General features: G+C 44.2%; 13 protein-coding genes, 3 long non-coding RNA genes, 5 other non-coding genes and 6 pseudogenes across 56 annotated transcripts, besides 36 other annotated features; 10 read left to right on the top strand and 17 right to left on the bottom strand.

Moving 5' to 3' along the window:
• Positions 1-8,189: 8,189 nt before the first annotated feature.
• On the top strand, positions 8,190-91,560 carry C12orf54 (chromosome 12 open reading frame 54). 4 transcript variants are annotated; one of them, XM_017018796.2, is made up of 13 exons: positions 8,190-8,618; positions 50,617-50,810; positions 54,221-54,361; positions 54,492-54,585; positions 69,014-69,097; positions 69,274-69,365; positions 81,214-81,244; positions 81,724-81,762; positions 83,960-83,992; positions 85,848-85,872; positions 87,983-88,031; positions 89,834-90,015; positions 91,217-91,560. In XM_017018796.2, the coding sequence occupies exons 6-12, from the start codon at positions 69,283-69,285 to the stop codon at positions 89,973-89,975; spliced, it is 402 nt and encodes a 133-aa protein (XP_016874285.1). In that variant the 5' UTR covers positions 8,190-8,618; positions 50,617-50,810; positions 54,221-54,361; positions 54,492-54,585; positions 69,014-69,097; positions 69,274-69,282; the 3' UTR covers positions 89,976-90,015; positions 91,217-91,560. The 4 variants fall into 4 exon arrangements, with proteins under 4 accessions (XP_016874285.1, XP_011536198.1, NP_689532.1 ...); XM_011537896.3 differs by lacking the exons at positions 69,014-69,097; positions 69,274-69,365 and having other exon boundaries at positions 8,204-8,618; NM_152319.4 differs by lacking the exons at positions 8,190-8,618; positions 50,617-50,810; positions 54,221-54,361; ... (1 more) ...; positions 69,014-69,097; positions 69,274-69,365 and adding exons at positions 77,534-77,612; positions 78,276-78,397.
• Positions 12,186-12,373, bottom strand: OR8S21P (olfactory receptor family 8 subfamily S member 21 pseudogene; annotated as a pseudogene).
• OR8T1P (olfactory receptor family 8 subfamily T member 1 pseudogene) lies at positions 37,068-37,982 on the bottom strand (annotated as a pseudogene).
• Positions 42,238-42,442: a silencer, noted in NCBI's record as "fragment chr12:48840985-48841189 (GRCh37/hg19 assembly coordinates)". NCBI's record gives its function as "represses an EF-1alpha promoter that drives an FKBP-Casp9 reporter gene in an ReSE screen in phorbol 12-myristate 13-acetate-treated (for megakaryocytic differentiation) K562 erythroleukemia cells {active_cell/tissue: K562(+PMA)}" and the evidence as "EXISTENCE:reporter gene assay evidence [ECO:0000049][PMID:32094911]".
• On the top strand, positions 67,595-68,658 carry ANP32D (acidic nuclear phosphoprotein 32 family member D). The gene has a single exon (NM_012404.3). The coding sequence runs from the start codon at positions 67,701-67,703 to the stop codon at positions 68,094-68,096; it is 396 nt and encodes a 131-aa protein (NP_036536.2). The 5' UTR covers positions 67,595-67,700; the 3' UTR covers positions 68,097-68,658.
• On the top strand, positions 82,949-83,523 carry RPS10P20 (ribosomal protein S10 pseudogene 20; annotated as a pseudogene).
• Positions 84,160-84,219: an enhancer, noted in NCBI's record as "active region_6284". NCBI's record gives its function as "activates an Ori minimal core promoter by ATAC-STARR-seq in GM12878 lymphoblastoid cells {active_cell/tissue: GM12878}" and the evidence as "EXISTENCE:reporter gene assay evidence [ECO:0000049][PMID:35858748]".
• Positions 94,733-95,387: an enhancer, noted in NCBI's record as "NANOG-H3K27ac hESC enhancer chr12:48893480-48894134 (GRCh37/hg19 assembly coordinates)". NCBI's record gives its function as "activates a minimal SCP1, AML or CMV promoter by ChIP-STARR-seq in primed H9 embryonic stem cells {active_cell/tissue: H9 hESC(primed)}" and the evidence as "EXISTENCE:reporter gene assay evidence [ECO:0000049][PMID:30033119]".
• On the top strand, positions 120,668-121,606 carry OR8S1 (olfactory receptor family 8 subfamily S member 1). The gene has a single exon (NM_001390849.1). It carries the CDS (start codon positions 120,668-120,670, stop codon positions 121,604-121,606), a length of 939 nt encoding a protein of 312 aa, NP_001377778.1.
• Positions 121,173-121,373: a silencer, noted in NCBI's record as "peak1721 fragment used in MPRA reporter construct". NCBI's record gives its function as "represses an SCP1 promoter by STARR-seq MPRAs in K562 erythroleukemia cells {active_cell/tissue: K562}" and the evidence as "EXISTENCE:reporter gene assay evidence [ECO:0000049][PMID:32103011]".
• Positions 137,461-137,570: a silencer, noted in NCBI's record as "silent region_4408". NCBI's record gives its function as "represses an Ori minimal core promoter by ATAC-STARR-seq in GM12878 lymphoblastoid cells {active_cell/tissue: GM12878}" and the evidence as "EXISTENCE:reporter gene assay evidence [ECO:0000049][PMID:35858748]".
• Positions 154,918-157,992, top strand: OR5BS1 (olfactory receptor family 5 subfamily BS member 1). The gene is made up of 2 exons (NM_001396061.1): positions 154,918-155,690; positions 157,830-157,992. Exons 1-2 carry the CDS (start codon positions 154,918-154,920, stop codon positions 157,990-157,992), a joined length of 936 nt encoding a protein of 311 aa, NP_001382990.1.
• A 4,727-nt stretch (positions 157,993-162,719) lies between these two features.
• Positions 162,720-166,881, bottom strand: LALBA (lactalbumin alpha). 2 transcript variants are annotated; one of them, NM_001384350.1, is made up of 5 exons: positions 166,774-166,881; positions 164,924-165,075; positions 164,118-164,276; positions 163,553-163,628; positions 162,720-163,053 (listed from the first exon to the last, which is right to left on the bottom strand). In NM_001384350.1, the coding sequence occupies exons 2-5, from the start codon at positions 165,054-165,056 to the stop codon at positions 162,993-162,995; spliced, it is 429 nt and encodes a 142-aa protein (NP_001371279.1). In that variant the 5' UTR covers positions 165,057-165,075; positions 166,774-166,881; the 3' UTR covers positions 162,720-162,992. The 2 variants fall into 2 exon arrangements, with proteins under 2 accessions (NP_001371279.1, NP_002280.1); NM_002289.3 differs by lacking the exon at positions 166,774-166,881 and having other exon boundaries at positions 164,924-165,082.
• Positions 196,739-197,938: an enhancer, noted in NCBI's record as "MED14-independent group 3 enhancer chr12:48995486-48996685 (GRCh37/hg19 assembly coordinates)". NCBI's record gives its function as "activates an origin of replication core promoter dependent on BRD2, BRD4, P300/CBP and CDK7 cofactors, and independent of MED14, by STARR-seq in HCT116 cells {active_cell/tissue: HCT116}" and the evidence as "EXISTENCE:reporter gene assay evidence [ECO:0000049][PMID:35650434]".
• OR11M1P (olfactory receptor family 11 subfamily M member 1 pseudogene) lies at positions 222,877-223,849 on the top strand (annotated as a pseudogene).
• On the bottom strand, positions 233,346-238,687 carry LOC124902928 (uncharacterized). The gene has a single exon (XM_047429953.1). It carries the CDS (start codon positions 237,984-237,986, stop codon positions 236,943-236,945), a length of 1,044 nt encoding a protein of 347 aa, XP_047285909.1. The 5' UTR covers positions 237,987-238,687; the 3' UTR covers positions 233,346-236,942.
• Positions 238,688-248,246: 9,559 nt separating this feature from the next.
• KANSL2 (KAT8 regulatory NSL complex subunit 2) lies at positions 248,247-277,274 on the bottom strand. The gene is made up of 10 exons (NM_017822.4): positions 277,223-277,274; positions 276,418-276,677; positions 274,691-274,869; positions 274,072-274,186; positions 266,835-266,998; positions 264,142-264,308; positions 262,729-262,825; positions 255,402-255,655; positions 249,977-250,096; positions 248,247-249,211 (listed from the first exon to the last, which is right to left on the bottom strand). The coding sequence occupies exons 2-10, from the start codon at positions 276,666-276,668 to the stop codon at positions 249,080-249,082; spliced, it is 1,479 nt and encodes a 492-aa protein (NP_060292.3). The 5' UTR covers positions 276,669-276,677; positions 277,223-277,274; the 3' UTR covers positions 248,247-249,079.
• Positions 249,418-249,554, bottom strand: SNORA2C (small nucleolar RNA, H/ACA box 2C). Its single transcript, NR_002968.1, has one exon. It is a non-coding gene; the product is annotated as a small nucleolar RNA, H/ACA box 2C (small nucleolar RNA).
• Positions 249,480-249,566, bottom strand: MIR1291 (microRNA 1291). The gene has a single exon (NR_031623.1). It is a non-coding gene; the product is annotated as a microRNA 1291 (primary transcript).
• Positions 251,684-251,818, bottom strand: SNORA2A (small nucleolar RNA, H/ACA box 2A). Its single transcript, NR_002950.1, has one exon. It is a non-coding gene; the product is annotated as a small nucleolar RNA, H/ACA box 2A (small nucleolar RNA).
• SNORA2B (small nucleolar RNA, H/ACA box 2B) lies at positions 262,493-262,629 on the bottom strand. Its single transcript, NR_002951.1, has one exon. It is a non-coding gene; the product is annotated as a small nucleolar RNA, H/ACA box 2B (small nucleolar RNA).
• Positions 276,972-277,241: an enhancer, noted in NCBI's record as "active region_6285". NCBI's record gives its function as "activates an Ori minimal core promoter by ATAC-STARR-seq in GM12878 lymphoblastoid cells {active_cell/tissue: GM12878}" and the evidence as "EXISTENCE:reporter gene assay evidence [ECO:0000049][PMID:35858748]".
• Positions 277,322-277,531: a silencer, noted in NCBI's record as "silent region_4409". NCBI's record gives its function as "represses an Ori minimal core promoter by ATAC-STARR-seq in GM12878 lymphoblastoid cells {active_cell/tissue: GM12878}" and the evidence as "EXISTENCE:reporter gene assay evidence [ECO:0000049][PMID:35858748]".
• Positions 277,572-277,621: a silencer, noted in NCBI's record as "silent region_4410". NCBI's record gives its function as "represses an Ori minimal core promoter by ATAC-STARR-seq in GM12878 lymphoblastoid cells {active_cell/tissue: GM12878}" and the evidence as "EXISTENCE:reporter gene assay evidence [ECO:0000049][PMID:35858748]".
• Positions 283,494-311,743, bottom strand: CCNT1 (cyclin T1). Of its 8 annotated transcripts, none has more exons than NR_182118.1 (9): positions 311,551-311,743; positions 309,479-309,560; positions 300,804-300,932; positions 296,049-296,109; positions 294,814-294,876; positions 293,174-293,219; positions 291,035-291,198; positions 287,627-289,472; positions 283,494-287,336 (listed from the first exon to the last, which is right to left on the bottom strand). NR_182118.1 is itself a non-coding variant. In NM_001240.4 (9 exons), the coding sequence occupies exons 1-9, from the start codon at positions 311,709-311,711 to the stop codon at positions 288,069-288,071; spliced, it is 2,181 nt and encodes a 726-aa protein (NP_001231.2). In that variant the 5' UTR covers positions 311,712-311,743; the 3' UTR covers positions 283,494-288,068. The 8 variants fall into 8 exon arrangements, 6 of the variants coding, with proteins under 6 accessions (NP_001231.2, NP_001400127.1, NP_001264771.1 ...); NM_001240.4 differs by adding an exon at positions 290,795-290,865 and having other exon boundaries at positions 283,494-289,472; NM_001413198.1 differs by adding an exon at positions 290,795-290,865 and having other exon boundaries at positions 283,494-289,472; positions 311,321-311,743.
• Positions 294,628-294,828: a silencer, noted in NCBI's record as "peak1722 fragment used in MPRA reporter construct". NCBI's record gives its function as "represses an SCP1 promoter by STARR-seq MPRAs in K562 erythroleukemia cells {active_cell/tissue: K562}" and the evidence as "EXISTENCE:reporter gene assay evidence [ECO:0000049][PMID:32103011]".
• Positions 295,788-295,988: a silencer, noted in NCBI's record as "peak1723 fragment used in MPRA reporter construct". NCBI's record gives its function as "represses an SCP1 promoter by STARR-seq MPRAs in K562 erythroleukemia cells {active_cell/tissue: K562}" and the evidence as "EXISTENCE:reporter gene assay evidence [ECO:0000049][PMID:32103011]".
• Positions 311,508-311,787: an enhancer, noted in NCBI's record as "active region_6286". NCBI's record gives its function as "activates an Ori minimal core promoter by ATAC-STARR-seq in GM12878 lymphoblastoid cells {active_cell/tissue: GM12878}" and the evidence as "EXISTENCE:reporter gene assay evidence [ECO:0000049][PMID:35858748]".
• Positions 311,858-312,858: an enhancer, noted in NCBI's record as "H3K27ac hESC enhancer chr12:49110605-49111605 (GRCh37/hg19 assembly coordinates)". NCBI's record gives its function as "activates a minimal SCP1, AML or CMV promoter by ChIP-STARR-seq in primed H9 embryonic stem cells {active_cell/tissue: H9 hESC(primed)}" and the evidence as "EXISTENCE:reporter gene assay evidence [ECO:0000049][PMID:30033119]".
• Positions 312,258-312,497: an enhancer, noted in NCBI's record as "active region_6287". NCBI's record gives its function as "activates an Ori minimal core promoter by ATAC-STARR-seq in GM12878 lymphoblastoid cells {active_cell/tissue: GM12878}" and the evidence as "EXISTENCE:reporter gene assay evidence [ECO:0000049][PMID:35858748]".
• Positions 318,657-319,331: an enhancer, noted in NCBI's record as "H3K27ac hESC enhancer chr12:49117404-49118078 (GRCh37/hg19 assembly coordinates)". NCBI's record gives its function as "activates a minimal SCP1, AML or CMV promoter by ChIP-STARR-seq in naive H9 embryonic stem cells {active_cell/tissue: H9 hESC(naive)}" and the evidence as "EXISTENCE:reporter gene assay evidence [ECO:0000049][PMID:30033119]".
• SPMIP11 (sperm microtubule inner protein 11) lies at positions 322,471-366,495 on the top strand. Of its 5 annotated transcripts, XR_002957306.2 has the most exons (6): positions 322,471-322,595; positions 354,245-354,367; positions 359,887-360,031; positions 360,643-360,806; positions 365,124-365,268; positions 365,663-366,495. XR_002957306.2 is itself a non-coding variant. In NM_001351125.2 (5 exons), exons 2-5 carry the CDS (start codon positions 331,166-331,168, stop codon positions 360,689-360,691), a joined length of 360 nt encoding a protein of 119 aa, NP_001338054.1. In that variant the 5' UTR covers positions 322,471-322,595; positions 331,124-331,165; the 3' UTR covers positions 360,692-360,826. The 5 variants fall into 5 exon arrangements, 4 of the variants coding, with proteins under 4 accessions (NP_001338054.1, XP_024304694.1, XP_024304695.1 ...); NM_001351125.2 differs by lacking the exons at positions 365,124-365,268; positions 365,663-366,495 and adding an exon at positions 331,124-331,208 and having other exon boundaries at positions 360,643-360,826; XM_024448926.2 differs by lacking the exons at positions 365,124-365,268; positions 365,663-366,495 and adding an exon at positions 331,145-331,208 and having other exon boundaries at positions 360,643-360,826.
• Positions 361,082-361,181: an enhancer, noted in NCBI's record as "active region_6288". NCBI's record gives its function as "activates an Ori minimal core promoter by ATAC-STARR-seq in GM12878 lymphoblastoid cells {active_cell/tissue: GM12878}" and the evidence as "EXISTENCE:reporter gene assay evidence [ECO:0000049][PMID:35858748]".
• Positions 361,230-385,010, bottom strand: ADCY6 (adenylate cyclase 6). Of its 11 annotated transcripts, none has more exons than NM_001412819.1 (22): positions 384,898-385,010; positions 377,607-378,474; positions 373,144-373,293; positions 372,651-372,772; positions 372,446-372,557; positions 372,140-372,267; positions 371,464-371,622; positions 371,245-371,386; positions 370,999-371,127; positions 370,709-370,734; positions 370,339-370,486; positions 369,993-370,090; positions 369,727-369,814; positions 369,438-369,554; positions 368,976-369,134; positions 368,505-368,683; positions 367,544-367,579; positions 367,331-367,460; positions 366,746-367,009; positions 365,802-366,006; positions 363,973-364,097; positions 361,230-363,752 (listed from the first exon to the last, which is right to left on the bottom strand). In NM_001412819.1, the coding sequence occupies exons 2-22, from the start codon at positions 378,468-378,470 to the stop codon at positions 363,627-363,629; spliced, it is 3,507 nt and encodes a 1,168-aa protein (NP_001399748.1). In that variant the 5' UTR covers positions 378,471-378,474; positions 384,898-385,010; the 3' UTR covers positions 361,230-363,626. The 11 variants fall into 11 exon arrangements, 10 of the variants coding, with proteins under 10 accessions (NP_001399748.1, NP_001399749.1, NP_001399750.1 ...); NM_001412820.1 differs by lacking the exon at positions 384,898-385,010 and adding an exon at positions 384,634-384,687; NM_001412821.1 differs by lacking the exon at positions 384,898-385,010 and adding an exon at positions 384,527-384,588.
• Positions 362,562-363,141: an enhancer, noted in NCBI's record as "H3K27ac-H3K4me1 hESC enhancer chr12:49161309-49161888 (GRCh37/hg19 assembly coordinates)". NCBI's record gives its function as "activates a minimal SCP1, AML or CMV promoter by ChIP-STARR-seq in primed H9 embryonic stem cells {active_cell/tissue: H9 hESC(primed)}" and the evidence as "EXISTENCE:reporter gene assay evidence [ECO:0000049][PMID:30033119]".
• Positions 363,142-363,722: an enhancer, noted in NCBI's record as "NANOG-H3K27ac-H3K4me1 hESC enhancer chr12:49161889-49162469 (GRCh37/hg19 assembly coordinates)". NCBI's record gives its function as "activates a minimal SCP1, AML or CMV promoter by ChIP-STARR-seq in primed H9 embryonic stem cells {active_cell/tissue: H9 hESC(primed)}" and the evidence as "EXISTENCE:reporter gene assay evidence [ECO:0000049][PMID:30033119]".
• On the bottom strand, positions 367,011-367,073 carry MIR4701 (microRNA 4701). The gene has a single exon (NR_039850.2). It is a non-coding gene; the product is annotated as a microRNA 4701 (primary transcript).
• Positions 377,646-378,463: an enhancer, noted in NCBI's record as "H3K27ac-H3K4me1 hESC enhancer chr12:49176393-49177210 (GRCh37/hg19 assembly coordinates)". NCBI's record gives its function as "activates a minimal SCP1, AML or CMV promoter by ChIP-STARR-seq in naive H9 embryonic stem cells {active_cell/tissue: H9 hESC(naive)}" and the evidence as "EXISTENCE:reporter gene assay evidence [ECO:0000049][PMID:30033119]".
• Positions 382,528-383,072: an enhancer, noted in NCBI's record as "H3K4me1 hESC enhancer chr12:49181275-49181819 (GRCh37/hg19 assembly coordinates)". NCBI's record gives its function as "activates a minimal SCP1, AML or CMV promoter by ChIP-STARR-seq in naive H9 embryonic stem cells {active_cell/tissue: H9 hESC(naive)}" and the evidence as "EXISTENCE:reporter gene assay evidence [ECO:0000049][PMID:30033119]".
• On the top strand, positions 384,183-385,571 carry ADCY6-DT (ADCY6 divergent transcript). Of its 2 annotated transcripts, none has more exons than NR_110019.1 (3): positions 384,183-384,263; positions 385,021-385,155; positions 385,349-385,571. It is a non-coding gene; the product is annotated as an ADCY6 divergent transcript (long non-coding RNA). The 2 variants fall into 2 exon arrangements; NR_110020.2 differs by lacking the exon at positions 384,183-384,263 and adding an exon at positions 384,612-384,726.
• Positions 390,902-391,196: a silencer, noted in NCBI's record as "tiled region #15276; HepG2 Repressive DNase unmatched - State 4:PromP". NCBI's record gives its function as "represses a minimal TATA promoter and a strong SV40 promoter by Sharpr-MPRA in HepG2 cells {active_cell/tissue: HepG2}" and the evidence as "EXISTENCE:reporter gene assay evidence [ECO:0000049][PMID:27701403]".
• Positions 395,411-396,294, bottom strand: ADISSPP1 (ADISSP pseudogene 1; annotated as a pseudogene).
• Positions 396,211-396,809: an enhancer, noted in NCBI's record as "H3K4me1 hESC enhancer chr12:49194958-49195556 (GRCh37/hg19 assembly coordinates)". NCBI's record gives its function as "activates a minimal SCP1, AML or CMV promoter by ChIP-STARR-seq in primed H9 embryonic stem cells {active_cell/tissue: H9 hESC(primed)}" and the evidence as "EXISTENCE:reporter gene assay evidence [ECO:0000049][PMID:30033119]".
• Positions 408,798-411,968, bottom strand: LOC101927241 (uncharacterized). Its single transcript, XR_245978.4, has 3 exons — positions 411,796-411,968; positions 409,493-409,709; positions 408,798-409,328 (listed from the first exon to the last, which is right to left on the bottom strand). It is a non-coding gene; the product is annotated as an uncharacterized LOC101927241 (long non-coding RNA).
• CACNB3 (calcium voltage-gated channel auxiliary subunit beta 3) lies at positions 409,516-423,977 on the top strand. Of its 10 annotated transcripts, XM_047429525.1 has the most exons (15): positions 409,516-409,589; positions 411,909-412,550; positions 413,421-414,010; positions 418,380-418,502; positions 418,717-418,839; positions 419,294-419,409; positions 419,705-419,769; positions 419,985-420,004; positions 420,199-420,279; positions 420,470-420,528; positions 420,696-420,805; positions 421,403-421,554; positions 421,795-421,890; positions 422,010-422,159; positions 422,621-423,977. In XM_047429525.1, exons 3-15 carry the CDS (start codon positions 413,966-413,968, stop codon positions 422,933-422,935), a joined length of 1,455 nt encoding a protein of 484 aa, XP_047285481.1. In that variant the 5' UTR covers positions 409,516-409,589; positions 411,909-412,550; positions 413,421-413,965; the 3' UTR covers positions 422,936-423,977. The 10 variants fall into 10 exon arrangements, with proteins under 10 accessions (XP_047285481.1, NP_001193846.1, NP_001193845.1 ...); NM_001206917.2 differs by lacking the exons at positions 411,909-412,550; positions 413,421-414,010; NM_001206916.2 differs by lacking the exons at positions 409,516-409,589; positions 411,909-412,550; positions 413,421-414,010 and adding an exon at positions 410,610-410,764.
• Positions 409,592-410,093: an enhancer, noted in NCBI's record as "H3K27ac hESC enhancer chr12:49208339-49208840 (GRCh37/hg19 assembly coordinates)". NCBI's record gives its function as "activates a minimal SCP1, AML or CMV promoter by ChIP-STARR-seq in naive H9 embryonic stem cells {active_cell/tissue: H9 hESC(naive)}" and the evidence as "EXISTENCE:reporter gene assay evidence [ECO:0000049][PMID:30033119]".
• Positions 409,684-409,943: a silencer, noted in NCBI's record as "silent region_4411". NCBI's record gives its function as "represses an Ori minimal core promoter by ATAC-STARR-seq in GM12878 lymphoblastoid cells {active_cell/tissue: GM12878}" and the evidence as "EXISTENCE:reporter gene assay evidence [ECO:0000049][PMID:35858748]".
• Positions 410,094-410,593: an enhancer, noted in NCBI's record as "H3K27ac hESC enhancer chr12:49208841-49209340 (GRCh37/hg19 assembly coordinates)". NCBI's record gives its function as "activates a minimal SCP1, AML or CMV promoter by ChIP-STARR-seq in naive H9 embryonic stem cells {active_cell/tissue: H9 hESC(naive)}" and the evidence as "EXISTENCE:reporter gene assay evidence [ECO:0000049][PMID:30033119]".
• Positions 410,094-410,623: a biological region, named in NCBI's record as "H3K27ac hESC enhancer GRCh37_chr12:49208841-49209340".
• Positions 410,544-410,623: a silencer, noted in NCBI's record as "silent region_4412". NCBI's record gives its function as "represses an Ori minimal core promoter by ATAC-STARR-seq in GM12878 lymphoblastoid cells {active_cell/tissue: GM12878}" and the evidence as "EXISTENCE:reporter gene assay evidence [ECO:0000049][PMID:35858748]".
• Positions 413,330-413,799: a silencer, noted in NCBI's record as "silent region_4413". NCBI's record gives its function as "represses an Ori minimal core promoter by ATAC-STARR-seq in GM12878 lymphoblastoid cells {active_cell/tissue: GM12878}" and the evidence as "EXISTENCE:reporter gene assay evidence [ECO:0000049][PMID:35858748]".
• Positions 424,792-447,199, bottom strand: DDX23 (DEAD-box helicase 23). Its single transcript, NM_004818.3, has 17 exons — positions 447,120-447,199; positions 440,610-440,818; positions 438,976-439,086; positions 435,049-435,142; positions 434,880-434,945; positions 432,978-433,116; positions 432,560-432,693; positions 432,317-432,429; positions 431,930-432,073; positions 431,605-431,830; positions 431,157-431,302; positions 429,356-429,533; positions 428,313-428,555; positions 427,458-427,609; positions 427,114-427,222; positions 426,178-426,352; positions 424,792-425,728 (listed from the first exon to the last, which is right to left on the bottom strand). The coding sequence occupies exons 2-17, from the start codon at positions 440,816-440,818 to the stop codon at positions 425,505-425,507; spliced, it is 2,463 nt and encodes an 820-aa protein (NP_004809.2). The 5' UTR covers positions 447,120-447,199; the 3' UTR covers positions 424,792-425,504.
• Positions 446,757-447,585, top strand: LOC105369755 (uncharacterized). The gene is made up of 2 exons (XR_944925.3): positions 446,757-446,850; positions 447,086-447,585. It is a non-coding gene; the product is annotated as an uncharacterized LOC105369755 (long non-coding RNA).
• Positions 447,055-447,244: an enhancer, noted in NCBI's record as "active region_6289". NCBI's record gives its function as "activates an Ori minimal core promoter by ATAC-STARR-seq in GM12878 lymphoblastoid cells {active_cell/tissue: GM12878}" and the evidence as "EXISTENCE:reporter gene assay evidence [ECO:0000049][PMID:35858748]".
• Positions 448,124-448,333: an enhancer, noted in NCBI's record as "active region_6290". NCBI's record gives its function as "activates an Ori minimal core promoter by ATAC-STARR-seq in GM12878 lymphoblastoid cells {active_cell/tissue: GM12878}" and the evidence as "EXISTENCE:reporter gene assay evidence [ECO:0000049][PMID:35858748]".
• RND1 (Rho family GTPase 1) lies at positions 452,181-460,906 on the bottom strand. Its single transcript, NM_014470.4, has 5 exons — positions 460,684-460,906; positions 459,819-459,906; positions 457,045-457,154; positions 456,033-456,167; positions 452,181-453,277 (listed from the first exon to the last, which is right to left on the bottom strand). The coding sequence occupies exons 1-5, from the start codon at positions 460,801-460,803 to the stop codon at positions 453,032-453,034; spliced, it is 699 nt and encodes a 232-aa protein (NP_055285.1). The 5' UTR covers positions 460,804-460,906; the 3' UTR covers positions 452,181-453,031.
• Positions 452,565-452,634: an enhancer, noted in NCBI's record as "active region_6291". NCBI's record gives its function as "activates an Ori minimal core promoter by ATAC-STARR-seq in GM12878 lymphoblastoid cells {active_cell/tissue: GM12878}" and the evidence as "EXISTENCE:reporter gene assay evidence [ECO:0000049][PMID:35858748]".
• Positions 454,642-454,936: an enhancer, noted in NCBI's record as "tiled region #11040; HepG2 Activating DNase matched - State 8:EnhW". NCBI's record gives its function as "activates a minimal TATA promoter and a strong SV40 promoter by Sharpr-MPRA in HepG2 cells {active_cell/tissue: HepG2}" and the evidence as "EXISTENCE:reporter gene assay evidence [ECO:0000049][PMID:27701403]".
• Positions 454,642-454,936: a silencer, noted in NCBI's record as "tiled region #11040; K562 Repressive non-DNase unmatched - State 22:ReprW". NCBI's record gives its function as "represses a minimal TATA promoter and a strong SV40 promoter by Sharpr-MPRA in K562 cells {active_cell/tissue: K562}" and the evidence as "EXISTENCE:reporter gene assay evidence [ECO:0000049][PMID:27701403]".
• Positions 460,720-460,839: an enhancer, noted in NCBI's record as "active region_6292". NCBI's record gives its function as "activates an Ori minimal core promoter by ATAC-STARR-seq in GM12878 lymphoblastoid cells {active_cell/tissue: GM12878}" and the evidence as "EXISTENCE:reporter gene assay evidence [ECO:0000049][PMID:35858748]".
• Positions 461,100-461,229: an enhancer, noted in NCBI's record as "active region_6293". NCBI's record gives its function as "activates an Ori minimal core promoter by ATAC-STARR-seq in GM12878 lymphoblastoid cells {active_cell/tissue: GM12878}" and the evidence as "EXISTENCE:reporter gene assay evidence [ECO:0000049][PMID:35858748]".
• Positions 482,292-482,401: an enhancer, noted in NCBI's record as "active region_6294". NCBI's record gives its function as "activates an Ori minimal core promoter by ATAC-STARR-seq in GM12878 lymphoblastoid cells {active_cell/tissue: GM12878}" and the evidence as "EXISTENCE:reporter gene assay evidence [ECO:0000049][PMID:35858748]".
• RNU6-600P (RNA, U6 small nuclear 600, pseudogene) lies at positions 487,166-487,264 on the bottom strand (annotated as a pseudogene).

Consider the following 493,120-nt stretch of genomic DNA (forward strand, 5'->3'; position numbering starts at 1 on the left):
CTGTTTGTCTGTTATTGGTGTATAAGAATGCTTGTGATTTTTGTACATTTATTTTGTATCCTGAGACTTTGCTGAAGTTGCTGATCAGCTTAAGGAGATTTTGGGCTGAGACAATGGGGTTTTCTAGATATACAATCGTGTCATCTGCAAACAGAGACAATTTGACTTCCTCTTTTCCTAATTGAATGACGTTCATTTCCTTCTCCTGCCTAATTGCCCTGGCCAGAACTTCCAGCGCTATGTTGAATAGGAGTGGTGGGAGAGGGCATCCCTGTCTTGTGCCAGTTTTCAAAGGGAATGCTTCCAGTCTTTGCCCATTCAGTATGATATTGGCTGTGGGTTTGTCATAGATAGCTCTTATTATTTTGAGATATGTCCCATCAATACCTAATTTATTGAGAGTTTTTAGCATGAAGGGTTGTTGAATTTTGTCAAAGGCTTTTTCTGCATCTATTGAGATAATCATGTGGTTTTTGTCTTTGGTTCTGTTTATATGCTGGATTACATTTATTGATTTGCATATATTGAACCAGCCTTGCATCCCAGGGATGAAGCCCACTTGATCATGGTGGATAAGCTTTTTGATGTGCTGCTGGATTCTGTTTGCCAGTATTTTATTGAGGATTTTTGCATTAATGTTCATCAAGGATATTGGTCTAAAATTGTCTTTTTTGGTTGTGTCTCTGCCCGGCTTTGGTATCAGGATGATGCTGGCCTCATAAAATGAGTTAGGGAGGATTCCCTCTTCTTCTATTGATTGGAATAGTTTCAGAAGGAATGGTACCAGTTCCTCCTTGTACCTCTGCTAGAATTTGGCTGTGAATCCATCTGGTCCTGGACTGTTTTTGGTTGGTAAGCTATTGATTATTGCCACAATTTCAGCTCCTGTTATTGGTCTATTCAGAGATTCAACTTCTTCCTGGTTTAGTCTTGGGAGGGTGGATGTGTCAAGGAATTCATCCATTTCTTCTAGAATTCTAGTTTATTTGCGTAGAGGTGTTTGTAGTATTCTCTGATGGTAGTTTGTGTTTCTGTGGGATCGGTGGTGATATCCCCTTTATCATTTTTTATTGCATCTATTTGATTCTTCTCTCTTTTCTTCTTTATTAGTCTTGCTAGTGGTCTATCAATTTTGTTGATCCTTTCAAAAAACCAGCTCCTGGATTCGTTGATTTTTTGAAGGGTTTTTTGTGTCTCTATTTCATTCAGTTCTCCTCTGATCTTAGTTATTTCTTGCCTTCTGCTAGCTTTTGAATGTGTTTGCTCTTGCTTTTCTAGTTCTTTTAATTGTGATGTTAGGGTGTCAATTTTAGATCTTTCCTGCTTTCTCTTGTGGGCATTTAGTGCTATAAATTTCTCTCTACACACTGCTTTGAATGTGTCCCAGAGATTCTGCTATGTTGTGTCTTTGTTCTCGTTGGTTTCAAAGAACATCTTTATGTCTGCCTTCATTGCGTTATGTACCCAGTAGTCATGCAGGAGCAGGTTGTTCAGTTTCCATGTAGTGGAGCGGTTTTGAGTGAGTTTCTTAATCCTGAGTTCTAGTTTGATTGCACTGTGGTCTGAGAGATAGTTTGTTATAATGTCTGAGCTTTTACACTTGCTGAGGAGTGCTTTAATTCCAACAATGTGGTCAATTTTGGAATAGGTGTGGTGTGGTGCTGAAAAAAATGTATATTGTGTTGATTTGGGGTGGAGAGTTCTGTAGATGTCTATTAGGTCCGCTTGGTGCAGAGCTGAGTTCAATTCCTGGGTATCCTTGTTGACTTTCTGTGTCGTTGATCTGTCTAATGTTGACAGTGGGGTGTTAAAGTGTCCCATTATTAATGTGTGGGAGTCTAAGTCTCTTTGTAGGTCACTCAGGACTTGCTTTATGAATCTGGGTGCTCCTGTATTGGGTGCATATATATTTAGTATAGTTAGCTCTTCTCGTTGAATTGATCCCTTTACCATTATGTAATGGCCTTCTTTGTCTCTTTTGATTTTTGTTGGTTTAAAGTCTGTTTTATCAGAGACTAGGATTGCAACCCCTGCCTTTTTTTGTTTTCCATTTGCTTGGTAGATCTTCCTCCATCCTTTTATTTTGAGCCTATGTGTGTCTCTGCACGTGAGATGGGTTTCCTGAATACAGCACACTGATGGGTCTTGACTCTTTAACCAATTTGCCAGTCTGTGTCTTTTAATTGGAGCATTTACTCCATTTACATTTAAAGTTAATATTGTTATGTGTGAATTTGATCCTGTCATTATGATGTTAGCTGGTTATTTTGCTCGTTAGTTGATGCAGTTTCTTCCTAGCCTCGATGGTCTTTACAGTTTGGCATGATTTTGCATTGGCTGGTATGGGTTGTTCCTTTCCATGTTTAGTGCTTCCTTCAGGAGCTCTTTTAGGGCAGGCCTGGTGGTGACACAATCTCTGAGCATTTGCTTGTCTGTAAAGGATTTTATTTCTCCTTCACTTATGAAGCTTAGTTCGGCTGGATATGAAGTTCTGGGTTGAAAATTTTTTTCTTTAAGAATGTTGAATATTGGCCCCCACTCTCTTCTGGCTTGTAGAGTTTCTGCCGAGAGATCAGATGTTAGTCTGATGGGCTTCCCTTTGAGGGTAACCCGACCTTTCTCTCTGGCTGCCCTTAACATTTTTTCCTTCATTTCAACTTTGGTGAATCTGACAATTATGTGTCTTGGAGTTGCGCTTCTCGAGGAGTATCTTTGTGGCGTTCTCTGTATTTCCTGAATCTGAATGTTGGCCTGCTTGCTAGATTGGGGAAATTCTCCTGGATAATATCCTGCAGAGTGTTTTCCAACTTGGTTCCATTCTCCCCGTCACTTTCAGGTACACCAATCAGACGTAGATTTGGTCTTTTCACACAGTCCCATATTTCTTGGAGGCTTTGTTCGTTTCTTTTTATTCTTTTTTCTCTAAACTTCCCTTCTCACTTCATTTCATTCATTTCATCTTCCATCACTGATACCCTTTCTTCCAGTTGATCGCATCAGCTCCTGAGGCTTCTGCATTCTTCCTGTAGTTCTCGAGCCTTGGCTTTCAGCTCCATCATCTCCTTTAAGCACTTCTCTGTATTGGTTATTCTAGTTACACATTCATCTAAATTTTTTTCAAAGTTTTTAACTTCTTTGCCTTTGGTTTGAATTTCCTCCTGTAGCTCAGAGTAGTTTCATCATCTGAAGCCTTCTTCTCTCAGTTTGTCAAAGTCATTCTCTGTCCAGTTTTGTTCCATTGCTGGTGAGGAGCTGTGTTCCTTTGGAGGAGGAGAGGTGCTCTGCTTTTTAGAGTTTCCAGTTTTTCCACTCTGTTTTTTCCCCATCTTTGTGGTTTTATCTACTTTTGGTCTTTGATGATAGTGATGTATGGATGGGTTTTTGGTGTGGATGTCCTTTCTGTTTGTTAGTTTTCCTTCTAACAGACAGGACCCTCAGCTGCAGGTCTGTTGGAGTTTGCTAGAGGTCCACTCCAGACCCTGTTTGCCTGGGTACCAGCAGTGCTGGCTGCAGAACAGTGGATTTTCGTGAACCGTGAATGCTGCTGTCTGATCGTTCCTCTGGAAGTTTTGTCTCAGAGGAGTACCCGGCCGTGTGAGGTGTCAGTCTGCCCCTACTGGGGGGTGCCTCCCTGTTAGGCTGCTCGGGGGTCAGGGATCAGGGACCCACTTGAGGAGGCAGTCTGCCCGTTCTCAGATCTCCAGCTGCGTGCTGGGAGAACCACTGCTCTCTTCAAAGCTGTCAGACAGGGACATTTAAGTCTGCAGAGGTTACTGCTGTCTTTTTGTTTGTCTGTGCCCTGCCCCCAGAGGTGGAGCCATAGAGGCAGGCAGGCCTCCTTGAGCTGTGGTGGGCTCCACCAGTTCGAGCTTCCTGGCTGCTTTGTTTACCTAAGCAAGCCTGGGCAATGGCAGGCACCCCTCCCCCAGTGTTGCTGCTGCCTTGCAGTTTGATCTCAGACTGCTGTGCTAGCAGTCAGCGAGACTCCATGGGTATAGGACCCTCCAAGCCCAGTGCGGGATATAATCTCCTGGTGTGCCGTTTTTTAAGCCCATCGGAAAAGCGCAGTATTAGGGTGGGAGTGACCCGATTTTCCAGGTGCTGTCTGTCACCCCTTTCTTTGACTAGGAAAGGGAACTCCCTGACCCCTTGTGCTTCCCAAGTGAGGCAATGCCTTGCCCTGCTTCAGCTCATGCATGATGCGCTGCACCCACTGTCCTGCACCCACTGTCTGGCACTCCCCAGTGAGATGAACCCAGTACCTCAGATGGAAATGCAGAAATCACCCGTCTTCTGCGTCGCTCACGCTGGGAGTGTAGACCAGAGCTGTTCCTATTTGGCCATCTTGGCTCCCTGTCCTTTTCAAGGTTTTTAGCTTCCTTGCGATAGGTTAGAACATGCTCGCTCCTTTAGCTCAGAGAAGTTTTTTATTACCGGCCTTCTGAAGCCTACTTCTGTCAATTCGTCAAAGTCATTCTCTGTCTTGCTTTGTTCCATTGCTGGTGAGAAGCTGTCATCCTTTGGAGGAGAAGAGGCATTCTGGTTTTTGGAATTTCCTGCTTTTCTGCTCTGGTTTCTCCCCATCTTTGTGGTTTTATCTCCCTTTGGTCTTACATGTTGCTGACCTACAGATGCGGTTTTGGCGTGGATGATCTTTTTGTTGACGTTGATGCTATTCCTGTTTGTTGGTTTTCCTTCTAACAGTCAGGCCCCTCAGCTGCAGGTCTGTTGGAGTTTGCTGGAAGTCCACTCCAGACTCTACTTGCCTGGGTATCACCAACGGAGGCTGCAGAACACCAAATATTGCTGCCTGATCCTTCCTTCCTCTAGAAGCTTCATCACAGAGGGGCACCCACCTGTTTGAGGTGTCTGTCGGCCCCTACTGGGAGGTGTCTCCCAGTCAGGCTACACAGGGGTCAAGGACCCGCTTGAGGAGGCAGTCTGTCCATTTTCGGATCTTGAACGCCATGCTGAGAAAACCACTGCTCTCTTCAGAGCTGTCAGATAGGGACGTTTAAGTCTGCAGAAGCTGTCTGCTGCCTTTTGTTCAGATATGCCCTGCCCCCAGAGGTGGAATCTAGATAGGCAGTAGGCCTTGCTGAGCTGTGGTGGGCTCCACCCAGTTAGCACTTCCTGGCCTCTTTGTTTACACTGTGAGCTACTCAAGCCTCAGCAATGGTGGATGCTCCTCCCCCCATCAAGCTGCAGTGTCGCAGGTTGATCTCAATCTGTTGCGCTAAGAGTGAGCAAGGCTCTGTGGCATGGGACCCACCCAGCCAAGCACAGGAGGGAATCTCCTGGTCTGCCAGTTGCAAAGACTATGGGGAAAGCACAGTATTTGGTCAGGAGTGTACTGTTTCTTCAGGTACAGTCTGTCACGGCTTCCCTTGGCTAGGAAAGGGAAATCCCTCAACACCTTGTGCTTCCAAGGTGAGGCGATGTCCTGCCCTGCTTCAGCTCACCCTCCATGGGCTGCACCCACTGTCCAACCAGTCCCAATGAGATGAACCAGGTATCTCAGTTGGAAATGCAGAAATCACCCATCTTCTGCATTGATCTCACTGGGAGCTGCAGACCAGAGCTGTTCCTATTTGGCCATCTTCTTTTTTTATTTTTAAAAAATTTTTGTGGGTATCTAGGTGTATATATTTATGGGGCACATGAGATGTTTTGATAGAGGCATGCAGTATGAAATAAACACATCATGGAAAGTGAAGTGTCCAGACTTCATCTGTTTTGATCATTGCTATATCCCTAGCATTTATTAGAAGAGTGCCTAGAATGTAGAAAGGGCTCAGTAAATATTTGTTGAATGGCTAAATGACCAAATGAATTTGTTTCATGTCCCTCCATGTTTTGAGTAAGTTCCATGAGGGCAGGGACTCTGTCAGTATTTTTTATCATTTTATCTTCAGAAGTAAGCATGGCACCTGGCATTTAGTAGGTACTTAGTAAAGGTTTATAGAGTAAATGAATAAAAACATCGCAAAGCTACATTTTGCACAAGTCTATTCTATTTTAATGCATTTTAGGAGATCATAAAAATTTGTATATATTTTTGAGATGGAGTCTTGCTCTGTTGCCCAGGCTGGAGTGCACTGGCATGATCTCGGCTCACTCAATCTCTGCCTCCTCAGTTCAAGCAATTCTCCTGCCTCAGCCTCCTGAGTAGCTGGGATTACAGGTGCCCACCACCATGCCCCACTAATTATTGTATTTTTATTAGAGACAGGGTTTCACCATGTTGGCCAGGCTGGTCTGGAGCTCCTGACCTCAGGTGATCCGCCCACCTTGTCCTCCCAAAGTGCTGGGATTACAGGTGTGAGCCACCACTCCAGGCTTACAAACATATTTTGATTATTGAATAAATAAAAGAACAAATATATAAATGAATGCATGATTCATAGGCAACCCCATTTGTGAGACTGCAAGCTGTCCTGGGAGTAAGATGTCATATATGCTGTAATACCTATGGCCCTGTTCCAAGGAAGGGGCCAGTTTGAAGCTGCTGTGGCTCTCTTGGATGGATGGTGATGGGGCTGTATAGAGTCAGAGGACCTTGACATGAGTCTCAGCTCTGCTACTGGTCAGGCATCTGACTTTGGGCAAAGAGGCAAATTTAAATCTTCATTTTCTCATCTGAGATATCTTTCGAGGTTTACATGACATTCTATATAAAAATGAATTATTTTAAACTATAAAGTCTGGTCTGTGGTCCTAGTTCCAACACTAATTGGATTAGCTTGGAAACTTTGGACTACTTAGTTCACCACAGAGAGGGTCTGTTACATTATTGAAAAAAAAATAGGGATAATAACATGTCTTTAGTAGAGTATAATTGATTGCAAAACAAATGCAACTTATTAGTGTATGAACTCCCTATTTCTGATAGGAACTAGCTTAACTAGTTCTTAGTTGATTCTTCTTGGCTTAATCTAAGCACACTGCTAGGCACAAGGTAGTCTTCCCATTTCTGCCTAACAAATGTTATTACTCTTTTATTTGTCTCCTCAGTATTTTTAACTTTTCCTCTTTCAATATTATTCTACCATATTTGCCTTATGAGATTTCTCATCTAGCACTGAATGACTTCAGAAGTCTTATTCGTGGCCCCTTTGTCTGCAGGTTCTCTCCTTCTGCAATGATTTCTAACTTCTGCAATTTCTGGGACAAAACTAAAATGGTAACATAAATAGTCTGAAATTCTATGCATATACTATCAATATAATGAAAAATTTCCACTCTACTTATAATCAAAGACTTGTAAATTGAAACCAGATGGTGACACCAGGTCTACATCTATTTATATGAAAACTATTTTAAATCATAATACCCAGTGCTAGCAAGATTTGGTGAGACCGATATGTCCTTCCATGTTGTTGGAAGCATTATATGTTGATACAATACTTTTGGCAAGATGAAATCTCAAATTTCTTTTGAAAATATATCCTAAGCAAATGATTGAAAAGAAGAGAAAAGTAATCTGTGTGTGAAAAATTTATATTTCAGTATTTTTTTCAAGACAGTTACACTAGGATCAACCCAAAGGTCTAATAACTGAGGAATGGCTACTACATTTTAGTAGAAACACATAATGGAATATTTTCTAATTATTAAAATAATAATTACAGAGGAGAGACAGAAACGGAAAATATTCTTGATATGCTATCTAGTAAAAAGATCAGAAAACACAGTTAGTTTAAATTCATTTGATTATATAAAAATGTGCACACTGCAGGGGCTTATATGGAACTTAAAATAAACAGCTGAGTTGTTAGGGTGGTAACAGAGTGGACAATTCTTTTGGTTTTACTCTTTTTTTTTTTTTTTTTGAGACAGAGTTTTGCTCTTGTCGCCCAGGCTGGAGTGCAATGGCGCAATCTTGGCTCTGCAACCTCCACCTCCTGGGTTCAAGCAATTCTCCTGTCTCAGCCTCCCGAGTAGCTGGGATTACAGGTGCATGCCACCATGCCTGGTTAATTTTGGTATTTTTAATAGAAACGAGGTCTCACCGTGTTGGCCAGGCTAGTCTTGAACTCCTGACCTCAGGTGATCTGCCTGCCTTGGCCTCCCAAAGTGCTGGGATTGCAGGCATGAGCCACCATGCCCAGCCTGATTTTACTTTTTTAAAAAATACGTTTTTTATACTTTTAATGAAAAATATCTTTTTGGGTGGAGTAATATAAATTCACATTCTACTTTTTTGCTTCAAATTCAGCATTTAACTAAGCCTAATTCCAATAAGGAATATGCACCTCTTTCTTTTACCATTCTATATTTGCCCTACATGCCCTCTAATAAAATTGAATTTGGCTGAGAAGCCATTTCTTTAAGAAGGAGACTTGGTTGCTCAGTTGAAGAATAAAAATGGCTCAACAGTTTGATTTTTCTATTAGTTTTTCTGCCTTTTGCCTGCCCTCTGTCTAGCACTCTTCAACCCCAAATCTGTGTTCTAGGAAACTTGTCTGAAGAAGAGGGCGGTCCTGAGGCCACTGAGGAGGTTGGAGGCTGGGGCTTCTCTGCATTGAAATGTCCCTGGTAGAGAAGGCAAAAGAAAAGCTTTTGAAGAGTGTCTTGAAGTGAAGCATGCTGCGCTCCCGTGGAGTGGGAAGAAACTGGTATCAAAGATGTTCTTTTCCTCCTTCTTCCCACACCCTAGTTGCAGACTTTGTGGTCTCCCTGAGTAAATCTTTGTAGACACATGTTGTTTTGACTTTTAAGGAATGAAAACTTTTTTACACTTTTTATGACAAGAATATGAATGGGGATTATAGAGTTTGCTTTATCCTGAAAAATTATATGGAACTGCACAATTAGTCTCTGCTTTCTACCTACTTTGTATTGCTTGAGGATGAGACCTTGAACTAAATGACATCTCAAATTAATTTCAGCCAAAGATCTTGGCATTTAGCTAGGAAATCCCCCACCAGAGAAAATGAGAATACTCCAAACTCACTGTTACCCATAATTCAGGATTGCTCCTCCTTGGCTTCCATCCAGCTCCCCATCTAGCAACTATGGCACTTCACCCCCACTAATTTATTCCAAAGGAATCTTAGCCTTTTGTCCAAAATCTGATAAATGAAGGAAAAGGACAAACAATTACAGATTGATAAAGCGACAAACTGTTCAACTTCCTAAAATATCTTATTCCAGCTCTGTTCATGACCTACTTTTGTGAATTTGGCAGGCGCTTTCTGCTTCCTTTTTCTGAGCCAGTTCTCTGTGCTGTGCAATGAAAAGTCTGGAACAGTTGCTTATTAAGATTCCTCACATGTGGCAGTATGGGAAGGACTGACAAGGACTGTTGACTCCAGTTCTTCCTGGAGATAAGCTCCTGACTACTGCCTCACTTGGAGAAACAAATGATGTGGGGTGCTCAAAGAACTCACGCAGTTCTCCGGAAAATCTGGTTTTCTTTTCCAACCAGTTGACAACTGTATGGTAGTGCATTTAAACAATATTCAACATGTGTTTAGTTTTGGATAAAGGCTAGTGTGTTGGTATGCATGGGCTCTGGTTTCAGTCAGTACCTGCTAAGAGGCTTGGGCTATCCTCTTTTTCTTCCTCCTCATTACTCCTTTACCATTACTGGTTCAGAGGATGGCTCCTAGCCAGTTTGTGTGACTTTCTTCATTTTTTCTAGTCTTTTTCTACTTGGTATCCATGTGCCAGGCTGGCCCTTGGAGAAGGAAAGAGAGTAATCTGGGCCCTAAGTTGCTGGGGATTAATCTATACTCATGGGGAAGGTAGTATTATCCAGTGACCTGGGCCCCTGGGATGGGCATCCACTCCTGCCACTTTTGTGGTCTAGGGAAAGACCATGGAGTGAGGCACTGAAGGCTTGCTAACCCTTCTGCTAGCCAGGGACCAGCGTGGGGCCTCCTCAGGTTTGGCAGGACCTGATCTTCACTATACACCTGCATGCACACATACTCACACCCACGTTCTCTCACACAAATGCAAACAGCTAAGCCTTCCTTCTAGAATCATAGGAGTCTAAGGAGCATAAAAGATCACATGGATCACTTTATTTCTATCTCCAACTAATACATGAGCCCCATTCAGCATCTCCAGTAAGTGTCTATCCAGCCTCCGTTTGAATGTCATCAAGAACTCATTCCCATCAGTGGCTGTAGAAGAGATTCAAAGTTTGTTTGCCTCCATCCTAGCTAAAATCCTGATATTATATTGCCTATGTGACCATATCCATGAACACTCAAACTTCAGTATTTTTTCACGTACTAAAAACAAACAAAACCCAAAACAAAACCAAAAACAAATAGCTCCCTTGACTTCACATCCTCTAAACATACTGCTTTATTTTCTCAATCTCCTTCACAGGAACACTTCTCAATAAAGTTAACTGCGGTTGATCGCTCTACTTTTTCACCTACCATTCTCTTTTCAACTTATCCTAGCTAGCTGAAACTTCTCTCATCAATATTGCCAACTACTTTTAAATCCAATGTTACAAAATCCAGTGGTAGCTTTTCTGTTCTTTTCTTATTTGAATTTTCAATGGCACTCAACACAGCTAACCTCTCTATTCTTGAAGCACTCTCTTCTCTTGGCTTTTGTGATACAAAAATTTTATGATTTTCCTCCTTGTTCAATGGCTGCTGTGCCTCAGTTTCTCTTGGTGGATCATCCTCAGCTTGAACTAGAAATGCTGGCATGCTGCAGGTCTTCTTTCCAGGATTTGTTTTCCTTAGATGTTCTGGAAAACGTTTTCCTTAGATGTTCTATGCCAGTCTTACAGCTCTGAATACTCCATACACCCCATATATTAGCCCTGACCATTTGACCATTTTCTAGAGCTTCAAAATAATATATACAACTGGATACTTGACATTCCACTCTGATATCTAATACAGATTTGGGCATTTTAGTCAAAATGCAACCAACCAGCCAAACTAACAGAAAACAAATCCTCAAGTTTCGCCTTCCTAATGTGCATGTCCCCGATTATCCTGACTTCAGTAAATGATGTACCATCATCTACTCAGTTGCCCAAGAGAAAATCTAGACTTACCTTGAGCCCTCTCTCTCTTTTCTGGTCTATATCTAATGTAGCAGCAAGCCCTATAACTGTACTTCCAAAACATATTCCAAATTTCTCTTCTCTTTTTATCTGATCAATTTTAGTAAAAAAATACCGTCAGATGTCACATGGAGTCTTGCAATAGCTCCTAATCATCATTCCTGATTCTACTCTTGTCCTTCTATAATTAGTGCTCCATAGAGAAGCCAGAGTAATCTTTCAAAACTCTCCTATATCACTGAGAATCAAACACAAATTCCTGACATCATGGTCTAAAAGTTACTATGGGATCTGACTGCGGACAGCCTTTTTTACCCATCGCTTGCTGAGCTTCAGTCATACAGCCTTCTTTCTGTCCCCAATTAACTCAAGTTTCTTCTGTGCCAAAGCCTCTGCATTAGCTCTTTCTTCTGACTGGAATGTCCTTCCTTCTGAGGATGGTGGGCTTCTTTGGTCAGTCAATATTGGCTCAAACAACACCTACCCCTCCAAAAGTCATGTTGAAATTTAATTGCCATTGTATCACCATTAAGAGGTGGAGCCTTTAAGAGGCAATTAGTCCTTAAGATGTGGCTGGGCACAGTGGCTCATGCCTGTAATCCTAGCACTTTGGGAGGCCGAGACAGGTGGGTCACCTGAGGTCAAGAGTTTGAGACCAGCCTGGCCAACATGGTGAAACCCCATTTCTCCTAAAAATACAAAAATTAGCTGGGCATGGTGGCGGGCATCTGTAATCCCAGCTACTCGGGAGGCTGAGGCAGGATAATCACTTGAACCCAGGAGGTGGGGGTTGCAGTGGGCCTAGATTGTGCCACTGCACTCCAGCCTAGGCAACAGAGGGAGACTCCATCTCCAAAAAAAAAAGAGAGAGATGATTAGGCTCTACCCTCATGAATAGATTAATGCTGTTGCCATGAGATGGGTGTCTGATTAAAAGGATGAGTTTGGTATGATCTCCCCTCAGTCTCATGTGCATGCTTGCCCTTCCACCATGTTATATGACACAGCAAGAAGGTCCTCACCAGATGCAACTCCTCAATCTTGGATTCCCAGCCTCCACAATCATGAGTCAAATAAATTTTTTTCTTCATAAATTACCCAATCTATGGTATTATGTGACAGCAGAAAAATGAACAAATACATCCCAGAAAGAAGTGCATGGGTATGCAGAGGTGGAATCAGTTCTGATCACCAGTGGCATTACCAAATTCTCTATCAGGGCCAGGAAGTAAACTCCCAGGAACAGCACAAATAGCAGAGCCTGAATATGGCTGTTAGTAGACACCCCAAGAAGGATGAACTCGGAGATAATGCTGTGGTTCCTCAGAATCAAACAGAAAACTTTCCCTTGGAATAAAATAAATGTTTTAAAACTTCATTTTCTGCTTCCCTATTTCCTCTGAGTCTTAAATCTTTCTGCACAGTATTTCTTGACCTTGGAATCAAGGTTAAAATTCTGAACCATCTTCACTAATTCTTTAGACACAATTAACATCTTTGATTTTGTTATATTCTATACCCTCAACCTTAGTCCAGTCTGATGCCATTAGGTCTTTCAAAAAATTTTTTTTATAATTTCAGCTTTCGTTTTAGATTCAGAGGTAAATGTGCAGGTTTCTTACAAGGGTATATTGTGTGATGTTAAGGTTTGGGGTACAATTGATCCCATCACCAAGGTAGTGAGTGTAACACCCAACAGTTAGTTTTTCAACCCTTGTCCCCCTCCCTCCCTCTCCCTCTAGTAGTCCCCAGTGTCTATTATTGTCATCTTTATATCCATGAGTACCCAGTGTTTAGCTGCCTCTTATAAGTGAGAACATAAGTTCTTTAGTTTTCTGTTCCTGCACTAATTTGCTTAGAATAATGGCCTCCAGTTGCATCCGTGTTACTACAAACAACATGATCTCATTATTTTTTATGGCTGCACAGTATTCCATGGTGTATATGTGCCACGTTTTCTGTATCCAATCCAGCGTTGATGGGCACCTAGGTTGATTCCATGTCTTTGCTAGAAAAAAAAATTTAGATAGAAAACAGACCATAGCATTTGCCAATGCAGGGAGAAATTGCTAATGCAGCAGCAGAGGGGCTGATTGAAGCCATGAATTTATTGCAAATGGGAATTCCATAATGATCCAGAGAATAGTGGAGATCACGTTGGGAATAGGGATTCCTTATCCACTGCAAAATGAAGGAAAGCAAAGCATGTATAAAATGGTACAGGGAAGGCAGGAATTGTAGTGTCTGGAAGGGAAAGACATTCTCTATTTACTGCCTCTGTGCTGTCAATAAACGGCAAGGTAAGTCATCAATAAGCGTGTGCTAGGGAGGCTAATGTTGGCTTGATGGTAGTGTGGAAGGTCTATTCAATATTTTTATTATTAATTTGAGTCCAGTGGTCATTGTTGTGTGATTTTTCTCCAGTTTGCTATGTGTGAAGAGTAAGTTGCCTTTATGTCAGACATGTGAGGGGATAAAGGAAGAGATGACTTAACAAGTGAATTTAGTCTGTGTAAAAAGAGAAGTGATGATATGAGTGGCATGAGAATGAAAATGTGGCAGACACAAGGATCAGCATTCTCAATGCATGTGAGGAATGGTTGGCTTGGGAACACCAAATCATATTAATTAGAAAAGATGTGGCTGTGTTAGAATAAAGTGGTTGAAATTGAGGTTTTTGAAGGTGGTGTATGTAAAGGAAACAGGGACACAAGGAATTCAGTTGGTGTTATTTTAATTAAGATGAAGATTTTTCTGTTGTTTAGTTCTTCCTCTTTTAGAAAATAAGCCACATGATGTTAAAAAAAATTTTAATATGTTACAGTTTTAAATTTTATAAAGTAGAGCCCAAGTAACATAGCCCAGAGATAGCCTAGATGTTTGGTTGTAAGAAGGCACCTGCCCTCATTTTCTCCAGAAAAAAAAAAAAAAGCCTGAATCTTGCATCATTTGCATTTCCTGTAACTCACTGTCCTGATAGGTGGACAGAACTAGAGATCATTATAACAGCAGAAATATCAATGTTCTGGCATCCATAGAAGTGGGATGTTGGTTGAGATGATGTATTGAGCCACAGGGAACTCAAATTACCTTCTTAATGTCCTCTCTTCTATCTCTTCTAGACTGGCAAGTGCCAGAATCCTAATTTCAGCTTCCCTGAAGTTTCATTACCCTAAAGAAATGCAGGCTTTTTGCTCCAAAGACCAGAGAAGGCAGCAGGATATACGAAAATAAACATGGCCTTGAAGACATAGTTGGGATTAGGTCATAAAGCCCTAGTTCTGTTTCTTACTAGCTCTATGATCTTTGGAAGGGTTTTAAGCCTTTCTTATCTCAATTTTTCCAGTCATAAAATGGCATGTAACATCTCTCTTGCGTGGTTTTAAGACTTTTATTTAGATAACTTATGTGCAGTGATCCGCACAATTAACCAATTGGTTATGATTAGACTTTGATGTTACCCATTGCCTTAATTTTAATCTTTCAATGTTCCCAAGCAAAAGAAGAGTCAATTCTGAGAGCAGATCGGAATATGTTAGTGAATAGAGAAATAAAAACAAGATCAAGGAGGGATAGATGATGGGGGGTAGGAGAGAATGACCCCACTATGAGAGCAGAGCTGCAGGAGAGCTCAATGACAAAGAAAGCACACAGCAAGGGAGACATGGAGGAGAGGAAGGGATGAAAAGAAGTGATAAGTGCCCAAGGAGCTGGCCAGAGATATCAAGGCTGACATAACTCTTGTTATCCCCAGTGGAGAGAGCCTCGAGGTACTCTGACCCATTAACAAATGCCCCAGTAAACCTTCACACAGGAGGAAAAGAACAACAACTATCTTTCTCTAGGAAAAGACTTCTTTTGTCTATATAGGTGTCAGTATTAGAAAAAAAGAAATATATTAGCTCGCATGCCAGGAGCCTTCCAGGTAAAGAGCTCAAAACCCTTTTCTAGATTGTTCTAATCTTGTGCTGAATCCAAAAAGAAAAAAGAGAAATATAATTTTGAGAAGTTCTGATTCTTGACAAATAGATATTTGAGCACTTAGACTATTTCAAACACGATTCCACAGTTGGTTTTTTTTTTCACTACTTTCTCTTATCGTTCTAAATATTACCCCAAGAATGTGATGCAAATAAAGACTTCTAAAATCCAGCCATTCAGAAAAGCAGCTAGATGATAATACCCAGTGGGTGGGCAGCTGAGCCTGCAAGCCCAGGAGGCAGCTGAGTTGATGCCTTGCATTCCTTGGGGTTCAGCCAGAAGCAAATTTTTTACCTCATTATCTTAGAAATTTCCTTATATGTATGGATGTATTGACCAAGACAGCCTCAACATTCACCTCAGCTTGACTAAACTTTAGACAGGTTTCTTCCTGAATATAAGACTTAGCCACCCTTTTTTTAGAGCATTTACTTTAGAAAACTTGAAGTTGCAAATTCTTTCTCTGCCTCTTTGAAATGTGTGTAAATATTCTCCAATCCTCTTGCCAGTTTTACAACCCAGGGAATAATCTTTCTTAAGGACCTGGGAACCATCTCTTTGAAATGAAAACTCTGAAGGAGAAAGCATCTCTATCTCCCAGTCTCTGTGGGAGGATAGGAGCCCAACTTAGATGCCAATTTGTAAACACAGATGGCCTAATCACAGAGAAAAATGTAGCAAACTCAGGAATAAGTTAATGTGGTGGACGTACTCCATTAACCAACCTCTCTGCTAATGTCATCTAGTACTTTTCTAAATGATTACCCTGTGTTGAAAAACTCCCCTGCCTTTGGTTTCAGAAGAGTTGAGTTTAATCTCTCTCTGCTATTGCTATAGTCTTGAATAAAGTCTACCTTGCCTGTTTGATATGTCTGGTGCCACATTTGCTTGTATGGTACATATTGATGGATGGATTTAATTTTAACTCATGCACAGAAGGTCAAGTTAAACAAAATTTCTTAGTTCATAGCACCTCATCATCATTGTTCATTTAAAGGCTCTATTCTTCACTGGTTTCCTTTTAACCTCATATTCTACTCCTATTCCTCTCCTCTCCACAGGCACCTCTTCTAAGATATTTAATTCTTATCCTTTTGTCTGTATGTCATATTAGTCCATTCTTGCATTGCTATAAAGAAATACCTGAGCTTGGGTAATTTATATTTTTAAAAAGATGTTTAATTGGCTCACAGTTCTGCAGGGTTTACAGGAAGCATGAGGTTGCCCATCTATTTGGCTTCTGGGAAGACCTCAGGAAACTTACAAACATGGCAGAAGGCAACGTGGGAGCAAGTGTCTTACATGGAAGGAGCAGTAGAACAGAGAGCGCAGGGAGGTGCCACACATTTTTCAACAATAAAGTAGCAATGACAACTCCAAAGAGGGTGGTGTTAAACCATGAGAAACTGCCCCCAGGATCCAGTTACCTCCCACTAGGCCCTGCCTCCAACATTGGGAATTACAGTTGAACATGAGATGAGATTTCGGTAGGGACACAGATCCAAACCATCCATATCATGTGCTTTTTTTTTTTTTTTTTTTTTTTTTTTTTAGATGGAGGATGGAGTCTCACCCTGTCAGCCAGGCTGGAGTGCAGTGGCACGATCTCAGCTCACTGCAACCTCCACCTCCCCAGTTCAAGCGATTATCCTGCCTCAGACTCCCAAGTAGCTGGGGCTATAGGCGCACGCCACCACACCTGGCTAATTTTTGTATTTTTAGTAGAGACGGGGTTTCACCATGTTGGCCAGGTTGGTCTTGAACTCCTGACCTCAGGTGATCCACCCGCCTCAGCCTCCCAAAGTGCTGGGATTACAGGCGTGAGCCACTGTGCCCAGCCAGCATTTTGAATTATTGTTGTGAGTGGTTGCTTTTTTAAAGAATGCAAAAATGAAACCACTGTATGAACACTAGAAAATAAGTAAATTGTATATATTTGGTGTTGATATGCTAATTTGCCAAGAACAATCCAAGAGACTCTAAAACAAAACTAAGAGAACTAATAAGAATTAAAAAGAGAATTTTGTAATGCGGATGGTGTATCTATTAATGTTCAATTAGCAGAAAATAGAATCCACTCTAAGAAAAAAAAGATTTAAAACAGTAAATGTTGTATTAAATAATAATTGTAAGAAGGGTTAAAAGAAGAGGCTCTATTCTCAGATTCTCTAATGAATATCCTTGCACTGAGAATAGCTTTGCTTCTGTTGAAAAAAAAATACTGATAACAGCATTGCAGGAAGTTGATGAATCAGGGAGCTGCTATTGCTACTGCTGACTGCAGGACTTCTAGACATCTGTCTCCATTGTAAAAACACCTGCTGGATGGAGATGCCAAATGCTGAATTAGGATATAGTTGCTACAGTTTCTGCTTAAGAACCATTTCTTTCCATCAGGATTTATATGAGCAAAATGCATCTGACTAATTGGAACTGAATTATGTCGGGAGGCCATGCTTTTTAGCTTTCTACACTTTGAACTCTAGAAGAGTTTTGGAATAAACTGGAATGACCCAATCTAGTATCTTCTACACTGAGTAAAAAATGAGTACACAAAACTTGACCTTTTTTTCTGTACTAGAAATTGTTTGTCATATCATGGAAACAGGAAAACATACTCATTCACAATGGCAAAAATCTCAGAAGTTCTTAGAGGCAACTTGTATAAGAAAAATTAATATTTCTTTGAATGATGTAAAACAATATATGAAGAGATTGAGAAACAATGTTTATGGTTGGAAAGACAGTGAAAATATCAATTTTCTTCAAATAAGTATGTGCAGCTGATGAGAATTTAATTAGAATCCTATTTTTTCATGATTTGATAAGAAGATTTTGATACTCACATGGAAGAATAAATTCTTGAGAATAGACAAGAAAGGGATGAAAAGGATCACTAGTTAAAGCATTCTGGGAAGACTTATTTTATCAGGTATTAGAACAGCTAATACATTTGGTAAAGAAAAGCATGAATTAATATAAAATAATAAAGCCAGACAGCATTGCCAAACTATGTCACGAAGATTTTATTTTTCTTCTGTGAAGAAGGAACAACTTTCATTTCAAATGCATCTGTCAGAGGTGGCTGTGTATTCATAACATAAAACAGTTTACACCCATCTTGTACAGTTTACAATAATTTCTGAGTTGTTTTTGTTTTATATGAGAAGATATTAGAAGAGAACATGTAGACAACGTACACTTGTAGGGTGAGGAAGAACTTCTCAGCCAAGATAAGAAATTTACACAGGAAATGCTATAATAAAAAGTGTAGTTGACTATATAAAATTAAAATTTTGAATGACACAAATTCCACAAGCTAAGTTGATAGAGAAATAATAGAGCTGGAAAAATATTTTCAACAAATACTACAGGAAAGAGATAAGATATTTGACATTCCAAGAATACTTACATGTAGATAAGCAAAATACAAATGCTCCAAAGAAGATTAAGTATAGGCAAACTACAGGAGTGTAAACCAGATGGTTCGCAAAAAGTGAAAGTATGCAAAAATTCAGTAGTGGTCATAGAAATAAAAATTATCATAAAATCAAGCATTTAATTTGTACCCATCTGAACGCCCCCAAATTAAAGAAGAATAAAGTGATTCAGTTTAAGCTACATAGCACTCTGGCTTCCTCTATCAAAACTGAATGTAGCAATGTACTTTGTTTTCTTGCTAGTATATAGAAATACAATTGATTTTTAATATCTTGTACTTTGTACCTTGTGACTCTGCTAAACTGACTAGTTCTACTAACATTTGTAAATTTCTTAAATTTTCTCCATTAATCTATTAATAAAGAGAGTGCTACTCTTTTCATTTCAATCTATCTTTTTTTTCTCTTGCCTTACTATACTGGCCAGAACTACACTACAGTCTTGAATAGAAGTGGTGAAAGCAGGCATCCTTGCCTTGTTCTCCATCTAAGAGGGAAAGCACTCAGTGTTTTTTCCTTTAAATATAATGGTAGATGTTAATTTTTAAAATATATATGTCCCTTTACAAGTTAAGGGTGTTCTCATCTATTCTTAGTTTGATGAGTTCTTTTCTTTTTAATTATAAGTGGAAGATAAACATTATCAAAGACTTTTTCTGCATCTGTTTAGATGATCATATGCTTTTCTTTTCTGGTCTAATAATATGGTGAATTACATTGTGTGATTTTAGAATGCTAAGAGCAACCTTGCATTCTTGGAGTAAATCCCATCTTGTCGTGAAATGTTACTGATTTAAATATTGCTGGATTTCACTTGATGATGTTGAGATAATAAGTTTTGCATGTATATTCATGAGGATATTTGTTCGGAGTTTTCTATTCTTGTATGTTTTTGTCTGGTTTGGGTATCAGAGTCCCAAGAAGTGAATTAGGAAATATTTATCTGCTTCTATGTTTTGGAAAATTTGGTTTATAATTAGTATTATTTCTTTCTATAAATGTTTGTTAAAATTCACCACAAGGCCATCCGGACCTGGAGTTGTCTTCATGAGAAATTTTTAAGTAAAAATTCAATTTTTTTATGCTCACTAGAATGGTTCAAATGAAAAATATCTTCAATAGCAAATATTAGCAAGGATTTGGAGAGCAATTGAAATCCTCATATGTTGCCAATGGGAATACAGAATAGTACAGACACTTTGGAAAGTACTTAAGCAGTTTCCAATAGAGTTAAACACATACTTACCATGTGGCCCAGCAATTTCACTCATAGGCATTTACCAAGATAGATGATCACATATGTCTTCACAAAGACTTCTACTTATATATGTGTATGGTGGAATGGATAAATATATCAACATCACTACGCTAAGGCAAAGAACCCAGACACAAATGACTACCTTATTTTGATTCTATTTATGTGAAATTGTAGCAAAATCAAAACTATAGTCATAGGAAGTTGATCTGTGGTTGCCAAGGGCCAAGGGGTGGGAGGAGGAAACAATCTGTTGCAATGGAAATGTTCTGTATTATCATTGTCATTGTGATTAATACATATATACATTTTTCAAAAATGATCAAATTGTAAATGAAAATTGGTGAATTATATGTAGGCTATATCTCAGTGAAGCTTATTTAAACAAAAGCAATTTTTTAAACTTTTATTTTAGGTTCAGGGGTACATGTGCAGGTTTGTTATATAGGTAAACTGGTGTCACAGGGATTTGTTGTACAGATTATTTCATCACCCAGATAATAAGCCTAGTACCCAATAGTTATTTTTTCTGATCCTCTCCCTCCACCCATCCTCCACCCTCAAGTAGGCCCCACTGTGTGCTGTTCCCCTCTTTATGCCCATGTGTTCTCATCATTTCACTCCCATTTATAAGTGAAAACATGCAGTATTTGGTTTTCTGTGTTAGTTTGCTAAGGATAATGGTCTCCAGCTCCATCCACGTTCCCACAAAGGATATAATCTCGTTCCTTTTTATGATTGCATGGCATTCTGTGGTGAAAATGTACCACGTTTTCTTTATCCAATCTGTCATTGATGCACATTTATGTTGATTCCATGTCTTTGCTGTTGTGAATAGTGCTGCAATGAACATATGTGTGCATGTGTCTTTATGGTAGAATAATTTCTATTCCTCTGGGTATATACCCAGTAGTGGATTTCTGTTTCAAATTGTAGTCCTGTTTTTAGCTATTTGAGGAATCACCACACTGCTTACCACAACAGTTGAACTAACTTACACTCCTACCAGCAGTGTATATTAGCATTCCCTTTTCTCTGCAACCTCGCCAGCATCTATTATTTTTTTACTTTTTAATAGTAGCCATTCTGACTAGTGTGAGATGGTATCTCATTGTGGTTTTCATTTGCATTTCTCTAATGATCAGTAATACTGAGCTTTTTTATATATACTTGCTGGCCACATATATATCTTCTATTGAAAAGTATCGGTTCATATCTTTTGCTCATTTTTTAATGGGGTTGTTTGGCTTTTTTTTTTTTTGTAAATTTGTTTAAGTTCCTTATAGATGCTGAATATTAGAACTTTGTCAGATGTATAGCTTGCAAATATTTTATCCCATTCTGTAGGTTGTCTGTTTACTCTGTTGATATTTTATTTCGCCGTGCAGAAGTTCTCAAGTGTAATTAGATCCCATTTGTCCCCTTTTGCTTTTGTTGCAAATGCTTTTGGCATCTTTATCATGAAATCTTTGCCACTTCCTATGTCCAGAATGGTATTGCCTAGGTTGTCTTCCAAGGTTTTTATAGTTTTGTGTTTTACATTTAACTCTTTAATATGACTTGCATTGTTTTTTGTTTGTAGTATAAGAAAGGGGTCCAGTTTCAATCATTTGCATATAGCTAGCCAATTACCCCAGCACCATTTATTGAATTGGGGACCCTTTCTCCATTGCTTCTTTTGTCATCTTGTCAAAGATCAGACAGTTGTAGGTTTGAGACCTTCTTTCTGGGTTCTCTATTCTGTTCCATTGGTCTTGTGTCTGTTTTTTAATAACAGTACCATGTTGTATTGGTTACTGTAGCCCTGTAGTATAGTTTGAGGTCAGCTAGCATGATGCCTCCAGCTTTGTTCTTTTTGCTTAGGATTGCCTTGGCTGTTTGGGCTCATTTTGGTTCCGTATGAATTTTAAAATTGTTGTTTCTAGTTCTATAAAAAATGTCATTGGTAGTTTGATAAGAATAGCATTGAATCTGTAAATTCCTTTGAGCAGTATAGTCATTGTAATGATATTGATTCTCCCTATCCACGAGCATGAATGCTTTTCCATTTGTTTCTGTCATCTCTGATTTCTTTGAGCAGTGTTTTGTAATTCTCATTGTAGAGATCTTTCACCTCCCTGGTTAGTTATATTCCTAGGTATTTTGTTTTTGTGGTAATTGTGAATGGGATTGTATGGCTGATATGGCTCTCAGCTTAGCTGTTGTTGGTGTATAGGAATGTTAAGAATTTTTGTACACTGATTTTGTGTCCTAAAGCTTCACTAAAATGGTTTATCCACTGAAGGAGCTTTTGAGCCATGCCCATGGGGTTTTCTAGATACAGAATCATGTCACCTACAAACAGCGATAGTTTGACTGCTTCTCTTCCTATTTGGATGCCCTTTATTTCTTTCTCTTGCCTGATTGGTGGACAGGTCTTCCAATACTATGTTGAATAGGAGTGGTGAGAGAGGGCATCCTTGTCTTGTGCCAGCTTTCAAGAGGAATGTTTCAAGCTGTTGCCCATTCAGTATGATGTTGGCTGTGGGTTTGTCACAGATAGCTCTTATTATTTTGAGGAATGTTCATTTGATACCTAGTTTATTGAGGGTTTTTAACATGAAGAAATTCTGATATTTATCAAAAGCCTTTGCTGTATCTATTGAGATAATCATGTGGTTTTTGTCTTTAGTTCTGTTTATGTGATGAATCACATTTATTGATTTGCATATATTGAACCCACTTTGCATCCAAGAATAAAGCCTACTCGATTGTGGTGGATTCGCTTTTTAATGTGCTGCTGGATTCAGTTTGCTAGTATTTTGTCAAGGGTTTTTGCATCAATGTTCATCAAGGATATTGACCTGAAGCTTTCTTTGTTTGTTGTGTCTCTGCCAAGTTAAAAAAGACAAAGAGGAATATTATATAACGGTAAGTGGCCTTGTCCAACAGGAAAATATCACAATCCTAAACATATATGCACCTAACACGGGAGCTCCCAAATTTATAAAATAATTACTACTAGAACTAAGAAATGAGATAGTAACACAATAATAGTGGGGGACTTCAATACTCCATTGACAGCACTAGACAGGTCATCAAGACAGAAAGTCAATGAAGAAACAATGGATTTAAACTATACCTTGGAACAAATGAACTTAACAGGTGTATATAGAACATTCCATCCAAGAACCACAGAATACACATTCTATTCAACAGTGCATAGAACTTTCTCCAAGATGGACCATATGATAGGCCACAAAACAAGCCTCAGTAAGTTTAAGAAAGTTGAAATTATATCAAACTCTCTCTCAGACCACAGTGGAATAAAACCAGAAATCAACTCCAAAAGGAACCTTCAAAACCATGAAAATACATGGAAATTAAATCACCTGCTCCTGAGTGATCATTGGGTCAAAAATGAAATCAAGATGGAAATTTAAAAATTCTTCGAACTGAATGACACTAGCGACACAACCTATCAAAACCTCTGGGATATAGCAAAGGCAGTCCTAAGAGGAAAGTTCATAGCCCTAAACACCTACATCAAAAAGACTGAAAGAGCACAAACTGACAATCTAAGGTCACACCTCAAGGAACTAGAAAAACAACAAACCAAACCCAAACCCAGCAGAAGAAAGGAAATAACCAAGATCAGAGAAGAACTAAATGAAATTGAAACAAAAAAAAAATACAAAAGATAAATGAAACAAAAAACTGCTTCTTTGAAAAGATAAATAAAAGTGATAGACCATTAGCAAGATTAACCAACAAAAGAAGACAGAAAATCCAAATAACCTCAATGAGAAATGAAAAGGAAGATATTACAACTGACACCATAGAAATACAAAAGATAATTTAAGGCTACTATGAACAACTTTATCCACACAAACTAGAAAACCTAGAAGAGATGGATAAATTCCTGGAAAGATATAACCCTCCTACCTTAAATCAGAAACAATTAGATACCCTAAACAGACCAATAACAAGCAGTGAGATTAAAATGGCAATTTAAAAATTACCAACGAAAAATAGTCCAGGACCAGGCAGAATCACAGTGGAATTCTACAAGACATAAAGAAGAATTGGTACCAATCCTATTGACACCATTCCACAAGACAGAGAAAGAGGGAATCCTCCCTAATTCATTCTATGAAGCCAGCATCACGCTAATACCAAAACCAGGGAAGGATATAACCAAAAAAGAAAACTACATACCAATATCCCTCATGAACGTAGATGCTAAATCCTTAACAAAGTGCAAGCTAACTGAATCCAAAAACATATCAGAAAGATAATCCACTATGATCAAGAGGGTTTCATACCAGGGATGCAGAGACGGTTTAACATACGCAAGTCAATAAATGTGATACACCACATAAACAGAATTAAAAACAAAAATCACATGATCATCTCAATAGATGCAGGAAAAGCATTCGACAAAAATCCAGCACCCCTTTATGATTAAAACTCTCAGCAAAATCGGCATACAAGGAACATACCTCAATGTAATAAAAGCCATCTATGAAAAACCCACAGCCAACATAATACTGAATGGGGAAAAGTTGAAAGCATTCCCTCTGAGAATGGGAACAAGACAAGGATGCCCACTCTCACCACTCCTCTTCAGCATAGTTCTGGAAGTCCTAGTCATAGCAATCAGACAAGAGAAAGAAATAAAGGGCATCCAAATCAGTAAAGAGGGAGCCAAACTGTCACAGTTTGCTGACGATATGACTGTTTACCTCAAAAACCCTAAAGACTCCTCCAGAAGGCTCCTCAAACTGATAAAATAATTCAGCAAAGTTTCCAGATACAAGATAAATGCACACAAATCAGTAGCTCTCCCATACACCAACAGCAACCAAGCAGAGAATCAAATCAAGAACACAACCCCTTTTACAATAGCTGCAAAAAAAAAAATACTTAGAATATACCTAACCAAGAAGGTGAAAGGCCTCTACAAGGAAAACTACAAAACATTGCTGAAAAAAATCAGAGATGACACAAACAAATGGAAACACATCCCATGCTCATGGATGGGTAGAATCAATATTGTGAAAATGGCCATACTGCCAAAAGCAATCTACAAATTCAGCACAATCCCCATCAAAATGCCATCATCATTCTTCACAGATTAGAAAAAACAGTACTAAAATTCATATGGAACCACAAAAGAGCCTACATAGCCAAAGCAAGTCTAAGCAAAAAGAACAAATCTGGAGGCATCATACTACCTGATTTCAAACTATACTATAGGACCGTAGTCACCAAAACAGCATGGTACTGGTACAAAAATAGGCACATAGACAAATGGAACAGAATAAAGAACCCAGAAATAAACCCAAATACCTACAGCCAACTCATCTTCAACAAAGCAAACAAAAACATAAAGTGGGAAAGGACATCCTTTTCAACAAATGGTAATAAGATAATTGGCTAGCCACATGAAACTGGATCCTCATCTCTTGCATTATACAAAAATTAACTCAAGATGGATTAAAGAATTAAACCTAAGGCATGAAACTATGAAAATTCTAGAAGATAACATTGGAAAAATCCTTCTAGACATTGGCTTAGGCAAGGATTTCATGACCAAGGACCCAAAAGCAAAAGCAATAAAAACAAAGATAAATAGCTGGGACTTAATTAAACTAAAGAGCTTTTGCGCAGCAAAAGGAACAGTGAGCAGAGTAAACAGACAACCCACAGAGTAGGATAAAATCTTCATAATCTATACATCTGACAAAGGGCTAATATCCAGAATCTACAAAGAACTCAAATCAGCAAGAAAAAAACAAACAATCCCATCAGAAAGTGGGCTAAGGACATGAATAGACAATTCTCAAAAGAAGATATACAAATGGCCAAAAAACATATGAAAATAATGCTCAACTAATGATCAGAGAAATGCAAATCAAAACCACAATGTGATGCCACCTTACTCCTGCAAGAATGGCCATAATTAAAAAAATAAAAAAGCAGTAGATGTTGGCGTGAACGTGGTGATCAGGGAACACTTCTACACTGCTGGCGGGAATGTAAACTAGTACAGCCAAGACGGAAACAGTGTGGAGATTCCTTAAAGAGCTAAAAGTGGAACTACCATTTGATTCAGCAATCTCACTACTGAGTATCTACCCAGAGGAAAATCAATCATTACACAAAAAAGATACTTGCACATGCATGCTTATAGCAGCACAATTTGCAATTGCAAAATCGTGGAACCAACACAAATGCCCATCAATCAACGAGTGGGTAAAGAAACTGTGGTATATATATACGATGGAATACTACTCAGCCATAAAAATGAATCAATTAATGGCATTCACAGCAACCTGGGTGAGACTGGAGACTATTATTCTAAGTGAAATATCTCAGCAATGGAAAACCAAACATTGTATGTTCTCACCCATATGTGGGACCTAAGCTATGAGGATGCAAAGGCATAAGAATGATACAATGGACTTTGGGAACTTGTGGGGAAGGGTGGTGGGGGAGGGATAAAAGACTACAAATAGGGTGCAATGTGTACTGCTCAGGTGATGGGTACACCAAAATCTCACAAATCACCACTAAAAAACTTACTCATGTAACCAAACACCACCTGTACCCTCAATAACCTATGGAAAAATAAAAAGTAAAAAAGAATGTATATTAAAATGTTAATTATAAAATTTAGATGTGATTATCTGGGTATTCACTATAAAATTCTGTTAACTTTGCTGTATGTTGGAAACTTTTCATTTTCAAATGAAATGAATGCTGAATACATGAGTCAATATTTAAAAATTATAAGAGAATATTATGAGAAACAAAATACTAATTAAATTAGATGAAAAATAGTGATGAAAATTACAAATCACCAAAATTGATTCACTAACAAAATATAAAACACAAGTGTACAATAATCATCAAAGGAATTAAATTAGAAATAAAAAATTTTCTCAACAAGACAAGAAATCCTTAAAATGTCAAAGATGAGTTTTATAAAAACCTTCGAGAAAGTGATCATCTCTTCTTTAAGCAAATATTTTAAGAAAATACAAAGATGAATGAAAGCATATTATTGATATCAGTATTGGATGTCTAGAATAGGCAAATCTATATACATAAAAAGTAGTTTAGTGGAATTCTAGGGCCAAGAATGGGGATGGGATTGGAGAGTGACTACCCATAGGTGTGAGATTTCTTTGGGGATGACAAAATGTCCTGAGATTGGTGGTAGTGATGGGTGCAAAACTCTGTAAATATGCTAGAAACCATTGACTTGTGCACTTTGAATGGCTGAATATTGTGATGTATAAATTATAATCTCAATAAAGTTCTTAAAAAGAAAAGATGGAGTGAATGCAATAAAAAAATTATAGTATCTCACTTATAAATACAAATAGGAAATTCCTAAGTTAAATACTGGTAAAAGTTAATTAAGTTTTTAATACTCTACCTAAGTAGGCTGATTCCAGGAATGCAACAATTCTTCAAAAACAGAACATGCACTGATACAATTTGTTATTAACAAATTAAATGACAAAAACCATATAACCATTTCAATGAATTTATTTTTTTCCAAAATGTTTTTATTGCATGCCTATTGTGTGACAGACACTATACAGTACTGAACAAAAGAGAAACAACCGTAGTCCTCAATAGAAGCAGAAAAAGCTTGTGATAAAATCTCACACCAATTCTTAGCAAAATATGTTTAGAAAAGAACTCTCCTTTCAATATAATCCATAGGTTCAGAAAACACAAACAAAAAAGAACTCTCTTAATAACTTAAAGATATTCATCAAAAATAGAACATCATCCTTAATGCTGAAACATGAGAAGCTTTCTCATTGATCCTAACAGAAAGATATCTATACTGGAGGTCCTGGCTGCTGCATGAACTTTAAAAATGAGATATATAAAAATTGCATACAGCCAGGCACACTGGCTCATGCCTGTAATCCCAGCACTTTGGAAGGCCAAGGTGGGCTGATCACCTGAGATCAGGAGTTCAAGTCCAGCCTGGCCAACATGGAGAAATCCCATCTCTACTAAAAGTACAAAATTAGCCAGGCGTGGTGGTACATGCCTGTAACCCCAGCTACTGGGGAGCCTGAGGCAGGAAAATCGCTTGAACTCAGGAGGTGGAGGTTGCAGTGAGCCCAGATCACACCATTGCACTGCAGCCTGGGCAACAAGAGTGAAACTTTTTCTACAAAAAAAAAAAAAGCATATAAAAAATCTTACCCTAATTTAAGATAAAATAATTAAAATGTAATGTTAAAATCCAATAGTATGTATAAACAAGACAGTAGTACTAGAAAGATAGTTCAACAAACTTGACAGATACAAGATCAATGTACAAAATACCACAACGTTCCTATACATCAGAAATAACCAAGTAGTAAATATATCTGAATTTTTAATTCACAATAGGAACAAAAAATAGATGGTATCTGGTAATATATCTGGCAAAATTTATGTGTGACCTTTATCAAAATACCTGTCACCAATGGCAACAGCAGATCAGCCTTGGTGAATGAAAGAAAATGTTGCCGTTTGCATAACCACCACCTTGCTCAGCCACGGCTACAGTGCTTGTGCGTTCATGGACCAGAACTAGGCTCACCAGGAAGGAAAGACTGACCTTTGCATGATAGGCGATTCTATTCAAAAAACTATTTTGAACTGCCTTAGCAGTGGGATCCCTCTGGTGAGAACTTATCCTAAATGGATTCTCCATTTCTTGACTCACAACTTACACATTCAAAGTACAGTTACTGTGCAACAAGCTTTTTTTTGGGGGGGGGGGGGGCAGGATCTTGCTCTGTTGCCCAGGCTGGAGTGCAGTGGCTCAATCTCGGCTCACTGCAAGCTCCGCCACCCAGGTTCACACCATTCTCCTGCCTCAGCCTCCTGAGTAGCTGGGACTACAGGCACCCACCACCACCCCTGGCTAATTTTTTGTATTTTTAGTAGAGACGGGGTTTCACCATGTTAGCCAGGATGGTCTTGATCTCTTGACCTTGTGATCTGCCCACCTTGGCCTCCCAAAGTACTGGAATTACAGGTGTGAGCCACCGCACCCGGCCAGCCAGAAGCTTTTAAAAATATTCTTTGCCAGCGGTGGAGCCAAGATGGCCAAATAGGAACAGCTCCAGCCTACAGCTCCCAGCGTGAGCAATGCAGAAGACAGGTGATTTCTGCATTTCCATCTGAGGTACTGGGTTCATCTCACTGAGGCTTGTTGGACAGTGGGTGCAGGACAGTGGGTGCAGTGCACCATGCATGAGCCAAAGCAGGGCGAGCCATCACCTCACCCCGGAAGCATAAGGGGTCAGGGAATTCCCTTTCCTACTCAAAGAAAGGGGTGACAGATGGCACCTGGAAAATCGGGTCACTCCCACCCTAATACTGTGCTTTTCCAATGGGCTTAACAAACGGCACACCAGGAGATTATATCCCACACATGACTCGGAGGGTCCTACACCCATGGAGCCTCGCTCATTGCGAGCACAGCAGTCTGAGATCAAGCAGCAAAGCGGCAGCGAGGCTGGGGGAGGGGCGCCCGCCATTGCCCAGGGTTGAGTAGGTAAACAAAGTGGCTGGGAAGCTCGAACTGGGTGCAGCCCACCACAGATCAAGGAGGACTGCCTGCCTCTGTAGGCTCCACCTCTGGGGGCAGGGCACAGACAAACAAAAGACAGCAATAACCTCTGCAGACTTAAATGTCCCTGTCTGACAGCTTTGAAGAGAGTAGTGGTTCTCCCAGCTTGCATCTTGAGATCTGAGAATGGGCAGACTGCCTCCTCAAGTGGGTCCCTGACCCCCAAGTAGCCTAACTAGGAGGCATCCCCCAGTAGGAGGGGACTGACACCTCACACGGCCGGGTACTCCTCTGAAACAAAACTTCCAGAGGAATGATCAGGCAGCAGCATTTGCGGTTCACCAATATCCACTGTTCTGCAGCCACCGCTGCTGATACCCAGGCAAACAGGGTCTGGAGTGAACCTCCAGGAAACTCCAACAGACCTGCAGCTGAGGGTCCTGACTGTTAGAAGGAAAACTAACAAACAGAAAGGACATCCACACCAAAAACCCATCTGTTCGTCACCATCATCAAAGACCAAAGGTAGATAAAACCACAAAGATGGGGAAAAAACAGAACAGAAAAAACAGAAATTCTAAAAACCGAGCACCTCTCCCCCTCCAAAGGAACGCAGCTCCTCACCAGCAATGGAACAAAGCTGGACAGAGAATGACTTTGACGAGTTGAGAGAAGAAAGCTTCAGAAGATCAAACTACTCTGAGCTAAAAGAGGAAGTTTGAACCAATGGCAAAGAAGTTAAAAACTTTGAAAAAAAATTAGACGAGTGGATAACTAGAATAACCAATGCAGAGAAATCCTTAAAGGACCTGATGGAGCTGAAAACTATGGCACGAGAACTACCTGACAAATGCACAAGCCTCAGTAACTGATGCAATCAACTGGAAGAAAGGGTATCAGCGATAGAAGATGAAATGAATGAAATGAAGTGTGAAGAGAAGTTTAGAGAAAAAAGAATAAAAAGAAACAAACAAAGCCTCCAAGAAATATGGGACTATGTGAAAAGACCAAATCTACGTCTGACTGGTGTACCTGAAACTGATGGGGAGAATGGAACCAAGTTGGAAAACACTCTGCAGGATATTAGCCAGGAGAACTTCCCCAATCTAGCAAGGCAGGCCAACATTCAAATTCAGGAAATACAGAGAATGCCACAAAGATACTCCTTAAGAAGAGCAACTCCAAGACATATAATTGTCAGATTCATCAAAGTGGAAATGAAGGAAAAAATGTTAAGAGCAGCCAGAGAGAAAGGTCGGGTTACCCACAAAGGGAAGCCCATCAGACTAACAGCTGATCTCTCGGCAGAAACTCTACAAGCCAGAAGAGAGTGGGGGCCAATATTCAACATTCTTAAAGGAAAGAATTTTCAACCCAGAATTTCATATCCAGCCAAAGTAAGCTTCATAAGTGAAGGAGAAATAAAATCCTTTACAGACAAGCAAATGCTGAGAGATTTTGTCACCAAGCCTGCCCTAAAAGAGCTCCTGAAGGAAGCACTAAACATGGAAAGGAACAACCAGTACCAGTGACTGCAAAAACATGCCAAATTGTAAACACCATCAAGGCTAGGAAGAAACTGCATCAACTAACGAGCAAAATAACCAGCTAACATCATAATGACAGGATCAAATTCACAAATAATAATAATAATGTTAAATGTAAATGGGCTAAATGCTCCAATTAAAGGGCACAGACTGGCAAATTGGATAAAGAGTCAAGACCCATCAGTGTGCTGTATTCAGGAAACCCATCTCACATGCAGAGACACACATAGGCTCAAAATGAAGGGATGGAGGAAGATCTACCAAGCAAATGGAAAACAAAAAAAGGCAAGGGTTGCAATCCTAGTCTTGGATGAAACAGACTTTAAACCAACAAAGATCAAAAGAGAAAAACAAGCCCATTACATAATGGTAAAGGGATCAATTCAACAAGAAGAACTAACTATCCTAAATATATATGCACCCAATACAGGAGCAACCAGATTCATAAAGCAAGTCCTGAGTGACCTACAAACAGACTTAGACTCCCACACAATAATAATGGGACACTTTAACACCCCACTGTCAACATTAGACAGATCAACGAGACAGAAAGTTAACAAGGATATCCAGGTATTGAACTCTGCTCTGCACCAAGCGGACCTAATAGACATCTACAGAACTCTCCACCCCAAATCAACACAATATACATTTTTTTCAGCACCACACCACACCTATTCCAAATTTGACCACATAGTTGGAAGTAAAGCACTCCTCAGCAAATGTAAAAGAACAGAAATTATAACTGTCTCTCAGACCACAGTGCAATCAAACTAGAACTCAGGATTAAGAAACTCACTCAAAACCGCTCAACTACATGGAAACTGAACAACCTGCTCCTGAATGACTATGGGGTACATAACGAAATCAAGGCAGAAATAAAGATGTTCTTTGAAACCAACTAGAAAAAAGACACAATATACCAGAATCTCTGGGACACATTCAAAACAGTGTGTAGAGGGAAATTTATAGCACTAAATGCCCACAAGAGAAAGCAGGAAAGATCTAAAATTGACATGCTAATATCACAATTAAAAGAACTAGAGAAGCAAGAGCAAACACATTCAAAAGCTAGCAGAAGGCAATAAATAACTAAGATCAGAGCAGAACTGAAGGAAATAGAGACACAACAAACCCTTCAAAAAATCAATGCATCCAGGAGCTTGTTTTTTGAAAAGATCAACAAAATTGATAGACTGCTAGCAAGACTAATAAAGAAGAGAGAAGAATCAAATAGATGCAATAAAAAATGACAAAGGGGATATCACCACCGATCCCACAGAAATACAAACTACCATAAGAGAGTGCTATAAACATCTCTACTCAAATAAACTAGAAAATCTAGAAGAAATGGATAAATTCCTGGACACATACATCCTCCCAAGACTAAACCAGGAAAAAGTTGAATCTCTGAATAGACCAATAACAGGCTCTGAAATTGAAGCAATAATTAATAGCTTACCAACTAAAAAAAGTCCGGGACCAGATGGATTCACAGCTGAATTCTACCAGAAGTACAAGAAGGAGCTGGTACCCTTCCTTCTGAAACTATTCCAATCAGTAGAAAAAGAGGGAATCCTCCCTAACTCATTTTGTGAGGCCAGCATCATCCTCATACCAAAGCCGGGCAGAGACACAACAAAAAAAGAAAATTTTAGACCAATATCCTTGATGAACATTGATGCAAAAATCCTCAGTAAAATACTGGCAAACAGAATCCAGCAGCACATCAAAAAGTTTATCCACCATGATCAAGTGGGCTTCATGCCTCGGATGCAAGGCTGGTTCAACATAACGAAAATCAGTAAACGTAATCCAGCATATAAACAGAACCAAAGACAAAAACCACTTGATTATCTCAATCGATGCAGAAAAGGCCTTTGACAAAATTCAACAATGCTTCATGCTAAAAACTCTCAATAAATTAGGTATTGATGGGACGTATCTCAAAATAATAAGAGCTATCTATGACAAACCCACAGCCAATATCATACTGAATGGACAAAAACTGGAAGCATTCCCTTTGAAAACTGGCACAAGACAGGGATGCCCTCTCTCACCACTCCTATTCAACATAGTGTTGGAAGTTCTGGCCAGGGCAATCAGGCAGGAGAAGGAAATAAAGGGCATTCAGTTAGGAAAAGAGGAAGTCAAATTGTCCCTGTTTGCAGATGATATGATTGTATACCTAGAAAACCCCATTGTAACAGCCCAAAATCTCCTTAAGCTGATAAGCAACTTCAGCAAAGTCTCAGGATACAAAATCAATGTACAAAAATCACAAGCATTCTTATACACCAATAACAGACAAACAGAGAGCCAAATCATGAGTGAACTCCCATTCACAGTTGCTTCAAAGAGAATAAAATACCTAGGAATCTAACTTACAAGGGACGTGAAGGACCTCTTCAAGGAGAACTACAAACCACTGCTCAATGAAATAAAAGAGGATACAAACAAATGGAAGAACATTCCATGCTCATTGGTAGGAAGAATCAATATCGTGAAAATGGCCATACGGCCCAAGATAATTTATAGATTCAATGCCATCCCCATCAAGCTACCAATGACTTTCTTCACAGAATTGGAAAAAACTACTTTAAAGTTCATATGGAACCAAAAAAAGAGCCCACATCATCAAGTCAATTCTAAGCCAAAATAACAAAGCTGGAGGCATCACGCTACCTGACTTCAAACTATACTACAAGGCTACAGTAACCAAAACAGCATGGTACTGGTATCAAAACAGAGATATAGACCAATGTAACAGAACAGAGCCCTCAGAAATAATGATGCATATCTACAACTATCTGATCTTTGACAAACCTGAGAAAAACAAGCAATGGGGAAAGGATTCCCTATTTAATAAATGGTGCTGGGAAAACTGGCTAGCCATATGTAGAAAGCTGAAACTGGATCCCTTCCTTACATCTTATACAAAAATTAATTCCAGATGGATTAAAGACTTACATGTTAGACCTAAAACCATAAAAACCCTAGAAGAAAACCTAGACAATACCATTCAGGACATAGGCATGGGCAAGGACTTCATGTCTAAAACACCAAAAGCAATGGCAACAAAAGCCCAAAATGACAAATGGGATCTAATTAAACTAAAGAGCTTCTGCACAGCAAAAGAAACTACCATCAGAGTGAACAGGCAACCTACAGAATGGGAGAAAATTTTTGCAACCTACTCATCTGACAAAGGGCTGATATCCAGAATCTACAATGAACTCAAACAAATTTACAAGAAAAAAAACAAACAACCCCATCAAAACGTGGGCAAACAGACACTTCTCAAAAGAAGACATTTATGCAGCCAAAAAACACATGAAAAAATGCTCATCATCACTGGCCATCAGAGAAATGCAAATCGAAACCACAATGAGATACCATCTCACACCAGTTAGAATGGCAATCATTAAAAAGTCAGGAAACAACAGGTGCTGGAGAGGATGTGGAGAAACAGGAACACTTTTACACTGTTGGTGGGACTGTAAAATAGTTCAACCCTTGTGGAAGTCAGTGTGGCGATTCCTCAGGGATCTAGAACTAGAAATACCATTTGACCCAGTCATCTCATTACTGGGTATATACCCAAAGGATTATAAATCATGCTGCTATGAAAACACATGCACACGTATGTTTATTGCAGCACTATTCACAATAGCAAAGACTTGGAACTAACCCAAATGTCCAACAATGATAGACTGGATTAAGAAAATGTGGCACATATACACCATGGAATACTGTGCAGCCATAAAAAGGATGAGTTCATGTCCTTTGTAGGGACATGGATGAAGCTGGAAACCATCATTCTCAGCAAACTATTGCAAGGACAAAAAACCAAACACCGCATGTTCTCACTCATAGGTGGGAATTGAACAATGAGAACACATGGACACAGGAAGGGGAACATCACACACCGGGGCCTGTTGTGGGGTGGTGGGAGTGGGGAGGGATAGCATTAGGAGATATACCTAATGCTAAATGATGAGGTAATGGGTGCAGCACACCAACATGGCATATGTATACATACGTAATGAACCTGCACGATGTGCACATGTACCCTAAAACTTAAAGTATGATAATAATAAAATAAAAAAATAAAAAATAAGAAATAAAAATATTCTTGGCCAGTCACGGTGGCTCATGCCTGTAATCCCAGCACCTTGGGAGGCTGATGTGCGTGGATGGCCTGAGGTCAGGAGTTCGAGACCAGCCTGGCCAACATGGCGAAACCCTGTCTCTACTAAAAATACAAAAATTCGCCAACTATGGTGACAGGCGCCTGTAATCCCAGCTACTCGGAAGGCTGAGGCAGGAGAATTGTTTGAACCTGGGAGGCGGAGGTTGCAGTGAACCGAGATCGTGCCACTGCACTCCAGCCTGGGTGACAGAGTGAGACTCCATCTCAAAAAAAAAAAAGAAAGTATTCTTGAGAAGGTAGTAAAGATGGCAGAAAAATGTCCTTGTTCTCTTTGAGTTTATGCTGAGGAGTTCAAGGTGAAGGGAAGGATGACACTTGCCAGCTTGTAAATAAATAAAAAGTAAAAGGTAATTAGAAAGAATAACTAATTTTGGACCATGATAATTTTAGTCCACATGCCTCCCTCAAATATAGTTCTCATTAATCCTCCAATTGTGTTTCATCATCTAAAGGGTCTTTGTTAAATGTTTCTGGTTTCTTTTTGAAGTTTGCCACAGGCTCTGCCCAGTCCTTCCTCTGCCATTAGCTCTCTCATGGTCTACCATTTCTACAGCATTATTAGGGCCAAGCGGCAGAGCTACTTGTCTAGCAATGTGTATGAGCTGGTGAATCATCTCTGGTTATACATAGGTCCCCTCATAGCTACAGATGGTTGGCCATTGGATGAATAGTTTGAAGCAGGATAAACCAACATGTTATTTACAGTCTCTATGGGACATGCCTAGGTCCAAAACACAATTTCACAGATCCCAATTGTCCTCAGATGTCTATACTTGCAATTCTATTGTGGTACCAATATTTATCTTTTAGGGCCTTTCCTTGCAAATGACAGAATCTAATTCTGACTGACTTAAGCAAAATAAAATAAGATAACAATAATAAATCATTAAAAGGAGAATTCATGTATGGAGTCTGGGGTAGCTCACAGCTTCAGTGGGATAGTCAGTGTATCAAGGTGGTAAAGAAAACAGGCATTTGTGCAAGTCCCATTGGTTCCAAATTCTAACACCACGATTTATCTCCCTGAGCCAGTTTCCTCTTCTCTGAAATAGGAATAACTTAAGCATTTATCTAACGTATGTGTTGTGGTATTTAAATGGAATAAAGAATATAAATTGCTTAACACAGTGCCTGATAGGATGCAAATATCTAAGAATGAACTCTTATTATGATTCATGTTTATAAATCTGGCCTTGAAAGGGCAGAATCTAGGATAACTCTAGTGATCTTATCAGCAAGGGCATTTGCGTAGGCTGTCAGAGTGCTGCATGCAAAAAGGCTGACCTTTGACTCTCTCCTTTAGACTAAAATTCCTAAGACAGTAATCCCAGCTACTTGGGAGGCTGAGGCAGGGGAATCGTTTGAAGCTGGGAGGCGGAGGTTGCAGTGAATAGAGACCGTGCCACTGCACTCCAGCCTGGGCGACCAAAAGAGGCCGTCTTAAAAGAAAAAAAAATCCTAAGAGAGTAAATGATCTGACATTGACCATGTGCCCATTTCTGGACCAGTCACTGTGCCAGGAAGAATGAGTGAATAATGACAGGGGTTGGGGGTGGGGAGGTGAGGGTGGAGAGGATTTGGGGATTCCATGATTAACAGTGTCTCTTGGAAGCATATTGAACCATAGAGTTCAGTTATTAGAGGAATGGTAGAGATAAGCTGAGCAGACAATAACAATGTTTACCATACTGTGTATAATAAATACATATCCTTGTAATAAAAAATTGCTAAGCAAGAGGCTTATCCATCTTCTTCTGACTAGGACTGAACTGGTATCATCCCAAGAAAATAATTTTCCACCTTTTCTTCAGTATTTTTCAGAAAAGGTAAATTTTCCACCTTTTCTTCAGTATTTTTCAGAAAAGGTAAATTTTCCACCTTTTCTTAAATATTTTTCAGAAAAGGACCTCACAGATCCTGACATCAAGGAATTATCCTAGTGTCCATGCACTGCTTGTTGCAGTTCTATCCAGTTCCCTCATCATTCTGATTTCATAAGTCTATTGAAACACTAGAAATATTTTCTCAATGTTCTTCTCACAGCTGCCTTCACCTCCCTGTTCTTCAGGCTGTAAATGAGGAGATTCAGCATGGGAGTGATCACGCTGTACTGCAAGGAGAAGATCAGCTCTTGAATGGATCCTGAATTTGGCATGAGATAGCGGAGTAATCCGGAGCCATAAAAGAAAATCACTGCAGTGAGGTGGGAGGAGCAGGTGGAGAAGGCTTTGCTTCTGCCTGTAGTGGAGCTGATCCTCAGGATGGTGGACAAAATGCAAATATAAGACAAGAATATCATGAGAAAATTTCCAAAGAAATGCAGGAAGCTGGAGCAGAGCAGGGTGGTAAAACTTGCTGACACATCAGAGCAAGACAAAGGATAGAGAGAGGGCAGCTCACAGCTGAAGTGGTGGATATTTTGAGCCTCACAGAAGTCTAAATTGAGAGCTACAAGGATATTGATGAGGGCATCCAGAAAAGCCAAGCCCCATGAGCCCCCCACCAGCCCTGAACACAGCTGTCTGTTCATCACTTGGCCATAGAGCAAAGGAGAGCTGATGGCAACATAGCGGTCATAGGCCATCACAGCAAGCAGGGAGGATTCAGTGCCCCCAGTGGCAAACACAAAGAAGACCTAAGCCATGCAGCCCTCTACTGAGATGGTTTTCTTCTCAGACAGGAGGTTCTCCAACAGCTTAGGTGCAGTGACAGAGGAATGGCAGAGATCCAAGAAGGACAATTGTCCCAGGAAGAAGTACATGGGTGTGTGGAGGCAAGAATCAGCATTAATCACCACCAGCAGCAGCAGGTTTCCCATCACAGTCAGGAGGCAAATCACCACGAACAGCACAAAGAGCAGAGTCTGGGTCTGGGGGCCAGCTGACAGCCCGAGGAGGACAAACTCAGGGACAACACTGCGGTTTCTCATTGCCTTCAGTATTTTATTTGGAATAAGATAAATAAATTGAGTGAAGCCTCTTCTTATGCCTAACAAATATTTAAGTGTTTTAACCCTCTTCTCTATTCACAAATTTTCTTGCTTACCTAAACATTCATATGCAGAAATGATAAACTACTCTGTCCCTATATTTCCTAAACCTGTGATCATCTTTTCTGCAAGACCCCAACCTTAGATTCTCTCTCTCTCTACTTTTATGTTCTTTCTTTAATGTTTCAGTGTTTGTTGTTGCTGTTGTTTTATTATTAAGGCTACTAGAGAGTGTTTGTAAACTATTGCTAATGATCTAATAGGGAGAGATTGAAGGAAAAATAAGATTAAAATGGCAGAAATGGTGTCTCTGAGGGTGTTAGAGCTGAAGTAGAGCATGGCTTTAGGTGGGAGCATGTTTGCTTCATCCTTCTGACAGCATGAGGCGAGCAGATTTGGTGTTGGGGAGGAAGCAATTTCCATCCACTGACTTTTACTTTTTCAATAAATACTTAAGTGAGGTCAGTCATGGAAAGTGAAAAGGGATTGTGATTGGAGAGTTGCAGAGTACAGAGAAAGGGAAATAATCAGAGAGAAGGCAGCACAGAGAGACCTCCAATGCTATGTAAGTGATCATGAGAAACTGTTGGTCAATATAGGAACATACTCCAGTCATAATCTCCATGCCCCGTTTAATCTATATGTGATCTATTCAGATTCAGGTTCAGCTCTTGTCTGTACCCTCGTGCATTTGTAAACATAGATTACCTACTAACCCTAAAGTGTGGTCTTCTTTTTTGCCTACTCTGCAGTGACAGCCCAGATTAAAATCACAGACTCAGGAGAACCCTTCAGCTCTACTGACTACACCATTTTGGCCCTTCCTATTCTGCTCTATCTTTTGTGTTCATACTGCAAAACAGGCACATTCATTCTCAAAGGACTTATGGTTTCTCTCCCACTGTTTATCCAAACACCGCCCAGCATTAATGCTATTCTTTGGAATCGAGTCCATACTACCTGCATTTCTTACCCAGTTTAACAATAAACAGCACAGAATTAAAGAAAAACTTTTTCAAATCCAGAGGTCCAGACTAATAAGTTTGAATATCAATGTGAGAATTATGAAGTTGGGAGTTTGAAAATTCCTGTTGGATATAGATCTCTTCCTTGATTCCTAAAAGAGGAAAATAAAAGGTTAAATAGTGTGTATTATTTCTGAAAACCTAAATACTTCTGTCATGTGGGGAATGCATTTTCCATATTATTTTAATTGTTTTTCTTTTACTCACCAGTGTAGCTCTAGCTAGAGCAACCTGGATTCTTTTTGAGAACATCACATCATTGGCAGAAGATGCTGGAAAGTCAGGGAATCAAATCAAGAAATGCAGACACAGAACCGCATCACTCATTATAATTTGGAGGGCAGCAAAAAGAAAGGTCTCCTCTTTTCCACTTGTCTCCAGATGGAGCCCCATTCACCAGCACTAGAAACTTAAATCGTGGGGGGAATTTCTCCTTTAGAAATGAAGGTCAAAGAGTGAAAATCTTACAAAGGACATTTTCACAAAGGACAAAGTTGGAAATTCTAGCCTGTCAGGGCCTAGACTTCCTCACAGAAAGAAAAATACTGCGTTAGCATTATTCAAGGGGTCACAGGAATAAATAAAGTCATGTCTTATTTTTTTTAACCCGCTGCTGCAATTTCACTATTCTCACTGCTTCATCTATTCAAACTCTGAATCCAAATTTAGAATGGAAACAGCTCTGAGAATGCTACCACTATGGTTATTGATACAATCAGTTGGAGTCAGCTGACTAGATCTTTCCCAAAAAGGCCTGCCTGAGAGGAACTTTTTTAAGAATGAGACATACAAAAGTATCTAGTACTGTGGCAGTCACAAAGGTTGCTCCAAATATATTATTTAAAAATACAAATGAATGGCCGGGCGCAGTGGCTCACGCCTGTAATCCCAGCACTTTGGGAGGCCGAGGTGGGCGGATCACGAGGTCAGGAGATGGAGACCATCCTGGCTAACACAGTGAAACCCTGGCTCTACTAAAAATACAAAAATTAGCCAGGCGTGGTGGCTTGGGCCTGTAGTCCCAGCTACTCGGGAGGCTGAGGCAGGAGAATGGCGGGTGAACCCGGGAGGCAGAGCTTGCAGTGAGCCAAGATCGTGCCACTGCACTCCAGCCTGGGCGACAGAGCGAGACTCCGTCTCTTAAAAAAAAAAATTAATACATTGATGAACGGATGAGTATGTGAATGAATATGGCTCAGGAAGAGAATAGTCTAGGGCTTTGCTGCTCACCGAGAACAGACCTAATTGGGAGCCAGTCGAGGATTTTAGACTCCCTGGGCTTGCATTAAGCCAGATATAGTAAAGGTAATAGAGAAGAATTTCACCAACTGGACAGGTTTGCCCCAAAGCAGTGTGTTTTGCTCTGTTCTGCACTTTCGCATACCTCAGAGTATATAATTATAGGGGATATCCATAATTAAAGATATGGTTAGTTTCTGAATCTCATGTTTGGAGTTCTGGGAGAGGGTTCTTTTTGAGTCACAAAGTGCCCAGAGTCTATCGCTGAAGTCCTCATCTCCTCCCACCCCTTATAGAGAGCTCTCAAGTATTAGCCTCCCCAAACTTCCAGGTTTCTGGCATAATGCGGGCTTTCAGCACCAGAAACAAGGAATATAGCAAGATATAGGAAAGAGATCTTGTCTCAGTTGTGCCATTTGTACAACGGAATCAAGCAATAACTACCCTGCAAAGTGGTGAGGTCTTAATTGCTAACTTGAGTATAGTGCTGAAGACAATTGAGGGGCTGAAGAATCATCAAATTCTCTTTTCTTCACTCCCAATCCAAGTGTTTCATTTTCCCAAAAGGAGGAAGCGAAGTGATGTTGAGGAGCAGACCAAAACATCTTAGGTAACACAAATGGACACCATATTGAGAGAGTGGGGAGGGTACCCTTAAATACCTCTTAAATACCATGAGAACAAAGATCAGATGAGAGGACTGACAGGGAAAGGAAGTGCCTGATGGAAGAATGGCAGGAAGTAGTAGAAACAGAGGGGAACAAAGTAGCAGGGAAAATCCTGAAAGGACAGACGGAAAACATAACCATACTTCTGTCTTTTCCTGGTGCACAATGTATCCTGTTTTTCTGAGTTGGTGGGTGTGCCTCTGAACTTGGGAGAAATTCACAGGCGAGAAAATGTACCACAACTGTCTGATCTTGTGAGCTGACATTGTTTTTTAAGACCTTTTTTGCATAAAGAGAAATACATAAGCTCATTCCTCAAAAGCTCCAGGAAGTAAAGACTTTAAAAAGCTTTTCTGAAGTTTGACAGCATTTTTGCTCTTATGCTGTAACAACTCCAAAACTACAAAGAAAGGGAAACTAGAAACCTTCAAATTCTTAACAGCAACTTCTTTCATACTTCCCCTGGCATAATTACACAATCATTTCTCTATGCCTGTTAATATAGTACTAAGAGCATCATGCTAACAAAGGAGGCGCAGGTCTAGCCATTCAGAAGGGCTGCTGGGTTAAGTTGGCCAAAGGGATGGCAAAGTATGATCTGAAAACCCTGGGGGCAGCTGGGCCCATCCTGATTAGAAAGCTCAGCATGAAGCAAACACTAAGCTCATTAGCTAAAAATGGTTACTAGCTGATTCCACCGGGAATTCCCATTGAAGCTAAGTGACTCACGGCTTATTTTTAGATCATCTTGCCAATATTGCCATGTATTTAATTACTAGATATATTAAAAATAGTGATTATTATACATATGCTGTTATTATTATTAGGCAATCAATAATAATTCAAATCTACCCACATATTTAACTTTTGGTTTTTTGCTCAACTTTTCTGCGTCTAGAACTGAAAATCTTAATAGCTGAAACTGAGATTTCAGTGGATACATTTGACACAAAATAGACAAAGCAGAAGAAATTTTAGTGACTCAAAAGATAGGTAAGAAGAAAATAAGAACTTCCATCTATGAGCATTTTCTTTCTCCTTGAAGTCCTCCTTTTAAATTTTCTCTTAGTGCAAGTCTTTTAGTGATATATATAATTCACCTTAATTCTTAAAGGATTTACTACTGGCACAGAATTCTAACAGGGAGTTATTTTTTATTCAGTAATTTGAAGATATCACTACACTGTCTTCTGTCTTCTTGCTACAAGTCTAATGTGATGGGATTAGTGCCCTTGTAAGAGATATGAGAGCTCTCTCTCTCTCTCTCTTACTCTGTGTGTGTGTGTGTGTGTGTGTGTGTGTGTGTGTGTGTCCCCACCCCATGATGACACCGTGAGGAGGTGGCCATCTACAAGCCAGGAAGTGGCTATACCTTGATCTTGGACTTCCCATCCTCCAGAACAGTGAGCATATAGATTTATGTTGCTTAAGGCACTAGACTATGGTGTTTTGCTATAGCAGTCCAATTGACTAATACAATAGAGAAGACATCTCTTCTCAATTCAAAATAAATGCCTCTACCTGTGCTTTAGATAGATTATTCTGCTTCCTCAGAAGCCTTGCTCCTCCAGACTTGCCCTTCCTTTGCTTAGGATTCCAATTTTCAAAAGTAGGAAATTATAGAACTGAAGTCTTTTTTATACCATTCTCTAATCTATTCCTCCCTATCCATACATAACCACTATCCTAAAGTTAGAATATGGTTTCTCGTGTAGCTTCTTCTGCTACCCGTGGTAGCAGAATTGTCTTCTAAAGATGTCCATGCCCTAATCTCTGAAGTCTATGACTGCTACCTTACATGGCAAAAGAGATTTTGCAGATGTCATTAAAGTTATAGACCTTAAAATAGGGAGATTATCTTGGATTATCCAGGTGGATCTAATCTAATCACATGAGTTTTTAAAAGCAGAAAACTTTCTCCCACTGGTGTGAGAGAGATGTGATAGAAATGGAAGTCAAAGAGATTTAAAGCATAAGAGGAAGTGACCTATTGTTTGTTGCTCAATGAGGGACACACAGAATGCATGAGAAGTAATGTGGGCAGCCTCTAGGAGCAAAGACCAGCCCCCAGCTGGCAGCTAGCAAAAAAAACAGAGACCTCAGTCCCGCAACTGAAAAAAATCAGCTATCAGTCTAAGCTTGGAAGTAGATTCATTCCCAGAACCTCCAGAAAGGAATGCAGCCCTGATGACACCTTTGTTTAGGCTTGGTGAGACTCTGACAGAGAAACCATGTAAGCCACTCGGTACCTGGACTCCTGAATTATAGAGCCATGAGCTAATCAATATGTATTGTTTTAGTTTGCTATATTTATTGTAATTTCATTTGTTACACAGCAGTAGAAAATGAATATATTTCCCCATGTATGCTTTTATATTTTTATTACACATGTCTGTTTTTAAAAACTTTACATAAATGTCTCTTGTTATATGTGACATTCTGAAATTACCTTGTTTTCATTCAACTTGCTTTAGAAATTTATCCAGGTTGATATATGTAAAAATAATTCATTCATTTAATTGTTATAAAGTGTCGCATTATATGATTATACTACATTTCTGCATTTTTCAGAAGATTAAAGAACAAGTAAGAATTTGAACATGTTTTGGTTTATCTGCATATTTTATAGGATTTTCTATGTAGACAAGCACATCATCTTCAAATAATAACAAGCCCTTTTTCTCTCTCTTTCCCGTTGTTACATTTTAAATTATTTTATTTCCTTGTCATATTGCATTAATTGGGACTTTCAATACAATGTTTAGTTGTAGAGGTGAGTGGCCATGCTTGCCTTATTTTAATTGAATACAATACTTCTGTTGATGAAGAGTCTAACTCTGTAAAATATTTGAAGAGATTTATTCTGAACCAAATATAAGTGACCATGGCCCATGACACAGCCCTCAGGGGATCCTGAGAACATGTGCCCAAGGTGGTCAGGTGCAGCTTGGTTTTATACATTTTAGGGGGGCATGAGACATCAATCAAATACAAATTTAGAAATAAATTGGTTTGGTCCAGAAAGGTAGAACAACTTGAAGAGGGGGCAGCTATGGGCTGTAGCTTCCAGGCTATAGGCAAATTTAAACATTTTCTGGTTGACAATTGGTTGAGTTTGTCTAAAGACCTGGGATCAATAGAAAGGAAACATTCAGGTTGAGATAGAAGATTATGGAAATCAAGGTCCTTTTGAAGTCTCATAGTGGCTGCCCTTAGAGACAATAGATGACAACTGTTTCCTATTCAGACCTTTAAAATATGCTAGACTCTCAGTTCATCTCTTCAGGAGTGGGAAGGCCTGAAAGAAAAAGATCTAGCTATTATCTATCAAAAGATGTTAATAGAGATTCTTTACAGATGCAAATTTTCCCCCACAAAGGATGGCTTCATGGGGCCATTTCAAAATAATGCAAAGAAACATGTTTTGAGGTAAAATACTTTCGTTTTCTTTTTTGTCACATAATATTACTCCAGAGTCAAGTTGGAAAGTAAGTCACTATATTGGGTTAAATAAAACCCATCTCATGAGAATTTATGGTTTGTAGGCCATGACTCCCCAGACTGCTTAGATAGGAATTTGGGCAAGATAAGAACAAATCAGAATTTAGTCCTCATTTCTAAAATGTATATTTAAGTAAAAGTTTTCACTAGGCTTTGTACTCTACCATGTTAAGAAAGTTCCTTACTATTTCCAGTTTGCTAAGACCTTTATAATAAATAAGAGTTGAATTTAACTGAATGCTTTTCTGATCTGTTGAGATAACCTGATATTTTTTCACATAAAATTTTAATTAATGGATATTAATAAAACATCTTCTGAAGATTCAATTATAAAATTGTTCCATGATATGATTTGGCTGTGTCCCCACCCAAATCTCAACTATGTCCCCACCCAAATCTCAACTTGAATTGTATCTCCTGGAATTCCCACGTGTTGTGGGAGGGACCCAGGGGGAGGTAATTGAGTCATGGGGGCCAGTCTCATGAGATGTGATGGGTTTATCAAGGGCTTCTGCCTTTGCTTCTTCCTCATTTTTCTCTTGCCGCTGTCATGTAAGAAGCACCCTCTGCCATGATCCTGAGGCCTCCCCATCTATGTGGAACTGTAAGTCCAATTAAACCTCTTTTTCTTCCCCGTTTTGGGTATGTCTTTATCAGCAGCATGAAAACTAACTAATACATTGCATTAATGCTGTAAATCTAACCATTTTAAAACTAGAGGAATGGAGAAGAAACAATCCTTTCTAACAGTCAAAATATATATGTATATGAACAACCTGCCCCTGAATGAATTTTGACTAAATAATGAAATTAAGGCAGAAATCAAGAAGTCTTTTGAAATTAGTGAGCACAAAAGATACAACATACCAGAATCTCTGGGATGCAGCTAAAGCAGTGTTAAGAGGGAAATGTATAACACTGAAAGCCCACATCAAAAAGCTAAAAAGATCTCAAGTTAATAAACTAACATCACAACTAAAAGAACTAGAGAGCCAAGAGCAAACCAACCCCAAAGCTAGCAGAACACAAGAAATAGCCAAGATCAAGGCTGAACTGAAGGAGACAGAGACATGAGAAAACCCTTCAAAAGATCAATGAATCCAGGAGCTAGTTTTTTGGAAAAAATAATAAAATAGACTGCTAGCTAGACAAAGAAGAAAAGAAAGAAGATTCAAATAAACACAATCAGAAATGATAAGGGGATATTACCACTGACCCTAGAGAAATACAAACAACTATCAGAGAATATTATCAACACCTCTATGCACATAAACTAGAACATCTAGAAGAAATGGACAAGTTCCTGGACACATACACCCTCCCAGCACTGAACCAGGAAGAAATTGAATCCTGGAACAGACCAATAACAAGTTCTGAAATTGAGGCAGTAATAAATAGCCTACCAACCATAAAAAGGCCAAGACCAGACGAATTCACAGCTAAATTCTACCAGAGGTACAAAGAAGGGCTGGCACCATTCCCACTAAAACTATTACAAAAAATGGAAAGGGAGGGACTCCTTCCTAGCTCATTCTATGAGGCCAGCATCATCCTGATACCAAAGCCTGGCAAAGATATTTAAAAAAAAGAGAGAGAAAACTTCAGGCCAATATCCTTGATGAACATCAAAGAAAAAATCCTCAATAAAATACTACCAAACCAAATCCAGCAGCACATCAAAAAGTTTATCTGCCATAATCACGTTGGCTTCATCCCTGACATGCAAGTTTGGTTCAACATACACAAATCAGTAAATGTGATTCATCACATAAAGAGAATTAAGACAAAAACCACATGATTATCTCAATAGATCCATAAAAAGGCTTTGATAAAATTCAACATCCCTTCATATTAAAAAAAAAAACTTCTCAATAAACTAGGTTTTGAAGGAACATACCTCAAAATAATAAGGGCCACATATGACAAACCCACAGCCAATATCATACTGAATGGGCAAAAGCTGGAAGCATTCTCCCCTTGAAAACCAGCACAAGACAAAATTGCCCTCCCTCACCACTCCTATTCAATATAGTATTAGAAGTTCTGGCCAGGGCAATCAGGCGAGAGAAAGAAATAAGGGATATTCAAATAGGAAAGAGGAAGTCAAACTATCTTTGTTTGCAGATGGCATAATCCTATTTCTAGAAAACCCAATCATCTCAGCCCAAAAGCTTCTTAAGCTGATAAGCAACTTCAGCAAAGTCTCAGGATACAAAGTTAATGTGCAAAAATCACTAGCATTCCTATACACCAACAACAGGCAAGCCAACAGCCAAATCACAATGAACTCCCATTCACAATTGCCATAATGAATAAAATACCTAGGAATACAGCTAAGAAGGGAAGCAAAGGACTTCTTCAAAGAGAACTGCAAACCACTGCTCAAAGAAATCAGAAATGGCACAAATAGAAAAACATTCCATGTTTATGAATAGGAAGAATCAATATTGTGAAAATGGCCATACTGTCCAAAATAATTTATAGATTCAATGCTATTCCCATTAAACTACCATTGATATTCTTCACAGAATTAGAAAAACCTATTTTAAAATTCATGTGGAACCAAAAAAGAACTCAAGTGGCCAAGACAATCCTAAGCAAAAAGAACAAAGCTGGAAGTATCACTCTACCCAAATTCAAACTATACTGCAGGGATACAGTAACCAAAACAGCCTAGTACTGGTACAAGAACAGACACATAAATCAATGGAACAGAATAGAGAACCCAGAAATAAGACCACACACCTACAAGCATCTGATCTTCAACAAATCTTACAAAAACAAGCAATGGGGAAAGGATTTCTTATTTAATAAATGGTGCTGGGAGAACTGCCTAGCCATACGCAGATAGTTGAAACTGGACCCCTTCCTCACCCCATATGCAAAAATCAACTCAAGATAGATTACAGATTTAAATGTGAAACCCAAAACTGTAAAAACTCTACAAGAAAACTTAGGCAATACCATTCAGGACATAGGCACAGGCAAAGATTTCATGACAAAGATGCTAAAAGCAATTGCAACAAAAGCAAAAATTGACAAATGGGATCTAATTAAACTAAAGAGCTTCTGCACAGAAAAAAACACAACAACGACAACAAAAACTATCAACAGAGTAAATAGACAGCCTACAGAATGGAAGAAAATTTTTGCAATCTATGCATCTGACAAAGGTCTAGTATCCAGCATTTATAAGGAACTTAAACAAATTTACAAGAAAAAACAAACAACTCCATTAAAAAGTGGGCAAAAGACATGAACAAATACATCTCAAAAGAAGACATACATGTGATGAACAAACATATGAAAAAAACTTCAACATCACTGATCATTAGAGAAATGCAAATCAAAACCACAATGAAATACCATCTCACACCAGAATGTCTATTATTAAAAATAACAGAACTAGCAAGATTGTGGCAAAAAAGAAACATTTTTACACCGTTGGTGGGAGTGTAAATTAGTTCAACCATTGTAGAAGACAGTGTGATGATTCCTCAAAGACCTAGAGACAGAAATATCATTCAACCCAGCAATCCCATTACTGAGTATATACCCAAAGGGATATAAATCATTCTGTTATAAAGACACATGCACATGTCTGTTCACTGAAGCACTATTCACAATAGCAAAGACATGGAATCAAGCTAAATGCCCATCAATGATAGACTGGATAAGGAAAATGTGGTACATACATGATGGAATACTATGCAGCCATAAAAAGGAACGAGATCATGTTCTTTGCAGGAACATGGATGGAGCTGGAGACCATTATCCTTAGCAAACTAATGCAGGAACAGACAACCAAACACCACATGTTCTCACTTATAAGTGGGAGCTGAATGATGAGAACACGTGGATACACAGTGGGCAACAGCACACACTGGGGCCTGTTGGAGGGTGGGGGATGGGAAGAGGGAGAGGATCAGGAAGAATGGCTAGTGGATGCTGAGCTTAATACCTGGGTGATGAGATGATCTGTGCAGCAAACCACCATGGCAAGTGTTTACCTATGCAACAAACCTGCACATCCTGCACATGTATCCCTGAACTTAAAGTAAAAGTTGGAAATAAATAAATGTGTATATATATACACATACATATATATACACATATATATACATATATATACACATATACACATATATATGTGTATATTCATGTTCTGATATTCAAAGAAACTAATTTGCCCAGTGCCTCACAGCTAGAAATTTAAAGATAATGAAGAGCCAGGATTTATCCTCAAGTTTATTTAAACCTAAGGTATCTTTTAAAGAATAAAACAAAATATTTTGCACATTGCCTGTATCAAACACACACACACAATATATATGAAACATATAAGCATAATATCATATATCTATATTCATCTATCTACCTACCTATCCATATCCATATACATGTAATCGTTCACAGCTCATTTATTCTGACCTTGAGAAAACAAAGAAGGTGATATTTTACTTCTCAACCAAACTGAAAAAAGAAGTGCCTTCTTTTGATTTAGATTCATTGTACTTGAAGCCTTCTGTAACTTTGGAGCATCAGGATACCATGAGGTCAGGGAACTCCTGTTATTGTTGAAAAATAAATCAGGGGCTCTAAATTATAGGAAGGAAAATCAAGACAGTTCTCTCTCTCTCTCTCTTTTTTTGTTTGTTTTTTTTTTTTTTTTTTTTGAGACGGAGTCTCACTCTGTTGCCAGGCTGGCGAGAAGTCGTGCGATCTCAGCTCACTGCAACCTCTGCCTCCTGGGTTCAAGTGATTCTCCTGCCTCAGCCTCCTAAGTAGCTGGGACTACAGGCATACACCACCACATCCAGTTAATTTTTTTTGTATTTTTACTAGAGACAGGGTTTCACCATGTTGGCCAGGATAGTCTCCATCTCCTGACGTCGTGATCTGCCCACCTCGGCCTCCCAAAGTGCTGGGATTACAGACTTGAGCCACCGCACCCGGCCAAGACTGTTCTTTAATTCGATTAATCAGATTGGACAGGCTGCATAGTCATTTTTACCTGACATAGAAAAAAGATGAAGACTATCACAAACTGCAGGCAGATTAGAAAGGCCTAGGAGATGTGGGGTTTGCCTGAGCAGGTCTGATTGCTAAGAATAAAGCCTGTGGCCTGCTTTCTGTCCTCCTGCCCCTTCTTCTCTATCTCTTTCCTTCTTTATTTAATGCAGCCTCAGAGGAAAGTTATGCAGCATAAAATAAGTGTTAAAAGAAAAATGCAAAATTATACTTTGACTCTCTTTTTAAGATTGAAATTATTTCTTTGTAACATAAATTCCAAGTATCATATTTTACAAATACTGTTGGGTAACTATAGTAACTTAGTAAATGAAATATGCAAAGCTTAAGGTTGTAAGTCTAGGGAAGGCATTAGAATAAATATGCCAGCATCTTCAGACCTTACAGCTAGGACACTACTGCTTCCTTGTGGCTCAACTTTAGAATGACAAGTTTTGACTACTGCAAGTTTCTTCAAATCATAGGGGCTTCCTTTTGGGTTTGTTTTTCCTTCCAACTTTTAGGTTCAGAGGGTACCTGTGCAGGTTTGTTATGTGGGTAAATTGCGTGTCACTGGAGTTTGGTGTACAAATGATTTCATCATCCAGGTAGTGAGCATAGTACCAGACAGGCAGTTTTTCAATCCCATCCTCCAACCTCAAGTAGGCCCCAGTGTCTATTGTTCTCCTCTTTGTGTCCCTGTGTACTCAATGTTTACCTCCCACTTATAAATAAGAACATGCACGATTTGGTTTTCTGTTCCTGTATTAGTTCATTTAGGATAATGGCCACCAGCTGCATCCATGTTGCTCCAAAAGCCATGATTTTATTCTTTTTGATGGCAGCATAGTATTCTATGGTGTATATATACCACATTTTCTTTTTCCAGTCCACTGTTAATGGGCATCTAGGTTGATTCCATGTCTTTGCTATTGTGAAAAGCGCTGTGATGAACATATGCATACATATGTCTTTATGGTCAAATCAGAGTTTTGACTGCCAATTTTAAGCAGCTCACCAAACCCATGGCTTGGGATGCAGACAGAGTTGTTACAGATCTCAGAGAAACGTCAGCAGAACAGCAGTCTTTGTCAGAGACACAACCATATTCAGCCAAGTTTTTCTTTCAGATCTTCCAGGTTTTGGAGCAGAGAGGCTGAAGAAAAGATTTAAATAACAAGAAAACCTGGAGTTGAGCAGCACCTAAAGATCAGTGAGCAGCTCCAACATGATTGTACAGAAGAGCTAACAGGCACTGGAAGTCTAGAGAACAGGCAGAGATACCCCCTGCACTGTGTAAAATTATGAAAAATGTATCCATGAGGTAAGATTTGATACATACACATAAATGATCAAAATCTGTCCTTCATTGTCTGTTTGACAGTGAATAAGTTTCTTCGCCTTCTATTACTCAGTTGCCTTATTTATAGAACACTAACAATCATAGTAACTACTCAGTGAATTTTCACAATGGTTAAATAGTGATAATAATTAAAAAATAACGTGATTGAATCCTTACCATGTGCCATACGCTATTTTAAGTGTTTTACACTGATTATCTCATTTCTTCTCACAAAAAGTATAAGAGCATATAAAGCTCTTAGCTAATATTATGTCAGTAGTTTGTACTCAATAAATTATCATTTAAAAGTCTGTAAAGCTTTCTCTATATCTCAACGAAGTAGGGAAAACACATTTTTTAAGCAGCTCAGCCAACAACAATTGTTTTCCAGGCACTGTATTGGGCCCTGGGTATATAAAGACGAGTAGGAGAGAGTCTCTGCCTTTAAGACACTCACACTGTAATGAGGAATAAAGTTATACTGACAGCTGTAATGCAGTATAGTAAGTTATACTCTACCAGTGTGACAAGATTGCTATGGGAGTTCAGAGGAGGAAAAATTCAAGCTGTATCAAGTGGTCAGGGAAATAGTTACAGGAAAGATACCATTTGACCCTGCCTTATCTAGAGAAGCAAGTCTTAGAACGAGGAGTGGCAGAAGTCTTCCCGGCAGAGGAACCAGTTTAGTAAAGGAAGAGAGATGTGAACAGGTAGCATTTGAGATTAAGATCATGGACTCTGGAGCCAAAGAGGGTTAAATTTGAATCCCAACTCTGCTCCTCGCCTGCCGTGACCTTGGGAAAGCTATTTCTCTTTGTTTCTTTGCCTGGAAAATGGCTTTGACAATTGTTCTCCATGTTAGGTTGGTTGTGAGGATGAAATGAGATGTTCACATAACATTTAGCATATTGTCTAGCCCATTAGTGCTGTGTTATTATTAATATATTTCCCTCTGTCTAGGTTCTCATCAGTTGAAAAAACTGAACTATCTGTTAATTATCAGCTTTTTTCTTCTTTGGCAAGCAGAATAAACCACATTAAATGCACACATCAATTGTAAGAAGCAGCTGAATCTCAGAAACACCAAAGTACGAAAAGTGTGCATCTTCAAATCAAGGAAAGCATATTATCACCATTATGAGGACCAGTCTGCCAAGAATCTTTCATAGGATGCTGAATATTTAGATGTGATCCTACTGTTAAAATCTTTCCTTTCTTGGTGGTTTCTAGATACTTTGTAGCTCCTAAATCATGCATTAAGTTTAGTGTGTAGTTACTTGTGTCTGTCTCCCCTATTAATATGTGGTCTCTGTGTAATATGTCCCCAGCACATCGTGGGTAATCCATAGACTATGAAATTAAATGGAATCAGACCAAGCTGGGGGTGGTATAGAGTGAGAGGTGACCGTAGGGCCCCAGGCCCGAACTCAGAAGAATGGGCCGTAAGCTTGGTGCCAAATGAATGCAACAAGCAGTTTTTTGTTGTTGTTGTTGGTGGTGGTGGTGGTGGTGGTGGTGGTTTTTTATTTTTGTTTAGTTTTTTTGTTTGTTTGTTTTTTGAGATGGAGTTTCACTCTGTGGCCCAGGCTGGAGTGTGATGTCTTGATCTCAGCTCACTGCAACCTCTGCCTTATGGGTTCAAGTGATGCTCCTGCCTCAACCTCCTGAGTAGCTGGGATTACAGGTGTCTGCCACCACACCCGGCTAATTTTTGTATTTTTAGTAGAGACGGGTTTTCACCATGTTGGTCAGGCTGGTCTCGAACTCCTGACCTTGTGATCTGCCTGCCTCGGCCTCCCAAAGTTGGATTTGCTCTAGTCCCGGGCTTCTCTGCCAGGGAAAATTGTTCTGATGGTGTTTGGCCCCTCCAAGCCTGTCTCTAATGGGATGGGGAAGTCAGCTTCGGCTTCGGTGCCCAGAAGCTGTGAGCCTCTCCAGTCTGCTGCCTCCTTGGCTTTGGGTCCTCTTTCTGTGTGGCATTCTCTACCTCCACAATGACACTGAAATTGTGTCCTGCGGGAGAAGCAGCTATGAGGCCATTGAGCATCATTACCCAGAGGACGGGATGACTGGGGAGTGATGTTCTGCCTGGCGTTCCAGGGTCTCCTTATTGCAAGTTGGCACTTGTCCCTTCAGGCCCCAGCAGCTTCTCCCTCCTCTGACAGATCACAGAAAGCTTAGTTGACAGGAGTTTGAGGAAGCAGCTCCCCAGTGTCTGAGCCCAGGAACAATTGCTGAAGGCAAGGGTGGCCTGTGCTTTACTTCCCTCACCTACAGACTTTTGAAGAAACTGGCCAGAGGCCCACCTTGTTTTCGGCTTCCTCTCAGCAGAAATATCAGAAATGCAGAAAAGGAGGCAGACACCCTTGAGGCTTTCCTAGTGAACTCCAGCCTGACCTGCTGGAGTCAATTAAATGCACAAACTGCCCTTGGCCTCATTCACTGCAACTGCTCAGCAGCTAGTGAGGAGAATATTCTGGATTTAGAGAATATTTGTTGATTGGTACAGGAGAGGGATCTAAACAGTCAAAACTCTGAGCTATATGCATTGAAAACACATAACTCAGTATTTGAGTTAAACATACATGGAATTTTATTATCGGGGTGTTTGGACAGAATAGGCTTCTCTTTCCCATAATTGTTCATATCACCTTTCTACTGCTGTATTTTAACAACCACCTCTCTGTTGACCTCCATACCTGATTCATATGCTTATTTACTGCATGGCTCACCCAAACGTTACTGTTAACTACAAAGTAGCTTCTCAAGGACAGGGACCAGTCTCCTCCAGTTATTTTATTCCCAATTTGTATCTTAGTGCTCAAGACATGGGTGTTTAATAAATGTTTACAAAATATTAGTGTTACCATCAACATCATGATCTCTAGTCATTATTGTTTTATGCCTGACACCTGCTCCACAGAGGATACCTTGATTGTTCTTTTTTTTTTTTTAAACCAAACCTCATACCTCATCCTGATGGTACCTCACTTCCTATTTTGGAAAGACTGAAACGATTAAGCATGCATGAGCAGTCATGGACCTCTAGTCTTCATTGAAACATTACTATCTTACTTAGATTTTCAGAGATTTTAAGCATTTTAATAGAACTTATCAAATATTTTCTCTCATCTTTGCTGCCCAACTTTTCAAGCAGATGTCCAAGCATGCTGACATCCTTTCCTACCCATCAGCTCCTTTTTTGAACCTCCTGTAAGCTGGCTTCCATCTATCCTCCTCTTCAGGAATCATACACTTTTTCTGCACCAAAATCTTCTTGATAAATTGTAACTACCCCTTTCTCCTTTTATTTCTTTACTTGCTTAAATATTATGAAATTGCACTTTCCTAGCTCTCCCTCATTCTTATAATCATTTTTCTCTGCTTGATAGGTCCTGCTATCGCAGTGGTAGAAGACTCAAGCCAGGACTTTTAGAGCTTGTAGGTGCTGAGGTAATCAGGAATGCTTTCACCAATATTCCAGTCCTCTGTCTGAGCACACGGTGAGACGGAACTTCTCAGCTGCCTCAAAGGTAAGTGTAGCTAAATATCTAGTTTGGGCCAACGGAAAGTGAGTGGCGGTGATGTGTCAGTTCAAGGCAGAAGTTTTTAAAACAGTGTGATTCATCATGTTTCTTTTTCCATATCTCAACAATGCTGAAGGATGAAGGAGGAGGCTCCCTCAGCCTGGTTATCTGGGTGGAGATGATACAGAGCAAAGCCCTTCCTCCAAGCCCATCTAGAGAGGACATGTCATGTGAGTAAAAAAATAGAACTTTCCGATTTTCGGTCACTGAAATTTAAAGGTTGTGTCAGGGATTCCCAAGACCATTCTTAGGCTCAGTTATTCTCTAGAAAGACTCACATGACTCAGAAACCATCGTAATTACAGTTGCAGTTTATTACAAGGAAAGGGTACAAATCAAAACGAACAAAGGGAAAGGGCACATCTTGCCAAATCCAGGAGAAACCAGGTGCAAGTTTCCAGGTGTCCTTGTCCAGCAGAATCGCACAGGAATACTCTTAATTCTCCAGGCAGTGATGTGTGGCAACATGTGAAATACTGCCAAACAGGGAGGCTCACCTAAGCCTTGAGGTCTAGACTTTTAACTGGAGGTCAGTCCCATAGGCATGTACATATGAATGACCTCAGTTACTCAGACTCAAGTCCCCTCCAGATTAAAAAGAGGCATTCACCATAAAGATAATCTTGTCTGGTCAAACTGGTACAGGATGGCCTAAAGCCTCAGATGTACAAAAACACTCTTATCAGGCAGAATGTTCCAAGGGTTTAGGAGTTATCTTCCAGGAGCAATCCAAGAACCAATGCTGAAGACAAGCCTTTCTTTGGAATATGCAGAGTATGAAAAACCTAGGCTTACAGAGTTTATTCTTTCCTGCCCAGGGAGTTGATTTTGGGGGTCATACAGCCTCTTCTGATTGTTATAGAAACCCAAGTCATTTCCAGTTTTGAAACACTCATTATACTAAAAAATGAAGAAATGTCCAAACAAAACTATAAAGAAAGGTGAAATAATGTAAATATTTACATTTAGTAAAATGAAACTTTGGAAATAAGGCTTTTGGAGACATATAAACACTGAAGGAATTCATTACCTGGAGATCAACACTGTAAGAAATCTTAGGGAGAGTCCTCCAGGGAGAAGGAAAATGACACCAGATGGAAATCTGGATCTACACAAAGAAGTGAAGAGCCCCACACATGATACTTACAAAGGTAATTACAAAAGACTTGGTATTCTTTTTAAAAATCTTTTTATTTTAATGATAATTGACTATTTAAAGAGAAAATAGTAATATATTTTGGGGTTTATGCCATATGACAACAATAATAGCACAAAGGCTGTTGGGATAAATGGAAGCATATTGTTGTAATATTTTTACATTATAAATAAAGTCTACTTGAAGGTAGACTCTAATAAGTTAAAGATATAAGCTATAAACCATAAAGCAGCCTCTAAAGTAACACAGATGTAGTTATACCTAATAACCCAACAAAGGAGATCAAATGGTATCACAAAAATACTCATACAAAGATGCAGGAAAAACAGGAACAAGGGAACAAAGAATAGCTAAGACAAATAGAAAACAAAGAGTGAAATGAGAGTGAAAAACCTAAATGTCAACTAAATATCTCAATTAGAGGACAGAGATAACCAGATTTGATTTTTTAAAAAGAAGGAAACCTAACTGTATGCTGCCTCATAAGAAACCCACTTTAAATATAATACCACAAGGATATCAAAAGAAAAGTGATGGAAAAAGATATTCCGTGCTGACACTAATCAAAATAAAGTTGAAGTGACTTTATTAATATCAGAGGGAGTAGATTCAGGAGCAAAGAAAATTACCAAGGCTAAAGAAGGTCATCTCATAATGATAAAAGGGTCAATTCATAAAAAAAGCATCTGTGCATCTGACAAAATATATGTCACAAAGACAGAGAACTAAGGAGAAATAGACAAAATCATAATTTTAGTTGCAGATTTAAATACCCCTTCAATAATTGATACAAGTAGACCAAAAATCAGTAAGTGAATAGAAGATTTGAAAAACACTATGAATCAACTTGACATAATTGAAATTTATGTAATTCTCCACCCAACAACAGTATAATACACATTCTTTTCAAGTATACATGGAATATTTTCTGAGAGAGACCACATTCTGGGCTATAAACCATGTCTCAATAAAATTTTTAAAATTCAAGTCATAAAAATATTTTATCTGATTATTAAGCAATTAAATTATAAATCAATGGCAAAAAGATATCTGGAAAAATCTTCAAAATTTGGAAACTAACGTATATCTCAATAATTTAAAGATCAAAGAAGAAATCAAAAAGGAAAATTAGAAGGCATTTTGAACTAGATACAAATGGAAACAATATTTTGAAACTTGTGAGATGCAGCTAAGTCCCACAAATTTCCCATCAATTTAGAGGGAAATGTATAGGATTAAATGTCTGCATAAGAAATTAAAGGTCTAAAGTCAGTGCTTCTACTGTAAGAAGCTAGCAAATTAAGATCCAATAAAACCAAAGTAAGCAGAAGAAATAATAAATATAAAAATTATAATGGATATCATTGGAATAGAAAAAGAGAAATTAGTGAAATCAAAAGCTGATCCTTTGAGATGAATAAAACTGATAAATCTCTAATTAGACTGATCAGAAAAAAGAGATGGAGGGAGAGAGATGGATAGAGAAAGGAGACATGACATTTCCAGTGTCAAGATGAGAAAGGTGACTTTACTACAAATTGTATAGATATGAAAAAACTAATAAGGGAATTTTGAGAAAAGATTTATTTTAATAAATTTGAAAATGGATAAGAAATCAACATATTTCTTGAAAGATACAAACTACTAAAGCTCACTCAAGAAGAAATAGATAACTTGAATAGCCCTATTAAATATTTAAATTAAAGAAATAATTTCTAGTTAAAACCTTTCTATAAAGAAAAATTTAGGCCCATATGGCTTTACTAATGACTTCCACATTTAAATAATAAATAATAAAAAATAAACAACAACTTCTGGAATATTAGGAGGAAGGAATACTTCTCAATTAATTTTGTGATGCCAACATTATTATGATGCCAAAAATCGGACTATGACATCATAAGAAAAAACCAGAGAGCAATATCATTCATAAACATAGATGCAAAAATTTTAATAAAATTTTATCAAGCAAATTTCATGATATATAAAGAAGATAACACATTATAACTAAGTGGGGTTTACTCTAAGAATGCAACATTGGTTTAACATTCAAAAATTAATATTATATACCATATTAACAGAATAAAGAAGAAAAAATCTTAATATGTACAGAAAAAGCATTTGACAAAATCTAAAATCTATAATATTCCCAATGAGCAAATTTTGGCAAAGTGGGAATATAGGGAAACTTGTTCAACTTGACAAAGGAGATCTATAAAAAAATCTATATCTATAGAAGTATATCTATAACATAATACTTCATAGTAAAAGACTGAAAGCAGTCTCTTTAGGATTTGGAACAAGGAAAGAAATCTGCTCTCACCACTTCTATTAAACATTGTACTATAGATTCTAACCAGTACAATTAGGACAATAAAAGAGACAAAAGCCTTCCAGACTGGAAAGGAAAAATTAAAACTGTGCTTATTCATAGACAACATGATCATCTATGTAGAATATTCATAAAACAACTTCCACTAGAACTAATATATGAGTTTAGCAAGGTTGCAGAATAGAAAATTCAACATACAAACTAGATGTAGATATTCAAATACTAGGAACAACCGAAACTTAAAATTAAAAGGGAAAAATACAATTTACAATAGCATCAAGAAATATTAAATGCTTAGGTATAAATCTAACGAAAGATGTGCAAGATTGTACATTGAAAACTATGAAATATAGCTTAAAGAAGCTAAGGGGGATATTACTGCTGACCCCATAGAAATATAAATAACCATCAGAGATTATTATGAACACCTTTATGCACATAAACTAGAAAATCTAGAAGAAATGGATGAATTCCTGGACACATACACCCTCCCAAGACTGAACCAGGAAGAAATTGAATCCCTGAACAGACCAATAATGATCTCCAAAATCGAGTCAGTAATAAATAGCCTACCAACTTTAAAAAGCCCAGGACCAGGTAGAATCACAGCTGAATTCTACCAGAGATACAAAGAAGAGCTGGTACCAAGAAAACTATTCCAAAAAATTGAGGAGGAGGGACTCCTCTCCAATCATTCTATAAAGCCAGCATCATCCTGATAGCAAAACCTGGAGGACACAGTATAAAAAAAAAAAGAAAGAAAGAAAACTTCAGGCCAATATCCTTGATGAACATCAGTGCAAAAACTCTCAACAAAATAACTGGTAAACATAATCCAGCAGCATATCAAAAAGCTTAACCACCATGATCAAGTAGGCTTCATCCCTGAGATACAAGGTTGGTTCAACATATACAATTCAACAAATGTGACTCATCACGTAAACAGAACTAAAGACAAAAAGCACGTGATTATCTCAATAGATGCAGAAAAGGCTTTCTTTATAAAATTCAACCCCCTTTCATGTTAAAAACTCTCAACAAACTAGGTATTGAAGGAACATACCTCAAAATAATAAGAGCCATCTATAACAAACCCACAGCTAACATCATACTGAATAGCCAAAAGCTAGAAGCATTCCCCTTGAAAACAGGCACAAGGATACCCTCTCTCACCACTCTATTCAACGTAGTATTGGAAGTCCTGATAAGAGCAATCAGGAAAGAGAAAGAAATAAAGGGCATCCAAATAGGTAGAGAGGAAGTCAAACGATCTTTGTTTGCAGATGACATAATCCTATATTTAGAAAACCCTATAGTCTTGGCCCAAAAGCTCCTTCAGCTGATAATTTCAGCAATGTTTCAGAATACAAAATCAATGTGCAAAAATCAGTAGCATTTCTATACACCAATAACAGCCAACCTGAGAGCCAAATGAGGAACACAATCCCATTCACAATTGCCACAAAAAGAATGAAATACCTAGGAATACAGCTAACCAGGGAGGTGAAAGATCTCTACAATGTGAATTACAAAATACTGCTCAAAGAAATCAGAGATGACACCAACAAATGGAAAAACATTCCATGGTCATGGATAGGAAGAATCAATATTATTATGGCCATACTGCCTAAAGTAATTTACAGATTCATTGCTATTCCTATTAAACTTCCAATGACATTCTTCACAGAATAGAAAAAATGGTTTTAAAATATATGTGGAACCAAAAAAGTGCCCATATAGCCAGGGCAATCCTAAGCAAAAAGAATAAAGCTGGAGGCATCACATTACCCAATTTTGAACTATACTACAGGACTATAGTAACCAAAGCAGCTTGGTACTGGTACAAAAACAGACACATAAACCAATAGAACAGAATAGAGAACTCAAAAATAAGGCCACACACCTACAACTATCTGATCTTCAACAAAGCTGACAAAAACAAGCAATGAGGAAAAAACTGTCTATTCAATAATGGTGCTGGGACAACTGGCTAGTCATATGCAGAAGATTGAAATTGAACCCCTCCCTTACATATACAAAAATTACCTCAAGATTTATTAAAGACTTAAATGTAAAACCCAAAACTATAAAAGCCTTGTATTACAACCTACACAATACCATTCTGGACATAGGAACCGGGCAATGATTTCATGACAAAAATGCCAAAAGCAATTGCAATCAAAGCAAAAATTGACAAATGGGATCTAATTAAACTAAAGAGCTTCTGTACCACAAAAGAAACTATCAACAGAGTAAACAGACAACTGACAGAATGGGAGAAAATATTTGCAAACTATGCATCTGACAAACGTCTAATGCAGTATCTGTAAGGAACTTAAACAAATTTACAAGAAAACAAACAATCCCATTAAAAAGTGGGCAAGGGACATGAACAGACATGTCTCAAAAGAAGACATACATGCAGCCAAGAATTATATGAAAAAAAGCTGAACATCACTGATCATTAGAGAAATGTGAATAAAAAGCACAATGAGACACCATCTTACACCAGACAGAATGACTATTATTAAAAAGTCAAAACATAACTGATGCTGGCAAGGTTGTGGAGAAAAAGGAATGCTTATTCACTATTGGTGGGAGTGTAAATTCATTCAACCACTCTGGAAGAAAGTGTGGCAATTACTCAAAGACCTAAAAACAGAAATACCATTCAACCTAGCAATCTCATTACTGGGTATATAACCAAAGGAATATAAATTGTTCTAGTGTAAAGACATATGCATGCATATGTTCATTGCATCACTATTCAAAATAACAAAGACATGAAATCAACCTAAACACCCATCGATGATAGACTGGATAAAGAAAATGTGGTACATACACACCATGATACTATGCAGCCATAAAAAAAGAACTAGATCATGTCCTTTGCAGTAACATAAATGGAACTAGAAGCCATTATCCTTAGCAAACTAACACAGGAACAGAAAACCAAATTCCACATGTTCTCACTTACAAGTGGGAGCCAATGTGCAGGACTAATTGAATATCAACAAGGGAGAACTTCTATCTATGATATGTTTCACACCACTTCAAAAATTAATTCAAAATGAATAATAGAACTAAAAGTAAAGCCTAAAAATTCTGAAATTATGAAACTTCTAAAAGAAAACCTTAGAAAAACACTTGGCGACCTTGGGATAGGCAAAGATTTCTAAAAGGAAAAATTGATATATTGAACTTTATCGAAATTAAAGATTTTCATCTTCCTAAAAAACAGAGAGAAACAATTGCAATTCACATATATGATTAAGGAATTGAATCCAGAATAAACAAACACCCAAAACTTAATCTATTATTATAATACAAGAAACCCAATTATAAAATGGATAAAATATTTGTTCAGACATTTCATCAAAGATATATGGCTTGGGACTGGACGTGGTGGCTCATGCCTGTAATCCCAACACTTTGGGAGGCCTACGCAAATGGATCACCTGAGGTCTGGAGTTCGGGACGATCCTGGCCCACATAGTGAAACCCAGCTCTAATAAAAATACAAAAATTAGCCCTGGGCATGGTGACGTGCACCTGTAATCCCAGCTACTCAGGAGGCTGAGGCAGGAGAATTGCTTGAACTGGGGAGGTGAATGTTGCAGTGAGCCAAGATCGAGCCATTGCACTCAACCTAGGCAACAAGCGTGAAACTTTGCCTTAAAAAAAAAAAAAGATACATGACTTGCAAATGAAAAGATGCTTAACACGATTCGTTATTGCGGAAATGCAAATTAAAACCATGAGACAACACTACACACCTATTAGGATATTTAAAATTAGAAATAATGTCCATACCAAATTCTGGTAAAAATATAGAGCAACTTGAAATCTCATACACTGGTAGTAGGAATGTAAAATGGTACTGCAACTTTAGAAAACAGTTTGACAGTATATTAATTTTTTAAATATACAACCCCTACCATATGTCCCAGCCATTCCACTCCTATTTACCCAAAAGAAACAAAGCATATATCCATACAAAAATTTGTGAATGGATGTTCATAGCCACTTTATTTGTAATAGCCCCAAACTGAAAATAACCAAAATGTCCATCAACAGGTAAATGGAAAAACAAATGGTAGTATATGTATATGTAGTGATGTGAACGGTACCCCTCCCCAACAGATGTTCACTCAGAACCTGTAAATGTGACTTTATTTGGGAAAATGGTCTTTGCAAATATAACTAAGTTAAGGATATCAAGATAAGATCATCCTAGATTAGGATGAGACCTAAGTCTAATGACAAGAGTCTTTAGAAGAGAAGGGAAAAGACACATCAGAAGAGAAGGTGATGGGAAGACAGAGGTAGAGACTGAAATAAGGCATTACAAACAAACGAACTACACAGATTGTCTGCAGCCAGTAAAAGCTAAAAGAGAAGCTTGGAACCCATTCTCCCTGAAAGCCTTTAGAAGAAACGAACCCTGTCGACACCTTGATTTCAGACTTCTGGCCAACAGAACTGTGAGGGAATACATTTTTGTTGTTAAAGCCACCAATTTTGTGGCAATTTGTTATGGCAGCCCTATGAAATGAATACACCACATGATGGAATACTACTCAGCAATGAAAATGAATGAAATGAATGCTGTACATAATAACAGGAATCTCAAAATAATTATTCTGAATGAAAGAACCTGTACCATAAAAAGTACACAATGTATAATTTTATTTAAATAAAATTCTAGAAAATACATAACATTCTATTAATAGAATAAGGGAAAGAAAATCCATGGTTGCTTCAGGATGGGAGGGTCAGAATGGCAGAGAGGGCTAAGATGACAGATTACCAAGGGGCCCAAGGAAACTTTTGAATTCATGGATATTTTCATTATCTTGTTTCTGTTGATAATTTCATGGGTGTATACGCATGCCCAAAATTAACAAGTATGTGTCTTTTATTGCATGTCAATTATACCTCAATAAAGTTCTTGAAAATATAGTCTAAATTTAGTCTTTTGTTGGGGGGCCATGTAACAACTTAGCTATTTTAGATGATATCATGGCAGCAGAGGGGTGCCTCTCCTCTGTAGGATGCCCTTGTATCCTCATCACTGGCCTGGATAATAATGCGATGGCTTCCCACCCACGGGAAATGTCACTATGTAGTATTTATTGGCTCATTTATTCTACATACATTTGAGTTCCTTCTATTTTTCAAATATAGTTCTTGGTAGTGTAAATACAATCGATAATGATTAAGACAAAAGCCCTCATGAAGCTTACATTCCATGAGATGAATCAGACAAACAAAACTATTAGGTATTTATAATGTCCAGTGGGGATTTAAAAAATACAAATCAGAGTAAAGGGCAAGTGGTGGCAGCTGCTGCTTTAGAGAGGGGTTATAAGAAGATCTCTCTGAGGATATGTCATTTGAGTGAGGGAGCCAAAACCTTGAGACAGAAGTGCACATCTGGCACACCGGAGGGAAAGGAAGCTAGTGTGACTAAAGCAGAATGGACAGGTGGAGTGGGCAGGAATGATGTCCAAGGGGTAGGCCTGGACATGGAAGGACTGTGTGCTTTGTCCTAAGCATGATGCAGAGGGAACACAGGGTTTTGAGGAAGGCTGTGATGTGATCTATATGTGTTTTATGTATTTGTTTATTTATTTATTTTACAAGAGACACATTTTATGTATAAAGATACAGATGGATCGAAAGTACAAGGACCAAAAAAGATACCATGCAAACACTAACTACAACAACAATAAAGCTGTTATGGTTATATTAATATCAGACAAAGCAGTCACTTTTTTTTCAACTTTTATTTTAGATACAGGGGATACATGTGCAGGTTGGTTACATGGGTATATTTCATTCAGGTAGTGAGCTTAGTACCCAATAGGTAGTTTTCCAGCCCACATGCACCTCTGTCTTATAGGGGGAACCAGCCCCCAATATTTCAATGTAACAGTTCTTTTTTATTTTCCCTAAGTGTCGGCCTGTCTGAGAAATAAAGAGAAAGAGTACAAAAGAAAGAAATTTTACATCTGGGTCTCCGGGGGTGACATCACATGTCGGCAGGTTCCATGATGCCTGAGCCACAAAACCAGCAAGTTTTTATTAGCGATTTTCAAAGGTGTGGGAGTGTATGAATAGGCTGTGGGTCACAGAGATCACATGCTTCAAAGGCAATAAAATATCACAAGGCAAATGGGGGCAGAGCAAGATCACAAGGTCAGGGCAAAATTAGAATTACTAATGAGGTTTCATGTCCTGCTGAGCTCACATTGTCATTGATAAACATCTTAACAGGAAACAGGGTTCAAGAGCAGACAACCAGTCTGACTAGAATTCGCCAGGCTGGAATTTCCTAATCCTAGCAAGCCTGGGGGCGCTGCAGGAGACCAGGGAGTATTTCATCCTTTATCTACAACTGCATAAGATGGACACTCCCAGAGCGGCCATTTTAGGGACTCCCCCTGGGAATGCCTTCGTTTTCCCAGAGTTATTCCTTGCTGAGAAAAGAATTCCGCGATATTTCCTATTCACTTTCTGAAAGAAGAGAAATATGACTCGGTTCTTCCCGGCCCCGCAGACAGTCAGACTTTATGGTTATCTCCCTTGTTCCCTGAAAATTGCTGTTATCCTGTTCTTTTAGGATGCCCAGATTTCATATTATTCAAGCACACATGTTTTACAAACAATTTGCCCAGATAACAAAATCATCACAGGGTCCTGAGGCAACATACATCCTCATCTTATGAAGATGATGGGATTAAGAGATTAAAGTAAAGACAGGCATAGGAAATTATAAGAGTATTGATTGGGGAAGTGATAAGTGTCCATGAAATCTTCACAATTTATGTTCAGAGATTGCAGTAAAGACAGGTGTAAGAAATTACAAAAGTATTAATTTGGGGAACTAACAAATGTCCATGAAATCTTCACAATTTATGTTCTGCTGTGGTTTCAGCCAGTCCCTCTGTTTGGGGTCCCTGACTTCCCACAACACTGTCTCTTCCCACTCTAGTTGTCCCCAACATCTGTCATTCCCATGTTTATGTTCCTGAATGCCCAAAGTTTCACTCCCACAGGTGAGAACATGAAGTATTTGATTTTCTGTTCCTGCATTAATTTCCTTAGGATTATGGCCTCCATCTCCAACCACGTTGCTGCAAAGGACATGACTTTATTCATTTTTATGGCTACATGCTATTCCATGGTGTCTATGTACCACATTTTCTTTATCCAGTCTAACCATTGATGAGCACCTAGGTTGATTCCATGTCTTTACTACTCTGAATAGTGCAGCGATGAACATATGCATGCATGTTTCTTTTTGGTAGAATGATTTATTTTCCTTTGGGTAGATACCCAGTAATGGAACTGGTGGATCAAATGTATTTCTGTTTTAAGTTCTTTGAGAAATCTCCAAACTGCTTTCCACAGTGGCTGAACTAATTTACATTCCCACCAACAATGTAGAAGTGTTGTCTTTTCTCCGCAGCCTCACCAACATCTGTTATTTTTTTACTTTTTGGTAATAGCCATTCCAACTGGTGGAAGATGGTATCTCATTGTGATTTTGATCTGCATTTCTCTGATGAGCATTTTCTCATATGTTTACTTGTGTGTGTTCTTTCGAGAAGTGTCTGTTCATGTCCTTTGCCCATTTTTCATGGGGTAGCTTTTTGCTTGTTGATTTAAGTTCCTTATAGAGTCTTGATATTAGATCTTTGTCAGATGCATAGTTTGCAAATATTTTCTCCCATTCTGTAGGTAGTCTGTTTACTGATGGCTTCTTTGGCTGTGCAGAATCTCTTTAGTTTAATTAGGTCCCACTGGTCCATTTTTTTTTGTTTTTGTTGCAATTGCTTTTGGGGACTTAGCCAAAAATTCTTTGCCAAGGTTGATGTCAACAAGGGCATTTCCTAGGTTTTCTTCTAGAATTTGTTTTCAATTTTTATGTTTATTTATTCTTTTTTAATTTTTTAAAATTTTGTGGGTGCATATTAGATATATATACTTATGGCGTACATGGGATGTTTTGATACAGGCATGCAATGTGAAATAAGCACATCATGGATAATGGAGTATCCATCCCCAGAAGCATTTATCTTTCAAGTTACAAATAATGCAATTACACTCTTTAAATTATTTTTAAATGTACAATTAAGTTATTTTTATTATAGTCACCCTGTTGTGCTATCAAATAGTAGGTCTTATTCATTCTTTTTATTTTTTTGTACCCATTAACCATCCTCATCTCCCCCCAACAGCCCCCACTACACTTCCCAGCCCCTCCTCCATGAGTTCTATTGTTTTGATTTTTAGATCCCACAAATAAGTGAGAACATGCAATGTTTGTCTTTCTGTGCCTGGCTTATTTCACTTAACATAATAAACTCCAGTTCCATTCATGTTGTTGCAAGTGACTGGATCTCATTATTTTTATGGCTGACGAGTACTCCATTGTGTATATGCACCACATTTTCTTTATCCATCCATCTGCTGATGGACATTTAGGTTGCTTCCAAATCTTAGTAAACAGTGCTGGAACCAACATAGGAGTGCAGATATCTCTTCTATATACTAATTTCCTTTCTTTGGGGCATATTTTCTAGGATTTTTATAGGTTGAAGTCTTGCATTTAAAACTTTAATCCATCTTCAGTTAGTTTTTATGTATGGTGAAAGGTAAGGGTCTGGTTTCATTCTTCTGCATATGGCTAGCCAGTTATCCCAGCACCATTTATTGAAAAGAAAGTCCTTTCCCCATTGCTTGTTTTTCTTGGTCTTGTCAAAGATCAGATATTTTTAAGTGTAAGGCTTTATTTCAGAAGTTTCTATTCTGTTCCATTTGTCTATGTGTCTGTTTTTGTGTCGATACCATGCTGTTTTGGTTACTATAGCTTTATAGGATAGTTTGAAGTCAGGTAGTGTGATGTCTCTGGCTTTGTTCTTTTTACTTGGGGCTACTTTTGCTATTCAGGCTATTTTTTGGTTCCACGTGAATTCAGAGTAGTTTTTTTCTAATTCTGTGATGGATGACATTGGTAATTTGATAGAAATAGTGTTGAATCTGTAAGCCACTTTGGGGAATATGACCGTTTTAATAATATTGATCTTACAATTCATGAACATGGGATGTTTTTCCACTTATTTGTGCCATCTCTGGTTTCTTTGAGCAGTGATTTGTAGTTCTCCTTGTAGAAATTTTTCACCTCTCCTTGGTTAGCTGTATTCCTAGGTATTTCATTTTCTTTGTGGCTATTGTAAATGGGGTTGTGTTCTTGATTTATTCTCAGCTTGAATACTATTGGTGTATAGAAATGCTACTAGTTTTGTATATTGATTTTGTATCCTGAAATCTTACTAAAACTGTTTATCAGCTCTATTAACCTTTTGGCAGAGTCTTTAGGGTTTTCTGCATTTTAAAATGAGCATTCTGGCTGCTGCAGGAAGATAAGAATGATCTAGTTAGGAGGCTTTGACAACAGTCCGTGAGATATATACTATGGCGTGGCCTAGAGATGATGAGAAGTGATCAGATTTAGGATACACTGTAAAGGTACAGCCAATACATCTATCTGATGTAAAATAGAAAAATAGAGGAAGTAGTCATTATTCTAAGGTTTTGGAGCAACTGGGTGAATGATAGCACAATTTAATGTGATGGGAGATAATAGATTTTGGGTGTGTTTGGAATTAAGAATTTACTTTCGGAGAACCCAGCAGAGCTGGTTGAGCTTTCAAATGTGCGGTTGTGGGTTCGGGGTTTATTGGTTGAATTCCGCTGGCTCAGGAGCCTCTGCAGAGAAAGCGTGAGAGATGGAGATGGGCAAATGGATTCATTTAGAGCTGCGGAACAGGACGCCCTCCGATGTGAAAGAACTTTTCCTGGACAACAGTCAGTCAAATGAAGGCAAATTGGAAGGCCTCACAGATGAATTTGAAGAACTGGAATTATTAAATACAATCAACATAGGCCTCACCTCAATTGCAAACTTGCCAAAGTTAAACAAACTTAAGAAGCTTGAACTAAGCAGTAACAGAGCCTCAGTGGGCCTAGAAGTATTGGCAGAAAAGTGTCCAAACCTCATACATCTAAATTTAAGTGGCAACAAAATTAAAGACCTCAGCACAATAGAGCCCCTGAAAAAGTTAGAAAACCTCGAGAGCTTAGACCTTTTCACTTGCGAGGTAACCAACCTGAACAACTACTGAGAAAAGATGTTCAAGCTCCTCCTGCAACTCACATATCTCAACGGCTGTGACCCGGATGACAAGGAGGCCCCTAACTCGGATGGTGAGGGCTTTGTGGAGTGCCTGGATGACAAGGAGGAGGATGAGGATGAGGAGGAGTATGATGAAGATGCTCAGGTAATGGAAGATGAGGAGGACGAGGATGAGGAGGAGGAACGTGAAGAGGAGGACGTGAGTGGAGACGAGGAGGAGAAGGATGAAGGTTATAACAATGGAGAGGTAGATGATGAGGAAGATGAAGAAGAGCTTGGTGAAGAAGAAAGGGGTCAGAAGCGAAAATAAGAAACTGAAGATGAGGGAGAAGACGATGCCTAAGTGGAATAATCTATTTTGAAAAATTCCTTTTGTGATTTTACTGTTTTTAGCCGTATCCCCTCCCCCACTCCAATCCTGCCCCCTGAAACTTATTTTTTTCTGATTGTAACGTTGCTGTGGGAGCAAGAGAGGAAAAGTGTACTGGGGGTTGTGAGGGAAGGGAGGGGAGGAGGGGGTGGAATAAAATACTATTTTTACTGCCACTCTTTATTTTTTCCCCCTACTTTTTCCTTGTGTCCAGTTTTTGTCCCTGTAAATGCAATAGTTAAGTACACACTAAGCATTTGTTCCTGGCTCTCAAAGAAGATGGTTTGGAGTTCTCTTATGTTTCCTGGTATTTTCCAAGTCTCAGGTTGGGTGGAAGTCCGCGGCTGGTCTCAGTTTGGTTACTCAACACCCAGAAGGGTCTGAGCACCAGCCATAGCTTTTGCTTTGATTCACATGCTTTTCGCGGAACTGCTAGAGGCATCCAACACCCTGGTTTGTAAATAGCAACCTAAAGGTGTATTTTGGCACTGGTTTGGGGACATTCCCCATCTCTCATCCCTTTTCCCCCTTCACAGATCGTGGTGGGCTTCCTTCTACAAAGAGGACTCAGATGTTACTCTTGAGAGCTTAAGAGCCAGAGAGCTGAAAATGGCAGTCTTGTGAGTTACAAGGAAAATGGATTTGGTAATAATAATTAAAAGTGAAGAAACAAACCCTCAAACTTCAACTTCTTTACAAGAAAAAAAAACTGTCCTATCTTGTTCTGTAAAATATTAGAATGCTTTGTTTTACAAAAATGATGAGAGAATTCTTCTACATGTATTTCTGTGCTTAGAACAATTTTATGGAGCCAGGTGGAGGAGCCAAGATGGCCGAATGGGAACAGCTCTGGTCTACAGCTCCCAGCATGAGCGATACAGAAGACAGGTGATTTCTGCATTTCCAACTGAGGTACTGGGTTCATCTCACTGGGGAGTGCCAGACAGTAGGTGCAGGACAGTGGGTGCAGCACACAGTGCATGACCCGAAGCAGGGCGAGGCATCATCTCACCCAGGAAGTGCAAGGGGTCAGGGAATTCCCTTTCCTAGTCCAAGAAAGGGGTGACAGATGGCACCTGGAAAATCGGGTCACTCCCACCCTAGTACTGCGCTTTTCCAATGGGCTTAAAAAAAGCACACCAGGAGATTATATCCCACACATGGCTCGGAGGGTCCTACGCCCACAGAGTCTCGCTCATTGCTAGCACAGCAGTCCGAGATCAAACTGCAAGGTGGCAGCAAGGCTGCGGGAGGGGCGCCCGCCATTGCCAAGTTAGTTGTTTGATTAGGTAAACAAAGCAGCCGGGAAGCACGAACTGGGTGGAGCCCACCACAGCTCAAGGAGGCCTGCCTGCCTCTGTAGGCTCCACCTCTAGGGGCAGGGCACAGACAAACAAAAAGACAGCAGTAACCTCTGCAGACTTAAATTTCCCTGTCTGACAGCTTTGAAAAGAGTAGTGGTTCTCCCGGCACGCAGCTTGAAATCTGAGAACAGGCAGACTGCCTCCTCAAGTGGGCCCCTGACCCCTGAGTAGCCTAACTGGGAGGCACCCCCCAGTAGGGGCAGACTGACACCTCACACAGCCGGGTACTCCTCTGAGACAAAACTTCCAGAGGAACAATCAGGCATCAGCATTTGCGGTTCACCAATATCCGCTGTTCTGCAGTCACTGCTGCTGAAACCCAGGCAAACAGGGTCTGGAGTGCACCTCTAGCAAACTCCAACAGACCTGCAGCTGAGGGTCCTGTCTGTTAGAAGGAAAACTAACAAAGAGAAAGGACATCCATACCAAAAACCCATCTGTATGTCACCATCATCAAAGAACAAAGGTAGATAAAACCACAAAGATGGGAAAAAAAGAGAAGAAAAACCAGAAACTCTAAAAATCAGAGCACCTCTCCTCCTCCAAAGGAATGCAGCTCCTCACCAGCAACAGAACAAAGCTGGATGGAGAATGACTTTGACGAGTTGAGAGAAGAAGGCTTCAGAAGATCAAACTACTCTGAGCTACAGGAGGAAACTTGAACCAATGGCAAAGAAGTTAAAAGCTTTGAAAAAAAAATTAGATGAATGGATAACTAGAATAACCAATGCAGAGAAGTCATTAAAGGACCTGATGGAGCTGAAAACCATGGCACGAGAGCTACATGATGAATGCAGAAGCCTCACTAGCTGATGCGATCAACTGGAAGAAAGGGTATCAGTGATGGAAGATGAAATGAATGAAATGAAGCAAGAAGAGAAGTTTAGAGAAACAAGAATAAAAAGAAATGAACAAAGCCTCCAAGAAATATGGGACTATGTGAAAAGACGAAATCTACATCTGATTGGTGTACCTGAAAGTGACAGGGAGAATGGAACCAAGTTGGAAAACACTCTGCAGGATATTATCCAGGAGAACTTCCCCAATCTAACAAGGCAGGCCAACATTCAGATTCAGGAAATACAGAGAACGCCACAAAGATACTCCTCGAGAAGAGCAACTCCAAGACACATAATTGTCAGATTCACCAAAGTTGAAATGAAGGAAAAAATGTTAAGGGCAGCCAGAGAGAAAGGTTGGGTTACCCACAAAGGGAAGCCCATCAGACTAACAGCTGATCTCTCGGCAGAAACTCTACAAGCCAGAAGAGAGTGGGGGCCAATATTCAACATTCTTAAAGAAAAGAATTTTCAACCCAGAATTTCATATCAGCCAAACTAAGCTTCATAAGTGAAGGAGAAATAAAATCCTTTACAGACAAGCAAATGCTGAGAGATTTTGTCACCACCAGGCCTGCCCTAAAAGAGCTCCTGAAGGAAGCACTAAACATAGAAAGGAACAACCAGTACCAGTCACTGCAAAAACATGCCAAATTGTAAAGACCATCCAGGCTAGGAAGAAACTGCATCAACTAACGAGCAAAATAACCAGCTAACATCATAATGACAGGATCAAATTCACACATAACAATATTAACTTTAAATGTAAATGGGCTAAATGCTCCAATTAAAAGACACAGACTGGCAAATTGGATAAAGAGTCAAGACCCATCAGTGTGCTGTATTCAGGAAACCTATCTCACGTGCAGAGACACACATAGGCTCAAAATAAAGGGATGGAGGAAGATCTACCAAACAAATGGAAAACAAAAAAAGGCAGGGGTTGCAATCCTAGTCTCTGATAAAACAGACTTTAAACCAACAAAAATCAAAAGAGACAAAGAAGGCCATTACATAATGCTAAAGGGATCAATTCAACAAGAAGAGCTAACTATCCTAAATATATATGCACCCAATACAGGAGCACCCAGATTCATAAAGCAAGTCCTTAGAGACCTACAAACAGACTTAGACTCCCACACAATAATAATGGGAGATGGTAACACCCCACTGTCAACATTAGACAGATCAATGAGACAGAAAGTTAACAAGGATATCGAGGAATTGAACTCAGCTCTGCACCAAGCGGACCTAATAGACATCTACAGAACTCTCCATCCCAAATCAACAGAATATACATTCTTTTCAGCACCACACCACACCTATTCCAAAATTGACCACATAGTTGGAAGTAAAGCACTCCTCAGCAAATGTAAAAGAACAGAAATAATAACAAACTATCTCTTAGACCACAGTGCAATCAAACTAGAACTCAGGATTAAGAAACTCACTCAAAACCACTCAACTACATGGAAACTGAACAACATGCTCCTGAGTGACTACTGGGTAAATAATGAAATGAAGGCAGAAATAAAGATGTTCTTTGAAACCAATGAGAACGAAGACACAACATAGCAGAATCTCTGGGACACATTCAAAGCAGTGTGTAGAGGGAAATTTATAGCACTAAATGCCCACAAGAGAAAGCAGGAAAGATCTAAAATTGACACCCTAACATCACAATTAAAAGAACTAGAAAAGCAAGAGCAAACACATTCAAAAGCTAGCAGAAGGCAAGAAATAACAAAGATCAGAGCAGAACTGAAGGAAATAGAGACACAAAAAACCCTTCAAAAAATTAATGAATCCAGGAGCTGGTTTTTTGAAGACATCAACAAAATTGATAGACCTCTAGCAAGACTAATAAAGAAGAAAATAGAGAAGAATCAAATAGATGCAATAAAAAATGACAAAGGGGATATTACCACCAATCTCACAGAAGTACAAACTACCATCAGAGAATACTATAAACACCTCTACGCAAATAAACTAGAAAATCTAGAAGGAATGCATAAATTCCTCGACACATACATCCTCCCAAGACTAAACCAGGAAGAAGTTGAATCTCTGACTAGACCAATAACAGGAGCTGAAATTGAGGCAATAATCAATAGCTTAACAACCAAAAAAAGTTGAGGACCAGATGGATTCACAGCCGAATTCTACCAGAGGTACAAAGGGGAGATGATCCCAATCCTTCTGAAACTATTCCAATCAATAGAAAAAAAGGGAATCCTCCCTAACTCATTTTATGAGGCCAGCATCATCCTGATACCAAAGCCTGGCAGAGACACAACCGAAAAAGAGAAATTTAGACCAATATCCTTGATGAACATTGATGCAAAAATCCTCAATAAAATACTGGCAAACCGAATCCAGCAGCACATCATAAAGCTTATCCACCATGATCAAGTGGGCTTCATCCCTGGGATGCAAGGCTGGTTCAACATACACAAATCAATAAATGTAATCCAGCATATGAACAGAAACAAAGACAAAAACCACATGATTATCTCAATAGATGCAGAAAAGGCCTTTGACAAAATTCAACAATGCTTCATGCTAAAAACTCTCAATAAATTAGGTATTGATGGAACTTATCTCAAAATAATAAGAGCTATCTATGACAAACCCACAGCCAATATCATACTGAACGGGCAAAAACTCAAAGCATTCCCTTTGAAAACAGGCACAAGATAGGGATGCCCTCTCTCACCACTCCTATTCAACATAGTGTTGGAAGTTCTGGCCAGGGCAATCAGGCAGGAGAAGGAAATAAAGGGTATCCAATTAGGAAAAGACGAAGTCAAATTGTCCCTGTTTGCAGATGACATGTTTGTATATCTAGAAAACCCCATCATCTCAGCCCAAAATCTCCTCAAGCTGATAAGCAACTTCAGCAAAGTCTCAGGATACAAAATCAATGTACAAAAATCACAAGCATTCTTATACACCAATAACAGACAAACAGAGAGCCAAATCATGAGTGAACTCCCCTTCACAATTGCTTCAAAGAGAATAAAATACCTAGGAATCCAACTTACAAGGGACGTGAAGGACATCTTCAAGGAGACACTTCTCAAAAGAAGACATTTATGCAGCCAAAAAACACATGAAAAAATGCTCACCATCACTGTGCATCAGAGAAATGCAAATCAAAACCACAATGAGATACCATCTCACACCAGTTAGAATGGCAATCATTAAAAAGTCAGGAAACAACAGGTGCTGGAGAGGATGTGGAGAAACAGGAACACTTTTACACTGTTGGTGGGACTGTGAACTAGTTCAACCCTTGTGGAAGTCAGTGTGGTGATTCCTCAGGGATCTAGAACTAGAAATACCATTTGACCCAGCCATCCCATTACTGTATACCCAAAGGATTAAAAATCATGCTGCTATAAAGATACATGCACACGTATGTTTATTGCGGCACTATTCACAATAGCAAAGACTTGGAACCAACCCAAATGTCCAACAATGATAGACTGGATTAAGAAAATGTGGCACATATGCACCATGGAATACTATGCAACCATAAAAAATGATGAGTTCATGTCCTTTGTAGGGACATGGATGAAACAGGAAACCATCATTCTCAGCAAACTATCACAAGGACAAAAAACCAAACACCGCATATTCTCACTCATAGGTGGGAATTGAACAATGAGAACACATGGACACAGGAAGGGGAACATCACACGTTGGGGACTGCTGTGTGGTGGCGGGAGTGGGGAGGGATAGCATTAGGAGATATACCTAATGCTAAATGACTAGTTAATGGGTGCAGCACACCAACATGGCACATGTATACATATGTAACAAACCTGCACGTTGTGCACATGTACCCTAAAACTTAAAGTATAATAATAATAAAATAAAATATATATTTAAAAAAGAACATTTTTAGGGACCTAAGTGCTGGAGGCGTTGCTACATGTCAGCTGGGTTTTGTTTTGTTTTTTTTTTTCATACACCCGAGCACGGAAAAACTAATGCAAAATTTTATTTTCTTACCTAGTGGAAATCTGAAATGATTGCAATTCCTAGTGAATGTACAGTTGCTTTTGTGTCCCTCTCTGGTTGCTTCATAAGTGACATGTAATTTCTGAACCCATGTTTCATCTGTATAAAAGAACATCTGCACCCATTTTTCTCCTGCCCCTCAGACGAGCCAAACTTTGAGTTTCATGTCTGTTTGTCATTGATAAGTTTCAATAGATCTTTTCATACAATTTTTTGGGGGATGGCTTCTTTAAGTCCAACAGGCCATTGATCTTTTCAAGATGGATTCCAGATGAACTGCTAGGTGAGGGAGAAGCTTCATTTTTGTTACCTGATAGAATAGCTTTTCTTATTTTATATATATATATAATGTAACACTAGGTTTGGATACTTTCGGTCTTAAAGCAAGACCCTGGTATATCTTCATTAAAAGCTTCATTTAAAAAAGTTATAAAGTTACCAAAAACACAAATATCCAAACAATCAAGTTGGGCCAACCTTGGAACCTTGTTTTGAATATCTTTCAGTGTTTTGTTTGTTGTATTGTAAAAAGAATGTATGGTTGAAACTCAGGAATGTATAAAACAAATTGTTTCACAAAAAAATTACTTTTAAGAAGTGTCTGTTCATGTCCTTTGTCCAATTTTTAATTGAGTTGTTTGGTTTTTTCTTGTTTATTTGTTTAAGTTCCTTATAGATTCTGGATATTAGTCCTTTGTCAGATGCATAGTTTGCAAATATTTTCTCCCATTCTATAGCTTATCTGTTTACTCTGTTGAGAATTTTTGCTGTGCAAAACTGTTTAACTAAGCCAACAAATATATGAAAAAATGTGCAACATCACTAATTATCAGAGAAATACAAATCAAAATCACAATGAGACATCTCATCTCACACCAGTCAGAATGGCCATTATTAAGTCAAAAGATAACAGATGCTGGCTTATACACTGCTGGTGGGGATGCAAATTAGTTCGGCCCCTATAGAAACCAGTTTGAACATTTCTCAAAGAACTAAAAATGGAACTTCCATTTGACCCATCAATCTCATTACTTTGGATATACCCAAAGGAAAATTAATCATTCTAACAAAAAGACACATGTACTTGTATGTTTATCGCAGCACTATTCACAATAGCAAAGACATGGAATCAACCCAGGTGCCCATCAATCATGGATGGGATAAAGTGTGGTACATTTCTCTTCATGGAATACACCATGAAATACAATGCAGCCATAAAAAATAATGAAATTATATTCTTTCCAACAACATGGATGTAGATGGAGGTCATTATCCCAGGCAAGCTAACACAGAAACAGAAAACCAAATACCACATGTTCTCACCTGTAAGTGGAAGCTACACTCACACAGACATAAAGATGGGAACAATAGACTCCAAAAGAAGGGAGGGAGGGGGCAAAGATGAAAAGCTTCCTATTGGGTACTATGCTCACTGTCTGGGTGACAGGATCAATAGAAGCCCAAACCTCAGCAATATATCCTTGTAACAAACCTACATGTGTATCCTCTGAATCCAAAATAAAAATAGAGTTTTTTTTTTAAAAAAAATGACTTTTGGATAGCAAAAGACTTGGGGTGGTTTGAGAGAGGTAGGAATTGAGTTGGATTATGAGATACATCTGGCCATGAAAGGGTAAAAGTCCCTGTGATGTGAGATGATAAAGGGAGGAGCTTAGACTCCTTATGGAAACTGAGGTAAATAAAAAGGTAGATTATGATGGAAATGGCCCTGCTGGTCTCTTAGAGGGTGGGAGAGAGTAACCTCTAATCAGAGTCTAATTTGAAGCACTTCATGATAGTAAGAAGGTGGTGTGCAGAGAGGGTCCATGGTGGTCTCACTAGTAGCACCTGGAGCTCTAAAATCAAAACAAGGGATGGGACAGTATGCCTTTCCTTTAAAGTCTGCTAAAGACAGGTGGAGCGCCGAGCCAATGTTGACACCTCCATCTGTTGTACATACCCTGGCATTTTGTCGCAGGTTGCATGATTTGTGAGTCCTCTTTAGATTTTAGCCCTCTCCTTCTCCACTCTGCATTTCTGCATGAGGAGTTTTCCCACCATCACCTGGGCAGGCTATGGGACCTGAAAGGTACTATCTCAGGTCCTGTCTGCCTAAACACGCTATACCACAATTCCCACTTCACCACGACCTCCCCATGTAGGCACAGTGCTCTCTCTGAGGCTGCTCCTCCAGGGGTCTAGTTTCAAGGGAGAAGCTGGCCCTTGGTTCCTTCTGTTCTTAGATTTCTAGACATATTGGGATATTTTATATGCACCATCACCAAAAGGAAGCAGGTCCCAGAGTTGCACACCTACACCTAATGCCTCTTCCCTAATTTTCACTTCCTGCCTCCGTATTAAAACCCTATACTTTCTTCAGAAAAACTGTTTTCATCCCTTCTAAATCTAAATGGTTTTAAATCCATGATCATTCACAAATCTTTGGTGATTTTCTAGGTCAAAGACTTTGGGAATTCACAACAAAACCATTTCTCTCTGAAGGACCTAGCTCTTGAAATTGAAAGCCAGATTTCTCAGACCTGATTTTGAAATTCAAAGTAAAAACTGGATTCTTCTGGCCTCATTCCTTTCATCTCTAAGAATCAATGGATTTCCAATGCAATGGGTAGAAGGCAATGAAGAAGCAAAAATTCCCAGAAATTAAAATTAAAATCCCACAACATTATCCCTCCATTTTACCATTATCGTTTGGATTGAATGGAGCCTAGTGTGTGGCTGGGAGGGAAAGCAAGTTGTCCGTCTATGAGGTCACAGCTGAAGTCACAAAGTATTGAAAATGGCAAGGTTGATATGGGAACAGGAGGCTGTTGTGAGATGGGGCTCAAATAGGAAAAAGTCTAGGGGTGAAGGAGTGGGGCAAAGTGTAATTTGGGGAACCAAGCAGGGTAAGTTTCTAGGCATAATTGACCTCGTTCTTGACTGGGGCTTGGAGGCCAAGAAGGGTGGGAGTGGGAAAAGTGGGAGGGAAACTTCTCAAAGGAGGATTTGTCTCCTGTCTGGGCCACTGCCTATGAGCCCTTCTTCTCTACAAAGCACTTTAAGGCTGGAGCTGATGGCCCTCCATCCTGAAACTCCTCTATCCTTAGTTAACCATGAAAATTCTGACTGAGGTGGGAGGGGGTGGGGTATTTGACAATCTTGCATTCACTCTACACTATTTCCTGTCCTTGCCTGAACTCAAAGACCCTTTGGCCAATCCCCCATCCCCAATCTCAGCCAACTTATTTTTCACTTAGATTCTCTCTTTTTTTTTTTCGTCTACTTCCTCACTGCAATTTCTGTTGTTACTGACAAAGACTATAGGAAGATTTTACCCAGGGCAAATACTTCCTTCCTCTTACCCTCCTCTTACCTTCATCTTTCCTTATGCATATGTACATGCATATGCACACATACATGCACATATATGCAAGCACACACATGCACATGCACACTCACCCATTCAAAATACAAATGCTCCATTAACTGCTGGTAGTTCTCCACTGAATAAGCGCTTTTCTTCTCACCATGTACCTGCCTTCTCCGCATATTCATTTATGCCTCTCCAGGGCCTGGAGCTATCTCCATCTTCAGCTCCAGAGTCCTTGGTTTCTGTCTGAGAACAAATGGCACAGCATCCCTGCCAGGATCAGGAACAAAAGGTAGAAATGACCTCCAAGCAGCAGAGAAGGTAATGGGGCTAATGATGACCCTCAAACATCCTTAGATTGCTATACTCTATGGGAGAAGAACCAGGGCCTCCTGTCTTCTATGGCTCTTCATTTGGCTTCACTTGCTTCCTGGCTGAATAAGATGGGGACTTTCATGTGTCCTCCCTCTTCTCCATCTCCTTAATGAAAGAGATAATAGCAAATCTTTGTCATTTTAATTTAGAAATCAGGCATCAATTGCAATTCCTCTAGGGGTTGGCGGGGTATACAAACTAGGGACATTAATTTATTCCAGGATTGACTTTGCCTAAGTCCTTTATATCCTCTATAGTGTAAATCAAGGTCAACCATCTAAAATCAAGCTTCTCTTGGCCTACAGTGGAAAAGAGGGCTAGAATCTGCTGCTTGAGGCTAAATATGAGACCCAGGTGATGGTATCCATGAAGTCAGAAAAGAAGGAGGGTTTACTGTGAACTTATGGGTCAGGAAAGCTTCATAAGGAATCAGAACTTGGCTTGAGCCTTTGAACTTGCAGCAGATGTTTTGAGATAAGAGTTTGTAGAAATTTGGGGCTGGGTGCAGTGCCTCATGCCTGTAATCCCAGCACTTTGGGAGGCCAAGGCGGGCGGATCACCTGAGGTTGGGAGTTCGAGATCAGCCTGACCAATATGGAGAAACCCCATCTCTACTAAAATTACAAAAAATTAGCTGGGTGTGGTGGTGCATGCCTGTAATCCCATCTATTTGGGAGGCTGAGGCAGGAGAATCGCTTGAACCTGGGAGGCGGAGGTTGCGGTGAGCCGGGATCATGCCATTGCACTCCAGCCTGGGCAATAAGAGCGAAACAAAGAGTTTGTAGAAATTTGGGAAGAGAAAGTGAAAAATGACTTCTAAATTTCTAAGCTGCCTGAAAGTGCTCAGAATGGTTAACTGGACCTCAAGCCTGAGACCCAGTGAGGAATTGAGAAGACTGAATCTGGAGGAAGTTGGGAATCTGCTCTATCTAAGAGTATGAATTCTCTTCCAGACAGCTGCAGGACCTTGAGGAAAAAATAATGAGTAGATATTGGAGTCTCCTAGACTTCTATATGAGAAAGCACATAAACCACACCAGAGCCCTGGCCTTTCTGCCAATGAAGATATGCTTTTTTTGGTGGTAAAAGTGGACAGGACACTGTAAAAATAACACACAACAATAAGAACATTTGAAAAAACTTAACAGTTACAAATGCTTTCATATAATCATCCCCCAAATCCTTGAGAGAAAGATTACTCCTCTTGTTTTATAGGTGAGGAAACAAGCTTAGGGTTGAGGTTCAATAGCATAGTAGCGTGACTATAATTAACAATAATTTATTATGTATTTCAAAATAGTTAGCTGAGAAGAGCTGAAATGTTCCCAGCACAAAGAACTGATCAATGTTTGAGGTGATGGATATCCTAAATACTCTTGATTTGATCATTACATATTGTATGCATTATCAAACTATCACATGTACCTCATAAATATGTGATTATTATGTATCAATAAATAAAAGGATGTTTTCAGAATTAGGGGCATGGTTTGGATTTGCAATGAGTAGTAGCTCTGCCAGGTTCTATGGAGAAATAGCACTCCAGCTGGCAGAATTGTGTGCCTGAGCCATTTGATATGATGTCAATGCTATTAATGTTCATCAGGAGTCTCCTCTTAACTGGAAATCTGTAGGCTCAATGTCTTTTTATTTTTATTTTATTTTATTTATTTATTTTTAGCGACAGGGCTTGCTCTGTTGCCGAGGCTAGAGTGCAGTATCACAATCATAGCTCACTGCAGCCTCGAACTCCTGGGCTCAAGCAATCCTCCTGTCTCAGCCTCCTGAGTAAGCTAGGACTACAAGTGCCTGCCACCATGCCTGACTGGGTTTTTGATGTTGTTTCTGCTGTTTTGTTTGTTGTTGGTTTTGTTTTGTTTTGTTTTGTTTTGTTTGTAGAGACAAGGTCTCACTATGTTGCCCAAGCTGGTCTTGAACTACAGTGTCATCTAGAGCCCAGTTTTCTCTCTATTCTGGGTCCCCAGACTCCCTGTGACTACTGGCCTCCCTAGCCCTGTTTAGAAAAACTTACTGCTTTTTGTAATGGCAGGAACTGTACTAGCAGGAACCCCTGGGCAAGGAGATGAAGCTGAGTTTGCTCAGGATCAGCGAGCATGGTAGAGCAGACTGGTTGCCCCGATTTCACTCACTTTCACCCTTCTTCTTTCTTCCAGTTACCTGTTTATCTGTATACACTGCCTCCTAGGTGACTTTGGCACTGATTTAGGAATGAGATGGTATTTAGGAATAAGAGCTTCAGTTGTGCTGCCAAGAATAAGCAAATCTTTCCACTTCTTCAGCCTTCCATCCCCATTCCCACCCCATCAGAAGTCACGAAGGAAAAGAACACTTTTTCGGGGGATAAAAAAGGAAGCAGTTTGCTAATTGAGTGTACTTTCCAAAGAGGACCTGGGAAGTTTGACAGGTTAGGCGGGGTGAAGGGTAGAGAGTGGACATAAATTAGGCAGGCAGGAGAATGACAAGGTTTAATGACAGTGTCCATCACCTTCACTTCCATTGTTCTATGCTTTAGAGTTCTCAAAGGGCTTCCACAATAGTCAAGATACTTGGAAGATGAGGCAAGTATCTCTCCCCACACCTCCCATAAAGGGATATGAGAGGCAGGACCGTGGCTACCCTTCCTGGATTTTTAGTATAGAAACTTCAAGAATTCCTGCTAGGAGTGATAGAATAGAGTTAGGAGAAGGCTTTAGCCCACATTCTGTGCTCCTCATCAGGTTTATATCATTCTTTCTTTGCAGCACATCCATAGAAGAGACAATGAGACCACAGGTGGGTAAGGTATCCAAATTCTCTGGATCCTCTGGGGCTTCTAATTCCTAGGGAGAGGGGAGGAGAAGAGGTTGTAGACAGGAGGCCAAAAAAAAAAGCTACCTGACAAGGGACAGGGTGCCCTTGACTGGCTGGTGGAGTGGGTCATTGTCTACCAAACCAGGTAACGTCTCCAATGCCACCACTTCACCAGATGACTAAAGGGGCAGGCAGGCTTACAGGCATTGAAAAGATGGTAAACAAATGAGTCTGTTTGTACCTGTCATGCACCAGCTAGATCCAGAGCGAAGCAGGATATATGGGATGAAATGATTCACCAGGGCTGCAGGAGACTTTTGGCTGCCTGAGAAATGGGGTGATTTTGGGTGTCCAGCTCAATTCCAAGAAACATCTTGTCTTCCACCAGTTTCATAATGTGTCACTTCAGATTCTGGGAGAGTTGGGATATTGTTTCCAACATTTGTTCCTTATTTCTACAGGAAAAACAGGTAACCATCACTGAAACCCTGTGGGACCAGGTGAGTACAGAGGAATCATTTTTGACAGCATGGCATGAGGTGGGAGGTGGGGGAAGTCTTCAGGAAGGAGCACATTTCTTTCTCTTTCCTTGAGCGGTTTGTTGATTGACGGTGAAGGATCAACACGCTCCCTCCCACCTTGTTCTGTTGCTCGTGCAGTCTCATATCCTCAGAGCTCCTCGTGTCTGTGCATGTTAGTGCCCCTTCCTGGCACCCACTTGTTTGAAGCTGTCACAGGTCCTGTTTGTTTTAAGGGTGTTTAATCCCCAATTCTCAGTGATTGCTACAGACTTGAAAGCACAGGTTTGGCCTTTCACAAACATGAAAATGTTGGTTTCAATTCACAAACATAAAAATGCCAGGTTTCACTTTATAGTTGAAGGGTATATATGTGCAGAAGCTAGTAATGCCCATAAGATACCCACAGCAAATTGAACTTTCATAGAACACAGACATTTACTTGGAGTTTCTAAGAGGTCTTCACATAAATACCAGCTACTTCAACATCCCAATCTTACCATATTAGTTGCTTGTAAAACCTTAGATAGAGATGAGAATTAAAAGATAATTGATCACTTTTGAACTTATAGGAAACTGAGCAGGAAAAGACTGTTAATTAAGTCAATGGCTATGGCTTTCTGATTAAAATGAGTAAAATTCTCCAGAGCCTCTTGTGCCAGCCCCCACTGTACAATATTATTTAAAATGAATAATGTGTCCAACATGCTTTATTTTCTGTGACATTCAATGACTCTTTACATAAGGAAATAATCTTAATTACAATGCTGAACAGTAGCATAACTATTTCATGTTCTTACAATTATTATATTAGCTAAAGAGTAAGTTGCTTGTGTAAGAGTCAAAAGACCATCCTGTTGAGAACAAGTAAATAATCAGGCACTTATAACAAAGAGTAAACAAAGGGCAATGAATTGATCATTGAGAGGCAACGAATTAATCATTGGCACACTCTACCCCTTTGACCATTTATCTTCCATATGTACTCTTATATACAAATTGAAACTCCTAAATATCTACATACACTATATTTCCACCAAACAAGATACAACCATCTTAAAGTTCTCACACTTTCTCCCAAGGGAGACAACCCACAGTTCCAACAGTCACTGGATCCATTCATGGCTGGGTAACACAGTAGGTGGATATTTGGTTTTATAAGAAACTGCCAGCCCTGGCCCTGGATCCTATAGCCGCTGAGATGTTGATACCTAAGAAGAACTGGGTTGCCATTTATGAACTCCTTTTTAAGGAGAGTCATGGTGGCCAAGAAGGATGTCGACATGCCTAAGCACCCGGAGCTGGCAGACAAGAATGTGCCCATCCTTCACATCATGAAGGCCATGCAGTCTCTCAAGTCCCAAGGCTGCATGAAGGAACAGTTTGCCTGGAGACATTTCTACTGGAACCTTATGAATGAGGGTATCCAGTATCTCCATGATTACCTTCATTGGCCCCTGGAGTCTGTGCCTGTCACTCTATGCCGCAGCCATCCAGAGACTGGCAGGCCTCGGCCTAAAGGTCTGGAGGATTAGCGATCTGGAAGACTTACAAGAGGGGAAGCCAACAGAGATACCTACAGACAGAATGCTGTGCCCCCTGGTGCCGACAAGAAAGCCAAGGCTGGGGCTGGGTCAGCAACTGAATTCCAGTTTAGAGGTGGATTTGTTCATGGATGTGGTCATCTACCTCAGTAAAATTGGAGAGGATTATTTTGCATTGAATAAACTTACAGCCAAAAAAAAAAAAAAGAAAGAAAGAAAAGAAAGTGCCGGAACTTTTTCCAAAGTGAGCATATGATTTTACACACCCTCCAACAAGCAAATAAATACCTGTTGATTTGAATACCTATGCTAAGCTTCAGAATAAGAACCAATTAGACCGAAAATAAATATAATAGTAGGTTTCATTATACATTCAATGCACAGCCCAGTCTTCTTTAAATACTTTACTGTATTTTGCTCATTTACCATACAGAGAAATTGCAGCCCAGAGGTTTCTGTAGAGTGGAAGTCAATGAGGATTTATTGCTAGCGCTACAAAGCCACAGTCTCTTGGCATTCACATTCTACAGCCTAGTGGCTAGGAGACTAGGTAACTTAATTTTATATGTGAAATCCCTCTGTAATAAAGTGATCATCTACAATATTATTTTTTCTATATTTTTGTCTTCTGTCAGGTGCTGACAGTTTTTAAGGATATACAAAAGGAGGTGAGATTAGATTTTGATTCTCTGAATTCCCCAGCCCCATCATGTGCCTTGATCCCATTTTTTTTCTTACCCTACTGAGATGTTGCCTCTGACCAAGGTTTTAGCTTCATTTATTTTTCTAGTGATTTCTCCCTTAAAGAGTACCACTGACTTGTCAGTCCAGGCGGCTAAGGCAAGAAGATGCCTAACAGTTCCCTTGAGGAAATGTGATAATACAAACAGAAAATTGTATCTGCTAGAACTTGTCTCAGCAAGAATACTCTATGTGGTTGTATGAAATGCTGATAATGACTAAGCTGGGGAGAATCCCCTAGTGATGTAGTAAACTGCCTTATTAGGTGAGTATGTCTGTTAACTGCAGGGAAGTATGAATTAGAGACCAGAGCTAACCATCTTGGGTAAATAGAAATAAAACCTCTTCCTCTGCTCTCCTCGGCTCTTCTTCTATAGATTTCAGTGTCTCTCTCAATCTCTCTCTCTCTCTCTTTGAGACAGGGTCTCACTCTGTGCCCAGGCTGGAGTGCAGTGATGTGATCTTGGCTCACTGCAACCTCTGGCTCCCGGGTTCAAGTGAATCTCCTCCCTTAGCCTCTCAAGTAGCTGGGACTACCACACCCAGCTAACTTTTTTTGTATTTTTTTGTAGAGACAGGGTTTCGCCATGTTGCCCACGTTGGTCTCAAATTCCTGGACTCAAGCCATCTGCCAGCCTTGGCCTCCCAAAGTGCTGGGATTACAGGCATGAGGCATTGCGCCCAGCCTAAGAAGGATTTTTTTTTTTTTTTTGAGACAGTCTTGTTCTGTCACCCAGGCTAGAGTGTAGTAGCACGATCTTGGCTCACCACAACCTCCGCCTCCCGAGTTCCAGTGATTCTCCTGCCTCAGTCTCCTGGGTAACTGGGATTACAGGTATGTGCCACCACGCCCGGCTAATTTCTGCATTTTTAGTAGAAATGGGGTTTCACCATGTTGATCAGGCTGGTCTTGAACTCCTGACCTCAGGTGATCCACCCACCTCAGCCTCCCAAAGTGCTGGGATTACAGACATGAGCCACCCCGCTCAGCCAAGAAGGGATTTTTTAAAGATCCTTTACACGTACTTAAAGCTTCTCTGCAGAGAACCACTGGAGACTCAATGAGGAGTGTAAAAGGGCCCAGAAAAGACATAGCAGAGGGCCAGAGGGCCACAAAGAATAAAAGATGTGAGGCCTTGGTATGAATAGTTATGACTGTAAGTGATGAATTGTGTGTCTCCCACCCCTAAAGAGGCACAGCTTGCTCCTATTTATTCATTCACTATTCAAAAGACATTTATTGAGCATATGCTGTATGCAGGGCATTATCTTAAGTGGTTTGGTGTGAGAGATACAAAAACAATACAAACTGTGCTTTTGGAAATCTTGGGATTTTGGCCAGGCAGGGTGGCCAAAGTGGCTGGGTGGTAATCCCAGCACTTTGGGAGGCTGAGGTTGCCAGGTCACCTGAGGTCAGGAGTTCAACCATCCTGACCAACATGGTGAATCCCCATCTCTACTAAAAATGCAAAAATTAGTCAGACATGGTGGTACACACCTGTGATCCCAGTTCCTGGGGAGGCTGAGGCAGGAGAATTGCTTGAACTTGGGAGGTGGAAGTTGCAGTGAGCCAATATCACACCACTGCTCTCTAGCCTGAATGTCAGAGCAAGACTCCATCTCAAAAAAAGAAAGAAAGAAATCTTGGGAGTTCCATGTCCAAGAAGCCCATATTTTCCCAAACAGACATCCCTGCATTTGACCAAGTCTATAGCTAATACAGTGCAGGTCTGCAGGAGACCAGCCCCCATCATCTCTGACTGTATTCTCATTATTTTTCAGCTGCAGGAAGATGCTCGGATTCGAGGTAAAACAGCACCATTCCAAGGTTTGGAAAAGGAAACAAGGGAGGGGATTTGGAATTCAAGTCTCATTGTATCCATTTGCCATACAAAAGAAAATGGAGATAAGAAGTGAGATATGGAGTTCATCCCAAAGTCTCACCCTAGGATCTTCCATTTAGCTTACAGCCGGAGTCCATGTTCTCTTTTCTTCCCCTGCTTCAACCAAGCTGGGAATTGGCTTTCCTTAAAGCATTCATAAGCACTGCAAGTCTCTCCTCTGTCCAGCTCAATTGCCTCGTGTCTGAGTCTGTTCAGGCTGCTAGAACGGAATACCATACTGGGTAATTTATAATCAACAGAAATTTATTTCCCACAGTTCTGGAGGCTGGGATATCCTAGATCAAGGTGCCAACAGATTTGGTGTCTGGTGAGGCCCTGCTTCCCAGTTCATAGACAACCAACTTTTTCACTGTGTCCTCACATGGAGGAAGGAGTAAAGGAATTCTCTAGGTTCTCTTTCATACAGACACTAATCTGATTCATGAGAGCTCTGCCCTCATAAGCGAATTACCTCCCAAAGGCCCCACAACTTAATATCATTGCTTTGGGGATTAGGTTTCAATATATCAATTTGGAGGTGACATAGGCATTCAGTCTACAGCACGTGGACAGGGATGGAAGACTCTTTTTCTCCCTTGGAATGGTTGTTGAGGGCCTGAGAACACTCTCATGCCTCGGCTAGATATGATTCTTGTCTGTAAAGACAGCAAGTACAGAAAAGGGGAACAGCTTCCCAAGGCTGGCACAGGGATAGAATGGCAGGGAGGCTAGAATGGAATGATTATTCTGGGTGGTCAAGTTACAGTTTTCAAATGCCCAGATGCTAATTCTAGCATTTCGAGAAAATACTCAAAATACCCAGGAGCCTAGAATTATAGCAGAAAAGCCATATCTGGAACTTTTTTCTTCACTCATCCAAGAAAGAACTTACAAATTGGGGCTTTTCAAACTTTTGCTTATATACAAATCACCTGGGTCCCTTGTTAAAAAACAGATTCTTATTCAGTAAGTCTAGGGTAGGCTTGAATTCTGAGATCTGAGGTTCTATACCTCTAAGAGACTCTCGTATGGTGCCAAAGCTCTTGGCTCTTGAATCCCACTGATTATCAAGGATATATATGACTGAGCCCAAAGAGAGAGCTTCCAAAGTCAGAATTAAATAAGATTGAATTCAAGGATTTTTATACCCCATGGAAGGGGTGAGGAGCCTTCAGCTGTGGATACAAGAGACAGGGAGAGGAGGAAATCTGGAGATTCTGACTACTCTTGGGGTCTTTCTGGAACCACTCTATGCTTTTTCAGCCCCGCAGCAAAACGGAGTTCGTTAAGGGTACAAATCTTCTTGGGGATCTTTAAATACAGACATTCCCAGAGAAGACTCCCTCTGATCTTTCTCCAAACCTGGCCCATCACCTCCACTCCAGAACTAGGAACTATGGCCTCCACTGTGAGATCCAGAGGCTTGTGAGATACTTTCCTTGGATGCTGATCCCTAAGGTTCAAAAAGTCAAAAAGGGCCAAGCTTACCTCTGCTTAGAGAATGCTCTCCTTCATCCTCAGAAGCCTGATTTCCAAATAGGTCCCTGCAGGGCCCTGGGAACACCCACCTGATTACCTGGGCTGTAAAAAGGTGGATTTAGGATCTAACAGCTGCTGCTGCTTTTCCACTTCCTAAAAGATGGAGGGAGGGAGGGTGAAATCCAGGGTGAGATGAGGAGAATTCAAGTCTTATTGTACCCATTTCCCACACAAAATAATGGAGATAAGAAGTGAACTACCAGGGACTTGTTCCAGTGGCAGCGCCCTGGGATGGAAACATTTCTCTAACTCAGTTCCCAGCCCTGGATGAACAGACCTTCAGTGGCCATGATCCGCTCTGCTTCACAGGGGGCCAGATTTCTGGTGCCACATTCTGCAACTGCCTCTCTGATGGGCCTGTTAGGTGGTCAGTGTCCCTTCAAGTCTGGACCCTCCCACTTTGACTATACTTCAAATCAAGGATGTGAGCTGGGCAGCTGGGGAGACATGTCCAGGCCCCTGTAACAGAATGACTCTTCTCTGTGTCCACTTTAGGGATGAGCAACTGCTCCATGACACCCATGACATCAGCACCCAGGACTGGGTAAGTGTCCCTATTCTGACAATGTTCAAGGGAGATGGCACCCACCTGGATATGGGTGTGCTGGCCATGAATATAGCTAGCTCTGAGCCTTGAGCCTTCAGAAGCCTGTGCTTCCAAAGGGGCAAGAAGTGCCTCCCCACCCAACTGTGTCTACTAATGGTGAACTACAGAGCCTGGGCTTCCTCCTCCATCCTCAGCCCCATTAGAAATCCCTGAAATCTCAGAATCAGCCCTGAACCTCACCATAAGAGATTGTAAGAAAGTTTCTTAATTCAATTGAGGGAATAAGGGAACATAGAAAGAATGACAGCTAGGAAAGGAAGGCCACAAAGAAGGAATAAAGAATCAAGGACGTAGGCTGGGTGTGGGGTGGTTCACGCGTATAATCCCAGTACTTCTGGAGGCCAAGGTGGTTGGATCGCTTGAGCCCAGGAGTTCGACACAGTGAGACCTGTCTCCACAAAATATACAAAAATTAGCCAGGTGTGGTGGTGCATGCCTGTAGTCCCAGCTACTCGGGAGGCTGAGGTGAAAGGACAACCTGAGCCTGGGGAGGTGGAGACTGCAGTGAGCCATGATCATGCCACTTCCCTCCATCCTGGGCTGGAGACAGAGCAAAACACTGTCTCATTAAAAAAAAAAAAAAAAAAAGGGATCCGGGACTTAGAAGAAAGTTATAAAGAAAATTAATGAAAGTTAATTTTCAAAAAGAAAATTAACAAAAGTTAAAATGCCCTAATATTGAGAAATGTCACTTTCTCTTCCATAACAAGATGAGGAGAAAAAAGATCAGGCTACTGCAACACAGATTTAAATTAGACATAGGGAGGAAAGACTTTTCAATAGTGCAACTGAGAAATAGGACTAGGTAGTCAAGAAAGACAGCAGCGCCATGTACTTCAGAGGGCTTTAAAGATAAATAATGTTTAAAAAAAAAATTAGGCCAGGTGCGGTGGCTCATGCCTGTAATCCCAGTACTTTGGGAGGCCGAGGCAGGTGGATCACCTGAGGTCAGGAGTTCAAGACCAGCCTGACCAACACAGTGAAACCCCGTCTCTACTAAAAATACAAAAATTAGCTGGGCGTGGTGGCAGGTGCCTGTAACCCCAGCTACTCGGGAGGCTGAGGCAGGAGAATCACTTGAACCCAGGAGGCAGAGGTTGCAGTGAGCTGAGATTGTGCCATTGCACTCCAGTCTAGGCAACAAGAGTGAAACTCTGTCTCAAAAAAAAAATTAATTTGACATGCTATGGTTTTTCCCGAACCAGGAAATGGAAAAGGTGAACTCCCTAGATCCCTGTTTGAACAGAATTTGTCCCTATCTCAGAAAATTGACTCTTATAAAATAAAGCCATTTGTTTTAAAGAGATGGATTCTTATGCTTTAACTTGCTCAGTGCTGAAACCATGGAAGGAATAAATGAAAAGTGATTTCATATTAACAAAATTCTAAATGTAAACCTTTGCATATGAGGAGCACTTTTGATTAGTCAAAATCCTTTCAGATGTATGATATTATTTAATTTTAATTTTATTATTCCTCTGAGTCAAGCAAGAGGAATTTTCCTGATGAAAACATAGGCTGTAATAGGTTATGATGCTTCATCTCCTAAAGCCCACCCAACAAGAGCTTTTTCCTGTGAGCCATGCATCCATCAGGAAATTGCAACTCCCAGAGCCTGAGATGCCCATTCTTGGGGGAGTGTAATAATAGAATCTCTAAGGGCAGTGGAGGCCAGGAAGGGAACTGAAAGGGTAAGATCTCTTTCCCTCATGTCTACAACTTTCTCTATTTTGGCACAGAAGCATAAGGCCTCCAGATTCCTTGATGACCCCAAAGTTGAGAAGATTGCAGTTCAGCTCTGGAGAGCAGCCATCAGGAGGCCGTATCCACAACCTGAAGACACAGCTCTTCAGTCAATCAGCTTACTACCCTGGACCCTAACTCTACAATCAAGGAAGAAGGACATCTCTGCTTCCGCCAGGTGCTTTACCCAAGCAGCCTTTCCCCTGAGCTCCACCCTGCCCATCTGTGGTAGTCAGGAACCCAGGCCTCTTAGGCCCTCATCCCAACATGGCAGGGCAGCACCCCATGAAGCAGGTGCAGTCATACAAGGGGCAATAGGGTGAGAGGGTGGACAAGTGAAGGCAGGGCTAGGCCAGGTTCTTTTGGTCTCTGTGGTCAAGACAAAGGGCCAGAGTGCATCAAGTATGGACAGTTTTATACAAGGATCAAAACAAAGATCCAAACAGAGTGCATCAGGTGTGGATAGTGTTCAGGAATCAGGGACAGACAATTGTTGGATAAAGAGATGGAAAGGTGGAAAGTTTTAAAATACATTAATAAATGTGAGTCCTATAATTCCCTCTGGAAAGTGCTCTAGAAACTTGCACTACTTTGGGGGCTTAATTCAGTGTCAAGAGTCAGACACAGTCTATCCTTTATAGACTCCCTTGTCTGGGTTTTCTTTCCTAAAGTACTTGAGTATGCTTCCCCAAAGGCACTGTTTAAGTGACAGGCCATTTCCTCAACCCTTTTCACTCTCCTGCTCCATAGGCTCATCTGACACCTAACCCACCTGGAGAAGAAGACTGTCTCAGGTGCTCACCCTGTGGCAGAGACTATGCTAGCCACACCCTCTATATGGCCTTCTCTAGGGCTCATTAGGAATTCCTTTTAAGAAACAATCTGAGTTATAGGTGATGGAGAAAATTGGTTTCATCCACCTGTGTCTAAGTACAGTGACTCTATGTATTTTCTTGAATAGTCCCCTTTCAAATATTTTATCCTGTTTCCCCCACAAATCATCAAAATACACAAAGTATTTCCATATTTTATCATTAAGATTATATTTTGCTGAATGTAATACATACACTCACAAAACCTCTATTAAAACCCAGTTTGGGTTCAGATTGTAAGGCAGGAAGCTTCCTTCCTCTAGTACGACATAGACAGCAAGTGTAGGACAGCAAAATTCCTGATGTGGAAACTACACAGAGAATATTGTCTACAACTAATGGATCTCCTCCTTAGTTCCTGTTGGATATCTTGGGATGGGGTCATGAGGGTAGAAGCGTCACCACGAGGACTGCTTTTACTCTCAGGGTCACCTGCCTAGTAAATTGTCCAGCAGGGAGGAGAATAAATTTCTTTTATTCCCATCCATATGACTATGTCATCTACAGCACAGCTTCAGTTGGGGAAGATATTAGCAGACATCATCACTGAACCCAGAAGAGAGGGTGGTGCCCATGAGTGGAGATGCCAGGGTCTATGGCTGAAACTGGGAACTTGGAAATCAAGTGAGACCCAAGCAAGGAAACCAACTGCCAAAGCAAGGAAACCAGCTTGGTTTGGCAAACAGCTGATGAAATAAATGTGACGTAGAAGACTTGCCTTCCTGGTTCTTCCTGGGCTGTGGAATGGGTAGTGATAGAATTTCCAAGTATGATAGTGCATTTGGTTCAAAGAACAGCACTGTAGCATGGGAGAACCTGCACTATAATGTCATAAACTCAATCTGACTTTGTCTGAGTTTTTCTTCTTTGTGGGCCTCAGTTTCCTCTCCCATAAAGTAAGTAGCTGTTACTAGAAAATGCTGAAGGTGCCTTTCATTTCCAGTATCCTGTGATCTGGATGGTCTCACAGTCTACCACTTAAAGATAGTTACTCCCAGCCTGTGAAAAGACCACCTAGTACAAAAGTATTTCCTACAAGAAAGGACTATTTAGGGTATTTGTCAAAGATGGTAATCTTTGCATATATAAATGTGCATATTACATAACTGGTAAAGTAGAATTTTTATTTCTTTCCTTTTAAACAAAATCTGAACAAATGAACATAATATATTAAATATTCTATCATGTAAGATTTAACCCCTGAAGTAAGAATTTTTCACAACACCAGCAAAATAATAATCAGAACACATTATGGCAATAAGGTAACTTCATAAAAATCTTCTCCTCATAGATGTTGACTTGGCATTTGTTAACATAAAATTTTATTTTTTTAATTAACACTTTAAAAATTAAATTACCTGATCAGGAGACACTGTAATTATTGGATTATATTGAAAACAAAACCAGACAAGGGTGCCCTCTATTTTCATGCTAGCTCAACAGTATTAAAAATGTTGTCAGTGTTTTCCATTTCTTTATTTTATTTTATATATTTATTTATTTATTTTTGAGACGGAGTTTTGCTCTTGTCGTCCAGGCTGGAGTGCAATGACACAATCTCAGCTCACTGCAACATCCGCCTCCTGGGTTCAAGTGATTCTCCTGCCTCAGCCTCCCGAGTAGCTGGGGTTACAGGCACCTGCCACCACGCCCAGCTAATTTTTGTATTTTTAGTAGAGACGGGGTTTCACTGTGTTGGCCAGGCTGGTCTCGAACTCCTGACCTCAGGCGATCCACCCATCTTGGCCTCCCAAAGTGCTGGGATTACAGGCGTGAGCCATTGCACCCAGCCCAGTGTTTTCCATTTCTAAAAACACTTAAATATAAAATCCCAGCAAGATATTTTATACCAATAGGTAGCAAAATTCATCCAGAAGCATAAGACAAAATGTCCAAAAACAGGCTGGGCTCACACCTGTAATCCCAGCACTTTGGGAGGCTGAGGCAGGCGGATCACCTGAGGTCGGGAGTTTGAGACCAGCCTGACCAACATGGAGAAACCCCATCTCTACTAAAAATATAAAATTAGCCAGGCATGGTGGCACATGCCTGTAATCTCAGCTACTCGGGAAGGCTGAGGCAGGAGAATCGCTTGAACCTGGGAGGCAGATGTTGCGGTGAGCCGAAATCACGCCATTGTACTCCAGCCTGGGCAAGAAGAGCGAAACTCCATCTCAAAAAAAAAGAAAAAGAAAGAAAGAAATGTCCAAAAACAAATCAAGGTATTAATGGAGTTACCTTCAAATTTTTACTTCTCAAAGTTACAGCCACTGAAGTTATATTGTATCATATTAAAAGGCAGAAATAATTAGTGGAATAGAAATGCAATTTGTGATCCAGAAAAGTTTCAGCCTGTGATAGTCAAAAATTCCTAATCAAGAAGGATTAGAAGGGCTCATTAATAAATGATATTGAGGCCAGGTGCAGTGGATCCCAGCACTTTGGGAGGCCAAGGCAGGCGGATCACCTGAGGTCAGGAGTTCGAGACCAGCCTGGCCAACATACTGAAACCCCATCTCTGCTAAAAATACAAAAATTAGTCAGGTGTGGTGGCGGGTGCCTATAGTCCCAGCTACTCTGGAAGCTGAGGCAGGAGAATCACTTGAACCCAGGAGGTAGATGTTGCAGTGAGCTGAGATGGTGCCATTGCACTCCAGCCTGGGCAACAGAGCAAGACTCTGTCTCAAATAAATAAATAAATAATATTGAGGAAAGAACTTCATTCATTTACACAGAAAATATTGTCTATCGTGAGTCAGATACTGAGCTTAAAGAACATGGAGTAAAGAAATTGCTACTGGTAAAATATCTCCTGTATGAATGGCGTTAAGTGAGGAAGCACTAATGTCACTGAGGATAATCAAGGATGATCCAGGACTTGAACTGGAGCAACTGGATGAAAGGAAGCAACACATTACTAGAAATTGAGACGACTGAGAGGAAGAGACTTTGGAGGTGAAAACAAAAATTTACTTTTGGAAATATGTTTGAGAGTCTATGAGACATCAAAGCAGAGACTTCAAACACATTGTTAGACAGATGAATCTGCACTGCAAAGGAAAGATTTAGGAGCTTTTTCAACCACCTAGTCATTACACTCATTTGCTTTTGTTACCATGCCTTCATTCCTGGGCTAAGAGGTGGGGAGGATATTCACAAGTTTCCTAAATTTTAAGGGAAAAGAATGTAGCCCCTAGAGAGTATTAAGGACTTTTGGGGAGGAGACCCATGGGGAAAGTAGGGCTTTGAAGGAGCCAGGACAATGGAGGAGAGCAGGTTTTACAAATCAATAATGATCAGACCGAATTGGCATGGGGGGTTTCCTGCATTACAGTGTGTATGCGAGTGTGCCCTTGGCGCACATCCTCATTGCCTAGCACACCAGTCTGTGATCCCAAATTGATTAGCCTAGAATAAGCCTGAAAAAAAAGTAGCTTTCTACCTATTTGCTTAAGTATCAATGACACAGGGACAAGGGAATCAGTACATCAGAAGTAACACATTAAAAATGTCATTAAATTAAGAGAAAAGACTGATTTCTAACATTGTTGCCATATTTCAACAAGTTCTGAATGTTCTAGACAACAAAATATCCAAAAAAGGAAAAGAAAAAATAAGTGGAGGTCTAAACATTGGATAGGGCGAGATGATATGTAGGAAAGCATGAAGGTGGTCCACTTGTCTACTTGGATGCCCTCTCCACGTGCCTATCTATAGGGACGTCCTCTACTTGTGCACTAGGTCCATAATGCATCAAGCCTTCTCAAAAGCATTGCTCCCACAATTCTCCCCTTTTTTCCTGAATCATTTTTTCTTTCTTGTTGCTGTTGCAATTATTTCAATATCATCTATATATGCTATAATTTCTCCCATTTCTCACCACTTCCACTCTTTTCTCTATTAACAGAACTCCTCTAGCTTATGCTTAGAGCTTTGTGTGATGTCTTTTTCTATCCTTTTACTTTTAATCTATGTGTTTTATATTTATATTTAAATCATATTTATATTTCAAACTTATATTTGAGTCTTGCTTTTTTATTCATTCTAAAATTTCTACCTTTTTTTTTTTTTAATTGATCATTCTTGGGTGTTTCTCACAGAGGGGGATTTGGCAGGGTCAGGACAATAGTGGAGGGAAGGTCAGCAGATAAACAAGTGAACAAAGGTCTCTGGTTTTCCTAGGCAGAGGACCCTGTGGCCTTCTGCAGTGTTTGTGTCCCTGGGTACTTGAGATTAGGGAGTGGTGATGACTCTTAACGAGCATGCTGCCTTCAAGCATCTGTTTAACAAAGCACATCTTGCACCGCCCTTAATCCATTTAACCCTGAGTGGACACAGCACATGTTTCAGTGAGCACAGGGTTGGGAGTAAGGTCACAGATCAACAGGATCCCAAGGCAGAAGAATTTTTCTTAGTACAGAACAAAATGAAAAGTCTCCCATGTCTACTTCTTTCTACACAGACACGGCAACCATCCGATTTCTCAATCTTTTCCCCACCTTTCCCCCCTTTCTATTCCACAAAGCCGCCATTGTCATCCTGGCCCGTTCTCAATGAGCTGTTGGGCACACCTCCCAGACGGGGTGGTGGCCGGGCAGAGGGACTCCTCACTTCCCAGTAGGAGCGGCCGGGCAGAGGCGCCCCTCACCTCCCGGACGGGGCGGCTGGCCGGGCGGGTGGCCGACCCCCCCACCTCCCTCCTGGACGGGGCAGCTGGCCCGGCGGAGGGGCTCCTCACTTCCCAGTAGGGGCGGCCGGGCAGAGGCGCCCCTCACCTCCCGGACGGGACTGCTGGCCGGGCGGGGGGCTGACCCCCCCACCTCCCTCCCGGACGGGGTGGCTGGCCGGGCAGAGGGGCTCCTCACTTCCCAGTAGGGGCGGCCAGGCAGAGGCGCCCCTCACCTCCCGGACGGGGCGGCTGACCTGGCGGGGGGCTGACCCCCCCACCTCCCTCCCGGACGGGGTGGCTGCCGGGCGGAGACACTCCTCACTTCCCAGATGGGGTGGCTGCCAGGCGGAGAGGCTCCTCACTTATCAGACGGGGCGGCTGTCGGGCGGAGGGGCTCCTCACTTCTCAGACGGGGCGGTTGCCAGGCAGAGGGTCTCCTCACTTCTCAGACAGGGCGGCCGGGCAGAGACGCTCCTCACCTCCGAGACAGGGTCGCGGCCGGGCAGAGGCGCTCCTCACATCCCAGACAGGGTGGCGGGGCAGAGGCGCGCCCCACATCTCAGACAATGGGCGGCCGGGCAGAGACGCTCCTCACTTCCTAGATGTGATGGCAGCCGGGAAGAGGCGCTCCTCACTTCCTAGATGGGATGGCGGCAGGGCGGAGACGCTCCTCACTTTCCAGACTGGGCAGCCAGGGAGAGGGGCTCCTCACATCCCAGACGATGGGTGGCCAGGCAGAGACGCTCCTCACTTCCCAGACGGGGTGGCGGCCGGGCAGAGGCTGCAATCTCCGCACTTTGGGAGGCCAAGGCAGGAGGCTGGAAGGTGGAGATTGTAGCGAGCCAAGATCACGCCACTGCACTCCAGCCTGGGCACCATTGAGCACTGAGTGAGCGAGACTCCGTCTGCAATCCCGGCACCTCGGGAGGCCGAGGCTGGCGGATCACTCGTGGTTAGGAGCTGGAGACTGGCCGGCCAACACAGCGAAACCCCGTCTCCACCAAAAAAATACAAAAACCAGTCAGGCTTGGTAGCGCGTGCCTGCAATCGCAGGCACTCGGCAGGCTGAGGCAGGAGAATCAGGCAGGGAGGTTGCAGTGAGCCGAGATGGCAGCAGTACAGTCCAGCTTCGGCTCAGCATGAGAGGGAGACCGTGGAAGGAGAGGGAGACCGTGGGGAGAAGGAGAGGGAGAGGGAGAGGGAGAGGGAGAGCAAATTTCTACCTTTCAATTTGAGTTTTTAGACCACTTATGTATAATGTACATGTAAGTAGTTGGATATAAAATGACCATGATACTATTTTCTGTTTTTTCATTCCGTAATTTATTCCTTTTTGCCTGTTTTCCTACCTTCTTTTGGGCTGAATATATTTTAGCCTTTCACTTTATTTCCACTACTGGATTATTAGCTAAAAATTCTAGTTTTTTTAGTGTTTTCTCAGTTTGTAATACGAAGTTTTAATTTATCTACTTAAACTTTAACATATCTACTTTTTGAATTCTACTTTCAAATGATATGATACCATCTCATAAGGTAAAATGTGAAAACCTTGAAACAATATCTTCTATTTTTCCATTCCTATTGTTTTTTCTATTCATGACATACAGTTTACATCTGTGTAAGTTAAAGTTTATTATCTCTTTAGCATCTTTAATAATTTACATTAAATAAAATCAACCCATTTTAAGTATACAGTTTGATGAGCTTTGGCAAATCTAGGCAGCCATGTAATCACCACCAAAACAAGATACAGAATTGTTTCCATTAAAATAAGTTCCCTCATGTGCCTTTGCCATCGGTCTCTGCACCCAGCCTGCCAGGCCTCCCATCCTCCTTGACAATCATGGTTCTGATTTAGATCACTGTAGTTTTGCCTTTTCTAGAAGTTCATATAAGTTAAATCATACTTTATATAGTATTTTTATCTTTTTTCCTTCACTTAACATAATGCTTTGGAGATTCATCCTTATTCATCCATGTCTGGGTAGTTTATTTCTTTTTAATGCTGAATGTGTTACCTTATATACATATACCACCAGATTTTTATTCAAGAGTTAATAGATATTTGGTGTTTTCCCCACAGGTTTTGACTATTATAAATAAGGCCCACATGAACTTTATGCATGGGTGTGCAGTGGATAATATGATAAGGGTAACTTTATTAGAAACTGACAGGCCAGGCACAGTGGCTCATGCCTACAATCCCAGCACTTTGGGAGGCTGAGGTGGGTGGATCACCTGAGGTCAGGAGTTCAAGACCAGCCTGGCCAACATGGTAAAACCCCATCTCTACTAAAAATACAAAATTAGCCAGATGTGGTGGCACATGCCTATAATCCCAGCTACTTAGGAGGCTGAGGCAGGAGAATCACTTGAACTTGGGAGGCGGAGGTTGCAGTGAGCAGAGATCATGCCATTGCACTCCAGCCTAGGCAAAAAGATCGAGACTCTGTCCTCTGTCTCAAAAAAAAAAGGAAAAAAAAAAAGAAGGGAAAAGAAACTGTCCAATTATTTTCCAAATTGGATATACCACTTTTACATTCCTACCAATATATGAGAGATCCAGTTACTACACATCTTCATCAATACTTGGTATTGTCAGTCTTTTTAATTTTCAGCCACTCTGGAGTATGTAGTATATTTTTCTAATGACTAATGATGTTAAGCATTATTTCAAATGCTTACTTACATTGGTATATCTTCTTTAGTGAAGTGCCTGTTCAAATATCTTGCCTATTTTACTTTGGGTTGTCTTATTTTACTGAGTTATTAGACTTCTTTATATATTCAAGCTACATATCCTTTAATACGTAGCAATATAATATTAAAAGCCTGGGAGGTTTTTCATAGAAATTTGCAAGCTGATTCTAAAATGCATAGGGCAAAGCAAAGACCCTATAACAGCCAAAACTATGAGAACAAAGTTGAAGGACATATTACTTCATTTCAGGACCTACTCTAAGCCATGTAATCGATGTATACAGGATCGACATACAGAAAACTACAAAATCATGATTTTAAAAACCAAAGAAGATATAAATAAATTGGAGAAGACACAAATAAATAGAAAGATTCTGTGTTCATGGATTGAAGACTCAATATTGTTAGGATGTCCATTTTTCCCAATTTGATCTATAGATTGAATGCAGTATCAATCAAAATCCCAGAAGCTATTTTATAGCTATTAATGAACTAGCCCTAAATTTTATTTGGAAAGGCAAAAGCCATAGAGTAGCCAATACAATATTGAAGAATAACAAAGTAGGGGGACTCACACCATCTGATGTCAAGACCTACAGATGGCGAATAAGCAGATGAAAAGATGCTCAACATTATAAGTTATTAGGGAATTGCTAATAAAAACAACAAAGAGATACCACTACACACCTATTAGAATGGCTGCAATCCAAAAAACTGACACTATCAAATTCTTGGGAGGGATGTGGAGCAGCAGGAACTCTCATTCATTGCTGGTCAGAATGCAAAAAATGCAAAATGGTACAGGCACTTTGATAGTTTGACAGTCTCTTACAAAATTAAACATAATCTTACCATACCATCCAGCATTTATGCTTCTAGGTATTTATCCAACTGAGTTGAAAAATGTATGTTCACATAAAATCTCCACATGAATATTTATGGCAGCTTTACAGTCAATCCTCCTTACCTGCAGGTTTTATATTTGTGATTCACCTATTTTCTAAAATTAACTTGTAACCCCAAAATCAATGCTCATGATACTTTTGTGGTCATTCAAAGATGTGCAGAGAGTAGTGAAAAATTTGAGTCACCTGAAGTGGACGTTCCCAACTGAGCTTGAGCAACTGAGCTTCCCAACTCTGCCTTCTTGTTTCAATTCTCATATTGTAGACAAGTAACTCTTTTGCAGTCGATTTAGTGCCACATTTTTTATGCATTTATGTTTTTTGTTGGTGATTTCACTGTTTAAAATGGTCCCCAAGCATAGTGCTGAAGTGCTGTCTAGTATTTCTAAGTACAAGAAGCCTGTGATGAGCTTTACAAAGACAATACCTATGCTAGATAGGTCTGAATCAGGCAAAAGTTACAGTGTGGTTGGCCATGAATTCAATGTTAGTGAATAAGCATATGTACATCCAGACAAAGGAATAGGAAATTCACTGATCTGTATGTGAGGTCCTATGGAAAGTGCTAAAATAACAGGACAAAGCTATGGGAAAGATAGAAAAGCAACTAAATTTGTAAATTTATGAAATGATTAGCAATATTTAAAATGCATAGTGCCCTCTCACCCCTCCTTTTCAACATCATTCTGGAAGTCCTAATGCAGTAAGACAAAAGTAAAATTAAAGTATTTATGTGTGTGTGTGTGTGTGTGTGTATAATACATATGTGTGTGTATATATATATATAAGGAAGAAGTAAAACTATCTTTGTTCACAGATAATATGATCATCTGTGTAAAAAAATCCAAAAGATTGATGTAAAGACTGCTGGAACTAACAAGCAATTATTGCAAGGTTGCAGGATGCAAGATTAATATACAAAAGTCAATCACTTTCCTATATTTCATCAATGTAAAAATTGAATTTGAAGTTAAAAACACAATATCATTTACATTAGCACCCCCAAAAAAGAAAACTACAAAACTGGTGAAATAAATCAAACCATAACTAAATAGAGAGATATACCATGTTTGTGAATAAAAAGACTCAATATTGTCAATAAGTCAATCTTTTCAAGTTGATCTATAGATTCAACCTATGTCAATCTATTGACTGATTTATAGATTGAATCTATAGATTCAATGCAATCCCAACCAAATCCCAGAAAGTTATTTTGTGACTATCAACAAACTGACTGTCTAGTTTATATGGAGAGGCAAAATGCCCAAGATAACCAGGATAACCAACAATATTGAGGGAGAAAAATAAATGAGAGGACTGACACTACCTAACTTCAAGACTTACTATAAAGCTATAAATATCCAGATAGTGTGGTATTGGACAAAGGGACAAATAGACAAATAGATTACTGGAATAGAATATATATATACAGCCCAGACATAGATCCACATAAATATGGTCAACCGATCTTTGACAAAGGAGCAAAGGCAATGCAATGGAGAAAACATAATCTTTTCAACAAATGATTTTGGAACAACTGGACATCTACATGCAATAAAATGAATCTAGACACAGGCTTTATGCCCTTCACAAAAATTAACCTAAAAATGAATCAAATGCCTAAATGTTAAAGACAAAACTCTAAAACTCCTAGAATATAACACAGGAGAAAGTCTAAATGATTTGGGGTATGGAGATAACTTTTTAGATGCAACATCAAAGGCATGATCCATGGACATAATCATTGATCAGCTAGACTTCATTAAAATTCAGAATTTCTCCTTTCAGAAAGATGTTGTCAAGGGAATGAGAAGACAAACCACAGACTGGGAGAAAATATTTGCAAAAGACATATTCCATAAGGGACTATTATCCAAAATATACAAAGAACAATAAGAAAATGAACAATGCAATTTAAAAATGGGCAAAAGGACAGACACCTCACTAAAAAATAAATACAGATGGAAAATAATCATCTAAAAAGATGCTCCATATAAATGTCATTAGGTAATTGCAAATTAAAACAACAATGAGATACCACTACACACCTGTTAGAATAGCCAAAGTCCAAAATACTGACAACACCAAATTCTTGTGAGGATGTGAAGCAACGGAAATTCTCATTCACTGCTGGTGGGGATGCAAAATGGTATGGTCACTTTGGAAGATAGTTTGTCAGTTTCTTAAAAAACTAAACATACTCTTACCATATAATCATTTGGGTATTTACTCAAATTAGTCAAAAGTGTATATCCACACAAAACCTTGCACATGGACGTTTATAGCCACTTTATTCATAGTTGCCAAAAATTGGAATCAAACAAGATGACCTTCAGTTGAGAAGTAGATAAACTGTCATACATCTAAACAACAGAATATTATTCAACCCTAACACTAAAAAGAAATGAGCAATCAAGACATAAAAACACATGAAGGAAACTTAAACGCATATTACCAGGCAAAAGAAGCTACTCTGGAAAGGGTTCATAGAGGATGGTTCCAACTATATGACACTCTAGAAAAGACAAAACTATGGAGACAGTGAAAAGATCAATGGTTGCCAGGGGTTGTGGGGAGGGAGGGATGAGTAGGCAGAGCACAGAGGATTTTTAGGGCAGTGACAACATTTTGTATGATGTTATAATGGCAGATACATGTCAGTATACATTTGTCAAAATCATAGAATGTACACCAAGAATGAATCTTAATGTAAACTATAGATTTTGGGTGATAATAATGTATCAATGTATGTTAATTAATTATAATGAAAGGACCACTCTAGTGTGGGATATTGATAGTTGGGGAGGCTGTGCATGTTTAGGGACAGAGGTATATGAGAACTTTATACAATTTCAGCTCAATTTTGCTATGTGTTGGGAGAAAAGCTGAGGCAAGACTTGCTAGTCTGACATAATATAAAAAGAGTCTTGGAACATGTCCTGGGTCCAGAGTTTAAAACCTCTTGTGCCCTATGGAACACCAAGCTCTGTGCTTAAGGGTGGAAGGCTGCCCTGCTGCATTACAACCTAAGCCCAGGGCATAAAACCCCTCATGGCTTGAATGGAATCCAGGGCTCAGGGCATAAAACCCCCCATGGCCTCTGGAATGTGTCTAGACTTGCTGGCTCCTTGCTTCTAGCAGTTCCAGTCACATAGATTGATTGCATCTTAAACTAGAAGAACATGTTTCCCGTTATCTCCATATGCTTCAGAGAAAATGCTAAACCATCACAGCTGTAGATCACGCACTTGATGAATCACTACCTTTCAACCCCCACATCCTCACCACCTGTTTCTTTGTTTGATCACCAATAAATAGCGTGGGGTCCCAGAGCTCGGGGCCTTCACAGCCTCCATACTAGCATTGGCTCCTGGACCAACACTATGTACTCTTTAACTTGTCTTGTGTCATTCCTTTGACTCCACCGGACTTCATAGCCCCCATGGCCTGGTGTTGGGTCTGATCACCCCAACATCCCTGGTGCCCAATGTGGGGCGACGAAGATTCTGGCAATGGAATGCTAGAGCGTGTGGAAGTGGAGGACGCATCATCAGAGGACACCCGAGGACGACTGAAGGAAGCTCAGCAGGTAAGCTGGGTGCTCAGAAGAACCAGAGTAACTATGGGGCAAAGTGCAAGCAAACATACTGCTTATTTAAATTTCTTGAGGCATTTATTACAGAGAGGGGGAGTGAAGGTTAGTACTCAGAATTTGTTAACACTTTTCAGTACAGTAGAGCAGTTTTGTTCATGGTTCCCAGAACAAGGGACTATGGATTGGATGAATGGGACAGAATTGGAAGAGAGTTTAAAAAGGCGTATAAAGATGGAGCAAAAATTCCAGTTTCTGTCTGGTCAGTGTGGGCATTAATAAAGGCAGCTCTTGAGCTATTTCAAACAGATGATGAGGCAGATTCAGAAAAGGAAGAGAAAGATGAGTGTAAAAAACTAACTTCAGATTCTGAATGCGAGGAGCAAAAACCAGAGGAAATTAAAGAAAAGAAAGGGAAACTGAAAAGGGTATGTTTTACTAGCCCATTGGCTCTGCCTGCTGAATTGAATGGCCACCTCCTCCCCATCCCTCTAATGGGCAAGAAGATGAATTAGCTGCAAAAGTTACCACTCCTGTAGTGGCAACATTAAAATTTGGAGCAATTGGTGGTGCTACACAAAATTCTATTCAAAAGGCTAGAGCTACGGGAGACCTTGAAGCATGGCATTTTCCAGTTACTATAACCCGGCAAGGAGGACAGAATATAACTAATTGGGCCACCTTTTCCCTTACATTGTTAAAGGAATTCGAGGAGGCCATTAGTCAATATGGGCCAAACTCTCCTTTTGTGCAAACTTTGCTAAAAAATATGGCTCTTGATAGTAGGTTAATACCACATGATTGGGATACTTTAACAAAATCTGTTCTGATTCCATCTCAATACTTACAGTTTAAAACCTGGTGGGCGGGTGAGGCTCAAACTCAGGCAAGGGAAAACATACAAGCACAGCCACCTGTGCCTGTTTCCTTTGAACAGTTAATGGGGGTCGGCCCTAATTGGGGTCGATTAGAAAATCAAGCAGTAATGGAGGATGTTCTTCTGCACTTTGTGTGCTTACGGGCATGGGAAAGGATAAATGTTACTGGAGAAAAATATCCTTCTTTCAGTTCTGTCCAACAGGGACCTAAAGAAGCATATATTGATTTTATTGCTTGGTTCCAAGAGGCTGTGTATAAAGCCATAACTGATAAAACAGCTCAAAATGTTGTAATACAACTTCTTGCATATGATAATGCTAATGCAGAGTGTCAAAATGCTATTAGACCTATGAGAGGGAAGGCTCATTTGGCTGAATATATTAAAGCTTGTGATGGCATTGGAGGTAACTTACATTAAGTCTACTCTTTTATCTCAGGCTATGGCTGGATTAAAAGTCAGAAAAAATATGCCCCATTTTTCAGTTTCTTGTTTTAATTGTGGGCAATTTGGACATACAAAATAGGAATGTAAAAAAGGGAAGCAAAAGGCAAGAACTACTATCATCAAACAACAGAAAAGCCCTGGTGTATGCCTCCATTGTAAAAAAGGCAATCACTGGGCAAATCAGTGTCACTCTAAATTTAGAAAAGATGGACAACTTCTTTTGGGAAATGGGAAAAGGGGCCCGCCTTGGGCTGCTCAACAAACTGAGGCATATCCAGCACAGCCAATGCCGTTACAAACTTGCAATAATTGTTCCCACCACAGCAGGCAGTGCTGCCATAGACCTCTGCAGCACAATTCCCATCTCCCTACTTCCTGGAGAGCCACCAAAAAAGGTCCCCACAGGGGTTAGGGGCCCTTTACCCTCAGGAACAGTTGGTTTATTGCTTGGAAGATTTAGTTTAAATTTAAGAGGTGTCACTGTGCATACTGGAATAATTGATTCTGATTATACTGGAGAGATTCAACTAGTTATTAGTTCCTCAACTCCATGGTCTGCTTCCCCACGAGAAAGAATTGCTCAGTTGCTGCTACTGCCTTACACAAAACTAGGGAGCAGCACAGTGAAAAGAACAGGAGTCTTTGGTAGTACTAATCCAGCAGGCAAGGCTGTATATTGGGTTAATCAAGTGTCTGACAAAACACCTATTTGTACAGTAACAATTCAGGGAAAGGACTTTGAAGGGCTAGTAGATACTGGAGCTAATGTTTCTATTATTGTTTTAAATCAATGGCCCCAACACTGGCCCAAACAAAAGGCAAAGGCATTCATTGGTATTGCTGGAGTAGGAGTTGCTTCAGAAGTTTTTCAAAGTTCCTTGATTTTGCCATGTCTAGGGCCAGATGGCCAGGAAGGGACAATCCAACCTATTATTATACCTATTCCTGTCAGTGTATGGGGTAGAGACTTATTGCAACAATGGGGTGCTGAAATATCTATTCCTATGGACCAATATAGTAATAATAGTAAACTAATGATGAAAAATATGGGATATCTCCCAGGAAAAGAATTAGGAAAAAATGAAAGTGGCCAATTAGAATCTTTAGAATTAAAAGGGCAAACAGATTGAACCAAATTGGGGTATCATTTTTAGGAACAGCCATTGTTGAGCCTCCTGCTCCCAATCCTCTTGTTTGGCTAACTGCCAAACTGATTTGGGTGGAGCAATGGCCACTGAAACAGGAAAAACTGGAGGCTTTAAAAGAATTGGTGCAGGAACAATTGCAAAAGGGACACATAGAGCCTACTTTCTCTCCTTGGAATTCTCCTGTGTTTGTCAGTAAGAAAAAATCAGGGAAATGGAGAATGTTAACAGATTTACAAGCTGTTAATGCTGTAATTCAACCCATGGGTGCACTGCAACCAAGGCTGCCCGCCCCCAGCCATGATTCCAAAAATACTAGCCTCTTATAGTAATAGATCTAAAGTATTGCTTTTTTGCCATTCCTTTAGCTACCCAAGATTATGAAAAATTTGCTTTTACTGTTCCTGCCATAAATAACAAAGAACCAGCAGACAGATACCATTGGAAGGTACTACCACAGGGCATGTTAAATAGCCCAACTATTTGTCAAACCTATGTTGGGAAAGTTATTAAGCCAGTTAGAGAACAGTTTTAAAAATGTTATAGTATTCATTACATGGATGATATTCTATGTGCAGCTGAAACTAGGGAAGAATTAATGTTATGCTACAAACAGTTAGAAAAGACTATAACTGCAGCAGGGTTAATTATAGCCCCTGATAAAATTCAAACTTCTACTCCCTTTCAATATTTAGGGATGAAAGTAGAACAAAGTACTATTAAGCCTCAAAAGGTTCAAATTCAAAGAGATAATTTAAAAACACTGAATGATTTTCAAAAATTACTGGGAGACATTAATTGGGTTCACCCCACTTTAGGTATTCCTACCTATGCTATGTCTCACCTCTTTTCTACTTTAAGAGGTGATTCTAACCTTAACAGTAAACGTTCCCCATCCAAAGAAGAATTGGAGGAACTTCAGTTAAATGAAGAAAAAATTCAACAAGCTCAAGTGGAATGAATTGATCCAGTGCAGCCATTACAGTTTTTAGTTTTTCCTACTAAGCATTCCCCTACAGGAGTTATTGTTCAACAAAATGATCTAGTTGAGTGGCTTTTTCTACCTCGCAATACAACTAAAACACTCACTATATCTAGATCAAATTGCTGTGCTAATAATCAAGCAAGGCTGCACACAACAAAATTAATGGGATATGACCCAAATCTAATTATAGTTCCATTAACTAAACAACAAATTCAACAAGCTTATATTAATTCCCAGGAATAGCAAGTTAATTTGGCCAGTTTTATTGGCATTCTTGATAATCATTATCCTAAGTCTAAAATCTTCCAGTGTCTAAAATTGACATCATGGATATTGCCTTCCATTACTCAAAAAGCCCTTATTGAAGGGGCCATTACTGTTTTTACTGATGGGTCTAGTAATGGAAAAGCCTCATTTGTAGGACCTCAACAACAAGTTTTCAAACTGACTTTGCTCCTGCTCAAAGGGCTGAACTTATGGCTGTGGTAACAGTGTTGAAAACTTTTAAACAGCCGGTAAACATTGTTTCTGATTCAGCTTATGTGGTGCAAGTCACGCAAAATATTGAATGTGCCTTAATTTGGAAGGTAACTGATGACCAACTTAATCTTTTATTTCATTCTTTGCAGCAAGCAGTACAACAAGGACATTCCCCTTTCTATATTACTCATATAAGAGCACATACTAACCTCCCTGGTCCCACTTTATGCCTTAACCTGCCTTTTCTCATTCCTTTGACTCCACCAGACTCCATCGCCCCCATGGCCTGGTGTTCGATCTGATCACCCCAACAGCTATAAGCCTAAAACTTTTCTAAAATATAAAATTTATTTTAAAAAATAGATAGTGGACCACATTGCTGTGAGGCTGAAAGCCAAATAAATTTATAGTCACATTATTCAGGGTGAGGAAAATGCTAAATCTTTTTGGTTAGTGCTGGCTAAGTCACATGTTTTGAAAGGCAATACAGTATGAAAAGTGTTAAGCCAGGTGCAGTGGCTCATGCCTGTAATCCCAGCACTTGAGAGGCCGAGGTGAGCAGATCACCTGTAGTCAGGAGTTCGAGACCAGCCTGGCCAACATGGTGAAACCCCGTCTCTACTAAAAATACAAAAAAAATTAGCTGGGCTTGGTGGCACATGCCTGTAATACCAGCTACTCAGGAGGCTGAAGCACTAGAATTGCTTGAACTTGGAGGCAGAGGTTGCAGTGAGCCAAGATCGCATCACTGCACTCCAGCTTTGGCTACTGAGCAAGACTCTGTCTTCTGTCTCAAAAAAAAGAGAGAGAAAAAAGTATTACATGTGCAGGTGATACAGGTTCAGAGGGTAAGGAAGCTACGGATAAATTTTTAGAATACATGCTAAGCGTTATATGTGAAAAGAGTTGCGTATAACAGTAAGTGTTCAACACTGATGAGACTGGTTTCTTTCACAAGGACATTGGCAAATGAACCTATATAATGCAAATGACCTTCAAAGCCCTGTTTTTAAATCATGCAAAGACTGTGCAAATAATTCTTTGTAAGAAATATGTATTAAATAAAGTGTCTTTAAACAGAAGCACACATAAAACAAGGTTATCTATTAATCATTTGATGAAACTGTGACCAGAGATTTGCAGGAACCTAACCTTGTATTTCCGCAAGGAGCGATGGTTCTATATTCACTAATTTAATGTTCACAACACCTTTATAGAACATAACTACCATAAATAATTATAACTAACTGTATTTATAATTGTTCAAAACTGGAAGTAAGCAAGATGTTCTTCAATAAGTTAATGGATGACAAACTGTGGTACATCCATACAATGGAATGCCATTCAGCAATAAAAAGAAATGAGCTATCGGGCCATGAAAAGAGACATGGATGAATCTTAAATGCATATTGGTAAGTGAAAGAAACCAGTGTGAAAAGGCTACAACCTGTATGATTATATGACCTTTTGGAAAAGGCAAAACTATACAGAAAGTAAAAATATTACTGGTTGCTAAGAGTTCATGGGGAAGTGGAAGAAAATTGAATAGGTGAATCACTGGGATTTTTTAGGGCAGTGAAACTGTTCTGTATGATACTATCATTGTGGTTACATGACACTATGCACCTGCCAAGGCCCATTAAACTATGTAGCAAAAAAGAATGAACCTACATGTATGCAAATTTAAAATATATCTTTTAGGAGACTGGGGGAATCCCAGGTTTGAATGCTGAATTCACGTCACTGAAGTGGTTAGGGGGAAAAGGTATAGACGTAAATACCTTTGGAAATAAGTAGAGTCTGTAAGACTAAAGGCAAAAGCACCTGTACATGGGAACTGTATTCTAGTTAATAAACTTGTTTTCCAGAGGGGGAATAGGTTAACAATTCTGATACTGCCATTCATGTATATGTGAACAATTAAGTAAATAGATGGCAGATGGTGAAAGATAGATTTCTCTCACTGTTGAAATGGGAGAAGGCTGGAAGTATCTATGTAATAATAGATTAGAGTTGGAAATGTCAGAATGAACTCATGTTTAACTTAACACAACTAGAGATGATTACATAAAGGAATATTTATAGATATGCGTATATACACAAGTACATATGCACACATGTATTTCCTGCTCTCAATTGAGAGGGCCTGGAGCAATGACATCCCAGTAACAATCACATCTAGCACCCAAATCTTGGGTTTTTTTCACTTTTCCTTTTTGTAATTTGTAATTTGTCATTTTTATTAGTACATAGTAGGTGTACATATTTATGTATTACATGAGATATTTTGATACATGCTTGCAGTGTGTAATAATCACATCAGGGTAAATGGGGTATCTGTCACCTTAAGCATTTATTCTTTATGTTACAAACAATCCAATTATACTCTTAGTTATTTTTAAATGTACAATTAAATAATTTTTTACAGGCCAGGTGCAGTGGTTCACACCTATAATCCCAGCACTTTGGGAAGCCAAAGTGAGTGGATCGCTTGAGCCCAGGAGTTCAAGACCAGCCTGGGCAACATCGTAAAACTTTATGTCCACAAAAAAAAAAAAATTAGCTGGGTGTGGTAGTATGCACTTGTAGTCCCAGCTACTCAGGAGGCTGAGGCAGGAGGATCCATTGGGCCTGGGAGATTGAGGCTGCAGTGAGCCATGGTCATGACAGAACAACCACCCCGTCTCAAAAAGAATTTTATTTTTTTACCATAGCCACCTGTTGTGCTAGCAAATACTAGATGTTATTTCTTACTATTTTTTGTACCCATTAACCATCCCCAATTCCACCCCACCCCCCAACTACCTTTTACAGCCTCTAATAACCATCCTTCTACTCTCTATCTCCATGAGTTCAATTGTTTTAATTTCTAGTTCTGACAAATAAGTGCAAACATGAGAAGTTTGTCTTTCTATGCCTCATTTATTTCACTTAATATAATGACCTTCAATTCTATCCATGTTGTTGCAAATGACGGGATCTTATTCTTTTTTGTGGCTGAATAATACTCCATTGTGTATATGTATCACATTTTCTTTATCCATTCATCTGTTGATGGACACTTAGGTTGCTTCCAAATCTTGGCTGTTGTGAATAGTGCTGCAATAATCATGGGAGTGCAGGTATGTCTTTGATATACTAATTTTCTTTCTTTTCAGTATATACCCAGCAGTGGGATTGCTGGATCATATGGTAGCTCTATTTTTAGTTTTTTGAGAAACTTCCAAACTATTCTCCATAGTGGTTGTGCTAACTTACATTCCCATCAACAATGTACAAAGGTTCCCTTTTCTCCACATCCTCACCAGCATTTGTTATTACCCGTCTTTTGGATAAAAGCCATTTTAATTGGAGTAAGATAATATCACATTGTAGTTTTTGCATTTCTCTGATGATCAATAATGTTGAGCACCTTATACCTGTTTGCCATTTATGTCTTCTTTTGAGAAATGTCTATTCAGCCCTTTTGCCCATTTTTTAGTCAGAGTATTGGATTTTTTCCTATGGAATTGTTTGAGCTCCTTATACATTCTTGTTATTAATTCCCTGTCAGATGGGTAGCTTGCAAATATTTTCTCCCATTCTGTGGGTTATCTCTTCTCTTTTTTATTTTTCCTTTGCTGTCCAGGAGTTTTTTAAATTGATGTGATCCCATTTGTCCTTTTTTGCTCTGGTTGCCTGTGCTGGTTGTGTATCACTCAGGAAATCTTTGCCCACTCAAATGTCCTGGAGAATTTCCTCAATGTTGTCTTTTAGTAGTTTCATAGTTTGAGGTCGTAGATTTAAGTCTTTGATCTACTTTTTATTTTTTGTATATGGTGAGAGATGGAGATCTAGTTTCATTCTTCTGCATAAAGATATCCAGTTTTCCCAGCACCATTTATTGAAGAAAATGTATGTTTCCCTAATGTATGTTCTTGGCACCTTCATGAAACATGAGTTCACTGTAGATGTATAGATTTATTTCTGAGTTTTCTAAAACAAAAATTCATTCTAAGAGAGTGGATAAACTGGCAACAACCAACACAGACTAGTTTTAATATATCTATGTTGTCAATCAAATGGATAAGATAATCATTGACTACAATATATTAGGGATGGTAAAAGAAAGGAAGAAAATATCTCCAAAAGAATAAATATAATTAGTAAATAAACATAGTAAATGTATTATCAGTAATAACAAAAGAAATATTAATTCACAATAATTAATATCATTTCGTACTTTTCAAACTAGTACCATATTTTTTAAGCCAGTGGTATTTAATGCAGGGGAGAAACAGTTGTTTACCTCAGTTCTGGTATCAGAGTAAACTGGCCAACCCTTTTGGAAGGCAATCTGTCAGTGTATGACAGGAGTCTTACCAATATTTTTACCCATTAACCCACCAGTTCCATTTCAGGAGTGATTTTAAATACCAAAGAAATGACCAGTACAAAGGAGTTTAATATAATGTTGTTTATAAGCATGAAAGTCCAACTTTACTGTTCTAAACAATGTAAGGAAATAAATTATAAAAATGTAACAATGAAAAATGCCTAATGACATGCTTAGGAAATTGCTCAGCAAACTTTGGAGAAAATGCTTAATAGAACATTAAAATAACCAAAACTGTCTTTCACTATGTATGTAAATTATTATGGAAAAATTATTATAAAATTAAGCAGACAAAGCTAGATACAATTGTGCAGAGTGGATGACTGTTACAGTCAAAAAGCAGAATATTATAAAAGACATTGATTTGGACTTATCTTTTGTGCTCGATTTTATAATAGGGCTCACAGAGAAATAGATGCAAAAAGTTCTATATTTTAAAAGATGTTGCCAACAATTTTGGCCAGACATGTTTTCCCTGGACTTATTAATAGATGTTAGAACAGATATGTTATCATTAGCCACCACACCACACCTGCATCCCAATGTGTACAGGAAATCTAAGAAGACAGGGAGTCTACGATGTTCTCATTCTGTGGAAAAGTGCAACATTCAACTCGGTCACAAAATTGTTCCCCATATGTTCCTCTCCATGCCTGAATTATAGAAATGTCTGAAACTCTGGTAGAATAAAATATCATTCTTCTATTTGTGGACATTTGATAATTTAAACATATTATTTAAATTGGAAAATGAAGAACCTTGCTAGTGTTATAGAATCTCAGTGATTATTACATTTTAAATAGAGAAAAATAAATAAAATGGACCTGCAGTTGACCCTAGAACAACGCAGGTTTGAACTGCATGGATCTACTCCTGCCACTCCTGAGAAAGCAAAACCAACCCCTCCTCTTCCTATTCCTCCTCAGCCTACTCAGCCTGAAGACTATGAGGATGAAGACCTTTAGAATGGTCCACTTCCACTTAGTGAATAGTAAATATATTTTATCTCCTTATGATTTTCTTAATACATTTTCTTTTCTCTAGCTTACTTCACTGTAAGAATACAGTATATAATACATATAACATACAAAATATATGTTAATCAACTGTTTAGTTATTGATAATGCTTCTGGTCAACTGTAGGCTACTCGTAGTTAAGTTTTGGCAGGGCCAAAAGTTATTCACGGTGGCTGGGTGCGGTGGCTCATGCCTGTAATCCCAGCACTTTGGGAGGCCAAGGCGGACGGATAACCTGAGGTCAGGAGTTCAACCTGAGGTCAGGTCAGCCTGGCCAATATAGTGAAACCCTGTCTCCACTAAAAATACAAAATTAGCTGGGCGTGGTGGTGGGCACCTGTAATCCCAGCTACTCAGGAGGCTGAGGCAAGAGAATCGCTTGAACCCGGCAGGCAGAGGTTGCAGTGAGCCGAGGTGGCACCATTGCACTCCAGCCTGGGGGACAAGAGCAAGACCCTGTCTCAAAAAAAAAAAAAAAGTTTTTCATAGATTTTCAACCATGTGGGGGGCTGGCACCCCTAACCCCTTTGTTGTTCAATGGTCAATTGTACAAAATTTTGATATACACATACTAAGTCCACTGGCAACAGAGTAATACCTCATTACACAGAAACAAATGTATGGTAGATACTAAAACTGATAAGGCCCTATAATATAAAATATAGCCAAATATGAAAAAAAACAGCTTAAAAGGAATAAATTATTCAAAAAATCATGCTTAATATATCAATGTCTACTTGTTGATAAGCACTTTTTAGAATATGATGTCCAGGAGAAAATGCCTGGTGGATAATTTCAGTGGTTAATAATCCCTGAAATTATCAAATTACACAAAGGAGAACTATATACCAAGGTATTACAAGGAACAGTATGTTTCTATGCAGAATTTGTGTTATGACTGCATGAACGTATCATAAGAGAAATTTTCTATCAGCGAAAAGGAAATTTATTTATTTTAGAGTCAGGGTCTTGCTATGTTGCCCAGGCTGGAGTGCAGTGGTACAACTGTGGCTCACTGCAGCCTCAAATTCCTGGGCTCAAGTGATCCTCCCACCTCAGCCTCCAGAGTAGCTAGGACCACCGGCATATGCCACCACACTCAGCTATTTTTTCTTATTTTTTGTAGAGACAGGGTGTTGCTATGTTGCCCAGGCTGGTCTTGAACTCCTGGCTTCAAGAGATCCTCCTGCCTCAGCCTCCCAAAGTGCTGAGATTACAGGCATGAGCCACTGTGCCTAGCCCCCAGGATGTATTTAATGCTAACTCAAACCTTTCTCAGGCCTTTTTTTACAAGCTCACCTCATTCCAATTGACCATAATCACAACTTTTCTTACTCTTCTTGTCATTGATGTTCCCCATGTAATCCCTCTTCTCAACTGCTACTAAAAATCAAACCGCCAAACAAAACATTCAGTGAGCATTATAACTGTAAACAACAGAAGGTGCCTTCCATGAATAATAGAATGTTTCTGTCTTGCATTCCTGGACTTAAGGTGAGGCACAGGCTACAACTCCAGGGGCAGGGCTTCCTTAAAATCAAAGTCTGGGCACAGGGGTGGCCTGTTGTAATCATTCTACTTGGGTGCTGGTTATAGTCAGTGTACTGGTATCACATGGATGACCATGATTGAGAGAAAGATACCAGAAGGCACAGGTAAAGTCCCTATAATGGAAAAAGAAAAGGGTAAGGCAGCATAACTGCACAAAGGCAGCCCTATGCCTCCAAGGTTCAGCAGAGCTCCTCACATCACAGGGCTATTCCCTGCAACTTCAATGTTCTCACTCAGTTAACCATATTTTCTGACCACGTTGAGGATTCCATCTGGTCTTCAGAAGGCTAGAGAATCTGGTTACTTATAAGCTGACCCATTAAGGATTAATCGCTGTTAATAATCCCAGTACCAAACTGCCATCACACCATTTCAAAAAATTTTTGTAGGAAATTCTGCAAGAGAGATGACCAAAGAGGCAACATAAATGATTGAGAGAGATCTTCAAAGCTAACAGTTGATCTATTTTTAATTTAACCTACTTTTCTATGTATTTTTATTATTGCAGGAACAACAATGTATTTTTTTTTCTTTTTTTATTTTATTTTATTTTATTTATTTAATTTTATTATTATACTTTAAGTTCTAGGGTAGTTGTGCACAACGTGCAGGTTTATTACATACGTATACATGTGCCATGTTGGTTTGCTGTACCCATTAACTCATTAGGTTCATTTACATTAGGTATTTCTCCTAATGCTATCCCTCCCCCTGCCCCCCACCCCATGACAGGCCCCTATATGTGATGTTCCCTGCCCTGTGTCCAAGTGTTCTCATTGTTCAATTCCCACCTATGAGTGAGAACATGTGGTGTTTGGTTTTCTGTCCTTGTGATAGTTTGCTCAGAATGATGGTTTCCAGCTTCATCCATGTCCCTGCAAAGGATGTGAACTCATCCTTTTTTATGCCTGCATAGTATTCCATAGTGTATATGTGCCACATTTTCTTAATCCAGTCTATAATTGATGGACATTTGGGTTGGTTCCAAGTTTTTGCTATTATGAATAGTGCCGCAATAAGCATATGTGTGCATGTGTCTTTATAGTAGCATGATTTATAATCCTTTCAGTAGATACCCGGTAATGTGATCACTGGGTCAAATGGTATTTCTAGTTCTAGATCCCTGAGGAATCGCCACACTGTCTTCCACAATGGTTGAACTAGTTTACACTCCCACCAACAATGTAAAAGTGTTCCTATTTCTCCACATCCCCTCCAGCATCTGTTGTTTCCTGACTTTTTAATGACCGCCATTCTAACTGGTATGAGATGGTATCTCATTGTGGTTTTGATTTGCATTTTTCTGATGACCAGTGATGATGAGCATTTTTTCATGTGTCTGTTGGCTACATAAATGTCTTCTTTTGAGAAGTGTCTGTTCATATCCTTTGCCCACTTTTTTTTTTTTTAATTGATCATTCTTGGGTGTTTCTCACAGAGGGGGATTTGGCAGGGTCATAGGACAATAGTGGAGGGAAGGTCAGCAGATAAACAAGTGAACAAAGGTCTCTGATTTTCCTAGGCAGAGGACCCTGGGGCCTTCCGCAGTGTTTGTGTCCCTGGGTACTTGAGATTAGGGAGTGGTGATGACTCTTAACGAGCATGCTGCCTTCAAGCATCTGTTTAACAAAGCACATCTTGCACCGCCCTTAATCCATTTAACCCTGAGTGGACACAGCACATGTTTCAGAGAGCACCGGGTTGGGGGCAAGGTCATAGATCAACAGCATCCCAAGGCAGAAGAATTTTTCTTAGTACAGAACAAAATGGAGTCTCCTATGTCTACTTCTTTCTACACAGACACAGCAACAATCTGATTTCCCTATCTTTTCCCCACATTTCCCCCTTTTCTATTTGACAAAACTGCCATCGTCATCATGGCCCGTTTTTAATGAGCTGTTGGGTACACTCCCCAGACGGGGAGGCGGCCAGGCAGAGGGGCTCCTCACTTCCCAGAAGGGGCGGCCGGGCAGAGGTGCCCCCCACCTCCCGGACGGGGCAGTGGCTGGGCAGAGGCACCCCCCACCTCCCTCCCTGACGGGGCAGCTGGCCGGCCAGGGGCTGACCCCCCGCCTCCCTCCCAGACGGGGCGGCTGGCTGGGTGGAGTCTGACCCCCACCTCCCTCCCGGACAGGGTGGCTGGCCAGGTGGGGGCTGCCCCCCCACCTCTCGGATGGGGCGGCTGCTGGGTGGAGGGGCTCCTCACTTCTCAGACGGGGCAGCTGCCGGGCGGAGGGGCTCCTCACTTCTCAGACTGGGCGGCCGGGCAGAGACGCTCCTCACCTCCCAGACAGGGTCGTGGCCGGGCAGAGGCGCTTCTCACATCCCAGACGGGGCGGCGGGGCAGAGGCGCTCACCACATCTCAAACGATGGGCGGCCAGGCAGAGACGCTCCTCACTTCCTAGACAGGATGGCAGCCGGGAAGAGGCACTCCTCACTTCCCAGACTGGGCAGCCGGGCAGAGGGGCTCCTCACATCCCAGATGATGGGCGGCCAGGCAGAGACACTCCTCACTTCCCAGACTGGGTGGCGGCCGGGCAGAGGCTGCAATCTCCGCACTTTGGGAAGCCAAGGCAGGAGGCTGGGAGGTGGAGATTGTAGCAAGCCGAGATCACGCCACTGCACTCCAGCCTGGGCAACATTGAGCACTGAGTGAACGAGACTCCATCTGCAATCCCGGCACCTCAGGAGGCCGAGGCTGGCAGATCACTCCCGGTTAGGAGCTGGAGACCAGCCCGGCCAACACAGCGAAACCCCATCTCCATCAAAAAAATACGAAAACCAATCAGGCGTGGCGGCGCGTGCCTGCAATCGCAGGCACTGGGCAGGTTGAGGCAGGAGAATCAGGCAGGGAGGTTGCAGTGAGCAGAGATGGCGGCAGTACAGTCCAGCTTCGGCTCGGCTCGGCATCAGAGGGAGACCGTGGAAAGAGAGGGAGAGGGAGACGGTGGAAAGAGAGGGAGAGGGAGACCATGGAAAGAGAGGGAGAGGGAGACCGTGGAAAGAGAGGGAGAGGGAGACCGTGGAAAGAGAGGGAGAGGGAGACCGTGGAAAGAGAGGGAGAGGGAGACGTGGGGAGAGGGAGAGGGAGAGGGAGAGCTTTTCTTTTATTTTTCTAAGATACTTTTGTTACAAAGAGTATAAAATATGTATGTGCAGTTTAATAATAATTTAAAATGAGCAACCTCAGACTCTGACATTTGTGAAGCAGTCTCTCATTAAGGTTTAAATTACACCTCCTAATAATGTTCATCATTTATTAATTTGCTTATTGGCTATTTAGAAATCCTCTTTTGTAAAAGGACCTTTTAACTGTTTTTCCTATTTAAATTTGTATTTGAAATTTTATTACTTATTTGTAGTACTTCTTTTCATATTCTATGTATACCCCCATAACACACATATATACTATATTTATCTTCACTCAATCTTTGGTTTGCTTTTTCACTGTCTTAATGTTGTCTGTCAATGAACAGAAATAATTTTTATTTTATTCAGTCCAATTAATTAATCTCCTGTTTTAAAAAATAACCCACAAAAGAGTAGATAATAACAATTGCTCATGATGGTTTATTAAAGCAAAAACCACTATAACACTTTCAATATACATTATTCAACTGCAACATACACACATATACACATGATCAAAGAGGTATGCATACATTTTTATATATGGGGATATACATTTTATATATAAGTATGCACTTTATATATTTACATATATAAATCTTATCAAATTTCAAGGAACTCTTAAATATACACATACATACATATATAAATTCTTAGATACATCTATGAATAAATGTTCTAATCAATAGATGAATAAAAATTAAAAACTTTAAATTCCTTACCAACAAGGAAAGCAAATGTTTTAAAAAATTGATTGATTATTCTAAATATCCTTAAGTTGTATTTGTTTTGCTTAGTTAATAAGTTGAGCCGAGTGCAGTGGCTCATGCTTGTGATGCCAGCACTTTGGGAGGCCAAGTTGAGTCCAGGAGTTTGAGACCAGCCTGAGTAATGTGGCAAAACCCTGTCTTTACTAAAAACACAAAAAATTAGTTGGGTGTGATGGCGCATGCCTACAGTCGCCCAGCTACTCAGGAGGCTGAGGTGGGAGAATCACCTGAGCCCAGGAAGTCAAGGCTGCAGTGAGCCGTGTTTGCACCACTGTACTCCAACCTGGGAAATGGGAGTGAGAGCCTCTCTCAAAAATAAATTGGCAAGGGACAGTAGGAAATAATCTTTTGCCAGAGAGTCTAGTTTGAATAAAAACATTATACCTCATTGTAAATAAATAAATACAAATTTTCATTTATACTACAGTCTGTTACTACTTATGACTCTAATAAACTATTAAACCAATGCTTCCCTAAATATCCCTATTCTGACCAATCAAACTGTAACAGGTTCCTGTGTAGCCATCAAAATGGATCGATCAAAGAAAATATATTTGAACAGACTTTATGCAAATGAATGTTTGTGAGCTTGTGAACTTTTTTCTTTTTAACTATTTGATCAAAAAATCATTTTTCACAACAAATTTGCCTGGAGGTGATTTCACCTGAGAAGTCCCAGAGAGACTAGGCTTTAGAATGTCAGTTGAAAACTATTTCTTTCCTGCTTGGGGAACAAAACACCATTTTCAACTCCCACTAGATTCTAAGGATTTAGATTTAATGATTATAGGCCATTGCATCAATCTAGATGTTCCAAAGGCCACACCTAGGAGATCCCCATTGGTCCTTATAACAATCAATGTTATTAAAGTTCTTTCTTATTAAATCTGACTTCGTATTGTGACTACAGAACATAAAAGCTGTTCTCCTGTCCAACAAAGGCAATCACCTGAACCGGCAACCTTAACATAGCTGCACTGCAGATTGGTTAAACCAAACTATACTGCATATAAATGAGACATTGGTTTCAGAAACAGGAAAACTAAAGGATATTTTAGAACCTTTGAAAAAAGGACCTGCCCTATGGCTATTTAACTTATTAGTGTAGAATTCACTAAAGCATTTTATCATCAATAGGACTTTATAAACTCAACCATGAAACAATATTTTAAAAGTAACCTTCTCCAGTTCATTGTTATTTTTAGCAGAGGCAGCTAAATAAAAATCCTGCAGCCAAGTTGGAGAGAAGATTGCCGTACTGGACAGGATGTACAGGCAATCTGTATTTGGGGCATGGGAAGGATTTTGAGGCTGAGTTTCTAGATTAAGATTTAATTAGTAAAGATTCAGATGTCCCCCTTGGCTGGGCTTTGAACTCATCAGGAATAGCCAGGACCAGGAAACTGATGGGGACATCATAATGAGTCCTATGGGTGACCCAAGGTCAGACTTAGGATGTAAGGCCAAAGCTGGGAGTTATGAGTAAACATTCACTGTTCAAGGAAATAGAGCACTGTTGTAACCCAGACCTGAAGACTCATGAAATACATACTTGAGGGCCATGAGGGAGAACACATTCTGGCCATAAGGGAGAAATCTGGCCATAAGGGAGAAATGATCAGAGAATAGTGGGACAGGACATCCCCCTGTAAGGTAGGGATTACCAGCAGCAGGCATTTCCAGCAGAAACTAGATGCTCAGAGTCCAACTTTGCAGTCCTACAAGATGAATTCCCAACTTTTTTCCTATTGTCTGAGACAGTGGTCCAGAATCTGCAGTACTGCACAGAATCCTGGCTGTTGCTACACCCTATATACCCACTCATGTATTCCTGTATCATGAAATCCTTTCAAGTCTTCCTCTTGCTTACTTGTCCAGAGATTCCAGGCATTCCTGGGATACACATCTTCCCTAGTAATTATATCGAAGATTCCCCTAGGTGTCTACATGAGTCCCAACCAACTTCTCTCCCACTTGTCATGTCTGGAGTCTGCTAGCAATACCTATTAGGAGGAATTACATGCCCTCCTTTCTGAATGACAGCATCCACAGTAACTGCAAAGTGGCTTATCTCTTAAAAAAAAAAAAAAAGCCTCCACACCAAAATAATTCCTCACCTCCTGTTTTTCTTCTAATTGAGGTAATGAGCAGGAGTGGGCTTCTACCAGTAATGATTTCAATGTGATTTTCTTACTAAAGGCACAAAGTAAGAATAACAACAGCAGCATTAGCAGAAACAACTTTGATTTTTGATAGTGCTTCACCCTATAGGAGAATTTATCTGAGTTTTATCTAGACTTACAAACTTAATAAATAATTTTAATAATAACAAATGTCAATGAACAGTTAGGAGTAGGTAGTTTGAAGCGCCTTATATATAATCTCATACTTAATCCTCAAAACCTTACATAGTACTATTATATGCATTTTATATGCTAAGAAATTGAGATACAGAGCTTTGTGTATATTGTACAAGTCATATAGCTAATTAATAGTACAGCTGGAATGTGAACGTAGTCTGACACAGGAGTCCACTTAGCCATTGATCTGTGTGGCTCAATTATACTCTAAGCATCAGCTTTTCAGAACTACCCATGTTTTACTGAACATGACTTGATTTTTCCTCAGTCTTGAGTGTTCGAACACATTCTTCATGCCAATTAATTGTCTCTTTGATATTTATTTTCCTAGGTCAATCATATGCTTGCTTTCTCTTTTTTTTTTTTTTTTTTTTTTTGAGACAGAGTTTCGCTCTTGTTGCCCAGACTGGAGTACAATGGCACAATCTCAGCTCACCACAACCTCCACCTCCCAGGTTCAAGTGATTCTCCTGCCTCAGCCTCCCAAGTAGCTGGGATTACAGGCGTGAGCCACCACGCTCAGCTAATTTTGTATTTTTAGTAGAGACAGGGTTTCTCCATGTTGGTCAGGCTGGTCTCGAACTCCGGACCTCAGGTGACCCACCCGCCTCGGCCTCCCAAAGTGCTGGGATTACAGGCATGAGCCACCGCGCCCGGCCAATCATATGCTTTCTTTAAAAATGTGTTCAAATTTCTTCAATGTATTATCATTACTGACCCCTATATAAATCAAAATTTGAGCTCTCTTCATATTAATTACACTGTTACAATTTCTTGTTTTCACATCCATGTTCTTCAGTGGACCATTTAAAGAGCAAAGACTACACCTCAATCACCTTTATGTTCCATGTGACCGATATGAAAAGAGAATCAGTACCATGAGAAAACTGTCTGGAGTAATCTTGACTTGGCTGCTATGATTTTACGAGTTATTTCTAGGGAGTAGCCTTTGTAAATGGCCTTGGGGAATCACAGCACCATCACCGAGTTCCTCCTCCTTGGGCTGTCTGCCGACCCCAACATCCGGGCTCTGCTCTTTGTGCTGTTCCTGGGGATTTACCTCCTGACCATAATGGAAAACCTGATGCTGCTGCTCATGATCAGGGCTGATTCTTGTCTCCATAAGCCCATGTATTTCTTCCTGAGTCACCTCTCTTTTGTTGATCTCTGCTTCTCTTCAGTCATTGTGCCCAAGATGCTGGAGAACCTCCTGTCACAGAGGAAAACCATTTCAGTAGAGGGCTGCCTGGCTCAGGTCTTCTTTGTGTTTGTCACTGCAGGGACTGAAGCCTGCCTTCTCTCAGGGATGGCCTATGACCGCCATGCTGCCATCTGCCGCCCACTACTTTATGGACAGATCATGGGTAAACAGCTGTATATGCACCTTGTGTGGGGCTCATGGGGACTGGGCTTTCTGGACGCACTCATCAATGTCCTCCTAGCTGTAAACATGGTCTTTTGTGAAGCCAAAATCATTCACCACTACAGCTATGAGATGCCATCCCTCCTCCCTCTGTCCTGCTCTGATATCTCCAGAAGCCTCATCGCCTTGCTCTGCTCCACTCTCCTACATGGGCTGGGAAACTTCCTTTTGGTCTTCTTATCCTACACCCGTATAATCTCTACCATCCTAAGCATCAGCTCTACCTCGGGCAGAAGCAAGGCCTTCTCCACCTGCTCTGCCCACCTCACTGCAGTGACACTTTACTATGGCTCAGGTTTGCTCCGCCATCTCATGCCAAACTCAGGTTCCCCCATAGAGTTGATCTTCTCTGTGCAGTATACTGTAGTCACTCCCATGCTGAATTCCCTCATCTATAGCCTGAAAAATAAGGAAGTGAAGGTAGCTCTGAAAAGAACTTTGGAAAAATATTTGCAATATACCAGACGTTGAGTTAAAAAACAAACATTGTTGGCCGAGCACTGTGGCTCATGCCTGCAGCAGGAGGATTGCTTGAGCTCAGGAGTTCGAGATTAGCTTGGCCAACATGGTGAAACCCTGTCTCCAAAAAAAAAAAAAAATAGGCCGGGCATGGTGGTGTGCACCTGTAATTCCAGTTACTTGGAAGGCTGAGGGAGGAGGATCACTTGAGCGTGGGAGGTCAAGGCTGCAGTGAGCTGAGATTGCACCACTGCACTCCAGCCTGGGCAACAGAGCAAGACCCTGTCTCAAAAAAAAAAGATTTTGGAAAATTTAGGTCAAGCTGCATACAACATGACACTGGATAAGTTTATAGTAGTAAGTATTCCTGGCTACCCTCAGTGTCTGATACTGCAAGCTGTAAATTAGAAGTGCATGAGAGAATGGTACAAAGTTATTACAAGTAGGAAGGTTAACTTTAATCCCTCTTAGTGACAAAGCAAATTATTAAATTATTACCTCAATAAAGTTTTGTTATGAACATATTGATTCATTTTTCTCATTCTAAAACATTCATCTTGGGCTTTGCATTTAGTAAAATCATTAGCGTCGCAAATCTATCATTATTTTTAATTTACTTTGGTGAACACACTAAAAGTCATGGCATTTAATAAGAACACAGTGTCATGGATGCGTGGGAGAGAAAAGTCACTAGATAAGACTTGATGGGAAGAAAGAGAAAGATTTCCAACCGTGTGGCCATAGAAGACATAAACACCTAAGAGAACTTCAGAGAGGGAATCAACATACTGAGGCAGAACTTGGACTCAGATAAAATTCCCAAGAACTTCACTGTGTGTGCAGCTTGGTGGCCAGCTCTCCGGTGCAAAAGATTGCAAGGAGGCTCTGTGGCTCTAGAAACTTCATTCCTCACATGGTCTTCATTCACTGTATACGGGATTTATATTTTTTCCAATTAGCTGATCTTATCAGTGTGTCTTTTCCTTGTAGAGTGCAGGCTATGTACCCTAGACAAATAATCTTGTTTTGACCTCATCTCAAGTGAATCCTGAAACTATCTTTGTCTCATCTTTCATTGTTTAGTGTCAGGTGGTTTGCCGGTTCTAAGGGCACTGAAAAACTCTCACGTAATAAACATTTTTTCCTATAAAACAAATGCTTCTGATTTGTTTAAGCTATATTTTACAATTGCCTAACTTACTGTAGTTAACTGAAAAGGTGCAAAAACTATCTACAAATTATTGAATTTATTGAATATTAACTTGCACTTTTCTCAAGCTTCTTTCACAAACTCTCTTCGTTCTAATTGTCAGTTTTAAAAGCTTTTCATGAAAAAAACGTATCTGTTACAAGGGGGAAAGAAGCCTCCGGGACAGCAGTCATTTGCCTCAGCTGCACAAAGGCCAGGCCAGATGGAAGAGACCAGCCTTCACCGAAGGCCGCAGGGAGCCCGGACACCCGGAGCTGAGCATTCCGGTCACGCCTCAACCCCAAGGGGCCTGCGCATGCTCCGCGCTGCGCGCGGCGCCCACGGCCCTGCCCTGATACGCAGGAGCCCCGGGATAGAGAAACCCAGATGAAAACACAAGCCCAGTGAGATGTTGGCCTCCTCATCTGCTACCCTCGCCGTCACCTCTGCGCACCAAGCCTTCTGTCCCGGAGAAGAAGCCGTATTTGGTCTCCCTCGATGGGCGAGACCGGGGCCACGCGGGCACCGTGATCCCGCCACTGCATCCCGGGGACCCGCCGCTCATCCTGGAGCGGCTCAGGGCCGTTTAGCAGCTTCCGCAGGTGCTGCCTGGCCCCCGTAGACACCAAGCCAGCTTATCAAAATTAAGGCAGAAGGCCCAGCATTCGGTGTCCACACACCTGGACAAGCAGGAATGGAATCCTACAATGCGCAAAAACTGATTGCGAAGTGGCCTGAGGCAGAGTGTTTTTCAGTCAGGGACGTTGAAAGCTGGAGTTGACGGGGTTCTTTATCAGATGGTGGATCCAGAACTAAACCACATCCCCAGGCCACCAGTGGAATGAGCAATTCACGAGATCCTGGGCGCCCAGAAGACAGCAATGGTGCCAGTGCCCCCTCCAGAGCCCAAAGACCAGTACCCTCCAGCCTTCCATCTCAGGGCGCTTCCCAAGAATATGTCCCACCCGTTTTGAAAGCTCCATTTGAGTTAATGGTGAAGAAGTAGCTTCGGTTACATGGTTACATAAGAGTGCAACTTCAGAATGAAGATAGGCCGAGGTCTCACTGATTTCGGTATTTCAGCCTTGACTGTGGGCAGTGTCCAGTTTGAACGGGGAGAGAGTTTGACGTTGGGGAAGTTGACTGTGTTGTCCCCTTCGTTGTGCCGCCATTTGACCAGCCTGTCCAAAGGTACAACGCCCAGTAGACACTACAGGGAGATAGAGAGACACTGCAGCAACCTGAGGTTGTCCTGAGACAAACTTTTATACTTGAACATGGAGACTGCACATGGATTTTGGGTTTGTGCTCTGTAATACACAAAAGCTACAATTAAAGAACATAACCAGTCCCAAAGATAATTTCAAAGAATAACGGCAATTTAAGAGGTAGCTGGAAGTGGGGATTTGACAGTGCTTATTTGACGTTACTTCTCAGAGTTGCAAACTAAAATGTACAAACCGTTAGCATCAGATATCTTGATGGTTGAAGGTTGTTATGACCTTCCTGTACATGAATCTTTTACGTTCCCTTTCCCTTGTAAGAGGTGACAAAACATGGAACCCTAGAATGTGTGAGGAAGCTTGGACATTAGGTATAAGGAAAAACATTTGCAAGCTGTCTGTCCAGGGCCTCTTCCTGTCCTGCAAGGGCTGGTGAGTCTTGGGTGTGTTTAGTTTATTCTCATGTTTGTGTTATTTGAAAAAGTGAATGGTCAATAAATGGCTTCAGATTTATAATAAAATCATTTGATACTAAAAGAAAGAAATTTCACTAGGAATTTATCCTGAGTAAATCATCATGAATATGCACAAATGTATTTTTACAAAGATGTTTATTTCAATACTATTTATAGAGGTTAAAATTTTTGTAGCAATCGCCGGGCACGGTGGCTCACACCTGTAATCCCAGCACTTTGGGAGACCGAAGTAGGCAGATCACCTGAGGTCGGGTTCAAGACCAGCCTGACCAACACGGAGAAACCCCTTCTCTACTAAAAATACAAAATTAACCAGTCACGCTGATGCATGCCTGTAGTCCTAGCTATTCGGGAGACTGAGGCAGGAGAATCGCTTGAACCTGGGAGGCGGAGGTTGCGGTGAGCCGAGGTCATGTCATTGCACTCGGCAACAAGAGGGAAACTCCAATGCAAAAAAAAAAAAAAATTGTAGCAATCTAGATGTCTAACAATATGGTTTTTGTTACATATATTCTACTACATCCAGAGAAATATTTCATTACACGGAAACATTCATGATATACACTGTTAAGTTTTAAAAAAGTATATCACAACTCAACATGTAAAGTACAATCTGATTTACGTTTTTATAACTATATTTATTTCTGTCTGTATAACTATGTCATTGTAAATTTATCTATCTACCTATCCATGTTTATATCTGTCATTATTGATATTGCCACAGAAAAAAATAGACACCTCCAAATATTCATTTCTTAATAATGTACAAAATAAAAAATACCCTCATCTGGCCATTGATATTTCACAAATGGTGTCTCCTCTCAACTGATACGCCAGAATACCCTAAACACACTATATATTCCAAACACAACAATTCAAGGCCTGATTTGCTTTCTTTGGCCTAAGATGAGGCATCAGTTAAAACCCCAAGTCAAGCTTCCTATGGTGAAGGAGAGTAGAAATACCTGAACCCTGGACTTGAAGTTGGTTATAGTCAGCGCACAGATGTCACAGGAGGATAGTGATTGAGAGAAAGATACCAACAGACCCAAATTCCTTTTAGCATAAGTAAAAGACATTAGATCATAACTGCATGAAGACATGTCTACAATTCTAGAGGCTCAGCAATGGTCTCCCCATTGCAGGGGCAATGCCCTTGAACTTCAATGCTCACATAACCCCACTGCTTACTATACCGCCCTTCAGTAAAAAGACCCCATCTAGTCCTTAAGGAAACTCTTCTTGTAATTCTCTCAAGGGTTTTTATGTTGTGGCCTCCAGAAATATGAGGAGACCTTGGCTATATATTGACCCTCCCAAGAAGTATAAATAACTGTTGACAATCCTAGCATATACCTGAGTGCTTATTAATGAGAGATTGAATTTATAGGGAATTTCTGAGCATTAATTTCCCAGATACACCGTCACCTTAAGAGGCCTGAAGTTTCCTCCTACAAGACAGATGACAAAAAGGGTGCAAATATACTAGAGACAAAACCACGCAAAGTAATAGTTCATGCTGAGGTTTTTCAATATTATTCTAGCTTCATTGCACTATTTGCTGTTTTACTATTAAAGCCTTTGCAAACTATAAAATTTCTTCTGTCTTTTATCCTCATAAAACATATCACACTTAAAAAGTATGTACTAAACATGTACATTCCAGTTAAAGAATGATTACAAATGAATGTACATGTACCCACTACCCAGCTTTAAGAATTATTCATTTTATTCCAGGCATGGTGGCTCACACCTGTAATCCCAGCACTTTGGGAGGCCAAGGCAGGCAGATCACGAGGTCAGGAGATCGAGACCATCCTGGCTAACATGGTGAAACCCCGTCTGTACCAAATATACAAAAAATTAGCCGGGTGTTGTGGCGGGCGCCTGTAGTCCCAGCTACTTGGGAGGCTGAGGCAGGAAAATGGCGTGAACCCAGGAGGCAGAGCTTGCAGTGAGCCAAGATCGCTCCACTGCACTCCAACCTGGGCGACAGAGCGAGACTCCGTCTCAAAAAAAAAAAAAAAAAAGTTATTCATTTTACCACCCCTCCTCTACTACCCAAAACTAATCACTACCCTGGATTTGTTCATCATTCCCCTTGCTTTGTCGGGGATCAGAACATGATACCCCAAAATGTGGCACTTTAGCATACTGAGTATTTTAAGCAGAAGGAAACAGAAAACCCCAGAATCAGGAAGATCACTCTCTGAACTTCTCCCACCTTTCTTCTTTGAAGAAGGTAATTAGAAAAATTCTCTGACCTATGTCCCCTGAAAGTAGGTCATAAGACCCTCACTCCAGAGGAGTCTTGCCAAGAAGAATCTGAAGCCGTTAACTACCATTAGATCACACCCCTTTGTCCTCCAATCATTCTTCTGTGTGACTGTCCATAAGAATACACAGTTTTCCCTGGGTTTTGGGGTCTTCATTTCTGAAGACTCCAATGTCACATAAAAGTTATATTAAATAAATTTGTATGCTCTTGTTATTCAGTCTTTTGATATAGGGGTATCAGCCAAGAACCTTGTGATAGATGAGAAAAGGATATTACTTTTTCTCTCTTACAATTTTCTTTAAATAATTTAGTTTTATCTGGTTCTGAAGTTTAGATAAATAAAATTATATTATAAGTATTATTGTGACTTGCTTCTTTTCACTCACAGGAAATTATCACCAGACCTAACTATGCTAATTATCAAGAAGACCTAACTATGCTGAATACCTATGCACCCAGATTCATAAAGCAAATATCCTTTTGCTTTAAATTTGCATAAAGCAAATTCTTAGAGACCTGCAAAGAGACTTAGATAACTGCACAATAATAGTGGGAGACTTCAACCGTCCATTGATAGTATTAGACAGATCATCAAGGCAGAAAACTAATAAAAAGATATTCAGGACCAGAACTTGACACTTGATCAATTGGACCTAATACACATCTGCAAAACTCTCCACACAAAAGCAACAGAATATACATTCTTCTCATCGCCACATGACACATACTCTAAAATTGACCATAAAATCGGACATAAAACAATCCTCAGCAAATGAGAAAGAACCAAAATCATACCAACCACAATCTTTCTATAAAAAAAGAAATCAGTACTAAGAAGATTGCTCAAAACCATACAATTATGTGGAAATTAAACAAACTGCTCCTGAATGACCTTTAGGTAAACAATAATATTAAGGCAGAAATCAAGAAATTTTTTGAAACTAATGAGAACAAAGATACAACATACCAGAATCTCTGGGGCACAGTTAAACAATGTTAAGAGTGAAGTTTATGGTGCTAAACACCCACATCAAAAAGTAGAAAGATCTCAAATTAAAACCTAACATCACACCTAGAGGAACTAGAGGAACAAGAGCAAACAAACCACAAAGCTAGAGGAAGGCAAGATCAGAGCTGAACTGAAGGAAATTGAGATGAAAAAAGCATACAAAAGATCAATAAATCCAGGAGATTGTTTTTTGAAAGAATAAATAAAATAGATAGACTACTAGATAGAATAATAAAGAAAAAAAGACAAGATCCAAGTAAACACAATCAGAGATGCCAAAGGGCACGTTACCACCAACCCCACAAAAATATATATATATAAAAAAGACTGCTATGAACACTTCTATGCACACAAGCAAAAAACCTAGGAAAAACAGATATGTTCCTGGATGCATATACCCTCCCAAGACTGAACCAGGAAGAAATTAAATCCCTGAACAGATGAATAATAAATTGCAAAATTGAATGAGTAATAAAAAGCCTATGAACCAGAAAAATCCCAGGATGAGGCAGATTGAAAGCTGAATTCTACCAGATGTATAAAGAAGAGCTGGTATGATTCCTACTGAAGCTAATGCAAAAAAAAAAAAAAAAAAGAGGAACAGGGACTCCTCTCTAATTCATTCTATGAGGCCAACATTATTCTTATGCCAAAACCTAGCAAAGACACAACAACAACAAAACTTCAGGCCACTATCCTTCATGAACATAGATGCAAAAACCCTCAACAAAATACTGTCAAACCAAATCCAGCAGCACATCAAAAAGCTAATCCACCATGATCAGATAAGTTTTATCACTGTGATGCAAAGTTGGTTCAACATATACAAATCAATAAATGTGATTCATCACATAAACAAAACTAGAAACAAAAACCACATGATCATCTCAGTGGATGATCCATCTCATCCATGGATTTCTCAATCCATCTCAATGGATTCAGAAAAGGCTTTTAATAATATTCAACATCCTTTCATGTTAAAAACCCTCAGCAAACTAGGCTTTGAAGGAATATACTTCAGAATAATAACAGTCATTTATGAAAACCCATAATGAACATCATACTAAATAGGCAAAAGCTGGAAGCAAAACCAGAACAAGACAAGGATGTCTTCTCTCATCACTTCTATTCAACATAGTTCTGGAAGTCTGAGCCAGAGCAATCAGGCAACAACAAAAGGCATCCAAATATGAAGAGAAAAATCAAACTTTCCCTGTTTGCAGATGATATGATTCTACACCTAGAAAACCCCATAGTCTCTGCCCAAAATCTCCTTGATATGATAAATAACTTTAGCAAATTTCAGGACACAAAATCAATGTACAAAAACCAGTAGCATTCCTGTACATCAACAATATCCAAGCTGAGAGCCTAATCAAGAATGCAATCTCATTCACAATAGCCACACAAAAAAAAATTCCTAGGAGTACAGCTAACCAGGGAGAAGAAAGATATTTACAAGAATTATAAAACACTGCTTAGAGAAATCAGAGATGACACAAACAAATGGAAAAACATTCAATGCTCATGGATAGGAAGGATCAATGTTGTTAAAATAGCCATACTGCCCAAAACAATTTACAGATTCAGTGCTATTCCTATCAAACTACCAAGGACATTCTTCACAGAAATTGAAAAAACTATTTAAAAATTCATATGAAGCCAAAAAAGAGTTTGAATAGGCAAGGCAATCCTAAGCAAAAGAATAAAGCTGGAAGCATCACATTACCCAACTGCAAACTATACTACAGAGCTGCAGTAACCAAAACAGCATGGTACAGATACAAAAACAGACACATAGATCAATGGACCATAATAGAGAGCCCAGAAATAATGCCACACACCCACAACCATCTAATCTTCAACAAAGTTGACAAAAAGAAGCAATGAGGAAAGAACTCCCTACTCAATAAATGGTGCTGGGATAACTGGCTAGCTATATGTGGAAGATTGAAACTGAACCACTTGCTTACACCACATACAAAAATCAATTCAAGATGGATTAAAGAATTAAATGTAGAATCCAAAATTATAAACACTCTGGAAGATAACCTAGGATATACCATTCTGGATGTAGGCCTTGGCAAAGATTACATGACAAAGATGCCAAAAGCAATTGCAACAAAACCAAAAATTGACAAATGGGGCCTAACTAAGTGAAAGAACTTCTGCACAGCAAAAGAAACTATCAGCAGAGTACAGAGACAACCTAAGAATGGGCGAATATTTTTGCAAACTATGCAGCCAACAAAGGTCTAATATCCAGACTCTATAAGGAACTTAACCCTTTTCCCACTTAGAAACAAAACGTGCAACTCGCTGCTGACGCTCATTTAATTTTACATAAACATGCTTTTTGAGACTGAAGCAAATCTGACTGACTTTTAATGTGAAAATAAAATATAAAAACTGTTCTTGGAGTTATTTATAAACAGAACTAACATCAGAATTGTCTGAATTATCAGAATCGCCTATTTTGGAAAAATCTGTTTCATCAAATGAATCTTTGGTCAACAACTGTTAGAGAACAATATTAACATCACACACAGGAATGCTATGTTTTCTAGGATTTGACATTTGCAGCAATTGAGAACTACTATGTTTCATGAATGGAAATACCACTACTAAAAACAGAATGCTTTAAAAGAACAATGTCTTTTGTTTCCAAAGTTGATATACTAAAGCAATGCAAAAATAATAATAAAAGCAAGATATTTTATGGCAAAGTTATCTTGGGGTAAACACTGCAGCCACAAGCACAACTGGTGAGTATTCTCAGGGCAAACAGGAAAAGGGTTAAACAAATTAACAAGCAAAAAACAACCCCATTAAAAAGAAGGCAAAGCACATGAATAGACACTTTTAAAAGAAAATGACACACGGCCAACAAGCATATGAAAAAATGCTCAACATCACTAATCATTAGAGAAATGCAAATCAAAACTACAATGAGATACCATCTCACACCAGTTATAATGGCTATTAATAAAAAGTCAAAAAATAAAAGATGCTTGTCAGGTTACAGAGAAAAGGGAAGTCTTATGCACTGCTGATGGCAATGTAAATTACTTCAGCCATTGTGGAAAGAGGCGTGACAATTTCTCAAAGAACTTAAAGCAGAATTGTCATTCAACCCAGCGATCCCATTATTGGATATATACCCGAAGGAATATAAATTATTCTACCATAAAGACACATACATGCATATGTTTCTCACAGCACTATTCACAATAGCAAAGACATGGAATCAACCTGGGTGCCCATCAACAGTAGACTGCATTTTTAAAATGTGGTACATATACACCCTGGAATACTACGCAGCCATAAAAAGGAATGAGATCATGTCTTTTGTAGCAACATGGATAGAGCTGGAGGACATTATCCTAAGCAAACTAATGCAGGAACAGAAAACCAAATACTGCATGTTCTTACTTATAAGTGGGAGCTAAATGATGAGAACACATGGACTCAAAGAAGGGAACAACAGACACCAGGGCCTACTTGAGAGCAGAGGGAGGGAGGGAGGAGGGATAATACTGAAAAACTACCTATTTGGTGACAAAATAATCATACACCAAAGCCCCATGACATGCAATTTATCCATATAACAAACCTGCACATGTACCCCTGAACCTAAAATAAAAGTAAAAAAAAAAAAAAGATAATGCACCACAATCAAGTGGGATTTATACTAGAGATGCAAGGATGGTTCAAAATATGAAAATCAATAAATGTGATAATATTATATCAACAGAATGAAGGGCAAAAGCCATATGATCATCTCAATAGATGGAGAAAAGAATTCTATAAAATTAAATATCACTTCATGATAAAAACTCTCAATAAACTAGACTTAGAAGAAACATACCTCAAAATAATCAAGGCCATATATGACAAACACACAGCCAACATCAAACTGAATGGGGAAAAACTGACAGACTTTCCTCTAAGAACTGGAAAAAGACGAGGATGCCCATTTTCACCACTCCTATTCAACATAGCACTGTAAGACTCCTGGCCATAGAAATCAGGCAAGAGAAAGAAGTAAAAGGCATCCACATTGGAAAAGAGGAAGTCAAATTGTCAAATTGTTTCTTAGTTGATGATATGATCTTATACCTAGAAAAATCTAAAGACTCCACTAAAAAACTCTTAGATTTGATAAATGAATTAAATAAAGTTTCAGGATACAAAATAAATGTACAAAAATTAATAGAATTTCTATAGAATGATAGTAATTTAACTAGGAAAGAAATCAAGAAAGCAATCCCATTTACAATAGCTACAAAAGTAAAACAAAATACCTATAGTGACAAATTAAACCGAGGAAGTGAAAGATCTCTACAAGAGAAACAACAAAGCACTGATGAAAGAAATTGTAGACAACACAAACAAATGGAAAAACATCCCATGATCACAAATCAGAAGAATTAATATCATCAAAATGACCATACTGCCCAAAGCAATCTACAGATTCAATGCAATCCCTATCGAAATGCCAACATCATTCTTCACAGAATTAGAAAAAGCAATTGTGAAATTCATATGGAACCAAATAGAGCCCAAACAGCCAAAGAATCTGGAGGATAAAGAACAAAGCAGCCCACATCACATTACCTGATGTCAAAATATATTACAACACTATAGTAACCAAACAGCATGGTATTGGTATAAAAATAGACACATAGACCAATGGAACAGAATAGAGAACCCAGAAATAAAGCCACAAATTTATAGCCAACTGATTTTGACAAAGCCAGCTAGAACTTACATTATGGAAAGGACACCATTTTGAATAAAAAGTGCTGAAAAAATTAGATAACCATATGCAGAAGAATGAAACTGGACCTATATCTCTCACCATATACAAAAATCAACTCAAAATAGATTAAAGACTTAAATTAAAAGACCGAAACTAGGCCAGGCACAGTGGCTCATTCTTGTAATCCCAGCACTTTGGGAGGCCGAGGCAGGCATATCACTTGAGCTCAGGAGTTCGAGACCAGCCTGGGCAACATGGCAAAATGTTGTCTCTACAAAAAGTATAAAAATTAGCCAAGCATGGTGGTGTATGTCTGTAATCCCAGCTATTCAGGGGGCTGAGGCAGGAGGATCGCTTGAGCCCGGGTGGTCAAGGCTGTAGTGAGCTGCAGTGGTGCCACTGCACTCACCCTGGGTGACAGAGCAAGACCCTGTCTCAAAAAAAAAAAAAAAAAGAAAACCTAGGAAAAACTCTTCTGGGCATTGGTCTAGGCAAAGAATTCATGACTAAGACCTCAAAAGCACAAGCAACAAAAACAAAAATAAATAAATGAGATTTAATTAAACTAAAAAGCTTCTGCAAAGCAAAAGAAATAACCAACACATGAACAGACAACCTGCAGAATGCAAGAAAGTATTTGCAAACTATGCATTCAACAGGGTATTAATATTCAGAATGTACAAGGAATGCAAACAACAACAACAAAAACAAATAATCCTATTTAAAAGTGGGCAAATGGCCAGGTGCAGTGGCTCATGCCTGCAATCCCAACACATCTGGACATCGAGGCAGGAGGATCACTTGAGCCGGGAGTTCAAGACCAGCCTGGGCAATGTAGCAAGACCCCGTCTCTATTAAAATTAAAAAGTTAGCTGGGCATGGTGGTGTGAGTCTGTGGTTCCAGCTACTGGGGAGGCTGAGGTGGGAGGATCACTTGAGCCCAGGAGGTTGAGGGTGCAGTGAGCTATGATTGCACTACTGCACTCCAGTCTGGGTGACAGAGCAAGACTCTATCTCAAAAAAAAAAAAAAAGTGAAAGAAGGATGTAAATAGATATTTTGCAAAAGAAGACATATGAATGGCCAACAAGTATAGGAAAAAATGCTCAACGTCACTCATCATCAGAGAAATACAAATTAAAATTGCAATAAGATATCATCTTACACCAGTCAGAATGGCTAGAATTCAAAGGACAAAAAATAACTGATGTTGGTGAGGATGCAGAGAAAAGGGAATGCTTATACACTGTTGGTGGGAATGTAAATTAGTACAACCTCTATGAAAAGCAGTATGGAGATGATGGATATGTTAATTAGCTCCATTACGGTGATTATTTCACAATGTATACATATATCAAAATATCAGTTTGCATATCTTAAATATATACAATTTTTGTTCATCAATTATACCTCATAAAAGCTGGGGGGAAGGATGTATTGGTGTATTTAATGAAATATTGAAAAGACATTTATTTTTCCTATTTAAGAATGAGGATATACAAGGAGGCTGCATGCCTTCAGATGACCCCTCAACGCAGTCACTGTGCCTAGGTATCTGTGTTTACATCTCAGACCCATAGGAATGACCCCACAAAAACACTGAATCTCATTTGAAAAGAATTACAAGTGTTTGGGGTGGGGATAAGTGTCAGAAGGGAGAGGAAATAAGGCAGGCAATCACTGACTCCCTTCTGATCCAGTGATACCATACTATATGTGATACAAGTGGTTTGGGAATAGAATTCAGTAGACATTTCAGAAGGGTCAGGCTTCTCTACTTAACTCTGACTTATTACAATAGCCCTAGAACTCAAGTGGTGGAACAATCAATAGTTTAGGTTAAGTATCCTTTCCCTTTACACAGAAAGTATCCATCAAACTCCAAAGGAAAGGAAAATGGTGGAAAGGCTAAATTAGCATGACTAGCAATCGTGGGAGTTCTCTTGCTGCCACCACTCTTAAGCCTTGGCTTCACCTCTGTTCCCACTCAGGTTGGTCCCTAAAGAGTACATGAAAAGAGAAATGAGAAGTGGACTTGGGCAGAAAAATGAGCATAGCTAAATGAGCTAAATGGTAAGCATCATGTTTTCATTCCCCAAAACATGTCCTCTCTCTTTCTTATCATCATAAGGTTAGTTGGGACCCAGAAAAATGGCAAGTCCCTTGAGAACTTCCCTGCAAAATATGGTGCAACCACTATGAACAAGAAATGGAAGAATGAATTGTACAGGTATAAGAGGTAAGAGATCCTTTCCTGAGTTCCCCTTAGCCTTAGAATGACAGGGGAAGGCAGTGACTACTAGTAGGGCAAGAATGTCAGCTTACAGGCCGGGTGCGGTGGCTCCTACCTGTAATCCCAGCACTTTGGGAGGCTGAGGAGGGCAGATCATGAGGTCAGGAGTTCAAGATCAGCCTGGCGTGTATGGCGAAACCCCGTCTCTACTAAGAATACAAAAATTAGCCGGGCATGGTAACGCACACCTGTAGTCCCAGCTACTCGGGACGCTGAGGCAGAAGAATCGCTTGAACCCGGGAGGCGGAGGTTGCAGTGAGCCAAGATTGCGCCACTGCACTCCAGCCTAGGTGACAGAGGGAGATTCCATCTCAAAAAAAAAAAAAAAAAAAGAATGTCAGCTTACGAGAGAGTTAGCAGCCCACTGTAGTATACTATAAGACACATATTGCAGCTGTAAGATTAATGATAACCATAAGGCCCACTCAAACATCTCACAGGACCTACACTATATATGATGATGCAACTTGTCCTAGTAATACTCTGGCCAGAGTTGGAAATCCCCAGGCCACCTTGCATCATACTGCTAAGTGACATATAGTGTGGGCCATGTGTGATATTTGAGTGGGCCTTATGGTTATTGTTAATCTTGTAGCCACAGTATGTCTCTAATAGTATACTACACCCACAAAGGGTCTTATGACCAGAACAAAAGGAAATTGACTTAGCAAATATGCCTTGGACAGCCTTGCCAGCAACTGGATAAGGATCATCTACGCCATGCTAGATTACCAGGAGAGAGAGGGCCACACCTGAGGGCCAGAGGGGATGAGTCACATGTGGAGCAGGAAATCAGCATAGAACCAAGGCAGGCCACCAGTGAGTAGATGCCTGTGGTCACCAACACCACAGTTACTCTAGGGTCAGCATAACATCAACCCCCAGTAAGAGACAAGAAGGGGAAAATCTTAATGTATAGTTATGAAACCTTAAATGACTGAGAAATCACAGAATTTTCCACTGAGTTCATACTTAACATGACTGAATTAAATTTTTGCTTCAGACATAAACAGAAGCTTGAAAGATAAATTAATACAGTTTGAGGATTCCTAATCCAAAATTCTCCAAAATTCAAAACTTTTTGAGCACCAACATGAAGCTCAAAGGAAATGCTCACTGGAGCATCTGAATTTTGGAATTTAAGATTAGGGATGCTCAGCTGGCAAGTGTGATGAAAATATTCCAAAATCTGAAAAACTGTGAAACCCAAAACATTCCCTCCCAAGCATTTTGGATGAGAGATACTCATCCAAAATGTGTATCTCCAAAATGTGTTTAAAATAAAATCATATTTTGCATACCTGAGTCTGTGGGCTAAAAAATTACAATACACCACTGATCAAGAAAATGCAAGTTAGACCAGGCACGGTGGCTCACACCTGTAATCCCAGCACTTTGGGAGGCTGAGGAGGGTGGATCACCTTAGGTCAGGAGTTTGAGACCAGGCTGGACAAAATGGTGAAACACTGTCTTTACTAAAAGTACAAAAAACTAGCCAGGCATGATGGCAGGCACCTGTAATCCCAGCCACTTGGAGGTTGAGCCATAAGAATCACTTGAACCTGGGAAGTGAAGGTTGCAGTAAGCTGAGATCACACCATTGCACTCCAGCCTGGGCGACAAGAGCAAAACTCCATCTCAAAAACAAAAAAAAAAGAAGAAAATGCAAGTTTGTGTTGACATTACCTTTACTCCCTGAGACATCTGTGTCTTTGGACAGGAGACAAAAATGATGAACTACCTAGTGTCTTTACAGATTTTCAGACAGAGTTCGAATTTTATCATTTTGTTGCTTGACTTCCACAATAATCAAGCTATAGATTATGAATTTTAAAAGTGTTACAATGCAGTCCTGCAAAGATAATGCAGGACTGCATGTGTTACAATGCAGTCCTGGTCACACACAGAAACCATCGAGGTGCTAAGGCAGCTGACTAAGCCTGTCTTGTATAATAGAATTCACCAGATATTGTGGGGAGAAGATGGAGAAGGCCTTGCTCTTACAGTTAGCTGAGCTCATTACCCATCGCTGATTCCTGATCTGAGGGTGAAGCAGGTCCTGGCATTACCTTATAGAGAGAGGACAGCTGGAACCCATGCCAGGTCTCACTGGACACCTTGTGTGAGACATCCTTTGGCTGTGACATTTCTCCTTACTTCAAGTTACTTCTGTGTTGTATCCTTTTCCCAAAGTAACCATAGGTTGGTAAGCATCATTATTTGGGGTCCTGTGAGGGACCAGAAGTGTTTTTGGACTTTGCAATTGAAGAAAAATTAGGTGTTTTGGACTTAGCCATTACTCTCTGCCTAACTGCTGCCATTAGTTCAGCCAGCCAGCATCATATGTGGGATTAGAAATTTGTCTCCCCAACTCATTTTTAGCTAAAACTATAACTAAGGCATTATTTAGATAGAAAAGGGGTGGTTCCGATAAAGAGGATGAAAATGAATCATTGACGCCATGTGGTTGGTTGCCTACTTGCCCTTAGTTTGAAGTAGCACATGCTTTGAAATCACTTGCTGATAATAAACCTTCCCAGTGAGATCTGAAAATTATAAAACTGAAACCTCAGGAGCTAGTAAAATGGATTGGCAGGAAATTTCAATCCAGTGGCAGGTCCACTAAAATTCAGTTCCACGGTTGCTGCATTAGCAAAGGTAAAAGGAAGCCCAAAGATCTCCTTTGGCTGAGCTTCACATTCTCTGGCCAGGAGACGGCGCTCCAACCAAAGGAAGCTGGGCAACCATAACCTGACACCGGGTTGTAACTATGAGACTAATTACTACTAAGAAGATATTTAGTTAAGTTGAAATGTATTTCTAATATGTAGGCAATTTTAATTTTGATGTAGTTGTTTAATTTTTCTGTAATTAATGGGCCATTGAAAATTGCATTCTTGTTAATTGTTGGAATTTTCTTACTGGCCTTACATGGCAAGTTTTGGTTATTCCTCAGCCATTATATATATATATATATGCCACCTTTTTATGGCAAAAATTACTTTTTGGTTGTAAAGTTGTTTATTCTGTGTTCTTTGCTAATAAAGATTTGTTATCGGCCGGGCATGGTGGCTCACACCTGTAATACTAGCACTTTGGGAGGCCAAGGGGAGCAGATCACGAGGTCATGAGATCGAGACCAACCTGGCCAATATGGTGAAACCCCATCTCTACTAAAATACAAAAAAAAAAAAAATTAGCTGGGCGTGGTGGCTCGTGCCTGTAGTCCCAGCTACTCAGGAGGCTGAGGCAGGAGACTCACCTGAACCTGGAGGTGGAGGTTGCAGTGAGCCAAGATCATGCCACTGCACTCCAGCCTGGTGAGAGAGCAAGACTCTGTCTCAAAAAAAAAAAAAAAAAAAAAAAAGACATTTCAAATGGGGCAAGCTGACTGATAATGGAAGGACGGCAAAAGGAAACATGAAAGTAAGGGGTTGTTAAGTGAAATCATTGAGACATTTTGTAGTGTTAAAAGCAGCTTCCCTTTGAGCCCTTGTTGAAATGGCTCCTGAGGGTTTTAGATCAAGGTGCAGTGTTCCTGTCCTTGAACACTGCTGAGTAGGGAAGAATGTTTGCCAGCTCCTAAGGGAATATTTGGGCTTACACTGGATCTTCAGTTGTCCGCTACCTTTGCAGGGACAGTTCATGGGGCAGCTGCTAGTTCACTAGACTGGATCAAGGGAAGGACGTGTCATACATACCCAGATTGTCTGAGCTCCTGGTTCTGATGTGTTTCACATACACATTGGTGGTTTCTAATCAAGAGAGTGAGCACATGCTAGTATGACCCTGTAGGGGGAAGAATATTGGAGCTCCCTCCAGGGCTGTCTCCAGGACTCCTTGATGGGAGGCAGCTTTTGGCTGTGGTGCATATCCTTACTTTAATGCTGTTGCTACATTTGTATCATTTTTCCTGCAAATCATAGATTTGTAAGCAACGTCATTTTGGGTCCCTGGAGTCTTCTTTATCAATGGAGTCCTGTCTAACTGTCATCATTAGTACAAAAAAACCTCTTACCCTCAGGAAGTCTGCAGTTTATTGGGAGCTGAATAGCAAGTGTGGGGTCAGCAAGGAGGCCCAGAAGGTTAGCAGGGAGGGTTTCTCATGAGCCAAGGGGAGAAATTGTAGGTTGGTCATTCAGACTGCAATGAAGTCTAAATGAGCTAGGGTTATTTTGCCCTAAGCCCATAACCAAAGAGCTTGCTGGGGATTTTGAGAAAGGCGGACATTAGAAGATATCTGGGTTTGAGGAAATTTTTTCTGGAGGGAGAATAAATCATAAGTACTCAAGGACTTGAATAAAGTCTCATAAAACTTCGAAGTGAAAATAATAGATTTTTCTATTAAATAATATAATTAGTATTTAATGGAATAAGCTAATGATATGCAAAATCAACTGAAGATGCAGCATGACTGACCATTAATATATCTAATATTATCTATATCTAACATGAACATGTCCCACCATACTCTCTAATCCCAAGTCCAAGGCTTTCCTGAGCTAAGCTGCAGCTACAGCAATCGGAAGGTGGGAGTGGTAAAGCCCCAGGTCCCATGGAAGTCCCGTCTGCAGCAGCAGCAGCAGCTGCTGCAGCGTGTGTGACCCTTTCTATCCGGGGGCTGAACATGGATGTTCCAGGAACATTAGCACTCGGGTGATGGATATACAGCTGAAAGGTTGGTATTGCCCCATGTAAATGCACCTCTCTATCTGACTCCCAAGCATCTAAGGAAGAACTAAAACAGAGGAAGTTTTCCCTGTCTTGAGGATGGGAAAGCATAAAACTGGAGTGCAGAGGTGGGTGCCTGGAAGTGGGACTGGCAACTTATCTGGTGCTACACTACAGGCGGAGATTCCCTTCTCTCATGAGACTGTTACCACTTAAAGAACTGAAATAGCCAGTCTTTTGCCACAATGAGCAAACGAAACAATAGTACAAACAGGCAATGAAAGACAACCATCAAGAGGAATAATCAGAACAACCCCATTAAAAAATGTTGAAGGAGATACACATGGACCAAAACAACTACCATGGAAAAAAATACATATATATATATAATGTTTTTGAGATGAAGTTTCACTCTTGTTGCCCAGGCTGGAGTGCAATGGCATGATCTTGGCTCACTGCAACCTCCATCTCCTGGGTTCAAGTGATTCTCCTGCCTCAGCCTCCTGAGTAGCTGGGATTACAGGCACCCACCACCATGCCCAGCTAATTTTTTGTATTTTTAGTAGAGATGAGGTTTACCTATGTTGGCCAGGCTGGTCTCAAACTCCTGACTTCAGGCAATCCACCTGCCTAGGTCTCCCAAAGTGCTGGGATTACTGCGCCTGGCCTGAAAAAAATATATATGAAGAGGAATTACAGATTCAAATACAGCACAATAAAAGGCATCCTGGAACCAGGAGCTCTGATTTTATTATCTTAAAACTCAGACTTCCAGTTTCCACTCAAAAACGCAGAGGGCTAGGCCAGGCATGGTGGCTCACGCCTGTAATCCCAGCAAATTGGGAGGCAGAGGCAGGCGGATCACCTGAGGTCAGGAGTTGGAGACCAGCCTGGCCAACATGGTAAAACCCCATCCCTACTAAAAATACAAAAATTAGCCAGGTGTGGTGGCATGAACCTGCGACCCAAGCTACTCAGGAGGCTGAGGCAGGAGAATCCCTTGAGCCTGGGAGATGGAAGTTGCAGTGAGCTGAGATCGTGCCACTGAACTCCAACCTAGGTGACAGAGCAAGACTCTGTCTCAAAAAAAAAAAAAAAAAAAAAAAAAAGGAGAGGGCTGGAAAGATGTCACTCCCACTCTTATTTAAAAAAAAAAAAAAAAAAAAAGCTGAACAAACTGAAAATCAGTAACTTTTCTTGGACCATAAGAGAACTGAGGTCACAGGGCAGATGGCCATACAGAAATCAATCTGGAGAGGCAGGTTCCTGCAAGGAGACACTGAACCTGAGCATTTGCTTACCTAGGACAGAAGCTGCTGGGTGTTATGTAAAGAAGTAGGAAGATTAAACTGGAAATTTTGACAAATTGCTGGTGACTGAGTGTATGGTAGTATGAGACTTTGAAGTTCCTGAGGGTCACAATCATAGAGGGGTTCCCAACTTTTTCCAGCCTTTTCCTCCAGGAGCTCCATGAGGCTCTCAAGAAAATCTCTCCCCATAGTTCTAGCTGGGGTAGGAGAACAGAAGCCACTGTTAAATCCTCCCAGACCCGGTTCTCTTGTCTCCCGTATAGAACAAAAGGCTAAACCAGAAGCAGGTAATTCATCAAAGCCCCTACTCTGAGGGTACTGGCGCAATCCCACTGTAGCCAGGAAAACAGATTCAAAACCTTACCCTGAGGAAACTGGTGAATATGTAAAGGCAAAGGTACTAGAATAAGCCCAAACAATTCTGAGAAAAAACAACAAAATTGGAAGATTCACATTATCCAATTCTAAGAATTACTATACAGTTATGGTAATCAAGACTATTGTACCACACATACACAATGGAGTCTATTCAGCCATTAAAAAGACTGAGATCCAGTCATTTGTAACAGCATGGATGGAACTGGAGATCATTATGTAACGTGAAATAACCCAGGCACAGAAAAACAAACATTGCATGTTGTCATTTATTTGTAGGATCTAAAAATCAAAACAATTGAACTCATGAACATAGAGTAGAAGGATGGCTACCAGAGGCTGGGAAGGGTAATATAGGAAATATAGGAAAGCTTATTTCTTTTTCTTTTTAATTTTATTTTCTTATTTCTCTGATTTCTGCCTCAAAAGTATTGCCACGTGGTTACAGGTTATGCTCCCAAGGACATGAAACAAGACGGAGTCCTGTACCCAGTTTGTTACTGATCGTTTTGCTGGGCTGGCTTGAACAGCAGGCTTATGGGGTCCTGGGACTGCTTCCTAAACTAAGATACTCTTTCTTTGACAGAACCAACGAGAAAGACATGCAAAGCACACCAGATAGTCTACAGCTTACAACCAACCTCACAAATTCTTTGTCATTAATTATAAATTTACAAAGAATATAAACAATGATTCTTTTTTTTTTTTCTTGCCGTTGTATACTGGATTTATTTTTTTTTTCTTTTTTTATTGTACTTTAAGTTTCAGGGTACATGTGCACAATGTGCAGGTTTGTTACATATGTATACATGTGCCATGTTCGTGTGCTACACCCATTAACTCGTCATTTACATTAGGTATATCTCCTAATGCTATCCCTCCCTCCTCCCCCCACCCCAAGACAGGTCCCGGTGTGTGATGTTCCCCACCCTGTGTCCATGTGTTCTCATTGTTCAATTCCCACCTATGAGTGAGAACATGAGGTGTTTGAGTTTCTGTCCTTGCAATAGTTTGCTCAGAATTATTATTTCCAGTTTCATCCATGTCCCTACAAATGACATGAACTCATCAGTTTTTATGGCTGCATAGTATTCCATAGTGTATATGTGCCACATTTTCTTAATCCAGTCTATCATTGATGGACATTTGAGTTGGTTCCAAGTCTTTGCTATTGTGAATAGTGCCGCAATAAACATACGTGTGCATGTGTCTTTATAGCAGCATGATTTATAGTCCTTTGGGTATATACCCAGTAATGGGATGGCTGGGTCAAATGGTATTTCTAGTTCTAGATCCCTGAGGAATCGCCACACTGACTTCCACAAGGGTTGAACTAGTTTACAGTCCCACCAACAGTGTAAAAGTGTTCCTGTTTCTCCACATCCTCTCCAGCACCTGTTGTTTCCTGACTTTTTAATGATTGCCATTCTAACTGGTGTGAGATGGTCTCTCATTGTGGTTTTGATTTGCATTTCTCTGATGGCCAGTGATGGTGAGCATTTTTTCACGTGTTTTTTGGCTGCATAAATCTCTTCTTTTGAGAAGTGTCTGTTCGTGTCCTTCACCCACTTTTTGATGGGATTGTTTGTTTTTTTCTTGTAAATTTGTTTGAGTTCATTGTAGATTCTGGATATTAGCCCTTTGTCAGATGAGTAGGTTGCGAAAATTTTCTCCCATTCTGTAGGTTGCCTGTTCACTCTGATGGTAGTCTCTTCTGCTGTGCAGAAGCTCTTTAGTTGAATTAGATCCCATTTGTCAATTTTGGCTTTTGTTGCCATTGCTTTTGGTGTTTTAGTCATGAAGTCCTTGCCCGTGCCTATGGCCTGAATGGTATTGCCTAGGTTTTCTTCTAGGGTTTTTATGATTTTAGGTCTAACATTTAAGTCTTTAATCCATCGTGAATTATTTTTTGTATAAGGTGTAAGGAAGGGATCTAGTTTCAGCTTTCTACATATGGCTAGCCAGTTTTCCCAGCACCATTTATTAAACAGGGAGTCCTTTCCCCATTGCTTGTTTTTCTCAGGTTTGTCAAATATCAGATGGTTGTAGATGTGTGGTATTATTTGTGCGGGCTCTGTTCTGTTCCATTGGTCTATATCTCTGTTTTGGTACCAGTACCATGCTGTTTTGGTTACTGTAGCTTTATAGTATAGTTTGAAGTCAGGTAGTGTGATGCCTCCAGCTTTGTTCTTTTTGCTTAGGATTGTCTTGGCAATGCAGGCTCTTTTTTGGTTCCATATGAACTTTAAAGTAGTTTTTTCCAATTCTGTGAAGAAAGTCATTGGTAGCTTGATGGGGATGGCATTGAATCTATAAATTACCTTGGGCAGTATGGCCATTTTCACGATATTGATTCTTCCTATCCATGAGCATGGAATGTTCTTCCATTTGTTTGTGTCCTCTTTTATTTCGTTGAGCAGTGGTTTGTAGTTCTCCTTGAAGAGGTCCTTCACATCCCTTGTAAGTTGGATTCCTAGGTATTTTATTCTCTTTGAAGCAATTGTGAATGGGAGTTCACTCATGATTTGGCTCTCTGTTGGTCTGTTATTGGTGTATAAGAATGCTTGTGATTTTTGTACATTGATTTTGTATCCTGAGACCTTGCTGAAGTGCTTATCAGCTTAAGGAGATTTTGGGCTGAGACGATGGGGTTTTCTAAATATACAATCATGTCATCTGCAAACAGGGACAATTTGACTTCCTCTTTTCCTAATCAAATACTCTTTATTTATTTCTCCTGCCTGATTGCCCTCGCCAGAACTTCCAACACTATGTTGAATAGGAGTGCTGAGAGAGGGCATCCCTGTCTTATGCCAGTTTTCAAAGGGAATGCTTCCAGTTTTTGCCCATTCAGTATGATATTGGCTGAGGGTTTGTCATAAATAGCTCTTGTTATTTTGAGATACATCCCATCGATACCTATTTTTGAGAGTTTTTAGCATGAAGGGTTGTTGAATTTTGTCGAGGCCTTTTCTGCATCTATTGAGATAATCATGTGGTTTTTGTCTTTGGTTTTGTTTATATGATGGATTATGTTTATTGATTTGTGTATGTTGAGCCAGCCTTGCATCCCAGGGATGAAGCCAACTTGATCGTGGTGGATAAGCTTTTTGATGTGCTGCTGGATTCAGTTTGCCAGTATTTTATTGAGGATTTTTGCATGGATGTTCATCAGGGATGTTAGCCTAAAATTCTCTTTATTTGTTGTGCCTCTGCCAGGCTTTGGTATCAGGATGATGCTGGCCTCATAAAATGAGTTAGGGAGGATTCCCTTCTTTTCTATTGATTGGAGTAGTTTCAGAAGGAATGGTACCAGCTTCTCTTTGTGCCTCTGGTAGAATTTGGCTGTGAATCCGTCTGGTCCTGGACTTTTTTTGGTTGGTAGGCTCTTAATTATTGCCTCAATTTCAGAGCCTGATATTGGTCCATTCTGGGATTCAACTTCTTACTGGTTTAGTCTTGGGAGGGTGTGTGTGTCCAGGAATTTATTCATTTCTTCTAGATTTTCTAGTTTATTTGCATAGAGGTGTTTATAGTATTCTCTGATGGTACTTTGTATTTCTGTGGGATCGGTGGTGATCCCCCTTTACCATTTTTAATTGTGTCTATTTGATTCTTCTCTCTTTTCTTCTTTATTAGTCTTGCTAGCTGTCTATCAATTTTGTTGATGTTTTCAAAAAACCAGCTCCTGGATTCATTGATTTTTTGAAGGGTTTTTTGTGTCTTTATCTCCTTCCGTTCTGCTCTATTCTTAGTTATTTCTTGCCTTCTGCTAGCTTTTGAATTTATTTGCTCTTACTTCTCAGTTCTTTTAATTGTGATGTTAGGGTGTCAATTTTAGATCTTTCCTGCTTTCTCTTGTGGGCATTTAGTGCTATAAATTTCCCTCTACCTACTGCTTTAATGTGTCCCAGAGATTCTAGTATATTGTGTCTTTGTTCTCATTGGTTTCAAAGAACATCTTTATTTCTGCCTTCATTTCATTATGTACCCAGTAGTCATTCAGGAGCAGGTTGTTCAGTTTCCATGTAGTTGAGTGGTTTTGAGTGAGTTTCTTAATCCTGAGTTCTAGTTGATTGCACTGTGGTCTGAGAGACAGTTTGTTATAATTTCTGTTCTTTTACATTTGCTGAGGAGTGCTTTACTTCCAACTATGTGGTCAATTTTGGAATAAGTGTGATGTGGTGCTGAGAAGAATGTATATTCTGTTGATGTGGAGTGGAGAGTTCTGTAGATGTCTATTAGGTCTGCTTGGTGCACAGCTGAGTTCTATTCCTGGATACCCTTGTTAACTTTCTGTCTCGTTGATCTGTCTAATGTTGACAGTGGGGTGTTAAAATCTCCCATTATTATTGTGTGGGAGTCTAAGTCTCTTTGTAGGTCTCTAAGGACTTGCTTTATGAACTTGGGTGCGCCTGTATTGGGTGCATATATATTTAGGATAGTTAGCTCTTCTTGTTGAATTGATCCCTTTACCATTATGTAATGGCCTTCTTTGTCTCTTTTGATCTTTGTTGGTTTAAAGTCTGTTTTATCAGAGACTAGGATTGCAACCTCTGCTTTTTTTTTGTTTTCCATTTGCTTGGTAGATCTTCCTGTATCCCTTTATTTTGAGCCTATATGTGTCTTTGCATGTGAGATGGGTCTCCTGAATACAGCACACTGATGGGTCTTGACTCTTTATCCAATTTGCCAGTCTGTGTCTCTTAATTGGAGCATTTAGCCCATTTACATTTAAGGTTAATATTGTTATGTGTTAATTTGATCCTGTCATTATGATGTTAGCTGGTTATTTTTCTCATTAGTTGCTGCAATTTCTTCCTAGCATCGATGGTCTTTACAATTTGGCATGTTTTTGCAGTGGCATGTTTTGCAGTGGAAAGGTACCGGTTGTTCCTTTCCATGTTTAGTGCTTCCTCCAGGAGCTCTTGTAAGGCAGGCCTGGTGGTGACAAAATCTCTCAGCATTTGCTTGTCTGTAAGTGATTTTATTTTTCCTTCACTTATGAAGCTTAGTTCGGCTGGATATGAAATTCTGGGTTGAAAATTCTTTTCTTTAAGAATGTTGAGCTCCCTCTCCCTCTCCCTCTCCCCATGGTCTCCCTCTCCCTCTCCCTCTCTCTCTATGGTCTACCTCTGATGCCGAGCTGAAGCTGGACTGTACTGCCACCATCTCAGCTCACTGCAACCTCCCTGCCTGATTCTCCTGCCTCAACCTACCCAATGCCTGCAATTGCAGGCATGCACCGCCACGCCTGACTGGTTTTCATATTTTTTTGGTGGAGACGGGGTTTCACTGTGTTGGCTGGGCTGGTCTCCAGCTCCTAACCACGAGTGATCTGCCAGCCTCGGCCTCCCAAGGTGCTGGGATTGCAGACGGAGTCTCACTCACTCAGTGCTCAGTGTTGCCCAGGCTGGAGTGCAGTGGAGTGATCTCAGCTCGCTACAACCTCCACCTCCCAGCCGCCTGCCTTGGCCTCCCAAAGTGCCGAGATTGCAGCCTCTGCCCGGCCACCACCCTGTCTGGGAAGTGAGGAGCGTCTCTGCCTGGCCACCCATCATCTGGGATGTGAGAGACCCACTCCCTGGCTGCCCAGTCTGGGAAGTGAGGAGCGCCTCTTCCCAGCTGCCATCCTGTCTAGGAAGTGAGGAGCGTCTCTGCCTGGCTGCCCTTCGTCTGAGATGTGGGGAGCGCCTCTGCCCCACCGCTCCATCTGGGATGTGAGGAGTGCCTCTGCCTGGCCATGACCCCATCTGGGAGGTGAGGAGCGTCTCTGCCCAGCCGCCCCTTCTGAGAAGTGAAGAGCCCCTCTGCCTGGCAGCCACCCCGTCTGGGAGGTGTACCCAACAGTTCATTGAGAACGGGCCATGATGACGATGGTGGTTTTGTCGAATAGAAAAGGGGGAAATGTGGGGAAAAGATAGAGAAATCAGATTGTTGCTGTGTCTCTGTAGAGGGAAGTAGACGTAGGAGACTCCATTTTGTTCTGTACTAAGAAAAATTCTTCTGCCTTGGGATGCTGTTAATCTATAACCTTACCCCCCAACCCCGTGCTCTCTGAAACATGTGCTGTGTCCACTCAGGGTTAAATGCATTAAGGGCGGTGCAAGATGTGCTTTGTTAAACAGATGCTTGAAGGCAGCATGCTCGTTAAGAGTCATCACCACTCCCTAATCTCAAGTACCCAGGGACACAAACACTGCGGAAGGCCACAGGGTCCTCTGCCTAGGAAAACCAGAGACCCTTGTTCACTTGTTTATCTGCTGACCTTCCCTCCACTATTGTCCTATGACCCTGCCAAATCCCCCTCTCTGAGAAACACCCAAGAATGATCAATAAATACTAAAAAAAAAAAAAAAAAAAAAAGAATGTTGAATATTGGCCCCCACTCTCTTCTGGCTTGTAGAGCTTCTGCCAAGAGATCTGCTGTTAGTCTGATAGGCTTCCCTTTGTGGTTAACCCAAACTTTCTCTCTGGCTGCCCTTAACATTTTTTCCCTCATTTCAACTTTGGTGCATCTGAAATTATGTGTCTTGGAATTGCTGTTGTCGAGGAGTATCTTTGTGGCGTTATCTGTATTTCCTGAATTTGAATGTTAGCCTGCCTTGCTAGGTTGGGGAAGTTCTCCTGGATAATATCCTGCAGGGTGTTTTCCAACTTGGTTCCATTCTCCCCATCACTTTCAGGTACACCAATCAGACATAGATTTGGTCTTTTCACATAGTCCCATATTTCTTGGAGGTTTTTTCATTTCTTTTTACTCTTTTTTCTCTAAACTCCTCTTCTTGCTTCATTTCATTCATTTGTTCTTCAATCACTGATACCTTTTCTTCCAGTTGATCAAATTGGCTACTGAAGCTTGTGCATGCGTCACGTAGTTCTTGTGCCATGGTTTTCAACTCCATCAGGTCATTTAAGGTCTTCTCTACACTGTTTATTCTAGTTAGCCATTCGTCTAATCTTTTTTCAAGGTTTTTAGCTTCGTTGTGATGGGTTCGAACATCCTCCTTTAGCTCAGAGAAGTTTGTTATTACCAATCATCTGAAGCCTTTTTCTCTCAACTCATTAAAGTCATTCTCCATCCAGCTTTGTTCCATTGCTAGTGAGGAGCTGCACTCCTTTGGAGAAGAAGAGGCTCTCTGATTTTTAGAATTTTCAGCTTTTCTGCTCTGGTTTCTCCCCATCTTTGTGGTTTTATCTACCTTTGGTCTTTGATGTTGGTGACGTACCGATGGGGTTTTGGTGTGGATGTCCTTTCTGTTTGTTAGTTTTCCTTCTAATACTCAGGACCCTCAGCTGCAGGTCTGTTGGAGTTTTCTGGAGGTCCTCTCCAGACCCTGTTTGCCTGGGTATCACCAGTGGAGGCTGCAGAACAGCAAATATTGCAGAATGGCAAATGTTGCTGCCTGATCCTTCCTCTGGAAGCCTTGTCTCAGAGGGGCACCCGGCCATATGAGTGTCAGTTGGCCCCTACTTGGAAGTGCCTCCCAGTTAGGCTACTCAGGGGTCAGGGCCCCACTTGAGGAGGCAGTCTGTCCATTCTCAGATCTCAAACTCCATGCTGGAAGAACCACTACTCTCTTCAAAGCTGTCAGTCAGGGACACTTAAGTCTGCAGAAGTTTCTGCTGCCTTTGATTCAGCTACACCCTGCCCCCAGAGGTGGAGTCTACAGAGGCAGGCAGGCCTCCTTGAGCTGTAGTGGGCTCCTCCCAGTTTGAGCTTCCCGGCCGCTTTGTTTACCTACTCAAGCCTCAGCAGCGATGCCCCTCCCTCAGCCTCGCTGCCGCCTTGCAGTTTGATCTCAGACTGCTGTGCTAGCAGTGAGCGAGGCTCCGTGGGCATGGGACCCTCTGAGCCAGGCACAAGATATAATCTCCTGGTGTGCCGTTTGCTAAGACCGTTGGAAAAGCACAGTATTAGGGTGGGAGTGTCCCTATTTTCCGGGTACCATCTGTCATGGCTTCCCTAGGCTAGGAAAGGGAATTCCCCAACCCCTTGCACTTCCCGGGTTAGGCAATGCCCCACCCTGCTTTGGCTCATGCTCTGTGGGCTGCACCTACTGTCCAACAAGCCCCAGTGAGATGAACCTGGTACCTCAGTTGGAAATGCAGAAATCACCCATCTTCTGCATCACTCATGCTGGTAGCTCTAGACTGGAGCTGTTCCTATTTGGCCATCTTGGAACCTCTCCAACAATGATTCTTATTATCCCTTTTGCCATTTTGCACAGTGAGAGAGAAGACAAAAGCCTGACTGGTAAGAAATTTTTACCCTTTTGCCAGCATATTAGTCTTCTGGGTTCCCTTCCCCCAGCTCAACTCTAAGCCAAACATTTTTAAGTTTTGGAAAATTAACTTTTCCAGGTTGGGAGAACATTATAAAAGAGATAGAAGCCTTTTTAAACCATGAAAGAAGGAAAAACACCATGGAAAGGAGTTCCAGTTAGGGTTGTCAAGAGGTATTGCCTCTTTTCCTATTGGGAATGGTGTTTCCCCTATTTCTTTGCCTTCTCTATTTTCTCTTTCCCTTTTGGCCTACTATAGAAGACATATTGCTCATCCCCAAAATTTTCTCCTGTTTGCAGAGCTGCCTGTTTTAGCTGCAGTAGGGTTTGGCTTAGGAGCAGCATAACATTCCTCCATGAGAAGTCAAATACCTGAGTTAAACTTTGGAAAGCTTCTATACACCTATCAGTGTTATCAGAAAATTGGTCTAAGACTCCTTCACTTGACTAAGGTCCTGCAATGAGAAGGGAATGTGAAGGGGCCCAAAATAAGGGGGACACTCAGATTATTTCCCTGAAAGTTACTTTTTTAATTTTGGGGAACTATTTTCCCTGGGCCTGCCCAATATGGTTGCTAAAAGAGCTGGGTTGATTTTGCAACACTTGCAAAGGTCTAATAAAAATGCCATGCCCTTGTGCAGAAGAAAATAAGCCACTTTTTCTTCAAAGTTTAAAGGTCAAAGAAGTCCCAGTGCTCCAAAATACACTCCAGGGGAGTGCATGTTGAAGATGATCTGTTGCCCATCTAGAAAGAGAAGTGAGAAGAAAAGCGTCTCCTTCCTTTTGGTATGTGATCCAGGATGGAGAAGAAAGCAGTAGGAGGCGTCCCCCAATAATTTTCTCTCCTTGGCTCCTGAATCCCTGGCACCCATTTAAATGTGCCGCCCATGACTGCAGGCATGACCCTCTGCACCACGACACCAGAGGAACTATACTTTTGGGCCTTAGTCATGCTGTCCCCAAGAAGTCTTAGTCCTCTGCCTTTTATTTCCCTTTGACCTCCTAGACTTCTGTGGCCTGTGTGTCTTCCAAAAAAAAAAAAAACAAAATGGATTTCAAGAAAAACCACTTAATTGGGCAAGCCCCCTTTAAGGTGGGGGGCATGCTAGATTGAACTTTATATGCTATTATGGCTCATACTAAAGCACTTACCCGTAGAAGAATGGTTCTGGTTAACTTCCGGACTTAAAATCCCCTTACTAATTAAGTAGTCTTAATAGGAGACACAATAGGTGCCTTAAAGGAACGTAGAAACCGAATGGCCATTTTCCTGCCAGTGGGACAATATCAAGACTAAAATTTGTCTATGGAAAACATCTTACTCCTAACTGTTAAAAGCAGAGCTTTCCCACTTACAGAAGTAGCAGTAGAAAAGCGCAAAATAGAAAAGTTCCAAAGCTGCAATGTACCACAGAGAACCAGCAATGTGTCTCATGAAGAGGATTTTTATTTCCACTAGGTAGCTTAGAAATATCACGTGCTCACCAGAGAAGTTGTAGCAAGTAACCTCTCCTCAGGGGAAAAGGGGAAAATGCTGTTCCTAGACTGTAAAAATCCTTGCACATTTCACGCAGAGAAAGAGTAAGAGGCCACAGATAGAGAAGGAAGAAGAGTTTTGCAACAGGACAGTTGAGGATTCTCTACCAACACTGGAATGGACTGTCAGAGGCTGCATTCGGTCCAGAGGCATTTGAATCACACCAGGCCCTGGTCTGGAATTCTCAGTTGCCTCAGAACTTTTCCCAGCCTCGCATGATAGCAAAGTCTCCCTGTAAAAAGAAGCTAGTTCAAACATGGCCAACATTACCAATACCAGTGGGTAATGGGGGATTCTCCATGTTCTTCCCAGAAAGCTTCATATCTGTGTCTTCAGTACGGCAGCCAACGCTAAGCATATGTACTAGGCTGACAGATGCCTATTGATTTATTTGATTTATTCTAATATAGAGGCTAAGAGCACCTCTGAATGATAGAACAGGTTTTAAGCTTGCTTTCATATTCACCACTCCAACAAAGGCTTTACCTCAGATTCCCAGCCAATGCACCAAAATGATATGGCTCTGATAAGCAGAGGAACACCAGGATTCTTGGTCCCCATGCTAAATTAGATAAAACGTCAGGGACACACATGGAGTGGTTTTAAGGAGCAGAGAGTTTAATAGGCAAGAAAGAATGGAGAAGAAAGAAAGAAGAAGCTCCCCGTACAGAGACAGAGGGTGGGGGTCTCTAAAGCCGACAGAAGAGACCCCAAGTGTGGTGGAAACCAGCCAGGTGTATGAAGAGGCTGGAGGAGGTGGTGTCTGATTTGCATAGGGCTTAGGGGATTGGTTTGACCAGGCACGTCATTCACATAGCCCGCGAAAAAAACTGGCCCTCCCACTCTAGCCTTTTAATATACAAAGGCAGGGCACCATGATGTTCTACAAACATGGGGATATGTGGGGGTGGCCTTGTTGCCAGGCACGTAAGGAGGCAAGGGAAAGAGGACAATGGTGGGAATCGCCATGTTGGGTGGACCCAATTTCTAATGGCTTGCATTTGCATATCAAAGGTTGCACACCTGACATTTGCATATCAAAAGTTGCCAGCCTGGCTCTAAGACAGGAAACATTTCTGGAGCTGCTTTAAAAGAGATGAAAACTTTCCAAGGACCCCTTTTCCTCTCTATCTGCCTAAAATAATTTCTTAATAATTCCTACCACACTGTTTCCAAGAAATGCTGAAGGGGAAGAACATGAGTAGTTTATTCCGGTTCAAGACTTCCCACGAACTGTGGACCAAGTCCAAGACCAGTTGAATGACCTTATTATCAATGATGACTCCTCTCTAAAAGACCCTGTGATCCACAGCAATCAATCCAAATGCAGAGGAGTTTGCTCCTGGGGTGAAGTACTCACATATTTGAGCAGATGGGGTTCTCTTTTGCTGGGGGATTTGGATTGGCTTTTTGGAAGCTAAAATGGTTCCTTAGGGTTAAGTAATACTTGCTAAAGCCTAAACTTTTTTTAAATGCAGAAATACAATTAAGTTCTAACTGTTAAGTTGATTTCTCAGTTCAGACTTAAATTTGCATTTCTCCCCATCAAAAAGAATCTCCTCTTTGTGAGAAAGGCTGGTTAGTTAATTAGAAATAATTCATTATAGACCAGTATGTCTTTGGTTACTGAAGTTACAAGGTGGGGATCAGATAAGAACTAGTCCTGACTTTTATGGTGTATTATGTTGAAAATGTTAAATTCTGCTCCTAATATTACATCTGAGGTGATTTGAGAATTTCGTCTTCTTCTGAGGAATCACTGCATCATAGCCATGCCTGTGTGAAGTCTAATGTTTGACCAACCCATAATCCAACTGAACAAAGAGATTGTAACATTATGATTTGAGTGGTGCTTCTCCTCGCTTTGTTAACCATTACAACAATAGCACAATTTTTTAAAACAAAGCTAGATTAGTTTTGGCTTCTTAAACTTTGTATTCGGGTAGTTAAGCTGCCATACATGCTCAATAGGAATAGTATGTAATTTGAAAATACCGTAAAAAAATTTTTTTTCAAAGATACTTTAAAACATAATAGTAGACTTGAAAAAATGAAATTATTGGCCACCCTAGGGCCCTCTTGATGATGCAACCCACTGAAATGAGAATGATACAAGGGAGAAGTAGTTGGCCCTGGAGAACCCGTTCAGAATCAGAACAGGCCTCCTGCTTAAGGACCTCTCCAGGGACCTCCCTCACTCTCCAAGGCCTAGAGCTGAGATCAAGTCCCTCTGGCCATTATTATTTGGGAGGTAGATTCAAGGCTTCCCCTTGGACAGAAAGGCTATGGGGATATTTCCTCGCTCAGAAGTTTCACCCCTGCATTCTCTAAAGGAAGGACAAAGCCGATAGAAGCCCACAGAGCCCTCTCCTATCTGTGGCTTTTGCTCCACTCTTGGAAAGGATGCCATACAGGGATCCTCCATTCAGGGCATCTCGTTGGCCTAGGGAGCCCAAGTGAAGGCAAATTTCCTTCTCATTCAAATCAATCTTCTCCTAAAACTACCCACTCTGGGAACCCACGAGGGTACAAGTCATGAATCGAGATCAGATTCTCATTGATAACCTTCTTGAGTTAACCATCAAGGGGAGGGGGACTAGCCACTTTACCTTCCTCTGATCTAGACTAAATCCTCTAACTGTCCATTTTACCAGGTGTTCTTTTATTTCTCACCCCTATTTTTGGTCTTTAACTTCCTTCTGATGCATAAAAATATCCAAGTTTGATTTGGCTTTTTCCAAATCTTTTTCCAAATATTCCAAAGAATAGCATAGTCTTTGTGGATGCCCATGTTAAGACCTGAAATTGCAGTGAAAACAGTGGGCATCATAGATTCACAGAAATGCTGAAATGGGAAGGCCTTGGAATGACCGATGTTCACAGTCCTCATTTCTATTCAAGGGTTTCCCCCTGCCTGGCTTCTGTGAAACCAATACATTCATGTGTCATTTCTACTTGGATTGACACAGAATGGGAGAAGGGGCTTCTATTTAGTACCAGAAACACCACAGGAAGACTGTTTCCCCATCTTTTTAATTTCTAAGCTGGTAGTAGGTATATTGACTCACCTGTAATCCCAGTACTTTGGGAGGCTAAGGAGGGATGATCACTTAAGGCCAAGAGTTTGAAACTAGCCTGGGCAATATAATGAGACCCCATCCCTAGAAAAAAATTAAATTAAAAATTAAATTTAAAAAAATCTAAGCTGGACTGAGGCACGAGAATAGCTTCAACCTAGGAGGTGGAGGCTTCAGTGAGTCGAGATCGTGCCACTGCACTCCAGCCTGGGCAAAAGAGTAAGACTCTGTCTCAAAAAAAAAAAAAAAAAAAAATCTAATCTGGAATGAACTTTAGAAACCATCTATTTTTCTCAGACTTTTTTTTTTTTTAGAAACTTAAGTGGCTTATGAGCTTACAGTGGCTGAGAGACAACTTGCACCATGACCAGGTCTCATAATACTTCTATCAGTCACTCAGACACTCATCATGGTCTGCCACCCAGATGGTCAGCCAAAATGTTTATTGCTTATTCACTATGCCAGTTAGCCTTCCTGTGGTTTGAGCTCGGTTCCTTTTGGAAGTAGAGAATAGCACTTCTCAGCACTCAGGAGTCCCAACTCCCTTCCCTTCCTTCTCCAGACTGAATAATTGCTGCTTTCTTCTCCTTCCTTTCTAGGTCTGATTCTCTGAACTTTTCCTCCCCACCTTCTCCACCACAGCCAATAGGTTACTGCCCTGAGCTGGAAAGGACTGACGCAGCCTGACATGGCAAGGCTTCCTCTGCTACAGAATCTGTCCTGGGTCTGCCTTGAAGCTTTACTGCCAATGCCTCATCCCCAGGCATGCCCTGCCACTGATAACCCACTGGAGCATTCTTTTTAGTTCTTGTCAGTCAAAAGGGAAACCTGAATGCTCCATGGAAGTCAGCAACATGACCACAGTCACTGTGTTTATTCTCCTAGGACTGTCCAACAACCCTCAGGTTCAGGCACTGCTCTTTGTTCTGTTCCTGGTGATTTACCTCTTGACTCTACTGGGGAACCTGCTGATGGTGCTGGTGATCAGTACTGATTCCCACCTCTGCACCCCTATGTACTTCTTCCTGAGACAACTCTCCTTCCTGGATGCTTTCTATTCCTCAATTATTGTGCCTAAACTGCTAGAGAACCTTCTTTCTAAGGGGGAGACAATATCCTTCCTTGAGTGTTTCACTCAGATCTCCCTGGTCATATTTTCTGGAGCTACTGAGGCTTGCCTCCTCTCGGTCATGGCCTATGACCGGTTTCAGGCCATGTGTCATCCACTGTTGTATGTGGTGATTATAAACAGGAGGGTGTGTGCTGGCCTGGTGGGGGCATCCTGGGCCATAGGAATGGGGACTGGCCTAATTAACACCCTCCTCCTGGCTCAGCAGCACTTCTGCGGCCCTAATGTCATCCACAGTTTTGCCTGCGAGCTTCCTCCGGTGCTCTTATTGACCTGTTCTGACCCCTGCGCTAGCATCGTCTCCATTCTCACTACCATGTCAGTCCTGGGCCTTGGCACCCTTGTCCTTTTGCTGGGTTCCTACAGCTGTATCATCATGACAGCCCTGAGGATCAACTCTGCTACAGGTCGGAGCAAGATCTTTTCCACCTGCTCTTCCCATTTCCTTGTGGTCACCATCTTTTATACTTCAGGAGTTCTCAGGTATGTCATACTATACCCCTGAATATAAATGCGGGATATTCCTTACCCTAAGTGGTCTCCGTTGGCAGAAGAGAGCATTACAAAATAGCAGGACATTCAAAAGGCCTAGGCTCTAGTGCTGGCTCTACCATGGACTAGCTGTATGAATTGTAAAGAATCTATTTTCAGCTGGGTACAGTGGCTCATGCCTGTAACCCCAGCACTTTGGGAGGCTGAGGTGGGTGGATCACTTGAGCCCAGGAGTTGGAGACCAGCCTGGTCAACATGGCGAAACCCCATCTCTACTGAAAATATAAAAATCAGCCAGGTGTGGTCACGTGCACCTGTAGTCCTAGCTACTCGGGAGGCTGAGGCAGGAGAATTGCTTCAGCCTCGGAGGCAGAGGTTGCAGTGAGCGGAAATTGCACTACTGCACTCCAGCCTGGGTGACAGAGTGAGACTAGGTCAAAAAAAAAAAAAAAAACAGAATCTATTTTCTTTCTGAGGCTTCAATTGTCCATTCTGGAAAATGAATTTAGACCAAGATAAAGATTTTTCTACTTCATTAACCTAAGATTTGGGAGTTCGCAAAAAGAAATCAGAGAAGCTTTGTTAGATTTTTAATCAGTGTTAGACAAAAAATAAAACCTTTCTTTGAAACATATGCCATCTTTATTTCCTACTGGGAGATGTCGCCAAAGCTTACATATGTTGTAGCAATTTACTAGCCATTTACTATACACAAGCTGCTTTACATCGCCAAGCCAATTTGAGTATCCATCACACTACAAGAGAAATATTATCAACCCACTTTTAGGTAAAGAACCTGAGTTTGGGGAGTAATCAGGTAATTTCTCAGCAGTCCCAGAACAAGCTAGTAATGGAGCCATAAGTTGGACCGAGATCCGTGCCCTTCCTTACCATGCTTCTCAGACATCGACAGCTCTGTCTGCCTAGTCCTCCCTCACCAGGAGACAAAACAATCGATGCCTGTGCTTTCTACTAGTAAATTGAAGGTAGATTTGCACAAATTGTTCAATATTTTTCTCACCTGCCTGTGATTCAGAGAGAAGTCCAGGATGGAAATGGATGGTAAGAATAGCCCAGTACCTGTAGTCCAGTGGCTAGGAGAGAAAAAAAAATAAGTAAAATAAATAAATAAATAAATAGCCCAGGAGAGCTTACCTGAGCTGTGCACCAATCTCTTCATCTCCCTTTGTCTCAGTTTCCTCATCTGCCATGAGGGATGTGACTACTTACTTCATAGAAATGTTAGAAAGAATAAGTTAGATGACAAAAAATAACAGTAAAATGACTATTTTTTTTATAACCAAACACATTGGAACCCACAAGGAACATCCTTGGGATAGTCTATTCCAATAATGATGGTGCCACTGCAAATAAATAATAATACTAGTGCTTCTTTGGAAGATACTCCGAGTGGTACTTAGCAAAATGTACCCAAGATTTTAATCTTATTATTTTGGAATCATATTATGTGCTTAACACATTTTTATCTCCCATTTTACCAGTTTTGGCTTCTTTTCCAAACCAAAGAAAAATGCAACTAAAAGGGCAAATGTTTGTTCCACTCAACTTTATACAAATAACAGGCAAGGATTCTGAGGGTAATTCCCAGGGCCATGAAGGTTGGGAATAATGACGATATTTTAAACTAAGTGTACAGTTTACATGAACAGTCATCACAAGGTGAGAACATTGCGTTTCTGTACTGTTGTGTATAAAGAGAAAAATTCCTCATATGATCATCACAGCTATTAAGGAAGAATGCTTTGAAGAGTATGAAATGCTATGGAAATGTATGATATTATTATTCATTCTATTTTTTTGTTTTACTTTTTATCTGTCCCCAATATTAATTCTGTTCTAACCTGCAACATTTGATATGCTGCAGAACTGCTTGTTCCTCGGGGCAGCTCCTATAACTTTCTGTGTGAGCTCACTTATGTTTGGAAGTGTTTGAAGGCAGAAATGACTGACTTTTCACAGATCAGCCATTTCTAGATGCTGCCACCAGAGAAAGTCAGCTCTGAAGACCTCCTTTGCAGAGTCTTTGCAGGGAGGGGATGAATTATTGCTGCCAACAGTGAGAATTGTCACCATTGTCATAAGTTGCTTTTCTGTACAATTCCCTTCAAGGTATATGATTCCAGCATCTGGCTCAGCCCTAGAACAAGTGCTCTCCGTGCAGTACAGTGTGATAACCCCCCTGCTGAACCCCCTCATCTACAGTCTGAAGAGCCAGGAGGTAAAGGTGGCTCTGAGGAGGATGCTGGCCAGGAAGTCCAGGCTTCCCTTGTAGCCCAGCGTCCCTGCCTCAGCAGGAGGAAAAGTTATGGGGAAAAAAGGAGGGAGGAAGAGCTATCACCACTCAGCTACCTCAACATTCATCTCCTTCCAAAACAGAGACCTTAGTTTATCTTCCTCCAATGCCCTGTTCCCAGCCAAAGGCAATGAGGAAACTCTCACAGAGCAGGTAGCACCCATCAGAGGGGGTCCAGTCATTATACAAGAAAATCCTCAGGGCATCCAGGGCATCCTGGCCATTTCTACAGCTAATACTTTTTCCTCTCATTTCTTGCCTTTTTGACCCCTCTTCTTCCTGCCTCTCCCTCTCCCTTTTACTTATGTCTATGCACAAAAGGTAAATCGACCTATCAGACCACTAGCAAATGTCCTTCTGCATTCTGGGATAGTCCCATCTTGGCACTGTGACCCAACTCCTCTTTTGTTCTCATGCCAAAAAGTCCCTGGAAAGATCTACATCCCATAACAACTTAGAAAGAAGTCAAATAGGCCGGGCATGGTGGCTCACACCTGTAATCCTAGCACTTTGGGAGGCCGAGGCGGGCAGATCACAAGGTCAGGAGATCAAGACCATCCTGGCCAATATGGTGAAACCCTGTCTCTACTAAAAATACAGAAATTAGCCTGGTGTGGTGGTTCATGCCTGTGGTCCCAGCTACTCGGGAGGCTGAAGCAGGAGAATTGCTTGAACCTGGGAGGTGGAGGTTGCAGTGAGCACTCCAGCCTGGCAACAGAGCAAAACTCTGTCAAAAAAAAAAAAAAAAAGAAATCAAATAAAATAAGAGTGTCTCCTCCTATCTTCATCCTTAACAAGTAGCAGCTAAAGTAGAGCCTAAGCCATGTGTGGTGGCACATCCCTGTAGTCCCAGCTACTCGAGAGACTGAGGCAGGAGGATCTCTTGAACTCAGGAGTTTGAGGCTGTAGTGTGCTGTGCTCACACCTGTGAATAGCCACTGTCCTGTAGACTGGGCAACATTGTGAGACCCCATCTCTAAATAAACAAATAAATAAGTAAAGTAGTACCTAGCAAACAGCATATCCTCAATAACCACTTGGTGACAAATCAAGCAGTGAAGGAAGGAATGAATGTGGATCACCTGAAGTCTTTTCTCTTGCATGATCCCAGGAAATGGGAGGAGGGGAGTATCCCCCTCTAAAGTATAAGGGTCTTAAGAGAAAAACCTCTAATAGCTTCTGTATACCCAATATCTAGTACCTCCTGTCACCTAATAGGCTCTTAATTAGTGTTCAATAAATGAAAAAAATGAATGGATGAGAGAGAAGGAGAAGTGGGAGAAGAAACATGAAAAGAAATATTTGGGGCCGGGCATGGTGGCTCACGCCTGTAATCCCAGCACTTTGGGAGGCTGAGGTGGGCGGATCACCTGAGGTCAGGAGTTCAAGACCAACCCGGCCAACACGGTGAAACCCCAGGTCTACTAAAAATACAAAAATTAGCTGGGCATGGTGGTGGGCACCTGTAACCCCAGCTACTTGGGAGGCTGAGGCAGGAAAACTGTTTGAACTTGAGAGGCAGAGGTTGCAGTGAGCTGAGATTACGCCACTGCACTCTAGCCTGGGCAACAGAGAGAGAGACTCCATCAAAAAAAAAAAAAAAAGAGGCCAGACACGGTGTCTCACGCCTGTAATCTCAGCACTTTGGAAGGCTGAGGAGGGCGGATCACCTGAGGGCAGGAGTTCAAGACCCACCTGGCCAACATGGTGAAACCCCGTCTCTACTAAAAATACAAAAATTAGCTGGGCGTGGCAGCGCATGCCTGTAATCCCAGCTATTCAGAAGGCTGAGGCAGGAGAATCGCTTGAACCCAGGAAGCGGAGGTTGCAGTGAACCAAGATCGTGCCACAGCACTCCAGCCTGGGCAACAGAGCAAGATTCCATCTCAAAAAAAAATAAAAAACATTTGATTTTATCTAATGCAATTCCTGTCTTCACAACAAGATAGGTGTCAGGGAAAAGTAGCAGGGAGGAGAAAGCAGGATAAGAGGAGAGAACAAAACTCTGTATTGCTGTGAACCATTTTGAGTCTTTCTCACACAGAGCTCAGTAAATGGTCTGCTCTCTGAGAGCCACTCCCTGGAGCCTACCCGCTTCCCAATTAGTCTGGATGACTTCAGACCTTTGCTTGGCTTAGAGCTTCATTTTAGGCCTAAGGGAAAGAGACAGAGGTAGAGAAAGCAGAACCGATGCTCAGCTGCCATGCTGCCTCCTATTCAGCTCTCAAGAAAGTTCTCAGGAAGAGAACAGCAGTTTCCTGTCCTGCTTCTACCCAAATGCCAAGAGAACTGCATCTATCAAGCCTGCTTCTATGTCCAAAGAAAAAGAAAAGTAATCATGTGAGGCGATGATATGTTAATGAGCTTGACTGTGGTGATCATTTAAGTGTATACATATAACAAAACATCAAGTTGTACACCTTCAACATATACAATTTTTATTTGTAAAAAAGGAGGAGGAGGAGAAGGCGAAGAAGACTACTGGCATGTATGTCATGAAGCTGATCCAGCCATACCTCACTGGATAAAGGAGGCAGTGTATAGATTTATTGATTCATTTTCTCAAAAGAATTCTTAATTCAGTGGACACCATATTAGACATTGAAATTTAAAAAATGTACAGGCCAGTCACTGTGGCTCACACCTGTAATCCCAGCACATTGGAAGGCCGAGGTGGGAGTTCAAGACCAGCCTGAGCAACATGGTGAAAGCCCATCTCTACTAAAAATACAAAAATTAGCCGGGCATGGTGGCAGGCGCCTGTAATCCCAGCTAGTCAGGAGGCTGAGGCAGGAGAAACGCTTTAACCCAAGACGTGGAGGTCTCAGTGAGCCAAGATCGTGCCACTGCACTCCAGCCTGGGCAACAAGGGCAAAACTCCATCTCAAAAAATATATATACATAAGCTAGTGTGGGGAAAATAAGTACAGACTAGGAACAAGAGAGAGTTTGCCTGAGAATTCCAAATGCAGACCCCAAATGCCTTTGGTAGTGTTGCTTGTACCAAAGAACATGGCATTTTGTTTGTTTATTTGATTTAATACATGGATTATTTTACAACTCAACACACTACAATTGAACTGAATATAAACACAGAAAAACTGCTCTGTAGTACTAGTACAGAGTAGGCATCTATAAACATTTGTATCATAACCCACTGTAACAAATGAATAATTGAAAAAAAGAAAAAGATGTCTTTCCTGCCAGTTCCCTGGCTTCTATCTGTTCTTGATCTTCTGACCTCAGGCTGAGGTTCTCTCTACAGATAAATCTCTTACTGTCAATTCCTTCAGCAACAGCTCCTGAAGATCATGAACTCATATACGGTGTACTTGCCCACACAGGTGAACTTTCCTGTCTTCTCTGTGGGATGAAGGCCAGGGCTGTGGAGCTGAGCAACAATGCGAATGTCATTCTCAGCTCATTCAGAGTGTGACAAATTAAACTGTAGTTTGGAATGCTGGATTGTTAAAGCAGGAAGTGATCTCAGAAAACTATCTAGACCAAAATCCTTATTCTAAGATGAGGAAACTGAGGCACAGAGAATGGAGATGACCTGCCCAGGTTCAGACCCTCAATAAGTAGCAGAAACAGATTTTAGGACCCAAATTTCCTGATTCTTCTTCTTTCACATATCCCATAATTATTTAAATGAATGAAGTTCTGCAAATATTCTCCTTAAAAACCAAGCACAGCACAAGAAGAAATAATGGAGTGGAGGGTCCAAACCAAAAGGTCCCATTTTCTCAGATTCTTCAGCACCACTGTGCTGACTGTCAAGGTCCCTGTTCTCTCTCTGGTTTCCAGAGACAGGAAGGGTTCCCTTCACAGCTCCTCATGAAGGATAAAGAAATCCTTCAACAAGTCACCCATTTCAGATTCTTGGGTTCCCGTCCATGCTCTTCCTTTTCCCACCCCACATCTCCACTTGTCAAAATCCCACACAGACTTTAAAACCAGCCTAAATGCTCTCCCTTTCAGGAACCCTTTCTTGATTCCTTTTTCCCAACATCCCCTCCAAAGATAAGTTATCTTTCCTTTTGTGAATGCCCAGCGCACATTTCTAACCTCTCTCATGATGCTTATAACTCTCTTCCTTATATTGTAACTATTTATTAATGTTTATCTTGTCTTTCCCATTAGTCCTTGAGGGAAAAGGCTATTCAGCCAACTTTGTGTTTTTGTTTTTTGTTTTTGTTTTTGTTTTTTGAGATGGAGCACCCAGGCTAGAGCGCAATGACGCGATCTCAGCTCACTACAACCTCTGCCTCCCAGGTTCAAACAATTCTTCTGCCTCAGCCTCCCGAGTAGCTGGGATTACAGGCGCCTGCCACCACACCCAGATAATTTTTGTACTTTTGGTAGAGACAGGGTTTTGCTGTTAGCCAAGCTGGTCTCAAACTCCTGACCTCAAGCAATCTGCCCACCTCAGCCTTCCAAAGTGCTGGAATTACAGGTGGAAGCACTGCACCCGGCCAGTGTTTAGCCAACTTTGGATCCGTCTACAGTTCCTTGAATAGATTAGGTGATCAATAAAAGTTTGTTGCATTGAGTTGGTACAGACAGTAACCTTCACCTTTCTATTGTAAATTCAGCCTACTTCTTCTTCAGTAGAGATGGAAGGTGGCTATGACCTATGGCTTCAGTGTCCACCTACTCATCCTATTTCTTCCCCTTCCCTCCAGGGGGAAAAAAATTACAGCCAGTGACTTCAAAGTGGGACCTTTATTCAAGACAGAGGTGAAATCTGTGCTGTAGTGAAAGTGCCATCGAAGGCACTGAGTAAGGGTCTAGAGCTCAGTGCACCACTCAGGCATCCCTGGAAAATAGTCTTCAAGAATTCGGTGATGTCACTACAGGGCCCAAGGCTCAGAGACAGATAAGCTTTGGGGGAACAGAAAGAAACAAACTGAGGTGGCATTAGGGAAGAGGTATTCCAGGAGTGTGGAGTGGGCAGGGGTGCCAAGGACAGCAGACACTCACAACTTCTCACAAAGCCACTGTTCCAGCTTCTCAGTGCAGAGGGCTTTATGGGCCAACCTGATAATGGAGAAGGGGGACAAGGTGAGTTAGCTGACTGAATCTTTACATTCATTCCCAGGAGGGCTGAAGTGGAAGAGCGTGGACGAGAATTACAGAAAGACATTCCTGGCCTGATGTCAAGCGACACAAGCCATCAAGTGGAATACAGTCCATAAAAAATATCCAAGAAAATTGTAGGGTTAAAAAAGAGATGCAATGTTACCAACAGCTTGCTTTAGGGCATAGAACTAAACAAGTGGAATTAGATGTCCAAGTCTAAGTGAAAGGAGGCCTGGGTCTGAGCCCTCCATTAGGCAACCCCTTATTAGGAAAATTGCTACCAAGGAGCGGAGCGAGAGAGGCTTAATAACAGAAACCTGAGTCTCTAGGTAAGCTTTGTTTCAGACACTGTATTCTAGATTAAATGACCAAGAGATAGGGTAAGAGGAAAGGGGTGCTGGGCTAATGGGGTAAGGAGAAGGAGGATGGGGAAATAGAAAATAGAATAAGGATTCACCAGTAGTCAATTCCTTTAATATCCAGGATCTTCTTGGCACACATTATGTCATCAGTAATGTCATCATCCAGGAACTCTGGCAGGAGTTACAGGGAAAGGATTGAGACAGCTGACAAGTATTACCCAGAAAGGCACTGAGTTCCCCTAACCCCTGGATCCAGTGGGTTCTCTAAACTCAAGGCTTGTGCCTGTTGTCTTTCTATATGAAAGGACCAATGTGGTAATGTCTAACCCTGGGTAGGGACTTCCTTCATTTCCCTGGGATATCTCTGGAGGAATCATCAGCTTCATCAACTGACTTACCCTGAAAATGCAGACAATCAGATTCCAAGACTCTCAGACAGCTCCGATTGTCTACCACTGAACCTCAAGGAACTGTCTGGGGATTTGATGACCATGAAAAATCCAAACAGCTTCTTACTCAGTACTGCCAATTCAAGTCCCACAATTTTTATAGAGCCCAGCCAAGGCAATGAAGCCTGAGGTCTGCTTGGCACTAAAAAGGAGATTATCCCAAGGGCAGGCCTCAGAAAAACAGAGAAAGAGGGTTATAGGGGCTACTCACTGTCACAGGAGATGTCACAGATGTTCCTTGACTGAGGGACCTGGCTGCTCTTGCACCAAAGCTTATTACTGATCTGGAAGAGTCCATATTCCGTGCTTTCATTGTTTTCAACTATGGCTTGTGTGTCATAACCACTGGTGTGAAACATGGTACAGATCACTGAGGGAAAGATGAGAAAGAGATACCACAGAGATGTACAGGATCTGCATAAAGGAGGAACTGTAATTCTCAGACAAAAATGCTTTCCAGCCAATCTCCAAAGATGGCAAAGCTCAGAGTTTCTTGATGAGATGGAGAATTCCAAAAAAAAATCAGACAATAAGAGAAAGAAAGGATAGGAAAATAAATGGGGCCAGGCATGATGGCTCACGCTTGTAATCCCAACACTTTGGGAGGCTGAGGAGGGCGGATCACCTGAGGTCAGAAGTTTGAGACCAGCCTGGCCAACATGGTGAAACCCTGTCTCTACAAAAAATACAAAATTAGCCAGGCATGGTGGTGGGTGCCTGTAATTCCAGCTACTTGGGAGGCTGAGGCAGGAGAATCACTTGAACCGAGGAGGCGGAGGTTGCAGTGAGCCGAGATTACACCATTGCACTCCAGTCTGGGCAACAAGAGCGAAACTCCACCTCAAAAATAAATAAATACATACATATATACATACATGAAATAAAAGAGTATGCAAATGAGCAGAAAAGAGGATGATTAGATAATTAAGTAAAAGTGGAGGGGCGAAGTGGAAGAAAGAGGGGATGGAGGAGAGAAGCGTATGAGGAATGGATGAAACACAGAGGCAGGGAACTCACATTCAGGCAAAGCGATGCCTCCATAACCATCTATGTCTTTCAGCAGCTGGGACAGCTCACATTTTGTGAATTGCTTGGCCAGGATGGCAGGGAACAGGATGCCCACCAGGAACAGAGGGACAAAGAACCTCATTTTGGCTACCCCCAAGAACCTGAAATGGAAGCATCACTCAGTTTCATTTATTTATATTCATGCAGAAAGCCTCAGGGGCTCTGGTACCAAGCCCTACATCTAGGAAGAGAATGAAGAGAGACTGGTCATGCCAAGACAGAAACGCTGAGCCTGCCAGCTTCCTTCCATAATTCACCCTACTTTTCCTTTCCCTCTCCCAGTATCTAGTCCATAGCAGGTATTGTTCTCTGGCCAGAAAGAGTTCAAACCATGATCCTGCTTCCCATTTGGCTTTGTTTAGCCCTTTGTTTCTTGTAGGGTTGGTTCTGGGAAGCACTGTCTCTGGTTACTTGAGGAACAAAGAAGGGCATGGGGGCAATATAAGAAGTGAGGCAATCAGAAAATACAATAAAGTTCTATACCGAGCTTCCCCCTTCCCCCCTAGAGACATGCAGAATGTGGAGAGGGGGTGTATGTCATCACATGCCACAGTCCCAGGATCAGAGCTGGCACTTGTCCAACCAATCCAGCCATGTAACAAGGCCCAGAATTAGTTCTTTAATATGGTAGCTCATGACTGAAGGCTCAGAAATAGGAATAGAATATGGGAACGTAGACTACAACAATCCGATATAACTTGGATCTTAAGACTTCCTACTTAAGGAAAATGCATAATTGAAAAGCCTGTATGAAAGCATCTAGGCCAGGCACAGTGGCTCACACCTGTAATCCCGGCATTTTGGGAGGCCGAGTCTGGTGGATCACTTGAGCCCAGGAGCTCGAGACCAGCCTGGGCAACATGGTAAAATCCCATCTCTACAAAAAAAATTAGCTGGGCATGGTGACATGTGCCTGTAGTCCCAGCTACTTGAGGGGCTGAGGCAGGAGGAACACTTGAGCACAGGAGGTCGAGGCTGCAGTGAGCCATGTTCACTCCACTGCACTCCATCCATCCTGGGAGACAAAGTGAGACCCTATCTTTAAAAAAAAAAAAAAAAAAAAAGAATCTAGCTATCCTACGAGCTATTATCAGATTCCCCACCCCTAACCACTCCTACCGTAAATAACCAAATACTACACTGGCATTGAGACATTACATAAATCTAAGACCAATAACTTGTAGACAACCTCAGAGTTGGCCACAGAAAGTGGGAAGGACCCAAGCCAGTGGAAAGATTGGACTTTAAGGCTGAACAAGCTTATGTCTGGAATCTCTATAAGGTCAGTGCCCCTGAGCAAGTAGAGTTGAGGATACTAGTTCTGAATAGCTCCTTTAATTTGCTGGCATGAAGCTTCATGTCATGGTGACAAGTAGCTCTTAGCTCCTTCATGCCACCATTCGTCTTCTTTGTCCTCATCTCTAAACCTGATTTCTTCTTCTTCTTCCTTTTTTTTTTTTTTTTTTGACCAAGTCTCACTCTGTTGCCCAGGCTGGAATGCAGTGGCGCGATCTTGGCTCACTGCAACCTCTGCCTCCCAGGCTCAAGTGATTCTCCTGCCTCAGCCTCCCGAGTAGCTGGGACTACAGGCACGTGTTACCATGCCCGGTTAATTTATGTATTTTTAGTAGAGACGGAGTTTCTGCATGTTGGCCAGGCTGGTCTCAAACTTCTGAGCTCAGGCAATTTGCCTGCCTGGGCCTCGGCCTCCCAAAGTGCTAGGATTACAGACAGGAGCCGCTGCGCTGTTTCTTATGTTTCAGGGAACATTTATCCCAACCAATCTATTTAAGACTTACATACTGAAGGTCTTCCATATCGTTATCTCCTACATGTATTCAGAGTCAGGGAAAAGTCCTCTCAGTTAAATCCTGTCTTCTGTACCATGGATAACCAGTATATGAAGTGGCATGAGTGAAGGGAATGTGGAGGATCTTGGTGTGCCAGAAGGGATGAGCAGAAAGTTCTGATAGCAAGAGATACATGTTCAGAAACACAACAGAAGTGGAGCCACTCCATTTCTCCGCATTCCACCCAGAGGCACTGCAAGGGTACACGACAGGAATGGGAATTCTATCACTCTAAGCTTTGTTGAGAATATGGCTGAGAGTGACCTTGAACCATGTGTGAGAGGGAAAGATAAGAAAAGCTAGTCCTGAGGACTAGTCCTTCCAATAGTGGAGTCTTGTGTAAAATGCCTCCTGCCCTAGGCTATTGACTAAGTACCTGTGATAGAGTAAAAGGGTGGGCCAGGGTCTCAAGAATCACAGGGGTTTTCTACACTTTCAGCCAAGTCAAGACCTAAGGCAGCTGCCTGCTTGCCTATCATTTGATTATACCTTGGCCCTTCCCTATAAGCAATAAAAATAAGCATACAGGTCAGGAATCACAACTAAGTGCAGAAAAGAAAATAAACATGTCTCCGGCAAAAGGAACCATTATTTCCCTATAAATGTTCTTAAAATAGGATACGTGGGGGTCATCTGAAAAAGAAGATAGAAAGTGTCTAATGGGAACAACTGCAAACATCCAGAGAAAGATGCAGCCTCTTGGAGATTGTCCAAAGGAGAACAATACACAATGATCGCAGCACTGAAAGAGGAAGTATGTGGAAAGACATTAAGCACAGCTCGTGGAAGAAAGCTCCTGCTCAACAATTCCTGTCCAGGAAGAAACCTCCTCCAAAATCTCCCTTTCCAGAGAGGTTTACTCAGGGTGCTCTGCATGGAGGTCGAGAGCTGAATCAAGATGGTGAAGAGGCATTTACAATACACTTACCTAGATTTTGTTAGAAATAGACTAGAAAATTATGTTCATTCTCTCAGATGCTGTGGGGAAATATCCAGGTTTCTAAAACCAGAAATCACCTTTTTGAAGATGAACAAAATAAAAATTTTATTTCTAAAAGTAAATTTCTTTATTTATAAAATAAAAAGTTCAGGCCGGGCATGGTGGGTCATGCCTGTAATCCCAGCACTTTGAGAAGCCAAGGTAGGCAGATTATTTGAGGTCAGGAGTTCGAGACCAGCCTGACCAACATGGCAAAATTCCGTCTCTACTAAAAATACAAAAATTAGCTGAGCATGCTGGCAGGAGTCTATAATCCCAGCTACTCGGGCAGCTGAGGCAGGAGGATCGCTTGAACCCAGGAGGTGAAGGCTGCAGTGAGCCAAGATTGTGCCACTGCACTCCAGCCTGGGAAACAGAGCAAGACTCCATCTCAAAAAATAATAATAATAATAAAAATAAAATTAAAATATCTTTATTTCTGAAAATAAAGAAATTGAAAGCATGTGTTTCAAGGCACGTTTTCCATCTGAAACTGTAGTCTGTAGGTGAGCTGGAGTTTCTAGACAGAGCCTAGGCCTGCCATTTAGAGGGAACACCCTGAGAGCCACAGTCATAATGGCCATTACATCTTGCAGTTAATATCCTTACCTTGTGCCTGCAGTGGCTCATGCCTATACTCCCAACATTTTGGGAGGCTGAGGCAGGAGGATCACTTGAGGCCAGGAGTTGGAGACCAGCCTGGGCAACATAGCAAGACTCTGTCACTACAAAAAAAAATAAAAATTAGCCAGGCATAGTGGCACGTGCCTATAGTCCTAGCTACTGAGGTACGAGGATTGCTTGAGCCCAGGAGTTCAAGAATGCAGTGGGCTTTGATTGTGCCACTCACTCTAGCCTGGGCAATAGAGCAAGACCCTGTCTCTATTTTAAAATACACTTATATCCTCATCTTGTTCTACTTTCTCTCATAATTCAGGAAAATTATCACTAGGTAGACAATGATGCTAGATCTTGAAACCCAAATTTCATGAAAATGTTTAACCAAATTAAAGAGTTAATTAAAGTAATTAAGATTTAGAAAGGGAGTGATTTTTTATTGGCATTTTTCTTTTTCAGCTGCTTGTCCAAAAGTCCTTACAAAGTTACTCAGCATTATAGATTCACATTCTATATCCCACACCAAAGGCCTGCTTGCAATTTATATGGGCTTATTTTGGATTGCTATATTTGCATTACTATTTATATCACTGCTTTTATACTTAAATGAACCATTGATTCATTTGTGTGAATTGGGGATAGTATCAACCAAAAAATGCAAGCATGGAAATATAAATTATAACACAAAAATGATTTTAAAAGATACTAAAATAAATTTTACCTTTTTAACTGAATATTAGCTAAAACAAACCGATACACATGTAATTACCAAGAAGCTAAAAAAATTTCTATGCAAATTTTAATTGATTTTTCATTTTTAATTTATAAAATGTTTATTTTTAAATAAACATATTTACATAATTTTACATCAACACCTTTGATAGAATCTTACATCCTATTTTTTGTGAACATGGTAGTTTTTCCTTTCCTTTTAGGAATGGCTTCCCTTTCTTCCTCCTCATTTCTTCCTTGCCAAACATCATCCTGGCAACTCATATTAACAATCTACCACCGCATTCCCCATAAAGTATTTATTTCACATTGCATGCCTGTATCAAAACATTTTATGTACCCCATAAATATACACAGCTATGATGTACCCACCAAAATTTAAAAAACAAAAAAGAGCCTGTTATTGGTCTATTCAGAGAGTCAACTTCTTCCTGGTTTAGTCTTAGGAGGGTGTATATGTCAAGGAATTTATCCATTTCTTCTAGATTTTCTAGTTTATTTGCGTAGAGATGTTTATAGTATTCTCTGATGGTAGTTTGCATCTCTATGGGATCGGTGGTGATATCCCCTTTATCATTTTTTATTGCATCTATTTGATTCTTCTCTCTTTTCTTCTTTATTAGCCTTGCTAGCGGTCTATCAATTTTGTTGATCCTTTCAAAAAAACCAGCTCCTGGATTCATTAATTTTTGAAGGGTTTTTTATGTCTCTATTTCCTTCAGTTCTGCTCTGATTTTAGTTATTTCTTGCTTTCTGCTAGCTTTTGAATGTGTTTGCTCTTGCTTTTCTAGTTCTTTTAATTGTGATGTTAGGGTGTCAATTTTGGATCTTTCCTGCTTTCTCTTGTGGGCATTTAGTGCTATAAATTTCCCTCTACACACTGCTTTGAATGTGTCCCAGAGATTCTGGTATGTTGCGTCTTTGTTCTCGTTGGTTTCAAAGAACATCTTTATGTCTGCCTTCATTGCGTTATGTACCCAGTAGTCATTCAGGAGCAGGTTGTTCAGTTTCCATGTAGTTGAGCGGTTTTGAGTGAGTTTCTTTATCCTGAGTTGTAGTTTGATTGCACCGTGGTCTGAGAGACAGTTTGTTATAATTTCTGATCTTTTACATTTGCTGAGGAGAGCTTTACTTCCAACTATGTGGTCAATTTTGGAATAGGTGTGGTGTGGTGCTGAAAAAAAATGTATATTGTGTTGATTTGGGGTGGAGAGTTCTGTAGATGTCTATTAGGTCTGCTTGGTGCAGAGCTGAGTTCAATTCCTGGGTATCCTTGTTAACTTTCTGTCTCGTTGATCTGTCTAATGTTGACAGTGGGGTGTTAAAGTCTCCCATTATTATTGTGTGGGAGTCTAAGTCTCTTTGTAGGTCACTCAGGACTTGCTTTATGAACTTGGGTGCTCCTGTATTGGGTGCATATATACTTAGGATAGTTAGCTCCTCTTGTTGAATTGATCCCTTTACCATTATGTAATGGCCTTCTTTGTCTCTTTTGATCTTTGTTGGTTTAAAGTCTGTTTTATCAGAGACTAGGATTGCAACCCCTGCCTTTTTTTGTTTTCCATTTGCTTGGTAGATCTTCCTCCATCCTTTTATTTTGAGCCTATGTGTGTCTCTGCACATGAGATGGGTTTCCTGAATACAGCACACTGACGGGTCTTGACTCTTTATCCAATTTGCCAGTCTGTGAAATTGTGGCAATAATCAATAGCTTACCAACCAAAAAGAGTCCAGGACCAGATGGATTCACAGCCAAATTCTACCAGAGGTACAAGGAGGAACTGGTACCATTCCTTCTGAAACTACTCCAATCAATAGAAAAAGAGGGAATCCTCCCTAACTCATTTTATGAGGCCAGCATCATCCTGATACCAAAGCCTGGCAGAGACACAACCAAAAAAGACAATTTTAGACCAATATCCTTGATGAACATTGATGCAAAAATCCTCAGTAAAATACTGGCAAACCGAATCCAGCAGCACATCAAAAAGCTTATCCACCATGATCAAGTGGGCTTCATCCCTGGGATGCAAGGCTGGTTCAATATACACAAATCAATAAATGTAATCCAGCATATAAACAGAACCAAAGACAAAAACCACATGATTATTTCAATAGATGCAGAAAAGGCCTTTGAGAAAATTCAACAACCCTTCATGCTAAAAACTCTCAATAAATTAGGTATTGATGAGACGTATCTCAAAATAATAAGAGCTATCTATGACAAACCCACAGCCAATATCATACTGAATGGGCAAAAACTGGAAGCATTCCCTTTGAAAACTGGCACAAGACAGGGATGCCCTCTCTCAGCACTCCTATTCAACATAGTGTTGGAAGTTCTAGCCAGGGCAATTAGGCAGGAGAAGGAAATAAAGGGTATTCAATTAGGAAAAGAGGAAGTCAAATTGTCCCTCTTTGCAGACGACATGAATGTATATCTAGAAAACCCCATCGTCTCAGCCCAAAATCTCCTTAAGCTGATAAGCAACTTCAGCAAAGTCTCAGGATACAAAATCAATGTACAAAAATCACAAGCATTCTTATACACCAATAACAGACAAACAGAGAGCCAAATCATGAGTGAACTCCCATTCACAATTGCTTCAAAAAGAATAAAATACCTAGGAATCCAACTTATAAGGGACGTGAAGGACCTCTTCAAGGAGAACTACAAACCACTGCTCAATGAAATAAAAGAGGATACAAACAAATGGAAGAACATTCCATGCTCATGGGTAGGAAGAATCAATATCGTGAAAATGGCCATACTGCCCAAGGTAATTTATAGATTCAATGCCATCCCCATCAAGCTACCAATGACTTTCTTCACAGAATTGGAAAAAACTACTTTAAAGTTCATATGGAACCAAAAAAAGAGCCCGCATCGCCAAGTCAATCCTAAGCCAAAAGAACAAAGCTGGAGGCATCATGCTACCTGACTTCAAACTATACTACAAGGCTACAGTCACCAAAACAGCATGGTACTGGTACCAAAACAGAGATATAGATCAATGGAACAGAACAGAGCCCTCAGAAATAATGCCACATATCTACAACTATCTGATCTTTGACAAACCTGAGAAAAACAAGCAATGGGGAAAAGATTCCCTATTTAATAAATGGTGCTGGGAAAACTGGCTACCCATATGTAGAAGGCTGAAACTGGATCCCTTCCTTACACCTTATACAAAAATTAATTCAAGATGGATTAAAGACTTAAACATTAGACCTGAAACCATAAAAACCCTAGAAGAAAACCTAGGCATTACCATTCAGGACATAGGCATGGGCAAGGACTTCATGTCTAAAACACCAAAAGCAGTGGCAACAAAAGCCAAAATTGACAAATGGGATCTAATTCAACTAAAGAGCTTCTGCACAGCAAAAGAAACTACCATCAGAGTGAACAGGCAACCTACAAAATGGGAGAACATTTTTGCAACCTACTCATCTGACAAAGGGCTAATATCCAGAATCTACAATGAACTCAAACAAATTTACAAGAAAAAACAAACAACCCCATCAAAAAGTGGGCGAAGGACATGAACAGACACTTCTCAAAAGAAGACATTTATGCAGCCAAAAAACACATGAAAAAATGCTCACCATCACTGGCCATCAGAGAAATGCAAATCAAAACCACAATGAGATACCATCTCACACCAGTTAGAATGGCAATCATTAAAAAGTCAGGAAACAACAGGTGCTGGAGAGGATGTGGAGAAACAGGAACACTTTTACACTGTTGGTGGGACTGTAAACTAGTTCAACCCTTGTGGAAGTCAGTGTGGCGATTCCTCAGGGATCTAGAACTAGAAATACCATTTGACCCAGCCATCCCATTACTGGGTATATACCCAAAGGAATATAAATCATGCTGCTATAAAGACACATGCACACGTATGTTTATTGCGGCACTATTCACAATAGCAAAGACTTGGAACCAACCCAAATGTCCAATAATGATAGACTGGATTAAGAAAATGTGGCACATATACACCATGGAATACTATGCAGCCATAAAAAATGATGAGTTCATGTCCTTTGTAGGGACATGGATGAAATTGGAAATCATCATTCTCAGTAAACTATTGCAAGAACAAAAAACCAAGCACTGCATATTCTCACTCATAGGCGGGAACTGAACAATGAGAACACATGGACACAGGAAGGGGAACATCACACTCTGGGGACTGTTGTGGGGTCGGGGGAGTGGGGAGGGATAGCTTTAGGAGATATACCTAATGCTAAATGACAAGTTAATGGGTGCAGCACACCAGCATGGCACATGTATACATATGTAACTAACCTGCACATTGTGCACATGTACCCTAAAACTTAAAGTATAATAACAATAAAATAAAATAAACAGAAAAAAATCTACCATATGTTAGTCCATATTTTTATCAATTGTTGTATTTATATAAACATATTTTTTTGCTATTCATTTTAAATTTTTAATCCATCTGCAATTCTGTCTGGGTTTTGTCTTCTCTTCAACTTATCATATTTGCCTATTCTGACACAAATACCTTATTGATTTCATTGCGGCAGCTTTTCGCTATGTTCTGTTGTCTGATATCACAAGTCTTCCTTGTTATCCTCTTTTTAAAAAAAGATTAATTAAACTGTTTATTTTCACAAGTAATTTAAGGCTGGGAGGAGTGGCTCATGCCTGTAATCCCAGCACTTTGGGAGGCCGAGGTAGATGGATCACATGAGGTCAGGAGTTTGAGACCAGCCTGACTAACATGGCGAAACCCCGTCTCTACTAAAAATACAAAAATCAGCCAGGCGTGGTGGCACACACCTGTAATGCCAGCTACTCGGGCAGGAGAATGGCTTGAAACAGGAGGCAGAGGTTGCAGTGAGGCGAGATCGTGCCATTGCACTGGGCAACAAAGAGAGACTCTGTCTCAAATAAAAAAAGGAAAAAAAAGTCATTTAAACTTACAGAAAAGTTGTAAAATATTATCATAAGCTCACATGTATCTTTCCTATCTACCCACTCACTGTTAATGTTTTGCCACATTTGCATGTTCTGTCTCATAAACCTATTCCAATTTATTCTTTCATGAAATTTTTAATATATTTTAATCAATTTTCACCAAAAGTCTGTTGAGATTTGAATTGAGATTACAATATACATAATCATGCAGTCAATATACATAATAATTTTTGGAAAACTAACTTTTTATAATATTACATTTTAAATCTCAGGATATATGTAGTTTTCCTTTGTTCAGATCTTATTTTATACACTTCAGTAAGATTTTATAGTGTTCTTCATATGATTCAGTGCCTTTTTTATTAAATTTTTTTCTAAATATTTGGCACTTTTCATTGTTAATGTGAATGAGATATTTTTCTCTTTCCACTTCTAAGTGCTTATAAATAGTACAGAGGACAGATACTTTTTGCAAATGTATCTTCTACACAGCCATCTTGCCAAAATATTATAAATTCTAGTATTTTTTCACTGGCATTTTGGGGTTTCTAGGTTTATAATCCTATCATCCCCGAAAGTGATAGGTAGGCTCTTTCTTTTAATTATTTGCCTTCTAGCAAACGGAAGCCACCACAAAAGCTATCTGCCTCTGCCATAGCTCAGGGCATAAAATAATTAACAACAACAATAATAGTAATATTCTCCCATAAGAGTGTAAAATCATTGGCCTGTTCTCACTCAGGCCTGAAGTTCATGCTAACATAACCACATCTAGTCAAGGAAATTCCAAGCTGAGAAAATAAACTAAATTGAGATGTGGAAGAAGCATAAGCAATCCTCCTCGGAGGTCCTTGAAATTTCCACAGATTAAGTTAACTAACTAGGAGCTCAGAAAACAATACCAAACACATCAACCAGATGCATTGACTCACGCCTGTAATCCCAGTGCTTTGGGAGGCCAAGGCAGGAGGATTGCTTGAGGCCAGCAGTTAAAGACCAACCTGGACAACATAGTGAGACCCCATCCTTATTTCCCCAAAATCTAAAAGTTAGCCAGGCGTGGTGGCAAGTGCTTGTAGCCCCAGCTACTCAGGAGGTTGATATGAGAGGATCATTTGAGCCCAGGTTACAGTGAGCCATGATCATGCTACTGCACTCCAGCCTGGGCAACAGAGTGAAACTCTGTCCCTAAAAAGAAAATTACCAAACACAAAATGAACTATTATGAATGCAAGTGAGGAGAACCAACTCCCCTCCACTGAAAAGAGCCACCTTGCCCAAGGGACACATTTACTTCCCAGAAGCAGTTCACATCCAGTGGCTGGTTGATGTGGATAGAGAAGCTTGGCCCCTTTGCCTCAATGGAGGACAATTTTTCACAGCCATCCCAGTTCCAGAGGCTCTTATGAAATCAGCTGAAGCTTTGTTATGACTATATCACAATTCACCTTCTTCTGGCCAATCCTGCTTTCTTCAATCTTTCACCTCACAGGTGTTGAGACCACGCGCATTTCCCAGTAAACTTCCTGCACGCAAATCTCCATCTCAGAGTCTGTTACCCAGGAAACCTGACCTAAAACAGTTGGTGTCAGAAGTAGTTCAAGGCAGCAAGCTCTAAAATGAGATTTGGAAACCCTGTGGAAATGGGCTGCCATTCTCCCTGACAGTAACATGACCATGGTATGGTGCTGTCTCTGATACATAGAATACATGAACCTGGGAACCCAGGAGTAGACATAAAACTGCCCTGTTCACCGTCACTCCTAGTGACCTATTTTGGGAATCTGTACTTCCTGTCCCTGTCACGTTGAGCTCTATAGCTAAGAGATATTAGTTCTCAGTTCTAGGAAACGTAGTGGGTGTCCCATTAAACTTTAAGCTACAGCTGCAGCTTCACGTTTCTCATGCTAAGAGACTAACAAGCATGAAAGACTCACTATCCCGGAAGGGATGACTAACCCTAATCATCAAAATTAGCGATGAAGAATATGTTTGGCATCCAGGTGATCCATTGTGGTGTCTCTTGGCACTTCCTTGCCCAATTTTTTTTTTTTTTTTTTGAGACAGAATCTCACTCTGTCACCCAGGCTGTAGTGCAGTGGCATGATCTCAGCTCACTGCAACCTACACCTCCTGGGTTCAAGTGATTCTTGTGCCTCAGCCACCCAAGTAGCTGAGATTACAGGTGAACACCACCAAGCCCAGCTAATTTTTGTATTTTTAGTAGAGACGAGGTTTCATCATGTTTTGGCCAGGCTGGTCTCAAATGTCTGACCTCAGGTAATCCACCTACCTTGGCCTCCCAAAGTGCTAAGATTACAGGCGTGAGCCACCATGCCCGGCCTCCTTGCCCAACTATTTTTTTTTTTTTGAGACGGAGTATCGCTCTGTCGCCCAGGCTGGGGTGCGGTGGCACGATCTCCGCTAACTGCAAGCTCCACCTCCCGGGTTCACGCCATTCTCCTGCCTCAGCCTCCCGAGTAGCTGGGACTACAAGCACCTGCCACCATGCCCAGCTAATTTTTTTGTATTTTTAGTAGAGACGGGGTTTCATTGTGTTAGCCAGGATGGTCTTGATCTCCTGACCTCGTGATCTGCCTGCCTCGGCCTCCCAAAGTGCTGGGATTACAGGTGTGAGTCACCGCGCCCGGCCCAACTTTTATTGTAAATTATAAACTCAGCAATTACAACCTGAGAAGGGAAAGGTAACCAGGCTTTCAGAACTTTAAGGATGAAGATCTGAGTCAGACCACAAGGTAAGCCACTAGACTAGCAGCAATACCACTCTAGAATAAGAGGAATCTAGAATGAGTAGTAAGGGACAGGTGCAGCCTAGAGACCAGTTGCAGCAGTGGGAGCTGTAATTAATTCCACTGTTAAATGAAATAACAGAGAGAGACCTTCTAAAAGAAAAAGGTATTTATTTGGCAATAAGCCTTTGCAATGGGAATACATATGCCATAATAAACTATGTATATATTCAGGGAGGTAAAGGAAGACAAAAGTTTTTAAAGGAAAAATGAGGAGGATTATACACAATTGTTTTGAAATTATTGGCAGGGCATGGTGGCTCATGCCTGTAATCCCAGCACTTTGAGAGGCCAAGGTTCAGGCGGATTGCTTGAGCTCAGGAGTTTGAGACCAGCCTGGGCAACATGGCGAAATCCTATCTCTACCAAAATACAAAACATTAGCCAGGCGTGGTGGTGCGTGCCTGTGGTCCCCGCTACTGAGGAGGCTGAGGTGGGAGAATCTCTTGAGCCCAGGAGGCGGAGGTTGCAGTGAACCAAGATCACGCCACTGCACTCCAGCCTGGGTGACAGAGCGAGACCTCACCTCAAACAAAAACAGAAATGAGATGATTATCCTTGGCTATCAGGGTCAATAACAAGGGTGACGCCAGTTCAAGGCTGAACAGACAGTTGCTGGGCAAATGCCTTTGCAGAAGTATTTTTTGTGTAGGTTGCAATGGACTTTGCAAGGTTGTGATTGTTGCCATCTCTTGGGATAGTTCTGTTATCAGGCATACAAACATGAGAACCTTTCTGACAACTTTCACACCACTAAACTTCTTTCAATTTTCCCCATGAAAAGACATCACCAAAATCCTGAAAGAGCTACTCCCAGAGCATATGCAAAGCAAGTGGGTCCAAGCAGCACACAAATGGATTCCAGTGGATGCTACAGTGCACCAACCAGATTCCCTCCACCCCTTTCAGGATTAAAGCAGTGGTTCCCCCAGCTGCTAGGAGAGCTATCTGCTGATAGCACTCAGGTGAATCCCAATCTGAAAATTATTCTCAAAAGGAGAGCCCCTTTGCCTCAGTGAGAGACAAGTCTGCAGGGCCATTTCAGCTCCACAACTCCCCACAAGATTGGCTGAGCACTTTGTTGTGACTGCACCAGAGCACAGCTTGTCCCTGTCACCAGTCCTACTTCCTTCAGCCTCCCACCACCCCACCCCACAAACACACACAGATGTTGATTCCAAAACCACTGTCCAATCAACTTGTACACCAGTCTCCATCGCAGAATGTTTCTCAGGGGAGCCTGACCTGTGACAAAAGATAATCACTGCTTTGTGGAGTTAGATATTCAAAATTAAAATGATGGAAAATAGAAGCATGTAAGTTGGGCAATATTTAGAGTGAAAGTTTCCTAAGGCCTTGCATTCTATAGGGAAATAGTAAAGATAGTAATTCACTTCAGAGTTTATTAAAAGTGCATTATCAAAATTTTCAGGTAAACTAGTAAAATAATAGAAAAACAAAGATTCCAAACCCATATAGAAACAAAATAGAATAAGAAAATAACAAACAAAAAATAGGACTAAAATATCACAAAAGAACTAAAAAACAATAACAGAAAGGTATCTGGAAAATCCCCCCCAAATATTGGGAAGTTAAAGGACATACTTCTAAATAACTAATTGTCAAGGAGGAAACCTCAAGGGAAATTAAGAAATATTTTAAGTGGAATGAAAATGAAAATATAACATATCAAAATTTGTGGGCTGCAGCTAAGGTAGTGCTTAAAAGGAAATTTATAACATTAAATGCCTATATTAAAGAAGAAAAGTATCAAATTAGAAATCTAAGCTTCTACCTTAGGAAACTAGAAAAAAAGAAGAGAAAATTGAACTCAAAGCAAGGGATTAATCTCTCAATAATTGATAAGACAAGATCAAACCAGTCAGTATAAGATTTTAACAATACAATTAATAAATTTGACCTAATAGATGTATATACAACATTATATCAAATAACTGCAGAATATACATTTTTATAATACAACCAGGACATTAGAAATTGTGAACTTAGCAATGTTTCAGACTTAACATCAGTGACTCCATCTTAGGCTACCGACTCCATGTTGAACTGTTTGATGAATGTTGAGACCCACAAAGGAACTATGAAACACGTTTCCTTCACAAACAACCATACTCTTAACAATATACAAGACAAGGAAACTGGTCCTTATCTTTAGGAACACTCTATATGAAATCACCTTTGCAAAAATTATGACAGTGAGAGAAATCTTACATAGCTGACTCCATCCTGCTTCTAACCTTACAAGGTGTCTTTATTCATTCCCGGTGTAGGCCAAGCTAACTATGGGAGCTAAATATATATCCCTAAATGCAGAGGATATTTAAAAAGAAAAGCTGAAAATTATAGTCTAACTTTAGAGACACACGCACAGAGAGAGAGAGAGAGGCTTGCTCTGTCACCCAGGCTTGAGTACTGTGGCACAATCACTGCTCACTGCAGCCTTGACCTCCCGGGCTCAAGTAGTCCTCCCACCTCAGCCTCCTGAGTAGCTGGGACCACAAATGCGTGCCATCATACCCAACTAATTTTTTTTATTTTTTGTAGAGACGAGGGCTCACTGTGTTACCCAAGCTGGGCTCAAACTCCTGGGCTCAAGAGATCTTCCTGCCTCAGTGATAGTGGATGGTTTTGTTATTAGGCATACAAACATCAGAACTCTTTCTGACAACTTTCACACCACTAAACTTCTTTTAAGTTTCCCCATGGAAAAAAAAAAAAAAAAACATCACCAGGGCCAAGCATAGTGGCTCATGCCTGTAATCCCAGCACTTGGGAGGCTGAGGCGGGCAGATCACTTGAGGTCAGGAGTTCAAGACCAGCCTGGCCAACATGGTGAAACCTCATCTCTACTAAAAATACAAAAATTAGTCGGGTGTGGTGGTGTGTACCTGTAATCCCAGCTACTCAGGAGACTGAGGCAGGAGAATCACTTGAACCCGGAGGCGGAGGTTTCACTGAGCCAAGATCACACCACTGCACTCCAGATTGGGTGACAAAGCAAGACTCCGCTTAAAAAAAAAAAAAATCACCAAAATTCTAGAGGAGCTGCTCCCAGAACCTATACAAAGCAAGAGAATCCAAGCAGCAGATATAATCCCAAAGTGCTGGGATTACAGGTGTGAGCATCACACCTGGCCTATGGTTTAACTTTAAAGCAAAGATGATAACAACCCCTTCCCAAAACTAACCCACTCCTTGCTTGGGGACCGAAACCACCTGTATAAAACTAACAAACTGGCTGCAAGGTTAGAATTATGGTTCAGGAGTCATGTAGCTGGAGGTCACAAGATGTAACCTCCCCAATTGCTCCAATAGGTAACATCATTAAAACTGGTGTTTGAGGTATTTTTCAGACCTTGCATTCTAATGGACCAGCTGGAACCACCCAAACTGGTAACCTATACCAAGAAACTGACTCAACTAGTCCTGTGACCTCCACCCAGGAACTAACTCAGTGCAAGGAGACAGCTTCAACCCCCTGTGATTTCACCCCTGACTCAACCAACAAGCCTTCTCCATTCCCTAACCCCCTGCCTACCAAACTATCCCTGAAAATCCCTCCCCTCTAAATTCTCAGGGAGGCAGATTTGAGAATTATCTCTTGTCCTTCTCACTTGGCTGGCTCTGGGATTATTAACCTCTTTGATGCAACACCTGTTGTTCTCAGTGCATTGACTTTTCTAGGCAAAAAGAGATCATCAGGCTGTAGCATGCATATAGGTTTTTCCTAACTGATGCAAATGCACCCTTCTAATAATGGTTAAAGACTTCTTTGCTTAATCCACCAATAAAATAATTTGACAATTTATGTAATCTAAATGAATTCCTATAAATGTGAACCTCCTCACCCCTCTCAGGTGACACAGCCTCTAACTGCTACCTGGGCTACAACCCTCATTTTAGAGTAAATGCTTATTTGCCTCTGACCTGTTGATTCCTCTTTTTTTTTTTTAAGGGGTAATGAAATATTCAGAATAACACAGCAGTTAAAACAGGATATATAAGAAAATATATAGTCCTAAATGCAGAGGATCCTAAAAAAGAAACTCTGAAAGTTAATGAGCTAAGTACCCATCTCAATAAATTTTTAAAAAGAAGAAAATGAACTCAAGTATGAAGACGAAGGAACTAATAAAAAAGCAGAAAATAATGAGAATAGAAAACAGGTATAGATTTTTTTCCTACAGGAGGGAGGACAAGATGGCCAACTAGATGCAGCCAAGAAGTGCTGCTCCCACCAAGAGAGACCTAATTATCAAGTAAACCACCGTAATTTGGACAGATCTCTGGAGAGAAAAAGCCAAGAGTGGATGGAGAGGCAGCATTGATGCCAAGACTGAAGAGGAAGGAAGCTGGGAACCCTGCACAGGGGACCGGAATGCTAGGGCTAGTTCCACCCGGAAGGGCTCCTGGGAAAGAGGTGAGTGAGGAACAGCTCACTCTTGCCGTGGACATCTGGGATCCTAGCTACAGGGGACCTTGCATCACCCATGGACGTGTGATCTCCCTAGGGAACAGGAAGAGATAGGCCTTCAGATAGTGTGGAGCCTGGGAATTTTTGTGTGCTGGGCGGCTCCAGCAAAGAGCAGCCATAGACACCCATCTCCTAGGGCTCCCCATCCCCCTCCAGGAGACACTGGCTCCCACTGACTTCTAGCCTAGAAAGGATAGGGTCAGCTTCCCCATAGGAGTGGGGCAAGTCTGTTCCACAAGCCCTCCTGCCCTCCAGCCCCTCCCAGGGCCCATGCCCAGCTGCCCCAGAGGGGTGGGTACACAGTGCAGCCGCCACAGCCCAGCCTCAATGCATTGTTCCACCTGAGTACATTGCTGGCAAACCAGGAGCACATCGGACCTTTCAGCGCAGCCAGAATCCAACCCTAAGTCGTGGGACGTCAGGTGCTTCCAGAGCAGCTCGAGAATACAAAGCCAAGATCTGTGGCCCAAAATGGAGTGAGGTAGGAGCCCCCACTCTCAGTGCACTGAGACGGGCAAGACGCATAGGTTCCAGGGCTGGGTGGGAGCAGGATGTACCTCCCTCCACAAGGCCGGTCCAGAAGGGGTGTAACATATCTCCCTATCACAGGCTCTGGCCAAGGGGGCCCCCGTGACCCAAAACACCTAACAAAATAAACATGAGTGCTGTACTGGTAATCAGAGGGAACTCCCCCACGGCCCAGGAGCGGACCTGGTGAGGGGGCCGTCACTTCCTGCCAACCACACAGAGCAGGCCTGCAAACGTGAGGAGGTACAAAACTCATGTGCTGGCTGGGCGCGGTGGCTCACGCCTGTAATCCCAGCACTTTGGGAGGCCGAGGCAGGGGGATCACGAGGTCAGGAGATCGAGACCATCCTGGCTAACACGGTGAAACCCCGTCTCTACTAAAAAAATCAAAAAAATTAGCCGGGCGTGGTGGCGGGCGCCTGTAGTCCCAGCTACTCGGAAGGCTGAGGCAGGAGAATGGCGTGAACCTGGGAGGCAGAGCTTGCAGTGAGCCTAGATCGCGCCACTGCACTCCAGCCTGGGTGACAGAGCGAGAGAGACTCCGTCTCAAAAAAAAAAAAAAAAAAAAAAAAAACTCATGTGCCTGGGTATTAGCCTAGCTACTGGCCATTACTCTTAGGCGTCATCCACCGGATTGCAGCCCAAACTACGACAAGAAAAATTATCCTTCCAATATCTACCTGTGAAACCAAGCCCAAGAATTCACCCGCACATAAAGATCCTGTACAGTGCCCTGGCCTTCTGGAAGCATCCAGAAATGAAACCAACTAAATATACTCAATTTATGCCACAATTAAAGGAACATCAACCCTCCCATATGAAAAAAAAATCAGAGCAAGAACTCTAGCAATTCAAAAAGCCAGAGTATCCCCTTACCTCCAAATGAGTCCAATAACTCCCCAGCAATGGTTCTTAAGCAGTCTGAAATAACTGAAATGACAAACACAGAAACATAGAATTCAGAATCTGGATGGCAAGGAAGCTCATCAAGATTCAGGAGAAAGTTGAAACCCAATCCAAGGAATCCAGTAAAGCAATCCAAGAGGTAAAAATGAAATAGCTATTTTAAGAAAGGATCAAACTGAACTTCTAGAGCTGAAAAATTCACTACAATAATTTCATAATATAATGAAAAGTAGTAACAGCAGAATAGACCAAGCTGGAGAAAGAATTTCAGAGCTCAAAGACCAATTCCTTGAATCAACTAAGTAAGACAAAAATAAGAAAAAAGAATTAAGAAAAGTGAACAAAACCTCTGAGAAATATGGGATTATGTAAAGAGACCAAATCTCTCACTCATTGGCATTCCTGAGAGAGGAAAGAGAATAAGCAACTTGGAAAGTATATTTGAGGATACAGTCCATGAAAATTTCCCTAATCTTGATAGAGAAGTTGATGTGCAAGTCCAAGAAACACAGAGAACCCCAGATAGATACTATAAAAAATGGCAATCCCCAAGGTACATAGTCATCAGATTCGCCAAGGTCAACACAAAAGAAAAAATTTTAAAGGCAGCTAGAGAGAAGAGTCAAGTCACATACAGAGGGAATCCCATCAGGCTAGCAGCAGACTTCCCAGTAGAAACCCTACATGCCAGAAGAGAATGGGGGCCTATTTTCAGCATTGTTAAAGAAAAGAAATTCCAACCAAGAATTTCATATCTCGCCAAACTGAGCTTCATACATGAAAGAAAAATAAAATCCTTCTCAGACAAGTAAATGCTAAGAAAATTTGTTTCAACTAGCTAGATTAACAAAGAAAAATAAAAGAGAAGATCCAAATAAGTATAATCAGAAATGACAAAGATGACATTTTACAACTGATGCCACAGAAACACAAAAGATCCTCAGATAATACTATGAACAACTCTATGCACATAAATTAGAAAATCTAAAAGAATGGATAAATTCCTGGAAACACACAGCCTCCCAGGATTAAGTCAGGAAGAGACTGAAACCCTGAACAGACCAATATCAAGCTCTGAAATTGAATCAGTAATAAAAAAAAAAAACCTACCAACCAAAAAATTCCCTGGACCAGATGGATTCACAGACGAATTCTACCAGATATATAAAGAAGAACTGGTACCAATACTACTGAAACTATTCCAAAAAATCAAGGAAGAGAGACTTCTCCCTAACTCATTCTTTGAAGCCACCAACAGCATAATACCAAAATCTGGCAGTGATACAACAAAAAAAGAAAACATCAGGCCAATGTCTCTGATGAAAATAGATTCGAAAATCATTAACAAAATACTAGCAAACTGAATCCAGCTGCACATCAAAGAGTTAATTCACCACAATGGTGAGTTTTAACTAAACCAATGTGGTTTAGTTAAAGCCACAACCAAGCAGGCTTTATTCCTGAGATGCAAGGTTGATCCAACATACATAAATAAATAAATGTTATTAATCACATAAACATAATTAAAAGCAAAACTATATGATCAACTCAATAGACACAGAAAAATCTTTCAATAAAATCCAACATCACTTCATGATAGAAAAAAAAAAACCCTCAGCAGACTAGGCATCAAAGGAACATACCCCAAAATAGTAAGAGCCATCTATGACAAACCCACAGCCAACATCATGCTGAACAGGTAGAAGCTGGAACCATTCCCCTGAGAACTGGAACAGAATGAGGATGCCTACTCTCACTACTCCTATTCAACATAGTACTGGAAGTCCTAGCCAGAGCAACAGGCAAGAGAAAGAAATAAAAGACATCCCAATTGGAAAAGAAGTCAAACTATCTCTCTTTGCTGACGATTGAGTCTATCTTTAGAAAATCCTAGAGACTCTACCAAAAGGTTCCTGGAAATGACAGACAATTTTAGCGAGGTTTCAGGATACAAAACCAATGTACAAAAATCAGTAGCATTTCTGTACACCAATAATGCCCAGGCTGAGAGTTAAATCAAGAACACAATCCCATTTACAATAGCCACAAAGAAAGTTAAATACCTTGGAATATGGCTAACCAAGGAGGTGAAAGACTTCTGCAAGAAGACTACAAAACACTGCTAGAAGATATCAGAGACAGCACAAAAAAACATTCCGTGCTCACGGATTGGAAGAATCAATATCGTGAAAATGACCATACTGCCCAAAGCAATTTACAGATTGAAGGCTATTTCTATCAAACTACTAACATTCAGTCCAGGTGCGGTGGCTCACACCTGTAATCCCAGCACTTTGGGAAGCCGAGAGAGGTGGATCACCTGAGGTCAGGAATTCGAGACCAGCCTGACCAATATGGTGAAACCCCATCTCTACTAAAAATACAAAAATTAGCTGGGCGTGGTGGCATGTGCCTGTAGTCCCAGCTACTTGGGAGGCTGAGACAGGAGAATCACTTGAACCCAGGAGGCAGAGATTGCAGTGAGCCAAGATCACACCGCTGCACTCCAGCCTGGGCCACAGAGTGATACTCTGTCTCAAAAAAAAAGAAAAAAAAACCAACAAACTACTAACAGTCTTCACAGAATTAGAAGAAACTATTCTAAAATTCATATGGAAACCAAGAAAGAGCCCAAATAGTCAAAGCAATGCTAAGCAAAAAGAGTAAAGCTGGAGACATCACTGTACTCAACTTCAGCCTATACAATAAGGCTACAGCAACCAAAACAGCACTGTACTAATACAAAACAGATACATAAACAAATGGAACAGAAAAGAGAACTCAAAAATACAACTGCACACCTACAACCATCTTTTCTTCAACAAGGTTAACAAAAACAAGCCAAGGAGAAAGGAGTCACTCTTCAATAAATGGTGGTGAGATAACTGGCTAGCAGTATGCAGAAGAATGAAACCAGACCCTTACTTTTCACAATATATAAAAATTAACTCAAATGGATTAAAAATTTTAATGTAAGACCTTAGACTGTAAAAATCCTAAAAGAAAACCTAAGAGATACCATTTGTGGCACTGGCCTTGGAAAACAATTTTTGGCTGAGTTCCCAAAAACAATTGCCACAAAACCAAAAATTGACAAGTGGAACCTAATTAAACTAAAGAGCTTCTTCACAGCAAAAGAAACTATCAACAGATTAAACAGACAGCCTACAGAATAGCAGAGAATTTTTGCAAACTATGCACCTGACAAAGGTCTAATATCCTGCAGCTATAAGAAACTTAAATAAATTTACAAGAAAAAAACAAATAACCCCATTAAAAAGTGGGCAAAGGACATGAACAGACACTTCTCGAAAGAAGACATACAAGCAGGCAACAAACATGACAAAATGCTCATCATCACTAATCATCAAATAAATGCAAATCAAAACCAAAATGAGATACCATCTCACACCAGTCAGAATGCCTATTAATAAAAAGCCAAAAAAAATAACAGATGCTGGTGAGTTTGCAGAGAAAAAGGAATGCTTAAACACTGTTGGGAGTGTAAATTATTTCAACCATTATGGAAGACAGTGTGGCGATTCCTCAAAGACCTACAGACAGAAATACCATTCAACCCAGCAATCCCATTACTGGGTATATTACCCAAAGGAATATAAATTGTTCTGTCATAGAGACACATGCACGTGTATGTTCACTGTAGCACTATTCACAGCAGCAAAGACATGGAATCAACCTAAATTCCCACAATGATAGACTGGATAAAGAAAATGTGGTACATATTCACCATGGAGTACCATGCAGCCATAAAAACAAATGAAATCATGTCCTTTGCAGGGTCATGGATGGAGCTGGAGGCCATTATCCTTAGCAAACTAATGCAGGAACAGAAAACAAAATATCATATGTTCTCATTCATAAGTAGATGCTAAATAATGAAAACACATGGCCACATAGAGAAGAACAACACACACTGGGGCCTATTGGAGGGTGAAGGGTGGAGGGTGGAGGGTGGGAGGAGGTAGAGGATCAGAAAAAATAACTAATGATTACTACACTTAATATCTGGGTGGTGAAATAAGCTGTACAACAAACCTCCATGACACAAGTTTACCTATACAACAAACCTGCACACGTAGCCCTGAACTTAAAGGTTAAAAAGAAACCAGGGCCAGGCATGGTGGCATGTACCTGTAATCCCAGCACTTAGGGAGGCCGAGGCAGGCAGATCATCTGAGGTCAGGGGTTCGAGACCAGCCTGGCCGACATAGCGAAACCCTGTCTCCACTAAAAATACAAAAATTAGCCAGGCATTGTGGCTTTCACCTCTAATCCCAGCTACTCAGGAGACTGGGGCAGGAGAATCACTTGAACCTGGGAGACGGAGTTTGAAGTAAGCCAAGATCATGCCGTTGCACTCCAGACTGGGCGACAGAGCAAGACTATGTCTCAAAAAAAAAAAAGAAAAGAAACCAGAATAGTCTTATAAACATTAAATAAATTCAGCTAGTAATTAAAATCCTTCTTCAAAATAAATTCCAGTAAATTCTATTATATCAAATAATTAAGAAATGAATAGTTTTAGTATTATATAAAATATCCAACAAAAAAAGAAAAAGGTTGATTTTCAAACCCTTTTTATGAGATTAGCCTAGCAATGATACCATGATCTCAGGACATTTCAAAGGCTATAAGAAAAAATGGAAACCACAGGTCAATCTCATTAGTGAACATTATTACAAAAGTCCTAAATTAAAAACTAACAAACCAAATCCATCAATAAATGAAAAGAGTAACATGTAATGACACTGTTGGATTTGCTCCAGAAATGCAATCTTTATTTAACATAGTGTGATATTGTGGTAAAATAAGAAATATATATATATTTGGTCTCAGTCTCTTTTTTTATTTTTTGGTCTCAGTCTCCAGTTGCTGGCTCACAGCTCCTAAAATCCTTGGAATCTCTGGAGTTATAAGTGTATCTTTTGTATGCTAACAAGGCATGATTAGAGAGTTGGGACTTTCAACCCCACCCCCCAACCTCCAGGGAGGGGAGAGGAACTGAAGAATGAGTTGATCACCAATGTTTGTACAGAGGCTTCATTAGTAGTCACGAATGATTACATCATAATATACAGTTATGCCTATGTAACAAAGGTAATGAAGCCTCCATAAAACCCAAAAGGAAATATTCAGAGATTCCAGGTTGGTGAACGATGAGGACTAAGTTCTGATTTTTTAATCTTGCCCACATTTCTACCTAAGGAGTCTAGGGAATCATGTCCTACAAACTATAAATTCTCATCAGATGGGTTTTATTTGACCCTATATATTGTGACTTACTTTTCAGTCTGACTCTGGCATAACATTATGAGACAAGGAAAAAATATTTAACCCCAAAATATATTTCCTTGCCATACCTTGAAATTGCCCTGCAAAGTTTCTTGTGGGAAAAATCCACATTCTATAGAGAATCCCCTTTCCCCTTTGTTTTTCTTCCTTCCTTTCCAGATCCAGGAGATAATCAACTAAGAGCCAGGCACCCTTTTAAGTCCCAACATTTTACAACCTGCTCTCTCTGAAGTCCGCTGAGAGCTTCCTCTGTAAAATAAAACTTGGTCTCCACAATTATTTATCTTAACCTGAACATTTCCTTTGATCCCAGGTCTTCAGATAAACTCAACCAATTGTCAATCAGAAAATGTTTAAATTTACCTATAGCCTGGAAGCCCCCTCCACCCTGCCCTCTTTGAGTTGTCCCACTTTTCTGAACTAAAACAATAATTTCTTAAATGTATTTGATTGATGTCTCATGCCTCCCTAAAATATATAAAACCAAGCTGTACCCCGACAACCTTGGGTACATGTTCTCAGGACCCCCTGAGGGCTGTGTCACAGGCCATGGTCACTCATATTCGGCTCAGAATAAATCTCTTAAAATATTTTACAGAGTTTGACTCTTTTCATCAACAACAAGAACACATCCACTTGCTGAGTGAGTGGCACCCCCCAACTCCACTGGACAGAAGCTCCTGCACTTGCGACTCTTCCATGACTCAACCTACGTATCTCCTCATCTGGTTACTCATTTGTATCCTTTAAAATATCCCTTGTAATAAATGGCCAAATGAAAGTAAAATGTTTCCCTGAGTTCTGAGCTGCTCTAGCAAATTAATAAAAAACTAGGAGGGGGTTGTGGGAGCCCCCAATTTATGGCCAGTCATGTAACCACAGGACCATCCAAATGGCCCTACTTTATTGATAACAAAATGTCAAGTTGCCTTGTATGTATAACAGCCAAAACCGTGAATCGTGTAGTCTGGGCATATGGAATAGAAAAGCTTTGACATCTAACAACACTCAGAACCAATGTTTCCTCCCCATGGAACCAAGAACACCAGAGCATTACCAGAACTTGAATACTGGAACCCTTTCAGAAGTGAGGGGTCTGTTGGCCAGGAATATCCAGACCTAAAATCCACCTAAACATACCTTATCATAAATGGTCAAATTTGAAGCCCTGCAATCAGACCCTGCCAAGCCAACATTCCTCATACTTTTCCTTTGCCCTCCAACCACTTAGGACTTTCCCCAGTCCCCAAATCAAGGACACAAATTTGAGCTGCACTTCCTATCTCCTTGCTGGTTGGCCTTCAATAAAGCCTTTCTTTTCTCAAAAGCTGGTGTTATAGCATCGGCTTCTATGCATGTCAGAAAACGAGCCTGTTCACTTAGTAACAGTCAAAAGTATAGATGACAACCTATTACATATGATTAGCATCTGAAGGAGATGGGGAGTCTCATGGGACTGTACCCTCAACCAGTGGGATCATGATGCCACCTCTGGGTAGAGCATGTCAGAATTGAGGTAAGTTAGAGGCTGCGTGCAGTGGCTCATGCCTGTAATCCCAGCACTTTGGGAGGCCAAAGCAGGTAGATCACTTGAGGTCGGGAGTTCAAGACCAGCCTGGCCAGCGTGATGAAACCCTGTCTCTGCTAAAAATACAAAAAATTAGCCAGGTATAGTAGTGCATGCCTGTAGTCCCAGCTACTTGAGAGGCTGAGGCTGGAGAATTGTTTGAACCCAAGAGGTGGAGGCTGCAGCAAGCTGAGATCACACCACTGCACTCCAATCCAGGCAAAAAAGCGAGACTCTGTCTCGAATTTTAAAAAATAAAGAGGGTCTTGCTCTGTTGCCCAGGCTGGAGTGCAGTGGTGCGATCTCAGCTCAGTGCAACCTCCGCTTCCCAGGTTCAAGCAATTGTCCTGCCTCAGCCTCCTTAGTAGCTGGGATTACAGACACATGCCACCATGCCTGGCTAATTTTTGTATTTTTAGTAGAGATGGGGTTTCACCATGTTGGTCAGGTTGGTCTCGAACTCCCAACCTTGTGATCCATCCGCCTTGGCCTCCCAAAGTGCTGGGATTACAGATGTGAGCCACCATGCCCTGCAAAATTCCCAACAGTTTTTTAATGAAATATGACAATATATTTATAAAATTAAACAAATGCATTAGCCAAGAACATCATTGAAGAACAAAGTAAGAATTCTTGCTCTATCAAATATCAAGACTTAATATAAAGAAATAGTAATTAAAACATGTTAATGATGCAAGTATGGACTAATAACAGACCAATGGAATAACATAGGATAAAAAAGAAACAGACCTACATGTATTTAGACCCTTGAGTTATGATTAAAAATGACAACGAAGAACAGTGGGGAAAGAGTAGACTTTTCAATTAATCATTCTGGAAAATACAAAAATCATATGGGAAACAAAAAGATGTAATCCTTACCTCACAACATCCACACAAATCCATTCCAAATAGATTATAGAACTAAACAGAAAGCAAAATATACTGTTTAGATGAGGCTGGGCACAATAGCTCACACCTGTAGTCTCAGCATCTTGGGAGAATGAAGCAGGCAGATCACTTTAGCTCAGGAGTTCGAGACCAGCCCGGACAACATGGCAAAACCCCATGACTACAAAAAATTAAAAAATTAGCCAGGTATAGTGGCACACCCATGTAGTCCCAGGTAGTTGAGAGGCTGTCATGGGAGGATCCCTTGAGCCTGGGAGGTCAAGGCTACAGTGAGCAGAGATTATACCACTGCACGCCAGCCTGAGCAACAGAGCAAGACCCTGTCTCAAAAAAAAAAAAACAAAGATTTTTAAAAATTGGGGTGCTTTGGAAGGCTGAGGAGGGCAGATCACGAGGTCAGGAGATCGAGACCAGCCTGGCCAATATGTTGAAAACCTGTCTGTACTAAAAATACAAAAATTAGCCAGGCATGGTGGTGGGTGCCTGTAGCCCCAGCTACTTGGGAGGATGAGGCAGGAGAATCACTTGAACCTGGAAGGCGGAGGTTGCAGTGAGCCGAGATCATGCCACTGCACTCCAGCCCAGGCAACAGAGTAAGACTCCATCTCAAAAAAAAAAAAAAAATTGACTGGTTGTGGCGGCTCATGCCTGTAATCCCAGCACTTCGGGAGGCCGTGGCAAGCAGATCACGAGGTCAGGAGTTCGAGACCAGTCTTGCCAACATAGTAAAACCCTGTCTCTACTAAAAACACAAAAAATTAGCCAGTGTGGCAGTATGCGCCTATAATCCCAGCTACTAGGGAGGCTGAGGCAAGAGAATCGCGTGAACCTGGGAGGTGAAGGTTGCAGTGAGCCGAGATCACACCACTGCACTCGAGCCTAGGTGACAGAACGAGACTCCATCTCAAAAAAAAAAGGTTAAAATATAGAAAGATATCTTTATTATTTCAGAATAAGCAAAAATTTCTTTAAAACACCACCAAAAGAAAACACTAGCCATAAAGAAAAATAAAAATAAATTAATCACATTAAAATATTAATTTTGTTCTATAAAAGGTACTAAAGAAGAGCAAGCCACAAAGTGAAGAGAGACATTTGTAACACATATAATGACTAAGAATTTGTATACTTGGTATCTAGAATATATAAAGAACTCATGTGAATCCTTACTCAAAGTTCCATAAAAATGGTCAAAAGCTTGAACCAGAACTTCACAAAGAAGAAGTTCAAGTGGCAATAAAAATATGAGAGGGAATTCAACCTCATTAGTAATCAGGGAAATGTAAATTAAAACCTCAATGTGTTACCACTATGCATCCATAAGATCAGCCAAAAATTTTAAAGTCTGACAAAACTAACATAATGAGGACTTTCATAAACTGCTGATAGGAGTGAAACTGGTGCAACCACTTTAGAAAACATTTGGCAAATATGAAGATATGCAAGTCCTAGGACTCAGCAATTCCACTCCCACATATGCACACTAGAGAAACTCATGCATATGCCCCAGGATAATTGTAAAAAAAAAACTGTTCATAGATGCATTGCTGATAATCCCCAAACCTAATAACCTATTAACCCATTAATATTAACAAATGTCCATTAAGACTATAATAGATAAATTTTGGTACAAGTCCTACAATAGAATATAGCACCAAAATGAACAACAGGCAGCTACACAGGTCACTGATGTATCTTAAAAACATAATATTGAATAAAATAACCCAAGCCAAAAAAGAAAGCATACAGAAAGATTCCAGTTAAGATTAAAAGCAAGAAAAACAAATTATATTTTTATGGATGCATAGTTAAGTGGTACCTTGTAAAGAAATGTAAAGAAGTAATGATTATCTCTAGGCATGGAGAGTTGCAATCAAAAAGGGCTTTCTGGAGGTGTGGCTATACTCCATTAAGTGGCCTGAGAATTTGGGGGCCCATGTGGGATTCCCATTCTCCTCTGGGGAAGGGTCTCTGGTCCCTCTCATAAGGAGACACACCCCGCTGCCTTGTTGCAGTGGCCGCTGGGGCTAGGGATTGAGACCCACCTGGTGTGATGAATAAACCTGGACTCTCAGGAACACAGAAGGAAAAGGCCTACAGATACCACGGTGACCAGGTAACTGTGCACAGACCAATGTGAAAAAAGCTGTGGGGGCGGTGAAGTATTTCCTTGGTGGTCAGGATATCCTTGAGGTTGAAAGTGTGTGAATGAGAGGCACAACTGAGTGCGAAGCGAGTCCAGAGTCTGGATCTGTGGTTCCATGCTCTCCTCATATGACTTATGGCGGTTTGCCTGTTGTGGGGTTTGTACTGACCCATCAGTGCTAAGAGGGACCTGAAAATTCCCGTGAGGGAAGTGGCCAGAGAAGGACAAAGCAAAAGCTGAAGAGTGTGAGAAATCTCCAGTGGGGGGGTTGAGTCTCTAGAGAAAGAGTGCAAGAAATCTCCAGTAATGGGAGTTGAGCCTCTAAGGAAAAGGGTGCAAGAAATCTCTAGCAAGAGAGGTTGAGCCCTGCAAACTCACTTGGGTGCAAGAAATCTCTAGTAAGTGAGGTTGAGCCCCACAGATTCAGAAAGACACCTCCTCCAGGATGGGAAATACACCAAGTAAGACAAAAGATAAGAAAGATTGTAAAAATAATGTACCCTCTGATAGTCCCCTAGGCTTAATGTTAGAATATTGGAAGGATAATTAAAGGATCAAACACAAGAAAAATACAGCAAATGATAAAATACTGCTGTTTCATTTGGACCAGGAAAGCTATCCTTAAACACCCAGTTTTCTGGCCAAAATTTGGATCTGATGAAGACTGGTTCTGTCAACTTTTAATAGAATATGTCAATAACAAAAGTTCAGTCTCCCAAGAAGAGATAGACTATGCCTTGTGCTGGTGACAGGGACCTGTCCTTCTCTACCCGAAGATAGACACAAGCCAGAGAATGCTTCCCCTAAGGAAGCTGAAACTCTTACCTGCAAGCAATCTACACCTTGGGACACACTAGACCATCTTCCCCCACCAAATCTCCCTAACTTTCCTCTCCCTCAAGCAGCTGCTACCCCAGACCCTTTCTCTACTCATGTTATTCCTCCCCTTTATAATCCTGAGTGCCATCCCTTCAGAGGACTTCAATGTGAGATAGAGCAGTGCAAAAAGGATATCCAAAATTTCCCTTTCCCCAGTACCTCCAAGGAGTCTGCTCCAACTCTCTTTCCCTTGAGGGAAGTACCCCTCAGAAGAGGAGGCATTGGTTTTGTAAATGCTCCATTAACTAGTTCAGAGATCTGAAACCTGAAAAAAGATCTTAAGCTGCTCTTGGATGACCCCCATGGAGTGGCCAATCAAGCTGATCAGTTTTTAGGACCCCAGTTATATACTTGGGCTGAGTTAATGTCCATCTTAGGTATCTTATTCTCAGGAGAAGAAAGCAGCATGATACACGGGGCCTCTATGACCATTTGGGACCATGAACACCCTCCCAGTCCAAACATCCCAGCAGCTGAACAAAAATTCCCAGCCCAAGATTTTCAATGGGATAACAACAATATAGCCCATTGAGGAAATACAAAAGATCTTAGAGAGATAATAATAAAAGGGATTCGAGAATCAGTACCCCATGCCCAAAATCTTACCAAGGCCTTTAATATACAATAGGGAAAAGATGAAGGACTGATAGAATTCTTAGAAAGGCTCGAGGAGCAAATGAGAAAATACGCTGGCCTAGAATCAGAAGACCCCCTCGGACAGGGAATATTAAGGCTCTACTCTGTCACCAACAACTGGCCAGACATTACAAAGAAATTACAAAAAATAGAAAACTGGAGGCCAGGCATGATTGGTCACTTTAAAAGACAATGTCCCCAATGGGAAAAAGAAGAGAAAGTCATCCCACTTATGGCTTTCAATGAAGACTAGGGAAATCAGGGGCTCTATCTTTTTTATCTCGAGTCCCACAAAGAGCCCTTGATAAATTTAGAGGTGAGACCTAAACCTGAACTTGTTACCTTTTCAATCAATTCAGGAGCAGCTCGCTCCTCAGTTTGTTATATTCCATCCAGTATAACTTGTTCACAAGAACTTTTTATCTCAGGGGTAAGAGGGGAAGGATTTAAAGCAAAAAATTTAGAGGAGACAAAACTTAAATATAAAAACCGATCAGCTAATATTAAATTTCTGTTAATTCCAGAAGCAGGGACAAGCCTATTAGGAAGAGATTTAATGCTAGAGTTGGGCTTACGTCTGCAAGTTAATCATGGAAAATTTATCCCCTCCCTAAACTTACTCACCACCACAGATGAGGAACACATTCACCCAGAAGTATGGTCAAAAGACAGGAATCAAGGAAAGTTACAAATCTCTCTGATTCATGTTAAATTAAAAACCCCTGGGGAAGTAGTAAACAGAAAGCAATACCTATTCCCTTAGAAGCCAGGATAAATTTAAAACCTGTCATTGAAGGTCTTCTCCGTGATGGGCTTCTCGAACCTTGTATGTCCTCCTATAACACTCCAATACTGCCAGTAAAGAAGCCAGAAGGGTCATACTGGTTACCATGAGACCTTCAAGCTATTAATCAGATAGTCCAAATTACACATCCTGTTATTTCCAACCCTTACACTATTATCAGTAGGAAGGCTAAAGCAGGTTTAACCCTCTTATTCTGTATTTCTTTCCTCCCCATCTCTATCACTAGTCCCTTATTATTAATGTAACCAAGTCAAGCTCACCCCTATTACCTTTCACACTTGCCTTGTTATACCCTGTGGAGATTTGTCAAGTCAAAGGCAACTCTCCACCTCAGAAAAGTATCTCTGTCCTTCCTGGCTCCCCTCGGATTGGGCATTTATTAACTGGGATAAGCTAGTTTGGGAAAATTGTGATGAAGATTCCAGTGTGAACTGGGAATCTTGTCCTCCTAGAGCAGAGCTTCTCTGCCGAAGTTGGTCCAATGTTCTATGGAATACTAAAGAGCAAGTAGGGACCACCTCAACTAGTACTTGCAGTTTCCTAAAACCATATATTCATTTTGCTAAAGGAGTTACTCCTCCCAATTGTCAGCTGAACCAATGTAATCCAGTACAGATTACCATCTCTGCTCCCCAGAGTTCTTTCCCTTCATTAAGCCGTTTCTATTGTATAGGAGCAGAAGTCTCAGGGAACGACTCCATAGGATCCTTTGAAATATGCTTCATTGCTTCCCCACCTCCTGCACCCCCTTCTCCCTCTCCTAAATTCTCCTCTAACCAAACCTTTTTTTGTTATATACTCAGTGATAAAACCAAAGTAGTTGTTGTAGGGGTTAAAGATTTAGAACAAACTATAGCAATTGAAACAGGGTATCAAGATGCAAATGCGTGGCTGGAATGGATTAAATATTCTGTTCACATGCTAAACAAAAGCAACTGTTACGCTTGTATGACAGGCAGGCCAGAGACCCAAATTGTCCCCTTTCCACTTGGGTGGTCTTCTCACGGACTGGGCATGAGCTGCATTGTAGCTCTCTTTCAAAACCCCACTGCCTGGGGCGATGAGTCATGCAAGACTCTCTCACTGCTATTCTCAGAAGCCAAAGGCCCTGCAAGTCATCCTCTGAGAACCATCTGGCCTCCCACTTCTGATGTTAATTTCACCTTGTGTCTCGCAAGACAAGGGGAAAATTTAATGTCCCTCAGAAACCTAACTGGGTGCAGTGAAACTAAGCCCTTCCAAGAGCTTACCCATCAGTCTGCCCTGGTTCATCCCCGAACAGACGTATGGTGGTACTGCGGTGGACCACTACTGGGTACTCTGCCCAGTAACTGGAGTGGCACTTTCGCTCTAGTCCAGTTGGCCATCCCTTTCACCCTAGCATCTCGTCAACACAATAAGAGAGATAATCGGAAAAAAAGAAGTGCCCCTCACAGGTCTTTTGACTCACATGTATATATAGATGCTATTGGAGTTCTGCAAGAAGTGCCAGATGAATTTAAAGCCCGAAACCAAATAGCTGCAAGGTTTGAGTCAGCATGGTTCTGGTGGTCAACTATAAATGAAAATGTAAATTAGATAAATTACATCTACTATAATCAGCAGCGATTTGTCAATTATACAAGAGATACCATTAAAGGAATAGCTGAACAATCAGGCTCCACCAGCCAGGTGGCTTGGGAAAATAGGGTAACCCTTGATATGATGTTAGCAGAGAAAGGCGGAGTCTGTGTTATGATCAGAGTTCAACACTGCACTTTTATTCCTAATAACACAGCCCCCAGAGGAACAATAAAAAAAAAGCCCTACAAGGCCTTACCTCCCTATCAAATGAGTTAGCCAAAAATTCTGGAATAAATGACCCCTTTACAAGCCTCATGGAAAAATGGTTTGGGAAATGGAAAGGAATTATGACCTCAATATTCACCTCCCTTGTAATTGTTATAGGCGTGCTCATTCTTGTAGGATGCTGTATCATACCCTGTATTTGCGGTTTAGTGTGAAGACTTATAGAAACAGCTCTCACCAAAACCTCCTTTAGTTCTCCCCCACCCTATTCTGATAAACTCTTCCTTCTAGATACCCAAGAAGAACAACAGAGCCGGGGTATGCTGAGATGTTTTGAAGAGGAAAAGCTATAAAATCAGAGGGGGAAACTGTCAAAAATGATAAATTCCTCTTCAAAAGGCTTTAGTTCCTTGTCCTTTGTTTTTAAGACACATGCTGTAACATGGGTTTCTAGTTACCCATGTTTCTAGTTACCCATGCTGTAAACAACTCTTCCCATCCTTGCCACACCCTGACATGCCCAGACATGCCTCACACCATAATAGATAGCCTCCCTCTTCCCACCTAGTTAGCTGTATTCAATTTCAATCATTAACCAATCAGGTTAGCTTAGATTGTGCTGTTCAACTCCAGCCAATGGGGAAAGAACACAGCAGTAGGGACTGATTGCATTAGGGATAAAAACCCCTGCCCCACCACACTCGGTGTGCTCTTGCAATTGTGACTGGCACAAGCTGCACCCTTCTGCAGAAGTAAATTTGCCTTGCTGAGGAATTTTCTGCCTACATGTTGGTTTTCTTTGCAGCACCAAGCACTTGTTTCTAACAAGGATTTTAACCTCCATGTTAAAGGCCTTCTTAAATTCTTATAAAGACCACATAGAGTGTCAGTTTTACATGTTTTTCTCCTATAACTTTCTTTGATTACACCAGCCCTTTAGAAGGAATATTGGAAATACTCATCCAGTCTTACATGGACAGTGTTGTGAATAATAAAAAGGTATTAACATGAAAGTTCTTACCCAAGTCAACCTTCCCATAATGCCTGTAGAAAGGGAGCACAGTCCAAATGAGGGAAGTAGCCTGGAAATTCCAGGCTAGAGCCATCAGAGGGGTGAATCAGGACCCAAGTTAGAGACGGAGACGGTGGAGACAGCACCTGGAACAAAGGAAAAACTTCTGAAAACACAACTGTAGAGGAAGGTAAGATAAAACTCTCTCTTTCTTACTCTAGTCAAGAAGAAAAGCCTGATCTTTGGAGGTAGATGGGGGTACAGGTGAACACTTGTATTAAGAAGACTCAAACTGTGATGGATATATGTCAGAATTTATGGAAAAGAGATTATCAGGCCACTAGCTGGAAAGCAAGAGAGGCCACCAAAGTATGGGGCAAGCATTGGAAAATCAGTACCAGGACCCACAGGTTGGGTCAGAAATAGGTAAGAAAGAGAGATCAAAACCCAAAAGAGAGGTAGGGATGAATGGCAAGTAATAACACGTTAGAATTCAGACAAGGTTGGAAACAGGGTAGAACATTACAAAAGTCAAGAGTCTCTGTGCATTTGCTCTTTGTGAGCACCTCTGGAGACAATAACGTGGGTTCCTACTCTTGAAGAAGTTCTTGCTACTTCTTAGTTAACAATCTTGGGGGCTCTGACAGTTCAAGCTTTCCTCAATCCAGGATGACTTTACCACATATATTTTAACACTGTTATTGAGAGAAAATTTGCATATAATTATATTGTACCTACCTTAAGTGTCCAATTTGACAAGTTTTGATAAATATGTACACCCATATAACACCATAATCATGATGTGGAACATTTCCATCTCTCCAAAAAATTCTTTCATATTTCTTAGCAGTCACTGCATTCTCTCCTGCACAGGGTAGCCTCTGATCTTTTTTTAATTTGTTTGCTTGTTTTGTTTTGTTGTTTTGTTTTTTAACTTTTAAGTTGAGGGGTACATGCACAGGTTTGTTACATAGGTGATCTTTTGTCTGGGGGGGTTTGTTATACAGATTATTTCAGTGTGTGTTGTTCCCCTCTATGTGTCCATGTGTTCTCATTATTTAGCTTCCACTTATAAGTGAGAACATGCATATTTGGTTTTCTGTTCATGTATTAGTTTGTGTGATGGTTAATACTGAGTGTCAACTTGATTGGATTGAAGGATACAAAGTATTGGTCCTAGGTCTGTATCTGTGAGGGTGTTGCCAAAGGAGATTAACGTGTGAGTCAGTGGGCTGGGAAAGGCAGACCCACCCTCAATCTGGGTGGGCACAATGTAATCAGCTGCCAGTGCTGCTAGAATATAAGCAGGCAGAAAAAATGTGAAAAGAGAGACTGGCCCAGCCTTACAGCCTACATCTTTTTCCTGTGCTGGAGGCTTCCTGCCCTTAAACATCAGACTCCAAGTTCTTCCATTTTGGAACTCAGACTGGCTCTCCTTGCTCTTCAGCCTGCAGATGGCCTATTATGGGACCTTGTGATTGTGTGAGTTAATACTTAATAAGCTCCCCTTTATCGATATAGATATAGATATAAATATAGATATAGATATTCCATTAGTTCTGTCTCACTAGAGAAACTTGAGTAATAGTTTGCTAAGGTTAATGGCCTCCAGCTCCATCCATGTCCCTGCAAAAGACATGATCTCATTCTTTTTTATGGTTGCATAGTATTCCATGATGAATATGTACCACATTTTCTTTATCCAGTCTGTCATTGATGGGCATTTAGGTTGATTCCATGTCTTTGCTATTGCAAATAGTGCTGCAATGGACATACATGTGCATGTGTCTTTAAAATAGAACAATTTGGCCAGGCACAGTGGCTCATGCCTGTAATCCCAGCACGTTGGGAGGCCAAGACGGGCAGATCACCTGAGATCAGGAGTTCAAGACCAGCCTGACCAACATGGTGAAACCACGTCACTACTAAAAATACAAAATTGGTCGGGCGTGGTGGCTCACACCTGTAATCCCAGCACTTTGGGAGGCCGAGGCGGGTGGATCACCTGAGGTCAGGGGTTAACAACCAGCCTGGCCAACATGGTGAAACCTCGTCTCTACTAAAAATACAAAAAAAATCCCAGGATTGAGCAATCCTTCCACCTTAGCCTCCCAAGTAGCTGGGACTACGGGTGCACACCACCATGCCCAGCCAATTTTTTTATTTTTTGTAAAGACAGGGTTTCACCATGTTGCCCAGGCTGGTCTTGAACTCCTGAGCTTACGTGATCTGCCCAACTCAGCTTCCCAAAGTGCTGGGATTACAGGCATGAGCCATCATTCCTGGCCAATATTTTGATTAATATAGTTTGTTAGTCTGTTCTTGCACTGCTATAAATAAATACCTAAGACTGGGTAATTTATAAAGAAAAGAAGTTTAATTGGCTCACAGCTCCACAAACTTCACAGTTCCACAGTTCCACAGACTTCACAGTTCCACAGGAAGCATGATGCTGGCAACTGCTCAACTTCTGGGGAAGCCTCAGGTAACCTACAAACATGGCAGAAGGCAAAGGGGGAGCAAGTACTTCACATGGCCAGAGCAGAAGGAAGAGAGAGAGGAGGGAAGTACTACACACTTTTAAATGACCAGATCTCATAAAAATTCTCTCACTATGACAGCACCAAGGGGGAGAGTGTTAAACCATGAGAAACTGCCTGCGTGATCCAATCACCTCCCACTAGGCCCCACTTTCAACACTGAGGATTACAATTCAACATGAGATTTGGTGGGGACACAGATCCATACCATATAGTTCTGCCTCTGGCCCCTCCAAATGTCATGTCCTTCTCATGTTGTAAAATACAATCATCCCTTCTCAACAGTCCCCTAAAGTCTTAAATCATTCCAACATTAACTCAGAAGTCCAAAGTCCGAAGTCCAAAGTCTCATCTGAGACAAGGTAAGTCTTTTCCACCTATAAGCCCATAAAATAAAAAATAATTTAGTTACTTCCAAGATACAATGGGGATACAGGCATTGGGTAAGTACTCCCATTTCAAAAGGGAGAAATCAACCAAAAGAAAGGGGCTACAGGCCCCATGCAAGTCTGAAACCCAGCAGGGCAGTCATTAAATATTAAAGCTCCAAAATAATATCTTTTGACTCCATGTCTCACATCCAGGGCACGCTGATACAAAGGGTGGGCTCCCAAGGCCTTGAGCAGCTCTGCCCTGTGGCTTTGCAGAGGTTATCCCCTACATCTCCTCTCATGGGCTGGCATTGAGTATCTATGGCTCTTCCAGGCTGAGAGTGCAAGCTGCCAGTGGATCTACCATTCTGGGGTCTGGAGTATGGTAGCCCTCTTCTCACAGCTCCAATAGGCAGTGTCCCAGTGGAGACTCTGTGTGGGGACTTCAACCTGAAAATTTCCCCTCTGCACTGCCCTAGTAAAGTTCTCTATGAAGGCTCTGCCCCTGCAGCAGGCTTCTGCCTGGATATCCAGGCTTTTCCATACATCCTCTGCAATCTAGGCCGAGGCTCCCAAGCCTCAACTTGCACTCTATGCACCTGCAGGCTTAACATCATATGGGAGTTGCCAAGGCTTACAGCTTGCACCCCCTGAAGCAGCAACCTGAGCTGTACCTGGGTGCCTTTGAGCCATAACTGGAGCTGGAGTGGCTGGGATGGAGGGTGCAGTATCCCAAGGTTGCACAGGGCAGTGGGACCCTGGACCTGGCCCATGAAACCATTCTTCTCTCTTAGGCCTCCAAACCTCTCAAGGGAGGGGCCACTGCGAAGGTCTCTGAAATGCCGTGAAGGACTTTTCCCCATTTCCTTGGCTTTCAACATTTGCCTTCCTTTCAGTTATGCAAATTCCTCCCCAGAAAGTAGGCTTTTCTTTTCTACCACATGGCCAGGCTGCAAATTTTCCAGGCTTTAACACTCTGCTTCCCTTTTAAATATAAGTTCCAGTTTCACGTCATTTCCTTGCTCACACACATGAGCATAGGCTTTTAGAAGCAGCCAGACCAAATCTTGAGTGGTTTGCTGCTTAGAATTTTCTTCTGCCAGATACCATAGATCATCAATCTCAGATTCAAAGTTTCACAGATCCTTAGAGCAGGGGCAAAATGCTGCCAGGTTATTTGTTAACACATAACAAAAGTGACCTTTGCTCCAGTTCCCAGTAAGTTCCTCATCTCCACCTGAGACCTCATCAACCTGAACTTTATTGTCCATATCACTATCAGCATTGGGTCACAATCATTTAACCAGTCTCTAGGGAGTTTCAAATTTCAATCATCTTTCTGTCTTCTTCTGAGCCCTCCACACTCTTCCAACCTCTGCTCATTAACCAGTTCCAAAGTCACTTCCACATTTTCAGGTATCTTCATGGCAATGCCCCACTTCTCAGTACCAATTTTCTGTATTGGTTCATTCTCACATTGCTATAAAGAAATACCTAAGAATGGGTAATTTATAAAGAAAAGAGGTTTAATAGGCTCACAGTTCCACAGACTGTCCAGGAAGCATGATGCTGGCATCTGCTCAACTTCTGGGGAGGTCTCAGGAAACCTACAAGTATGGCAGAAGGCAAAGGGGGAGTGAACACTTCACATTGCTGGAGCAGAAGGAAGAGAGAGAGGGAGGAGGTTTAAATGACAAGATCTCATGAGAACTCACTCACTATGACAGCACCAAGGGGGATGGCATTAAACCATGAGAAACCACCACCATGATCCAATCACCTCCCACCTTCAACACTGAGGATTTCAATTTGACACGAGATTTGGTGGGGACATAGATCCAACCCATGTCATATAGCCTGAGAATAAGTCTAGAAATCGAATACTGTAGTTATCCAACTTTGTTTTCTTTTTCAAAATATTTCTAGTTATGCAAGACACTTTGATTTCCATGTAAGTTTTAGGATTCTCTTGCTAATTTTTACCCAAAAAAAGCCCAATGAATTTTTTATTTGAGGTTATATTAAATATATAGATCTATTTGTGGAGAATTGACTTAACAATATTGAGTCTTCCAATCCATTAACATGGTATGTTTCTCCATTTATTTAGGCCTTCTTTTCTTCAACTTTATTTTATATTAAGGGGGTATATGTGCAGATTTGTTACTTGGGTGTATTGCATGATATTAAGGTTTGGGGTATAAATAATCCCATCACCCAGGTACTGAGCATAGTACCCAATAGTTAGTTTTTCAACTCCTGCCCCCTTTCCTTCCTTCCCCCTCTAGTAGTCCTCAGTTTCCATTGTTGTCTTTATGTCCATGAGTACCCAATGTTTAGCTCTCACTTATAAGTGAGAACATGTGGTATTTGATTTTCTGTTCCTGCATCAATTCACTTTAGATAAGGTAGGCCTTCTTTAATGTCAATGTTTTGTCATTTCCAGTGTATAACTCTTACCCACATTTTGTTATATTTATCCATGTGATATTACGCTATTTTAAATAACTTTAAATTTTATTGTACAGTTGTTTTTGCCAGTTAATAGACATAAAGTTAATTTCTGTATATTTACCTTATATTCTGCAACATTCAAAACTCTTCTAGTTCTGGTATGTATTTGTAGCTTCCTTAGTATTTTCTATATACACGATCATGTCATCTGCAAATAAAGACTAATGTAGTCAGAGTTTTTATTTTAAGTGGGTTTTCAAATTTTCAAATGTTTTGCCTGCATTTATGAGTTTTATCCTCTGTTCTTTCATGTGCTAAATAACATTGACTTATTTTTTAAATGTTAAAACTATTTTGCATTCCTGAAATAAACCACACTTGATCATGATATATGATCATATTTTTACATTACTGGAATTAATTTGTTAAAATTTTGTTAAGAATTTTTTATCTGTGTTTGTGAAGTATAATCTGTAATTTTACTGTTTTCATGTCTTTGTAAGGTTTGGTATTAAGACTATTCTGGTCTCAAAAAACAGGTTAAAGAATGTTCTCTCCTACTCTAGTTTCTGAGAGTTTCTATAGGATTAGTATTATTTCTTCCTTAAAATTTGATAAAAATTTACCAGTGAAGCTATCTGTGTCTGCAGTTTTCACAGTGGGAATCTTTTTAATTGTGAATTTAATTTATTTTCTTTTAATATGTAAGTGTTTTTTCTTCAACTTTCGTTTTACCTTCAGGGGTACATGTACAGGATGTGCAGGTTTGTTACATAGGTAAACGTGTGCCATGTTGATTTGCTGCACGGATCATTCCATCAACCAGGTCTTAAGCCCAGCATCCATTAGCTATTACTCCTGATGCTCTCCCACCCCCCACCTCACCCCCTGACAGGCCCCAGTGTGTGTTGTTCCCCACCATGTGTCCATGTGTTCTCATCATTCAGCTCCCACTTATAAGTGAGAACAGGTGGTGTTTGGTTTTCTACTCCTGCATTAGTCTGCTGAGGATAATGGCTTTCCATCCACGTCCCTGCAAAGGACACGATTTTGTTCTTTTTTATGACCTCATAGTAGTCCACGGTGTATATGTACCACATTTTCTTTATCCAGTCTATTAATGGGATTTAGGTTGATTCCATTACTTTGCTACTGTGAATAGTGCTGCTATGAACATACTTGTGCATGTGTCTGTATAATAGAATGATTTATATTTCTTTGGGTATATACCCAGTAATGGGATTGCTAGTTTGAATGGTATTTCTGTCTCTAGGTCTTTGAAAAATTGCCACAGTGTCTTCCACAATGGTTGAGCTAATTTACACTCCCATCAACAGTGTAAAAGTGTTCCTTTTTCTCTGCAACCTTGCCAGCATCTGCTGTTTTGGGTTTTTTTGTTTTTTTGTTTTTGTTTTTTACTTTTTAATAATAGCTTTTCTGACTGGTGTTTGATGACATCTCATTGTGGTTTTGATTTGCATTTCTCTAGTGATCAGTGATGTTGAGCTTTTTTTTAATGTTTCTTGGCCACATGTGTGTCTTCTTTTGAGAAGTGTCTGTTCATGTCCTTTGCCCACTTTTTAATTGGGTTGGCTTTTGTTTTGTTGTTGTTGTTGTTGTTTGTAAATTTAAGTTCCCTGTAGACTCTCAATATTAGTTCTTTGTCAGATGGAGAGATTGCAAAAATTTTCTCCCATTCTGTAAGTTGTCTGTTTAATGATAGTTTCTTTTGCTGTGCAGAAGATCTTTAGTTTAATTAGATTCCATTTGTCAATGTTTGCTTTTGTTGCAATTGCTTTTGGCTTCTTCGTCATGAAATCTTTGACCATGCCTATGCCCAGAATGGTATGGCCTAGATTTTTCTTCTAGGGATTTTGTAGTTTTGGGTTTTACTTTTAAGTCTTTAATCCATCTTGAGTTAATTTTTGCATATATTGTAAGGAACGGACCCAGTTTCAATTTTTGTCATATGGCTAGCCAGCTCTCCTAGCACCATTTATTAAATAGGGAATCCTTTCCCCATTGCTTGTTTTTGTCAGGTTTGTCAAAGATCAGATGGTTTTAGGTGTGCAGTTGTATTTCTGAGCTCTCTATTCTGTTTCATTGGTCTATGAGTCTATTCTTGTACCAGTACCATGCTGTTTTATTTACTATAGGCTTGTAGTATAGTTTAAAGTTGGGTAGTGTGATGCCTCCAGCTTTATTCTTTTTGCTTAGAATTGTCTTGGCTATTTAGTCTCTTTTTGGGTTCCATATGAATTTTAATATAGTTTCTTCTAATTCTATGAAGAATCTCAATGGTAGCTTAATTGGAACAGCATTGAATCTATAAATTACTTTGGAAAGTATGGACATTTTCACAATATTTATGCTTCCTATCCATAAGCACAGAATGTTTCTCCATTTGTTTGTGTCCTCTATTATTTCTTTGAGTAGTGGTTTGTAGTTTCCTTTAAGAGATCCTTCACCTCCCTTGTTAGCTGTATTCCTAGGTATTTTACTCTTTTTGTAACGATTGTGAATGGGAGTTCATTCATAATATGGCTCTCTGCTTGCCTGTTTTTGGTGTATAGGAATGCTAGCAATTTTTGCACATTGATTTTGTATCCTGAGACTTTGCTGAAGTTGCTTATCAGCTTAAGAAGCTTTTGCGCCAAGACAATGGGGTTTTCTATATATAAGATCATGTCATCTGCAAACAAACATAATTTGACTTCCTCTCTTCCTATTTTGAAAACTCTTTATGTCTTTCTGTTGCCTGATTGCCCTGGCCAGAACTTTCAATACTATGTTAAATAGAAGTGGTGAGAGAGAGTATCCTTGTGTCAGTTTTCAAGGGGAATGCTTCTAGCTTTTGCCTATTCCGTATGGTGTTAGCATGTGGGTTTGTCATAGATGGCTCTTATTATTTTCAGGTATGCACCTTCGATAGCTTGTTCACTGTTTTAAACGTGAAGGGATGTTGAATTTTATTAAAGGCCTTTTCTGCATCTATTGAGATAGTCATGTCGTTTTTGTCTTTAGTTCCATTTATGTGATGAATCATGTTTATTGATTTGTGTATGTTAAACCAAACTTGCATCCCAGGGATGAAGCCAACTTGATCATGGTGGATAAGGTTTTTGATATGCTGCTGGATTCAGTTTGTCAGTATTTTACTGAAGACATTTACATCAATATTCATCAAGGATATTGCCCTGGGGTTTTGTTTTTTTGTTGCATCTCTGCCATGTTTTGGTATCAGGATGATGCTGGCCTCATAAAATAAGTAAGGGAGGAGTCCCTCCTTTTCAATTTTTTGCAGTAGTTTCAGTAGAAATGATACCAGCTCCTCTTCAAACCTCTGGTAGAATTCAGCTGTGAATTTGTCTGGTCCTGGGCTTTTTTTTTCTTTTTTTTTTTTTTTTTTTTTTGGTTGGTAGGCTTATTTATTACTGCCTCAATTTTAAAACTCATTATTGGTCTATTCACAGATTCAATTTCTTCCTGGTTCAGTCTCAGGAGGGTGTACATGTCCAGAAATGTATCCATTTCTTCTAGATTTTTAAATTTTGTTTGTTTGCTTGTTTGTTTGTTTTTTGAGACAGGGTCTTGCCCTGTCACCCATGCTGGTGTGCAGTGGTGTGATCATGGCTCACTGCAGCTTCCACCTTCTGGGTTCAAGAGATCCTCCTGCCTCACCCTCCTTAGTAGCTGGGACTATAGGCATGTGCCACCACACCTGGCTAATTTTTGTATTTTCAGTAGAGATGGGGTTTCACCATGTTGGCCAGTGGAGGCACTGAAAACGTCAGATGCAGAGGTGGATTTTTTTTCTTTTTTTTTTTTTTTGAGATGGAGTTTCACTCTTGTCTCCCAGGCTGGAGTGCAGTGGTGTCATCTTGGCTCATTGGAACCTCCACCTCCAAGTTTCAAGCGATTCTCTTCCCTCAGCCACCCTGGTAGCTGGGACTACAGGCATGCACACTACTCCTGGCTAATTTTTGTATTTTTTGTAGAGACAGGGTTTCCCCATGTTGGCCAGGCTGGTCTCAAACTCCTGACCTCAGGTGATCCACCAGCCTCAGCCACCCAAAATGCTGGGATTACAGGCATGAGCCACTCCAAATGGCATAGATTTTCTAGTTTATATGCATAGTAGTGATTATAGTATTCTCTGATGGTTGTTTGCATTTCTGTGGGGTCAGTGCTGATATCTCCCTTATCACTTCTGATTGTGTTTATTTGAATCATCTCTCTTTTCTTCCTTATTAGTCTATCTATTTTAATAATTTTTTTCAAAAAACCAGCTCCTGGATTCATTGATGTTTTAATGGATTTTTTGTGTCAGTTCAGCTCTCATCCTTCAGTTCAGCTCTTATCTTAGTTATTTCTTGTCTTCCACTAGCTTTGGGGTTTGTTTGCTCTTGGTTCTCTAGTACTTTTAGTTGACATGTTAGGTTGTTAATTTGATGTTTTTCTAGCTTTTTGATGTGGGCATTTAGTGCTATAAATTTCCCGCTTAACATTGCTTTAGCTATGTCCCAGAGATTGTGGTACATTGTCTCTTTGTTCTGATTAGTTTCAAAGAACTTCTTGATTTCTACCTTAATTTCATTATTTACCCAAGAGTCATTCAGGAGCAGGTTGTTCAATTTCCATGTAGTTGTGTAATTTTGAGTGAATTTCTTAATCTTGAGTTCTAACTTGATTACACTGTGGTCTGAGAGGTTGTTATTATTTCAGTTCTTTTGCATTTGCTGAGAAGTGTTTTACTTCCAATTATGTGATCAATTTCAGAGCAAGTGCTGTGTAGCAATGAGAAAGAAGAATGTATACTCTGTTGTTTTGTGGTTGAGTGTGCTGTAGATATCTGTCAGGTCCACTTGATCCAGAGCTGAGTTCATGTCCTGAATATATTTGTTAATTTTCTTTCTCAATGATCTGTTTAATATTGTCAGTGGGGTGTTAACATCTCCCACTATTATTGCGTGGGAGTCTCAGTCTCTTTATAGGTCTCTAAGAACCTGCTTTATTAATCTGGGTGCTCCTATATTGGGTGCACATATGTTTAGGATAATTAGCTCTTCTTTTTGAATTGAACCCTTTACCACTGTGTAATGCCCTTCTTTGTCTTTTTTTATTTTTGCTGGTTTAAAATTAGTTTTGTTAGAAACTAGGATTGCAACCCCTGATTTTTTCTGCTTTCCACTTGCTTGGTAAACTTTCCTCCATCCCTTTATTTTGAGTCTGTGTGTCTTTGCAAATGAGATGTGTCTCTTGAAGACAGCATACCAACGGGTCTTATCTCTTTATCCAGTTTGCCATTCTGTGTCTTTTAATTGGGGCATTTAGCCCATTAACATTTAAGGTTAGTGTTGTTATGTGTGAATTTGATCCTGTCATCATGATGCTAGCTGGTTATTTTGCAGACCTTGTTTATGTGGTTGCTTCATATTGTCACTGGTCTGTGTACTTCACTGTATTTTTATAGTGGCTGGTAGTGGTTTTCTTTTCCATATTTAGTGCTTCCTTCAGGAGCTCTTGCAAGGCAGGCCTGGTGGTGATAAATTCCCTAAGCATTTGCTTCTCTGAAAAGGGTCTTAGTTCTCCTTTGCATATGAAGCTTAGCTTGGCTAGATATAAAATTCCAGGTTGGAAATTCTTTTCTTTAAGAATGTTGAATATTGGCCCTCAATCTCTTCTGGCTTGTATGGTTTCCACTGAGAGGTTTGCTGTTAGTCTGATGGGTTTTCCTTTGTAAGTGACCTAGCCTTTCTTTCTGGCTGCCCTTAACATTTTTTTCTTTCATGTAGACCTTGGAGACTCTGAGGATTATGTGTCTTGGGGTTGATCTTCTCGTGGAGTATCTTACTGGAGTTTTCTGCATTTCCTGAATTTGAATGTTGGTCTGTCTTGCTAGGTTGCAGAAGTTCTCCTGGATGATATTCTGTAGTATGTTTTCCAACTTGGCTCCATTTGCCCCATCTCTTTCAGGTACCCCAATCAGTCATAGGTTAGGTCTTTTTAAACAGTCTCATATTTCTCTGAGGTTTTGTTCATTCCTTTTCATTCTTTTTTGCCTGTCTTATTCAGAAAGATTGTCTTCAAGCTCCGAGATTATTACTATTCTTGTCTGCCTGTCTTATTTCAGCAAGATAGTCTTGAAGCTCTGAGATTCTTTCCTCCACTTGGTCTATTCTGCTACTGATACTTGTGACACATTGTGATGTTCTCATGTTGTGTTTTCAGCTCCATCAGGTCTGTTTTGTTCCGCTCTAAACTGGCTATTCTGGCTATTAGCTCCTGTATTGTTTCATTTTGTATTTTGTAGAGGTGGAGATTTGCTCTGTCACCCAGGCTGGAGTGCAGTGGCCTGATCTCAGCACACTGCAACCACTGCCTCCTGAGTTCACTGGTTCTCCTGCCTCAGCCTCCCAATTAGCTGGGATTACAGGCAAGCACCACTGTGCCCAGCTAATTTTTTTGTATTTTTGGTACAGACAGTTTTCATCATGTTGGCCAGTCTGGTCTCAAACTCCTGACCTCATGATCTGCCTGCCTCAGCCTCCAAAGTCCTGGGATTATAGGCATGAACCACTGCACCCAGCCTCCTATATTGTTTTATCATGATTCTTAGCTTCTTTGCATTGGGTTAGAACATGCTCTTTTAGTTCAGTGAGGTTCATTATTACCCATCATCTGAAGCCTACTTCTGTCAATTCAGCCATCTCAGCCTGAGCCCAGTTTTGTGTCCTTGCTGGAAAAGTGTTGTGGTCATTTGGAGGAAAAAAGGCCCTCTGGCTTTTTGAGTTTTCAGCTTCTTTGCATTGATTCTTCCTCATCTTTGTGGGCTTATCAACCTTGAATCTTTGAGGTTGCTAACCTTTGAACAGACTTCTTGTGGGGTCTTTTTTGTTGATGTTGTTGCTGTTGTTTTCTGTTTGTTTGTTTGCTTGTTTGTTTTTCTCTTAACAGTCAAGCTACACTACTGTAGGGCTTCTGTGGTTTGCTGGGGGTCCACTTCAGACCCTAGTTGCCTTGTTTTTTCCAGTACTTGGAGGTATCACCAGTGAAGGCTGCAAAACAGCAAAGATGGCTGCCAGCTCCTTCCTCTGGAAACTTTGTCCCAGGTGGGTACTGACCTGTTGCTGGCCCAAACACACTGGTAGGAGGTGTCTGGAGACCCCTGTTGGGAGGTCTCACCCAGTCAGGAGGAATGGGATCAGGGACCCACTTAAATAAGCAATCTGTGCCGGGCACAGTGGGCTCATGCCTGTAATCCAACACCCTGGGAGGCCGAGGCAGGTGGATCACGAGGTCAGGAGATCGAGACCATCCTGGCTAACATGGTGAAACCCCATCTCCACTAAAAAAAAACAAAAAAAAAAAATTAGCCAGGTGTGGTGGCAGGTGCCTGTAGTCCCAGCTACTCGGGAGGCTGAGGCAGGAGAATGGCATGAACCTGGGAGGTGGAGCATGCAATGAGCCGAGATCATGCCACTGCACTCCAGCCTGGGGGACAGAGTGAGACTCCGTCTCAAAAATAAATAAATAAATAAGCAATCTGACTGCTTTTTGATAGAGCAGGTGTGCTGCACTGGGGGGAGCCCTTCCTTGTCCAGACTGTTTGTATTCTCCAAAGCCGATAGGCTGGAAAAGACTGAGTCAACCAAACCACAAAGACAGCAGCTGCACCTCCCCCAGGGGCTCTATCCCAGGGAGAGATCAGAGCTTTTTCTGTAGAACCCTAGCTGGAGTGGCTGAAGCTCCCACAGAGAGGTTGCACCCAGTGAGGAAGAATGAACTGGGGTCCCGCTTAAAGAAGCAGTCTGACCACAGTCTGGCAAGGTGGCTGTGTTGCTTTGTGAGGGACTTTTCCTCATCCAGACTTTATATTCTCCAAAACCAGCAGACTGGAATGGCTGAGTCTACCAAACTACAGCAATTATGAGTTTAATTTCTTTTATAGATATAAGATTATTCAGATTTGTATTAATTCTTATGTCATTCTGGTCATTAGCATCTTTCAAGTAATTTAAAAATTTTATTTAAATTGTCAAATGTATTGGCATAAGGTTGTTCATAATACTGCCTTTTAATTCTTTTAATATCTGTAGGGTTTGTAGTGATACCTCTTCTTTTGTTTATTGATATTGATAATTTGTGTTTGTCTGGGTTTAAGTCAATTTAGCTGATAATTTATCAATTTTATTGATTTTTTTCAAAGAGCTAATTTTTTGCCTGTAATCCCAGCAATTTGGAAGGCCAGACCACTTGAGCCTAGGAGTCCAAGACCAGCCTGGGCAACATGGTGAAACCCTGACTCTACAAAAAATCTAAAACATTAGCCAGGCATGGTGGTGTATACCTGTAGTTCCAGCTACCTGGGAGGCTGAGATGGGAGGATCACCTGAGCCCAAGAGGTTGAGGCTGCAGTGAGCCATGATCATATCACTGCACTCCAGCCTGAATGACAGAACAATACCCTGTTTCAAATTTTTAAAAACTAATTTTTGTTTTATTGGTTTTTCTCCTTTATATTCATTGATTTCCATTCTTTGTTATTTTCTCTGTTCTATTTACTCTGAGTCCATCTTGCTTTTCCTGATCTACCTTGTTAAAGTGGAAGCTTAAATTATTGGTTTTAAATATTTATCTTTCTAACATAAGCATTTAAAGACATAAAGTTTCTTCTAAGCACTGATTTAGCAGCATTTCACAATTTTTCATATGTAATTATTATAATTTAGTTCAAAATATTTTCTAATTTCCCTTGTGATTTCTTCCTTTACTCATGGGTTATTTAAACACACATTGCATGCGAGGCACAATGGCTCATGCCTGTAATCCCAGCACTTTGGGAGGCCAAGGCAGGAGAATTTTTTGGGGCCAGGGGTTTGAGACCAGCCTGGGCAATATAGCAAGACCTTGTCTCTACAAAAAAAAAAAAAACTTAATTAAGCAGATATAGTGGCACATGCCTCTAGTCCCAGCCACTCAGGAGGCTGCAACAGGAAGATTATTTGAGTCCAGGAGTTTGAGGTTACAGTAAGCTATGATCACACCACTGCACTGCAGCCTGCGCAACGGAGTGAGACTATGTCTCTCAAAAAATCATAATAATAGGCTGGGCGCACATCTATAATCCCAGCTCACATCTATAATCCCAGCACTTTGGGAGGCCGAGGCGGGTTCATGAGGTCAGGAATTTGAGACCAGCCTGGCCAACATGGTGAAACCCCGTCTGTACTAAAATACAAAAAATTAGCCGGGTGTGGTGGTGTGTCTCTGTAGTCCCAGCTACTCGGGAGGCTGAGGCAAGAGAATCACTTGAACCCAGGAGGCAGAGGTTGCAGTGAGCCGAGATCGCATCACTGCACTCCAGCCTGGTGGCAGAGCGAGCCTCCATCTCAAAAAAAAAAAATCATCATAAAATAAAAGTATGTTGCTTAAATTCTAGATATTTTATTGTTGTTTATTTCTAATTTACTCCCCTTGTGGTAATAGAAAATATTCAGCTTTATCTTAATTCTTTGAAATTTATTGAGTTTTGTTTTATAGCCCAGCATATGGTCTATTTTGGTGAGAAAGTCTTTCTTGCTGTTATACATGAAGTGTACTATAAATGTCAATCATATCAAGTTGGTTGATAGTGTTTTGTAAGTTTTCTACATACATACTGATTTTCTGACTACTCGTTGAATAAATGCTTGAGAGAAGAACGTTGAAATATCCAACTGTAGTCATTTCAGCTCTATCAGTTTTTCCCTCATTCACTTCATTTTGAAGCTCTGTTATTGAGTCCACACACATTTCAGATTGTTCTACCTTCTTGATGAATTTAACTCGTTATCATTATATAAATTCTTATTTATTCCTAGAAAATTTCTTGTTTGGAACTCTATTTTGTCTTACATTAATACAACCACTACAGCTTTCTTTGTTGTTGTTGTTGTTGTTTTACTTTAATCACCTTGACAAGTACAACTTTCTTATGATAATCATTTTCATGACATATTCTCATGTTTATATTTATATTTAAAGTTCATTTATTACAGAACAAAACGCTGGTTACCGGGAGCAGGTGTGAGGAGGAAATGAGGAGATGTATGTCAGAGAATGCAAAGTGGCAGATATATAGGATGAACGAATCTAGAGATCAAATGTACATAAAACATGAGGATCACAGGTAATAAAATTGTACTCTATACGGGATTCAAGCTAAATGAGTATATTTTAGCTGCTCTTGCCACAAAAACAAAAACCATGAGTAACTGCATGAGATGATGGATATGAAAATTTGCTTCACCATAGTCAACCTAAATGAAGATGTTTGCCAGTTTCTTCTACTCAGGAGCTCTTGTGTCTGTCTGCAATGCTGCCGCTTCTCGGGTGCTGTAGAAAGCTGCGGTACTGGAGTTCCACCTAGTGTTTGTCTGTGGTACTGCAGATTCTGGTGCTGGAACAAACCACGTTGATCACCTTTGTCCTTAACCAGCCCCAACCTGAGCACTGTTCCTGTCAGTGCTTAAATTTGGGCAGCTCCCTCAACAGCATCTTCATAAGTCAGAATGTTGGGTGCACATTTCACTCCTTTCCCTTCCCAGGAAGAAGTGGAGAGTTGGAGGTATCCTTCAGATTATGTCATGCCGTGCCAGAGGGAAGGGTGAGTGAATGTCATAAATTTTCCTGCTAAGTTTTGATAGGGTTGCCTTCGCACTCGACTGAGGGGCAAGAACCTATTAACTGATTTCTGGATTCTTCAAACAGGTTTATATATTGTTAAGTTCATGTTCTCATGGAAGAAAGAGGGTCTGGAATTTCTTATTCTGCCATCTTGCTCATGTCTTTTATCATTTTTCTCTGGTTAGTGGTCACATTTATCTGCTTCTTTGTATTTCTACTAATCGTTCTATTAGAGGCTGGACATTATGGATATCCTGTTGTTGCGTGTCTGGATTTTGGGTTTTTTTTTTTGTTGTTTTTTGTTTTTTTTTTTTTTTTGAGATGGATCCTCTGTCGCTCAGGCTGGAGTGCAGTGGCGCGATCTCGGCTCACTGCAACTTCCGCCTCCCAGGTTCAAGCGATTCTCCTGCCTCAGCCTCCTGACTAGCTGGGATTACAGGCGCCCACCACCACGCCCGGCTAATTTTTGTATTTTTACTAGAGAGGGTGTTTCACCATATTGGTCAGGCTGGTCTCAAACTCCTGACCTTGTGATCCACTTGGCCTTGTTCTAGTAGACAGTTAAGATACTTAAGGTTCAGTTTAATCTTTTCAAGCTTTGTTTTTAAGTTTTGTTCGAATAGGTCTAGATTAGCTTTTATTCTTCGACTGATTTATACCTATACCTAAGGTGTGACCTTTCTGAGATATCTGCTGCATACCCCCAGTTTTCAATGAGATCTCTCCAGCCTGAATGGTTGGAGCTCTAACATCTCCCATTCTGTATGAGTTCTAGTGGTTACTTAACTTACAGCTCCTAGTAATATTCAGCCAAAGTCTCATGAGATTCCTACATAGGTTTCTGAAATTCTTTCTCACTATACCTCCCTCCTCTTCTGCCCTACAAATTTAAACAATCTCTGCCTCTCCAAACTCTGATCTCTGTCTCCTCAGCTTAGGCCCTCCTGGATTCCAGGTCTGGAAAGTGAGTCAAGACAGAAAAACTAATGTGATGGTAGGACTTCCCTTCTCTAAGGAATTAAGGTTCTGTGCTATATGTTTTCCAGTAGCTGGAAACAGATATTTTATGTGTTGTCCATTTTGTAGTTGTTTACATCAGGAGGACTAGACTGGTACCAGTCACTCCGTCATGGGTGGAAGCTGAAAACCTTACCCTCATTTTTAACTTTCTTTTTTTTTTTTGAGATGGTGTCTCACTCTGTCGCCCAAGCTGGAATGCAGTGGCACAATCTTGGCTCACTACAACCTCTGCCTCCCGGGTTCAAGCGATTCTTCTGCTTCAGCCTCCTGAGTAGCTGGGATTACAGGCGCCCACCAACAAGCCCAGCTAATTTTTCTATTTTTAGTAGAGGCAGGGTTTCACCATGTTGGCCAGGATGATCTTGATCTCCTGACCTTCTGATCCACCCGCCTTGGCCTCCTAAAGTGCTGGGATTACAGGCTTGAGCCACCATGCCCAGCCCCCTCATTTTTAACTTTCTAAAACCTCTACTGTTTTACATTCTAGTGCATATTCCACTTTCTCCATTAACTTCCCTTAATCCCTTCTCAATAAACTATGCAGCTCTTTTGTAGCAGTTGTCACATATTCCATACTGTACCATAGTTAATCTGCAGGCAGATCCTATGTCTTGATCATCCAATAATGCCTAACATGTGTGGAGCTCCAAAACGTTTATTTATAAGTTAACCCAATTAAAAAATGGGCTAAGGACCTGAACAGACATTTCTCAAAAGTCATATAAATGACCAATAAATACATGAAAAACTGCTCAGCGTTACTAATTATTAGGGAAACGCAAATTAAAACCACAATGAGATATCACTTCATACCTGTTAGAATGACTTTTATCAAAAAGATGAAAGATAACAAGTGTTGGAGAGGATGTGGAGAAAAGGGAACTCATATATATTGATGGTGGGAATGCAAATTAGTAAAGCCATTATGAAAAATGATATGGAGGTTCCTCAAAAAACTAAAATAGAATTACCATACAACTCATTAATCCCACTTCTGGATATATATCCAAAGGAACTGAAACAAATATGTCAAAGGAATAGCTGTGCCCTCCTGTTCATGGCAACATTATTCCCAACAGTCAAGATATGAAAACAACCTAAGTGTCCATCAACAGGTGAATGGATAAAGAAAATGTAACATATATACACAATGGAATACTATTCAGCCTTAAAAGGGGGGACATCCTATCATTTGCAACAGTGTTGATAAATCTGTAGGACATTATGCTAAGTGAAATAAGCCAGGCACAAAAAGACAAATACTTCATGATCTCACTTATATGTAAAATCTAATAAAGTTGATCTCACAGACGTAGAAACTAAAAGGATGGTTACCAGAGTTTGGGGAAAGGGGTGGAGATGGAGGGAATGGGGAGTTGTTGATCAAAGGGTACAAAGTTTCAGGTAGGAAGAATAGGTCTTAGGATCTATTGCAACAGTGGCGTGAATATGGTCAATAATAATGTGTTATTTATTTCAAAATAGGGCATAAATTTCAAATGCTTCACCATAAAAAAAAATGATAGGTAAGTGAGGTGATGGATATGTTAATTAGCTTGATTTAATCCTGCCACATTTATACATATATCATAGTGTATCCCATAAATGTATGCAATAATGATGCATTGCTCAAAAATACTAATGTTAAATAAATGTTTTAAAATTTTTAATTTGTTGAAACACTGAGATACCCTAAAAAGACACTGTCTTCTTTTCAGTTGAAATACATACAAAGAGAATAAATAACCTCCCCTCTTAGTGAAATGTTGGCCTATATATAGCTTACAGTCCCTCCCAACCCAAAGATTCCCTGAAAAAAATGGTTAGGCAAATTGTGCTACAGCTACATAATGAATATTATATTATTATTTTAAATGTGGGATATATAACATGCTTATAATAAAATGTTAGGTGAAGCATCAGGATTCAAATTGTACATATGATAATAATTATAGCTATATAAAAAGTGCATTAAAAACTAGAAATAAATTTTTAATAGCAGAGTTATTATAATGTGTATGTATTGTTGACATTTTTTTTTTCATGATCTAAGATTAGTCTTGAAAGACAGTTGGCTTGGTTTTCCAATTATCTTCATGAAGGATGGCTTAGGATGATCAGTTATTCCAAAGCCAAACTTTATTTTTATTACATATCGTCCAACATCTTACTGGATTTAGCTAACAGCCTTATTGAGAATACTAGTTCATGTAGTTATCTACAAGTACATTTTGAAACTAGTTTATCCTGAAGGACTGACCAGGAAGTTTTACTGCTCATATTGAGGTATTATAAGCTTTATGGAGACTTTGTTTGAGACTGAGTCACCTTTTCTACACCTAAGACTCTCTACTCTGCCTCTCTTCTGCCAATGTCACACACTTGTCCAGTTTTTTCCAGGAAGAGCCATGCCAGTCTGTTCCTAGAAAATCTCAGCCCCAGCCCAGAGCCTGTGCTGTCCTCCTCCTGGCCCAGATCTGCTCTCTGCTTGCTATGGAAGAAACTCGGTGCTATAGTACTGCAGTGGGATTTCCTATTTACATTTGTCATTCAGCTGCATTTTAGTCTGTCTCCATTATCTTGAAGGGATCTGACCTGGTTTTATGTTAATCTGTGATGTTAAACTATCCAACTAAACAGGACAGAATACCTACAGAGTTATATATCAGTTTCTTCTTGCCTCCTCCCTGCTAAGAGATCAAAGCGGGACCCCAGGGTCCTAACCCAGGCCAGGGTAGAAAGACTGTTGATTTAGCCCTTAGAGGTCACACTGTGTCCAGAGTTGGTTCCTTCCAGCAGGCTTTTGGTCTTGCTGACTTCAAGAATGAAGCCGCAGACCTTCACAGTGAGTGTTACAGCTCTTAAAGATGGTGTGTCCAGAGTTTGTTCCTTCAGATGTGTCTGGAGTTTCTTCCTTCTGGTGGGTCTGTGGTCTCGCTGACTTCAAGAATGAACCCGCGGACCTTTGCAGCGAGTGTTACAGCTCTTAAAGGTGGTGCAGACACAAAGAGTGAGCAGCAGCAAGATTTATTGTGAAGAGTGAAAGAACAAAGCTTCCACAGCGTGGAAAGGGACCTGAGTGGGTTGCCGGTGCTGGCTGGGGTGGCCAGCTTTTATTCCCTTATTTGGCCTCTCCCATGTCCTGCTGACTGGTCCATTTTACAGAGTGCTGATTGGTCCATTTCACAGAGTGCTGATTGGTGCATTTACAATCCTTTAGCTAGACACAGAGTGCTGATTGGTGCATTTACAATCCTTTAGCTAGACACAGAGCGCTGATTGGTGCGTTTTTACAGAGTGCTGACTGGCACATTTTACAAACCTCTAGCTAGCCACAGAGTGCTGATTGGTGCGTTTTACAATCCTAGCTACAGAGCGCTGATTGGTGCATTTTACAATCCTCTTGTTAGAAAAGTTCTCCAAGTCCCGACTCGACCCAGAAATCCAGCTGGCTTCACCTCTCAACACTCTTGATAGCTCATCCCAATGCTGCAAGAACAAGTTATAACATACATTTCACCTTGGGGCTCATTCTGAGAATTGAATATTTATTAAATTAGCTAATCAGTTAATATTTGCTTTATGAATTATAAAGTATTCCATAAACGCTGGCTTTCATTGTGGCTATTTTCTTTTTGGTCACCCAGGCTGGAGTGCAGTGGTGCAATTATGGCTCACTGCATCCTCAACCTCCTGGGCTCAAGCGAAGCTCCCACCACAGGCTCCAGAGTAGCTGGGACTACAGGCATATGCCACCATGACTGGCTGATTTTTTTTTTTTTTTTTTTTTTTTGTAGAGATGGGGTCTTACTATGTTTCCCAGGCTGGTCTTGAACTTTTTGGCTCAAGTGATCCTCCCTCTTCAGCCTCCCAAAGTGCTGGGGTTATAGGCATGAGCCACAGCATTTGGCTATTATGGTTATTCTTATGTCTTGCCAGTCTTTCCCCACTCATAAGGGGGAGGTAATTAGGTTTGAATGAAACACATGGATGTGGTCCCTTGTAGACCTGAACATTTCCCTGGAACCAAAAGATAGATGCAGCTGCTCCAGTTGGCTCCAAACTACATCTCCTCTCCAAGGAGGCTCTTCTCCAACCTGCACAAGGGAGGGGCGCTCTCCTCCTCTAGAAAAGGCAGTTGCATCCATAGCAGCACATACGGAATAGGGACAACTGTCTTCTGTGAGCACCCTAGGGTGTAGGGAGTCAATAACATGTGGAGACTCCACAGGAGAGAAGCAGAAAGTCCACAGAGCTGTCAGGTGGCAGAAGAATTTAGTCTAGGGGTAAAGACGTCCAGGAGAGAAGTTGACTCCAAGCCCAAAGCAGGTCCGCCCCCATCTTCACTGAGCTTGAGTATCTGGCGTTCATATGGGTCAACCCTGCTCTCTGCCTACAGAGAGGACCACCACTGACCCAACCTAAACATGCAGAAGAGAGTTTATCATTTTTGTTTGTTTGTTTGCTCTGGGAGGTTCCTGTGGATGAGGCCCATATTTGCCAACAAACTTCTGGAGGCTCTAGGAAGAAATTCCACTTCACCACACTGACCCTGTCCCCCGAGCCTCATCTTATTTTCAAACCCCCCAAAAAATGCAGTAAATAACAATGGTTAACCCCTTAAGAATCACCTCTAGGAAGCCAGCACAGATGAGTAATCATGGGTTTTCCAGCACCACCACACCCTTGGTCCTTGTTCTGTGAATTAAATGTAATTCCTCTTCTTTATAAGAGTCTCTCAAATATTTGAAAACAGTTATCATATTCTTCTATTCATTTTGTCTTTTCCAGATTCTCTACATTCTTCATCTATTCCTTGTATTTCACAGTTTTCAAGCCCTAATTCATGATACTCAGGCCGGGTGCGGTGGCTCACGCCTGTAATCCCAGCACTCTGGAAGGCCGAGGCGGGCAGATCACGAGGTCAGGAGATGGAGACCATCCTGGCTAACACGGTGAAACCCCGTCTCTACTGAAAATACAAAAAAGTAGCCGGGCTCGGTGTTGGGCACCTGCAGTTCCAGCTGCTTGGGAGGCTGAGGCAGGAGAATCAGTTGAGCCTGGGAGGTGGAGGTTGCAGTGAGCTGAAATCATAACCCTGCACTCTAGCCTGGGCGACAGAGCCAGAATCCATCTCAAAAAAAAAAAAAAAGAAAAAATTCATGATAGTCAACAAAAAGCCCAAATTATTTTCACATAATTGGCTACTAAGTTGGGTCTTACCCTTCCTATGCTTGTGTAACCGGTTGTTAAAATCTACATGCAGATTTTATATGTGCCTCTGTTAAATTCCGTCTTGTTTTTAGTTTGGCATTCCAAAAGGCAAGATTATTTTGAATTATAATTGTTGCTTACAATATTGATTTTCCCTCTTTGTTTCATATCATCTGAAGTTTGATGAGCCATGCATGCTTACTATGCCTATTGAAGTCATTGCTAAAATAGGTGACGAAGATAAGATCTACAACACATTCTCCTTTTCACTAGACAGATTTCTCCAGATTTTTAGTCATTAATGAATAATTTTGGTGTATGGTAGCCAAACTAAAAGCGTTATCTTTTTTCTTTTTTTCTTTTTTGAGACAGAGTCTCGTTCTGTCGCCCAGGCTGGAGTGCATTGGCACGATCTTGGCTCACTGCAACCTCCGCCTCCCAGGTTCACGCCATTCTCCTGCCTCAGCCTCCTGAGTAGCTGGGATTACAGGCGCACACCACCACACCTGGTTAATTTTTTGTGTATTTTTAGTAGAGACAGGGTTTCACTATGTTGGTCAGACTGGTCTTGAACTCCTGACCTCGTGATCCGCCTGCCTCGGCCTCCCAAAGTGGTGGGATTACAGGCGTGAGCCACTGCACCAGGCTAAAAAAGCGTTATCTCTAAGCACACAGTCATCATCTTTTTATGAAGCTTTACTGAGATTAACATGCCCTTTCTCTGCTCCTTTCTCCTGATTGTTAAATTATTAGTACTGTCAATAAAAGATATTATTATGAGGTTTTACATTAGGTTCAGCATTACAAAGATCCTGGTGATCCCTTATGGGACTTCCAACTATTCTACATAGCATCTATTTAGGAATTTTACCAGGAACCAAGGTCAAATTCATTGGTTGGCAAGGGCAGTGCTTCTAACTTTATAATCATAAGCATTGGCTCAGAGTGTAGACTTCAGAAGTTTCGGGTCAGTTGACTGGTTGGTTGATTTGGTTAGTTTAACTAGTTTCTTCCTTTGCTCCCTCTTTCTGCTAAACCCAGAGTCCTATTTCACTCTCAATTCAAGTCACTCCTTGGCTCTTTAAGAAATCATTAGTATATAGAAGACAGAATATGTTCAAATACATATGAAAGCATTCAGTTTGTTCCATGTCTGTATCCCCATATGACTGAATGTGGGTCTGCATGATGTAAGCCCAAAGCCAAAGGAAAACGTAGGATCAGGCCAGGAACAGAAAAACCCTGTGTTCTCACTGCCATCGGCTAATGTGAGATGTCGCCTTTCTTAACTTCAAAAGTGAGAAAACTATCACATTGGGCTTTCTGGTTTCTTCCTCCTACGCACACACATATTTTTGACTTCCATATCCATTCTTATTTATGATTCCATCCCAAGCTTCCAATATTCCCTCAACTGTAGGGGATGACCCAATGATTCCTCCTCTATTTTAGTAGTCATTTAAATGTCTCTTTGACTCTAGCGTTAACTGTCAGATGGTGCAATTTTTTCATGGCAATTTGCTTTTGGAAAATTATTGTAATGAATTCATATATTAATTTATTTATTCATTCCACAAAGTCTTCCTATGTGTTTGGTGGAAAGGTAGTGCTGCAATAACTGAGAGAAGGAAACCTACGCCAGAAGAGAAGTTTCTAAAGAACCCACAGTTAGTTAAGATAAACTGAGCATTTGACCTGTATGGAAAATACAAGGCAGGAGAACCAAGATAAATAGAGTGTTTCCAGTTTCCAACAAACTGATCGGAGACTGGGCAAAGTGTGGAAATGGCTTTACCAAGGGTCACCAGGCCACCTGTCCAAAGAGAAAGAGTGGTTTCCCAGGGGGGTGGGATCTGGGTTAATTCAGATCTTTCTGTGTTGCATATCTTGCTGAATAGATGATATAGATTGCTCATCTGGATTTCCAAGTCTCATTTTCTTGGAAAGAAAAAATAGTCTGAGATGAGTGGCAGCCTCAGGAACGTGCATGACTTCAGAGTAGGACCAACTCTCCTAGAGGCGATGCGCACGCCTCCTACCCTTCCACAGTTCACCAGCTGTGGTCCTCCTGTTGGTGCCCAGCCGGGACCTCCAGGTAAATAGCTCCCTGCGGATTGGAAGAACATTATGCTGCTCTCTAATTTTGACATTTCTATCACTTAAAAAACGTTTGGGGCCAGATGCAGTGGCTCACGCCTATAATCCCAGAACTTTGGGAGGATCGCTTGAGCGCAGAAATTTGAGACCAGCCTGGACGATATAGGGAGACTTCATTTCTGTTAAATTTTTTTTTAAGTAGCCAGGCATGGTGGCATGTGCTTGTAGTCCCAGCTACTTGGGAGGCTGAGGTGGGAGGATGGCTTGAGCCCAGGAAGTCGAGGCTGTAGTGAGCTGTGATCGCACCACTACACTCCTGCCTGGGTGAGACCCTATCTCAAAAAAAAAAAAAAAATGTGGGTGGAGCAGGTTGGGAAAGCACTGTAGAACAGTAGACCATTCGGGAGCCTTAGAGTCAGGCAAACCTGGGTTCACATCATGACTCCATCATAATGACCTGGAATAATTGACTTGAACAAACGGGTCTTAGTTTCTCTTCCACATCTGGGAGACAATAAGGCCTGTCTCTGATGCGTGCTGTGATGAGTAAATGGATAAGCCAAGCATGGAGTGTGGCCATAATAGTATCTTTGTTAATATTAACTACCTTCCTCTCTTCTCTTGGGCCCAGACCTGGAAGAAGAAGCAGTCCAGTGGTGACAGTGGGAACCAGACCACCTGGCTGATCCTAGTGGGCTTCGGGGAGCTGCAATACCTGGGCTTCCTTCCCTTCACTCTCTTCCTGGCCATCTATGTGGTGACAGTTGGGGGCAATGCCCTCATCATGCTGGCTGTGGCCTCTAGTCGGACACTGCACCCACCAATGTACTTCTTCCTCTGCCACTTCTCCCTGCTGGAGATTGGCTATACCTCCAACGTCATACTATGGCTGTTGCAGAGTTTCTTGGAGGGGAAGGAAGTCATCTCTCTAGTCAGCTGTCTGGCTCAGTTCTACGTGTTTTCCTCGCTGGCTGCAGCTGAGTGCCTCCTGCTATCTGCCGTGTCCTATGACTGTTACTTGGCCATCTGCTGCCCCCTTCACTATCCTGCCCTGATGAGCACCTGGTTTTGTCACTGCCTGGCCGCTGGTGCTTGGTTCAGTGGCTTCTTCTCCTCTGCCTTCACTATGGCCCTGGCAGCACCTCTGTCCTGGCAGCAGGGAGATTGACCACTATTTCTGTGAGTTTGCTCCAGTAGTCAGGCAGTTCTGCGGGGATGTGGGAGTCATGTAGGGAGCTGAAGTCAGCATCTCAGGCTTCCTGACACTGGCCGCCTTCCTACTGATTGTGGCATCCTCTGCCTTCATTGAGGGCTGTACTGCAAATACCCTCAGGCCATGAGAGGCAGAAAGCCTTCTTCACCTGTTCCTCCCACCTCACCGTAGTTGGGGTATTTTATGGCACCCTCATTGTGGTCTATGTGGCCCCAATAGAACACATGTCCCCTTGCTTCTAAAGGTCTTCTCTGTCCTCTACACAGTGTTCACTCCCATGGTCAACTCCATCATCCACAGCCTCAAGAACCAAGAGGTGAAGGGGGCTCTGCATAGGCTCAGGGGACAGCTCATCCCAGGACACACTCACTAAGGAGGACAGGACAGCTTTTGACTTCTTCCTGGATTGATTTCAGCTTAGCCCCTTCCTCAAAGTCTGATGGACTAGAGACCACTGCAATAAAAAGATGGAGACTGTGGGATTGAAAATGGATGTCTACCAAAATGAGGTAACTGTATTTTCCAATTGGAATTGGCCTCCCTATCCCCAGTGGTAGCAGCTTCCCCAACCCCAGCGACAGCAGCCTCTGTCCCTGTCTGAGGGAATTAATCCCACATTGCCTGAAGAAACTGTAATTGCCTCCCCTGGGGCAGTTCCCATGCAAGACAATGCTGATTCTCCTCAGAACCCATACCCATCACTCCTCTTTGGTTCTAAAACTATAGCTAGACCCAAGTCCCTGCAGGCCTCTAAAGGTGAGCACAAAGTGTGACCCATGAGGACATGCACTACAATCCAAAAGAATTACTTGGGTTTTCTAATTTATACAGACAGAAATCCAGTGAACATGCATGGAAATAGATCTTGAAATTGTGGGATGATGATGGAAGGAACGTAAAGTTGAATAAAGCCGAATGTATTGATATACATTTGTGACAGTGGGAACCAGACCACCTGGCTGATCCTAGTGGGCTTCGGGGAGCTGCAATATCTGGGTTTCCTTCCCTTCACTCTCCCTTCAAGGCTCACTAAAGCAGAAATTCTGCATTTAATGTTGCAGCTTGGGGAACTAGGAAGGATTCTAACAGTTTGTTTAGTTGGTTGACTGAAACATGAACCAAAAGGTGGGATACAGTAAGTGAATTAGAAATGCTGGATCTGCCTTGATTTAATGTAGAGAAAGGATTCAACGGCTAAAGGATATTGAAATATTAGAGTGGATTTGTTACTTAAGACCTACTTACCCATGTGAGAGGGCCCAGAAGACATACTTTTCACTATGACTAAGAAATAGGGAAGCCCCGGCATCCTTGAAGAGCTCTGTAATCTCTCTTCACTGTAGCCCAGACCTTACGGTGAGGACTGCAGTCACTGAATTGGGAAACCTACATTCAATGGGAGTGACTGCATCCTGAGATGGCAGAGGCCAAGTGGCAGCACTCAACCTCCAAAGGCAAGGTGTACATGGTTGCCACAATGGACAGCAGAGTCAAATCAGCAATCAGAATAGCCGGACTCACACAGACCTATGGCATACTGTTTCTAGAAATGCAATAGATAAGAAGCCTACTAAATTCTTACTTGATCAGAAAAGTTCTAAATCAAGTGAACATCAGCTAAGTTTTTATCAGGGTTATTCTACTAGTGCCACAAGAGAGTTAGATTGGGATTGTAAGAATGAAGGGGAAGTGATGATGAGGGTAACAAGAGGGATTGAGAATCTCAGCCATCCATCTTATTGGTTACAAGAAATGAAACTATTTCAACTTCCCTTGAATATCTTTCTTCATTTTTCTCCATGCCAAACCTACTCTTTCTCATGTAGAGAAACCTTCCAAGGATGGTTTTTCTGTGCTGCCTTCCAAGGATTCTCCTCCGCTACCTTTCCACCTTTTCTCTTGCATGTACCTTGGGATATAGAACAAAAGTGAATATATACAAGTGAGTATTTGGCTGGGAGATGAGGCTGGAAAGGTTGATTGGGAAACAGACTGTGATTGATTGATTACTGGTCATTCCAATTTTAATTCCATAAAATGACACCAAATAATTTTGGATTTATTTGGAATAAAATTCCAAATTAATAAATTTATTATAATTATAATTATTATTTTATTTGGAATAAAATTCTAAATTTATTAATAAAAGCATTTAATAAATTGTTGTATATTTTCCATGGGCTAATTATTGCTTAGGACTGGGAGTGCATATGAATTATAAATGATCTCTGACATTGAGGATCTCATAGTTTTTTCAACTCAGTCTTTTTTTTTTTCTTTTCTTTTTTTTTTTTTTTGAGATGGAGTTTCACTCTTATTGCCCAGGCTGGAGTGCAATGGCACCATCCGGCTCACTGCAACCTCTGCCTCTCGAGTTCAAGTCATTCCCCTGCCTCACCCTCCCGAGTGGCTGGGATTACAGGCGCCTGCCATCACACCCGGCTAATTTTTTTTTGTATTTTTAGTAGAAACGGGGTTTCACCATGATGGCCAGGCTGATCTCGAACTCCTGACCTCAGGTGATCTGCCCGCCTTGGCCTCCCCAAGTGCTGGGATTACAGGGGTGAGCCACTGCACCCGGCCTCAACTCAGTCTTAAAAATGGATTTTCATTTCAGATAGCACTAGTACAGCATAAGTTATGTCTCATCTTTCCCATGGCCTATTGGATGACCTCTCATCATGGAGCACTCTCCCTTTTCTATCCATACCTTTTGCTCTCTCTGACACAGGGATCTGCTTGGTTCAGTGTGAGAGTAATTTGAACACCCAGGCCTTTAATGGAAAAAACTGCTGATGGCAGTAGTGACAACGGGATTTTCCAGCTGAACAACTTCTGATACAAAGACCACAAGCATTCCTCAGAAAATGCCTGCAACCTAATGTGCAGCAGTAAGGACTCTATCCCTCTGAGGGCTGGATGAAGTGGGAGCAGGTAAAATAGGTGCAAAACTGAATGCACTGCTCCCTATCACCTGACTGTCAGCCTGTGCTGGGGAAGCTGAATATGGGGAATAAACAGTCCTCACACTGAAACAAGATCCCACAGAGATCATCCTGACAAAAAGAAGGAAGAAAGACTGGCCCCTGGCTAAGCCCCCTGATTCACAATCTCCTTTTCATCTTCCCCATTCATGGGTTCCCACCCTTCAAGACATGTTATCTGCTCCTAGTACACACATCATCCCACATACCAGCACTCCAGACATTCTGAGCAGCTTCCCGAAAACAAAAGCTCTCCCTAGTCCATCATGTCCTAGATGCCTTCTGGAAGGACCAGTGCTCAGAGAAGGAGTCTAAGCAAAAACAAGAAAACCCAGGCAAAATGGAAGGCAAACCCAGAGAGGAGCTCCAGAGAGAAAGGATTTCTGAATCTCAGGATTCACTTTCCTCTGGGAATTCCCCTCTAAAAATGATCAATAATTCAAAATAGAAAAAGAGAGATTTCCCTCCCCACTCATCCACTTGTCCTTTCAGAGTTTATTGATGATAACATTGGTGATGACAAACTGCCAAGAGGACTGTGTAAGATCCTAAAGTGATATCTGCCTGGTAAGAGGAATGTGAAGGGCAGAGAGCAACTGTTCTGCCAGTGGGGTTTGGTGGGAGAGGGGCAGATAATATCTGGGCTACTGATGTTAGTGGCATCTGTGCTGCAGGATTTGCCATGGGCTTTGGGAGAGGGTTGAGAATGTTCCCCTGATGAGAAAATGAGGCAGAGTAATCATGTGATGCATTCATCCCAGGCATCATGGCAGCACCCACATGCATCCTCTTCACCTGGGACTCTCCAACAGCATAAATTGGCTCCAGCCCGCAAGCCCAACTTTCCCTCAGCTGAGCCCCTTTCAGACTTCTGCCCCTGCCTCTGATCTATACTTTATTTCTCTATCCTTAAGGCAGCCTGGGTAAAACACTGCAAAGCCAAAGATTTGTCTAAATACCTGACCAGCTGTAAGCTGTGAGACTGTTTAAACATGGCTCTTGGAGAAGGTAGCCCAGAAGATGGGGTAATTTCTCAAGGTTCTTTGAAGTTCTGAATCTTCCCCCATCTCTGCCTCCAAAATAAAAGTTACTCAAGTTCACCTGTCTCAAGCAGAATGCTTAAGGACTGGGTCAAGATGGAGCCTTTCCTACATGATATAAACAGCTGGATATCCCATTCTCTCCAAGCCCACCACTGAAGTTTCCTATATCTCCTCTGGAAAGATGATTAAGGAAAATTATTGTCTCAGAAATTCCTGAGGGTCATCCAGATTGGGCTAAAATTGACAGCTGAATATGGCATTCTAGATGCTAGCTCTCAAAATGCCAGCTCTTATAAAATTCATTTATTGGAGAGGGTTAATCTTATTCTCCATCACCAGAAGGAGACTCAAGAGGAAACAGAAGGAAATTGTGGGAGAGGTTTGATTTACAGACAGGGAAAGATTGGCAGAATATCAGGGTGATGAGCTTAGGGAAATAACTAAACTGCTGTAAGAAAGTCCCAAAAATATGGTGCTAGACATTTATTTGTCTCTCACAATAGTCTAAGATGGGTAGACAGGCTCCTTTATTCCACAAAGACATTCAGAAACCCAGGTTCTTTCCATTTTGCATCTCCACCATTCTCTTTATTAAAATATATTTTATTTATTTTTTATTTTATTTATTTATTTTTAGATGGAGTCTTGCTCTCTGTCACCCAGGCTGGAGTGCAGTGGCGCGATCTCAGCTCACTGCAACCTCTACCTCCCAGGCTCAAGCAATTCTCCTGTCTCAGCCTCCCGAGTAGCTGGGATTACAGGCGCACACCACCACACCTGGCTAATTTTTGTATTTTTAATAGAAATGGGGTTTCACCACGTTGGCCGAGCTGGTCTCAAACTCCTGACCTCAAGCAATCCACCCACCTAGGCCTCCCAAAGTGCTGAGATTACAGATGTGAGCCACCATGCCTGGCCACTTTACGTTTTACTTTGGAATGTGGCATCTGTCTATTGTCTTTAGGACTCAGCTGAAACTAAAATGAAAAGCGTTTCTCATTTTATCTCCTGATTCATTGTCTTTTAACAGTTTATAAAGCACTTTCAGACACTAGATCTTATTTGACCCTTGCCATACCCTCCGTGTTACAGAAATCATTCCCCAATTGGCACTATCACTGCCTTGCTGCTCCTGCAGCTGCCTCCTTCTCTGATGGATTTCATCATTTCTGCTGCTGTTGCTGTCGCTGCTGTTGCTGTCGCTGCTGCTGCTACAACTGCTGGCTCAAATACTTTCCTTGTCTTGTTGGCAACACACCATGGTTAAGTCCCAGCTGAGGGTTCCCAGTAGGAGAAGGAAGGAGTGGAAGAACAGGAAAATAAAGTGAAGAGGAAATAAAGAGAGGCCAGCTTGTACTATAGCATTAGTGTTACACAGCTCTATACTAGGGCTAATTATCTCCCAAATCTCCTAGAGGAAGTTCTCTATATCTCCACATTCCAGGAAGCAGCAAGGTGGCTCACAACTATCCAGGAATCCTGTCCGGACTGGGCATGGTGGTTCACGCCTGTAATCCCAGCACTTTAGGAGGCCAAGGTGGGTGGGTCACCAGAGATCAGGAGTTCAAGACCAGCCTGGCCAACATGGCAAAACCCCGTCTCTACTAAAAACACAAAAATTAGCCAGGCGTGGTGCTGTGGGCCTATAATCCCAGCTACTCAGGAGGCTGAGGCAGGAGAATTGCTTGAACCCAGGAGGCAGAGGCTGCAGTGAGCCAAGATCACACCACTGCACTCCAGCTTGGGCAATAGAGTGAGACTCCATCTTAAAAAAAAAAAAAAAAAAAAGAATTCTGTCCCCTCCTTGGGTAGAATGAATTATTATTCCCAATTCCTTACCTCCTACGTCAGTGTGATCTTCCAGACCACACATAGGACAGAGTATTATTTCCCCACTACATCAAGGTTGAACTTGGCCATGCAACCTGCTTTAGCCAATGAAATGTTAGCAGATATGACTAAGTTGAAATGAAAAATGTGCTTGCCTGGTGTCATTTGGCTTCTTGTGCTCTGTGATTGCCAGAAGAGAGCTGCACTCTCTATCTACCTACATCCCAGAATGAAACATTTAGAACAGACCTGATCCCAACCCAAATCCTGGCTCCTAAAGTAGAGTCTCCTCCCCAACCCAACCCATCAGCAATCCACCAGACCCAGGAGCAAGAAAAATAAATGCTGTTGTAAGCCACTGAGTTTTTGGGTGGCTTATAACACAGCAAAGACACTGACAAATACTCTTCCTCACTCCTCTACTTCTCCAAAGAGTCCTCTTTACTCTCCCACCACGAACCCTAACCCCCCTTAATTAGCAAGATTCTTCGTTGTGTGCATGCAGATTCTGTACCTCCTTTGGTGATCTGCATTACATTTGGTTAAAATATGTTTACTGATCCCTTACTTTATGGTTAGTTGCCTAGAAAGGGGATTTAGATACGGTCCTATCCTTTGTCCCATTACAAACCCAGGGAGGGAATCTAAAATTCCCACCCAGAATAATCCAACCAGTAACTAATATAAACAGATCCTTAATCAAAATCTAATGCAACTCCTTTCTGCTCCCTACATAAAATCATCAAAGTTGAGAGTGCATACATATTTTTTTGTAGATGTTTACTTTGCACTTAAGAAATAAGGCCAGGCACAGTGGCTCATGCCTGTAATCCCAGCACTTTGGGCGGCCGAGGCGGGTGGATCACCCAAGATCAGGAGTTTGAGACCAGCCTGGCCAACACGGTGAAACCCCGTCTCTACTAAAAATACAAAAAATTAGCCAGACGTAGTGGTGGACGCGTACAATCCCAGCTACTCGGGAGGCTGAAGCAGGAGAATTGCTTGGACCCAGGAGGCGGAGGTTGCAGTGAGCTGAGATCACACCGTTGCACTCTAGCCTGGGTGATGAGTGAAACTTCATCTCAAAAAAAAAAAAAAAAAAGAAAGAAAGAAAAGTTAATTCTTTTGTTTGGGACACTTCTTTTAACAGAGCTTTGGATGTGGAGTGTTTTCATTCAATCCTAGAAGCACAACATTGTTCTTTTTAGTCTTTTAAAAATCAACTAGGGCCAGCACGGTGGCTCACGCCTATAATTCCAGCAGTTTGGGAGGCTGAGGCAGGCGGATTACTTGAGGCCAGGAGTTTGAGACCAGCCTGGACAACATGGTGAAACCCCATGTCTACTAAAAATACAAAAATTAGCCAAGCGTGGTGGTGCATGCCTGTAATCCCAGCTACTCGGGAGGCTGAAGCACTTAAACCCAGGAGGCAGAGACTGCAGTGAGTTGAGATCGCTCCACTGCACTCCAGCCTGGGTGATGGAGTGAGACCCTGTCAAAAAAAAAAAGGGCCAGGCACGATGGCTCATGCCTGTAATCTCAGCACTTTGGGAGGCCGAGGCAGGCAAATCATGAGGTCAGGAGTTTGAGACCAGCCTGACCAACATAGTGAAACCCCGACTCTACTAAAAATACAAAAATTAGCCGGGCGTGGTGGTGCACGCCTGTAATCCCAGCTACTCAGGAGGCTGAGGCAGGAGAATGGCTTGAACCTGGGAGGAGGAGGTTACAGTGAACCGAGATCACGCCACTGCACTCCTGCCTGGGAGACAGAGCAAGACTCTATCTCAAAAAAAAAAAAAAAAAAAAAAAAAATCAACTGAAGAGTAGCTGAGGCAGCTTTTATGAAGAAAAAACCAGACATCTCACATGTCCAGATATCAAGATCTATTACAATGCTATGGTAATTAAGATAGCATAGTATTGGTGAAAAGACAGGTGAACAGATGAGTGGAACAGAATGGTGACTTTCACAAATATGATCACCTGACAGGACAAAGTTGGCACTGTACTGATGTAAGGAAAGCATGGTATTTTCAATAAATGGCAATGATTCGGCTGGCTACCTATGGCTGCTTTTGTTATCTTTTGCTCATCTCAAAGCTGTCTGTGGTATTAGAAGAGCAAGAAACATACACACGTCTATGATTGTAGCCAGCAAGACATGAACTTTTCTGCCCATTTAAAAAAACAAAACAAAAAGCAGTAGCAGAGGTAACAGTGGACTTTTTTGATCATCCCCAAATCTGGATGTAAATTGGACTTTGAAGCAGTTTGCCTCAGAGCGCTGAATTCAAACACATGTCCTAAAAACTTGACCTACCTTTTTTTAATGCTGCATCCAAAGAGCAAGTGCAGAGGGAAGGGGGCTACACTAAAAGAAAAGCAAGCAATCATTTTGCCCCACAGTAGAGACCACCCCAGGGCACAGTGGCCACTAGTAGAAGCGGCAGTTCTCTGGACAGGAAAAACTGCCATTCCATACAGAAGTAATGCTTTGATCTTCCACTGTATTATTTTATTGAAAGCCAATAAGCTTTCTTTATTAGGAAGGAGATGCTGGGCACGGTGGCTCACGCCTGTAATCCCAGCACTTTGGGAAGCCGAGGCAGGTAGATTATGAGGTCAGGAGATTGAGACCATCCTGGCTAACATGGTGAAACCCCATCTCTACTAAAAATACAAAAAATTAGCCGGGTGTGATGGTGGGCGCCTGTAGTCCCAGCTACTCAGGAGGCTGAGGCAGGAGAATGGCGTGAACCCGGGAGGCGGAGCTTGCAGTGAGCCGAGATCGCGCCACTGCACCCCAGCCTGGGTGACAGAGCAAGACTCCGTCTCAAAAAAAAAAAAAAAAGAAAAGGAAAGGAAAAGAAGGAAGGAGATTAGGAAAGATTAGGCTTGTTGCTCTCATTTTTGTTCCAGCAACACTGACCTCACGGTTAAAGGGGAAAAAAAGAAAATCCTTGATTCCTTTGCTGATGACTACGGCCAAGAGTAGGGGAACTTTGAATAGAAACTTCACCAGAGACACATGGATGGCAAATAAGCAGCTGATGAAAAGCTGCTCAACTCATTAATCATTAGGGAAGAGCTAATTAAAACTACAATGGAATATAACCACACCCATTAGAATTGTTAAAATTTTAAAAAGGCTGACCATATATGTGTCCCTCCAAAATTCACATGTTGGAACCTAATATCTAATGTGATATTACTAAGAGATAGGGCCTTTGGGGAAGTGATTAAGTCTTGAGGGCTCCACCCTCATAAACTACTTAGTGCCTTTATAAAAGAGGCTTCAGAGAGCTGCCTGGGCCTTCCTTCTCTTCCATGTGAGGACACAGCATTAGTCCCCTCTTGCCCTTCCACCTTCTGCTGTGTGCCGATGCAACAAAAAGGCACCAACTTGGAAGCAGAGAGCAGCCCTCACCAGACACTGAACCTGCCATCATCTTGATCTTGGACTTCCCAGTCTCCAGAACTGTGATAAATAATTTATTTTATTTCTAAATTACCCTATCTGGCCAAGCACAGTGGCTCACGCCTGTAATCCTAGCACTTTGGGAGTCTGAGGCGGGCGGATCAGAAGATCAGGAGTTCAAGACCAGCCTGGCCAGCATGGTGAAACCCTGTCTCTACTAAAAATACAAAAAATTAGCTGGGCATGGTGGCGCACGCCTGTAGTCCCAGCTACTCAGGAGGCTGAGGCAGAAGAATTGCTTGAACCCGGCAGGCAGAGGTGGCAGTGAGCCGAGATCACGCCATTGCACTCCAGCCTGGGCGACAGAGTGAGACGCTGTCTCAAATAAATAAATATATAAATTACCCTAAAGGTATTTTGTTATATAGCAGTACACTAGACTGAGACCCTAGACCCAAAAAAATGCATATTATATAATTCCATTTATATAAAACTCAAAAAATGTAAACTAATCTATGTGACAAAAAGCAGAGTAGTGATTGCTTTGGAATAGGGAATAGGAATGGGAGAGAGAGGAACTCAAGGAAAGTTTTGGCGTGATGGATATGCTTACTATCTTTATTGTGGGGATGGTTTCGTAAGTGTATATATGTGCCAAAAGGTATCAAGTTGTACACTTTAAATAGGTGCAATTTTTTGTTTGACAATTATGACTCAATAAAGCTGTTAAAAAATAAAATTGGTAACAGTCAACCACAAATAAGACAATAAAATATAAATCTCAAAATTGCTCTATGGCTAAAGAGAAAGAGGTTTGACTAAAACTTTGAGTTATATCCAATGAATGTGGAATAAACACATTACAAGAATATGAACTCATATGGGGCACAACGTAAAAATTATCTCATTGATGAATCTATTTGCATTCTTATGCCAGCTCTTCCATTAATTACTTAGTGCTATGAGTTGAATCGTGTCCCCCAAAGAATGACATGTTGAAGTCCTAACCCCCAGTATCTCAAGAATATGACCTGGAAATAGTGTCATTACAGATGTATTAGTTTGGTGCAAAAGTAATTATGGTTTTTGCCATTTTTAATAATTAGTTAAGATGAAGTCATACTGAAGTAGGGTGGGCCCCTAATCCAATATAACTAGTGTCCTTATAAGATGGCCATGTAAAGATAGAAAAACAGAGAGAACTCCTTGTGACAATGAAGACAGAGATTGGAGTTATGAAGCTGCAAGCCAAGGAATATCAAAAACAGCCCACAAACCAGCAAAAGCTAGGAAGAGGCAAGGAAGAATTCTTTCATTCCTACAAGTTTCAGAGAACATGGCCGTGCCAATACTTTCAGCCATCTAGTCTCCAGAACTGAGACAAATTTCTATTGTTTTAAGCCACCCAGTTTGCTGTTTTGTTATGGCAGCCTTGGGAAACTAACACACTTGGTGTTACTGGTAAGTAGTTAATATTTCTAGGCCTTGATTTCCTCACTTTTACTTAAGAGGGTTGGACCAGATTATATATAAAATTACTTGGGAAAATTCATTAGTCTCTTATGACCTGGCTGCCTCATCTGTAAAATGGAGATAATTATATAACAATGCCTGGCACATGCAAGCACTAACTGTAAGCTGATAATTACACAAACCAGTAATAGCAGTAGTGACTCTTTCAGTTCTGGCAATCTATGGCCTATAACCAATCCCAAAGGATATGAGGTTTATATGTCCAGTGAATTCTAGAAACAACAATTCAACAGGAAGAAAAATACCCTACAGTTTTTGGATGAGGGCAAAATAAGGAGTCAGACAACCAGAAAGGAGTCCTAAATAGCTGTGACAAAGGGTCAGACACAGGAAGGCAGGCATTCTCATAGCAGTAGGTCCTTCCACTTCCTCCACTACTTTACATTTCATGGTAAGCCCATCCCAACTTTACCCGAGCCCCTCCAGGAGTGAGAACACTCTCTCCCATACAGGTTCCTGCTGCTAAGTGGCTCACCCAGTCTGATCATGGTACCACTTTTATTAGATTTTTCTACTAATTATTCAATGCAAATATACACCAGGCACTACACAGGAGAAGGGATACAGCAGGGAGTAAAACAGTAAGTCCCTTATTACAGTTCTAGAGTCTAAAAGGGGAAACAAACATTAAACAAATAATTTTACAAATACTCATATATTACAAATGTGAGGGTACTATGAAGACAAAGGACAGAGAGCACATCCACGTCAGGGGTCAAAGGACAACTCCCTGAGAAAATTAATTCTAAGATGAAACCTGTAGGATAGGTAGAAGTTAACCAGGAATAAGTGTCAAAGATAATTTGGAGGAAACAGGCAGAGAGGAAAGGTATGTGCAAAGCTCTAAAGCAAAGCTTTCCACATTTGTGGAACAGAAAGAAGTCATGAGAGATAAGGCTGGAGAGGTAGGCTGGAGACAGACTGTGTGGCCATCATAGCCCATAGCAAGGAGTTTGATCTTCACCCTAAGTTCAAGGGGGAGTTACTGAAGGGTTTTTAAGCAAAGGAGTAATAGAAGATTTGCATTTCCCAAAGATCACTCTTGCAGCAGTGTGAAAAATAGGTAAGAGGGGTAGGTATGGCTATAAGGATATAATGGAGTGCTACTGTAGCCTTTCAGATGAGACGATTCAATGTCATAGATTAGGATGGTTGTAGACTTGGAAAGAAATGGTTAGAGAAATGCATTGGTAAAATGTGATTGGTGTCAGGGACCTTGGGATGCTGCTTCCAGCAGCTCAAAACCCCACCACTGAGATTCTGCTGAACAGAATTCTTCTGGAGAATGAGAGCCAGACATGTTAGCCAGGAGAACCCAGAGCAGAAGTCTGCTTCAGAAGCTGTGTCATCTAGAGGGAACCTGAGTTTCTGTACTTCATGATGCTTTTTCAAGCAGATCTAGAGGCTACAGACACTCCTAACAATGGGTGATGTGTCACTGATAAATGACTAGGGACTGGGAGCAGGGAAAGATAGAAAATAGGTTCTTGGAAAGGTATGTGATTATTCTCCAGCCTTCTTTTTGTCACTTTTCCTTCTTCACCAGGTTACTGGGGCCCAACTGAGCTGGCTGAGGAGTAACCCCTGCCCCTTTACAGTGCCTCATCCGTCACAGGTTGTTTCTCCTCCACCTTTCCACCTCTGTGCTTTCTTTCCCTCTCATCTCCCCTTTCCACTCTCACCTCACTTCCCCCGCTTCTCATCTTCCCCCCACTGTCTCCGAGTGTAGGGAGATTTCCCCAACCTTAGAGGTCCCCTCAAGAGGGTACTGTCTCCCTAGTCCCCTCTTGTCACTGCAGCCATGGTGGCCTATGCAGACTTGGGCCAGAGGGGACAGACAGATCCTGGTCTGAAGGCAGACTTTTCCCCAGACTACAGTAAAACTGACTGTTGCACCATGCTTCAGCTTTGTGTCCAGCATTTTTTCTGCAGCTGAAGACAGTGACAACAAGCTAGTAATGCTAAAAATTTAACTCAACAAATATTTGTGACCTGCCTGCCTTCCTTCCTTCCTTCTTTCCTTCTTTCTTTCCTTCTTTCTTTCTTTCCTTCTTTCCTTCTTTCTTTCCTTCTTTCTTTCCTTCTTTCTCTTTCTCTCTCTCTCTTTCTCTCTCTCTCTCTTTCTTTCTTTTTCTTCGGTCTCCCTCTGTTGCCGAGGCTGGACTGTACTGCCGTGATCTCGGCTCACTGCAACCTCCCTGCCTCGGGCTCCCGTGATTCTCCTGCCTCGGCCTGCCGAGTGCCTGGGATTGCAGGCACGTGCCGCCACGCCTGACTGGTTTTTGTATTTTTGGTGGAGACGGGGTTTCGCCTTGTTGGCCGGGCTGGTCTCCAGCTCCTGACTTCGAGTGATCTGCCCGCCTCGGCCTCCCGAGGTGCTGGGATTGCAGATGGAGTCTCGCTCACTCAATGCTCAATGTTGCCCAGGCTGGAGTGCAGTGGCGTGATCTCGGCTCACTACAACCTCCACCTCCCAGCCGCCTGCCTTGTCCTCCCAAAGTGCTAAGATTACAGCCTCTGCCCGGCTGCCACCCCATCTAGGAAGTGAGGAACATCTCTGCCTGGCCGCCCATCGTCTGGGATGTGAGAAGCCCCTCTGCCCGGCCGCCCCGTCTGGGAAGTGAGGAGCGCCTCTTCCCGGCCGCCACCCCATCTAGGAAGTGAGGAGCATCTCTGCCTGGCCGCCCCATCTGGGATGTGAGGAGCGCTGCTGCCCGGCCACCCCGTCTGGGAAGTGAGGAGCGCCTCTGCCCGGTCGCCCTGTCTGGGAGGTGAGGAGCGCCTCTGCCCGGCCGCCACCCCGTCTGGGAGGTGAGGAGTGTCTCTGCCCGGCCACCACCCTGTCTAGGAAGTGAGGAGTGCCTCTGCCCGGCCGCCACCCCGTCTGGGAAGTGAGAAGTGCCTCTGCCCGGCCACCAACCCGTCTGGGATGTGAGGAGCGTCTCTGCCTGGCCGCCCCGTCTGGGAAGTGAGGAGCGCCTCTGCCCGGATGCCCCGTCTGGGAGGTGAGGAGCGCCTCTGCCCGGCCGCCCCGTCTGGGATGTGAGGAGTGCCTCTGCCTGGCCGCCCCGTCTGGGATGTGAAGAGCGCCTCTGCCCAGCCACCACCCCGTCTGGGATGTGAGGAGCACCTCTGCCCGGCCACCACCCCGTCTGGGAAGTGAGGAGCGCCTCTGCCCGGCCGCCCCGTCTGGGAGGTGAGGAGCACCTCTGCCCGGCCGCCCATTGTCTGGGAGGTGGGGAGCGCCTCTGCCCGGCCGCCCATCGTCTGGGAGGTGGGGAGCTCCTCTACCCGGCCGCCAACCCGTCTGAGAGGTGAGGAGCACCTCTGCCCGGCCGCCACCCCATCTGGGAAGTGAGGAGCGCCTCTGCCCAGCCGCCCCGTCTGGGAGGTGAGGAGCACCTCTGCCTGGCCGCTGTGCAATCTTCCAAGTGTGAAGTGACAGCCTTTCTGCAGGTGTACCCAACAGCTCTGAAGAGACAGCAACCATCGAGAACGGGCCATGATGACGATGGCAGTTTTGTCGAAAAGAAAAGGGGGAAATGTGGGGAAAAGAAAGAGAGATCAGATTGTTACTGTGTCTGTGTAGAAAGAAGTAGACATAGGAGATTCCAAAAAAAAAAAAAAAGTTGTGAGCATTGGCCATATACATAGCTACCAGGAATTCATTATTTATCAAGGATAAGACCAATGCCATCACAGTTCTGGCACACCATAGGGAATAATACCTAGCATACTTAGAACACTACTAGCTTAATATAATGAATAATATATTCATTCATATCAGGTTCATCTATATGTCAATAAATGCTCAAATACAAGGCAAGTGAGAAGCAGGTGAGGGACTAAAGAAAGAAAAGTCATGAATAGGATATATGCTTAACAGGGATACCTTCTTAAGACATATGTCATTAGGCAATTTCATCATTGTGCAATCATAGAGTACACCTACACAAACCGAGATGGTATAGCCTACCACCCACCTACACTCTATGGTATAGCATATTGCTCCTAAGTTACAAATCCGTACAGCATGTGACTGCACTGAATACTATAGGCAACTGTAACACAATGGTAAGTATTTGTGTATGTAAACATAGCAAAACATAGAAAAGGTACACTAAAAATACCATATTATAACCTTATGGCACCACCATCACATATGTAGTCCATCCGTGACCAAAATGTTATGTGGTGCATGACTATATGCTTTAGGTAGCATGTGGGTGCAAAATGAGTTACTCCACACTAAGACTTGTATAAAACACATGCAAAGTTACTTTAAAAATATAAAACAGCCCTAGGCCAAGATTTGACTGAAACATTTATTGATATTAACATTTTCTTTTGGTTTGTGTGTGTTTTCTTTTTTTTAAGAGGTAGGGCCTCGCTCTGTGGCCCAGGCTGGAGTATAGTGGCATGATCGTGGCTCACTGCAACCTCAAAATTTCTGGGCTCAGGTAATCCTCCCGCCTCAGCCTCATGAGTAGCTAGCACTACAGGTGCACAGCACTGTTGTACCAGGCTAATTTTTTTCTTTTTTTTTTTTTTTTTTTTTTAGAGATGGGGGTCTGTCTCTCTATGATGCCCAAGCTGGTCTTGAACTCCTGGCCTCAAGTGATACTCCCACCCTGGCCTCCCACAGTGCTGTGATTATAGGTGTGAGCCTCCATACCCAGCCAGTTTGTGTATTTTTGATAGCCCTAGCATAACCTTTTGGTCTCCTAGGGTAACGCAGCTAAGAGTCAGACGATTCTGGCTCACAAAATCTCAGGATAGTATATTACTGTATAATAGCTGCTGGACACCATGAAAAATAGGACATGGTCCAAAGTGTCCCCCCACCACCCTTTTCTTTCTTTGAGACGGAGTCTCGCTCTGTCACCCAGGCTGGAGTGCAGTGGCATGATCTTGGCTCACTGCAACCTCTGCCTCCCAGGTTCAAGCAACTCTCATGCCTAAGCCTCCCAAGTAGCTGGGATTACAGGTGCACACCACCATGTCCAGCTAATTTTTGTATTATTAGTAAAGACAGGGTTTCACCACGTTAGCCAGGCTGGTCTCAGACTCTTGAACTCAAGTGATCTGCTTGCCTTGGCCTTCCGAAGTGCTGGGATTACAGGTGTGAGCCACCACACCTGGCCCCAAAGGATCCATTTTTTAACACACACACACTGGTTGCAGAAAACGACATTCCCATTACATCATTTCCACCCTTTTACTATTACCATGACATTCAAGGGTAATAAAGGAAGAAGCCTGATACTGCAACCTTATACCTCATTCAGAGCCTCTAGTCAAAGTCACTTCCCTACCTGTTTCTTGTCACCTGGGCATCCTAAGACATTTTGCTCCACAAGTTAGCATGTGGGAATTCCCTCCATGCCTGTCATCAACAAATCAAAAGAATATCATAGAGTTGACCTATCAACAAGTGAAAGGTAAGGGGATGAGCATTCTAAAACAAAGGAGTACAAACTGTTACTAGGTCCAGTGTTTGAGATAATGAAAATCTACAGGCTTATATTTTTGTAAACAGGAGAATAAATCATAAAATTTATATAAATGGCTACCTACAAGGTAAGGGAAAGAACGGACCAGAAATACAAGGGATAGAAGTTATTCTTTAAAACAAATGAGCACTGAGGTTATATTTTAATTCTATCATCTTACTGTTCTTGAGAATGGAGATGGTCAGCATGAAAAAAATGATGTACAGATATAAGACAGAAGAGGTTATGTTAAAGTCCCTAGTTCTGAATGTGAAATGTCATTATGAAATTATGAGGCATTATATCTATCTCTGTTCACTGAAAAAGTGTAGAAACAATGACGATTATATCTGCAATGGACATCCCTAGCACTGAGATTGTAAACCATCATTTCTTATTAAAAAGAAACCAGAGCTCTTGGCCGGGCGCAGTGGCTCACACCTGTAATCCCAACACTTTGGGAGGCTGAGGCGGGTGGATCACAAGGTCAGGAGATTGAGACCATCCTGGCTAACATGGTGAAACCCAGTCTGTACTAAAAATACAAAAAATTTGCCGGGTGGGGTGGCGGGCGCCTGTAATCCCAGCCACTAGGGAGGCTGAGGCAGGAGAATGGTGTGAACCCAGGAGGTGGAGCTTGCAGTGAGTCAAGATCACGCCACTGCACACCAGCCTGGGGGAGAGAGCGAGACTCCATCTCAAAAAAAAAAAGAAAAAAAAAAAGGAAACCAGAACTCCTTGTAGAAATGGGTGATTCTGGCTTTCAAGTAGGAAATGAACAAGCCTAAAACATATTGACATTTAAATTGCAAAGCCTACTGAGGCCACATCAAAAGGACTCAGACGTGAACTGAAGAACATCTCCTTGGGCAAAAATAGGACAATGTAGGTACTAGTAAGTTTTTTTTTTTTTTTTTTTGAGATGGAGTTTCGCTCTTGTCACCCAGGCTGGAGTGCAATGGCGCAATCTCAGCTCACTGCAACCTCCGCCTCCCGGGTTCAAGCGATTCTCCTACCTCAGCCTCCCAAGTAGCTGGGATTACAGGCGTCCGTCACCACACCCAGCTAATTTTTGTATTTTTAGTAGAGATGGGGTTTCACCATGTTGGTCCAGGCTGGTCTCGAACTCCTGACCTCAGGTGATCCACCCGCCTCGGCCACCCAAAGTGCTGGGATTACAGGCATGAGGCACCGCATCTGGCCTTTCATTATAATTTTTAAAACTCTGATTACTTTTGAAGGTTGCTAATGACCCAATTCATTATTTTGAAAAATAGTCAATAAAGAAAAAGGGTTAAGTATTGTTATGGTTTGAATGTTTGTGACCCCAGAAATTCCTTAATCTTTTTTAAAATTAATTTGTTTGCTAATCTTCTTTTTATCATTCCAATTTTAGTATATGTGCAGCCGAAGCGAGCATCCAAAATTCTTATGTTGAAATCCTAACCCACAAGGTGATATTACTAAGAGGTGGGGCCTTTGAGGAGGTGATTAGTCATGAGGGCTTTGCCTTCATGAATGGGATTAGTGCCCTTATAGAGACCCCAGAGAGCTAGCTAACTAGCCTCTTCCACCATGTGAGGACAGAGCAAGAAGATGCTGCTGGCTAGGCTCGGTGGCTCATGCCTATAATCCCAGCACTTGGAAGGCCGAGGCGGGTGGATCATGAGGTCAGGAGTTCAAGACCAGCCTGGTCAACATAGTGAAACCCCCTCTCTACTAAAAATTAGCCAGGCGTGGTGGCGGGCACCTGTAATCCCAGCTACTTGGGAGGCTGAGGCAAGAGAATCGCTTGAACCCGGGAGGCGGAGGTTGTGGCGAGCGGAGATCGCGCCACTGCAAGACTCCGTCACAAAAAAAAAAAAAAAAAAAAAAAAAAAAGGTGCTGCCTTAAGAAAGTAGACCCCCTTGCCAGACACTGAATCTGCTAATGCCTTGATCTTGGATTTCCCAGTCTTCAGAACTGTGAGAAATAAACTTCTGCTGTTTGTAAACCACCTAGTTTATAGCATTTTGTTACAGCAGCCTGAACAGACTAAGTATTTATCCTGCTTTTCCTATGCAAACTATACCACTGGGTATCCAAATAATGGATAAAGAGAAATTTCTTCAGTTTTCCAAATAATAGATAAAAAAGAAATAAATTCACAATATTGCCATTTTACAACACCTAATGAATCAACAGATCTCAGCAATGAGCATCAAAAGGCTGCTACCAGCACAAAAAGAGACAACCAGACATTACATGCCTACTGACAGAAGACACCACCACCTATGAAGATCACACCTCTGGACCCAACTGCCAACTTGCAGGAAATACCAACAGAATAACATGTTAGACTACAGTATGGAGGTGCAATCTGCTAAATCCAGACTATGAAAACTATACAGGAACAACCACCTATTTTCTCCAAAACAAAATTAGGAGAAAGAGAGCAACCTATAGATTAAAAGAAACTTATAAGGCATTATCATCAAGTCACCATATTGTGTGAACTTCATTTGAATTATAACTTAAATGATCAACCTACATACATATTTACATACATACACACAAAAATATGACAACTAGAAATTGGAAAACTGACTCAATACTTGATATTAAAGAATTATTGCTAATTTTTAAAGTATGATATTTGTGTATCTTTTAGAGATACATAACAAAATATTTACAGATTAAATGATACATCTGAGATGTGCTTCAAAATAATACATACAGGAAGAAAATGGGTGGCCATGAATTGATGTCAGAAGAAACTATCCAAGAAGGCAACAAAAAGATGAAAAATTTCCATGTAAGAGGTATAGAGTAAGAAGATATTTAGCACAGATTTAATCAGAATCTCAGAGGGAGACAGAAGATTCTGGCTTGGACTTCCAGAACAATACTAAATAGAAATGTTAATAGTGGGCAAACTTCTCTTAATCCTGATTTCAAAGAGAAACTTCAAAAAACTTGCTGGAGTATTTTTTGTAGATACTATCAGGCTAACAAATCTTTTCTACTCCTAGCTTCACTAAGTTAAAAAAAAATCACATATGGTTATTAAATATTATTTTTAAAACGCTGCATCTATTGAGATTACTTTTCTTCTTTAATCTCTAATGTGTTGAAACACAGCTATATAAAATCTTTATTTAATATAAACAATTGCCCTACTGTATTAGAGATCTGAAAAATTACAAAAGGAACACTGCAGTATCACAGATTAGTAACTAAAGGAAGCAGCTACCACCCTATGGCAAGGGAAACAAAAGGAAAAGTTTGAAAGAAAGGGCCCTGCAGACCTGAGACTCAAATTTTGAGAAACGGTTGCTGCTTGGCTGCTAAAGGTACCTCAGGATCTCAGAAGAGGAGCTTGAAGGAGGGACCCCACACATCTGGGACTCTGACCTTTGAGAAGGAATGCTGGCTGGCCGGTACTGTACATCTGAAGAGGCACAATGAGGGTGGTTCTGGGAGTGCAGAAAAAAAACTGCAAACTGGAACCAAGTGATGCTGTCAGAATGAGGAGTTGTTACTGAGAGAATGCTGACAGAGACAGAAAGCAAAGAGAAGGAAAGTGTCCCGGGCCAGGTGCGGTGGCTCACGCCTGTAATCCCAGCACTTTGGGAGGTCAAGGTGGGTGGATCACTTGAGGCCAGGAATTCAAGACCAGCCTAGCCAACATGGTGAAACCCATTCTCTACTAAAAATACAAAAATTAGCTGGGTGTGATGGCAGGCACCTGTAATCCCAGCTACTCAGGAGGCTGAGGCAGGAGAATAGCTTGAACCTGGCAGGCAGAGACTGTAGTGAGCCGAGATGGCACCACTGCACTCCAGCCTGGGCAACAAAGTGAGACCCATCTTGAAGAAAAAAAAAAGAAAAAGGAAAATGTCTCTTCTAGCCCTACAATCTGCCTTTAGTAGTCCCTACAGGCCAGCCAGCTGACAAAGGAGAAATGTGATTTGCAGAGTTCTAGTCCCAGCAAACAACAGTGTAAAAACCAGCACAACACTCCTTTAAAAGAACCAAGTAGGATAATTTGCTATACCAGACAGAAATCATCACTTATTATAAAACAAAAGTAATTCTAATAGTGTAATGTTAACAGAGATACAAAAACAGACCAATGGAAACCAACAGAGAGCCCAAAATCAGACCATTTGACAAAATTGGCACTGCATGGGAGCAGAGAAAAACCACGTGACAGACAGTCATATGGGAAAAAAAAAATTGGATCTCTACCTCCCTTATACCCAAAAACAAATTCCAGCTGGGCATCACGGCACACACCTGTATTCCCAACTTCTTGGGAGATTGAGGCAGAAGGATCACTTGCGCTCAGGAGTTCCAGGCCAGCCTGGGCAACATAAGCAAGATTCCCCACCTCAAAAAACAAAATAAATTGGTTAAACCCCTATGGAGAACTAGCTTTACATTATCTAGTAAAGCTATAAATACATCTACCCTATGACCCAAATTACACTGCTGGGCATCCCACAAAGATATGTAGGCACATGTGCAACAGCTATATACATGTTCGGTTTTTTTGTTTTTTTTAAAGCGACAGGGTGTTGGTATCACCCAAGCTGGAGTGTAATATCACCCAAGCTGGAGTTAAGATCACAGATCACTGTAACCTCAAACTCCTGGGCTTAAGAGATCCTCTCATCTCAGCCTCCTAAGTAGCTGGGACTACAGGCACATGCCACCATGCCCAGCTTTTTTATTTTTTATTTTTATAGAGACAGGGTCTCACTATGTTGCCTGAGCTGATCTGGAACTCCTGGACTCAAGCAATCTTCCCACCTCAGCTTCTCAAAGCACTGGGATTATAGGTGTAAGCCACCGTGCCCGGCCCTTAATATACAAAAATATTAATGACTAATTCTTGAAATATCCAAAACTGGAAACAATCGTCTCTCAACATTACAGTGAATAAATAGTGATGTAGTCATATAGTAAAATTCTACACATAGTAGAATAATAGTGTAGTAAGTCCCAGTTACTCAGGAGGCTGAGACAGGGGAATCACTTGAACCCAGGAGGCGTAGGCTGCAGGGAGCCAAGATCGCACCATTGCACTCCAGCCTGGCAACACAGCAAGACTCTGTCTCAAAAAAAAAAAAAAAAAAAAGAAAGAAAAAAAAAAAAGAAAAAAAGTAGTAAATTTCTATATATATAGTAATGAAAATAAATGAAAACATCTTTATGTAGACAAAGAGGATGAATCTTACAACTTTGCTGGGAGGGGAGCAAGGCAAAATAATACAAGCCGTATAGGCACTGCTACTTCTAATAGTAAGTCAGCAGATTAAATATTTAACTGTAAACATGAAGACTGAGTTACTATCTTGTCTACAGAATCGTACTTTTCCCTTACAAATGAATGAACCTATAGACATGGCTGGATTTGCTATTTTACTTGTATTCATTCAATGTCAGCATTAACTCATCATTGAAAAACTTGGGATGAAGTGATGCCTGAGCTGAAAAGAGAGAACTTATACTTTTAAAATAATAAGTTACCATTTTCTGAGGGTTTACATGTTTCTGAGTTTCTAATTCTTTGTTTTTCACTTTATCTCACAATACTTCTAGGTGAGTGTTACCCCTATTACACAGTCGAGAAAACTGAGGTTCAGAGAGGTAGTGATTCAAAGTCACAAAGTTCTCAGAGTAAGTGGCAAAACCAGGATTCAATCCAGGTCCTTCTGAATTCAAACCCCATGTACTTGGCTACATTTCAGTTTCCTTTTCAAATAAATCTAAGAATGGCTGGAGAATAGCCTGTAAGAGAAAGAACATTTCAGGATGACTGCCCATAGATAAATATGATCAGATTATGAAGTCTTAAATGCCATGCTGAAGCAGCTGGTTGTTTTGTTTTTTCCTGACAACAATGAGGTGTAACTGAAGGCTAGGGGTTGCCATAAGCAGTGAGAGACAGGATAAAGTTTTCAAGATCATTCTGGCTGCAGTACGGATTGAAAAAGGGTGAGACTGAGAGACCAACTAGGAGACGACTGCCTTTCTCAAGAGAAAGGATGAGGGCCTAAACCAGGAGTCACACATGAAGCATAAAGGAGTGAAGCAGGCAGGTTTTCTAAGACAGTTCCTTGCTGGCTGTCAGTTTTGGTAGAGGGGTCATCCTTAACAACTAGAGACCTCTCTCCAGTCTTTGCAGACATCCAGAACCAACAGGTCATTGAAACCTTCTCACGCTATTGCTTCTGATCACAGCTGGGAAAGGTTCTCTGCTTTTAAGGAGTCATGATTATATTGGGTCCACCTGGATAATCCAGGCTATTCTCCATCTCAAAACCCTTAACCTTGACCACATCTTAAGTTCTTTTTGCCATTTTACAATAGCATATTCACAGATCCCAGGGATTAGGATGTGGACATCTTTGGGATGATTATTCTGCCTATACAGTTGGTACTCCCTCACACAACTGTAACTGAATTAACACGTGCAGCAACCCTAGCCTGAGAAGGGTATGATTACCAAAGGCTCAAGACTTGCCAGGAATTAAGGTAGGTTCACACCACCAGGCAAACCAAGACCTACCATCGTAATAACTGAGGGAATTTAGAATGTATAGTAGAGTGGGGAGATGTGATTACCAGTTGCAGCCCCCAAGACAAACTGTAGCTATGAGGGCTGTAATTTGTACCCCTAAGTTTCTCCTTTAAAAGGCCCCCAGGAATCATAAACATGCATGGGAGAAGTGGATCTGACAAAAGGCTGCAGCCATGGAGGTATGCCGCCCTGATTTCAAGAGAATGAGCTGCAGTTAACTGACAGCTTCCAGCATCCTAACCTTTGGATCTACCAAGGTATCACACTTCCCTCAGGTTGCTGCCAGTGACTGAGCACAAGGGTATTAGGCCATTTCTTCTAACAGACCTTTGTTTAGAGACTCATTACCAGGGCCAAAACTTTCTCAGTAACATGGTGCAGCCTGAGGCCCCTCCTACCCCCTCTTCCTGTTTTCTCTGCACCTAATGAGAGCCAGAACCTTGGAGAATGGTAGCCAAACATAGCCTTCCCAAAACTCACCACAGCTGAGTCTGCAAGCATGCGTGGCTATCAGAATTTCTGAGGCACTAAGAGTAGATTCCCTGGCCCTCATTCCCCAGAAAGTGCTGACGGGCCTATTAATTTACTTTTTAGCAATCATGCTGGGTGATATATATGCTAGTGGTCTGTAAATTACATTTTTTTAAACAACAGGAAGAGGATATCTAAGCAGTCATGTTTAAGCTCATAGCTGTGTAAGAAGTAACGTTTGTCTTAGCTAGGCATGATGGTACGTAAGTCCCAGATTTAAGAGGCTGAAGCAGGGGAATGGCTTGAGCCCAGTTTGAGACTGCAGTGAACTATAATCATGACACTGCTCTCCAGCCTGGGTGACATAGTCAGATCACATCTCAAATATAAACACACACATAAATAAAAAGTAATGTTTGTCTTTGTGGATAAAGTATAAAATGCACTAGACTAGGCTAGGCATGGTGGCTCACACCTATAATCCCAGCATTTTGGGAGGCTGAGGCAGGCAGATCACCTGAGGTCAGGAGTTCGAGACCAGCCTGGCCAACATGGCAAAACTCCATCTCTACTAAAAATACAAAATATAACCAGGCATGGTGGCACATGCCTGTAATCCCAGCTACTCGGGAGGCTGAGGCAGGAGAATCATTTGAATCTAGGAGATGCAGGTTGCAGTGAGCCGAGATTGAGCCACGGCACTCCAGCCTAGGTGACAGAGCCAGACTCCGTCTCAAAAAAAAAAAAAAAAAAAAGTACTAGACTAGAGAATCAAAAAAGCAGTGGGAACTACAAACTTAAAAAGAGTATCACTGGAAGACCCAGTAAAGGCAATCTCCCCAGTGGTTCATCTGATGGGCCTTTTATGAGTTACTTTCAACCATTCTCTGAATGTAAATGCTTAAAGTTAAGATGATGGTATAACTGTAAGCCATTCTGTGCCCATTTCAGTTCTTATAGAAAGTAATCTTTTGCCCTCCTTGTCATAATGCAGTATAGAAATAGACAATTTCTAGCATAGGTACCTCAACCCTAACTGAACTTCTATTTTAATCCTGCTCTAAGATTCAGTGTCAAAACGATCTTGACAATACCTATCTATGTCTATCTTAGTGATCCAGCATCAGGCCCAATTTCTCTATGTTTTAAGTATATTCCTACCACTAGAGAATTCTGAGATGGTATTAGCATTATTTTTTTAAAAATAATTATTTAAAATTTAAAAATATAGACACAGGGTCTCACCACATTGCCCAGACTGGTCTTGAAGTCCTGAGCTCAAGTGATCCGCCTACCTCAGCCTCCCAAAGTGCTGGGATTACAGGCGTAAGCCACCACGTCTGGCAGAGATGGCATTGGCATTAATCGTGAGAAATGGGAGTGGGTGTAGGAGACACAGAGTGGAGGGTAAAAAGAAGAAAGATATTTGGAACTGATGGGCTTTAATAAGTCCTGCCCCTTTTCATTTACTTCTTCCTTCAAAGCAAAACCAAAATGAGCTACTGAAGATTTATTTACTTCTTGGGATGGAAGTATCATCTGTCCCAACTTCCCTTTCCCATCAGAGACAGGTCCCCAAAACCGCGAAAAAGAAACTATATTCTCAAACAAAACATGCATTCAATTCAGGTGACTGTTTGATATTTTCATAACATTTTCTTTAACATTTAATAGAAACTATATACAATAAATTTTTACTATATTTTACATAAGATAGCAACCACAGAAATTTACATAGGTTAAAAGCAAGACGGATAAGGAGGACCCAGTCCTGTGGGCTGTTTTCTCAGAGGATAAAAAGCCAGAGTTCACCAGGGAAAGGGGTTAAAGACTGCCCAATTAAGTAGAGGTGAAGAAAAGCTAAACTGCAGGTCTTCAGATAGAGATAACCGATATTAGGGCCATCAGTATCTCAAAGACACCACTCACAAAGACAGCTCCCACCTAGCTACTTAAGTGGATTTCTATCCATGACTTGGGAAATCCCATTACAAAGATGTCACTTTCCTTTTAGGTATAGTCCCAAATAATCCCAGAAGCTTTGATAGGGATTATCTCTCTTTCTCTTCCTTGCCCTGAGTGGGAAGAAACCCACGGTCCACGTCCTCAAAATTTGGCTTTACGTTTGACTATAATACTCAATCCAGAAGAAAAACAAGGTAGTCTGGGTTGCCTGTGTTTTGTGAGAGATGATCAGAAATACTTCTTTGAAGAACGAGAAATTTAAATCCACCAAAGTAAAATGGTTCCCCAAACTATCAACTAATAGAAGTGGGTTCTGGCTTCCCATTTGCAGTAGCCAATCCACTCTGAGACAATGGTGCAGAGGCTTTCTCAGAATTTCGAGATCCCTGGGATCTGCACCCATCTCCAGCCATCTGCATCTGGCCCTGTTAAAAGAAATAAAGGCACTTCAGTTAGTAATTCATTCACTGTGGTCTGAAGTATGAATCTGACTTATCAGTGGCCACTTAAACTAGCAATAAGAACAATACAACAGAAATTAATTCTGGACAGATGCTCTTCCCATATTAGCTATCCTAGTCCCTTGGAAGAGCCTATTCCTGAGCCTCTTCCAATGGGATGGTGAGCTGTAGGTTGTTTCTTCCAAATGAAATAGCCATTCCCTACTGAGGTCCCAGAACAGCCAACAGACCACAGGAAGACAGTCCTTTAGGCCTCTGCTTGAAACCAACAGCCACAGTACAACTGCTGGTCTTCAGTCAGGGCCACTGGAATTCTACCCAAGGCTCACGGACAGAACTCAAATCACATTACTTTACTGGTCCTTCTACAATGAGAACAATTTCAGTGATGAACTCTCCCTCAGAAGGTATGATTTCCCTAGATTCCTTGTCTCAAGCTTTTATTTAAATAAATGTATGTCCTACTCTGGGATATGAGGATCACGGGCCATTAGGTGTTCTAAGAGCCCATCTGGAGAACTACAGCAACAAGGGTACACAGGAGCAGAGTAGGGCATTTTTAAAAGTGCTTTGCTTATATGGTATTCAATAAGTGAGAGACATGTGGAGCATCTTTATACTAGTGATGACACCCCACTCCCCTCCAGGAGCACATGCTATCTAGCAGGGAACCCTCTGCCTGGCCAGGTCACTACATGAGGGAAACAGGTGGGACTGTTCTTCACTTGCCAAAATATCCACTGGGTCTTCAGCAATTTCTTTGACTAAATGATCTTCAAGGGTTAGTGAAGGATCAAAAAGCAAAGGTGAAGGAGGACACTGCATACCATCACCCACAACATCCAAGTCCTAGAAAAAAGAGAAAAGCCCATCAGCAATACCAAGGGAAACAGTAATAAAGTTGGCATGTTTTTCAGCAAACTTTAAAGCAATACTCTGCTGTCTCCCTCAACCCTAGCCTACCTTTAATAAAAAAAAAATTTTACAAGAGCGTCCAACAAATGAAACAAGATCCAAAAGCACTGAGAGCTTTTGCTGCCAAGTGTAAAACATAGACCAATACAGTAGATTAAAAAACAAAATTCTGGCCACCACACCTCTAATCCCAGCACTTTGGGAGGCCAAGGTAGGCATATCACTTGAGCCCAGGAGTTCAAGACCAGCCTGGGCAACATGGTGAAACCCCGTCTCTACAAAAACTGCAAAAATAAGCCAGGCGCGGTGGCACACACCTGTAGTCCCAGCTACTCTGGAGGTTGAGGTGGGAGGATCCCTCAAGCTTGGGACGCAGAGGCTGCAGTGAGCCGAGACTGCACCTCTGCACTCTAACCTGGGTGGCAGAGCCAGACCCTGTCTCAAAAAAAAAAAAAATTCTAGGAAAATTCACAGAAACACAAAGTAGAAACGGAGAATAGTAGGGAACAGGGGAAAGGGAAAGGAGAGAGTTACTGTTTAAAAAGTACAAAGTTTCTGTTTGGGTTGATGAAAAAGTTCTGGAACAGAAAATGGTGATAGCTGTACAACATGGTAAATGTTCATAACACCACTGACTTGTACACTTAAAAACGGCCAGGTGCAGTGGCTCATGCCTATGATAACAACACCTTGGGAAGCCGAAGTGGGAGGATCACTTGAGGCCAGGAATTCAAGACCAGCCTGGGTGACACAGCAAGACTCCATCTCTACCTACCCACCTACTTACACACATACATACATAGGTTAAAAGAGTAAAATTTTGTTATGTATGTTTTACTACAATTAAAAAAATATTTTTTAAAAAAGCATATTCTCTGAGGCTACCTGTAATGAACATGTAAGTTCACCAGTGATTAATTTAAATATGAACAATGCTACGTTAAAATTAAATATTGCTGGGTAATACAAGATTGCCTGATTAATATCCTAACAGCCACAAAGCAAGCAAACAAGCTCCAACAAGGGAAAGGGAGAAGGTAGGAAGAAAGGAAGGACAACAGAAAACTCACAGTTCCTCTGAATGGCTAGGAAATATTATTTTGGTTAAGTCCCTATCCCGACAGAGCAACAACCTGGTTTTTTTTGTTTTGTTTTTTTTTTTTTTGAGACAGAGTCTCGCTCTGTCGCCCAGGCTGGAGTGCAGTGACGTGATCTCGGCTCACTGCAACCTCCGCCTCCTGGGTTCAAGTGATTCTCCTGCCTCAGCCTCCCCAGTAGCTGGGACTATGGGCGTGTGCCACCACGCCCAGCTAATTTTTTGTATTTTTAGTAGAGACAGGGTTTCACCATGTTAGCCAGGATGGCCTTGATCTCCCGACCAGTGATTGGCCCACCTCAGCCTCCCAAAGTGCTGGGATTACAGGCATGAGCCACCACGCCCGGCCAACTCCCTGGTTCTTAAGCCTAACATAGTTTTGCTCTGTAAAAAAAAAAAAAAAAAAAATGACATTACATTCTAGACTATGTTTCTTCCAACTGAATTGGCAATTCGCACTGGAATACTGAATAGCCAACAGACCACAAGGAAGACATCACTCTTAGCTCCTGTTTGAAACCAACAGCTACAGCAAACCATTGGTCTTGATTCAGGGCCTAAGGCAATACAAACTCAAACAATATATCAAACTAACTTTCATGCCACTGCTTTTCAAGAGTCTGGTGCTAAATTCTCCTTCTTCCTAAGAATTAAAAATATCCAGGAGGTTTGTACCCCCCTATGTTTAATCCAGTTTATAGATGCTCCGTGTTTCTATTCATCTAGCTTCACGAGAAGCTTAGTTCTACGCTTTTAAATAAATCTAAGAATTTGCAATCCTTTCCCATTTGTTGGTGTGCTAATCACCAAAAATGAGAATCACAACATCTTCACATTAAAGAATATATATAATTTTAAAATCTACTTAAAGCTGCTCAGGCCGGGTGCAGTGGCTCACGCCTGCAATCCTAACACTTTGGGAGGCCAAGGTGGGCGGATCATGAGGTCAAGAGATTGAGACCATCCTGGCTAACATGGTGAAACCCAGTCTCCACAAAAAATTACCAGCCTGGCCAACATGGTGAAACCCCATCTCTACTAAAAATACAAAAATTAGCCAGGCGTCTTGGCACATACCTGTAGTCCCAGCTACTCAGGACACTGAGGCAGGAGAATTGCTTGAACCCAGGAGGCAGAGGTTGCAGTGAGCCGAGACTGCACCACTGCACTCCAGTCTGGGCAACAGAGCAAGACTCTGTCTCAAAAAAAAATAATAAAATAAAGCTGCTCAATTTAAGCAGAAACATAGGGCACAGGATACACTCAACCTACCATTCATTTTCAGGTGAGTTGGAAACTTCTGTACTACCCACAGAAACCAGTGTTCTCACACCATTAAGACTATAAATCTGTTTTCTCCCATTCTTTTACTATGTGCAATTTGTGTGTGTGTGTGTGCGTGCGTGTGTGTGAGACAGAGTTTCACTCTTGTTACCCAGGCTGGAGTGCAATGGCAAGATCTTGGCTCACTGCAACCTCCACCTCCTGGGTTCAAGCGATTCTCCTGCCTCAGCCTCCCCAGTAGCTGGGATTACAGGCGCGTGCCACCACATCCAGCTAATTGTTGTATTTTTGGTAGAGACGGAGTTTCACCATGTTGGCCAGGCTAGTCTAGAACTCCTGACCTCAGGTGATCTACCCGTCTCGGACTCCCAAAGTGCTGGGATTACAAGCGTCAGCCACCGCACCCGGCCCATGTGCAATTCTTACATAAACAATTAGCTTGGAATGGGCACGGTGGCTCACGCCTGTAATCCTAGCACTTTGGGAGGCCAAGGTGGGCGAAACACTTGAGGCCAGGAGCTTGAGACCAGCCTGGCCAACATGGTGAAACCCTGTCTCTACTAAAAATACAAAAATTAGCCAAGCACAGTGGGGCGCACCTGTAATCCCAACTACTCGGAAGGCTTAGACCGGAGAATCGCTTGAACCCAGGAGGCAGACAGTGCAGTGAGCCGAGATCACGCCAATGCACTCCAGCCTAGGTGACAGAGCGAGACTCTGTCAAAAATAATAATGACTAGCTTGGAATTATTTAAACACTGAATCAAAAGGCATCTAAATCTCAAGATAATAATGGAATGTGTATGTTTTCAGAAAAGGCTTTTCTCATATATACAAAGGGTTGTCTTTTATAAGATTTTAAACTGGGAAAAGGATCCTAAAATAAGAAAATCAGCAAAAATGCCTATTAAAACAGGAGTGTTTTAAAAATTGAAGTATCAGGATATAAAGAGAATCCATGTTTTCAGCTGGGCGCGATGTCTCATGTCTATAATCTCAGCACTTTGGGGAAGCTGAGGGGAGTGGATCACCTGAGGTTAGGAGATCGAGACCAGCCTGGCCAACATGGCGAAACCCCATCTCTACTAAAAAATACAAAAATTAGCCAGACATGGTGGCACACACCTGTAATCCCAGCTACTCGGGAGGCAGGAACAGGAGAATTGCTTGAACCCAGATGGTGAAGGTTGCAGTGAGCCGAGATCGTGCCACTGCACTCCAGTCTGGGCGACAGACCAAGACTCCGTCTCAAAAAATAAATAAAGATAAAATAAGAGAATCCACGTTTTGTTACTATCTCCAAAACCAGCAATAGAGAATGAGAGAGAAGGAACTCAAAAGTAGTAAGATTAAGGTGTTAAGTTACTACTTGCCAACCATCCTTGCATCAAAGCACAGAAAACAAGCAAATATCCAGAATGAACGGCTGTGTTTTTACTCATATTAATATCTGATGCCTAGTCTTCCCGCAAGTAAAATCACCAAAGTTATCATTAACAGTTATACGCCAGGAATGGTGAATCATGCCTATAATCCCAGCACTTTGGGAGGCCAAGGTGGGTGGGTCACTTGAGGCCAGGAGTTAGAGACCAGCCTGGCCAACATGGTGAAACCCTGTCTCTACAAAAAATACAAAAATCAGCAAGGCCTGCTGGCGCACACCTGTAGTCCCAGCTACCCAGGAGGGTGAAGCACAAGAATCACTTGAACCCTGAAGGCAGAGGCTGCAGTGAGCTGAGATCACATCACTGCACTCCAGCTTGAACAACAGAACAAGACTCAGTCTAAAAAAAAAAAAGCCAAGTTATAGTGGCCAGGCACAGTGGTTCACACTTGTAATCCCAGCACTTTGGGAGGCCAAGGTAAGAGGATCACTTGAGGCCAAGGTAAGAGGATCACTTGAGCCTAGGAGTTGAAGACCAGCCCATGCAACATAGGGAGATCTCATCTATACAAAAAATAAAAAATTGGCTGGGCATGGTGGCATAAACCTATAGTCCCAGCTACTTGGGAGGCTGAGACAGGAGGATCACTTAAGCCCAGGAGTTCGAGGCTGCACGGAGCCATGATCATGCCACTGCACTCCAGCCTGAGCAACAGAGCAAGACCCCAATTTAAAAAAAAAAAAGTTATAAAAATGATAACTAAGCTGGGCGTGGTGGCTCATGCCACCGACAGAAACTCTGTCTCAAAAGTTCTTAACAGTATATTCCTTAATAGCCAGAAAGTAGAAACAGCACAAATATCCATCAACTGATATATTTTTAAAGCGTGGTATTTCCAAACAATGGAATATTAATTCAGTCACAAAAAGGAATGAAGTATTGATACATATTATAGTATGGATAAACCTTGAAAACATTATGCTAAGTGAAACAAGCAAGACACAAAAGGATACATATACTATTACATTGATATGAAATGTCCAGAATAAGCAAAATCAGAGACAAAAAGTAGATTCATCGTGGCCAGGGGCTGAGGGGAGAAGAAAATGAAGAGTGTCATAATAGGTACTGAGTTTCTTTTGGAGATGGTGAAAACCTTCTGAAATTAGATAGTGGTGGTAGTTGCGTAACTTTGCGAATATACTAAAAATCACTCAATTATACACTTTCAAAGAGTGCAATTTATAGTATGTAAATTGTATCCCTAAAAAGGTATGGGAAGAGTCTGGAAAAAAATATAAGGTAGGGTAGATTTCTCTAAATGAATATGCTAACATATAAATACAACTATACGTATATATCACTTCAAAAACTTTGTCGATTCTCCTAACCACAAAGACTAACCTATTCTCACCATTAATAAATAAGGCTTTGTCTCAAGGGCCTGAACCAAAGCAGAGCTTCTCTAACTTACATCACTGAACTCCAGAGGTAAACTCTCAGTGGGCTGAAGCTCAGCAGCACTCAAGTACAGATCCATGGGGCCGGCTTCCAGATCGTCTGGCACAGACAGTACCTGCTCGGGCTTATACATCTGAGGAGGCAACTGGAAATGCAGTGGGCAGCAGGGATCCTCAGAGAGGCTTACAGGAACAGGTTTGTTGCAGGGTACCTCTTCAGATCCCTGGCAGCACTTGAAGAGAACCTGATTCGTATCCTGACAAATATCTGTAGAAAAATGGTCAAGGGAAATAAAACACAATCTATCGAAAGCATAAAATACAAATAGCATTGTCTGCCACATAAAACTCAAGGTGTGGACTATATAAGATAAATTACAACTACATTTGATACAGAATACCAAATGCAGTTAGCAATTTTTAAAGTTACTTCTCAAAATAAATGTCATTTACTAGCATCAAATTCTAGCTCTACCAGTAATTTAAAACTTGTCCCCAACCTCCTTTTCAGGATCCTGGTCATTTAAACTAGACACCATCCCATTCTCCCTTAAGCAAGTAGCAGTAACACTCCTAGGAACACACACATATTCAGAAGAAACATGTAGTGGCAAATGCAAATAGCCTTGAAAATGCCCCTAAACAGCCCTTCCAAAAGAGTCAAGCGATACAATGTCTCTGCTCCCTTAGCAGACTGGCAAAGTTTGCAACAATTTCTTGGACCTCGTTTCCAAAGATGATTACATGATAAATTCATTTAAAGCACCACTGGAATAGGGGGAAACAGAGCTCTAGTAAAAGTCACTAGGTATCATATCCTAACAAGAAATTAAATATACATGCCTTTTTTTTTTAGGGGAGTGTGCTAGTACAGAGGAATCCTTTTATGATCCTAAAGGAAGAAGAAAATTTTGTGTATGAAGGCCCATTGAAAAAAAAAAGTATTCTAGAAACATTCCAAGGACTCTATTAACAACTTTTGTTAAAGGTAGAAGAAGAAAAGGGCTATATTTCCAAGTTAGCAAAGAAGCTCTGTAGGATGAACCAAAATTGAGATGATTAGATACAATAAAATTCAAGTTACTTTACAAAACACATTTTATGCAAGTGCTACCATTTCTTGAAATCTGTTAACTACCTGGTTATCTTCCTAGATTAATAAACATTATTTTAAAATTTGACTTATTTTTAACCAGAAAACACAATTTTTCTTAAACTGATAGTACCTGAATTATGGAGTTATAATTTTCAACTCAAAACTTTTATGGTAATTTTTTTAAATAAAAAAACTAACATACATTATAATTTTTAAAACCATATGAACTTCCTTGAATAAAGCTATTTCTTTCAATGCATACTTGGAAATAACTAAACTCTCAAGCAGGGTGTGACAACTGTGGCACTACCAACACTGTAGGCCAGGTACATCTTTGTTGGAAGAAGGATGTATAGCAGCATTCCTGGCCTCTATCCACTAGCTGTCAGTAGCACCTCCATCTGAGTTGTAACAACCAAAAATTTCTCCACACATTGCCAACTGGAAAACAAAATGGCCCCCAGTTGAAAACCACTACTCTAAAGAAACAGAAGATAGTACAAGGCAAACAAATATTTATTGAATGATCAAATGAATAAACATATGAATCTAATGGGAATCATCAGATTTGCACTATGCGCTTAAGAAAATCTAAGCAATATCTAATGTGCTTAAGAAGCCCACTCTTAATATTTAAAATATTATCCATTAAATGTTTCAACCAGAAATTTTTTTTACACGAAGTCTCGCTCTGTCACCCAGGCTAGAATGCAGTGGCGTGATCTCGGCTCACTGCAACCTCTGCCTCCTGGGTTCAAGAGATTCTCCTGCCGCAGACTCCAAAGTAGCTGGGATTACAGGCACCTGCCATCACACCCGGCTGATTTTTATACTTCTAGTAGAGACAGGGTTTCGCCATGTTGGCCAGGCTGGTCTCTAACTCCTGACCTCAGGTGATCAGCCCGCCTCAGCCTCCCAAAGTGTTGGGATTACAGGCGTGAGCCACCACGCCTGGCCAAGAACTTTTTTTTATTGGAATTCAAAGGACTTTCACAAGTCTCTTATGTATTTAATACCACAATATCCTAAAAAAGGACTCCCCCCATCATCCTCCACCCGCTTTCCTTTCAGATGGGGCAAAAGAGGTAAAAAGAAGGGAATGGTTAACCTACAACTAGAGTCTGGGTCCTTCACTTTCAGTCGAGTGCTGTCTCCATTAGACCACAGTAAAGAGTTAACAGGTCACCAATGGCAGTCGCATCTTTCTCTGGGATAAGGACTTAAGGAAGGGTAAGTGACTTAGGCAACTATGGAGTGGAAAGGAAAGAGCATAAAAGGAAAAAAAATACTTCCCTTCTCTTTTCAAATACATTTTCAATTTTGCTTTATATTTATATTTTAATAAGCTATTTGACTACAGTATTATAATATCTAAAATAGTCCTTAGTATCTGTAAACTGAGTTTTTTCCCTTATAAAAGTAATTCATGCTCGCCTTAAAAAAACAAAAAATAAAAGAACAGTGAAAAAAGGGCATTCACAACCACACCATGCACAAATTATCACATTTCTGTATTGTTCCCTTCCAGTATTTGGTTTCATGCAATTTCAGACACCGTACAGAATTCCATATCCTGGAATGTCACTATCATTTTGCTGTCATTCATAAATTCTGTTAAATATATTTAATGCCTGAAAATATTCCACACTATGTTGTGTCATTAATTTATCTACCTATTCTCCAGCTCTAAAAATGTTAAGGCTGTCTCAAGTTGGAAGAATATTTCATGTAAAAATATTGGTCTGCATTTGATTATCTCCTTAAAATAAATTCCCAGAGGTAAAAATTACCATATGAGGAAATATGAATTACTGTCAGATTGCTTTCCAAAAAGCTTTTATCTATTTATATTCCCACTGGCAATATTTAGAAGGGTCAATTTCACCATACTCTCACCTACTTTTGAAATTCACTGACTCATTTTTGAAAAATTGTATATTTTAAATTTTATTTTAAAACAAATATATGTACAAATATCAATTTTATAGATTTTTAATTTTCCTTATTTCCTATTTACAGTTGACCTTTAACAACACAAGCTTGAACTGCACGGGTCTACTTACACGTGCATTTTCTTCTGCCTCTGTCATCCCACAGACAATAACACTTCCCCCTCCACTTAACAAAAAGACCATGAGAATAAGGACCTCTATGATAATCCACTTCCATTTAATAAACAGTAAATATATTTTCTCTTATGATTTTCTTAGTAACACTTTTTCCTAGTTTATTTTAAGAACACAATATATAAGACATATAAACATATAAAATATGTGTTAGGAAGCTATGTTGTTGATAAGGCTTCTGATCAACAGTAAGCCATAAGGCTATTAGCAGTTAAATTTTGGGAGAATCAAAAATTATATACAAATTTTCAACTGTGTAGGGGGTCAGCACCCTAACCCCATGAATTGTTCAAAGGCCAACTGTATTTATAGTGAAGATACACACTTTTAACTATTAGCCTTTTTTTTTTTTTTTTTTTTTTGAGACAGAGTCTCACTCTGTCGCCCAGGCTGGAGTGCAATGGCACGATATCGGCTCACCGCCTCCGCCTTCCGGGTTCAAGCGATTCTCCTGCCTCAGCCTCCCGAGTAGCTGGGATTACGGGTGCCCATCACCACGCCTGGCTAATTTTTGTATATTTAGTAGAGATGGGGTTTCACCATATTGGCAAAGCTGGTCTCGAACCCCTGACCTCAGGTGATCCACCCACCTCAGCCTCCCAAAGTGCTGAGATTACAGGTGAGAGCCACTTTGCCCGGCCCTATTAGCCTTTTCTATCTTCTTTTAAATCTGCCCATAGCCTCTGCCCAATTATGTTTTAAGCAATTTTTTTTTTTTTTTGACACAGAGTCTCACATCTGTCGCCCAGGCTGGAGTGCAGTGGCGCAAAACCTCAGCTCACTGCAAGCTCCGCCTCCCAAGTTCATGCCATTCTCCCACCTCAGCCTCTTCAGTAGCTGGGACTACAGGCGCCCACCACCGCACCCGGCTAATTTTTGTATTTTTAGTAGAGATGGGGTTTTGCCGTGTTAGCCAGGATGGTCTCGACCTCCTGACCTCGTGATCTGCCCGCCTCGGCCTCCCAAAGTGCCGGGATTACAGGCGTGAGCCACCGCACCTGGCCTTTTTTTTTTTTTTTTTTTTTTGAGATGGAGTCTCACTCTGTTGCCCAGGCTGGAGTGCAGTGGCGTGAACTCCTCCCACTGCAACCTCCACCTCCCAGGTTCAAGCAATTCTCTGCCTCAGCCTCCCAAGTAGCAAGGATTACAGGAACCCGCCACCATGCCTGGCTAGTTTTTTTTGTATTTTTAGTAGAGATGAGGTTTCACCATCTTGGCCAGGCTGGTCTTGAACTCCTGACCTCGTGATCCACCCATCTTGGCCTCCCAAAGTGCTGGAATTACAGGTGTGAGCCACTGCGCCCGCTTTTTTTTTTTTTTTTTTTTTTTTAGAGACAGGGTTTTCCTCTGTCACCCAAAGTAGAATGCAGTGGCATGATCCTCACTTCAGCTTCAAACTCCTAGGCTCAAAAAATCCTCCCAGGTAGCTAGGACTACAGTCACATGCCATCGTGACCAGATAATTTTTCTTTCTTCTTTTTCTTTAGAGATGAGGTCTTACTGTATTGTCCAGGCTGTAAGCATTTATCTTTAGAGTTTTTCATTACTTTGCACAACCATTTTATATATTAAGAACAATAATCTCTTATCAGACATCTGTTGTAATTAATAAATTAGTAAAATATTTAATAAGCAAAATAAAAATCAGCTTCCTGTCAAAAGACTAAGAAGAGGTTCTCCTTCTCCTCTCCCTATTAAAGAAAATAAGTGGCCGGGCGCTGTGGCTCATGCCTGTAATCCCAGCACTTTGGGAGGCCAAGGCAGGCAGATCACAAGGTCAGGAGATCGAGACCATCCTGGCTAACACGGTGAAACCCCATCTCTACTAAAAATACAAAAATTAGCTGGGCACGGTGGCAGGCACCTGCAATCCCAGCTACTTGGGAGGCTGAGGCAGGAGAATCGCTTGTACCCAGGGGAGTGGAGGATGCAGCAAGCTGAGATCACGGTACTGCACTCCAGCCTGGGTGACAGAGTCAGATTCTGTCTCAAAAAAAACAAATAAAGAAAATAAGTTTTAATTTCCAAATATTTGGCATTTCTTGCCAAGCAAATGAAATCCAGCAATCCTATTTAATTAACAAGTGCTTTTACTGCGAAATTTTTCTCAATGCCTATAATAAATAAGCACTTTCACAATTCAATCAACAACTCAAAAAAGTTTGAAGGCCCAATGCCAAATGTAGTCCTTTAACAGAATCAAGAGACATTATGATGGTTCAAAGGCAAATTAATTGAAAAGAAGAAAAAAAGCATCTCATTTTTGGAAATAGCAAACTTCTAATTTGAATGATGTTTAAAGTATGCAAGTTAGAGGCCAGGCACAGTGACTAAGTGTTATCACAAAAGAGTCAAGAGACTGGGCATGGTGGCTCACAACTGTAATCCTAGCACTTTGGGAGGCTGAGGCGGGAGGATCACATGAGCTCAGAAGTTCGAGACCAGCCTGGGAAACATAGTGACACAACCTCTCTACAAAAATTAAATAAAATTAGCTGGACGTGGTAGCACATGCCTGTAGTCCCAGCTACTCTGGTGGCTGAGGTGGGAAGATCGTTTAAGCCCAGCAGATCACGGCAGTAAGCCATCATCATGCCACTGCACTCCAACTTGGGCAACAGAGTAAGACTCTGTCTCAAAAAAATTAAAAAAAGAAAACTTTTTAAAGAGCCAAGTTTCTTTTTTAAGTTTATAAAGGCCAGGTACAGTGGCTGATGACTGTAAGCCCAGCATTTGGGGAGGAAAGGACTGGCAGACTGCTTAAGCCCAGCAGTTTGAGACCAGCCTGGGCAACATATTGAAAATTGACTCTACAAAAAATAAAAAAAAAAAAAATAGGCCAGGTGCAGTGGCTCATGCCTGTAATCCCAACACTTTGGGAGGCCGAGGCAGGCAGATCACTTGAGGTCAGGAATTTGAGACCAACCTGGCCAACATGGTGAAACCCCATCTCTACTAAAAATACAAAAATTAGCCAGGCGTGGTGGCACGTGCCTGTAATCCCAGCTACTCAGGAGGATGACACACAAGAATTGCTTGAACCCAGGAGGTGGAAGTTGCAGTGAGCCGAGATCACACCACTGCACTCCAGCCTGGGCGACACAGCGAGACTCTGCCTCAAAAAATATAATTAATAATAAAATAAAATAAATAATTAGCCAGGCATGGTGGCACACATACATAGTCCCAGCTATTCAGAAGGCTGAGGTAGGAGAATTGCTTGACCCAGGAGTTAAGGCTGCAGTGAGCTATGACTGAGCCACTGCACTCCAGCCTGGATAACAGTGTGAGACCCTGTCTCAAAAAACACAAATAAAAAAATAAAAGCCGGGCACAGTGGCTTACTCCTGTAATCCCAGCATTCTGGGAAGCCAAGGCGGGTGGATCACCTGAGGTCAGGAGCTCGAGACCAGCCTGGCCAACATGGTGAAACCCCATCTCTACTAATAATACAAACATTAGCCAGGTATTGTGGTACGTGCCTATAATCCCAGCTACTCGGAGAATCGCTTGAACTCGGGAGGCGGAGGGTGCAGTGAGGTGGAGGTTGCAGTGAGCCGAGATCACGCCATTGCACTCCAGCCTGGGAGACTAGAGCAAAACTCCATCTCCAAAAAATAAAAAATAAAATAAAATACAGAAGTGAGGGCCCTAACCACACAAAAGGATAATACTAGAAGTTCACAGTGCAAAATCATCCTTTCAACTGGGGTGGAAAACCCACAGTAATTTTTTAAGTTTATAATTAGATTTAACAGCATTAGGATCCTAATAAGCAAGTTAAATCAGAAACCTTGAGACAATTACAAATATTTTATGTATATTTTGGGACCCAAGTATTAAGGCTATAAATAAATATTAGCCCACATCTATGAAAAACGACTCATGTTTCTTTCTAATGAATTGACCATTACATTTCCAAAGTTATGAAATGGCCAACAGACCATAGAAAGACAATTCTTTAGGCTCCTGCTTGAAACCAACAGCTTCAGCAAACTGCTGGCCTTGATTCAGGGCCAAAGGAAAACAAAATCCTTCAATTAAGCAAACTAGCACAGAGATTCCCACTAGTCTTCAAACTAGCAAACCACAGCCTTAACAGGCAGAGTAAAAAGATACGGGTAAGGCAGTGTCTGGTCATTGGAAGAGACTGATTGGAACAACGAACATCATCCACAAAGGCCAAGCACCTCTGACTGGAACGAGTGGTATGGGCCTGAAATGGAAAAAGACAGATAAAATAGACCCACAAAAGAACACACAAACAATTACGATGAAAATAGTTATATAAGAAAAGCACATCCTAAAGGCTAGAAATTCAACATTTAACAAAAATAGATTCACCAATATTATGCAAAAGACAAAAAACTTTAAAACCTAGTGCATAAAGAATGAGTCAACCTCAATCCCAAATACACCTCTCCATATTCTAAAAGTGTGATATAGCCTATTTAACACAAATTTTGTCTTTTACCAACAGAACTCTGAAATTGCAGCCTTAAGTGGAATCTCAACAAATGAAACAAAATTACTCTTACTGAAACAGAGACCAAGGGTCTGAAAAACAAATTTAAGAATGATCACTTAATTCTTCTTCCTATTAACCTTACTTCCTGACATTCAATTGCTCCTATTCTACCTTCCCACCTTTTAAAACAAGATTCCCAAGCAATTTAGGATTAACCTGTGCTTATTTCTGAACTGAAGAATATCTGAACCAAGGACTTAGAAACTTTTCCCAACTACTCAATATGCAGATGAGAATACTGAGGCCCAGAAAATTTAAGCTAACTGTGCAGACACAGAGCTGGTCAGTGGGGACTCACACTAGAATCCATGTCTCCTGACTTCAAGCTAAGTGCTTTCACTATAACCCATGTGCAAAAAGTCAGATTTCAGATCCAAGACTGGACATAGGGAGTTCAAGACCAGCCTGACCAACATGGAGAAACCCCGTCTCTACTAAAAATACAAAATCAGCCAGACATGGTGGCACATGCCTGTAATCCTAGCTACTCAGGAGGCTGAGGGAGGAGAATCACTTGAACCCAGGAGGTGGATGCTGCGGTGAGCCAAGACGGCGCCATTGCACTCCAGCCTGGGCAACAAGATTGAAACTCTGTCTCAAAAAAAGACTGGACATAGTGTTTTGACAATTACTCTAACTTTGTAAATAAAGTGAACATGAACAGGCACGGTGGCTCATGTCTGCAATCCCAACACTTTGGGAGGCCGAGGTGGGTAGATCACGAGGTCAGGCATTGGAGACCAGCCTGGCCAACATAGTGAAACCCCAAAAAATACAAAAACATTAGCTGGGCGCATGGTGGTGGGCACCTGTAATCCCAGCTACTCGGGAGGCTGAGGCAGGAGAATTGCTTGAAACTGGGAGGCAGAGGTTGAGAGATCTCAGTGAGCCGACATCGCACCACTGCACTCCAGCCCGAGTGACAGTGCGAGACTCCGTCTCGAAAAAATAAAAACAATAAATAAAGTGAACGTATATACCTTAAAGGTATACACACAAATTACCTGTTGGGCAGCACCATCTGTGGCCAGCATTCTCCGTTCCTTCAACTGCCTATGCAGTAAGGCTTCCACTCCATAGCGCTGGCGGTATCGTCGCAGACATTTTAATCGCTTTAAGTTCTCTCGTTCTTTGGCCAAAAGTCCCTCTGGGCCAGTCAGGAGACTACTGCCTAGAGTTACAAGAGTCAAGATGTTATTTGCCAAGCAATCCATCAAGGTTACGTCTCCAAGTCAACAAGTAAACAGGAAAATCCTTGGGCATAAGATAGGCAGTTTCAAAAGCAAATGACCCCCAATCCAGGTACCAAGACAGAAATAAATCTAATTATAGTCATGCACTATATAACCACTTTTTAATCAATCATTGACCATACATACTATGGTGGTCCCATAAGATTATAACAAAGCTGGAAAAAAAATTTTTTTTTTTTTTGAGGCACAGTCTCGCTCTGTTGTCCAGGCTGGAGTGCAGTGGCGCAATCTTGGCTCACTGCAAGCTCCGCCCCCCAGGTTCACGCCATTCTCCTGCCTCAGCCTCCTGAGTAGCTGGGACTACAGGTGCCCGCCACCACGCCCGGCTAATTTTTTTTTTGTATTTTTAGTAGAGACAGGGTTTCATTGTGGTCTCGATCTCCTGACCTCATGATCCGCCTGCCTTGGCCTCCCAAAGTGCTGGGATTACAGGCATGAGCCACCGCACCCGGCCAAAGCTGAAAAATTCTTATTGCCTAGTGACATCATAGTTCAACCCACACATTTGTGGTGATGCTGGTGACCAAACCTACTGCACTGCCAGTTATATACAAGTCTAGCACAGGCTGGACACAGTGGCTCACACCTGTAATCCCAGCACTTTTTGGGAGCCCAAGGCGGGCAGATCACCAGATCAGGAGATTGAGAACATCCTGGCCAACATGGTGAAACCCCATCTCTACTAAAAATACAAAAATTAGCTGGGCGTGGTGGCATGCGCCTATAGTCCCAGTTACTCAGGAGGCTGAGGCAGGAGAATCGCTTGAACCCGGGAGGTGGAGGTTGCAGTGAGCCAAGATCACACACTGCACTCCAGCCTGGCGACAGAGTGAGACTATATCACAAAAAAAAAAAAAAAAATCTAGCACCTACAATTATGCACAGTACCTAATACTCGATAATAAACAACTATGTTACTGGTTTATATATTTACTATATTTATCCTTAGAATGTACTCCACTCTATTTATTAAAAAAAAAAAGTTAAATGTAAAACAGCCTCAGGCAGTTCTCTCAGAAAGTATTGCAGAAGACATTGTTATCATGAGATGACAGTTCGCTGCATGAGATTGTCCCCGAAGACCTTCCACTGGGACAAGATGTGGAGGTGAAAGACAGTGACACTAGGCCCATGTAGGCCTAGGCTAATGTACGTGTTTGCATCTTAGTTTTTAACAGAAGTTTAAAAGGATTTTTTTTTAATTAAAACTAGAAAAGCTTATAGGGATATAAAAAAAATTTTTGTACAGCTGTACAGTGTTTGTGTTTTAAGCTAAGTGTTATTACAGAGTCCAGAAGTTTTTCTTAAAAATTTTTTTAAGTTTATAAAGGCCAGGTGCAGTGGCTCATGCCTGTAATCAATCCCAGCACTTTGGGAAGCCACGGTCGGAGGATCACTTGAGCCCAGGAGTTCAAGACTAACCTGGGCAACATAGCGAGACCCTGTCTCTACAAAAATTTAAAAATTAGCTGAGTGTGGTGGTGCATCTGTAGTCCTAGTTACTCAGGAGGCTGAGGCAGGATAGCCTGAGTCCAGGAGTTGAAGGCTGCAGTGAGTGAGGACTACGCTACTGCACTCTGGCCTCAGTGACACAGCAAGATTCTGTCTCTTTAAAAAAAAGCTTATAGGCCAGGCGCAGTGGCTCATGCCTGAAATCCCAGCACTTTGGGAGGCCAAGGTAGGGGGATCACTTGAAGTCAGGAGTTCCGAGAGCAGCCTGGCCAACATGGCAAAACCCCCCCTCTACTAAAAATAAAAAAATTAGCCGGGCATGGTGGAATGTGCCTGTAATCCCAGCTACTTGGGAGGCTGAGGTGGGAGAACTGCTTGAACCTAGGAAGCAGAGGTTGCAGTGAGCTGAGATCATGCCACTGCACTCCAGCCTGGGCAACAGAGTGAGACTCCATGTCCGTCTCAATTAAAAAAAAAAAAAAATGAAAGTAAAAAAGTTACAGTAAGCTAAGGGTTAATTTATTATTGAAGAAACTTTTTTTATAAATTTAGTACAGCTTAAGTGTACAGTACTTATAACGTCTAAAGTAGTAAATAATAATGTGCTAGGCCTTCCCATTGACTCACCACTCACTCACTCGCCCAAAATAACTTCCAGTCCTACAAGCTCCATTCATGCTAAGTGCCCATTTTTAAAATCTTTTATGCCATAATTTAACTGTACCTTTTCTCTGTTTAGATGTGTTTAGGTACACAAATACCACTGTTACAACTGCCCACAGTATTCAGTACAGTAACATGCTTGTACAGGTTTGCAGCCTAGGTATGTTGCAGGCTATACCACCTACGTTAGCGTGAGTCACTCCATGAAGTTTGAATGACAAAAATCACCTAACAAAGTATGTATCCCCATCATTAAGTGACACATGACTGTACTACCAAATTCACATGTTAAACCCACAACAGCTTGTTGGAACTGGCATAAAACTTGCCTAGAGCTTCATGTTCCACTTTGCGATTATGTAAGTATCGGCGCTTCTTCTCCTTGAGCAGATGCTGAAGTCGTTTAAACTGATCAATATACAACGACTGCAAACGAATTAGCTTTTCACGCATAATCAGGGCCACTTCTTCTGCTGTGTAGACACCAGCATGTCTGGAATAAAACAGAATTCAGCAAAGCATAAGAAAACAATAATAATAAAACCCAAGTTTGAAAGAGTAGAGATGTCAGACTAAGTTTGTTATTTAACAAGTGGTGACATAATCACCTTAATGTTTTTGCAAAACATTGTACCATTCAAGTTGTTATTAAATAAAACAAAAGAGAAAATCTCCAAGAAAGAATACTAATCTGTGATTTCCCAAAATGGGGGAAGGAGAAATGTCTTATTTTTCCCAGCTATTTGCATTATGTTGAAAAGAAAGTGAACATGCGGAACACTTTAAACTTTTATTAATCTACATTCTTAATGTTTTGATATGAAATCATCACTTACCAGTCAAGACAGCTTTAAAGTGTTCAATTAACATGTATCTTTCACATATACATATATACATGTATATATACGTATATATATATACATGTATATATATATATACGTATATATATATATATATATATATATTTTTTTTTTGAGATAAGGTCTCACTCTTGTCACCCAGGATGGAGTGCAGTGGTGCAATCAATCACAGCTCACTATAACCTTTGCTTCCTGGGCTCAAGCGATCCTCCCACGTCAGCCTGCCGAGTAGCTGGGACTACAGGTGTGCACCACCCCACTTGGTTAATTTTTGTATTTTTTGTAGAGATGGGATTTCACCATGTTGTCCAGGCTTGAACCCCTGGGTTTAAGCGATGCTCCCGCCTCAGCCTCACAAAGTGCTGGAATTAAACGCATAAGCTACTGCACCTGGCAATATATTTTAATTAAAGCACTAAAGATACCAACATCAAATAATTTTTTTTTTTGAGACAGTCTTGCTCTGTCACCCAGGCTGGAGTGCAGTGGCACAACCTTGGCTCACTGCAACCTCCGCTTCCCAGGTTCAAGTGATTCTCCTGTCTCAGCCTCCCAAGTAGCTGGCATTACAGGCACCTACCACCACGCCCAGCTAATTTTTATATTTTCAGTAGAGATGGGGTTTCTCCATGTTGGTCAGGCTGGTCTTAACTCCTGACCTCAGATCGATCTTCCAGCCTCGGCCTCCCAAAGTGGTGGGATTACAGGCATGAGCCACTGTGCCCAGCCAAAATTTGTAATTGTTTAAAAAATATAGGCCTATATTGGAGCTCATATGGACCCTCAAATAACTAGTCAAAATGGGCTATACCCTGTCCTCAGCTAATTTTCTTGACAATATTCTCAAAATTCAGTACCCTAGGTTAACCCTTAATTGCCAAAGATCTGGCACGGATCCATATCAACTTGATTAAGCTTTGCTGCCAATTATAAACTAAAAGAATATCTGGCCAGGCACGGTGGCTCACACCTGTAATCCTAGCACCTTGGGAGGCCAAGGCAGGCGAATCACCTGAGGTCAGGTGTTCAAGACCAGCCTGGCCAACATGGCGAAACCCCGTCTCTACTGAAAATACGAAAATCAACCAGGTATGGTGGTGGGCGCCTATAATCCCAGCTACTCGGGAGGCTGGGGCAGGAGAATTGCTTGAACCCGGGAGGCAGAGGTTGCAGTGAGCTGAGATCGTGCCACTGCATTCCAGCCTGGGTGACAGAGCAAGACTCCATCTCAAAAAAAGAAAAAAAAAAAAAAAGAACTTCTAAAAGTTTTGCTAGTGATTAATATATGGTAGACTGTTCTCTGGCTCTGATTTATGCAATCAAAATTAAGAGATGAGGCCAGGTGTGATAGCTCACGCCTGTAATCCCAGCACTTTGGGAGGCCGAGGCAGGCAGATTGCTTGAGCCTGGGAGTTCAAGACCAGCCTGGGCTGTAACATGATAAAACCCTGTCAATACAAAAAATACAAAAGTTAGCTGGGCACGGTGGTGTATACCTGTAGTCCCAGATACTCAGGAGACTGAGGTGAAAGGATCACTTCAGCCTGGGAGTGGGAGGCTGCAGTGAGCTGAGATGGCGCCACTGCACTCCAACCTGGGTGACAGAGCAAGACCATGTCTCAAAAATAAATAAATAAATAAATAAATAAGTGAATAACTTTGAATTTTAAAAATTTTGTTTCACTCACCGTCTGATCATTACATAAATACAAAGAACAAGCTATATACCTTAAGTTTCATACTGAGTAAAAATTTTATTGAAAAGGCAAAACACATAAATTATACTAATTTTAAGTCAAAAAATTATGCTTTATTACTTTTTCGTTTTTAAGACAGAGTCTTGCTCTGTTTCCCAGGCTGCACTGAAGTGGCACAATGTTGGCTCACTGCAACCTCCGCCTCCCGGGTTCAAGCAATTCTCGTGCCTCAGCCTCCACAGTAGTTGAGATTGCAGGCGTGTGCCACCACACCTGGCTAATTTTTTTATTTTTTGTATTTTTAGTAGAGATGGGGTTTCACCATGTTTCCCAGGCTGGTCTCAAACTCCTGAGTTCAGGCATTCCACCCGACTCGGCCTCCCAAAGTGCTAGGATTACAGGCGTGAGCCACTGTGGCCAGCCTCTGCTTTATTTTTAAAAACTAGCTGTTAAGGCACTGAAATACACAGAATATACAAAATTAACTTTAGGACTGAGAGCAAGTAATTTCTGCCAAAATTTCTTCATAAATATAAACAAAAGCCAATATTACCTGTGTATAAGAGGTACTTAACTATATTCTGAAGTAAAAGTGAAAAGAAATTAAGAAAAATCAAAACATGGTTAATAAAACCAGCAAAGGGCCAGGTGTGGTGCACAAGGCCAAGGTGGGTGGATCACTTGAGGTCAGGAGTTCGAGACCAGCCTGGCCAACATGGCAAAACAGCCTCTCTACTAAAAATACAAAAATTAGCCAGGTATGGTGGCAAGCACCTATAATCCCAGCTACTCGGGAGGCTGAGGCAGGAGAATCACTTGAACCTGGTAGGCAGAGATTACAGTGAGCCGAGATCGCACCACCGCGCTCCAGCCTGGGCGACAGAACGAGACTCTGTCTCCAAAAATAAAAAATTAAATAAAATAAACAAATTAAATAAATAAATAAAAATAATATATAATAAAATAAAATTAATAAAAAATAAATTTAAAAATAAATAAAATAAAATAAAACCAGCAAATTACAGAAATGACAAAAGCTAACAGACTATCAGAAAATGTGAAAAGGCTTTAAAAATATGTAACAGTTGGCTGGGCACGGTGGCTCAAGCCTGTAATTCTAGCACTTTGGGAGACCGAGGTGGGCATACTGCCTGAGCTCTGGAGTTTGAGACCAGCCTGGGCAACATGGTGAAACCCCATCTCTACTAAAATACAAAAAAAAGAAAGAAATTAGCCGGGCACAGCGGCGTGCGCCTGTAGTCCCAGCTACTAGGGAGGCTGAGGCAGAAGAATTGCTTGAACCCAGGAGGCAAAGGTTGCAGTGAGCTGAGATCGTGCCACTGCGCTCCAGCCTGGCAACAGAGTGAGAGTCCGTCTCAAAAATAAATACATAACGGTTTCACAAGGTGACTAAGTTACATCTTCAGAAAAATGGGTTATGCCTACATTAACCTGTCTGTAACCTAAAATACTGAGGCCTTAACCTAATATAGAGTTTGTTAAAATGAAATTCACTTTTTGAATACTGAAAATGAGAAAAATAAAAATTGTTTTAAAAAATTAATTTCACTGCACCCTGTCAGAAGAGAATTTAACCAATGGTCTGGAACTGAAATGTACCTATCTGAAGCCATTACTATTAGAAGTTATTAGAAATCATTTGGTGGGGGCAGTAAGCAACCTACTAAATGAATGCCGGCTGGTTCATGTAACAGATGGCTCATTTACTTAAAGATGAATGCGCCAGACTTTCAGAGCCGGACATTAAAATTATGTACTAATTCCCCTTGCTCTGGTATGCACAAATTAAAGTCAAGGTTTTATTATTAGCATTCATCTTCAAAAAAGAGGGTCTCACCTTATATTCTACTAAATAGTCTCTCTTATAAAGGGCATTCTCCAAATTTATTTGGAAAACAATGATGAAGATTCAATAATGTGAAATAACCTTCAGCCAAACAAGTTATAGATGTTTATAGAGGTCATATGATACAATTATTATTTAAAAAAGGGAAATGAAAATTTAACAATTACCTTAAGGATAAAATTTCTTAAGTATTAGATGTTGTAGACAAGCTTTTATTTATTTTTTCTGTGTGTATGAGATAGGGTCTCCCTCTGTTGCCCAGACTGGAATGCAGTGGCACGATCACAGAGCCTCAACCTCCCAGGCTCAAGCCATCCTCCTACTTGAGCCTCTCGAGTAGTTAAGACTACAGACCACGTGCACCACCACGTCTGGCTAATTTTTAAATCTTTCGTAGAGACGGTGTCTCCCTATGTTGCCCAGGCTGGTCTCGAACTCCTGGGCTCAAGCAATCCTCCCACCTCGACCTCCCAAAGTGCTAGGATCACTGGGCGCACTGGTTCGTCCCTGTAATCCCAGCACTTTGGGAGGCTGACGGGCAGATCACCTCAGATCAGGAGTTCAAGACCAGCCTGCCAACATGGAGAAACCCCGTCTCTACTAAAAACACAAAAATCAGCTGGGTGTGGTGGCGGGCACCTGTAATCCCAGCTACTCGGGAGGCTGAGGCAGGAAAATCATTTGAACCCGGGAGGCGGAGGTTGCAGTGAGCTGAGATCGCACCATTGCACTCCAGCCTGGGTGACAAGAGTGAAACTTCGTGTCAAAAAAAAAAAGTGCGAGGATTACATGCGTAAGTCACTACGCCTGGCCATAAACAAGCTTTACTTTTAACAAAACAATTAAGTAAGTGGTTACTTTGAGGGAAATCATATATATACTAACAGGAAGTTTAAAAAATCTATGCCAACAATATTCTAGTTAGGATCAAGTCTCTAGCAACATCATAAACAATATAAAATTGCCCTTTGTGTAACAAGCAATTGAAGATAAATGTGGTTAAACTATTAGATGATTCAAAAAGTGATCCTATTGATGACAAAGACACTGGTGCCCTAAGATAAAAATTCTTAATGAAAAGAATTTTACTCAGTGGACATACTACTAAATTACTATATTATTAAATATAAGAAGATAGTAATATGTAATCATAAGGAGACACTGAACAACTCTATTTACATGCCTAAAAATGCATAAATTTAGTGGGTCTAAATTTTTTTAAAAAATAATCTCACTGAGGAAAATTAACGAAAGCCTTATACTTAGTTGCCTAATAGCTGACCATATTTGGGGCTTTATTTTCTCTTCTGAACATGTTTCCTCTAGGAGAGAGTGACATCAACTGCCTAGTACTTTCCACATTTGTATTTCTCATAAAATGACCTGGTATTTTGGTTTATACAGCAGCCTCCTGTAAGTTAAATCAGCATCCATGTGCCTCCTAGAGACTGATCCACTCTAGATTACTAACAAAATCAAGTTTCTCGACCTTAAGCTGAGTGTTTACCACACCAAACGACACTCCCTTTGTAACCCTAGAGAGCATACATCTCTTCAAAGCAGCAAGTTTGGCCATCTAGAACCACAATGGAAAAAAAAGGAATGAAGCTGGGCCTGATGGCTCATGCCTGTAATCCCAGCACTTTGGGAGGCCGAGGCAGGTGAATCACGAGGTCAGGAATTCGAGACCAGCCTGGCCAACATGGTGAAACCCCATCTCTACTAAAAATACAAAAAATTACCTGGGTGTGGTGGTGGGTGCCTATAATCCCAGCTACTTGGGAGGGAGGCTGAGGCAGGAGAATTGCTTGAACCTGGGAGGCGGAGGTTGCAGTGAACTGAGATCATGCCACTGCACTCCAGCCTGGGTGACAGTGCAAGACTCCATCTCAAAAAAAAAAAAAAAAAAAAAAAAAAGGAATGAATATGTTGGTTTAAGTTACTATTTGTGAGAGAATCCTGCAAGAGAACAGTCATTCCCTTTCCAACTACTTAGATGGGTTTTCTAAACTAGTACTTCCTGAATAGTTGACCACAGTGAGATTACTCAATAGAAATGGATGAAATTATTCTACTCAGAAAACGTAACCCTAACATACGGCCATACTATCCGGAACATGCCCAACCTCCTCTGATCTCAGAAGCTAAGCAGGGTCAGGAGAAAATGTAACCCTAAATGACTTCTTATAAACCAAAGAATCCAAAGTAATGAAGAAAATGCTATTGCAAGAACAAAAGCCCAATAGTCAATCTAGAAATTACCCCTTCCACTATTTACAGTCCCTTTACATAAACTGTCAGTACAAAGTGTTAAGACACAGAAGTCAGCAGGCAAACATTTTTAAAAACTACACCCAGACCTTGAGACACAGAAATATGAGACTCCAGAGTGGTAATGTTTTTATGCTTCTACAACTCCTACGGTGATGATGGGTTAAGTGAAGAGCAGAAGCTTACTAAGATATAAACCTGATTAAGATATAATCACTTTTGGGTTTCTAAATCGGTTTCTCTTTCTTAGGCATGAAACCAAACTCTTGAATACCTTTTTATTCTTCTTTTTAAAAAAAAAATCCACACACAAAAAAACACTAAATGCTTGAGCTGATGAATATGCTAATTACCCTGATTTGATCATGACACAAGGTTTACAAGTATCCAAACATCACACTGTACCCCATACATTGTACAATTGTCAATTTAAAACAATATATAACTTTAAAAAATTTATAAATCCCATAAACACGACATTTTGCAGAAGTATTCAACTACAATCACATTATTCCTGAGGTTTAGGCCAAGCACCCATTCACAACCATTTTCTCTTCTCTAAACTGGTCTGACCATTTCTCAATCCACCTCCCACACTCCCATGTCTAAATTTCCTGTTTTCTCCCCTATACTTTCTCATACGTAGAATTTGGTGTTCAAACTTTTTTTAAATTACAAGGCTTCTAAAAAAGAATCATCCTGCCTTGAAGCAAGACGACAATGAACCATGCCACTTTTATATACAGAACCTCTTACTGCTGACAAATAGCTGTCTTCAACCCTCCTAGGTTACTAATTTATTAACAGCATGCAGCACTACATTCCACATACTAACTACATTTCAAATGCCTTATGTGGAGTTACAACTTACTTTAGGGGATCTTCTTGATCACTGTCTATGCTATCAGCTTCACTGTCAGGGTCACCTCTCCATGTCTGATCCACAGTAATGGGTTCCTGCTCCCCATCACTCCAGCTGTCTTCATCTGAGGCAAGGAAGGGAGAGCAGCCATTAAGACTTCCCACCTCTGTAACTCCACCACACAAAACTAGATTACTTTTATCAACCCAAACCTTGAAATTTTAAAAACAAAACAAAAAAAAAAACACTTAGTACAAAGGTACTGGCAAATAAAAACGCTTTAAGAAAATACAACCCAAGTAAGATTACTTACAACATAAATGAGTAAACCATGCCCTCTCAAACAGAAAAATCAACTTAAAATTACTGTTTCCTGAAATTACCTAACAAAGCTGCTGAGCATTAAAAAAGCAATGAAAGAAATGGTCACCAACTCAGGAAAGTAAACCTAGGCAAACACAACTTCAAATTCAAAAGAACTGGTAAACAACAAAGCAATCCCAGCATTCTCACCAAATTCCTGATGAATTAACAATATTGCCAAATAGATCAAGGCATTGTGCTAACCCAAAATAGTTCCCCCTTAACTTTCTTCCTCCTTTTTCATTCCAGGAGAGAAGGTCCTTACCTAGTATTCGGCTGGCTTCACTGCGACTACTTTCTGGAGTCTGAGACCCCAGCTCTGTCTTAGCATATGAGCTCAGCTGGCACAGGAGTGTTTCACCCACAGGCCCTGGGTTGGTCTTCTTCATTTGAGCATGAAGTGCCAGGGCATTCCTACGGACATGTTCAGCACAGAAGGACACCCTGAAGAGACAAAACATTAATATTTTATAAGTTCCTTCTTGAAAGCGTTCAATAATGTTCACAGTCCCTAATCTTTAAATCATTTTTAGGGAATTAAAATGACTATTACATTCATTTCTAAAAATGCAAGTCAGAGGAATTTAACTGGCCCAAGGTCAACTCATTTGACTTTATTAAAGGGAAATAACAGGACGGATGAAGTGGTTCACCCTTGTAATCCCAGCACTTTGGGAGGCTGAGGCAAGGGATTGGGTCTTGCTCTGTTGCCCAGGCTAAAGTGCAGTGGTGCAATCATAGTTCACTGTAGCCTTAAACTGCTTGGTTCAAGCGATCCTCCTGCCTCAGCCTCAAAGTAGCTAGAACTATAGGCATGCACCACTGTGCCCAGCAAATTTTTTTTAGTTTTTTGTAGAAACGAAGTCTATGTTGCCAAGTCTGGTCTGGAACTCCCAGGCTCAAGTGATCCTCCCACCTCAGCCTCCCAAGTAGTGGGGACTACATGTCCACGCCACTATGCCCAGCGAGTTTTTTAATCTTCTGTAGAGACGGGGTCTCACTGTATTGCCTGGGTTGGTCTCCAACTCCTGGCCTCAAGTGATCCTCCTCCCGTGGCCTCCCAAAGTGCTGGGATTACAGGCATGAGCCACTGCGACCAGCCAGGGACACAATTTTAAAACTATAAGATACGTAAAAAATTATCTAGTCAGGTTATGTTTTTGCATGGATACCTTTGCATACATGATGAAAACTATGAAGCCTCTTACAGAAGAATACACACATATATAACTTTGCATGTTATTTAACAAAATTCATGGACAGCCAAATAGAGCCACACACCCCTCCATTAAGAAGAATTTTAGGGGCCAGGTGCGGTGGCTCACTCCTGTAATCCCAACACTCTGGGAGGCCGAGGCGGATGGATCACCTGAGGTCAGCAGTTCAAAACAAGCCTGGCCAACATGGTGAAACCCCGTCTCTACTAAAAAGTACAAAAATTAGCCGGGCATAGTGGCGCACGCCTTAAGTCCCAACTACTTAGGAGGCAGGAGAATCGCTTGAACCTGGAAGGAGGAGGTTGCAGTGAGCCGAGATCTCCACTGCACTCCAGCCTGGGGAATAAAGCAAGAATCTGTGCGCCGCCCCCCCGCCAAAAAATTAACTTTAGGGCCGGGCGCGGTCGCTCACGCCTGTAATCCCAGCACTCTGGGAGGCCGAGATGGGAGGATACCTTGAGGCCAGGAGTTTGAGACCGGCCTGGTCAAAATAGCAAGACCCCATCTCTCTTAAAAAAAAAAAAAAAAAAAAAAAGACTAATTTAGAATATGCCTTTATTTTACAGATAAGGGAAAAGAACCAAAGAGGTGAACTAAGTAATCCAACTCAAGGGTCTTTCCAGTCTTCACCGTTTTTTCAGTTTTCCAAGGATACAACCATAACCCCAAATTTACAAGGACAAAATCTCAAACGCGGCAGCTATGCTGAAGCCCGCATCATATCACATACCCCCTCGCTTTAAGAAAAACGACATATATATCTATACATATATACCCATCTTTCTTCTCTGGCTTTGGGGCAGCATTGGGACATCTTTTTCCATTCTTCGTCGATATATAACTACACTGCTTGAAGGGTGCATTCTTGTCTTCAAGGATATGCTTAATGCAAAACTCCTGCCCCTCCAGACGAGGGTGAGAGCATGGACGATGAGTGAATGCACAAGACAGAGGTTCCTGAGACCTGGGCACTGGAGTGATCCTCCCCCGATTGGTTGGCAAGACGTGAATCCGAATCCTGTTCATAACCAAAACCTGCGGGGTCAAACGAAAGACCAAAAAGCCCTTACCCTTCCCGAAAATTCCTGCTCCACACAGATCGCGCGGACAGTTTCCAAAGGACATGCAGAAGTCGTCCCCGTAAGGTACGCTCCGTAAGTCCCCGCCGCCCTCCCCAAGTCTCCACAGGCATCTGTGGCTTTGCCTCCCTTTAGCGTGTCCCTCCATGCCCGGCCCCACCCCGAACCACACCACGCTGAATGTATCTTCAGGACTCGCACAGCTGCAGCACGAAGGGAAGCGACAACACCAGCCCCACGCGGCGGCCACGCCGCCTCCCCGCACGCCGCCTTTGTCCCGGCCTGCCTCAGAGCGCACGACTGGGCCTGGCCTCGGAAGCCTATGCGAGCGCCATTTTGTCCTACGGCTCCAGTCACCGGAGATCCTGGCTCCTGGAAGCCTGCAGGAAGGAGACTGACTCTGACACTGCTTTGAGGCGGAGTAGCAGCTCTGAGCTGACAAAAAGAGCGAAATAGCAGCCCAACCGCAAGAGCTTAGAGGAAAGAGCACCGCCATCTTACCTCAGGAGCTGCGCTGCGCCGCACTCTGCCGCGCCGCTCGCCCTTCTCTAGTGGCGCCAGCGGCTCTCAGATCGGCCTCGCCCCTTTCCGGACTCCTGGCTACTCATTGGCTACCGCTCGTATGACAGGATGTCGCCATTGGCCGAGACCAACTACCTATCGTGTCTGGGAGGGCGGAGCGCTGAGAAAATGCGAGGTTGGGGTGGCTAAGACAGACTGTCTGTCAGCAACTCCGCCCGGAGGAGAGTGAGCCGGGGAAGGGGGCGGAGAGCGGGCTGCGGGGCGGGTTGCCAGCTAATATTTTTCCACCTTGCAGCGTGGCTCGTTTTCCGGCTACTTTTGGACCCTCAGTCTGTGGTCCTAGGCTGCTGTTCCCTCACCACTGTACACAGCTAGTATAAAATCAGACAGACAGGCCGGGCGCGGTGGCTCACGCCTGTAATCCCAACACTTTGGGAGGCTGAGGCTGGCAGATCACCTGAGGTCGGGAGCTCGAGTCCAGCCTGAGCAACATGGAGAAACGCCGTCTCTACTAAAAATACAAAATTAGCCGGGCGTGGTGGTGCACGCCTGTAATTCCAGCTACTCGGGAGGCTGAGACAGGAGAATCTCTTGAACCTGGGAGGCGGAGATTGCGGTGAGCCGATATCGCGCCATTGCACTCCAGCCTGGGCAACAAGAGCGAAACTCCGTCTCAAAAAAATATATAAATAAAAAATAAATCAGACAGAGGCTGGAGGATCACTGTTTACACATAAAAAGTCTTTAGCTTTCTTTTGTGAACAGTTCAATACATGTACTGAACATTTGGTATAGAGAACACTGAGAAACATTTTTTGGGTGTTTACTGATTCTGGGAATTACATGTATAAAGTCATTGAATTTTTCAAAGCAACCCTAAGAGGTACAGGTTAGTATTATGTCCATTTTACAGATAAGAGGACTGAGGAACAGAATGGGACCATAGCTATTAAATGGGAAAGGAAGACGAATTTGAACCCAGCCCGCATTCTTTATCCCTTATTGCCTCTTATATAGTAAAGAGCATTGGACTGAGAATAAGGAAATATTTGTTCTAGTTTAGGGCTGCTTCTCATAACTGTGTGCCCTGTCTTTAAAATTCCATGCTAAATAATGCAGGTATCATAAAAATGACAGACACAATACCAATCATACCATCCTTTAAGGATTTTTAGTTTAAAAGCATCTTTCTGTCATCTCCACCACTTGTAGAAATGATTCCTAGCTTTCTTCCCATAACCCTTCTAGACATTTTTTGCTTTCCAGCATCTCTTATCTCCTCACTGTCAGTTTAAGAAAGATGTTTTATCCATGCCTAACGAGCAAGTGAGCATGAGTCCCAGTGGAAGTGAACATAAAGATTCCACAGCCCTCAAGAAAAACACTAAGGCTGGGCGTCATGGTTCACCACTGTAATCCCAGCACTTTGAAAAGCTGAGGTGGGAAGATCACCTGAGCTCAGGAGTTCGATCCCAGCCTGGGCAATATGGAGACACCTCATCTCAAATAAATAAATAAATAAATAAATAAATAAATAAATAAATACACTATAGGACCGATAAATTATTAAAAAAAAAAAAAAACCTTGGGGGTTGTGCTGTTTCCAGAGACTAGAGCAGCCCTAGAAGAAGGCCTGAAATTCATTCATTCAACGAATATTTATTGAGCACCTAAGTGCCAGGAGAGAACAAGGAAGATAACCCTGCTCTCTTGGAGTGAACATTCTAGGATAGCTTTGGATTATGGATGCAATACAAACATAATATTAATAACAATGATTTATATACATAAGCAAACAGACCAACCCTCAGGAGTACGAAAAAAGATGTTTTGTTATAAACACCCTATAATTAAAAAACAGCCAGAGGCAGTCATGTCACAGAAAATTTGGGAATCCGAATCTGCAACCAAATGTAGTAATATCAAAAAGCAACATTAAAACTACTGTAGTGAACAATATGAAGAGACACAGGAATAGATGGGGAAGAAACAAAAGACTTTCTTTCAATGAATTTACTGAAGGTCTTAGTTGAAAAAAGAATCCTTCTTGTAAGTCCAAGACAGACAAAACATTACTATTTAGAACCACTTCTTTTTTTTTTTTTTTTTTTTAGCGGGAGTCTTGCTCTGTCGCCCCGGCTGGCTGGAGTGCAGTGGCGCGCGATCTCGGCTCACTGCAACCTCCGCCTCCTGGGTTCAAGGGATTCTTCTTCCTCAGCCTACCCCCCAAGTAACTGGGACAACAGGTGTGCGCCACCATGCTCGGCTAATTTTTTTATATTCTTAATAGAGACAGGGTTTCACCATATTGACCAGGCTGGTCTCCAACTCCTGACCTCGTGATCTGCCCACCTCAGGCTCCCAAAGTGCTGGGATTACAGGCGTGAGCCACCATGCCCGGCCTAGAACCACTTCTAAGTGAAAGGAGGGAGCAGATATTAAGAGCTCAAGATGTCAGCAAATTCTTTGTTCTGTTTAACAAAGTAGATGGCTTTTTTTTTTTTTTTGAGATGGAGTCTTGCTCTGTTGCCCAGGCTGGAGGTAGATGGTTATTTTTAATTCACTGAACACTTTGTAGCTATTGAAGAGGTTAAAGTAGACCAGAAGCTATTTGTAAATAGGGATTAGGAAACTAGAGTTTGGGGGGCTAATCCTAGAGAAAAGTGAGAAAAAAGATGAAAACGGCTGGGCGCAGTGGCTCACGCCTATAACCACAGCACTTTGAGAGGCCGAGGCGGGTGGATCACCTGAGGCGAGGAGTTCAAGACCAGCTTGGCCAACATGGTAAAACCCCATCTCTACTAAAAGTACAAAAACTAGCCAGGTGTGGTGGCATGTGCCTTAATCCCAGCTACTTGGGAGGCTGAGCAGGAGAATCATTTGAACCCAGGAGGCAGAGGGTGCAGTGAGCCAAGATTGTGCCACTGTACTCCAGCCTGGGTGACAGAGCAAGACTGTCTCCAAAAAAAAAAAAAAAAAGTTATCAAAGACCTTCACCTTGCTAATTCTAATGAAGTTTTCAGGCATCATCTTATTAGACCACTTTGCAATGTCTAACACACTTGGCCACTCCTCCTCCTTAGAACTCTATACTCTTTCTAGATCTCCATACTCTTCCTAGTTTCCCATCTACATCAGTCACCCACTCTCTGTCTCGTTTCTCTTTTCCCCAATTCTAAACACTGAACATTTCTATTTTCTACTACTACTTCCTTAGTTATCTCACTCTGTTTCATCCCATTCATAAGCTGTTATCTCCCAAATGCATATATCCAGCCTGGATCCCTCCTTTGAACTTGACTCTCTAGTCATCTGTCCAGTAGGCATCTCCACTTGGATGTCTAATTGGCATTTCAAATTTAATGTTAAAGCCAACCTCCCGCTACTCCCGTAGTCATCTCTACCTGAGTATATGACAACCCCAACCTTCCAGTTGGTCAGGACAAACACTGGGAGTTATCCTTCACTTCCTTCTCTTCCACCTCATAGCAAATCCTATTAGCTCCATCTTCAAGCTGTATCACTTCTCGGCTGAGCAAGGTGGTTCACACCTGTAATCCCAGCACTTTGGGAGGCTGAGGCGGGTGGATCACCTGAGGTCAGGAGCTCAAGATCAGCCTGGCCAACATGGTGAAACCCTGTGTCTACTAAAAATACAAAATTAGCCGGGTGTGGTGGCACATGCCTGTAATCCCAGCTACTTGGGAGGCTGAGGCAGGAGAATCGCTTGAACCTGAGAGGCGGAGGTTGCAGTGAGCTGAGATCACGCCATTCCATTCCAGCCTGGGCAACAAGAGCAAAACTCCATCTCAAAGAAAAAAAAAAAAGATACATCACTTCTCATTACCTTGGGTACTTCCAACCTGTCCAAGCCACCCTCATCTCTTACCTAAATTGTGAGAGCTCCTTGCCCTTGACTCCTATGATCTATTTTCAACACAGCAGCCCAAATGAACATTTTAAAACCTAAGTTGGATGTCATTTCCCTTCTCAAAACTTTCCAATAGCGTCTGTTCCATTCACTGTCTTTATACAAGGTCCTGTTGTATCTGGCTTTCTATTGCCTCTCTAACCTCATATCCTGCTACTCTCCTCTCTCCAATACCCCCTCCCCACTCATTCCTATACCAGCTACACTGGTTTCCTTGCTATTTCTCAAACATACCAGCATATTCTCACCTCAGAACCTTTGATGTCTCACGTTTCCTGGAATGATCTTATCCTAGTTATTCCCATGACTTGCTGTCACCTCCTTCAGGTCTTCCCTAAAGGTCATGAAGCTTCTGGTCATGAAGCCTTCCCTAGCCACCTTTTTTCCAATTCCCACAGCCCTAGTTACCTAAACACACACACGTGCTCACACACACACATGCACACACACATCCCTATCCCCTATTCCCTGTTTTAGTCTCCAAAGTGCTTATTATGGCCAGGTGTGGTGGCTCACACCTATAATCCCAACAAGAGTGAAGGAGGCCCAGACGGGCAGATCGCTTAAGCCCAGGAGTTCAAGACCAGACTGGGCAACATAGGGTGACCCCATCTCTAAAAAAATTAGCCAGGCGTGGTGGTGCACACCTGTAGTCCCAGTTACTCAGGAGATGGGAGGATCACTTGAGCCTAGGGAGGTCAAGGATGCAGTGAGCTGTTATCTCACCACTGCACTCTGGCCTGGGAGACAGTGAGACTTCGTCTCAAAAAAAAAAATTTTTTTTAAGTGCTTATCACCACCTAACATACTATGTTTTACTTATTTGTAAATTCTTTGAAGGCAGAATGTTTGTTTACTGCCATATTCCCATTAGTACAGTCCACAGCACTTAGTTTTTTTTTTTTTAACTTTTTTTTCCCGAGACTGGGTATAGATCTATAGCCCAGCAGGAGTGCAGTGGTCAATCATGGCTCACTGCAGCCTCCAATTGCTGGGCTCAAACAATCCTCCCTCCTCAGCCTCCCTAGTAGCTGGGACTATACACTACTGTGCCTGGCTAATTTGTATGTCTGTGTGCAGAGATGGGGTCTCACTTTGTTGCTCAGGTTGGTCTTGAACTCCTGGCCTCAAGCAATCCTCCCACCTCAGCCTCCGAAAGTGTTGGGAAGTAGGTATTATTTTCTAAAGAAGGAATGAATGAAAAGCAGGGGAGTGCTTCAAACCACACCAGAATTCCTAAACTGTCAGCATCTTCCTATTCTATCAGCAACTTCTGCAAAGATTTCCGATTTCATATTCTTTTCAGGAGCGGTATACAGTTTGTAAAATTAGCTACCTTATTTTAGAAAACAGAAGAAACGACTCAAGTGACTTTTCAGAAGTATCATTATTTATTTTTTTCCTTTTAAAGCTTTCAAACTATATCTATTACTAACTTTGTGTAATAAGTATGGAGTACTTTAGCATAAAAGTTCTTTATTTTCAGTGTGTAATTTACAAGAGTTACCTTGTAAATGTGGTTTTATTACGTCTCAGGATGAGTATTCACTATCAATTTTTCCAGGCACTACCAAGAATGTTTTTTTCTTCGAAGTGTATTTTCCTCCAGATACAATGCTATGTCTGTACTAACATGTCAGGCTTTTCAAAGAACCACGTATACAATTATGAATCATGTTGATAATGCTTGCTAGATAAGCAGTACATGCTGCCATCATCTGTTAGTGCTATAATTTTTTTTTTGTACAAGTTACTCTTCCAGGTATTCATGTAACAATACAGAGTGAGGGTTTTTTTCTTCCCTTTGACTACAACATACTTTATACTACTGGGTTTACTGATCGACAAATCTTGGGTCTTTCCAACGGACTCAATTCCCACAGGATCTTGCACAATAAGAAAACAGACTAATACCAAAATTGAAACAAAATTGTAAACATATCAATAAAATTACAGTTAAAGACTAAGGACTAGGCTGGACGCGGTGGCTCATGCCTGTAATCCCAGCACTTTGGGGGGCCGAGGTGGGTAGATCACCTGAGGTCAAGAGTTCGAGACCAGCCTGGCCAACACAGTGAAACCCCGTCTCGACTAAAAATACAAAAATTAGCTGGGCATAGTGGTGGGTGCCTGTAATCCCAGCAACTCAGGAGGCTGAGACAGGAGAATCGCTTGAACCCGGGAAGCAGAGGTTGCAGTGAGCCGAGATCACGCCACTGTACTCTCCAGCCTGGGTGACAGGGCTAGATTCCGTCTCAAAAAAAAAAAAAAAAAGACTAAGGACTAATTTGAGGACAGTACACATAAACAACAATCAAATGAGTGTTTTACCATTAACATTTATTGATGGGATGGATAAATACAGATTGAGAAACATACTTGACAGCAAGATATCAAACTGATAGCCAGACTATAAAATGTATACATCCTTTTTAAATTTTTTGAATTTTTTTACAAAGAGCCCTTACTATAATGGTCACTTACCTCCTATCATTCACATAACAGCAGTAGATATCCCAGGGGTAGCATCCAGAGCTGAGGTGCCCCAAGGAAGACAGAGGCAATGGCAGAATAATATGCTGAGAAAGGACTCTTAAGAGCAATACAAAGAGAACAGACAAAAATCTCACCACAAAATTGTACCTGAGTGACAGATTGGTAAAGTGTTTTACTTTTTTTTTTCTTTTCGCTCTTTGGTCTGACAAGAAAAGAGTTTTAGGTGTGTGAAGTAGGGTGGGAAAAAAGGTCAGTTTCAAATTCAGTAACATATGGTAACACTAAGTTAGGCTGCTGCATTCTTTTCTTTGGGTACTTAAGCCAGCTGGCACTTCCACTTTGTAACCAATTATATTATGATCAACAACTAATCAGTTAGTTCCTCAGCTTCAACTGAAGAGTTCCTGATTACCTGATGAAGGACATACTTGCTCTGGCTTCAATTAGCATGCTGTCAAGCATCCCTCTCCATGCTTAACATGGCAACACAAAACCCAAGAGTCCTTCTCTTTTTTTCATTAGCCATGAATAAACACTCACAAAGGGGAAGAGTAGACACTGCTTTTAGTAAACGTCCTTTTTCTTTACCTCCCTTTTCCAATGCCAAGTTCATATGAAAAACTTTAGAAACATTAAAATGGAGAACTCTCTCACCCAAAAAGTAATTCTCATTCCAGACTACTCTATCAGGCAGGATTACTGTACCGTGCTTGTTTCAAACTCACATCCACGGAGGGATAAAAAGACAAAATAAAACTTGACAGTGTGATACAACATGAAAATCTCCTAAACCATCAGGAGCAAACACTCAGTTAAAAGCTGGGTGTTAACAAGCAGCAACTCAAGAAACTTGGGGAGGTATCAAAGTCACTGAAAGCTTACTGGAACCTCGGAGGGCTATTTCTCACCATTTGATGAGTTGCATAGACTGCTTAAATTCTCCCAAGACCAAAAGAATAAAATTTGTATTTCAACTGCAAGATGTTCTAGATTCTCTCTTTTCTTAGTATCAAAATAACTCATAAACAAAAAAAATTGTAAATATTAATCAGTTCCCAAAATAACGGAAACACAGATATGTTTAAAATCCAACCATACTGGGATAGACAGGGCCCCTCTACAATTGCCTTTACTTGGAAGCCATGTATGTGGAGGAGTATGCATTTCAATATGGAGAATTAAGTAGCAGAGGTTTAAGATAACTCAGCAGTGATGTCACCATGATTTTATTTCCATATCCTAATCCATTGCTGTTTGCAACTGGAGATTTAAAATTTTTCTGTCAACACTGGTAAAGCCAATAATACTGAACTATGTAGTATACACTAAATCAAAACACTAAAATCATTTTTAAAAAGGAAGAAAAAAGAAGTTGAGGCTCTCTGATATGGACATACACTGATTCATGAATGGGAAGACTAGACTAACACCTAAGTATTTTCTAAACTCAAAAGCATAACTGATACTTCAGAAGACCGATTTGGATCGATGCTTCACTACAGTTCAGCTAACAGCAACACAGGTATCTGATTAAAAGCCTTAAGGACAATCCACAGGTATTTGTTTTTGCCAACACGAGTCTAGCAAAATTTTAGGAATGAGATTTACAGAAGCTGAGGCTCCAGGCCTACTTATCACCATCACTTATTTTTGACAGTCTAGGTTACATGGAGAAACAAAAAGCCATATTTATCAGACTAACTTTGGATGTATAAATCTCATTTCTCACCCTTTGAAGGTACAAGGATAGGAAAGACACATAGAGCTCAGAAACCACACAGCCCTTAAAAACCTTAAGTTTATGGAATTTGGACAATACACATGCTAGTTGACAGGCACATCTGTTAACCCAAAAACAAAGCAGCAGCTTCATGCAGAGCCCACAAGGAGCTTCATGACATATGCATAGATCTAAAAACAGACACTGTACGTATCTTAAGACAGTACCAGGAGGCATTAACACAGAAAGGTCTCTAAACTGACCTATGTCAGCAATGATCTACTAGTGCAAAGGCCGGACTACACGGCACAAAGCAACTCTTAGGCCCTAGTAAGCACTTTTTTCTAGTTCACTCCTGGCAAAGTTCTAAGGAACTTTACTACAGTACGGCCATGGATAACTGCTATGAGGCCAAATGATTATGTGCCTCTGTGGTAAAGGAGTGCATGTGATTAGAAAATATGTGACATTTGATGAGAGTAACTAAAAGCTGGAAAAGACATTTTTCAAAATCAAACCAGTGATCATCAAGTCCACAAAGATACAGATGCAGACTAAATGGCACATTCCCTTTTGGAAACAGACTCCAACAAACAAAATCTAAATAAATAGAAGCCCTAAATGTACTAAACCACAACTATATATCTACCAATTATCTAACACAACATAGAAAATATCAAGGGGAAAGAGGAAAATGTCATCTATAAAGTGAAGTGACACTCTAAGTCAAGAAGTATTAATGATTTACAGGTCAACAGAGAGCTCCTCGTTTTATACCCAGCAATGGCAGGAACTCTAGACAGTTCAAATATGCAAGATGCAGGGCACTAACCCACCGTCAGTTAACGTTTACTCCTGCCTACAAATTCCTTTCTATATTAGGCCAGTACATCATCAATTCCAACAGCCACAATTTTCTTCCCAACCTGTTCCTGGCAAGTAGCAGCATAAGTACAACTCCTGTCTCCCTATGACTTCCAAATGAAAAATAATTCGACCTCTCCCTAAAAAATCCTTGGCATGAAGTAAGCTGCAATCAAATCATGAAAACAAACTCAAATTGAACCACCTTTTCCAGAGCAAAAAAAATGCAATGAAGATCAAAGAATATCTCATTAAATGATCTCTGGCTAGGTAGTTTTCAGTGGTTAGACAACTAACTTAGAATTCTTTCTAGCCAAGATTTTCTGAAAGATTTATTAAAAATGTTCACTCCTAATATCTGGGATAATCAAGCCTCCATAACAACAGGACTCTTGACCTATTTTTATAAAGGACTTAGAAATCTTAAGAACCTCGATCAAGAACCTAAAGCTACCAAAGATGAACAATCTAAACACAATAGTATCCATTGGCTAGGCTTTGCTCATTCTCATGGCACCAGTACTGTTAAATTCACAAGCTCCAATCTCAAGTCATATAGGCTGCAAAAACTTGAGGATGTAGCTGTTTCCCTTCGGATATACACATAAAAAGCATGTCTTACATTTATAATGTAATTTTTAAAACAATGTTCTAAACTTCCAAATCACAATTTCATTGTTTTTAGTATCCTCTAGCTTCTCCCATATGGTTTGGGCTTTCACAGGCAGGATATACATAGCACATTCCCCATCTCTTAGAGACCTTAAGACTGCTCTCATTTGAACACTTTCCCAAAGCCTCACTTGAAAAAAAAGACACACCCAATTCTGTAGGGCAGAAGCTGGCCTTGCTCGCCAACCCTCCTTCCTCAACCCCATCTCTGTTTTGCACAAAAACAAAAAAAGGGGTAAAAAGGAAGTTCTCATAATAAGGTTAAGAGTCAGGGTGTTGGCTGTACTTGCCCAAACTACAAATTAGAGGGCTACTACTCAATTATAACATAAAGAAAGGGAAAAATACCATGTCAAATACATGCCTCTTCCTTTATGTTCTCAAGGCCAACCATGTTTTTCTCTAGTAGACTGTTGGAAAATGAAAACGGTAAGGAACAGGGAGGGAAGATAAAACATTATTTTTAAACACACACACTTAAAAACACACATACCCACACTTACATACACACTTAAAAGTCTGAAAAAAGTGGCCTGAGCCTATTTCAGAACTCCTAGCCAAAAACCTAGCCTCCCACCCACCCTCACACATTCCCACCCTCCAATCCCACCCACCAGGAGTTACTGCTATGTATCATATACACACAGCAAAATCCCTATCCCCTTCCCAATTATATAAAAAAACTAAACAGATAACTTACTTTCTTTAAATTATTAAGTCTATTAAAAGATTTGACGTTTAAATACTTCCTCTCTTCTGATATATTAAACACCGAAAGGATCCACAATTGTCTGATACAAGAAACCCTCCATTTTTCAGCTCTGGCAAGAAGAGGGAAGATATCAACTCCAATCAACCTAATTAGATGGTGGAGAGGCCAAGAATTCAGAATGTGTCCTTAATCCTTCACAGCTTCAACACCTCTCTAATACCAGTAAAAACTGTAAGAAAATAGTTAAATGCATGAGACAGCAGATATATAGCCAAGGCCTTCTACCACCCTCCTAACTATGTCTCAATATCAATTTATTCCCTAGTCCAAGGATGACATATTTCATAAGTAATTTTCTTAGTCCAAAAAAAAAAAAGAAAAATTATGTGTTTTTTTAAAGAAGTTTTTTTCTCCTCTTCTTTTTCTTTTTTTACTTAGGAAGGGGTGGAAGTGGTGGAGGAGGTTCTGATGGCAGAGGTGGTGGCCGGGGTTTGTCTGTATTGCCAGATCTCGAGGAGATTCCACCAGACCGAGGATTCAGATAGTCACTATAAGGACGAACAAATTCAAATGCAGTGGGCTGAGTGGGCTGAACACCCTGGGCACTGAGCAGGGAGTGAAGCATATTCACAGTGTCTTGATAGTCTATTGTCTGGGTCGTGTTGTGACCATTGGCCCCAGTGGGCCCTTTATCCAGTTTCGAATGAGGGACACGAGTTTTACAGCTGGGCTGTGAAAAGGAAAGGCCACTTGTGTCTGAGCTATGCCCAGGCATCTGACCCATTGTAGGAAGTGAAGGGAAGGAGAAATTTAGGGAAGAGGATTTAGTACTCTTGGCAATCTTGGCTGGATGATCAAACACAGCCCCTCCAGTCTCTTCAGAGGGTCCCCTTTTACGAGTAGAACTGGAAGAGGAAAAAGAACTAGACAAGCTATAGGTTTTATGTGCTAAGTTGCTTGTCTGGCTACTATGTTTTGGATCACCAGGACGTTTGTTCCCAGTACCAACTGGAAGTTGGGAATGAGAGTGCTTGTGTGAGTGGTGATTATGATGATGATGATGATTAGATGGGTGAGTCTTGTGCTTTTCTTTGTGCTCTCGGCTCTTTGTAACACTGTCCTCTACAGAATTGTGCTTATCAGCTGCAGCATGGACTTTTATGCGCATTTTTATCTCCTCTGGTTTTGAAGACGCAGCTTTATCTCCACCTGCCACTGGGATTCTCATTTTGAGAGCTGTTTTGTCAGCCTTTTCCAGAAAAGGCCGCTCGGGGTTTTCTGAACCCTCTATGGGCATTTTTAGAATGACTGAAGAATGGCTATCATGATGAGAAAGGAGATTCTGGGCAGCATATGCATATTGTGACTTCACATTGGCTTCCATGTTCTCCAGTTGCCTCTTCTGGGCAGCCAATTCTTCTGCATGCTTCGCGCGGTATTCTTTCAGTGACACTTTAGCTGATGGCACACTCTTACTATTCTGCTTCTGGGAAATAAATGCATTTGAACCATCCTGTGGTAAGGAATGATCAACTCCTGTAAGTGCTAAATTCTCACTAGTCCGATGACCCTGAGTAGGTTCTAGTTTGAAAGAAGGTTGGGAGGACAGCCAACGCTTGCCCGGCAACATCTCCACACTGGTTAAGTTGCTGGATGACTCTTCGGAGACTGGCAGGGAAGGCACTGCACTTGTGGTAGAAGTTGACATGCTCATTAAACCTGCAATGGTTGTGTCTGAAGAGCTCTGGGAAATCATATTGAGGATTGTCTGCTCTGAAGTCTTTTCATCTGTTCCTCGGTCATCTGCTTTTGTTTTCTTGGCAGCCTCGCATGCCTGCAATGAAGCAAATAGCATCTCTTTACTTAGGTAATTTACTAAATAAAAAAACACTGAGATGAGTAGATTGTACTTGCAGCAACACTGGAAGTTCTGGATAGGCCACAGGCAGGAGGCTATCCTAACATGTAATCCAATAAATATTACCATCAAGAGAAGATTTTAAAACCTTCAATTAAGAGTCACAGCAATCTATCCAAACGTTACAAAGCAATAATAACAACAAAGAATCTATGCTTATCTAAAATTCATACATGAACATCCATGCCTTCGCTTATGATTATAGTTAGTCCATAACTGAGTTCTAGAAATTTTGGTGAGGTTTTATGCTAAAGTAAAAGATGTGCTCTCAAGCCTACTTCTTTTTTGTTGTTACTGTTGTTTTTTGTTTGTTTGTTTGTTTGAGACAGAGTCTCACTTTGTCATCCAGGCTGGAGTGCAGTGGCACAATCTCGGCTCACTGCAACCTAACGTCCCGAGTTCAAGCGATTCTCCTGTCTCAGCCTCCCAAGTAGCTGGAACTACAGGTGTGCATCACCATGCCTGGCTAATTTTTGTATTTTTAGTAGAGACGAGGTTTCACCATGTTGGCCAGGCTGGTCTCGAACTCCTGACCTCAGTTGATCCGCCTGCCTTGGCCTCCCAAAGTGCTGGGACTACAGGCATGAGCCACCATGCCCGGCCTCTCAAGCCTACTTCTAATCTCAGGCTTCTAAGAGGCAAACTCACTCTCTGCCACTCACTCAACTCAGGAGAATGAAATTAACTTTTTCTGTCTGGATTTAGGAGAAAACAATGGAAACATTTTAAAACAAGTTTTATATCTGACAGAAAAAAAAGGAATGATTCCATTATTCCTGAATAAGGCTTTGACAAGTATTTGAAATACAACTTCAGACTACAGCCTATATAAAAACAAAATTCTAAAATCCATTTTAAAAGTAGGTAATGTCAAACACAAAACTGTGATACCGGCTCTAACCTTGTAATTCTCTATCTTGCCTCTACCAGAAGCCAATACTCTAACTCCGAGAAGCCATGTTTTTTCCCTACCAGTTTCCACACAGAAAATACTGAACCAGTGTTACTGCTCAAATGATCATATCACAGGAGTTACACAATGAAAAGCAAATCCTGCTATCCCATAGAGACACTGACTTTTACAACAGTATCCAAGGTATGAAGTAGAAGTCATGATTACTGTGTAACTATAAAAAGGGCAATTCCAAACCTAGGGTACATATTCAATACTGGTATATTCACTGGTGCAGTCAAAAGAAATTGATTTTGTTCCACAAGCTGACAGTAATGATTCTTACCCTCCAATTCCAAATGCGTTTGAGCCTGTTGGGAGTTTTCTCCAAAATCTGTAGAAACTCATGTGTCAGTTCTACAAGTAAAACAGAACATTCAAGAAAGACTGAGAGAAACAGAAGTAATGAAACAAGAATAACCTGAACTACTAACTAACTATTTTCATCTGAATCAAGTCACCTTTGGCCAGCTATGTGACAGATCAACAGCAAGTGCTTTTCAAGGTCCCTTACTCTAAAACTTACCATCTAAAAGTTCCAAGGTCACAGTGGCGTCAACATACTCCCACCAGTGCTTCCCGTCAGTTGAGACTGGGATCTCCCAATTGGACCACTTGCAAGCCAGGTGAATGCAGACACAGGCCACCACAGGAGGTGTGTACTGCAGGCTAAATGTGGTCAAATGCAGGCTGACATCAGAGGGAAGAAAACAGAGAGTGTCATGAGCTCTCAATTCTCAGCCCAAAGCTAAAACTCTCCATTATTTAAAAAAAAAAAAAAAAAAAAAAAAAAAGGCTTAAAAATAGACAGGAGAGTAAGAAGGGTAAGAAATATGCAATGCTCTGATCTAGCACTCAATATAATTTCCTATTAACCCACCTGTTCAGGTAACAACATTTTAAAAACTCTTGAATTACACATCACTTAATCTACACATTGACCAGAGCCAAAAAAAAAAAAAAGGAAAAAAGGAAAAAGGCTGGGAATTCAAGTTCTTTAAAACATTGACTTCTGGGCCAGTATTCAAGCCTAGAAGTCAATATTTATTACCTATTATCCTGAGACTAAGCTCAGATCCTAAGGAAAATTGTAAGCTTTTTGGTCTGTGTAATCCGTAAATCAAAAACTTAAGGAAATATCTTAAAAATAATTTGTCTCTCACCAATCATAGTTCTGGTCTATTTAAAATAATAAACAGACAACTACTCTCTCAAGTATAAATATGTTGGTTTATTTCAAAACTTTTTCGTAACAGGCTATAAAAATGAACTTCTTAGCCCTGACAGTTACTAGGGATATCATTGGTTTCCATTAACTAACAATGTTGGGCAAGTCATTTGGTAATACAAGTTATGTACTAATCATTTACTTTTTTTAGACAGAGTCTCTCTCTCTGTCACCCAGGCTGCAGTGCAGTGGGGCAATCTCGGCTCACAGCACCCTCTGCCTCCTGGGTTCAAGCAATTCTCGTGCCTCAGCCTCCCGAGTAGCTGGTACTACATGCATGTGCCACCTTGCCCTGCCAATTTTCGTATTTTTTAGTAAAGATGTGGTTTCACCATGTTGGCCAGGTTGGTCTCGAACTCCTAGCCTCAAGTGATCCACCAGCCTCAGCCTGGGATTACAGGTATGAGCCACTGTGCCCAGTCTCATTTACTTTTTTTAAAAAGGGAAGAAGGAAAAAGACTGAAACTCTTAACATCCATAAGTGCCCATTGATTGATAGAGGGGGAAGAAAAAGGAATATTTTAAAATATAATTATTGGCCAGGCACAGTGGTTTACACCTGTAATCCCAGCACTTTGGGAAGCCAAGGCAGGCGGATCACTTGAGGCCAGGAGTTTGAGACCAGCCTAGTCAACATAGCGAAACCCCATCTCTACTGAAAATACAAAAAAATTAGCGGGGCATGGTGGCGCCAGTCTATAATCCCAGCTTAGTGAAGAGGCTGAGGCCGGAGAATCACTTGAACCCGGGAGGCAGAGGTTGCAGTGAGCCAAGATCGCACCACTTCAGTCCAGCCTGGTAGACAGAGTGAGACTCTGTCTTAAAAAAAAAAAAATATATATATATATATATATATATGCCTGTAATCCCAGCACTTTGGGAGGCTGAGGTGGGCAGATCACGAGGTCAGGAGATCGAGACCATCCTGGTTAACAAGGTAAAACCCCATCTCTACTAAAAACACAAAAATTAGCTGGGCGTGGTGGCGGGTACCTGTAGTCCTAGCTACTCGGGAGGCTGAGGCAGGAGAATGGTGTAAACCTGGAAGGTGGAGCTTGCAGTGAGCTGATATTGTGCCACTGCACTCCAGCCTGGGCAACAGAGCAAGACTCTGTCTCAAAAAATAATAATAATAATTTAAAAAAAAAAAAAAAAATATATATATATATATATATATACACATATAATTATTGCAGAATACTCCAAATTAGATTTTCAGTCACTATCATGCAGAACTGAGTAGGTTATCAAAAAAATCAGTACTAAATAATTACATAACCTTAGAAAATTAAAAAGTACCATGGAAATTTAAAGTACAACATGAAAACTGTGCAGAAAAATCAACATTCACCAGAGAATTATCTATAGCACACTGTATCAAACTCAAGTAAAGTCCTATACCAAAAATCGAAGAGAAAAAAAAATTAAAATATAAACCTGTTGGTTGCCATGAAGTAAGAAGTCTGTGCTAAGTCCTTGCTTGCTAAAGAAAAAAAAAAAAAGTCAGGGGTGGGGGAGGAAAAAAGTTATTAGTTCCATTCATTCTCAACAAATATTTAGTAAGCATTTAATATTTGCAAGGTACTGTGAATATAGTGGCAAATGAGACACACATGGTCCCTGTAAACCTGACGTTTACATTCTGCCAAAGTAGACAGATCAATGATTTTTAATTTTAACATTAATAACTATGCTGCTTCCAGATCTAGGTACTCAAGCTTTATTCTGCACACCACATATCTGAGGTACTTGTTTAAATGCAATTCTTGGACCTGCTCCCTAAAATTTAATTAAATGTTTGGAGAAGGGTGCAAGCATTTTTTAACAAGTAACCCAGAGATTCTGATGTAAGGATTCACTGAGAATCACTAAACTACAGGATGAACTAAGATGATCTAGAAGCAAGATCAGAATCTAGAAGACTTTGACATATTTGGGAAAAGTGACTTTTGCTGTTAAGAAAGTTTTTAATTAAGGCTGGGCACGGTGGCTCACGCCTGTAATCCCAGCACTTTGGGACGCCGAGGTGGGCGGATCACCTGAGGTCCAGAGTTCAAGACCAGCCTGACCAACATGGAGAAACCCCGTCTCTACTAAAAATAAAAAATTAGCTGGGGTGGTGGCGCATGCCTGTAATCCCAGCTACTCGGAAGACTGAGGCAGGAGAATCGCTTGAACCCGGGAGGCGGAGGTTGTGGTGAGCTGAGATCGTGCTACTGCACTCCACCCTGGGCAACAAGAGCAAAACTCCGTCTCAAAAAAAAAAAAAAGTTTTTAATTAAGTAGCCCTAATTAAGATTTAATTAATTAATCCCCAAATCATCAAATAATGTAATATATTACAATGAAAAAATTTAACTTCTTCCAAAACAAACTGTTCTGGGTGACAAAGCAAATTTTTATCTTCCTCAGGACATAGTCTTCTCAATATTAACATACACCCATCTCTAGTCTTATCCTTGTGCAATATAACATTTTAATACTTTCAAATATAAAGAACTCAGGAAAATTTGGGAATTTTCACAGGAAACACATATTAGTAAAATGTAAAATAAGACCAATTATCAGTTTGGCCTAAAAATCATAAAAGGCACTTAAAGGCACAATAGTGTTCAGATATTCTTGATACTAAACTAAATAAGAGAGTTTCATTCAATTATACCTAATATTGTTAAATTAGAATTAAAAAGAAAAGTTCTGCCAAGGGATTGTATATCATGGAAAGTCCAAATAAATTCTGTATGATCCTCTAGGTGGCCTTTAATCAACCCCAGAATTAAAATAAGATCACCCACTCCTCACAACTTTCATAAAATTTCTGTTAAATAACTTCACAAACTGCCCAACTTTGACAAACATTCTCAAGAGGTTAGTTCTCTTTAACTAGAGATCATCTAAAAATATTACTTGTAAGAACCCAACAGAAAAACATCAAGTCAGAACAACTCATTTTGATTTAAGCCAAGTAGGCCTTTAAATTTAGCCAAAGCAGAACTATTATGTATTGTCCACCACAAACCACAACCTCTAAATGGGAAAACAGCTTGAGATAGTCTTCATAAGCTGGGATTCCTTACCTCGAACAAGTTGAGTGCACTTTACTACATGAGTATGTGGGTGATCAATTGTTAGTTCAAAGCCTTAAAAGAAAAAGTAATGGATTAAAAAACTATTAAGAAGTTTACATTTTACAAATTATTGTAAAAGGATAACTGATTGTAAATTACACCTTACTGGTTTCCACACTAAAATATTAATAGAAATTTATTCCACCAGAAAAACATCATTGTCCCATGAAATATAATTTGAAGATATTTTAAGAAAAAAGTTAACTAGAGGCTGGGCGCGGTGGATCAAGCCTGTAATCCCAGCACTTTGGGAGGCCGAGGCGAGCGGATCACAAGGTCAGGAGATCAAGACCATCCTGGCTAACACGGTGAAACCCTATCTCTACTAAAAATACAAAAATTTAGCTGGGCGTGGTGGCGGGCGCCTGTAGTCCCAGCTACTCTGGAGGCTGAGGCAGGAGAATGGCGTGCACCCAGGAGGCGGAGGTTGCAATGAGCCAAGATTGTGCCACTGCACTCCAGCCTGGGCGACAAAGCAAGACTCCGTCTCAAAAAAAAAAAAAAAAGAAAAAGAAAAAAGTTAACTAGAATAAATTGAGAGATAAACTTTGAAGAACTCATCATATATATATATGTACAAAAAAAATTGTGTCTACGCCAATAACTTTGACGTACAACTCATGAAATCTTACCCTACCTAGAAGAGAAAAATGATAGCCCAAAAGAACCAGGAAAAAAAAAATCTGTATTTTCATATTTTCTAAACTTCTAAAGGCAGCCTGTGTGATGAAAATAACAGATAATAACACAATATCATCAGAGTTGCCCATGCAACCACTAAAGCTTAAGTTCCCCCACTTTCACTCTGCTGTTCTAAACACTAGTTACCAATTTTAAAAACAAATGCTGTTACAGGCCATAACAATCCACGGAAGGAAAAACATTCTTTAGATAGTTTTTATAATTTTTGGGGGTAAAAATCACCAAAACTTAAAAAGCAAATAACCCTAGAATGAAAAAAATAATAACCCACTGGCTGCTGTTTCAAAGGTCAGCTGTACTACCTGCATTCACTCTATGGAACAGGTCAAAGCTAAACTCAGGTCTACAACCTCTATCATCTGGAAACAGAGGGACACTACAAAAACTTTCCCAAGAAATATTCTTCCTATATAGCAAATTTTTAGAATCAAATCATTTTATTGCATAATTTAAAAAAATGTTTCAAAGGAAAATAAACTTACCTAAAGTCTGCAAAATTATGCTTTCTAAAATGACCAGATCTTGAACTTGTTGCAAATAAGCCTAAAAGTGAGAAGACAGAAATTATTCCCTACAAAGGCACAATATATAAAGTATAAACAATTCTAACAATCCCTTCCAGGGAAACCAAAACAATAAAAGGCATGAGTGGAGTTAGGAGGTAGAGTTAAGAACTGAAATACAATCTTTTTTTTTTTTTTTTTTTTTTTTTTTAGACAGAGTCTCCCTCTGTCACCCAGGCTGGAGTGCAGTGGTGTGATCTCGACTCACTGCAACCTCCACCTCCCTGGTTCAAGCAATTCCCCTGCCTCAGCCTCCCAAGTAGCTAAGATTCCAGGCGCGCAACACCACGCCCGGCTAATTTTTTTGTGAAATACAATCTTTATCCCTTATGCCCATTCAGTACACATTTTCTTTAAAAAATAAATAAATAAGTAGTATGCTGAGAGGTAACAGTTTATATATGGCTACAGAAAAAGCACCATATATTTGGTTCATTTTCAGGTTAATATTTAAGTTTTATGGTTCATGTGATTTAGAGAAAAGAAAATTAAAAGTATGTATTTTTTGCTTTTCTTTTTTCTTTTTTTTTTGAGTTGGAGTTTCGCTCTTGTTGCCCAGGCTGGAGTGCAATGGCACAATCTCGGCTCACCACAACCTCTGCCTCCCGGTTCAAACAATTCTCCTGCCTCAGCCTCCCGAGTAGCTGGGATTACAGGCATGCACCACCACACCCAGCTAATTTTGTATTTTTAGTAGAGACGAGGTTTCTCCATGTTGGTCAGGCTGGTCTCAAACCCCCAACCTCAGATGATCCGCCCACCTCGGCCTCCCAAAGTGCTGGGATTACAGGCGTGAGCCACCGCACCCGGCCTTTTTTTTTGAGAGGGAGTCTCGCTCTGCTGCTCAGGCTGGAGTGCAGTGGCGCGACCTCGCCTCACTGCAACCTCTGCCTCCCAGGTTCAAGCGATTCTCCTGCCTCAGCCTCCCGAGTAGGTGGGATTACAGGAGCCCACCACCACGCCCGGCTAGTTTTTGTATATTTAGTAGAGACGGGGTTTCACCATATTGGCAAAGCTGGTCTTGAACCCCTGACCTCAGGTGATCCACCCGCCTCAGCCTCCCAAATTGCTAGGATTACAGGCATGAGCCACCGCGCCTGGCCATAAAGTATATATTTTTCAACATCACCAAAATACATTTGCAGAACCTTCCTACAGTACTGTAAGCATTTAATACCAAACATTTGGCTCCTATTAGAACTTCCCCTTTGGGGCCATGTTAGGTTTCTAAAAAGTAACAGAAGAGTTCAAAGGAAAAGGTAATAAGAAAATTCACTCAGATTTGTGCCAGCCAAAGCTATAGCCACTAGCCACATGTAGCCATTCATCACTTGAAATGTAGCTAAATTGAAACGTGCTATAACCATAAAATACACTGGATTTTTTAGACAGTTAAAAAATAAAGAATGGGCCGGGTGCGGTGGCTCACGCCAGTAATCCCAGCACTTAGGGAGGCCAAAGCAGGTGTATCACGAGGTCAGGAGTTCAAGATCAGCCTGGCCAATATGGTGAAACCCTGTCTCTATTAAAAATACTAAAAAATTAGCTGGGTGTGATGGTGGGCGTGAACCTTGGCTTGTTCCATAGAGTGAATGCAGGTAGTAATCCCAGCTATTCAGGAGGCTGAGGCAGAGAATTTCTTGAACCTGGGAGGTGGAGGTTGCAGTGAGCTGAGATCGCACCACGGCACTCCGGCCTGGGTGACAGAGCGAGACTCCATCTCAAAAAAAGAAAAAAAAAATGTAGCTAGGCATGGTTGCTCACACCTGGAATTCTAACACTTTGGGAGGCCAGTATGGGAGGATTCTTTGAAGGCCAAGAGTTCAAGACCAGCCTGGGTAACATGGTAAGACCCCTATCTCTACAAAAAAATAAAAATTAACTGGGAGTGGTGGCACGCAGCTATAGTCCTAGCAACTTGGGAGGCTGAGGTGAAATGATCACCTGCTCTTTATGAGAATCTAATGCCTGATGATCTGTCACTGTCTCCCATCACCCGTAGATGGGACCATCTAGTTGCAGGAAAAGAAGCTCAGGGTGGCCGGGTGCAGTGGCTCACACCTGTAATCCCAGCACTTTGGGAGGCCAAGGCGGGCGGATCACAAGGTCAAGAGATCGAGACCATCCTGGCTACAATCTTGCCACTGCACTCTATCCTGGGCAACAAAACGAGATTCTGTCTCAAAAAAAACAAAGCTGGCTGGACATGGTGGCTCACGCCTATAATCCCAGCACTTTGGGAGGCTGAGGCAGGTGGATAACCTCAGGTCAGGAGTTCGAGACCAGCCTGACCAACATGGAGAAACCCCGTTTCAACTAAAAATACAAAATTAGCCGGGTGTAGTGGCACATGCCTGTAATCCCAGCTACTCGGGAGGCTGAGGCAGGCAAATCGCTTGAACCCAGGAGGGGGAGGTTGCGGTTGGCTGAGATTGCACCATTGCACTCAATCCTGGGCAACAAGAGCAAAACTCCAACTCGAAAAAAAAGTTAAAAAAAAAAAAAATAGTGAAACTACTCATTTAAGGATCCATAATAAAAATGTATAATAATATTTTTCAGCCAGGTGCAGTGGCTCACGCCTGTAATCCCAGCACTTGGGAGGCCAAGGTGGGCGAATTACTTGAGCTCAGGAGGTCGAGAGCAGCCTGGGCAACATGGTGAAACCCCATCTCTACAAAAACTAGCTGGGCATGGTGGCGCACACCTATAGTCCCAGCTACTCGGGATGCTGAGGTCAGGGGGATCACTGAGCCCGGAAGGTCAAGGCCGCGGTGAGCCATGATCACACTACTGGACTCCAGCCAGGGCAACAGAATGAGACCCTGTCTCCAAAAAAAAAAAAAAGAATATTTTTCATAACATTTATAGTGATTTTAAAAGCTAGAAATTATCTAGACTTCTTCATGGAGAATTGTTAAAAATACATACATTCACATATATATCATTAAATACTAGCCAGACATTTTTAAAAAGTAGAGAATCCATCAGATGGGAAAATATTTGGGATATAGTAAGCAAATGAAAACAAACCAGAGACAAAATACATGCACACATAGCTATCTATAGAAAAGAAGCCACAAATAACAGTGGTTCATTAGTATACCTGTGCTTCAGTTGTCTATATAACAGGGGGTCCATGGCCTGTTATGAACTAGGCCACACAGCAGGAGTTGAGCAGCAGGTACGAGTGAGTGAAGCTTCATCTGTATTTATAGCCTCTCCCCACCATACATATTGCCACCTGAGCACTGCCTCTTGTCTGATCAGCAGTGGCATTAGATTCTTATAGGAGCACTTGAACCCTGTGGTGAACTGCCCATGCAAGGGATCTAATTTGCTGCTCTTTATGAGAATCTAATGCCTGATGATCTGTCACTGTCTCCCATCACCCCCAGATGGGACCATCTAGTTGCAGGAAAAGCACCTCAAGGTGGCCGGGCACAGTGGCTCATGCCTGTAATCCCACCACTGTGGGAGGCCAAGGCGGGCAGATCACAAGGTCAAGAGATCGAGACCATTCTGGCTAACATGGTGAAACCCTGTCTCTGCTAAAAATACAAAAATTAGCTGTGTGTGGTGGTGCACACCTGTAGTCCCAGCTACTTAGGAGGCTGAGGCAGGAGAATCGCTTGAAACCGGCAGGTGGAGGTTGCAGTGAGCCGAGATTGCGCCACTGCACTCCAGCCTGGCGACAAGAGCAAGATTCCGTCTCAAAAAAAAAGAGATGCTCAGGGCTCCCACTGATTCTACGTTATGGTGAGTTACGTAATTATTTCATTATGTATAACAATGTAACAATAATAGAAATAAAGTGAACAATAAATGTAATGTGCTTGAATCATCCCAAAACCATCTCCAACCCCACCCCCTGTCCATGTAAAAACTGTCTCCCATGAAACCAGTCCCAGGTGCCAAAAAAGGTCTGGGACCATTGGTCTAGAATATATCTGAGAGATATTTTATTCTTGAATTTTTCTGTATTTTCAAATTTTACTGCAACAAATACAAAACTTTCGCCATAAAATTTATGTGTTTTGTTTTTCAGACAGAGTCCTGGCACTGTTGCCTGCAGTGGTGTGATCATGGCTCACTGCAGCCTCAACATCCCATGCTCAAGCAACCCTCCCACCTCAGTCTCCCAAGTAGCTGGGACTAAAGATGTGAGCCAGCATGCCCAGTTGTTTTTTGTTGTTGTTGTTGTTGTTGTTTTTCTTTTTTTGTAGAAATGGGGTCTCACTTTGTTGCCAGAGCTTGTCTCGAACTGGACTCAAGCAATTCTCCTGCCTCAGCCTCCCAAAGTGCTGGGATTACAGGCATGAGCCACCACATCTGGCTTTTTTTTTTCTTTTTTTTAAATATAGAGACAGGGTCTTGCTATGTTGTCCAGGTTGGTCTTAAACTTCTGGCCTAAAGTGATTCTCCCACCTTACCCTCCCAAAGTGCTAGGATTACAGGTATGGTGAGCCACCATACCTGGCCTGATTTTCTTACTGTTAAGAAAAACACAAACACTAAAATATTCTTTTAACAACACCAATCTAAACTTCAATAAATCGAAGTTATAAAATTAAGTTGCATTGAAATACATAAAGATCCAGGCATGCTTGGGAGTAGGGAAAAAAAAAGAAAGGAAAAAAATTAAGAAAAACAGATGTGTAATTAATCTCCTACCTCACTTCTAGTATCAGGAAGGGATTCCTGAGGATGGAGACAAGTATGTGCTACCTTGATGACATGTTCCAATTTTTTGGGCTGCTCCTCCACTTTAGCTGCTAGAAACAAGGCTGCTGGAGCCACAGACTGAATGGAGAGAAAATAAATCATATTTATTATCAATTTATTCATTCATAGAGTAAGGTAGATCTAAAGAGGAGCTAAGTCTCAAATCAAGTTATTTGCTTGCCTCAACTTTGTCACCTCTTTACCCTTTCCCGCCCCCCCGCTTCTACCATCTTCCCCTCTCCTACCCATTAATCCATCTCCACTTCCAAATACCAATTCTTTGACAAACTGTCATTAAAAGCTGTCTATGGGAGAAGCTACTAGATGTAAGCAGACAGTTTTCTATTTAAAGTGAGATTCTTTATTAAGTTTGTATCAAATCACTCAATACATTTTTTAAGGAGTAAACTGAAATGTCCAGAATACGCAAATCCATATAGAGAAAAAGTTTAGTGGTTGCCAGGAGCTGCGGGGAGAGGAGTATAGGAATAACTGCTAATAGGTGAGGAGTTTTCTGGGGTGATGTAAATGTTCTGCAATTAGACTGTGCTGATGGTTGCACAATTTTGCGCATATACTAAAAACCAGTGAACTATATAATTTAAACAAACGAATTTCATTGTACGTGAATTATATCTCAATTACTTATACATATCGAACCTTTCAAAAATACAAAGCATGGCATTATATGCAAGACATTATTTATAGAAAGCATTAAGAGGGAAAAATTGAAGTCAATATAAAAGTAGATAACAAACTTTATAAAAGATTAAAGCAATATGACATAAATGTAGCCTGGTGATCTTGGAAACTTCAGGAAATAGAACTTTTCTTGAATATTAAGAACATTTCAGTGACTCAAAGATAGTAATGCTAAGAGCTGTATTTCACCAGGAGTCAAAGAAATACATAAATAATTTTACAGAATTTAAATATATATTTCATTTTACTGACTAGAACTGATATTCTAATACTTATTTGTAACCCTGATGTCACCTATGCTATACTTTTCTAGAGTAAGTTTTTCTCCACAAATTCAACTCATAGTATTGATTTCAGACAAGACCATAGGAGACAAAAATAATTTAAAACAAAATTTTTTTAGGCCAGACACAGTGGTTCAAGCCTATAATCTCAGCACTTTGGGAAGCAGAGGCGGGGGATCACTTGAGCCCAGGAGTCCGAGACCAGCCTGGGCAACATAGTGAGAGAGACTCCATCTCCATACACATACGGAAAAAACTGTTTTAAGTAAACACAGTGATTCTTTTCCTTCACATTTGTTTCAGATGAATATGAAGCATACTACATATATATTCCTCAGACTTTAGGATAAACAAAACAGGATCAGAGAAAAATGGATATGAACAAAGGTATGGTGATCTAGGCGTAAAGCACATTTTCAATACTAAACTGAGTAGTTAAATACATTAGATAATCGGATGTGGAACACTAGATTTTTTTTCTTTCTTTTTTTTTTTTTTTTGAGACAGCATCTCACTCTGTCACCCAGCTGCAGTGCAGTGGCGTCAAAATCACAGTTCCACTCAACCTCCTGGGCTCAGGAGATATTCCCATCTCAGCCTTCGAAGTAGCTGGGATCACAGGCACACGCCACCACACCCAGTTAATTTATTTTTATTTTTAATAGAGATGGGGTCTCCCTACATTGTCCAGGCTGCTCAAACTCCTGGGCTCAAGTAATTCTGTCTCTGCCTCCCAAAGTCCTAGGATTACAGGTGTGAGTCACCTCACCCAGCCAAGATTCTTAACAAGAGTGACACTAAAGATTTTGAAAAATATCGTTTAAGAAATGTTTATGATAAATGTATATAACTATTATGTACCCATGATAATTAATAAAAATAAATTTTTAAAACAAAGTAATATTTAGAAGGAGTAATCTGATGGTAGGTAAAACTAGGAGAAAAGGATGGGATACATTAAAAGTTAATTCAGGCTGGGTGTTGTGGCTCACGCCTGTAATCCCAGCACTTTGGGAGGCCGAGGTAGCGGATCACTTGAAGTCAGGAATTCAAGACCAGCCCGGCCAACATGGTGAAACCCCGTCTCTACTAAAAACACAAAAATTAGCCGGGCGTGGTGGCACACACCACCACTCAGGAGTCTTGTAGTAGGGTAGTCCCACCTACTCGGGAGAATTGCCTGAACCCAGAAGGCAGGGGTTGAAGTGAGCCAAGATCATGCCACTGTACTCCAGCCTGGGCAACAGAGCCATACTGTCTCAAAAAATAAAATAAAAGTTAACTTAAATAATAATTTAGGCATTAGGACATAAAGTTTAGAGCACTTTGGGAGGCCAAAGCAGGAGAATCACTTGAGCCCAAAGTTCAAGATCAGCCTGCGTAACACAATGAGACCCTGTCTCTGTTTTTTAAAAATTATTTTAAAATATAGAAAAAAGAATTTTAAAAAGTTTAGAGTAGGCCGGGCGTGGTGGCTCACGCCTGTAATCCCAGCACTTTGGGAGGCCAAGGCAGGCAGATCACCTGAGGTCAGGAGTTCAAGAACAGCCTGGACAACGTGGTAAAACTCCATATCTACTAAAAATACAAAAATTAGCCAGGAGTGGTGGCACACGCCTTTGGTCCCAGCTACTTGGGAGGCTGAGGCAGGAGAATCGCTTGAACCCAGGAGGTGGGGGTTGCAGTGAGCCAAGATCACGCCATTGCACTCCAACCTGGGCCACAGAGCGAGACTCTGTCTCAAAAAAAGAAAAAAAAAAAAGTTTAGACACTAGCAGTAGAAATAAAGGAAAAAAGAAACACAGGCATCACTTTGTAAAACTAATAGGGCTGCACTAAATATATGTACATGTACTTGCATACAAAGAAAAAATTCTAATGGGATATACTCTAAAATGTTAACAGGATTATCTCTTTATTTCCTGTCCGTCCTCTTCCAATTTTTTGATAATTTAAAAAGTACATATTTATAAGGAGAGGGAAAAAATGGTAACATTATAAAATTAGCAAGACTTTATAGGCTGGGTGCAGACTCTTGCCTATAATCCTAGCACTTTGGGAGGCCAAGGCAGGAGGATCCCTTGAGCTCAAGCCTGAGCAACATAGCAAGACCTCATCTCTACAAAAAATCAAAAGGAAAATTCACTGGGCGTGGTGGCACTGTAGTCTTGGTAAGGTGGAAGGATCACTTGAGCCCAGGACATGGAGGCTGCAGTGAGCTATGATTGTACCACTGCACTCCAGCCTAGCCTAGGTGACAGAGTAAAAACCTATCTTGGGGTTGGGGGGGACTATAACTAACTGAACAAAGGGGAAAAGGACAAGTCAAAGACTAAGGTTTTAAGCCTATTAGAAACTAAAAGTATGGCATAAACTAATAAAACCAAAATAAAACTAAACTAAATTATGGCACCACTGCACTCCTGGGCAACAGAGGGGACTCCGTTTCAAAAACAAAGAACTAGATAAATGTTTCTTGAGGTAATTAATATTTGTTGTTTGTTAGGGTGGAAAGAAAAGGACCCTCACCTACAGTGCTGGAAACAATGTATAATCTTTCAGTAGGGCAAACTGACACTACAAAAATTTTTATACATTGTATACTCTGGGCACAGCAATTCCACCTATAGGAACTTGTATTAAAATGCTTATATAAGTGCACTATATATGTACAAGACTATCCCATGAAACATAATGTACAATATAATAAACTAGAACAACAACCCAAATAGCTATCAATAAAAAGCTGGTTAAATAAACTACAGTAACTACACAAATACCATGTGGCAAATTAAAATAATAAGAAATCCAAAAAATAATAAAGGGAAGTATGGAAAGATGTCCAATACATACTGTTACATGATAAAGGCAAGCTGTGCAACAGTAGCATAGCAAGATATGATTTTTTAAATAAAAATACCTCAATGCTAGTTTATGTGCACAGAAAAATGTCTGGGTCACTATAAACCAAACATTTATCAATGGTTATCTCTGGGTGGGATTACAGAGTAGTTTTCACTTTCCACATACATTTCTGTACTGTCTTAATTTTTACCATGGGAATTTATTATAATATCTTTGGGTTTCTTCATTTTTTTTTTTTTGAGATGGAGTCTCACTCTGTCACCCAAGCTGGAGTGCAACGGCACGATCTCAGCTCACTGCAACCTCCACCTCCCGGGTTCAAGCAATTCTGCCTCAGCCTCCCAAGTGAGTAGCTGGGACTACAGGTGCACGCCACCATGCCCGGCTGATTTTTGTGTTTTTAATAGAGACGGGGTTTCACCATGTTGGCCAGGATGTTTTCGAACTCCTGACCTCAAATGATCCACCCAACTCGGCCTCCCAAAGTGCTAGGATTACAGGCCTGAGTCAACACGCCCAGCCTCTAATACCTTTGTAATAAGAAAAACACACACACACATACAAAAATGCCTGAGGACTTGACAGGATATATAACATATCAATGCCACATTGATTATTAGGCCACATTTAATGTATTAAGTCCTCTCACATTTAAATTTGGATTCATCACAGCTAAACTTAGAATTAGTATGTTAAAAGGTGATATTAAATCTGGAATCTGTTGATTCCAAAATGTGCCTAAAATCAATCCTCTAAAAAGGATCAACAACTTCAAATTAATCAGTGGATTTTGAAAAAGGTCATGACATCCAAAAGAATATCCCTATACTAGCCAGGTGCAGTGGCCCATGCCTGCAATCCCAGCACTTTGGGAGACTGAGGTGGGAAGACAGCTTGAGGCCAGGAGTTTGAGACCAGCCTGGGCAACAGAGCGAGATCTCCCGTCTCTAAAAAATAAATATATATAAAAATGTTTGAAAGAATATCTCTATATTGGATAACTACCAGATCATCCATTCATTCAATAAGTTTACTGAAACTGCTTTAGAGAATATACAGAAAAGGGAATCTCTGTCCTTGTTAAGCTTAACAGATAAGAAATAAAAAGATATGGCCTGGCACAGTGGCTCATGGCTATAATTCCAGCACTTGGTAGGCCAAGGCGGGTGGATCGTGAGGTCAGGAATTCAAGACCAGGCTGGCCAAGATGGTGAAACCCCGTCTCTACTAAAAATACAAAAATCAGCTGGGTGTGGTGGCAGGCGCCTGTAATCCCAGCTACTCGGGAGGCTGAGACAGGAGAATTGCTGGAACCCAGGAGGCGGAGGTTGCAGTGAGCTGAGATCGCGCAGCCACTGCACTCCAGCCTGGGGGAAAGAGAGAGATTCCAGGTCTCAAAAAAATAAAAAAAGATATAACTTAAAAGATAAGGCTGGACGCGGTGGCTCACACCTGTAATCCCAGCACTCTGGAAGGATGAGGCGGGCAGATCATAAGGTCAACAGTTGAAGCCAAGCCTGGCCAACATAGTGAAACCCTGTCTATACTAAAAATACAAAAATTAGCTGGGTGTGGTGGCGGGTGCCTGTAGTCCCAGCTACTTGGGAGGTTGAGACAGGAGAATCGCTTGAACCTGGGAGGTGGAGGTTGCAGTGAGCTCAGATGGCGCCATTGCACTCCAGCCTGGGTGACAGAGTGAGACTCCATCTCAAAAATAAATAAATAAATATATAAATAAATAAAAGTTAAAAGGAGGGGAAAATATATATTAACCTATACATGAAGAGTGGACAAACTGATTTGAGAGTTTCTTTTTTTGATTTGAGATTCACTTCACCCCAAATTTCAAGTCTTTATCATAATAAAAGGGAAGAATTATAGAAAACCTTCAGAACTGGCAAAATGGCTAGGAATTTCCTCTTCAAATTTCACTTTTTAACTACTCACTACCTTCTATTCTGGTGCTATCAGATAGCCTCGTTAAATGCTAACAGGCTTCTCTCTCTTTTAATAAGAAGGATATACTCCTTGCAATCAGAGCCAGAGCAAAGCTCCAGGGCATGACTAGAGGTACAGGGGCTAAGGGCAGAAGAAAGCCAACCTGGGTGGATCATCAGCAAAAATCTTTTTCTTTTTGTTTTGAGACGGAGTCTCATTCTGTCGCCCAGGCTGGAGTGCAGTGGCACGATCTCGGCTCACTGCAAGCTCCACCTCCTGGGTTCATGCCATTCTCCTGTCTCAGCCTCCCGAGTAGCTGGGACTACAGGCGCCCACCGCCACGCCCGGCTAATTTTTTTTGTATTTTTAGTAGAGACGGGGTTTCACCATGTTAGCCAGGATGGTCTTGATCTGCTGACCTCGTGATCCGCCCATCTTGGCCTCCCAAAGTGCTGGGATTACAGGCGTTGAGCCACGGCACCTGGCCCACAAAAATCTTAATTCACAAATCCAAAAAGTTTCCTGTGCAGTTACTCCCAATACTGTTTCTGCCAGTTTCTTACATTTCAGGAGCTATGTCTAGCTTCATAAACTCTCTTTCTACAGCATTAAAAAAGTAATAATAAATCTGAAAACCCACCATTCTAAGGATACGAAATAAGCATCCTCAAAAGCATAATCTTTTTCTTTTTGAGATGGAGTTTCGCTCTTGTTGCCTAGGCTGAAGTGCAATAGCGATCTCGGCTCACCACAACCTCGGCCTCCCCAGTTCAAGTGATTGCCTCAGCCTCCTGAGTAGCTGGGATTACAGGCATGAAACTCCACGCCTGGCTAATTTTTGTATTAGTAGAGATGGGGTTTCTCCATGTTGGTCTCAAACTCCCGACCTCAGGTGATCCGCCCGCCTCAGCCTCCTAAAGTTGTGGGATTATAGGCTTAAGCCACCGTGCCCAGCAGGATAATCTTTTCCTTAAAAAAAAAAAAAAATAAAAAAAAAAAAAAAAAAAAAAAGCAGGGAAATACTTGACTCACAAATCCATTTGAAGTATACAGCCGGTGCAGTGGCTCACACCTGTAATCCCAACACTTTGGGAGGCTGAGGCGGGCAGATCACCTGAGGTCAGGAGTTCAAAACCAGCCTGGCCAACGTGGTGAAACCTCGTCTCTACTAAAAATACAAAAATTAGCCAGGTGTGGTGGCACATGCATGTAATCCCAGCTACTTGGGAGGCTGAGGAAAGAGGATTGCTTGAATCTGCGAGGCGGAGGTTGCAAAGGGCCAAGATCGTGCCATTGCACTCCATCCTGGGCAACAAGAGCGAAACTCCATCTCAAAAAAAAAAAAATCAATCCATATGAAGTACTCATCAAGTTTATCCCTATTACCTTGGCGTTTTATTAAGTAAATACAGTCCTTCCTAGAACTGGGATATCACTATGCATTCAATTCCAAGTCATTTATAATAATGTTAAATAGGACCATTTCAAATAGCTACACTGAAAAGATCACTATTTATAATTCTGTACAAAAAAATAAAATTTCTTTATTAGTATAATTTTATTCTTCCTGTTCTTTGTAAAATTTTTTTTACCTTTTTTTTTTTTTTTGTAGAAACGGGGTCTCACCGTGTTGCCCAGGCTGGTCTCCAACTCCTGGGCTCAATCAGTCCTCCCACCTGAACCTCCCAAGGTGCTGTGATTATACATAAGAATGAGCCACCATGCATAGCCTATTTTTCATGTTCTTAAAAGTCATTTTCCCAGTTATTATTACATAATGTGCTTTCCCCTCCAACTGCTGACTGGAATTTTATCAAAGGCTTTTGGAAAATCTAAGTAACTTACATTTACTTCTTTTGCTGTGACCATATTTTATAAACTACTTCAAAATTAATGCCAGGAATGGCGGCTCATGACTGTAATCCCAACATTTTAGAAGGCGGAGGCGGAAGGATCCCTTGAACCCTGGAGTTTGAGACCAGGCTGGACAACACAGGGAGACCCCATCTTCACAAAAAAAATTTTAAAAATTACCAGATATGTTGGCAAGCCTGTGGTCCCAGTTACTTGGGAGGCTACGGCAGGAGGACTGCTTGAGCCCAGAAGGTTAAGGCTGCAATGAGCCATAATCAAATCACTGCATTCCACCATGGACAACAGGGCAAGACCCTGCCTGTCTCCCTACCCCAGCAAGAAAAAGAAAGCTATACCTAAATTCCACATGATTTCCCCTTTAATGTTACTCCTCCAACCCCAAAATGTTGACTTTAGATGTCTGATAATCTGTTTTTTGGGGTTTTTTTTGAAGACAGGGTCTCACTCTGATGCCCAGGCTGGAGTGAAGCGACTCAATCTTGGCTCACTGCATCCTCAACTCCCTGAGTTCAAGCAATCCTCTTGCCAGCTGCTGGAGTAGCTGAGACCACAGATGCATACCACAACACCCAGCTACTTGCTTTTTGTTTTTGTTTTTGATATTTTGTAGAAATGAGGTCTCATTATGTTGCCCAGGCTGGTTTTGAACTCCTGGGCTCAAGTGATCCTCCCATCTCAGTCTCTCAAAGTGCTGGGATTACAGTTGTGAGCCACTGCACCCGGCCTAATCTACTTCTTTAGAGAATCGACATGGATATACTAAATCCACTAGACAAGTAGACACTTAACAGGAAAACTGAAAAGCTGGATTCAGAACAGCAACACAGCACATAATGGAAGTGATCAACCCTAAATTCTAAAGTTCAAGTTACAGTTCAGTAGCAAAGACCAACCACAAATGGAATAGGTAGGTGGAATCAATCACAAAAGGATTATATCATATAAAAAAATTATACTTACATTTCCAGGGAACTGTGTGAAGGACTGAATCATGTAGAATCGATGCATGTATACTATAGCAGTGTTGATAGTCAATTGTGAGCTGAAGTGTTCAAGTTAAGATCCAAAAACAGGCAGGTATAATTCTGGAAAAGATAACCTCTATCTCCCTCCCAAAAGGATGAAATGGCCAAGCAAGTAGATACTACTAAATGAAAATCATACTTATCTCTCCAAATCAAAGAATATGTCTGTTTTCTTTCACCAAATTATTAATCGCCAACTGACACTTAGCACAATGCCTTACACATAACAAATATTTAATATAAATGTACTGAATGAATAAACAAACATCTCAGGATGTATGAATCTAGACAGATTTTTTTAAAAACTATATAAGGCGGCCAGGCGCGGTGGCTCACACTCTGTCGCCCACACTGGAGTGCGGTGGCACCATCTTGGCCCACTGAAACCTCTACCTCCCAAATTCAAGCGATTCTCCTGCCTCAGCTTCCCCAGTAGCTGAGATTACAGGCGCCCACCAACAGACCTGGCTACTTTTTGTATTTTTAGTAGAGACATGGTTTCACCATGTTGGCCAGGCTGGTCTTGAACTCCTGGCCTCAACTGATCGACCTGCCTTGGCCTCCGAAAGTGCTGGTATTACAGGCGCGAGCCACCGCGCCTGGCTGACAACCTTAATGACAACACACATACAAAAAGGAAAGCATTTTAAGGATGCACTGAAATAGAATTTCGAACAAAAAGATTTAACTCCATACTGACAGGATGCTTAGGAAACAAACCTGGACATCAGCAGGAAACAAACTGGCGATAAAACAGACACCCATTTTGAGATGAACACACCCTTAAGATACACACATTACTGTCAGCCACACATTTAAATAGAAGCTGCACCCAAGAAAATTTTCACACGCAGAGTGGAAAGAAATTTAAAACTATACTAGTTTTCTCCACCATAAAATAAGTGTATTTCCTAACAAACAAAAATATGTGGGAGAGGTTACCTCATTTTTTTTTTAATTTTTTTTTTCTGAGACGGAGTTTCACTATTGTTGCCCAAGCTGGAGTGCAGTGGCGCCATCTCGGCTAACTGCAACCTCCGCCTCCCGGGTTCAAGCGATTTTCCTGCGTCGGCCTCCTGACTAGCTGGGATTACAGCTGCCCGCCACTACGCCGGGGTAATTTTTTGTATTTTTAGTAGAGACAGGGGTTTAATCATGTTGGCCAGGCTGGTCTCGAACTCCTGACCTCAGGTGATCCACCCGCCTCGGCCTCCCAAAGTGCAGAGATTACAGGCGTGAGCCACCGCATCCAGCCGTTACCTCATTTTTGAAAATGAAATACATATCATCACTCTAAGTAAGTTAAGGACCCGGTATTTTGTAAACTATTTAAAACATTAGATTCGTGGGTATCCCCTACAAACGTAAACTAACATCTTTCCTCTGAAATTCTATAAAACAGTAGCTACTAACTGAGCATCTGAATGCAAAGCACTGTGCTGGACACAGAATCAAACACAAGAGGTATTATCCCATTTTATAGACAAGACGGCCAAAAATTTGAGAGGTCACTTAAACAGCTAGTAGATGAGGAATGGATTTTGGACCAAGGCTGAGGCATTAATTCTAGTCCACCCTTTATAACACTTTCAGGTACTGAATTTCTCGAAATTTACACACTAGGTTTGGGAGGCAGCCGTCAACAGAGAAACCTCTGCCAGACCTAGACCCCTAGGGCACAGCGGAAAATGAGAATCTTAACGTCACCAGAGCAGATCAGAACACAATGAAGACAGAGTTGGAAGGGCTGGTTAAAACACAAAGCCGGGAAGGATACGAATTCCCAGCAAGGCTGGCGGCACGGGTGAGCGAGCGGGAAATCAACTCTGCCTCGCTTCCCTAGCGCTAACTGAGTTTCAGCCCGCCCCATCGTGGGCTCTCCCAACTAGACATCCAGCTTCTGCCCACCTTCTTCCCCACTTTCGTCCCCCCCACAGAGCCTGAGACCCGGACGCCAGAGCATGGCGGGACCAACTCCAAGGCCGAAGGCCTAGGCCACAAGGATACACGTTAAGACGCTGCCCCATGTCCTGAAGCAGATTGGCCGCCTGCTGGCGATAAGAAAGTTCTTTATCTGGGTCCACGCCAAAACGACGGGATGGGCTATTTTCCAGCTGTTCTCGAGTGAAATACCACCGTTTGTTGTTGTTCTTCCTCTCTCCCTCCATAGTGCTTCAACCAGAAGGCAGCGGCGAAGGCTGCAGGCACTTCCCAGCGTCACCTAAGAGGCGACCCACATCCGCTGTGCGGGGGCAACTGCGACTTGACGAACTTCCGCTAAGCGTCGACCGCCGGGTTGTTACTTGCCTCCGTAGAGGAAGCAAAAGTCAAAGGACCTACTTCCGGAATGCACCTCGCTACACCCCGTAGCCGAGTTAACAGCCAATATGCGACCAGAAAAAACCTTGAGGCGAGGACGCAGGCGCGTCACGTGACCGTTGGGCGGTGGAGTGGGGTTAGAAGTTCTTTCTTAAAAACCGTGTATCTTCCCGCGAGAACCGGATTGAGCGTTGGCGCCCCGGGTCAGGCTGCGAGGCCGCAATTATAGTGGGATGGGGCGGCCGCCCACGCGCCGCTTGGCGGTTCTTACGAGAACTTTGTTTGTGACGGCAGTGGTGATGTAAAATGGGGCAGATGGGCCGGGCGCGGTGGTTCACGCCTGTAATCCCAGCACTTTGGGAGCCCGAAGCGGGCGGATCACGAGGTCAGGAGTTCGAGACCAGCCTGGCCAATATGGTGAAACCCCCGTCTCTACTAAAAATACAAAATTAGCCGGCGTGGTGTCGCGCGCCTGTAGTCCCAGCTACTCGGGAAGCTGAGGCAGGAGAATCGCTTGAACCCGGGAGGCGGAGATCGCAGTGAGCCGAGATCACGCCACTGCACCCCAGCCTCCAGCCTGGGTGAGAAAGCGAGACTCCGTCTCAAAAAAATAAAATAAGTAAAAATGTGGCAGATGAACTTGAAAGAGAAAGTAGGTGAGGCTGTCAGAAACTGAAAAACAGAATCAAATGGTGGGGCTCTTTCGTATATCGGAGCATAAAGCAACTAGAAGGCTGTTACATTGTTGGTAGCAATGTAAAATGCGACAACCCATTTGGAGAGGTCGCTTTAATGTGTAGCCAAAGGCATGAAAACATTCTCACGTTGTTCGCCAGTGATCCAACTTAAAGGAATAAAATGAAATTAATAACATTAATTAAGAGCTTACATGTCCCAGGCACAATACTGACTTAAATATACTGTTTCATTTATTCAGCACAACTCTAAGAGGTAATTTTTAAGTACGTTTGCGAATGGGTGAACTAAAACTGCCCCTTGAGTGTGGAAAGCCTCCACCACTACCCCTCACTTGCACAGATTAGCAAGTTCTTGCCCTCTGTCAAAATATTTCCCAGCTCCTTTGCCGGGCGCGGTGGCTCAAGCCTATAATCCCAGCACTTTGGGAGGCCAAGGCGGGTGGATCACCTGAAGTCGGGAGTTCGAGACCAGCCTGGCCAACATGGTGAAACCTCATCTCTACTGAAAATACAAAAATTAGCCAGGCGTGGTGGCGCACGCCTGTACTCCCAGCTACTCGGGAGGCTGAGGCAGGAGAATCATTTGAACCCGGGAGGCAGAAGTTGCAGTGGGCCGAAATCGCGCCACTGCACTCCAGCCTGGGCAACATTGCGAGACTCCTTCTCAAAAAAAAAAAAAAAAAAAAAGATACATCCCAGCTCCAGCCTCTGATAACTGTTTGGTGCTGGGCAAGATAGTTAACTTCTCTATGCCTCTTTTCTGTGATAATACCTATGTTTTAGATAGTGAAAGGGAGTAAAGATTTAATGAGTAAAAAGTATTTATAATAGTACCTAGTACTTAGAAAATATTCAGTAGCCCTTATTGTTATAATATTTGTTACATTGTATTGAAATTGAAGGCAAGAGCAATGCCTTCATTTTTGTATGGCACTTACCTAGTAAAGCCCTGGCCCTAGTAAATAGTCCATAAATCTTTGTCAGATAAATGTGCAAAACACCCACAATACAGAAACTGAGGCTTTGGGAGTTTGCCCTCACTACACCACTAATAAGTGTAGATCTTAAATCTAATTCCATTGATCTTTCCATTCACGCAAGCTGTATTCCTGCTTTTCTGGAACCATATTCAGTTTACCTTGATTAAATATGGGTAATTTTAGATAGATTTGGATAATATTAGAATCCTTCATCTTGCTTTGATAATATTTTGGGTTTTGTCATTTCTAGGCATGGGTGATCTTACTATGCTTGATTGTCATTCATTCTCAGAAGTATTTCTTTCCATTCAGGTCACCTCTGCCATATACTGCCTGTAGTTAGTATTAGCTCCATTTTACCCTGGAGAAATTGAGGTTCAGGAAGATTTAAATGACTTACTTCTAGTTATAAAGTAAAAGAACTTGGGATTTCAAATTTCTTCCCTCACAGACTCTTTACTATTAAGAGAATAAGCACTTACAAAATAGATTTTTTAGTAGAATAAGCACTTTTTCAGTTATGTAGTCATGTATGTTATCTTTTGAACAGCTGTGTTAGTCCATTTTCACGCTGCTGATAAAGACAAACCCAAGACTGGGCAATTTACAAAGGAAAGAAGTTTAATGGAGAACTCACAGTTCCACGTGGCTGGGGAAGCCTCACAATCATGGCGGAAGGCAAGGAGGAGCAAGTGACATCTTACATGGATGACAGCAGGCAAACAGAGAGCTTGTGCAGGCAAACTCCCATTTTTTTAAAACCATCAGATCTCATGAGACTCATTCACTATCATGAGAACAGCACAGGAAAGACCCACCCCCATAATTCAATCACCTCCCACCGGGTTCCTCCTACCATATGTGGAAATTGTGGGAGTTGCAATTCAAGATGAGATTTGGGTAGGGACACAGTGCCAAACCATATCATTCCGCCCCCAGCCCCTCCCAAATCTCATGTCCTCACATTTCAAAATACAGTCATGCCTTCCCCACAGTCCCCCAAAGTCTCAACTCATTTCAGCATTAACTCAGAAGTCCACAGTCCAAAGTCTCATCCGAGACAAGCAAGTTCCTTCCACCTATGAGCCTGTAAAATCAAAAGCAAGTTAGTTACTTCATAGATACAATGGTGGTACAGGCATTGGGTAAATACAACCATGCCAAATGGGAGAAATTGGCCAAAACAAAGGGGCTACAGGCCCCATGCAAGTCCGAAATCCAGCAGGGCAGTCGAATCTTAAAACTCCAAGATGATCCCCTTTGACTCCCTGTCTCACATCCAGGTCACACTGATCCAAGAGGTGGGTCCCCATGGTCTTGGGCATCTCTGCCCCTGTGGCTTTGAAGGGTACAGCCTCCCTCCTATCTCCCTTTCCAGGCTGGCATTGACTGTTTGTGGCTTTTCCAGGTAAATGGTGCAAGCTGTCAATGGAGCTACCATTCTGGGATCCGGAGGACCATGGCCCTCTTCTCACAGCTCCATGAGGCAGTGGCCCAGTAGGGATTCTGTGTGGGGGCTCCAACCCCACATTTCTCTTCCACACTGCCCTAGCAGAGATTCTCCATGAGTGCCCTGCCCCTGCAACAAACTTCTGCCTGGGCATCCAGATGTTTCCATACATCTTCTGAAATCTAGGCGGAGGTTCCCAAAGCCCAATTCCTGACTTCTGTGCACTCACAGGCTCAACACCATGTGGAAGCTGCCAAGGCTTGGGGCTTGCACCTCTGAAATCACAGCCCAAGCTCTGTGTTGGCCACTTTCAGCCATGGCTGGAGTGGCTGGGATGCAGGGCACCAACTCCCTAGGTGGCACACAGCACACATGGGGACCTTGGGCCTGGCCCACGAAGCCATTTTCTCCTAGACCTCTGGGCCTGTGATGGGAGGGGCTGCCATGAAGGCCTCTGACATGCCCTGGAGACATTTTCCCCATTGTCTTGGGTATTAACATTCAGCTTCTCTTTAGTTATGCAGATTTCCTCAGAAAATGGGTTTTTCTTTTCTATCACGTCAGGCTGCAAATTTTTCAAACATTTATGTTCTGCTTCCCTTATAAAACTGAATGCTTTTAACAGCACCCAAGTCACCTCTTGAATGCTTTGCTGGTTAGAAATTTCTTCGGCCAGACACCCTAAATCATCTCTCTCAAGTTCAAAATTCCACAAATCTCTAGGATGGGCAAAATGCTGCCAGTCTGTTTGCTAAAATATAACAAGAGTCACCTTTGCTCCAGTTCCCGACAAGTTCCTCATATCCATCTGATACCACCTCAGCCTGGACCTTATTGTCTATATCACTATCAGGCTTTTGGTCAAAGCCATTCAACAAGTCTCTAGGAAGTTTGAAAATTTCCCACATTTTCCTCTCTTCTTCTGAGCCCTCTAAACTGTTTCAACTTCTGCCTGTTACCCAGTTCCAAAGTCACTTCCACATTTTTGGGTATCTTTTCATCAACACCCCACTCCTGGTACCAATTTACTGTATTAGTCCATTTTCACACTGCTGATAAAGACACACCCAAGACTGGGCAATTTACAAAGGAAAGAGGTTTAATGGAGAACTCACAATTCCACATGGCTGAAGGCAAGGAGGAGCAAGTCACATTTTAAGTGGATGGTGGCAGGCAAAGAGAGAGCTTGTGCAGGCAAACTCCCATTTTTTAAAAACAATCAGATCTCGTGAGACTCATTAACTATCATGATAACAGTGCAGGAAAGACTTGCCCCATAATTCGATCACCTCCCACCAGTTTCCTCCCACGACATGTGGGAATTGTGGGAGTTACAATTCAAGATGAGATTTGGGTGGGGACATAGAACCAAACCATATCAATAGCCAAGATCATTTATTCCAGATTCCTGTTGTCTAATTTTCTGACCTGTGCTTGGTTCTCCACTTAATCTCTTGGATTAATGACTCCATATTGAGTCTGCTATCTTGGTTAAGTATGCCACTCTTTAGGGCATACATTAACCTTTAGATACATTACTCTTAAAGAATAATTGACAAAATCCTAAACCAGAGGAATTTTCCTTTTTTAAAAAATGTAAATATTACTCCATTTCTTTTAAGCCATACCTATAGGGCTACTCCTCCTATTTACTAGAGACTAGTCTTGTTCTGGGTATAGGATTCTACCATATTTCATGGTGTTTTGGGTTTGTCTGTTTTTTTGTTTTGTTTTTTGGATGGAGTTTCACTCTTGTTGCGCAGGCTGGAATGCAATGGTGTGATCTTGGCTCACTGCAACCTTGACCTCCTGGGTTCAAGCAATTATCCTGCCTCAGCCTCCTGAGTAGCTGGGATTACAGGCATGTGCCACCATGCTCAGCTAATTTTGTATTTTTAGTAGAGACGGGGTTTCTACATGTTGGTCAGTCTGGTCTTAAACTCCCGACCTCAGGTGATCCACCCACCTCAGCCTCCCAAAGTGCTGGATTACAGGTGTGAGCCACCGCACCTGGCCGAAGTTTTGTTTTTATTATTTTTAAATTTTTATTTTTTCTGTGAAACAGCTTCAGAAGGTCCTAAGAATGTGCGCCCCTCTTTTTTTTTTAGAGATGGGATCTTGCTATGTTGGCCAGGCTGGATTCAAACTCCTAGGCTCAAGTGGTCCTCCCACCTCAGCCTGCCAAATATCTAGGACAACAGGCACATGCCACCACATCCAATTAGATAATAGCTTTTAAATACTGGAACAATATGTCAAATTTTTGTGCTAGCAACAATGTAACAATGTAATGGCTTTAGACATGACATACTTTTTTTTTTTTCTGAGACAGACTCTCACTTTGTCACCCAGGCTGCAGTGCAGTGGCACAATCTCGGTTCCCTGCAACCTCACCTCCCAGACTCAAGCAATTCTCCTGCCTCAGCCTTCTGAGTAGCTGGGATTACAGGCCTACACCAACACACCTGGCCAATTTTTGTATTTTTAGTAGAGATGGGGTTTCACCATGTTGCCCAGGGTGGTCTTGAATTCCTGGCCTCAGGGGATCCAACCACCTCGGCCTCCCAAAGTGCAGGGATTACAGGCGTAAGCAACCACGCCCAGCCAGACATGATACAGGCTTTAAAACTTAATCTGAATTATTAACATTTTCTCTATCACTTCCTTAAGTTCAGACAATCAACTAAATGAATAAATCAAGCTTTGTTTGTAACATTTGCCAATTTCTGTGATATAAATCCTCCCACCATGCCTGATTTCAATATGCCCATATGACATCACTGATCATAAAATTGGGAAAAGAGGCACACACCATCACATATTATTTTCTCCAGACAGATAAAATAGATAGGGCGTTCCAGTTTCCAGTCTGACAGGTAAAGAGCTTGGAAGTCATCACTCCCATTTTCACAAGAAGGAAAAAGCCAAACAAACTGAAACTTAACAACCCTTCTTAGACCCTTCAGAGAATCAAGGTTCCAGGGCCAACCTTCACCCCAAAATCTGGAGAAACATTTGGACTCAAAATAGGTGGAACACAGAATCATGACTTAGTTGGAAGAAAAGCTACTACTGGAACCAGCAACTGGTAGAAATACTTATAGGGCAATTGACTAATTGCTGGAGACTGAACATGGACTAGCTTGAGATATTTTTTAAAACTCCTAGAGACCCAGTGTTAAGCAGTCCCCCACATTTTTGTGAGTTTTGCTTCCAACAGGGAGAGAGAGAAGTTAGCCATTTTGAAATACACCCAGAGCATTCTGTGCTCCTTAACAAAGGCCTGCCTTCAAGGGAAACTGTTGAACAGAGCCTAACCAATGTGGGAGAAAGGATATACCCAACAGAAGCCTCCTCTTGTCTTCCTGTTTCATGTGAGAGAGGGAAAAAATGATACAGTTGTGAAGGTTACAGCCCAGGGATACACGTGCAATAAAAGACAGACCTAATAATAGAATTATGGAATCCTTTCCCCCCATCCACCTTAATAGGGCTCCTGTATAATAATGGGATTACAACTGAAAAAAACTGCAAGGCCCAGACCCTATTTCAGGAAGAGTCTCTAAGGAAAGTCAAAGAGCAAGGGAGGCAAAAACAAGGACACCAGAGGAAATTTTAGCATCTAACACGTACAGCTATAGCAAACAGTAAACACAACCTAATTCCTAGCCATATAAACTCAAAACCTGACCCTTACCCAATACATAATGTCCAACTTAAAACAATTATATGGCATGCTAAAATGTAAACAAACTATATATATATAATATATAATATGTATATATATATATAATGTGTGTGTGTATATATATATGTATATATATATATATATATATATATATATACATATATATATATAAAATCTAGAAAGACAAAGCAAGGCCAGGAGCAATGGCTCACGCCTGTAATCCCAGCATTTTGGGAGGCTGACGTGGGTGGATCACCTGAGGTCAGGAGTTCGAGACCAGCCTGGCCAACATGGCAAAACCCCATCTCTACTAAAAATACAAAAATTAGTTAGGCAATCGGCAGGCATATCACGAGGTCAAGAGATCGAGACCAGTCCCTCTCCCTCTCCCTCTCCCTCTCCCCACGGTCTCCCTCTCCCTCTCCCCACGGTCTCCCTCTCCCTCTCTTTCCACGGTCTCCCTCTGATGGCAAGCCGAAGCTGGACTGTACTGCTGCCATCTCAGCTCACTGCAACCTCCCTGCCTGATTCTCCTGCCTCAGCCTGCCGAGTGCCTGCGATTGCAGGCGCGCGCCACCACACCTGACTGGTTTTCGTATTTTTTTGGTGGAGACGGGGTTTCGCTGTGTTGGCCAGTCTGGTCTCCAGCTCCTAACCGCGAGTGATCTGCCAGCCTCGGCCTCCCGAGGTGCCGGGATTGCAGACGGAGTCTCGTTCACTCAGTGCTCAATGGTGCCCAGGCTGGAGTGCAGTGGCGTGATCTCGGCTCGCTACAACCTCCACCTCCCAGCCACCTGCCTTGGCCTCCCAAAGTGCCAAGATTGCAGCCTCTGCCCGGCCACCACCCCGTCTGGGAAGTGAGGAGCGTCTCTGCCTGGCCGCCCATCATCTGGGATGTGAGGAGCCTCTCTGCCTGGCTGCCCAGTCTGGAAAGTGAGGAGCGTCTCTGCCCGGCCGCCATCCCATCTAGGAAGTGAGGAGCCTCTCTGCCCGGCCGCCCATCCTCTGAGATGTGGGGAGCGCCTCTGCCCCGCCGCCCCGTCTGGGATGTGAGGAGCGCCTCTGCCCGGCCGCCCCGTCTGAGAAGTGAGGAGACCCTCTGCCCGGCAACCACCCCGTCTGAGAAGTGAGGAGCCCCTCCGCCCGGCAGCCACCCCTTCTGAGAAGTGAGGAGCCCCTCCACCCGGCAGCCACCCCGTCTGGGAAGTGAGGAGCGTCTCCGCCCGGCAGCCACCCCGTCCGGGAGGGAGGTGGGGGGTCAGCCCCCACCAGGCCAGCCGCCCCGTCCGGGAGGGAGGTGGGGGGGTCAGCCCCCCGCCTGGCCAGCCGCCCCACCCGGGAGGTGAGGGGCGCCTCTGCCCGGCCGCCCCTGCTGGGAGGTGAGGAGCCCCTCTGCCCGGCCACCACCCCATCTGGGAGGTGTACCCAACAGCTCATTGAGAACGGGCCGTGATGACAATGGCGGTTTTGTGGAATAGAAAGGGGGGAAAGGTGGGGAAAAGATTGAGAAATCGGATGGTTGCCATGTCTGTGTAGAAAGAGGTAGACATGGGAGACTTTTCATTTTGTTCTGTACTAAGAAAAATTCTTCTGCCTTGGGATCCTGTTGATCTGTGACCTTACCCCCAACCCTGTGCTCTCTGAAACATGTGCTGTGTCCACTCAGGGTTAAATGGATTAAGGGCGGTACAAGATGTGCTTTGTTAAACAGATGCTTGAAGGCAGCATGCTCGTTAAGAGTCATCACCACTCCCTAATCTCAAGTACCCAGGGACACAAACACTGAGGAAGGCCGCAGGGTCCTCTGCCTAGGAAAACCAGAGACCTTTGTTCACTTGTTTATCTGCTGACCTTCCCTCCACTATTGTCCTATGACCCTGCCAAATCCCCCTCTGCGAGAAACACCCAAGAATGATCAATAAAAAAATAAAAATAAAAAAATAAAATAAAAAATTAGTTAGGCAAGGTGGCAGACACCTGTAATCCCAGCTACTCAGGGGGCTGAGGCAGAAGAATTGCTTGAACCCAGGAGGCGGAGGTTGCAGTGAGCTGAAAACGTGCCCCTGCACTCCAGCCTGGGCGACAGAGTGAGACTCCATCTCAAAAAAGACAAATCAAGCATCAGAACCAGACTCACATATGGCAGAAATTTTGGAATTATCAGACTGAGATTTTAAAATAACTATTAACATGTTAAGGACACTAATGGAAAAAGAGGACAACATTCAAGAACAAAGGATGGAAAAAGAGGACAACATTCAAGAACAAAGGGCAACGTAAGCAGAGAGATGAAAACTCTAAAGAATCAAAAGGAAATGCTAGAAATAAAAAACACTGTAACAGAAATGCAGAATGCCTTTGGTGGGCTCATCAGTAGACTGGGCATGACAAAGGAAAAAAATCAGTGAGCTTGAAAATATGTCAATAGGAAACTTCCCAAACGGAAAAACAAAGAGAAAAACGAATGAAAAAAGAGTGGAATATCCAGATGCAATGGAAGTAAATAAACTCATGAGCATAGATAAGAGTAAAATAATCAGGAAGAGATGACTTGTTAGTATTTACTACTTTTATTTTATTTTATGACAAGATCTGGCTCTATTGCCAGTCTGGAGTGCAATGGCACAATCTCAGCTCACTGCAACCTCCACCACACAGGCTCAAGCCATCCTCCCACCTCAGCCTCCCAAGTAGCTGAGACTACAGTCACGTACCACACCCAACTAATTTCTGTGGGTTTTATTTTTTTGTAGAGACAGGGTTTCACCATGGTGCCCAGCCTGATTTCAAACTTGTGAGCTCAAGAGATCCATCTGTCTCGGCCTCCCAAAGTGGTGGGATTACAGGTGTGAGACACCACACCCGATGTACTACCTTTATTTTTAATATAACATTCAATTGTAAGTTTAGTTAATTTGATTTTTAATAATGCCTTGTTTAACAACCAATTCACAAAATCAATGAAAATTTAACAAGCTTTCAAAAGTCACTATGGATTGGCACACCACTGCTGAAACAAAGACTCATTGAAAGTATCCTATTCAGATTTCTTTTTTTTCCTGAATATAAGGCTGGATAACTATTAACATTTAAATACTGGTGGGGCGTGGTGGCTCACACCTGTAATCCCAGCACTTTGGGAGGCCGAGGAGGGCAGATCACTTGAGGTCAGCAGTTCAAGACCAGGCTGGTCAACCCTGTCTCTACCAAAAATACAAAAATTAGCCAGGTGTAGTGGCGCGCCCCTGTAATCCCAGCTACTCGGAAGGCTGAGGCATGAGGATCTCTTGAAACCTGGAGGCAGAGGTTGCAGTGAGCCGAGAAAGCGCCATTGCGCTCCAGCCTGGGCAACAGAGGGAGACTCTTAAAAAAAAAAAAAAAAAAAAAATTTAAGTTTCCATTATGTGTTGAACACCGTTCTAAGGAAATATGCATATATTATCTCATTTGATTCTCATAACTGTCAGATATTGTCATTGTCATTTTTTTAATTTAAAATTGAAAATGGAGGCTTAGTTAATCTATTCAAAGTCAGACACCTAGAATATGGCATAACTAAGATATGAGCCCAGGTCGGTGCTCTTTCTACTCACTGCCTTCTGAAGCTTACACTGGAAGACTAGGTCAAGAAAAGGTGTACTGACAATTGATTCCTCCATTTTCCTGAAGTTATTTAGCCCACTCCCACTCCAGCTCCACTGTGAACCTATAAATCCTGTGCCTCATTAGACAAAGGGAGTGTCAGTTGTGGTAATTCTTAGGACATTACCATGGTTACCAGGCACAGAGTCCAGTGCCCCAACCTGGACGTTCCAGAAGAGGCCAGGGAGGATCTGAGATGGCCTTCTTCAACTTGTATCTATTGGGATATCAAAATTCCTTTCAGAACAAGAAAAGGAACACAACTGAAGAAACAAGTAAGGGGAATATAGGGTAGAGGGTTAGAAGGGCCACTTCTTTACCTAGATGCTTCATAGCCACTTCCTAGCTATTTATTTTCCTACCTGGGGTTAGAGATTTATCCTCCAAGGCCAACAGTTACACTAGTTAAAATTGTGGAATAGGGACAATATCCTTTCAGCTTTGCTCTCCTGTCATTTAATATCCTTATTAAGACACACAATTTGGGCCAGGTGCAGTAGCTCACATGCAATTCCAGCAGTTTGGGAGGCTAAGGCAGGAGGATTGCTTGAGTCCAGGAGTTCAAGACCAGCCTGGGCAACATAGTAAGACCACATCTCTATGAAAAGTTACACAAATTAGCTGGGTGTGGTGGTGCATGCCTGTGGTCCTAGCTACTTGGGAGGCTGAAGTGGGAGAATCACTTGAGCCCAGGAGGTCAAGGATGAAGTGAGCCATGATCACACCACCGTACTCCAGCCTGGGCGACAGAGCGAAACCATCTCAAAAAAAAAAAAAGACACACAATTTGTTCAACCAAATAAGTGTATTCTTAGTCATTCGTTGGCTCATTTAACCAACATTTGTTAAGCACCAGGCTTTATGTGCCTGGCATTATGTTGGTGACTAGGGTTAAGACCTCTGCTATAAAGTGACTATCTGATGAGAAAGATAAGTGTGCAAACAAAAATTGCAATATATTGTATGATTACATTAAATATGGAATGTTCTAGAGCCACTAAGAAGGAAGTACCTGATACTATTGGATTTGGAATAAGAACGGGGGAGTGGAGGATGGGGGAATCCTTCAGAGAAGACTTCACACAGGAAATGCTTCCAGAACTGGGTGTTAAAGGATGATTGGCGTTCACTAAAAAGGGGATGGCCGGGTGCGGTGGCTCACGCCTGTAATCCCAACACTTTGGGAGGCCGAGGCGGGCGGATCACGAGGTCAGGAGATCAAGACCATCCTGGCTAACACGGTGAAACCCCGTCTCTACTAAAAATACAAACAATTAGCCGAGCGTGATGGCGGGCGCCTGTAGTCCCAGCTACTTGGGAGGCTGAGGCAGGAGAATGGTGTGAACCCGGGAGGCGGAGCTTGCAGTGAGCTGAAATCGAGCCACTGCACTCCAGCCTGGGCGACAGAGCGAGACTCTGTCTCAAAAAAAAAAAAAAAAAAAAAAAAGAAGGGGATATAGCACAGACAAAGGAACAGAGACCTAAGAGAGAACCATATTAAGTGAATTCCAAGTTCGTGGGTACACATAAAGGGTAAAGTGGAGAGGTGCTGGGAGGCAGACGTTGAAAACTAGGAAGGGGCCAGATAATTGAGGATGCTGTTAGCCATGCTAAGCATTTTAACTTTATAGACAGCCATTGAATTTTTAGTAGGCAGTGAGCAGATCTACATTAGATTCAAAATGCCTAGCCATGCCTCACACATAATAGAGGTTGCATAAATATTTGTAGGGTGAATGGATGAATAACTAAGTTTGAATAACTGTAAAACAGGAAGCTAGGGGAGGCTTTACAGGAGATATGACAATTGATTTACATCTTAAAAGATGAATTGTTGCCGGGCACTGCGGCTCACGCCTGTAATCCCAGCACTTTGAGAGACTGAGGCGGGCAGATCATGAAGTCAAGAGATCAAGACCATCCTGGCCAACATGGTGAAACCCCATCTCTACTAAAAATACAAAAAAAGAGCCGGGCGCGGTGGCTCACGCCTGTAATCCCAGCACTTTGGGAGGCCGAGATGGGCAGATCACAAGGTCAGGAGTTCGAGACCAGCCTGACCAACATAGTGAAACCCCGTCTCTACTAAAAATACAAAAAATAGCCGGGCGTGGTGGTGTGTGCCTGTAACCCCAGCTACTTAGGAGGCTGAGGCAGGAGAATTGCTTGAACCCAGGAAGTGGAGGTTGCAGTGAGCTGAGATTGAGCCACTGCACTCCAGCCTAGGTAACAGAGTGAGACTCCATCTCAAAAAAAAAATAAAATACAAAAAAAAATTAGCTGGGCATGGCGGTGCATGCCTGTAATCCCAGTGACCCAGGAGGCTGAGGCAGGAGAATCGCTTGAACCCGGGAGGCAGAGGTTGCAGTGAGCCGAGATCGCGCCACTGCACTTCAGCCTGGCAACAGAGCAAGACTCCGTCTAAAAAAAAAAAAAAAAAAAAGATTGTAAAGAACAATCTTACACAGGCCTCCATTGGTCATTCTCTGTCCTCTGCAATTCCATCAAAGAAGTTCTGTTTTACTATCCAGCTTCCAGGCAAGATTTGTACAAAGGGTACCCCTGATGGACCTTAGAGACTCCTTAATATCCTTATACAAGCCCTTCCCCTCCCAACCCCAACTGGGTCCCAGCATTATGCCATGGGACTGTTTTTATCTCCAAATAAAGAGGAGCTCTTCTCTACCCTCTTTCAGAAAAACAAACTCTTTGAGAAACCTACAAATTTCCCTTTTTCCAGGCCAAGATTAAGCCTCTCCTGGCTGCTCCAATCCTACCTACCCCTACTAGATAGAATTCTCTCACCATGAAGAAACTGAGTGTACAGCCGACCAATTGTCCTACCCAGTTAGCTACTTAAGCACTGTTGAACAAGACTTGATACTGATCCAAAGAGGCCTGGGCATCATTTCTTTATAGGCTAGACAAAGTGGAAGATTTTACTTTATAAAAATCAGAGCCCTCTGTGGGATGACGGAGAAGTATCCCGATATCATCTACTATCTAAGTTTTCTCATTCTGGTGACAGAAAATCAGAGGCAGGAGGTTTGGCCAAACCTGTGGAATGTAAGGTTGGAGGGAAGATTGAACATCAAATATGCCACCCCTACTCCCTGCTTGCTTCCCCTCCACCCCAATTTTATACCCTCCAGTTACTCTCGCAAAATATGGACAAAGGATTTCAACTTGCCAGTTTCTAATTAATCCATACTTTTGTTGGCTCAAGCACTTTATAATAAACAACTACTTATTATGCAGTATACCAGGCACTGTACTAAGCACGCTACATGCTTAATTTCATTTAATACTCTAACATTCCTGTGAAGTAGGTATTACTGTTCCCTTTTTATCAGTAAGAAAACTGAGGCTCAGGCCGGGCATGGTGGCTCACGCCTGTAATCCCAGCACTTTGGGAGGCCGAGGCGGGTGGATCACCTGAGGTCAGGAGTTCGAGACCAGCCTGGCCAACGTGGTGAAACTCCACCTCTACTAAAAATACAAAAATTAGCCAGGCGTAGTGGCACATGCCTGTAATCCCAGTTACTCGGGAGGCTGAGGCAGGAGAATTGCTTGAACCCAGGAGGCAGAGGTTGCAGTGAGGCGTGATCGCATCATTGCACTCCAGCCTGGGTGACAAAAGCAAAACTCTGTCCCCGCCCCCCAAAAAAAGAAAAGAAAACTGAGGTTCAAAGAGGTTAACTTACTTATGCAAGACCACAGCAATAGAGCCAGAATTTGATTCCAAATTGTCTAACTTATCTGTCTGTGCTCTTAAACACATTATTTATGAGGACAAATGATGCAGGTCTTTTTCCTGTAAGCAGGCCACTGTACAAATGATTGATGGTCAGCCTTTCTAGGTGAATCTGTTAACCCCCAAACCCTGAATTCAAATGTCAGTTGGGCTTTCATAAAGAATTACTCACGGCCGGGCACGGTGGCTCACGCCTGTAATCCCAGCACTTTGGAAGGCCAACGTGGGCGGATCATGAGGTCAGGAGATCGATACCATCCTGGCTAACACAGAGAAACCCCGTCTCTATTAAAAATACAAAAATTAGCCAGGTGTGGCAGCATGTGCCTGTAGTCCCAGCTGCTGGGGAGGCTGAGGCAGGAGAATGGCGTGAACCCGGGAGGCGGAGCTTGCAGTGAGCCGAGATTGCGCCACTGCCCTCCAGCCTGGGCGACAGAGCGAGACTCCATCTCAAAAAAAAAAAAAGAATTATTCACTTCTCCCCAGCAAGTGGTTCTTAGGAGCTCACCATTCACTGGCGCTAAATGGTAACTTTGCTAATGGCCAGAATTGTTGACTTAACTACTGTATAGAGTCAAAACCTTGCAGCCTCATCCCATAACCCCTGGGTAACTTCCTGAGAGTTAACAACATTCTACAACTTCAGAATAGTGTTCTGCAAGATAAAGAGTAACTGGATGTGTTCTTTCTGACCCCTCATCTCTCTCCCTCTCTCTCTTACATACACACACATCTGCATGCACGTCAGAGAATCATATAGTCCAACTACTATATGCAAATACCAAAACAATAGTTTGATTTGTTTCCTGTGTTTAAAACTCAAACTTTGGCCAGGCGCAATGGCTCACAACTGTAATCCCACCACTTTGGGAGGCTGATGCGGGCAGATCACTAGAGGCCAGGAATTCAAGACCAGCCTTACCAATATGGCAAAACCGCGTCTCTACTAAAAATACAAAAATTAGCCAGGGGTGGTGGCACACACCTGTAATCCTAGCTACTCTGGAGGCTGAGGCACGAGAATCTCTTGAACCTGGGAGGTGGAGGTTGCAACGAGCTGAGATTGCGCCACTGCACTCCAGCCTGGGCGATAGAGTAAGATTGTCTCAAAAAAAAAAAAAAAACATAAAAGCCCCTCAAACCCCATTGGAGTTATTGTTGAAAACTCAATATAGGAGTTCAAACATATTCTTCCAAAGAAAATAGGAATTTTCCTTCTGGGACAAGAATTTAGTGAAATCACCATTTGACATAGCAACCAGTTACCACTAATCCCATCCTTCTGAGAGGTATCTTGAACTAAATATGACCAATTTGTTGCTGGGGTCTGGCTCACCTAATCAGCACCTACAAATTCCTACCAACTACACACCCCTGGCATAATCTTGCTACTAGGCATCAAGCTAGCAAGCTTGGATCAATTAACAAATACTATATGATGAAAGTTGAGGCCTGGCACGGTGGCTCATACCTGTAATCCCAGCACTTTGGGAGGCCGAGGCGGGCAGATCTCCTGAGGTCAGGAGTTCGAGACCATCCTGGCCAACATGGTGAAACCCCGTCTCTACTAAAAATACAAAAATTAGCTGGGTGTGGTGACGGACGCCTGTAATCTCAGCTACTCGGGAGGCTGAGGCAGGAGAATCGCTTGAACCCAGGAGGTGGAGGTTGCAATGAGCCTAGATTGTACCATTGCACTCCAGCCTGGGCAACAAGAGCAAAACTCCATCTGAAAAAAAAAAAAGAAAGTTGAATGTAATTACAGTAGACTCATCACAGTCTAATCGTTTGTGAGTTAATTTTTTAAAAGATTAAATTGTGGCTGGGAGCGGTGGCTCACTCCTGTAATCCCAGCACTTTGGGAGGCCAAAGCTACTCAGGAGGCTGAGGCATGAGAATGGCTTGAACCTGGGAGGCTGAGGTTGTGGTGAGCCGAGACCGTGCCATTGCACTCCAGCCTGGGCAACAAGAGCAAAACTCCATCTCAAAAAAGAAAAGTTCAGTGTATGTCTTCTCTTGATCCACAAGTTAATCTTTTTTTTTTTTTTTTTTTTTAGACTGAGTCTCGCTCTTTCGCCCAGGCTGGAGTGCAGTGGTGCAATCTGGGCTCACTGCAACCTCTGCCTCCCAGTTTCAAACAATTCTCCTGCCTCAGCCTCCCGAGTAGCTGGTATTACAGGCACCTGCCACGCCACTTGGCTAATTTTTGTATTTTTAGTAGAGGTGAGGTTTCACCATGTTGGCCAGGCTGGTCTCAAACTCCTGACCTCAAGTGATCCTCCCACCTCGGCCTCCCAAAGTGCTGGGGTTACAGGTGTGAGCCACCAAGCCCAGCTCACATAGTGAACTTTAAATTTTACTTTGACTTAATATAGTAGTCCCTCCCTATTCATGGTTTTGTCTTCCAAGGTTTCCATTTTTCATGGTTGACTGTGATCCAAAAATATTAAATGGAAAATTCCCAAAGTAAACAATTTACAAATTTTACATTGTATGCCCTTCTGAGTAGAGTGATGAAATTTTGCACTTGGGAAAATCCCACTTGGGAAGAGAATCATCCCCTTGTCTAGCATATTCACTATCCACCTGTTACTGCTTGGAAAAAATATATAGTGTATATAGAGTTTGGTATCATCTGAAGTTTCAAGTATCCTCTGGGAGTCTTGGAATGTCTGGAATGTATACCAAGGATAAGAGGGGACTACTGTATGTGTAAATGCAGATTCTTTTTTTTTTTTTTTTTTTTTTTGAGATGGAGTGTCTCACTCTGTCGCCAGGCTGGAGTGCAGGGGCTCAGTCTCCGCTCACTGCAACCTCCACCTCCCAGGTTCAAGCGATTCTCCTGCCTCAGCCTCCCGAGTAGCTGGTACTACAGGCACATGCCACCACACCTGTCTAATTTTTATATTTTTTAGTAGAGACAGGGTTTCACCATGTTGGCCAGGCTGGTCTCGAACTCCTGGCCTCAAGTGATCCGCCTGCCTCGGCCTCCCAAAGTGCTGGGATTACAGACGTGAGCCATCCCCCGCCCAGCCTATGTGATGTATATTTATTTATCCATTTTGGGTGTTTTTTGTTTGTTTAGAGACAGGGTCTTGCTCTGTCACCCAGGCTAGAGTGCAATGACACTATTATAGCTTACTGCAGCCTCAAACTCCTGGGCTTAAGTGATCCTCCCACTTCAGTTTCCTGAATAGTTAGGAGTACAGGTATTGTGATACTCTAAGCAGAGCCCCACCCTGCTAATTTTTTTGTAAAGACGGGATCCCACTATGTTGCCCAGGCTGGTTACCAACTCCTGGCCTCAAGGAATCCTCCCGCCCCATCCTCCCAAAGTTCTGGGATTACAGGAGCAAGCCACTGTGCCCAGCTTCATTCTGGGTTTTATATATTGCCTTCCCATTACGACAGCTAAGAATTTAGCTTTCTTATACCACACACTTTCCATCCCCCACCCTTTTTCCAGTATAGGTATATCATAATTTTAGGTTCAAGATAGGCAGAATTCTAAGAATTATCCTCAATAAATCTTGCCTGTGTGTAATCACCTCCCTTTTGAGTGTGGGTAGAACCTCTGAAAAACTGAGATACCACTCTGTGATTGTTAATTTATATGGAATGAGGGAGAGTATCTGAATGAGCTTTATCTAATCACATAAACTCTTTAAAAGCAGAGAGTTTGGCCAGGCGCAGTGGCTCACGCCTGTAATCCCAGCACTTTGGGAGGCCAAGGCGGGCAGATCACTTGAGGTCAGCAGATCGAGACCATCCTGGCTAACATGGTGAAACCCTGTCTCTACTAAAAATACAAAAAAAATTAGCCAGGTGCGGTGGCGGGCGGCTGTAGTCCCAGCTACTCGGGAGGCTGAGGCAGGAGAATGGCATGAACCTGGGAGGCAGAGCTTGCAGTGAGCCGAGTAGCGCCACTGCACTCCAGCCTGGGCGAAAAAGCAAGACTCTGTCTCAAAAAAAAAAAAAAAAAAAAGAAGAGGAGGAGGAGGAGGAAGGAGGGGGCCACATGTCAAGGAATGCAAGCGGCCTTTAGGAGCTGAGAGTGGCCCCTGGCTGAGAGCCAGCAAGGCATCAGTCCTATAACCACCAGGAGCTAAATTCTGCCAACAACCTGAATGAGCCTGGAAGTAGATTCTTCTCTACAGTCTCTAGATAAGACCCTAGCCCAGCCAACCTTGATTTCAGCTTTGTGATACTCTAAGCAGAGAACTCAGTCAAGCCAGTCCAGCCTTCCGACCTACAGAACTGTGAGATTATAAATAGATGTTGTTTTCAGGCCGGGCACAGTGGCTCACACCTGTAATCCCAACTCTTCGGGAGGCCGAGGTGGGCAGATCACCTGAGGTCAAGAGTTTGAGACCAGCCTGGTCAACATGGTGAAACACCCTCTCTACTAAGGTGGCAGGTGCCTGTAATACCAGCTACTCAGGAGGCTGAGGCAGGAGAATCACTTGAACCCAGGAAGCAGAGGTTGCAGTGAGCTGATATTGCACCATTGCACTCCAGCCTAGGCAACAAGATCAAAACTCCATCTCAAAAATAAATAAATAAATACAAATCAATAAGGCTGGGCATGGTGGCTCACACCTGTAATCCCAGCACTTTGGGAGGCCAAGGAGGGTGGATCACCTGAGACCAGCCTGATCAACATGGCTAAATCCCGTCTCTACTAAAAATACAAAAATTAGCCAGGCGTGGTGACACATGCCTGTAATCCCAGCTACTTGGGAGGCTGAGGCAGGAGAATTGCTTGAACCCGGGAGGTGGAGGTTGTAGTGAGCCAAGATCATGCCATTGCACTCCAGCCTGGTTGTCAAAGGGAGACTCCCTCTCAAAATAATAATAATAATAATTAAGAAATAAAACAAAATAAAATAGATGTTTTCAGTCACTAAATTTATAATTTGTGATGCAGCAATAGAAAACTAATATGATATTAAATCAGTAGTCTTGTAGTCTTACAACTATGTAAAAAAGTTTCACTGCTAAGCCAAATAATGTCACTGTAACTTTTCCTTTCATTTTTCCTATCCCTAGAAACTTTTTGTTTATCCCTAGAGTTAAGAATTCCTGGCCTCCATGGTAGCTCACGCCTGTAATCCCAGGACTTTGGAAGCCCGAGGTGAGTGGATTCCTTGAGCCCAGGAATTAGAGACCAGGATGAACAACATGGGGAAACCTCGTCTCTACCCCGCAAAAAAACACACGAAAATTAGCCAGGCGTGGTGATGCATGGCTGTAGTCCCAGCTACTCTGGAGGCTGAGGTGGGAGGATTGCTTAAGCCCGGGAGACAGAGGTTGCAGTGAGCTGAGATTGCCCACCACTGCACTCCAGCCTGGGCAACAGAGTGAGACTCTGTCTCAAAAAAAAAAAAAAAAAAAAAAGAATTGCCATCATGTTTTCATTTGTTGGTTCTATATGTACTGATTGTTACTTCTTTCCCCAATACTTCAACAGCTCTGCCAAAAGCCCAATGATATTTTTTCAATCACTCAAAACACAGCAATCTGTCAGTTCCATTTTTTCCCAAACTGCCTATCCTACTGTAGTCTAGACTGTTCATTCTCAAAGCCTGTTGCATAATTATTGTCCTGGGACTTGCTTTTGCCTCTCTCCAAGGTAGTATTCCCTGTTTCCTGGGTCGCATGTTTTTTTTTTTTTCTTGGCTTACTCCCTCCTGTTCCTGCAATATGCCAAGAAGCTTTATAAGAATGCATAGGAGGTATGTTTATGAGTCCAGAATGGCCTTATTCTATACCCTCACACTTGATTGACAGTTTTTCCAGATAGGGAATTCTAGGTTGAAAATCATTCTCTGAAAATTTTGAAGCTATGTTTTTATTGTCCTCTAGCTTCCAGTTACATTCCTTTGTATGTAACTAATTCATTTCTTTCTGGAAGCTTTTTTTTTTTTCTGAGATAGGGTCTTGCTCTGTCGCCCATGCTGGAGTGCAGTGGCAAAATCTTGGCTCACTGCAACCTCTGCCTCCTGGGCTCAAGCGATCCTCCCACCTCAGCCTCCTTAGTGGCTGGAACTGCAGGCACACACCACCATGCCTGGCTAATTTTTTGTATTTTTTCTAGAGATGGGGTCTTGCCATGTTGCCCAGGCTGGTCTCAAACTCCTGCAATCAAGCAATCTGCTTGCCTTAGTCTCCCAAAGTGCTAGGATTACAGGCGTGAGCCACATCGCCCGGTCTCTGGAAACTTTTGATTTTCTTTTTGATCCGTAGTATTCTGAAATTTCAAAATGATGGAATTTATTGTAAGTCTTTTTTCATTCATTGTTATGAACACTCCATGAGCTCTTTCATTCTGGAAATTTATGCTTTCCATTTCTGAGAAATTTTATTTTAATTTTTAATTTTTTTTTTTTTTTTGAGATGGAGTCTCACTCTTATCACCCAGGCAGGAGTGCAGTGGCGTGATCTCGGCTCACAACAATGTCCGCCTCCTGGGTTCAAGCGATTCTCGTTACTCAGTCTCCCATGTAGCTGGGATTACAGGCACCTGCAACCATGTCTGGCTGATATTTGTATTTTTAGTAGAGACAGGGTTTCTCCATGTTGGCCAGGCTGGTCTCGAACTCCCTACCTCAGGTGATCCACCCGCCTCGGCCTCCCAAAGTGCTGGGATTACAGGCGTGAGCCACCGTGCCCAGCCTTAATTTTTAATTTATTGCTTCCTTTATTCTTTTTCAAACTACCATTTGTCAGCTATAAAGTCTCCCAAATTGATCTTCTAACATTAATCTTGATATTATTATCATTATTATTAATCACTATTTTTGAGACAGGGTCCTGCTCTGTCACCCAGGATGGAGTGCAGTGGAACGATCATGGCTCATTGCAGCCCCAACCTCCCAGGCTCAAGCGATGCTCCCAGCTCAGCCTCCCTGAGTAGCTGGGACTACAGGTGCAGGCTACCATGTCTGGCTAATTTTTGTATTTTTTAGTACAAACGGAGTCTCCCTATGTTGCCCAGGATGATCTTGAACTCCTAAGCTCAAGCAATCTGCCCACTTTGGCCTCCCAAAGTGCTGGGATTACAGGCGTGAGCCACCATGTCTGGCTTAATTTTATTTATCTTCATCATCATTATTATTATTTATTCTTTGGAAGGCTTCCTTAATTTTATCTTGCAACCTTGTGTTATTTAGCTATTGCTGTATAACAAATTACCCTAAAATATACAGGCTTATAACAGCAAATATTTATTATTTTACTGTTTCTGTTAATTCAGAAGCAACTTATCTCGATAATTCTGGCTCAGAATCTCTCACATGGTTGCAGACAGGATGTCAGCAGGGGCTGTAGCCATATAATGGTTGGAGATTGGGTGGGGGCTGAAGGAGCCATTTCCAGGATATCTGGTGGCCCCAGTTTCTCTGTGGGTATTGACAAGACACCCCAGTTTCTCACCATATGGGCCTCTCCATAAGCTGTTTGAGTATTCTTATATGGCACCTAACTTTCTTTCTTTTTTTTCTTTTTTTTTTTTTGAGATGGAGTCTCACTCTGTCCTCCAGGCTGGAGTCCAGTGGCGCGATCTTGGCTCACTGCAAGCTCCGCCTCCGGGGTTCATGCCATTCTCCTGCCTCAGCCTCCCGAGTAGCTGGGACTACAGGCGCCCGCCACCACGTATGGCACCTAACTTTCTTCAGAGCAAGTGATCAGAAAGAAGGGAGACAAAATGCATTTTTATGACTTAGTCTCAGAAGTGACTGTCACTTCACTTTTTCTATTTGTTAGAAGAGAATTACTAAATCCAGCCCATACCCAAGGGAAGGGGAACTAAGCTCCACTTCTTGAGGGGAGGTATATCAAAGGATTTGTGGAAATATGTGAAAACCAGCACACCTTCATATCAGAACTTTTTTTTTTTTGCTTTTTTTTCTTCATGAAGAAGATAAGAACATTTTACCTTGGTTATTATATTTTAATTTCCAAGGACCATTTTTGGTCCTCTGATTTTCCTTTGTTATATTTTCTGTCTTTTCTCCATGAATATATACTTTATTTGAAATTCTCTTCTTTTCCTTGCATTGACTCTTTTTCCCTCTGAGCCCTTTTTCCTATGAGTTTATTTTGGTCTCTGTTTTTCTCAGTGATTACTCACCTCAAATAACTAGTGATCCTTGGCTTTCCATTCTGATTTAAGGGTAAGAAACAAAAAAAAGCTAACTAGAAGCTGATGGAGGGAGTTGTCCATTATGGGCTTCATTCCAGAGCTTTCCTCTGGCTCTCTATAATTTCTCTGGGGAAGAATCCTATTATTCCTTCTCTGGGTATTGGTTATATGTTTATCTACTAGCATGCTGCAGCTAGGACAGAAGAAGGTATTGAGGGTCTTAATTTTGAGGATCCTGACTTTTTTAACTTAATCACCAGATTTTCTGTCCTATACCTGTGCCAGCTATATTAGTCAGTTCTCACATTGCTTTAAAGAATTACCTGAGACTGAGTAATTATAAAGAAAAGATGTTTAACTGTCCCATGGTTCTACAGGCTGTACAGGACGCATAGCCGGGGAAGCCTCAGGAAACTTACACTCATGGTGGCAGGCAAAGGGGAAGCAGGCATGTCCTACGTGAATGAAGTAGGAGAAAAAGAGAAGAGAGAAGGGGTGGGTGGGTGGTACTATACGCTTTTAAACAACTAGATCTTGTGAGAACTCACTATCACGAGAACAGCAAGTGGGAAATCTGACCCCATGATCTAATCACCTTCCACCAGGTCCCTCCTCCAACACTGGAGATTACAATTCGACACGAGGTTTGGGTAGGGACATAAATCCAAACCATATCACCAGCCTTCACAGTGAATCCTGTGATTCCTCAGATGAATTAGCTCAATTCTAGATGTATCCTCCACTACAGAAACTTAGGTAACAACATTCTTTACTCTGTTAGGTTAATTGCCACCCTTCTGTCCACTTTGCATTTTCCAAAAGATATTTCTACTGAAATATCTCATATGCTCTTATATCCTTGACCACTCTCTTTGCCCTTGAAGGTTAATATCATTGTGATGATGATGATGATGATGTCATTTTAGCAAATTTGGGAGGAAAAGGAAATAAAGCCAATAAGGTCAATCTACCATTTTAAAAAACTTTTCTTGCTAATGTAACTTCAAAATTATAGAAAATGTGTAAGACTTGTAAAAAGAATTTCTCTACACCCTTTACCCAAGTTAACTCATTGTTAATTTTGCCACTCTCTTTTTTGCTTTGTCTCTACTATAATATCTATTTTTTCTCAGATAGTTGAGAATAAGTTGCTCATATTATATCTCTTTCCCTCTAAATAAGCTTGTATCTCCTAACAACAACTCACCATGTAGGTATCAAATTCAGCAAATCTTAACACTGATACAATGCTGTTATATAATTACCTACAGTGCATTTCTCAGTTTTGCCAATTGTTTCATAAATGTCTCTCTTTTTTTTTTTTTTTTTCAGACAGGGTCTCACTCTGTCTCCCAGGCTGCAATGCATTGAGGTGATCATGGTTTACTGCAGCCTTGAGCTCCTGGACTCAAGCGATTCTCCCACCTCAGACTCCCAAAGTGCTGGAATTATAGGCATGAGCCACCACACCTGGCCAACTTTTTTTTTTTTTTTAAGAGAGGAGATCTCAGCCTGGCCAACGTGGTGAAACCCAGTCTCTGCTAAAAATACAAAAATTAGCCAGGCATGGTGGCCGGTGCCTCTAATGCTAGCTACTCAGGAGAATGAGGTGGGAGGATTGCTTGAACCTGGGAGATGGAGGTTGCTGTGAGCCCAGATCACGCCACTGCACTCCAGCCTGGGTGACAGAGTGAGACTCTATCTTAAAAAATAAAAATAAAAGAGATGAGGTCTCGCTATGTTGCCCAGACTGGCCATTAATGTCTTTTAGAGCAAAATTTTTCCTTCCAGGATCCAGTTAAGGATCAAGCATTGCATTTAGTGAGCGTGTCTCTTTAGTCTCCTTTAATCTGGAATAGTTCCTCCACCTTCGTTTCATGATATTGACTTTTTTTTTTTTTTTTTTTTTGAGATGGAGTTTTGCTCTTGTTGCCCAGGCATACAATGGCTCACCACAACGTATGCAGTCCAGGTTGAAGCGATTCTCCTGCCTCAGCCTCCCAAGAATTACAGGCATGTGCCACCAGGCCTGGCTAATTTTGCATTTTTAGTAGAGATGGGGTTTCTCCATGTTGGTCAGGCTGGTCTCAAACTCCCAACCTCAGGTGATCCACCCACCACAGCCTCCCAAAGTGCTGGGATTACAGGCATGAGCCACCATGCCTGGCCAATACTGACATTTTTGTAATAGTATAGGCAAGACATTGTGTAGAATATTCCATAATTTGGATTTTTCTGATGTTTCTCATGATTAGATTGAGTTTAAACATCTTTGGCAGGAATAAGCGACATTATATCTTCAGTCCATCATATCGGGAGGCTCATGATGTCATTTGGTCCCATTACTGGTAATGTGAACTTTGACCACTAAAGGTGTAATTATTGGTTTTCTTCACTGTCAAGTTACCATTCTTCTTTTGTAACCAATAATTTCTGATAAGATTCTTTGGAAAAATGTAAGTATTCTTTTTTTTTTTTTTTTTACAAGGTGTCACTCTGTTGCTCAGGCTTGAGTGCAGTGGCACAATCACAGCTTACTGCCTTGACCTCCAGACTCAAGCAATTCTCTAACCTCAGCCTTCCAAGTAGCTGGGACTACAGATGCACACCACCACACCCAGCCAATTGTTTTGATTTCTAGTAGAGGCAAGGTCTCGCTATGTTGTCCAGGCTATTCAAATTCCTGAGCTCAAGCGATTCTCCCGCCCCAGCCTCCCTAAGTAGTGGCATTACAGGCGTGAGCCATTGCACCCAGCCAACTACCCTATTCTTCATCAAACTTTCACCCACTGATTTTAGTATCCATTGATGGTTTTGTGTGAATCTGTTATTTCTGTGATAATTGCAAAATGGTGATTTTCTAACTCCAATCCATTTTAACTCAAAGTTTACTACAATTTTAAAAAAAATTTTTTGTAGACACAGGGTCTCACTTGTTGCCCAGGTTGGTCTCGAGCCCCTGGCCTCAAGCAATCCTTCTGCCTGGTACAAGCACAGATTACAGGCATAAGCCACCTCACCTAGCCCCCAGCTTTTAAGTGACCCACCTTTTCTGAGTTTTTCCAAAACATTCAGCTTCATTTTTCTTTTCTTTTCCTTTTTTTTTTTTTTTTTTTTTGAGACGGAGTCTCACTCTGTCGCCAAGGCTGGAGTACAACGGCACGATCTCGGCTCACCGCAACCTCCACCTCCCAGGTTCAAGCGATCCTCCTGCCTCAGCCTCCTGAGTAGCTGGGATAACAGGCGCCTGCCACCACACCCGGCTAATTTTTGTATTTTCAGTAGAGACGGGGTTTTACCATGTTGGTCAGGCTGGTCTCAAACTCCTGACCTCGTGATCTGCCTACCTCAGCCTCCCAAGGTGCTAGGATTACAGGCCCGTGCCCGGCCTCAGCTTCATTTTTATAAAAGCCACTGCCAGGCCAGGCGCAGTGGCTCACACCTGTAATCTCAGCACTTTGGGAGGCCGAGGCGGGTGGATCACCTGAGGTCAGGAGTTCGAGACCAGCGCTGGACCAACATGGAGAAACCCCATCTCTACTAAAAATACAAAATTAGCCGGGCATGGTGGCTCATGCCTGTAATCCCAGCTACTCAGGAGGCTGAGGCAGGAGGATCGCTTGAACCCAGGAGGCAGAGGCTGCGGTGAGCCAAGATCCTGCCATTGCACTCCAGACTGGGCAACAAGAGCAAAACTCCATTTAAAAAAATAAATAAATAAAAATAAAAGAAAAGCCACAGCCCTTTTTCTCCACACATATTCCATCAGTTCAAATATTTCATTTGTCTGGGTGTAGTGGCTCACGCCTATAATCCCAGCACTTTGGAGGCTGAGGTGGGCCAATTGCTTGAGCCCAGGAGTTCAAGACCAGCCTGGGCAACATGGTGCCTGTCTCTACTAGAAACCCTGTCTCTACTAAAAATACAAAAATAAGGCTGGGCGTGGTGGCTCATGCCTGTAATCCCAACACTTTGGGAAGGTGGGCAAATTACTTGAGGTCAGGAGTTCAAGATCAGCATGGCCAACATGGCAAAACCCCATCTCTACTAAAAAAAAAAAAAAAAAGTCAGGCGTGGTGGCAGGCACCTGTAGTTCTAGCTACTTGGGAGGCTGAGATGGGAAGATTAAGGCTGCAGTGAGCCATGATGGCACCACTGCACTCCATCCAATGTGGGTGGCAGAGCAAGACCTTGTCTCAAAAAAACCTAAAACTAAAAACAAACAATCAAATATTATTTCATTAAATTACAAAATTGCAGGTACATGGTAAAACTAGCATAAATTGTCGGGAGAGAAGGGGAATCACAACTCACTTTTGGCAAGCATGAATTAAAACTTGAGAGGCTGGCCATGGTGGCTCACACCTATAATCCTGGCACTTTGGGAGGCCAAGGCGGGCAGATTGCCTGAGCTCAGGAGTTCAAGACCAGCCTGGGCAACATGGTGAAATCCCATCTCTATTAAAAATACAAAAAATAGCCAGCTGCTGTGGCTCACGCCTGTAATCCCAGCACTTTGGGAGGCCAAGGCGGGCGGATCGCCTGAGGTCAGGAGTTCAAGACCAACATGGTAAAACTGCACCTCTACTAAAAATACAAAATTAGCTGGGCGTGGTGGCAGGTGCCTGTAATCCCAGCTACTCAGGAGGCTGAGGCAGGAGAATCACTTGAACCCGGGAGGTAGAGGTTGCAGTGAGCTGAGACAGCGCCATTTGCACTCCAGCCTGGGGAACAAGAGCAAGACTTCGTCTCAAAAAAAAAAAAAAAAAAAAAAAAAAAAAATTGGCCAGGCACGGTGGCTCATACCTGTAATCCTAGCACTTTGGGATGCCGAGGCAGTGCCGATCACCTGAGGTTGGGAATTCGAGACCAGCCTGACCAACATGGAGAAACCCCATCTCTACTAAAAATATAAAAATAGCCGGGCATGGTGGAGCATGCCTGTAATCCCAGCTACTCAGGAGGCCGAGGCAGGAGAATCGCTTGAACCTGGAAGGTGGAGACAGTGGTGAGCCGAGATCGTGCCATTGCACTCCAGCGTGGGCAACAAGAGTGAAGCAACCTCTCAAAAAAAAAAAAAAAAAAAGTGTGGTACACGCCTGTAATCCCAGCTACTTGGGAGGCTGAGGCATGAGAATCGCTTGAAACCAGGAGGTAGAGATTGCAGTGAGCTGAGATCACGCCACTGTACTACAGCCTGGGTGACAGAGTGAGACTCTGTTTTCCAAAAATAAACAAACAAACAAAAGACTTGTGGGCACTTGTGGGCTGGCCAGGTGCAGTGGCTCATGCCTGTAATCCTGGCACTTTGGGAGGCTGAGGTTGGCAGATTGCCTGAGTTCAGGAGTTTGAGGCCAGCCTGGCCAACATTGTGAAACCCCATCTCTACTAAAAATACAAAACTTAGCTGCATGGTGGCACACACCTGTAATCCCACCTACTCAGGAGAATTGCTTGAACCCGGGAGGCGGAGGTTGCAGTCAGCCAAGATCGTGCCACTGCACTTTAGCCTGGGCGACAAGAGTGAGATTCCATCTCAAAATAATAATAATAATAATAAAGAAGAAGAAGATGGGGGAGGAGGAGGAAGAGGAAGAGGAGGGGGAGGAGGAGGGGAAAGAAGAAGAAAAAGGAAGAAGAAGAAGAAAGAAGAAGAAAAAAAGAAGAAAGCAGAAAGAAAAGGAAAAGAAAAGAAAGAAAAAGAAGCAGCAGCAGCAATGGTGATGTACAAAAGAGGAAGCCATAGATCAATGTAAATATAAATGAACAAACCCACTGGCAGATCAAATTTAAAAATATATTAAAGAGGCCGGGCGTGGTGGCTCACGCCTGTAATCCCAGCACTTTGGGAAGCCGAGGCGGGTGGATCACGAGGTCAGGAGATGGAGACCATCCTGGCTAACAAGGTGAAACCCCGTCTCTACTAAAAATACAAAAAAATTAGCCAGGCTTGGTGGCGGGCGCCTGTAGTCCCAGCTACTTGGGGTTGGGGGGATTGAGGTAGGAGAATGGCTTGAACCCAGGAGGCCAAGCTTGCAGTGAGCCGAGATCATACCACTGCACTCCAGCCTGGGGGGCAGTGTGAGACTCCATCTCAAAAAAAAAAAAGAGAATAAAAAGATGTTTCTTAGCATAATAAACACCTCCCACCTCACCTCACATCATACACAAAAATAAATTCCAGAGGCTGAGGCAGGCAGTTCATTTGAGGTCAGGAGTTCGAGACCAGCCTGACCAACACGGTGAAACCCCGTCTCTACTAAAAATACAAAAAAATTAGCTGGGCTTGGTGGTGCATGCCTATAGCCCAGCTACTTGGGAGGCTGAGGCCGGAGAATCACTTGAACTCAGGAGGCGGATATTGCAGGGAGCCGAGATTGCACCTCCCAGCCTGGGTGACAGAGTAAGACTTTGTCTCAATCAATCAATTTCAGATGAATTAGAGAGTTCAATAAATCAAACTACAGAAATATTAGAAGAAAACATAGAATATTTGCATATTCTTAGCAGGGTTTTGCAAATCTTTCTTTATTAGACATTAAGCCCAGATGCCTAAAAGAAAATACTGACAGTTTTTACTAAAAAATTATTTAATTGTGTATCAAAAGACATCATAAAGTTAAAATCAAGAGAGACACTGAGTGAAAATATTTGCCATATATAGATGGGTGTATATCTACATGCACATATACTCACATATATAAACCCATACATACTTATATATTCGTATGTATAAATCATGTATGCAATAATATTAACAATATATAAAAAGCTTCTAAGTAAAGCACCAAGCCAGACTCCCCCTCTAATCCAACATCAATTATTTATTTATTGGGAATTGATTGTGCCAGCCACTGTGTAAGACACTGGAAATACAACAGTGATTAACACAGACAATAAAACTAGTAAATAAATAAACAAGATACAAATTGTGCCCAGAGCTAGGGAGAAAATAAAGGGGCAATGCAATAGAACAGAAGTCCTAAACTGCTGGCCTGGGGGCCAGATGTAGCCTGATGACATGCTCAGCTTGCAGAGTGCTTTTTTAAAAAAAATTTAGACCAACATCTAAAAATCCAGAGATTTTATGTAAAACCAACATTTCTGACTTCTCTTTAAAAATTAGATTTGGGGGCCGGGCACAATAGCTCACACCTGTAATCCAAGCACTATAATTCCTTTTTTTTTTTTTTTTTTTTTTTTGAGATGGTGTCTCGCTCTGTTGCCCAGGCTGGAGTGCAGTGGCACAATCTCGGCTCACTGCAACCTCCGCCTCCCAGGTTCAAGCAATTCTTCTGCCTCAGCCTCCTAAGTAGCTGGGATTACAGGAGCCTGCCACCACGGCCAGCTAATTTTTGTATTTTTAGTAGGGACGGGGTTTCACCATGTTGGTCAGGCTGATCTCGAACCCCTGACCCCGTGATCCACCTGCCTTGGCCTCCCAAAGTGCTGGGATTACAGGCTTGAGCCACCATGCCCAGCCTATCCAAGCGCTTTGGAAGGCCAAGGTGGGTGGATCATCTGAGGTCAGGAGTTTAAGACCAGCCTGGCCAACATGGCGAAACCCTGTCTCTACTGAAAATACAAAAATTAGCTGGGCATGGTGGTGCATGCCTGTAATCCCAGCTACTCGGGGGGCTGAGGCAGGAGAATCACTTGAACCCGGGAGGCGGAGTTTGCAGTGAGCTGACCTTGTGCCACTGCACTTTAGGTTGGGCAACAAAGTGAGACTCTGTCTCAAAAAAAAAAAAAATTAGATTTGGCCACACTGGCCCTAAACTGTGGCTGTAAATGACAACAAACAGCTAGAATAAAGTAGCAGCTTCCCCTTCAGATGGTACAGTTTTCTTACCCAGCTTGCTTTACTCATAAGCATTATCTGCCTGGCCCTTACAGACAACTGAGTTTGAAAGTGCCGTAATGAGGAGTAACTTGGAGAGGCCCACTTTATTTTACTTTACTTTTTTAACTTTTATTTTTTATTTTTTTTTGGAGAGGCAGGGTCTCCTTATGTTGCCCAGGCTGGTCTTAAACTGGGCTCAAGTGATCCTCCTGCCTCATCCTCCTCAAATGCTGAGATTACAGGCATGAGCCACCATGCCCAACAAGAGGCCCTCTTTAGACAGAGAATTCAATGAATTAATGTTTAAGCAACAGCCTGAAGAATGAGGAGCTTGTCATGTATAGAGCTAAGCCTAGGGCTTCATCTTCATAAGAGCAGATTCAAAATTGAGAAAAAATTCAAAGCCAAAACTGTAGCAGGTTACCTCCACCTCCCACTTTGATCAGACTGCTTTCATTGCATCCCAGCCTTGAAATTCATCTCCCAGTTCTGACAGCCTTTTTAATAGTGCAGACCCTAACATAGCTATGCACTGTGCCCATCATCCATGATCTCATAACAAAAGGAACCATAGAATAGTATTTCTAATGCCACTATCCTTTTCACAAAGACATTCAGGCAACTTGGCTACCCTCTGCCAAGTTTGGCTACCCTCTGCCAAGTTTTGCTTCAACCATATCATTCAATCTTCCACCTGAAAATTACATTCAATGGTAATTTTGTTCTATTCCTAGTATTTTCTTGAAGCCACTTGAATTGCCCCAGAGTTGAAGTCTGTGCTCACATGGCCAAGCTGTGAGACACATAGGCTGACTTCTGGGAGTTCATTATAAGGCCATGAAAAGTGTTGTGCTCCAGAGACACCTGTCGAGACAAAGGTGACTGTATTTGGCTTTTATCTAAGATGTTTAGTCTTCCTAGAGTGATGAGTACCATAACCACAGATGTCAAGTGGGAACTCAGGGCAGCCTGACAATCCTATCATATTCCCCTAGTCACTCTCCCAATCCTCAAGTCAACTATTTCACATCTCCCTCCTTGAATCTCTGAAGCCCCTCTCCCATTCTCACTCTGAGCTAACTTCCTTGCTCCTTATTTCACTAAGAAAATTAGAAGGAATCAGAGACTTTCCATCATCCCATTTAACATTCCACTCCATTCCCTCTGGTTCAATGAATAAACTGGTTCCTTTTGTGTACTGGAGCCCATCCCTTCTCATCTACTCAAAGATTTTGCTCCTAAAACTATCATCTTCTCCCTCAGGATTCTCCTTCTTTCCAGATCATTTCCATCAGTATACAAATATGCTATAATCTCTTTCATCTGGCAAGGGAAGGGCAAGGGAAGAAACCTCCCTTGACCACGTGGTCCCCTCAAGTTATTGCCCTCATTTCTTTCTCCACCCTCCTCTCCCCACTACCATCCTGATTATATCAAAATTCCTGGAAAGAGAAGTTTATACTCACGGTCTAGAAAAAAAAAAAAAAGCATGCCAATTGCCCTTGCTTTAAATTCATGATCACCAAACTCAAGCGGGTCTTGTTGTCCGCTTGAGTTTAGTGATTATCGCTGCCCAGAAGTCAAACTACATTTCCTGGTTCCATTCACTCTCCTAGTCTCCTGGAGGCCTTTTCCTACCTTCTCCTGTTTCTTCAAACCTCCAACACCTCCTCCCCCATCCTCATTCTCACATAATGAGTTGCCTTCTATTTCACAGAGAAAACAGAAGCAATTGGTAGATAATTTCCATAAGCTATCACAAACCACATCTATCCATCTACCTGCATCTGTGCCCATATATCTCCTATTATCATGAATGAATGGCCCACGCACCTATTAAGACAAACCCCCTCCATTTTTGACCAGATCCCATTTCTTTTTGCCTTCTCCAAAACACCACTCCAATAATTCTTCTCACTCTTGCATTAATTTGTCCATCTATAATTTCCTCTTCTGGCTGAGCCCAGTGGCTCACACCTGTAATCCCAGCACTTTGGGAGGCCAAGGCGGGTGGATCACTTGAGGCCAGGAGTTCAAGACCAACCTGACCAACATGGTGAAACCCCATCTCTACTAAAAATACAAAAATTAGCTGGGCGTGGTGGTGCACGCCTGTAGTCCTAGCTACTTGGGAGGCTGAGGCAGGAGAATCGCTTGAACCTGGGAGGCAGAGGCTGCAGTGGGCTGAGATCATGCCACTGCACTCCAGCCTGGGTGACAGAGTGAGACTCAGTCTCAAAAAAAAAAAAAAATCTTCTTCCATCTTAAAACCCCTCATTTCCTATTTCTCTGTTCCCCGTAGACATAAGAGTTGTCTGTTTTGGCTGGGCGCGGTGGCTCATGCCTGTAATCCCAGCACTTTGGGTGGCCGAGGCAGGTGGATCACTTGAGGTCAGAAGTTCAAGATCTACCTGACCAAAATGGGGAAACTCTGTCTGTACTAAAAATAAAAAATTAGCCGGGCATGGTGGCGTATGCCTGTAATCCCAGCTACTCAGGAGGCTGAGGCAGGAGGCAGGAGAATTGCTTGAACCCAGGAGGCAGAGCTTTCGGTGAGCCAAGATCATGCCATTGCACTCCAGCCTGGGCAACAAGAGTGAAACTCGGTGTCAAAAAAAAAAAAAAAAAAAAAAAAAAGAGTTGTTTTTTCTGTCTCTGGTTCTTCTTCTTCTTTTTTTTTTTTTCCAGATGGAGTCTTGCCCTGTTGCCCAGGCTGGAGTGCAGTGGCCCAACCTCAGCTCACTGCAAGCTCTGCCTCCCGGGTTCATGCTATTCTACTGCCTTAGCCTCCTGAGTAGCTGGGACTACAGGCACCCGCCACCATGCCCAGCTAAGTTTTTGTATTTTTAGTAGAGATGGGGTTTCACCGTGTTAGCCAGGATGGTCTCGATCTCCTGACCTCGTGATCCGCCTGCCTCGGCCTCCCAAAGTGCTGGGATTACAGGCGTGAGCCACCACGCCCAGCCTATCTCTGGATCTGCCATTCTCTCTTGAGCCCACACCAACCCAGGCACTTGCCATCACCACACCATTAAAACTGCTTCAGGCTGGGTGCAGTGGCCCAGGCCTGTAATCCCAGTACTTTGGGAGGCCGAGGCAGGAAAATCGCTTGAGTTTAGGAGTTTTAGACCAGCCTGGGCAACAGAGTGAGACCTCATCTCTACTAAAAATCAAAAAAATTGGCTGGGCATAGTGGCACGCACCTTTAGTCCCAGCCATCAGGGAGGCTGAGGAGAGAGGATTACTTGAACCCAGGAGATTGAGGATGCATTGAGCTATAATCACACCACTGCATTCCAATCTGAGCAACAGAATGAGACTCTCTCTCTCTAAAAAACAAAACAAAACAAAACCCTGCTGTATCCATTTACCAATGACTCACATATTGCTAAGTTAAATGGTAAACTCTTAGTTCTCATTTTATTTAACATATGGGCAGAAAAGTGCAACAGAGCTCAGATGGTTCTGAATCCTGCTACTGCTGAGGTTGCTTGAAATATGTGGCTGGCTGGGAAGGGTTTGACCTTATGGACCACCATGGGGAACATGCCTCCTACTTTTCTATTACCTCAGAACTGGTTTGGGAAATTCACAACGTGGGGCAGGGAGATTATGGGTAAAATACAGCATTCTCTTCGTCTCCTAGCAAGTCCACATCTACCTTGCTTACCCTGGTCTTTCTCATCCCAAATTCTATGTCCATTAATTCAGGGAACCCACAGTTCCTGAATCTCCAGTCACCCTTTTCCACAAGCTAAACAATCTTGAAAGACTTTCATTTGTCTCCAGAATGGTTCCCTGGTCCCAGTTTCTTCCTGGTTGATTTCACCTTGTTAATACATTCACTCAAACTGCTTGACACCTTTCTGTCCATCTGGTTTTAGCACTTCAACCATTCTGTGGTTCAAATCAGCCACATTCCTTGCCTGGTCCCTTAGCTAGGCCTTTAACAGCAACTATAAAAATGAACCTATTAATAGTCACACTTTTCATTCTTAACACTGTTACTATCATGATATTTTTAAGTCATTCACAATTTTTCCTTGAAGAACGATAGGTTTTTTTTTCCTCCTAGTGGGTGTGAGTGTATTAACATTCAACTCAAAAGGGCCCACTCAAGCTTTCCTTATTAGAGTCATAATGAAAACTCACAGAGGTGAGTCAACACGTGTAATCAAACATTCTGCCAGTCCCTGCCTCCTTCCTACCTTTTCCTCCTGATAAAGAATCAAAATAGAAAAATCAAAGAGGCAAATGGATGTGGGGAACATACTTTGGTCTATCCTTGACTTCAGAAACTCAGTTTAAGCCAGGTGCAGTGGCTCATACCTGTAATCCCAGCACTTTGGGAGGCTTAGGCAAAAGGATCACTTGAGCCCAGGGGTCTGAGACCAGCCTGGGCAATACAGTGGGACCCTGTCTCTACAAAAAATTAGTCAGGTGTATTGGCGCATGCCTGTAGTCCCAGGTACTTGGGAGGCTGAGGTGGGAGGATCACTTGAGCCCAGGAGGTTGAGACTGCAGTGAGCCATGATTGCACCAGTGCATTCCAGCCTAGTGACAGAGTGAGACTGACTCAAAAACAAAAAGAAACTCAGTTTATCAAGTATCCAAAGATGTTCAAATTCAGGAGGCTAACTCACACTAAGCAAATTCATAGTGCCTCAGTTTCCTCACCTATAAATGGAGACAATAATGTCTGCCTTATTGTAGAGACTTATTGTAGAGACTGCACAATAAGTAGAGACTTATTGTGGAGAGGCCGGGTGCGGTGGCTCACACCTGTAATCCCAGCACTTTGGGAGGCCGAGACAGGCAGATCACCTGCGGTCAGGAGTTCAAGACCAGCCTGGCCAACATGGTGAAACTTCATCCCTACTAAAAATACAAAAATTAGCCACATGTGTTAGCGGGTGCCTGTAATCCCAGCTACTTGGGAGGCCGAGGCATGAGAATCTCTCGAACCTGGGAGGCGGAGGTTGCAGTGAGCTCAGATCATGCCACTGTGCTCCAGCCTGGGCAACAGAGCAAGACTCTGCCTCAAAAAAAAAAAAACAAACAAACAAAAAAAGGTGTATTGTGGACATTAAATAAAATAATGTATGTAACGTACCTAAGACCTAGCACATAAAACTTTACAACAGATGATGGAGGAAAAGTTATAAATCATATGTAAGTTCACTATTTACATATAGAACATATACCTTTCCTGTGGCTAGAATATCTTTGTCCGCTACTCAAGACATACTTGCCAGGATAGGATACCTGGAAAACAATATTTTTAACCATAAGATTCCTTGAGGTACAAAAAACGCTGGCTGGCTTCAAAGGATATTTCATCTAGGCCCTGAAAGAGGCTGGTCAACTCACTACCCACAGAAGAGCACCCCGACCAGTGACCAGAACTCTCATGTCTACCAGTTGGGAGATTCCTGTCCCTCCCAGGCTCACCATTCCTCTTTCTAATACTGGTTGCTCCTGCAGATTCAGCCCAGCTTCCAGGGTTCATTTACCTTCTACTCTGGAGTCTTGAGTGCCCAAGCTTTCCCTTCTGTCCTGCCCAGGGAAGCACAATCCTGTATCAGTCCTTTCCTTTGCTGAATCTCTCTCAACACCAGCTTTGAACCTTGCTCTCCTATTTATTCTTTTTTTTTTTTTTTTTTTTTGACAGAGTTTTGCTCTTGTTGCCCAGGCTGGAGTACAGTGGGGCGATCTCGGCTCACTGCAACCTCCGCCTCCCGGGTTCAAGCGATTCTCCTGCCTCAGCCTCCTGACTAGCTGGGATTACAGGCACATGCGACCACACCCAGCTAATTTTTTGTATTTTAGTAGAGACGGGATTTCATCGTGTTGGCCAGGCTGGTCTCGAACTATCGACCTCAGGTGATCCACCCACCTTGGCCTCCCAAAGTGCAGGGATTACAGGCATAAGCCACTGTGCCAGGCCATCCTATTTATTCTTAGCTTCATACCTGACACTCCTCTTGGTCCAGGAGGGCCCTGTTCTTTATTCTAGACAAATTCCCTCTAATCTGGCCCTTCTTTGAGAAAACTCCTTGCCTTGTTGTATGAAAATCTTGTGTCAGCCTAGCTCTCACCATAACACAAGTCCAGGCACCCAGAACACTGTTCATTGACCGGAGTCACAGAGAAAATCTCTGCGAGATTTGGGTGGTAGGGAAAGATTATGCCTGTTCTTGTCTTGAGACAATTGAGACAAATGACCTCTCCTTGCCAGACTCTCCAGTGACTACCCTCTAGCCACAGACATGCTGACCTTCAAGCTGTGCACATCCAAAGGGCCTCACTCCAGCTTATCCCACTGCTGCCCTTATCATTTCCCTTCCCTGAGGAATTCACTAATGAGTCCTCAGAGTTGCTCTCATTTCCAATTCCAAATGAATTTCTTTAAAGAAAGGCTCAACCTTGAGTTTCTGGTGAAAGCTGAACTCGTCTTACTTACGTTCTCATTTCCTGGATCCTGTTAGAGGACACAAAAGGTAGTCTTCCCAAGCCTGGCTGGAATGTCTTCTGCTCAATCTCCTAGTCTCCTTGCCTCTCTGAGCTGCCTCTTTGGTGAACTACCTGTTAGGAGACAGCTGGAGATCCCATTCTTAGACTCCAGCAGAGGGCACTGTTGTTCTGGCTTTTCTTTACTTTTTTTTTTCTTTTTTTTTTTTTTTTTTTTCTTTTTTTGGAGACAGTCTCACTCTGTCGCCCAGGCTGGAGTGCAGTGGCGCAATATCGGCTCACTGCAACCTCTGCCCCCCCGGGTTCAAGTGATTCTCCTGCCTCAGCCTCCGGAGTAGCTGGGACTACAGGTGTGTGCCACAATGCCCGGCTAATTTTTGTATTTTTAGTAGAGACAGGGTTTTGCCATGTTGGCCAGGCTGGTCTGGAACTCCTGACCTCAAGTGATCCACCCGCCTCAGCCTCCCAAAGTGCTGGGATTACAGGCATGAGCCACTGTCTCCGGCTTTTCAAACAGGAGCATAAGTGGCACAATTCAACCAAGAATGAATTGGCCAGAGCCACTGAGCCCCTCTGCCTTTCCAAACGGATAAACCTTCTGAAGTTAGAGAAATGTACCTTGGGGCAGAGTGTGATGGCTCATGCCTGTAATCCAACCACTGTGTGAGGCCGAGGCAGGAAGATTATTTGAGCCCAGGAGTTCTAGACTAGCTTGGGCAACATAGCAAGACCCTTTCTCTACAAAAAAAAATTTTTTTAATTAGCCAGGCATGGTGGCACATGCCTGTAGTCTCAACTACTCAGGAGGCTGAGGCAGGAGGATCACTTGAGCCCAGGAGTGAGATGAGGTCTCACTCTGTTGCCCAGGCTGGTCTAAAACTCCTAAACTCAAGTGATTCTCCTGCCTTGGCCTCCCAAAGTACTGGGATTACAGGCCTGGGCCACTGCACCCAGCCTGAGGCATTTTTTTTTTTAGACGGAGTCTCGCTCTGTCACCCAGGCTGGAGTGCAGTGGTGTGATCTCGGCTCACTGCAAGCTCCACCTCCCGGGTTCACGCCATTCTCCTGCCTCAGCCTCTCGAGTAGCTGGGACTACAGGTGCCCGCCACCATGCCCGGCTAATTTTTTGTATTTTTAGTAGAGACAGAGTTTCACTGTATTAGCCAGGATGGTCTCGATCTCCTGACCTCGTGATCCACCCGACTAGGCCTCCCAAAGTGCTGGGATTACAGGCGTGAGCCACCGCGCCTGGCCTGTTTTTCGTTTTTTGAGGCAGGGTCTTGCTCTGTCACCCAGGCTGGAGTGCAGTGGCACAATCACAGCCCACTGCAGCTTCAACCTCCTGAACTTCAGCGATCTTCCCACTTCAGCCTCCCGAGTAGCTGGGACCACAGGCTCGTGCCACCATACCTCAGCCTCCCAAAGTGCTGGGATTATAGGCATTAGCCACCATGCCTGGCTGCAAATACCCTAATCTAGAAGGTAGATTTCTGGGAGGCACAAAGGTAGACTCTTTCTAAAAATTCTTCAGCCTGAAAACATTGTGGCCAATCAGCCCCAGTTGCAACAAACAGAGGCAATGGGCAAAGTAGTGAATAACTAAGATTGTGTGACCACCCCCGAGTCACAGGGAAACTTGTAATACTGAGAAATCTGCACCATTAATTTGGAGGGATGGAACATCCACTCAAGTACTTTTATATGACCCTACATGTCCTTCATAGTCTCTTCAAAGCATTAAAGGTGGTTTTATGGCAACCCCCAATTTGTGGCCCAGTTCTAGAAGCTATTTAGGGTATTTCATATCTACTTATCAACAAAGACCATGCAGAGCATGGCGTTAACTGGGTGGATGAAGGACCTCTGTTGTATCACCTACCGACAGAATAATTGATTCATCTACCTTACCACAGTGGAGTTTGGTTATAAAGAGCTCATTGCGTCCCTCTACCCAGAACATGCCCTTTCCCAGTAGCTGTGGCATGATTCTTTCCAAGCCCTTCGCCCTTCACCCCAGGTACCTTCCAAACCTTGGCAGCTTGGGGAAGTTATGGGTTATCAAGAATATCTCCCAGCTTGCCAAAAATGGATGCAAGGTATATGCCAATTGGTGCTTGATTCCATAGGAAGGCATCCAGGTGAGTGACACTGTCCAGCACACCTCCAAGCACACACTGACCATTCATATGGGAAGCCGGGACCATGCTACTTGGACATGTTGAGATAATAGAGAACATCATCTGCCTGTACCCTTGACAATCAGCCTGAGGCCTCGGGAACAGACAGATTTCCTAACTGTCACTTGAGCTCAGACCAATAACTATTCTCAGTCTAGACTGGCCACTAGGAATATGCTTGTTCTTTCTCCTCAGTTTCTTTCTTTTTTTTTTTTTTTTTTTTGAGACAGAGTCTTGCTCTGTTGCCCAGGCTGGAGTGCAGTGGTGTGATCTCAGCTCACTGCAAGCTCGGCCTCCTGGGTTCACGCCATTCTCCTGCCTCAGCCTCCCAAGCAGCTGGGACTACAGGCCCCTGCCACCACACCTGGCTAATTTTTTTTTTTTGTATTTTTAGTAGAGACGGGGTTTCACTGTGTTAGCCAGGATGGTCTCCATCTCCTGACCTCGTGATCCGCCTGCCTCGGCCTCCCAAAGTGCTGGGATTACAGGCATGAGCCACCGTGCCCGGCCTCCTCAGTCTATTTCTATTTGTCCAAGGACATCCTACCACCCCTACCTTGCCCAAATTCAAATACCGGCTCAATAATATTGCTTCCAGGAAATGGCCTCGTTGCTATAACCTGTGATGAAGTACAAATCAGCCCCATGGTTCAGTCCAGGCTTCCAGAACTTTATATGCTAACCAAGGCTTCAGTACTGTTGCTTCTCCAAGTCCTCAACTGTACAGGGAGGGGATTCAAACTGTGCCCCACTCTGGTGGTACCATTATTTCAGATAGAAAATGTTAAAAGAGATTTAATTGGAAGGCAAACGAGAGAGATGAGGGACAGAGATGATGAATGAGTGAGGCCAAGCCAGGAAGAAAAGAAAAAAGCAGGAGCTGGGGAAGAACTCCAGAATAGAAGTGGCATCTCCGCACTCCACCAGAGATTAGTCAGCAATCCTCGGCAATTTCCAAAGAGAATGGTAAACTGATCCAGTTCCTGACAAGCATCCATAATCATGAAAAATAAAAATTTGAGGAATGGGATGACTTCTGCTCCAGGAATACAGAATCGAGGCACTGAAAACGTCAGATGCAGAGATGGATTTTTTTTTCTTTTTTTCTTTTTTTTTTTTTTGAGACAGAGTTTCACTCTTGTCTCCCAGGCTGGAGTGTAGTGGTGTCATCTTGGCTCACTGGAACCTCCACCTCCGGGATTCAAGCGATTCTCTTCCCTCAGCCACCCTGGTAGCTGGGATTACAGGCGTGAACACTACTCCTGGCTAATTTTTGTATTTTTTATAGAGATGGGGTTTCACCATGTTGGCCAGGCTGGTCTCAAACTTCTGACCTCAGGTGATCCATCCTCCTCGGCCTCCCAAAGTGCTGGAATTACAGGCATGAGCCACGGTGCCCAGCCAAGAGCTGGATTTTACTCTGCATTTGAGACTGGCTGGAGGAGATAGGGAAAGGGGCCTAGCGCCTTTTTGGCTTGCGTGACAGAATGGATGGAACAGCCAAGAGACAGAAATCTTGAAGCCACCCTAAACAGCTTTCCTTTTCTCACTCCCTCACCAAGTCTTGCTCTTCTGAAAGACTTAAAAAAAAAATTAAATTTTTTTCAAACTCATCCTCCCTTGCTCAGGAGTCTGAGATGCAAGCCAAATCTAGCCTATTTAAGCAGAATATGAATGTATTAAAAAAAATATTGGCTGGGCGCAGTGCCTCACCCCTGTAATCCTAGCCCTTTGGGAGGCGGAGGCAGGTGGATCATGAGGTCAGGAGTTGGAGACCAGCCTGGCCAATATGGTGAAATCCTGTCTCTACTAAAAATACAAAAATGAGCCAGGCGTGGTGGTGAGCGCCTGTAGTCCCAGCTACTTGGGAGGCTAAGGCAGAAGAATCGCTTGAACCCAGGAGGCAGATGTTGCAGTGAGCCAAGATCACACCACTGCACTGCAGCCTGGGTGACAGAGTGAGACTCTATCTCAAAAAAATAAAAATAAAAATAAAATAAAATAAAATAAAAAATAAATATATATATGTATATATATGGGACCAGGTGCAGTGGCTCACGCCTGTAATCCCAGCACTTTGGGAGGCCGAGGCAGGAGGATCACATGAGGCCAGGAATTCAAGACCAGCCTGGCCAACATGGTGAAACCCCATCTCTACTAAAAATATGAAAATTAGCTGGGCATGGTGGCACACGCTGGTAATCCCAGCTACTTGGCAGGCTGATGCAGGAGAATCGCTTGAACCCGGCAGATAGATGTTGCAGTGAGCCAAGATCATGCCACTGCACTCCAGCCTGGGTGACAGAGCAAGACTCCATCTTAAAAAAAGAAAAACTATATATATGTGGGGCTGGATGCAGTGGCTCATACCTGTAGTCCCGGCACTTCGGGACGCTGAGGAGGGAAGATCGCTTGAGCCCATAAGTTCAAGGCTTCAGTGAGCTACGATTGCACCACTGTACTCCAGCCTGGGTGGCAGAGGGAGACCGTCTTAAAATACATAAATAAATAAAAAGAGAAAAGAAAATAAGAAAATGTTGGGAAGCACGTAAAAGCTGCAGTAGGAATGGAAAACTACACATGGTGGATAGTAACCAGAAGCAATGCTCAGAATCATGCCATAGACCTGGTCTGGCACAGACACTACTACATTCAATGCTGTGGTGGACACTACTGGCCCCAAGGATGCTGGGCCCTGAATACTGCTGCTGGAAACAGGATGCAGCTTCACTGCTGCCACCTCCCGTCACTAGCGGATAACTTTATATGGCCACTGCTTCCTTGCAACCTTCTTTGATTCAAAATCTGAAACGGATGTGTTTGATTGGCCTAGCCAAAATTCTTTGTCCATATCCTTGCTGAAAGAGAGGTTGGATAAGGAAGAACTAGTCTATTCAGCCTCTATTGTGAGATACAGGTTTTGCTTCATAGGGAGTGATTCCCAAACATAATGAATGCTAGGTAGCCACTATAATACACCACCTTACCAGCCCCATCTCCTGTCCTTCTCCTCTTCACCCAGCACTCGAGGCTCCAAATCAAATAGCTCTCTGATGCCTTTCTAATGCTTCTAAACACTTGTCATTCTGCTGTCTGAAATGCTCTTCCTGATTCTACTGTAACCTACCTCCTTCTTTTCCTCCAAGACTTAGCTCAAACATGACTTCCACTATTAGACCATTTGAAGTTCTGCAAATATGCCAATCCCAGGAAAGGAATGTCTACCCAGATAAGGGCCTTTTTCACTTGGACTAACCCTAAGTATGTGTCCAATATCCTGATTCCAGAAGTTGGCCTCTTAAAATCCAGGAGTCAGGGAGAAGCAAGAGAGTGGTAAGGGAGGTCTTGTGATCACTGTGTTCTCTCTCCCTCCCCTCTGTCACAGCCATGGTGATTGGATTCCTGAGGTCCTGAAAATTGGATGTGAGTGGCTAGGAGAGATCCCTGCTATGCATCTGGTTAGCATGGAGACCAGGGAATCAGAGAATCAAATAGTCATTTGCCAAGTACTCAGAACGAGTCTACTCTAATTTCAGACCAGAAGGAACCAGAGCCTACTAGGCTTCCCCCCATTATCTCAAAAGATGGGAATTATTCCGTGCACCAGAATAGCCACACAAGATACCACGAAGCTGTCCGGAAGGTGTTGTTGAAGACGTGTAAGTACCTTGGGGTGGGCATCATGCTAGGAGAAAAAAAGATATGTCTGAGTTCCTAAAGAATGGCTGGGATGAGGCCGGGCTTGGTGGCTCATGTCTGTAATCCTAGCACTTTGGGAGGCCGAGGCAGGCGGATCACAAGGTCAGGAGTTCAAGACCAGCCTGGCCAACATAGTGAAACCCCATCTCTACTAAAAATACAAAAATTAGCCGGGCATGGTGGTGCATGCCTGTAGTCTCAGCTACTCAAGAGGCCTTGAAGCCGGGAGTTGGAGGTTGCGTGAGCCAAGATCGTGCCACTGCACTCCAGCTTGGGCAACAGAGTGACACTTTGTCTCAAAAAAAAAAAAAAGAATGGCTGGGATGTGGTTGGGTATGGTTATCAGGCAGGAAGAAAAAAAAAGAGCCAAGAGAAGAGACTGAGAGGAAGAGGGAGAAAGTAGACTTGGTGGGGTAAGCACGATATGATAAAATGAAAAAAAAAATTTTTTTTTGAGATGAGTCTTGCTCTGTCACCCAGCCTGGAGTGCAATGGGGCCATCTCAGCTCACTGCAACCTCTGCCTCCCAGGTTCAAGTGATTCTCTTGCCTCAGCCTCCTGAGTAGCTGAGATTACAGGTGCCTGCCACCATACCTGGCTAATTTTTGTATTTTTAGTAGAGGTTGGTTTGTCCAGGTTGGTCTCAAACTCCTGACCTCAGGTGATCCACCCACTTGGGCCTCCCAAAGTGCTGGGATTACAGGCGTGAGCCACCATGCCCATCAATGAAATGAAATTTGAATTAGACTTGGAAGCAGAAGATGTTTGAGTCCTAGTTCTGCCTCTTTTTTGATGTTTCACCTTTTCTTTTCTTTTCTTGGAAACAGGATCTCATTCTGTCACCCAGGCTGGAGTGCAGTGCTGCAATCATAGCTCACTGCAGCCTCGAACTCCTGGGCTCAAGTGATCTTCTTGCCTCAGTCTCCTGAGTAGCTGGGACTACAGGCATGCACCACCAAGCCTGGCTAATTTTTTAAAAACATTTTTGTAGAGAGGGAGTCATGCTATGTTGTCCAGGCTGGTGTCAAACTCCCAGGCTCAAGTGATCCTCCCACCTCGGCCTCCCACAGTGCTGGGATTACAGGTGTGAGCCACCACACCCAGCCCATTTACCCTTTATCAACCTACTCCCTCATTGGTTTTGCTGTTGTTGTTGTTTGTTATTGTTGTTTTGAGGCAGATTCTCACTCTATCGCCCAGGCTGTAGTGCAGTGCTACGATCTTGGCCCACTGCAACCTCCGCCTCCCTTGTTCAAGTGATTCTTGTGCCTCAGCCTCCTGAGTAGGTGGGACTACAGGAGTGCACCACCACCCCTGGCTAATTTTTGTATTTTTAGTAGAGACAGGGTTTCACCATGTTGGCCAGGCTGGTCTCGAACTCCTGATCTCAGGTGATCCATCTCCCTCGGCCTCCCAAAGTGCTGGGATTACAGGCGTGAGCCGCCACTTAGGGCCCCTCATTGGTTTAAAGGCAGGATGTTGGGGAGAGAAAATGCCTGAGCTATTGTTTTACTAATCTTTCAAAATTATTGGGAGAAAAAAGTATATTGTATATTATCATGCATTATCCCTTTGAGGAATAGTAAGCACAAGCTTTGGCATTTTATTGAACTGGGTTTAAACTGCAAACGAATTCTGTGACTTTAGGCAAGTTCCTTTAACCACAACCTCTCTGAACCATCTGGAAATGGGAATAATACTTTTTAGCACTATTGTCAAGAGAGAACATGTACATTTTAAAAAGCATGTAGCCAGCCTGGGCAACATGGTGAAATCCCATCTATAAAACATACACCTGGGCACAGTGGCTCATGCCTGTAATCCCAGCACTTTAGGAAGACGAGGCGGGCGGATCACTTGAGGTCAGGAGTTCGAGACCAGCCTGTCCAACATGGCGAAACCCCATCTCAACTAAAAATACAAAAAAATGTTAGCCGGGCATAGTGGCAGGCGCCTGTAATCCCAGATACTTGATAGGCTGAGGCAGGAGAATCGCTTGAACCCAGGAGGCAGAGGTTGCAGTGAGCTGAGATGGCACCATTGCACTCCAGCCTGGGGGACACAGCGAGACTCCAAAAAAAAAAAAAAAAAATCGCAGGGCATGGTGGTGCTCGCCTGCAGTCCCAGCTATTCAGGAGGCTCAGGTGGGAGAATCACTTAAGCCTGGCAGGTCAAGGCTGCCATGAGCTGTGATAGTGCTACTGCACTCCAGCCTGGGCAACAGAGCAAGACCCTGTCTTTAAAAAAAAAAAAAAAGCATGTAGGACATCAAAGCATGATGTAAGCTGATAAAAAATACAAATAAAAATAAACATCACATAGCGTATGATGCCATTTATATAACATTCTTTTTTTTTTTTTTTTTTTTTTTTAGATAGGGTCTCACTCTGTTGCCCAGGCTGAGTACAATGGTGCAATTATAGCTCACTACAGTCTCAAATTCCTGGCTCAAGTGATCTTTCCACCTCAGCCTCCTGAGTAGCTGAGACTACAGGCATGTGCCACTATGCCCAGCTCTTTTTTTTTTTTTTTAATAGAGACAAGGTCTGGCTATCTCCCACACAGCGATCCTCCTGCCTCAGCCCCACAAAGTGCTGGAATTACAGGTGTGAGCCACCATGCCAGGCCTTATAATACTCTTATATGACATTCTTATATAACACTCTTATAACATTCTTTTTTTTTTTTTTTTTTTTTTTTTGAGACGGAGTCTCTCTCACTCTGTCTCCCAGGCTGGAGTGCAGTGGCGCGATCTCGGCTCACCACAAGCTCTGCCTCCCGGGTTCATGCCATTCTCCTGCCTCAGCCTCCCGAGTAGCTGGGACTACAGGCGCCTGCCACCATGCCCGGCTAATTTTTTGTATTTTTAGTAGAGACAGGGTTTCACCGTGTTAGCTAGAATGGTCTCGATCTCCTGACCTCATGATCCGCCCACCTCGGCCTCCCAAAGTGCTGGGATTACAGGCGTGAGCCACCCCGCCCAGCTTTTTTTTTTTTTTTTTTTTTTTTTTTTTGAGACGGAATCTTGCTCTGTCGCCCAGGCTGGAGTGCAATGGTGCGATCTCGGCTCACTGCAACCTCTGCCTCCCAGGTTCAAGCGATTCTCCTGTCTCAGCCTCCTAAGTAGCTGGGATTACAGGCACCCGCCACCATGCCTGGCTAATTTTTGTATTTTTAGTAGAGACGAGGTTTCACCATATTGGTCAGGCTGGTCTTGAACTCCTGACCTCAGGTGATCCACCTGCCTCGGCCTCCCAAAGTGCTGGAATTACGGGCGTGAGCCACTGCATCCGGCTCTTATAACATTCTTAAAATGACAAGATTACAGAAATGAAGAACAGATCACTGATTTCCAAAGCGGGGCAGTGGGGGAGGGTGGCTATAAAATGCCAGCTCCAGGATGGGTGGTGATGGAACTGTTCTGTATCAATATATTCAATATATTAATATCATGTTGTGGTAGTGTCCCATAGTTTTGTAAGCTGTAACCATTGTGGGGAAGAGTAAAAGGTACACATGATTTCCCTGTTTTTGTTTTTGTTTTTAATAGAGACAGGGTCTTGCTATGTTGCCCAGGCTGGTCTTGAACTCCTGGGCTCAAGTGATCCTCCCAAAGTGCTGGGATTACAGGCATGAGCCACTGCACCTGGTTTCCCCGTATTATTCATTACAACTGTATGTGAACCTATAATTATAACAAAATTAAAGTTTAAAACCTAAAATACTTTCAGAAATCAAAACAGGCACATGTGGAAAGAGGGGTAGTAAGTTATTTCTAATAGCAAAACTTTAACATTTTTCCATTTTTATCTATTCGAGACAGAATCTTGCTCTGTTGCCCAGGCTGGAGTGCAGTGGCACAATCATGGCTCACTGCAGCCTCAACAACCTCCCAGGCTCAAACGATCCTTCCCACCTCAGCTTCCTGAGCAGCTGGTACTACAGGCGTGCACCATCACACTGGGCTAATTTTTGTATTTTTTGTAGAAATGGGGTTTCAACATGTTGCCTGGGCTGGTTCTGGAAGTCCTGGGCTGGAGTGATCCATCTGCCTCTTAAAGTGCTGGGATTACAGGTGTGAGCCACTGCACCCAGCCTCTAATAGCAAAACTTTTTAATAGCTTATTATTAATTAATAGAAAAATAAGCCAAAAATGTAACATCTACTCAATGAATTATTAGGGATTTTAAAAAAATTATTATAAACACTATATAGCAATCCAGAATATTAGGCTATAATTCTAAGTTTTAAAAATATACAAATTTTATACTGGTAGAATTAGACTTATCCAAATAAATAGTAAAAGTACTTTTTTTTTTTTTTTTTGAGACAGTCTCGCTCTGTCGCCCTGGCTGGAGTGCAGTGGCACGATCTCAGCTCACTGCAACCTCCATCTCTCGGGTTCAAGCAATTCTCCTGCCTCATCCTACTGAGTAGCTGCGATTACAGGCACCCCCCACGATGCCCTGCTAATTTTTGTATTTTTAGTAGAGATGGGTTTCACCATGTTGGCCAGGCTGGTCTCAAACTTCTGACCTCAAGTAATCCACCTGCCTCGGCCTCTAAAAGTGCCGGGATTACAGGCATGAGCCACCTCACTCGGCCAAAAGTACTTTTTTTTTTTTTTGAGATGGAGTTTCCCTCTTATTGCCCCAGCTGGAGTGCAGTGGCACAATCTTGGCTCACCGCAACCTCTGCCTCCTGGGTTCAAGTGATTCTCCTGCCTCAGCCTCCTGAGTAGCTGGGATTACAGGCATGCACCACCACGCCCGGCTAATTTTTGTATTTTTTTTTTTAGTAGAGACGGGGTTTCTCCATGTTGGTCAGGCTGGTCTCGAACTCCCGACCTCAGGTGATCTGCCTGCCTCGGCCTCCCAAAGTGCTGGAATTACAGGCGTGAGCCACCGTGCCCAGCCCAAAAGTACTTTTTCAAACAGCATCAAAGTCTGATATTATTACAAAAATTTAAGAATATTTAATACCACATTTAGAACATAATAGGCACTAGATAAATTACATCTATTAATAGCATCTAAATGTGAGGTGGTATTAGTTAGGTTTCAGAGAATTACTTGGAGTGAGCAAAGGAAGCCATTTTTTCCAAGAGGAGGGAAGAGAATGAGGATGATTAAGCCAAGAAGAAAGAAAAATAATAGATCAGTGGACCCCATCTTACACATTTCCCAAGTGGGTTGACCACTTGTTTTTCTACCATCTTAGCACTTGGGGAAAGCTCTCTTGGAGATGGGCTTACTAGCAGCAGGAAGAACCAAGACTGATTCATTTGACCATGAAGGGTGTGAGATGCTAGAATCCGGAAGTGAAGCAGGGTGTGGTGACCACACTCCCAGGACCTCTCAGCACCTGGTCCGGCCAAGCAGTTGCTGGGCTGGGCTGGGCTATTGCTGCCCTGAGGCAGAACAGTGAGCAGAGAACTTGAAGGAATTAGATAACCTGCCCTTCCCCCCACCCATTCAGTTCCCAATCAGGTCTTCAGAATCCCCTTGACTGATGCTCAGAACTTCAGCTTCTGGTGGTCCCATGATCCAGGAGTGCGTCCAGAGGAAACCATGCCATGGATCCGGAGCCCACGCCATTGTCTCATAAAAAGCGCGATGACCAGGTTAGGCTGGGAGGGGTAAGGGTGGGGAGGTCAAGGGAAGTACTCCTTCCCTTCACTTTAATTCTTAGAGATTATTTCATCTCCGGTCAGTTAGGGAATTAGGAGAGATTTGAGTCTTACCAGAGAAAACTGGCCCCAGAATTTGGGCCGTGATGACATTCAAAGGAGTTAGAGATTTGTCTGTGTCTTTGTGTTCCTCTTTGTGGGTGTGACTTCTGAGCTAGTGCAAAACAAGTGTCCATAGTAATCCTGTGGCAGCCCAATGCTGCCTTCGTCGCTACCTCTCCACCCCTCAAATCACCATCCATTGGCAGTAGCCTCTGCCACCCAGGTTCAAGCAATTCTCCTGCATTAGCTCCCGAGTAGCTGGGATTACAGGCACCCGCCACCGTGACCGGCTAATTTTTGTATTTTTAGTAGAGACGAGGTTTCACCATCTTGGCCAGGCTGGTCTTGAACTCCTAACCTTGTGATCCACCCGCCAGGGCCTCCCAAAGTGCTGGGATTACAGGCGTGAGCCACCGCGCCCAGCCTCTTGGGAGCTATTTTTAAGGATCTCCTGCTCTCCAGCCTGGCCTGGCTGAATCTCTCTCTGAATCTCTTCTTTCCAGGTTTATGGATCACTCTATTCTCAATGACAGGACCTTCAGTCTGTATTAAGAAGATATGGCTGCAGAAAGACAAGATGAATTGTGGCAAGAGTGCAGAGGGGGAAAGAAGGAGGTTTCCCAGTTCCGATGGCTGACTAATGGGAGGAGGAGATGGAGAAAGCACAGTAAACAGACTGGACTAAAAGTTGCTTGTGTGCACGGGGGGAGCTGTGGGGTCAGGATGGGAGTGATTCCAGTGTCCAGATTGTTGTGAGAGCTGCTGTGTGGGAGATTCCTGAATAAGCCAGACCTTGGAGTGAGAGGTCTGTGAGGGGCCAAGGCACTGGAAAGAACCGCCGGCTTCATGCATGGCAGGGGTCACACACAAATCTGGGAAGGCACACACTGGAGCTCATGATGCTGAAAGGCCTTGAGTAGTCACACTCTGAAGATACTGCAGCTTCTCCTTAGCAGGGAGAAAGCCACAGGAAGTCCTCTGACCACAGACAAGAGGCCCACGGAGCCCTGGGGCAGGAGGTCGCCTCCTACACCAGGCTCTGTCACTTCTGACCCACCCAGGGCCCAGAACAGCTACAGAGAACAGAGAATTTTACAAAGAGTTTGATTTTATTGATATTTAAATATATTAAATATTTCACTGAAATACATGGTTCACCATCCTCCCCCACCCCCACAGTGGTTACATTATAAAACCAAAGCCCACGGCCTCCCACCTCCTGACTCCTCTACCAACTGGGTGAGGAAAGGGACAATGGTAGCCCAGGGGAAGGGCATGGCTGGCACTGTGGTACGGGGATCCAGGGTGTGGACAGGCCCTCCCACCTGGCAAGAAGCAGAGACAAGCCACCCAAGGCTGAGGTCTTCCCACTCTGATCTACTTATACCCTCACCCCTACCCCATGGCACCAAGTAGTCTCTTCCTATCCCTTCCTATCCAGGGATATGGCTGGGGACAGGGGAGTAGATTTTCTGTCTGGAAAACAAGTCTTTTCCCCTCCTTCTGCCATGACTAATGAAGTACCTGATGGCCCATTTGGTTGATGCATGAAGATGCCCAAGGGAGGCATTACCCAGAAACCAGGCCTCCACAGGGAGCTGGTGTCAGAAGGGGCATGAGGAGGGGCAAGTGCACTGCCTGCCCCTTCCACTCCCAAACCTAGCAACTCTGGAAACCCTTCTCCTCTGCCTCTCTAGTCATTTCCAAGACAAAGTGATCTTCAAGCAAAATTCAGGCTAGTGCCTTTGGCTTAAATAGGTACAGACAGAGAAACTGAGGCACCAACAAATTCAGGCCAGAGTCAAGGAGGTTGCAGGGAAAGGGGTAAAAGGAAGGCAAAGACAGGAAGGGAATCTAGAGTTCAACCTCCTAACCCTTCTGCCAGCCCTCAAGGCTTCACAAGGGACTGGGGAGCTAGAAACATGCTAGACTCAGGCTGAAGGCTGGGGAAAGCCAAGTTTAAGGTTCCTCTTCCCCACCCCGTAGTACCAGTATCCAGGTCCTCAGAGGGATTCCATGCTACCCCAGCCCCAAAGCATACCATGTCCCAGGACACTATCTGGGGAAGCCAGGAAATTCCTCAGCCTCTGTCCATCAAACCCCAGACAGTTCAAGTGCTGGCATGGAGCACTGGGGCTTAAGCAAGCGCTTGGGTCCCTGCCACAGACAGGGAGAGTCATGCTGCACACATGGCCCCCGAACGGCACTTAGGGATTTGGCACAAAAAGGACTCCTCTCCCTCCTTTTGCTACCACACCCCATCCCACTCCTGTGCAACCTGGGCATCTCTCTACATCCCCTGAAGTAGGAAACCCTGCTTTATTCCCAGAAGACAGAGGCCCACAGGAGAGAGGCAACCTGGGGTGGAGAGCTGAGGAGCAGGAGCACAAGGACTCACATAGACCTGGAAAACAGATATGCACACAAAGACCAACATGCACACACAGTTACACAAACACACGGGCCCTCCCCAACACCAGAGACTTGGGAGGGCAGGTTTGGGATCAGGGTCACCTTTCTCCATGCCCTGACCCTTTTCTATTTGGCAACAGAAGAGGAAGAGATGCTCCATGCCCCCTTGTCAGCAGACAGCAAGAGAGCACTGGGGCAGAGTGACCTGATCTGGACCCCGACGGGGTCCTCAGATCAGAGTCTGGCACTGCCCCAGCCCTGGCCGGCCTGCTCTTTGGCACCTGCAGGTGAACTTCCAGCTCCTGACCTGACATCCCCACACACAGGCTTGCTCTCTGAGCATTTTTCACAGTACCAGTGAGGCCAGACACCCCGTTCCCTGGAGCGTGCAGGAACTGGGGCTAAATCTAAGCTGTCAGAGGTCCCTTTGTTCCCCTTTGGGGACAGATCATGGGACTAAGATTTGGCACATGGAAACATTCTCCTGAAATATGGCCAAAGCTGGCTCCCCAGAGCTTCTCCCTCCTCTGCTCTGTGCATAGGAGGGACACCTGGCTGGGGTGGGGAAGTGCCCAGGACCAGTGCTGGGGATGCAGGTATTGCAAAGGCAAGCATGGAATAGGCACTCCTCATGCCTGTCTTTGTACAAAATATTGTACAAAATATTCCCAGGAAAAAAGAGGGAAAAGAAGGGCTCAGCCCTGAACCTGCTGCCCAGACAGACAGGGAAGGGTAGGCATGGCAAGCTGCCATTTTAATCCCTCAGGCAAGAGGCCTCCCTCTGCTTCTGCTACTGACCCCTCCCCTGCTCCCAAAGGCTGGAAGATTGGAGAGGGAACAGCCCTACCCCAAGTAAGAAAGAAAGTCACTTGCATAATCCTCTCGGTAGGTAGCCCCTTGTTTTCCAGCTTGAGGGCAGACGAGCATGATCCAAGCACAGCCTGCTGGGATGTTCCCTTTTGTGGTTAGCAGGGTCTGGAGGCTCAGTGCCCCCTGCCACAGCTCCACCCAGTGAGCACAGAGTCCACTCAATGCCCACCTTGGTCCCTTCAGCTGAATTTGTGGCTGGGCCCTGTTAACTGCTGGGGCCCCCATTGAGGAAGTAGGTGGTCATCTCCCCCTTGCCCTTCACCTTGACCACCCCTCGACACTCCAGCTGGTAGCCCTTGGCAGCTAGAACCTGGTACAGGTCCGTGGTCACCTGGGGGAGTGGGAGGGGAGCCCGCTTAGCCTGGAATCCTTCCTGCTGCATTTGCAGGGGCCCAGGGGTTCTCTAGTCAGGCTAGCTCCCTTCCCCCAGTCCCTGCCCCACCATACACAGAACACTAGCCACCCTACCCCTGTCCTAGCAGACTGCAGAGACACCTGTGGAAGCCCTCCGGGCCCATGTTCCTCCCAGCCCCTGCTCATATCCCCCTCACCTGGATTCGGTCGGGGACCCCCGTGCTGTCCATACGACTAGAGACATTCACTGTGTTCCCCCAGATGTCATACTGTGGCTTCCGAGCCCCGATGACACCTGCCACGACTGGGCCCATGTTCAGCCCTGAGGTGGAGAGAACAGCAAGAGACTAGTGGATGCTCCAGGGTAAACCCAGGGAGTCATCCCACCTCCTGGCACTGGTAGAAGGACCCAGAGAAAAAAATGGAAAAAGGACAAGTCTCCTGGTTGTAAAGAACAATCTAGTTCAAGACGAGCCTGGCCAACATGGTGAAACCCTATCTTTACAAAAAAAAAATACAAAAATTAGCTGGACAATGGTGGTACATGCCTGTAGTCCCAGCTACTTAGGAGGCTGAGGTGGGAGAATAGATTGATTGAGCCTGGGATTTGAGGCTACAGTGAGCTGTGATTGTGCCACGGCACTCTAGCCTGGTACAGAGCAAATCCCCATCTCAAAAAAAAAAAAAAAAAAAAACCCAAAAAACAAATAAAAATACCCAAAGACCTGAGCACCTCAGTTTAGGAGCTCCCCTGAGTCAAGACAGCCATGCTATAACAGTAATCTCCTGAATGCCTATTCCATGTCAACCACTCTAGTAAGCATTTTACCTGGCTTCATCCTTTCTTTTCTTTTTTTTTTTTTTTGAGATGGAGTCTTGCTCTGTTGCCCAGGATGGAGTGCAGTGGCACAATCTCAGCTCACTGCAACCTCTGCCTCCCAGGTTCAAGAGATTCTCCTGCCTCAGCCTCCCGAGTAGCTGGGATTACAGACATGTACCACCACACCCAACTAATTTTTGTTTTTTTTTTTTTTTTGGGGGGGACAGAGTCTCGCTCTGTCACCCAGGCTGGAGTGCAGTGGCACCATCTCGGCTCACTGCAAGCTCCGCCTCCCGGGTTCACACCATTCTCCTGCCTCAGCCTCCCGAGTAGCTGGGACTATAGGCGCCCACCACCACACCCGGCTAATTTTTTGTATTTTTAGTAGAGACGGAATTTCACCGTGTTAGTCAGGATGGTCTTGATCTCTTGACCTCGTGATCCGCCTGCCTCGGACTCCCAAAGTGCTGGGATTACAGGCGTGAGCCACTGCGCCCGGCCTAATTTTTTTTTTTTTTTTTTTTTCAGTAGAAAAGGGGTTTCACTATGTTGGTCAGGCTGGTCTTGAACTCCCGACCTCATGATCTGCCCACCTCGGCTTCCCAAAGTGCTGGGATTACAGGCATGATCCACCGCGCCCGGCATGGCTTCATCCTTTCAACACCTCTAAAAGGTAGGTATTATTATCCCCATTTTATAGATAAGGTAACTGAAGCTTAGAGAAGTTAGAAGACTTCTCAAATAAGCCAGTAAATGGAGCAGCCAGAATTCAAACCAAATAGTCCATCTCTAGTAGCCATGCTATTAACCACTCCCATCCACCAGTTCATTTGAGAGGAAATACCTCTTATTGGACTGGTCACAGATAAGGACAGAAGTATTCAAGTTTATATAAACCTGATTTTTAATCCCAGCTCTGCCACTTACTAGTTGTTTGACCTTGGGCAAGTTATTTAATCTCTCTGAGAGTCAGTCTCTATCCAATGAAAGGCGATAATAGTATCAGGATTAAAATATGCTCAAAAATTTATAGGACAGTGCCTAATGATCTCTGTTCTTAATATCAGACTTGATATAGGAGGTCAGAGGGAAGAAAACCCCACAGGAGCCCTGATGGGAAATCTGTGATCCCATCCCCAGCCTATAATCCCAGCTTCACCTGGAAAAAGTCCTGGGAAAACCCGCCAAGCAACAAAGCCCTCTTACCAATCTTCATCTGGAAATTGTTGAAGGAGTGCTCATTGATGTGCTTCATCTGCTCCATGAGCCGCATGGCGTAGTCAGCCAGGGCAGTGATGTGGGAGCGGCCCACCTGATCGTAGGTGCTGGCGTTCAGCCCTGAGGCAGCCATGTAGGTGCTACCAATCGTCTTGATCTTTTCCAGCTGCCGGAACCGCTCCTCGCTGATAATCTGAACAACACAAGGAGACCTGGCTGTCAAGGCAAAGACCCCAGACCCAGCCCTGCCCCAACACTCATTTCTTGCCACGCCTTGGCTGCCTTCCCCACTTCCCTGTCTCAAGAGCCCCCTTCCAGCTGCTGCTATCAGTGTAAGACTGAGGAGCTGGGAAAACAGGCAGCCTAGGACTCCAGGCAGGACTTGGGCATACAGCTTCAGAAGGTCCCTCCAGTAGCTCACTCACAGAACACAGACCCACAAGTGCAATATTAAGCAATTTCTCCAATCCTTACCTTTTGGGATACTGAGTCCCAGAGTGAGCAAGTGACTTCCCTCCAGAACAGTGAACAGCCCATTCCTGATCTGGATGTTCAGGACACTACCTCACATTTTGCTTCAATTTTCTCTATTCAGAGGACCATCTTGCTTGGTTGGTCTCATGAGGTTCTGTCCACAGACTATTGCCTTCTTCTTCAGTGACATCCACCTGGTACCTATCCTATCCCCCTACAGATCAAGTCCTCCCCTGCTCCCCAACAGTGATGACCCTGCCCCACTAGGGCTGACCCCCTTGCTGCCTCTGACACCTTCATGGGTTCTTGCCTCTGCCTCCACTGTGCATACCCTTACCCCTGATGACTCTGGGTCCCATCAAATCTCTCTCTCTCTTCCCAGTTCCACTCACCCATTCCAATCCCTGGTCTCCAAGTACCCCCCACTCTCTGCCACCACCAGCCAACTGGAAAAGTACCTCATCAAAGTCAGCGATGATCTCGTTGAGCAGCCGCAGGCACTCGACACCCTCATTGTTTGCCTCCAGCTCCACATAGAACTCAGAGAAGTTGGCAATGGAGGCAAACATAACAGCCACACACTCACACGACTGATAGTAGAGTTCATCATTGCGGCGCTCCCGGGCCAGGAAGTGGGCCGCCACGTCCTTGGGCAGAATGTTATGCAGCAGCCTCCGGTTGTATGCCTGTAGCTCCTCCATCTCCTCCTTCTCCCCTGTTGCCTGTGGACACCACACCCATCACCCATTGCCCGACATTCACAAGGGGTAGGTGTGGTGGCCAAGGCTTGGAAGTGCGGATAAGAGGGAATCACATAGAGAAAGAAAGGCCCAGACAGATGAGGCCTAAAGAACAGGCAAAGGGGTAAAGGGGGCAGGTAGAGGATGGGGCAGGGAGTAAGGGATGGGCACAGAGAAGGAATGGAACCAGGGTGGGCCTAGGTGTGGCCTGAGCCTTAGCCAGCTAGCACAAGATACATTTCTGGCCTGGCCCAGGCTCCGCCCCTAGGTTCCTCCTCTTCCCCCAAAGGCCCACACAGTCACCTGTAGTTTCCAGAGGAAGTCTAGGCGGGCAGTCGACTCCACCTGCTGAGCATGCAGATACAGCGCCAGCGCAAACACCAGCAGAATCACAGGGGTCATATATTTGAGGGCCACCCTCCCTGCAGCTGGACTAAGGATAAGCAGAGACATGCTTGGTGTCTGAAGGAGGCATCTAATGGCTCTACCCTTTGCTGCCTCGGAGCCCTCACTTACCAGTCCAGCCCATCAAAGGTCTCATTGGAAGAAGCCCTGGTAAGAAGATAGAAGAGACAAAGTCATCAGTGCTTCCTGGATTGCTGGGTGGGCACATGGAAGGGGAGACAAGAGACTGCATTTACTGAGCACATACTGTAAGTCAGGCATTGGGCCAGGGCTTTTACTTACATTAATTAACTCATTAAGAGTAGAGGTTAAGAAAACCTCTGCTCTTAGAGACTCCTCTACTTACCAGCTATGTGACCTGAGACAAGTCGCTTAACTCTCTAAGCCTCCTTCCTCATCAGTACAACAGGGATCAGATCTAAATAATGTATGTAAAAGGCTTAGCACAGTGCCTGCCATATAGTCAGCCTTCCATAAATGTTAGTTACTATAATCTTTACAACTACCCTGTGATTTAGGTGACATTGCCATTTTACAGATGAAGAAATTGAGGCTCAGAGAAGCTAACTCACCTGTCTAAAGTCACACAGCTAATGAGCAGCAGAGCAGGGATTCAAACCCAGCAGAGACCAGAGGCTTTTTCTACTACAACAAGCTATGGCCACATATCAAAGGAATGGGGTTTTGCAGAGGAAAAGCCAGTGTGGTGTCCCAGGCAAAGCCCCCAAGCAGGAATCAGAAGCTTTGGTTCCTAACCAGAGCCCTGCCACCAAGCAGCTGTATGTCCTATAGGTGGTTAAGATGGTGGATGTGAAAGCACCATGCAAATGTAAGAGGGAATTTTTTTTTTTAATGTCTAGCCTAAAGACACAAGGATTTCCCAGGACTAGGGTTTCCTTGGGGGTAACTATTTGGGGTCACATGCTGGGAGCTCCTCCATCTCCTCCCTTTCCCCCACAGGGGTGTTGTGGCATTCCAAGGCACAAGGGGCATGGGCACCAGAGAGGCTCACAGTGACCTAGAAAGGTGAGGGAAGCTCCTGGGGTATTAAAGGACCTGAGAATAAACTCACAAGCCATGGACGCCAAGCAGTAGGTCATAGTTGTCAAAGATGGTGGCTGGGGGACCCAGCAGAAGCAGCACCAAATAGATGAGCCCCAAGACAAAGATCATGGCCAACTTCCCGATGCTGCTGATGTGCAGGAAGACAGAGCTGGCCAAGAGACTCAGCAGCATGTTCCCGATGAAGTACTGCGGGGGTGGCAGAGGCAGCGTTGGGTGAAGGCAGAGGCCACAGCACCCTTGGGCAGGGAGAGCCCTGCACTCTCCTGCCTGACCTAACCTTCCCACCACACCCCTCAAACCCCCATATCCTCCACCTTCCATGCCCAGCCCCTACAACACACCAGGGCCCCTGGTTGCTCCTAGTGTGGGAGACTCTGGTGAGTTCCTGGGTCCCCAGCGCCCATCACCAGGCCTGGCACAGAAGGGCCAATGTCTGTGCCAGGACAGCCCCCCCACCGCCTGAGCACTGCTCGAACACCTCAGGAAAGCTGCAGGTGGGCATGGTGCCCTCACACAGGGGAGCATCCAGGCCCAGAGAGTAATTGAGCTGCTGCAGGTGGCAGGCAGTGATGTCAGCAGGTGTTAAATTCAGCATCCGGGCTGCACAGCTCCGTATGGGGGTGTGGTTACAGGTGAACTGCAAAAGTGGAGGGGTATATCAGGGTAACCAAGGAGGGAAAGGGTTGCAAGGTACCTGGTGAAGCCATGTACCCTAACCTGGGCTATGCCCAGGTACCTTATACCCCATGGGCCTTAGTACTCACTCAGGGATGACAAGAGGTTGGGAGAACAAGGAAGGAGAACCGGAGTTAACCTTCCCCTATTCTGGGAGGGGGCTCCCTGAGGGCAGAAAATATGTCCTTTTCTCCGCTGTACTCCCAGTGTCCAGGACAGTGCTTGGCACAGAGCAGAGGTGGGAGAATTCCCACTGGACCCTTACCATGTTGGCAATGGCAGAAGTAAACACAAGCAGGACGGAAAAGATGCCAACTGCGGTGCTATGTGCCCGTGAGCGGACAATGCTGCGGGACAGACGTTGCAGGGCCTTAGGGAACAGCTAGAGGCATCAAGAGACCAAGAGTTGAAGGTTGTATCAGCCAAGGAGGAATGGCAACCAGGGATGGGGCCCAGTGGAAGAGGCATGGCCTTCTCCCTCTCCCCATGTGACCTCCTCCCTGTCTGGAGTCCAGCCTGCCCTCCCCAACAGCCTCAGAAATCCCCTTACGTACAGAACCACAGGAGTACACAGCACAGATCAGCACGGTGATTAGCAGCAGCAGGAAGATGCTGGCATAGATCCCAAGCATCAGGGTGGAGCTGGGGCAGAACAGGGCCAGAAAAATCATTTAATTCTGGAAGATCTGGGCATTCTTGTCCCACCCTCTGGAACAAGCAGGGATGCAGGCTCCAGGGATTGTGGGCTTGTGTGGGTATTTAGGAAGCTTCTGGGAAGTGGTGAAGAGAGAAGCTAAGAGAGGAAAGGCAGGGCTCTCACTGTGGGAAGATGAGAAGCTGGATGAAGCAGATGAAGCAGAAGACCAACAGGGCACAGGCAACGTAGGCTCCGAAGCGGGGATCCACCTTCCGGGAGTACTGAGGGAGAGGAGGCTGAGCTGAGTGCTGGGCCCTCCCTAAGGAAGGCAGGGACAGCAAGGACAGGGCACTACCAGGGGTCTCAACAGGGAGGAGATGCAGTTGGCTCAACTGATGAAATCCTCACCCTGCTCTGTGGTCCCTTCTCCATCCCCCAGAAACACCTGTGCCCTCACCTGTGCTCAGCCTTCCCTGCTGCGACCTGCCCCTCCCCCAGCCCTTGTCCTTCTGCCCTGTATCCCTCAAACCTTCTTCTCAAGATCCTCTCTCTGGAAGGTGAGCAGAAACCGGCGCACATGGTCCTTCCGCAGCTGATCAATGCTGCGGGCATCGATGGCACGGCTCAGGAACTCATCCACCTCATCCTCAGGGTTCAGGGCATCTTGGGTGCCCCGGCTGAGGGCAGGAGACATGGTTTCACCAGTTGCATGGGCATGGCCATGTGAGAAACAATGAAAGGAAAGGTATGGACAGCACCTGAGGGAGGGAGGGAGAGCCAGGGGGGTGGCTCCTGCTCCCACACAACACTCCTAAGGTCAGGGAAAAGGAGGATCTCGGCTCCCCCCAGCCCCATCCCAGGGTGCAAGTGCCTTCTCCCTCCTCAGTAACCTGACTTACTTGTCTTTGCTGGAATCATCAATGCCCTGGAGAAAGGGACAGAGTGTGGAGTGAGGTGAAGGGCCAACAACCTTCATCTCTGCAGCTCCTTCCCCCACCCCAACACTGTGCTGAGGGTGTCCCCGTCATATCCTCTGGGGGCACTGGGACCCGAGATGAAATCTTCTCACTGCCCCAATACCAGAAAGCATACATGGAAATGGCAGTCACAAGAAAGGACAGGGTCAGGGACAGGGTATTGAGGGAGCTAAGAAAATGAGGCCCTAGGTCTGGTGCTGAGGGCCCCTCACCATCTGGCGGAAGGCCTTGGAGTCCTTGGTCCGGGAGAAGGCACGATCAGGAACCCAGCGCGGCATCAGCCCTTCCATGGAGTTGGCCCGAGTCCGCTGCAGCTTGGCCAGCATGGCCTTCTCCTCTTTCTGTGCGGGCAGCATGGGTACAGGCTCAGAAGAGGGGCCCAGAGGAGGCCTTGGCCTGCTCCTCCCCATTTGTCCCTCTTCTTGCTCCCCTGCCCCCAGCCCTGCCCTGGCCCTGACCCGTTTCTGGCTGGCGCCCAGGATGAGGAAAGTCTCAATGTGCTGCTCCTTGAGGTACGCGTTGCGCTCGCCACCACGGCCTGGCTCCACCTCGTAGTCCCCGTTCAGGTACTGCAGTGTTGCCCGAGTGATGTGGATGCGGCTGTATGTGGCCAAGAGGGTGAGACCCTGGCTCTCCCACCTTGCCCCCATCCCCCCCACCTGGACCCCCCTACTCACCCAGCCCGGCCTCCTGCCTCCATGTGGTTGGCCAGGGTCACATCATTGGACCACACATCGAACTGCCATTTCCGCAAGCCAAGGACGCCGCAGTGCACGCGCCCGCTGTGGATGCCCACGCGCATGTTCACATTCACACCTGTCACCTCACGTACCAGCCTGGGAGGATGCAGCCCCAGATCAGCTCCTGGCAGTCTTCCCCTCCCCCAGCCCACAACCCAGGCCCTTCACTCCTCTCAGGGCCCAGCGGGCAAGGACAGACCCAGATGCAGGGGACGGGAGCACAGCCTTGGTTGGACATGAGCAGAAGGCTGCATGGGGCTCAAGGACAAATGTTAAGGCTGTGTTCAACAGCAGGGGCCCAGCAGCATCTTATGGAACTGAGCTAGGAGAAGAGGAATCACTGTTATCCCCTCTGGCCTGCACAGATGGCATTCCCTCTAGCCCAACTCCCCTACTGCATAGGCTCTCCCGGCCCCATCTCGGCTGGCTGGGAGTCTAGGGGTCCGCATGGGTCTTTGCACAGGTTGGAGAAAGATTCCCCTTCCCAGTGACAGACAGACCTCAAAGACAGAGAAAGCCAAAACTGAGGAAATCTCCTGAGGTCTCATCAAAAAGTAGGAGCAGTCTGGGGCACCCGCAATTCCAGGAAGCCTAGGAATGGGGCACTGCTTACGAGATGGCCTCAATCATGTCTACCCCCATCTCCACACAGCAGTGGGCATGGTCGGCCCGGGCCTCCGGCAGCCCTGACACACAGTAGTAACAGTCCCCCAAGATCTTGATCCTCAGGCAGTGATTCTCCTGAATGGGAAGGAATTGGAGGGAAGGGTAACCTTTACTCTCTTGCCCACCCAGCCTGCATGGCCCACCACCCTCCACGCATACTCTATCTGCCCTCAAATCCCCAGCTGCTGCCAGCAAAGCTATGCTCTCACCACGGTCAACACCCAGGCCCAATCCCAAGGCCCAGCACCCTCACCGCAGCCAGCTTGTCAAACCGGGCAAAGAGCTCATTCAGGGTCATGACCAGCTCCTGCGCAGTGCACTGGGATGCCAGGCTGGTGAAGCCCTCAATGTCTGCAAACAGGATGCTGTAGATGACAGCAGAGGATGAACAGAACACATAGCCCTCAAAGACTTCCAGACCCCCCGCCCTGCTGGGCATCCTCCTACCCTCACCCTACCTGACATTGTCATGCTTCTGTATGTAGATCTTGTGGAACATCATGTCTTCTTTTTTTGTGTTGATGTCTTCTTTCATCTCCATGGCAACGTGCTGGGGCAATACCGACAGCAGCAGCCGCTCCTAGCCCAGTGGTTCCAATAGGGCATCACTATACTCTTGGTCTCACATTGCAATCCCTCCTGGTCTCTCCACATCGCCAGAGCCCTCCTAGACTTCTCTGAAGACCTGACCTTCCCTTCTGGACTGTGGCCTGACCTTCCCCCATCAGAGCCCCCTCTGACCACCCTCCATTGAGCCCCCAGATGTGCTCCTGTCTACGCCCTCCTTCCCTTGGACAGGACAAAACCCCAGTATCACAGGGCCTCTGTGACGCACAACCCAGGGGAACCATCACACTGTGCTGCACGGAACTGGACAAGGCAGCAGATCCAATGTGCAAGTTATTTGGGGGTAAGGTGGGGGCAGGCCCTGGTCACGGGGAGCAGCCCCACCTGCTGCCGATTCTCATGCTGCAGGTGGAGCCGGGCCTGGATGTAACCGCGGGTCTCCTGAAAGGCCTGGCGCTGAGACACCTCTGCTGGATAGTGTGTGCAGATGCCAATGACGTTGGTGCAGAGGAACAGCAGCACATTGGCACCGAGCTGCAGGAGGTGGCAGAGGCAGACAGTGACCATCTCCTCTGCCTGCCCCCCTAAACACACACACACATTCACACAACTTGCTAGGTTCTCTGAGGAAGGAAGCCAGGGTCCTGCACCCTGTCTGTCCCCAAGCCACTGCCACCCCTGCAATATATCTCTCCCATTACCCACAGGACCCCAGATCCCAGCCAACTGCCTGAATCCTCCATGACTAGAAATGAGATCTTTTCACAGCTTCTGGAAGCAGAAGACCAACTAGGGCCAGATAAGTCATGGGGCCCAGCCCCAGCACCCTGTATCTCCTGCTCCTCAAACACCCCACACAAAAGACAAACGCTGCTCCTTTTGCAGGTGCTCCTCCTTAAGGACAGCACCCAGGAGACCTGAGCTCTACATCCTCCTGTGAGTGACCCAGGACAAGTCACCTCCTCTCTCTTGGGTTTGCTCATCTATAACCCAAAGAGGAAGAATGAGAAGATCTCTAAAGCCTCTCCCTGACTTGACATAACTTAGTAACAATAATCACCATTGTCATTATTATTATGGTAGCTAGTTTGTTGGCTGCCTACCATATGCCAGGATTCTGTAGGTGTCTTCTATACACTGAATAACACATTTTTTTTTTTTTTTTTTTTTTTTTTGACAGAGCCTTGCTCTGTCACCCAGACTGGAGTGCAGTGGCCTGATCTCGGCTCACTGCAACCTCCGCCTCCCAGTTCAAGCGATTCTCCTGCCTCAGCCTCCAGAGTAGCTGGGATTACAGCCACCTGCCACCATGACTGGCTAATTTTTGTATATTTTTTTAGTAGAGACGGGGTTTCACCATGTTGGTCAGGCTGGTCTTGAACTCCTGACCTCAAGTGATCCGCCCACCTCGGCTTCCCAAAGTGCTTACGGGCATGGATTACAGGCATGATCCACCGCACCTGGCCCCTAACACATTTCTTAAAACTCTGTGAAATAGGTAACAATATCCCATTTTAAAGGTAAGGGAATGAGGCACAGAGAGGCCAAGTAACTTCCCCAAGATCACACAGCTGTTAGTGGCTAGTGTGAGACTTGAACCCAGGACAATCAGATTCCAAATCCTGTGTCCTAATCCTACTATCTATCTACTGCATTCCATACTTTGTAGTGCATTCCAGGTTTCCAAGATTCCTACTCACTCTACTGAGTCAAGCTCTCAAGCCCAACCTCAGAGCCCTGGCTTGAGAGTCATCAGTTCTACTGATACAAAGGATGTCCCCTAATTGGAGATGGGGTCCACCATGCCTGGCCACCCCTCAAGGTGTAACTCCCTCTGACACTCAGCCCTGCCAGGCCCTAGGCCTAGGGCCCCACCCTAGGAATGTTCAGCCCCCAATCATCATCAGCGGCACTGGCTAGAGAGCAAGTCTAAGGGAAGCTGGCCTCAGTGTTTCTGGAAACTCAGGAATTAACCTGGAGCTTGCGGCTCCACCCCAGAGTTGGATGGGGCAGGGCTCTGGTTTAAGGAGAAGGGAGAGAAACAGCAGAAGCACTTCCTGGAAGCCAGAGGTTCTGGGCTCTAACTTGAACTAGAACTAGTCCTGCAAAATTGGGCAGGTCACTTAAACTTTGGGACCTCAGTTTCCTCTTGGGTAAAACTGAGGGGGAGGCCTGGCTCACCCCTAGCCATTTCCAGCTCCAGCCTCTGGGATGGGCCTCCTAGCTTCCCTTCCCAGTCCAGCTCACAGGCCCAGGATCAACTAGGCTGAGCTCCCCCTCCCAGCAGCAGGGGTGAAGAGAGGGGCACACTATCTCCCTTGGGGGTTTCTAAGAATAGCCCCCAGTGGGGGAGAAGGGAAGGGGGGCAAACCAGGCAACTTCCCTTCCTGGCCCCAGGAGCCCAAGAGGAAAATGTGAGTCACGGTGGAGGGAAGGGGAAGGGGGACGAGACTGAAATAACTCTGTACACACACATCCCTATCTGACTATGAGAAAAAATGGATGCCAGGGGACCGGAGGAGACTCCAAGCTGGGCCTGGGTCACTGGGTGACACTGTTCAGTATGTCTAAATGAGTGGGTCGGTAGGGGACAAAGTCTCCTTCCTGTGATTGTGAGTAGGGGTGGATCTGGGAAGGGGCTGCCCAAGTAGACGAGGAAGGAGGCCACAAACCCCACCTGTCTAGAAACCCACATACCCAAATGGGCACAGGGAATGTTTCTCAGCCCAGAGGAAGTTGTATGGGCAGCTCTGGCCCCAAGGACTGGCACAGGGGCAGCAGTGAATTTCGCCACTGCCCCAAGAATGTGCCTATCGAGATCCACTACATGAAGCTGTAGCCAGACACTCCTGGGGAGACGGGCACAGTCCTGGCCTCCCTGGGACTGCACCTCCCCAGTCAGGCACTGGGCCTGGCTCTGGGCACCATGCCAGTCGAGAGCAGGGAACAGATGCCCACCCAGCCCATGCCTGGCCAGAGAGGAAGGGGGAAAGGAGACACCACCTCTAAGCTCCTTCCCCAGGAGGGCAGTCCAGCCATAAAGCCCTGGTTGAGAGCCACCCTGGAAGAGAAGCTTTGGGGCAGAAGGACCTGGCCCTTTAAGATGTCTGACAGTGCCCTAAGGGCACGTGCTCCACAAACAAACGGGCTATAAAGTTACTTTTAAAAAGGTACGTTCTGGCATTCTGGCATTCTGGCCAGGTGCGGTGGCTCACGCTTGTAATCCCAGCACTTTGGGAGGCCAAGGCGGGTGGATCATGAGGTCAAGAGATCGAGACCATCCTGGCCAACATGGTGAAACTTGTCTCTACTAAAAATACAAAAATTAGCTGGGCATGGTGGCGCGCTCCTGTAGTCCCAGCTACTCAGGAGGCCGAGGCAGGAGAATCGCTTGAACCTGGGAGGCAGAGGTTGCAGTGAGCTGAGATCGCGCCACTGCACCACTCCAGCCTAACGACAGAGCAAGACTCCGTCTCAAAAAAAAAAAAAAACCACAAAAAAAACAGGTAAGTTCTGTTCTGCAGCACAGGCTGGGTGGAGAAGGGCATCATGCCAGAGAACCTAGCTTCTCACCCTGGGATCCCCAGGCAACTTCCTCTCTGTGCCTGAGGCAGGGTGGGCAACAGGCCACAAGCCTTCAAAACCTTGAGCAAGACAGCACTCTCTAGTTAGGGTCCAGTGGAGGACCCAGGCGCTGTGCTGATGGCGGGGCTGTGCCTACAGCAGCGCCTGAAGGACCCTGGCCTCTGCTCCCTGGGCAGGGGGGTAACAGGAGATGGCAGATCCACAAACTAACATCTCTCTGAAAGGGACTTCCCAGAAACCCCTTCACTGGGTACCATGCCTTCCAGCACTCCCCAAACCTCCCTGCCCCCAGGTGTGAACACTGCCCAGTCGGGTTCTACTCCACTCTAGGAAAGGGTGGGGCCCCAACAGCAACATGAGCTAGATGCTATTTTTATTCCAGCTTTGCAGACTGGGAAACTAAGGCTGGGAGAGGTGAGGCTAGTTGTCTAAGATCCCACAGAAAAGAATACAGCCCACTGGATAAGCAGGTCAGCCTACAGCCACTCCACACGGAGCCGTGGAGTCCCACCTCACACACACTTGGAGCCTGGAGGCAGCAACAGGCATGGACAGAGAACCTCAAGGAAAGGCGCCCAGGTCCCTGGTGCCCAGCATGGGGAAGGTGGGATACGATCAGACTTAACGCTCCTCTCTTCAACAGTCCAACCCCATTCAAACCACATCCAGCCCAGAGAGAACTGACCCCAGCTCTTCACCTTCCCTGTCCTCCCAGAAGTGGCCTTGGTCCAGGAAAGAGGGGACTCCTCTCTTGCTGACAACATCCAAAACCTGCTCTATACCTCCAGATCACCACCTAGAGCTGCTCTTCAGGGATAGCACCAGCGCCTCAGTCTCTGGTGTCAACTTGCCTGCTGAGATGCTAAGGCCTGGACACAGCCTGCACTGCCTTTTCAGCCCCACGGTGGCCCTGGGGCTATATACCACACCCCTGCCTCCAGCCCCACATTCTGTCTCTACAGACTGCACTATTTCAGCGGGCTAAAGAGCCGGAGACTGGGGCCCATGGTGACAGAGTTCAGGCTTGGGTCCTGGGGCCCTCCCTCCCCTCAGCAGTGTCCTCTACCCCAGATCCCACATGGAGGCAGACCCCTCAACCCTAGCCTCCCACCTCCTGCTCCTCCTCCCAGATACAGCCAGACATCCCTGCACCCAGCTTCCACCCATGACTCACCCGCCCTTCCTCACTAAGCCCCCACCTGCTTATGAGGTGAGAAATTCCCCACCTGCTGCCCTCCATCCCTACCTCCCTGGCCACCTACCTGCTTCCAGAGGAAGGCATCACCACGGTTAAGTTGCCAGGCCAAGATCAAATGCAAGGTGGAGAGGCCCAGGCCGCTGAGGACGGCAGCCCGCATGCGGATGGGGAGGAGCGTGTAGGCGATGTAGACAAAGAACACAGGGCACCAGAGGCCCGCAGAGGGGCTGCGCGGGTCTGCTGCGAGAGCGCCCCCGACCTGCACTGCCGCCAGGATGCCCAGCACCACGTAGCTCACCACCCACATGGAGTCCTGGCGGAAGCTATGCCGGTTACACACCACCATGAGCCCCACGAACAGGGCGGCGGCACAGGCCAACAGTGCCACATAGGCAGGCTGAGGGCGGGCGGGTGCGGCGTGGAAAGCCAGCAGCACCGCTGTGAGCAGCACCAGCACCGCCATCAGCAGCGTCAGGCTGCTCTGGTTCATCTGGAAGAAGTACCGCTGGTACAGGCGCTCCAGCTTGGCCGAACGGAACTGCTTCGACTGGAACACCTGCACCAGACGGCGCCAGCAGGATCGCCCACTCCTGGGCACCGCGTCGGGCGCCACCTCAGCCGTCCCGCCCGCTGTCGTTGTCACCTCGGTATCCTCGAAGCCCAGGGCCACTGCCCGCAGCCCCAGCTCCTTGCCCTTGCCTGGGCCGCCCCTCCGGATGAAGGCGTCATCCTGCCAGGGGCACCGAGGGGGGCCCGCAGGGGTGGGGCTGGGTGGCTCTGCATCCCGGAGGCAGCTCATATAGCGGGGCGTGCAGAAGCCACCTGCCCGAGTGCCACGGCGCCGCGAACGCTTCTGCCCATTGCGTTCACCCCAGGCTGTTTTCCGTTCATCCACTTTAGGGACCAGGAGGCCACTAAACCATGACATGTTGCTGGTAGGGAAGGAAGGAGATAGTATTAGAGACCATCCAGTAGGAGTGGTATTAATACCACCATCACAGCCACTGCCACCACTAGTAGCTCATTACCTAAGCACTTCCCACTGACAAGCTATGAGTTTCATCCTCATAAAATTACTTGGAGGTAGGCAACAAGGGTATCCCCAATCAACAGGTGAGAACCCAAGACACAGTCAGGACAAGAAACTTGCCCAAAACCAGGCACAGTGGCTTACACCTGTAATCCCAGCACTTTGTGAGGCCGAGATAGGAGGATGGCTTAAGGCTAGGAATGTGAGAGCAACCTGGGCAATACAGCAAGACCCTGCCTCTATTAAAATTTCAAAAAATTAGCCTGGGCCAGGCGTGGTGGCTCACGTCCGTAATCCCAGCACTTTGGAAGGCCCTGGCAGGTAGATCACAAGGTCAGGAGTTCAAGACCAGCCTGGCCAAGATGGTGAAACCTCGTCTCTACTAAAAATACAAAAATTAGCCGGGCGTGGTGGCGGGCGCCTGTAATCCCAGCTACTCAGGAGCTGAGGCAGGAGAATTGCTTGAACCCGGGTGGCAGAGGTTGCAGTGAGCAAAGATCGCGCCATTGCACTCCAGCCTGGGTGACAGAGTGAGACTCCGTCTCAAAAAAAAAAAAATTAGCCTGGTGTGGTGGTATGCACCTATAGACCGGGCCATTCAGGAGGCTAAGGCAGGAGGATTGCTTGGGCCCTGGTGGTGGAGGCTGCAGTGAGCCAGGATTGTGCACCACTGAACTCTAGCCTGGGCAATAGCCATAGCCTGAAAAAAAAAAAAAAAAGGAAGGAAGGAAAAAAGGAGGGAGGGAGGGAGAGAGGGAAGGAAGGGAGGGAAGGGAGGGAAATAAAATAAAATAAAATAAAATAAAATACAAAGAAAAGAAAAGAAGAAAGAGTTGCCCAAAGATCCAGCAGCCACATAAGTGAGAGAACCACGATTCTAAACCAGATTTGTCTGACCCCAAAGCCAGTATACTTGAAAATTTCCCTAAAAGGCACTGTTTGTTGGTGGTCACAAACTCAAGTGCCCAAGTCAATGAGTGAAGCAGCTTATGGTTCAGAACTGGGAGGAAAAGAGTTCATACCCTGTGCATGGGGCAGGCACCACCCAGCAGCTGTAGACTGTTGCCACTGGGTCCCAGTGGGTCCCGATCTGATTTTTCTCAACAGAAGCAGAAGAAAAAATCTGGAGTTTTTTTTTTTTTTTTTTTTTTTTTGAGACGGAGTCTCACTCTGTCACCCAGGCTGGAGTGCAGTGGCACGATCTTGGCTCACTGCAAGCTCCGCCTCCCGGGTTCACACCATTCAGCCTCCCAAATAGCTGGGACTACAGGCGCCTGCCACCATGCCCAGGGAAATTTTTTCTATTTTTTAGTAGAGACGGAGTTTCACTGTGTTAGCTAGGATGGTCTCGATCTCCTGACCTCATGATCTGCCACCAGCTAACAGTGATAATCCTAAGGCTCTTCAGCTTCCTCACTGCACCCCAGTCACAAGAACCTCTTTGCTGTTTCCCAACACACCCCGCACAGGCCAGCCTGGGACCTCAGTGCCTGCTGTTCCCTCTGTCTGGAACAAGAGCTCCTCCAGGTCACATCCCAAATGTCCCCTTATCAGTGAGGCTCCCTCTGACCACCCTATTAAAATAGCAACCCCCTTTCCTGGAGCTCTCTATCTTTTTCCCAGCTTTATGCTTTTTCTCCATAGCTCTAATCAGCAACTGCCATTCTATATATTTTTCTTATGTGTTCATTTTCTGTCTCTCCTGACTGGAATGTCAGCCTTATGAAGGCAAGGATTTTGACCTGCTGTGCTCACTGCTGTATCCACAACCCTTAGAAGGACCTAAACAAGTGTTCATTGAGGCCAGGTATGGTGGCCCACACTTGTAATCCCAGCACTTTGGGAAGCCGAGGTGAGTGGATCACCTGAGGTCAGGAGTTCGAGACCAGCCGGACCAACATGGTGAAACCCCATTTCTACTAAAAACACAAAATTAGCCAGGCATGGTGGCGCATGCCTGTAATCCCAGCTATTCGGGAGGCTGAGGTGAGAGAATCACTTAAATCCAGGAGGCAGAGGTTGCAGTGAGCTGAGATCACACCATTGCGCTCCAGCTTGGGCAATAAGAGCGAAACTCCATCTCAAAAAATAAAATAATAATAATAAATGTTCATTGAGTAGATGGATGACTGGATGGATGGACGAATGATACTCCATGCACTTTCTCTATGCTTTAAACTGTTCAAGATCTTTTCACATCCCTAATTCCATCTGATCTTCACCAAAACCCTGAGAAACTGGTCCTGTTGCCCCCTGGGGCACAAGACAAATTTGAAAGGAAAAATATATATAAACAAAAACTGAGGTCCATGGCAGTTTTATATGGCTGGCCCAAGTTATAGAGATCATGGTAACCAAATCAGTCCCAGATCCCACATTTCCTGGAGGAAATGTCATGAACTGAGGTGGGAGGACTCCATGATGATACCTTTAATGTGACTCCTGGCTGAGCCCAGGTCAGAATAAGATGAGGCTGACAGCACTGTCATCCATGCATGCCTGTGTCCCCACCAGGGCCACACTCCTCTATGCTCACAGAGTACCCTGAGGGGTCCCTTGTAATTAAACCTGCTGAGCTAGCAGCACTGACATTTGTACTCACTCGGGGACAGGATGGAGGAATACTCAGCACTTGCCCCAGGTGGCCATAGAATGAGAGCTCAAGCCAGATGGGCAGCGCTTGAAGCAGACACCCAGGGACCCACACGCAGAAGGCAGGCTGGGGAATTCTCTGCATACCCCAAACCTCCCATCCCTGAGTCACCCTCAGCCAAGATCTGTCAGCACCCCTTCTCCTATATCCCACAGAGCAGCACGTCCTTCAACCTCCTTTTGTTTTTTGGTTTAAGACGGAGTCTCACTCTGCCCCACCTAGGCTGGAGTGCAGTGGCACAATCTCAGCTCACTGCAACCTCTGCCTCCTGGGTTCAAGCAATTCTGCCTCGGCTTCCCCATAGCTGAGATTACAAGCACCTACCACCACACCCGGCTAAATTTTGTATTTTTAGTACAGACAGGGTTTAACCATGTTGGCCAGGCTGGTCTCGAACTCCTAACCTCAGGTGATCTGCCTGTCTCGGCCTCCCAAAGTGCTGGGAGTATAGGCATGAGCCACCATGCCTGGCCCCTTCAACCTCTTAACATCACCAACAGCACCATCTGGAAGGACAGATCAGGAATACAAGACTTTTGGTCAGGCTGGCATTTGGAAAAGGTCACCAAAGAAAGCCTTGCTCTTCAAAATACTTCATTAGAAGCATGATCTTTGGCATGAGACCAGGGTTCCAAACCTTAGCGTGATTATTTGCTAGCCACACTGCCTTGGGCAAGTTATTTAACCTCTCTGTGTCAGTACCTTCATCTGCAAAATGGAAATGATAATGGTCCTCAGGAAAGAATCTAATAATGCCTGTCAAGAAGTACACACTTGAAAAATATTAGTTCTTCTCCTCACTCTACAACACTTTAAACCCAAACCTCTGTCATCGTCAAGAGATGGAAAGATGAGGAAATCATGAGCAAGAACACACGTCTTTCTAGCCAGTCAGATGCCTGGTTCTATCAGTCCCTGTGTCCTTGGCTGTCAGTCCCCAGAGCTGCTGGAGACAGAGCCCAGAGTGAGCAGGTTTCCCACCACCATCCACCACCCACAACATTTTGCTTCAGCCTCCTCCATTCACCAGTCCCCTTCCCTGTTCTTATCTCCCCCAACACACCACCCCCACCAGCACTGGCCCGGACCTGTTCCCAAAGGACTAGTTTCTGGCCATGTTCCAAGCCCCCTGGAAACACATCCTAGCATCTGGCTCATACTCACAGAGAAAGGGGCAAATGCTATCCAGGAGAATGCATGACCCTCCCAGGAACACTCTGACCCCCCCCAAGGGGATAGCTTCAGAGCTATGTAATTGTCCAACCAACTGCAACCATCCCACCCTGGGCTCCACTCCAGGCACTGCCCATCCCGCAGAACTTGCCGGCCTCCCAACATTTCTGGCACCCCATGCCAGACTGGTATGGCAGGAAACAGGGTAGAGCACTGTTCCAAGCCACAAAATTTCTCTATATGGTCCCCCAACCCACTTTGTCCAGCAACCCATCACTATGAGCCCTGGGAGCACAGACCACCTCCCTCCTCCCCAGAGTCAGGCTCCTAAGCCTTGTGCCTCTACCTTCTCCTCCCCTGAGTGTTGGTCCATTTGCACTCTCACAGATCTGCTGTTCTTCATACCACCGGCTCCCACAGCCACAGCCATGTCCCATTCAGCCTGGCAGGCCCAGGCTCAGTGCCTCCCAGACCTCAAGTCCCTCCCAAACCCTGATCAGGCTGAGACCAGAGTTTGGAACCAGCCAAGGCCAAGGCCCAGCCCTAAGGATGGCTCTGCCCACTGCCTTGCCAAGCCTTCCTGGCCACCTCCTGTCTATCCCATCCCCAGGGCCCATCTGCCCCTGCCCTCCTTGGCAAAAGGAGGCTCCAGGGGATTAAAAACGACTTCAGAAAGTTCATGGTAAGAGGCACTGCCCAGGCGGGGCCCAGCAGTGCCAGCACCACCCACCATACTCGGACATGGGCCTCAATTCTTCAATTCTGGGCCTTTCCAGATGTAGAGGAGCCTACCCAGGGCCTGTATCTGTCGGTCCAGTGCCCGCTGCCGCCTTCTCCCATCCCCAGTCCTCACTCTCCCTAAAGATTACAGAGGGCTCCCACATCACCCTTTACTATGCAACCCCCACCAGGTCCCTCCAGCTCACAGGGGTAATCTGGTAAGGAGAGGATATGGGCAAAGAGGCTCCCACGCCTGATTCCACCTCTAGCCTTTCAGTCGAGCCCCAGAGTCTGCTTTGAATAAAGTCAGCTCCCCTGCCCACCCTGCGGCAGGCCTTGGGGGATGTGGGGAGCCGACCCCACCCCTTTCATTCCCAAGGTTTTGGGTGAGGGGAAGGAGAGGGACTCCCGCAGACAGAGGGCATCCCTCCCTCTGCCCAGGCCGGTTCCTCTCCCCTAAATGGAATCTCCCCCAAACTCGGAGACACCCCACAGCCCCGCAGCAAAAAACTCAGGCCAGCCCCTCCCCCAGTACGTGCCAGATCCTCCTGGCCTCCGGGCCAGCCTGGAACTCGCCCCGTGGAGGGAGGCAGGCGGCGGGCGACGGGGGTGGCGAGCGCCGGACCTAGGAGTCCTCGATCCCACTGCCTCCATGACTTCCCTTTGCCAACCCCAACTCCCTCGGGCAACACTGCCGAGACGACCCGTCCAAGGCTTCGGCGCCCCCACCCACAAACTCTTGTCGAGAGCCGCTCGGGTGCGTTCCAATCCTGGCGCACCGGGAGCCCGAGCGGCCACTTCCCCTAGCCCTCAGCGCGCTCACCTGCCGGCCCGGCTCCGCGCCTGCCCTGGGCCCCCGCCCCGCCGCCCCCGCGGGCTCCGGCCGGCCGGCCGGCCGTCCCGCGGTCCTCCGAGCCCGCGCGTCCTGGCCGTCCCGCCCGCCGTCCGCCGTCCGCCGTCCGCCCGGCCCTCGCCCCCTCCCGAGCTGTCCAGCGCAGCCGCCCTCTACCCCGGATCCAGAAGTCCCCTCCCCGCTGGCTCCCGGACTCCCCGCCTTAAAGGCACAAGCTCCTTTTGTCTGGGCATCCCCCTCCCCCTCCCCAGAAGTGGGGGCCGAGTTGCCCACTCCCCTTCCTAGCAGCGGGGTAGGGGCGGAGGAGGCCAAATAATGGGACCCCTCCCTCCGCGCGCCCCCTCCTCTCCTCCGGCCGCTTCCTCCCCCAGTCCTGGGAAGACAAGCAGCTACTGTTCTGGGATCAAGACCCCGCGGGGAGGGGACCTCGCAGCCCGGTCCCCTTCCCTTCACCCCGGCCGCCTCCTCCGGCATTCCTCTCCCGCCCTCACCCCGGGGGTCCCCGAGCGCGCCCGCAAACCCACCCCTCACGGCTACATCCCCCGCCCCGCCCACCGAGGGTCGCCTTCCTTCCTGTCAGGGTCCCAGGGGTTGGGCCGGCGCCCCGCGCCCACTCTTCATCCCCAATTCCTCCCTGCCCCTGCCCCAGCCCCAGCCCCCACCTAGCCATTCCCGCCCTGCCTGTCACGGCCCTGCGCCCTCCCGCGGGAACTCAGTTTAATAATTAATTAAGCTCTCATTCCACAAGGCGCCAGGTGTGTGCGGCCTGCTTGCCCGCACACCACTTCTTTCCTCTTCCCCCCAGTCTCTGGGGCAGCGGCCCCGAGGCGAACCTCGGGGCCCAGTGGAGGGACCCAGGGAAGGGGCACTCTCCCTGCCGCCCCCACAACCCCCCGCCCTACTCTCTGGGAGCCCCTCCCCCGCACCTGCCAACTTGCAGCCTCACCCCCAGGCATCTTTTACCCAAAGGGCTGTGCTTCTCTGCTGGGGGTTGGAGGGGCTACTGGGGTGCATTGCTAAGTGCACGAACTGAGAAACTGGGTCTTTAGTTATTTCCAGCACGGAGCAGCTGCCCAAGTTACCTGGGAGATGGGAAAATCGTGTGAAAGCTGGTTAACCCTTTGAGGATTAGAGTAATGGTGGAAGCAGAAAGGAGAAGGAGTTTCACTCCAGGATGTACGTAGGTGAGTGTGACTTTAGAGGGGGTGCCATTCTGGAGCTGGGAAGAAGGCAGCCTGCCTGGCTTCCTTTTGAGGCCCCCTCTCCATTCCCTCAGTCAGACCTCTAGCTCCTCCTTCCAATTCAGCCCTTCCCCAAGCAGCCTATTCCCCACCCAAGATCCCAAGACCTAGGTATCTGAAGATGCTTCCTCCTCAGGACCAGCCCTCCCTGCAGTCCTGTCCTTCAAGACTCAAGTCTTGTCCACTCCAAATCACCACTGGGATTCCTAAGTCCAGGACAGAGCTTCAGGCAAGGAAAAGAAGAGTTGGGAAAGCCAGTTTCCAACATTTATCAGCCACGTGTACCTGCAAACTATATACCTTGGGTAAATCATCAATCTCTTGAAATGGGAATAAAACCATCTGCCTTGTCTTTCTTACAGGGTTTTCAGAATCAGATAGAGAAATGTTTGTTATAATGTTTGAAAATGGGAAAGTGGTACTTTCTCATTTCTCAGTTGTGCAGGCCTGGCCTGCAATTTGATCTTTGGGGCCTCTTTGCCTGACTTCTCACTTCAAAATTTCCTTAAAAATTGTTTTTGCTGGCCGGGCGCGGTGGCTCACGCCTGTAATCCCAGCACTTTGGGAGGCCGAGGCGGGTGGATCACAAGGTCAAGAAATCGAGACCATTCTGGCCAACATGGTGAAACCCCGTCTCTATTAAAAATTAGCTGGGCGTGGTGGCGGGCACCTGTAGTCCCAGCTACTCGAGAGGCTGAGGCAGGAGAATCGCTTGAACCCGGGAGGCGGAGGTTGCAGTGAGCCGAGATCACGCCATTGCACTCCAGCCTGGGAGACAGAGCGAGACGCCGTCTCAAAAAAAAAAAATTGTTTTTGCTATCAAAATTTCCTCTTCAAAATACCTGAATCAGGTTATCTACCACTTACGCTTAGAATAATGTGCTCATGAGCCACATGGGGAAAATGCAAAAAACAATTGAGATAAATATGCGTTAAAAAATGAAATTTTAGGCCGGGTGCGGTGGCTCATGCCTGTAATCCCAGCACTTTGGGAGGCTGAGGCGGGCGGATCACAAGGTCAGGAGATCAAGATCATCCTGGCTAACACAGTGAAACCCCATCTCTACTAAAAACACACAAAAAATTAGCTGGGCGTAGTGGGGGGCGCCTGTAGTCCCAGCTACTCGGGAGGCTGAGGCAGGAGAATGGCGTGAACCCGGGAAGCGGAGCTTGCAGTGAGCGGAGATTGCGCCACTGCAGTCCGCAGTCCGGCCTGGGCGACAGAGCGAGACTCCGTCTCAAAAAAAAAAAAAAAAATTAAATTTTAGCTGGGCATGGTGGCTCATTCCTTTAATCCCAGCACTTTGGAAGGCCAAGGCAGGCAGATCACGAGGTCAGGAGTTTGAGACCAGCCTGACCAAAATGGTGAAACCCCGTCTCTACTAAAAATACAAAAATTATTGGGGAGTGGTGGCGCGCGCCTGTAATCCCAGTTACTAGGGAGGCTGAGGCAAGGGAATCGCTTGAACCTGGGAGGCGGAAGTTGCAGTGAGCTGAGATTGCGCCACTGCACTCCAGCCTGGGCAACACAGCAAGACTCTGTCTCAAAAAAAAAAAAAAATTAGCCCAGCGTGATGATACGTGCTTATAGTCCCAGCACCTTCCAGGCTCAAGTGATTCTCCTGTGTCAGCCTCCCGAGTAGCTGGGATTACAGGCGCCCACCACCACACCTGGCTAATTTTCGTATTTGTAGTAGAGAGACGGTTTCTCCATATTGGCCAGGCTGGTCTCAAACTCTTGACCTCAGGTGATCTAACTGCCTCAGCCTCCAAAAGTGCTGGGATTACAGCCGTGAAGCCACCGTGCCTGGCCTTAGAATCTTTTTTTTTTTCTTGAGACCGAGTTTCGTTCTGTTGCCCAGGCTAGAGTGCAGTGGCACGATCTCTGCTCACTGCAGCTTCTGCCACCTGAGTTCAAGTGATTCTCCTGCCTTAGCCTCCCCAGTAGCTGGGATTACAGGTGCATGCCGGACATGAATATTAGAGTCTTAAGTTCCGACAGGGCAGGGCCACCATCAAATCTATTTCTAGCACTACAGAATATTAGGACTTTTTTTTTTTTTTTTGAGACAGGGTCTTGCTCTGTTGCCCAGGCTGGAGTGCAATGGCACGATCTCGGCTCACTGTAACCTCTGCCTCCTGAGTTCAAGCGATTCTACGTCAGCCTCCCAAGTAGCTGAGACTACAGGCGCTTGCCACCATGCCCGGCTAATTTTTGTATTTTTAATAGAGACAGGTTTCACCATGTTGTCCAGGCTGGTCTCAAACTCGAGCTCAAGCAATCCACCCGTTGTGGCCTACCAACGTGTTGGGATTACAGGCATGAGCCACCGCGCATGGCCAATTGGAAGGTTTTAACTCTGACAAAGAGAAGAAAGAGAGAGGCAGTCAGCAGGAACTGTATTTCTCCACGTCTAGCTTGCTTGATCTCAACGACCTTTTTTTTTTTTTTTTAATAATACAGACCATAGTCACAAGAGTGATGTATTTTCAATCTCTCATTTTCAGGAAGAGGAAACTCTTACAAGCAGAATGTATTATATGTAAGTGTAAGCTTCACACAGCCAAAAGTGTATCTGGACAACACTCTATACATAAGCAGTGTTGAAAACACCCTGCAATGTAACTAACGGATAGGCTTGAGTGCCCTGAGCCTTCCTTGGGTTGTTTGGGTTACAGCTAAACTAGCCTCTGCCTACGCCCTTTTACAAAGCAAAGATTCCTTTTACAATGCAAACAACCATTCCCTAGCTTTTCTGTCTTAAAGATCAAAAGTCTGCACAATTTGGCCAGGCGCGGTGGCTCACGCCTGTAATCCCAGCAATTTGGGAGGCCGAGGCGGGAGGATCACCTGAGGTCAGGAGTTCATGACCAGCCTCAACATGGAGAAACCCCGTCTCTACTATAAAAATACAAAATTAGCCGGGCATGGTGGTGCATGCCTGTAATCCCAGCTACTCGGGAGGCTGAGGCAGGAGAATTGCTTGAACCTGGAAGGCGGAGGTTGCGGTGAGCCAAGATCGCGCCATTGCACTCCAGCCTGGGCAACGAGAGCGAAACTCCGTCTCAAAAAAAAAAAAAAAGAAAAAACACCAAAAGTCTGCACATTTTATTTTCTGAAAGTAAGAAAGACATATAAAAACAATTCACAGCTGGGTGCGGTTGCTGGTGCCTGTAATCCCATCACTTTGGGAGGCCAAGGCGGGCAGATCACCTGAGTCAGGAGTTTGAGACCAGCCTGCCCAACAAGGTGAAACCCCGTCTCTCCTAAAACTACAAAAATTAGCCCGGTATAGTGACACGCGCCTGTAGTCCCAGCTACTGGGGAGGCTGACGCAGGAGAATAGCTTGAACTCGGGAGGCAGAGGTTGCAGTGAGCCGAGATTGCACCACTGCACTACAGCCTGGGGAACAGAGTGAGACTCCGTCTCAAAAAACAAAACAAAACAAAAAAAACACATTCATTCAATCTAGCAAATATGCCTTGTCCGTTTCACTACCCCTAACATCACTGCTGCTACCACCACCACCACCATCACCACTCCAGAGACTCACAACCCCTTCTACTTCCAGGGTTGGAATAGGCTCTGGCCAACTCCATTTCCACCGCCACCACCACCACTACCCTTGAGAATGGGCTCAACTCCAGGGGGATACAAAATCCCTTCCCCATCCCCTTAGATCCATTATTCATTCATCCCATATTTATTTATTTATTTATTTATTTATTTATTTATTTTTGAGATGGAGTCTCGCCCTGTCACCTACTCTCGCTACTATGTGTTAGGCACTCTTCTATTAATAGGTGCTGAGGATACAGTAATTGAACTCAGCAGACAGAGTTCCTAGTCTCATTAAGCTTACCTTCTAGTGGGAGGAAACAAGAAATAAATGAATAGATGAGGCTGGGCATGGCAGCTCACACCTGCAATCCCAGCACTTTGGGAGGCTGAAGCACAAGGATCACTTGAGCCCAAGAGTTTGAGACCAGCCTGGGCAACATGGTGAGACCCCATCTCTACAAAAAAAAATTATTTAAAAACTTATGAAAAAATGATGAGCCAGGTGCAGTGTCTCATGCCTATAATCCCAGCACTTTGGCAGGAGGATTGCTTGAGCTCAGGAGTTTGAGACCAGCCTGGTCAACATAGCGAGACCTCATCTCGACTAAAAAATTTTAAAAATTAGCCAAGTGTGGTGCTGTGCACCTGTGGTTCCAGCTTACTCAGGAGGCTGAGGCAGGAGGATCACTTGAGCCCAGGAGGGCAAGGTTGCAGTGAGCCGTGATTGCACCACTGCACTCCAGCCTGGGTGACAGACCGAGACACTGTCTCAAAAAAAAACAAAACAAAAAAAAGAATAAGCTGGGCATGGTGGCTCATGCCTGTAATCCCAGCACTTTGGGAGGCCAAAGCTGGTGGATTGCAAGGTCAGGAGTTCAAGACGAGCCTGGCCAACATGGTGAAACCCCATCTCTACTAAAAATACGAAAATTAGCCGGGTGTGTGTAATCCCAGCTACTCAGCAGGCTGAGGCAGGATAATTGCTTGAACCCTGGAGGCGGAGGTTGCAGTGAGCTGAGATCCTGCCACTGCACTCCAGCCTGGGTGACAAAGCAAGGCTCCATCTCGGGAAAAAAAAAAAAGAATAGATGAGAAGATAGTTGATGATAAGTGCTATGATGACAATTAGAACCCAGGATCGATAGGAAGTGACTGGGGTAGAAACCTAGGTATGGCTGTCAAGAAAGGTCCCTATAAGGAAGTGCTATGTACATGCAGACCTGAATGACAAGGAGTCAGCCATGCAAAGAATCTGGGTAAAGAGCATTTCAGAGGGAACAGCTAATGCAAAAGCCCTAAGGCAATAGCAAGCTCACGGTGCTTAAGAAACAGAAAGTCAGTGAGGCTGAAGCCCATGTGTTGAAGGAAGAAAGTATAAGATGAGGTCAGAAAGGGAGGCATGCCCTAGCTAGTGGAGAAGCTCTTAGGCCAGGGAAAGGAGTTTGGATTTCATTGAAAGTGTAATGAGAAGCCTTTGGAAGGTGTTAAGCTCAGAAGTGGCACGATCTGATTTATGGTTTTAAAGGATCATGGTAGCTGCTGAGTGGAGAATAAATTGTGGGATCAAGGGATGCAAGGGAAACCACTTAGAAAGCTATTATAGTGGTCCAGGTGGAAACAGTGGCTTGGACAAGGATGGTGATAGAGGGCGGGGCTGCTGAGAAGTGGAAGGACTCAGGAAATGTTTTGGAGTTGGAGTACCCTAATGACCTGCCTTGGCTCTCTCTGCATGGTTTATGCATATCAAATAATTATCAACAATCGACAAATATTTATTGAGTTCCTACCACGTCCCAGGCGCTGTGCTACGCACTGGAAGTTACAGCCCAGAGGAGAAGGCCCACTCCACCTCCTTCTGCCCTACTGCCATAGGAGCTCTAGTTTGAGGAAGCTACTGCCCATCCCAACCTCACCCCATTTGCAGGGCGAGAGGCACACCCATTACCCCACCCTACCCACCCCTGCACTCTATTCCAATGCCGATCTGGAACTGATGGGGTGGGGGCAGTATTTACAGTTGGAGAATTGATGCCATAAAAAGAAGAGTCCAAAGTCCTCTTAAAGGTCTCAGAGCAAAGACCAGGAGAGCCCAAAGCTTCCAGAGTGGAGAGGGAGTACAGCTAGGGCCATGAGGATGAGGCAACTCTTGGTGCCCACACCACTGCTAGTCCTTCTCTGGGTTTCCAGAGCCCAGACTTCCTCAGTCTTCACTATCCCATTCCGCCAGCACCTATTCCCTCGTCCCCACCTTAGTAAATGTCTGGGTCTTGTATGCCCTCTGGTGGCACAATCATGGTACTGCAGCCCATAGTTAGTTCCCAACTTTTCGCTACTCAATCTATAGTCTTCTCTGGCTCACGGCTCCTAGGGGCAGTATGGGAAATTCTGGAAATCAGGGAAGGGCTGGAACACTGGTCTCTGGGTGTTGGAGGGATGAGCGCACCCTCCATCTAGTTTTATACGCAATGCCAGATTCGTCTTTTATGAGTTGAATTAACCATGTTTGAGCACCTACTGTGAACTGATCCCAGTCACCAACCCGCTGACCCAAGCTCAGATGACTGGCCACTCCTACCAAAAGCTTAGAGTCTGGAGCTGGGGGGTGTGAAGAAGCAAGAGCGGTTTAGAATTCATTCTGCTTTCAGCAGCAGTGTCAGAAGCCCGAACTTGACCCTCCTATCATTCCTGCTGCCTAATTTCTCTTTGTTCCTGCCTGTTTTTTACGCCTTATACTCTTGCCTTTCTATCAGTTCTGTGAGCAAGTTATTCACTATCCTTCCAACAAATGTCATTTCTGCTCCCATTAGTTGGAGTCTGTTTCTGTTTTTACAATCAAGATGACTGGTATGTGTTGGGCAATTCATCAAGCCTTTCTGGGCCTTAGTTTCCCCCTTAGTAAAAAAGGGAGGATAGCAATGACTTCCATGCACAAGGCCATTTTTATTAAACAAGTGTATTAGTTCTCTATTGCTGCGTAACAAATTACCACACATTTAGCAGCCTAAAGCAACACACGTTTACTGTTTCATAGTTTCTGCCTATCAGGAGACTGAGCATAGCTCAGTGGGGTCCTCTACTTCAAGGTCTCACAAAGCTACAAGCAAGATGTTAGCTGAGGCTTCAGTCTCATCTATGGTTGGAATAAGGAAGGATCCAATTCCAAGCTCATGTGGTCGTTGATAGGATTCAGTTCCATATGGGCTGGGCTGCTGGACTGAGGGCCTCAGGCACCTTTCCCTTAGGCCTCTGCCACATGGCAGCATGTCTTCATCCAAGCCAGCAAGAAGAGATTCCGCTAGCAAACAGAAGTCAATGGTCTCTTATAGCCTCATTATAGAAGTGCCGTCCATCACCTTCTGATGGATCAGAAGTAAGTCTCTAGGCCAGCCCACAGTCAAGGGGAGGGGATTACTCAAGGGCATGAATACCAAGACGTGGGGATCATTTGTGGCCATCTCAGGTTTGCCTGTCACAATGTGGTAGCTGTTAGTCATCTTTCAAGGACTCCTCAAAATGCCACTTCCTTCTTGAGGGCTTTTTAAATTCTTCCCCCACCCAAACCCATCAAAGTTAACCCCTCTTACAAATGATGAAACTTGAAAGTGTGCTGGATATTAGATGGAATTATGTTTAATTGTGTTAGGGAAGGGTAATGTTATTTTTTTATTTTTTTATTTTTTTTTGAGACGGAGTCTCGCACTGTCACCCAGCTGAAGTTCAGTGGCAGGATCTCAGGTTCGCTGCAACCTCCATCTCCCGGGTTCAAGTGATTCTCCTGCCTCGGCCTCCTGAGTAGCTGGGATTACAGGCGCGTGCCACCAAGACCGGCTAATTTTTGTATTTTTAGTAGAGACAGGGTTTCACCATGTTGGTCAGGCTGTTCTTGAATTCCTGACCGCATGATCCGCCCGCCTGGGCCTCCCAAAGTGCTGGGATTACAGGCGTGAGCCACCGTGCCCGGCCGGGTAATGTTATTTTGACACTAAGAAATTCCCCCTAATTTTAACATTTATTTATTTATTTAAATTGACAAATAAAAATTATATATATGTACGTAAATTGTGTACAACATGTTTTGAAATATGTATACATTGTGAAATGGTTAAATCAAGCTAATTAACATATGCATCACTTCACATGCTTATCTTTTTTTTTTGGTGGTGAGAACACCTAAAATCTACTCTTTTAGCAATTTCAAGTATAAGATGCATTGCTATTAACTCTATTCACCACGTTGTGCAATAGATGTCTTGAACTTATTCCTCTCATCTAACAGATTTTGTATCCTTTGGCCAACTTCATTTCGGCCCAATCCTCCCACTCCCCAGCCTCCGGTAACTGCCATTCTACTTTTTCTACAAGTTCAACTTTCTAAGATTCCACGTATAAATGAGATCATGGCCAGGTGCAATAGCTCATGCCTGTAATCCCAGCACTTTGGGAGGCTAAGGCGGGCGGATCATGAGGTCAGGAGTTCGAGACCAGCCTGGCCAACACAGTGAAACCCCGTCTCTACTAAAAATACAAAAATTAGCCGGGTGTGGTGGCATGCACCTGTAGTACCAGCTGCTTGGGAGGCTGAGGCAGGAGAATCATTTGAACCCAGGAGGTGGAGGTTGCAGTGAGCCAAGACCACACCATTGCACTCCAGCCTAGGTGACAGAGAGATTCCGTCTCAAAAAAAAAAAGAGATCACATGGCATTTGTCTTTCTGTGCTGGGCTCATTTCACTTAGCATAATATCCTCCAGGTTCATCCATATTGCCATAAATTGCAAAATTTCATTCTTTTTTATGGCTGAATATTATTACATAATATATATACTGTATACTGCATTTTCTTTATCCATTTTTCTGTTGATGGACACTCAGGGTGATTCCATATCTTGGCTATTGTGTGTGTTGTTTTTTGTTTTTTTTGTTTTTTTTTTCTGAGACGGAGTCTCGCTCTGTCGCCCAGGCTGGAGTGCAGTGGCACAACCTTGGCTCACTGCAACCTCTGCCTCCTGGGTTCAAGCAATTCTCCTGCCTCAGGCTCGTGAGTAGCTAGGCGCTCGCCACCACGCCAGGCTAATTTTTGTATTTTTAGTAGAGACGAGGTTTCACCATATTGGTCAAGCTGGTCTTGAACTCCTGGCCTTGTGATCTGCCTGTCTTGGCCTCCCAAAGTGTTGGGATTACAGGCATGAGCCACTGCGCCTGGCCTTTTTTTTTTTTTTTTTTTTTTTTTTTTTTTTTTTTTAATAAGGACAGATCTTGCTTTGTTGCCCAGGCTGGAGGGCAGTGGCTATTCACAGGCATGATCATAGTGCCCTGCAGCTTCCAACTCCTGGACTCAAGCAATCCTCCTGCCTCAGCTTTCCAGAGTAGCTGGGACTATAGATGTGAGCCACTGTGCCCAGTTACTATATCTTGGCTATTGTGAATAAAGCTGCAATAAATATGGGAGTGCAGATATCTCTTCAACATACTGGTTTTATTTCTTCAGATATATACCCAATAGTGGGATTGCCAGATCATATGGTGGTTGAAATATGTTCTTTCTGAGTGATACTACTGAAGTATTTCTTGGTGGACTATCATGATGCCCACACTTTTCTTTAAGATATTTTACTCAAAAAAGAAAAAAAAAAAAAAAAGGCCAGGCATGGTGGCTCACACCTGTAATCCCAGCACTTTGGGAGGCCAAGGTGGGTGGATGGCTTGAGGGCAGGAGTTCAAGACCAGCCTGGCCAACATGTCGAAACTCCGTCTCTACTAAAAATACAAAAATTAGCTGGGTGTGGTGGTACACACCTGTAACCCCAGCTACTCAGGAGGCTGAGGCACGAGAATCGCTTGAACCCAGGAGACGGAAGATGTAGTGAGCCGAGATCACGCCACTGCACTCCAGACTGGGCAACAGCGCAAGACTCCACCTCAAAAGAAAAAAAAAAGATATTTTAGAGTAGTAAGGAGAGGGTCATAGGGACATCCTCCCTTTTACTCCCAGTCTCCTTGGCTAAATAGTTGCCATGGAAAAAGTAGATTTTGCTCTTTCCAGAAGTGGTCCAGGAAGCCAGCTCTGTATATGTGTGTAAGAGGTGAGAGAGACTGAAAAGATTAACAATATCAAACTTTCTCATCTCACAAGCCTCAAAGGGCCTGTATGTGAGTGCAGATAACTGAAATCGGTTATCTCCCTGATCCTTGCCGGCATATCACACAAATGTTTGGGAGTAACACTGGGGACAAGGGTCGTCTCCCCCCCACCCCGCCCCCACACTGGAAGTTTTATTTCTTTAGGATTCTATCCCAACCACTCGCTTAAAAATCAAGTAACACAGACCTGAGGGGTAGGAGCTGGGGACTGCACCTCCCTGCTACTCATGGAGGACAGCAGTGCGAACGAGGGAGGGGCAGGAGAGGCGGCTGAAGCAAGGCAGCAGCAGAGGTAACGGGGCCACGACCTCAGAGAACCAGCTCCGTCCTCTCCCAGACCCTGGCTGGAGCCCCTATGGCTTGGGGTGGGGAGTGGGAGTACCCACCCCAGGCCCTCCCCTTCCTTCCTCAGACAGCCTCCTTGAGGGCTCAAGCCATTTCTTCTGGCAGGAGACTGAGGCACACGGAGAGGAGGAAGTGGAAGAGGAGGATGCAGGAGAGGCAGGGTGGTGGCTTGAATGAAGGCAGAGGTGACAGGCGTGGGCAAGGCCACTCCATCCCACCCACCCTGGAGAGGGGCAAGGAAGCCACACCATCAGGCAGCATGTCGGGTATGGGGGAACAAGGCAGGGTTTAAGGCTGAGCAGCCCAGGGCAGGCAGGGCAGCCCAGGGCAGGCAGGACCTCGGGCCTCAGTCAAAGCCGTGCCAGTCGCTGTGCTCCGAGTAGTATTCCAGCTTGGCACCCATGCATTTGACACCGTCCAGCAGCATGCATGTGCCATGGCGTCAGCCCATGATGCAGGCTTGCACCTTCCGCGCACGCAGGTGCTGGTGCCACCTTCCCAGACTAGTAGCATCCCCTCTTTGAGGACCCCTTCTTTGTGCGCCTAGTACTCGCACTTGACACTATAACCTTCAGGGAAGGGTAGGACGCTGAGAAGCTTCAGGTGCAGGCTGGGGACAAGTGCCTGGCGGACGTCCTTGCTCAGCCTGTGCACTGGGACGGAGCAAAGGTAATCTCATACCTGTGCAGGATCTTCAGGAACCTTGACCAGAAAGCTGCTGTCCCTCTCCTGGATGACCATGACCACCGAGTCCTGCAACTTCTCATCAAAGTGGACGTGGCTTTGGGAGCCCTCTGCATCGTGGCCTGTCACAAAGTGGATACTCCGGAATCTGGGCTTGCTGCCTTTGTTGGTTGCAGCCATGGACCCCCTCCCTGCCACGCAGCTTCCGCAGGACCAAGCCACTCATGCCCAGCAGCCTCCCATGCTCCGGGGACAACAGCAGGAGCCTTGCAGGGTGCAGCCCGGGGCGGACAGGGCAGGGACGACCGCTGAGGCGGTGGCAGGGTCTCAACGCTGAGCACAAGGAAGGGAGCAAGGCTCCTCTTTTAATTTGGTTTTCAGTCAGTTGGAACTCAGTCCTTAGTTTAGGACTGGAGCTTGGGAAAAGAGAAGCGAAGAAGAGGAAGATTTTCAATTACTACTGGGCTTGCTTCAGACTGGATCCAAGGCTCACTGCCTTTGCAGCAAGGAGCAGGAATTGCCTAGTCACGTCATGCAGTCATGTCCCCAGGAAAAACATGAACAATCACAGCTTTTCCTTTCTGGGCCTCTCCTCTTTGTTTTGTTTGTTTGTGTTTGTTTGTTTTTTTAGAGACAGGGTATCATCGCTGTTGCCCAGGCTGGAGTGCAGAGGTGCCTCGAGCTCCTGGGCTCCAGCGATCTTCTCCTCTCAGCTTCCCAATTAGCTGGAACTACAGGCAAGTGCCACCATGCCTAGCATTTTTTTTTTTTTTTTTTTTTTTTGAGATGGAGTTTCCCTCTTGTTGCCCAGGCTGGAATGCAATGGCGCGACCTCGGCTCAATGCAACTTCTGCCTCCCGGGTTCAAGCAAGTCTCCTGCCTTAGCCTCCCGAGTAGCTGGGATTACAGGCACTTGCCACCACGCCCCGCTAATTTTTGTATTTTTGGTAGAGACGGTGTTTCTCCATGTTGGTCAGGCTGGTCTCGAACTCCCTACCTGAGGTGATCCGCCTGCCTCGGCCTCCCAAAGTGCTGGAATTACAGGCGTGAGCCACTGTGCCCAGCCACCTGGCTAATTTTTATTTATTTTTTTTTTTTGAGATGGACTCTCGCTCTTGTCGCCCAAGCAGGAGTGCAATGGCGCGATCTCGGCTCACTACAACGTCCGCCTCCCGGGTTCAAGCGATTCTTGTTACTCGGCCTCCCAAGTAGCTGGGATTACAGGTGCCCTCAACCACGCCCGGCTGATATTTGTATTTTTAGTAGAGAGGGGGTTTCCCTATGTTGGCCAGGCTGGTCTCGAACTCCCTACCTCAGGTGATCCACCTGCCTTGGCCTCCCAAAGTGCTGGGATTACAGGCATGAGCCACCGTGCCCGGCCTATTTTTTATTTTTGAGACGGAGTCTCACTCTGTCGCCCAGGCTGGAGTGCAGTGGCGCGATCTCGGCTCACTGCAAGCTCCGCCTCCCAGGTTCTCACCATTCTCCTGCCTCAGCCTCCTAAGTAGCTGGGACTACAGGCGCCTGCCGTCACGCCTGGCTAGTGTGTGTGTGTGTGTGTGTGTGTGTGTGTGTGTGTGTGTGTGTGTGTGTGTGTGTGTTTTAGTAGAGACGGGGTTTCACCATGTTAGCCAGGATGGTCTCAATCTCCTGACCTCGTGATCCACCCGCCTCGGCCTCCCAAAGTGATGGGATTACAGGCATGAGCCACCATGCCCAGCCCGCCTGGCTAATTTTTAAAATTTTTTTGTGGAGACAGAGTTTTGCTCTGTTGCCTAGGCTAGTCTCAAACCCTGAGCTCAAGCAATCCTCCCACCTCAGCCTTCCAAAGTGATGGGATTACAGGTATGAGCCACCACATCTGCCTCTGCTCTTTGTTATCCTCATTTCTCTCCTTCTTTCTAAGGTAACATCCTCCCTGATTAAGAAAAATACCACCGGCCCGGCACGGTGGCTCATGCCTGTAATCTCAACACCTTGGGAGGCCAAGGTGGGTGGATCAGCTGAGGTCAGGAGTTGAAAACCAGCCTGACCAACATGGCGAAACCCCATCTCTACTAAAAATACGAAAATTAGCTGGGCGTGGTAGCATGCACCTGTAATCCCAGCTACTCAGGAGGCTAAGGCAGGAGAATCGCTTGAATCTGGGAAGCGGAGGTTGCAGTGAGCCGAGATCATGCCATTGCACTCCAGCCTGGGCAACAGAGCAAGACTCCGTCTCAAAAATAAGAAAAATGCCACAGACGCTGCCTTAACCAAGTGATCGAATTTAAGAGTGCCAAAAATGGGACAAACCGATATCATATGCCCCCAATGTGAGGCACTGGGAAGGACACAACATCACCTACGTAGTATTGTTTTTAAGATGGGAGTCCTGCCCTGTCACCAGAGCTGGAGTGCGGTGGCGCGATCATAGCTCACTGCAACCTTCACCTCCCAAGTTCAAGCAATTCTCCTTCCTCGGCCTCCCAAGTAGCTGAGATTATAGGTGTGCACCACCACACCTGGCTAATTTTTTGTATTTTTAGTAGAGACTGGGTTTCACCATGTTGGTCAGGCTGGTCTTGAACTCCTGACCTCGGGTGATCCGCCCACCTCGGCCTTCCAAAGTTCTGAGATTACAGGCGTGAGCCACCTCACCCGACCACCTATGTGGTATTCTTACCAAGAATGTTTAACCTGAATCGAGGAAACCAATTGAGGGACACCTCTAAGACAATTAGCCTGCATTCTTCAAAAATATCAAAGTTATGCAAGAAAAAAATTGGGAAACTTTAATAAGACTAGAGAGACACAATTAAATACAACACATGATGCTTTATCAGAGCCCAGATTTTTTAAAAAAAACTATAAGGACATTATTGGGACACTTGGGGAAATGTAGATTAGATAATGATATATCACTGTTAGATTTCCTGAGTGTGATAATTATCTTGTGGTTATGTAGAAATGCCCCTGTTCTTGGTAAATACCGAATGAAGTCTTTAGGAAGGAAGTTAATGTCTGCAACTAACTCTCACATAGTTCAGCAAAAACACACACCTACATAGTGATAAAGCAAATGTGGGATAATGTTAACAACCAGTGAATCTAAGTGAAAGGTTTATGTGTTCATTGTATTATTCTTGCAACTTTTCTGTAGGTTTTAAAATGTTCATGGGTAGGCACCATGTAATCCCAGCACTTTGGGAGGTTGAGGCGGGCAGATCGCTTGAGCTCAGGAGTTCCAAACCAGCCTGGGAAATAAAGCGAGACTCCATCTCTTTCTTAAAAAAATTAAAAATTAAAAAAAATGTTCAAGGCCGGGCATGGTGGCTCACGCCTTTAATCCCAGCACTTTGGGAGGCCAAGGCAGGCAGATTACTTGAGGTCAGGAGTTCGAAACCAGCCTGGCCAACATGGTAAAACACTATCTCTACCAAAAATACAAAAATTAACTGAGTGTGGTGGCACATGCCCATAGTCCCAGCTACTCAGGAGGCTGAGGCAGGAGAACCGCTTGAACCCAGGAAGTGGAGGTTGCAGTGAGCTGAGATCACGCCACTGCACTCCAGCTTGGGCAACAGAGTGAAACACTGTCTCAAAAAAAAAATATTTTTAATTAATTAATTAATTACATTTAAAAAATGTTCAAGATAAAAAGTTAGGGAGATGCCAAGCGTTCACAGTTTTTATGCCAGCAGGAAAGTACTCCAAATGAGGAAATTAACAGTGTACTATGTTTCCTCTACATTTCATATTTCCCATGGAGGTAGGCATAGGGGGAAGAGTGAGTATCTACCTAATAGTCACTCTGAGTGTTAAGTGCCAGCAAATCAGGGGCACTGAGTAATATTTATTTAGAAATAATGTGATACTTGACATTTTCCCCAAAATGTCAAATTTGTCATGGAAATTTTCAGAACATTTTTAGCATTCTTAAATTTTTTTTTACAGTTGAATTGTTTGTTGAATTAAGTTGTTTTCAACTGCATGGGGATCATCGTAGTCTCTTGAGTTCTTAGTGCACCTAAAAGTCTTTAGCCAGGCATGGTGACACACACCTGTAGTCCCAGCTACTCAGGAGGCTGAGGCAGGAGGATCGCCTGACTTCAGGAGTTTGAGGCTGCAGTTAGCTATGATTGCACCACTGTACTCCAGCCAGAGTAACAGAGTGAGACCCTGCCTCAAAATAAATGTTTTTAAAAATACATAAAAGTCTTAATGTATCCCCATACCCATCCTGGCAAACAGGCTGGGAGCTGGGAGGCAGGGAAACTAGGAGACTGGAAAATTGTGAAAAGCCCTTTGGAATTGGGCAGCAGTTATCTAGGAGGCAAGACACACAAAGGACCCGAGTCTGAGAGTCCAGGGAGTGAGAATGGAAACTTTACACTTCAGACAACGCTGAGCTGTTTTAGAGTTCATGTATTTTCATTGTTTATTTTCTTTTTGTGTTTCCTTAGTATTAGGTAAAGTTTTTTGCTCACTCGTTTAAAGTGAGCCTCTCTTGGTATGTTGAGAAGGACCAAGACAAGAGGACTATGCCCACTTTGGGGCAGAATTCTAAGGGGAAAAGAGAGCCTTCTGAGCTGCCCCCTTGGCCAAGTGTGTTTTACAGAAAAGCCATTTGCCCCCTCCTCTCCTCTCTGGTTGTCACTCCTCCTGCTGTCTCCCTTCTCTGGGCTCTATTCCCACCCCACCCCTCAGACACACCTTTCTTCCTTACCAGTGTGGTGTAATGAACAGATCAGTCTAGGCTGTCAAGTCAAGGAGACCTGGATTCCAACCAATTGGAATGTGACAAGGACAAACTTCAAAACTTATTCTTTTTTTTTTTTTTTGTAGGTGGAGTATTGTTCTGTCGCCCAGGCTGCAGTGCAGTGGCACAATCTCGTCTCATTGCAACCTCTGCCTCCCAGGTTCAAGTGATTCTCCTGCCTCAGTCTCCTGAGTAACTGGAATCACTGGCGCCTGCCACCATGCCCGGCTAATTTTTGTATTTTTAGTAGAGACGGGGTTTCACCATGTTGGCCAGGCTGGTCTTGAACTCCTGACCTCAGGTGATCCACCCACCTGAGCCTCCCAAAGTGCTGAGATTACAGGCGCGAAGCACTGTGCCCAGCCAGAAACATTCTTCCTTTCAACAAACATTCATTAATGCTTACTAGGTGGCAGGCACAATTCTAGGCACTGGAAATACAGTGATAAGTAAAGAAGACAGACAAAGTTCCTGCCCTCAGGCAACTTGCAGTCTCATCCAGAGAGGCAGCTAATAAACAAGCAGACAAAGGAATGAGATTATACAGCCTGAAAAGTGTGTCGCAGAATCTGGTTAACATACTGCATGATGGCTGGGCGCGGTGGCTCACGCCTGTAATCCCGGCACTTTGGGAGGCCGAAGCGGGCAGATCACAAGGTCAGGAGATCGAGACTACGGTGAAACCCCGTCTCTACTAAAAATACAAAAAATTAGCCAGGCGTGGTGGTTGGTGCCTGTAGTCCCAGCTACTTGGGAGACTGAGGCAGGAGAATGGCGTGAACCCGGGAGGCAGAGCTTGCAGTGAGCTGAGATCGCGCCACTGCACTCCAGCCTGGGTGACAGAGCAAGACTCTGTCTCAAAAAAACAAACAAACAAAAAAACACCATACTGCATGACTCCAACTATAGGACATTCTGAAAAACACAAAACACTGGAAACAGTAAAAACATCAATGGTTGCCAAGGGTTAAGTGTAGGGAGGGATGAAGAGGAAGAGCACAGAGGATATTTAGGGCAGTGTCAGACTAATCTGTGTGATACTATAATGGTGGATACATGTCATTTAGACATTTATCCAAACCCACAGAATGTACAACACCAAGAGTGAACCCTAGTATAACTGTAGCACTTGCAGTTCAGTGGTAGAACTAGAACTCTCCCCTGCCTAGTGTAAATTGTGGACTTGGTGACAGTGATGTGTCAATGTAGGTTCATTTTAACAAATTTACCACTCTGCTGCAGGATGTTAATAGGGGGTAGGCTGTGCATGTGTCAGGGCAGGAAGTATGTGGGAACTCTGGACTTTCTGCTCAATTTTGCTGTGAATTTAAAACTTCTAGGCCGGGCGCGGTGGCTCATGCCTGTAATCCCAGCACTTTGGGAGGCTGAGGCAGGCGGATCACAAGGTCAGGAGATCGAGACCATCCTGGCGAACACAGTGAAACCCCATCTCTACCAAAAAATATAAAAAATTAGCGGAGCATGGTGGCAGGCGCCTGTAGTCCCCGCTACTCAGGAGGCTGAGGCAGGAGAATGGCATGAACCCGGGAGGCGGAGCTTGCAGTGAGCCGAAATGCGCCACTGCACTCCAGCCTAGGCGACAGAGCAAGACTGTCTCAAAAAAAGAGTCTATTTTTTAAAAACTGTGTTGCAGGAAATTAATGTGTGATAAAGGGTAACTGAAGGGGCCTACTTTAGGTAGGGTGAAAAAGGAAGCTCTCTTCAAGGCTGTTTTCTCATTGATAAAATGGAGGTAACAATATCTGCCTTCACACAGTTGTTAAAGTTCAAATAACATATATATGAAAGGCCCTTTTAAATTGCCAGGTGCAGTGGCTCATGCCTGTAATCCCAGCACTTTGGAAGGCCGAGGCAGGTGGATCACTTGAGGTCAGGAGTTTGAGACCAGCCTGGCCAACATGGCAAAAACGCTGTCTCTACTAAAAATACAAAAATTAGCCAGACGTGGTGGTGTGTGCCTGTAATCCCAGCTACTTGGGAGACTGAGGCAGGAGAATCACTTGAACCCAGGAGGCTGCTGTGAGGCAAGATTGTGCCACTGTACTCTGGCCTAGACAACAGAGCAAGACTCTATCTCAAAAAAAATAATAAAAATAGGCTGGGCTCTGTGGCTCACGCATGGAGAAACCCCTTCACTACTATAACTACAAAATTAGCCTAGCATGGTGGCGCATGCCTGTAATCCCAGCTACTCAGGAGGCTGAGGCAGGAGAATCACTTGAACCTAGGCGGCGGAGGTTGCAGTGAGCCAAGATTGCGCCATTGCACTCCAGCCTGGGCAACAAGAGCGAAATTCCATCTCAAAAATAATAATAATAATATAAATAAATTGCTACGTATCTTCTCATGTGATAAAATATGGAATATTACCTATAATATACTGGTAGGCAGCTCTGAAATAGCTCCCAATGATCTCTGACTGCTGATATTCAGGCCCTTATGTAACTCCCACACTCTGGGCATGGGCTGGGTCTAGTGACTCAATTCTAAGAAATAAAATGCAGCAAAAGTGATCAGATGCCACTTGCAAAATTAGGTTACAAAAAGACTGTGACTTCTATGCGATCTCTCTCTCTCTTCCTTAAAAGTAGGCTGCTGGCCAGGCATGGTGGCTCATGCCTGTAATCCCAGCAGTTTGGGAGGCCAAGGAGGGCAGATCACAAGGTCAAGAGTTCGAGACCAGCCTGACCAACATGGTGAAACCCTACTAAAAATACAAAAATTAGCCAAGCATGGTGGCACACGCCTAATCCCAGCTACTCAGGAGGCTGAGGCAGGAGAATGGCTTCAACCCGGGAGGCGGAGGTTGCATTGAGCTGAGATTGCGCCATTGCACTCCAGCCTGGGCAACAAGAGTGAAACTCCATCTCAAAAAAAAAGACATTTTGGGGCCAACCAGGGAGATTTAAATATAGACTATGATTAGATTAAATGAAAATTGGCCAGGCACAGTGGCTCACGAATGTAATTCCAACACTTTGGGAGGCCGAGACAGGAGGATTGCTTGAGCCCAGGGGTTTGAGACCTGCCCAGGCAACATGGTAAAACCCCATCTCTACAAAAAATAACAAATAAAAAAAACTAACCAGGCATTGTGGCATGTGCCTATAGTCCCTAGCTACTAGGGAGGCTTAGGTGGGAGGATCCACCTGTATTATGCACCTCCCATGTATAATACAAAGGAATGAAATGCTAATCACTGTGGTATCTGGGTGTGGGGGACTTTCAGGGGAGGTCCCAGCGTGCTGAGCCCATGGAAGGTCAGGGTGGACTAGAGTACCCGGCCCACAGGCTGTAATGGAAAAAAACCCAGGAGGTAGATTCTGAAGATCTGGGTCTGAATCCAGATCCGAGCGTTGACTAATTGGCCTTTGAGAAGTCATTTAATCTCAGAAGTGGAAGGGACCTAAGAGGTCTTTCCATGGGTTAGTCACAGGCCAGATGCCAAAACCTAGGCCACTGACCCTGTGCAGGTTCTTTCCACTACGTGCTGCTTCCCTGTTTATGATATTCTTACCCGCAATAACAACTAACTTTGGTACAGCAATTTACATCTCATGAAGCGCAAGTGTTCCTCTTGAGCTCTCACAGAACCTCTTGTTAAGCCACCATCGTTCTTTTCCAGTTTTAAAAGAACTTGGGAGGCCAAGGCAGACGGATCACAAGGTCAGGAGTTCGAGACCAGCTTGACCAACATGGTGAAACGCCGTCTCTACTTAAAATACAAAAAAATTAGCTGGGCGTGGTGGCACACGCCTGTAATCCCAGCTACTCAGGAGGCTGAGGCAGGAGAATTGCTTGAACCTGGGAGGCGGAGCTTGCAGTGGTGAGCCGAGATCACACTCCAGCCTGGGCAACAGTGAGACTCCTTCTCAAAAAAAAATAATAAATAATAAATAAATAAATAATAAGCAACAGGTTGTGGGGGCCAGGCACGGTGGCTCACACCTGTAATCCCAACACTTTGGGAGGCCGAGGCAGGCAGATCACCTGAGGTCAGGAGTTTGAGACAAGCCTGGCCAACATGATGAAACCCCATCTCTACTAAAAATATACAAAATTAGCCCGGTGTGGTGGCACGCACCTGTAGTCCCAGCTACTCGGGAGGCTGAGGCAGGAGGATCCCTTGAACCCAGGAGGTGGAGGTTGTAGTGAGCCAAAATCACTCCACTGCACTCCGGCCTGGGAGACACAGTGAGACTCCAACTCAAAAAAAAAAAAAGAAAAGAAAAGAAACTGAGGCTAGTACAAAGGTAGCAAGCAATCTGAATTGATTGTTCAGAGTCAGATCAAACTCCTTGTTCTACTCTTCCCCCCTTCTCACTATTGCAATTAACTAGTCTTAAAAAAATTTTTTTAAGTAAAAAATAAAAGTAAGAAACTGAGTTTCTGAGATAATAAATGGCTTGCCCACAACCAGCAAATGGCAGAATTAGGACTTGCCCTCTGGTCTTCAGGCTCTAAATCCTGCATTCTTTCCAAGGTACCAGATGAGGCCTGTCTAGGACCGTGACACTAACTGCACTCCTCACACCACACATGCAAGACCTTATTTGCAGGGAAGGGACAGAGGCCTCTCTGCACAGAGCATCCCTGAATGACACTTACCGGTGCTGACTTCAGGTCATTCAAGGAAAAATCCAGACTCCTTCTGGCTCTGTGTTACCCCAGAAGCATATGAGAGTCCAGACCTCCAATCCTGGGAAACCACTCCAGTCAAAAGTCTTCCAGTCTCACTTCCCAACCTGGTTGCAACCAAGTGGTTGCCAGCTCCCTCTGTCCTATGACTACCCTCCTGATCCATCATGAGGGGCCACAAGTCTTTGCCAGCCCACCTCCCTCCACCCCAGGAGGCTTCTCTCCAAGGCCCACTTCCTCAACCTTATTCAGTCCCTGCCTCTCCCCAATACCCTCTTCCCAGGCCCCAAGACTCATACCCCCTTACAGCAGTGAGAAGCACAGTAAGAGGCAATGGTGGGCCCAAGGGGCAGCAGCTGTGAACAGCTAGCACAATGCTGTCTTCAATAATTCATTCCCAGGGAGGTTGCAGGCACCATGCCCTCACCCTGAGCTAGAGATGGCTACCACAGCTCAGATCCTTAAACTGAGAAGGGTGGGAGTCAAGGGTGCGGCAGAGGCTAGTGGGAGCAAGTAGAAAGGTACCCAGCCTGCAGGCCAGACACTGGCACCTCTTTGTTAGAGAGGGGCTCTGATGTGGGCTCAGAGCAGGGATCCCGTGAGATAAAGGAACACGCAAATTGCCATGAGCTAGAGGGGCAGAGAGGAAGAATCCAAACACATTGCCTCACTCCCACTCCCTCCAGCTGTACATGCCAGGGTCAGCCTCTTCCCTCATGGCTCTGACCTTCTCAAGGCCACCCTCAGCCTCTTGTCAGCAGCCCCACCCTCCTAAAGGCCCAAGTCCTCTCTGCTCCAGCTGGCATGTTTCAGCTGCCCCTACTTGGGGAACTCTTTTCCCAAAGAACTCCCACCACATGTGCCTGTAATCTGAGTCAAACATCGCAGAACCTTTTCCAAGGATCCTAACCCCCACCTCCATCTCTTTTCAGCCCAGCTTCCCTGACTAACCTCTGATGTTTACAAAGCTTGTAAACGTGTGGGGGTGGAGGAAGGACTTGAACTGACCCCTTGGGCTGTGCTGTGCTGTGCTGTGATTCAGAGTCCTAAAGCTTTAGGAATTTAGCGAGAGCAGTTCCTTGCTTCTAGTGAGGGAGAGAAGGTGGTAAATTCTAGGCCAGCCCCCACATTCCCCTGGCCACCCTAGAGATCCTGCCATCAATACCCATTCTCCATGTGGGGCAGCCCTAGAGTTCCACTCATGTTCCAGGCTCATTGCTCACTGCAATCCGTTCTGTGAGACTGGAATCACCTATCATGTGCATCAGCAGACCCAGAGGGGAAACTGGGATCTAAGACTAAAAGAAACATATTATCAAGCACCTACTATGTGCTAGGCTGAGCCGGATTCTGGGCAGCAAGAGCATGAAGCCAATCACCTCAGCCCTCTCACCTTCCCCTCCTTCCCAGGTACCAGGAGGAACCTCCAAATGCACACAACAGTCATACTATCTGTCCCAGAGTGAGCAAGAGTTAGGTCTTGAACCCACAGCTGACTCCCCAGTCTGTCCAGAGGCCTGATTTGGGAAGGAGGGTGCGATCTTGCTGGGCATTGTCGCAAGAAACCCTTCAGACATATTTATAGCAAATGCTGCATCAGGGGATGGAATCTGAAAGTGCCTCGAAGCATCAAATAACACCATGAGTCCAGAGGCAGAGCCCAGAAAAAGAAGGCACTGCAGCAGGAGGGATTGAGGTTTGATATTGGAGGAACTTCCCCCAGAGTAATATCTGGAACTGGCAATGGGGATTCCCTGTGGAAGCTACTTCCACAGGATTTTCTCAGAAGAGAAGGGATAGGTACCTTTTTCTGGTCTAGGTAGAAAAGATAAAAAGGGATGGACATGGTGATCTCTATCTTTGTAGTATACAGACTTTCAAATATCAAGGCCACTAAGCACAGTTGTGCAGATTATGCCTTGCTGAGGAGGCAAACGGAGACTGAAATCCAGCTCTAGATCAGTTACCTCCTGCTGCAGAGCTGTGTCTGTACAGACTAGCCAGAGTGGCTTGTAGGGGCCCTGCCAGATATCCCAAGTCCTGACAATCTTGGGGTCTGAGGACAAGGTGAGCAGGGAGAAGGGATGAAGGCTGCCTGGGAAGCCCTGGGGGCCTGTTTGCTAGAGCTCAGAGCCTATATGGGCCAAGTTAGAGGGCATAGCTTCCAGGAATGGATCCAGGGTAGAGGCCCCTCTCAGCAGGGTGCCCTGCCCAGATACTATGAGGTTTGAGCCAGAGATGAAGGCCCTGAGGGAGCTTGAGTGGGGAGGAAGAGGATATGCGTCTTGGGCAGGCCCTGGAGAAGGATAATCCTGCCAGTCACGTCACAGAGAAGGGCCTGGGAGAGGGCAGTTCTGGGGACCTGGAGGATGGGCTGCTGGCTCTAGCTCTGAAGTTCCTACCTTCTCTGCAGAGCAAGATGGAGAAGGGGCCTGTGGTCCAGCAGCTGGGGTGGAAATGAGAAAAGTAAGGGGTGGGGAACTGCCCCTGTGCACCTCAGATTTCCTGTGATAGGCTCATGGAGGAGTAATTTTTTTTTTTTGAGACAGAGACTCTGTCCCCCAGAGTCTGGAGCGCAGTAGGGCGATCTCGGCCTGTCTCCTGAGTTCAAGCAATTCTCTGCCTCAGCCTCCCAAGTAGCTGGGACCACAGGTGTGCACTGCCATGCCCGGCTAATTTTTATATTGTTTGCAGAGATGGGATTTCACCACGTTGGCCAAGCTGGTCTTGAACTCCTAGCCTCAAGTGATCTGCCCGCCTCGGCCTGCCAAAGTGCTGGGATTATAGGCGTGAGCCTCGGCGCCAACCTCAGGGAGAAGTAACTGATATTTCTATTTTAAAGTGGAAGGTGGGCCGGGCACCGTGGCTCACGCCTGTAATCCCAACACTTTGGGAGGCCGAGGCGGGCAGATCGCTTGAGATCAGGAGTTGGAGACCAGCCTGGCCAACATGGTGAAACCTCGTCTTTACTAAAAATACAAAAATTAGCCTGGTGTGGTGGCGTGCCTGTAGCCCCAGCTACTCGGGAGGAGGAGAATCTCTTGAACCCGGGAGGCGGAGGTTGCTGTGGGCCGAGATCGCCACCGCACTGCGACCTAGGCGACAGAGTGAGACTCCGTCTCAAAAATAAATAAATAAATAAATAAAAATAAAGTGGAAGGTGGAGAGATGGTTTCTATGCTATAGTTTCAGGCAGAGAATGTGGAGGGAGGGAAGGAGAGAAGGTTGCGGGAAGCCAGGGACAACTGCTTGCCTGGGCCAACATCCCCTCTCTCCCCACCTCCCTTCTCCTATGGAAACTTAAGCTGCCGCAGGGCCCAGCGGAGCTAGTCCATTAGCTGTGGTCAGCAGGGGAGTGTAGGTGGGGAGGGCCCTCTCTCCCTCCAGGTCTTCTTGCCAAATGAAAGGCAAAGCGTTTGCTCCCTCTACTAGAGTCAAAACAAAACAAAACCATAAAAACCTCCACACGCATTTTTAACACACACAAATAACATAACTTCTTTCCTCTGAATGGTCGAAGCTGAGCAACTTGGAGGTGGGTGGGTGGTAGGGGCTCCGTGACCCACTAGACTAGACTACAGAGGGAGTGGGGGAGGAGGTGCCTTCTCAAAGCACTTTCCAGGTTAAATCCAGCCTCGGGAGGAGGGAGTGGAGAGAGAATTTACTCTCCCCCAACTTACCTCCCTCAGAAATGGGGGCAAGTGGAGGGTCAGCTGAGCAGAGAGGGAGGAACAGTCTCCCGAGATCCCGGGGATGGGAGGATTGAGGGGAGGGGTCCCGGAAACTCCCAGGGGAAGTGGGTTAAAAGAAGGGCCGGGAAGAAGGGTGGGACGCCCTCCACTGGAAAGGGGAGAGCGTTCTAGTTAATGCTGAGGGGAAGTTGGGGACCTGGGTCAATCGGAGTCAGCGTGTGTCTGTCTCCATGAAGGGGGGTCCGTCTCTCCCCGCCCCAGGCGCCGTCTTTGGTCTGGAGAAGGGTCCAGCCTGGGGTCGTTGGGGGTGTGAAGGGACCAATGAGCGGTCTGTCCGCTCAGAAGGGTCCAGAGAGAGAGCCAACTGGAACTACACCCCCGCTCCCCCTTCCCCCGCCAGAACTTGGGCTTGTCCTGTTTGACGCACCCGCAGAAAGGGGCGGGAGGGGTACTGACCCGAGGAGCGGTCCCGCGACTCTGTACTCCCTGCTGCCCAGTCCCGGCCAGGACGCTGCCCGGCTTAGCTGGGGCGCCCCTCGAGACCAGGATGGAGGTAGGGACGGGCTAGGGTCCCGGAAGGGCGCGGGTGTCTCGAAGGAGCCCCACGGGGTGGGAATAAGTAGAGCGCAGCCTGGGGTCTCCTACTGGGGGTCTCGAGCTGGGACTGCAGTTCCTGGAGAAAGGAGGGGGAGAGGGGTTCGTCCTGGGCTTGGGCGGTGTCTGGATCCGGGGTGCGTCCCCCCTGCTCTGGCCTGGGCAGCGCCGCCTGCTGGCAGGGCCGGACCCTGCGGCCCCGGGACCGGACACCAGGCGGTGCCGCCACCTGGAGGGCGCGTGTAGCCGCCGGGCCAGCGAGCCCAAGGGGCGCTGCAGCGGGTCGAGAAGGAGCCGCGTCGCTTCGCCTCGCCCTTCCCCTTCGCGGAGCTGAGACCCGCTGCACCAGAACCCAGGAGAGGGGGGAGACGGCAGAGACTCCGCGGGCGCGGGGCGATCCCAGCTGGGCTCTCTCCACAGGGATGCCGATCCCTCTGGAGACACAGAGCCGAGCCGGGGACGGGTGGATGGGCGCCTTGACGCTTGGGCGGGCGAGCAGAGCACCAGCACTCTTGCTTTTCGGTCCTTTCCCCCGCCGAGGTCGGGGTCGCAGCCGCCGCCGGAGGATGGGCGGCCGGCGCACGGAGCAGGGCCGGGAGGGAGCAGAAGCTTCCGCCAAGAGCTCAGGAGCTGGGGCAGCCCTGGAGCTCTTCCTGCCCTTCTGCCCGCGGCGGCGGAAACTCCAGAGTCCCTACTCTTTCTCGGGAGGACTTTAGGGAAGAAGCAGAGCGGCAGGGGAAGCCGAGGAGCGAGGGTGCGACGTGGGGATGGAAGGACAGTGGGAGGCACACGGAAAAACAGAACGAGGACCTTAGACAGGAGAGACGGAAGTGGAGAGAGGCTGGGCTGAAAGGCAGGGAGAGCCAGAGACTGACAGAGGCGGCGAGAAAGGAAGGGAGAGGGAGGGAGGGAGGAGGGAGGAGAAAGAGGGAGGGAACCAGGGGAGAGGGAAGGGAGCAGGCGGCGGAGCCCGGCGGGCGTGGGGCGAGGCCAGGCGTGCAGGCGGGAGCAGCGTGCAGAGCAGCGGCCGGGTTTTGCTCCCGCCTCGGAGCCCCTGGCCCGGGGGAGGGGGAGAGGCCGCTAGCCTGGTCTATGTCTTTTTCTGACTCCAGTGCAACCTTCCTGCTGAACGAGGTAACCGTGGGGGGGGTGTGGGGTCGTGGGAAGGGGGTTCCCCACTGGGTGGGAGGAGAGCTCCGCTCCAAGCTAGGAAGGGGGCACGCGTTTGGGGGAGACTGCACCGATGGGGAGGCAGGGAAACCGGAGGAAGTGAGGCCAGGGGTGGAAGAGGCACCGGGTTAGAGAGGAGGGAGCGGCCAGAGCTGGCAGCTTCCTAGTACTGGGATTGGATGAGAGGAGAGGACTGACTGAGGAGCCAGAAAAAAAGGGGCTAGATTACAAGAAGGGCTCTGCCAAGCTCCCCTAGCGCCTGTCCCTGAGTTCCCTGGCAGCCTAGCAGCCAGAATGGTAGGGGCCTCCACCTGGTCCAGATCTTAAAAACTGCTGGGGAGGAGTCTTTAAGTCTTCCCAGAAGGCCTAGCTTCTGTCTCAGTTTCCCCATTCAGTGCCCAGGGACTGGGATCTGCCCAGCTTCCTGGTACACTTAGAGGAGAAGCTAGAATATATTCTGAAACCTCCCAAGAAGGTTTCAATATATTCCAGCTCCCAAACCTGATTATTCAGGCTTTTCCTCTTATGTCTTGCTTCTATGACTTGGGTACCTGCCAGCTGCCAGTCTAACAACTCTCTCCTAGAAAGAATCAGCAGGAGGAGCCTCTCCCCTGATCCTTTATTGCCCTCAGCTCTCTCCCTTTATGCCCAGCCATGAAAAAGAAAAGAGGTTAGGGCTACATGGACACTGACAGGCACATGTCCTGTCACAGGACAAGAAGTCACCAAGTTGGTATTAGAACTAGAGTAGGCAGGTGTGGGTGAGAAATGAAAGGAACATTGGGTAGCAACCCAGAGATATGAGAAGAAGGAGGGAAGCTCTGAAGCTACTGCAGGACCCAGGGGATGGGCCCAGGTATGAGGAGCTTGAACCCATCTCCTGGGGATGGTTGGCATGGCAACACATGCCTCAGGAGCAGACTTAGACAACCTTGTCGCAGGAGATTACAAGGAGTGTGAGGAAGGAGTGCTGCCGATGGCAGATCCGCTGTTACCTACAGCCCCAGGACCTTCTGTGGGTGGAGAGAGTCCCAAAAGGAGAGGCCAGGAGAGTGGATGCAGGGATGGGAAGAGAAACAGCTGCCTCCACCACTGCTTTCTTCACTAGAGCCATCTCCCAGGAGAAGAGCACCTTGAGGGTCTTACTCTTTGACACCTCTCCAGGCCCCTGAAAGAAGGAATTGAAGAGAAAGGATGAAAGAGGGGGATACAAGGAATACTGCGTAACTGGGTGAGGGCACAAAAGTGGGCAGTGTCTGGGAACTTCCAATACAGAAGAATCCAGTATATGACCAAACCCCAGTTGGTGCTGGACTCAGGAGAGGAGACAGTCCCTTCAGCCACAGGGGCTGCAACAAAGTTGTTTGTCAAACCCAGCATGAGGAAGGTGCTGGGCAGGGCTGCTCTGGGCCACCCACAGTAGACAGACTAAAGATGTCAGTCTGAAGATGCAGCTCTTCTTTGTCTTGCCAAGATAACACCGATAAGTGACCCAGGTGGGAAGCCACTTGGTTTGGGTGGGCTTTCTCTCTCCCATGCACAGTGCTTTCTACCATAGATCTTACTAAGCCATGTCAGAGTTTTGGATTTCTGATTCTCCTCAAGCCAAGGAGGGATGAGCAGATTGCTGAACTCCCGGGTGTGAGAAATTGGGAAGGAAAAGGACTGAGCTCAGGGCCAAGAGCATGGGCACCAGGAGGCCTCCAAGTGTAACCCCTGTCTACGCACATCCTCCTCGTGGGGCACAAAGGTAGGCAGTCAAAAATCAAAGAAGGAATTTTGCTCAGGAGATGAAAAAAGGAAAGAGCTCAAATGGGTGGATCTTTGGGGAAAGTTTCCTCAAGATAAGGGCTGCGGCTCTCTTACCCCAAATCTCAATGCTCCTGTAAAGGAGACTGAGTGGTGCAGAGTGGTACAAGCCCTTCTGCTAAGGGGAGAATCTGGCCTTACCCTAGTGACTCCGAGGAGACTGGCCCTTTCCTCTCCCAACCCGAGTGTAGCCAGGATCCCACCCACAACTATCCCCCTACCTCCACCCTCTGGCTTCTTTCCCCTTCCCTTTAGGCTCACCTAAAACAGCCCCTTTCTGCCCCAGTTCCCACGGATGCCTTGGCACTGTCTGGCACAATCCTTGGCAGGGAAGTGGGGAAGGGAACCCCCATCCTGGCAGGACTAAGACAAAATCTATCCGTGCAACAGGTGTGGGGAGGCCTACCCAGCTCACGGAAAGTTCCCCCCTTCTCAAGGGTTGGGCAACACCGCCTTTGCCGCAGCGTCCCCGTACTGAGGGGGCCGGGCACCTGTTGGGGCAGGAGCTGCCGTCCTGTCATTAGCCTGGGGGCACCAAGCCCATTCCTCCCCGGGACCACTGCGGGGTTTGCTTTCGGAGCCTCCGGGACGCACGGGCCCAGACCCGCCCTGCTGTCGCCTGGGACCCCTCCCCCGTCTGCCGCTCGTTCCCGCGCCTCTTCTGTCTCCCACGGTCTCCCCATTTTCCTGTCCTCTCCGTCCTCCCTCTGCCTCTCTCTCTCCGGTTTCCTCGACACCTGCGCCCTCTCCAGTCTCCGCCCGGGTCGCGTCTCCCTCGCGGTCTCAGCGCCCCCTCCCTCCCCCGCCGCAGCCCTTTGTTTCCCGGCGGAGTAGTTCCTGGGTTGCCGAGCGTCTCTGTCTCCGCATCTCTCCTCGCCCCGCCTCCTCCCTGCCTGGATCCGCCCTGCCCGCAGCCTCTCCTCCCCTTCCTCCCCGCCGCCACGGCCCCGTAGGTGCTCGGGGACCCACCTTCCACCTAGCACGGGTTCGTTCCCCTCTCCCGGCCTGGCCCGGGCTCCCCGGTGGCCGCCGCCCCCTCGCCGCCCCCGCCTTCTCCCGGGGAGGGGGTCAGGTGGGCGGGCACTATTGTTGTAGGAGCCGGCGCCAGATTCCTCAGCCGCGCTCGGGGTGGGACCGGCTGGGTTTGGGGGGGTGGGGTGGGGGGAGCGGTGATCTGAGCTCCGAGCAGCTGGTCTTCGCGGCTCGCTCCCTCCTTCGCGCTCTCTCGCTCCCTGCCGCCGCCCGCAGGGCTGCGGGGCTCGGTGGCATCTCCCGGGCGCGGCCCGCAGTCCTTGCCCCTGCCTCCGGGCCGCTCCCGCCCCCGGCGCCGCTCGCTCCCCCGACCCGGACTCCCCCATGTATGACGACTCCTACGTGCCCGGGTTTGAGGACTCGGAGGCGGTGAGTGCCCACGATGAGGGTGGGGGCGGGGAAGTTGGGGTGACACCTCCTCTCCCTTCAACCCTTTCCCCGGTTCAGGACTTTGAAAAACGCCTCAGTGGCAGGGCAGGGTTTGTAGGGGGGCGCTCTAAGAACGTGGGGAGATGGATTTTCATGCCAAGCGTTCCCCAGCGACCCAGACTCAGACCCTGGGGCATCGGGTGTGTGCAGAGAGGGGGCAGTATAGGGGAAGGGCTCAAGCAGGTGGCTCCACGGCCCAGGAAAGAGGGGTGGGAGAAGGCAGGGCTGGAGGCCGAGGGCACAGAGGCTCTGGAGAGGGAACACGCCATGTCTGGAGTTCCAAATTCTGGATTTCTGGGGTCTGAACACAACAGCTAGGAGAGCCGCCGAGGTGGTTGGGGAGGCAGACATTCTAGACCTCTTGTGCCTCAAGCAAACGACACATCAGGGAGCTGAGAGGACATCAGGGAGCCAGGGGCCAACCTCTTCAGACAGACGGATCCTAAAACTTGAGGAGCTCCATTATTCCCTTCCACCCCCTCCATCTCTGCGCATTGCCTCATCTCCTCACCCTTTCTCTAGCCCAGTTTCTCTCCCAGGCTGAAACCTGGGCGCCCAGCACATGGGTAGGCCAGGTGACTGAGCCCCATCTATTCCACAGCCCCCTGCTGAGGCTTCCTCTGCAGCGGGCATCCTGAGCTCTTGCCCAGCATGGAGGGCCTGGAGGTGAGGCCAGAGGAGCTGAGGGCCTGGGGATGGAGAGGAAGCGCTTTGCTCAGAGAAACAGGCAACCGATAAATATTTAATTCTCCTCTTTGCTTTTATCTCCTGACCCACTGAGACAAATCAGCTCATTAAGCAGTGATTCCCGGAGCTCAGACAGCAGGGAGAGTGCCTGGAAAGATGGGGCAAGAATGCGGAGCAGCTTCTCAGCCCCTTGGAGCTGACAACTTTCCCTCAAATGTCCTGTAAGAAGGCCTCCTTAGGAGTGGACCACTAGATGGCTTGGAAGGGGCCCCAATAGGTTGGAGCACCCCTGGGTCGGAAAGAGGAGTTCATGTTCAAGTCTTCTCCCATCACTTACTGCCAGGCCCAGGATAGATGAATGCTGATGTTCAGAATAGGCAACTGTCCTTTTCTGGGACTGGTCTCCTTCTGGGCCCAATTCTCCATGGGGCCTCTGGGGCTAATTACATTGCCGCTAGATCAGATCATTTTCAAGGCTCTGGTGGACACCTCTTTCTGACAGTTGAAGGGACAGCTGGTATAGCCCAGGGTGCCAAGGTGAGCTTGAAAACAAACCTCTCTGTGGGGCTGGATGGCCCTAGGAGGTTCTTCCCATCCCTGGTGAGAAGGCAAGGGCTATTGCAAGGAGCAGACTGACATGTGGATGGTGTTGGAGGGCAGCCTGCTGACCCATTGCTCCCTCCCATCTCTCTCTGGCTCTGATCACCCTCCCCCACTTCCCTTTCTCTTGCCTGGCTCCTTGCTCTCCCTGAGGCCCCCTCTGAAGCAGTAGGAGGGAGATCAGGCTCTAAATAAATCCAACGGCTCATCTCCCTCCTCTCCTTCCCCCGTGCCAGGCAAGAGAGGAGCTGCAGCCTGCCCACACACTCACTAGGCAAGGGGGGCACCACCAGGGCACTGTGCCAACTCCTGGCAGCTCCAAAGTACTGAAACTCTGGCTATTTTGGCGTAGCAGGGTACAGGAAAGGTAAGACCCTAGATCATGCTTGGCAGGGCAGCCCTGGCCTCCCCAAGTAATACTGGAGCACTAGAGATGAGTGAGCCTGGAGGACTTGGGAGTAATGGAGAGGGGGTTCCATTCTGAGCACAACTCATTAAATATTTAGGAAGAGATCCTGTGATTCCCATCCCAGGGTGAGAGGTCAGGTAAGCCAGATGCCTCAGGCGTTATGATTACTAAATTAGGCCGCCAGCGGTGCCTCACACCTGTAATCCCAGCACTTTGGGTGGCCGAGGTAGATCACTTGAGGTCAGGAGTTGGAGACCAGCCTGGCCAATATGGTGAAACCCTGTGTCTACTAAAAATATAAAAATTAGCCCAGCATGGTGGCACATGCCTGTAGTCCCAACTACTCAGGAGGCTGGGGCAGTAGAATTGCTTGAACCCGGGAGGCAGAGGTTGCAGTGAGCCGACATCGCACCATTACATTCCAGCCTGGGCATCACAGTGAAACTCCATCTCAAAAAAAAAAAAAAAATTACTAAATTAAACCAGGCATAGAGACTCATGCCTATAATCCCAATGCTTTGGGAGGCTAAGGTAGGAAGATGGCTTAAGCCCAGGAGTTTGAGACCAGCCTAGGCAACATAGCAAGATCCTGTCTCTACAAAAAACTAGTAGGCATGGTAGCGCATGCCTGTAGTCGTAGCTACTCAGGAGACAGGAGGATCGCTTGAGCCCAGGAGTTCAAGCCTGCAGTGAGCTACGATTGTGCCACTACACTCCAGCCTGGGTGACAGAGCAAGACCTGTCTCTAAGTAAATAAATAAAATAATAAAAATAAAGATTACTAAATTGGGCTGAGAGCCTGGAGCACAGGCAGAAAAGGTCAGACTCCTCTTTTAGCACAGTTCTGGGCCTCTGGGAGGTACCCAATGTATCTGTACCAAAGCGAGTGGTCATCTGCCTTGCCTCCTGCCTCCCAGTCTGTTGGCCCCTGTCTGGTTGCTTCAGACACCAACATCCCACAGAGGTTTCTCTTGTGTCCTAAGACCCCTGGGAAGGAGGTCCCTCACCCTGTGCAAAGATTATTTCTGGGGTTCATCCCCCACTTATCCTGCTGCCATCCAGCCTCATTTTGTTCTCAGGAGAGATGAGGAACAGTCGGCGGACTACTCTTCTGTAAAATGAAAGATCTTTCCCCCTTGTGCTATCTTCAGGCCTTTGGTCTACTATAGACACTGTCTTTAGCCTAAGGCTCGAGAGCCTGGGCTGACCCCTAGCTGAACAGCCCTCTTGCCCACGGCAGGGTAGGGGTAGAGGGCATGGTTGACAGCAGGTATGTGATTTTGCCTTCTTCTCTGAGAGTCTGGCCTCTGCTGCCTTCCGTAGGTGGTCATGCCCAGTGAGCTTGAGAGAATGTTCCTCTACCTGAGGACATTCTAAAGCCCCTTCCCCTATACACACACACACTCCTGCATGAACCCCTTATCTAGGCTTATCCCTTCTCTCTGCCACTGGCATCTCAGAATTGTGGGAAGTATCACTTGAGGCTTCTCCCCACAGAGAGGGAAAACTGAGGCAGGAAACGAAAGACTCCCTTTCCCTGACAGAGGAGGAAACCCAGACATTGTAACCTCTGGGCTCTTGTCTCAAAGTCCAGCGTCCCTTACTCATTTGTGCCTCTCCCTCATGGTCTTGAGGCTGAACTCTGTGACCGTCAAATGCACCCTCATTGCCCAAGACCTTTCCTATGGGCAGGACTCAGAGACTCTCCTTGCTCATGTTACCCCCTCCCCACATCCCCGGGGTCCTGCTCCGTAGCTAGGTTGCCTGGCACTAGCATAGCCTTCTTCTAGGGCTGATGTCCCCTGGGCCTGGGAAAGGACTAGGGAGATGTAGGCCAAGTGGTAGGTGTGGCCCAGCCTCACCTGCACCCAGGGAGACAGCTTTGTGTTCTTGGTCTGTGTCTTGTTTGCTGCCCACACCTGGCTAGTTGCCCCAGCAGGTGTGGAAGGAAGAAAAGTAGGGGGTGGGGAGAGCAAAGGGGAGGTAACTTCTAGGAGCTGGCAGCTTTGTGTCCTCCTCTTCACCCTGGAAGGGTAAGGGCTCACCATTTGGGAGCCTTCAGAGCCTTGTTGGAGTAGGGAAAGTGGAATCTTAGGGGGCAGATGGCTGGATCCCCACATTCAGGACTGGTGCTGTGCCAACCAGCATCTCTTGACTGTTGCGGCTGGCTGGACTCCTGACAGGCATCTTAAAGGGATGATGTCCAGGCTGCTTTGCAGGCTGCTATGAACAAGAGGGCTGGGTCTCCTGGATCCAGAATCATCTCTAATACATCATCTTCAGCACACCTCCCTTCCCTCGGCTCAGAGGACATGTTAGAGGGGAGAAAAGGGAGGAAAGAGAGAAGTGAAGGCTCTATTCAAAGCTGCAGTATTAATAGGCTTGGGGGAGGAGGGGCCCAGATCTTTGCACCTATGGATTGGGCCAGCTTTCCTGTAGCCTCAGAGGCACTGGGGCCCTTCTCAGGGGATAGGAGGGGCCATAGGGACCCAGCTATCCCCTTGGAGATGGAGAAACTGGGGGCAATAGAGGCAACACTGTAAGGTGAGGAGGGTGCCTCCATGGCATCCTTCATGCCGGAGCCTGGGAGTCACAGCCTCTTTCCCAACCCAGGGTTCAGCCGACTCCTACACCAGCCGCCCATCTCTGGACTCAGACGTCTCCCTGGAGGAGGACCGGGAGAGTGCCCGGCGTGAAGTAGAGAGCCAGGCTCAGCAGCAGCTCGAAAGGGCCAAGGTATACTTTCTGGGCATGGGGCAAGACAGGAGGCCAAGCTAGGTGGAAACCTGCACTCGGTCCTAAGTCCCAAGGGGTCCTTGGGCAGGATGTCCTTGAGTGTGAGAGGGTGTGTGTGATGGGCAGAGGCCACGGCCTTCTGCTGTTGGGGCACTGAAGCTGGAAGGGGTGCTTCGAGCCTTCTCTCACTTGCACTAATGGGCAAATTCTCCAGCACAAACCTGTGGCATTTGCGGTGAGGACCAATGTCAGCTACTGTGGCGTACTGGATGAGGAGTGCCCAGTCCAGGGCTCTGGAGTCAACTTTGAGGCCAAAGATTTTCTGCACATTAAAGAGGTGATCGACCCCCCTACTTCCAGAAGCCTCTAACTTCATTTTCTTGCTCTTGCTCCAGATCCTAATGCTTCTGACTTGAATCCTCAGTCTAATTCCCCAAGCTAATCAGCTCTTCTCCTTAACACACACCTGTCCACCCCTCATATCTAAGATCTCATCCCCAGGGTCTCCATCCTTCTGAGACCTGGCTTGGGCATCAGTCTCCATGTCTGTCAAGTGAGCAGTTAGATTAGCTGCCTCCGAGGTCCCCTGTGACAGCTGCAATGCCTCACTCAGAAATCCTGGGTGGCCCGAACTTGGCTGTCCTTTCCCCTGGCCCCTTCTGCCCACCGCCCCTTGCATTGCATTCCTCAGACCAGCTCAGTGACTGCCTCGCTGGCTCCTTCACATTGAAGAGCCAGGACTGGGGCGGGGCGCTTCTCTCACCACCCCTTCCTGCTCCACCTGCCCCCAGAAGTACAGCAATGACTGGTGGATCGGGCGGCTAGTGAAAGAGGGCGGGGACATCGCCTTCATCCCCAGCCCCCAGCGCCTGGAGAGCATCCGGCTCAAACAGGAGCAGAAGGCCAGGTGAGAGTTGGGCCATGAGTCAGTAAACACACCCCAAACACTTGCACTGTACCCACAGGACACGTCACCATGCATGCCATACACATGCATATCCCCCTGAAATACACATACACGTATGCCCAGCTCTACACACTCAACACTAAACAAATCTACAAACACACACACATATTGCATGTACACCTGTCTCACTAGATAAAGCATATGGAATTGTGTACAATTATTAAATAATGCATAGAACATACATACACAGAGACACATTCTTCTCTCTCTCTCTTTCACCTCCCTTTCTTCTCAGGAGATCTGGGAACCCTTCCAGCCTGAGTGACATTGGCAACCGACGCTCCCCTCCGCCATCTCTAGGTAGCCTCCCCCCAACCCACCCATTTTGGGTAGGTGGGTAGCTAAGACACAGGGAAAGAGGGGATCCTGCCCAAGTGAACTGTGTGGGAAGGGTTTGTGGAGGGATTGGAAGGGGTGGGGAGAAGCCAGTATCTCCCCTGGGGACGGGGATACCATGCCCCCAGGGACCTTTCCCCCTTCACCAACTTTAATCTTGTATTTCCTTTTCCAAAAAGCCAAGCAGAAGCAAAAGCAGGTGAGTCAAGGAAGGGACCTGGGCTGGGGGGATCATGGCTTATGGCTCTGGGGACAGTGTTCTAGGCAGTCATTGTTGGAGGGCAGAACAGAGAGGGGAGGGAGCCCAGAACCTCTGGATCTGCCCTGACGCCAACCAGGCATGAGACAGGCACCAGGGCCATGGTTTCTACTGACCTCATGTCCATTCTGCAGGCGGAACATGTTCCCCCATATGACGTGGTGCCCTCCATGCGGCCTGTGGTGCTGGTGGGACCCTCTCTGAAAGGTTATGAGGTGAGAGGAGGTCCTTGACCCCAAAGAGTCACCTCTACCAAGCCTGCCACAGGAAGTCCCTAGGGAAAGTGGAAGGGGTGTGTCTCCTCCGTCCAGGGTGTGTATGTGGAGCGCATTGACTCTGGGGCCATGCATGGGGAGGCTGCTTCTCTCCAAAGGGGCCCTTCATCAGTGCCATGCCTTCCCCCAGGTCACAGACATGATGCAGAAGGCTCTCTTCGACTTCCTCAAACACAGATTTGATGGCAGGTAAGCTGCCCTGGCCTGAGGTGGCCTGAGAACCAAGGAGAAGCTCATGGCCTACTTCCAGATGCCTGTAGCTAGTCTTCTCTAAGGGAAGAGTTAGTGGGAGCTGAGTAAGGAGAGGCTGAGGCACAGGTTTAGAAGCAAGCTGTGATTCTCCACTCCCACCCCAGGATCTCCATCACCCGAGTCACAGCCGACCTCTCCCTGGCAAAGCGATCTGTGCTCAACAATCCGGGCAAGAGGACCATCATTGAGCGCTCCTCTGCCCGCTCCAGCATTGGTGAGAAGTCCCCACCACCTGCTTCTGTGCCCACTCAAGTGCCAGTGAGAACCTTCCTCCTCCCTTTTCTTTTTTTTGAGATGGAGTCTCGCTCTGTCACCTAGGCTGGAGTGCAGTGGTGAGATCTCGGCTCACTGCAACCTCCACCTCCTGGGTTCAAGCGATCTTCCCATCTCAGCCTCCTGAGTAGCCGGGACTACAGGCGCCCATCACCACGCCCAGCTAATTTTTGCATTTTTAGTAGACGTGGGGTTTCACCATGTTGGCCAGGCTGGTCTCGAACTCCTGACCTCAAGTGATCGGCCCACCTTGGCCTCTCAAAATGCTGGGATTACAGGCATGAGCCACCATGCCTGGCCCCTCTTCCCTTTTCTCTTCCTTACCTCCTTGTCTTTCTGCCCAACTCCTCTACCTGCCCCCAGGATTGGCAAGAACACACCCCTCCTCCTCAATTCCCATTCCTCTGCCTGTCCAGGCTTCGATGAATGCCCTTTTCCTCCAATTCCTTCCTGTCCACCATTCGGGAGCCCTCAAAGCCTGCTGGAGTGAGCAGTGGGCAGAGCTCCTGGTGAGCACTGCTGCTGCCTCCCTCCATAGCGGAAGTGCAGAGTGAGATCGAGCGCATATTTGAGCTGGCCAAATCCCTGCAGCTAGTAGTGTTGGACGCTGACACCATCAACCACCCAGCACAGCTGGCCAAGACCTCGCTGGCCCCCATCATCGTCTTTGTCAAAGTGTCCTCACCAAAGGTAAGTCAGCTGGGCTCATGGAGGAGGCCCACAGGGCTATCCTACTAGAATGTGGCATGATTCTACTTGGTCCCTGCCTGGGGCACCTGAGTTCCCTTTTCCTGCTGCCCTTAACACAACTCTGAGTCATCCTCACCTGCTACTGATGCCACAAGTGGAAGAAATGCCTAGCTCTGCCCGGGCTCAGCTCTGCCCAGAGTCCTGAGAGACTCCAGGCCTAGCTCTGCCCTCCCCGCTCAGGTACTCCAGCGTCTCATTCGCTCCCGGGGGAAGTCACAGATGAAGCACCTGACCGTACAGATGATGGCATATGATAAGCTGGTTCAGTGCCCACCGGTGAGTGCCTGGGTCAGCTGCTCCTGTGCCCACTCCCCCAGGGCTGCGGCAGTGATAGAGATGGGTGGGGGGCTGCTACTGAGGGGAAACCAACGTTGCGCCTTCCTCCCCCTCCCCAGGAGTCATTTGATGTGATTCTGGATGAGAACCAGCTGGAGGATGCCTGTGAGCACCTGGCTGAGTACCTGGAGGTTTACTGGCGGGCCACGCACCACCCAGCCCCTGGCCCCGGACTTCTGGGTCCTCCCAGTGCCATCCCCGGACTTCAGGTAACCATTTCCAGTGGGCAGAGATGCTCAAGCTAAGCCAGCCAAGGCACTGCCCCTCCCTGCCCAGAGGACTGTCCTTGGCCTCCAGTTCAGCATGCCAAAGGATTGTAGAACTCTCAGCTCTGCTGTACAGAGCTAGCACAGACGGGCAAAGGAACTTCCTGAGGAGAGAGGGAATCAATCAATGAGATGGATACGTCAGAGATTAGTTTCCTAGGGGTCAAGAGAAACACAATCTCCAAACCTTCTCCCAGGCTGCCTTGAAGGCAGAGCCTGAATTTTGCGGGAGTCGAAGCTCCAGTTTTCTCTCTCGGAAGAGGAAAAATGCTCCAGCATGCTTTTTCCTTGCACTATTTCCTTTACCGGGGAATTGAGAGTTGAGGGGGGAAGAATCTCGCACCTCACCAGAAGACAAGGTGAGGTCTGTACTGCCTCACTGAGAGCTGTTGTATGGCCCCCAGAACCAGCAGCTGCTGGGGGAGCGTGGCGAGGAGCACTCCCCCCTTGAGCGGGACAGCTTGATGCCCTCTGATGAGGCCAGCGAGAGCTCCCGCCAAGCCTGGACAGGATCTTCACAGCGTAGCTCCCGCCACCTGGAGGAGGACTATGCAGATGCCTACCAGGACCTGTACCAGCCTCACCGCCAACACACCTCGGGGCTGCCTAGTGCTAACGGGCATGACCCCCAAGACCGGCTTCTAGCCCAGGACTCAGAGCACAACCACAGTGACCGGAACTGGCAGCGCAACCGGCCTTGGCCCAAGGATAGCTACTGACAGCCTCCTGCTGCCCTACCCTGGCAGGCACAGGCGCAGCTGGCTGGGGGGCCCACTCCAGGCAGGGTGGCGTTAGACTGGCATCAGGCTGGCACTAGGCTCAGCCCCCAAAACCCCCTGCCCAGCCCCAGCTTCAGGGCTGCCTGTGGTCCCAAGGTTCTGGGAGAAACAGGGGACCCCCTCACCTCCTGGGCAGTGACCCCTACTAGGCTCCCATTCCAGGTACTAGCTGTGTGTTCTGCACCCCTGGCACCTTCCTCTCCTCCCACACAGGAAGCTGCCCCACTGGGCAGTGCCCTCAGGCCAGGATCCCCTTAGCAGGGTCCTTCCCACCAGACTCAGGGAAGGGATGCCCCATTAAAGTGACAAAAGGGTGGGGTGTGGGCACCATGGCATGAGGAAGAAACAAGGTCCCTGAGCAGGCACAAGTCCTGACAGTCAAGGGACTGCTTTGGCATCCAGGGCCTCCAGTCACCTCACTGCCATACATTAGAAATGAGACAATCAAAGCCCCCCCAGGGTGGCACACCCATCTGTTTGCTGGGGTGTGGCAGCCACATCCAAGACTGGAGCAGCAGGCTGGCCACGCTCGGGCCAGAGAGAGCTCACAGCTGAAGCTCTTGGAGGGAAGGGCTCTCCTCACCCTGCCAGGAAGCTTCTTAACATGTGACAGGACCAGGGACCAGGAGCATGGTGAAGCCAAGTGGCAGATGGGAGCCAACCTGGATGGGGGTTTGGGGAAGGAGGGCATGTGTAGCAGAGAACTTAGGGGGGCCTCCTTGCCTTTCTCATTCTTTTGCCCTGCATCCTGTCATTTCTGTTCTTGTCCCTCATACATCTTTGGAGAACCGGGCTCCAGACTTTGTTCCCTGACTCATAGCTGCCGCTTGTTAGGTTAGGGTTAGATGGGGAGAGACAGGGCACAGAGGACCTGTCTCCCCGGCTACTCTTGCCTTATGGCTCTAGTGTGTGACCTACAGAGCATGCTCCACAAGCCCCTGCCTCACCTCACTGTCATCACTAATAAACATCATGCACAGTCCCTCCGGCTTCTGTTCTGTCTGTGATGCGGCCCAAAGTCTGGTGGAGGGAAAGATGTGTTTGGGCCGCCCTTCTCTCAGAGGATCTGTCCAGCGGGAAGGGGACAAAGGCAGAGCTGGGGAGGCACTCCACTCCCAGGCATCCCCACTCCTCATGCCCAGGTGTCAAGAGGGAGACATCCAGCAGCACGGAAGGGCTTGTCCTGGGATGTGGGGAAGACGCTTGGTCACGGCTTTACAGTATCCTTGCGCCAGGCCAAAAAGGCCCTAGAAGCAGCTACAACTTGAACTCTATGTACTAGGCCAACTCTTTCTGTGGGGTAAGAAGAGCATGTGAACAAGAGGGGTATGGGGGGAGGACTGCAGCCCTGCGTTCCTCTCACCACAGCCTGATACAGCTGGGTCCACCCGTTCTGCACCATCCCCTCCCAGGAGCAATGGGTCCAACTAGGGAGCCACAAGCAAAGCTCCCGAGACCAGGCGTTGGGCACACAGCGGCAGAGTGGTTCCAACTGCCTCACCTGCCAAAATTTCACAACTGCTTTCCTTTCTCACCTTTGCCTAAAGCTCCCTAGAGGGTGTCCAGGCCAGGGCCACACATTACGCGAGGCTAGAGCAGGGGCGGAAGATGCATTACAGTCCTGCGTGGCTTCTGCATCTCCTCTCAAGTCCACCTACAGACTCAAGACTATCAGCAGAGACCCCTCTACTCTTCTCTTAATGTGGCTGTCTCTCATTTTCCAAGCCAACCCACCCCGCACCCAGTGGTGTCCCTCCTGCCAGGGAGAAGCTGGGAAGTTTAACTAGAACTAGATCTAACAGTCTTAATATTCATGTATTTATTCTCAGAACATACAAACTTATCTTCTCAGAGAATAGAAAACAGAGATTTCACTCAGTGACAAAGATGGACACAGCCAGTTCACCGTGTCCCCCCATCTACTTAGAAAATCCCCTGGGGGAGGGGATGCCTAGAGCATACAGCACCCCTTGGTGCGGGGCTGTGCACAGGTCTAAAGACTCTCAACTTCCTTTACCATCCAAACAGGAAAACAGCTGTCCAGATGACAGTAAGATTCCACTGTCTGTAATCCTCATGGTGCCAGGTCTCCTGGGGCATCTAGGGCAATGATGCTACTGCAGTTTATGCAGTTACACAGTCAAGTCTGTGCCAAAGGAGGTCCCATCCGGCGGCCAGGTTTCTGTTCAGTCTGGGGAGCAATGCCAACTGGCTGCCCCCATAGCCTGGCATGAGCTGATGGCCCAGTGCAATCCCAAAGCAAAGAAGGGCAGAACTGGGCCAAGAAGCTGTGGTAATTTGCTCTCCCTGCCTCCGACAGCGTCGTCCTCTCCTTTTGCAGCCCCACACGCAGGCCTCCTGACCTGAGGGTCTGGGCTAGGGAGTTGGATTGTTTTCCTAAGCCCCCATATCCCAAGAGTGAGGACCTGGAAAGAGGGATGTGAGGGTTCTGAAAAACAGGCATCAGGCAGCTTTGGAGATGCCCTCAGCCCACAGGAAGAGTGCTGTGTCAGGCAAAGATGGTCTCTTCCCGGCGCTTCTTGGTGAGGATGGTGCCTGGCTTATGCTGGGCATCTGGGTGGTTGGCTAGTTCGGGGGGACAGGAAGACACTGGGCTTTCCAGGATAGCTTGCTTCAGCTCGTAGAACACAGCAGAGTCCTCTTTTGTGAGGAAGGTGATGGCCACCCCACTCTTGCCTGCTCGTCCCGTGCGGCCAATGCGGTGGATGTAATCTGGGGAATGGGAAGAACGTCACTCAGCATAGCCCAGATGCCCTGGGGAGCCGTGTCTGATGCCTCCACTTCTAGAGGCATCCTTCCCACCCCATCTCCAAAGGCAGGAATACAGCACATGCTGCCTGAACCTGAGGCGCCCACAGTGCCCTCTCCAGGTGCCCATCTCCCCTGTCCTCCTACTGACTGTGGTCCCTACCACACTAAGACCCACAGCTGCCTAGCTTCATTCTTCACACTCCTGAGGACACAAGTGTCATCCCAGCTGCTGGGACAACAAACCCAGGTAAGATAAAGGACAGGAGTGCTTCTCATGGGAGCAAGCAATCCCAGACTTGGAACTGAGGGAGGCAGTAACAGCCTTCCATGGACAGCACCCTGACTTCCAGTGGGACACCATAAGGAATCTGACTTCACCCTGGATTGAAGCTGCTTTCCCTGGAACTTACCTTCAATATTTTTGGCCATATCATAGTTGACAACCATAGACACATCTTGGATGTCAATACCACGACCAGCCACATCTGTAGCCACCAAAATATCCTTGGCCCCAGCCTTGAGGTTGGACAACGCAAACTCTCGCTGCTCCTGGCCTTTTCCACCGTGCAGTGTGCAAGCATTGTACTGTTGGAAGAATGGTGAAGTGAAGAGTGAGCAATGCAATCAAGGAGAGACACAGGAGTTCAGAGGAATGGGACACAGATGAAGGGAGGGTTGGAGAGAGCAGCAGAGTACGAGAAAGGAAAGGAAACAAGAGAATGATTGCAGTGAAAGAAGGAGAGAACAAGTGAGCTGAAGAGAGGGATGAGAGAAAAAGGTGTGGTGTGGCAGGGACACACAGAGTAAGGTCAAAGGCAAAACAGCTGGGAGAGCGGTGGAGCCAGACAGATGAAAAGTCCTCAAAGAGAATTAGGGGCGAGATCAGGGTAGAAAGCAGGGATCAAGAAGTTTAAGGAAGTTGGAGAGCTGAGTGACAGGGACACACCCCTCCCCTCAAGCACCAGTGACAGGAGTAAAGGACACTGATTATCAGCTCCCTTCTGACCATATCACCTCCTCTCAACGTACCTAAGCAGTTTTCACCTACTCTTTTCTACATCCTCAGACTGCCAGGATATGGGTCTCAAACCTTTCCCTGGCTCCACCTCACCAGGATGAAGACCCAAGGCAGCTTTGGCTGGCATTACTGCAGCAGACAGGGGGTCCCAGCAATTGATTCCATTCTCTTTATTCCCTCAAACCACCCTTCACCCTGGTCCTAACTTGTTGATTGCTGGACAGGCTAAAGAAAGGGTGAGACTTGAAAGGAAGAGCCTAGGGGGCCCTGCTAGATTCAGAAAGCAGTGCCACAGAGGCTAGACTTTGTTCTCCCCTGCCAGACACACCCCCATCTTCTCCAGGGATTTGGCCAACACGTCGCAGCCCTTCTTCTGGTTGACAAAAATAATGATGGGTGGGTCAAAGCCTTGCTCCAAGATTGCCAGCAGCTTTTTCCTGGAAGGAAGAGGAGAAAAACAAGATGCATAATACCTCCCACTCCAAGTGAAATGCCCAACCCTCATCTATGAACACTACTTTCAGGGTCTTTAATGCCCATGACATTCTGCCCAAGAAAACAGCAGCTCTTCAACACAGCAGAGCAATTGCCCTGCCCTGCACCTGCACTAAAAAAGTTCTCAGAGCCATTTTATTCTCCACCCTGTTTCCCCTGGCTCAGCTGCCCTCATACCTCTTTTCTGACTCTGACATGAGGAAGACCTTCTGTTCCACACGCTCATGGGGCTTGCCTGCGGAGCCAATGTACACCACAGCAGGTCGCCGAAGATAGCTCCTGGCCAGACGCTCCACCGCTGGGGGCATGGTGGCCGTGAACATGACTGTCTACGAAAACAGGAGGCTCAGCCCTGCACCCAGGCAGGAATAATCATATATCCCACTGTCACCGAAGGCAGGTCAGCCCAGACTAAAGAATCTAAAATGGGCCACAGTATAGGCTTTGATAGCCACCACCTTAGAAAATAGTGTCCTCTGAATTCCCATCCTTCCTGAGTACCTGCTCATCAAGGCACTTTCCATCTTATGATGACAGGAAGGATTGAGAGCATTTGCTAGCACCTGTGGTCCCGGTAGCAGCATGAGTCTTTGGAATCGTTTTTCCAGGGCTAAGCTAAATGGCTCCACCCTTAGGACTGTCAGAGGACTGTACCTAGGCACACTTCATTCTAGAAACATGTACTCTGAGCCCACCTAAGGCAAGAAAGGCCCAAAAGGAGGTTGGCAACCTTGTACAACTTTTCTTTTTTTTTGAGACAGGGCCTCACTCTGTTGCCCAGGATGGAATGGAGTAGTGGCACGACCTCAGCTCACTGCGACCACTGCCTCCCAGGCTTAAGAGGTCCTCCCACCTCAGCCTCCTGAGTGGCTGGCACCACAGGTGTGCACCACCAATGCCCAGCTAATTTTTTAAATTTTTGTAGAGACGGAGTTTCGCCATGTTGCCCAGGCTGGTCTCAAACTCCTGAGCTCAAGTGATCCACCCGCCTTGGCCTGTCCAACTTTTCCCAGCCCAGGGAAGCAGCCTTACTTGGCGGTACTTATGTTTTCCCGACTCAAAGTTGGCCAGCATCTTCTCAGGGTCCTCAGCCTCATCCGTGTCTGGCTTCTGGTTGCTGACAGGCATGTGCTCCAGGATCTTCTGGACATCTGGCTCAAAGCCCATGTCAATCATCCTATCTGCCTCATCCAGAACCACATAGGTACAGCGGCTCAGCACCAGGTAGCGGTTCTCCAGCACATCAATCAAACGCCCAGGGGTAGCAATCACAATCTGAGGAGTACAGTATAATCATTTATAGCCCAGCAGGTGCCCCTTCTTTTCTTTCCTGTGAACTATCCACCCACTTGGGTGACAGACCTCCAATGCTGAGGAACTTGGACCCCAACCTCTGGTTATGTTTAGCAGTAAAGGCTCCTGCAAACTGGCATGAAATCACTTGTTGCCTGGATTTTCTCAGGAATGAATGAGGTCTCTGAGTAAGGTGCAAGGATTAGACAGAGGAGGCAAAATCAGTAGAAACTTTTTTTTTTTTGGCAAATCATTTCAGATCCTGAAGAAGGAACTTCTTAGATGGGAGAGACTAAGGGGTACTATGAAGGGGGTTGTATAAAGACTAAATTTTTTTAAAAAATTGTAAAAAGACTAAATTTCTACAGCAGACTTCTCATAAAGAGCTCTCCTCCACTTTCCTGAGATGAAGGCAATGCACAAAGTCAAAGATTTGGTCTGGCAGAGTAAAGAGTAACTAAAAGCACAGGCTATGGATATGAGTCTCAGCTCTGCCCATTGCCAGCTGTTTGTGACTTCAGGCAGTTATTAACCTGAACCTCAGCTTGATCTATAACAAGGAAATACCACTCTCATACATTATTGTGAGAATTAATGAGCTAATATATATGATATATACTATTTGTGATATAAACCCTGGTGCATAAGTTCTCAATAAATAGCACATATATATAAACCAGCTCCTTTCTTCATACTACTGCACATATATTCCAGAAACTAGAAACAAAGCCCCAAGATAGCCTTCCCAGACAGCAGGCTGGCTGCTAGATAGAAAAACAAACCTCACAACCCATGCGCAGCCTGAAGCCCTGGTCTTCTCTGGAGATGCCACCAATGACAGCCACAGTGCGGATACCTAGCGGTTTCCCAAACTTGATGGTCTCTTCCTCAATCTGTTGAGCCAACTCACGGGTGGGAGCCAGGATGATGGCATAAGGGCCTTGGTCTGACTCTTCGATCCTGTGGTAAACAGGGTGCCCCACAGCTTCGTGAGCTTTGGTTCTTATCCAACCACAAGCCAGAGCAAGACAAAGTCACTCTTACGGGGAGCAATGGGAATGGGGAGGATGATGAGAAAAGAATGCAATGATCTCACTTAAAAATCAGAGGCCAGGGCTGGGCATGGTGGCTCATGTCTGTAATCCCAGAACTTTGGGAGGCTGAGGCAGGCGGATCACCTGAAGTCAGGAGTTTGAGACCAGCCTGGCCAACATGGTGAAACCCTGCCTCTAATAAAAATACAAAAATTAGCCAGGCGTGGTGGCCGGCGCCTGTAATACCAGCTACTCGGGAGGCTGAGGCAGAAGAATCGCTTGAACCCAGGAGACAGAGGTTGCAGTGAGCTGAGATCACGCCACTGCACTCCAGCCTGGGTGACAGAGACACTCTGTCTCCAAAAAAAATAAAAATAAAAATAAGTCCAGAGGCCAGGCAAGGTGGCACAAGCCTATAATCCGAGCACTTTCGGAGGCTGAGGTGAGTGAATCACTTGAGCCCAGGAGTTTGAGACCAGTCTAGGCAACATGGTAAAACCCTGTTTCTACAAAAAATACAAAAATTAGCTGGGCATGTTCGAACACACCTGTAATCCCAGCTACTTGGGAGGCTGAGGTAGGAGGATATGAGCCTGGGAGGCAACGGTTGCTGTAAGCCAAGATCACACCACTGCACTCCAGCCTAGACAATAGAGCGAGACTCCATCTCAAAAAATAAATAAATAAATAAATAATAAATACATAAAAATCAGAGATTCAGCCAGGTGCAGTGGTTCACGCCTGTAATCCCAGCACTTTGGGAGGCCAAGGCAGGCAGATCAGTTGAGATCGGGAGTTTGAGACCAGCCTGGCCAACATGGTGAAACCTCATCTCTACTAAAAATGTAAAAATTAAGGACAGGCACACTGGCTCACGCCTGTAATTCCAACACTTTGGGAGGCTGAGGCAGGCAGATCACTTGAGGTCAGGAGTTAGAGACCAGCCTGACCAACATTGAGACCCCGTCTCTACTAAAAATACAAAAAAATTAGCCGGGCATGGTGACGGGCACCTATAATCCCAGCTACTTGGGAGGCTGAGGGAGGAGAATCACTTGAACCTGGGAGGAGGAGGTTGCAGTGAGCCGAGATTGCGCCATTGCACTCCAGCCTGGGCAACAAGAGCGAAACTCCGTCTCAAAAAACAAAACAAAACAAAAAACCAAAAATTAGCTAGAAGTGGTGGCACACGCCTGTAATCCCCAGCTACTCAGGAGGATGAAGCAGGAGAATCACCTGAACCTGGGAGGCAAAAGTTGTAGTGAGCTGAGATCGTGCCACTGCACTCCAGCCTGGGTGACAGAGTGAGACTCTGCCTCAAAAAAATAAATAAAATAAATCAGAGACTCCAGGATAGCAAAGTTCTCCAGGTCTTTGCCAGCAACATATACTTCTTCGATATCATGATCCAATTATTCCCTAATATCCAACAAAGAATAAAGAAGAAAGCTTCTGATTATAGACGTAAAACAAAAATCAAACATTCATTTGCCACTTTCACCTTTCCTACCCAGACAAACCCACTCCAGCTGGTGCTAGCTGACCTCACCTGTCAATTTTGGGAAGTGTGGTGATCCAGACCAGCAGAGGGATGAGGAAGGCTGCTGTCTTGCCACTGCCAGTCTCAGCCACACCAATGATGTCACGATTCTGTAGCCCAATGGGAATTGCCTGACGCTGTATAGGTGTTGGTTCCTGCAGTGACCCCAAGAAAGAGTAATAGGTACAGGGAGAGTTATACCACCTGGGCAACCACTGATAGTAGTAAGCACATCTGCTAGCACAATGGAAGGATGCCAAGTACAGTTCACAGAAATAGGGACCCCAAGAAGAAACCTAATCACTAAAAGCCAACACTTCTACCAGAAAGTGACAGAAAAGGTCACATTGGTGCCCACTAGCAGCGATGGCTCCAAATAGTCAAGGAACAAAGTTCTCTATTCCCAAACTAGTGTAGGAACATGTCAGATCTCTTGGGCCAATCTATCCCTCCTTACCTTGTAGCCACACTTATCAATGACCTCCAAGATGTGTGGGGGCAGAGAAGAGTCTTTCCAGGATCGGATGGGATTGGGGATCTTGCCACCTTTGGTGGTGATGCTGTAGTCCTCACGGAAGATCCGCCAGTCCCTGTCCGTCATCTCATCTAACTTTTTCTGAGACCAATGACGATCATCCCAGCGCTGCTTGGCTTCCTTCTTACGAAGTTTGCGGAGTCTTGCCCTGGAGCAGGGTGTGAGGAGTAAGTAGAATCAGTGCCCTCCAACTCCTTTCTGTAGAGCCTCTGGGCTCTGTCCAGCCACCCTAGCCTTGATCACTCACTCCTCCTGCTCCTTTTCTTCCAGGGTTCGCCTCTTCTCCATTAGGTCTCCATAGAAACGTGACTGCTCTCGCTTCTGCTGCTTGAGGTCAATGCCTGCAATGAAGCCTCGCCCTAACAACTGCACCTGGTGCCGTTCTTTGTACCTGGGATTGAGATAGAGGAAAAGAAAAAAGAAGGAGCTGTTAACGGCAGTAGGAAGGAAGGGCAGACTACTAGTATGAAACAGTTCTTCCCAGACAGGGTCTTTCTTCCACCAGAGGGCTGGCTGACTACCAGTCTACCAATTTTCCATCCCAGCTTATCTTACTTCCTCCACCTCCGTAGTCATCAGCTCTCTAGGACTGCCTAGTGGAAAAGACCTAGAACTCAGGCCTGAAGCCACTCACAGGGGGTTGTAGTCAATGGATGTGTCCTCAGATGCATCCCACTCAAAAACAAATTTCCGGTCATTGAGATGTCTCGTTCGGCGCCGCTTTTTGATGCCACCCAGGTAACGCTCCTACCCAGGGACAGAACACAAAGCACATGAGCTTTGAGGCCCAATTCTCACATGCAGAGATCACAATGGCCAAATAACTAAACCTCATTTTTGTGTGGGAGAGAAGTGAAGATGGAGCCAAGGCCTGCACCTTAATGGCATGCAGTTCCTTGCTCTTATCCTTCTCTTCCCGGATCTTCTGCCGCCCTTCCTCATCCTCATTTCCATTGGTCTCCCGTTCCATCCTCTCCCTGCGTTCCCGACGTTCCCGTTCCTGAGGATCTTCTGCAGACCAAAGAAAGCAAAGCTGCAGAAGAGCTCATGGAAGAAAAGAGGAGAGGGAATGGAGGGAATCCAGACGAGGAACCCCAAATGAAGAAAAAAAGGGGTAGACTTATGATATGGGGTAAATGGAGATCTAACAGAAAAATGTTTTCTCATAAACTCCCACCATCCTTCCCCTTTCCAAACTCCAGAGTGAACAGGTTTCTATCTCTCCTAAGAGACACTGTATCTCATCCCACTCTTTCCTCTTCCATCTAGGGGCTACACAGGGTAGAATAACAAACCCAACATCTTCCTGCCCAAGTCTTGGAACTGTTTCCTTTTCTTCCTCTCTTCTTCAAGCATCCTCTGCCGCTCTTCCACCTCCTGCTGCCGTCGCTTTAGAGCTTCAGCCTCTCGTTCTGCTTTAGAGAGGAACTTGGGCTACAAAAGAGATTGGAACTGTCAACAAAGGATCTGGGAGCAGGGTACAATCACATCACTGATGGGGAGATGGCAGGGAACCCAAAAGTATTTGCTCAGGCATTAAGCCTGTTGAGGAAAACACAAATAGGCCTTGGACTCGGTTATGGACTGAACTATGTCCCCTACAGAATTCATATGTTTTTTCAGGCTGGACGTGGTGGCACATGCCTGTAATCCCAGTGTTTTATGAGACCTAGATGGGAGGACCGCTTGAGGCCATGAGTTCAAGACCAGCCTGGGCAACATAGCAGACCTTGTTTCTACAAAAATAAAAAAACTCAGCCAGACATGATGGCATGTGCATATAGTCCCAGCTACTCAGGAGGCTGAGGCAGGAAAATCATATGAGCCCAGGAGTTTGAGGTTACAGTGAGCTGTGATTGCACCACTGTACTTTAGCCTGGGCAAACGAGCAAGACCTTACCTTTAAAAAAAAAAAAAAAATGTGGCCGAGTGCGGTGGCTTGTGCCTGTAATCCTAGCACTTTGGGAGGCCGAGATGGGCGGATCACGAGGTCAGGAGTTCAAGACAAGCCTGGCCAGCACAGTGAAACCCTATCTCTACTAAAAAAATACAAAAAATTAGCCAGGCATGGTGGCACGTGCCTGTAATCCCAGCTACTCAGGAGGCTGAGGCAGGAGAATTGCTTGAACCTGGGAGGCAGAGGTTGCAGTGAGCCGAGATCATGCCACTGCACTCCAGCCTGGGCAACGGGGCGAGACTCCATCTCAAACAAACAAACAAACAATGCATGTGTTATATATATTTTTTGAGACAGACTCTCGCTCTGTTGCCCAAGCTGCAGTACAGTGGTGTCATCATGGCTCACTGCAGCTTCAACCTCCTGGGCTCAAGCAATATCCTTGCCTCAGCCTCCTGAGTAGCTGGGACTACAGGCGCATGCTACCACAGATGGCTAATTTTTAAAATTTTATAGAGATGGGTTTTCACCATGTTGCCTAGGCTGGTCTAAAAATCCCTGGCTCAAGTGATCCTCCCATCTTGGCCTTCCAAAGTATTGGGATTACAGGTGTGAGCCACTGTACCCAGCTCAAAATTCCTATGTGGAAGCCCTAACTCCTAGTACCTCAGAATTTGACTATATGTGGAGACAGGACATGTAAAGAGGTGATTAAGTTAAAATGAGCCCATTAGGCTGGGCACAGTGGCTCACGCCTGTAATCCCAGCACTTTGTGAGGCCAAGGAGGGCAGATCACTTGAGCCCAGGGGTTCGAGACCAGCCTGGACAACGTGGTGAAATCTGGACTCTACAAAAAATACAAAAATTAGCTGGACGTTGTGGCACGCACCTGTAGTCCCAGATACTTGGGAGGCTGAGGTGGGAGGATTGCTTCAGCCTGGGAGGTGGAGGTTGAAGTGAGCCGATATCATGCCACTGTACTCCATCCTGGGCGACAGAGTGAGACTCTGTCTCAAAAAAAAAAAAAAAAAAAAAAAAAAGGGCCTTTTAGGGTGAGCCCTAATCCAACACAAGGGGTACATGTGTACAGAGGGAGGACCATGTGAAGAGCTGAGGAAGAAGACAGCCTTATAAGCCAAGGAGAGAGACCTCAGAAGAAATAACCCTGCTGACACTCCGCTCTCAGACTTCCAGCCTCCAGAACTGTGAGAAAATTAACTTCTGTCGTTGAAGTCACCCAGTCTGTGGTATTGTGTTATGGCAGCCTGAGCCGATGAATGAAGACCCTCAAGTACTTACCTTAGCCTCAGCTTCTTCCTCAGCCTTTTTCTTGGCCAGAAGCTCCTCCAGGGATAATGGCTGGGCCTGAAGATAAAACAGAACTTTAGTCTATAAAGGCTCTCTCCCTTTAAAGATCAACAAAGCAACGCACGAGTTGAAGATGAAAAATATCCTTCCTCTCCTTTACCTTAGGCTTCTTATCACCATGTTCATCCTCTTCATCCTTCTTAGAGTCTCTGTCCTTCCGAGATTTAAAGTCTTTTCCTCGACCAGGAGATAAGCTTTGAGGAAAAGGAACAAGGTCCACATCACTCTTACTTCAGTGCCTGGATGAGGTTCAAGTTGAGCCCCGAAAAGAGAATGGAAGTTTCCCCATGACTCAACAAGACTGGCCCATGGTCATCTATCATGTCTTGAAACTCTCTTAGCAGGCATGGTCATTCTGCCAGCTCTGAAACCTAATTATGGCCCTGTCTTGGCCCCTTTCTACCCAAATCTCCTTTTGAGACTAATCTCTTTTGGGAAGTGGGACTTTACTACTGATGTCAAAAATATTTCCCCTAGGCCAGGCGCGGTGTCTCATGCCTATAATCCCAGCACTTTGGGAGGCTAAGACAGGTGGGTTACCTGAGGTCAGGAGTTCAAGACCAGCCTGGCCAACATGGCAAAACCCTGTCTCTAGTAAAAACACAAAAATTAGCCAGGTGTGGTTGTTTAGAGAAAAATTTTTTTTTTTTTTTTTTTTGAGACACAGTCTCACTCTGTCGCCCAGGCTGGAGTGCAATGGTGTGATCTCAGCTCACTGCAACCTCCGCCTCCTGGGTTCAAGAAATTTTCCTGCCTCAGCCTCCTGAGTAGCTGGGACTACAGGCGAGTACTGCCACCACTGGCTAATTTTTATATTTTTAGTAGAGACGAGGTTTCATCATGTTGGCCAGGCTGGTCTCGAACTCTTGACCTCAGGTGATACATCCACCTCGGCCACCCAAAGTGCTAGGATTACAGGTGTGAGCCACAGCGCCTGGCCCTCCTTAACTCTTTAATATACAATGAATTTAGCCTACATGGCCACCACCACAAGCCAAGAAGATACTGCTATCTATATTCCCTCATCATTTTTCATTCCTATCAATCCCAACAATCCTTTCCCCATACCTGCTCTAAGCTTAATCTACAAGATAATTCAAACAACCCCACTGAGTTTCTGTTAGGAGCATTCTGTCCTCTGCCTTGAATTCTAACCTATACTTTCAGGGCCTGATAAGAACTCTGTATACAGGCCAGGCACAATGGCTCACGCCTGTAATCCCAGCACTTTGAGAGGCCGAGGTGGCCGGATCACCTAAGGTCAAGAGTTCGAGACCAGCCTGGCCAACATGGAGAAACCCTGTCTCTACTAAAAATACAAAAATTAGCCAGGCATGGTGGCGCATGCCTGTATTCCCAGCTACTTGGGAGGCTGAGGCAGGAAAATTGCCTGAACCCAAGAGGCAGAGGTTGCAGTGAGCCGAGATCGTGCCATTGCACTCCAGCCTGGGCAACAGAACAAAAACTCCATCTCAAAAAAACCCCCAAAGATTCAGAGAAGAATCCATAGATAGAAAAGCTTCAGGCTCCCTCTCCCCTCTCCCCTCTCCCCACGGTCTCCCTCTCCCTCTCTTTCCATGGTCTCCCTCTGATGCTGAGCCAAAGCTGGACCGTACTGCTGCCATCTCGGCTCACTGCAACCTCCCTGCCTGATTCTCGTGCCTCAGCCTGCCGAGTGCCTGCGATTGCAGGCGTGCGCCGCCACGCCTGACTGGTTTTCGTATTTTTTTGGTGGAGACGGGGTTTCGCTGTGTTGGCCGGGCTGGTCTCCAGCTCCTGACCGCGAGTGATCCGCCAGCCTCGGCCTCCCGAGGTGCCGGGATGGCACACGGAGTCGCGTTCACTCAGTGCTCAATGGTGCCCAGGCTGGAGTGCAGTGGCGTGATCTTGGCTCGCTACAACCTCCACCTCCCAGCTGCCTGCCTTGGCCCCCCAAAGTGCCGAGATTGCAGCCTCTGCCCGGCCGCCATCCCATCTAGGAAGTGAGGAGCGTCTCTGCCAGGCCGCCCATCGTCTGAGATGTGGGGAGCGCCTCTGCCCTGCCGCCCCGTCTGGGATGTGAGGAGCGTCTCTGCCCGGCCGCCCCGTCTGAGAAGTGAGGAGACCCTCTGCCTGACAACCGCCCCGTCTGAGAAGTGAGGAGCCCCTCCGCCCGGCAGCCACATCGTCTGAGAAGTGAGGAGCCCCTCCGCCTGGCAGCCACCCCGTCTGGGAAGTGAGGAGCGTCTCCGCCCGGCAGCCACCCCGTCCGGGAGGGAGGTGGGGGGGGTTAGCTCCCCACCCGGCCAGCCGCCCCGTCCAGGAGGGAGGTGGGGGGGTCATCCCCCCACCCGGCCAGCCGCCCATCCGGGAGGGAGGTGGGGGGGTCAGCCCCCGGCCCGGCCAGCCGCCCTGTCCGGGAGGTGAGGGGCGCCTCTGCCCGGCCGCCCCTACTGGGAAGTGAGGAGCCTCTCTGCCCAGTCAGCCGCCCCGTCCGGGAAGGAGGTGGGGGAGGTCAGCCCCCCGCCCGGCCAGCCGCCCCATCCGGGAGGGAGGTAGGGGGGTCAGCCCCCCGCCCGGCCAGCCACCCCGTCCGGGAGGAAGGTGGGGGGGTCAGCCCCCCGCCCGGCCAGCCGCCCCGTCCGGGAGGGAGGTGGGGGGGTCAGCCCCCCGCCCGGCCAGCCGCCCCGTCCAGGAGGTGAGGGGCGCCTCTGCCCGGCCGCCCCTACTGGGAAGTGAGGAGCCCCTCTGCCCGGCCAGCCGCCCCGTCCGGGAGGGAGGTGGGGGGGTCAGCCCCCCGCCCGGCCAGCCGCCCCGTCCAGGAGGTGAGGGGCGCCTCTGCCCGGCCGCCCCTACTGGGAAGTGAGGAGCCCCTCTGCCCGCCCACCACCCCGTCTGGGAGGTGTACTCAACAGCTCATTGAGAACGGACCATGATGACAGTGGCGGTTTTGTGGAATAGAAAGGCGGGAAAGGTGGGGAAAAGATTGAGAAATCGGATGGTTGCCGTGTCTGTGTAGAAAGAGGTAGACATGGGAGACTTTTCATTTTGTTCTGTACTAAGAAAAATTCTTCTGCCTTGGGATCCTGTTGATCTGTGACCTTACCCCCAACCCTGTGCTCTCTGAAACATGTGCTGTGTCCACTCAGGGTTGAATGGATTAAGGGTGGTGCAAGATGTGCTTTGTTAAACAGATGCTTGAAGGCAGCATGCTCGTTAAGAGTCATCACCACTCCCTAATCTCAAGTACCCAGGGACACAAACACTGCGGAAGGCCGCAGGGTCCTCTGCCTAGGAAAACCAGAGACCTTTGTTCACTTGTTTATCTGCTGACCTTCCCTCCACTATTGTCCTGTGACCCTGCCAAATCCCCCTCTGCAAGAAACACCCAAGAATGATCAATTAAAAAAAAAAAAACCCAAAAAAAACAAAATCTGGTGGCAGATGCCTGTAGTCCAGCTACTCAGGAGGCTGAGGTGGGTGGATCACCTAAGCCTGGGGGAGTCAAGGCTGCAGTAAGTTGTGATCACACCACTGCACTCCAGCCTGGGCAAAAGAGACCCTGCCTCAAAAAAATAAATAAAAATAAATAAGAAAGAGAGCTCTGTAATAACTACCAACAGAATCTGTTAAGAGAAATCTACTTTCTTTCTTTCTTTTTTTTTTTTTTTTTTTGAGACAGAGTCTTGCTCTGTCGCCCAGGCTGGAGTGCAGTGGCGTGATCTCGACTCACTGCAGGCTCCGCCTCCCGGGTTCACGCCATTCTCCTACCTCAGCCTCCTGAGTAGCTGGGACTACAGGCACCCGCCACCACGCCCGGCTAATTTTTTGTATATTTAGTAGAGACGGGGTTTCACCATGTTAGCCAGGATGGTCTCGATCTCCTGACTTCGTGATCCACCAGCCTCAGCCTCCCAAAGTGCTGGGATTACAGGCGTGAGCCACCACGCCTGGCGAGAAATCTACTTTCATAAGAAGCTGAGCAAACTCAGGTGCAGAGAAGAAATGGGAGCATTCCCCTAAAGCCCCCTCTCATTCCTTCATGTACCTGGATCGTTTACGGTCCTTGTCCCGTCTGTGCCCATCCTTGTCTCGATCTCGGTCCTTCTTATTCCGATCCCGCTCCTTATCTCGTTCTCGTTCTTTGTGCCGTCGTTCTCTGGAAGACCGCAAATTTAAGAGTTCACTTGGTATTTCCAAAGTATCTTGCTTCACTGCAGCCCTGAGAAAGTTCCTATACTCTCGTCCCAAAGTAATGTTTTACAAATTAGAGAATGTATCTCTCACGGAAATAACGAGGGAATTCTAAGAAGCTTTTATAGATCAGAGATGTACTGTTAAATATTAACGGCAATGACAGGTCACGGACTATGTGAACAGATGAACCTTCCTTTTTTATTTTTTTGAGATGGAGTCTCACTCTCACGCCCAGGCTGGAGTGCAGTGGTGTGATCTCGGCTCACTGCAGCCTCTGCCTCCCGAGTTCAAGGAATTGTCATGCCTCAGCCTCCCGAGTAGCTGGGATTACAGATGTGCACCACCATGCCTGGCTAATTTTTGTATTTTTAGTAGAGACGGGGTTTTGCCATGTTGGCCAGGCTGCTCTCAAACTCCTCACCTCAAGTAATCCACCTACCTCGGCCTCCCAAAGTGCTGGGATTATAGGTATGAGCCACCGCGCCCGGCCACAGATGAACCTTCCTTGATAACCCGGACCTTCACCTTACTAGTTCCCTCTCAACTTTTTTTTTTTTTATTTTTAGTAGAGATCAGGTATCACTGTGTTAGCCAGGATGGTCTCGATCTCCTGACCTCGTGATCCACCTGCCTCGGCCTCCCAAAGTGCTGGGATTACAGGCGTGAACCAACCGCGCCCGGCCCCCTCTCAACTTTTAAGAGTTGGGTCACTGAGGAAAACTGAAAACACCTGCAGGTCCAACTGGGCTAGGAGTAGATTAATGTACAAAAAGTAGATGCCTAGCCGGGCGTGGTGGCTCACGCCCGTAATCCCAGCACTTTGGGAAGCTGAGGTGGGTGGATCACCTGAGGTCGGAAGATTGAGATCAGCCTGACCAACGTGGAGAAACCCCGTCTCTACTAAAAGTACAAAATTAGCCAGGTGTGGTGGCACATGCCTGTAATCCCAGCTATTCGGGAGGCTGAGGCAGGAGAATTGCTTGAACCTGGGAGGCAGAGGTTGCAGTGAGCCGAGATCGTGCCATTGCACTCCAGCCTGGGAAACAAGAGTGAAACTCCATCTTTTAAAAAAAAAAAAAAAAAGGCCAGGCGCGGTGGCTCACGCCTATAATCTCAGCACTTGGGGAGGCTGAAGCAGGCAGATCACGTCAGGAGATCGAGACCATCCTGGCTAACACGGTGAAACCTCATCTCTACTAAAAATACAAAAACATTAGCCGGGCATGGTGTCGGGCGCCTGTAGTCCCAGCTACGCACTCAGGAGGCAGAGGCAGGAGAATGGCGTGAACCTGCGAGGCGGAGCTTGCAGTGAGCTGAGATCGCACCACTGCACTCCAGTCTGGGTAACAAACAGAGCGAGACTCTGTCTCAAAAAATAAAAATAAAAAGTAGATGCCTAATACTGGAGGCATCAGAAGAACCAAGAAGGAAGAAATCTGAAACGTACTCTCCCTTCCCATGTAATAACATACAAAGTTACTTTACCTTTCTGCAGATTTGGAACGGGAACGAGAGCGAGAACGGCTGCCTCCTCGACGTCTATCCCTTGAACGATGCCGCTTTCTATCTTTAGATGGGGAAGACTTCCGGTCCCGGTCTCTATCCCGCTCTCTGTCAGGAGTCCGTGATCGCTTCCTTTCCTCCTTGGAAGGTGATGCATCACGGTCCTTTTTGTCAGCCAGCTCTCCTGCCATCTGTAATGAGTAGGAAGAGTACTTACAATGTACTAGGCACTGCTCTAAACTGCTTATATATAATTCAATTACCCTCAAAACAACCCTATGAGGTGGATATATTAGTATGTCTACCGTACAGATGAGAACGGTGGAGCTCAGGTATATAAAGGAACTTGTCTGAGGGCAGACAGGTAGTGGCAGAGTTGCAGGCAGTCTGGCTCCACAGGCCATCGTTACTCACTATATTGTCTCCCTGTAATTCCTTTCAGAGTCTCACTCTGTCACCCAGGCTGGAGTGCAGTGGTGCAATCATAGGTCACTGCAGCTTCAACTTCCTGGGCTCAAGCCATCCTCCTGCCTTGCCTAGCTAATTTATTTTTTTTATAGACAGGGTCTCACTATGCTGCCCAGGCTGGTCTTAAATTCCTGACCTCAAGCAATCCTCCTGCCTCAGCCTCTAAAAGGCTGAGATTACAGGCGTGAGCCACAGTGCCTGGTCGATTCCTTTTTATATATTCATTTCTAAATATGTACAGTGAATATACCATGTTTTTGTAATTAGACTACAAAAGAGTATTAAAAGAAGTGTTAGTGTATGAACAGTGTACCAACTATTTCTAGAAACATCCTATATTGCTTACTTTGAAGTTTATTAGGTCTGCCAACCCACTAGGATCAGTTAGCACTCATACGTCTGAGAGAGATAAATTTTCTTGAGCTCATAAAGAAAGCTCAATGGAGAAAAAAGTTTAACTTTGAGATCTGGATTACGTTATAATTAGCACCACAAGGAAAACCTGAATTTAAGTGGAGAAACACACTTTTACTCAGATTAAAAGAAATGTACCTCTAATTATGCAATGGGAAGAACTTGGTGAAGGGTACACAGAACCTCTATACACATTTTTTAACTTCCTGTGAAACTATAATTATTTCAAAGATATATATTTTAAATACCCAAAACTAGAGGTTGCAGAAGTCCTGATTGACATTCCCTATTCAGATTTTCACAACCTTGGTCATCTGCATAACCCAGTTTTGTGAAAGGTTTCAGCAGGAATTTTTTCTGTCTCCCTCCTACCTGGGAGACACCGAACACCACTCCCACACTGTCAACTCTTCTTTGGGCTATGAACTCTAGTTCAGCCAGGAGCTAAAACTGCAGCAAGCCTGAATCTGCAACCACCTCATCATCATCCCAAAGACTTGGGATACATTTCTCGCAACTTATTTTATCCCCAAATGGTTCAGCTCGAATGGTTCCTTAAGCTTTAGCTTACAAGCCCCTTTCTCATGCCATTCCCTGCCATATATCCTTAAGAAAGATTGTATAAAGATGAGAAAAGAAAAATGAACAAGAAGCACTTTCAAAAGGTGAGGACAACCCATTTTATCTCACAATCACCTGAGAAATGACTGATTGTTCTGTATCAGTACATCATGGCTATCACACAGAAATACCTATGTCTTGGGCTGGGCATGGTGGCTCACCGTGTAATCCTAGCACTTTTGGAGGCCAAAGCGGGCAGATCATGAGGTCAGGAGATTGAGACCATCCTGGCCAACACGGTGAAACCCCATCTCTACTAAAAATACAAAAATTAGCCAGGCATGGTGGCACGTGCCTGTAGTCCCAGCTACTCAGGAGGCTGACGCAGGAGAATCACTTGAACCCAGGAGGCGGAGGTTGCAGTGAGCCAAGATCATACCACTGCACTCCAGCCTGGCAGCAGAGCGTGATCCGTTTCAAAAAAAAAAAAAAAGAAAGAAATACCTATGTCTTGACTGGGTGTGGTGGCTCATGCCTGTAATCTCAGCACTTTGGGAGGCTGAGGTGGGTGGATCGCTTGTCCAGGAGTTCGAGACCAACCTGGGCAATATGGCAAAAACCCATCTCTACTAAAAATATAAAAAATTAGCCACGCATGGTGGTACACGCTACCCAGGAGGCTGAGGTGGAAGGACTGCTTGAGCCCGGGAGGCAGAGGCTGCAGTAAGCCGAGATTGTGCCACTGCACCCCAGTCTGGGTGACAGGGCAAAACCCTGTCACACACCAAAAAATAAAAAATAAAAAAAACACTTACAGCCCTAAGAAAACAATCCCAAAGGAAGGCTATTTTCTCTGTACAGCATCCTGGATTTCATTCATTCTTTCAACAAATATTCACCGAGCACCTACAAGGTGCCAGAAATTGTTGTAGGTAACGGAGACAAAGCAGTAAAGAAAACAAAGTCTCATGCTGGGCGTGGTGGCTCACGCCTATAATCCCAGCACTTTGGGAGGCTGAGGCGGGCAGATCAAGAGGTCAGGAGATCAAGACCATCCTGGCTAACAGGGTGAAACCCCGTCTCCACTAAAAATACAAAAAAATTAGCCGGGCGTGGTGGTGGGCGCCTGTAGTCCCACCTACTCGGGAGGCTGAGGCAGGAGAATGGCGTGAACCCGGGAGGCAGAGCTTGCAGTGAGCCGAGATCATGCCACTGCACTCCAGCCTGGGTGACAGAGTGAGACTCCGTCTCAAAAACAAAACAAAACAAAAAACAAAAAAAAAAAGAAAACAAAGTCTCCTACTTCATAAAGCTTAAATTCTAGTGTAGCGGAAAGGATTTTAAATAGTAATGAATGCTAATGAAGAAAATAAAACAGTGATATGATGGGTAGGGGTATAACAAGAGATAGATGGCTCAGGGAAGAAGTTTTAGTTGACATTTAAGCTGAGACTTGAATGATGGGAAAGAGGGCCATGAAAAGATCAGGGTAAAAAACCCTTGTTAGATACAAGAAATGTGAACTAGCTTAGCATGTTTGTCAGGTTTGTTTTGTTGTTGTTGTTGTTGAGACAGGGTCTCACCCTCTCACGCAAGATGGAGGGCAGTGGCACAATCACGGCACACTGCAGCCTTGACTTCCCAGGCTCAAGCGATCCTCCTGCCTAGGCCTCCCAAGTAGCTGGGACTATAGGCGCATGCCACCACACCTGACTAATTTTTTTTTTTTTTTTTTGAGATGGAGTCTTGCTCTGTCGCCCAGGCTGGAGTGCAATGGCATGATCTTGGCTCACTACAACCTCCACCTCCCAGGTTCAAGTGATTCTCCTGCCTCAGCCTCCTGAGTAGTTGGGATTACAGGCGCGTGCCACACCACGCCTGGCTAATTTTTGTATTTTTAGTAGAGGCGGGGTTTCACCATGTTGGCCAGGCTGGTCTCAAACTCCTGACCTCAGGTGATCCGCCCTGAGTGCCCAAAGTGCTGGGATAACAAGCATGAGCCACCATGCCCGGCCCCAACTAATTCTTAAAATTTTTATTAGAGACAAGGTCTCAATTTGTTGCCCAGGCTAGTCTTGAACTCCTGGGCTCAAGGGATCCTTCGGCCTCAGCCTCCCAAAGTGCTGGTATTACAGGTGTGAGCCCAACTACACGTTTGTCAGTTAAAAACATATTTGTTTGGCCAGGCCTGGTGGCTCATGCCTGTAGTACCAGCACCTTGGGAGGCCAAGGCGGGAGGATCACTTAAGCCCAGGAGTTCGAGACCAGCCAGGGTAATATAGCAAGACTTCCCGTCTATTTTGAACAATAAAATTTTACATTTATAAACAGTTAAAAATCAGCCGGAGGCCAGGAGCAGTGGCTCACGCCTGTAATCCCAGCACTTTGGGAGGCTGAGATAGGCAGATCATGAGGTCAGGAGTTCGAGACCAGCCTGGCCAACAGGGTGAAACCCCGTCTCTACTAAAAATACAAAAATTAGCCAGGCGTGATGTCAGGCATCTGTAATCCCAGATACTCGGAAGGCTGAGGCAGAACTGCTTGAACCCAGGAGGTGCGGGTTGTTGTGAGCCGAGATAGTGCCACTGCACTAGCCTGGGTGACAGAGCAAGACTCCCTCTGTCTCGAGAGAAAAAAAAAAAAAAATCAGCCAGGTGTGGTGGTTCACACTTGTAATCCTAGCACTTTGGGAGGCTAGGGTGGGTGGAATGCCTGAGCTCAAAAGTGCTCAAGAGCTCATAGGCAGAGGCCTGGGAGGAAAATATCGTCCAGGAACACGGCTTGTGCCCCCAGGAGCCAATACTACCTATGGGGCCCATGCCCCTTCGCTCCTGCCTGGGGAGGATCACCTGAGCCCAGGCTGAGGTGGAAAGACTTCTTGACCCTGGGAAGCACTAATGCAGGAGGAATACTGATTCAGGATGAGTTCAGTGAGCTGGGCAGGAGTCAGATAATGAAAATGTGTTACAGGTCAGAGTAGAGTTAACTTGGATTTTAACTGCAATGGGGATCTTAGAAGAGCTTTAAACAGGAAGCAATCTAATACTTTGGTGACTTGCAAGAAAATATATAGCAGAGAGACAGAGTGAAAACACAACCACTGAGAGTGCTATTATGGTACTCTAGGCAAGAGATGGCAGTGGCTTGTTCTAGGAACGTGGCGATGGAGATGGAAAGAAGTAGGCAGCGTCAGAGTATATTTTGGAGGCAAAGCTAACAGGACTTACTAAGGAAGAAGCAGAAAGAGCAGACACAAAGATAGCTCCTAAATTTATAGTTTCAGCAACCTAATAGTTTGTGGTGCCATAGCAAACAAACTGGAGAAGACTAGGGAACGAACAGATTTAAGAGGAAATCAAACGTTTCATTTTGGCCAGGTTGAGTGTGAGAATATCTGTGGAGATTCCCAGAAGGCAAAGAGAAATGCAAATCTGAACTTAGGGGAGAGGGTCTGTAGACAAAAACTTGAGTCACCAATACACAGATAGCTTTTAAAGCCATGGGACACTAAATGATATTACCTAAGTAGGCAGCATAGTGAAAGAAAAAAAATAGAGAAGAAGCTCCAGAATTGAGCTCTGGAACACTTTAACAGGAGTTAGCCACGGGATGAACCAGAGAAAAAGACTGAAAAGAACTAGCAGCCAGTGAGAAAAGACAAAGAAAAGCATGGCAACGAAGAAGCCAAAAACATGTTTCAAGGAGGGAGGGGTCAACTGTGTCAAGTACCACCGAAGTGGAGAGGGAATAAGGGACAGGGAAGTAACCACTGAATTTGGAAAAATGGAGATTATTGGTGACCTTGACAAGAGCTGTTTCAGTTGCATTGCGGGAATGGAAGCCTGAGTGGAATGAGTTTGGAAGAGAATGAAAAATGAGAAGAAGACAGTAAATACAGGCAACTTTTATTACAGGTTCTATTATCACAAGGGCCAAATAACCAGGCTGACTCTGGCCATGCTTCCCAGCAGCCTTCCTCTCAAACCTCCAGATCTTCAGGTCCTCAGTTCTTGCAGGGCAGGGGCACATTCTTTTTTTTCACTCAATGACGTATTTAACAAGCATCTACTGTACGCAAGGCACAGTGCTAGGTGCTATGTGAGTTACAAAAATAAATTCTGTTCACAGGAAGTGTTTAGAACAACAGGGTTATGAGGTCGGACGCGGTGGCTCACGCATGTAATCCTAACACTTTAAGAGGCCGAGACAGGTGGATTGCCTGAGCTCAGGAGTTCGAGACCAGCCTGGGGAACACGGTGAAACCCCGTCTCTACTAAAAATACAAAAAATTAGCCGGGCGTGGCGGCGTGCGCCTGTAATCACAGCTACTCGGGAGGCTGAGACAGGAGAATCGCTTGAACCCGGGAGGCGGAGGTTGCAGAGAACCAAGATCGTGCCATTGCACTCCAGCCTAGGCGACAGAGCGAGACTCCGTCTCAAAAAAAAAAAGAAAAGAAAAGAAAAAAAAGAACAATAGGGGGTATGAGACACATACCAAGAAGAGTATCAAGGCTCAGATGTAGTAATACAGGTGTTCAAAGGCGTTTCCTTTCACTTGTAAAAGGTGATGTGGAAGGCTTGGAAGAGGAAGTGACGCTTGAGCTTTTAAGTATAAGTAGAATTTTAAGATATGTAATTAAGGACGCGGAAAAGAAGTCATTCCCGGCAAAAGAAATAATACGGCCGGCGCAGAGGCGGGAAAACATGGACTGACTGCGAGAGAAAAGCCAGAGTTCCAGTTTGGCTGCACCAAAGGCTACTTTAAGCATGAAAGAATAAGGTCAGACTGGGGGTATCAGAGGCGCTGTGCCCATAGGCAGAGTCCTGGGAGGAAAATATCGTGCAGGGACGTGGCCTGTGCCCGGAGGAGCCAACACTACCCCTGGGGCCCGCGCCCCTTCACTCCAGCCCGCCCGAGCTTCCCGGGTTCATGCCCCTTCTCTGAGGCGTTCTTTCCCGCCTCATCCAGGAGGCAGGGGCCACCGCCGTGCCCTGACTCTAGCCCTTTCTGTAAGCTCGTGGGAACCGCCTCCACCGCCCGGGACTCACCACCCTGAGTCTGAACCGCCCAACGCGGCCTCAACGTCGCGGAGCCGTCGCCATCTTTCCCGTTTCCTGGTCGCGGAGATGAACACCCCCCACCCCCCCGGCCGCGAGGCAAGCTGGGAAGGCGAGTTCCTGGAGCTGGGCGGCACAGGCCGACACTGAGGCCTGGAAACTACCAATCCCAGAATGCATGACTTGAGCGCCGGCCCCAGGCTGCGGGGTCTGCCGGGCAATGTGGTTTGCCAGACGTTAGCGTCCGGGAAGGAAGAGTTTTTCGCCAATAGGCTTTCGGCATTAGGTTCTCCCGCCGAGCACCCTTCTTGGAATCGGCTGGTCTTCCTAGAAACTACGGTCTATGACTGTCCTTGCCCGTGGCTTACAGTGGAGGAATTTAAGGGCTTCCTGAGATATCTGTAGTACGTAATTATAGCTAACAACCGCAGTAACAATAAATACCATTCGTGGAAAAGCGGTTTTTATAATAATTCTGTGAGAATGGGGCTAGCCCCATTTTACAGTTGGACAAACTAAAGATCAGGTTACCGGAGTAGGTTCACAAGGAGGGTGATGCAGTTCTCCATTGTGTGTGGAACTATCCCAGGCTTAGGAGGACGTTTTAGCAACCTTGGCCCCTGCAGCCGGGTGAATGCCATAACAACCCCCAGTTATTGTTACAGCTCCAAATGAGCCCACACAATGGGCTCTAAAGTCCTCCCGGAAGGATGGTATCTCCTGGGCTCTAGCACCTGTTTTCTCAACATTCCAGATGGAACCCTGGTTTCCTCAATTTCTTGCCCTTTGGAATGTGACCAATTGTTGAGCTATCTTGGTATTTTTGCTTCTTTCTTCCCCCAGATTCCCCTACTTCAGTCTTCCACTGAGTTTTGTTGTTGCTGTTGTTGTTGTTGTTGATGTTGTTGTTGTTGTTTTAACCTCAAATCGTAAGTTCACTTTGTGTTTCTCTTTGGTCTTATGGGTTCATAACTCTTTCCCTCAAAACAAAACAAAACATTGCAGTTGCGGAAACGGTTTAGATAACCAGAAGTATCTCGGACCTCCCTTCCCATTTTGCCAGCAGCAGGTTTGTTGCTTCAATTCCACATGGCTGTAGGTCTGCCTTTTCTCTCTGAATATGCCCAAGCTCTCAAGCAGAGCCTCAGGATAGACCCAAGTAATCCTAAAGCCCTGAGCATCACGTACAATGGCCCAAAGTAACCCTCGGAGACACACACTTCTCTTAGAACCTGCAGCCTTTCACCTCCCAGCTTCTACTCCAGAGAGAACGCAAGGGAAAGAAGAGAGCTCTGAGATCTGTTAGGTGTAATTCACCACAAAAGCACGAGAGGGCGCTCGACTCACAGATTCACAGATTAAACTAAGAATCAGACCAACCATGGTAGGCCAGAATCTTCAAAAACTGCAGCCACTTTTTATTGAGAATCTTCTAAGTGCTCAGCTCTGGGCTGGACACTTAACCTACCTTATTTGTTTTACTTAGTTCTCATAGCAGTATGAGATGAGTGCTATCTCCATTTTACTGGTAAGGAGATTGTGGCCCAGAAAGAGTAATTATGCCTTCAAAGGCCACATAGTTAAAAGAATGGGCCAGGTGAGGTGGCTCATGCTTGTATCTCAGCACTTTGGGAGGCCAAGACAGGAGGACTGCTTGAGCCCAGGAGGTCGAGGTCGCAGTGAGCCATGCTCGTGCCACTGCACTACAGCCTGGGTGACAGAGCAAAACCCTGACTGGAAAAAAAAAAAAAAGAAAGAAAGAAAAAAGAAAAGAAAAGAATGGAGCCAAAATTCAGGTTCATTTAACTTCAGAGTCCATTACCTTTCCCCATTTTCAGGCTGCCATCTCAACTCTCTTTAAATTGAGCTCCTGGAGGGTGATAAAGCTTGTCCCAGTTCATAGTGGCAGAGTTCCTCTAGTACTTGTGCGCACATCTCATGACACATGTAAGACATTGGGCTTCAAGGATACTTGTTATTTGTCTTGCCCCACTAGTTCTCTCACAAACATGAATCTTTGTTTTCTTATTTGTTTGTATTTTTATTTTATTTTATTTATTTATTTATTTTTGAGATGGAGTCTCGCTCTGTCGCCAAGCTGGAGTGCAGTGGTGCAATCTCGGCTCACTGCAATCTCCACCTCCCTGGTTCAAGCGATTCTCCTGCTTCAACCTCCCAAGTAGCTGGGATTACAGGCACATGCCACCACACCCAGCTAATTTTTGTATTTTCAGTAGGAACGGGGTTTCATCATGTTGGCCAGGATGGTCTCGATCTCCTGACCTCGTGATCCACCTGCCTCGGCCTCCCAAAGTGCTGGGATTACAGGCGTGAGACTCCACACCTGGCTTATTTACTTATTTATTTTTGAGACCGGGTTTCACTTTGTTGCCCAGGTTGAAGTGGAGTGGCACAAACAGCTCACTGCAGCCCTGACCTGGGCTCAAGTGATCCTCCTGCCTCAGCCTCCCAAGTAGCTGGGACCACAGGTGCACCCCATCATGCCTGGCTAATCGTTTTACTTTCTGTAGAGACAGGGTCTTGCAATGTTGTCCAGTTTGGTCTCAAACTCCTGGCCTCAAGCAATCCGCCCGGCTCGTCCTCCCAAAGTGCTAGAACTACAGGCACCAGTCACCACACCTAAACCATCATCTTTGGAGACAGAGACAGAGGGATGGTGTTCTAGTAAGAACCATAACTGGAGATACCTATTTAGGTACAACATGCCTACCAGTAAGGGGTCCATGGGATTTTGGTGAACAGTGAGTTCTGGTTTGAATCTTGGCTCAATTGCTTACTAGTACTGTGATCTTGTGCAAATTATATGGCATCTCTGGCTTTTCTCTTTCCTCATTACAAAACAGAGATAATAATACCACTTCCCTCACAGGACAGGACAGCAGAGCAAGTTAGAGTGCATGATGTGAAGCCAGATTGCCTGGATTTGTATCCATGTTCAACCACTTCCTAGCTGTGTGACCTTGTGCACGTTACCTAATCTCTCTGAACCTCGGTCTTCTTTTCTGTAAAATGAAGTAGATAGCGGCGGGGCGCCGTGGCTGACACCTGTAATCCCAGCACTTTGGGAGGCCAAGGTGGGTGGATCACCTGAGGTCGGGAGTTCGAAACCAGCCTGACCAACATGGAGAAACCTCGTCTCTACTAAAAAAACAAACAAACAAACAAACAAAAACAGAATTAGCCGGGCATGGTAGCACATGCCTGTAGTCCCTTGGGAGGCTGAGGCAGGAGAATCACTTGAACCCAGGAGGCAGAGGTTGCGGTGAGCCAAGATCGTGCCATTGCACTCCAGCCAGAGTGAAACTCCGTCTAAAAAAAAAAAAATAGCACCTCATAGGCTCATAGGGTTATCACAGGAATAAATAACATAGAAAGAACTCGTAAGTGGGGCCGGGCACCATGGTTTATGCCTGTAATCCCAGCACTTTGGAAGGCCGAGGCAGGAGGATCACTTGAGCCCAGAAGTTCAAGACCAGCCTGGGCAACATGGTGAAACCCCATCTCCACAAAAAATAGACTACTACTGTGGTACTCCTGTAGTCCTAGCTACCCAGGAGGCTGAGGTAGGAGGGTCAGGAGGGTGATCAGGACGGTGAACCAGGAGGGTGAGGTTGCAGTGAGCAGTGGTCATGCCACTGTACTCCAGCGTGGGCGACAGAGTGAGACCCTGTCTCAAAAAAAAAAAAAGAAAAATCTCGTAAGTGCCCCGACCCATAGTAAACATTTAACAAATGTTAGCTCTTATCATTTATGAGTCTAAATGTGATCATGTAAAGCCCTCAACACAGTGCACAGTGCTGAACACTCATTAAGTACATGCTAACTTTATTTATTTATTTATTTATTTAGAGATGGAGTCTCCCTCTTTTGCCCAGGTTGGAGTGCAGTGGCGCAATCTTGGCTCACTGCAACCTCTGCCTCCCGGGTTTAAGCGATTCTCCTGCCTCAGCCTCCCGAGTAGTTGGGATTACAGGCACGTGCCACCATGCCCGGCTAATTTTTGTATTTTAGTAGAGATGGGGTTTCACCGTGTTAGCCAGGATGGTCTCGATCTCCCGACCTTGTGATCCACCTGCCTCAGCCTCCCAAAGTTCTGGGATTACAGGCTTGAGCCACCGCGCCTGGCCTAGTACATGCTAACTTTATTTCTGGCACTAGCACTACACTATGGCACTTGGAAAACAAGAGCTATAAGTCACTGAGAAAGGAAGTTAAGAGTTAAGGCCCCTGAGCTGCCATCAGTAGGCATCGGAATTGGAAGGTCATGAAGGCAAATGTCACCTCTCCTTGAACTCAGAGGAGACCAGAATCCCAGGAGCCTCCCCCAGCTTTGGCTTAGTCTGTCCACCTTCTATGTGGGGTGGAATCTCAGCAGCTTGGATCCTCTACTGATGATTTCATCCAACCTTTTTCTCTCCTCTAGACTCTCCAGGGCAGTGGTTCTCAACCAGAATTTTTCCACAGGGGCCATTTAGCAACGTCTGGAGACATTTTTGGGTGTGATAGCTGGAGAGTGGGGTGCTGTCTTCTAGCATCCACCAGATCAGGGACACTGCTAAACATCTTGGGCTGCATAGGACAGTCCCTCACAACAAAGCATTATCCAGTCCAAAATGTCAATAGTTCCAGGGTTGAGAACCCCTGCACCCCTGCTCTCGGGCTAAGGAGCCCTTCCTTGGTTTAGTAGGTCTTGGGTGGGGCTAGGGCAGGGGGATGGGGGAAGAGAGAAGCTCCTTCTTGGAGGAGCTGGGGAATGGTGGAGGCAGCCCCTCTGCAACCCACAGAAAGGGTCCCAGGACAGCTTTTCTCTCATTATCATCAACCAAAGGGCTCAAGCACGGTGGCTCATGCCTGTAATCCCAGCTCTTAGGGAGGCAGAGATGTGAGGATAGCTTGAGCCCAGGAGTTTGAGACCTGCCTGAGCAATATAGCGAGACCCTGTTCTCCACAAAAAGGAAAAAAAAAAAAGACCAAAAAAAAAAAATACCAATTGTAACAACTAAAGAAAACAGAAAAAAATACGGAGCCAAATTCTTTATATGTATTATATTTTTCATTAATAAATAGGTTTTCTTCATTAAACACAGAACATATAACAGATTGAAACACTCCCCCCCTCCCCCCAATTCCAAAGACAAGAGTCTATAAAACAAATGCCAGCTGTACTACCCTAAGGGCAGAAAAAGTCTGGTGACCCCCACCCAGCCCTGCCCCTGCAGCACCACCACCCCCACACTCTGCAAGAGAAGGGGGTCTGGGGCTTCTCCCTTGGACCCTGGGGACTTAGGTGAGAAGCATGTGAATGTATGATGTCACCTCTCCATGAGGCATGGGCTATGCAAAGATGAGGTTTCCTTCTCATTGGCTCTGACCAGCTCCTGCACTTCCGATTGCAGTTACGAAGCACCTGGGCTAAGCCCCCAAGGGAGCTGCCGCTCCACTTCCCCACTCTCCGTTGCTGCCTCCTTAGAGGGGAAGGGAAGGGCTCAGGGACCCCTCCCATCCCCTGACCTGCATGGAAACGCTGTGTGGAAGAGGCATGAAGCTGAAGGTGAGGCTGCTGTAGGCCCCCAAGCCCATGAGGCCAGCATGCCCCCCGTCCCCCACAGCTTTCCTTCCTCTGGAGCGGGGGGGGCACTGGGGTAGTCGCCCCCTCCAAAATCTAGTGCCTGGCTTGGGGTATGATGGTTCTCTCTCAGCGTCAGGTCCTCATGCCGGGCCTGGCTCCTTCCTCGCCCCATTCCTGTCTCCTTCCAAGCCCTCACCGTGGCCATCTGAAAAACTCATGTCCAGTGTCCTAAATTGTCTCATCCTCCCTCTCCCCGTGCCTCTGCACCCCAAGGGAGGAAGTAGGGGGTTGTCTCCCCCCTCCAATTTCCACTTCACATAATGGAACAGCTTTTGGCCTTTTCCTTCTTGAAGGTAGAAGAGATGAGTTCAGAGCGACTGGGGAGGTGGAGCAGTCGTTTGGAGAGGCTTCGGACAGGGCTCTTCTGGGGCAGTGGGCTAGGCTTGTTCAGACACAGCATGGATGCCGTCCGAAAGATGCTGTGGATGCTCTTTTCTGAGGTGAAAGCTGAGCCTTCCAGGTAGATTTCTGCACCCAGCTGCTTTGCTATTGCACAACCCTGCAGGAGGGGGTGAGGGCATTAATGCAGTGGGCCAAAATGGCTCTGGGACGCTGCCTCTGTGCGTCACTCCCCAGGGCCACTCCAGAGGGGACCCAGCTGCCAGTCTCCAAACACCACCCTCTGCAGATTATTCGATTATCTTTTCTTTTTTTTTTTTTTTTTTGGCATACACCCTGTCTGATGATGCCTCTTTTTCTTAAGACGATGCCTGACTGCACATTATAAATCATCTGGAATACTCTTAAAACTATATTGATGCCAAACTAAATTAGAATTTCTGGGGATAGCTGGGGCAGTGGCTAGTGCCTCTAATCCCAGCTACTCAGGAGGCTGTGATGGGAGGATCACTTGAGGAGGCCAGGAGTTCAAGACCAGCCTAGGTGGCCGGGCGCGGTGGCTTACACCCATAATCCCAGCGCTTTGGAATTACAAAAATAAATCTCAAAAATAAAGATAATAAAATAATAATAAACACTTTTAAAAAATGTTTAAAAATTCACTGGAAGTGGGCACACAACTATAGTCTCAAATACTAGAGAGGATCCCTTGAGCCCAGGAGTTCTGCACTGTAGTGAGCTAGGATCACACCACTGCACTTCATTCTGGGTGACAGAGTAAGACCCTGTCTCTGGAAAAAAAAAAAAAAAAAAAAGGAAAAGGAAAAAAAAATTCTGGGTATAGAGCCAAGGCATTAGTATTCTTCTTTTTCTTTCTTTTCTTTTTTTTTTTTTTTTGAAACAGTCTCGCTCTGTTGCCCAGGCTGGAGTGCAGTGGCGCGATCTCGGCTCACTGCAAGCTCTGCCTCCCGGGTTCACACCATTCTCCTGCCTCAGCCTCCCGAGTAGCTGGGACTACAGGCACCCGCCAACACGCCTGGCTAATTTTTTGTATTTTTAGTAGAGATGGTGTTTCACCATGTTAGCCAGGATGGTCTTGATCTCCTGACCTTGTGATCTGCCCGCCTCAGCCTCCCAAAGTGCTGGGATTACAGGCGTGAGCCACCGCGCCTGGCCGGTATTAGTATTCTTAAGAGCTCCCCAGGTCAGGTGCAGTGGAGGCCAAGGCAGGTGGATCACCTGAGGTCAGGAGTTCAAGACCAGCCTGGCCAACATGGTGAAACCCCATCTCTACTAAAAATAACAAAAATTAGCTGGGCGTGTTGGCAGGCACCTGTAATCCCAGCTACGCAGGAGGCTGAGGCAGGAGAATCTCTTGAACCCGGGAGGCAGAGGTTGCAGTGAGCTGAGATCGCACCACTGCACTCCAGCCTGGGTGACAAGAGCGAAACTCAGTCCCCCAACCCTATGCTCTCATGCACATAAGAAATTATCCAGGGGTCTTATAAAAAATGCAGATTCCAGGCCAGGTGTGGTGACTCACAACTGTAATCCCAGCACTTTGGGAGGCCAAGGTAGGAGAATCACTTGATGTCAGGAGTTCAAGAACAACCCCGGAAACATACTGAGACCTTGTCTCTACAAAAAATGTTAAAAGATTAGCTAGGCGTGGGGCCCATACCTATAGTCCCAGCTACTAGGGAGACAGGAGGGAGGATCACTTGAGTCCGGGAGGTCAAGGCTGCATAAACAACTATTGTGCCACTGCACTCCAACCTAGGCAGATCACACTTTTTTTTCTTGAAATAGAGTCTCACTCTGTTGCCCAGGGATTACAGGTGTGCACCACCATACCTGGCTAATTTTTTGTATTTTTTGTAGAGACGGGGTTTCACCACGTTGGCCAGGCTGGTCTTGAACTCCTGACCTGAAGTGATCCACCTGCCTCCGTCTCCCAAAGTGCTGGGATTACAGGCATGAGCCACCACACCTGGCCTTTTTTTTTTTTTTTTTTCCTTGAGACAGAGTCTCTCACTCTGTCGCCCAGGTGGGAGTGCAGTGGCACAATCTCAGCTAACTGCAACCTCCATCTCCCAGGTTCAAGCGATTCTCCTGCCTCAGCCTCCTGAGTAGCTGGGATTACGGGTGCATGCCACCACACCCAGCTACTTTTGGTATTTTTAGTAGAGACAGCGTTTTGCCATGTTGGCCAGGCTAGTCCTGAATTCCTGAGCTCAAGTGATCCATCGGCCTTGGCCTCTCAAGTGCTGGGATTACAGGCGTGAGCCACCGCACCCAGTGCCCCTCCTCCTTTTCTTTTTTTTTGAGACAGGGTCTCACTCTGTCACTCAGGCTGGAGTGCAGTGGCATGATCACAGCTCCTTGCAGCCTCAACCTCCTGGGCTCAAGCAGCGGTCCTCCCACCTCAGCATCCTGAGTAGCTGTGACTACAGGCACTCACCACCACACCCAGCTATTTTTTTTTTTTTTTTTTTTTTTTTGGTAGAGACAGTCTTGCTTTGTTGCCCAGGCTTATCTCAAACTCCTGGGCTCAAGCTATCCTCCTGCCTCAGCCTCCCAAAGTTCTGGAATTACAGGCATGAGCCACCTTGCACCTGGCCTCTTTTTTTTGTGTGTGTGAAATTCTAACAAACACCTCTAATGATTCTAACGCAGGTGGTCAGAATACAATCTTAGAAATGTGGGCACACACAGGAATAACTCACCTGCTAACTGACAGCATACATCTGGGTAAGCAGGTGCCCACCACCTCTCTCCAGGTGACTCATTTGCTAATTATAACAGCAATTCTCTCTTGCCATAGTGGAAGAATTTGAGCCAGGGCCATATTTCAAGCTGTCTGCCTCTAGCCTTCCTCACTCCACCCCACGACATGCACTTGCATGCGCACACACCTGCTCATAGGAGATGGGCGCCTGCTTCTGGTGGGACAGCTCCATCAGAGTACTCAGGTCTGTTCGCAGGTCTGTCTTGCAGCCAATGAGCAAAACGCGGGTGCTGGGACAATAATCTAGGATTTCTGTCCTCCACTGAGGGGTGGAGCAGGAAGAAGGGTAGGAGAAGGAGGAAGGAAGGAGAGTTAGTGGCAGACAGATACCAGGAGAAGCTTGGCTGGCAACGTCACACACATCACCTCACTCATCACCAGCCCAGTCCTCCCTCTGAGTCACAGCATCACCGTTGCACTAATTACATCATTTTCCTGCCCATGAGGCCTTTGGGGCCCCCAGAGTGCTGACCCAGGAGCCTGTTCCCCCAGTCTATGGCTCAGTCACCAGAGAGGGCACAAGGGCAATTCTCCTCCCACTCTCTGCCAACCATATAGGCATGGATCTGCCCCCTCACCCCAAAGGGCCTCACAAGTCCAGAATGCCAGGGGGAAGCCAACCAGTCTCTTCTCAAGGGAAGAACATGATCCCAGCATCTTCTATACTATGCTAGATACACAAGGTTTCCTAGGACTCCTCAGCATTGGTGGATCTGCCCAGACCTAAGCATTTCATACCAGCAGCTCAGCTCAGACCTGCCTGGCTTGCCCATTCTCAGTGGGACTGGGATCAGGGTCTATAGAAGCTGCCTCCAAAAGGTCCCATGCCTGACCCTCATACCGTATCACCTAAAGGTTCTCTGACTCTCCGTCCTCTGCTTCCTGAGTCTTCAATACCACCCTCCCTTGCGGGGCCTCTGGCAAGGCAGCATGGGATAACAAAAAGGGCGGGAGGCAGTGGGGTAAGGAGACCCAAGTTCCAGTCCCAGAGCTGTAGCTAATGGTGTGGCCTTGGGCAAATCTCTTCCTTCCCTGGCTTCCATTTCTTGATGTTATACAAGAGGGCATTCATGACAAGGTCCCGATTCCTTCTTGGTCCTCATGCTGAGTTAGAGATTAGAGAGTTGATCTAGTCTTACCTTCTTGAGTGCGCTGTCCACTGTCTCTGGACGGCTGATGTCAAAACATAGTAATACTGCATCCGAGTCGCTGTAGCAGAGTGGACGGACATTATCGTAGTAGGGAGATCCTGGTGTAGGCCAGAAAGAGCTGATGGTGAGCCATGGTGTTTTCCTTCCCCAATAGGCCTAAGCCCTAAAGCCCTGGGAATACCATCCTCAATCCCTGAGGATCCACCCATCTCCCAGGGGGAATGTACTGCGGCTGGAAGCTTGGGACCTGACTGTCTGCCAGAAGGTCATGAAAGAATATCATCCCCCTTAGTCCAGAAAAAGGGAAAGAAGACAAAATAAAGTGGGTGGAGTATAATTTGGCCCTGTTTGGGTCTCCTACAGCAGGCTTAATTGGAGATCTACTAGTTTTCTGAGTCCCAGAAGATGCTTCCAGCCCTGCAGAGAGACAGCACTTATTTCAGGGCTTCTCTCTTCTAGAGCCTGCCTGCTGCCCAACTTCACTCCCTTCTGCTCCAGGGTCTCCCCAGTGAAGAGAAAAACCTCCTTGTTACATAACCTGCCTGCTGCTTTTCCATGGGGTCAGAACTTTAGGAGGCTAGCAGGGGAGGGAGAGAATCAAGGGTTCAGTGCCCCACTTCTCCACCCACCCAGATCGGCTTACACTGAAAAGGGCAAAAGGAAAGCTGTACCTCCTGACCGCCCCACATCTCAGGAAGGCAGTCTCAAAGACAGCAGCACCGATGGCTGGGGATTTAGAGGCTAGAGCAAGAGTCCTTCGTTGGAAGGGAAATAGGCAATGCAGACCCAGGTGGTCCCATATGGGAGAATGCTAGGAGCTGAGCCTGCCCCCTCCACCCTGGGGAAGGAGCAGTAGCGGATTTGGAACCCAGACAATCCGTGCTCAGAATAGCAAGCAGCCCCTCTCCCTGCACCACAATCGCCATGGAAACTGGGGGGAATCCAAGCTGGTGGGGGGATGTTGGTCATTAAAAAAAGGAATACAGGGGAGTTGGGATAGCTGCCTGCTCCTTCAGCAAGCCTCCTCCATCCCTTTCTGAGGTGGGGTCTTACCACTGCAGCACTGAGGAGCGGAAGCACTGCAGCACTGGGGAAGGGGGAGGGGAGGAGGCCTCCATTTTGGCTCCAAGCAATCCCCCTCCCCTAAGACTAGCAAGTAAATAATGGGAACAGGGTCAACCCTGAGCCCAACATTGGGAAACCCTATCCCACACACCATGGCCACTTCCTCCTTCCTTATGGGAACCTAATCTGAAAGAGGGAGTTTGAGAATAACTGACAGCCTTTATCCTTTCGGAAATTGGGGGTGGGGGTGTGACACAGGGAACAGAGACTACACTTGCTGATTTTCCATGATCTGGTTTGGGATTTGAGGGCTGCATTCTGACTGTCAAAGGAGGGAGGAGGTGGGGGGAGGGCGTTTGGGCGGTGGTAGTGAAAAGAGATGAGCTGCAGTAAGATTCTGGGAAGATTGGAAGGTGGGAGGGTACAGCAGATGAAAAACCAAAAATTATACATCATGCCATCAAGCTGCATTCTAGCCCAATCTTGCCAGCATAGCACAGCCCAGGAGAACCAGAACGCTGCCTCCCAAGCCCTGAAACTGCAACAGGGAAAAGCATACCAGATTGGGGAATTTTTGTTTGGGGAGGAAAGGCTCATTGTCTGTCTAACCATTCCCTAGCCCCAATCTTTTCAGACCTCAGAATTAGAGCATGGGAACAACAGCTGTTGAAGGAGCAGGACAGCATATTTATTATATGTAGCAGGAAACACCTAGTGATTTACGGTCCCTTTTTAAACTCAGCCTGAATATGCATTTTTGGGGAGGGGTGGATTTTATTTTCTTTCTCTTATTCCCGGCTTTTACTCCTTAATTATGACTCTGAGCCAGTCTATTGAAAAAGGTCTGGGGTAAAGAGATAATGGGAAGGGGTCAGAATCAAGGCAAAGGATAGCCTAGCACTAAGGGCTTGGGGCTGAGAGGCTGGAAAAACATTGTTTCTACATTCTAGAGAGACAGGGCATATTCTACCTCACCCCAGTAGAGGGAAAACAGTCAGAGCCAACCTCCCCTCTGCCCTGCCGGCCACTATTCACAACTGACTATGCCCTATATTAAGCCATCTCCCCCAACTTCCAAAACATCGATGATGCATTGCTTCATCCCCGAGCTGCAGCGGTGTGACGAGTGGGGCTGAGCTGCGGCAGGAGGACAGCAGTGGCCCAAGATGGAATGCAGGAGACAAAACTGAGTCTGAGCAACCTTTCCCCAAAGCAGACTTGTCTCTCCGCCCCAACCACGCTGCCTCCAGCAGCACTGCCTCTTGCCTCTTATTTGGCTTTGCTCTGGGGAAGTAAAAGGTGTGTGTGTGTGTGTGTGTGTGTGTGTGTGTGCGCGCGCGCGCGTGTGTGTGCATGTGTGTACGCGTGCATGTTGGGTGGTAGGGAATGGAAATGGAGAAGTCCTGTTTTACTGCCCACCCCCAGGACTATTCATGGGTCCCTTCACCTCACCATCCCAGCCCTCTAAAGGGTGGAACCAGACCCAGGGAAGAGAGTGGCTCCTGGGGTTCACCCACTCTGCACCCTTGGACCATGCAACTGAGTCCACCAACTGTCAGCCCTCCCCACAACTAATGAGTCTTCAGATCCTCTTTTTTCACTTCTCCCCACCAAAGGGGAAAACAATTTCTAAAAGACAGCAGCTACACAGCAGACCAGTAGGGGTGGGAAAGGGGTATTTGGAGCAGAATTCTTACCTGAGGTATCCCAGAGACTAAGCTCCACCCTCTGTTCCTCTGTCTCCAAACAGGCTGTGTAATTTTCGAACACGGTGGGCACATAGGTCTGTGAAAAGAGAGGAAACATTCACCCCATGCACCCCTACCCTCAGATCCCCTGGTTAGTGCTGGCTACACACGCACTCACCAGAGAGACAGTAAAGTCACAGGAGACAAGAAACCAGAGGAGATGCCTGGGGCAGGAGGGAAGGGACTGTGGAGGACCAGGCACTTTGCTCTGCAGCAGTGAGAAATGTGAATGACACCCCCCCACACCACCACACCAGGGGTAAGCCCCCCATATCCTAGGCGATCAGGGACACACACACACACAGATTCCTCCCATCCCCAGATTTGTGTTTCCCAATTTGAGAGAGCCACAGGCCAAAGCCAATCCTAGCTCATCTCCTCTCAAACCCCTCCCGGCCAGGTGAACAGAGGGGCTGCAGAAGCCTGCCTGAAGGCACAGGCATAGAGCCTTTGAGGAGCAGGTGAGCGGATAGGCAGGGATTACGTCAAGAAGAAACCCCAGACTTTCAAATGCCTCCAGTGCCCTCACCTGAGAGCAGACTCCAGGGACGCAGGAAGGTGGAGGGGATCTGATGGGTCCTCTGGGTGAAGAGGTGAGGAGGAGCCAGCGGGGCGGCAGAAGTGGAACAGGTCTCAGGGGAAGCTAAGGCAGGGCAGTCCTCCAGCCAAAAAGCAGCTGAGGATGGTAAAGCCTCAGAAAGCGGCTGAGGATGGGCTGGGGCTGGGGGAGCCACGTCTCCTGAGCAGGTGGAAATCTACCCCAAGGCGGGCAGGCAGGGAGAAAAGCCGGCCAGCGGGCGGGCGGGCAGCTCACCTCTGGATAGCAATCCTTCGCTAACACTTGCAACATCGCGGTCTTCCCACACTGCACGTCCCCGACCAGAACGAGCTTACATCTGGCCACGACTGGCTGGGGGGCCCGTCTCTCCTTCATGGTTGCAGTGTCCGCGGGACTTGAACTTCGATTCAGAAGGGAGGGTTGCGCCAGGTGCGTCTCAGCACGCCAATCAAGCCAGATTCCCTGCCTCCCTCCAACTGAGGAGGAGGCCGGCACAGCCGCCTTTTATTTTTCTGGCTGAGCCAATCACAAGAGGAGGCGGACTCTGTTACGCCCAATCCCTGAGGTGGGATTCCCTCCAGCAGCCAATGGATCTGAGGATCTGAGTCAGCGCCCCCTTCCTCCCTTCTCTTTCTCTTAAAGCTGCACCGTTGTTTCCCCCTGAAAGGGGATTCCCAGGTTGTTTTGCATTTGTATTAGGAAGTGGAAAGGGTACTGGAAGCAAAATGAAATGATCTGGAGTGTCTACCAATAAGTGTCAGAAAAACAAACTAGCTATGGAAGCAGGAAGTGAGGTCAGGCTGGAGTTGCAGGGACTGTCCCGGGTGGGTTACAAAAGCAGGACCTGCTTAGACTATAGACAGGTGTGTGTGTGTGTGTGTGTTTTGGAGGAGTAGGGGATGGGGGAGGTGGCCCAGAACTTCTCTGACATTTTTTTTCTTTTTTTTCCTTACATCTTTTGTTTTAAATAGAGACAGGGGTCTCACCATGTTATCCAGGCTGGTCTTGAACTTCTGGGCTCAAGCAATCCGCCTGTCTCAGCCTCCCAAAGTGCTGGGACTACAGACATGAGCCACAGCGCCTGGCCTGATGTCTGACTTTTTTGTTTTTTCTAATTCCCATCCAAACCAGTTCTTACTTCCCTTTATTTCCCCTCCCAATATCAGCTCCTGCTGTACCTCTTTTATTTATTTATTTATTTATTTATTTATTTATTTATTTATTTATTTATTTATTTTGAGATGGAGTTTCGCTCTTGTTGCCCAGGCTGGAGTGCAATGGCACGATCTCAGCTCACTGCAACCTCCATCTCCCGGATTCAAGCGATTCTCCTGCCTCAGCCTCCCGAGTAGCTGGGATTACAGGCATGCACCACCATGCCCAGCTAATGTTGTATTTTTAGTAGAGACGGGGTTTCTCCATGTTGGTCAGGCTGGTCTCGAACTCCCGACCTCAGGCGATCCGCCCGCCTTGGCCTCCCAAAGTGCTGGGATTATAGGCGTCAGCCACCGTGCCCGGCCTGTGCCCCTTTTAAAGCCTTCTCTTCTTCAAGAATCACCTTCACCACCAAAGACAGAGAGAGAGAAAGAGAAAGAGAAAACTTTCTAGAGTCATCCATAAAAAAAACACACAGCACCTGACCCAGTGATGGGCAGAGAGAAATGAGGGACTCTGGCAAGTGGGGGTGGGAGAGAGGAAGAAGACAAAGCAAACACAGTCACTGTTTGGCCAGACAGCCTCTCACCCATGCCTAGCAGAAGCTGCTTAGGGGTGTTTGTTCTGCGGCCTAGGCTCAGCTTCCTGGATGAATCAGGCACAGGTCCAGTTCCATGTTAACGCCCACTGAAACTGACGCACTAATGTGTGTCACCTGGTTAAAGTCCAGACTGGGCCCAGGATTTTGGGATTAGAAGCTGGAGGACAATCTAAGGTTGAGATGAACTACATAAATTTTTTTTTTTTTTTTTTTTGAGATGGAGTCTCGCTCTGTTACCCGGGCTGGAGTGCAGTGGCTTGATCTCAGTTCACTGCAACCTCTGCCTCCCGGGTTCAAGCAATTCTCCTGTCTCAGCCTCCCGAGTAGCTGAGACTACAGGCGCACGTCACCATGCCTGGCTAATTTTTGTATTTTCAGTAGAGACAGGGTTTCACCATATTGGTCAGGCTGGTCTCAAACTCCTGACCTTAAGTGATCCACCCACATCGGCCTCCCAAAGTGCTGGGATTACAGGCGTGAGCCACCGCGCCCAGCCGAGCTTCATAACTTCTTAACAGCCCTGACTGATGGGGCCCCTGTATTTTGGGGAGCCTCTACTAGACAGAACTATGGGCTGTCCACAGCTTAAATAAACCACTGATTGTCCAGGAATCAAGACCGTACAAATAAGGGCTCCTGGAGATTTGTGATTGAAGGAAGACCAACTTTGGGCAAAATTGAGAGTAGTCCCTTTCCCTTGTCAAGCCCAGTGTCTCCTGGGCCTTGTTTCATCTGAGCTTTACTTTTTTTTTTTTTTTATACAGAGTCTTGCTCTTTCACCCAGGCTGGAATGCAGTGCCACAATCTCGGCTCACTGCAAACTGTGCCCGCCGGGTTCAATCGATTCTCCTACCTCAGCCTCCCGAGTAGCTGGGATTACAGGTGCCTGCCACCACACCCAGCTAATTTTTGTATTTTGAGTAGAGATGGGGTTTCGCCATGTTGGCCAGGCTGGTCATAAACTCCTAACCTTAGGTGATCCACCTGCCTCGGCCTCCCAAAGTGCTGGGGTTACAGGCGTGAGCCACTGTGCCCCAGCCTGAGCTTTACTCTTAATTCACAGTTGTTGCTGCCCCACCCAGGGATAGTTTCCCTGTGATAAAGGATGCTTGAAAGCCTTTCACAGACCCAAAGGGACAGATCTCTAAGAATGAGATTTCTAGTGCCCACCACAGGCAGTAGGAGAGTGGATGTTGTTTTGAGAATACAGCCTAACCAGTGTTCCTCCAGTCAAACCTCGTCGTGGCTCTGGGGCCAAGGCCTATACCTGCTCTCCACCCATGTCCTAAGCTCCATTCACTTCCAGGGATGGGGAATGGCCTGAGGGAAACTTCAGGGTGGAAAGGCCAGATGTTACCATTAGCTGGCTGCCGTCTCTCCCAGGCTTTCTGAAGGTTTCTGCCCTTTATCTCCCCTCATCCTCCACCCTCAGATAATGTTCTGTGGATAGAATTTGTCCTCTTCTTGCCCTTTTCCAGCAGCCTGACAGCCTCTGTGAGCTGTCTATAAGTGGGGTTTGGGATAGTTCCAGGAACAGCTGTAAGATCATAGACTGCCTCAATCTGGAGTCCTTTCCCTCAGCCTGACCTTCTCCTTCTGTATCCTCCTGTCCCCTACCTTCAGTCTCATCTGGGCTTAGTTCTGGAAGCATCAGTAGAGTTCCTATGCATCCTCTTTTTTTTTTTTTTTTTTTCCGAGACAGAGTCTTGCTCTGTTGCTCAGGCTGGAGTGCAGTGGCACAATCTCCGCTGACTGCAACCTCCGTCTCCCGGGTTCAAGCGATTCTCCTGCCTCAGCCTCCTGAGTAGCTGGGATTACAGGCACGTGCCACGATGCCCAGCTAATTTTTGTATTCTTAGTAGAGACGACGTTTCCCCATGTTGGCCAGGCTGGTCTCAAATTCTTGACCTTGTGATCCGCCTGCCTCGGCCTCCCAAAGTGCTGGGATTACAGGCATGAGCCACCGTACCCAGTCCCCCATACATCCTCCTAACCCTTAACTGAGTTCCCTCCAATCACAACCCCACAGGTGTTAGCCTTCTCTCCATGTTCTCTACCAGCCTCCCCCTACACACACCATTCATCCACCACTCCAAATAAACTTTCAGAATAAGTAAAAATTGTTCCTGCTAAGCAAACAGCTTCTTCTGGCTTCTAAGAACATTGCCATTCCTGAGCTCCTCCAAGACAGAAATTCTGAGAGCTGGTGCCAACACTGATTCTTCCCTGGGTGGCTGCATTTCAGGGTCAAGTAGCAGAAGGCCCGAGCCATTATACAGAGCAGCCTCCACCATGGCTGAGGCCCAAGATGTGTCTCCAAGGATATTTTGTGGGTCATATGTTTATGAGTTTTGGTGGAAAGGGTGTTATGTGTGTGAAAGCGTGTGTGTTAGATCAGTGGGCAGGGAGGTAACAGGAAAAGGATGGAACTGAAGTTCAGCAGGTCTAGGCCTTGGACCTCGCTCTGCCTTTAACAAGCTGTGTGCCTTTGGGTAAGTTACTTCCCTCTCTGGGTGCCTATTTCCTTAAATGCAATGTGAGGGATTTAACTAGAGAAGAAGTTTTTAGATGTTATTTAGTTTATTTATTTATTTATTTTTTTGAGATAGAGTTTTGCTTTTGTTGCCCAGGCTGGAGTGCAATGGCACGATCTTGGCTCACCTCAACCTCGCCCTCCCGGGTTCAATCGATTCTCCTGTCTCGGCCTCCCAAGTAGCTGGGATTACAGGCATGTGCCATCACACCCAGCTAATTTTTGTATTTTTAGTAGAGACGGGGTTTCTCCATGTTGGTCAGGCTGGTCTGGAACTCGTGACCTCAGGTGATCCACCCACCTTGGCCTCCCAAAATGCTGGGATAACAGGCGTGAGCCAGCGTGGTTGGCCTAGATGTTATTATTATTATTATTATTTTAGCACTTAGATTCTCTCCTCCAAATTTGTTTAAACCTCTTTTAAATAACTTTATTTCAAACTCCATAGCCAAGACCAGGTGTTGTGGCTCACACCTATAATCCCAGGATTTGGGGAGGCTGAGGTGGGAGGATCACTTGAGCCCAGGAGTTCAAAACCAGCTTAGGCAATAGAGTGAGACCCCATCTCTACAAAAAAACTTTAAAAATCAAATAAAAGTCTGTAGCCAGATTAATACATTAAAGTGGCTCTTCCGGGCCAGGCGCAGTGGCTCACACCTATAATCCCAGCACTTTGGGAGGCCAAGGTGGGTGGATCATTTGAGGTCAGGAGTTCGAGACCAGCCTGGCCAACATGGTGAAACCTCATCTCTACTAAAAATACAAAAATTAGCCAGGCTGGTGGCGGGTGCCTGTAATCCCAGCTACTCAGGAGGGTGAGGCAGGAGAATAGCTTGAACCTCGGGAGGCAGAGGTTGCAGTGAGCTGAAATTGCGCCACTGCACTCAAGCCTGGGCGACCGAGGGAGATGCTGTCTCAAAAAAACAAACAAACAAACAAGCAAACAAACGAAAAAAGGAAAGGTGGCTCTTCCCTATCAAGATCAGAAAAATTTAAAACAAGGTTATAGTTGAAAACATTATGCCAAGGTGGAAGAAGCCAACCACAAAAGACCATATAGACTATGTCCATTTATATGAAATGTCCAGAATAGGCAAATCCGAAAAGACAGAAAGTAGGCTAATAGTTGCCTGGGTCTGTGGGGTTGAGGAGGAAATGGGGAGTGACTGAAAACCATCGAATTGTATAGTTCAAACTGGTGAATTTAGGGTAGGCACAGTGGTTCATGCCTGTAATCCAACACTTTGGGAGGCCAAGGCAGGCAGATCGCTGGAGCTCAGAAGTTCAAGACCAGCCTGGGCAACATGGTGAAACTCTGTATCTACAAAAAATACAAAAATTAGCTGGGCGTGGTGGCCTGTGCCGGTGGTCCCAGCTACTCCGAAGGCTAAGGAGGGAGGATTGCTTGAGCCTGGGGAGGTTGAGGCTGCAGTGAGCTGTGATCATGTCACCTCACTCCAGCCTGGGCAACTGAGTGAGACCCTGTCTCAAAATAAAATTTTAAAAGTAAAATAAAATAAAATAAAATAAAATAAAACTACTGGTCTGGATAATACCCTCTAGCACAAATATGTGTGTGTATACCACATGCTCAAAGTTCAGGGCTGCCCTATCTTTTTTGGTTCTGATTACTCTGATAAGTTCCCTATCTGGGACAGTGGCATAATATACAAAGATGTTCAGGGTTGTAACAAATTAAAATTCATGCTGACTTGTACTAGACAGTACACAAGCCCCATATTTTCTCTGCCCTAGGGATTCTTTGCAAAGAACCCCCAGGCACGCTGCCACCTGCATCTCCCAGAACAAGGCCCATTATCCCCTTCCCTTCATATGACGCAGGTGCTCCACTCCTCAGTCCTAAGCAATAACTTGGGATCTCAGGGGTCTCTGGTCCCTGGCACCTGGGAACACCTGACCTTTTGACTGCTGATCTTTTGACTGAGCACTCTAAGACACAGTCCTGCCTTGGGGGAGTTTACAGCTAAGCAGGGAGATAAGAAAGAAGCCGGCCAGGAGCAGTGGCTCACGCCTATAATCCCAGCACTTTGGGGGGCAGAGGCAGGTGGATTACTTGAGGTTAGGAGTTCAAGACCAGCCTGGCCAACATGGTGAAACCCGTCTCTACTAAAATACAAAAATTAGCCGGGCGTAGTGGCGCATGCCTGTAGTCTCAGCTACTGGAAGGCTGAAGCAGGAGAATCACTTGAAGCCAAGAGGCAGAGGTTGCAGTGAGCCAAGATCATGCCACTGCACTCCAGCCTGGGCAATAGAGTGAGACTCCCTCTCAAAAAGAAAAAAGAAAGAAAGAAAAATCTGCTAATTTTTTTTTTGAGACGGAGTTTCACTTTTGTTGCCCAGGCTGGAGTGGAATGGCATGATCTCAGCTCACTGCAACCTTTGCCTCCCGGGTTCAAGTGATTCTCCTGCCTCAGCCTCCCGAGTAGCTGGGATTACAGGCAGTTGTCACCACGCCTGGCTAATTTTGTATTTTTAGTAGAGACGGGGTTTCTCCTTGTTGGTCAGGCTGGTCTCAAACTCCCGACCTCAGGTGATCCACCCGCCTTGGCCTCCCAAAGTACTGGGATTACAGGCATAAGCCACCGTGACCGGCTAAAATATCTGTAAAAGCACTTCAAAGCCTGGGCGCGGTGGCTCACATCTGTAATCCCAGCACTTTGGGAGGCCGAGGCAGGCAGATCACCTGAGGTCAGGAGTTGGAGACCAGCCTGATCAACATGGTGAAACCCCGTCTCCACTAAAAACAAAAAATTAGCCAGGCGTGGTGACAATTGCCTGTAATCCCAGCTACTCGGGAGGCTGAGGCAGGAGAATCACTTGAACCTGGGAGGCAGAGGTTGCAGTGAGCCAAAATCATGCCATTGCACTCTAGCCTGGGTGACAGAGCGAGACTCCATCTCAAAAAAAACAAAAAACAAAACAAAAACTGGGTCTCAATTCGTCTCCCAGCCTAGAGTGATGCAGTGGCGAGATCATAGCTTACTACAGCCTTGAACCCTGGGGCTCAAGTGGTCCTCCCGCCTCAGCCTCCCAAAGTGCTGTGATTAGAGGTGGGAGCCATTGTGCCTGGCAGACTAATTTCAATAAGAACACATGCCATGGTGGAACTGTGGCACATCCAATAAATGAGTGTTAGAAAGGACTTAGGATCTGAGCTTACATTTGGTGATTTGGGGAAGAGGTCAAGGAAGTGAGGCTTTTCTCAGGATTGGATGCTGGTCAGAAAGTGACGTATCCAGGAGGCAGAGGCTGCAATAAGCTGAGATCGTGCCACTGCACTGTAGCCTGGGTAACAGAGTGAGACTCCATCTCAAAAAAAAAAAAAAGAAAAAAGAAAAGAAAAGAAAAGAAAAAGAAAGTGGAGTATCAATAAATCTTCTGTCCTGTGCAAGGTGGGAGGAATGAAGCAAGGCTAAGTGTGATTGGTAAAGAAGTAGCATTGGCTTATGTTAGCTTGGATGCATGGATGGTTGGTTATTCTTGTGGTTTGGACAATGTTCTTGTTTCTCTCTTTGTTCAGATATGATTACTGAGAGATCTTATTTCTGTCTGGATCTCTCGAGGTCGGTCACAGCATTGCCTTGCCTAATGTTGGTATTCTGTGAAATGCTTACGAGAAAACCAAAGCATTGCTAAGACTGCCAGGCAAGTTCCTGGCTGCCGGGAGCTGCTTTCTCCTTCTCAGCTCCTCTTCTGCTCCTCTTCCTGGGAGCTGAGCATTGTTACATAAGTGGTGAGAGAGCTAAAGGAAAAACAAAAAGAAGGAGAATTTTCCAGTAAAACTTTCTGGAAAAAGTAGCACTGAGCTATGAGGCAAAGCAAGAATAGGATGCTGAGAGGTGGGCCAGAGGGAGTGTTCTAGGAGAATGGGATGGCTTGGAAGCAGGAGAAGGAGGCCTGCGGAAGAGGACCAGTGCATGTGTGTGTATGCATGTGTGAATAGGAGGAGAAAAAACAAAACAAAACAAGCCACCTGAGCTGGACTAAGAATGAGGAGGGAGGCTGGGCGCGGTGGCTCACGCCTGTATTCCCAGCACTTTGCGAGGCTGGGGTGGGCGGATCACCTGAGGTCAGGAGTTTAAGACCAGCCTGGCCAACATGGAAAAACCCTGTCTCTACTAAAAATACAAAAATTAGCCGGGCATGGTGTGTGTGCCTGTAATCCCAGCTGCTCGGGAGGCTGAGGCAGGAGAATGAATCCCTTGAACCCAGGAGGCAGAGTTTGCAGTGAGCTGAGATTGCACCACTGCACTCCAGACTGGGCGACAGAGTGAGACTGTCCCAAAAAAAAAAAAGAAGAAGAAGAAGAAAAGAAGAAGAAGAATGAGGAGGGAAGACTGGAGCCTTCTCAAACTAAAAAAAAATTAGGAGGAAGGTATGGAGGTGGCCGAGGATGGGGCCAGAGTGAAAATAGAGGAAGGGGCCAGGTACAGTGGCTCACGCCTGTAATCCCAACACTTTTGGAGGCCAAGGCAGGAGGATTGCTTGAGCCCAGGAGTTGGAAACCAGCCTGATCAACCTGGTAAGACCCATCTCTACAAAATTAAAAAATGAAAAACTAGCCGGGCACAGTGGTGCACGCACCTGTAGTCCCAGCTACTCAGGAGGCTGAGGTGGGAGGATCACTTGGGCCCAGGAGGTCAAGGCTGCAGTGAGCTGTGATGGAGCCACTGCACTCCAACCTGGGTGACAGAGCAAGACCCTGTCTCAAAAAATAAAATTAAATTAAACAACAACAACAACAAAAAAAAAAAAACAGAAGAAGGTGGTGAAGATAGTGATGGTGAAGAAGCCTGTGTTCCATCTCGTTCTGGCTGAGTTGGGGGTAGGGAATGGAAGCACAGAGAGGAGCAGAGGGCAGCTGAAGGGAGTTCAGAGTAGCCACACTTGGGGTCAGGAGACTGGAGACCACACATGCAGGCCTTCCTGCCTTCTCTTGCCACTACCCCAGGGCTTGGCCAAGACTAAGGTGAACACTTGCTGGGTGAATGGGAGAGAGTAATTCCGAGGCAGGAAAGGACCTCAGGAGCACCGGAGTGAGTTGGGAAATGATGTGGACCCTGAGCCAGGCCTACTTCCTCTTCAGTTCCCACCTCCTCATCCTCCTAGGTAGCAGCAATTCCCTCAGCCTGTTTTACCCTCTTTTTTTTTTTTTTTTTCCTTCAGACAGTCTCGCTCTGTCGCCCAGGCTGGAGTGCAATGGCACAATCTTGGCTCACTGCAACCTCCACCTCCTGGGTTCAAGCGATTCTCCTGTCTCAGCCTCCCCAGTAGCTGGGATTACAGGCAGGTGCCACCACACCCAGCTAATTTTTGTATTTTTAGTAGAGATGGGTTTTCACCACGTTGGCCAGACTGGTTTTGAACTCCTGACCTCAGGTGATCTGCCTGCCTTGGCCTCCCAAAGTGCTGGGATTACAAGCGTGAGCCACGGTGCTCGGCCTGTTTTACCCTCTTTTGATCCTCCTCCTTCTCACCCCCTGTGACAGCCTCCCTGGGGATGCTCTTGCATCTACTCTCCTGGGCCCCTCTGGGAGGTCTTTCTTGATCTGGCAAAGGTGGACATAAGTCTAACCCTCCCCTGCCCATCCCTGGATTTCTCGCCTGCAAAAGTGAGGTAAACCAGCTATGGTAGGAAAATGGCTATAAGGAGATTTAGTTTCTCTATTTCTAAATGGCTAGGTTAAAAACAAACACAAGAGGCTGGGCGAGGTGGCTCATGCCTGTAATCCCAGCTAAACCCCTATTAAAAATAAAAAATTAGCTGGGCATGGTGGCACGTGCCTATTATCCCAGCTACTCCGGAGGCTGAGGCAGGAGAATCACTTGTACCTGGGGCGTCAGCGCAAGACTCTGTCTCAAACAAACAAACAAACAAAGCACAAGAAACTACATAGATAACGTTCATCCTCTGCTTAAAGTCTTCCTGTGGCATCAAGTCCACTTTTTTTTTGAGACAGTCTCACTCTGTCACCTAGGCTGGAGTGCAGTGGCTTGATTACGGCTCACCTCCATCTGCACCTCGGGAGGTGCAGCCTCCACCTCCCGAGCTCAAACAATCCTCCCACCTCAGCTTCCCAAGCAGCTGGGACCACAGGCATGCACCAGCACACCTGGCTAATTTTTGTATTTTTTGTACAGATGGGGTTTTGCTATGTTTCCTAGGCTAGTCTCAAACTCCTGGGCTCAAGGGATCTCCCACCTTGGCCTCCCAAAGTGCTGGGATTACAGGCCTAAACCACTTTGCCTGGCTTTTTTTTTTTTTTCAATTGAGTCAGGGTCTCACTCTGCCATCCAGGCTTGAGTGCAGTGGTACGATCATGGCTCACCGAAGCCTCAACCTCCTGGGTTCAATCAATCTGCCTATCTCAGCCTTCTGAGTAGCTGGGACTAAAGGCATGAGCCACCATGACTGGCTAATTTTTTTATCTATTTTTTGTAGAGACAGGGGTCTCCCTATGTTGCCCAGACTGATCTTGAACTCCTGGGCTCAAGCAATCTGCCCACCTCAGCCACCAAAAGTGCTGGGATTACAGGCGTGAGCCACCGAGCCCAGCCATCAAGTCCATTTTGAATAAAATCCAACTTCTTATCCTGGTTCCTAGAGCCATACATGACTTATGCTTGCCCCCTGGCTGACCTCATCTCCTGCAGTTCTCCTCTCTCCAGCTATATTGAACTTTTTAAAATTCCTCCAATAATGGCTTTAAAACTTTTCTATTCACAAGTCACAGTCAGAAATACATGTTATATCACAGTCCAAAACATACACTCATGCTATATTTAGAGATATAGATATATCAATATATATCACACTATATATATCTCTGCATGCATATATGTATATGTCTCCTAAAGTTTCCTCAAACATTAACCTTTACAATGCATTCTGATATTTTCTTTTCTACTTCTTTTTCTTTTTCTTTTTTTTTTTTTTTAAGATGGAGTCTCATTCTGTCACCAGGCTGGAGTGCAGTGGCTCACTGCAACCTCCGCCTCCCGGGTTCAAGTGATTCTCCTGCCTCAGCCTCCCAAGTAGCTGGGACTATAGGAGTGCACCACCACGCCCAGCTAAATTTTTTATTTTTAGTAGAGACGGGGTTTCACCATGTTGGCTAGGATGGTCTCGATCTCCTGACCTTGTGATCTGCCCGCCTCGGCCTCCCAAAGTGCTGGGATTACAGGTGTGAGCCACTGTGCCTGGCTACTTCATTTTTTGAATGCTTGTCAGGACTCACTACATTGATTTCACTATCCACTGTGCTCACACACCAAACTTATACTCAGGGCCTTTTCACTGGCTGTTCCCTCTACCAACAATGCCCTTCCCCCTGACTGCCCGCATTGGCACCTTTTCATCCTTTACATCTCAGGTTAAGTGTCTCCTGTCCAGAGAAGTCAGCTAGCCTGAAGTAGCCACCTGATCCTTCTCTTTCATGTTCTCAGTATGGCCTTTATCACTCTGATATTTTTCTAGTTTATGGTTTTTGTTGACCTATTTTTTTGTTGATCGTCTTTCTCCCTCACTATGATAAGGTGGACTCTGTAGGTGCAGTGACCTTCTCACTTTGGTATCATACCTAGAACAGTGCCTGGGAACAGCAGGTACTCGGTATTATTAGTAGACTGTGGGAATGGGCCTAGTCAAGACTCTTGCTCTCTTTGGGCCTCGGCATTCTCCTCTATACAGTGTGAGGTCGGAGCCACTCCCCAAGACCCCTCCAGCTCTATCAACCCAGTTTTCCAAGAAGCACCAGAGGATGTGCTCCAGAAACCCAGCGTTGGGCCAGTGGGTGGGACAGAGATGGCCAAGCAATCAACTGAAGCCAGATACTGAGATGGGGCCTTGCTTCCAGGCTGCTGAAGGCCAAGGATATAAACCCAGGCACAAAACAAAGAATGGAAAGGCAGAACTGGGGCCAGCCAGACATCAGGAAGACAACCGTGTTGATGTACTTCCCGTGTGCTAAATGCTCTGCCTGCATCGTGTCATTCAATGCTTGGTCCTCTGAGGGTGGAAGAGGTGGTACCAAACATCATGATGCATTCTGGCTCCGGAGTCAGCCAGATCAGATTCAAAACCTGACTACAACACTTGCAGAGGCAGCACAGGTGGAGAATGCAGGCTCAGGCCACAATGCCTGGGTTTAAATCCTGGCCCTGCCAGTTACTACTTATATGTCTTTGTATGACTTTGAGTAAATCACTCAACCTCAGACTGTGCTTTTTTTTTTGAGACAGAGTCTCACCCTGTTGCCCAGGCTGGAGTGCAATGGTGCGATCTCGGCTGACTGCAACCTCCGTCTCCTGGGTTCAAGCTATTCTCCTGCCTTGGCCTCCCGAGTAGCTGAGATTACAGGCTCACGCCACCACACTCGGCTAATTTTTTGTATCTTTAGTAGAAATGGGGTTTCACCAAGTTGGCCAGGCTGGTCTCGAATTCCTGACCTCGTGATCCACCCACCTTGGCCTCCCAAAGTGCTGGGATTATAGGCGTGAGCCACCACGCCCGGCCCTCACTGTGCTTTCTTATGTCTTTTTTCTTTTTTTCTTTTCTTTTCTTTTCTTTTTGAGATGGAGTCTCACTCACTCTGTTGCCCAGGCTGGAGTGCAGTGGCACGATCTCAGCTCACTGCAACCTCCACCTTCCAGGTTCGAGCAATTCTTGTGTTTCAGGGTCCCAAGTAGCTGGGACTACAGGTGTGTGCTACCACGCCCGGTTAATTTTTGTATTTTTAGTAGAGATGGGGTTTTGCCATGTTGGCCAGACTAGCCTTGAACTCCTGACCTCAAGTGATCTGCCCACCTCAGCCACCCAGAGTGCTGGGATTACAGGCGTGAACCACAGCACCCAGCGTTAGCTTTCTTATGTCTTAATGGGGGTATATTCATTGCATTAACTCATGCTCTTTCCAGCACATCTCTGGAAAGCTTTCCTGGGGATTAGGAATGCTAAACAAACTTGGAATCTCCTATTGGCTTCCATCCTACCTGACCCTGTGGGCTGCTGGCCTCTGAATACAGTTTGCCGGTTGGAAGGCTCAAAGCTGAGGTCTGAGTCCAGGGTTCAGCACTTAACTAACCTGTGACCTTAGATAAGCCACAACCTCTGGGAGCCTCAGTTTTCTCACAAGCACTTAGGATTTTCTGTGCCAGGGTTCTATCCACAGCTGGAAAGTTCTGACAGCCAGCCTCAGTCTCCCCTACCTCAACACTTTCTCTTCCCTGAAAGAGAGAAAACAGAATTGCCACAGAGAGCCCTAAACTCTGTTATCATCAAGAATCTTGGCCAGGAGTGGTGGCTTGGCCAAGATTCTTAATTCCAACACTTTGGGAGGCAGAGGCGGGTGGATGGCTCGAGCCCAGGAGTTTGTGACCAGCCTGGACAACATAGGGAGACCTTGTCTCTACAAAAAATAAAATAATTAGCCGGGCATGGTGGTGAGCACCTGTGGTCCCAGTTACTCAGGAGGCTGAGGCAGGGGGATCGCTTGAGCCCAGGAGGTTGAGGGTGCAGTGAGCTGTGATGGCACCATTGTACTCCAGCCTGGGTGACAGAGTGAGACCCTGTCTTGAAAAAAAATCTGCTGGGCTTGGTGGCTCATGCTTGTAATCTCAGCACTTTGGGAGGCTGAGGTGAGTGGATCACCTGAGGGTAGGAGTTGAAAACCAGCCTGGCCAACATGGTGAAACCCCGTCTCTACTCTCTACTAAAAATACAAAAATTAGCCAGACGTGGTGGCAGGTGCCTGTAATCCCAGCTACTTGGGAGGCTGAGACAGGAGAATCACTTGAACTGGGGAGGTGGAGGTTGCAGAGAGCCAAGATTGCGCCATTGCACCCCAGCCTGGGAGACAAGAGTGAAACTCCATCTCCAAAAAAATAAAAAATATTTTTTCCTCTTCCAGCTTTCTCCAGGTGGAATAATTAAAATCCTTTTTTTTTTTCTTTCTTTCTTTTTTTTTTTTTGAGACGGAGTTTCACTCTTGTTGCCCAGGCTGAAGTGCAGCGGTACAATCTCGGCTCAGGTTCAAGTGATTCTCCTCCCTCAGCCTCCCAAGTAGCTGGAATTACAGGTGTTCGCCACCATGCCCAGCTAATTTTTGTATTTTTAGTAGAGATGGGGTTTCACCATGTTGTCCAGGCTGGTCTTGAACTCCTGACTTCAGGTGATCCTCCCGCCTCGGCCTCCCAAAGTGCTGGGATTACAGGTGTGAGCCACTGCGCCCAGGCAAAAAATCCCTCTCTTGCCCTCACAAATCTAATTCTCAGTCCTTTCCCACATCTCTCCTTTGCCACCTCCCTGTATCACCTGTGTCTTCTGACACTGACAACACCAAGTCCAACTTCAAACCCCTTTGGCTGGGGTTTGAACTGAATTGAGCAAGAGAGCTGAGAAATAACCCTGTGTCCCTTAGACCTCTCAGATCCAGGGAATCAATGGCTCCATTCCTGAGGTCTTTGGCACCTGGAAGGCTCTGTGCTAAGTGCTGTTGGGGCTCAGAAACCAATATCCCAAAAAACAGTGTTTTGTCACGCTCAACTGAAGAAGCCGCCAGGTCTCTCTGACCCTCTCCCCACCCACCGTCTCCCAAAGTGAGCTTCCTTTATCTGCCTAAGATCCAGACCCACCAAAAGGAACAACTGTTTTTTCTTCCCCTCTCTGTAAGAACAGGAACCTAAGTAACCACACCTGAACAGACCCTCTTGCAAGATAATGCACAGGATAGTTTCTGTTCCCCAGATGTATTCCTTCTCCCTAGAAATCTCCTCAACAGAATTCCTCTTCTCCTGCCTCCCATCCTCTGTTTTGCCAGGATGGGATACAAGCTCCTGAATCCCACCAGGGAGTGGGCAGTCACCGTGATTCTCCTCATGTACATGTGTTAAATACATTTGTATGCTTTTCCTCCAATTAATCTGCCTTTTGTGATTTGAGTTTTCAGCGAACCCTTAGAGGAAGAAGGGAAAAGTTTCTCGTGGCCCCTACAGTGCCCTCCTTGCATGATCTCATATAAACCTTTCTGCAACTCTACTAAATATAATACTATTGTATTAATGATGAAACCTAAACATAATTGGTGGGGTACAGGGTTCTAGGTTCATCTGACTCTGTTAGGGAAACAGCATAGGAGAACCAGGGTGACACCATTTTAAAATCAACTCCATATTAAAACTAGCCAGGCATGGACCGGTCGCGGTGGCTCACGCCTGTAATCCCAGCACCTTAGGAAGTCCAGTGGGGCAGATCACATGAGGTCAGAGGTTAGAGACCAACCTGGCCAACACGGTGAAACCTCGTCTCTACAAAAATACAAATATGAGCAGGGCGTGGTGGCAGGCACCTGTAATCCCAGCTACTTGGGAAGCTGAGGCAGGAGAATCAGTTGAACCCAGGAAGTGGAGGCTGCAGTGTGCTGAAATCATGCCACTTACTGCACTCCAGCCTGGGTGACAGAACGAGACCCTGTCTCAATAAATAAATAAATAAAAATAAAACTAGCAAGGCACATTCCTTGCCAGTCACAACCCATGGTCATAAGATGTTTATGGCTAAGGAAGCAGCTTAATAATGCCTGCAAGGACAAACTCTATCACAACAGAATGTCTAGATACGCTGAGACTGGATAACAATTATGCTTGTAAGATAGTCATGGTTATGCTTTTATGTACTTATGCCCTAAAAAAGTAACAATAATAAGGATAGTTTTCTTTAAATCAACAGAATAACACAATTTGCCATGCTATCAGCCCACCCATATGTAGACATAGCTTAGTTTTTACATAGATAAGGCCCATATATAAGAAGAGCTGGCTGGGCATGATGCCTCATGCCTGTAATCCCAGCACTTTGGGAGGCTGAGGCAGGCGGATCACTTGAGGTCAGGGATTCGAGACCAGCCTGGCCAACATGGTGAAACCCCATCTCTACTAAAAATACAAAAAGAATTAGCTGGGCGTGATGGTGCACACTTGTAATCCCAGCTACGTGGGAGGTTGAGGCAGGAGAATCACTTGAACCCGGGAGGCGGAGGTTGCAGTGAGCAGAGATCATGCCACTGCACTCAGCCTGGGTGACAAGAGTGAAACTCAGTCTCAAAAAAAAAAAAAAAAAAAAGAAGAGTCGGCACATTCCTCCTCTTATTGCTTTCTAAGGATGCCCTTACTCTGTAACTGAGTAGCTTTCAATCAACTATCTCTTCTCACTGCGCCCTATGGCTTGCCTTGAATTCCTTCCTGCACGAGATCCAAGAATCCTTTCTTGGGGTTTGGATGAGGACCCGTTTTTCTGGCAACAACTTCACAGCTCGTTTGAATCAGGGTGCTACTGCAGTGGGACAAGCCAGAACCGCAGGGATAGACTTGCCTTTTCTGAAACAAGGGGAAAATGTCACAGTGGGAAAGGAGGAGGGATTTCTAGAAGGGAAACAAGATGAAAAGGATAAGGAACCCAGAGACTCAGAATTGTGTCACAATCTGCATATATCAGTCCAGCCTGGGTGGGAATATACTCAGTACTGAGGGGACAGGAGAGACAGAGAGATGGGAGGAGGGTGGGATAAGTCTGGGAATTCTCAACAGAAGGTAAGGATGTGTGCTGGGGGGTGGGAGTCTGGGAACAGGAGACAGGGTTGAAGAAAGGTCAGGGGAAGAAGTGGCCCCACCCCCATGCCTGCGGAGAACCGAAAGATCAGGAAGGTGCTAGCGTGTGAAATGTGTTTATTTTTTCCAAAGGCTAAAAATACAGTGAAAAGGAAACACACACACAAACTAACCTAACCAGAAATGGGGAAAAGTGGTCACGGCGACGGCTGAGAAATCTGAGACAAGAATTTCAGGAACTGGGATAACTCAGTGACCTGAGCTCGGAAATTCCACCCCATGACGAGTCTCTGGAGAGCGACTGCTTCCCATCAGCGTCTGGAGCACTTTCCAGCAGCCTGAGGTGGAGCAGAGAGGGAATAAGAGAAGGAGCCAGGAGGAGGTGAATGCCCCCTATTGAGAGGGCAGACCTGTTACCTTCAGGGAAGGTGGGTATAGGATGGATAAGGCGAGGACCCTCTATTTAGCCCACTCTCAGAGTAATCATAACTGTCTTAACAACCTCTTACTAAGATGCCAACAGTCTTGTGAAGTAGTATCATCCCCACTTTATAGATGAAGACACAGAGACACAGAGAGGTTAAACAATTTGACTGAGGTCTCACAGCCAGCAAATGGCAGTGCTAGGAACCTTTCTGAGATCACAGAGCCCTTTCCTGGGGATCTAATGAAAGCTATGTACCCAGTACCTAGGAAAAAGCCTTATAATGAATTTATACATATTACATTCAATTTCAGGGAGTTCAAAGAGCCCTGAAGCCCATTCCACGGCAAAGAAATTGGACAGTATGCCAGTGTTGAATGATCTCCCACCCTTATCCCTGACCCCACAGTCCAGTAAACAAAGCGACAGTGCATATAGGGGAGGGGTGGCTTACAGCAATTGCACACCATCCCTTCCTTGAAACCTCTACTGGCCTGGGACCTGGGTTTTGCCCTAGCTGATCTGAGAGGCCTCCCCAGCCTGCTCTGGCATGAGGTGGTGATCGGGGTGGCAGCTGGGAGGGGGTAGGCTGGGAAAGCCATAACAGACTTTGTGGGGAAGCCGGAATTATGCTATACTGGAGGACAACACTTCTTCCTCACCCCCTCAGGGTATCCTTTTTCGGGTTGAGATTTGGAACTGCCCAGCCTGGAAAATGAAGGCCTCCTCCCTTAATTAAATGCCCAGGGGTTGCTATGGTAACCAGAGCTTCCAAATCCTGGCCAGACAATAGGGAGAGGAGCTGTCTCCAGCCTAGACGAGTGAAGCTTCAGGGGCCTTGCTGGGGACAGGAATGGGGCCAGAGGGTGAGAAAAAAGGGGGTGCCAAATGAGAAGATCAGCCTCCTCTCTCCCTGGAGCTGTGGGAATGGGCCTGTCAGAGCCAAGGGGTCTGAGACAGGGGCAACCCTCCTGGAAAGGGGAGGCGATGGGGGCGGGTAGCTGGAGCCAGGCACTGCCCAGAACCAAACACCTCCTTTGTTCCCAGAGGAGAAAGCCAGCCAAGTTGGTAAACAAAGGGAAGAGGCCAGAGGGCAGACAGCTAAGTGATAAGGCCTGGGACCGCAGAGAGCTGAGTAATGGAGCCCCAGAGACGAGGGGAATCTCCATGGTCCCACTAACAAGCAGGACACGCGGCAGGCCTGCATACCTTGCCACACTGACACACACAGTCACAGTGATCACACAGGACACACAGGTGTTCCTACAGAAACACTGATCTTTGAGGACACTTGGATCCCCTGCTCCTTTGTCCCCGGCCTCTCCTCCGGAGCCCATTAGTCTCCCTCCTTTGGAATGTTTATGGAAGGCAGAGGGCAGTCCTCACTTTCATGAGCGTGGGCTCCCACAGGTGGGAGAGCTGCACGCAGGTTCAGGGACGTCAGGTCATGGATCCTGTTACTTCACTTTGAGAGGAGAGACCCTCGTTTGGAAAACATCACAACACAGATCATTCACTTACGTGCCAGGTACTGTGCTGAATGCAATACAGTCTCTAGCTTAATGCCCCCTACAACTCTGTGAGGTAAAAAATGACTGTCCTCTTTTACTAGAGAGAGGAATCTGAGGGGAACTTAGGTAAATCAGGCACGCACTCACAGCCGGTAAGTGGAAGAGCTGGGATTAAACCCAGGTTTGTCTGAATCTTCCCATTTTTCCTACATTTGCTTCAAAAACTTCTTGGAAACTTTTCTGAGCGAGCCCACTCTGTTCTCTCCCTTCCCTCTCCCACTCGGTGTTACCTAAATACTTCTCTAGAAGCAGTTCCCAATTTGCAAGCTGGTTATTTAAAGGGTTTATATATAACTTGGTTGTTTGGAACCCAAACACATTTTTCCCAGAGACAAAATGTTAAATGGGCCGGGCGCGGTGGCTCACGCCTGTAATCCCAGCACTTTGGGAGGTCAAGGTGGACGGATCACGAGGTCAGGAGTTCGAGACCAGCCTGGCCAACATGGTGAAACCCCGTCTGTACTAAAAACACAAAAAAGTAGTCTGGAGTGGTGGCACGCACCTGTAATATCAGTTACTCGGGAGACTGAGGCAAGAGAATCGCTTTAACTTAGGAGGCGGAGGTTGCAGTGAGCAGAGATGGCACCATTGCATTACAGCCTGGGCGAGAGAGCAAGACTCCATCTAAAAAAAGTTAAATGGGTCCAGAAAGGCCACTTGACCCAGAATTAGCTGACAATGCTACATCTAGTTCAGGATTAGCCTGGGGACCCAACCATCAGTAATAATAGTGTTTTCTGGGAAATATATCTGGTTACAAAGTGAGAAAGAAACAGCATTCTTTTCTCACTTTCTCCGCCCTCATCCTGCCACATCTGTATTGCATTTACTGGAGTGCCTGGGGGAATGAGAATGGATGGCAAATCTGGTGCTGACCAAAGGGAGTTTCTTGAGAAGGGTAGAGAAGAAGGGTAGAGGCCGGGCGTGGTGGTTCACGCCTGTAATCCCAGTACTTTGGGAGGCCAAGGCAGGCGGATCACCTGAGGTCAGGAGTTTGAGACCAGCCTGACCAACATGGTTAAACCCCGTCTCTACTAAAAATACAAAAATTATCCAGGCTTGGTGGCGGGCACCTGTAGTCGCAGCTACTCGAGAGGCTGAGATAGGAGAATTGCTTGAACCCGACAGGCGGAGGTTGCAGTGAGCCGAGATCATGCCACTGCACTCCAGCCTGGGTGACAGAGCGAGATTCCATCTCAAAAAGAAAAAGAAAAAGAAAAAGAAAATAAAAAAGAAAGAGAAGAAAGGTTGAGAAGGGAGTTTCTTGAGAAGGGCAGAGAAGGGAGTACCTTGAGAAGGGAAGGAAAGGGTTGAGAATCCAAGCCTTCCTAAGCTGGAAGAACTGTTGAGATGGCACAGTGAAAGCTGAGGGCAGAGGGAGAGGCCAGCAGGACAGCTGTCTGTGCCTGTTTCAAGGACACAGGTCCAGAGGGCCAGTCTAGGAATGAGGGGTGACAGGTGGTCAGAGTTTTCTTCAATAAGAAGAACTTTCTAACTATTAAATCTCTCCAAAAGCAAATGGGCCTCTTGGTGAAGTAGTGAGTTCTCTGCTGCTGGGAATATTCAAGGAGAAGGTAAATAGCCTATTGAACATATGGTGAAAGGAAAGAAGCATTGGACAAATAGACTTCTAAGATTTCTCTAAATTTATAAACCCATTTAGCAAAATGTTATATAGTATCTACATGTGCCCAGCACTATGCCAGAAACAAAGTTTATAGCAGGGGTTCTTGCCCTCATAGAGCTTATAGTCTAATGGGAGAGTCAAGCATTGAATAAACACAACTGATATATTTTTATTTTTATGTACTTATTTTTTAGTGACAGGGGTCTTGGCTATGTTCCCCAGTCTAGTTTCAAACTTCTGGCCTCAAGCAATCCTCCTGTCTTGGCCTCCCAAAGTGCTGGGATTATAGGCATGAGCCACCACACCTAGCCCACAACTGAATATATAATTTCAAATTGTGATACAGATTACAATGGAAAATAATAGGGTACTACTATGTGAGACTAAGAGAAGGGATCTAATCCAGAGGGATTGTTTGAGGAACTGACCGTGAGGCCGAGATCTGGAGGATGAGTGGGGTCAGCCTGGAAAAGGGCAGGTATATGTGTATGCATATAGGGAAGGGTTCAGGGTAGAAGCAACGTCAAGGAAGAAGGCCCTAGGGCAGAAAAGAACAGTGTGACTGGAAAATTGTGAGTGAGGGGAGAGCAGCGAGAGATGACATTGACAAGAGAGGCAGGGCTAGATCTCATAGGTGACGGTAGGAGCTTCCATGCTGCCTAATACCCTGAGCTTTTTTCTCTCTCTTTTTAATATTTAGAAATGTAGGGGGAGGGTCTCACTGTGTTGCCCAGGCTGGAATGCAGTGGCTATTCATGAGTGCAATCATAGCACATTGCAGCCTTAAACTCCTGGCTTCAAGTGATCCTCCTGCCTCAGCCCCTGAGTAGCTGGAACTACAGGCATGCGTCACCATGCCCAACTTGACCTTATCTCTTTTTTTTTTTTTTTTTTTTTTTTGAGATGGAGTTTCACTCTTGTTGCCCAGGCTGGAGTGCAATGGCGCAATCTTGGCTCACTGCAACCTCCGCCTCCCGGGTTCAAGAGATTCTTCTGCCTCAGCCTCCTTCCTGAGTAGCTGGGATTATAGGCATGCACCACCATGCCCAGCTAATTTTTTGTATTTAGTAGAGATGGGGTTTCACCATGTTGGCCAGGCTGGTCTCCAACTCCTGACCTCAGGTAATCCACCTGCCTCGGCCTCCCAAAGTGCTGGGATTACAGGCATGAGTCACCGCCCCCAGCCTGACCTTATCTCTTAACTAGCTGTCCCTCTCCAGTCCTAGACCTCTAGGCCTTGGTCTCCACCAGCTCCCTGCAGTTGCAAGGCCTCACCATTTCCCTGTGGCTCCTCCCACTTCCCCAGGACCTCTTCATAGTAGTAGGTGCTCCTTGTACTTTATGAGTGTCCCCAGGAGGTGGAGTGGTAGAATTCTCATGTCTTGTGTGGGACATTCAGGTTCAATTCATTGCCTTTGCAAAGGCCCTCCCTCTCAAGAAGTAGCATAGTTTGGTGGTGAAAGCACAAACTCTGGAGCCAGACTGCCTGGGTTCAGACAGTGGCTTTGTCACTTACTTGCTGTTCGACCTTGCCAAGTTACTGAACTGCTTCATGCCTCATATGTAGAATGAGGATGACCATGCTTATCTCCTAGGAGTGTTATAAGGTAATATTTGCTAAGTGTTTAGGACAGAGCCTGGCATATAAGTACTAGAACAGTCCCCCCTTATCTTCAGGGGATACATTCAAAGACCCCAGTGGATGCCTGAAACTGCAGATAGTACCGAATTATATATGGACCATGTATTTTTTTTCTATACATACATACCTATGATAAAGTTTAATCTTTTTTTTTTTTTTGAGATGGAGTCTCACTCTGTTGCCCAGGCTGGAGTGCAGTGGCGTGATCTCGGCTCACTGCAGCCTCTACCTCCCGGGTTCAAGTGATTCTCCTGCCTCAGCCTCCCGAGTAGCTGGGACTACAGGCGTGTGCCACCACGCCTGGCTAATTTTTTGTATTTTTAGTGGAGATGGGGTTTCAACATGTTGGCCAGGATGGTCTCGATCTGACCTCATGATCCGCCCACCTCGGCCTCCCAAACTGCTGGGATTACAGGCATGAGCCACCATGTCTGGCTTAGAGTTTAGTTTTTAAATTAGGCACAGTAAGAGATTACCAGCAATAACTAATAATAAACTAGAACAATTATAATGATATGCCAGTATCACTACTCTTGTGCTTTGGAGCCATTATAAAGTAAAATAAGGGTTTTTGTTTTGTTTTGTTTTTGAGACAGTCTTGCTCTTTCGCCGAGGCTGGAGTGCACTGGCGCGATCTCAGCTCACGGCAACCTCCACCTCCCGGGTTCAAGTGATTCTTGTGCCTCAGTCCCCCGAGTAGCTGGGATTACAGGTGTGTGCCACCATGCCTGGCCAAAATAAAGGTTACTTGAACACAAGCACTGTGATACCAAGGCAGTGGATCTGATAACTGAGATGGCTACTAAGTGATAATGGGTGGGTAGCATCTAAAGTGTGGCTACACTGGACAAAGAGATGATTCACATTCCAGGCAGCATAGAGTGGGATGGTGTGAGATTTCATCACGCTACTCAGAATGGTGGCAATTTAAAACTTATGAATTGTTTATTTCTGGAATTTTCCATTTAATGTTTTCTTTTTTTCTTTTTTCTTTTTTGAGACAGAGTTTCACTCTTGTTGCCCATGCTGGCTGGAGTGCAATGGTGTGATCTCGCTCACCGAAACCTCCGCCTCCCAGGTTCAAGCAATTCTCCTGCCTCAGCCTCCCGAGTAGCTGGGATTACAGGCATGCGCCACCATGCCCGGCTAATTTTGTATTTTTAGTAGAGACGGGGTTTCTCTATGTTGGTCAGGCTGGTCTCAAACTCCCAACCTCAGGTGATCCGCCCACCTCAGCCTCCCAAAGTGCTGCGATTACAGGCATGCGCCATGGCGCCCAGCCTTATTTAATGTTTTCAAACCATGATTGACCACAGAAGGCGAGACTACATACATAGACATATACAGTAGCCCCTTTTTATCCATGTAACTGAAACCATGGAAAACAAGACCACGGATAAGAAGGGGCTACTGTATATGAGTGTTTTTTTTTTTTTCTTTTTTTTGGAGGCAGGGTCTCACTATTTGCCCAGGCTGGTCTCAAACTCCTGGGCTCAAGTGATCGTCCTGCCTCGGCCTCCCAAAGTGCTGGGATTACAGGCATGAGCCACTGGGCCCGACTCAGAGTGTTTCTGAAACAAAATCACCAGCAATAAATCACTACAACATCTCCTGTTTTCCTAGCTCATCCCATGCTCTCCCAGTCCCATCCCTAGGTCCACAGCAGGGAGCAAGAGGCCCAGCTTGCTGTTATCTCTACTCACCACTTTTTTGTCCAAGGCTTCCTCCGGTCACAACTCCGGTACTTAAAAAAACAGCCAGGTGTGGTGTCATGCACCCATAGTCCCAGCTACTCAAGAGGCTGAGTGGAGAGGATCGTTTGAGCCCAGGAGTTTGAGTTTAGCCTGGGCAACATAAAAAAGGGAATAGGTAGACCTGAGCTCATCCCCACCCAGCCCTCCTCACCCCCAGAATAAAAGATGTTCCTAATGGTAGGTTGCAGTCAGATCAAGGTATATTGGTGACTCCCCTTCCTTCTCTCTCCCTCCTCCTCTCCCCTCACCTCTTCCTTCCAGCTGTTTTCAGGTTCTGAGAGTATTCTGAATACACTAAATATATCACTGATCCACCTGCACCTGGAGCCCCGCTTTCTGGGCCTTGGTCCTGATCCCCATGGCTGAATTCAGTGCTCATCCACCTACTCCCATACCACCAAATGCTCATTCCCAATGTGGAACTTAACACTTCTGCATCATAACCACCGGCTTTCTTGTTGGTGTCCTTGAGGGGAGCAGCTGTCTGCCTATTCTCTGTTGCATCCCAGGGCCTACATATGGCACTTACCACTCTAGCCTCATTTCTCACCAGTCCTGCTCCTGGCATCTCTGAGCCAGCCACGAGGGCCTGCTGTCAGCTTCTCAGGTCTGCTGAGAGGGAATCTCAGGGCCTTTCCAGGTGCTTCCCTCCTGCCCAAAGTGCTCCTCCTCAGGTCCTCGCCTGGCCAGCTCCTACTTCTTCTTCAGGTCTCTCAGCTTACCTGTCACTCCAGGAAGCCTTCCATGAAGCCCCTGTGTCTAGATAAGTGGCCCTCCTTTGGGGTCTTCCAGCACAGGCATTGGCACTGTATTTTAAGCATCTCTTTGTGCCTCCCACTTGCCTGCAGAACTCAGGCAGGGCAGGGACCATGCTTATCTAATTTGCTGTTGCATCCTTAGTGCCTAGCCCAGAGCCCAGCTCAAAATAGACCAGGGTTTATGCCCTGGGGCCCGTGGATGAGCTGCCAGGGGTTCCTGATGCTCCCAAAATCACATGAAAATGTTTGTAGGCTTATAGTGCATTCTTTTTGGGAGATAATCTGTATTTTTTTATATCATACTCTCAAAGGATATGTGACACCCCTGCCCCCTAAAAAAGGTTAAGAATCAGTGTGTGTAAGCTTTCTGTAAATACTCGTTTTTGATTGGATGCATCCATCGTGACAATAATAGGTGATACTCAATAAACATTATTGAATGAATGAATGAGCCTCCTCTTCACAATTACAGTGTTTTAAATGTTTTCAATGGATTGAGAAAAACCTCAGAAGAAACCTTTGCCAGAAAAAGTTAAAGTGCCCGTTGCTTCAGCCCCTGACTCTGTGGTCCTAAATACGCGGCTCCTCAGTGGGGCCCACAGCTTAAGACCAACGCTTCACAGGCTCACAGCCCCTGTCAGAACCCATCTCCTGCCCTGAAATCCACCTACTGCGCCTTTGCAGCCTGTCAGCTGAAAATAATCCCAGTGAAAGCAGGGGCGAGGTGGAAGCAGAGGAAGCAGGCCCACACACGCCTTTAATGCGGGGGATTCTGCCCCCTGCTGGCTGCCCGGCTCCCCTTCAGCGCCCGGCCGAGAGCCCGGTGGCTGCGACTGAGGTCAGAGCCGGGAGAGGAGAGGGAGGGAGCGAGGCGGAGGCGCCTCGGGAGGGGGCCATCGCCCACCGGGCAGTCTTCCCACCGACGATTAGGCTTTGTCTTCAAAACAAGTTAGAGGTGGTGGCTTCTGCTTTGGAGCCCCCTCGCTTCTTTTCCCGGCTCTCCCGTCTTCGACTTCCAAATTAGGAGCTTAGGGAGGGCAGGGGGCGTGGTGGGGGTGGAGGTCCTTCTGGAGCTCAAGGGAGGTCCAGTCATCCAGACTTGGCTTTCTCATCGATCCCTTTTCCCAGAGCCTGGTTACTGCCGGCACCTTTGGATCCTCGGCCAATTCTCTGCTTCGCCTACACTTGGCGTGCGGTGTACCAGCCTCCCCGCGTCACCATGGAAACAGGAGCCTCTGCATCCATCCCAGAGCTGATCTGTGAAGCTATGAGAAGAATCTGGAGGTGTGTGTGTGTGTGTTTGGGCGGGGCGGGTAGAGAGATAAAGGAAGGGCAAAAGGGGAAAGGTTCAGAGAAAATATGGAGAGAGAAAGAAATCTGGGCGAAGGGGCGGGATTGCTTTATAAGGGTTATTGAATAACTGGTACCCTGTGGAGACGGTCAGCTTCCCTGACAGACCATAAATGCTGTCCTCTCATAGTCAGTCTGAACTGGCCGAACCTCCTTACGGACTGTCAGTTAGTAGCCATGTAACCTTGAGTGAGTGACTTAGCCCCTCTAAGCATCACTTTGCTTATCTGTAAAATAAAAATAATAGCAGCACTCCACAGGGTTATTGTAAAAACCAAGGAGGGGGGATTCATATACAGCACTTAATACAGTGCTTAGCACATAGTGAGTGCTCAAAAATGTAGTTACGGTTGTACATGCTTATGTATCTTTAGTAATGATTTCTGTTATTTCTGTATTTTTCCTCTGCTGAATCAATCGCCAGCTCTTCAATAATAATACCTTAAAAATAATTTAGAATTTTTTTTCTCAGCTTACTGCAACCTCTGCCTCCTGAGTTCAAGTGATTCTCCTGCCTCAGCCTCCCGAGTAGCTGGGACTACAGGCACATGCCACCACACTCGACTAATTTTTTATTTTTAGTACAGACAGGGTTTCACCATGTTGGCCAGGCTGGTCTCAAACTCCTGACCTCAGGTAATCCACTCACCTCAGCCTCCCAAAGTGCTGGGATTATAGGTGTGAGCCACCGCACCCGGCATACTTTAGAATTTTTAAAATCATGTCATCCTTGCGCAGGGACCATGCTAATCTCTGTATCGTTCCAATTTTAGAATATGTGCTGCCCAAGTGAGCACTACTTTACAATTTTCTTTCTCCTTTCCTTCCTTCCTTCCTTTCTTCCTTCCTTCCTTCCTTCCTCTCTCTTTCTCTTTCTCCTTCTCTTTCTCTCTCTGTCTCCTTTTTTTTTTGAGACAGTCTCGCTCTGTCACCCAGGCTGGAGTGCTGTGGTACAATCTCAGCTCACTGCAACCACCTCTGCCTCCCAGGTTTAAGCGATTCTCCTGCCTCAGCCTGCCAAGTAACTGGGATTACCGGTGTGTGCCACCACCCCCAGCTAATTTTCACATTTTTAGTAGAGACAGGGTTTCACCATGCTGGCCAGGCTGGTCTTGAACTCCTGGCCCCAAGTGATCCACCCGCCTTGGCCTCCCAAAGTGCTGGGATTACAGGCATTAGCCACTGCACCTGGCCTCTTTTCTTTTCTTTTTCTTTCTTTCTTTTTTTTTTTTTTGAGACAAAGTCTCACTCTGTTGCCCAAGCTGGAGTGCAGTCAGTGGCATGATCTTGGCTCACTGCAACCTCCACCTCCAGGGTTCAAGTGATTCTCCTGCCTTAGCCTCCCGAGTAGCTGGGACAACAGGCACGTGCCACCATGCCCGGATAATTTTTGTATTTTTAGTAGAGATGGGGTTTTACTATGTTGGCCAGGCTGGTCTCAAACTCCTGACCTTGTGATCTTCCTGCCTCAGCCTCCCAAAGTGCTGGGATTACAGGCAGGAGCCACCGCACCTGGCCACTTTCTTTTTTTAAAGACAGGGTCTCACTCTTATCACCCAGGCTGGAGTGCAGTGGCGCTATCATGGTTCACTGCAGCCTCGACCTCCCAGGCTCAGGTGATTCTCCCACCTCAGCCTCCCAAGGGGCTGGGACTACAGAGGCACGCCCCTATGCCTGGCTAATTTTTTGTGCTTTTTGTAGAGACAGGGTTTCCTCCTGTGGCCTAGGCTTACAATTTTCAAGCGGCCAGGCGCGGCGGCTGATGCTTGTAATTCCAGCACTTTGGGAGGCTGAGGCAGGTGGATCACCTGAGGTCAAGAGTTTGAGACCAGCCTGGCCAACATGGTGAAACCCCATCTCTACTAAACAATACAAAAATTAGCCAGGCGTGGTGGTGCAGGCCTGTAATCCCATCTACTCGGGAGGCTGAGGCAAGAGAATCACTTGAATTGGGGAACCGGAGGTTGCAGTGAGCCGAGATTGTGCCACTGCACTCCAGCCTGGGTGACAGAGACTCTGTCTCAAAAAAACAAAAACAACAATTTTCAAGGTGCTTTTACACACATTTTCTCATTTGGCCCACTCCAATCCTGAAAAATACGAAGGGATTACTCACCCCACTTTGCAGATGAAGATAGAAATTCAGAATTTAACCTTGTTCAAAGGCTTGTCTCTGACCTGGTGCTAAATCTTAGGGTTCTATAGAGCCAGGATTCAGTGCCCCATCCACTTATATCCTTTCTGTGTCTCTGTTCCCAGCATGGTGCCACAAACAGCACCTCATCATTGTTTGGTGCCAGTCAGCACCTCATTGTTTGGTGGCATTGATTCTGTGGAGCAGACCTCTCAGGGAAGAGCTAATCCTGAAATGTGGGCACTTGGGTTTGACCATGAAGGAAGGAGAAAATGCTTAATTAAATACATATATATATATATACACATTTTTTTTTTTTTGAGATGGGGTCTCACTCTGTTACCCAGGCTGGAGTGCAGTGGCGCAATCTCGGCTCACTACAACCTCCGCCTCCCAGGTTCAAGCAATTCTCCTGCCTCAGCCTCCCGAGTAGCTGGGACTACAGGTGCCTGCCACCACTCTCAGCTAATTTTTTGTGTTTTTAGTAGAGACAGAGTTTCACCATGTTGGCCAGGCTGGTCTCAAACTCCTGACCTCAAGTGATCTGCCCACCTCAGCCTCCGAAAGTGCTGGGATTACAGGCGTGAACCACTGCGCCCGGCTGGGAATATTTTTAATGTATATATTAATATTTTAATATTAAGATATTTTAATTATAGATTTAATAGCCTTTGTGAAAGAGTGAGACTCCGTCTCAAAAAAAAAAAATTCCCACAGAAGGGGAATGACTGCTAATGGCTAAGGTTTCTTTATGTTCTAAATTTGAAAATGTTCTAAATGTTGTAAATTTGGTTGTGGTGATGGTTGCACAAGTGTGTGAATAACTAAAAATCATGAAATTGTACATTTTTTTCATGCCTCTGAGACAAGTTCAAGAATCGTACATTTTAAATGGGTGAATTGCTTGGTATGTGAATTATGTCTCAATACAGCTGTTATTTTTTAAATTCACACAAATCAAATCCCAGGCCCAGATGTGGCACCAGTGAATTCTACCAAACATTTAAGGAAGAAATAATGCCAACTGGACATAAATGCTTGCAAATAATAGAAATAAACAGCTGGGCCCAGCAGCTCATGCCTGTAATACCAGCTCTTTGGGAGGCCAAGGCAGGTGGATCACTTGAGCCCAGGAATTTGAGACCAGCCTGGTCAACATGGTGAAACCTCATCTCTACAAAAAAATACAAAAAACTAGGCGGGCAAGGTGGCATGCACCTGTAGTCCCAGCTACTTGGGAGGCTTGAGGTGGGAGGAGTGCCTGAGTAGGGGAGGTTGAGGCTGCAGTGAGCCGTGATTGTGCCATTGCACTCCAGCCTGGGTGACAGAGTGAGACTGTCTCAAAAAGAAAAACAAAAACAAAAAACAAAGAAGAAGAAGACAGAAAAGAAAAGAAAGGCTACTCCCTTCAATTCATTTTATTAGACAAACATAACCTTGATATTAAATCCCATAAAGACATTATAAGAAAGAGGGGTGGGCATAATGGCTCACACATGTAATCCCAGCACTTTAGGAGGCCTAGGTGGGAGGATTGCTTGAGACCAAGAGTTCCCAACCTGGGCAACATAGTGAGACCTCATCTCTACGAAAGATTTTTTTTTTCTAATTGGCCAATTAAAAAATATTTTTAGGTTCAAGTCTGTAGTCCTAGCTACTTGGGAGGCTGAAGCGGGAGGATCTCTTGAGCCCAGAAGTTAGATGTTAGTGAGCTGTGATCATGCCACTGCACTCCAGCCTGGATGATAGCAAGACCTTATCTCAAAACAATAAAATAAATAAATAAAAATTTCTGCAGAAACACATTCAGATAGGCAGATTCATTGGCTGGCTTCAATTTTATTCTTTTTTTTTTTTTTTTTTTTTTTTTTTTGAGACAGAGTCTCTGTCACCCAGGCTGGAGTGCAATGGCACCACGATCTCGGCTCATTGCAACCTCTGTCTCCAGGATTCAAGCGATTCTCCTGCCTCAGGCTCCCTAGTAGCTGGGATTACAGGTGCTCGCCACCACACCTGGCTAATTTTTGTATTTTTAGTAAAGACTGGGTTTCACCATGTTGGTCAGGCTGATCTCAAACTGACCTCAGGTGATCCGCCTGCCTCAACCTCCGAAAGTGCTGGGAATACAGGCGTGAGCCACTGCACCTGGCCAATTTTATTCTCATATGTCCGCAACAAACAGAACTTTGTAAAGATATCATTTACATTTGAATAAAAAATATCAAGTACCTTAGAATAATTCTAACAAAATATGTTTAAGATATCTTGCAGAAAAACTTTACCAGGCAACACCAGCCTGACCAACATGGAGAAACCTCTACTAAAAATACAAAATTAGCCGAGCGTGGTGGCACATGCCTGTAACCTCAGCTACTCGGGAGGCTGAGGCAGGAGAATCACTTGAACCCGGGAGGCAGAGGTTGCAGTGAGCCGAGATCATGCTATTGCACTCCAGTCTGGGCAACAAGAGTGAAACTCCATCTCATAAAAAAGAAAGAAAGAAAGAAAAGAAAGAAAAACTTTACCATGCTTGGCGGTGGCTCACGCCTGTAATCCCAGCACTTTGGGAGGCTGAGGCGGGCAGATCAGCTGAGGTCAGGAGTTCGAGACCAACCTGGCCAACATGGTGAAACCCCGTCTCTACTAAAAATACAAAAAATTACCTTGGCGTGGTGGCAGACACCTGTAATCTCAGCTACTTGGGAGGCTGAGGCAGGAGAATCGCCTGAACCCAGGAGGCGGAGGTTGCAGTGAGCTGAGATTGCGCCATTGCACTCCAGTCTGGGCGACAAGAGCAAGAGTCCGTCTCAAAAAAAAAAAAAAGAAAAAGAAAAAATTTATAACAGGCCGGGCGCAGTGGCTCATGCTTGTAATCCCAGAACTTTGGGAGGCCAAGGTGGCGGATCACTTGAGATCAGGGGTTCGAGACCAGCCTGGCCAACATGGTGAAACCCCATCTCTACTAAGAATACAAAAATTAGCTGAGCGTGGTAGTGCACGCCTGTAATCCCAGGTACTCAGGAGGCTGAGGCAGGAGAATCGCTTGAACCCAGGAGGTGGAGGTTGCAGTGACCCAATATCATGCCACTGTGCTCCAGCCCGGGCAACAGAGCAATACTCTGTCTCAAAAAAAAAAAAAAAAAAAAAGAAAAGAAAGAAAAAAGCCAGGCACAGTGGCTCATGCCTGTAATCCCAGCACTTTGGGAGGCTCAGGCGGGTGGATCACAAGGTCAGGAGTTCGAGACCAGCCTGACCAACATCGTGAAACCCCATCGCTACTAAAAATACAAAATTAGCTGGGCGTGGTGGTGCGTGCCTATAGTCCCAGCTACTCAGGAGGCTGAGGCAGAAGAATCTCTTGAACCCAGGAGGCGGAGGTTGCAGTGAGCCGAGATCACGCCATTGCATTCTAGCCTGAGCGACACAGCAAGCCTCTGTCTCAAAAAAAAAAAAAAAAGAAAAAAGAAAAAAAAGTAGGTCAATGGGATAGAATAAAAAATCCAAACACAAACCCACACATAGATGTACATTTGATTTATGACAAAAGGGACGACAGTGCAGAGCAGTGAGGAAGTATCTCCAAGGCATATATAAAATCACAATAACAAAAATCAACCCAGGTAAATTGTACATATAAATGTAAAAGGCAGAACAATAAAGCCTCTAGAAATAAGGTAGAAACCTATCTTCGTGAACTTAGGATAGAAAAAAGACATCTTTTTTTTGGAAAGACTTCTTAAACAGTATACAAAAACCAAATAGTAAGCCTAAAGAAAAAGACTGAACACTTGACTACATTTTAAAATAATTATTTTAAATTTGTGTGGGTACATAGTGGGTGTATATATTTATGGGGTACATGAGCTGTTCTGATACAGTCATGTAATTGACTACATTAAAAGTTTTAAATATTCTATTGGCCCAAACCAAACAAAACGTTATTAAAAAGGTGAAAAAAACGGTTGAATATTATGGTATGTGAATTAAATTTTTGAAAAAGAAAATAAAGTGAAAAGGTAAGCCACAGACTTGGAAAAGAAATTTGAAACACATATACTGATAAAAGACTTACACATCCAGAATACTGTATAAAATGAACTACTATAAATCAGTAAAAGACATACAATCTAACGTAAAAATTGGTAAGAAACTTGATTAGATACACCACAAAAGAGGATGTTCAAATGGCAAATAAACATGAGAACGAGCAAATCCGGATTTGTCTTCTCTATACGCAATGCTTCTGCCAAAACTACCATCCACGGATTTACAGGATGTTTCATTCACCTTCATGGTGTTCCACACAGCATTGCTTCTGATCCAGGAATTCATTTTACAGCAAATGAAGTGTGGCAATGGGCCCATGCTTATAAAATTCACTAGTCTTACCATGTTCCCCACCAACTTGAAGCTGGTTTGACAGAATGATGGAATGACTTTTTTTTTTTTTCTTGAGACGGAGTTTCACTCTTGTTGCCCATGCTGGAGTGCAATGGCATGATCTCGGCTCACTGCAACC

Source organism: Homo sapiens, chromosome 12 (genome assembly GCF_000001405.40).
Source record: "Homo sapiens chromosome 12, GRCh38.p14 Primary Assembly".
In the NCBI taxonomy this organism is placed as follows: Eukaryota; Metazoa; Chordata; class Mammalia; order Primates; family Hominidae; genus Homo; species Homo sapiens.

Excerpts from the sequence above, each read along its gene's own strand:
- ANP32D (NM_012404.3), top strand. The coding sequence starts at position 67,701 with ATGGAGATGGGCAAATGGATTCATTTAGAGCTGCGGAACAGGACGCCC.
- C12orf54 (XM_017018796.2), top strand. The coding sequence starts at position 69,283 with ATGGAGCCAGGTGGAGGAGCCAAGATGGCCGAATGGGAACAGCTCTGG. Across the intron at positions 81,763-83,959 it reads CTGAAACCCTGTGGGACCAG|GTGCTGACAGTTTTTAAGGA; the intron begins GTGAGTACAGAG and ends GTCTTCTGTCAG. Across the intron at positions 83,993-85,847 it reads TTAAGGATATACAAAAGGAG|CTGCAGGAAGATGCTCGGAT; the intron begins GTGAGATTAGAT and ends ATTATTTTTCAG.
- OR8S1 (NM_001390849.1), top strand. The coding sequence starts at position 120,668 with ATGGCCTTGGGGAATCACAGCACCATCACCGAGTTCCTCCTCCTTGGG.
- OR5BS1 (NM_001396061.1), top strand. The coding sequence starts at position 154,918 with ATGGAAGTCAGCAACATGACCACAGTCACTGTGTTTATTCTCCTAGGA. Across the intron at positions 155,691-157,829 it reads TATACTTCAGGAGTTCTCAG|GTATATGATTCCAGCATCTG; the intron begins GTATGTCATACT and ends ATTCCCTTCAAG.
- LALBA (NM_001384350.1), bottom strand. The coding sequence starts at position 165,056 with ATGAGGTTCTTTGTCCCTCTGTTCCTGGTGGGCATCCTGTTCCCTGCC. Across the intron at positions 163,629-164,117 it reads CTGTGACATCTCCTGTGACA|AGTTCCTGGATGATGACATT; the intron begins GTGAGTAGCCCC and ends AACTCCTGCCAG. Across the intron at positions 163,054-163,552 it reads ATTAAAGGAATTGACTACTG|GTTGGCCCATAAAGCCCTCT; the intron begins GTGAATCCTTAT and ends CTCCATTATCAG.
- LOC124902928 (XM_047429953.1), bottom strand. The coding sequence starts at position 237,986 with ATGGCATTGGTCTTATCCTTGATAAATAATGAATTCCTGGTAGCTATG.
- KANSL2 (NM_017822.4), bottom strand. The coding sequence starts at position 276,668 with ATGAACAGGATTCGGATTCACGTCTTGCCAACCAATCGGGGGAGGATC. Across the intron at positions 264,309-266,834 it reads AGTGGAACATGAAGCTCTAG|GCAGTAGTCTCCTGACTGGC; the intron begins GCAAGTTTTATG and ends TTGTAACTCTAG. Across the intron at positions 249,212-249,976 it reads AAGACCCAGTGGATATTTTG|GGCCAGATGCAGATGGCTGG; the intron begins GCAAGTGAAGAA and ends TTCTTTTAACAG.
- CCNT1 (NM_001240.4), bottom strand. The coding sequence starts at position 311,711 with ATGGAGGGAGAGAGGAAGAACAACAACAAACGGTGGTATTTCACTCGA. Across the intron at positions 309,561-311,550 it reads ATGGGGCAGCGTCTTAACGT|CTCACAATTGACTATCAACA; the intron begins GTATCCTTGTGG and ends TGAACACTTCAG. Across the intron at positions 289,473-290,794 it reads AACGCATTTGGAATTGGAGG|GCATGCGAGGCTGCCAAGAA; the intron begins GTAAGAATCATT and ends GCTTCATTGCAG.
- SPMIP11 (NM_001351123.2), top strand. The coding sequence starts at position 322,517 with ATGGCCTTCTTCAACTTGTATCTATTGGGATATCAAAATTCCTTTCAG. Across the intron at positions 322,596-354,244 it reads GAACACAACTGAAGAAACAA|ACCAGAAGGAACCAGAGCCT; the intron begins GTAAGGGGAATA and ends CTCTAATTTCAG. Across the intron at positions 360,032-360,642 it reads ATAAAAAGCGCGATGACCAG|GTTTATGGATCACTCTATTC; the intron begins GTTAGGCTGGGA and ends TCTTCTTTCCAG.
- ADCY6 (NM_001412819.1), bottom strand. The coding sequence starts at position 378,470 with ATGTCATGGTTTAGTGGCCTCCTGGTCCCTAAAGTGGATGAACGGAAA. Across the intron at positions 369,555-369,726 it reads CTGTGTACTCCTGTGGTTCT|CTGTTCCCTAAGGCCCTGCA; the intron begins GTACGTAAGGGG and ends TGATGCCTCTAG. Across the intron at positions 364,098-365,801 it reads CAATTTCCAGATGAAGATTG|GGCTGAACATGGGCCCAGTC; the intron begins GTAAGAGGGCTT and ends TCTCCACCTCAG.
- CACNB3 (XM_047429525.1), top strand. The coding sequence starts at position 413,966 with ATGTATGACGACTCCTACGTGCCCGGGTTTGAGGACTCGGAGGCG. Across the intron at positions 421,891-422,009 it reads AGCTGGTTCAGTGCCCACCG|GAGTCATTTGATGTGATTCT; the intron begins GTGAGTGCCTGG and ends CCCCCTCCCCAG. Across the intron at positions 422,160-422,620 it reads GTGCCATCCCCGGACTTCAG|AACCAGCAGCTGCTGGGGGA; the intron begins GTAACCATTTCC and ends TATGGCCCCCAG.
- DDX23 (NM_004818.3), bottom strand. The coding sequence starts at position 440,818 with ATGGCAGGAGAGCTGGCTGACAAAAAGGACCGTGATGCATCACCTTCC. Across the intron at positions 431,831-431,929 it reads GAAGAAAAGGAGCAGGAGGA|GGCAAGACTCCGCAAACTTC; the intron begins GTGAGTGATCAA and ends ACCCTGCTCCAG. Across the intron at positions 425,729-426,177 it reads TATGGCCAAAAATATTGAAG|ATTACATCCACCGCATTGGC; the intron begins GTAAGTTCCAGG and ends CCCATTCCCCAG.
- RND1 (NM_014470.4), bottom strand. The coding sequence starts at position 460,803 with ATGAAGGAGAGACGGGCCCCCCAGCCAGTCGTGGCCAGATGTAAGCTC. Across the intron at positions 459,907-460,683 it reads CGAAGGATTGCTATCCAGAG|ACCTATGTGCCCACCGTGTT; the intron begins GTGAGCTGCCCG and ends CTCTTTTCACAG. Across the intron at positions 453,278-456,032 it reads CGCCCATCTCCTATGAGCAG|GGTTGTGCAATAGCAAAGCA; the intron begins GTGTGTGCGCAT and ends CCCCTCCTGCAG.